This window comes from Rhamphochromis sp. 'chilingali' (assembly GCF_963969265.1).
Source record: "Rhamphochromis sp. 'chilingali' genome assembly, chromosome: 7".
Classification (NCBI taxonomy): Eukaryota; Metazoa; Chordata; class Actinopteri; order Cichliformes; family Cichlidae; genus Rhamphochromis; species Rhamphochromis sp. 'chilingali'.
Genome location: NC_137934.1, coordinates 20289999 through 20829159, shown reverse-complemented (window position 1 = coordinate 20829159; position 539161 = coordinate 20289999). Strand labels below are relative to the sequence as shown.

Below are 539161 nucleotides of genomic sequence, written 5' to 3'. Positions count from 1 at the left end.
CTGACTTCCAGTGAAAGCTTTCACTAATGTCATGTTCCTTGATATACAAATGCCAAGTAACTCATCAGCCTCTCAGAATACTGAGAAATGTTAATTCAACACCAGTGAAATTACATTTATTTTATAAAATGTGATTACAGTTTAAATATGGAGGGCCCGGAGTGTCAAAATGAATTAATTAAATACGCCATTAAATAATTGTTTCATTAATTAATTAAAATTATATTTAAATGAATATTTCAATAATTAAATGCCCATTCATTTTATTTAAAACATTTAATAAATTATTTATTCAAATTTAATGTAATTAATGACACAATTCATTACGTATTTAATAAATAACACATTGATTCTTTATTTTACATTTTTATTAATTATTGAAACATTTAATTGTTTAATGATGTATTTATTTATCATTTTGCACTTCTGACCCTGCCGCTATGTTCTTGAATTTATTTTATCTGTCAGCCTCACTCGTCAAAGTCTAGATAATCAATTGCTATGACCTCGTGGTAGTGTGGACTTGGGGCAGCCAGGTATCCCAGAATGCATTTCAAAACACAAGCAGCACTAGTGGTGGTGTCTAAAATGTAAGTTTTATTAGGGCAGGTTGTCAACATAGAACATGTTTGTAGTGCTCTGATGTTTTCAGTCGCTAGCTTTGCTAACAGTCAGCTGACAGAGTGTACCAAGCTCACAGCCCCGGGACGTTTCTCGGTACTCAAGTATGCAAGTCTGTACCCGTGTTTTCACTAGTCTGTACTTCTGAACTTCAAACGGGAGTCCAGACTTCCCGAGAAAGCAGCCCAATCATTCTACAATTGGAAGGCAGTGTACTTGATGACATCACAACTCCAGAGTTTTTACTGCCATCCCCCCTTAATTTAACTGTGATTAATATTTTCAGTTGGCAAAATTTGCTTTTACATGTTATCTGTTTATAATGTCTAATAAATGGTAAATGGCCTGTATTTGTATAGCGCTTTACTAGTCCCTAAGGAACCTAAAGCGCTTTACACATCCAGTCATCCACCCATTCACACACTGGTGATGGCAAGCTACATTGTAGCCACAGCCACCCTGGGGCGCACTGACAGAGGCGAGGCTGCCGAACACTGGCGCCACCGAGCCCTCTGACCACCACCAGTAGGCAATGGGTGAAGTGTCTTGCCCAAGGACACAACGACCGAGACTGTCCAAGCCGGGGCTCAAACCGGCAACCTTCCGATTACAAGGCGAACTCCCAACTCTTGAGCGACGATCGCCCCTAAGCTTCATACAGGTCAGCACAATCACTACATGACAGAATAACAAGTTTAATCTCTCTTAATAAAAATGGTATAGAGCTATACTGCTTCTTGAATAAAAACAAACAGGTTAGGATGCTTTTATTTTTATTTTAGTAAACACTCAAACCTACAATAGACTTGGGAAAGAAGTGAACAAATATTTAAAACATGATCATTTCTGGAGCAGCCTTCAGGATCTGCACGTATTAACCTCCCGTTTCTATTGTGTCTCAAAATGTTTGCAGCAGACAGCATAAAGCCAAATAAATAAAGGTGTCACTTACAGACACTACACCCCAGTGACGCTGATAAGCCACTTGAGTTTTTTCAGCAAAAACATGCCGAATATTGCCCACAATCATCCCTCTTTGTGAAAGCTACTTCAGTAAACCAGCATTAATAAAGTTTTTCTTTCTTTTAAGTTTTTGTTTTTGTTTTCTTTAATGTTAATAAAGATACAATGTTATGCAGAGATGTACTTATAATAATAATTTTGTAGTCAAATCTGTTTATAGTTTTCTTCTTCCTAAGCGGAGCGTAACAGAAAATAACTTCTTTTTTTTTAAGTACTTTAAAATTCATTATATACAGATAGCAGTTTAGAACAGGATTGTTTAAGCACTAAGGGGCAATAAGAAACTACAGAAAGAGGTTGACCCTAATGCAGGCTTCTACAGTTTTAATTGTTTTGGGGTTTTCTGAAGCGTTTCTGGATATAGACTTTAGCCAGATAAATGTTATGAATTAATTTAAATGAAACTTGTTTTGTTATCCTATGAGAGGAGTTTACCATTTCATTAAATAACTGAGCCACATGTGTAATATTATCAAGAAACCAGTATTCCAAAAAGAGGGATTTGTGTCTGTATAAAATGTCCTTATTGTTACACAAATTATGTTTATAGATGAGATTCCATGACAAAAAGGCCTGGTGAGGAAAAGCAAATATCTTAATTGTGATTTTATCAATGTCATAATTGCATATTGTTTAGATATCAACAATGGAGGGGAGGGGAATAACATTCTAATTGGAGTTGGGCTATTTTTGTAAATATTGTAGCGAATTAATCTTAAATGTATTATTTAAATAGCTAATATCTATAAAATGTAGACCATCTTTATCATATCCATTCATGAAAACAGGTTTTCTTAAATAATGAGTCCTATTTCTCCACACAAAGGTAAAGAGCATCTTGTCAGTGTCATTTAAAAGTTTTTTCTCCACATGGAGAGGCAGAGCTGCATATGTTAATCGTAATGTTCCCTCCACTTTGGTAATCAGAACTCTTCCTTTTAAGGAGGGATCCACTGGTTTAGTCTACTTTGAGTTTTCTGGATGATGGGTTCCAGATTTATGGATGCTCTTTTTTGTTGATCCTTGGTAATTATTATTCCTAAGTATAGCACTTCATTTTTAATTTGTATATTACAAATAGATGTACATTCCTAATTTCACACTTGTTAATATTCAGATCTAAGCCAGAAGCTCTAGAGAAGACTTTTACAGATTCCAGAGCTGCAGAAATTTGGTTTGGTTTCTTCAGAAAAAGAGGAGTATCATCAGCCAGTTGAGTGATGATCAGATTTCTGTCCAGCAGAGAAATACTTTGAATTTTACTGGATCTAATATGGTCTGCTAAGAATTGGGCAACTCGTAAAAAGAGTTAGAAAGAGGCAAGGCATCCTTGTCGAATGCCTCTTGACAGATCAAATCTAATCTAGGACAAGTTCCACCGCTTAGTTTCACTGAGCTATTACCATTTCTTTATAGACTGTATAGACTTTATAGTTCAGAATAATCTAGAATGTCTAGTAATAGTCTTTTATTGTTTGTTATCTTTTAGGCATAAAACCTGATTGTGTTTCATCTATGAGGGAATTCAGGACCATTTTGAGCCTCTATGCTAGAATTAGGGGGCGCCAGTTATCTAAAGGTAACAGAAAATGATTGAGAAGCACTAATCCAGTGACTGTTGAAACATTTTCCCTGTCACGTGTCCTAGAAGTCATCAAACCTGTTCTGACAAAACGTCCTACTTTGGCAAAACGGCCTACCGTAAGTAGTTTATGCACATTTCTGCTGTCACAGAGTAATTCCAGCACAAATGTAAGTAGGTATGACGGTTTGCCACTTAACTTTGCCCATCAGAGTAGGCTTGTAGCTCACATTCATAAAGCCAGGACGGTTTGCCACTTCATTTATATAAGTATGCTTGTAGGTCACATTGTCAAAGGTAGCATGGTTTGGCACGTAATTTTACCCATCAGAGTATTTTTCTAGCTCTTATTAACAAAGGTAAGATGATTTGCCACTGAATTCTAGCTGTAAAATTATGCTTCTAGCTCAGGGGTGTCAAACTCCAGGCCTCAAGGGCTGGTGTCCTGCAGGCTTTAGATCTCACCCTGGGTCAACACACCTGAATCACATGATTAGTTCATTACCAGGCCTCTGGAGAACTTAAAACATGTTGAGGAGGTCTTTTAGCCATTTAAATCAGCTGTGTTGGATTAGGACACATCTAAAACCTGCAGGACACCGGCCCTCGAGGCCTGGAGTTTGACACCCCTGCTCTAGCTCATATTAACAAAGGTAGGACGATTTGATACCTAAATATAGCTGTTAAAGTATGCTTGTACGTCACATTTACAAAGGCAATTAATTTTACCCGTCAGAGTATGTTTGTAGCTTATATTCACAAAGGTAGGACGGTTCGCCACTGAATTTCCAGTGTTGCCAACTCCTCAGTAAGGAAAATCGCTATTGGCTGTCCTAAAAGTCGCTAGAAGTCTTTTATCTGGAAATGTGCAACCTAATCCCGGTCCAGATTGCAAATGCTTAAGTACTCCTTGTGATTTTAAAACTCGAACAGGTCTTGGTGTCACTCATTTAAATGTCAGAAGTCTTCTTCCCAAACTTGATTTTGTGAAAATTTGGATGAAAGAGTTAGATACCGATATTCTTATATTATCAGAAACCTGTCTTACAAAATCGATTACTGACAAAGACATTGCAATAACAGGCTATAATCTTTTCCGTTGCGACCGCCCCAGAAAGGGTGGCGGTGTTGCAATTTATGTAAAAAGCAAATTCCATGTTACTGTCGATTCATCGTATCTGTTTGTAAACAGTCTGAACTTCTTGCGCTCAAGCTCCAACTTTTCACTTAGTGAAAAACTATCTACTTTAGATTTTAATGAAATTGTGCTGGCCGGAGATTTCACCTGGGACTGGTTGTCCTCTGCCTCACACAGTTTTAAATCCATCTGTGATTCATATAATCTCACACAACTAATTTACAGCACAACTCGTCCAAATCTTAAATGCCCAGAAAAGTCATCACTTATTGATTTATTTTTAACTAATATGCCGTATAAATATTCTCACACTGGGGTTTTCGCAAATGATATCAGTGACCACTGTGTGGTAGCTGTATTCAGACAATCAAAGCTCCCAAAATCCATCCATCCATCCATCCATCCATCTTCATCCGCTTTATCCGGGGCCGGGTCGCGGGGGCAGCAGCCTAAGCAAAGAGGCCCAGACCTCCCTCTCCCCAGCCACCTCCTCCAGCTTATCCGGGGGAATACCAAGGCGTTCCCAGGCCAGCCGAGAGATATAATCTCTCCAGCGTGTCCTGGGTCTGCCCCGGGGCCTCCTCCCGGTGGGACATGCCTGGAACACCTCACCCAGGAGGTGCCCAGGGGGCATCCTTGTCAGATGCCCGAACCACCTCAGCTGGCTCCTTTCGATGTGGAGCAGCAGCTGCTCTACTCTGAGCCCCTCCCGGATGGCCGAACTTCTCACCCTATCTCTAAGGGAGAGGCCAGCCACCCTTCGGAGGAAGCTCATTTCTGCCGCTTGTATCCGCGATCTCGTTCTTTCGGTCACTACCCACAGCTCGTGGCCATAGGTGAGGGTAGGGACGTAGATCGACCGGTAAATTGAGAGCTTCGCTTTTATACTCAGCTCCCTCTTCACCACGACGGACCGGTGCAGCGTCCGCATTACTGCAGCTGCAGCCCCAATCCGTCTGTCGATCTCCGGCTCCCTTCTCCCATCACTCGAGAACAAGACCCCGAGATACTTGAACTCCTCCACTTGGGGCAGGAACTCATCCCCGACCCGGAGTGGGCACTCCACCCTTTTCCGGCTGAGAACCATGGCCTCAGATTTGGAGGTGCTGATCCTCATTCCCGCTGCTTCGCACTCGGCTGCGAACCGTTCCAGTGCGAGCTGGAGGCCCTCACCCGATGAAGCCAACAGAACCACATCATCTGCAAAAATCAGAGATGAGATTCTGACGCCACCAAAGCGAAAGCCCTCCGCCACTTGGCTGCGCCTAGAAATTCTGTCCATAAAAATTATGAACAGAACCGGAGACAAAGGGCAGCCCTGGCGGAGCCCATCACCCACCGGGAACGAGTCCGACTTACTGCCGGCAATGCGAACCAAGCTCTTGCAACGGTTGTATAGGGATTGAATGGCCCGTAGCAATGGGCCAGACCCCATATTCCCGCAACACCTCCCACAGGACACCCCGAGGGACACGGTCGAATGCCTTCTCCAAGTCCACAAAACACATGTAGACTGGTTGGGCAAACTCCCATGCACCCTCAAGTATCCTGGAGAGGATAAAGAGCTGGTCCAGTGTTCCGCGACCAGGACGAAAACCGCATTGTTCCTCCTGTATCCGAGGTTCGACTAACGGACGAACTCTCCTTTCCAGCACCCTGGCATAGACTTTCCCAGGGAGGCTGAGGAGTGTGATCCCCCTGTAGTTGGAACACACCCTCCGGTCCCCCTTCTTAAAGATGGGGACCACCACCCCGGTCTGCCAGTCCACAGGTACTGCCCCTGATCTCCACGCAACATTGCAGAGGCGTGTCAACCAGGACAGCCCTACAACGTCCAGAGCCTTCAGGAACTCGGGGCGGACCTCATCAACACCAGGGGCTCTGCCACCAAGGAGTTGTTTAACTGCCTCAGTGACCTCGCCCCCGGAAATTGGCGGGTCATTCCCCTCATCCCCAGACTCTGCTTCCTCCTCGGAAGACGTGTCAGTGGGATTAAGGAGGTCCTCGAAGTATTCCTTCCACCACCTGACAATTTTCTCAGTCGACGTCAGCAGTGCTCCCAAAATCAAGGCCACAAATAGTTTTTAAACGAGATTTTAAGCATTTCTGTGAGCAAGCTTTCTTTCATGATTTATGGGACTATAACTGGAATAGAATCTACCTGATAACTGATCTTGAGCTGGCATGGAATTATTTTTATGACACTTTTATCAAAGTTATAAATAAACATGCCCCCATGCGCAAATGTAGAGTAAAATGTAGAAACAACCCTTGGTTTTCTCCTCAGCTCTCCAGTCTACTCAAAAAAAGGGATGCTGCCTGGGCAGGCCAGAAAAACTACATCCGAAGCGGATTGGCTGATCTTTAGACAGCTCAGAAACCGTTCAACTTCCTTAATTAAAAAGGCCAAATCAGAATTCTATCTTTCAAAAACTACTAAACATTTGAACGATCCTAAAAGATTCTGGAAAATAATAAAATCTTCTTATTGGGACATAACTACAAATGAAATGCCAACTTTTGTTGTAAAACACTGCTGCACTTTAACAGAGAAATGTGACATTCTAAACTGCTTTAATGAACTTTTTGTTTCTTCAGGATCTCTATTTGATATTTATTTATATCCAGATTTAAAACAGCTTAATCAACAAGAGGCTCTCTCTGCAACCGCTCAAACTGAATCTGTGGTCCAACCCTTCAGTTTTTCTCCGCTAAATGTTTTTGAGGTCCACAGGGCTTTAAATCTGTTGGATCTAAATAAATCTGCAGGACCAGATCAACTTGATCCCTATTTTCTTAAGTTGGCTGCAGATTTTATAGCAGAACCAATAACTTACATTTTTAATCTTAGCCTCTCGAACAGTGAGATCCCTGTAATATGGAAATCTGCCTATGTTCTCCCTTTGCTGAAAGGAGGTGATCCTTCAGTTAATAACTACAGGCTCATATCTAAATTGTGTGTTCTAGCAAACGTTCTAGAAAAGTTCATTAGTGAACAACTGAAAGACTTTTTGGACAAAAATTCAGTTCTTTCCCAACATCAGTCAGGATTCAGAAAACAACACAGCACAATAACTGCTGCTGTTAAAGTGGTTAATGACATCGTTGATTCAATGGACTGCAAAAAATACTGTGCTGCTCTTTTTCTTGACTTGTCAAAGGCTTTTGATACAGTTGACCATGCTATTTTATTAAATAGACTACACAATATTGGTCTATCTGTAAATGCTGTAAGTTGGTTTTCAAATTACTTGTCAGCAAGAAAACAGTGTGTCCATGCTGCTGGGTCTTCTTCCTCTTTTCTCCCAGTATCCAAAGGAGTTCCACAGGGCTCCATATTAGGGCCATTGCTATTTTCTCTTTACATAAACAACCTTTGTGATAATTTGTCAAATGCAGCATTTCATCTTTATGCAGATGATACAATTATTTATTGTTCATCCCCTTCAGTAGAACAAACCCTGCAATTTCTGCAGTCTGCCTTTGATGTAGTTCAGTCCCATTTAACTCAACTTAAGTTGGTGTTAAATCCAGAGAAATCCAAGTTCATGTTATTCTCAAATGGCAAAGAATTGTAAGCTACGTCTCCTAAGATTAAAAGAATTCAAGGAACTGAAATTGAAATGGTCACATCTTACAAGTATCTAGGGGATCATTATAGATCAGAATTTGTCATTTAAAACTCACATTCAAAGGCTTGTGTCGAAGTTAAAACTAAAACTAGGTTACTTTTTTAGAAATCAATCCTGTTTCTCCCTCCAAGTGAGAAAACACTTGATTCATGCAACTTTTTTACCTTTATTGGATTATGGTGACCTGCTTTTTATGAATGCACCTACCCACTACCTAAAGAGGTTGGATACTGTGTACCATTGTGCTTTACGTTTTATTACTGGCTATGGAAATCGTGTACATCATTGTTCTTTGTATGCTGCTGCTAAATGTCCATCTTTACATATTCACAGACTCTCCCATTGGTTGATCTTTATCTATAAATCTCTCCTTGGGCTGGTTCCATCTTATTTATCTGTTTATATGTATAAAAACCACAACCAATACAGCCTTTGTTCTCACAATATCATACAATTGATTGTCGCAAAAATCAGAACAGAATTGGGGAAAAAGTCTTTTTAATACGCTGCCCCTGCTTCCTGGAATAATCTGCAGAAGGAACTGAAATGATCAGAATTGGTTACCTTGGGAGAGTTTAAGTCTGTCTTAAAGGAACGAGAGAATAACTCTTTCACTCAGTGTGATTGTTTTTAATGTAATTTGATCTGTTATTGTATATTTTACACATGTTGGTATGGGATATTGTATTTGTTTTAAATGTTATATACTTATGTGGTATGTGTATTTTGACTTTTGTTGCCATGATGCCAGGTCTCACTTGAAAATGAGATTTTTAATCTCAATGAGATTTTTACCTGGATAAATAAAGGACTAATAATAATAAAAATGACATCATCGCCTAATTTGCATAATTGGTCATGCTGATGTAATTGTAACCTACGCTGTTGGAGAGGGTTAGGGTTACTTTAGGGTTACTTTATGTCTCTTCCACATCGTGGAACATTTGTCGCTAGTCGCTCTTTAGAAAAAAAGTCGCTAAGGGGGTCTGAAAACTCGCTAAATATAGTGACAAAGTTGCTAAGTTGGCAACACTGTGAATTTCGTGTTGTGCGCATGCGTAGAAACAACGGGTAGGATGGTTTGTCAGGTGGGATGGATTCTCAGAACACCGGAAGTGAGCGTGAAGACGAAGCGGCCACGGGCAAGATGGCACGGAGCGTACTGTGTACATGCCTCGGTGTGCTTCAGCTAGGCAGGAAAACCGCGCTGCTGTCCGGTGCTCGTTTCTACTCGCAGAGCGAAGCGGAGCCGCTGACACTGAAGCAGCAAAGCGACGGAATAAGGTGCAGCTAGTTACCGTATCTGGTCCCTTATACAGATGCACAACAATTATGGAGCAAGACTTTCACAACAGCAGTTTGTTGTAGTGATCCGTACAGTGCCTCAGTTTGTGTGTCAGACCAACACGTACACACAAAGTACACTCGGGATGAATATTACGTCAGTGAAAAGCGGTTAAAATGTCTGCTATTCTGAATTGGAAACAATGGGGAACATGTTTTCAGGTTACTGGTTTAATTTAAATGCACAAAAGCTCGAAATCTGAATTTCATGAGCAACAACGTGAACATTATACTGTCTGTAATGTCCAGACCATTTTTTTCTGTTTTTCTCCTGTCTTCACCCACTATGATGTCAACACAAAATGAAGTTTTTACATTATGTTTTCATGTATTAAGGAAAAGAAGTTCTCCAAACGTACCTGGTCCTGTGTGAAAATGTATTTGTGTCCTAAACCTAATAACTGGTTGTGCCACCATTGGTGCAGTGACTTTGTTTCTCAGCTGTTTCTTTAGATCATGGTCATCAGGCTCTATTTAAGTGATTTCTCCATTCAGCAGGTCTGCTGCTATTCAGACCTTTCTCTAAAATTATAATTTATTTGATTATCTGAAACATTTAAGTGTGACAAATGTTCAAAAATTAAGAAATCAGGAAAAGGGCAAATATCTATTTACGACACTCTACCTCATCACCTTCAGCGAAATCAAAGATGGGAAATAAAAGAAAGGAAAAAAGGTGGCAGACGCCTATATTACAGAATCATTTTAAAGATGATTTCTGTAACCTTGGTGAAAATTGTTCTGAAATATGTTAAAGAAATATATTTTTTTTAAAAATTTCTTCTTGTCTTCAGGAGAATAATACTAAACAACCCCAAGAAGAGGAATGCTTTGTCTCTGTCCATGCTCGAGTCTCTCCGAGAGAACATCTTAGCTGATGTTGACAGCGAGGATCTCAGAGTTGTCATCCTATCAGGTTGGTGTTTGTCTATTACGCGTGTGACAGAGAGAAAGCCAAATGCCAGTCTGACATTGTTATGTGTATTTCAGCCAAAGGTCCAGTGTTTTCCTCTGGACACGACCTGAAGGAGCTGACATCTGCTCAGGGTCGAGAATATCACACAAAGGTGTTTCATACCTGCTCAGAGGTCAGTTAGTGTTTCTCTGTCTTCTTGTCTTGTCATTCACTGAGACGTTTATTGATAATTTTGTGAATTAAAATGTAATGAATCATGCCATGCATATTGAAACAACTGCAAAATAAAAACAGATGTTTTCAGACAGTTTATGTGACCAAAAAGCCAAATTTGCTTAATTTAAAATAACATGAAAAAGAGACAAACTTTATATATAAGGTGGACTTTGTTATCAAAACCACTGATTGCCCTGTCAAAGATCGATCTATCCACCTCAGCTTCTTTGGTTTGTTTGTTTTGTGTTTTTACTGTGACTGCAGCTTACATGCTGACAAATCACTGTACTGTTTGCTTTGTTACAGACACTCAGGTACAGTTCTGGTCACAAGTTTCCGTCCATTCATCGTGGGCATGAATGTCATGGTTATTTTGAGCTTTGAGCTGAATTTCGCAACTTGTGTAAATCCATTATTCTCCTTAGAACAATTCAAAGAAATCACTAAAAGTCCCAAATGATGGAAACATCAGATCTCCACATAAATATAAATATGAAGGAAAAACGTTTTAAATATTATGATTTGCGCCCTGTGCTGCAGGTGATGACGCTGATACAAGACATACCTGTTCCAGTGATCGCCATGGTGAACGGTGTTGCCACAGCAGCCGGATGCCAGCTTGTTGCCAGTTGTGACATCGCTGTGGTGACGGAGAAGTCCACCTTTGCTACTCCGGGTGTCAGCGTGGGTCTGTTCTGCTCGACGCCGGCGGTGGCCATTGGCAGAGCGGTGCCGAGGAAGGTGAGGCGCTCCTCCAATTATTTTTGGTTTTATAGTTTCATTCGATGGAAACTTTTAGATTTTCTTCTTGTTAGGACTTAGAAAAGTTCGTTATTCACATGACATTATGCGAAAGATCAAGATAAAATCAGAAATGATCATAAACCGAAGTCATTTAAAAAACGTCTGCTTTTTAAAGGCTGTTTTTTGTTTATTCTCATTAATAATCAATTTTAACATTTTTGTTTTGTGTTTTGAAGGTTTGAGTAATTACAGTCACTACGAGTAAATTAAAGGTACACGAGGTCCTTTTTTAAATCTTTATTTACACCCTGTCTTAGCTTGGTCTATAAATGAACATCATGAAAATTATTCAACAGAAAAGTTCTCAGTTAAACCCTGTTTTCTATGAGGCACTCATGAAAAACAGGACGCTGTTCTCTGGAGTTTATCAATCTGTCATTCAGCTCTGAATCACTTGAAGTCAATATCACTTTTGGATTTTGATTCTTCTAAGAGGACACGTGTTCAGAACATGTTGTCTCTCTTTGGATCTACTCAATTGTGAACAAACATCCTTAGTATTCTAGTATTTAGCTCTAATCAATACACACCTTCCTTTCCTTCTTTTAAACAGGTTGCTATGGAGATGTTGTTCACAGGAACTCCCATCTCAGCCCATGATGCTTTGCTCCACGGTCTGGTCAGTAAAGTGGTGCCGGAGGAGCAGTTGGAAGAGGAAACATTAGCCATCGCCCAGCGTATCTGTAAAGCTAGCCGACCTGTTGTAGCCCTCGGAAAGGCCACTTTCCAAAGGTGAGAATTTACAGTGTGTAAACTCACAGACGGTTTCCATGGCAATAATTTCATAGGAATTAGTGATGGGATTTCCGGCTCTTTTTAGAGAACCGGCTCTTTCGGTTCAGCTCACTAATAAGAGCCGGCTCTTTCGGCTCCCAACCGGCTCTTCAGGTTGTTTTGTTGCTTTAATTAATTTATTATTAACAATAATATGAAATTATGCACAAAAGGAATTACTAACGTAAAAAAAGAAGTTTTATTTATATATGTTTCTATATAAATATATACTGTGGCCCCTACAGACAAAGCACGTACAAACTCCAAAACACATTGCTGACCTTTCAAAACAGAGCTACCTAGATCACATTACACAATTGAAAGCATATGTATATTGTTTGTGTATTTATACACAAGCACTCATATATATTCAAATAATTAAAAAAATGTTCATTTACCTGTTACTACCACACACCAAATCCGGTCGTACGTGTTTTGTCTTTAGGGGCCACCGTAAATATACTTTTATTTATTCACTCCACATAAAATGTAATAAATAAATCATAATACAAAAACCAACTATCTACATTTTAACTTTTAACTATTTAAATTTTCAGCTTTTTCCTTTTAAACAAATTTAAAGTGAAACAACACAACACACTGCAAACCACAACACAATTAAATATAAATTAAAATATGTGGTGTTTGTTTCTGTATGTTTCCTTCCTAAGACAAATGGCTCAAGGTCGCGATGCTGCGTATGCCACCGCATCAAAGGTGATGGTCGACAACCTGGCTCTCAGAGACGGGCAGGAGGGGATCCGCGCCTTCATAGAGAAACGCAAACCAGTGTGGAGCCATAAAGCAGAAAAAGCCCACGACTGACTGAGTTTTAGCAATGAATGAGTTTTATACAATGATCATGTGATTAATATTGACAGGAACACATGATTAGCACTCACTGGTGAGTTGAGTAATTACCACCAGCCTTCAGTGAATGTGTCGGCTGTGCTGTTTCATGTTCTCTGAGGATTTCCTCCTGTTCACCATAGCTAAAGATGATGATGATCCATTGTGTGCCTTAAATGCTGCTGTGAGAGCAATGAGAAGGAAATACACTGTTGACTAAGATGGTGGATAAAAAAATTGACGTAATAGATAAATGCTGCTTTCTGTCCAATTTTAGATGGATTAAATGAGGTTAAGAATGGAAAGAGAATCTTAATGTTGAGATGAGCTACATCTAAGCTCTGTTTGCTAGACTGTAAATCCTAAACAGAAGCTAAAGTTTGGATCTTTGAGCAAAATTACTTTTTTTTTCAGATCCTGGTTTAATTAGTTCTGGATTTGTAATTAAGTAGAAGATTATAAAAATTAATAGTCTTGACACAAAACTATAATATTATAATTCAATAAGCTTGTTGAAATACAACACTCTACTTCAGTAGCTTATAGAGGTATGAAATGTTGCCAGTATTTCAGTAAAAAATTAATAACAACATAACTACAACATAAATCTAAAAAATGAAGTATTTTTAGGGATTTTCTTTGTCCTGTTACACATAATCCTCACAATGACTGACGTTAGTCCATCACCTTTTATTGTGCCAGCTTTTTGTTAAGTGGTGTTTGTGTTAGTTTCTGTTGTTTTGGTTAAAAGTGTGCATTAAAATTAAAACTCTCATATGGATTTATTTACGCAAAATTTAAATCAAAGTGGCTAAAATGAAAACCTTGTTCACAAATTCAATGTGAGGCGTCATTGACACAGAGAGCAGAGCAAGACGTTATCAGAGTCCAGATTCGCTCATCATTCTTGTTTTCTCAAGGCTTCTTTGCTGCTACACACACAGCAAAATCAGCAGTCTTTCACACCTTGGCTCGTGTGATTAGGTAGAGGATAATTAGGGGGTCCATTGTCCGTCTTGGGGGGACCCTAGAACTGAAGAAGCTTCTCGGATGAGAGGTGAAACGTCTTCAAGCATCTTAAAGAAGTCCAGACGCTTTTTTTCCCCAAGCTCCTTAGACTACGCTGACCTGGATGACTGAGAACCTTCACAAACAACAAGTTACAATCCAAAAAAAGGGAATTATATATTTCATATGCATTCTAATTCTGAGTTTATTTATCAATTAACTAGAGTAAAATATGCATACTTAAATGTATAAATAATGCTCTTTACGGCGTAATTTAGCCTGTAGTGTTAATCTCATATAACACTACCCAGTGTTGGTCAGTGTTAAATCCTGACTCAATTTAGAGTCAATTTAACTCTGGAATTTCAACTCTTGTGAAAGAGTAAATTTAACATGGTGAAAGAATGTCCGGAGTGTAGCATTGTCCGAAATTATTCAGGTTTAGAGTATAAAGGAAAACGGGGGGGAAAGTTCATGGTTATAAAAGTGGTTAAAATATATAAAGTTGATAAAAGGTTTAAAAATCATATGCTTGGTTACCAAGGTACTTCATTTACAGTTGTAAGAGTTAAATGAATAAAAGGATTTCATGATTTAGAGTTAATTTATATGCTGTGTCCAAATTCAGGGAAGGGTGCTCCGAAGAATCCTACTAGGTAGGATTCTTTGAACAGCCGAGTAGGATGGGCTTGAGAAGCTGGCCTTCGTTCAAGTCTGCCCTTTATTCCACACATTTCTGGTCGTTCACACCACAGCACGAAAACTGAAAAATGGACCAATAAATGATGCTCAGTGTGTTGTGTACTGTTTTAATTTCCGAGGAGCTACAAAACCGGTATAAACGTCGCTGGTATGTTTGGTACCTTAGGCTCATCAGAGCCAGTCATATCGAGGTAAAATAATCTACCCTAAACTACACGCATTTAGGAATTACATAGCTAGTTTAACGGATAAGTCCTTATTTTTTTTATTTTTTTTTTACTTAGACCTGGTTTAATTCTGGTATAGAACCAGTCGAATATTTGTATATCCAACTGCAGCTGTCAGACCATAGCAGGGGTCACCAGCCTTTTTAAAACTGAGAGCTAGATAAAATTGTAAACAGCTTGGTTCATCTCCAAAAGTTGATTCTGTTCATCTGGACGTAGCGTTTTGTGGGAGAAACGTTTCGTCACTCATCCAAGTGACTTCTTCAGTTTCAGCTGACTGCAGGTTTCCCCAATCTTATAAACAGTGCATTTGCATAATGACTGAAACCAGCCCACTCAGGGAACAATGGGCTGGGAGGTCAGTTCCTTAATCATAATTATGCAAATTCTCATGACCATTGATCAACAACCACTGACCAAAACCCAGAGGGTTTACTTTCCTGGATAATTGAGAATGCATCAAGAAAGCTGATTCATCTTTAGTTATCTGATAATAACAATTCTATCTTGATAAGCTGTCTTATCACAGGTTAATTTTTCAAAAATATTAATGATTTAAGAAAGGAAAGGGCTACATGTCAACATCCAACTCTTTATTTCTATTAATGTCTTACTTCGTTCCTACCTGATTGACATGTTTAGGAATTATGAGTGATTGGCACACTGTAGTGGTAAAAGTTGCTACCAATCAAATTAGGACATCGTAAAGTTAAAACAAAACACAACTGACTGTTTTATATTATATCTAATATATATTATGTAATATATATATGTGCCACCAGGGACTCCTTTAGGACCATCGCATTCAGTTTCAGAGTCGGTGTGTCCACGGTGTGCCAGATCACCCCCAGGTAGCAACGACCATCTGGGACTGTCTAGTGGGCGACTTCATGGCTGTACTTTCAACTGAAGACTGGCGGTCCATCGCAGAGGGATTCCAGGAGCACTGGAACTTCCCTCTCTGCTGTGGAGCTCTGGATGGGAAGCACGTCCAGATGAAGGCACTCAGGATCCATGTTCCACAAGGGAACTTTTTCAATTGTTCTCCTTGCATTTGTGGATGCAGGGTATCGCTTCCGCGTCATTGATGTTGGGGGATATGGAAGGTATTCTGGCCAACTCCACCTTTGGTCAGGCTCTTTGGGCTGGGACTCTCCATCTGTCTCCTGACCAGCCTCTACCTGGTGGAGAAGACCGTGGAGCCCATCCCCATGTCTTTGTGGCTGATGAAGCGTTCCCGCTGCGGCGGGAGATCATGAGGCCTTTCCCTGGACGCCTCCTCCCATTAGAGAAGAGGATCTTCAACTATCGCCTCTCCAGGGCCCAGCTGGTAGTGGAGTGTGCCTTCGGTAACCTCTCCTCACAGTGGAGGTTGTATCGGCGTTACATGGAGCTCCGTCCTGAAGTTGCGGAGAAGTGTGTGAAGGCGACGTGTGTAGATGGTTTTTGTATTTTATAGTTTATTTATTACATTTCATGTGGAGTGAATAAATAAAAGTATATTTACGGTGGCCCCTAGAAACAAAGCACGTACAAACTCCAATCTTCTGTGTTACCTGGATTTACATCAGTGTAAGGGACTCAACAAAAAACAAAGTGTGCAGGTGTGTTTTTAATAACGTTACAGAAACTACAAAATGACAAATAAATACTTTAAAGTTACACTTCTTTCACCATCTAGGTCACCAGCAAGCCATTTAAGACAAGTGTCAGGGTTAATATTAGGTTACCATGCACCTCTTTACCTAATTATCGGTTTATTAAATATTGACTGCATTTTTGTGCATTGCAAAATGAAACGCAGATGACAGAAGAGGTGAAAAAGTAAAAACTTGTAGTTTTAACAGGTTCTAGCTTTGGCAGCCAAAATTTTTTAGCCTTGTTCATCAGCGCACATGGCATTTTACAACGAACCGTCCACTGTTACAGAGATCTTCAGTGCCACTATCTTTATTGGGACGTCACACCAGGTGCTAATGTATGGAAATAGCCTGTCAGTGAAGCTGTGTGTGAAGGTGTGTATGTGTGTGTCTGTGTCAGAGTCATAAAATGACAGCTCTCCTCTGTCAAAGTCCAGCTGAAGTCTGATTCTCTTCGGGTTCCTCGTCACTTGCACGTCTGACCCCGGGTCTAATGGCGACAGTATTTTGTATTCACCACCACAGAACATCAGCCTCCACAGTGCAGGCCAAATGACTCCTTTCCTCTGAAATGAGTCTGTTAACACTCCCAGCACGAAGGCCGTATTGTCCCCAACCTCCACCTCCCAGCTGTGAGAGCCCGAGTCAAAGCCCTCGGAGCTGACAACGGAGAAGAAGTGATCAATCCTCTCTGGATTGTCAGGAAGCTCCTGGGTTTGCTCTCCCTGCCTCACACTGGTCAGATCTTCAGACAGGATTACGCCTGGATGAGCAGTGTTTGGATCCAGGATCACAGGACAGTAGGAAACCATCTCCTTCATCTTGACCCACACATTGAAGCTTAGGTTGCCCACATGCTGGGCCACATCTACCTGTGCTCCCGAGGCAAGCTCTGCATCATCAGGAAGAGGTTGCTGCTGAACTCGTTCCACTGCAGCTCTGTAGTTCTGCAGAAATGAGACATTACCAGCTCTCAGCTCATTTTCTGTATCTTTAATGGTGCGGTAAAGTGCTGTTATCTCTCTGCTCAGAGCCCCAATCTTCTCCTTCATCACTTGACTCTTCTGCTCCTCTTCCTCCCTCAGTGCAACCAACCTGGCTGCCTCCTCCTCTTCTAGAAACTGGTGAAGCTTCTGAAAGTGCTCCTTAATGCTCCTCGCTGTGCTTTCAGCCTGAGTTCTAATATGCTCTGCGGTTTGATCACATTTCCCTTTAACCTCACGGATGGCCCTCATTTTCTTTTTCAGGGGTTTTAATGAATCCTCAAGTTTTTTCTTGTGGTCCTGAGATGCTTCATCAACAGACTGGAAACGGTGGTTTCTGTGAGCTTCTTGATCTGTGCAGTATCTGCACAGTAGCAGCTGCTCATCCACACAGAAGATGCTGAGTTTCTCAGAGTGCAGACTGCAGACGGGCTCAGAGGCTCGCTCCTGTAAGAAAGCCTCACAACGCTTCTTCAGCTCAAAATAAACAGGTGGACACTCCTTTGAAGACTTCCTCTTGCAGACCGGACACCCCAAATCATTTTTGTTTGCCCAGTATTTCTGTAAACAGTCATTACAGAAGCAGTGCTTACATGACAGGATGACTGGATCTTTAAATATATCTTTGCAGACGGGACACGACAGATCTTCCTGTAATTTAGACGCCATGTTGCAGTTAGTTCCTCTCTATACTGTCAAGTTACTTTCACTTTCCTTACGAGCCTCCTAGCAGCAGGTACAGTACATTGCCAATGACAGTATTCACAGTATTCCCTGTGGTACTATTGCAGTCTTTCCTCACTGGGAAGTCTTGAATTTTGCGATAAAGTGTCGTCTTTCATCCGTGCATCCTCAGCAGAGAGAAAAACAAGTTGCTTCCTCATTTCAAAAGAGGGCAGGGCTTCCTGACCCTTCCTGTTACTGGCCAGATAAGAAATGGTTGAGTGGCAGTCAAAGAAGGAAGCTGAGAAGCTGAAGTCTGTATGTAGTATTTAATGTTTATGTGACACATAAATAGAGATTTTTGACATACATGTAAAAATACTATCAGTTGATTTGTTTTTCTTCCAAAATATTTGTAAATTAAGATCTTTGGCTCAGTGGTTTGAGTTTTGGGGATCTTTAGGTTTTCTCTACTCTTGTATTTATTTTTATTATGGTTCTATATTTCGTATATCTTCTTGTTTTCATGCTTTCTTCAGGTTCGTTCTGTGTTTTGGGGATTTATGTTCCCATAGCTCCACAGCCTTGTGTTTATGTTTAACTTCTGTTTATGGTTTTATTGAATCTGGGACTTTGGTTTCTTCACTGCTTTATGTTAATTATAAGTTTGTTGTCCATCTACTGCCTCTGTCTGGCCTCAGTATTAGTTATTTATTTTGATAGTCTCCTGTCTTGTGTGCTCTGGGTTTTCTTCTGCTTCTCTATCTCAGTCAGTTACGACACATGCTGCGTGCTCGGTCTCTTGCATTTAGATCAGGCAATGAGATAGAGTACAAAGCTGCGAAGTATGGTCTGAGGAAAGCCATTACAGCGGCTAAGAGGCAGTACAGAGAGAAGCTGGATGGCTTCTACTCATCGTTCTTTCCTCAGTCCCATCCTCTACACCCTGTACACCAATAGGGATAAAACCATACTGAAGTTCGCAGATGACAGTGATTGGTCGCATCACTGGAGGGGACGAAGCGGCTTATAGGAGAGAGGTGGCCGGTCTGGTGTCATGGTGTGGGGACAACAACCTCACCCTCAACACCGATAAGACAAAAGAGATGATAGTAGACACGAGGAAGGAGAGGAGGCCTCACCAGCTGCTGTTTATCCGGGAGAGTGAAGTAGAGAAGGTGAGCAGCTTTAGATACCAAGGCGTCTACATCACTGAGGACCTAACCTGGACGTTGACACCACACAGCTGGTCAAGAAGGCTCAGCAGCGGCTGTATTTCCTGAGGAAGCTGAGGAAATTTGGTATGTCGGCCAAGATTCTACAAGAAAAGCAGATCTTAATCAGTGTATAAACTGCATTAGTGAGTTTGTTATATATTTGTGAAAGACTGTCTAACAGTATAATTATGTAATCTTTTTTAATGGGTTTCTGCATTTGCTGCTCAGTGACAGACAGACAGTGAAACCACATTCATGTTTTGCATTTGCATCGTTTGCATACATAAGTATTTATTCTCAAACAACACAAAGACAACCATACATGAAAAATACACAAATCAGTACCATACGGTGAATGACTGCCATGACTTCTCATTAGTAGTGATTGTGAACTTAATTAGAAAATATTACTTAAGCAGTGCGTCTGCCCTTACAACAGCCAGGTGTTTTTGCATACTGCTGTTGTGATAATATAGCATGCACGGTTTGGACAGATTATGGAAATGAACTGGAAACTGGAACCAAGCGGAACAAGCAGAGATACAGTGAAGGCAAACATGTCAGTAATGCTGATGCGACAGCTGGTTGATTTCACATGAAACTATTTGTGGTCTCAAAACTGCCAACAGAGGATTGAGCTGATGGTGAAGGATAAAGAAGGACTCTGAATGAATCACAACACCTTTGCAGTAAACAGTAAAAGTGAACACATCCCAGTCTTTTCCCCCTCTGCACAGTGCACACCATGGCTACAGTAAATCTACTTCAAAGCTGGAATAATCTTTTATTTTCACGAGACATTAACATGCTGATTTTTAAAATCAACCATTAAGGTACAAAAGGTTCAATGCAACCTCTCGTTTGTCCAGAGTGAAATCTTCAGATTGCTTTCTCTGTCTGCGGATCATTACAATAAGTGGAACACATCAGCTGGGTCAGGGAGCGTCTCGTCTTCTGAGTGGAGAGAACTGGTGACTGAAGTTGAGACCAGGCAGGTCACACAGACAAACACAAAGGGTATTGTGTGTGTTTAAGAATATACTATTGCTGCCATTCTGAGTATCTGATGTGCAGCATCATTGAGATAAAGGCATAGAATTGCTAGTTTAGGTTAACAAAGAAAACGGGGGGCAACGACAAGAAAGACGGATTTAGACAATCTGCATTCTTTCTAATGGCCAGCAGGGGGCAAATCCTTTGGTTTCAGAGAAAAGTCCAGCTGAACTGAAGTCTATAGAAGTGATCCTGACTTCATTAGTGAGCTTAGTGAACACTTTCCTGTTAATTAATAACTTTCAGAGCTTATACAATACAACATGACAGTCATTATAGAAGTTAAGGACCGATTATGGTCACCGCATTGGTCATGTCTCATCCACAGCTCTGTTTTACAGTGCACAGGCATTCAATGTATTTTTCTAAATGATAGGGGAAGACGAAACCTCTGCATCAGTGGTGCTGGTGTAACTTAAAACCAGAACAAGCAGGAAGATTATCTTCCTATGTGTAATCTGTGACTCTCTGAGCTTGTGTACTGATGCATCACAGAAGTGATGGTCAAACCAATACAGTCGTCTGCAAACTGCCTGATCCATGTTTTATCATCCTTATGGACTCTAATGAGGACCATAATGTACAGAAGGAACATAAAACTTATACAAGTGATTGAGTCCAAAAACCCAAAAGAAAAGTGTTTACTGACGTCAGTTTTAAGGCTTTAGCCAAGATCTGGGAGCCAGAGGAGTAGCCCCCTGATGGCCATGAGAAAGAATGCAGGCTAAAGCCACTTTTGCACGTTTTATACCGTAGTGTTTCAGAATGAAAAGCGCTGTATGTCATTTAGAAATCAGTTTAAGCTCACACAACCAATTCTGCAGTTTCCATCCGTCTCTTATCTGTTTTAGTATCTGCTTTCTGGGTTTCTGTCAGCGCAGAGGAATGTTACTTTAACTGCTTAGAGATCACAAATGTAATCTGAACAGGACCCATTTTAAACCATGAACGTAAACACAGGGAACATTAACAGTGAACGTGTCGAGACACAAGTCTAGCTATGCCAGTGAAAAGAAGAAGAATGAGTCCAATCAGAGAGACAGATGCACCAACACCCAGGATCTTCCTCCCCACCAGGAAGAGCAGTGGAGCCAGCAGACGGTAGGCCTCATGTCAGGTGACGGCGTTCAGGTTCTGGCCTCCATCGGTTGGGGTGAAGAACTGGACTTTAGGCACGGCGAGGCCTGAGTTGTTCCTGCGGAGACTCCCGCTGCTTCCTGCACCTTTGCGCATGGAGTTGTTGCGTCTCATGGAGTTGCGCTTCCTCAGTGAGTTCTGGTGCGAAAGCTCACTCTTCTGGAGGGTTTGGATTAAGATGGACGGCTTCTCGTCCAGTTCTCTGGCACTGCAGCATGGCGTCGCAACCTGCAGGAGGAACAAGAGAACATTTTGCGAACATCTCTTAAACCAAGTTCACCAGTGGGAAGAGACACTGACCCAAATCAATGTTTTGCTGTGATTGATGATGATAATGAACAAAAGTCCACCAGGATCTTTTTTGTTTTAGCGTTTACCTTGACTGTGTTGCCAAATTTGGAGTAGTCGACAGAATACACGCCCTCCTCCTCTGTTACTATGGAAACGAAGCGGTGGCCCCACTGGATCTCCTCGGAGACGTAGGAAGTCCGTGCCTGCGTGGTTATGCCCGTCGTCTCCACTACTCCCTCCAGGATGACAATCACCTCCAGGTCGCTGCACTGCAGCTCCATGGCTGACAGGTCGTACAGCGGGCTGAGGGCAGAGTGGGGGGAGTCCAGGTTTAAATATCGGAGTATGTCAGAGTATGTGCAGGTGATACATGGTTTCTGTTTTAGTTGTTTATTTAAACTTTAAGTCTGTGTTTGTCCAGCAGGTGGCGGTAGGGCATAAACGAGTCTCATCTTGTTATCTCACACTCTTACACTGTTACTTTTATGAGTTTTCTTTTTCCAGTGATTAACTTTTAAAAAGAACTAAAGGTAAAACAATTACTTTGGATTATTTTTAAAGCAAAAGCAGCCAAATGCCAATATTCTCTCCTCTCTGCCATTTTCTGTTAATCATAAATCAGCCGAGGGGCTTTCTGGTTGATAACACATCACATATTATCTGTTTGTGTGGACTGTGGAGAGCGCAAAGTGGGGTTCAGTCAGGTGTAATAAAGCCACAGCCTCCATGATGTGTTTCTGGACCTGTTTTTGTCGATGATGTGGCAAATGATGAGCGGGGCGAGGAGGAACAGGCTGTTGCTGCCCACAGCGCTCTCTGTCTGCACGTCGATCTGATGGATGGGGATCACCTCCCCCTCTGGTGTGGTTGTCTTCCTCACAACCTGCAAGCAGACGAAGTGTAGTCCTAATTAACTAACAGCTCGATTAAACCTGAGAAAAAAATTGCTTTTGAGTGAATTCTGAAGTAATTAAGATAAGATAAGAGATAAGATAACCTTTATTAGTCCCACACGTGGGAAATTTGTTTTGTCACAGCAGGAAGTGGACAGTGCAAAAGTTATGAGGCAAAAATTAGAATACAATAAGAATAAATACAGTACACAACTGTACAGAATAGAATAAAATACTATATACAGTAGAATACAATAAAATAAATATACAATAAGATAAAAATAGAATACGAATGCTATATACAACTGAGTAAAAATACAACGATGACAGAAAGGATTATTGCACTTAGTATTATTGCATATGTATGGATGTGTGTGCTTGATCAGTTAAAGTCTTTGTTGTGGAGTCTGACAGCAGTGGGGAGGAAAGACCTGCGAAATCTCTCTGTCCCACACCGTGGGTGCCGCAGTCTCCCACTGAAGGAGCTGCTCAGTGCTGTCACAGTCTGCTGCATGGGGTGGGAGATGTTGTCCAACAGGGATGACAGCTTAGCCGCCATTCTCCTGTCACTCACCACCTCCACTGGGTCCAGAGGGCATCCTAGAACAGAGCTGGCCCTTCGGATCACCCTGTTCAGTCTCTTCCTGTCCCCAGCAGAAATGCTGCCGCCCCAGCAGACCACACCATAAAAGATAGCAGAAGCCACCACAGAGTCATAGAAGGTCTTCAGGAGTGGGCCCTCCACCCCAAACGACCTGAGTCTCCGCAGCAGGTACAGCCTGCTCTGCCCTTTCCTGTAGAGGGCGTCTGAGTTATGAGTCCAGTCCAGTCTGTTGTTCAGATGAACACCAAGGTACCTGTAGCTGTCCACAGCCTCAATGTCCATACCCTGGATGTTCAGTGGTTGCAGTGGAGAATGCTTGTGCCTGCGGAAGTCTACCACCAGTTCCTTGGTTTTACTGGCGTTGATCTGGAGGTAGTTCAGCTGGCACCAGTCCACAAATTAAAAACCAACCACATTGTTAGACATATTAGACTTCATATGTAACTGATATCACCCAGGGCCTGATCCTGTTCAAGCCAAGTCCTTCAAATAAATCTTGGTACAACCTCAATTCATAACTCTACTCAGCTGTACTCACCAATCTGCAAAATGTTGCATATACAAATTGTGGAACAATTTCAGAAGAAAAAGGTGAATAATTAGAATATTTATTTTTCTATGTACAGTAAATAAAATCAAAAGATTCAGAGAATTTGGAGAAATCTCTGCGTGAGGAATGAGGCTGAGAATCAGTGCTGGATGCCCGGCACATTGCATTAATGCATGGGCTCTGGTCTGCTGAGCAACTAAAATCCTCCATCAGACTAGAATCAGACATCATTCCTGTCCCGAAGGTCTAGCAGTTTCTCCCCAGATGATCCCAGATGTTTACAGACTGTAGTTAAAAGAAGACAGTCTTTTCCAACTTTTTTGAGACATCCTATCAAATTAAAAATGAGCTCATATTTCTCTTATATTTTAAAATGCCACATTTGGTAAGTTTAAACACTTTCCGTGTCCACTGTGAATAAAATATGGATTTATCAGATTTGTGCACTTCACATAGCATCCCAATATATTTGAAAGTGGGTCTGTAGATATTTGGGTGAGATAGCGACATCGAGGTAAATAGAGTCAAGCTGAAGATTTCTCCTCTTGCCCCTGTGTCATTATATTTTTACTCCAGCCCCTTATTTAAGCTTTCCTTCTTACTAAGCTACTTGTTGCTTTATTTTGGTAGATACTTCAGTGATTAGAGAGGTGGGGTATATCATCTGAAGTGAAGAAAAGTACCCGGCTGATCATTTCTGCATTTTTGTAGTGAGTAATTACTAAAGTTGTGTTACATGAATAAATGTGGGTAACTTTCTTAGACTGGAGGTGCTCACGGAGATAAAACTGCCACAACAGCTCGACCAACAGATGAAAACTTAATCTGGTTAAAACGTCTTTCACATGTTGGTTCTTTATTCATTGAAAGAATAAAAAAAAAAGTCGCACTTCAGTTTGTAATAGATGCAACAACTCTGATCATCACATAAGAAAAAAACACTCATGTAATAAAAGTTTTTCTTGTGTTTTCAATAATTCATTTTGATGTTCTGATGGTTTATTTGTTGAACTTTTGTCTTGTTGTTACCTGGAAAGAACTTACGGACCAAAAGTAGATCAGGAAAGGAGGAATAACATTTAATAATAGACATTTTTAAACCCACGTTTGAGTTGCTCCGTATCTTTTAAAAATGTGAATATTTCACTGAAACTTTAAACAGAATTATTAGAACTGATCCCAAAGATCATTTTATTATCTTTTGGCTAAAGACCCAAACTAAAGACCCACCTTTCTGACCCCGCTTTCATTTTTTTGCCTGTAAGTTTACCGGATTGAGTCACATCAAAGTTTTAATCTGTGACTCTGAAATTTCTATTTCAGTTAACTGAACAAAAACACAAAGTATTTATTGTAAAAAGATCTCTTGCAATACGTTCTAGGCCCACTAGGGGGCCGTGGCCCACACTGTGATTGGTGAGGGAAAGATTTGGGAGAGGTCTCATTTATATGTCTTAAATCTTTGGATTGTGGTGCAGTGCTGTTTTCTCTTTTGTTTTTATTGTTTAGCTATGATTTGTATTTATTTTACTTTGTGTGTTTCTTCTGATTTTTCATCTTTATTTCTATGTACATTTTATGAGTATATAAAATGAGTATGTGCAAAGCTATATAGGCGTATTTACAAAGTTTACATTTTCTATTAAAAAAAAGTGGCAGCTGACATTTTAGAGCAGCAATTAGCTGGAAAATGTCTCAGATTCATGTAGAAAAACACAAAAACATATGTTGAGCGAGTTTGATTTTACTGGTGGTTAAAACGAGAGGCTCACCTGTAACCTGACGGTCGCTCCAATGATCATGCTCTTCCTCAGATCCCCGATACGAATCATGAAGCACAGCCGGTTGTTCCGGACTGCGATCACGGCGTGGCGGCTGAAGATGAGCGTCTCTGCCCGACGGTTCGACTGAGCCGTCTTCATGAAGATACAGCCTGAGGAGGTAAAACTCGGCAAGGTTAACCTGAGCAGGTGCGTCTATGCACGCATCAGTACTTATAGGTCAGAATGGAACAAAGCACCGCAGTTCTTTTAACATGCCAAGAGTCAAAATGGCTTCACTGCCAGTGTTTGAGCGGAAATGAAGATGTCATCTGAACCCTTTTTCTTCAAGTTAAAAATGAGTCCTGTAACCTATCTGACCCGAGAGTCAGAATCATACATAATTAAAAAGAGGGCAAAGGGTCAAGCCGGAATTGTGCACTGTAGAGCCAGGCTGCTTTAAACCCGCAGGTCAGAAATGTTTTATGTTTCTTTTCGTCTCTTTCAGGAGAAATTTCACTTCAAAATAACTCAAAGGTGCTAAATTTAAAGACATCCAAAGTGCTTTGCTTCTCAAACAAAAGAAAACACTTTATCAGATATAGTTTTCTGGTATACTTTGAGCCCAGACCACCACAGCCTACCTGAGCACTGTTGCTGACCATGATCATCTTTTTATAGCCACACCGCATCCATGCTTACAGCAGGAAAATGTTTCATGCCACAAAGTTCAAATCTTAAACTGGTTTCTTTGACATGACACTGTGTGATGCTGTCATGTAAACATGAAGCAAAAGTCTCAGAGAAATGTTTCCAGCAGCTTGTGACTCTGTGCATGAAGAATTAAAGCAGCCCTGAAGTATAAACAGCATCCAAGGTGACAAAAACTGAGCGAGGTTGATATTTCTGTATTATTTTAACCATCGATTTTCTGCTGATCCTTTTAGGTTTGAGGTAAACATTTCGTGCACCTTACCCAACATCACAGCATTGATGATGAGTCCCACAATGTTCTGCAGGATGAGGACGGTGATGGCAGTGGGACACTGCTCCGTTATCACACGTTCTCCAAAGCCGATGGTCACCTGAACCTCGATGGAGAACAGGAAGGCTGATGTGAACGACCTGCAGAGGGGGAGACAAGTTAAATCAGATATCCTGGGGGATAAACTATTGTGAAATATTCCTCTGGTGCTGCTGGACCTATCGCTTCATGGTTGAAATGAGCTTCACTGTGAAAGAAACAATGTAAAACCAGAAAAAAGGTAAAATAATTATTTTAGTTCAGCTCAGTTCACTCTTTTTCATTGAGGAGCACTGCGACAGCGCCCCCTGCCTTCCGCATCCTGAATCGCAACCAATTTCATGCACAATGGGCTTAACCTCTAACATCCAGGTCTTCATGGCTGATCGGGGTTAGGGATGGGGTCACAACCACCAAGCGGTCAAAATGCATGTGAGATACTTGATGTGTAAGGTCATGTTTCAAATTCAAATTTTTATTCAGTTTGATTAAACATATTACTAAAATGCACCCTAACCTTGGATGTCATTTATTCACATACATGTTGGATGTTGAGAAGTTAACAGGAAGTAGAGTTGCGGTCTTCAGATCAGGTCTGGTCAAACCCTGTTACTCACGACATTTGCTCCCCAACTACTTTTCCACAAGACTAATTCGTAAAGCAAGAAATGATGACAAACATAGAAAAAAACAGAGCTGACCTCCAAAAATACTTTTGATGTAATATTCATGAAGGTCTTTTAATCACTGGTGCGTCAATATTAAAAAGCACGTGAACAAGTCGATGTCCTGCAGTTGAAATTCAGATAAGATAAAAGTGCAGACGCTTCATCAGCAAATTCAGAAGAGAAAAAAATTTATGTGAAAAGGTTATGATGATTATGATTATGAGATTTAGGGAGTGTGAAAATAAAGCAGTATTTCAATGGAAGATGGAACCGCCACCTCAAGTGGTTCCCGACAATGGATTCTGATCATTTCCAAGAAAGAAGCAAAAGCAAATTTCCTATTTGCCTTTCTGTCTTCTCCTTCCCTGTGGTAAGGATTCATGGGGGTGAGGGTGGATGCGCTAACATGGAAGTGCCAAAAAACGTTTCACCACATGCGATCTTTCTGCTTCTGCTCTTTTATTTGCCTGAAATAAACGCAGCAGAAGTTCTCTCATTCCCTCTTTTTTCTCTTCCACAGTTTAAAAATGGAGAATGTTGGCGAAGAGAAGAGGAGGCGGGTGGGAGCTGGGAGGTTTGGATCAAGTGCAGACGGAGACAGAAAGAATTTCGACAGAGCAAAACTTGACGAATTTACACCAAACACACTTTAACAACCTCGTTTTCTTGGAACAGGTTACATGAAAGCACTCAGGCTTTTCCTTACTTCAGATTTTTTACGCAGTCGGTCATGTTTTCACGCGTAGGGTCCAGGTCTCCGTGCGCAAATGCCACCAGCCACCAGCTCATGGCGAACAGCAGCCAGCTGCTGACGAATGTCGTGGTGAAGATGACCAGCGTGAAGCGCCATTTAAGGTCCACCAGCGTGGTGAAGACGTCCTGCAGGAATCTCCCCTGTTCGCGGATGTTCTTGTGCGCCAAGTTGCACGAGCCGTTTTTGGCGATAAAGCGCGCTTTGTTCACGCGGTCCCTGAACACCGGCTTGCGGGGCATCCGGGAGACGAGCCCCGGGAGACCGAACTCCTCCGGGATGATGCTTTTCCTCGCCAGCATCTTCTCGTCCGCTTTCCGCTCCCGATGGCAAAGAAAACAGTCCTCAGTGCGTCTTTACGCACGGACGCAGCATGCCCACCCTCAGGGAAACGCTCAAAGACGAACGAGCAGTTATAACTCCGTCGCCTTTCGGAGATGTTTCGGACTGAAGGCAGCGCGCCGCCTCTGCTCTGAGCCTCTGAGGGCTGGGACGGTCTCCACTCTGCTGTTGACGCACTTCCAGAGTCAAGACCCGCTCGGATCAGAGCGCTGCTGCCTTCAGGCCCCCCTCAAAGGCAATGGGAAAGGGCAAAACCACCGAAACAGCCTGCTTTGGAAGGCCCTAGAATCTTTTTATCTTATAGGGTTTGTTTTTGTTTTTGTTTTGTTTTTTACTTTTTTGGCAGTTTTTTAAGCACTAAAACAGATGTCTCTTAAGTTCGGTCATTGTTTAACCCACTTCATCAAGAATGTGCATAAAGGGCTAATTTAATGCATATAAATATCAAAGAAACATGGAAAACAGTGAAAAGAAAAGTCGTGAAATTTGGACCATTATTTGGCATTTTACAGAGGGGAGGAGCTACTATTGTCTGTAATTGTAGCTCTTACTCAGGTTGGAGGCGGTAATCCTAACCCTACCTTCATTTAATGGAAGCCGAACAATCGGACCTGCAGGGAACTTTAGTTAGAGCTGGGCACAAAGTCAGCACTTTCCCTGCTAATCTACATCCATGAAACCAATCAAACTAGACTCAGTTGTCTTTAACTGTCTATAAAAACCTTTATATTTACCCGTCTTTTCTATCCAGTTTAAATTTGTCAAGCCACAGGTGTTCTCCAGGCAAGCTAAATGTTCCTATGGGACAACCCCATACAGCTATAGGATGGTTGAGAGGTGGGTGTCGGGTAAAGTAAGGGCAAGATTTCGATTGTGCCGCTATAATTCATGCAGGAATGACTCTTTGAGCTCAGGTAAAACAAAAACAAACATCAGCTGTTGATAAAAACCAGTGTCCAGTTTGACTGGTTTTGTGTTTCAATCTGTAAACACGTCTTTTAAAATGAACACAAAAGCTCAACAAGGAAAAGTTTATTAAGAACAACAAAAAAGAAAAAAAAAACCACCTGACGGCTCTCATTTTCATATATTTTCTGAAATGTGTGCAATTTCCTAGTGCATGTATTTGGATTTATTTTAGAAACAGTCATCAGGGGGCGCCATTTAGCAATTTATCACATCTAGTATTGAGGGTACCGTGACTCCTGGCCTGTGTCCTGAGGTAGGAAAGGTCAAGAGTTTACAGCCGTGAAAGCAGCCCAACAAAAACAAACAGCCTCACGTCACTCAAGAGCATTTTATTGTTATTACAAGTGTAAAAAAAGAAAGAAATCAGGCACACATAATAATAGCAGTTTAATATATATATATATATATATATATGTTTAAACCCTTGGCTATACAGGCTACTACATACAGAATGTACATACAGAAAAAAATGACCATCTCCAAACTGATCTGTGAGAACGATGTCAGCATTTACGATGCTCTCTGTTAACAGTCAACTTCATGAAAGCAAGTAAAGCTCTCTGCATAGCTCCGACAATGAGTTACATGCAGTTCCCTTACATTTCCACCCGTTCGCTGTTTTTATGTACTTGTTTGTTCCCAGAAACTAAAACACACGTGAAACCTGTTCGAAAAGAGACATTCTTTGAGTGAAAAAACCTGTGCAAAGTGTAACGTGGAAAAATGGCACCACTGCTTTTTTGCTCTTGGTGTAAAATGTCAGCTTCGAAGACAAAAAGTGGTTTGGGGTGTGAGAGGATGAGTTTACAAGGCAGCCGTGTGCAGGTTCAGAACAGGAGCAGCATGGAAGCACAGCAAGGAAAACAAAGGATTTATGAGTGTGACGGTGGCCAAGAGCATAAAAAGTGCTACTGAACGAGGATCAAAGAACAGGAAGAGCACTCGATCGCTAACAGAGGAGACGGACGAGGACTTGGAAGAACTGCAGGGACAACAACAAAGACATTCAGTGTTACAGTTAAAGCTGTCAGGGGAAAGAAAAGTGCAGGCGAAGCTTGTGATCACCAAGTGTGACGGTAAACCTCACGTGTCATCTCGTTGTGTTATATTAAAACAACTTGTAAAATGAGAGAAATCACAAAGTTCAAAAGCTTAAGTGACAACTTCTTGAGATGAAACATGTAAGATATTTAAACAAGAAAAGGCGGAAAAATCATGTTTGGCATTCAACACTGTACAGTACAAAGTTTCAAATTTTAGTCCAAAAGCAAATTAAGTCTAATGAATATACAATAATATAAAGGGACAATAGCACCGCTCCCAGAAAGGTTAGAAAAGATATTCCAAAGAAATGCACTGAATGCTGAGCTGTAACTACATATTGTTGTGCACTGAAAATATCACCCAAAAGCTGAGACCTTGGCTCACGAGTATGATTTATTATCACTTAATTTGAGACCCGTAAGTGTTGGTCAGTCATTTTTATGTTTGAGAGCACAGGAGTGGCAGCGCAAATGGATTCACTGTGATGGCAATGAGCTGGTTTCCTTTGGGTAACATTTATATTTAAGACATTTTATTTTTATTTTTATTCAAAAAGCCTGCCTATTAATTAAATAGCCATTCATTGATATGCATGTTGCGTGTGTTTTTAACTACAGAAAGGGACGACTTCTGCTGTTTATATATGAAAACTTGCATTGTAGTGACAGTGATAAGGAATCTTGACTATCTCTATTATTTGAAACCAACAGAAGCAAGAACCATCACTAAATTGCTTATTAAATCTCAAAATGATTAAAAACACAACAGTTCCCAAGCACATTATGAAGCGGTTCCATTTCCTGTCCCACTGCACAGTGAACACTGTCAGGCACGTTTCTGTGGCATTTTTCTATTATTGTACATTATCTTGTGATGATGAGAAGTTTTCTTTTATCTGGGAGATAACAGTCATAATTATGAGATACTGTCTCCCAAATATTTTTCTTTCAATGCAAAAGAAAGGACTCTGGCATCTCTGCTGTGTGTTTGATTCTTTGTCCACAAAACCCTCCAAGAGCATCAGAAGTCGGGCAGACAAACTTGGCTCACAGGTACATCTCCGGCCCCCAAAGTTTCTTATCTATGTCAGATATTGTGATGCCATTACATTGCCTAGCAACCACCTAGCAATGGACTAAAATAACATTTACACATGTGCAACAGCTCACAACATCATCCTACAGTTTAAATTTCAGGAGACCTGATCCACACAAGTTGAATTATACATGCCGAGCGAGAAACCATCAATAAGCTTTTTTAGGATTTCAGTTAGCCAACATTACAACTTTTTTGTATAGATGAAAGAAATGATATATCAAATGTTCATTTTTCATTTTTAAAGGTGGCTTATGGTTATGAAGATGCATGTAAAATGCCTTCATAACTCTCCATGCAGAGACAAAGTGTCTACCTCTAACAGGATTTCCAGCAGAAAATGAACTCTCCTAGTTTAATGGACACTTTAAACAAAGCTCCATGAAAACATTAAATCTAAATCTACTACACAATGCATTGGACAGAAAACAAAAAGTGTTAGCTAGGACTTCCAAGGAGAATCCAATCCGTCTGATAAAAACAGTGAGTGTGTTAAAGTTTCATTATTTAAAAATAAAAATATATAAAAACATGTTGATATCAGCCCATCAAAGAGATGGAGCAGTTCCCATATGCAAAAGCTCTTTTTTTTTTACTATATGGACTCCTCTTTATGTTCACCTTGTGAATGCTAAATTTCACTCTCTAAAATTCACTCTCTCCTATGGGCTCTAATTTGGTTTCATCCGATTTATTACCAATGTTGCATTATTAATGTGCAAAATAGAGATTGATGTAGCTCTAAATTTCAGCCCCTAGAACTGATTATTAAGTTACTGCAAGTTACTGCTCTTCCTCAGTAAAAAAAAGAAAAGACATCACTGCCCTCTCAAACATCCATGAAGCATCTCTGGAGTTAACGGGAGGCATGCTGGGTATCTATTGTCCCCGAGGATAAAAAGTTCAGCAAAGCATGACCGCAGACAGACAGCAGGTTCACTGGCTGCAGGCCGAGCCGTGACACCTTACAGTGTTTGTACTAATGGAGGCATAGACGTACAACTGATAGAACAGGGAGGAAGGAGAAGTAGGCCAGAAATAGAGTATCCAGCCTTCACTTGGGAAACTGCTGTTGGTATTTTGTGACGTCTCATTTTTGGCATCTCGTGAAAAATGTCAACACATGTTCAGTCAAAGAACGGCCACAACAATCAGCTGTGTTATTTATCATTATAAATGCATTCTTAAACTGGTTAATAAAACCATATGATTCCATCAGCTTTGTCATTTCTATCAGTGTTACCTCTATGGCAGAACTTAAGGTCAAAAAGTAGAGTAGAATACAAAAGGGTTGATTTAAAATCCTTCCACTGCGTTATTCAGAAAAATAATGGCCAAAGAGCCAACAGTCATTTTTAAAAAGGATTTTAAATACATTTAAAAATTCTTCCATCATTATTATTGCATAATACAGGTGCCAGTCAGTATAAACAGAGGTGGTGCATGATCTAAAAAGTAACAAATATTTTACACAAGATAATTAAAGACTGTAAAAATTCTATTAATATGAAACAACACTTCTGTTCACTCTCCAACTATTAAATCTTTACATTTTACACTTTTCACAGCCTCAACACCTGAAATAAAATCTCAAAGCCATAATTTATATTTAATAAACTGTATGTATTTCCTACTGTCTACAAATCCCATGAAAAGACCAACAAACACAAGCCTCTGTCTTAATACTCTAACCTAAAAACCTTTCAAATCCATTTAAAACGGTGTAATAAAATGTGTTAAAAAGAGGTAACAGTGCATTTGTTAAGGCAGGTAATCCATATTCGGTGCTCTCAGAGAGATTTTATATAAATATGGTAGTTATAACAATAATGATGTCATGGCTTTAGCATTATCTTGACATTTTATGGAGCCAAAAGCTATCAGCTAGTGCTTATTAGCTTGGTTAGAAAAGTGCATCCACAAGTTTAATCAAACATAGAAAAATCTGCTCATCAGATCCAAAAGGTGCCAAAGCCATAAACATGGGTGAGATGTCTAGTTCTAGTTCTAGTATTGCCTAACTTTAAACATATATGCAATTTAAATGGGTCGTATAGTCCTAGACACCTATCATATGGCCAACTTTGATAGTTTGATTCTTGGCTCATTTAGTCTGCATGTCAAAAGTGAGCGAGATGCTGAACTCCAAGTTGCCCCTGATTCATTTGTTTTGTCAATAGAATTGAAGATTTGCATTGGAAATGTTGACTTGTCTTGGCAAGTTGTGTCTTACTGCCAAAACCAACACGATTCAAAAGGAACAACTTTTACTTTGAAGGTGAACAGTCGTCATTTACCGTCTTCATCACATTCCTCACAGTTTCACTGCTGCACAACCTGCAACCGCAGCAATCTGATACAGACCAAAGCAACCACAGAGGTTTTCAGTGCAGCTCCGTACACCTCTTTCTGGCCGATTTTACCTAGCAACTGCAGGCAACCGATCTGAGATACACGTTTTTCATCAACATGTTCATTTCTTTTGTGAATTTAGACATTTTGACACAGGATCTGTGGAGATTTTTCGAAGCCAGCATCAAGTGGCCACAACTGCAGTTTTTAAGACTTACTTTTTTGTATTTGTGGTTGCATTATTTAGTATACATATTACATATTTTATAGTAGGTTTGGTCATTCGTGGGATTTACTGGCAATAAGAAATGAAATAACTTTGCTTTTTATCAGTTCTTTATTAACTATTAAGTGTTCTCACTATTCTTAGTCTTAGAGCACAGGAAAGATATGCCTGGCTGCCCATTTTGATACTGTGAGCTTCACAAGCATTATATTTATTGCTTATTTTCTTGTTTAGATCTTGAGAAAAATTTGAAAGTCGGAAAAATAACTTTAGATTTTCTATGAGACAAGTGAGAAAATATATTCATTTGTAGTTTGCATTAGCCATTCATCACATATAAGATATATCTTTATTATTTCACTTTCCAGTCCAAATACTAGTAATGTTGTGGTTTGTGTAATTGGGTTTTCTTAAATTCAAACAAAATAAAAACGGGATGAACCAACCGATGGACTCATTGATTAGCAAGCCTACCCAAAGCACCTTCTTTTACTTCCTGACTTCTTTAGTACGACTTCTTAAACCCACTGACTGACAGCTGACCCTGTCTCCATTTGGTGAGTGCACAGGGAAGCTTCTCCTCGTAGAAACAGTATGTTACTGGCTTCCCTGCAGTGGGGTATTCTCTCAGAGGGCTGTTCACCTCAACAAGAAAGTAATTCAGGTAAAAAAAAAAATACAAAAACAAAAAAACCCAAGAAACTGAGCAGGTTGTCAGCCGTTGGGTCCCGCGTGTCCTACATGTCAGCTTTGACAAACGAAGCAAACATCCCGTCCTCCTGCTCCAAAAGCGTCTCAGGTTTGTCGTACTCCATGATGTTGCCTCGCTTCATCACAATGACCAGATCAGCTGTTAGGATGGTGTGGACACGGTGCTGGAGACACACAGGGACGACACAAAACACAAACATAATAAGTCTAAGTGAAATGTTTTGTTTTAAAAAAATTATAATATGTTTTAAGCTAGTTTTGTTGGATCAAATGAAGGATTTGGTAAGAATTTTATAGACTGATCAGCTGCTTTAAAAATTAAAATATGCGGACTCTTCACAGTTTTGGAGATGATGTTATTCTTTTTGGAAGAAATGTCCAAAGACCCATTTTATTGATACAGTCCAATTTTCCAGGAACCTGCTGAATGAGATGAATGTAAAGCATCTGAACCAGTCAGCTACTAAAAATACAAATTCAGGTTTAATTCTAACTGAATCCCTTCTCAATTTTTAGTTTGGAGGACAAACAATGTCACAACACTGAAGACTGTCGTCAAATTTGCACTGCATCCACAAGGAATATCTTTAAAAGAGCATGCAGTATTTTCTTGTACCAACCAGGCTGTCAGTGGCAGTAAAGCTTCAGCAGACCCAGAGTCAGACGTCAGCTGTGGCTCAGCCAGGAAAAGAAACAGAAACAGGCAGGAAAATGGAAGAAAACAGGAGAGACCGAGAGTCAGCTGAGCCAAAGTGGTCTGTGTTGATCCGGGTCTACTTGTGAGTCCTCACTAGCACACTGAAGAGGCTCTCCTCCTGTGCTAGCAGGTTGGGACCAGAGTCACTTTCCACCAAGATCCCTGAGGAGAAGACCAACACCTGCTCGGCATCCAAGATAGAGGACACACGATGCTGGTGGCAGGACAAAGGGAGATGAAGGAGGACAACAGAAAATGTAGTAGATGTAGTAAAAAAGAAAAAGTGAGAAAACAAAAAAGAAAAGGAAGGAGGTGGGGGGGGGGGGGGATTTGGGAAAAAGTAGAAGGAGACAGCAGATGGAAAAAGAAAGGAAAGAAAAACAGAGCAGGATAAGACAGCAACACAAAGAGACAAAAGTCAGAAAAAAGGGAAGCATATAAATAAAAGAACCGGACAAGAGGACTGAATTTAAGTCACTAAATCCATAAGGAACTATGTGTTACAAACTGTTTATGTGTGGGAAAGGCCATTAATAAAAGGCACAGATAAAAGAAACATCTGTGGGGTAAATAATTTAATGATAGATGAACATAGAGCTCAGTGCAAAGAGAGCCACATATCTGCATCTATCTGTACAAACCTCAGCTGACCTCAGCAGTTTTGTTTTTTTTTGCCTCATTAGTAACAACAACAGGATAAAAGACTGAAGGACTTACTGCGATTGTTACGACTGTTCTGTCTGCAAACGCCGTCATCACGACTTTCTGTAAGATGTTCTCCTGCAAGACAGAAAGACGAAACAGAGAATAGAAACCATATCGTCAGGTGAGGAAGTGGTGAGCTGCTGTAAACGTGATCCAAAGTAGAGCGAGGCTAAAATGGGGCTGTCGCAATGCAAACTGCTTTGCAACCCACCTCCAGTCCAGTTATATGTATTTCAAGCTGTTTATGATGTCATGTCTCTCTTTACTGATGCCTTAGAAATAACCTGTTTTAACTAAAATTCATTCATTCATTCATTTTCTTTGCTTGCTTTGTTCATTTTTTGCTTCCTTCTCTAGTATTTTTGGGACAACTGGGGTTACATAAGTAAAATGAAACTGGCTGATGATAACATTTAATTACTATCCCACAAATATATCTCTATTAAGGAAAAAGCTTCTGTACATGATTGCACGAGATGCCATGAATAAGCACACACCGTAGCCATGTCTATAGATGCTGTGGCTTCATCCATGATGAAGATGCTGCTCTTTCTGACGAAAGCTCTAGCCAAACAGAAGAGCTGCCGCTGCCCAACGCTGAAGTTCTCTCCTCCTTCTGTCACGACAGCGTCTAAACACAAACACATCGATCAAGTACTCTACTTCAAAACTGACTTTTGGTGCAATAAGCTGCATTCTTTCTCGAGTTAAGTTTGCGCACCTAGTCCTCCAGGCAAAGCTTTCACCATGTTCTTAAGCTGAGCGATCTCTAGGGCCTCCCACAGTCGATCGTCAGTGCACATCTTCTCCGGATCAAGATTAAACCTGCAACAAGTAAACATCATTAACACAAAAAAAGCATATTTCTACCTCTCATGGACTGACCATAGATTTAATACACCACCTGCAGAGGCTGATAAAGACAGTGATGGACCCAAGACCAACAAAGACATCACAAATCACGAATGTGAACTGTTTCAGCAACTTTTACTGTCTTTTTAGTCTTGGGCAGCCAGGAAGGAAAGTGAGTCCTTTAAATGAATAAAAATGCCAAAAACACATCGAATGACTGATCAGCACAACACTTGCACGTTATGCACTTTTGCTGCCATTTCTATAGAGAGTCTAATGTCATGAAAAGAAGAAAAAGAAGAAGAAACATTCGGGAGCATGAATGGCTTGCTTGCTGGGCTAAGCTTTGCCTAATCCCTGTTTTGTTTAAATGAATTATATTTAATCTTATTTCATAGTGAGGACAACTGGCAGAAACTGATCCAAAGAATTCAGCCTCGGTCCAGTCAGTCTTTTGCCCAAATTACATCCAACATCATCCTCTTCTTTGGATGTTTCTGCCTTCTGTTCTGTTCTCTGTCAGGATGATCCCACACTGCTTGGGGATCTGGGAAGGCCGATCCATGACTGATAGTGTTCCACTGTGTTTTTCTATCCAGGTATTATTTTACTGCATTAAGAGTGTGTTTGGGATCGCTGTCACACTGAAAAAATAAAGCTTTTGCCAATCAGATGCTCCCAACACCACTGACCTGTAGTCGTGTTTCTTACAGATAATCCTTTCAGAAACTGCTCATCTGCTGCTTGACCTTCTAGTTCTTCTTCTGTCCCCAAATGTTTGAAAGACACATAGCACACCATGCCAAGATGAGAAAAATATCTATAAAAATATTTTATAGATTCAACTAAAGAAATGGCGCACGCGATGTGTTTTAGTGACAGGCTGTTAGTAACAAAGTGCCTAAACATAAATGTAAATTGGTTCTTTGCTAAGTTGTCTGGTATGTGTAGACACAACACTGGTTCATCCCTTCAGTTAGGTGTCTTTTATGTTTCAATGACTAATTGTTCAGTCCAAAAAACCCCAAAATGTTTCTCTGAAAATGATCAGGTACAAGGACTGGATTCAAAATGAGTAAAAAAGCAATGGCTAAAGAAAAGCTTTGGAAGACCTTCAGAAACACAATTTGTTATGTACATTCAGCTTCACCTTCCGCATTTTAACATCTTGCATGAATATACGGATGCACAAGCTGCCATAATGTTCCATATAACTCTCAAATGATCTTTTAGTCTTGCAGTAGACAGATCACATGTGTGTGCATTTTAAAATGTGATGAACAAAATGTGCATTTGGTGGACGCTACAGCTGATGGATTATTTCTTGGCTGCACTCTGAGCACAAAATATTCCAATTATCTAAACAGGACGAAGCAAAAATATTACTGACCTTTTCTAGATAGATGGAAAATGGAAATTTAACTTAAGACCCACTTAGTTAAATATGCCAAACAAGCAAAAGACGTCCTTGGATGACATCAGTGTTGTCAAAAGACCACAAAAGAAGTCATCCTTTTATGTCTAAATCTGGCTGAAAAGTGAAAAGTAAAAAAGGATTTTTTTCAGGCTGCTCATTACTTGGAGTAAATCTAATGTCAGCCATTCAGCAATAGCATAATGAGCAGTTTTCTGTTGATTATAACACCAAAAAATGATAAACTGGTACAGCAATCAAGCTGAAAACTGAGTTAAATTTGGCTCTAAAGTGAAGGTTAGTACTCGTCTACTCTTCATACTGCTTGTTTAAAAAAATTCAAAAACATCTTCATATTTTTATACATTCGATTGACAGCCACATAAATCATAAGTCAAGTTGACACTGTTGACACAAGTTGAATTGTCAGGCGCATGTCTTCAACAGGTTTTTGCAGAGTGGGCTGCAAGTTTGGAAGTTCGGGCCAAACAGGAAAAAGAAAGCAAACAAAGCGGTTTTAAATGATCATTGTTAAGATAAATAGAAGTAAAAGGCACTGAGTTCTAATGTTAAATAAGGAGAGACGAGGAGAGAAGGAGAAAATGGTAAAAAAGAAATAATTAAAAAGAAAGCTGTTCTGTTTATCCTTGTTTTGTGAGATGTTTATAAATAATGACATCGGCACATGTACAAGCAATCCCTGTGGGCCAAAAGCTCAATTTCAGGCATCTGTTTTTACTCTTGTCTCTGTATGCTGTTTTAGAGAGCTGACATCTCTAACATGGTCATCTTGGACATGGAAGCCACGCCCACCTCCTGGTTAAACCTTCTGCTTAAGAGGGGCAGCCAATAAAAAAAGTTACTGGGGTAAACTGAGGAACATAGGAACTAAAATCACTCATTTCAGACCGAAAATGAACTGAGAGGCTGTGAACAGCCAATAGAAGATTATTATTTGAAAATGTGAATCTAATAGAGTCCTACAACAAAAATAAGGAGCGTGTAGATAAACAGAATAGGTCCTGTTTGCATTTAAGAAGGTTAAAGGGTTAATATAACAATTAATTCCATGTTTGTTTTAAAACTGTGGCATTTCAAATAATTATAAATAATGCATTCATTACTACTTCTGTGTGTGTGTGTGTGTGTGTGTGTGTGTGTGTGTGTGTGTGTGTGTGTGTGTGTGTGTGTGTGTGTGTGTGTGTGTGTGTGTGTGTGTGTGTGTGTGAGAGCCGAACTGTGTGAGAGCATCTATGATAACAGTGTGAAGCAGTCACTGCCGACCATTCACCTCAGGCTTACGTTCACATAAACAAGAGCTGCTGAAAATGCCAAAACACAGACACACACTCACCGTCTCCCACTTTCACATACAATTATCTGGAGCAGCATATCTGTCCAAACAAACAGCACATGCACTTTGTCTTTTATAACAAACAGAGTAACTTTATCATCTGGTAACACAAACACACAGAGGCTGCGAGTGTGTACGCACAAAACGGCGCTGAGTCCTTCATCTCTCCAGCGACCTCCTCGGTACGTGACGTCTGTGACAAAAGTCAGATTAGGTCCCGGCCAGAGTTCCCACTGCGTTCTCAACCGCTAACCCCACAGCTGGGACTTTGTGTCGTCATGTGACAAACATCTTTCGGGACAGAACTCAGACTACGATTTGGCAAAGAGGGTTTTTTTTCTCTCTTTCTGGTTAAGAGCTCACAATGAGGCGAGTCCGGGTTTTCCAAATCTGAGCGTGGTTAATCAAGCAGCGTAACACTCAGCTATGGAGGCTTAAAAGAGCCAGTGCTCTGATGGCATGTTTAGATTCTGGTCCACTAACGTTTGTGGCAAACATCAGTGTTTCTGCATCAGACGAGAACAGGACACCTCCTAAACCGTCTGTGTAGATTTTTTTTTAGTTTTTCAACTGTAATTTCAAGCCAGACAAACTCCTTCCACTGTTTCTGGTATCAATTTTCATCATCACAGTTTCTAAGAGTTGGACAAACATACCAGACGCGATATGCACTTGCTCTTGTGCATCTGCCGTGCATGCTGGATCAAATCTAGTGTGTCAAAACAGCCTGACTTAATTTCATCCTGGGCAAGTGGAGGCATGTGCACAGAGGTATATCTGGTGAGTGGAGCAGGTGCTGAGCCAAGGTTGTGTGGAAAAAACACAAATTCATGACAGCACAATGGAGTGCACCACGGTTCGGTTGTTTCCAGTAAAGGTTCTCCCTCAAACTCTGGATGTTCCAGTTGACTTTACTGTGATGTCAAGCGTTCTGGTTTTTTAAACTGCAGGGCGATAGCCAGCAGTCACACGGTCCGATCTGCGGTAAACAGCAGAGCACACGGCTCACCTGGTCATAACTGGACTCCTAGGAACAAATTTGCAGGAAGCCATTTGGACGTAGACAAGAAATTTAAAGATTTGAATCTGGTATTTTTCTTTTATGGGCTGATTGAGGAAACTTTTTGATCATATCTTACGTTTCCCAAAATTATTCATCTAAATGCCCCCACATTAACAGGTTTATAGGAACAAGCAAGTATTAACCACAAACCCACAAAAAAAACACAAAAGACTACAGCGAGTACAAACAATGGACCATCATGGTCCCCGTGTAGTCTAGGTGTGGACCTGCCTCTCTGCTAGTGTATGAAATGAAGTGGTGGGTGTGGCTTCTAGAAGTCCTGGCCTGGCACACCTGCTACTCATCACCAATCAACGTCATATTTAAGCTGGGTCTCGAGCCTTGGGTGATGCCTGACTGTTCTCCCCCAGTACAGTTAGAATTGCTGAGGCTGTTTGAAATACCAAGCTGATCGTGACTACTTTGCTCATACTCACTGTTTGATCTTCTCTCTGAGCTAGAAGCCAGACACCTGAAAGGCAAGTCAGACCCCCACCAAGCCCACCCAATTAAGTGTATTCATGTTTTGTTCTTTGAAAACTGAAGAGGAGAGGTGTTTCGAGAGACAAACAGTTCGAATCCCTGCCCTAAAAAAACAGGATTACTTACCTGAAGTTCCTTATATTCCAGATGGAATTAATCACAGCTGGATTTAGCTGAAGACTGTTTAGTTTTTAACCCTTTGACTGTGTCATGTGCTTGAGTCCTGAGTGTGAACCTTAACATCCAAGACTAAAAAGCGAAGCCAACATGAAAATGTCTAAAAAAAAAAAAAATGGGGCAGGGATAGCTCAGTAGGTAGAGTGGTTGCCCCATGATCGGAAGGTCGGGGGTTTGATTCCCCTTAACAGCTACCCTGAGGTACCCCTGAGCAAGGTACCGTCCCTACACACTGCTCCCCGGGCGCCCAATGGCTGCCCACTGCTTCACTGAGTGAATGGGTTAAATGCAGAGAGCAATTTCCCCACGGGGCACAATAATGTACACACTTTCTTCTTCTTCTTCTTAAATCTGGATTATTTTTTATGGCCACAAGGGGGCGACTTTTGTGGCTGCCAAGAGGTTTGCACAGCTCTAAATCGGCTGACAGATTCCCAGATATTTATCCCCAGATGCCACATTGGAGGTGGTCCTGAAGGTCATACACTCACTATTAATCATGTGGTTCATCACATGTGTGCTATTGATGTCAAGGAGCAGGTGGGGTTGGATTACCTGGGAAGAGATCTCAAGACTAGTGTTGCTGCTGCTGTTCAACAACAGATGTTCGCAGTGGACATAGATGGCCTCCTTTACTTGTCTCTGACACCATCTGTCTAGTCTGTCCAATATGTGAGTGCTGGCAGCCTCAAAAGAGTGACAATTTATCTTTTACATGCAGGTGCACAGCTTAGTCTCGTCCCAGTGGGGTTGGCTCTCCTAAATTGTGCCGTGCATTTGTGGAGTGTTGGTTTGGTTTCTGCATTTGGTTTGTCGAGTTTCTGTTTGGGTGATTAGTCCTTGTGATAAACCATTTCTGATGTGCATCGCAACATTTTTTGTGTATATAAGAAACTTTTTAGAGAACCAAACAACAGTCAAAGTTTCTGTTCACCTTTAGCAGATAACTACTGGTTCAAATCTTGGAGATTTGAATTAAAGCTCTGTAAACAAATCTTATTCAGATTTTGTTGATGTTAACCTTTGCTGTTACCTCTCTTTACCTTTTAGGTAACCGATTTGGAAGTACGGACCACAGAGAGCACAAATTATAGTTCTGATTGGTAACACAAGAATAAAATTATAAACAGCAATCTCTGGGAAGGAAAACATGGCGAGGAACCAGATCCTAAGGCTTTACATAATAAGTCTTCAAAACGACTTTTTAAAAAAGAATATAGTCAAGTTCTCTGTAGGCATGTTAATCACGAGTGTTTACCTTATTGATCCACTAAATAAGACAGGGTCCTGGAGGATGATCGAAAGTCGAGACCTGAGAGTCTGTAGAGGAAGCTTACAGATGTCAATCCCATCTATGATGATCTTTCCTGCAAATAAGCAAAACACTGTGTTCACATTCCAGGTAGTTTTACAGCCACCAACACTCCTCTCATAACAGAAAAATAACAGTTAAATTATCCAGTACAGCTTTCTTCTGAACTTTCTATATCTACAGCTCATGAAGTTCATTTATAGTGGCACTTGAGGCGTCCTGTTCTCACTGCGACCTTCTCCTGAATACTACCAAAAAACACCCATTCTGCATCAGCTGCAGGAATAGAGTTCAAGCTGCTTTTCCTTCTGTTTAATCTGGAAATCTCACGGCTGCATTATAAGACAAATCACCAAAGCTTGGTGACATCACACCAGCAGGTGTGATGTCACTTTTCCCATGGGCCTCTCACCAGGAGGATGACATCAGCCAGTATAAACTAACTGTTAAGCATCAGTTCACTTAATCAAGTACAATTTATTTTAATCTTTATTTATATTTTTGGCAGCCAGAGTTGGCACCTCGTTTTATGCCACAGTGAAACATAGATGCATTTTGCTAATCAACTAATAGTTAATAACTCATGTTTACCCATCGGCTCAAACATTGTAGTTTCTGTCTTACAAAAATGACATAATTAAAAATCAGTAGACCAGGTGATGTCTCTTACTCAATATTTTATGTTAAAGATGCACTATGGAAAAACGTTGCTGCACAACCGCAGCACGGAAAAATGATTGGGATGTTTACAGTGAATGTGCAATGTTGTTGCTTTGAAATGGCTGTTGAGGTCTGCAGCCATCAGTCAGTTACCATCTTTAAACTGACTTTGCTGCATCAAGGTGGTGATAAAGCAGTAATAAATCAGTCAGTATGCCATCAGTTCCCCATCAGCGTGCAAGCAAATCAAGTCAAGTTAGCAATCTGTGATAAATCATCAAAAATTGCAAACCTGTTGCTGTCGACGTAAACAGAAATTCAACTGAACTACAAACAACCAGAGTTGGGTCAGAACCTCATAGATTGGAAATTTCTTTGCATATGGTGACGTAGTTGTGGTAAGCTGGAGATTTTAATTGGAAAATGACACAGATGCTCAGAAACCTTGTTTTTATAAAGGAACATAACCAGAATGGAAACCAGCTGAGTCCCCGATTGCAGAGAAACGTGTCACGGAGGATTTGCACTCATCAGCACAAACTTGTATAGGTTTGCTTTAATTAAACCACCTTTTCTCCTAAAGCTCTTTCATGTGGACACGATGAACGACCCTGAACAAATGTTTTTGTTCAGCTGAACACAATGTTTTATTTTCAGGGTGATGAAATCAAGAATGTTCTGTACAGCTCACTCAGAAGAGCAATCACCAGGAAGGTGCTCTGCTTTTATTTCACTGCTTTATAAGGAAATGTTGCTGACACAATGGTCTTAAATTTACAGTTAAATGAACTGTCTTCCCAGCTGTGTGTGTGAGTGCATGGAAAAAGTGACTGTGTAATCTCACCCCTGTCTGAATAATCTGTCTAGGAGCAGCCGTCATCAGCCAGAGTGAAAACAGAGTGGTACGATTACGACTTGCTTTCAAAATGCAATAACTAAAACAGACAGCTTTAGGACTTTATTTCTGCCCTCTTGAAGGATCATGTCTAGAGCCTGGAAACGAGTGCAGGAGAATGGGTCGAGCCTTTTTGTTATGTCCTTATGCTAGTTCTTTGATACAAGAGTCTACTTCAGGTTCTCTTAAAACAAGGCATGCGAAGAACAAAAAGGCCTTCAGATTTGCACTTAGCAGGACTCGCACGAGTGTTTAAAAAGAGCTGAATAAATATTTCCTCCAACATATACATAGTACTGCAGTAGTGGCTGATGACTGAACACCTTTTAAAGGAATAATTTACAATAAGAAGTGCTTTAGTTCTAACAAAACACACTGCAATATCTATCGTCATTTTGTCTCTGGGACTCAGTCACCTTAAATACTTTTATTACTGCTCACTCTGACAGATCATTTATAGCATATTGAATTTATAAAAGTAACTCTATTACAGTTTTTCTCGATTGCTTAAACACTATAACCAGGCCTCTAAATTAAAATTTCAAAACCGTAACGCTATTGTTCAAAAAGCTCACCCATTTCCCTGAACTATAAACACTATTCCCTGCTTTGACACATGACTCAAATTTGGTGAACTGTTACTGCAAAACTCTACACACAAATCCCTACATTTTACAGTGCTTACACCATGTAGTCATTTAGAAAGCACTAGCATGCAATAATGTTAACTTAAGTCAGCATAGCTTGAGCTCAATTAGCACACAATTAACCAGGTGGAAACACTAGGAGTCAAAATTTAGCACACACCAATCAGAACCTGCGATGGATAGATAAAAGGGCCAAAGTCAGCTCATTCAGGTTTGAAACAATGGATCCAAAGAGATGCAAAGGAAGAGGACGTGGTGAAGGAGGTGGAGGTGGAGAACGACGGCGACAAGGAAGGGGAAGAGCAAGGGCAAGAAGACAGTCAGTCTCGGATGAAATTCGAGCCACTTTAGTTGACCATGTCCTTGTCCATGGGATGACTATGAGGGAGGCTGGGCAACGAGTACAACCAAATTTGAGTCGCTTCACTGTTGCCTCCATCATCAGAACCTTCAGGGAGGAAAACAGGTAGGTGTACTTGCAGTAAGACTGCTTTGTACAGTAACGTTTAAGTTACTGAACTTATGTGTCTTGAGTTTCAGTATGTTTCCATTATTTGCCTGTAAAATGAATGTGTGACAGTTACAGTAATGAGTGCTTCTATTTTTGTAGGACACAGAGACGACCACCTGGTGGAGGCAGGTTAAGGCTTTTGTCGGAGGAGCAAGAGAGGGAACTTGTAAACATGGTAATTGCAAATAATGTAATCCGCCTGCAAGAGATTCAAAGGAGAGTGATTGAGGATGATCATCTTTTTCGAGGTATAAATGCCATCAGCCTCTCCACAATTGACCGCATCCTCCGAAAGAATCAATTCCGGATGAAACAGGCATACCGAGTCCCTTTCGAACGACACTCTGACAGAGTGAAGAACCAACGTGTGGAATATGTTCAGGTATGAGTTTTGATACTGTATAAAGTATTGTGTACCATCACAGCATGGCAGTTTATGCTGCCATTTCAGCACTCTTGAACTGTGGTTCAGGGTACCGATTGACTCTACTGTGTTATGTGTTCTGCAGAGAATCTTTGAGATTGAAGGACGGCCTGTTCCCCATGAAATAATCTTTGTGGATGAGGCAGGTTTTAACCTGACCAAAAGAAGGAAAAGGGGGTGGAACATAATTGGCCATCGGGCTATTGTAAATGTCCCTGGTCAGCGTGGGGGGAATGTCACTATGTGCGCAGCCATCAGCCAACGAGGGGTACTCCACCGCCATGCCGTACTAGGACCCTATAACACTATGCTTCTCCTTGCTTTTCTTGATGGTTTAAGACAACATATGTTCCAGCTGGACTACAGGGAACCAGCACAGCCAGAGCAGCCTCACTACGTTGTTGTGTGGGATAACGTCAGCTTCCATCGCGCTGCTCTGGTTCGTGACTGGTTTACCAATAACCCAAGGTTTTCTAATATCTTTCTGCCTGCATACTCTCCCTTTCTAAACCCGATAGAGGAGTTATTTTCGGCATGGCGGTGGAAAGTGTATGACCGAGAACCTTATGTCCGTGTTCACCTCCTTCAGGCCATGGAAGAGGCCTGCCTAGACATATCAGTAGATGCATGCCAGGGGTGGATCAGGCATGCAAGAGGATTTTACCCCCGCTGCCTGGCTGGGGCCAATATAGCCTGTGATGTGGATGAGATTCTCTGGCCTGACCCAGACCAAAGACAAGATGCTGAGGTGGGATAATGTTTCTGGTGTGTGTTGTACTGTATAGTACATGAATGACAATGTGCCACTGTACATACATTGGTTGCGTCTTTTGTGTTTATCATGTGACAAGGGTTTTGAAGGGGAGAACCATAAGCAACCTATTTGTTTTGGAACTATTGTTTTGAATTAATTGTACCAGTGTGCAAAACTCTGTTGTAGTGTGTGTGTTTTTGAGGGCTTGTGTTTGATGTCTGAGGGCAAAGTTTGGTTTTTCAGCAGGAGTGAATAGTTTTGGGTGTAGAGCTTCATTTTGACCTGGAAATAGGATGTTTGGGAAATTGAGTGAGATGTTATGGATTTGTGTTTACTGTTGTGAGGATATGAGGCGTAGTTTCAAGAAATGTGTTTTAGCAATCGAGAAAAACTGTAAGCTTGTTCAAGTCGTATTTGGGTCTATAAATATCATGGACAGCTTGAATCCACATAACAAGCATCTCAGATTCAGGAGGAGCAATCCAGCTTCGGTTCTAGTTGTGGAACAGTGGAACAGCTCTTTACTGTCAGGAAACTTCTGGAGCAGTCATGAAGTTTGACAGTCTAGTCTACATGTGTCTGGTATACTCCTGCAGTACTGTGTACCACAGTGTTGTTACGAGCCATCAGGTCATATAACCAAAATCATGTCTCCTTCCTCTCTCCCACACAAAGTCAAGAATGCTTTTTGGTATCTGGTATTGGTGCTGGTATTCACCAGGGTTTCCCTTGGTCCCCGATCCTACCTGTGATATTCAGGACATTGTTAGTATCAGCTTGGAGCCCATTGTGTTCTCAGAACTGCCTTAATTTCTCGTGGCACAAATTCAACCAGGTGCTGCATTCCTCAGAGCTGCTACAGATTTATCAGCTGCTCATCCATAATGTGAATCTCCTGTTTCTCCACATCCCAGAGGTGGCTACTGGACTGAGATCTGGTCACTGTGAAGGCCATTAGAGTACAACTGATTTCAGCTTTGTGACCTGGGGCATTATCCTACTGAAGCAGCAACAATACTCAGGTGGGCTGTGGTGTTTAAATGCCATTCACTTGGTACTAAAAAACCCCCACACCATTACACCACCAGCAGCCTAAACCATCAATACAGGACAAGACAGAGCCACACTTTCATGCCATTTACACCAATTTTGATCCTATCATCTGAATGTCACAGCAGACAACTTTGTTCCAATCTTGTGTTGTCCAGTTTTTGCACAAATTGTGTAAAGTGTAGCTTCAAAGACTGATTACCAACATGTTAGAATCAATCTCAGACACGGAGCAATACATCTCTTTGCAGCAGGGTTCTCCACTCATCTGCTTACCAGCTGGCTGTATTCTGGATATTTTCCCATATAAGACGCAAAGCTGGAGAGGCAGCAGTGACATCACTATCTGTGGAAGAAGTTCTGTTTCAGATCTATGAGGTTCTGACTGGAGCCTGAATCTAATAATAATAATAATAATAATGGATACTTTATTGATCCCCATGGGGAAATTACTTGTTTTTCTCTGCATTTGACCCATTCACTCAGTGAAGCAGTGGGCAGCCCACTAAGCAGGCGCCCGGGGAGCAGTGTATAGGGACGGTACCTTGCTCAGGGGTACCTCAGGGTAACCGTTAAGTGGATTCGAACCGCCGACCTTCCGATCATGGGGTGACCACTTTACCTACTGAGCTATCCCTGCCCCCAATCTAAGTAGTGAATGTGACTTTCTGTTTACATAGACAGCAACAGATTTTCCCTCATTTCTAAAAGTCGATTTATTCTGACAAAGAAACTCCATGAAAGTGCCAATTTGAAATCAGTCTGACTCAGTCTGACGAGTGGTTACAGACCTGATCTTCATCTTCAAAGACAACAAGATCTAGATCAATTCTAGCGAGAAATAAAAGATACTCCACACTTCTGCATCCTAAAGAAAGTGTTGCATTATTTATTCTAAGTGGGACCACAGTGTACAAAATAAACATAAAAAACTGAGCAGCTGAGAGCAAAATCTCTTTTATGCAATCACCGAAGCTGCCCCTGCTGGCCATTAGGAAGACTGCAAGATTCAGAGGCAACAGCTTCTTTTCTGAGACTAAATCCATCTTTTATAAACAGTCTCACAACAGCTTTCCATCAACCAAAGAAGAAAAAGAAATAAAGAAAGAAGGGCAGAAGGGGATGTGGAAATCATGAATCCACTCAAAACCTCACGAAAAAGTAATTAAATCTCACATAATAGTTTAATTTTACTCTTGAAAATCTGTAAATCCTCCTGTCAGGAACATCTTTTGAAGGGCAAGTTTTTTTATTTTGTAAGTGACTCAGAGGAAACTGGAAACCAAAAACGGGGACCATAACAGCGTGATTGTTTTTGCCTTTTGGGTCAAGTAGAACCTTGGGTCAAGAGCTACTCACAGAAACAACCCCGAGGGAAATCTTTCCGCAAAGTTTCCAAACAGAACACGATTATCTTAATGAGACATAAACATACCGAACCAGAGAAAAACAGGGAGGCTCCAGGGACAGGAAGAAAAGCTTGAAGATGAAAGAAGTGGAAAAAAACAACGTGCTCTCTCCTTGTGAGGAGAGCTAACAGCATGACAGGAGACTCACCCTCAAAAATATCCACCATGTTGAAAAAAGCCAACGACAGAGAAGACTTCCCGCTGCCTGTGCGGCCACAGATCCCCACCTGAGGAGAGAAAAACCAATAAGCTTCACTACGCTTGATGCTGCTGTGAGACATCAGACACCTGTGTGATAACAGGGTAGCAGCTACATGCTGTGCGTGGATGGAGCTTGGTGACCAAGTGTCATTTTACAGTTTATTAGAGGCATGTGGCTGTGAGTTCAAAGAAAGCTCCAGCAACATCACACTCCACACTTTAAAACAAAGTTCACCTTAGGAAAGGATCAGCGAGGCTACACAGGTCTGAATTACTAAGCACTCCAAAGCACATTTAATTATGTCCTTATAGGTATCCTACTGTACTGGAGGTGCGTTTTTATGTAACACAACCATTTGGATACGTAAGCACGTCTACTCTGAATAAAATACATGCCAAGCATAGACTGTGTATAGAAGATGGATGTAGCAACTGCAAAATATTACCCACGGATTTTTGCACTCTGGTTTTTAAAACCTCTGTGTTTGGGGCTAGTTCGATTTTTATTTCATAGGCACATGTAGCCGTAGTTCAGAGGGAAGAGTGCTAAGCTAGTTAGCCAGTTCCATACATAAACTCTCAGGGTACAATGTACAGCAACGCATGTTTGCCTGTTATTCCTGAGAAACAGTAACAGGAGAATTTTACTTTGCACAGGAAAGTATGTGGTAATTTACTTAGTTTGCAACATGAACTAGATGCAGTTCACTAACCAAGCTTACTAATGTTTTAATAATAATAATAATAATAATAATAATAATAATAATAATAATAATAATAGATTGCATTTATATAGCGCTTTTCTAGGCACCCAAAGCGCTTTACAATTCCACTATTCATTCACTCTCACATTCACACACTGGTGGAGGCAAGCTACAGCTGCCCTGGGGCAGACTGACAGAAGCGAGGCTGCCATATTGCACCACTGGCCCCTCTGGCCAACACCAGTAGGCGGCAGGGTGAAGTGTCTTGCCCAAGGACACAACGACCAGGACAGAGAGAGCAGGGGGATCGAACCGGCAAACCTCCGGTTACAGATGAGCTTTGCAACCCCCTGAGCCACGATTGCCCCATTTTGTCTTTTTCTGACTCTAAAAAAAATCACAACTCAAATAGGTGTAACACGGACTCTCTCCACTTTTGGAGTTTTGGAGGAGGTGCTCAGAGTCTAACAACAGACTTTGAGGAAAATGAAAAGGAGTTGCTTTCCAACCAAGAATCATTCAGGGGTTTTAAACTGCTCCGGTCCTTCCAGTCATTACTGTGAGTAAATATTCTCTACCCCCTGAACTTCCCATTGGGCCTCTTGGGAAAATTTTCTCCTGTCTGTATGACACTGCTTTTTCATTGCAGTGTTAAGTGAGGCCCACGGTTCCTTGCAAACCTCTGTGACTCACTGCTCCTGCAGACATAACTTAAGAAAAGGTATGCTGCATAACATGGACATGTACGCCAGTGTCAGACCTCTGAGTGAAGAAGAACTCTGTAAAGTCCCTGTGGGCTGTCTTATATTAAGGGACAGGCACTTAAAAATTGATGAAAATAAAATTGTATTGATGGTAGACTTAATGGGAGCTTTGCCTCCGCACATCCAGCATTAACTGACTTTATTAACTTTAGGAAATCTAGTTCCACCATCCTACCAGATGAAAACTCCTGAATGATTGAATGATTCCATTCTTCTCACAGAATCAGTATTTACCTTCTGGCCTGGTTTGATGTATGCGTTTACGTGTTTGAGCACCGGTTTGAGCATTGGGTCGTAGCGCACACACAGGCCCTGGATCTTTATCTCACCGTCCTGGGGCCAGTTCTCAGGGACCTGAGAGGCATCTGTAGGGAGAGACACAGAAGGTGGTTTATTCCTCTCTTTTTTTAAAACTTTAATTCTTACTCACTCTCAGACCCTTCAGACCAGAAAACAGCTCTTGAAGTTTAAGAACACCACAACAAAAAGCAGACCTCTTACAGCTGCTACTGTCTATGTTACAGTCCTGGATGGTGTAAACAGGAGCTATAGACCATGTCATAACACCACAGATAGGAGACTTTGCCCATAGATGGGACTGGGTGTGCTCAGGATGGTATGGGTGAAAGCCAGTGGACCTTTTACTGAAATTCTGATTATATGCCACAGGATTTTACTGCTAAGTATCCTGCAGTTTTTGAACGATTCAGACTCTATCCAGTACTCTATCTGATAATGACACTAATTTTTGCCTCAAGTTGTAGCTTTTTGAGGCTTCAGAACTCAGTTGGCATCAGTCTCTGTAAGCATTGGTAAACTATAACAATTCCTTTAAAACTCGATTTGTGTTTGTTTCTTTGGATAAGGTTTCTGTTATTGTTAGTATGTAGTTTTCTTTTCACACAGTTGTTGGCAATTTCCTATTTTATCCATTGTCTATGGTTTATTTTCCAGATTTCAGTTCTTAGCTTCAGTTACTGTTGACTTTAGGATTGTGTGTAGTTCCCCTTTGTGTTTCCATTCTGTTCCTTTTTCTGTCTCATCTATTTTTCTTCCTTATATCTGTCTAGTTTCTTTAGTTTCTTTAGTTACTTCCTGTCTTTACTTTGAAAGTTCAGTTTTCCCTTGTGAAGAGTGTTTCGTCCTTTCTCTACACTCACAGATTCATTGATTGTCTTCAACTGTGTTTTGGTTCCCACCTGTTTCCTCTTTCAGAAAGCACTTATGATGCTTTTACACCTGCTGTGTTTAGTCCATTTAAATTGAATTCTACTTATTTTTCCTCGATGGTGCAGTTCATTTGTGCAGATGTGAACACAGTAATCGCACTCAGGTGTAAAACAACCCCACTAAGATCCTTTGTAGTAAGGATCTTAGTGGGGTTGGTGAAAAACCAATCATCTATGATGTAAACGTGATCCGACCTCGATCTGAACCAACTAAGAGGTGCACACTGCAGGTCTAAGCTAAAAAAACAAACAAACTTCCCTTTGCCTCGTATGCTTTGAATTCTGGAATGTGGAAAGGTACTATAAATGTGCAAAAGTCAGTATGGACTAGCAACTAGGTGAAATGAATGTGAATTCTCGATGTTCTCCAATAATCCTGATCATAGCACCTTATTCCCATATTTACTTTTGTTGCCCACATCTGCACATCTGGCCAATAAGCGGACTGAACATTCTCAAAGTTCACTTGAATTTTTTCTCTGCATGAAAAACAAACAAAATAAGCTATAAATTTATAAACTCATCGACTGATTCAGACAAGACTGAATGAACTGCAGGTATGAAATTGCCCTTAGGTGTAGAAGAAAGTGTTACAGAAGGACCAGTCCATTTACCGTACCTTCAGCTTGGGTTTCTCTGTGTTTTCTAAAGAAGTATTCCTACTGTTTCCTGGATGCTTTGCTCTCTGCTAATTCTTACATTATAGAACTTTGTTATTTAATCAGCCTCAGATGCTCATCTTATGTTCAGTTTTTGTCACCTAAGTCCTGCATTTGAGTCCACAACCCTGAACACACAGTGGTTCATGACAGGAACACGATCCCTGGGCAGAGATGTGTATAATCACCCGCAGAGGGCAATCACAGCCAGAGTGACTGCGCCTCAGGTTTTGTTTTTTGTTCTTTTACACGTCTTTGCTATAATATTGTAGCCAAATTTCATTTGCTTATTTACAACTGATTATTAATTCATTTTGATCACTTTTGCACATGTTTGTTACAATTCTTTCCTCCCTGGTGTTTTTATGCTCCGTTATTTAGCCTCTGTCTCTTTCACATCTCATTTTGTTGTTGGTGCTACATATGCACTAAAACAGGGGCAAGCTGACTTTTTGGGCCATGGCTGTGTGTTCCAGTAGTGCTACTAATGCACTGAGGAAAAGGTCAAGAGGCTCTGGGGGGCTAACAGCTAACCTCTGTATTCCAACATGCTCACAATTAATATGGTAGCATGTTACAGTTTAGAAGATGTAGTTCTGATCAAGTTTACTTTGCTGTGTTAGCGTGCTGTTTGTTTTGGTCATAAACCAAGGGGACTGTTTTAACTGAAACAAAAAGATGAAGAAAAAAAACGCTCTCCAGTTACAGTAAACAATAAAACCGCTGCTGGGCAATTATTCATATTTTAATATCAGTTATGATTTTGGCCTCCAACAGTCAACTAAAGAAAATAAAGAAAATATTTGCGTGTTAGCAGTCCTATGACATGCTATAAAAAGCTGAGTCTGCGTCCTGCATTGATCATATTACTGCACTGAAAGGTAAGGATTTCATAGTCCTGCTTTTAGCTTACTCCTCCTTTATCCTCCTTTATCAGTTTGCTGGAAGCTTCCATGATGTCAGTGAGGACTTTGGTTTTGTGGGTCATTTACTGTAAGAAAAAGACTTCAGTGGAAAACTCAATCAGATGGATGATGCTCATATGAGATACAGACAGAGAGCCAGTTCTTAACTGGACTTTCCTTTGTTTCAGTTTTTTTTTTGTTTAAATTTGAGATAAAGTATTTTCTCGTTCCATCGTGCCTCCTTTTTTATCCCTTCACTTTCTATCCATTCATCAAGCTCAGGAATTGTTTTTGTTATGTTTCCCAAAATACTGTAGCTGCTCTGCCTCGGAGAAATGTTCTTTGGCTGACCAGCGAAACATTTTCCCGTTTTGTACAACATGTAAAATAGTTTGGTTGGGTTTGGTTAGGTTTAATTTTGGCCTGGCTAGGCATTAGTACTCTCAGTGGTACTATGCTATTGATTGATTAAATAATGAAGTGTTCATGTTTTGCCATCTCTTCAACTGGGGAAAAAAAGATGCCAGCAGCTTTTGCATTTCGCCATAGAAACAGTCCATAAACCCAAACACACAACTTCTGGAGTCATAAGCAAAAAAGATAAAACTATGAAAAAGGTTTTACACACATACACTCACTGAACACAGTGAACCTACTCACATCACATGCATACTGTACAGTCACAGTCCACTCCATTCCTTTGGCAAATAACCATACATAGATCTGTGTGTGTGTGTGTGTGTGTGTGTGTGTGTGTGTGTGTGTGTGTGTGTGTGTGTGTGTGTGTGTGTGTGTGTGTGTATCATGTGTAACATCAGATGTCTAAATGTGTTTACAAAGTCCACAGTTTGTGCCATTGCACTGCAGATGCAATTTTATCACACTTTTATATACTGATGCTGCTGGTGGAGATCTAAAGACATACTCCGCCATGTTTAGGCCACATTTTTCCATCAAAGACGTCAAAGCTGAGCAGTAAATAGACACCAAAGGCCCAAAGGTTTGCTGGAGGAACTGTGGAAACCACAGTGCAAACCACTCGCATGTTTACTGGGATTGTCTGGTTATTAAAGGCTGCTGGAGACGGATGTGGAGGGCACTGCAAGGCATTTTTGATTGTATAATTCCCCCACAAAGTAAGTTTATATATTTTAGGTCTATACCTCCAGAAAGGATGAAAAGAGGAGTAAGTTCTTAGAAAGACTCTGATTAAGAAGAGCTTATGATGAATACAGGGATGTAAATCACAATAAACATTTACAAAATGTTGCTATATCTGCTCCATCAGCCTAACACTGAGTTACCCATAGAGCCCTCGTAGTTCTCAGACTCTGTGCTGAGGAAGCTGTTGACCTTCTTCACAGCTGCCATCTGAACCTCGAGGTCTGCCAGGTTTCTCACAACCCAGTTCAGGTAGTTGGTGACCTGCACAGAGGCATTTTTGTAGCATGGAGATCAAATTTATACGTCAGCATCACTTTGAATGAATCTTTACACAGACTTATTACACAGCACAAATGATCCATTAAATAGTAATTAATATAATTTAAACTCAGCTTGTTTGTTCTGCCGCGTAACCCCGCGTCAATTTAGGTTTGAAAAACTTGCTTTTAAAACACAGTAATTTAAATTAGTGTCTAACTACGAATGGAGGGCAACTCACTGACTGAATAAAGAGTAAAAAAAAGATAATAACTGTACATAAAAGAGAAAACGCACAGTGAGGGCGTAGGTAAGGCCCAGGCCCACCAGACCTCCGGGATGAGGCCCGTAATGGAAACTCCATATTGAAGCTGCCGCCGCTGCCAGTACAATCACTGCTCCAAGGTAGTCCTGCAGAGACATCAGGAAACAAAATATCACTAATACAACATATTCATAACAAATCCCAACCCGCAGCAAAAGCTTCAGATCTTCTCTCTCTCATATTTATATAACCAAACACTTTCTCCTCTTCTGAGTCCGATGAAAAGAGTTTCTCACCGTTCTGACCTCGAGCCAGCGGTTGGCAGCAGACAGAAACAGGTACGCTGTGTTGTTGGTGTCGGTCAGCTCCAGCATGCGCTGTTTGAACCGAGCCTCGTGTCTGCAGCAAACATGTAATTGAACAGAAGACACATCAGTTGTTTAACGGCTTCACCAATGCACTGAACTGCTGGTGCCCTCCTGCCTTTGGCTTTTGATCACTTGCTGACATCATCTTCCCCTAAATCCTCAATAATGAACACAAACAATAAACTCACACAGGGAGTACAAATAACAAACAAAACGCAAACAGGAAGTAAGAGAAGTACACTGTTTTTCAATGAAAGAAGGGGAGCAGCTCGACTGTACTTCAGCCTGGTGAATCTCAAAGTTTTATCTTTGTTTGTATTCAGTAGTAAATCACTGCCATCTAAACCAGACGTGGTTTGGAAGGAGACCAGTGGTTACGATAATGGGAACTATCCCACGATTGCCAAGAATCTGTCTCAACACCAGATTCACTGTTTTTGTGTGTGTGTGTGAGTCCTTCAGTGTTTGTATATTTGTGTGTGTTAGGAAGAGGAAGTCCTCAGGGGAAACGAGGAGAAAAAAGTGTGAGAGCTGCTTAATGTTGGATTATCCGGACGATGGGAACGAGGCTGAATACAGAAATACAAGAAGATGCTTCTCTCGCTACCGCCACAGGAACGGCAGCAAAGTTTTATCTTTGTTTGTATTCAGTAGTAAATCACTGCCATCTAAACCAGACGTGGTTTGGAAGGAGACCAGTGGTTACGATAATGGGAACTATCCCACGATTGCCAAGAATCTGTCTCAACACCAGATTCACTGTTTTTGTGTGTGTGTGAGTCCTTCAGTGTTTGTATATTTGTGTGTGTTAGGAAGAGGAAGTCCTCAGGGGAAACGAGGAGAAAAAAGTGTGAGAGCTGCTTAATGTTGGATTATCCGGACGATGGGAACGAGGCTGAATACAGAAATACAAGAAGATACTTCTCTCGCTACCGCCACAGGAACGGCAGCAAAGCACAACACAAAATGTTTGAAAGTAAAACCTAAACTGTGACAGCTTACCAGAGAGCTGCAAAGACGGCAATCCTATCAATCTAAAGGGCTCTGAACAGCTCTACTGTGGAAGGTGACAGGATAAAAAGTGCTAACGGACACTTTAACTCATTCCATAATGAAGACAACCTTCCCTGTACCCTTAATGAAGTGTTTTGACACCTCAATAAAGACGTGTTTGATGACCATTAGAACGGTCTCCAGATTTTTCCAAGCCTTGCTGCACAGGCAAAGATCATCTTCAATAACTTCACAAACTCAGTCATTTCGCTCTATCAGTCAGCCCGAAATACGAAACCACTCAGTTCAGAAAAGAGCTTCAAAAGTTATGCAAAAGAACCAAATGTTTATGTACACATTTACTGTCATGTGTTTTCTATGGAGATCTCTTCTGTAGTCACACTGTGTGGACTCAACTTCAAAGTTTGGAATTAGGCATGCAAAGGTGATGCCTGTGAAGGACTGAATGCAAAAGCCAGTCAAAGCCGGTCTGCAGCAGATAAAGCCCTGGCTACGCGTGCCAGATAGCTAGCTGGATAAGGAGCTGTAGCCTACACCATAACATGATGTATTCTTGCCTAGAAATGGAACTGCACGTCACACTGACGCAACCCACAGGTGTTGTGATTGGTCTATTCAATACTATAGTTTCCTCTGAAGCAATAGTACTGATTTAACTTTTCTTCAAAAGTAAAAAAATCGTTCTTTCTACGAGTTGTTTTTGAGCAAAGCTAGCTGCCCAGTGTCTTCATTTGCTCTCATAATGTCACTAACAGCACATTTCCTCTCTCATTGCAGAAAGATTTTATGTCTTTGCTTTGCCTCTTTCATTTTTATATGTTTTAGATCAGTCATGTGCAATGATGGATACACCAGTAAAGTTGTCTTTTATGTGTTATTGTTCCCTTTATTTAGGTTAAAATTGGCTGGAAGTCTGGAAGGTGTGCAGTGATGAGAAAGAATCAGTACCTACCCTTAAATGTGATAAATCTAGAGTAATGCGTCTGTATTGAGAATGTAAGGAATGGAAAGTAGAGATATTTGTGTTAAAATTTAGCGATAGGAATCAAAAAGATGTCCGAAAAATAAGGAGTCATGTAAAGTACAGATGCCTGAAAACTATAGGTATATACAAAGTACTTGTACTTTGCTATTTTCATATCAGTGTCTATTGGGCCCAAACATTGGTATAAAATGTCTCCATCTTTATATTTGTAATAATACAGCACAAACTTACGATTCATAGCAAATTATGCAGTGAGCTTTTTTGGGCCTCTGCGGGTCCCAGACCTCACTTTGAGAACCGCTGACTTACAGTGCCAGTCTAGCTTCTCAGTCATCCAGGTCAAGGTCATTTAATGGGCTTGACATGAAAGTAAGTGGACTTCTTTTAGGCTCTTGACGATGTTCTACCTCTTATCTAAATGTGGCATCAGAAGTGGAAAAACGTGAGATTTGAAACATCTTCAGGAACTTAAAAGAAGTTCACTTGTTTTCAACTCAAGTTACCACAGGCAGAAGAAAAAAAGACACAAAACATTAAAATAAACATGAAAAAATGTTCATGCCTGTAAAACATGACTGAAGTACATCTTTTACAAAAGCTATGCCAATACACGCTATCTTCTGTATTCGTCTTGATTTCCAGTTTGAACTTTAGTAGTTTGAACTGAAGAATATAAAAAATTCACCACTGTTTTGATTTCTTCTGTTTACGAATGATCTTCTGCAGAGCACAACAAGCAGCCGTAAAATCGTCATTCACATTTTTTGACCAATTTTTAGAAAAAAAACAAGGGTTGCAAATTTCAGTGCATAAAAGACAAGCGTGTACCTGAAAGCTCGTATGGTGGTGAGACCTTCTGCAGTCTCAGAGAAGTGGCAGAGCAGAGGAAGCTGTGTTGAGTCATCGAGGTCTTGGAGGTCCCTGAGAGGAGGTGTTTTTACAGTATGCATATCACTTCATATGAAATCTCCCATGCACAAGTGTACACATGCATATTACACACTGAATCCTATTTGCATGATGTCCTCTGGTGTACTCATTCAGAATTCATGTTCCCATAAATCATCAAGTTGATGTTTCCTGTTTCCTGCAGTGAGGAGATTCAGCTCACTGCATCTAAATAAACTCCCTGATTTGTTTAGATAGAAAAATTATGCGCTGCAGCTACAACAAATACACTGTGGACATACTTGGAGGCGACTCTGAAATACTTCTGAATGAAGTAGAAGGCCACAGCCAGAGGAACCAAGGCAACCAGGAAAATAGGAGTGATTGAGGCTATGACCCCGATGCCTGACAAACAGAGCAGCGTGGATCTCGTCAAAGATTCCAGCGTTGAAGGAATATGCTACAATGAAAGGAAATGAGGAAGTGGGAGTTCAGTCATGTTTGCTTCCTTCTTTTAGTTTAGCAAAACACAAACAAATCACAACTTCACTTTGACGGCTAACCAGGAATAATAATTAAAACATCTGTTCAGTGCAGCAGTTGTGTACACGCTTCCTCATGGGCCTCGAGTCCATTATCTCTTATGCAAATTCATCAGTTTACCTGGTCGATGATGTTGGTATCAGCTGAGAATCTGTTGAGGATCTGCCCCAAAGGAGTGATGTCAAAGAACCTGTGGAGAGAGGTGTTTAAATAAGGGTTATGTAATCCTGAAGAAAAGAGAGGGAGTCTGCAGAAAGAGCAACAGAAAACTTTCCATCAATTACGAAGACCGATGATGAGCGAAGAACAGCGGGACAAGTGCAGCCACACACACAAAACTCAACTGTTTCCTTAGAGATGTGGCTCAAGTGTGAGGATGGTTCGCCAAATTCCCCAGTCACACTCAAAAACACACTGTTCAGCGGATCCATCCATCCATTTTACATAATTTCCCCTAGGGATCAATAAAGTATTCTGATTCTGATGATTTTCTACCACTTACAAAAGTGATGTGAGGAAATACAATCAACGCTCCCCTGACTCTCTTCCATTCATCACCACATATTACTCTTCCAACAGCACACTGCGGCGTTTTCCAACCCAGCCCAGAGATAATTCATCCATGTCCTTGCTCCTCCAAGTCTAACATACCCAAAACGCCTGCACAGAAGTGCAAACTAACGTTTGATGCACAGTAGTCTAAATGACTGCACCCTTCACCCCATCGTTAGGGGTGACCCAAGACACCATTCAGGAAAAGCTCAGTTCTGCGTCTTCTAGTGCCAGTCTTATTATTATTTGGGGCACTTCCTACAGCCATAGTTGAGCCATATGGCACAATGACATAGGTGCTGGATCAAAACCGCCAGCAGATTTATTAAAAAGGTTAATCCACATATCAAGAAGCTCCCATGTAAAGGCTTCACTCTTTAGGATATTTGTTAGTCTTCAAACTCAGAACGCTAATTAACCAGCAAATGCACAGCTTCACCTCCAGGGTCCATTCTCGCTTCAGCGCAAAAAACCAGCACAGGTTATAAGTAAAATAAAAAATACAACTTTTACACACACATTTACTACCAAGTAAACACATATAGATTAAAAGACTAAGAATTCAGCATGTAAAAGACAAAAACAACTTCCAACAGGTTATAAAAGCAGACGTAGGTTTGCTTAAAAGATTAAATGTGAGCTTCGAGCTTTTTTACAGATGTCTACTCTGGTCTTGTTGCAGTTCTGTTTTATGTACCTGATGGGAGCGTGAATGATCTTGTTGAGGAGGTTGTGGTGCAGGTTGGTGGCTGCAGAAAGACCAAGAAATTCCACAGTGAGGGAGGTGATGAGGCATAAAGTGATTCCAGCCGCGCACAAGATGATGAACACTAGCAGATAGTAGGAGTCCTGCCCCCGGTGACACACAACAAGACAGAAATCACACCATGGAGAAACAAGAGCAACATGTCAGAAACTAATATTATCATTAAATGTTTCTAAAATACAAATAGAGCCACTGTGATGTCACCAACTGGTTTCTGATCTCTGCATTTGTGATTTTTTTAATCATTCAGTTAAAATGTACATTTAATTTGTATATATTTTCCCTTATTATGCTCTCTGCAACATTCAGAGAGTCAACAGGAGATTCAGTTCATAAGTGATTCCCAATAAAACCCATTAAAATCCTAATAAAACCAATTACAATCCCAGTAAAACCCATTAAAACCCATGACAGACATATTGTACCTGCACTGCGGTGTTGGTGGGTCTGGTTCCATTAATATACATGTCTGTTCCTGTTTCTGCACTGTTATTGATTTTCGACGTCCAGTTAGCCAACCAGTAATCGATTGCCACAATGACGGAGTGTTTGAGGAGTTTAGAGAAAATCATGAGGAAGACCATGAAGAACCCCCCAGAAGACAGGTAGCACCAGCACACCTGAGAGAGCAGCATGGATAATAGTAAGAAAAGCAGTAGTCACTGGTTATTTGGTCGGTCAAACTTGTTATTCCTCTAAAAAAATAGTAGCAGGTAACTAACACTACACCAAACAACTGCCCAGTAAACTAGCTGAGGTTATTTTTCTTTTGTGGCAGTTAATGTTGTTGCTAACAACACTTTAAATCACGAGAAAATGTCATTGTGCAGATGAGTGGATTACCTTCCACGGGATCTTTGACCTTCTGTTGGTGGTCGTGGAAAAGTTGTCATCGTCTTCCTCCTCGGCTTCTTCTTCTGTTAGAATAAAATCCCATTTAGAAGATATCATTTTTATTTTAAGGTGATTATAAATTAACCATTTTAATCATCACAGATGGTATTGAAGATGCCATGGTGCTAATTAGTGATAAGTTACATTCAATTAAAATACTAGAAGGACTTTTGAGTACTAACATGTTTCCTACAGTAAATCTAGAATATTTTGGAGAAACAAGCACTCCACCAAACTTTGACAATGAACCCTAAGATGGCACTATGTCTATGTGTCATCATGTCTTTTCAGGAGGAAACTCTGACAACATGACTCAACCAGTTACACTGAAAAGGAATCTGTCACCTTCATCTTCATCATCTATTTGGTTCTTGGCCTCTCTGGAGTAGAAAGCTCTCCTCAGCGTCTTCCGCTCAAGTGTTGTTTGACTGTCCTGCTGAATGTCCTACACACCGGAAGAGTGGATATAATAGGAGAAACATTAGAGTAGACAGAAAGCTTTACTAAACACTTAGACAGCTGCAGATTTATACCGTACCTTCTCCAGCCCTTGATCCTGCCTGTTCATCAGGGTTTTCCAGTGGTCATAAAGTTCAATGTCATGAGTCTGAATGTCCTTCAGAGTTCCCTCTCGCAGGACTGTACCATCCTTCATTGCTATAATCTGGACAAAACACACAATATAATGTTAAGGCTCAATGAAAACTGAATTTATGACATGTATTTTCCTGCAAACAGAAGGCCCTACCCAGTCTGCATGTATAAGATATTGCAGTTTGTGGGTCACGAGGACCACGGTTCGTTTATCATCCTGCAGAAATTTAAGGATTCCTTCTTGCATCAAATGATCACTGAGGTGGATGTCGAGTGCTGAGAATGGATCATCCTGCAAGATTTAAGAGAGAAGCATGGATATCAGTTAATCTGACAAACGAATGACTTTCTCAATCTGAAATGCTTTTATACGTATTCACTTTTAAAAATGTTTAGTCCTGAATACGTATGTAATCAACTGGTTTAAACTAACATTTGTAACACTGACACATATGTCTTCTGCTCTGTCATGTTTCACTCTCATAAGTGAATACCTGGAGGATCACATTTTGTGAGAAGTATTTATGATCATAAAAGACTTTCAAATTGAGTTTATTTTCAAATGAAAAGCAAATCTGATGTATATCAGATTTATGACAGACAAAGCCTTAATTAGAGATGTGGTGGATAAAAGTCTCTTGAGTATAAACAATAGTCTATATCTTAATGCTCAAACCCTTACTTAGAAAAGTCTATTTTGTACTATCTGTACAAATTACCATTGATTGTTTTTTCTTTTTTTTTTAAAAATTGCCATGAGAAAAGTTTTTTAAAAATCAAACAGAAAGATTCTAACCTGAAAATGAATCCAACAGGAAGTGCAAGAATATGCAGTTCCTCAAATGGCTTGCTCCATACACTATGCTAACTTTAAAGCTAGTTGAGAGGTGTCATATTTTTTGGCAAGTACTGTAAAAAGTCACTGGTTTGCTTCTGGCTGAAGGCACAAATCCCCTTTGGGGTTATATCTGCAAAGGCATTTTTGGGGGCTACCTGCTTTGGTAACCCCTTGTGACAAGGGAGCACCTAAAAGTAGCTGTGGAGTCACAAAAGACGATTTTGGTTTCTGTGGAGAGTTTCTCTCTTTATGATAGCTGGACAAAAACTCTCCAATTGAAATTCAGTCTTTAAATTTCCATTACGAGGGGAGAGACTACTTTGACTGCCAAGTAGCTTTGGCTGCCGCCTTGTCCACTTGTTAGCTTTTATTAGCATGTATCTATGTTGGCTGGATGAATCTGTGATGTCAAAAGGTCATCACTTCAAGCTTTTGGAAACCAAAATGTTGACTGTCAGTTTGTTCAATTCGAGGCTTCAAAACAGAAGGTCCTGGACCAGTGGGAGATCTCACATGTGTACATTTTTTATGTACAGTCTATTTTCAGTCTATTTATGTACAGCATTTCCTTGCAACACTGGACATGGAATAATCTGCAGAAGTGTAAAGTGTGCATGTTAGTCCCCATAGGGAAATAGTTCCTCTGCATTTAACCCATTCACCCAGTGAAGCAGTGGGCAGCCACCAGTGCAGCGCCCGGGGAGCAGTGTGTAGGGACGGTACCTTGCTCAGGGGTACATCAGGGTAGCCGTTCAGTGGAGTCGAACCCCCGACCTTCCGATCATGGGGCCACCACTCTACCTACTGAGCTATCCCTGCCCAAAGATTAAACCTAAGCAAGCTTTCAGTTTCCATCATAAGGAATGCTGTAAAGGAGGCATGTGGAGGCAGGTAGGTATTAGTATATTGTACATCATGATGTAGATGTTGTACTTTTGTTGTATTTTTTATATAAATTCGGTTTGCATGGCTCCTCTTGTGGAAAATACATTTAATCTCCCTTAGACTTCCTGGTTAAATAAAGGTAAATCCGTAAATAGATATTTATACTTTATGAAACAATGGAAAAAACTGTAATGTGAAATTTCCAAGCAGAAATGATTAGTTGCACCATGTAAAAGTTAGTAAATTCTCCCTGTGTCTCTGTACTACCTGTTCTACCTGATTTCTGAGATAATTTTGATTATATCCAGCTCTTCATCACAACTTAAACTCCTCGGGATAACAGCCAGATGTCCATTAATCTTTGTGCTAACAGGACGGCGGATGCTATAATGTGTTTTATACTGTGTTAATGAAGCCTGTGTTATGGCTGTGGGATGTGGGAGTGTATGACGCATATATTCCAGCCCTGATATCAGATATGAACAGCACAAAAGAAAAACATTCCCTCCTCATTATACATTTCATTTTTTTCTTAACCATCGTAGACATTACAAAGGGTCATGAGTGTATAAAAGAATTCCACTGATGGATTTTAATGAGGAATGTATGCTTGCTAATGGACTAAAAATCGAGGTGGCAGCAGGAAATTACACAACTACTCAGCCAGATAAACAAATGACAGCATTCACTGTCATTATCCCAACGGCCACAATGTACTGTGTGTCACATAATACATCACTGCATGATACATTTAATTATATAAAAAAGGGAAGATTAGAATACTACAGAACTTAATCTTGTAAAGAAATGGCATTATCTAATTTGGCTACAAATTAGGAGTAAAAGTCTTTATTTTACATTAAAAAAAAATTCTAATTGCACATTGTAAAAAAGAAAAAAAGACAGAACTCAGAAGAGTTTCCAATGTTTTGAACATTAAAAAGAAAGTTTAAGGGAATTTTAAGCTTACCAAGAAGACGATGTTGGTGTTTTGGTACAAAGCTCTGGCCACACAGATTCTCTGCCTCTGCCCTCCACTCAGGTTGATGCCCTGACACAGAAACAGATAAATTAAATCCCTTCATGTGATTATGTTGTTTTTTTTTAAGGCAAATTAAAAACTTGCATACTCTCTCTCCAATCTCAGTCTGGTCTCCGAATGGCAGCAGGTCAATGTCTGGCTGCAGAGAGCAGGCGTCAATCACTGCTTTGTACCTGAAAAACACCCATGAACATGTCAGGAAAGCTCTCAATGTGAACACAAAGCACCGCTGAGGTGAGCTGTAACTGTGAGCTGTGGGGTTCTCACCGCTGTTTGTTGAATGGACTACCGAAGGTGATGTTTTCCTCCACAGTAGCGTTGAGCAGCCAGGACTTCTGGGCAGCGTAGGCAACAGAGTTTCTGTTCTTGCTGTGTGCACCACAGGAAATAGAGGCAAACAGATACTAGGTAAAAAAATGCAGGTCATGCATCCATAAAGCTTTAAAGAGCAGAAATACTGATCCACCTTCACAGCAATGTTGCTTACAGTTCAGCATCCTTATGATTGTTAAAGTATTTAGTTATTAATATAATAAGTCATTCACTAAGGAAAAGCTAACCTAAAAAAAGTAAAGCAATATTGTTTCTTGAACAAATAAAAATACTAGTGTTTAATTCCAACATTACGTTTTTAAATATAAATTTTTAAGTTTAATCTGGGAATTTCTTTTTGTTCTCTAAAACCTCTCCATTGAATTCAGCACCATAATACAACATTGCAGCTTTATTTACAGTTATCAGTATGTAGCTTTTTGCTGTATCTAAAGGCTAAAGCTAACATAAGATCAGTACTCCTGTTCTGATCAGCTTTATGAAAGTGGGACCCAAACATAAAAACAAAAACAAAACGAGGAGGAAGAGAGGGAGGATTATGTTTGTAAATCTGTCAAACTCCACTGCAATGTAAAAACAACTTGTGAGATATGAGGGATAAATATGAAGGTCATGGATGAGGTTAATGATGAGCTGCAAATTATCAACAGTTAATAATGATAAAAAACAACATGACATCATCTACAGCAACACAATCATGAATACAAACATCAACACGTCAAAAACCACTGCTGGGAGTCTGAGCTGAGACCCGCTCTGGTGTGAAGTCGTTAATGAGGTCAGAGAGCTGTGATGATGACAGTTTTCTAATATTTTGTCTCTAAAAGTTGTTTTTTTCTCGTCCATATCTGGCTGTATAGTAAGTATTATATATAAACGTTTAGGATACCCGAATTCAGCCATTTCTCAGAACTGTACTGTCTTAAATTGTGCATATTCAGAGGTATAGATGAAATACAGGGAGTGCAGAATTATTAGGCAAATGAGTATTTGCTAAACCTAAACCACTATTAAAATAATTATTTCCGCTTATTGTAAGCAGCACGGTGGCACGGTGGTTAGCACTGTTATCGCACAGCAAGAAGGTCCTGAGTTCAATTCCACCATCAGGCCGGGGTCTTTCTGTGTGGAGTTTGCATGTTCTCCCCAGGGTGTACCCCGCCTCTCGCCCTATGACAGCTGGAATAGGCTCCAGCGCCCCCCGCGACCCTGAAAAGGATAAGCGGAAGCGAATGGATGGATGGATGAGTATTTTGTCCACATCATCCTCTTCATGCATGTTGTCTTACTCCAAGCTGTATAGGCTCGAAAGCCTACTACCAATTAAGCATATTAGGTGATGTGCATCGCTGTAATGAGAAGGGGTGTGGTCTAATGACATCAACACCCTATATCAGGTGTGCATAATTATTAGGCAACGTCCTTTCCTTTGGCAAAATGGGTCAAAAGAAGGACTTGACAGGCTCAGAAAAGTCAAAAATAGTGAGATATCTTGCAGAGGGATGCAGCAGTCTCAAAATTGCAAAGCTTCTGAAGCGTGATCATCGAACAATCAAGCGTTTCATTCAAAATAGTCAACAGGGTCGCAAGAAGCGTGTGGAAAAACCAAGGCGCAAAATAACTGCCCATGAACTGAGAAAAGTCAAGCGTGCAGCTGCCAAGATGCCACTTGCCACCAGTTTGGCCATATTTCAGAGCTGCAACATCACTGGAGTGCCCAAAAGCACAAGGTGTGCAATACTCAGAGACATGGCCAAGGTAAGAAAGGCTGAAAGACGACCACCACTGAACAAGACACACAAGCTGAAACATCAAGACTGGGCCAAGAAATATCTCAAGACTGGTTTTTCTAAGGTTTTATGGACTGATGAAATGAGAGTGTGTCTTGATGGGCCAGATGGATGGGCCCGTGGCTGGATTGGTAAAGGGCAGAGAGCTCCAGTCCGACTCAGACGCCAGCAAGGTGGAGGTGGAGTACTGGTTTGGGCTGGTATCATCAAAGATGAGCTTGTGGGGCCTTTTCGGGTTGAGGATGGAGTCAAGCTCAACTCCCAGTCCTACTGCCAGTTTCTGGAAGACACCTTCTTCAAGCAGTGGTACAGGAAGAAGTCTGCATCCTTCAAGAAAAACATGATTTTCATGCAGGACAATGCTCCATCACACGCGTCCAAGTACTCCACAGCATGGCTGGCAAGAAAGGGTATAAAAGAAGAAAAACTAATGACATGGCCTCCTTGTTCACCTGATCTGAACCCCATTGAGAACCTGTGGTCCATCATCAAATGTGAGATTTACAAGGAGGGAAAACAGTACACCTCTCTGAACAGTGTCTGGGAGGCTGTGGTTGCTGCTGCACGCAATGTTGATGGTGAACAGATCAAAACACTGACAGAATCCATGGATGGCAGGCTTTTGAGTGTCCTTGCAAAGAAAGGTGGCTATATTGGTCGCTGATTTGTTGTTGTTTTGTTTTTGAATGTCAGAAATGTATATTTGTGAATGTGGAGATGTTATATTGGTTTCACTGGTAAAAATAAATAATTGAAATGGGTATATATTTGTTTTTTGTTAAGTTGCCTAATAATTATGCACAGTAATAGTCACCTGCACACACAGATATCCCCCTAAAATAGCTAAAACTAAAAACAAACTAGAAACTACTTCCAAAAACATTCAGCTTTGATATTAATGAGTTTTTTGGGTTCATTGAGAACATGGTTGTTGTTCAATAATAAAAATTATTCCTCAAAAATACAACTTGCCTAATAATTCTGCACTCCCTGTATAGACCCTGTTAGAAAGTCTATTATACAGCTGGCTCCTTGAGGTGGCAGTGTAAGGAGTCTTTGGGTGCTGCTTAGGCTTAATTACTGATTGTCTACATGTGATGAGGTGTTGGTTAAGGGGTGCCTGAGGTTGTCTAAGAGGGAACAATACATCTTTGCTCCCAGTTGCTGATTTCATCTTAAACTTAGTAATTGATGGGATTATGTAAAGCAAATAATCCCAGTATATGCTGTTGTACGTCCAAAACTGGAAACACCATTCAAAGCCTGAAAATGAAAGTCACCAGTGTGCAAACATTTCTAGTTTTTGCATACCATTTTTTAATTATCTAACAATTTGTCAAAAAAATCCCATTTCTCATCTAATTTTTTCATATTTATGGTTGGGGTATCCTTCAGCTGTGGTTTTTCTTTCTCTGGTCTTGTTCCTCTGACACAGGTTTGTTGTTAAAACTTTAAATCAACTAGCAAGGTTATAAGTCTAATACTTTTATTTATTTTTATGATCTAGATTTTACAAAATTCACAAAATGCTTCGCCCATTTGAGGGAATGAGAAGGCTCCAGTGGACTAATTAACAGACAAAAAAAGGGGGAAAAGTTCTAATTAAAATTTTCTTTTGAACCTGTTGGCATGCCTACAATTTTTATTCTATAACCATCATATTACCCTCAAATCATAAGAAAATTAATCTTCTTACCAACAAAGTCTTCCTCAAAGTCACCACATGTATATTTTTCGATCTGAAGCCATTAGATTGAGAGGTCTGTCATCCAACTGCCACTGTTAACAAACCGCTATTATAAATAAACTTTTTTGGAGAAAAAAAGTAATAAAGTGGCCAGCTCCCGTTTGCTTATTTGGTGCTATCTTCTAGCAGAAATATCGCAATTGCATCAGAAAGTCTGTTTATAGTCTGTTTATTTGTTTGTTTGGTTTTTGTTTGTTTTTTTGAATGGGGGGGTCCAATGACTCCCAGCAATAAAAACAAAAACAACAGACGGCACGTGAACAAAAAGCAACACAATGAGCAGAACACTCTCTGAAGGCTGACGGTCCTGAACACACACAATATGACCTGATGTAGCAAAATCATTTAAGAAAGAAAGAATAAACCAATAAGTGATCCATCTGTGGTTCCTCATTAAGCTGCTGTCTTACTGAACTTGGTTCAGGTTTAACTTCAATCACATTTCAAGTCCTCATAAGCATTAGATAAAGAAAATCTCTGTATTTAAAAAGTTAAAATAATGAAACGCTTACTGGACGTTTTACCTCTTTACAAAACAAAAGAAAAAATCAATAAAAGTAAAATAATGTTGCATTAATAAACTGGCAACCTTGCATTGCTTTTTAATTTCAGTATTATAAGCTGTGTATTCACTAAAGAATTATGGTTTTTGTCTATGACTAACACTATATAATATTTATTTATATAGGTATAGAAAAGACAGCTTATATATATGTGTTCAAGAACAACAACCTGGCTATTTGCAAAATGGCAACTTCTTCTGAGGCACAGTAACACTGACAAATGGGGTTAAAACTGAAAGAGGAGGAGAAGCAGAGGAGAAAGAAGAGGAGGTGAGACTGAGGGGTCAAAGGGTCACATCATTCTGAGGTCGAGACCAGAAGAAGAGCGAGTACCTCCTGATGTCTTCGTCAGACTCCTCTGCCTCTGACCAACTGTCAAAGTCAGTGTGTTAGAATTAGCCTGCTGCCGTCCACTGCATGTATATTTGCGCTTACGTGTGAACACAAGGACAAGACCACCGCAACAAAAGCAAAGCGATAACAAAACACAAAAGATGAGCTGCTGCTTCGCTTTTTAAGGAGGAAAACCAAAAGCACGAAGAAGAAAAAAACATGAAAACAAATGGAAGAGTCATGTCAAACCCCAGCCTGCCAGCTGTTAACTGAATTAACCTTCCCACCCAGAAAAGAAGGGCTGTGTAAGTGATGCAGTCATTGTCTGTCTGTGATAATTAGGTTTTGTGGCTTCCTCGACAATGAGGTCGTGTATTTTCTGCGACTGAGAGTGTGCTTGTGTAAGAATCATATCCCAGCTTAAACGAGCACAGGCATAAACAGAAGAGCCTTCAACAAACAGAGAATCTTCAATCCAACTGCTAAATCAAGCCTATTTACAGAAGGACGTGCAGCATCAAATACGCCCTGACTGCACTTTAAAAAGTATCCAGCCCTCACTCTCCGCTCATGCTAATTTAAGCTCAGAGACATTTTCAGTGTTACTTTAAGGATGTACTGTTTCTTGTTCTCCAGCTCCAGTACTATTGGAGGACTAGTAATAGAGTTAGTAGAGTAGAGTTGAAAGGTTTACATTTCAAAAATTACATGGTTGTCAAAAGTCATACACAAAAGTCAGCTAATATATTTAAAAATAGTGAGTGAGAATCTGGCAAGAGGAGTGCTAGAACAAAGAAAAACAGTGCAACACTGTGGTGTATAAACCTATAGAATAATGACGTGTTCAGTTTAATCAAAATCAATGATTGATGTAATAAATATGCATAGATGAGCAAATAGTCTTTTCTGTTTCTTGCATGTCAATGAATATTCGATTTTACTGTTACATCTACAGTTTAACAAGACATGAAAAATGAGTAAAACCAAATTAGCTTTGAAAAAAAGAGAAAAGTTTAAAAGCATCATGTGTAGAGAGGCTGCAGAGAGGACAGCATTTATACTTCTGAGTTTCGTACGTGGTGTGTGTTATTTATTATGTTTGTTTTATTTTAAACAGCTGTAAGAAACTAAATAACACATAAATTATCTTCTCTTGCAATTAGTTTCTCAATATGTAACACTGTAATGTAACAATTTAATATTTTTAGATTAGTCTTATGACATTACAAAAACATTACAACAGCGGCAAGAGTTACGCAAGTTTCAGACCCTTCTCAGATGGTTTGGTCACTCTAAGAGCTTTCAGTGTGTTAAACTTCTGTACTGGTTCTCTTGGCTCATGGAAATCAGTTTAACCACTGAATAACATAAAGTAATCGATCCATCAGGCATGTGTTACGACGATACAGTCTGAATGTTGTAGCTATCCTGCTACAACATTCAGACTGATTAATGTCTCTGCATCAAAGCAGAACCAAACAGTGAATGTCCCATTCCTCTGAGGCCATCGTCAGCCAAGAGCATCAGACATCCTAATGTAAGGATAAAAATTGTGTTCCTTCAACATTTGAGAGAAATATGAATGTACTGATAATTATGTGGCTTCCACAGATCTCCAATATTAACCTCACTCTCCAACTTCAGGCTAAACCTCAGTGCTGCCACTCAGTACAAACGTGCAGCAGATTTTAGAGTAAAAACTCTCAATGACAGCTGTGCATGTCCACGTTGTTCTTTTCCGAATTTCAGTGCAATTTTGCACTAACTCAGCAAACACCAGATAGAAAGTGTCCTTGGTAAACTCAGAAACTGCTTTACCTGATATCAGCACTGGTTTCTGTAGGGCTCGTGAACCACAGCCGATCACACCTTCAGATTACTTCCTAATGCGATTTACTTACTTAACCTTCATAACACACGGTGAGCAATAAAAAAAAATCATCCAAACTGCTAAATGTAAACGTTGAAAGGCATAAAAAATGATATGGAATGATTTGTAACCTCTTTATATTAAACTGATGGGGAAATGCTGTGCTCAGTGAGCAGTGAAAGATGGCAGTTACCTTTTTGGGTGTAATAAAAAATTATGACTAATAAACTAATTTAACACCAAGAAGATACTCATGCTTTTGCCAATATACCCCTTTAAAATAACATGAGGGTATGCAAGTGAGAAAATAGTACCTATTTTCAAGCCTGAGTATTTACAGTCTGTGTTTAAATGACTGTAGACCAGAGAGAAGGTACCTTATGTTCCCCTCGTGGATCACCTCACAATCAGGCTGCCTGATATGGCAAGAAAGCAGAAGGTAAAGGGAAAGAAACCACACACACACACACACACACACACACACACACACACACACACACACAACCACACACAACCACACACACACACACAACCACACACACACACTGGTTAGTGTGCAAAGACAATATAAGAATATAAAGACAGATATATAGGCGATAGAAATTCAAAAATCCTCTAAAAAAAAAGCAACTGAAACTTGAATTACAGAAAGAAAATGAGTCGTAGTCACAGGACAGTTGTCTAATATGACGGCGCACACTGCAGACACCTACAGCAACCTTTTGTTTCCATTTCCAGCTTCACATTGCACATTAAAAATCTGTGTATGAATGTCATGGTATTTGGGGATTTTTAAATGACTTCTTTAATTTCTTTAATGACTTTAGTTGTGGTCAATCATGGTCAATGAGAAGTTAACAGGCCTAAACTTCTGACCACAGCTCTACATAAACACTTATGTTTGTTCAAGTAACCTCCCAATTTTAACACTGTGGGTGAAACTCCTGAGTGAACCACTAAAAGTGTGAAACTGTCAGGACATTGAGAAAAACTGATCACAATTATGGAAGCAACTGAGATGTTACAAATGACCAGTGTTATCTCAGAACTTCTCTTCAATTAGCATAAGACACAGTAGAAACCAGGAAGTCCTTTCCTCTAATAATAAAATGTCCAGAGACGACAAACACAGCTGACCTCTATGTGTCGTAGAAATGGCTCATTCCTGAAAGTGAAAGCAGAATCACCTTCAGGCTTTGAGGCTATGAGATCTGCTTATTACCAAATATCCTCCTCGTAATTGATTCAGCCAGTGTCATTTGGTGTTTGTGAGGCTGAAGAACCAGTTTGTCTTTTGCAGTTTAATTAAATAATAAAATGAATGAAAGCATCTTTGGTGTAACTCAATATCCCCCATATTTTAGCGAATGAATGGCAATTACATTAAACTCGGGGAGAACATAATGCTTTTAAACATCATAGTTTGACTGTAACTGAGTCGTCCATAATTGATTTTATAAATGGAAAGCTTTCCAGAGGAGAAGCTGACAGATCCCAGATGACCACGAGAGCGGCAAATTAAATGACAGTGAATGTCGCTGCTGGACGTTTGACACTAACGAGCCAGTAATTGATTCTTCTCGTTACTGTCAGCATTACTCTGTGCACAGACAAGAGATTATTAGTTTACATTTGTTCCCAATCATGGTCATGAAGACGTACTATATGCGGCCAGATGTGTAAAATAAAAATGGCGTGAAACAAAAACAACTGAAAGTACTTAACTGTTTGACTAAACAAAATAAAATGAGAAATATGAGATTATCATTCTGATACATAAAAAAAAAATTAAAAGGTTTATACACATAGAAACACATAGAAAGAACAGAAGAAATTTCAAATATCATCATATACAAAATACAAAGCTTTTAGAACATGGGTTCCACTTCCTCTATTTAATTATTTGCAGCACACCAAAACAGCTACTGTATTTATTTATTATTAATCCACCAGCTTTGGATCCTCTGTTACATTTAACAGATTCTTGCATATTAGATACTAAGTACCTATAAAATATTTTCTTACTTGCTCCAGTAGACTCCCCCCTCGATGGCTTGCATTTCTCCAAGCATGGCCAGCAGCAGGGAGGATTTCCCACAACCCACCTGGCCCACGATCATTGTCAGCTGACCTGAGATAGAATGAAATGAAAAAGGTGGTGATGGTAAACTAGCTAGAAACTCAGTTAATCTCCTAAAGCCACCATTTCACTGGTGGCCCACATGGAGAAAGGATTAGGTGTTCTTTTAGCCACATGCTAAACAGACTCTTTGCAGTCACGTAACGAACTAAAAAAAACCTTTACTGCTTCCATGGCAGTTAAGAGGGTAAGTATGAGCCAGGTTTAGCTAATGAAAAGTAGATGTTGTGATAGTTTGCTGGTGCGTGTTAACACAATGCCAAAATCTTCCCAGGAGGGGACATCTCAGAAAATTCAAACTATGCAATACTCAGAGAAATTCCAAAAAATCAAAGACCTACATCTCAAACTCTGCAGGCCTTAGTTAAAATTCATGACAAAACAATCAGCCAAATACTGAAGAGGCATGGTGGTCTGGAATGGTTGCAATGTTACATCTGAACAAACAATGTGGAGATGTTTGGACATAATGCACAGCACCACAGCATGTCAGCGCATACACTTCATACCAGCACCTTGCACTTACTGAGTCAACCATGAAATCTTCTGTATGCAAAAGTATTGTAGAGTCAAATGTGAGGCCATGTGTCCGACAGCTAAAGTTTGCACCAATGAAAGTCACCCTGACTGAAATCCCACCCTACAAGCTTTTGAATCATGCAGTGTACTTAGTACTTCGTTTTTCAGATGACTGCATAGAGTTATGTGAAAGCTTCATTTTTCCACGATTGCAGACGATGAAGTGTAACACCTGTTTTAAAAACAAGTTGGGAGGCTGTGGAAAATCTAAATGACAACAATGATTTTCAAATCTCACAGATGTTATTCACAACTGCGCATAGAAAACAAATTGAGTTTAGACTGAGAAAATGTACAATCGATGGCAGCAACAGGTCTGGAACTGATTCTCAGATTAAGATTCATACGTTTGACGATTACATTTTTCAGATGAAAGATTTTTAATTTGGGGGTAGTTGTATAAAAGGGGGGTGGGCGTGACCTGAACCCAAACCTAACCTTGCCTTTAACTCTAGCTAAATTTATCTGGTGGATGCTACTTTATTACAGAGTAAGGCACACTGTAACCTTTTAATATTTAAATATTCATGATTCTGTAAGAAGACTATATGTCATAAGATGTTTCAATAACTTGAAAATTGTATGTTAATGAGAATCTGAGGCATTAAATGTGGAGGGCAGGTTAACCATTTAGAAACCCCGCTACTTACTGACATCAACAATACACCCCGCTCATAATCTCTCAGATAACAATCAAGGTAATCTATAAATATGATTACAAGAAACTTTCAGACAAAACCAGTCAAACTAAGCTTAAAAGGAGCTCAGATCTACTATTTGTTTATTATTCCTTATCCCCTAAATGCAAGCAGCCACTGTGAGCTGAAAGTCTGTAATGACTCTAAAACAAACTGAAAAACGCACAAACATAACACTCCAGTTACTCCGAACAACATTACACCAGCACTTGGCAGGACAACAAATCCTGGTTGTCTTAGTAGAAGCATGACTGGGATGGCAAGCAAGTCACTTCCCGAGGGAAACTGCGTGTGTGTCCGTCTGTGTGCGTGTAAGACATACTATACAGTCCATTTGTTAACAGCTTCATCAACATGGTCTCCTGACACTCAGTGTTTCAGTTACAGGAGTGCAGAATTACCGCAGCTCTCGGTGTAACAGCAGCGTCATGTATACTAAAACAGTGTTTGTCACACTGAAACAGTAAAGAAAAAAGATAAGCTCAAAACTTCCTGTGATCTTAAATCTCAAAAACTAGATTTTAAAACAAGAAGAGAAACGTTACAGCGAACAGAGCCACCATAAGAAAGTGAAAGGCAGCAGATGTATTAAAATACACAATGATATGAGTGAGATCCTTCCCTGTGGATGTATGCTTCTAAATTTAAAACACTTGGCAGAGTCAGTATCTGGCTGTGATTGCATGTATTTATTTAAACACTGATACTGCTTTAATACACAAAGCAGCATTTAATGTTATAAAGTTCTTAACAAATTTTAGACCGCCACCGAATATAAGGTTTGTGACAAAACCAACCTAAATTTACAGTTTCTCTAATGGTTAATCCACCAGTGTGCACAAACTCTTTAATCAAAATGATATTTTTAATGGTAAAAATAGGTCATGTTGATCATTTTTTTCATATTTACAGTTTTAATTTTTTTAAAGCAAAAAAGTTTGTCACATTTTTAAAAAAATGAATAAATGTAACAATAATATATTTTTTTCCTTCTTAAATTAACCTGAACAGAAAAATTAATTTCATCGGTGAAATGGTATGCCAGCTTAAATGTGGGTATAAAAACATAAATTCAGTATTATTTGTCTAACACATAACAACATAATGTTTACCTATAGATTTCTGAAATATTTGTGTTTTCCTGTTTACATGACAGGTGGTCTAATACATTTGTTAAGCACCGTATATCATATAAAAACAAGTGTTTTTATATAGCAAATTCTAAAAGAACTGGGTCTGACAAATATCCACATTACAAAACATTAAAGAGAAAATATGATACACATCAAATATGAATATGTAACCAAAATATTAGTAAAATAAAAGAAAGTAAAAATCAAATGCTAAAATATTAAACACCTACCAGCCATTTGGCTGGAAGGTGGGTTTTAAAGGTAGAAAAGCCAAATGGCTGCTCTCTGGGACTCTAATTAAGGCTAAATTATGCTTGTAGCCTATAAAGTGATATATATAAAATAAAACAGGTCCCAAAAACAGAACTTTGAGGTACACCAAATCTAACTGTTGAAGAACAAACCTCAAATGTCACGACATCTAAGAGAATTAAAAGAAAGGAAGAGTATGAGGAGAAGAATCAGCAAGGTTAGGTTCAGGACAGAAATGATTAGGTTTGATGCATCATATATAACATATGTCAAACCCTTTTTATTTCAACAAAGTTTCACTTAATAGCTGTATAGGTATACACTCTTAAGGCATTGTAAACCTCTTATGTTTTGAGCACATTGCGTTTACATATAATGAAATATATGCAACATAAACAAAATTTCCATTGCCACATACTAGAGTTTCTCCTTATACAAACCTGAACTTTAAAGTATTCTACCTGTCGTCTAGTCTTACCTGTTGGGATCCGGATGTTGATGTCCGACAGTGTCAACAGGTTATTTCCCCAGGTGAAGGATCCACCCGTGACCTACACAGAGAAATAAAAAATAAAAAGATCAGAAGGTAACAAAAGGGTTATACTACTAAAGTGCGCTAAAGTGCTTTTTTTCCCAGCACATGACTCTCAGTAAATTCCCATTATGCAACATGAATACGTGCTGTTTTCTTGTTACGTGTGAACCCACTGGAGCAAAGGACATGACCCACTTTACGCCCCGACCCAGAGTTTAAGAAATGCTAACAGTAAGTGCATTGCAGCGAACACTGCTGAGATAACACACACACTGGGCTCGTGGCATGAGGGACACCAAACCAAATGTCATCCTGTGACGCATTTCACATCAAGTTCACTTTGGTGAATGCTGACAAATAAAAATCTGTTACACAAGAGGGACAGGTGCTACAGCTCTGTTTTGTCAGTGCAAGATGTGTGAAGGCCTGATCCACTCACACTTCAGTAGGAGATTACGGTCAGTGTCATCGATGCAGCCAAAAAATCACAGGTTTGCATTAAAAGGCCTGACAGGCTATATAATATACAGTATGTATTCATGGTTTCCGATAAGTTCACCATCCAAACAAGTTGTTCTTTGGTTCTACGACACGTGTTTTACAGCCTGTGTATTAAATCTGAAAGACTGAAGCTAAATATAACAAAATGTGGTCAATTTACATTTTTATTGGACCAAATGTAAATTTCTAACCATGGGATTTTGACACCGTCCGACACAAATACAATCGAAGTGCAACTAATGACTTTAATGGTAGTGTTATGGCCTAGTGGAAAATCTATTAAAGACTTCCCTTTACAGACAAGCTTTTAGACATTAACCAAAAATGAATGAATGATAATTACTTCCATTTCCATTTGTATAATCAGTTACCCCCAGTAAGCATAGCTGGATGAGTCTTATGAAAAGGAATTTACTTTATTTTCCATTACTGACTCAAAAAAGGTCAACACAAGAAAGAACAGAAGGATTCAGCTTCCTCGGCTTGGTTAGAAATCACCTTTGATGAAATGGAAACAATGAAAATCAGTCAGCTGATTGAAACACACATGTTCACTGGAAATTTAGACTGAAGAGGGATGGAATAAAGGATCATGACCCTCCGCTCATTGCTTCTTCACGACGTGGCATTAAAGCAAGATCAAATGGAAGAAGTCTTAAATTTAAGCTCCACTATCAATGAAATTTCTTTTTGAAAGCTTCATTATTTGTGTCCAGAAACCCGCCGATCAGCACGTAGCAGACTTGTGTATCTAATCCCTCGTCTATATCCCTTCATGCATGGAGTTTGTTTACATTCCTCCCATCTGTTGCATTTATTTATTTTTATTATTTTATGCAGGGACACCCCCTGAAACGCAAACTTTCTTCAAAGCTTCCTTTTCCCAATGACCCGATCCCAAAGGAATCAAGAATATAAGAGCATCATAAGATGATGAAAGATCTCTTTTAAAAGATTATAGCACCAAAAATAAAGATTATAATATTTAGACATTGTTTTACACTGAGTGACTAAGAAACAAATACACCTCAATTGAGCAGGCTGTTCATGCATGACCACCAAAACACACATGGGAAATCTCAGATGTATTTCCATGCTCCTGAGCAAAAGTAAACAACCAAGATTACAAAAAGCAGGATGAGGTATATAAAAATGGAAAGCAAGTTAAGATACTATCAACAATTTGACAAGGGAGGAAGGAGAAAGGACAGGGAGAGAAGATGTGCAAAAAGGGGAGTGAAAATAAAAAGATGAGATTTTGCTGAGAGCAGATAAATGTAGTAAAAATATTTAATAGAAAATGTGCAGCTGCAGGAAATGGGCCTGGTGATATGTAAATATGACAATGAACAAAACAAAAGACTGACAGATAAGAAATATAAAAAACAAGATGAACCCTGGTGTATTTCTCTGCAGCTTTCTCAAGCCTGTGAAGCCGAGTTAAACATTTTATGAACCTGATTTAAAGCCTGTATGATGAAGACAAAAGCTTCAATTTCCTCTATTCTCAGAATTTTAGGGGAACTACATTAACATTAATGCTATATCTGCATTGTGTCCAGATTTTCCTGGATCTGGATCTCCACACAGAAACCCTTCTGTGTGGAGTTTGGATGGCCTGTTGGTTGGCCATGTTTAACATGAGCATCCACCAAAATACATATCTGATAGAAAAAGGAAAAGCAAAGGCCTCCTTTAAATGGCCATAACCTTGTATATGTGGGTGTGTGTAATGCATAACAAACAAGTTTTACACTGATAAGTCAACAAGGTCTGTGTCAAGCATGGAAAAGCTACCACTCTAATTGGGGGTCTGCCATCTGGGGAATAGCATCATTCCACAGGGATGGGACAGGAAGAGGAGTCTTCACAGAGGGGCTGAGAAAACCTTGGACACATCCACAAGGCCCTTTAAGGGACAACAAATTCTCATGTGAATCCTGCACTTCCTGAGAGGAGTGAGAGTATGTGCACACACGCATGTCGCATGTATGATTGCAGGCAAAAACCCATGGACGCATAAACAATAAAGATATGAAACAGCTGCTCATAAAAGTGAGATAAGTGGCAGCAACAGCACGCAGCCCTTCTGTGCTTATCCATCTGATGCTTCTTCTCGAAAAGGTGCTTTTATCGTGTCTGCTGTCCACTCTCCAGGTGTGTTTGTCAGGGAAATCCTGCACCTGCCTTGAACAGGCAGCCGATAACATGGCTGAACGAGTTTCCGCTCTCTTTATTCCCATCAAAACAGGAACCTTTCCTCTGCATCTAAGCATAACCATCCTCAAAAGACTATTTACCTTTAAGAGGGAACTGTCAGTCTGGACAACTGAGTTCATTGCATCTAAATGTGTTGCTCATAACCCCCACTCTTAGTGTCACATGCTGAAAACCCTTCAAGACACCAGTGGGTTAGATATCAAGACAAAGGTTTCTGCTCCGATACTAATGATGTCTTTCCAGTCCCATCATCTACTTTCTTTATCCCACATCTACAGCTCTGGAAAGTCAGAGGTGTCCATTACTACAAATTAAACCACAGCCAGTTCCTCTAAAGCTGCCAAAAAACCAAAAAGTTCATTGATAAATGGGTAGACGTGGGTCCATGTGTTGCACTTTACATGTGATCATAGCCTGTATCTAACTTACACCCCTGTAAACTTTCCCCTAACACATAAACTTTGAGCCTGACCTTTACAGCCACATCCTCTGTCTCTGAGGGTCTCATCTGTCGCCTGGTTGGCTGCTCATAGTTGTCCATTTGGTAGCGCATTGGCTGCTTCCTGTTGATGGCTTTGGTCTGGAGAGGGACAACCAAAAGAAAAAGGGAGAGAAAGGAGTGAGCATTTGATAATAAACATAAGACTTTTCTGCATCTGCTGTACTTCCTCTGGAAGCAGAAAACGTTGCCCCAATGGACTCAGTCCTCATTATTATTATATGATCCAGATACAAAAACAAAGTTCATCAATGTTTCTAAATTGCACGTGAAGTTCCACAACTAAAATCTCCACACAAAAGTAAAAGTATTCACACGTTCATCAAGAAGATGTAGTCAGGCTACAGTATGTGAGTGTACTCCAAGTACCAGGATGCTGTATCCATAAAAGTCACAGTTTTCACTCTCAAAGATCTCCATATTGGCTACATAACCCAGGATTATGGACCAGCTAGAAAAGGGCATGTGATTGATGTCATTGGAGATACTAGGAAGCAGGTAACAGTCAATTTCTGTGGGTCAAGCTTTAGTTGTCAGGCAAATGCCCTCACATCACACTCTAGAATATTTTGGTGTGCAGAGGAGATCATGATGTACTCAGTGACTGCAAGGTGCCCAGGTGCTGTGGTTAGAAAACAATACCAAATCATAATCTCTCCACCATCGTGCAGACAGTTGGTATGAGGCGTTTGTGCTGACATGCTACGTTTATGGCCAAATATCTCCACTTTGGTCTTACATTTAGTAAACACCCCATGACTGCTGCTTAGTTTCCACACATAAGAAGTTTAGTTGCTAAAGAATGTCTAAAAAATGTGTTTTTAACATTAAGTAGAGGCGATAAAATGATAATGGAGATGAAAACAAAATCCGGTATTACTGTTACGGGGTTTTATTTTTCTATGTTGTCTAATTTTAGCTGATTTTGAGTAAGAATAAAATGAGTCGAAAAAATATGTCATAAATGGGTATGCTGTTTTTTAAATTTCCTTTTACAATCTTATCTGAAAACCATTACAGCTCTAATGAATCATGTGAGTCACTCAGCTTTGTGGTCTGACTGTCCATTTGAACACAAACAGTGATAATCCCACTGCAGAGCAGACACTAAGCGACTAAAGACTCAGACAGCCACACGATTAGGCCTGTATTTCACTGAGTGGTGAAATGTTCAAATACCCCAAACAGGCTCAGAGGTGTAGCAGTCAAAAATACAAACTGTTACTTTTGCACTTTTCCTTGGTCTTTTTTATTGATCTGGTATCGTAACTCACCATCCCCATGGGTTTCTTTCCAGCTTCGAAGGAAACAGATATGTCACCATTTCTCCAGCTGTCGTCTCCAATTTCATCACTCTGTAGAAACTCACCAAGCTTCTGAACACTGTAAGAACACACACACACACACACACACACACACACACACACACACACACACACACACACACACACACACACACACACACACACACACACACACACACACACACACAGCCTATTAACAGTGACACTGTGATGATTCCAATACCGGTAATCTCTCAGGAGTTTAGAGTTTCTCGTCACTGTTGTTGGGTTTCCTTGACGTTCCTTTAATTAGATTTGCCGCTGAAGCCATGTCCAGTTTGTACTCCATGTTTAGTCATGTCCACATCCCCTCTCCTTCAGTCAAAGCATGCCAACCAGCTGTCCACAACCTTTTACAATACAAATAAATCTAAACACTCACCTAACCAGAGCCTTCACAGCAAATCTGACAACAGTGGAAAGCAGGAAGAGCGGGGTGACCAGGATGTGAAACAGTGACAGAGCTGCAAAGGCCTGAGAAGGACTGGGGCCTTCTTTATTGAGGATGTGATACGTCACAAATGTCTGCAAAAAAACAACAAAAGACAAGTTTAACATCTCTTCCTTATGCTGTTGAATTATAGCTTAAGAAATAAGCAAGTAGAACATTTAAAGCAGAGTCAAATTCTTTTACAGATTGTAATAAAACTGACTTACGGCTAGAACCGCAGCAATGGGAATAGCAGCATTCATGAAAACTGCACAAAAAAAAGGAACAGGTTTTATTGGTAGGATAGTAACTTAGCTGATTTAGGTAACAATACAAGCTTTATAACATACTTTAAGTCCCTTTTAAAAAAATTATTCTTTGAAAAACAAATGTTGCATTGTTTTAACCATTATTCAAAAACAGCACTTATGAATGTGGGCTAGACAAGAGCCTTCTCTATAATCAAATACTGTATAACAGTAACAATTATTCAGTTTCATTTATATCACAAAAAGAGGTTCCTGAGGCCCTTTATATTGTGTAAAGACCCTACAATAATACAGAGAAAATCTTTGGGGGTGAGGGTGGGAGACAGGACACTGTGGAAGAGATCTAGAGTTTAATAATAGCTAATAATTAAATGCAAAGTTTTGTGTAAACACACTGTGAGCAAAAAAGGGGAATGAAGAAGAAACACTCAGTGCAGAATTAATAAATGGATGAACTAGTTTTTCAGCATCACTCTGAAACAGAATATTTCCAATTTTAGGATATTGTGTAAATTTAAGAAATCAGTGTTTCATATTAAGTGTTACATATGTTTAATATGCACACTGTAGGACATATCCTGGTCAAAGATGACTCCAAGATTCCTCAGTGTTACTGGAGGCCAAGGTAATGCCATCCAGAGTAAGCATCTGGTTAGACACCATGTTTGTGAGATGTTTAGGGCCGAGTACAATAACCTCAGTTTTATCTGAATTCATAAAAAGAGGTCATCCAGGTTTTAATATCTTTAAGCCACTACTGCAGTTTAACTAATTGGTGCGTGTTATCTGGCTTCATGGATAGATAAAGCTGGATACCATCTGCATAGCAGTGAAAATTTATGCTATTGCTTTGAAGGATACTGCCTAAGGGAAGAATGTATAAATTAAATATAATCACCTGAAAACCAAGTGCAGTAATTAATGCTGTAATTTAACTGTTTGTTAAGTTGTACTGTGGAAATAATTTCCTAGAAAAATGATTTATGCTAACCATCGCTGAATATATGTGTGGCGTTTCAAACAAGATTCATTCTGTACATGCCAAACAAATTCCATTTCTGCTGGTCTGCAGACATTCTGCTCACATACTTAAAACTCCTGCTACTGATTTTCATCTTACTGGACATGGATGTGTAGAAGGCGAAGGTCCTGAGGCTGGTGAGCTCTTTGCCTCTGGTCTCCTCCACACTGTCACAGAAGATGTTCTCCCAGGCGTACAGCTTCAGCAACTTTATGCCCTTTAGGATCTCAGTGGTCTTTTTAACACGATCTGTACTGTGTTCCTGAAATAGCAAATAAGACATTCAAAGAAGATTTTTGTTCAGAATTACGCAGGAAATTTTGTTTTCTACACTGAGAAAACATTTATTTTATATTTATAAATATCTTCTTTACCAGTGTGATTTTCTGCGTGTCTGCCAGCTTTGTAGCTATAAGGTACTGGACCGGAGCCAGCAGAACTATGACAGCCGCTCCTACCAAGGCACTCGAGCCCATAAAATGACGGAGCAGAATTATTCCCATCACAATCTGCAAAGAAACAAAAAGACCTGACTTGAAAAACTATTGATAGGAGTAAAACATATCCAAATATGTTTAAGAATATGGCTTATCTTACCTGCACGGGCATGGCCCACAGGTTGGGGCAGAGGAAGAGGAACCACATGAGCTGGTTGGTTTCTATAGCAACCAGGTTGTTGATCTGCCCCAACGTCATCTCCCCCATTGACATGTTGGAGGTGGATAGGCGCAGGATTTTGTTGTAGATCATTGCCTAGACAAGACAGATAATAAGACAGATGAAGGAAAGTTTAAGATGATGGATAGATAGACATATTAGTTCATCTATAATGCCAACCTTTTAAAGGCAGTCACCTTGTTTTAAAAGGTCGCTGAACATTTGCAAGCTGCTGTGGAACCCACCTGACCCACCTGATGCCTGTGTTTATTGAGTGTGGGGTCCCACACTGGTCCCAGAACCAAATCACAAAAGAAATTAATCCAGATGGTAATACCAACCTTTTTTTGACTGAAATAGTTGAGTCAGGGCCAGCACTTTGAACTGGGACATTCCATCTGGTTCCTCAATAAACAATGGTTAGATGTTTAGTACCTATCTTAGAGTTTAAGTGAAATAAAATATTGTCTGCCGTCTGCTGCTGAGCTGACTCCAGCTCATGGCACAGTGGTTTTCATGAATATATTCATTACTAGCAGTATTATTCTGGGTTTTAATGGAGAGCCAGACACTCTATATCCCATTAATGGAATCTATATATTTATAACTGCCATAACTGAATTATGCAGAAATGCCTACTAAATATTTGGATAACATCTAATTACATTAACCATGGGAGTTTTTACCACTACCACTTATCAGTAATTTTAGCTTATTTAAAGCAACTTTGCTGCTTCTTCCGCTGTGCACAAGCCTGTCTTGATAAAGACTAAATGCCAAAAATACATGTGAAAAGAGATACCTATAACATAGCACGTTCTTTTAGAATTTAGCATTTTAAATACATTTGTAAAAAAAGCAATGTTTTAGCTTTAAGTTTTAATAGGTTAATGGACAGTGTCAGCACTATGCAGAATGCCAAAGACTTTTCCCACTGAGGGACTCCTATAAATAAACCCATCACTTACATAACTGAATTAAATAGAAATGTTAACTAAATGCCTTCACATCATCGATTTACATCAGCCCTGGAAATTTTTAACCCTCCTCCATGTTTCTGTTCAACACTGACTGCCAGCTGAAATCTACCGGACTGTTGTTACACTTCAGAACAGGTGTCCAATGAAACCTCTATGTGGCTATTAAGCTGGGGCTTACATCAGCAATTAAAAGAGCCTGGTGTCACATGAGGTGACAGATAATGGCTGTGTGAGCTGATAAAACTCTGAAGCATCATAGAAATCATTCACGATGAGCTTTCCAAAGTGACACCCGAGTGTTGAAACACCGGTCCGAATTTTCATTTTCCACGATGCTTCACTCACCAGCAGAGCTCCCCGCATGTTAATGCCTGTTTCAATGGTGACATAGTACGAGGCCTGAAGGAAGGTTCTCTGCAGGATTAAAGCCAAGAAGAGAAGAACAGCCAGGATGGAGCTGTTCTGCAGCAGCTCATGGGAAGACATATGGTAGTTCTCGAAATGGGTGACCTACAAACACAAGCAGACAACAGGTACAAAAATAAGATTCTTCTTTGTAACCTGATCAGAGGTCAAACTGATTTCTCATTCGATGACAGTCTGTCGTCTGTTCCACAAACCATAGTAGCTGGTGCATTAACAAGAGCATATCCTATTTCAATCACAAACCAAAATTTGCTAGAAAATATGTGAAAACATTCTCTCAGATACAGATGTTTTTCAATTCAACCTTGGACGGATATTCTGGACGTTCATCAGTAACAATGTAAATAAGTGTGTTTCAAAAATAGGTTCTTTATCATTCAGTGTAAATAAAAAATGCAACTGCAGAACATTTTCAGTTTAATAATAATAAAATTATTATTATTGATATAATTATTAGGAAATTATCTAGATGATCAGCTAAAGAAAGAGTATTTCTAGGACTTATTGAGAATCTTCTGTAAAATCTGATGTTAAGATTCTACTTCATTTTTCTTTCATTTAATCGGTTTTCACTCTGCAGCAGCAGTGGTAAAAATAAGACGTTGAATTGGAACAGGATTGGGGTCTTTCTCTCATAAGCAGTGTCATCTTTACTGTCCTGGGATCGCAAGTCCCAAAAGTGAAAGCCAGAAACAGATTTATTGTCTCTTGTGCTATGGATTGGCTCTTAGCTCTAGCTGAGGGAGGGGCATGCAGACCAGAAGTGGGGAAATCCCCCCCCAAATTACACCATAGTGGCTAAATCCATTTACATATAGTCTATGGGCTTTGTGGAAAAAGAGATGATTGTCCAAGTCTCTGGAGCTCTTAAAAAGTAAGGAACGCTTGCTATTTTAGCAAAGTCTGAAACATCGATGCAAAGTCCATCAGTGTTCATTTAAGTTGAGCTCTGGTGAGTGTCGAGACTAAACCATGATTCATTTTCATGAAACCACTCATGGATAGAGCCTCTGTCACCTGGAGAGGAACTACTCCCATTTACGTAATCATAGGATAAAGGCGATCACTCAGAATTACTTTCTATTGATTTGCAGTGACCTCCAACTCTAAGGGGATAATAAGATGAAAGTAAATTATGATCCAGACTGATTGTTATCCCTCAGCTGGTATCCAAGCAAATGATGGCTGTGCCATTCATAGTGATTCTCAGTGCTTTGTCCATGAGCCCCATGTAGCCAGGGTTTTAAACCAGAAAGCATGGTTGGCATTTTCAAATACAGCAATTTTATACAATATTTATATTTGTGGCAAAAAAGAGACAGAATATTTTATTCTAATATTTTATTATTTAGTTTCTACATTTCTGAATTCGTTTAAACAAATACACATTAGAATTTTATCTATGTATCCCATTTCTAGCGCAGTAAAAAAAAATGTTTATACACTGATAAATCAATCTGGATTGAAAAAATTACACATGAATTGTTGCTTCAAAAATCCCAGAGTGACGCTCAGCAGTCCCTCTGTGTACGTTAAACTGAGGCAGAGAGTGTGAGGTGAGTGGGGAATTTTCCATGTCACTCAGAAATGCAGCCATGCTCTGCTCTCTATCTCGATTGCCCATTATACCCACTTTAACCAGCAGGCACAGACCTGACAACAGCTTAACATCTACTATACCAGCATCCAGCCAAGTGGACTGTGTGAAAATACGCTGCCATTACAAAAGCATCTGTTCTGCCTCTCCTACAAGCCCTGACTGCTTTATGACCTTTGGAGAGGTTGGCATGGATTTAAGAGGAGTTGATGCCTATGATCACTTCTGCTGGTGTATATTTGGTTGCCAGAAATGCTGTCTGTGACCAGTCTGCTTGATCTCTGTCTGCTCTGCCCTTTTTATTGTAGGGAGATATTTATATTGTTTTGTAATGTTGTGTATGAGCTGCAGGTTTGGTCGAGCTAATTATGAGTCATGCTGGTCTATGCTAAGATATCAGACAGGAAGCCAGATATACTGTTACTATGCATCCAAATGGATTAGCTTAATTTTTTTAAAGCCATTTTAAGAACAATTTTTGGTTTACTTGAATTATCAAAACTGCATTCTAGGAACATTTTCATTCAGTACCTTAATACAAGTATAACAAAGTCCATAAGAAAAGAAAAGGAAAAGAAAAGGACACTAAAGAAACTGATGGACATTATGGACAATGCCAGGCATCCTCTGCACACGACCATAAACAATCAGAAGAGTCTGTTCAGTGACAGGTTGCTTCTCCCCAAGACAAGAACTAACAGACTTAAAAACTCCTTTGTTCCACACGCCATCAAACTGTTTAACTCCTCTCTGGAGGGGAGAGGGAGGGGAAACAGGAGGACAAAGGAGGGGGGAACAACTAAGCTGTAGTGCCTCTTCACCTCACTGTACAATACCTTGCGCAATACTTTTTGTAAATAGTCAACAGTGCAATAGACTCAATACTTGAAATGTGCAATTCACTTGTATTTTTATTTTTTATTCCTATTTATTCTATTTATCCCCTTTGTATATTTTATTTATATTTGTCTCTGTATTTATATATATATGTGTGTGTGTGTGTGTGTGTGTGTGTGTGTGTGTGTGTGTGTGTGTGTGTATATATATATATATATATATATATATATATAACAATTCTGTAACTGTAACTTCGGTCGTTGCTGTGCTTTTTTTGGAAGTCGAATTTCCCAGAGGAACCCACCCGAGGGATTAATAAAGTTCTATCTTATCTTATCTTATCTTATCTTATCTTATCTTATCTTATCTTATCTTATAATGAGAAGCAATTCTGAAAATTAGTAATAGAATTTGCTGCGATGAGGTTGTAGGAAAATAACAAAAATCGAAAAAGTTAATGAGCAATTCAGACTCAAGAATAAAACAACAAGTTAACAAAGACTGAGGGGAGACAACTGAACTAAAGCCCAATTCTAGTCTGGCCTTTCCACAGCCTCCCACTCACTGTCACTTTAACTGTGTGAAGGCCATGCCGCATAAAGTATCATTTCAAAATAAAAGCCTTAAGTGGAACACTCGATTCTACATCAATACACCCGTTTTTAACTGTGTTAACACACAGTGTGCACTGTGTTAACAGAAAGGCTTCATTTGGTGGGTTTACTGAAGTACAGCTTGTTGCAAGTTGCAAATAAATGCAGATAAAATGTATCGTAAATAAAAGAATTCATGAAAATGTGGTGCTTCCTGTTAATTTTAAACCAAATTCTGAACATAACCTGCTCCTGACCTGGTTATGTGTTCAGCATCAGTTACTATGCTGATTTAGCCACATTAAAAAATCCACTTTTGTAACACAAAAACTTCACATAACTTAAGCATTCATGTCACTTCATTGTAAGCCCCTCTGGGCCCTGCCTCTAGAGGTTAAAATAAGAATTGGTACGTGAGGAGATTTTCTGCTCTCTGTGGATTTATGCAAATGACCTGATGTCATGTGTCCTTCATGGCTGATTTCCAAACCCCGAAACTGTATGAAGTTACTATAAAAAGGTGCAACTTAGTGACTGAATCTAATCAGCATCATCTGCTTGAATTTAAATTAATATCTAAAAACGCAAATATGGAATTCAGTGGAATATAACTTCCAGACATCAGAAGACCATTTATTGCTGACAACGTCCTGGAAGCGTTTTTTGTGCTCATTTATTTGTGAGGAAAAATACTTTGGATTTCAAGATAAAAAATGAGAAAACATTTGGAAAAATATTAAAAGTTAAGGTGAAACGCAGGTTTGGTTTCATGCTAGGAGTCAGGCATGAAGCTGCTCTGGTTAAAGTTACATCCACAAGGTCTGTTCCACGTAAAGTGTGTGTGATGTCATTTTAACTTTGTCTTAATCATCATCACGTCAGACACGGCGTCGCACACGAACTGTTGACGATGTGGCGACTGTGACCAACGCCTTGTTGACGTCGTGCTTAGAGTGAGTCACTCTTTGGCTGACTGGACCACCCAACAGTTATAGTGTGTTAATGACCCATGATGTTTCACTGATCTGCCCTTAACCACTAATATAATGATCTTATATAAACACTTAACAAGGCTTTGGTCTTGTTGATGGTGTTGGAGACAACAGCTATGCCTGAGTAAAGGTTCAGGTTTCCAGGATGATTTCTCAGAAGGGAAAACGAATGGCATTAAACTCTTTACGTCTTCATCTCTTAAAACATACTATATATACTGGAGGTCTGCTTTTTCTTACTTTATGATGTTTTTATATTGTTAAATTCTTAATTCTTATATTTTTTTAAATAACAAATATTAGGGTTAGTATTATGTTACATGAACTATGTTATAAACAATCCCTGAGAGCCTAAAGCTCAGGCGTGACTCTCTAAGCTTAATAGTCTGTTTTTTCTACTCTTAGAAATGTATGATGTCAGAGAGAGTGTATATTCCTAATGAGGTAATCTTAATCACTCAGCTCTCTGACATGTTAGCACCAAAACCTAGTATAAGAAAAATGATGTTTATGCTGAGCTGTGAATCATGAAACGTCCAAGAACAAGAATGCAGAGCTGGAAATGAGCAGAATGGGTCATTTTTAAACAAATACACCTCTGAAAGGAAAGAGGACCCAAATGCAAGAAGCAGTCGGCAAAAAATTCACAGCTAAGAAAAAATTCACAAAAAAGTGAACAACCAAACATCCAAAGCATTATGTATGAGGAAATCAACTAGGACCATAAAGGAAAACAAAAAAAACACCAAGAACACAAGAAAGCTTGGTTACAAGTAGAGATGGACCGATCCGATATTACGTATCGGTATCGGTCCGATACTGACCTAAATTACTGGATCGGATATTGGAGAAAAATAAAAAAAATGTAATCCGATCCATTAAATATCACGAAAGCACCTCACAAAACTTGCAACACACCGTAACTCACCTCAGAACGTTAGCACGTCGGAGCAGTATGCATCACGTGATAGAGCGGCTGTGGCATGGGACCTGTGGTGGTCTGGATAGCATGTGGAGCTTCGCTAGCAACCCCGCATTTCATATCCGACAAAGTTTTCCCGAGAGAAGTAAAGCAAGTGTGTAAGTCCATCTCTAAATGTTTGTAAAGCATTCCTGCGTTAAGCTTAACAAGCGATATATGGAGCGACTGCCTCTCCTGCTGCTACTTCAATCATGAAACTGCTTAACGATCAGCTGATCGGCTTTTCTGTCGCGAGTCCGTGTCTCTAGTTTGCTTTTGGCCCACTTTGCACCAGAAAGAGGAAACCAGCGGCTGAACAACAGCAGCACGTTTAAGCTTGATCAGCTGTTGTTAGAATGTATTTAATATTACTTTCTACTCGAGGATCTTTTTCTACGTAGCTGACGCTGGTAACTGTGCAGGGGCGGATCTAGCAAAGTTTAGCCAGAGGGGCCGATAGGGCATTAACTGGGAAAAGGGGGCACAAAGACATACTTTTCTTTCTTATTCTCATTTAAAATGTCTAGCTTTTAATAAATAATTATCTGACACCCAAAGTTTTAATTTGATGTAAAATGAATAGAAGTCCATTACTGTATATAGTAACTATTAAGTCTAATATATATACCCTAGTAAGCTATAGTACTTTTTCCTTTGGGAAGGTACCATCTGTGCAGTCTGCAATTCTGTTGAAGAAAGATGTTGAATCTATTTAATATTTCTTGAAAAATAATTGATTTCTGTGCATTTTTTTTCACACTGCATCAAATTAAGGTTGATTACGTCGATTAAGCATCATGAGGTGGAGCGTGAGGGGTGGTTCCCTATTTTTTATTTATTTATTTTTGTTGTTGCTGGGAGTTGGAACCCTATTAGTTAGGTTGCTTAATATTTATGCTAAGTACTCTTTAAAATACCAGAATAGGGAGGATGGTGTAGGTTTGAGTTTATTAGATTGATCAGTATTGCTGAACTATGAAATATTTTTTTTTTGCATACAGGTATAACAGAATAGCTTTAGTGTAGTTGTTGTTTTAAACTTGAGTATGAACTTATACAAAATGCAGCAAGATATTTAAAAAAAAACAGTTTTGTTGATTAAAAAACACTATATCGGATTCATATCGGTATCGGCAGATATCCAAATTTATGATATCGGTATCGGTATCGGACATAAAAAAGTGGTATCGTGCCATCTCTAGTTACAAGTATTAAGTCCACACAGGAGGCTGATTTGCTAACTGAACACTATGTGGAAATGACACGGCGGGAAAAAGAGCAAAGGCAGGAAATCTAACTGAAATTAAAAAATAAAACACGAAGAAACCCAAAATTTAAATGACTCTAGAGTCCGAACCAGTCATATAAAACACACTATACAATAAAAAAACAGACTTCGTAACACGCCGTAATATTCCATAATGAACTGTAATTATGCAACCAGTGATGATGGAAAAAAGCTTGAAAGAAAGAAAGGTTGAACCCTCCGTTATACAGAAGTCCATAAACAAATGTGTTTGTGTAGAAAAAATCTGCTGGCCTTGTGTAAACAGTACTAAGGCGTCTTTTCTTAAAGGTCATACATCTTAAACACTCACCGTTGTGTTGTTGCCTTCTGGAACATCTTTTTCAGAATTTAGCTGCTCAACGATCCTAGAGATGCAGAGGGGCCCAGCAAAGCCCAGCAGATCTGCCAAGTAGCGGAAGGTGCTGCTGAGCAGGATGGGACGGCCAAATGCTCGATACATGGAGCGCCAGATCGATGGAGACCTATCTGGGTCCTCAGGTGTCTGTGAGGGCGGAGGATAGAAGGAAAAAGCAGAGAAATTAATTAGATCTGTATATTTTAATTTAGAACAACCACTGGAAATCACTGCAGTGAAATTAAATTATTTTACGGCTTCCATCTGCTCACCCTCTGATCCTCATAGGCGTCTTTAAGCCGCAGGTAGTTGGTGAGGGCTCTCATGGCGATGGGCAGCTTGCCGATCTTCTTCAGCTCTATAGGCCTCTTATGGGCTCCGATGATGAGAGGATTCATCCACCAATATGTCGCCTAAAAAACGAGCCAAGAATTTTCTGTGCTGTGCTGCCAAGTTGCGTTCCAGTAAAAATTTGCCACACTCAATATTGACCGTGTGGTGTCCTCGGGATTCCCATATACTTGTTTGCCATTCACCTAGGGACCATTTTTGACCCGAGGACACCACACGGGTTACGAGGCATTAAAACACAAAATAAGTTCCTTCTCTTGGTTTTTAGTACTTGTGGTCTAAATATTAAAATGGTAAATGGCCTGTATTTGTATAGCGCTTTACATAGTCCATAAAGACTCCAAAGCGCTTTACACGTTCAGTCATCCACCCATTCACACACTAGTGATGGCAAGCTACATTGTAGCCACAGCTGCCGTGTGGCGCACTGACAGATTATTTTAATTATATACTTTAGAATTTGCATTTTAACCTTTTTGTGTTAATAATGGTTCTGAAAATCTACCTTTGACAGCAGGTTGACAAAAGGCTGCAGAAAACGAACCCCCAAATCCTGTAAATCTTCTGGTGGTTTAACTTTCTGAGGGTTCGCAAAGAATACATATTTCTAGAAGACACAAAGACAAAATTAACAAAATTAACTACACAGGAAAAAACAAGAAAAACAAAACTATTTTGGGATGCCAGGATGATTGCAATCTACAAGAAACAAAGCTCCTTGAACTAAACCGACGTAGCGTGAAATGTATTTCCTCACCCTCACTCTGATGACGTTGATCTCCACGGCCATCAGAAGTCCATACAGGATCACTAACAGTGCAGTGATGTACAACCTGAGATACTGTGCTGCACCTTTGTCCTCAGCAAATTTCCACAACTTTATGGACTTTGTGATGAATGCCAGCACCCAGTAGATGAAAAGGACTTTGAGAAAAGAGACAAAAAGCAGCATGACAGTCACAGATGCCGCATCACTGCTATCATAATTGTGCTTTGGAAGATCATACAGTACCCTAAAAAGCTGAATTTTTCTTTGTATTTTGGCCTCTTGTCCACACAAAAACAACTTTAGGTCATTGAAACGGACCTTCTGGAACTCCTCCCAGGGAGCACATATTAAAAGTCTATTTTGAGTGTTGACTATGCAGAAAATAAGATTCTTGGAAACCATGAAAACATCAACCATTCATTCCTAGTTGGGCATGCCTTTGCTTTCTGTTTACACCAGGATGCACATTCACAGTTTTTATGGTCAATTCACATGCCTTTTCAAACGTGCAATATAATTTGTATGTCACACTCGCACTGGTCTGTTTACTGCTTTGTTTTTCAACTCTCTCTGAGTCCAGGTGAAGTCTCGGATTCCCACCCTTTGGCCGTCACACCATGCAACAACTCTATTCGATGGTGCAAAACAGACAAATGGCCCATTTCCAAGTATCTTGCCCAAACCTACCACACACACTCTGAGCAAAACCCTCTTAAACAGTTCTGTGGACCACCTCTCTTTGGCGTAACCTGAACTGTCCCCAAGAATCACTGTGACTGATATCTCCTTCCCTATTGGCTTGTCATTACCCAATAAACCTTTTGATCTTTAACTTGTCAGCAATAGGTGCTGCTTAATAGTCCACTTTATTGCCAGTGTGGCAGATGTTTGTAGATTATACATGAACCTAAGCTAAAACACTCATCTGGATGGAGATAATGGATGGAGCTAGTGTTGATATTGCTTTCACAAGCCTTCAAGAGAAGTACCTGCTTATAGATTCAGTATATACCACCTAGCAAACAGAGGAAATAATCTCAGGAAATGCTGAGAAAGTGGATGAACTCTAGCGAGGCACGTCTATATTCTTAGGATTAGCAAATTTCACATGAAATGTCTGCAAAACATCCACATGCTAACCTGCCATTGTTGTTGAAACATCCTTGCATCTAATGAGCGTCCGTTTTTTGATAGATACTCCTCACTCAACCTCCTGCATTTTGTTTTATGATTATAATTATTTGTTAAAATTCCAAAGGGAAGGTTGATAATTTGAAACCAAGTTAATTGGTTTATATTTTTGTTTTTTCTGTTTTAATTAAGGAAGGGGTGCTAATCTTAATTATCCTCTTTTATATTGACTAAACAGAATTGCTTGGCTGTTTATTTGGTCAAATAAACAAAATGGGTCATATTAAGCGCCCCTCACTGTCTTACCAAGCAGCAGTTTGGGAAAGTTGGATGTTTCTATGTTGTGGTAGTAAACGACTGATGTTGTGGCTGCTACAAAACCCATGAATGCTGGCATGAAGAGATGGAGGTGGTTGGTACCCATCACCCTACAGTAAGAGGCAAACACAAAATATATAATAATTAACATGCAAACCATTTATTTAACTAAAGACAACTAAAAAACAAAAAAAGCTTATTTTTATTTGCTTATGTTTGATTAAAAAAAACATTCTGAGGTCTCACATGTTGCAGACGATGCCTTCTGAAAACTCACAGACATGGACTAATAGCAGCAAGAAGGTGAGGATCCACCTCATGTTGTGCCCAGGGAAATGAAGCCATGTGTTATGATGGATCTGGACTTTAGAGCTCTGACTGCCCCAACCTGTTGGACAAAAACACAAGACAGTGCATCCGAGCTTGCGATGTTGTCAGAGGTGAGAGTGTGTGCAGAAAAGCGTAACAGAAGCAAAAAAAAAAAATAGATGGTGGATCCAAAAAATTTGTTTATAAATGTGACTTCAAAGCACAACCGATTTGCATCAATTTACTTTCACTCTCCAAGTAATTCTGCTGGTTTATATTCATGTCATAACCGAGTGAAAATCATTGTTCACGGATGAAGAAAATAACTTTAAACATAAACATGAATCACACATGACAACACTTACAACTTTGACCTTTGAAAATCTCTGCATTTGTGTGTATGATCAAAACAACTCCAAACCATGCTTTTAAATGCATCAGGAATCTTTTGGGAAGATATGTTAACTTAAGAGGACAACAAAATTCACGTCATATTTATTTCATGTTATGTTACAAAAAAATTGTAAAAGAGAGGTCCTGAAAGCATGTGCAATCTAGAAAGAGCCCAACTGTGAAAAGTCACAGAAGTAATGCATAATATTAGTTCCAACCATACAAAATAGTGAATACTTTGATAAATTAGGACCAGATTTAACCTTCAAATCTTAACATATTAATATATTCTGGCAGTTAGAAAAGACAAAGAGAAACTATCACTAGTACAGTTACAGTTTTTTCTGAATGCTTAAACCCTAACTGTGATTCTTATAGCACAATTTCAAAAACTATTAATACTTATACCAAAATCACTCACCGAGTTTGCAAAACTAAAAGCACAAACACTGCTTTGCACTCAGTTTGCCATTTTGTAACACACACTTTGCAAACCTGTAGCTACAATCCACTGCACAGCACTCTTTCTGCAGAACTGTAAACACAACTCACTGCTTTACACTCAATTTCCAAATGATCAACACACTCCTAACAAAACTATACACATTTATGGCTATTATTTACAGTATTTTGCCAACTGTCGGGCACACTGCCACATGTGAAAACTGTTTTAGATAATTAGTTCACTTTCCAATCAGCCTAAGCACTATAAATAAGCTACAGGTAAGCTGTCCGTGTGGAGTACAATGGAGGGAGCAGGAAGAGTGAGACGAGTGAGAATTAGAGGAGGCCGAGGAAGAGGACGTGGAGGTGAAGCAGTAGGACAAAGAGGACAACAAGGACAAGGAGGTGAAGTTAGAGGAAGAGGACAAGGAGGAGCAAGAGGAGGGGGAGGAGGAAGGGTAAGAAGAGTAAGAAATAGAATTACTGATGACATCAGAGCTACAATAGTGGACCATGTATTCAACCATGGAATGACCCTGAGGGAAGCTGGCCAACGGGTTCAGCCTAACTTGAGCCGCTACACTGTAGCAGGCATCATAAGGACATTTCGAAATGAGAATCGGTTAGTACAGTCACTTTGCACTAAGATTTGTAGCACTGCCATATGCTGATGACAAACACACCAATACCATTGATGTAAAAATACTGAAATTGTTACTTTACAGAATTGCTAGACAACCAGATGCTGGGGGCAGAGGAAGCATGTTCACTGCAGGCCAAGTAACCCATATAGTCATTATGGCGATTGCAAATAATCCTATACTTGGAAATAAACACTTGTGTTTGTTTTGATGTGTTTGGATAAACACCAGTACTTGAAGTTTGGATCCCTCTATGCTTATGGATCTATGACAGAAGTATGAGCTCAAACTGACATAGCCTACCTTGTGCACAGAGAAAGCAAAAGCCAGATGTGTTTTGTATTCATACCATCAGTGTGCAGTTGGCGCATTGTGTGCTTAGTAGATGATGGCTTGTGTGTACTGTTTGATACGGAAACACCATTTTTACGAAGGTGTGAAGAGTTAATCTAGCTGTGTTTGCTTTTGCAAGAGAACTACAATGTTTTGATTATTGGGTGACAGGTTTTCTTATTTGTGTGAAGAGTTTTGCAAAATTAGCCAATAGTTACAAAAAATGTGCTTAAGCAATCAGAAAAAACTGTAATATGAATAGACTGACTATTTTACAGGATACACAATATAAACATATTTAAAATTAAAAGAATTGAAATGTACATTGTGCCTTGGTTTAGAGTGTCTGGAAGAGTCCTGACTCAGTCAATTATAGATGATGTGAGAGGGCGGGTGTGTGTGTTTAGGGCACGGATGGCTTGGGGATAGAAGCTCCTCTTGAGTCTCTCTGTCCTTGCCCGGAAGATGCGGAACCTTCTACCAGATTGCAGAAGTTGGAACAGTTTGTTGCCAGGATGGGACGGGTCCTTCAGTATCTGCGCTGCTGTAGTCCGGCATCTCCTGGTGTAGGTGTCCTGAAGCGGGGGGAGAGCAATCCTGCAGCAGCGTTCTGCTGTACGGATCACTCTCTGGAGAGCTTTTTGGTCTATGACCGTCATCCGCATCAACGCATAACCCTTTTACAGGCAATGGAGGAGGCATGTGGGGATATTGACCAGGCATCATGTCAGGCCTGGATACGCCATTCCAGGAGATATTTTCCCCGGTGCCTTGGACTCGAGGACATTGCATGTGATGTTGATGAAATTTTGTGGCCGGACCCAGAGAGACGACACGATGTAGACTTTTTTTTTTTCCTCAGTGAAATTACTGTTTTGTTTGGACTTGGGAATAAACACTTGTGTTTGTTTTGATGTGTGTAAGTAAACACCAGTACCTGAAGTTTGGATCCCTCTATGTTTACAGACCTATGACAAAAGTATGAGCTCAAACTGACATAGCCTACCTTGTGCACAGAGAAAGGAAAAGCCAGATGTGTTTTTTATTCATACCATCAGTGTTTAGTTGGTGCATTGTGTGCTTATTAATATGATGGCTTGTGTTAACTGTTGGATACCAAAATACCATTTTTACAAAGGTGTGGAGAGCTAAGCAAGAGTTGTTCGCTTTTACAAGAAAACTACAATGGGTGAAGAGTTTTCTTATTTGTGTGTAGAGTTTTGCAAAAATAGCCAATAGTTACAAAAAATGTGCTTAAGCCATCAGAAAAAGCTGTAATATACTTTACTGGGTACACCTGTTCGGCTGCTTTTTTAAGCAAATTGGAACAATACTTGACCGCAAATTAAAACAAATTAAGGCACGTAAACATGGTCAGGACAATCTGCTGAAGTTCAAACTGAGTATCAGAATGGGGAAGAAAGGTCATTTAACTGACTTTCCATGTGGCATGGTTGTTGTCAGATGAGCTGGCCTGTGTGTTTCAGAAACTCCTGGTTTGCTTGTATTTTCCCACATAACCATCTCTAGGGTTTACAGAGAATGGCCCATAGAAGATAACTTATCGAAAATGCCTTGTTGATGCCAAAAGTGAGAGGAAAATGATAAGTCTTCTGCAAACTGATAGGAAGGCAACAGTAAGTCAAATAACCACTCGTAGCTACCAAGGTAGAAGACCACATCAAACCTTCAAGCAGCAGAAGACCACACCAGGTGCCAATCCTGTCAGCTAAGAACAGAAAATGTAGGTGCCAATTCACACAGGCTCCCAAAAACTTGACAGTAGTAGGAACAACATTGTCTGGTCTGATGAGGTTCGAGAAACTGAGATGACTGTAGCTTAGGAGTTAGAGCAGGCCATCTACTAATTTGACCCCTGGCTACTCAGAATCGCATGTGTGCCTAAGGGAAGGTACTACACCCCAAGCTCCTTCCCGATGTGTTCATGTGAGTATGAATGTGGCCAAACACTAGGTAGAAAGTGCTTTTGTAAAGTAGAAATGCATTATATAAGAATCCGTCTTTTCACCTTGATGAGTCCAAAGTTCAGCTCCAACATTAAGATTAGAGGGTCAGAATTTGGCACAAACATCTTCTGAATGTGGTTCCACCTGGACAACATGCCATGTCACAAAACTCTGATCATTTCCAATTGGTTCCATAAACATTATGGTGAGATGACTTTACTTAAATGGTCTCCATAATTTCAATACTATCCAGTACCTTTGGGATGTGGTGAATTGGGAGATTTACATGATGAATGTGCAGCCCAAAAATATCTTCAGCAATGGTTATACCTTCATATCAACGTGGGCCAGTATTTCTGAGTAAAGTTTCCAGCACCTTGTTGAATCAAAGCCATGAAGAATTAAAGCAGTTCTGAAGGCAAAAAATAATTCAGTCCAGTACAAGTAAGATGTACCTAATAGAGTGTCAGATGAATGTATATTCAGGTACCTTATGTATTAAGACATATTCAATCAATGATACAGTCGTTCAATAAGGCAGCAACTACTAATTATGTTAAAGTCCAAACTGCTAATTATATTCTTAATAAATTCACGTTAGGCAATCTTGTACCCATCAAATATTTACTATCTGTGCTTGAAAATAAATTTGAGTAAGTATGTAATTATCAAATTACTTGCATATGGACTTTTTCCAAGTCTGCCTTTTTTCTACAGCATTTACTTCTACATGTAATTAAAGTCTTGCTGCTTTAGTAATAGAGTTTAATTTATTCCACCAGTCTCTATTATTAGATTTGATTCTGCTCTTAACTCAATGGACTGAAGCCATTTTGGAGCCTTAGGGCACAGAGACCATGAAAAACTACAACCAGGAAGCATCAATTAGTGAGTCCTCGGGGAGAGAGCTGAGGGCTTATGGTCAGAACCATTCCCATAAAATACTGACTACACCGAGACACACAAACGCAAACAACACAGATAACCAGCCAAGCATTCAGTAAGTTATTCCCTGCAATGACTCGAAACCTTTAATAAATACATATTTCATTCTTGTTTGTTAGTTTGATCGATACCTCGTCATTCTTCAACCTCTTTCTTCTTACTTCTTTTCTGTTTTCTTTAATTTTTCTGGCATTTTTCTTTTTGTCATTACTCATATTTAGTTTTCTTTTCATTGTCTAACAAGGGAAAAATCAAACGAAGAGTAAATGGGTGTGTAGGAACTTGAATATTAATATTTTCAAACCTAACCCACACAATATTCTCAATTAATAATTTGCCAGTACTGATTTTGACTGCTCTTTTGTTCCTGTGTGTTTTACTTGTTCCAGCAACAACAGCCAAGATCCCAGTGGATCACTGAACCATCAATCTAATCCCATCTTAACCACTCCTCAAAACAGCTTAATGATGACATTCGTGTCAAGGATATGTGTGTATGCTCCAAGTTTTTGTCATGTTGTGGGGACCTAACGCTTTTTTCTTTTTACAGATGGAGATGTGTTTTCTTAAACATGAATCATATCAGAAATCATCGCATTTACAAATAAAAACATATTTTTAATGTAATGCTTGTCCTCTGAAATTATAGTGTGTGTGTGTGTGTGTGTGTGTGTGTGTGTGTGTGTGTGTGTGTGTGTGTGTGTGTGTGTGTGTGTGTGTGTGTGTGTGTGTGTTTTGCTATCTTTCTGAGGACCAATGTTTGTCTCAAAACTATTATCACAAGGACATATCTGATAGGAGTACATGTGACAGATCTTCAAAACATTTGCATTTTTCATGTTAAGATTTTGCTTAATGGCTGGGGTTAAAGAAGGGCAAGAAAACGCATCATGTCAATGAGCGACCGCACAAAGATAGCAAAAACAGTGCACGTGTGTGTATTCCCAAGCGAGCGAGCACAACAGGGAAAGTTAAAATCACCCACACATCTGCTCAGTCAGTCAGATTACACAGAGTCATGCTAGAATAGAAGATTACAGTAACACAGCTCAGACAAGTCAGACAAGGGATTTCATCATTCACTTCAAAGCCCTAGAAAAGGGTTTTTGTTCCTTTCTTTCCAGACACTTTCTGACCACATCCCTGTCAGGCAATTGAAGTCAGCAAATCACTATTTTAATGTCACCTTATATATTTTACTATCCCATGAAAAAAAGGTTTCATTTCTTTAAAGTGATAAGTGGCAGAAAATAGCTGGATGGATGTATGGATGGATATAATTTATTGGTACATTTATACTGTTCATTTTAAAAGTAATCTAAATGTGCAGAACATCTTTACTGGTGTTGTATTAAAAACTATAGGGGCTGCTTGGCTGAAACCTATATTTTCTTTATTCATTCACATGCTCCTAAACATATTTTACACTTCACAAGCATCTATTTTTAGTCGTAAACACGAATGAATCAAACTGGCCTTATGATCATTGCCTTCCTGCCATGTTTCCCATGCAATTAAGTTCTCCTCCTTCTTTCAGTAGCCTCATATGCTTTCTTTGATGGGAAAATAATGACTACAAGAAAAAAAAATGCTTGTTAACGACTGCTGGGTTCGGTCAGTTTGCTTCATAGCTGAAATCTTGACTCGAAATGGCTAGGCCAATATGGGGTTTTTTTGGTCCCAGTCTATCAGTTCATTGGTTATATTTGGCCCTTCTTCAAAATGTTATAAGACCTAAAAAAAAAAGCTAAAGTATAGCCAGAATTTCTGAACTAAGAAAGCGTCAATACAAATGTTACCAAAACACTAACTTTAAATCCAGCCCTGAAGCAAATCTTTTTCTCCTATGCTGTTGAGAAACAAGTTGAGACGCTGTCATATTGCTTCATACTTTAAATAAAGATGCTCTTTTGGCCTTTAAAAAATGTCAGCTCCGATAAACCCCGCGACCTTTCTCAGCTAAACGCCATAACTGCAGGGAAATGATGAGTTCACTGAGCGATAGAGATGTTATTGAGTGTGGAACTAAACTCCAATCAGCTCCAATCTCACAAGTAACAATTGATTAATTTTAGTTAAATACCAAAGGTAATGGTTTCTTAAAATATCTAATACTATGACATAGTAAATATTAGTTTTTTATTTTACCCCACAGGGCCTTCATTTCTGTTGGATCAAATTTGGTACATTTGCAGTTCAAAATGTTTGAAACATAACATCAGTGTCCCTGATTCACCATTATGAGGATGACTATTACGCAATTAATCACTTGCTAACAAAAATCAACTAACCAAATGTCATTAGTACAGAGGTTCAATAACAGTCAGATCGGGTAGGCCGTTCCTCCCAGTAACACCCCTGTAGGGGTGACAAAAAACATGAAAGCTGGGTAAGTCTGGACTAAAGGTGCATGGAAGCAACGCTCTCAATGACTGGGAAAAAAACTGTTATACAAGAGGCAAAAAGCCTACCTCTGTTCTGGCACCAGCGTGGGGCCCCATTGACCCTGTCCTATGCAGGGTAAACTGGAGTCTTAATTTTGTTTTTCATCAAAGGGCTTGTCAGCTTTTTGTCTGACATCTCACCCTGATTCAATTTGTCTTAGGAGACTCTACCAGGAGCAAAGTGCTCCTGACAACATAGCTCCACATCACACCCATAGTTTACATAAATGCAGCTTGCTAATACAGCTTACTAGCCTCAGATGATAGCACTCTCACCCAAAACTCTGGGTCCAAAATCCAGCAGGAGCCAAAACACTAATACAGAGGCTTCAAAATGCATATCCAAAAACAATAGTTGACACCTAGAATATGTATAGACCAATATCCATTAAACACAATGAAGTGCATGTGACACAATAAGAAGAAAGATCAAAACAGTCTATTTGACTCAGATCCAGTAATCCTCACTGGATTAGTTCAGTCTTGACAACTGTAGTGAACTCCAGTAATGAAGGCGACGCTTTAAGAGATATAAGCAGGGAACACTAAAACATAACACAGGGTCCACAGCTGTGACTTTATGCTGCAGATATACCAAAACTCTTTTGTGTTCATAATGCAGATAAGTATTTACCTGTGAAAATGTTTATTTTCTTTATTTAGTCCTTCAAAATACACCTGAATCATTCCATAACAAATCTGAAAAAAGCTCCCACTTGACATTTATCATAAATTAATTACATGAAAAATTAAAAGTAGTTTCCAAGAAGAAAAACTTTTTTTTCTAAGAGTCACAAATACAGCAGTGTGTTACATACCAATGAAGAGGATGGGGAAGGTAATGAAGAGCAGGAAGACATGAGGAACCAGGTTGAGAGCATCCACGAAGCACGGATTGTTCAGCACGCCATTTTTCACACTGTAGGCAGTGCTGTTGTTGCCACAAAATGACAAGGCCCTGCCGCCATCCAACTGCTCCATATGAGTCCTGAGTCAGTCTGGAAAAATAAGGCCCCAAATCAGCCAACACATCGCAAACCACACTAAACTAAAGACAACTGAGATAATTTTTATAAAAAATAATCATTTTATGTAATCTTGCAGCAGCAGCAGCTTTGAAGTTCAGACATTTCTGTGGCCTGACACACAAAGTGCACACACACTCTCGGTGCTACACTCAGGCTTCTGAGAGGCATGAGAGCTATTTCAGGGACACCGTCCAGTTATGTGCCGGCCGGCTTATGGTGGCTTAATGTTAAGTGAATATTAAGAGTTGGAAAAGCCTCATCCTAGATCTCATGATGCCGTTGTTACTTCTGTAATTGATTAATACGCAGAGCCAATAACCCCAGGCTCTGCGATTCAAATCTGTGACATGAATGCCCTCCTTCTTTACATTGGGTTAGGGTTAAAATTGTGACCTCACTAGCACATCTTCAACATCGTCAGAATGTGTTTGAAAACTCATTTGTATTCCTTGATGCTTTGGTCAAAGATTGCCGTTTTTAAATGCACTCGACTTTACTCGTGACATCATAAAGATCCAAGAATAGAACAAAAGAGAAAAAGAAAAGTCTGCAGCCTACGACAGAGTATTAGGGCCACATTAGGAAAAAATGTATTACTGTTCATTTTACTGAAACTATTTAACCAGCTGTTTTATTATATTTTATGGTATCATTGCATCTGTCCTTTGCCAGCTATTTCATTTTGTGGGAATCCAGCCAAGTCTTCCAGGTTTTAGGGTTTTTCCTTCAGACCAGATGCTGATTTCTGCACCATCTCTTTAACGTCCTTATACTTATCACAACAACATAAATAATTCTTTATTACTAAAACTGATTTTGAAGCACAATTTCACTAATTCATCTACACAAGGCTTCTTGTAGAGGGTGTAACAGCAGGGGCAGCTGTTTAACTTGAAACAACAACTCCCCAAATTTCAACTTTATTTACAAAGGTTTGGCTTTATGTGAAGTGTGTTGTTTTAGCGTTGACTCTAACTAAACATGTCTTTTTTCCCTTTTTTAAAATTAGTTCTGTAACAAAATCAGATATGATATGCCTCAAACACAAGGGGGAAAAATGTGAAAAATATCAGTAGATTATTAAACACCTCCCAACAGATGACAGTATGCAGTATGCTAAGCTAATAGCTAATATTTATACTTGGTAATAAATCCAAATACTCACCAGATATTAAAGTAAACAGTTTTTTGTTTTGTTTTTTTATTAAAGAGCATATCTCTATCTTATGTAGAAATGGCAGCAGTGCCCAGGGCTGATAATGAAGCCAATGCCAAAAACTGCAGTTCCTCTAGTGACCACTTGAGGCTGCCTCTAAAAGTGAGTCAACACCCAAATGCTCCCATGTTGAATGATCAAACTACAACAGAAAACTACGGTGGCCCGGAGAGGCCAAACGGACTGCAACTTCAGAAAACACTTGCAAAAAGAAAAATGCTGCAATATAGGGGTGTGACCCCTTTCTAGCTCTCTGCTAGACCTTGTCCGCTAATTCTACTCAGTAACTTGGATATTGTGATTGTGCTGCTGAAGCAGTTTTTAATGGGACTAACTGAACAGTAATTATGGCTTGCTGTCAGGTACAACTCATCCAAGAATTTTGTGCTTAAGTTTTTGTGAGTGAAAAACAAATATTTTATTCAAATCTTTTACTTAGCATGAATTAGCAGTTATGTGCTCTGGGTTTTGCACCTGTAGAGTTGGATGCACCTTGATACCCAAGCATGCCAGTAGCTAGTGCCCCTCTGTGTGCACTTCCAATCACTTATTCTACTTCATTATCACTTCTGACTTCAGAAAACTAGCATGACACCTGGCAAAATGCTAATGTTGAGGCCTAAATATTAGAGGTGCAACGATACTCGTATCGATATTGAGCCGTTCGATACAGTGCTTTCGGTTCGGTTCGCATATGTATCGAACAATACAACATTTTTTATTTATTTTATCAACTTTTCTTCTGACGATGCTGTCTGTGTTGAGCGCTCAGTGGATCTGCGTTCGACTACTCTGCCTAGGCTGCACTGTCGAGTGCAGATCCACTGAGCGCAGTGCAAGCTAGCAAGACAGAAGCTAAGCCCTGCTCTTGAAGCTCGTTGCAACATGGCAACTACCTCAACGCTACCCAAAATTGAACCTCCCCCACCCTCATTCAGATCTGGCGTTTGGAACTATCTTGGTTTTCATGTGACGTATGACCCTGATGGTAAGCGTGTCATGGACAAAAGTAAAACAGTATGTCAGATATGCCACGCAATGCTCAATTTGTGGGAACTAGTACTTTAGCGCAGTTAGCTTGTTAACGTGTTGACGCCATCCAGCCCCAAGCACGGGGCGATCCACGGTAACTTGTTAACGGAGATTTGCCGCGTTATGGCGTTAATGTCATTTTAACAAGATTAACGCTGACAGCACTAGTGGGAACGCAACGAATATGACTGCACATTTACGCCGACATCATCCTAGTGCAAAGACAAGTGGAAGCAGACAAAAACAACAAGCACGCATGCTACAAACTTTACCCGAGTCATTTAGACAGCCGTTAGCACGATTCTCCTTATGGGGACCTGATATGTTTAATATGCTGCTGAGAATATAGCCCAGAAGAAGCGTATAGTATAGCTTTTATTTTGGAAAGAGCCATTTCTCTGTAATAAACTCTCTTTTCCAAAGATGAGTGATTTCTCGATTAGATAGATTAAATTTTTTTACTGTGTTGTTTCAGCAACATTAAATTTAAAAAACTGTACTTTTGAGTTAAAATATATATCTATAATTTTAATAAATGATAAATTAAAAAGGCATGAACATTTTTTTTTGTATCAAAAAAATATCGAACCAAACCGAACCGTGAATTTTGTGTATCGTTGCACCCCTACTAAATATGCAAAGGCTAGTTACTGAATCACTACATGGCGGTTACGTTCAACTTTTATATGCAGCCACTACACAGCATTCTGTTGCCTTATTGCTGAGAAATTATCACTGTGTGACTTACAGGAGAAGAAGTGTATCGTTTCAAGCAGTTTCACCTCAAATTTCTGCCTACTGTTAACTTCTTTACTTATTTATTTATTACCGTATTACTTTCCCTTTTACTACCATCACAGAAGGATGTAATTAATGTACGTGCATCATTTCACCTGGAAGTACAAGTAAGTTAACCTTGAACACCTGCGTTACACTATACAGCCCAGTACTTAAACTACATGTGGATAATTCAGGAACCTAATTTAGAGTTGTTTAAATTGAAGCAGCTTAATAAGAAAACTACAATGGTAGTAATAAAACCAAGTGTCTTACCTCAGAGTAAAGTAATAAGCCTTATCAACACCGTCTCATTCAGAATGCTTGAATTAAAAAAAAAAAAGCAAATAAAAACAAAAACAAGGAAAACAGACAAAGGAAAGAAAAAAGAAAGGAAGAAAGGAGGGAGAGGAACAGAAACAAAATACGGTGAGAGTTGGAGAGGGAAAAAGTTGATTATTTTTAGCTCCGCAAGAGATTCAGCTGCTCCACTCACTGCTGCCTGTCTGTGTGGATGGTGTCAGCTTACATCATGTATGAAGAAGCGCTTCCATCCAAGTCTTTCAAAATAAAACCTTTGTATTTGCAAATAAAGTGAGTACTGTTGATGTGCTTACACTGAATTACTCACAATCCACAGTTAAATATAGAAAAATGCTAATTGTCTCTCATTGCAAATTTCCATAATGTGGCTCCTGATGCAGAACAGGTTTCTACTAATTGGAGTAAGAAAGCAGTTTCTTTAGATAGAATAAACAAGAACTATGTAAGAACCAGTCCATATAATAATTTAGTGGTTTTGAAAAATATAATACGAAGATCATTATTTATAATATCTATAATTACATTTATCTATACCTTAGTTTATAGTTCATCTTTTTGGCAACTTAGTTCAATTTAAAATACGAGTTCATGATGACTAGAACTGTACTAGTACACAAAAAGAACAATTGCAGAATTTACGATATTTACTGTTTAGTTTGTTTGTTTTTTAAGCACAGCACATGTGACACAAAATCTTAAAGTCAACAATGTAGATTCAACACTTTACACCCCATTTTTTAAAACACCTTGTACAATGCAGGAATAACATGAAGTAATACTAAAACCAGCATATTGAGGCAGTTAAATATTTAAATACTATATATGCTTTGAATACAGACATCTCGTTCGTTCTCTGCACATGTATAATGTCATCATGTGTACGCATGCTAAATGCATTCACCTAATCTGTTACACGTTACACCAAAATGTCCTTGTGTCATTTTCACTCATTATTTTAAATTGTTTGTGTTCATTTTCACTACACATATTCTTGATCCCACATTACATTTGTCTCCTTTTTTGCCCTTCAGCCTGTGTCGTATGCTCAGCAGTTTCTATAAACTGAAAATCCCTATAGTTTAAAAGAAAAAAAAGGAGTTTTATTTTGAAGGTTCAAATCTCATAAAAATCAGTAAAACTCTGTATATTCAGACAGCTTGATACAAAGTCACCTCCTATCAGATTTCCAAACTTGTACCAGTTTAAGGGTGAGAAGGAGGTTTATTATAGGCTTCCTCAACAGCCTGCTGACATGTCAAGAGCAAAGTGGATTTACAAACATGCAGCTAAAGAAATATCGCTTAATCTGGCATATCTACTTTTATCATGTGTAGTACTTTTATTTAAACCTCTACAGCACAAACAATCTGTCTGTATGATTGTATGAATATATTAACCTCTGTTGGAAAATCAAACATTTTTAGGTAAATCACACATATGCGTAAAGTCATTATATTAATATTTTATTTAAAATAACTAGAATTATTTGATATTATATATATAAATAGAGTAAATATAATGCTATTTTAATTAACAAGGTGAAATATGACACTATCCTTAAGGGACCTCAACCTGCTCTGATGTTTTGGCATGTGCACATTTATAATGATGGACACTTTAAACTCTTTAATCTGATTTCGTGTGGTTGCACACACAGCAGCTTGATATGGGAGATCATCCCTAAAACCTGAGTGAATCCTAGAGCCTGCAGGGTACACACGTGAAACTGCTATGCTTAGCATTAAAACAGAAACCGGGACCTTTGATGCGGTCAGCGGGCGCACTGAAGAGAGCACATTATCGACTGTATTGTCTTTCATTCATGCAAGCTGCTGCACTCAGAAGGACGAGGTTCAATTCTTGCATGCATAAAAAAAATATGATGGATGGATGGAGGGAAGACCAATCGGGTTTATTTTCACGTGTTATTCAGCGTCCTTCATTGTGATTCAGTCCTGCCACGCATTAATATCAACAAACCTCCATTCAGAAATCAAACAGTTGGAAGACTTTCAACACGCGGACCAGTAAAAACAGACATATTATAAAGATGTGTGATTTTTCTAAACCAATGTGATCCAATCTAATATTCGGCAAGAATAACTGAAATAATAAGAAGATGTAAATTTATAAATCCTTAAACTTTTTAAACTGTACCGCTTGTAATCGACCCAGCCTCCTTCCACGACCAGCAGCAAAACGCTTTTTTTCTTCTGAATTGTGTGTGCACTGTGCATTACACGGTGCCGAAATGAAGACTCACATCTCAAAGACTCCGATATTTTACACTGTTTATTTTGAAGCTACGCGCCAGCAGTAAGAGCCAAATCGACTCAAACTGGAGGAATGCTCAATGAAGTCTGGCTCTCTCACATCAACAGAGCACCATATCTTAACGTCCTCAGTTAAGACGTCGTGTTACGGCACACTGAGGATGCTGTCGCCTGGTTGCGAATGACAGAAGGATAAAGAAGGAGAGCTCACCCCAGCACTTACCCGACCTTTGACGCAGGTTTACGGGTCACGGCGTCTCTTCCGCAGTCTTTATCCCTGTTCGAGGTGTCTTATGGTTGCGGTTTATACTGAAGGCACGGTGACAGGAAATGCCTATATATTACGACCACTATCGTGTCCGCTCAGAAGCCGTTATGGCGCTCGTGCGGCACAAATGATACGCACGCACTCTCAGATATGATGGTTGTCTTTTTTTTCTCTTTTTTTTCTGAATAGTTCATGTACATGATAGAAGGATAAATTTAGGTCAAACTAAAGCCAAATCAGGAATATATCGGCCTTTTTCAGAGATGCTGTTTGTAAACTGGCAAATTAGGAGTATGTTTCAAATGAAATAAAGGAATTTTTCCCCCAGGTTAATATGAGAGAAGACTATTTTAACTTATGTGTGGTTGGTAATATAAGAGCCATAACAGTGTCTCAATGTTGGTAGAGTTTTCAAATATTATTTTTTTCCCCATTAATTTTATTTTGAAAAGTGTAAGCGCTATTTTCGGCACAGTGCAGCGGGAGGGAGCTTTCCAATCTGATTGTACCTCTCACCTAACGGAAGACTCGTGCTCAGTGCTTTATATTTTTATAAAGTTGAAAAAAAAAAACAGTTATGAAGGTAATTTGTAGAAAAGGAACACCTCCAAATTTGGAGGCCTTCCAAATTTCTTTTTTCTTGACAAGTCCTGACAGTCTAAATTACTGCTCCAAAAGTATCAATTTAACTATGTAAAAACTGATAATTCAGCTGTACAGATCAAAGATCGCTGACTTAACTTAATTCAATTCACATTAATTTTTAAAGTGCCAAACCACATCAACAGTCACCTTAAGGTGTTTTATATTATAAAGTAATGACCCTACAATAAAACAAAGAAACCCCCAACAATCAGATAACTCCCGGCCCAAGAGCAAGCATTTGGTGACAGTGGGAAGGAAAAACTCCCCTATAACAGGAAGAAATCTCCTGCATAACCAGAGGGAGGACAAAACGGGGGTGTCGAAATTCATAGGCTGCATCCTCCCGAGGCCGCATGTGTAGGCAGATTACATGATGTAATCGATGTGTGATGTAGACTCCTCCGAATGCAGCCAACAAATGTGTCCTCCTTTTCCCCAAATTTGAAGGATGCGTCGGGTGTATCCTTGGTGGCCCACCATATCCCAGAATTCACAGTAAGGCCCAGCCAATTCCAGTTTCCAACAATGGCAGCCGCTACTTAGTTTTAATATTACTCTTATTACTCTTTCTGGGTCACAAAATAAACTTTTGTGATATTTTCAGGTGTGTAAACTTCAAATATCTGCTCAGTTTTTCAAGATATCACACATTTGCAAAAGTGCTCCGACATTTTTGGAGATGTCTGTTACCCAACAACTCGATAGCTAGCCGGGGCGATAACAGCGAACTCCCAGCACATCGTTTTCAACCCCCGTAGTCTTTCTCTACTCAGGTTAAACATGATATATAAGTCACTTAGATAACTTAAAAATGTTATTGTTTGGCTTTTTTCAGTGTTTTATTTGTGAGTAAATCGGTTTGGCTGAGATTAAAGTAATAGTATAGTATATAGTTTCACATAGCTCAATAAATGTCAAACTAATTAAACAGAAGTGTGAGATGATTGAGAATTTACGCCAGTGTCCTGTTATATTTTAGATAGAAAGGCCGAGTTTATTAAACTCCACTAAGACAGCTGGTGATGTAAAACTGAAGGCTAGACGTCCAATTTCACAGCTGCTCATTTCCGGCCTACCCAGCCTTCTGAAGACCAGGGCCACGTAGACCACGAAGGCCGGGTCCTCAGAAGGATACAGCCTAAGAGAGTCAGAGATTAATAATAACTGATGATAATTGACTGGACTCTGTATTTTGAGTCCTCGGTTTTATGGTTCAAGTCAGCAAGTTTAGTTAGTGGACAGTATCCATCCAAGACTGTGGACGCCTTCTCCAAGACGGACTGGTGTCAAGGCACCACTCATTTTCAGCATCCAGAATCTCTGCAAGACCCCAGTCAGCAGGACTCAGAGATCCAGAATCGTCTCAGATGGTGTGAAGGGGGAGGTGTTCAAGGTGAGGCTCACTGATCGATCAGGTGTTCCAGCTTGTTGCTGGGGATGTTCAAGACATGAACAGCCTTACCAACCTCCACAGCATGGGCCTGACCCGTGCAAGGATGCTGTTCCATGGTCAAGAAGTAGCAGGTCATTACTGCTGAATATGAAGCCAACCAATGGCTACCTTCTGTGCCTTTTCTGGGTGGGTTTCTCAAAGAAGCACACCAACGAGCTCAGAAAAACAACCTGCGCCTAGTGCAGCAGGTCCACTAAATCTACAAGATGATCAGTCAATGGTCAGTCAATGACCTCAAGAAAGCAGTCAACAAGGAAACGAAGAAGGTCTTCTCATGTATCTGTCCTCTGCATGATGTGCCCATCCGCAAGTTCAAAACCGCATTCCACATGCTCTGGCTGTACAAATAAGCACAGTTGAATAGAAGTAGTGGGGGAAAAACCCCTGCTTCTCCCTTTCTGATGATTTTTTGTTTTAATCAATCAATACTCCATCCATCCATCCATTCGCTTCCGCTTATCCTTTTCAGGGTCGCGGGGGGCGCTGGAGCCTATCCCAGCTGTCATAGGGCGAGAGGCGGGGTACACCCTGGACAGGTCGCCAGTCTGTCGCAGGGCCAACACACAGGGACAGACAACCATTCGCACTCACATATTCACACCTAATGGCAATTTGGATTTTCCAATTAACCTATCCCCACTAACTGCATGTTTTTGGACGGTGGGAGGAAGCCGAAGTACCCGGAGGGAACCCACGCAAACACGGGGAGAACATGCAAACTCCACACAGAAAGACCCCGGCCTGATGGTGGAATTGAACTCAGGATCTTCTTGCTGTGCGGCAACAGTGCTAACCACCGTGCCACCGTGCTTCAATCAATACTGTCAAGTCTTATTTAATTCAGTATGATGTTGATTCTGGAACATATGTTCCAGTTTAGCATAACAAGGATCTATAATAGAGTCACAGCTTTGGATAGTGACTAAAGGAATAAGATTACAAAAGAATAAAACATGAGGAACTTTAATATGCATAAGAAGCTCTGCAAAGCAGCAGCTAAAATTGATACATTATGGAGACGTTCCATTATTAGAGGATTTCTAGAGCATTAATTAGATTTGAAACATACTGAGGACATTTAATAATGTTTCATCTGGCCTGGGAAAGCCTCAGGATAACCACAGGAAGAAGTAGAAAGAAGCACTGGGGAGCGTTACTTATAGACTTCCCGCTCAAAACACAGTCAGTCTATAAATCAAAAACATATAATGTTTTGTATCTATTGCCTTCATTCAGTCTACGCCTCGAGATAAAAACAGAAAAATGCATTTAGTGTTTTTATCAAAGAAGATAGGAAGAAGGGATCTTCTCTTTCTGTTCCCTTAGGAAGAATAACATATTGAAGCACAAGCAAAGTAATTACTCAGACTTTTCCACCCATGAGAGGACCCAACCTCCAGGGCTGGGGAGAGTGGTCTGGAGACCCCTGTAGTGCTGGGATATGTTCTTACAAAGGTTACAGATCCTCAACACGGAGCCTGGGACTCCATTTGCTTTTCTGTCCCAGCTGAGAGGCCACAGCCTGGGGGCAGCAGCCAAACCAGACGTGTGTGTGGGAGGATTTGTCAACAGGGACACCGTGAGCTATCAGTGGGTCTGAGAGTGTCCTTACTGCATGGCTAGGCGACGTGTGAGGAGATTCTCATCCACCAGTGTTTCCCAAGAAAGTGACCAGGGGATTGATTTGACCTGTGCCCTGTAAACACACACACACACACACTCACATTTACATCACTTCAGTACCAAGCATTCCCATATCAAGTACTTTAATATTCGTAATCCTAAATCAAAGTCATCACAGTGAAATTTGTATGATTTTCCTTTTTCATTTGAGTTTGAGTCCCCAGAACAGATGTAAGGGCTCTGCTTTGTGTGTGCATGTACGCACACAACGGTTAACACACAAACACACACACACAAAATGCCATAACTCCATGACTTATTTTTTAAACTCCCCCATGGTTTCACTCCCACTCACCCCCTCTTCCTCTGTTCTCACATACTCACAAACCATTAGAAAAAAAAAACCCAAACAGATGTTCAACTTTGACCTCTGACCCTTGTGTCACCAAAAGAGGAAGTAGCACTTGTGACCCACAGTGACACCCCAGAAAGGCAGATGATGGAGAGAGGATGGGGATTAAAGCACAACTGAGATTCAAATGTGTGTATTTATTTTAACTGTGTGTGTGTGTGTGTGTGTGTGTGTGTGTGTGTGTGTGTGTGTGTGTGTGTGTGTGTGTGTGTGTGTGTGCGTGTGCGTGTGTGTGTGTGTGTGTGTGGTTTACAGCGTGAGAAAACTCTTTCTTGAGGGAAGTGTTTGACCAACAAGATGCTCCAGAGCAGGAAACAGGGACTGATCCCCTCTGCGGGACACACACACAGATTTATACCAGCATCCTTTATAAGGACGCTTTTTGTCATAATTAAGTATTTAACCCCTGACATTAAGCCTTGTGACCCTGACTCTAACATCAGGAACATCAGTCTTTGTTAGCTGACAGCTGTTTAGCTGTTCAGTTTTGAGCTTTTTATGGTTATGTGAGATTCCAGCTGCTGATGTTCTGCATGCTTCTCACATCTTCTATGCATTATTTTTTCCTCACTCCTGCACGATCACCTGCTCTCTCCTAATAATTTTCACCGGCTTCTGATTGTCTCCTCACATGTTTGACTCAGTTCTCTTAAATCTTCTCTGAAATTCCACCTGCTTCCCACAGGTGTGTATTTGGATCCTCATTCTGTTTGTCAATTCATCTTACAGGTTATAATTTGATTTCAGTTCTTTTGCACATTGTTCAATTCAGTTCAATTGAACTCAATTAAATCAGTAAGTAAAATGTATTTATATAGCATTTTTTACACATAAAGATCACAAACTGCTTCACATGCAGACTGGAATAGGCAGGGATCAATCTGCTGATCTTCTGATTGGTAGATGATCTACTTTACCTCCAGAGCCACAGCCACCCCAACATGTGAGATATGGGTCTTTGTATCTGTAATATGAAGCGAGCTCAACATTATCCAGATTATCTTTTCCTTATCTGACTTCACTTGCCCTATCCTCACTAGTCAGACTAAATGAAACCTAGCTTACACATCCACGCTGATCTTTGAGTATAGTCCAGTCCAAAGTGTTTTTCAATCACATCCAGTCCTCTCATGTCACATCCTGTTTTAAAGGACCTAATACTCAGTTTGAGCCTTTACAGAAAGACTTAACTGACAAATTATTAATTTTAATATACACTCGGTGCAGTGTGAGGACACTTTTATAAAAACAACACATTTAGCAGACGAAATCCACTGAAAACGTCCAGTTTCTTAAAAACAAATGTAATCTTACTCTGCAAAACAGTCTAAGCGTCCAAATAAATATCTTTGTTCTTGAAAAATTTTCTCTTTTCCAAATATGTGATCACTTTATTATTACACAAGTATTATTCTTCGTAACCTACACCTAAATCTTCTTTTTTGTTCCCGTGATCGAGTAGTCAAGTCCTCAGCATGCCATTAATACACACATATATACACAGAGATGGGGTATTAGTCTGTGCTGCCACCTTTTGGGAACTTGCTGACTGTTGCTGATGGCTGCTGCAGCAACAAAGCAATTAATCAAACTTCAAACTGAAGCCACCAGCCAGAAGATGACAGCGCATTATTTTCTCTGACACTTGAAGGTTATCTGAAAGACAGCAGAGATAGCAGTCACCAGGAAACGCTGATTGCACATTCAAAACTTTTGCATTGGATCGTTCTGCTTGGTGAAGCCTGTTATTCGACAGCAGCCAGCCGTTAAAAGTCTCTAATGAAAGGACGCCAATCTGAGCACAACGTTATTCCTGCAGATTAAAGGAAATTAGTTCTTTTATTTTTTAATCATTACGACAAACAGATGAGACAGAGACAGAGGCTTGATGAGATAGGACAAAAAGAAAGAGAAGTGTTTGACAGCTTCTTTGCTGCTGAAAAATCCTGATGATCCAAACTGCCAGAAACATCAGAAATGCACTGAAAGTAAAACTCTCAATTTACTCATCTACTTACTTTATGCTTCAGTCAAAACTAATTTGGGTTGTCACAACTGATTTGCATCAAAATCTTTACGTTTCTCCTTTTCTAATGCGGGTACAGGTGTGTCTATATGACTGGAGACCTTCACCTTACCTTCCCTTACCTACTGTGTCAGCGCTGTCAGGGCTGCTTCATTTATGTAACCAGTTTAATATTTACTTTGTTTAATATTTACTGACATTAAAAATGCCTTCAACCTTTGAAGCTTTTCACTCAGAACTGAGAAAGAACATCAGGAAGTTATTTTTTCATCATTATTTATTTGAATTAAATTACATTTATTTTTTAATACAATACAATACAATACAATTCAATACAATACACTTTATTTATAGAGCACATTTAAAAACCAACGGTATACCAAAGTGCCTCACATAAAAGACAGAAACTAAAACATAAATATGAAATACTATAGCCTCCAGACTACCAGGAAAAAAAATGTTGTCCAATCAAAAAAAATTTTAATCCCCCAATGTTTGTAAGGTAATTAGAAAACTGAAATAATTTTTTGGGAAAAAAAAAGTTTACATTTTTTAGATATCACATGTCCACTGCAGAGGACATTGGAAGGCCAAACATGTAAAAATAAACTTTGATGGCAAATATTTGCTTCAACTCTTCACCAAGGAGAAGTTTGAACTCAAGGAACTGTAGTGGTTTGGTTTCTTCCCCCAAAACTGCAAGTCATTGCTATACTGAAGCCACGAGTTGGTGATTGCCAGATCAAAAAGTAGAGAACTGCACATACTGTCGATTTCTGAGTGCGAGAGACCATCCTGTAGAAACTCAACATTCGGCAGCAAGGTCCACGTCACCTATATTGGTAGTGTACTCAGTGGACTTGGCACATGGACAAACCTTTTGTTTTTCTTAGACCATCTTGTGCGTCTGTCCTGAGGTTGATTGCCATTGGCAGAGGATGCCATGACAACTGGCTTGTTGTCCAACCACTTAATGACAGCAAGTTCAGGTCTGAGTACCATCTCTGATGCTCCTCCTTCTTTCTTCTTCAAGGGCTTATTCCCTATGATCTTCTTCATCAGACAACTCAAGATCTGAGTTTCCCTCATCAAACTGCAATAAATTTCTTTTTTCTTCTAAAAAGGACTCCTTTTCTGGTCATTTAAAAAAAGAGAACAAAATGGAGGAAATGACTACAAATGTCCACTACGGAGGACATTTTTAAACACTTCAATACTATACTAAAATGAAGTTAGAATTAAGCATACTATGTTTTAATGTGTTATTAAGAGACTTTAAAATATGTTAACAACATTTATAGCTAAAAATTGCTCAATAAGAAGTTTTATGCACTTACTTTTCTTCTTCCCATAAAATGTGCTTGCAGCGATGGCCGCCATGTTCCTTAATGAAAAAACTAAAGTTCCCAAAGCTCCACCCCTTCACATTTGGTATCATTGGAAAGTCCTAAATGTCCTCTGTAGATACCCAAAGGAGGCAATTCTGTAGTATGCAGTGCATGGGAGATATTCAGGTTTAGAAAGGTGTTCTACAGAGGACAAATTTGCATTGCTGGTAGTCAGGAGGATAGGACCATAACAAAGCCCCAAGTATGCTAACAGGTCAGTGTCACTAATACACAGGAATAGCATAAACTGCATATCAAGAAAAACATGTTAAAAGCACAAAGCCATAAAAGATATGTATAAAAGGTAAAATAGAGTAAGTCTAGGAATCAGATGCAGGCATTAACAAGCAGGAAAGGCAAGGTTAAACAAATCCGGTGCATTGACTGAAGCATAAAGTAAGTAGATGAGTAAATTGAGAGTTTTACTTTCAGTGCATTAAGCATTTTTTCCCAATAAGTTCAAAGAAAGTAAAATGAATGATTCTTCAATCATTACAGCAGCAAATGAGGCGAGAAACATAAGTAACAAAGAATTCAAAATAGTTTAGACAATTTTATTTATTTTAGAGCATTTTAAGTTTGACTGATTAACAAATAGTTTCAGCAGAATGTGTGAGAAATGCAGTTACTTTACAAAAGAATAATATGAAGCAGGCTTTGAGTATAAAGTGTTTACTTACAAATGATTAACAACTACTGAGCCATGAACCGGCCCATAGGTGCAAATCCCACGGGTGGTATCCATAGGCAACCACAAGCACCTGTCTGTAGACACTGTGGTCACATCACTATTCAACAGACTGTGAAGTTCTGGCAGCAAATCATTACACAGGTCAGTCTTGCAGTTGTATGAGATGCAATTTGGGTTATGCATGAAAAAAATGAGGGTAAAATGAAATTTTATGTTCTGTTAAATGTTCTCTGTAAACCTTTACTGTCACTTTATTGTTAATGGCAGGTGACTCATGTTTTTTCTCTCCTGTTGCCTGTTTTACAGATCCTACATGACCAACAGGAGGCGTCCTTGCCTTAGTTTAATAAACTGAACATCAGCAGAAAGACCCCAGCTGTATGTTTCATCATGTCCGTGCTCTCCATTGCCCATTATAAGGCTGTTCATTTAGTTCAGATATAAAAAAGCTATTTCCTCCTGGAAATGGCAACAGATGCTGGGCATTTAGAGCAGGAAATATGCAGGTAGGATGAGACGCAGGATTCATTATTATTATTGATCTCACAGCTGGTTTACAGAGGCTAAAAATTTGAGTGATTCTCATGCTTTAATAAAAACTATCCATTTGGAACATTAATTACAGGGTTGAATATGGTCTCCTGCCATACACGTGGTGCTTTGCAGAGTGATTTACTACATCAGTGAGTCTATAGGAGGTATAACTGCAGGTCCTGAGGTATTACTTTCTTGTCTGTGGCTATAAACAGACAGTAAACACCTTAGTGAGGACAGGTGGAACTTTATAAGTGTTTCTTACAAGCTCTACCACTTGTACACAGTACAGCTTCAACTTTTACTTCTTTTTCTATGTGGTTCATCACTATGGGTCATCGTAGCAGGGACACGAGGGAGGAGGATTTATTTTTAAGTTTTATGAGCAAGGTGATTGTTATTGTTTATTAGAAGAGAAAATACATTCATTTAAGTAGCATGACAACTGACATTTGAAAAAGCATAAGCTCTCACTAATGAATGTTGTCCACTGTAAATGTGTCCTGTCATTTTCAAGAATTAAGAAAAATATAAATAACATACAAACGGCTTAAGAAACCTTTTTCATTGTTACTTAAGTGACGTGTCATATCTGGTTACATATCGCATTATTTATTTCACGTAAAATTAATACTGACAATATTTTTCACCATAAATAGCTGAACTTGTCAGAATTTTTTCATAACTGCACGCAAATCATTGTCATCAACCAGTTTAAACCAGTTTAAGAGTAAATAGGCTTGTACCTCCTCTAGTGCAACTGTGTTAGTTTGAAATTTTAGGACATTATGGCACAATGAAAAAAAATTGTAAATATCATATTAAGAGTTTTTATTTCAGCTGTAATAAACAAAGACAATTCAACAATACAAGAACTATAAAACATATTTTTAGGGAAATTTTTTTTAATTTTTTTCATATTCTCTCATGTTAAAAAAATTGTGTTGATAAAAATTGATATTCATAAGTTTTAAAATCTTTGTAAAGCTTTAGTGGAGTCTTTCCAGATGTGCAAGCTACCAATTCCATGGGCACTGCAGCCCCAATACCATCAGAGAGGCAGGACTTAAAAAACAAGCCGGGTGGTCCTTCTCTTTGGGAATAGAGCACAAATGTTTCAAACTGAAAATTCTCTGACCTCAGAAGAGCTTTCCACTTTCAGTCCATTTTAAATGAGCTTTAGCCCAAAGAAGACAGCAGCATGACTGGATCATGTTCATATATGGCTTCCTCTTTGTATGATAGAGCTTTTGTGCTCACAAACAGGGATTTCTGGAGGTGTTCCTGAGCCCATGCAGTGCTTTCCATCACAGAGCCAGGTCTGTTTTTAATGTGGTGCTGCCTGAGGGCCCAAAGATCATAGGCATCCAGAACTGACTGATGGCTTTGTCCCTTGCGCACAGAGATTTCTCCAGATTTTCAGTCTTTTGATCATATTTTGTGGGGCAGATGATGAGATATTCAACCTCTGTCCATCATCTGAGAAACTCTGTCTCTCTAAAATCCTCCCAGTCACATTACTGACCATTTGCCACGTTAAACTACTTTTCCAGCCTTCTGTTGCCCGGGTTCCAAATTTTCTGAGACCTTAAATGGAATTCAGATCGAGCTGATATTTTTCTTAAAATATTCTTAAAATAATATTTCTTTTACTCAGTTGAAACTTTTGATGTGTTTTCTGTTTTCTATTGTGAATTAAACATATGAGATTTGCACATCACTGCATTGTGTGTTTTATTTACATGTCACACAGCATCCCGACTTTGTGTTTGTATGTGGCCGACATGAAAGCCACTGGATTCCTCTACAGCTTGTTCTTGTGTTGTAAGAACCAATAGTATAAACTTACGAGAAAGCTTGCTGTGCGTTTTCATTTTAATTTCCATTTTTTCTTCTTTCTACACTGTTGTTGTGTCATGCTGATTTAGGCCCAGGGGCCAGAGAGTTCATTTTCATATTTTCTATTTGAAAATAAATAAATAAAGAAGCAGCAAAAGCAACACCCCTCTGTTTTGCTCTTTATTTTCTGCTCGACGAGTGCCTTGGAACACCTTCCTTTTGATTTATGGCTTCGCTGTGTTTATCCTGCGTAGCTCAAAGGACAGGTCACAGATGAAAGCACTATCCACATATACTCTAATATCATACGTGCGGCTATTTATTTCCACAGGAAACGCTGTTGAGAGCGTGACTTGTTACTCACCAAAACCTGCGGCAGCCTTGGGCAAAAGCCAGACAAAACGTTCTGCATTCACACTGGCACGCAGTGTTCAGGTCAGGCTTCACCAAGGACAGAAGGGCGCTGGGAGAAGAGATTAGGGAGCTGGGTACTCATAACAAAGCCTCGTTCTCTCTCAGAGTCAGAGAACTGCAATGGCCAAGAATCACATCTAGTCCTTGAGTGGTGATACTGCAGGCCGGTTGTCACCCAGCTCTAATATGTTGGCCATAAAGCAGCCACTACGACCTTCTCTGGAAAGTGAGAAAAAACAGAGAAAACAAACCCAGCTTCATGTTTAAAATTCCAGCTTGTTGTAAATATTCTTTCTTCGCCGGAGGCATAAAACGCCTCCAATGGGGAGCAATTCAAAGAGAGAAAACATGGCAGGGCTGGATGGAGGCTTTACACTGGGTTTTATGTCCGGTTGTGATGGCGAACAGATCCTGCAGGAGGTACAGAGGTTTCCTGACAATTTTATGTTTGTATATCAGCAGGAGAAATTTAATGGTAGCAGCACTGATTCACACACTACTATCATACCTGCCTTATAAAAGTTTTAGTGATGGTGAAACAAAGTTATGTGTAATGAAAACAGAGAAGAGGACACGATAAAAATACAAAATTCAAACTGACAGCAGTCATTTCCATCAAACTTGGCTGATGATTTTATTAAAAATTAAATTCAAATTAGATAAAGCTTCTAAATAATTTCCCATAAGATTTTCAAGACTTGCTTCTAAGATATTTTTTTGGCTGTTTTGGATTTCTATAGAAAGCGTCACATGTGTAACCTTCAGTGTCTCTATAGCCAGTTTATGTGGTATCATAGGAGGGGCCAGGCCAAACCAAGCTCCATGGCTAAGGACCAGATAATCCTGCACCAAGTGAGGTGACTTCATTCCTTGCTTTGAATCACTTGTAGCCTGACCACACACCTGGGACTAATTTGCCTCTGGAGACCAGGGAAAACAGCCCCTGGGATCATTCGAGATCATGTCATTCAGGAGAGGCTCAGAGGAGAAAGGTGACTCACTGAAAAGAGCCAGCTGAGGTGGCTTGGGTACTGACTAGGACCTTATGGATGTCTGCTAAGTAAGGTGTTTTGGGTAGGCCCAACTGACCCAGTCACACACTGGACTGTTTATGCCTCTCAGCTGGCTTGGTAAATCCTTGGTATCCCCATCAGAGGAGCTGACCAGGAAGTCTGCTCTAGTTAGACAGCTGCCTCCATAATCTTGACCTGGATAAGTGACAAAAGAAGAAGAAGATTGAAATACAGAAAATGAATATTATTTACTACCTGGAGAAAGTTTGAAACTCTTATAATGCACTTTATACTATACACATTAACGTTTTTGTACCTATAGTATCTCACTCATACACCAGCGCTTATACCAAAAATCAAATTGAACTTTATTTACAAAGCCTTAAACCTTCTTATTAAATTAATTTAATGTGTTTGAAATTCTTTTTTTTAACTGTTATGTTATTAATTGCATTCAATTGCCTGTATTTTTTTATGCTAAATAAATGGAAATAATAACAGAAAAAATTAAACTCCACCTACATACTTCCGGACATCCACCGACATCCGGCGGAAATAAATTGAAACCGCTGGGCGTGTCACTAGCTGTGTCCCTTCAGCCAGTTAGCCGATGATACAACTATTTTCCTAAATAACCTGAATGAAATCCCCAAAATTCTGCAGATTATTGAAACTTTCTCAAAAGCTTCAGGGTTAAATCTAAATTTAAACGAATGTGAGATCTTACCCTTAAATGATTGTACTATTTCTAACACTTTTAATATTCCTGTTAAATCCACTGTCAAATATTTGGGTGTGTATATAACCAAGAATAAGACTGATTTAGATTACCTTAATATTTGGGAGAAAATCCAAATTTGTAGAACTTATTTAAATAACTGGGCTCAGAGACTTATTGATTTTGGGTAGAATTTTTCTCACCAAAATGGAAAGGCTAGTATATCCTGCATATGCGGTAGGAGTGCCTAAACCAGCAATCAAATCTAATAACCAGCTAAACTTTGATTTTATATGGAAACGCAAAACCCACTATATTAGGCAAGGTAATTTAGTCAAACATTTTGAAGATGGACGTTTGCAAGCTATTGAATTTGACAGCTTAAATGGCACCCTAAAAATAAATTGGCTAAGAAGTCAAAATAGCCTTTGGTTTCACATTCCAAGCAAAATATTCTCAGATCTAGGCGGAATTAATCTTTTACTTAGATGTGATTTTGACATAAAACAAAACTCCCCATAAAGCTTTCTTCCTTTCACCAGCAAGTTTTATTATACTGGAAATTAATATACAAACATAAGTATAGCCCACACAACACTCCCCTATGGAACTGTCGTTACATAAACGTTGGAAACAAATCAATCTTTAGCAAAGAAATGGTACGATAAGGGCATCTGGTCAGTGATGCATTTGTTAAATGATAGAGGTAAATTTTTATTAGAAGATTTCACCACGAATTATAATCTGCAAATAAATAACAAAGAATTTCAAAAAATTACTAAGGCTATCCCTCAAAACATTCTATGTACAGCATATAATCTTTTTCAAGACCCTGACTATAGATCCCCTGACCTCCCTGAACTCTTGGTAAATGGGCATAACATTACAGCTAACAGTCTAAAAAACTCCCAAATTAGGGAATTATTTATTAATGTTTTTTCCCTTATAGATCCAATCCAAATTCCATTTCACATCTGTTCTCTTGTGATCAAAAGAAAGAGATCAGAAAAAATTACCTTAAACTTCCCATTCCTCCCAAAGCTAAGGGATTGATAATAGCTTTGTTATTGATAATAATTCTTGCTCTTTTTGTGATGGGGATATTGAATCAACAGAACATTTATTTTATAATTGTATATTCTGTAAAGCCCTGTTGAACGATGTGCACTACTGGCTCTTTCCAAAGATTCCAAACTTACTTGAATTTTCTAAAAATGATATTAACTTTGGTTCTCTAAGAAAAGAAAATAAGCTTGAAAATGTTCTAAATGTAATAATTATTATGGGCAAATTCTTCATTCACAAATGTCGTTTTCTGAAAACAAAGCCGTCCTTTTTTACTTTTCACAAAGAACTCTGCCTCTTCCTCTCATCTGTTACATTTATGGATAAAAAACAAGCTCTGGATCTGAATCATATGATTATTCAACTAGATCTGATAGAAAATCCCTAACCCTAACCCTGACCGAGCGAATGAACCCTACTGTAAACTGAATCAGCCCCATTACAAACGTGTGTTAAATTGCTTTAGTGATAGTCGAGTGTGTTTATGCTTGTCTGTGTGGAGAGGATTGATTGGAATAGTGATGATGATTTCCACTATCACTGTCAATTGTCAGTAAACACTTCATCTGGCTGATTAATCTACACGTGAGATATTACAAAGTCTGTATTATTAACTCTGTAATTAGGCGCCATTCTTCTTATTTTACGGCGCTGTTGTTCAATCGGGGAACGCTCTCTGTTGAGGAGAAAAGCATGAATTTCTTTGTATACGGATTATCCATTGTTTAAATGTCCCGGTAGTCGAAAAGGAGGCAGAGCTGCTGAGAAATGCTAGGAGCTAACTGGGCGCTAACCGTATCATTCAAATATGTCGCAATGTTGGCAAAGAGAGGAAGTGACGTAAAATTTGCGCATGCGGGGTACTGATAGGGTTTCCGGTACGGATCGGGTAGTGACAGTAGCGTTAGCCTGTTATTAACCTTGTTGCGGATGGCTGTGTAGCCGATGAGTGTGGCAAATTGTTGCAGCAGCAATGTCTTCAGTTGGTGGGTGGAGGAGCGTCATTGGTGTGAGGCTGGATGGAGCATTTGAGGGAATCTTCACAGAGTTTGAAAGTAAAATGGAGCAGTGCGAGACAGAAGTGGAGCATCAGCGCAGACTGCTGGAAACCATCCGGAACCCCGAAATAAAGCTGCACAGAATAGGTGTGTAACATACAGCACGGCAGCAGGTGTGTTTCAGCAACATGTCACCTGGTTTAAGACAAGAAACGTTTCGTTTATGTCGGCATGTGGACACAGAGAGGGCTGACTGCAGAACATTAAAAACACGTGTTTTTTGAATGGAGTTTGGTGTGAGTGCTGGAGTTAGGAAAAAGTGAGCTTTTACAGGGGCTCATTATTCTACTAGGAGTCAATAAAATATTTTTTAAAGAGAAATATAACTTTTATGAAATAAAACCACACAGCCAAAACGTCTTGGTGCATTCTCAATCATCCAGGTAAGTAAATCTCCAAAAGTTGATTCTGTTCATCTGGACGTAGCTACGTCCAGATGAACAGAATCAACTTTTGGAGACACACAGCCAAAACATTAACCCACTCTTAGGCTCTGTTAGAAAATAATAAATTAAATATTAGACACATTGCTATAGAGTCTGTCCTTAATGGCACTTTATGTTATCCTATTGTCAGACAGTTCAACATCTGACCCATTAGAATTAGTGCAACTTTAAAGCATAATATTAATATATTATAGTATAATGTTCTGTTCAACCCCCTCTCATTTACCTGAAATTTTTATGGTTTAAAATTGGGACAGTTTTATGGTGAGAGAGAACTTCAGGCTTTTATTTTGAAAAGTTGTTGACATCAGAATCAGAATACTTTATTGATCCCTGGGGGAAATTATTTACATATTATTATTATACATATACATGTTCAAACATTTTCTCAGATTTCAGTGTGTGAGGGGGAAATTGTGGACCATCAGATTTTAAAAATTGGAGATGGGCAAAATTGAATGGCCCTTATGCTTCCAGACTTCCGTTTAGCTTGAAATTGCATTTGTGCCCTGCCCTGCAACAAGTGACGAAAGAGGAGTTAAGAAAATTGTAAGTCAACAGGAAACACCTGGAAGATGTGAGGGTCGAAACAAACTACCATACAGTGGGGCAAAAAAGTATTTAGTCAGCCACCGATTGTGCAAGTTCCCCCACTTAAAATGATGACAGAGGTCAGTAATTTGCACCAGAGGTACACTTCAACTGTGAGAGACAGAATGTGAAAAAAAATCCATGAATCCACATGGTAGGATTTGTAAAGAATTTATTCATAAATCAGGGTGGAAAATAAGTATTTGGTCACCCCAAACAAGGAAAATCTCTGGCTCTCACAGACCTGTAACGTCTTCTGTAAGAAGCTTTTCTATCCCCCACTCGTTACCTGTATGAATGGCACCTGTTTGAACTCATCATCTGTATAAAAGACACCTGTCCACAGCCTCAAACAGTCAGACTCCAAACTCCGCCATGGCCAAGACCAAAGAGCTTTCGAAGGACACCAGGAAAAGTATTGTCGACCTGCACCAGACTGGGAAGAGTGAATCTACAATAGGCAAGCAGCTTGGTGTGAAAAAATCAACTGTGGGAGCAATCATCAGAAAATGGAAGACATACAAGACCACTGATAATCTCCCTCGATCTAGGGCTCCACGCAAGATCTCATCCCGTGGGGTCAAAATGATCATGAGAACGGTGAGCAAAGATCCCAGAACCACACGGGGGGACCTGGTGAATGACCTGCAGAGAGCTGGGACCAAAGTAACAAAGGTCACCATCAGTAACACACTACAACGGCAGGGAATCAAATCCCGCAGTGCCAGACGTGTTCCGCTGCTGAAGCCAGTGCATGTCCAGGCCCGTCTGAAGTTTGCCAGAGAGCACATGGATGATACAGCAGAGGATTGGGAGAATGTCATGTGGTCGGATGAAACCAAAGTAGAACTTTTTGGTATAAACTCAACTCGTCGTGTTTGGAGGAAGAAGAATACTGAGTTGCATCCCAAGAACACCATACCTACTGTGAAGCATGGGGGTGGAAACATCATGCTATGGGGCTGTTTTTCTGCCAAGGGGACAGGACGACTGATCCGTGTTAAGGACAGAATGAATGGGGCCATGTATCGTGAGATTTTGAGCCAAAACCTCCTTCCATCAGTGAGAACTTTGAAGATGAAACGAGGCTGGGTCTTCCAACATGACAATGATCCACAACACACCGCCCGGGCAACAAAGGAGTGGCTCCGTAAGAAGCATTTGAAAGTCCTGGAGTGGCCTAGCCAGTCTCCAGACCTCAACCCCATAGAAAATCTGTGGCGGGAGTTGAAAGTCCGTGTTGCTCGGCGACAGCCCCAAAACTGTCACTGCTCTCGAGAAGATCTGCATGGAGGAATGGGCCAAAATACCAGCTACTGTGTGTGCAAACCTGGTAAAGACCTATAGTAAACGTTTGACCTCTGTTATTGCCAACAAAGGTTATATTACAAAGTATTGAGTCGTATTTTTGTTATTGACCAAATACTTATTTTCCACCCTGATTTACGAATAAATTCTTTACAAATCCTACCATGTGGATTCATGGATATTTTTTTTTTTTTCACATTCTGTCTGTCACAGTTGAAGTGTACCTCTGGTGCAAATTACTGAGCTCTGTCATCATTTTAAGTGGGGGAACTTGCACAATCGGTGGCTGACTAAATACTTTTTTGCCCCACTGTATATGGTAAAATGTTGATGAAAAAGGGAACTTGTCTAACTGTTTTTAGCTTTATTCGATGATTACGTTGCCTAGCGTGAGGCTTTGGCCTTCCGTCAAACAGAAACTGTGAGAACTAATCTTGTCAAGCCCGTTATGAATAATATAGGCTTACTCGCATTGCATTCTCTACAACGGTCATATCATAGTTATGCTTAGTGTATTACTAAGAAGTGTTTTGCTTGTAATAGCATACGTGCTTGCACAGTGACAGCTGTCACTAACTGTAACTGATGCATGTTATGTTATCTACTTACGCATGAAGGGGCGTGGACCCTAACCCTGTTTTTTTAACCAGGAAGAACACCATGTGTGGTTGAGAAGTCTACAATTTTTTGGCTAATTCCTGGAAAGTCACTTGCTTAATGGAAATGTGTTAGGAAGAATAGAAAAAGTCTTAAGAAAGGAGAAGTGCAGCGCTCAGAGGATCAGATCGCACTTACACTAGACTCGTCAACAGTGTTCTTCAGTGTTGAAACTACAATGTCCGCAACATGGACAAAATGAGCACATTTTCAAACAGAAACACAATATGACAAAAACATATAAACACGTGAATGTTAAAGAACATGGCACATGTGGCTCATAAAAGGCAGTAAATATATTTTTCTTTCCTTTCCACATTTTCAAAGTTGTTCTGTGACTGAAATATTCCCTTCATCCATCACTTAGCCAATTCAGGGTGTCTGTGGTGGCATATGCTTATGGAACGCCAGGACTGCCATAATGAATTAATTAAATACACCATTAAATAATTAATTAAATGTGGCAATAATTAATTAAAATTGGAAGTAATTAATTAAATAAATAGTTATGACACATGTAATTAATTAATTATTGACACATTTAATTAATTATTTATATATTTCACATTTTAATTAATTATTGACACATTTAATTAATTATTTATGTATTTCACATTTTAATTAATTATTGACACATTTAATTAATTATTTAATGATATATTTATTTATTTCATTTTGGCAGTCTTGGCGCCTGGCTCTCATCATGAAATAATTTTATCTGTCAGCCTCACCCATCAAACTCAGGGGGCGGGGTTAACGCTGATCGAGTCAAAACCATTGCTTTGGCCTGGTGGCCATTGTTTCTAGCACACAACAACCGGCATGTGGAAGCTAACAGAACTGAGCTTTGAAAAACCCTGTTTGTGTGTCACCAAATACCGTTTTAATATTTTTTTAGCCGAGAATGTAGTGGTTTAATCTTCATGTGTCTGGTCGGTTTGTCAAGATACAGCCTCTTTGCAAAAGTGTTTCGATGATTTCGGAGATGTCTGCCCAGTCTCACGGCAAAGCGTGGGATAGACCCGCTCGCCTCGCAAGCAATCCCACCGACAAAGCGCAGGCCCCGGTACACAGCTGTAGTAACCCCCGCTGACTTCTTTTACTGAGGTTATATTTATCGGTGTTTTATTTCCTGATGTTCTTATGTGTCCTACGTGTTTCAGTCGCCAATTCTGAATTATAACTAACATTAAAAACATGTTTAAGGAGGAGAGAGAGCAAATAAATCTGTTTAACATCTGATCTTTGGGTTTTTGTTCAGTAATCAGCGTGACCTGTGTATAAACACATAAAAGAGATAACGTTGGTGTTTCTGTCATGTAGTAACTGCTGGCTTTAACTGTACAAAGGTTGTTCGACACTATGAAACACATACAGACTTCATGATGTTCGGCTAATATTTTTATTGTGAATATTAATCATGCTGACCTCGCTCTGTACACCACGCAGCGAGGTCAGCATGTCCACGATATCCACGATATCCTCAGCTCCATGAGTTAACACAAAGTTTCCCAGCTGACTATCTAACTTCCAACTATTCCAGAGACGTGAAAATATACAGCATAAAGAAAAGTGTAAGAGACTCAGCAGCAGATTAGAATAACAGTTATACATTTAATAAATCACCAAATGAATCCAAGAAACGCGCAAACCTGTTCCGACAATTTGAATTTGTATTCCCTCAGCTGCAGACTCGCTGCTGTTTAAATGTTTGAAAAGGAAGATTAGATATAAAAAACGTCAAACATAGACTCAGTCTGCCTTCACATTTGATATGAGGCCAGCACGTATAGTGGCCTCAGCTATTACTGAAATACACGTGCTATATCATAAACTATGATATAAATAGGGAGGTCCTATTAACATGTTTAGTTTTAAAGGACACCTTCCTGCCTTTAGTCTCATTCATGAGCAGTATTACTTTTCTTCTAACATCCAGAAGTCTGCACGATGTGTTTCATAGTTTGTAACAAGCCTTTGACAGGTAAACATAACATGACCGAAAAAGCAAAAAAAAAAAAAAAAAAGAAAAAGAGAGAGAGTGTTGACATAAGAAGAGAAAATGCTCTCAATTATGGAGACAGACAAATGGTTCATTTATGTTTGATGTGTGTTTATTCCTCCCTAAATATCGTCGGTGAAGTTCGCCATGCACGTCAGATTTTCCTGCGCATTTTTATACCTCTGCCAACAGAGAGAGAAAAAAAATCACATTCTAACAGACAGCTGGTGCTTAGAATACAGTTGAATAACTATTAAAAAACAGATGATATTTAGATGATAGTTCAGTCTAACACATGTGCCAGTGAACCATTAAACGTCTGTGAAACTATGCAGTTATGAAACGTAACTTTAACCTCAGCCAAACCGATTTGCTCAGTTGTAAATAAAACAGCGAAGTAAACGTGACCCGACAGACAGAACCTGAGTGAATGAAGTCCAGCATTTAACCACTGAGAGCTAAAACTCAGCTGAGGTTTCAAAGCTGTGTGCCGGTGATTGGACATCAGCCGCTGATGAAGCTGTTTGCCTATAAAGTGCTCTGTAAGGAAACGAGCTCCAGCAGCTCTGCGCTCGGGAAAAACACTATATTTACTTATCTTGTGCAGAAAAATGCGCTGACATTGCGTTATATCGAGCACCGGCTGCCCAGTTAAACTGTGACTATCACCAGGTAACTAGGCGTGTTTCTTGAATTAGCAGCAGGTGTTAAACAGCTGACAGATGAGGAGGAGGATGCATGCAGGTAAACTGAGGGTCTGTTAAGCTGATCGCTGGTTTCGTGAGAAAAATGTCAGCTCGTTCTTTATGTTACAGAAGCACAGAGACACAAGACCAGGCGGAAAGAGACGATCGTTCGGTGAAAATGAGAATCTGCGAATGCAACATGTGGAACACGGAGAGTGGAATATGTAAACAAACCGGTTAACGTACCCCCTGGGTGCACTCTGCATGCTAATTGTTAGCAGAGCTAGTGAAATCTCTGAAAACATCTGAGCACTTTTGCAAACATGTTCTATGTTGACAACCTGACCAGACATACGGCGCGACATTCGCGGCTAAAACACTGTTAAAAGTGTAGCTGGTGACAGAAAAACGGGGTATTTTAAAACTACACCACCACCATTGCTGCCTGTGATTTGATCTGCATTCTGGGATACCTGGCTGCCCCAAGTCTACACAAGCAATCGATTTTCTAGGATCGACCTGTTTTGACTTACTTTGCACGGCAACCAATCAAATGTTAGAGAAGCTGCATGGGCAGCGTTAACCCCGCCTCCTGAGTTTGATGGGTGAGGCTGACAGATAAAATTATTTCATGATGAGAGCCAGGCGTCAGGACTGCCAAAATGAAATAAATAAATATATCATTAAATAATTAATTAAATGTGTCAATAATTAATTAAAATGTGAAATACATAAATAATTAATTAAATGTGTCAATAATTAATTAATTACATGTGTCATAACTATTTATTTAATTAATTAATTCCAATTTTAATTAATTATTGCCACATTTAATTAATTATTTAATGGTGTATTTAATTAATTCATTATGGCAGTCCTGGCGTTCCATATATGCTGGCAATACAGCTTCTATATTGTATTGCCAGCATAACTCTAAATGCTGCAGTGCAGCAGCAGATATTGCTAATGCAAACCTATAAAACTATACACTTTGATTATTTTAATACAGCTCATTATGTGGATTTAGAGGTTATATAAATTTATGTGAAGGCGAAACCTCGAGAAGAAGCGGGTGTTATTCTTTCAGTGGTGTCCAGTGTCTCCTCTGCTAAAGGAGGCAATAAAAGAAGCAGTTAAGCGCCTTTCCTTAATATTTAGAGAATGCAAACAGCTCTCATTATTAGCCAAGCAAGCTAAGCAAAACGAACTATTTGACAGCTCCCTTGTTGTTAGCCTTGAGTAACGCATTATCTTTACTTCACCTGAGGCTTTTCTCTAATATGTGCTTCCTCATCTCCTCCGTCCCGCTGGCTGTGACCCGGAAGTTAATGGCAAGAAGTAATGTTGAAGGATGCCTCAAATCCTGAAATGTATCAGGGGGACAGAGGAGAAAAGAGACTGCTGGAGGAGCAGCAAGCAAGGATGCACAGGAGGAGGAGGACTCTTTGAACACCCTCACTGTGTCTATACCCCTCACACTGCACCATTTATTTATGGTGGCCCTAAATATAAAATTATTTTATATCTTATTATATTGCCCGTTGTTTCTTTTCTTTTATCCTCTCCTCACTACCTCCCGTGTTGGCATGTTTGTTGGAAGGAACTAGGATCTCTTCCACTGCCTCACAAGGGTTTGTAGATGGGTATAGTGTGATCCACAAGCACACAGTAAGATTTGCAAATGCACACTCTAATCCACACACATGAAGCATTTTGACAACGCCTAAAACTATTTTACAATGAATAACAATATTATATAAATAACAGTAACTGATGCACTAACCTTTTAAGTTCATCGTGACAAATCGGATCATTTTGTCTTTCCAAACCTTCCTACAGAGAGTGTAAAACTACATGTAACATCCCCCTCGCTCACTTGCAAAACCTTAAGTACAGGTGCACCAGTGGATGCGCAAGGATCCACTGGTGCAAGCTGAGTTCAAGTCCCAGTGGAAAACTGGGACACCTGGGTTCTTCTCTATACCTGCATTTTTTTGTGTGTTTGTTCGGGGAGGGGAGGGCAAATGTCTCTCCACACCGTCACATCCCAACTAACGATCTGCTCACGTTTTGCCTCGTGTCCCTTTGTCCCTGTAGACCAACGCTGCATCTGTACAAAGAAGGAAGAGGAAATCTCTATCCAGGAGAAGAACGCCAGTCTGGATCCAGAGGATCAGAAACCTTCACTGATTAAAGAGGAGCAGGAGGAGCTGTGCATTAGTGAGGAAGGAGAGCAGCTTGTGCTAAAGCAGGAAAGTGATGCCTTCATGGTGACTCCTGTTTGTGAGGGCAGTGCCGAGCTTCTGTCCTGTTTTGTACCTGAGAGTCGAGAACAGGAAGGAGTCAAATGTGAAAACTCAGGAATGCCCTTAAAAACGGAGCCGAAACCAAAGAAAGTCTGTAACAACACAGATGAAAACACACAAGTCTGCAGGAATAGTTTACAAATAAAAGAACTTTGTGGTACTACGAATAATAATATAGATGGGACGCTTTACTCCTGCAGCTCCTGCGCGGAGACATTTGAACATGAATCAACGCTTAAAAATCACCTACGAATCCACGCAGACGATGAGCCGTATTCCTGCATGACATGTGGGAAGGTTTTCAACTACAGCGCTTCCTTCAAGCTCCACATGAAAGTCCACACGGATGAGAGGCCGTGCTTCTGTGAGAAGTGCGGCAAAACGTTCAGAAGAAACGATAAGCTGCGGCTGCACATGAGAACGCACACGGGGGAAAAGCCGTACCTCTGCATCACCTGCGGAAAAAGGTTTAACGACCCGTCGGCGTTCAGGAGGCACACGGCCATACACACCGGCGAGAAGCGGCATTCTTGCAAAACCTGCGGCAAACGTTTTGCCCACAGCAACAGCTTTCTCTGCCACATGAGAACCCACACAGGTGAGAGGCCTTACCTCTGCACCACCTGCGGGAATAGATTTGTCAACGCCTCAAAGCTTAAAAGGCACACGAGGACACACACGGACGAGAAGCCTCACGTCTGCAACACCTGCGGGAAGAGGTTCATTCGCCTTTCCAGGTTGACGAGTCACACGAGGATTCACACGGGCGAGAAGCCGTACTCATGCCAAATATGCCAGAAGGACTTCGCTTACACCACTTCCTTGAAGGTCCACATGAGAGTCCACACAGGCGAGAAGCCGTACGTTTGTGAGAAATGTGGGGAAAGTTTCAGTCAGGCGGGGAGCCTAACCACCCACATGAGAAGGCACGCAGGTGAAAAAAAAGTCCTGAAACACCTGTGAGGAGAAAATATGAGCGAAAATGAGTTGATTAGGTTTTGGTTTAAAGAGGGTTGTGTAACTTTACTGTGTGTTATACTGTACATGATGAGCCTGCCTTTAGATTCAAGTCTAATGTTGTGTTAATGTGGTGCGTCAGCGGTAATGCTCCAAGTGCTCGAGTTGCACTGCACAGCAGAGGACAACAAAAAAAAATGGCTTCAAGGTAAGAAAATAGAAGTCTGCAGTCTTTTTAATGACCAGCAGGAGGCGAGTCTGGACTCAAACGCTGGTTTTAGGTCATATTTCATAAAATGTTGTAAATTATGCTCTGTAATAAAGGCAGATGAGGATTAATAGAGTATATGTACTGTCTGAAATCCTGGGCAGAAGCTCCCCCACTTGTTTCAACACCAAGATGGTGAAAACCAGCTTGAGGCTTCGTGACATGATGTCATGGTGGATACATCCATCTTTTAGATGCAGTTTGTGGGGGCATCTTTTTATGATGAAATCCTTAAAATCTGAGAATTCACCAGCACTTCTGAAGTATTTCATCTCTAATCGTGATATATGTGTGCGGGATTATGTGTTAGTCTCTCATGTATATTAGAGGACTACAGGCTTGTTTTTAATAAATAATATAAGATGGGAAGGAGTGATGAAATGAGAGGCCGGCTGGCTCTTGTGGTTCATCTGAATCAGTTGAAATCTGAAAAATCGACCCTGCCAGTTTTTGTTTTTCTTCTTTCTTTTTTTTTTGTAAACAAAAAAATGTAGTCTCAAAGAGTGTAAAGGACAATAAAAATTCTTTTCAATACAAATATCTTTTTCGTTTTCAATTATTCAAACATCACTTCCCAAATTACTGGATCAAATGATTATTGGACACCTACCTGTGACTGACATCAGATTACATACAGTAATTAATAGGACACGGCGTGCTTGGTAAATTTGTAATTGTTATATGAAGTAGTGTTTGACTATTTTATGATCTTAACTTAATTGTTTCTGGTTTTCATTAATAGCTGGCGTTAACTAGCTAGCTTGCTATGGAGAGGTTCACCTGCCACTATTGATTAAACACAACCTTTTACAGTACACGTGATGGACATTCTCAGCAGAGACAGATGTGACTGCTGTCTGAAGCCACTCTGTACAGCCAAGCCACCTGCAGCAACTGCTGCTGTGTCAGATTTTCATTGTCCCATCCCTCTTATCCATTTTTAAAGCTCCTTCTGACTTCATGGTCGTGGCAAGACAATGATTATTGGGACAGCTAGTAAAAACTATTTAAAAGTCAACTTCAACTTGACACTTTTGCTTATTAATTACGCTTGCACACAAGGTATTGAGGTGATATTCAACTGAATCTCTTTTTATTCAAGCATTAAGGAAATGTTCACAATACATTGGAGATATTTAGGGGAAATAAACACTAGACTCATGTCTGGGATAATAATGCTGATTTCAAGCAAAAAACTAAAAAGCCAATAAAAAAACAAACCTGAGGACAGAGGTGCGTACAGGTGAATTCTGAGTGGAAGCAGTACATGAAATGTACGTGATTGAGGAGCTGACTTGAACAAAATCAATTGGTTGCATTAAATATACACTCACCGGCCACTTTATTAGGTACACATGTTCAGCCACTTGTTGAAATAGATTTCAGATCAGCCAATCACATGACAGCACCTCAGTGCATGACCTCCTGATCAAACGGCATCAGAATGAAGGAGGTGATTCAAGAGACTTTGAATGCATCATTATTGTTGGTTCCAGACAGGATGGTCTGAGCATTTCAGAAACTGCTGATTTGCTTTTTATTATTATTTTATTCAAACCTTGAAGCAGATGGACTGCAGCAGCAGAAGACCACACCACTCCTATCATCTAAGAACAGGAAGTGAGGCTAACTCCTTGGGTGAAGGTGGGTGGATTGTTCCCTGGCTCTTGCAGTCCACATGCTGAAGTATCTTTAACCAGGACTTTGAACCCCAAGTCGCCCTGACGGTTTCACCGGAGTGTGACTGTTAGTGGCCGACAAAGTGCCTGTGCATTGATAACAGTACTGTATGAACTTCGAGATTCCCCATCATATGAGCATGAACCAAATGTCTTCATGCTTAATCTATTCTATGAAGAATTACAGCAGTTCAATGAAGTGTCAACTCAGTGAAGTGTCCAGCTAGTGTGTCTGCAACATACTCAAGTTATTTTCTTCACATTCTTCTTCTACTTAAAATTTCAGATTATTTCGTTAATATGAAGGACAGATGATAAAATATTTTATGAACACATGGATATGTATTCACTAAATTGTGCCTGGGCTATAACTGTGCATATATTTGCCTGGCCTGGTCCTTAACTGGCACTTATTTTCAGATGCAGCAACAGCCTCCCTCTCCTCCACCTTCCTTTTTCAGCAGGTGACTTGTCCACGGTGTAGACAAGCATGCAGATAATTGCAGACTCACTCCTGTTTACCTATAATATCAGTGCTCAAGCTGACAGTTCATCACAGGCCAAAACAGCCCTCTGGCCACCAGGACATGTCCTGGTGTTCCCCACAGGCCACCGATCCGTATACTTTCACTACACATCACTGGAGGATCAAGTCGAATCAAAGCCCCCCTCCACTTGTTGTTGTGCTGGAGAAATGAACAGTCCTCTCTGCTTTTGCAATCCTTAAACCTGTTTCTATCCTCAAGAAAAATCTCAAAAACTGCTTACTGCCTGCCTGTGATTGCTTTACCGTCTGCTTTAACTGCCTGTTTGGTAAATCGTGGTCTGCTGAGCTTTTAATGGTTTGTTGCTGTGCTCATATTCTCAGCTAATTTACCTGTGGATCCATTTGTGGTGCAACATTCGGACATTTGCACTGCAGAGCTGTAGACGTACAAAAAATAAAGGCTGATACATTTATTTCATGATAAAGTAAGAATAAAAGAAATGACGATGTTTGGAGACAATGAGGGGAAATGCTGGGGTTATAGACACACACCTTCTAACAGAGTGCCGATTTCCTGAATTAAAAATGTGCATTTCTTTGAAAGCACTTTCATCTCAAAATACCAGCAGTCAGCAGCTTAAGTCCACCCACATCAGTGTCAACCATCAAACACCGGTGTGGGTCCAACCCCGTGTCAGCTCCTGAAATCTTTCATTAAATAAATCGCCCATAATTTCAATGCTTCCGGCCTTTGCCAGATCAAAAGGCAGAGCGTGGATTTCATCGGCATAAATTATTCAGTGCATCCTGTGACAGGTGGAGCTGTGGCACAACAAAAAAAAGGTACATACCTGTCATCCGTCTTGTTAAATATGAACAAATCGCCCTCTGTTTATGAACAGCGTATAGGACCTTGAGTCAGACTTGTGGGGATGTAACGCTTCCCTCGGCAGAATACTAAGCAAGGATTTTGGGTGTGTGAACATGGGCACAGTGGATTAGCATGGAAACAACACTGGCAACATCCACTAAAAACAATCCCTGCAGAGCAATTCAGAGTCATGAAGGGAAGCGTATCAGTAGCAACATGCACAAACACACATGCACTGCACATACAGGCCATCAGCCCCACTACACACACACACACGCACACACCAGTCTCGCTGGCAGTAATCAGAGTGCAGTGTGTTTTTCACAGCGGTGTAATTCATCAAAGTGACGGCTGCCAATGAGTCTCAGTCAGCCAGACAGCCACAGCTAATCAATCATCAATCTACCTGCTCTTTGTCTGCAGCCACCACTGCCATATTTCACGACACACACACACATTTATACACACAGTCTCCCTTTGTATGGTTGCCTTCTGCAGCTCCTTGTCCAGATCACTGTGTAGAGCAAGGCACTAACACGACCAGGGTTAGGAGTTTAATTCCCTCATTAAGCCGACTTGAGAGAGAAAGTAATTAAGCGCCCATCGTGTTTATTGAGGAAGACAGATGGGCGTTACATTAGTCGGATTTTATGAGCTCATATTTAATATCTTTAAAGGATTAGCCTCATGATGTTCTTCTTAGCTTATGTTAGCATAAAAATACAATTTGTCTGATTAACCTGTAAACAGACAGAGTGGGGCTGCAGGGGAACTCACAGGAAGTGAGTCTACAATGCAAGATTCAATAGTCACACCACAGGAATTTCTGCTTAAAGGTGCTTACTAGAAATGTTTCCATACGGTTGAGGTGTTTTGCCAAGAGTTTTTAGTAGAATAGAATATAATGGAAAAGAATAGAACTTTATTGTCTTTGTACATGTACAATAAAATTGTGGGTGCTATACACCAGCTGTGCCAGAATCAAATACAAATTGTAGACAGCAGGAATAAATAAGAAATATGGGAAATGTATGCAAAAATAAGAGAAAGACACACATTTAAGAACAAGTTCAAAGTGCTTGGAGAGCAAAGAAAAGACTTGGTCTATATAGAGTCTGTGTGTGTGTGTGTGAGTGAGTGGCCTGAGTGGTGAGGGTTACTCAGGCCGTGGATCAGATTGGTGAAGTAGGTGGGCAGGGGTGGGGTGTGGGGGCATAGTGTTTGTTAACAGTCCAAATGGCCCAGAGGGCAGTGATCAAGCAGGTGGTGGGTGAGGTGCAAGGGGTCATCTGTGATGGCCCTGGTTTTCCTGAGACAGGAGGCCTCACGGGGTGGCAGATGGCAGCCAATGATTTTTTGGGTGGTGTTAATTAACCTCTGTGCAGCCTTCCTGTTCTCAGGCGTGGCCCCTCCAGGCAGTAGGAGAGCTCGCTCTCCACTAGGGGGCGGTAGAAGGCCACAGCATCTTCTGGTCCAGGTCATTCTTCCTTAGGACATAGAAGAAGTGCAGCAGCTGCTGGGCCTTCTTTACCAGGGCAATGGTGTTGTGGGTCCAGGTGACATAGGCAAAGACGTGTGTGCCCAGAAACCTGAAGGTGGAGATAGAATCCACCTGTTCTCCATTCATAGTCACAGGGGAGTGGACCTGTCTGCTCCTCCTAAAGTCCATTATGAGTTATTTTGTTTTAAGGATGTTCAGCTTCTGGTTGTTTTCTGAGCACCAGCAGGACAAGTTCTCTACCTCCACCCTGTATGCTGTTTCATCTCCATCAGAGATGAGCCGAACACCGTGGTGTCATCAGCATACTTGACGATGATGCTGGTTGGGTGGGTTCGTGTGCAGTCATAGGTGTACAGGGTGTAAAGTAAGGGACTGAGAATGCAGCCCTGCAGAGATCCGATGGTGAAGGACAGCGGGGTGGGAAAGGTGGAGGTCGGGTCGTACTGATTGAGGCCGGTTTGTGAAGAAATCTTTGTTCCAGGAGCAGGTGACAGTGCTGAACTGAAGGTTGTCCAGTTTGGTGTTGAGGATGTCTGGGATTACGGTGCTGAAAGCTGAGCTGAAGTCCACAAAGAGTATCCTCACATAGCTCCTGTTCTCCAGCTGGCTGAGCGCTCTGTGATGGGTGATGGTGATGGACCAATTTACTCTGTAGGGGGTGCAGGGGAGGGGTGGTATCAAACCAAGCAAAGACAGAGCCTGGATTTCACTAGTCAGCCAAGGTTTTCGGTTAGGAAAAACCCAGATGGTTTTGGTTATCATCATACTTTCTACACAGCACTTAATGTAGAAAAGGACAGACTGAGTGAAGGTCTCTGCTGTTCAAAGGACCCGTATGGCTGACCACCTAGAAATTTAGTATTATGTTGTAATTTTTCAACTGAATTCAATTCAGTTTTATTTATATGGCGCCAACAACAGTCGCCTCAAAGCGCGTTCATTTTCTAAGGTAAAGACTGTACAATAATACAAAGAAATTTTAAGATGATGTTGTGAACTTGTCGCTTACTGTGACTAAAAATGTAAAACTGTTTGTTTTTACTTGGGAAGCAACAAATTACAGATACTTCGTTTCTGTACTTAAGTAGAATTTTCTGTACTTTAATTAAATACTTATTTTTCTAACTTTTTACTATTACTCCCTAATTTTTACATGAATATCTTTGCTTTCTATTCCTTACATTTTCAAAGCAAGCTGGTTAATTTATGTTCATTTATATAATTTGCAGTGGGGTCAAAGACAGGCAGGTAATTTCAAATGCAACATTTCTGCCAGCTCAACAAACATCAGCAAAAACACAAACACCACCTGTTTGTGTGCAGTTTGTCACACAGTGTGTTGCTAGCTGAAGTTCCAGCAGCTGTATTTCAGAGGGAGAGAAAAGAAAGCATGCTAACTTCACTCAGATGGAGAAAGATGTAAGAAAACAAGGGAGGAGGAGGAGAGGTTATATTTAACGATAAGGCCTGCTCAGTGGCATTTGATAAACTTCAGATTTAATGACATGTTATGTCACCATTTTTTATCACATATTGGACCTTTATAGGATGTGTTTTGATAAATTATGAATTTTCCTATTGTGAAATGTCCTGCACAACAAACTAAGCTGTACTAACTTTGTGTTATTCAAATGTTGCGTACTGTTGCAGTACTGTGGTGATTTGCACTGTAAAGCTCTGTGCTGGACAGGTGCTCAGTGGCTGTGGTTTTGTTTAACTGCGTTTTTTAAAATCCACAAAGAGCAGCAGGTCAACTGATCACAGCCTGAACTCATAGAAAATTTCCTTCAGTTCACTTTAGAAAACATTGTGAGATTCTTTTCTCCATGGTGAGTCACTCCAACAGATCTTAGTGCTACTACATCTACTGAATCCCACTTTAACCCCAGACTTAACTCATTTTCCTGTTTAGATGTGGAGGCAAAGTCACCCTCTACACCTCAAGAGGTCTGGAAGTGTATGCAACAGAAAATAGTTTGGGGGGTTTTGTTCTCTAATAGAGTCAAGCTGAGTGCATTCATCAGAACTCAAATTTACATTCAAATAAGACTTGTTTTCTAATGCTAATATAATTTTATTGTCTTATTAATATAGCACAAGGTTCAGTTAGCTTTGCAAAAATATGATGCATGATGTTTTGGAGTGTTTCATGGGGTCCCACTGGATCATCCAGCTAATGCTTTCTTTGCATTAGCTGGACTTGACAATAGCTAACACCCCACCCAGTATGAGATAACTGGTATCACAACGATGGTTATCAAATTTCTCTGGTAAGCCAGGCTCTCTGCTTCAGGCTCTGTGTGCACTCAAGTAAAACGGGCACAAAATGATCCTCATGAGTGCCGCAGACTCCATCCAGGGAGGCTATCAGATGATGATGATAAAGAACATACAGTGCATGTGGAAAACATCACTTGTTCCACATTTTGTCATGTTACAAAATTATTCCGAACTGGATTTAATTCATTTTTCACCTTTGAAATTCTTGCTTGGAATTCTAGTAAATTTATGAAAAAACACAAATATAATGTGTACATAATGGTGCGCTCCTGGATAAGTCAGAAGTCAGAATTTATGAGGTCCAGGGTGGAATTTGAATCTGTTATGTAACCTTAAACTCAGATTTCCCACTTGGAAGGCCCGACAACCCCGAGTTACCAAGATGGTGTCACTGAATATAAACAGAATTAAAACTGTAAGAGTTTTGTTCTGTACTGCTACTGTCGTGTGTTTGTGAGTCAGGTTCAAGCGCAGGCTCCTTTGTTTCTTGGCTGTCAGCTTTGGGTCATCGGCTTGTTGGAAGATAGATCTAGCTCCAGACCAAGATCCAGGAAACATCAAGGTTGACCCCCAAAAAGTCACCAAAGAGCTCATGTTCAATAAATTTTACACTGTTTGAAACATGAAAAGTCTACTTTTGAGTGTAAAAACCTGCAGTACCATTAATGTCCACTTGAGGCTTACTCCAAAAGTGAGTGAATCTCTATAGACTCCTATGTTAAAATCTCAAAATTACAGCATAAATAAACATGTTTGCAGCCTGATCCAAAAACCTGTTTTGGTTTCTATAGTTAACTTCCCCCCTTCATAAAAACTGCAGTAGGGTTGAATTCTTAATATAGCTGAAGCTTTTAAAATGTAATTGGCTTTGAGGTTGGGCATTAACGGGAGTATGCCAATGAGTTCCGACTAAGCCAATCACACAGCTGGACCTTTTATCAGTGTTTGTGCTGTTGACGCATTTTGGATAATTTAATAAGAAAGTCTTGAATGTGATTAATTGTACCGACACTGAACAAGACGTCTGCGCTTCAGAAAAGCTTTACAGGTGTTAATCGCCCCCAGAATTTCACCGAATCCTTAAACCATCCACTCAAGCCAGGTTACTGCAATCACTGCAATTAACCTCCTAAGACCCGAACTCTTTCATGGCATGCATTTTTAATTTCTCTTTGCTATTTGGGCTGATTGGGACCTGATGAATGTAAAAACAAAGAAATATCTTTTCACCTGTTGTAGAGGATATCAGGCCCTTGTAGAGCAAAATTTAATACTGTGGTCTAGACAAGCCAAAATGTGATGTCCACATATGTGGACGCCAGGTCCTAGGATGTTAATTCTTCTACTACTACCACTATACACCTGTATAGCCACTTAAGTTTGTTGTATGATGTTAAATTCTCAGCTGAAATGTATGATTAGTGGGACTGCTCCTCTGAAACAGTTGGCAGCTTTGGAGGAATAAATTATGTGGTACGAGGCATTTAAAGTAGGGGGCAATTAATCTTACCCAGCGCATTGTCCAGGTTGTTAACAAGTCCTGTATTGATGTAAGTGAGATATGCCATTTGTACCTTAATGGACTTGAGGAATTGCTCAATTTGTTTCTTCCATAATTGAAGAGAAGATGAAACCAGTTCTGTATGATTCCCTCCGATCAATATTCACTTTCTACTCCTGTATCCTGTCAGAGAGGAACATAATTGGTGCGTCAGCGGATTTAGTTTGCAGAGGCTTTAACTAACCCTTTGTTCCATACATCTCACTCTGCTTATTTATTCTAATTTCAATTTCAAGGCAAATCTACTTTGAATACAGTTATTTTTAAATCTATTAGAGCAGTTACGGTTGAAAAATAAGACTGATTTTCCATATTTTGGGAGTAGATGAAGGCTTTCTTCCTTCAGTAGCTGGTGTGCTGGATCATTGCCTCCCTCATTCTTTCTATGAAATACAAAACACTGTTATTCTGTCTCTTCAAAGGCTTCATTACAGAGACTACGAGAGAAAAGGTTTTTACACGGAGAGAAATGAAGTGTGGGGAGTGGGTGTGCTGCTGAAAAAAAATGGTTTCATTACACGGGGAGGGAGTGAATGAGGTTTTTAAATAACATCCTAAATGCACCTTGGTTCATTGTGCTGTCCAGCTCTCTCATGCTATTCAATTTACATCCCACTGCCTGATGTTATGCCTGTCCTTTTTTATTTCATGTCTCTGTGTGACACATGCTACAGTTAGATCGATGGGCTGATCTATGGGGACAATATTTGGCCTTAAAATTTAGTCAGCCTGTGTTATAATGGCCGGGTGTTTTTTTCTTGTATTTTTTGTTCTTTTGTTTTATTTTCATAAAAAACAATGTCTTCAAATTACAAAAGGATGATTATCTTTTGCTCCCAGTGTTGGAAGTGTTTTAAGGAGCACAGTGTGTTTCTTTTGAGAAACAAGTATGAAAATCTGATTTAATCAAGGGGTCGCAGTCAGTCCATGCTGGAAACAAGGCATTTACGGACCTCAATCAAACCATTATTTTATGCTTGTGTATTTCTTTCACTGGGAAACATGCTGATAAGAATGCCTGTGATCTGAAAGCAGCATGCGCAAAATGATATTAGCTTTTCTCTTCAACCAGCACAGACTCAAAAGTCTGCTAGCATGACTGTGGAAAATGTGTTTTGAGTGGAATGCTTCTGCTACACATACACATTCACATATGTTCACGATGTATTTGTGGAGTACCCGAGTCTCCAATAAGGGGCAAGTCAATGTAGAAGTGCCAAAAACTGCCATTTGCCAACAGATTCTTCCATTAAAATACTTTAAAGACTCAAAAAGCATATTTAGAACCTGGTGCAACAGATGGTTAGTTTTCACCTTAATGTTTTGGGGGTTTGGGGGGTTTTTTGTGTGTGTGTGTGGGGGGGGGGTTAACTCATCTCGAAGGACAAGAGCCTCACCTCTGCTAAGAGGTGTCATTAAACTGGTTAATTTAACCATGTTTAGCCTTTTTTTTTTCAATATATTTTTATTGATTTTATGATTGAGCAGCATACAACAATCACCTTCAAAAGAACACAATAGAAGGTGGACGGCAAGTCAACAAGGTGGTAATACAACATGCATGAGGTGGTTGTAGCTCAGGTGGCCGAGCAGGTCAGCCACTAATCAGAAGGTCGGTGGTTCGATCCCAGGCTGCATCCTCGCTGCATGCCAAATATCCTTGGGCAAGATACTAACCCCATGTTTGCCTACTGGTGGTGGTCAGAGGGCCCGGTGGCGCCAGTGTCCGGCAGCCTCGCCTCTGTCAGTGCGCCCCAGGGCAGCTGTGGCTACAATGTAGCTTGCTATCGCCAGTGTGTGAATGTCTGTGTGAATGGGTGAATGACTGAATGTAGTGTAAAGCGCTTTGGGGTCCTATGGACTAGAAAAGCGCTATACAAATGCAGGCCATTTGCCATTTACATAAATGTTAAAACAGAGTACATTTCACTTAAGTTCATCCATCCAATGACTGGTTGCCAAATCTTATAAAACACTCTCTCTCGGTTAGACAAGGTAAACCTGATTTTCTCCAGGTGGAGTACATTTCCAAATTCTCTCAACCACATTTTGAAGGTAGGAGGTTTATCAGACTTCCAACAGAAGTATCAGCTTTCTAGCCACAAGTGTAGTCATTGACACAACCTGCGTCTCTGTCTTGTCCCTTGCCCATCCCGGTTCAGACACCCCGAACAATGCTGCAAAGGGGGTACATGGGACCTCCCTGCCAATGGCTTTGGTCAGAAAATCAAACAGATGATTCCAAAAAAGCTGTAGTTTTTGGCATAGAAAGAAAAGGTGAGATAAAGTTCCTCGATCACTTGAACACTTAACACAGAAGGCTGAAACGTTCTTCTGTATTTTTTCCACTTTAGTGGGAGAAACATGCAACCTATACACAACCTTAAATTGGATCAGACTATATCAAGCATTTATAGAACTACAATATATATTCTTAATGCACTCTTGCCAAACATCATCAGTAACATCCACCCCCAGTTCTTCCTGCCACTGCTCCCTACAAGTATCAGATGAAGGACTGTATATATCTAGTAAGGCCCTGTAAAAGCGAGACACAGCACCTCTAGTGTAGGGCTCAACTGACACGAAGTTGTCAAGCACTGAGTTTTGAGGAATCAAATCATATTGTGAAATAGATGCATTGATGAAATGTCTCAACTGTAAAAATCTGAAAAAATGTGAATTAGGAAGATTCACAGATTTCACCCTCAATTGCTGAAAAGATGGAAAATGTCCATCAATGTAAATATCTTTGAGAGAACAAATCCCTCTTCCTTGCCATGTCACAAACGTGATGTCCTCCAGCCCAGGTCTGAAGGCATGATTGTTACATATTGGAGCATCCAGATACATTTTAGGAGCCTTTACTGTGCCCAATAGTTGGTTCCAGACCTTAATTGAATTTTGAATTACAGGATTTCTGCCATATAGTGTATTCTTCACTTTTATCAGGCTATTAAGCAGGGCTGGAAGACAAGTTTGTCTACAAGACAGGTGTTCCATCATCAACCATGAAGGCTGTCCTTCCAAATCAGCACCTGGCACATGGCCAACAGGGGGCGCTCTCTGGTTACTAAACCATAGAAGTCTATGGTGAAACAACTCTTGCTCTGTAATCTCATGAACACTTTGCCAGTGGCTTTATAAGTTTGCTGGTTTCACAGCATAGTAATGACAACGCCTCTCACTGATGACGACTTGTTAATGGCAAGTTCTTTTCTTGTTTTCAGTCTGACCCACCCTGCTCTCACCAAGTCTGGTTTCAAAACTCAAAAAAGAAGAGAGAGGCCAACTGTAAAATCTCAGTTTGTACCTCACAGTGAGGTGACATCTTTTTTTTTATATCCGCTCTATGAGTCAAAAGAAACAATTTGGTCACCCTTCCCTTTTCACTGCAATGTTCTGCATTAAACATGATTTTTATGAGTTCTCATAGCTCATAGAGCCTGTAGTACTTGTAGAGCTTATAGAAAATATATGTTAAAGGTTTAAGGTAAAAACTGCTCAGCTACATAAAAAGAAATGTCCTGGTTTCCAAACTCCCCTGATTTTAATTCAGTTAAGCATCTACAAAACACACATAAGAATAAGAAAACTGTAGGAATAAAACCAAGAGAGAGGCTTGGTCGCATCCCTCTGTGCTTATGCATAGGTCGAATGGTGATTGGCTGAAAAGTTGGCTTCGGAAGGAAAATAAGCCACAGCTGAGTTCACCACAAAGAGGAAGAAGCTTTAAAAAAAATCAAAGATTTAAAAAAAGAAAAAAAAAGTGTATAAGAGATGCACTCTTACACACTGAGGCTTCAGTGGAGAGATTAAACTGTTTTTGTTTCACTCGCCACAAAGCAGTCCTTTGTCTATTATGACTTCTGTCCGCTCCACAACAGGAACCAAGAACAGGACAAATATGAACAGGATTATCCCACATTGTTGATTTTTTTGATGTATTTTTAAACTGATAGTATGCAAGGCTCTGAGTAGCACACAGTCTACCAATGTGCTAACACGCAGGACCTGAGAGACATAAGACTTACAGACGACCCCTTGGTGTAATTGGGGATATTCTTCTGGCATAGCAAGTAAAACAACTTCTACTCCAGCCTGGATCCAAAGCATTTGATGAATAACTTTTGCATTTAAAAGCAGGAGCATTGAGCCTTTCATTTTCCCTGCAAAAAAACTACTTCCCAGCATGTTAAGAAAATCTGCATTAGTTTGGACATGAGTGATCGTTTTCACACACGCTGAATATCTTTACATCAGTCTTTGAAATTCCCGTTGTAGTTTTCATCTCTGTTTTTGCAGTAATGTGTGTTGAATGTAGCCATAATACTGATGGTGCTGCTGCAAAGTCATTGTTTTCCAGAAATGACTCCATTTACATGCAGCTTTGGTCTGGTTTGCCTCTGTAATGTAAACATTTCATTTAGATTATGAGAACTTTTATTGGCTGCAAAACAGAGCTAATGTTTATTGCAAATTGCAGAGAATAAACAGAGGTTTAGATTGGCAGCTTTGACAGAGCACAATATTGTGTGTGTGTGTGTGTGTGTGTGTGTGTGTGTGTGTGTGTGTGTGTGTGTGTGTGTGTGTGTGTGCTGTCTCTCTCTTCACTGTCCTTCAGCAGTTCAACAATCTAATTTGCATACTCATAAATCATTCCCATCCAACATCTCTCTCGCACACACACATACACCTGTGGGCGTTGTAATAATGAGGTGTTTGAATACCTCTTTCAGCTCAAACAAAAATAGCCCACATGTCCATGGATGGGCTGAATTAATGGGTCAATAAAATGTCGCACTGTGACGTCACGCAGCCCTGTTTGTTTCCTGTTTACTCCCAGTAGCCGGCATCAGTTTTCCATAACTCTCACCTCGCTTGTTAGCTGAACTTTATTAAAGTTTCTGGCAGTTTAACTGTGACAGCAAACTTGCGCTAACTTTAATGAGGGAGTCATTTTAACGAGTATCCTAATGTTTCTCCAAACCAGGTTTGCCTTCAAAGCTGCTGTCGTTCCTCTTGGCTCGCTGGAAGTATTCCTCAGAGATTATGGTCAGTGTTGACATGACAGCATGATCCCAAACTTGCTCTACCGGATTGATATCTGGAGACTGTGGAGGAAATTTGTGTACAGTAAACTCATTGTCATTCTCACCAAGCCGGTTTGATTGGAACTTTGTAACATGGACCGTTATCCTGCTTTGGTCATAAAGGGAAGGATATCTTACTCTGTACGCCACAGCTTCCTGAACTTAGCACTCAAGTCAGCTCACAGTAACTCTGGATTGCACTGTATTACAGCAAAATTCAACTTGAATGTGTTGTTGGATACTTTGGGAGTTTTGTTGCTTCGTTTTAAAATAAATGTCCATAAATTTGAATAATAGCCAGCTGCCTAAAATAAATTTGTCACGAAGCAGCAGCTGAGAGGTTCATGTAGCCGAAATACTCTAATTTAACCGTATTCTTCTGCAACTCTCAACTGCGGCAATTAAACATATAATGATGTTTTTGGGGATATGGACTGTGCCTCACTTCAACTGAGTGCTCTCATCTAAAATAAATATAAAACTTGTTGTTTAGATTGCACAGATCTTGTGATCTTCTTTTCTCGAGAGGATTTTTAAAAGTCTTGAGGGGTTAACATTTTTTGTGACCAATCACTGGAGTGTGATTAGATGCTTCAGGACTGATTTGAAATCAAAATAAAGTGCATGAAGTGTTTCCACTCAGCAGTCTCCAGCTGCCTTCGCAGTTCTGATTTCAGCACTTGAAATTTGTTCTCTGTTGTGTTGTTTGTTTGTGTTGTTTCAGCCCGCTTCCATTCAAACATGACAGTGACAAGCAGACAAACAGGCAGCTGGTAGGAATACACTATCCAAGGACAGCTGACCAGACGTGTGGGTATCAGAGGTCATAGTTCACTGTCAGGTGTCTAACGCTGGGTTTGTAGGGGAGAGTAAAGTCTTTGCTGTCTTAACCAAATGAGTAGTTGCCACTATTCATGACACACTTCATTAGAAATTGAATTACCAACTTGTGGGTGCATGCCCCTGCCAACCAGTCAAGGTACAGTTTGCACAATGAACACTCATATATGCAGTGAATGCTTGGAGGGAATTTATCAGGGCTCTTGTTTGAGTCAGTGAGTTGTGCTGTGCGGATGTCAGGATGTCCGAGTGGTCTAATGCAGCGGTCCCCAACCCCCGGGCCTCGGACCGGTACCGGTCCGTGAGTCGTTTGGGGTTGGGGACCGCGAGAGTTGAGGCTCAGGTGTGAAATTCAGGGTTTTCAGCGTTATTTTGTTATCGTTAACTCGGTTTTCCTGGGTCTTTTCACGTGTGTTATGAACAAATCTTCTTTTTTTCGGTACAGGTACTAGTTTTATTTTGTTGTAGACTCAAGTGTTAGGCACTTCCTCAGCAAGGGGACATCTGGTCTATAAATGGAGGCGTGGGTTCAAATCCCACTCCTGACACACCTTTTCCCACACATTGCTCTCTTCTTGGCAGTGAATAGATCTGAAATCTACTTTCAACTGGACAGTTGGTCTCTTTAGATGACATCTGATTACAGAGTTGGAAGTGATTTATTAAGCCTCTGCAGTTATAGAGGCCTGGGTTCAAAGTCCAGTCCTGACAAGTTTTGACTTTCATTTAACATGACTAGAAATCATTTCTGTAAATGAAATAGTGGCTAAATTAAAAGTTTCTCTGTCAAACATCACTGAAGCTTTTTTTTTTTAACTGAAGGTCAGTTTATGGTCTCTCAGAATCAGTTAAGAGACTCACACTTAAACTTGCCTTCTTCCAACAGCCGTCAGGTTAAAAATTAACAGATTTCCAGACACCTTCTTTAACCAGCAGTTCTTCATTAACTATGAAGAACATAATGGGAAAACTTTGAAGGAATTAAATTATTCAATTCTAAGGGTTCTGGATATAAAACATCAACTCCCTAAGGCATTCACGAGATACTGCATTTGTGAACATTTGGTGGCAATTTCAGGCAGGGTTTAAAAAAATGTGACAGTGTGAGGCTGTTAAACATCTGTGAAATGTCAAGAACTAATATGATCAGCCAAAGGAAGTGGGCCTATAGTCTGAAATCATATGAAACCACACGTTTGAAATACCTGCTTTATGTTTAAAACCTCCCTACTTCACAGAATATGAAGTAACTGCTGCTATGACTCTATGTTCAAATCATCTGAGCGTTGTCAGCTGACCTACATTTGAGGCCTATGTTTTGAAAAGACGTTTTAACATCCTCACCTGTAAAATGCTGCCTTCTGTTTTTGAGAGTTTCTGTTAAAGTCTACAGAGGATAATTACAAAAAGTTCCTTTAATGCAACATAGCCTGAAATACTGGACTAAGGGCTAGATGAAGAACTAGACTTACCACTCTGTGTCAGTATCCTTCAACCTAAAGCTCAAATTCTGGTGTATATACAGAACTTGAAAGGACTTTATTAGGTCAAAGAAAACATTTGTGGCAAATCTGAATAAAATTACCCACAAGGTGTTCAAAAGTGAGCACTGCTCTCAACTGTCAGGATGGCCGAGTGGTTTAAGGCACCAAACTCAAGCATAAGGGTCTTATGGTCTCCATATGGAGGTGTGTGTTCAAATCCCACTCTCGAAAAAGCAGCTTTTTAAACGAAGTGATTTTAATCCTGGAAAGCCTGAGAATTAACTTTTAACAGAACTAATTACCTGCTTTAAAGAAACATTGTATCAGGCACTAGCATTACCTCGAACAGGCAGTATGTTTAGTTGCACTTTACATTACCGTCAGTCCATACTTGTGGAAAATATATAGTGAAAACTACATGAATTAAACAGCTGGGCTCCTGATCTACCTTAGTTAAGTGATAACATATCAACTCTGTTTCCGATCTAAGCGCATACTGTGCTGATTGAGTCTGAGAGATGATAAGGCACTATGAGGTCTTTAACATATAACAAAGGCCTGATTATTTAAGATATTGAATGTGAGGTGAAAGGTTGTAAAGTGTGCAAGAGAATGACTAAATGTGGTCCTACAAGTTTGCTTAACGTGCATGCTGAATTGCATAACCCTGGTAGAATTTGTGCCTTAGAGTTTGCTTGATTTTGCAGAAGCGTTTGGAACCAGAAATTAACAAGCAAATAGTCAAGTGATCAGATGTAAAATACATTTACAATCTACAAGTTGTTCCCGACTTTAATGTTGAAATGTGGCCTTGAAGGAGATGTCACCTTCACAAGATTAGACATCTATCCCATTCTTTGTCTTTGGCACAGAGGCATAAAAACTTGGCCAGGCTGCTGGTGGTGCTATGGAAAATACTCTGAAATTCTCCAAATACAGGAGCATACATCAGCTCGGGACCATGAGTGTCTGTACAACATTTTTAATAGCTGTTGAAATATTGAAGTCTTTCAAGGTTGCATGATTGGCACTGCTATAAGAGAAAAATTATTAAACAAGGAAAATCCATAGTTTCTATAAAATGTCCATTAAATTCTATATAGATCTGTCTCCTTTATTCTGATTCATTCTCTGTCCTCTTTGAATTTAATACACAGGGTGGGCCATTTATATGGATGCACCGTAATAACATGGGAATGGTTGGTGATATTAAAGTCCTGTTTGTGGCACATTAGTATATTTGAGGGGGCAAACTCCTCAAGATGGGTGGTGACCATGGTGGCCATTTAGAAGTCGGCCATCTTGGATAGAACTTTTGTTTTTTCAATAGGAAGAGGGCCATGTGACACATCAAACTTATTGGTAATGTCACAAAGAAAACAATGGTGTGCTTGGTTTCAACGTAACTTTATTCTTTCATGAGTTATTTACAAGTTTCTGACCACTTATAAAATGTGTTCAATGTGCTGCCCATTGTGTTGGATTGTCAATGCAACCCTCTTCTCCCACTCTTCACACACTGATAGCAACACCGCAGGAGAAATGCCAGCACAGGCATCCAGTATCCGTAGTTTCAGGTGCTGCACATCTCACATCTTCACACCATAAACAATTGCCTTCAGATGACCCCAAAGATAAAAGTCTAAGGGGTCAGATCGGGAGACCTTGGGGGCCATTCAACTGGCCCACGACGACCAATCCACTTTCCAGGAAACTGTTCATCTAGGAATGCTCGGACCTGGCACCCATGATGTGGTGGTGCACCATCTTGCTGGAAAAACTCAGGGAACGTGCCAGCTTCAGTGCATAAAGTGGGAAACACATCATTATGTAGTAATTTCAAATATCCAGTGGCCTTGAGGTTTCCATTGATGAAGAATGGACCCACTATCGTTGTAGCCCATATACCACACCAAACCATCACTTTTGTTGTTCCAACAGTCTTGGAGGGATCCATCCAATGTGGGTTAGTGTCAGACCAATAGCGGTGGTTTTGTTTGTCAACTTCACCATTCACATAAAAGTTTGCCTCATCACTGAACAAAATCTTCTGAGGGTCCTGTTCCAATTTTTGTTTTGCCCATCCTACAAATTCTGTGCGCCGATCTGGGTCATCCTCGTTGAGATGCTGCAGTAGCTGGAGTTTGTAAGTGTGCCATTTGTGAGTAGCTAATATCCACCGAAGGGATGTTCGACTAATTCCACTCTCCAGTGACATGCGGAGAGTGCTACGCTGTGGGCTCTTGCTGAATGAAGCTAGGACAGCCACTGATGTTTCTTCATTAGTGACAGTTTTCTTACAGCCACATTTTGGCAAATCCAACACTGAACCACTTTCACGAAACTTAGCAAGCAGTTTGCTAACTGTAGCATGGGTGATGGGTGGTCTCGTAGGGTGTCTTGCATTGAAATCTGCTGCAATGACCCGGTTACTGCGTTCACCAGATATCAACACAATTTCGATCCGCTCCTCACGTGTTAACCTCTTCAACATGCCAATGGCTGTGAACAAAGAGAAACTTGTAAATAACTCATGAAAGAATAAAGTTACGTTGAAACCAAGCACACCATTGTTTTTCTTGTGACATTACCAATAAGTGTGATGTGTCACATGGCCCTCTTCCTATTGAAAAAACAAAAGTTGTATCCAAGATGGCCAACTTCTAAATGGCCACCATGGTCACCACCCATCTTGAGGAGTTTGACCCCTCACATATACTAATGTGCCACAAACAGGACTTTAATATCACCAACCATTCCCATGTTATTACGGTGTATCCATATAAATGGCCCACCCTGTATATTGTCAAATTGAATAAATATGTCCTGTGCAATCTTTAATGCTGTCTACATTAAAGGCCAAAGGCCAGACTATATTTCCTACCATTATTTTACTCATGATTTATTTGCAGTGCAGAGATATACTTAGTGCTATCACTGACTGAAATACGGGGTTTTGCAGAGTTTTCAATATGAAATGCTCTTGTCTGGTGACTGAGTGGATGAGTCAGAGCATGACCAGAGACAGCAAACAAGCCACAAGGAATAATGTGGCAGGCGGTGCGTATGATTGTGTTTGTCTCTATGTGCTGACCCAAGTCTAAGTAAAGTGTATTGACAAGCTTTAGGGTGTCTGTGAAACACATGAAAGCATGTGTACGCAAGACTGTGTGTCCGTATTTACATGGGCTTTGTTTGAGGAGACAGTGTAAACACACACACAGAGCTTGGTTGTCATTCCAACACTACATTTAACAGCTCAGTTAGTCAACCAGTCAGCCTTGCAGCCCAAAAACACTGTTAGCGATGCGTATGATCAGACACTTCAAATGCCAGACTGATAATTGACCAGTCATCTCAAAAGTTTGTCAGACAGCTAGTGATTTAGGCTGTTATTTATGTCAATGTCAGTGATTCCTGCTGAGGCATCAATCATAATTACATCTCCAATGATTCTATAGGAGCGCTGCAAGAGCTCACTAAAGTTATAATTCTTGAGTAATACCACAGATTATAAGAAAGAATGATAGCTTCCATAGATGCATTCTGATTCTGATAACTTTATTTATCCCCAAGGGGGCAGACAGTCTGTTAGGATGGACATACCCACTGTGAAGTTGCACGTTGGTTTTGAAGCCTCAATTTTGGCTACCGCCTTGTTCATTTTTGGAGCCAGAAGTGACTGTTCAGAAGTGAGGACCCAAACGCAAGACTAGTAGACATGTTTAAGCAACAAAAAAACAAACCTTTATCGGCCAACTCAAAGTCTGTGACATATGCCCGAATACATAGGAGAAAATACAACAAATACCTCATATAGGACGTCAGAGATGGATCTGGCCCTTCAGTGTCAAGTGCTTGGAGCTACAACTCTCTCCTGTAGTGAGTATCTGCAGCCATATGTAAAACATGGTGAAAAATACTGGATTTTTTTATTCCCCATGCAATACCATCTGGAAAAGATTTGTTTGATAATGCTCCATTTTTCAGTACATCAGTGACCCCAAACACACTGCCAGTGCAATTAAATCATCCCTGGATAGACAAACACATCATGAAACACCATCAAACACTGTCAGTCATGGACTGGCCTCCTCAGAGCCCTGTCCTTGAAGCAGTGGGGGGTGTGGGGTGGTGGTGTTGGTGGTGATGGTGGTGGGTGACAGAAAAACTAACAGAAGAGCTCTGACTCTATCTTTGAGAATGCTGAAGAACTATTCCTGAAGATACTTAAAGAAATTACAGACAGCTGGCTCAGACAATTCAGGATATGTTAAACTTTGGTTAAAGTGCTCATTCCAAATATTTCAAGCTTGTTAGAAATGCTTAAACTCTGTTTCTGCCTTATGTCCTGAATTTCCATGTATGTTTTCAGATGCAGTATGCAGTTTTGTTACACTGCTGCTACACTGTTACACTGTTTATAAATATTTAGCTTGATGTCTTTCCATTTACATCACGCTGTTCATTTAAGAACTTATGGTCCTCCAAGGTTTGGAGGCCTATCTCCCCCTACCACCACTTCCCCTGCCAGTGGCGGACTCCCTCAGGTGTCGGTGCGTTGGTGGTTCTTTGTGTCCGGGGGTGGGCGTCCAGGTACACACCGGCTCACTCCTTGGCGGCCGCTTGTCGGGGCCTGGAGCCTGGGGCTCGCTCGGGCCACTTCGGAGGTGGGGTGCCCCCGGCCTCTCGGCCTGGGGCTCGGTCACTCAGGCACGGCTGGCTGCCGGCGGAGCTCACGGGCGCGTCACTGCAACTCCCCCTGGCTTCTGCTCCGCGGCTGCTGAGTGAGCCCTCATCTGGGACTCTCCTCAGCTCTTTCTGGGACAGTGGCGCGGCTGCCCCTCTGTTGGTCTTCCTTGGTCTCTTGTGTTCTGGGGGCCTCTGGATGTCTGGAGTTTTGATCTCCTCCACACCTGCTTCATGCCCTGGAGGACGGGGCTGTGGCCCCCCCACACCCTCTAGCAGATCATTACATGAAGGAACCTTTTAAAAAACAAAAAACAAGCGCGTCCATGCTCACAGGTGTACACACGGGTGATCACACCCACAAACTACACCCTTTTTGGCTCCTACCTCAAAGCACACTGTGTTCTGTTGATCTTATGTGCTGCACAATAATGTTTAATATTTAGTATTTACTGTCATATTCCCATATATCATTGTGATGTTGTGTATTCTATTACTCTTGTTCTCTTCTGCTTGTTTTCTTTTTTCTTTCTCAGCAGGTGATCCAGGTGATTGATATATGCATTTTTTATTTCTTTTTTTTTCTTTTTCTGCTCATTCTGTTGGTTTTTGTTTTTTGCCCTTCTCCCCCGTCCCTCTTCTCAGCTGTTTCTCTTTCCCTCTTTCTTTCTCCCCTTCTTTCCCCCAGTCAAGTCTGTCCCGTATTCAGTAAGTGAAAATAAAATAAACAATAAAAGGTGAATCAAATGGACCATTACGGCAAGGCTGGGATGGTCAGTTTGGTAAAGTAAATCCGTTGGGCATCTTTCTTTGCCTTTAGACAACAATTCTGATGGCAAAAGAGCCAAACGGGACAGGCAAAAAAAAAAAGAAAAAAAAAAAAAGAAAAGAAAAAGTTTGTGGTCAGTATTTTGAAATGTAGCCCAGTCTGCCTGTATTGTGGTGAAAAAAAGACCTCAACCACAGAGTACAAGGCAGTCAAGAACTCAATTATACAACAACAACAATAAAGGAGCCAGATTTCCATTTGTATTCTGATAATAATCTAACAAAATGAAGTAAATCTTATCAAAACTTTAAAAAAAATAAAATAAAATAAAAAAAAGAACTTATGGTCCAATTTACATTAAAAAACAACAAAGCATGTTATGCCATAGAGGTTGGCTACCTAGTGATCAACAAGTCAGGGTCACATCATCAGCCCACACGTGACATCTGCACAAAGCCAAGATGGTGACAGTAAAAAGTTCAACACAAAGCTTTGGAACTTCACAAACTAATAAGTGGCATTTTTGTCATTTTCATTTTTTTTAAACCACGATAGTACCTGATATGTGTTCACTCTTAGAAAAACAAGATATGGTATCTAGCAAACAGACACAAACTTTAAACTATAAGTTATAGCCCTAAAATATACGATAACTCTACACCCATGACCCTTGACCTTTCCCACATACATACATTCTCACTGGCAGCTTATTCAACTCAACACAAAATAATTCCCACCACTCCAAGTTATCCTAAAGCACTGATGCCTACTGTAACATTCAGGAGACTTATGAAACAAAAGGTTAGGCCTCTGAATGGCCCAATGTCAAGGATTACTTCTTAGACAAATTCTCCAACAACAAAGCCTCCATTGTGGCCCACCAAGCTCTCAAATTAACAGCGGGAGCAACCGCACATTTAACAGGGCTTGACAGGCAGCACCACCACTCTCGCAGGCTTTGAAGCATCTGTAGAAAACAGGAAAAAGAAATGAAATCAGTGTCTCTGAGGAGTTTAAATAGATGATGATAAATAAAAATTAACATGTTCATAATATGTTAACTAAACTTTAATCTAAAGCATGGCTAACATCACCTTTGGGAGCTTCTGCTTGCTGCCTGTTGGCTTGTTTCTTGATTTCAATGAGTTTTCTGTGCTGTTCATCATTTCTCTTAAATCGCGCCAAATTTAAAGGAGGGGTTTTTGCTATCTTTAATTGCCTTCTATTTGTTTTCTATTTATCAATCTATTTATTTATTTGGGACTGAGTTTACTGCGAAGGCGGCAATTTGGTGACAATGAAGCACACCTTTTCCGGATGAGATTTTCAAAATAAAATCCCCTTTAGGGAACTTGTTTTATGGGTTAAAAGAATAAGTAGGTTCTTATCGTTTATTTTAAGCTTGTATTTACTTTTAATTAACAGAAAATGATCTCTGTTGAAACACAAATCGTTGCTAAACATTAAGTAATTGCGAGGACAATAATTACAATGCACCAAGGTGCCATTAATGTGCTAATTTGTACACTTTGTATACCTTCTGCACATTAACACATGCACGGAGCAGCTGCTGCAGGAAATGATGCATGCTGTTTTAATCACATACAAAGGCTCTCTGCTCCTTCTCTGCTGCTTTGTCTGAAGAAAGTTCAGTTAGACATGGAAAGGAAACAGTTGATGTTTTAAGTGTTTAGAGCTCAGAATTAGAATTTGAAAAGCCTCAAATGCATGCAGAGATATAGAAAAGACTCATAAGACTCATTCTTGTTTCTTTAGGGAGTTCTTCTTTCTTACTGTTGCCAAGTGCCAAAGCACCTGACTGTTCCCATATGGAAAAGATATATATAAATCTTATGAAGTTTGTATCTGTCTGGTGTGAAACTTGTATGAAAAGCATACAAGAGTGAAAACAGATATAAGATCCCTTGAAAAATTATTTAAATGAAACGTGTATGTTTTGGATACTTCCTAAAACAATATATGAAAGTAATGAGAAAGTGGCCACTTTCATGAGTAAATCATATAAGCCTTATATGATGGGGTTGCAATGTAAAGCTGCTTCATAACTAAAATTTACAGCGTCTTACATGGAGCTTCAGCTTCCTGCTGTCAAATGTGCCCAGATATTTCCTCAAGCTTTCCAGAAATGTTACCTTATTGATCTTAAAACTTTTCTAATGTCTCCCTTGGTTTTCTTGTTTTCAGTGTTTTAGAATAAAACCCTGCCTTTCCTTTGAGGCAAAAGAAGAAATTTGTTGTCTCCACTTACATGTCACTCTAATGGTAATGTTATTTATATGCACATGACTTTGCAGTGCTTAGACACTCTAGACGCTGTAATGCAGCACTGAAAGTAACCGTAGGTCCTAATCCTCTTACCAACCATCGCATGTCATTGCCTGCTCAGGTTGGATGGTCTGCTATGTTGTTTCGTAAACCCAGCAGCCTTTATTTATTATGTATTTTTGGTCTTATCCCATTTTCTTTGGTTTACTTATAGGACTTATTCTTTCTATTGGTCCCTAAAGTCTGTACTGAATGTAGAATAAAGGAGGTTCGAATTTGTCTGAATCAGCTGCAAAATCAAATACATTTCAGAGAGCTGGTGTCTCTCAAGATTTTATGGTCATTTAAGTGACCAGATATTTCCCCTCATCGTTACTGCCCTTTGTTTTACAATGACTTACTTTGATGTAAGTTTCCTTAGCTTTGAAGCTTGCTTTTCACTCTTATTTTTGTGCATTTGACTCATCTCCTATCTATCCTGAACAAGGAAATTCTTGCACATAAGATTTTTAAGGTTAAACCTTCTATAAGTTTTTATTTTGAAAGGAAGCTTGTGCATGCTTTTTGTGTTTGACGCTGCAAACCTGACGGAGCATATACGCCAACAGGCATTGGGGGTTAGTGTTAGGAGGAGGAGGAAAAGCCTTCACCCTGATATTCCTCAGTTTTGTTGCATCTCGCGCCGTTTCCAGTGGAGCTCGTGGCAGTAGATCCTGCTGGATGTGTGCAGCTCGCGTCGGCTCTGGATACGGAAAGCACGCGCTCCTTCCTTTAAAAGCTGGAAGTATACGCGTGTGAGCGGGCGCGCGTGTCTGAGTGCGTGTTGGCTTGCCATATGAATCACACCTGAGCCGGGTGTGCAATTCCTGGGCGTGTAAAGCACATAGAAGGCAGCGTGTCCACTTGTTTGCCGTGGGAATGTTGTTAAACTAAACTTCCCCGCAGCGGCTCGGGCAGACGTGCGCTGCGCTCCGGTCCGGTCGGCACTCTTTTCCTCCCTCTTCCCAACATCAGGATGTAATTTGGGCAACTTTTTGAAGGACCGAGGACACGCAGGACGAGTTTTATCAGCTAACATTTGATTTAATTGGGGAATACTGTCGGCAGTCTGTCGCAGAGGGACGCCAGCGGCGGATCCAGAGGTACGTTGAGCGGCGTTTTGGCTGCCTGCTTGTTACTTTTTAACCGCACCTTTTATGAATACTTAACGCAGAAACAAAACTATTGTTCGTCCTCAAGCGCAGTCTCCCAAAGCCCTTCACAGCAGAAAAGCCTTTAAGGAGGATTTTAAAGATCTCCAGAGCACTCGTGATTCCTTATCAACGCGTGAATTCCCCTCGATGCCTTGTTTGGAGAACGCTACACCAAACTCCGCTTACAAAAGTTCAGGTTTAAAAACAAACATCGGTTATTAGCGATTTGAACGGTCACCATTGTGATTAAGTGGTGTTTTATACTTAGCATGGAAGGTAGTTGATATTCGGCATTAAAGCCATATTCCAATCACTGCGTTTTCTTTAGAAAAAACAACAACTTGTGGACATGATTTCATCCGTGTAATCAGCTGCCACTGAGGAACACTAAAACTTTAAGTTGCCAAAGTTTTAAAAGTGTCCAGCTGATATGGAGTCTCTGCTGTAATGATTGGCTGCAGAATGTTAGAGTCTTGCATATTGCTAATGGGTTAGAATACATTTAATTTAAAGGTTCCTAAACGAAGTCTGGCATATGGGAGACAGCGGAATGTGCTGGGACCCATCAATACTCAGAACATCTGGAGCCTCAGCCAGTGGGCTGATCCTGTTGAGTCGGTGACAATAATATATTCCAGACCGACTTCCTCCAGTGTCAACTCCACATATTGGAATTTACAACAGCTGTAGGAACCCATTATCTTTTATTGATTCTGCCCATTAATTCCATACCGATCTCAATGAGAGGGGCTTTTTTAAAAGACTGAGCTGTAACTCAACATCAGTTAGATATCCCTAACATTGTAGTTAATGTAATGTGGTTGAAGCAGATGTTTTTTGAAGGCATTATTGATCATAAGTGCCTAAACCATTACAACAGCAGCCAGATAATGGTTGTACTTAGTCAAATCTTTGGCTCCAAAGGTCATTAAAACACATTGGTCCCCATCTCATGCGAGGAACTATGAATCTTGGAAAGTGTGCTGCTGGCCATCTGCTTCAGAGAACTGCTGTACATGATGGGGAGGTAATTGCCCATGGTGTGAGTTAATGGATTAGAATAGCCTCCACACTGCACCTTGGGCTCTGGAGCCATAAAACTATTATAGCTGCAGCGACGTAGCTCTGTTTAGATTCAGGTTGTTTGATGTTATTAGGGCTAACAGGACACTCCAATCAGCCGAGCGTGCAGTTTCAAGGCTTCTTGAGCAGTTCATTGTCATGTTTGAGCTACTGCAGCCACTGGGGGGGAAGTTTGGATGAGCGGGAGTCGATCAGATGTGTCCAGAAACTTTATAACTCCTACCTTTTTTTCCTTCTTTTTTTTAACATGAAATTTGCAGCCAATTACCGGGTTGTGCTTACTGTGTCAGTATGAGTGATGGAAATGTCTCCTAAAAGTCATTGCTGGTGCTTGTTCAAGCAATGTTCTCAATGAAATCGCATCTCTAATGTGTTCTTAAAGCAATCGATGGTTCAAAAGCACCGTGTTAGTCTGAATAAGCTCTTCAGTAAATCCCCTTTTTTAAATGTTTTCCTAGAAGCCATGCTATTTAATAGGCAGTTTTAACTCATCTGCACACAATGCTACGGACAGCACAATACAAACCCTGTCTTCTGTTTAGTGAAGTGACTCGTCAGCTGAGCTTTACATTGAAAAAGCCTTAGATGCAGACAGTGCAGGTAAAGGGAATTTCACTGGCTGCTCACTGGGTTGATTCAGCAGGACGGCTGACTTTCAGCTCGGTTACGTAGAAATGGAGAACTAAGAGAAAGGAAAATAAAAGGGCAATGCCTCCTTTTTCACTTATTACTATGACATTTAACATTTTGGAAGGTCAGCAGGTTAACTGTGTGTTTTTTGGGTAACTTCTAGAGACATTTTGCATTTGGCAACAGAGCTTTTGGATCCTTGAGGTTACCTTTCTCTTTTCTATTTGCTTAAATAGGCTTTACCCTGGTCTGAAGGCTCGGCCAAATCAGAACTGGCAGTAAGTAATATTCGCTACTTGTACAGTTTAAAAAAACAAGACAAAACCCAGATGAAACAGGAAATGATGTGGGCTGAGCTGATAATTTAAGTTGTTAAATTTGGCACCCTTTGCCTTTTGCTGGTTTTAAAGAACAACACAATTTAAAGGAGTAGTTTAATGTGTTTGGGAAGTGCACTTATGCACCTTTTAGCCACATGCTTAGTTTGTAACTGTGATATTACTGCGCGGTTAGCTCAGAGTGGAAATGTGTGGGAGATGGCTACACTCTTGGTAAAAAACAAAGTACACCCTCAGCCCTTGTATAGAAATTAATGAGGTAAATGGCAACCAGTTGCTGCTAATCATGATTAACTTAACATCAATTAGTTTGGCCAACTCTATAAAAGTGGAAGCTTTGGTAACTTCCTGGTCTGGAGCATTCAGGTGTGTCAAGGTCAGATTGTAATGCTGAGAGAAATTGCAAAATACCCAAGAGGTCCGACTCAGACTGCACAGCCCTCAGTTAGCATTTTAAAGGTTGAAGTTCATGACAGTTAGAAAAAGACTGAACAAGTATGGCTTGTTTGGAAAGGATAAGGAACATGGCAGCACACCTTAGGTTTGCAAAATTACATCTGAACCAACTACAAAATTTCTGAAACAAGGTTCTTTGGACAGATGAGACCACAGTGGCAATATTTGGACAATGCACAACACCACATGCCAACTGTCAAGCATGGAGGTGGAGGGGTGATGATTTGGGTTCCCTGTAGTCACAGAGTCAACCATGTATCCCTCAGTATACAAAAGTATAGTGTGTACTAAGTATTCTGGAGTCAAATGAGAGGTCATCTGTCCAGAGCTAAAGCTTGGCCCAAACTGGGTCATGCAACAGGAAAATGATCCCCAAGCACAGCAACAAATCTAAAACGGTCCATCTGATTGAAATGCTGTGGATAATACTTCAGAGCTGTGTGTAACTGAATGCCTGCAAATCTCAATGAATTAAAGCAATTTTGTAAGATGGGATGAGCTACAATTCCCCGCAAAATAAAGCTATCGTGTTATTGTCAAATTAATCATGTGGTGTGTTTAGTTTTTCACAGGACTGTCTCTAGACTGTGTCTAAAATGAAACAAAATGTACCTCGAACGCTCACTAATTCATAAACTGTTCATTTCAAAGTATTTATTACATTGTAAATGTAATAAATAATTACATTACATAGTGAATGATCTGTAACAAAAAAAAGGGGATATTGTCAAAGTCTCTCAGAGACAGCTAGTCTAAAGGTGAGGAATCAAGTATAGCTAATTAACTGCTTTATACCATCCAGATTCATTTAACCTTGTTGTATGGATTCAAACAAAAGAGTAAGGTTTCTACGCAATAAAGTACGGTAGCAAGCTAGCTTGCTCGGGCAGTTTCCCAACTCCTCATTCAATTATTGGCTGATTTAACATCTAATGGAAAATGCCAGCGCTGCCTAAACAAGCTACGACATGGAACAAAGGAAAAAGAGGAATTATCATTGATAACGGCTGGTATTTTTCCAGCGTGGCGATATCTATTATGTAAGTTTGATGTCGTTAGCCATTTCCAGGCCCAAACACGTTTTCACTTAAAGACTGAAAGAATTTGGAGTCTTTAATTTTCTGCACTGACGTGGTGCAGAAAATTAAAGACTCCAAATTCTTTCAGTGACAGAAATGATTAATATGAATGTCCTACAAGATATTTAAGTCAATACTCATGAAAAAGGGGATTTCTAAGGTTTAGAGGAGTTGGCAGTAAATATAGCTTGCTGCTAGACATCTCAAAGTAATTTAAGAAAAAATATGAGCACTGCTTTAAGTTTGGATTTAAACTAGGTTGGAAAACTTTGAAGAAGTTGACAAGAGGATGTGTTACCTGGTTACTAAGTACAGGCTATGGCTATGGTTCGGCTAATAAAGATAAAGGATGGGAGTTAAACTGTTCTCCTGAAAAGCCCATGTTGTGGTCCGTGATGTTCAAAGAGACTCTGAAAACCAAAGCTCCACCAAAGCAATATCTGTGATGAACCCATCCACAGCAGTCACGGAAACCATGAACTGTAGTACATGCTCTGAGTTTTTAAAAACCTAAGGACATGCCGCGTATGAATGGTGCTGATAAAAAGCTGGCGATGCTGCGAATGGTGACTGAGTAGTTTTAAGGGGCTTCTTTTCAGTAAAAAGAGAGACAGAGTATTGCAGCGTGTTTTTTAAAAAGACAAGAGGCTCATCCAAAGCAGCAGCAGATGTTTGGGCCCAGAAACAGGATCGGTAGGTCTCCACTTAACAAGCAGATTGGCTATCCACTTTGAGATGTTACCGAGCCTGCATGCAGCGTCCTTCCAGCTCGGCTTCTTCTTTACTTTTTTTTTTTATATCCTGAACCTGCTGTTGCTCTCACCTCTGCTAAGAGCTTGATTTTTTTTGTCTCTCATGTGTTTGTGTATTAAAAAGAGCAGCTCTGGCCCCACCCTGCACTGTGTAACCAACTGAACAAGTATTGTGTTTTTATGTTGGTAAAGCTCTCATCCATCAGAAGCCCAGTCAGTCTGAGGGCTTAACTATACATTAGTGTCACCTTTGCACTTCCACCGCTTGACTGTAAGAAACCTGTTTAAGTGGAATGCAATTTGGTGGTTGAGTAACAGCACCACATTCAATACTCTGCTTAAACAGGAAGTTATGCTACTGCTTATATACAGTACACAATGATAGTAGGCTGTAATTGGATTTCTGTGCTAGATAGAAGCACAAGCAGATAGTGTTGGTGTGTTTAATTTCTACTTCTGCTTTCAAACCAAAACTGATGGTTATTAGCAAGCTGTGGTTTAAAAAAAAAATTAGAAGAATTTGTTCTAAAAACATAAAAAATAATTATTTAATCCAGAGGAAGAATTTACAACAATACAGTGCTACAATGAAATACACAACTACTCTGTAAAAGTAATTATTATGTAAAATAATGCTTTTTGAAGCACTAAATTGTTAAGTCCCCAATTTCTTACGGTTTATGTGTGTGGTATTAAAAAGGGAAAAAAAAGATGGTTTTGCAGGTGGTGTTGCAGCCTCATCATGTTATTAGCTCAGGGACTTTGCATGAATCCCAGGCTGTGTAGCATTTTGCACAAGCCTGTATAATTTAATTAGCAGTAGTGCATCGTACTCCATAGGCTGTGACCGTGCCACTGTCTGCTAAGCTGTGATGCTACTCTGCTGCATGTGCTGCACACAGTCCTGGGAGTATAGGGAATAATCATTGTTTGTGATGAATATTGGTCTGCCAGTTTGTTAATTAAGCTCTATGAAATGCCTCCAAATTGAACGCAAGTACTGTATATGAGCAATTCTAAGTAATTATTGAAACTGTGCATTGATTTATGTATCACCCATTAGTGTTCAACAGTGTGTAGCTTGGCCTCTTGTCTACTTTTAGTGGCCACCAGAAAGGTCAATTTAAGCTAGCATGATGTAATTAATCTTCAAGAACATATTCTTGTTGTAAATATGTATCAGAAAAGATAATTGGTAAGTAAAGCTTTAAAATTAATAGTAAATCCTGTGCACCTCTGTAGACTCACCACTGCAGGTATCACTGCTTGAAAGAGAGAGGTTGTTGTGGGCCTGCGGCAAGGTTTACAAGAAATCTGCCAAATGTGAACAACCAGCAGTTTAATCTGCATGCAAGCAGCTTTCATTCTTCTTAATGAGGTTGGTGGATGCGGCAGCTTAAAAGAAAGTTTTTTTCATTTTTTTAAATCTTCAAAAAAGGTGATTTATTGGTATTTTATTGTGAAAACACTGACTGAAGAAACAATGACTAATTAATAATTTCACACAGTTTGCTTCAGAGCTGAATTGATTGATGGAGACAAGCTGGTTAATCAATCCTTATATTGAACCCGGGATGTTTGTATAGATTTTTATTTATTTATTAATAAATGAATCAATAAATCTCCTGATTATTATAACTATACTGTCCAAGTACATGCTGATGTGATAATTTAAATGTAACTAATATGCAGTGAAAAGTTTCACTCTCTGTTTTTGGTGTTTAAGTATGTTAAAGTTTAGCTTTGCAAAGAGCGACTGTTGGTTGAAATTACTTTTTAAATTCAGGCGAACATCCTGTTTCAGGTTTGCTTTGGGTTCTTACAGCCGTATGTGGAACAGACTGTTTCTGTAGTTGCAGAAAATGGCAGAGGCTGGTTTTAATCTGTATTTATAAGCTGTGAAATTGAACAAAATGTTGGAGATCAAACTGTCTCTAACAGATGGGTGCAATGCTTCCTGTGCTGATTGTCTGCTGGGTGCTGCGCAGACGTTCTGCAGCATGTGTTGAGTGATTCTGCAACTAGAAACTTCACTTTTTAAAAATCTGAGCAGCTTCATAGGAGAGCTCCTTGTAGTATTTGTTGGCTTCTTTTTCAACATCTTTTTCATATTTGCGTAAAACCTTCTGAAAGCTTTCTAGACATCTTCATCTTCATTTTAATTTATTTTTTTATTTTTTAATGCATTTTCTAGCCTGTCAGCCTGTCCGTGGTTTTCAGTGCTGAGCAGCAGTAGCTGCTGTTGAAACGCAAAAAAAATGTCTCCGCTCTCTTAAATTCGAAGCATGGACCAAAATTATGTTTCACAACTTGGCAGAGAGAGCAACGGAAGACTGAGACATGCTTTCTCTGTGCTGCAGTCATTTATCACAGGGAGAGAGTGGCAAAGGTCAGAGGTCAGACAGCAACTTTTTAGGTGTGTGTGTGTGTGTGTGTGTGTGTGTGTGTGTGTGTGTGTGTGTGTGTGTGTGTGTGTGTGTGTGTGTGTGTGTGTGTGTGTGTGTAAACCCTTGGCAGAAGATATTGTTTTGCACTTCTTGATCAGTTGTTGTTGTTTAGCAGTTAATGGCTCCTAGATAAAGAAACATAGTTTATATAACCGCTTTCAGACGGCGAGATGAGTGCTGGGCACGGAGATGCTTTCAAAATATATTTGGAGAAATAAGACAGGGCAGTATGGGCGCAAAGGCTGTACCAATATTTCACGCTGTTTTTATTCCATCATGTTGACATCTGCCTGTTACGATGTCATTGTGATGTCATAGGGTGTCATATTACAACAATAAATGTTTTTTGCAAAGCTCTCCTCACGCCCTTTCGCATGATATGTTACTTGATATCGTTTCTTTAAAAAATCATTTTTAACCTTTTTTAACTTTGACCTTGGGTGCTAACAATGGAGGTCAAGGTCAAATTTGTAGCCAACCCAGGTGCTCATGTGCCCCAGAGCCTAGCAGATTGTTGCTGAGTTTGAATATTTGCCATAAAGATTTGTGGGGAATGTAAAGGTTTTACAATAACAGCATTACAAATGGGAATAAAGACAAAAAAGATGAAAAATCTGATAAAAAATATAACCCAAAACATGGACAAACTAACACACCTCCCCCTCCCACTTGCGCTAACAGCAGGTCAAGTTGACATTCAGCCCTCCTCTGATTGGCTAGTCGAGGCTAAGCAAGTGTATGTGTGTGTGCATAACTTCACAGGAAGTAAACCTGTTGGATGACTCACGGTAATAGGTAATAGTTTCAGCTAGACTTTTCTTTGTTCACTTGTCTAGTTGCTTTTGGCCTTTGATCACCTCACAACATCGTCCTTCCTGGTATGTCATGGGTTGAACTTGACTCTTGCCATTCCATGAAATATTTTAAAAAGTTCCTTATTTTAAAACAGTGAAATGAAATGTAGCTGCAGATCTGTAACCAGTCCTGTTTCTGTGCAGTAATGTAGCCTTATGTCTCCAAGGTTTCTGCAATGTTACTAAACACTTAGAAATGCTTGTGAGGTTTCAGACAGTGGAAGGTAATGCATTCAAACCGCATGCTTTATTAGAGCAGAGATGAACAGGAAGTGTTAGGGATTTAAAAATAATAACATAAAAAAAGGAGGAGGAATGAGGGTCCAGGCCGTCAGCCAGTGGGTTGCTCAGCGTTTAATTAGTTGCAGTTCTAGCAAGGATGTTTATTCCAATAATATTAACATGACAAAGGGTTTAGACTTGGAAAAAGGTGGAATTAATTTACTTGAGCTGAATAATTTTCAGTAGGCATAAAAATATACTAATAATATTCAGTTAGTCACTTTGTCTTCTGGAAAATGCTTTTTTTTTTTCCATGTATTTCTTCTGTCATTTAATAGTTATTATGAATCAAATGATTAGATAATCAATGAGCCAAATGCCACACATTGTATTGCCTCTAATGGCTACTTGGGGTGGGCTCCAAAAGTGAGTCTGTCCCCATAGCCTGCCATCTTTAAATGTCCAGCAGAAATAAACACGTTTGCAACCTGCTACAAAAAAGTTTCGATCTCTTTAGCTAATTTAAGAAGTGAGCGAGAGATGCACAGGCAATAAATCTTTTACAGCTCACACATTTAAACTCTAACGTTTGGAGTTGTGAATGTTGACTATACATTATTGCCTGTATGCTGGGAGTTGAGCTGGGCCTGTCCTGTGTTTGTGGGGTTCGGTGCCTTTTGAAGCATTTTTGATACATGCGGCGTATCAGATAAATGCATCTTGTTAATGAGGCTTGCTTGTGTCAGCTGATGAATAGAACTCCATCCAAATATGGCCTGTTTGCACAAAACCAAGATAATGATGTTCATGTTGCTAAATTTGACGCTTGGGAACAGGAGGTCTCAAACTGGCGGGTGATGTCACAGTGACCATCTTTTGTTTTCAGTCTGTGCTTACTGGTGTAAAGTCTGTCTAGACTCAGTTTTTCCCGTGTTTCTGAGCCTCCACTCAGAGACTACACTTTATTTATAACGTATAGCTGTTTTCATGTGGAGCCTCTTAAAGCGATCATCCATGAGATTCCTCATCTTATTTCCAACCGCCTGCACCACCCGCACCACCAGCACTATGCCGACACCTTTGATATATGCTCATTGCTGCTCCGTTTGTCTCACACTTCCTTTACATTATAATGAGCGCGCTCAGTCATGCAGCCTGTTGGTAATAAACAACAGCAAACTGTAGCAGGCTTAAAGATAAAGAGCTGCGTGCTCTCTGTTCGTCTTTCCCTCTTTTCATCTCTGAATATTTTTTAGTCTTGTCAGTGTATTTAAGAAATCCTGCTTCCAGAAACATCAAAAAGTTGACTTTTTTTTTTTGCTCTGAGGAGGGTTTTCTATGAGGGATTCAGCCGTCTGTCGCTAGGTGTTCACAATAGAAAAAAGGTAGAGCCTCTCATCATAATTCAGCAGTTGTGAAACAGACATTTATTTTATTTATTTATGTGAATGTGAATTTATACTGTGCTTGGAGCATGTGCATCTCTGATAAAATAATGAGTCCATAAATGATAACTTCCCGGTCTTCAGTTCCTTTCATGTCCTCTTATGGTTTTAGAAGCACTTTTAAGCAGAATCATTTTTGATTTCTGTAAACGCCTCTACCAGGCAGGTGTGGGGGAAAGCAGGCCTAAATTGATTCGGTCGCAGAAAACGATGCTAAATGATCAACTTTCTAACTGCGGAGCGGTTGTTCTGAGTGCATTTTAAGCCCTGAAATGCTCTCATGGAGGCTAAAACAAGCCTGCCTCTTGGATTGTGTGTCTGGAGCCACTGATTGAGGCTGGCGTGTACGCGGACGAGCTTTTCTGTGTTTTGTTTGTCCAGCTGTTAATGTGCCGTTCTCATTATGCTGCTGTTGTCAGGGAGCCTCCGAGTGGAGAGCGGTGATTTAAGAAGCCAGCCTGACTGATTACCGACCTGTGCTCTAGTCCTCTTGTTCTCTGTGGCCGTGCATGTGTAAATGTTTAAAGCGTTTACACGTGCACGACTTGTACAGGTCAGCTTGTGCTGCAGTTTAAAGCCATTATCAGTATAAGACTCAAATAAATAAAGCAGCGATAACCGCCACTAGCTGCCGTCCTTTGATTCCAGTGCGTGCAATGGCTGTTCAGCAAGGGTCATTGTTATTGGTTCGATGCTAGTGCAGTCTGAGTTCAGTTTGCAGCTCGCTGAACTGTGCTCAAACATGCACTGTCAAAACGATCAGTATTAGTATCTGCAGTACTGTCCCTGTATTTACTTTGTACTGGATCGATCGCAGTATTGCACAGCACTAGTATTTAACCTGCTTAATCTTGATGCTTTTTGCGAGCCAGTTTGCTTATTGGCATTTGGTTTTCCTTAACTTGCTCTTCCATATCTTCTTTTAAAGTTTTGGTTTTCCATCGTTGAAAATTCAACATTTTATTGATGGCATTATGGGTTAGAAGCTGGAGACCACTGATGAGCTGGTGAGCTGTTTGATTTGAAATTATTCTTCCACGTCTTTGGCGTCAAAAAATAATACTGGTCTACATTTCTGCAGCTAATCAGACTGGACGGGTATGATTGCCTTTAGGTCATTTGCATTAACTATCTTATGTACACTATCATATTGTGCTGGTACTAATGGGTTAGCGGGTGCTGACTTCAGAACCACAGTAAGTGCTGACATCGAGTTTCTCAAGGTTCAGTTCACATTGAATGGCGTCTGCCTTTTAGAAGCGAAACATGACAGCCTCTCAAAAGAATACAAGAGAACTGAGCGTGTGTTAATTGAATGTCTTGAACTGTACATGAACCCTTGCTGCCCCCCGTGCCAGCTCGTGCTACGAACGGGTGTGAACTGCAAAGTGGAACTGCAGCAAACAATTACTGTGTCGCTCAATCATTTTGACAGTTCCTCCAGTGATAAATTCATTTGTGAGCTCAAGAGGAAACGTGTCAAACTAAGTTTCATCTGAAGCATTGTTGATCCTCAGCGGAAGACAAAAGTCTGTTTCTATGCTCGTCCTGCCAGGTGAGGAAAATAGATTTTATTGATGCTTGGCTTGACAAGTTTAAATTAGTGTTGCATATGAGGTTTGGAGTCATCTTTATCTTTTTGTTTTTGCTGGTTTAGATGTCTGACAATTTTATGGTCATTAAAATTTGAACTCTACAAATGGCCCTGTAATAATCTGTGTTGAGTGGGTGAAGAGTTGTATACAGAAACAATGACAGTCTCTGTTGCATTGAGTTGACTTGAGCACCAAATCCCAACAACAGTCGCTTCAAGGTGTTTTATAAAGTAAAAAAAGAGATCCTACAATAACAGAGACAAACTCCAACAATTTGTTGATCCCCTGTGAATAAGCACTTGGCAACGGCGAGACAGAAAAACTCCCTTTTAACAGGAAGAAAGGGAGGTGAGGGAAGGAAGACGGGACAAAGACACATTGTGGAAGACAGGCAAAGAATAATAATAATAATAATAATAATAATAATAATAATAATAATAATAATAATTTATGATTAGATGCAGAGTGGTGTACAAACACAGGGTAGAAGAAACACTCAGTGCACCAAGGGAATGCCCCAGCAGCCTAGACGTATTGCTGTGTAACCGAAGGAGGATTCAGCGTCACCTGATCCAGCCATAACTAAAGGCTTTATGAAAAAGTAAAGTTTTAAGTCTAAACTTAAAAGTAGAGAGGGTGACCTTATAATAATGAAGGAACTCTGATGAGTAGTGAGTATATCTTTGTAGAAAGCTAGAAACGTGTGTTTTATTTCTATGTTCTGGTTATGATAGCATACATTCTCCTCGTTTTGTTCACTTAGAAGCCGAAAGATTATCGATTGCTTTTATTAGCTGAGTTTCTGCTCACCTATTCACAGGAAGTCTTATCAAAGCTTTCTTTTGCCCAGTGTTATCTGAACTATCCACTGTCTGACCATGTTACTGCTCTATAGCTATGCTTTAGTTGGACTGACAGTTGCCGGTAAAAGTATTTCAAAAGTCTGTGTTTGTGGACATTTAGTGATGATGAGACTTGATTTGTCTGAGTGTTTCTCAAGGAAATTTCAATACTGCAAAGCACGTACACATTCCAGGCAATTTCTCGTGGAGAAGAAACCCAAATGGCACAAGGGGAGCTTTGTGTGCGACACACACATTTGGCAAATTGTTCCCGTTGTTTCTCCATTCTGTCCTCCACATCACAAAAACCCAGGAAGGGGGAGCCCCGAGAGAGAGAGCGAGGGAGGGAGATGGAGGGGGAAAATGGATCCCATCAAGTCAGATCGCATTGTCTCGTTGATTGAACAATTTGTAAGTCTGTTTTGTCAGCATCACGCTTTTGCAGAACTCCCAGGAGTGCCGTGCACGAAGGCCGCTGCACCATCGGGCGCCATTTATTTCACCCCAGCTGCCCTTTAACTTCATCATCATGACTGCTTACACGTACACACATACTCTGTATCTCTGTCTCACACACGGCAGTTTATGATGATAGATATTTGCCTGCGGAATGAAGAGTGGGAAGCGTAGAGGGCCATTTAACGACCTGGGTATTGCCGGCTGTCTATGTCTCTCTCTGTTAATTCAGGGTCACGTCAGTCAGCGTGCTCGGAGATGTGAAGCGTCAAACTCAGAGCAGAGTAATGATTAAATGAATAAAGGGTTGCTGCCTGCTTGGTAAAGAATAGAAAACATGAAAAGACAAAAAAAAGGACTGAGGGAGGAGAGCTACAATGCCCCTCAGTCTAATGATTCCAGCCAGCATTTCTTTATCTCCATTTAATTTCATACAATGCCTTTAATTACTTGCTATTCTAGTTGCTAACGTCTATTGTACGGGCCTATTACAGGAGGAGCAGGAGGTTCATTATACTAGAAAGATTGATGCACTTCTAAATCTTTCTTTTTGGTGTTGAGTAGTTTTGCTTTTTTTCCTTCTTTCATGAGAAGTTGAACGAGATTTTTGATCTTCTGCGTTCAGTCTTGTGTCTTGTGGCAGTCTTGTGGCTCTTCTGTTTGGCAAAAGGTTTACATTTTTAAACAGTGGAACATTAAAATTCAGTTCTTAACCCACCAAAACACACCTGTGTTTGTAACTCTTAGTAATTATAGTTTTGCTTGTAAAACAAGCCTCTATCCTCAGGCTAATATTCATGGAGGACACATGTGCTCGGCAACCACTTTATTGGGAGCACCTGCGCAGTCTAATGCAGTCCATTACAGCAGCTCCACCATAAAATCTGCTTTCATAAAGCTTATTCTTGGGCCGCTTGACTGAGGCAGAAATCACATTTATTTTGGTCTTGGTAAAAAATTTGAATCTTGTTTATTTAACACAATTATTTTTATTATTTTGGAGGGAGACGGGGTCATCCAGTAGTTGGCTGGGCCCTGATTGCCAGGCAGCCTGTAAGGTACTTGGGTGATACTGAAAATGGTGACTTTTTTCCTTTTCTGGGTTTTTTTTTTTTTTTGGCCTTGCATAGTGACTTACAGAGAGACAGCTGTTGAACTGTGCACGCTGCACAGTGATCACTTAGATTAGGCAAACTGGACTTTGGAGTCAAATGTACCAGTAAATCTTTAGAGCTTGCACAGCATCTGACGTCCGATTGCTTCATTTGCTGTAGTTCTTGAATTTTTCCTCCATGGAGCTAAAAGCTTCCTTCTGACCGTTGTGTGTCTGCATTTACACATCTGTTATAAATCTATAACTATTATTCAGTTTAGTCTGTTCCTATAGGGTTGCTTTGTCATTTAGTTTATATTGGGTTTCTGGGCCTTTACCTGACATTATGAATCGCCTGGAGGAGGTTCAGCTGCTGCCAAGACTGCCTTTGCTGCCTTCAGATGTTGTGATGATCGCCGACCACTTTATTTACACCTATTGAGAAGGTCTTCTTTACAGTAGGCTAAAAAGTTGTCGCTTCATCCTGTTTCTCCTCTGTGAGCGCCGCCTCCTCACAGCTCAGCACCAGGCTGAACGCATCCTGTGTAAACACCGACGGAGCCGTAATGTTGCTGGTGTGTTGCTCCTGCTTTTGCTTCTGCATTGAGACTGTGACGGTCATCCAACGCTGTTTCCATTCACGGCCTCTGCTTGATCCGATTATGAAGCAGCAGCGCTGTCTCCTCCTCTTCTTGCCCTTTCCTTGTCTCTCACTCGCTGCTCACCTCTGCCCCATTTCCTCCTCATTCACAAATCATTTGGAGACATTAACACCATTAAAACTCAAATTAAGGCGCTTTAATGGAAACCAGCATGGGCATGTTCCGTTTTAATGCAGCACCCATGTTGAGCAACTGATTTTGATAGCGTATTGATGTCTGAACTACGTGGAGTTACTGGGTTTATTGTACAAATCCACTGAGAAGGTCTTATAAGGCCTGAAACGTGCTAAAAACTAACCTCCAAGGTTATCCGTATCAAAACAAGACCGGTGTCTATTTAGAAAAAATCTTTAGACCATGCTTCCCATTTAAAAGAGAATCAGATCTCTAAGCCACAGCAAAGTCCCTGCATCTAATGCAATCAGCTACCAAATTTAACAAAAACCTACATGCCGCGGGCATCAGCCAGAGGACGGGAATACTTTGTATAAAATCATTATGAGCTGGGAATTACCGCTGCTTACGTTGATGTTGCATCACTGCAGTGCGTCTGCTTTGTTTTGTCTCCAAAAGAAATGTAGATAAAAGGAGCATCCGGCATACAGGAAATATGATAGGAGTTAATTTATCGATGACTGAGCCACATGTTCATCCTCAGTTGAGATTCAGATAACCAGAACCTGATGAAATGGTAAGCAAAGATAATTTGGTGCCAAAACAAGTCTTTGATGAATTAATTGGATTCTGCTCTGCTTTTTCTTATTTTCTGTCATATGTTGTTATAATAATGGGCACTTAAATTAAACTTGACCAACATCCAAAGCAACGGACCGTGTACGAGAGATGAAGCGAGGGTTGGTGTGACAGAGGAGGACGCCAGGGGAGGGTGAGATGAAGGCAGATGATCCGCTGTGCCGACCCCTGAAGGGAGCAGCAGAAGAAAAAAGACATTAAAGTTGACCAATGTTCCAAACAGCAAAGTAAGAATAATGTCTGTGAGCCAAAGCCCCATTTTCTAGATTTTAGATTTAGATGAAAAATAATGAAGATGTTTAAATATTTTCTTTTATTTTTTAGAAAAATAATAAATGAGAGTTAGTTGCAAGAATGTCTGGCAGTAGTTTATGTCAGTAGTTTATGGTTGTTACTGCTGTCAGGTCAGGTCACATGGGACAGCATTTAGAGGCTGATTACGTGCGCGTGTATTTGTGTTGCCTTTGGGTTACAGTGCCTTTGTGTAACATGCTTCCAGGTTGAAGCTTGAAGGCTGAAGGTTGTGTTTGTTGTACAAAGAGTAGCAGGTATGTGTGTGTTGTCCTTGACTGCTTTCTGTTTGTTCAGATGGGTTAAGATGATAAAAGCAGAGCTGTGAAACTTTTTACAGTCCTCTTTACTCTCTCTTTATACCGGTTTACATCAGGTTCGTTGCAGGTACGCTGAGTTATTACCAAGTTAGGTCTGAGTTATTCTTTACCAGCGATTTATGTGGGCATCCCTCAACTTGTTTCAGAGAAGCTGTGTCTCTGGCTGTAACTGTACTCCTGCAGTACAAACTAGATGTATGAGGTTACCATAAAGTGAGCATTACGTGGCTGTTGCATTGCACTCTGGAAAATGTAGGATCCAGTTTTTTAGTTCAGTCCACGCCACTGATGTTTTTGTGAGTTCTCTAAAAGTAAAAATGCTGTAATTTATCTATACATGAAGTTTCTTTTCTATGAGGATTTTTTAAATTTTGATTTTTGCTTGCTGATAGAATAAGTTACTACTTTTAAACATTTTCTGTGATGCAAAACAAAATGTTTAAATTTCTTTTCTTGTCTCAACACTCTGAACTCTGGTCTCTGTATGATGTCACTGAGCGCGGATGTCCTTAAATGCAGTCAGCATGTTTTATGATTATGTCAGCCAATCAGAAGGACGTTTAAGGGTCGGATTCTTCTTCCATTACTCACACGCCACCTCTCCACCAAGCTTAATAAAAATGCCTAGGTACTTTTTTTTTTTTTTTGGACCAAAGGACAAATGATGCCAGCGATTCAACCTACATCTTGTAGAAAGTAAAAAAAAAAATCCTCCTTATATGCATAAAAGGGATTAATCTATTCAACTGAGTTGTTAAAAGCAACTGCCATTTATCAAAATCCCAAGTAAATAGAGTTTGCATAAATCGGTCAAGACTGCCTCTCTGTGTGGCTTTGTTCTGTCTGTGCACAGAAACGTGTGTATAGGCAGGTATTTAAACAAATACTCTCAAAGGTGAAGCTTTTGTATTTTTCTTCATCTGCTGTGAAACTGAAGATGCTGCGCTGGGACCATTTCATAATCCAAACAACAAATTCATCCACGAAAAAGAATAAAATCAGTTAAAAATGGTTGATGAATAAAGCTCTTTATAGGAGCTTTTCCTCATAAGATGTGTTTTAATCACTAATCCTGTTGGTATATGTTGCACTTTTAGTTTTCATCACTCCACGGGGGATTTGTTTTTTAGTTGAGGGTGATGGTGTAAGATATGTGCTCTCTGGCTGTGGGACTTTACCATGTTTTACTTTAGTCTATCTCACTATCTAACTGAAACCTTGTATCGGTGTTTAAATCTGTGACTCGTAACGAGAAACCCACAAACACCTGATGCCTGAGAATACAGCGCAGTCCTATTTTGTGTCAAATGTGCAAACATGTCTGAGAACTGTTCTTATAAATGCAAGTGAAGCAATTCAGGTCAACAGACTTCTGGTGCTCTGAGTATTTTAGAGGTGAGAGGGTCTTCCTGTGTGGGCTGTAATTAAAACCACGCGTCCTCTTCTGAAAGTTGCTCCCACACAGGGAGTGTCGAGTTGAGTGTCAAGCAGTATGGAAGATGGCCCTGAAAGTAAGTGAGTGAGTGTGTGCATGTGATAGGTAAGCGGTTGTAAAATTTGATAAGTTGACGTTACCTAAAGGTATCTTTGAGGATGAGTTACATTAACTTTCATACCAAAGTGTAAAAGAGCTCTACCTAGTCTGAAGTTTTCAGTGTGTTTAGCTTGAATGGTCAGTATGTGCCTGCAGCTGTTAGCAAGAGCAACACTGGCAAAGCTCAGATACTGAAATGTGGCGCTGACTGATTTTAGTGTGAATCGCTGCTTTTAAGTGCAGATGTAGTTTGGTTGGTACTCTAAAAATCCCAAAATTGATACCCAGCCGTACCTCATTGGTTGGTGAGGGGTTTGCTGGAGGTTGCTGGCTGTTAGGTCACACAAAGAACGTGCTGCACTAAAAACGTCCCTGTGATTGCCGGTTGCTCCGGCAGATTCCTGCATTCGGCTGTAGTTTGCATGGAGACAAGTCTATGCAAATACTGCAAACTGGTTTTGAATGTTTTTTTGTTGGTAATGACTGTCGTGTGGCAGGGAAAGTCTGACAACCACCGGCTTGAAGGGGATGGGTCGAGGAGCCAAAACAGTGTTTCACACAGTGTGAAGTGAGAAGCTGCAAAAATTCCCGGTGAGAGATAAAAAAGGATTATTTCAAAGTGGGGAAACTAACTGCACTGTTACACTCTGAAATCAAGTCAAATGGATCCACTTTAAGTCACTGTAGAATAAAGTGCTGTGGGATTGTGGTTGGAGAAAAGCGCTCCAAGTGGTCGATAAGAGCAGAAAAGGGGTTGTATAAAAGACGGAGCGTTTACTGTTTACAAAATAATGGACATTTGCCTATTTTGCTAAACACAGTGGACACATTTCCCTAAACTGTATTCTACTTACTACTTGGCGCTCTTCTACAGACCTCAATTTGCATTTATGTACTATTACTGCATGTAGTCAGCTCTGTTATCTCCTGTGTGGATGAATGATTCACCCTCACTTTACCTTTACCTAGTGCCCATAGATGGACAGATGTCAGCTGTCTTTAATCGCCTTCACAACGTCCTCATAGTTTGTTAGCACTTTATTATGTGTAATAATGGCTGCACACGAAGAGTAGACTAATAAGTTGTATTAACAACTTAACAATTGTAGCTTTTATTCCACAAACTCTTGGAAACAGTCAAAGTGAGGACGGAGCTGCATTTTCAGCTGAATGTGTGGCAGCGTCCATGTTGATCTATCAGTGCGATCGCACCCCAAACCCCCTGTCTGCAGGCTCCTTTGGCATCTCATTGATACTGCTGGCTGTTAGCTGAGGTGTGTGTGTGCGTGTGTGTGACAATCAGACATAAAACACGGTGTGAAAGACACAAGCACTTACTCCTGCTTCAGGCCTGCATGGTGCCATGAGACTGTGGGTTAGGTGGGAGGCGGCCCGCTCTCATGCGGTCTGAAGTGTTATGTTTTTTCACCTCTTCTAACACATGTGAAAAGCCAGGTGGTGGAGGTTGCACACACAGTTGTCTCCTGAATGCAGTGTGGCTGGAGCTGAAGGATGTGTGGATGTGTGTTCTCATGGCTGCAGTTTGACCTCTAGTCTCCACCAAAGGAAACCTCAAACCGCTGTCCTTTCCTCCACTATTTTGTCTTTTTCAACATCTGAGTGTCTAACTCCAGCACTGTCCCACACGCCTGGATTGCTTTGCTTTGACTTCATTTCTCTGTGTAAATCTTATCTTCGTGTTTAGCTTCCAGCCTTCTGTGTGTGTTTTTTTGCATGAATTAGTATGAAAAGCTGCGAGTCTCCTGCTTAGTAAGTGGAAGCACTATTTGTTGTCCTTATCATGCAATCACCATGCCACTGTTCATGCAGTGATGGTAATCATGATGAACACACACACTGCTGATTACAGATGAAGCATGCACATTTTAAATTGAATCAGCAAGTTCTTTATTGTTGTTTTTTTTTTTGTTTTTTTTTTTTTCATTTTACTTTCACTGTTCATTTTTCTTCTGTCCTTTGGATTTGGCAGACCTTTCCTTGACTTTGTTAGGACTTTGTCAGGTAAAATTATGCCCGGTAGTGTGGAAAATAAAAATTATAGGCTTTTTTGTTTTTATTGCTGTTAACTTGTGGGTTGTTTTCTCGTGTTTCCATCCTTCTCAGGTCCATGGGGTCACATAAACTACATGGAGTGAAAACCAAGTTAGTAAACTGACTGTAAGATTGGTGACCAAAAACCGCAGTTCCTCTAGTGCCCACTTGAGGCTGACTCTAAAAGCAAGTCAGTCCCCATACACTCCCATGTTAAAGGGCTTTAGTTTTCAGCAGAAATAAACAACATTGCACACAACATTTATGGTTAGCAGAAGACGAGTCCCTGCTGACTTAGGTGCCCCCTCTGTCTTTTTCTGAAGTGTTACATGGGGAACGTATTAAGATTGTGAATTATAACCGGCATGTTAGCATAGCAATACTGACATTCGCAGATTCACTAGCGTGGCTTTTGGCTGCTTTTTCCTTGAGCTGCGTTTCTCCTGCATTTCTTTATAACTTGATTTTTTTTTCTTTAAATCTAGCCCTGAAGTACAGCCTGATTCTTCAAGTCTAACCAGGTTAAATCGATGTTAACAGGGTAACAGGACAGGCACTTTCTGAGCCAAATAAAGGTCAACAGCTCCTTCCCCCTAGAAGACTACAGTAATGTTTGTCGAATGATTCCCATTTAGCTGCAGGAGGGCAGGAAGTGGGGAGAAAACATACACACTAATCAGAGGCTGTCAGTACTTTCCAGTGGCTCTGACGCAGCGTTACCCTTGAATAAAGGTTTAACGCAGTTTAGCGGAGTTGCTGCAGCTGTAAGATGTGGCTTTGTGATTGTGTGTGTCTGTGTGGTCCTACGTTTAACCTGCTGGGTGAGCATCTGTTCAGCTCTCTTGAGTTTTCCTGGCTTTCTGGCCTCTTCTTAACCTTTCTCCTTTTCACTGTGGATCACCCACTTTGTTCAGACCAAACACTTCCAACACCCACCTTCCACATTTTGTTTGTCTGTCCTTTTCTCTGCCAGGTAGTCTGCTGCCGAGTTCATGACCTGTGTTGTGAATACAAAACGATTATGCAGCTGCGAGACTTCTCTCTGGTTTAAGCGAAAGGAGCCTGTTTACATCTGTCGCAGTGGTGGATACCTGAAAATCTGATTAGCCATGCTCCCCACTACCAGCTTCTGATCAAAGGCACCGGATTCATTTCCGAAACGGAGGCCAAAAGGCCTGAAAACCGGGACTGCTGTATAATTTTAAGACATGCTCTCTGCTGCCGAGGCTCCCATTTCCAATATCCCGGTGCCTGTGTGTGCTGGTTATTTAAGGAGAGCTCTTCCCAGTGTGGACAGAGCTCTGTGACATTATGTGGGCTTTTTTTTTTTTTTTTTTTTTTTTTATAAGAATGAATCAAGTTCAGGATGATTATGAATTATCCAGTTTCTCCTGTATTTTCTTATGAAAACACAATTACTGCTAACTAGGTAATCCTACAATTTCCTTTGATGTCATATTTTTCTCACATCCTATCACTGGATGCCAAGTTAACTCCATTAGTAGTTCGTTGGTGGTTCATTCAGCTCTCCAACATTATTGGATAAAAAACAACAACTCATGGCTTAGTAAGACTACCCTCTCACCTTCATCCCCATCATCCTCTGACGACCACCAGGGCCGAGAAATGAAGCCACTTCAAGACTCAGCCTGAATCCGCTTCAGGCTGGCTCCAAAAGTGAGTCAGTCCCGTAGGCTCCATTGTTTAAAAGTCTAACTACAGGTGGGATAAATGTGTTTACAGCCTGTTATAAAAATGCTTTGGCCCTCTGTCTCTTGGTGCCTTTTGAAGCATTTTAATGGGGTTACTGACAGATAATGGGACCTGTTGTATTTCCAAATGTGGTAACTTCTGGCTACAAAACAATTTGGTGACTTCACTGTAGCTACATCCATCTTTTATATATATATAGTCTGCGTTATGTTGGTGCCTGCTGGGGGAGTTTGAGGTTGCATTGCTATGAAAAAGGCAAAAGAAAACTGTTGTTATGTTTTTGAGTCCTAAAAATATTTCAGTGAAGACCAAAGCAGAGCTAAGTTACAGTGAATGTCTGACATCTGCCCCCTGTTGGCCAGGAGATCTGTTAATACCACTTTATTACACAAATTTGTGTTTTGCCTTCATCTGATCAGAGAAATGTGAATATGTTTTCAGTTAGGAATCGGTGTTAAGGTAAAGCATCATCTTTAACTTCAACTGTTTCCCTACATTGTTATGTGGGCTTGTCTGTCATCTAATACTCTCATTATGAAGTTCTTCTGGAGCTTCTTCCAAGCTTCTGGAGGGGGTGAGCTCAGAGCCTGATTACTTGCAGAAACCTTGTTCTCGGTTTCTGAGTCATGCTGAAGGCATCAGGGTCACATAAAGTGTGTGTGTGCGTGTGTGCGTGTGCGTGTGCGTGTGTGTGTGTTTCATTTCCTGTGCTTTTGACCCTGCATGAGTTGGCTCCGTGCCTTGCTCTTTTTCTTTTCGGTTCTTGGCATCAGTCTTACTTTCCTTTCCTTCTCTCCTTGGATTTATTTGCTTCTTCCTGGAAACATTTGCATTAAATCTCACAAAGTGTTTTTGGGTTTTTTTTTTGGTTTTTTTAAAAAGAGCCTCTTAAAAGTGTTTAAGTCAGAAATAAGTATATTAAAATACTTAAAAAATGCAAAACAAAATTCTAAAATATATGTTCAATTTGTCAATATGTTTGTTAAACCGTGAACAACATGGATGTAGCTTAAGAAGTGAAGCATGCGTTCTTTCTAATGGCCAGCAGGGGGAGACTCAGACGTCCAACCGTAGATATGTGGCGTTAGTACGTAGTTGTAGTTACGTAGATAGATGTCCTGCTGAATTTGGATGTTACTATCTAACTTCACGTCAACTGTCATTTATTACGAGCAGCAAAGCAACTAAAGCTGTGCACGATTAATAACAACTAAAGGTCATTTATTTGTTGTTTAGGTGTTTGTTATTCTATTAACAAGAAACTTAAAGTCCCTCATCGTTGTGTGAAAAAAGAGCTTTTAGTTTGTTCCCTTGTAAGAGGAATTTTTGTGATTGGTTGGCCCTGACAAACTGTAAGCTTGAAGAGCTGGTGGGTTGTAGCAGTTAGGCGCATAACCTTTGCTTTGAGGGCAGACGGTCTCTGATTTCGATTTGTCAAGTCCCACTTTTTAAGTTTGACTTTGAGTTTTAAGTTTAGCAAGTGTTTGCAGACAAGTTGGGGTCCTCCGTGCAACAAACTCTGGGCAATTTGGTGACGATCAAAGCTGTAGAGAGGAAATCTTCATATGTGGGGGATTAGCTTTTGACTCACAGGGACTACTTGCATATACTCTGAGCTCATTATTTAAAGCTTTTTAATATGAGCATACATTGTCGTAACAGAATAAATACAAGAGGAAATAAGGAGAAGCAGAACGGGTCAAATCCGAGTATTTTAGCAGCTGAAAAGTGCGACTAAAATAGAACTGGCTCTCAGGACAAAGCCCCATTTGTTGTGCGTGTGTCTTTTTTGTTGTTGTTTCTCCATTTTTCATTTTGTCTCTTTTGTCCGTTTACATCTCTGTCTCGCACACAGCAGTGGAAATAAAGGAGCTCTACCCATTTGCAGTCAGTCACATTGTTACGACTAAATGAAACCACATGTTAGATTTTACTTCACTGAACACATGCACCACACTGAACACGACTGGCTCGGTCTGCATGTGAAGCTCTCCAATAAATCTGCTTTCATGTGTAGAGCTCTGCAGATTGAGTTGGACAGTTTGTTTTATTTCTGTTTTTTTGGAGTGTTTTTGGACATTAGGTCATTTTAGCATCTCAGTGGTAATTAGTGTTGGTGGGGAAGGAGGCAGGAAGGTTGTGGGAAGGTCAGGACATTTGTCTCTCATCCATCTCTGTGTGCGTTTGTGTGTCTGTTTTCCTGTAATTGCTTCTTGTTTGTTACAGTGTTGCTGCCCCTTTGTATTAACCTCCATTTGAATGTCGTAAGCAGTAAATAGCCGCATGTCATGTGTGGGTTGAATAGTTGGTCGTGCATTTCATTTGGTAGTGTATCACCGGGTAAGATCTGAAACGGAGCATGTCTGCCTGGACAAACATCCGCTCCAGATCTGTATCTGAAATTCCAACAAACACACAAGGAACATGGAAGTGGCAGGAATCCAAAGATCTGAGGCAACACGTGACGGGAAACTTCAACCACATATATGGCTGGATATTACTCTGCTCCCTCCCATTTTTCTAAGAGCATCTCCGTTCATTACTGTGGCATTGAGATAAAATGTGGTTCTTAAAATAACCAGAATGTTCAGTAAAACCTGATAAGGTGTAATACAAATGTTCACCTTTAAAGTAAAAGTGCTTCAAACGCTCCCACTTGTGCTGTGAAGGCACCTTTTCAAGTTTCACAACGGCTTAGCGAGTAGCTGGTGAGTGTTTGCTGACAAGCTGGGATCATACATGATAACCATGGACGTCCGCAGCAGTCTGCAGGAGATGGACGCGATCGTGAGGAGGATTTTCAGTGCACCACCGATATGCCCTCGCAACCAATTGTAGCTAATGACAGCATTCAACAAGTAGTGTTACAGGGGGGTCACTGACCTGTAGCAGCCACTCACAACCCACAGAGTTGTTGTTGTTGTTGTTTTATTTATTTTTATTTTTTTAAATAACCTTTCGATCATTAGTCTCCAGTTGGGTTTCAACACGTCTGTATCTGTAGGCCTGTATGAGGTCTCAATGATTCAGTTATCAACATTCTTACTGACACGGACTCTGAGGTAACAGAAAAATCACTTAATTACTCTTGTTTTCTTATAGATAACCATTAAGTATCAGAAAACTCTTGTTGTCTGGTTTGTTCGTTTGTTTTTGTTTTTTAAAATTCAATATAATTTTAAAGATTTCTCAGCCAGCTGATGGGTTTGGATAACTTTGAGGCACTTTGCAGTTTCTGATTCGAGAGCTGCTTTGGTTCAGAAATTTTGTAGCGGCTCCACCACATGTGATGGACTGGAGGGAGCAACTAGTTCCTTATTTCAATTATTCAGTTGTGAAAACAGCTCATGATTAATCCTCTGCTGATTGGCGTATTAGTTATAATTAGTGGACTGTTTCAGGTCTTCAGCTGATTGCAGATGAACCAGAAATGTGCGCACACACACACGTGCTGACCTTTTACAGCTGTAGTAAACACAATTAGCACAGAGTATATTTTTGCCAAAGCTAATTACAGATTTCTGCGTGCTCCTCTGGTTTGTTATCCGTGCAGTCTCCAGAAAAGCTGTTTTTATTGCTCTGTTTCGGTTGTTATTTCCTGTTGTGTGTTATTGTGATTCCTCACATCAGTTGGTATTTCCTGCAGGTCTGCTTGTCTGCCGCGAATGAGCCCACTCCTCCACCCTTTCCCCTCTTTCACTCTTGCTCCATCTCAACTTTCTGTTCTTTTTCTCCTCCTCCTCTTGTACTTCACCCCCCTCTGTTTGTGTGTGTGTGTGTGTGTGTGTGTGTGTGTGTGTGTGTGTGTGTGTGTGTGTGTGTGTGTGTGTGTGTGTGTGTGTGTCCTGCTCCAGTTATGAGGTGATTAGTCATATGGTATCACTTTATTTTGCCTGTAATGGAAAGTGCTCACTGCCAGAAACGCCCCTCTGTCAGCTCCCCACCTTGGTTCTCCTCCTCACTTTTCTCTGCGTTTATTCTCCGTCGTTCTTTTTATTTCATCCATTTGCTCTCATTTTATTCCCTTTCATCATCCCTTTAAATTCTTCTCATTCCTCGTTTAACCTCCCACCCGTTCTCCTCAGCACTTTTTCCTCCCCCCCCTTGTCATCTTCTATTTCCTCATCTCTCCAGCCTCTCTAATGCAGCCCACCCTCCTCTCTTCATAGTGGATGACGAACTAGGTCTACTCCACCCAGCTAATAAAGAAAGCATGCTTAGAACCAGAAAGGAAAGGAGCATTTCACCAAAAGATTTCAAAACCCCAAAATCTGGCAGCATATATACTGCATTTAATTAAGACTCCCATGAGTGACATTTTGAGTGATAGTTTACCAGAAAAAAATCCGAGTGGTTGTTGACTTTTGTTCCAGGTTGGCTGACTGTGTCCGCTCTGATAAATATTCTACATGCATCTTGCTCTTGAGCAAGCCTAATGTTGTGTCAATTAGAGAGGCGTTTGGTTGGGAAGAGCGATAAACACAGAGGGAGAGAGGCAGCGGGCGGCTGAGTGTTGACATTTCGTGGCTGCAGGTCTGATTGTGGAGGAATGCGAGGACGTCTCGGTCATGTCAGCACTGGATGACGGGTTTACGGGTCATTCACAGCAGAAACAGCCAGACTTACTAAAACACCGGCGCCATCCCAGCCTGCTCAGAGTAAACCAGCTAAAACAAAAATCTTCACCTGCCTCCATGGGTGGCAGGTAAATGGTTTGTTTTGTTTAGTTTTTTTCACAGATGTTCTCAATATTCTTTATTAGCATAAATCACATATGTAAATCCAAAGTGTACAAGAGCTTAGAGAGCCTCTTTAAAAACACAAGACAAGCTCAACAGAATTACATCCAATACGATGAAAACTAAGCCGCTTCCTTCAAGTAAATATGATAAATGATGAACAATGTATGCAGCTCTTTTGTATTTAAATGAACATTTTAGCTGCATAAGTGAAACTGGAAAGGAAGATGAATATTTTTAGACTGTGTGGGATGTAAATGAGCGACTGAACTACTGTGGAAAAACCGCTGGGCGCTTATGAGCTGAACACACGCGTGTTGTTTGCTGTCAGAATAGAGATGAGATGTGAAATTTAGCATTTCCCACACAAAGTTTTTATGGCCACACGAGTACATTCAATAATTATTTCTTAAATCTATCTGAGAGATAAACACCAGCTGTCGTGGATGAACTGCTGGGCAATCGCGTACTTTTATTCTGAAAGTTCAGTTGCTGATAATCGGCTGGTCATGCCCTTCCTGCCTTGTGCATTTCTTGGAGGTTTTCTTGATGCCAAGGTTTCTAATTTGGCCTCGTTTCTGGTTCTGAACGACGGCGAAGTTGAAAAAAGGCTCCATTGGGAGGCAGCTGAATGACATTGAGGCCTGCTGGAACTTTCATCCTGCCAGCATGACGAAAAGGTGATGGAGAAAACGATAAATGGAAAAATGACAAAGAAAGAAGGACGTGGTCTTAAAAGTACACCGAGCATGTACTGGCGCAAGGAGGTGTGAGCTGATATGCCTTAGTGTATTTTATTTTTATTTATTTATTTTGTAATGTCTGGTTTTCAAAACTGAAGTCCTTTTGATTAATTGTCCAATCCCACCTTGAGTCCCTGCGGCTGTTCATTTTTCATTCTCCAGTTTTTTTGGGGCTTTTTTTTTTTTTTTTTTTTTTTTTAACTGTTACTCCCACGAGAAATCATAATTTTCTCAGTTTCTTGTTAAACCTTACGCTTAAATGACTTTCACTGGTTTCATGTTGCAGTCTTGTGCTGGAAGATGTTCTGAAGACTGATTAAAAATGTGGAAAAAGATACTTCAGTGAGCAGGGTTTGAGCAATTCACAATTCTTGTGAATTGCTCAAACCCTGAGCTGCTGGTTCTGTGTGAAAGTTTGGAAAAGGTAACAAAATCCAAACAAGCACCCTCAGGAAAAAAATAAAGCGCGTTGTACCGCTCTCTCCACCCCCTTTCATATGACATAATACTCAATGTGGTTTCTTGAAATTTTTATTTTCAAGGTGAACTGTGACCTTGAGTGTTAACTATGAAGGTCAAGGTCCCCCAAGGCCTAGTCTATTATTCTGCTGTTTATTAGCTACAAATTTTTTATGAATTGTCTAGAAGGTTTTTACAGATTTTTCATGTTTGGTGTGACCTCAACCTTGAACTGATTTTTTTTTATTTTTCACTAAAATTAAATCCACTCGAACTGTTATTGACATCTACCATCACACAACATTTTACAGTGCCATCTTGAAAACTGTAATCGTCTGTTTGCTAACAAACAGACGATTACATACTCGTTCCCTTCGCCAAGAGAACCATCAAATCTGTGCATCTGGAGAACAGTTACACCCCTAAAAACACACACGATGCCTGCCTAATAGTTGTATTTAGCAGATCTGATTAGCCACAACAATAAAACCAATTGCTTAAAATTTTGTAGATCATGCCATCAAAACAGCTGTGACCTGTGGGCTCAAGGACAAAAGGACCTCTTAATGGCGTCCTGTGGTTTCTGGCATCAGGATGTTTGGAGCGGGTCCATCCTGAGAATCGCTGTTTGAAGAGAGAAGTAGGAGTTTTGAAGGCACGGTCAACACCTTGAGCTCTCTGTTGCTCCTCGAGATGCTGCTGAGAGAGTTTGACAGGTTTGTGGTCCGACTTGGGAGGCCGCTGCCATTGGGGAGTGCTGCTACCAAGTTTAGTGGGCAGTGTGTGGAGTAAGGTCTACATGAATGCCAGGACTCGGTGTTTCCAAGCAATTTTATAGCTGATCTGGTCTATTACATTACTAACACTGAGGAAAAGCTGTCCTGTCCTGATACGTGTTCTCAAACTGACTTCAGAGGAGGTGGAACCTGGGAAGCGGCGAGTTTTAGCTTAAAAATATCTCCATTACATATTCAGAAAATGAATTTGTATCCGAGGACATATAGCATAAAAAATGGGTTGAGTGATAAGTTACTCTAACAGCATATTGATGCATATGGTCCTTTCCCCTCCATCATCTGCTCCTCCTGTTAAACCAAAGTGTGGAGCAGCTGGAATCTTGCATTAATGCGGCAACAATATTTAGCTGAATTTGAAAGCTGATTGGCATAAAAATAATCAGAGGGAAGCAATTCAGGGTGGTGTGAATGGCTCGAGTTCAAGGTCGTGTCAATGTTACGGGGTTTGAAATGGAAATGTGTGAGTGATGTAGATGGGGAAATAGCATGTGTGTGACTCCACGGGAGGCAGACATGGCATACTAAAGCTGCATTTCATTAGTGTGTGTGTGTGTGAGTGAGTGTGAGGGATAGGGAGCTGCCAAACAGGAGGACATCAATGCCAGCAACTGATAAACACACAGATTTGCTTCAGGGTTATTTCTCAAGGACACAGACGTACACACCGCTGTCTGGGTGTGCTCGTGGGTGAGTCTGTCTCATATCAGTGTGAGGTTTCCTGCATATTACCAAAACAAGCTCCACCTCTTAGGCAAATGTCTGTTTTCTATCCATTTCAGCTACAGAAATCTCCCAAACAAACGCCTCTGGGTTTAAATTAGATCACGGTTGAAGAATTAGGAGCAACGTAGCAGGATGAGTGAGGGTTTGAGCAGAACTGCTTTAGATGCAGATGAAAACATATTTGCGATGGTATTCATGTTTGAAATTGTCATTTTGATATGTTTAAGTAGCCTTCTTGCCAAGACTTAAATGAATAAATGTGTGAAAGTTTGATCTCCCCCTTCAACTTTATTGCGTTATCGTGATGTGTGCTTGGCTTTCTTTCTACGCCCTCCAGGGAGGGTTGTTTGCTGGGGTGAGTGGCATAGCCTCAACATTGCATCATGACATTTAAAGAAATTTGCATTTAGCCAAGGAAAAAAAGTAGTCTAGGTGGCATTTTCATGGAACTTTTCAATAGAAGTAGAGATTAACTGCTTACTTTAATCATTATTATTAAACTTAACTTAACCCTGTAACTCTTCAGGAGCTGCACAAATTCCCATCATACAGTAAAATCTGGGATGTTGCACTAAATGGTGCTGACAGGGCTGGTTAGATTTGTGGTTGATTTGTCAAAGTTGAGCTGGTTTCTATACTCGGGTGCAGTTGATGGAGTTATATTTTTGCTTTAAGTGGTCAGCTGAGCTGGGAAAACTTTTCTTTGCATATTTTGCAAGACAGAAGTTTTGTTCTTTGGTGAACTTCCTCAAAGTAGCTTTTTAAAGTACTAAATCGTCATCAGAGGCAGACACGCTGCTCTCTTTCTGGTCTTGTGTTGTTGCACAACCCAGAGAATGTCAACACAAGACGTCGCTATATCATTGACATCGCAAAATGGCATCATTTCCTCTGATGGATGAGTTTGAATCTGGAATATCAGAAGCTTTTCGTATTACAAGCTAGTTAGCATTCTGATTTTAGCATTACAATTAAAAGTGCACATAGCTGCATAGTTGTTAGCATTTGAATGGTGTTAATAAAAACAATTCTTATGATGATACTAAGAGTTTTCTGGAAATGACACAATTGTGTTAATCTTCTGTGCTCTACTTCTGAGCATGTTTCAGTTTTAAATTCTGTGTTTTGTACTTTTTTGTTGGAAAATGTTTTTTGGTAATGGATTAAAGTGGTTAAACTTCTCTAACAATGTATTTTCTGTGTGCTTCAACTGCAGAGATAAAACTATTGTTATCTGCCTCCAGAAGCCCATATGTGCTCGATTCTACTCTGATTTATCTTTCCAGACACAGACACTGATAGATCTCCAGGTGTTTCATGGATTTCCATCGAATATTTGATGTGCACTCAGCTGTTGTTAATGCCAAACTTTGCAGCAAACAGATCAGAGCAGTCATGGAGGAAAGAGTTGTGTCAGGAGAAAGAAATGTTCAGGGTAGGGCGAAGGCATGACGAAAGTGAAACAGACAGGAGTGCGGAATCAGAGGAGGTTAGAGCGAGGAGTTTAAAAGTGGGATTCTTGATTGATAAAAGGCTTTTGAGGCCGACGCTGGCAGTTCTCCCGTCATTTTCATGTCTTTACATTTCTACCATGTGTCTGCAGACCGCAAATGATTCTTCATCAGGATTTGGACCACAGTGGGACGTATGAAGGCTTTGCCCCGCTTTTAATCCTCGGAAGGGACCTATTATTTTCAACTAATAGCTTTGTATGATCCACAGTTTCAAATAATCTCCATTCATCTTTTTCTCAGCCTTTTACATAGATGGTGTAAAAGATGGAAATGGCCACAATGACGTCACATGTTGGTGGTCCCTTTTTTGAAGCCTGGAGCTGAGTGTTTTCACTGTCGCCATCTTGCTGTTTTGAAACAGGATGTGCTGAGTGAGGGGTGGAACCGGACTGTTTTTAAGAGTGATTTTTGATGTTTCTTGGAGTGTTTGTAGCACCTGTGGAATATTTGCAGCCATTTACAAGGTAAATCCATCAGTATCTGTGTATTTGGTCGACACAGTGGATTGGTCATTTTCCCATTTAGAAATACTAATAGGTTTTAGTTTCTTCCTATTTTTCACCTTTGTCTTGTTGCTGTTTGGGCAAAATTGCTCCTGCTTGCAGCTGTATGCATGTTTGAACCCCGAGTCACAGCGGTTGGTGGTGATACCTCCGCCCCCAACCATCTGCTCTCAGAACATGCAAATTTTTGCTTTTTTTTCCAAATGTATTCCCCAAAGTCTTGGCAGTAAGAGGGGAAAAAGGTAAATATATTTTGACTGCCACACATCAAAAACTGCGTTTTTGCTTTTCTCTGACAAACAGGGTTGGGGGTCATCATCTGAGACCTCATGGAGTTCAGTCCGTCCAGTGGTTGGCGGTGCAGAAGGCGGCAGTTGGATGTAAGCGATGTAAACAAGTATCAGCACGACTATTAGAGCTAAAGCACTGTGCGAATACCAACAAGTCTCAGAGCCAAATGGTGATATGATTGGTGTGTTTTACTTCAGTTCTGTAACCCATGTACATGGCGTTTGTCAGCGTGCCCCGTCTACCAGCAGACTGGATTTTCAATTTCACTGTTTAATTTCTTTTTCTCCCATTTTGGTCAGAGTTACATCAGTGTTGGAGATTAAACTTCTGCCAGTATGAGAAAGTCTGCTTTGATCTGAGCGATGTACATTTTTTTCATCAGAATGTGAACACAAGACTCTATGCCGACATCTGAGCGCCTGCCAGTTTGCCTGTTTCTTTGTTTTATTATTTTTGTTAGGAGCAGACAGGGGACTAAACTACAGTGCACCAACTAGGCAGACTCCAAGTGAAGGTTAAACAGTATAACAGGAGCAAATGCCTATCTGCTTGTTCATGTGCATTTCTACAAGGGGGCGTATTCCCAGCCACAAACTAACATCTAAAGTGCCATAATTCAAGTGGTTGGCAACTTATTTTAGCAGGTTTTACGCAATCTGCAGTTGATTGTCTGCTAAAAATGTTCAGTCACTGCTAAACATCTAAACTTGGCACAGAAAGTAAAGAAATCTGTGTTTGGTCGATTATTTCTTTGTTGTGGGGAAATGCAGTTGTGGGTTGCGTCCATGAACAACTTGCCAAATCTTCGCTGCTTATGGCAAACGGCTTATTCTGTAAACAACATAACCAGACTGACTGGCTTGTGACAAATGCTGGTCGAAGAATGAGACCATCCCTCAGCAGTGTATGACCAAGGTGTTGACCAGCATGAGGAGGTGCCAGGCTGCAGGTTCTTCCACATCCTACCGAAGTCCCTGTCTGTTCAATGAATAAATAGTTTCTACAGACTTCAATCATCCAGTCCAATAAATAACAGAAGAAGCTGTTTGGCATTGGCAGAGAAGATTTGGCAAGTTTTATATTAGTGCAACCTACATGCTCAACTACAAAAAGGCATTTTTGGTGCCATTTAAGAGGAGATAAACTTTCCAACAGTATGAGATTTATAGCCAAGAAACATTGTTACCACAAAGAATTCAAAGAAACACAAACTTTCAGACTTTTTATCCTATGTTTAGTCCCACCCCTTCTGTCCTCTCCAGTGAGACTCATTCTTTGGTGGTATAAACTCAAACTTTACCGTTTTGGACTGCAGGTCTTGGTGTTAGAGATCTGGAGGACCACTCTAATGAAATTATGCAGCATGTAGTGCTCTGCTGAGAAGAGACTGCTCTATTATTTACCTCTGAGTACTTTCCAGTTAAAATATTTTCAGAGGTGCACCTTAGACTGTACTATAGCTTGTTATGTTGTGTATCATTCTGGTGCGTGCCTCTGAGACAGCAGGGTTGCTTAACTTTAACTTCAGGTCAGAATAACTTTATTTCAGAGTAGAGCACTGGGAAGAATGTGTTGAAAATGCACAGCGAGTTCATTTTTCTTCTTTTTCAATGATGATTTTTGGATTACAAAAACAAGCCTGTGGCTGCTCGCCCATTATCTTTAGATTAGTCTTTAGAGATGCTTTTCATGAGTCAGCATTAATTTGTTCTCATCTGTCACCTAAAAAAAGGAGCAAATTTACCAAACGAGGAAAAAGCGGAGACGAAAGCTTGTTCTGGGTCTTCACTTGAACTGCTGGTGTAATTCAGGGCAAGTTTAAGTGTGTACAAGCTTTCAAACACATGGGCGAATCAAAGTGCTTTTAATAATGCAGAGAAATGCATTAGAGCAGCATTTAAAAGCACATAATAAGCAACACAGCACTAACAAATAGCCCCGAGTTTAATAAAACTAATGCAGAGAAGCGTAGTATTGACTAATCCACATGCGCAGCTTTTATATTAATCATATCAGCAGTAAATGACACAGCCGCTGCCTGATTTGATAATTAGTTCTTGTGCAACAGAAGGACAGTACGAGCTGTGTGCACGAGTGCAGCTGTAGTTAAGAGGACGGCAGAAAAGAGCGTCTGTCGTGCAGATAAGAGAAGCTTCTGATGCTGGAGAAAAGCTGTCTGGCTGCTATTCAGCTCACTAAAACACGATTCACCTGCTGTGTGTGTGCGCGCAGTGATTGGTAGGTGTAGAGGCTCTGGTCTGTCACTCCCATTAAACACACTGTCCTCATTTTTTGCTCTTTAGTCACCTCAGCCTGCTCCCCATCTCTGTACTCTCCGCTGTCTCTTGCCTCTTCCTTCTCCTGCCTCCCTCGGCATCTCACTTTTTCTGCTTCTCTGTCTCCTCTTCCCAGCAATGCTCATCACTTGCTTGGTTGCTGCTGCTGAGGTTCGGACTCTGGCTTGCTGCGACACACACAGACACACACAGACACACACACTCCAGATACAGCGCTCCGCTACACTGCTCAGGAAATTGGACCCTCAGCAGACTGTGTATTGGAAATGAAATTCCTTTCAGAGACCTACACACACACACACACACACACACACACACACACACACACACACACACACACACACACACACACACAGTTTTAAAGACATAGTTTGTCGCAGTTTGCTGGTTTTAACTATAGTCTTATCTACAGAACCACTATCAGTAGTTTAAGGATGGAGCTGATGGAGCCTTGTTTTCTCTTTATTTCTCTCTGTCTTTCTGTCTCTCTCTGTTGTCTTCCTGACAGTCAGTGTCTCATGCCCACGTGTGCCTCTGACAGATAAGTCATTGATGTTAATTACTTGACGCGTAGCCTGTTGGAAAGACGTCGAGAGTCGGGCACAGAAAAGAAGACCGTGGAAAGATTTGTTACTGGATTTCCAGCATCAGTAAAAGTGCTGATGATTCTCAGAAACTAGATTAGGTTCTGTGATGTATGCAAGTGATCAGTCTGAAGCAAAAAAGCCAGAGCAAGGAGTTGATACTGATTATTTGGTAAAGATGTGCCAGTTGGTGCATCATAGATGGTAATGATCATTATCTATTTGGCCGTTCACAATACTGTGTTCAGAGCTGCCCTAAGTCTTCACCAAGGTGCTGGAAACAGTCCTCAGAGATTTGATCCATGTTAACATGACGGCATCACACAGCTGCTGCAGATTTTTCGACTGCGCCTCTGTGATGTGAATCTCCCGTTCCACCAAAATCCAAAGGTGCTCTGTTGGACTGAGATTTTTGTCTGTGGAGGCCATTGGAGTATAGCAAAGTCATCTGCATGTTAAAGGCAACTGTTTGAGATGATGTGAGCTTTGTGACATGGTGTGTTATCATCCACTTTTCCATTTTCCAATTTTGGGTAGTTGTGTTGTTTGGGTAGTTGTGTTGTGTGAATTGTAGCCTCAGTTTCCTGTTTTTAGCTGACACAAGTGGCACTTGGTGTGGTCTTCTGCTGCTGTCACCCATCTGCTTCAAAGTTCAACCTGTTGTGCATTCAGAGATGCTCTTCTGCATACTTGGGATGACTGGTTGTTCGAGTTACTGTTGCTTTCTGATCAGCTTCAAGAAGCCTGACACTTCTTCTCTGACCCCTGGCATCAGCAAAGCATTTTCATTGAGAGAACAGTAATTTCCTTTCTCTCCACACAACAGCCTGTGGTGTGAGCCTGCTCCTTTACAGAAGAGAACAAGAGCTACTGTTTCCAGCTGTAGTCCACAACAGAATGGGACGGTATTTTTGGAAAGCAGCTAAATGCTTTCCATGACCAGGTCAAAGCACAGCAGTGACCTGGCCATGACATGGTGTTCGTCGGGGATGGCTGTTAGCAGCAACTGAACTTTCACAATAAGAGCGAGGAGGTTGTTAATGGATGAAAAGGTAAAAAGAGAAGATCTAAAATGAATGAAGTAAACCAGGTAAAGGTTGTGTTCTTTTTTCTTTTTTTCTTTTTCAAGGCCTGAACTGAACTCTTATCAGTTTCATTCAATCCTCTGAAAAGTGAAAAAGCAGTTTGGAGGCATCTCATTTTTGTCCCTGTTCTCGCAGCTTGATGAAACTCGAGTCCAGGTGTTTTTAACCCGAAGTTTGTATTTTAAGTTAAATTGAGGATGTGGAGCTGTTTTTCCCACTTGGTGTGAACACATGAAATAATTCAGTTGAAAGCATTCATTTGGTGATTTGCAGGTAAAAAGATGTCTAGACGTCCTAAATATAGTCCAGACTGCAGGTCCACTGAAGTGCTGTTTAGCCTTCGGTTCCACTAAACCTGAAATCTTAAGCTGCAAATCACTGACTCACTGCTTATGACACAAACAACACGAAGGAAAAACACAGCAAAACAGCTGTTTGTTAGCAAAATAGAGTATTGAGAAGTGCCTTTTGTTGGACTGAAACTTGCATTAGATGATTGAATTATCCCATCTCTCATATTTTCCAGCTTGAACAATGATCAGTTTAAAGTTTTAGATAAGATTGTTTGTGCTTTATGCATCACTCATCTGTCTACCTGTTGTAGGACTCCCTCTAGACACCAGTTTGTCTCTGTACTGGCATTACAGAGACAAACTATGCGTCTCTCTGTCAGGCTGACAGATTGAGCGGTGATGAGAAGCCCTCCTGAGGTGGTCTGTGCTTCATGCGTGCATGTGTGCAAATATGTTTGTGTGTGCCGTGGCATTTTATCTGTGTTTCTCGTCTGGAATTCTTCACATCTGATGAGTTAAACTGAGAGCAGGAGGAAGCATTTGGCACTTCCAAGTGCAGATGAGTGTGCGTCAGCCATCCAGTAAAGCTGCTTTGTGTGTTTATTGGTGCAATTTCCCATCTTCACTAAGTAGCTTTCAGAAAATGATTTAAATCAAATTAAGTTTAAAGTGCTTTAAATGCTCTAATAAAAAGCAAAGATGGCAGAACAAATGTGCATCCCCTCTGCTTTTATAAACAGTCAATATCCTAACGGTTGTAGCTGCAGTTTAAAATCTGTCGTTACTTATAAACAGCCGGCTGATGGAGCAGCTTTGTTTTCATTATTTACGTTGTTATGTTGCTCTTAAAATTCATTCCCAGGTGATATTAAAAAACGCTTCGGTTCAGCGCCTTTGGAACTGTAATTTCCTCCGTAGCAAATTTGCCAATTTATCCTCTCAGCTGTTTGCAGCCCTGAACTGGAATCCCCATTAACCTTGAGGCTTAGTCATTTTGGCAAATTCCCATTAACCTCCAGAACGAGTTGTTTGGTGAATTCCTATTAACCTCCAGTATTAGTCGTTTATCAGACAACAAAGAAGTGTTCGTGGGAGCGTTGGAAACTCATTTCTGGCTCATTTGGACATGTGTCTTTTTTTTCTCGCTCTCTCGCTCCCCCACAGAGTGATCAGCGGAGAACAACACATGTAACAGGCAGGTTTGCGTTCTTTAAGGGCTGAACAGATGAAATAAAAATGGTGTAATCCAGAAAAGACGGCCTGGGCTCAAATCAGTTCCAGCTTCTGCCCACAGTCAGAAGTTTTCATTTACGCTTCTAGTCTTTATAAACCCAGTAAAAAAACTGGTCAGTAAAGAACGCACGTCCTGGTGGTAGAGGACTCCGTGAATCCCAGAGGAATGCTAATTTTTCCATGTTTTATACCAAAACAAACATGGTTGTTTTGGTATAAATTGCTCTGTTTATATGTAGTGCAATCTGAGCTGAAAGGGCAAGGAAAACGGAAGAGGTGAGTCTGAGCTTTTAGATCTCACCCTGGGTCAGCACACCTGAATCAAGTGATTAGTTCATCACCAGGCCTCTGGAGAACTTCAAGACATGTTGAGGAGGTCATTTAGCCATTTGAATCATTTGTGTTGGATCACGGACACATCTAAAAACTGCAGGACACCGGCCCTCGAGACCCCTGCTGTAGATAAAAGATGGAAACGACCGCCATGTCTTAGCTTCTAATTTTTAACTATTATTGCATGGCGGACATATGTCAGTCTCAATAAGCACGTTCATCAAAGCATCATCAGGCAAGTTGTCATAAAAGTTTTAACAGAAGAACAAGTTTTTGCAGCATGTTGTAAATATGTATGTTTCTGTTGTAAAGCTAGAAATTTTAACGTGGGAGTCTGTGGGGAGGTTGCCTCGAGTGGCCATTAGAGGAACTGCAGTTCGTGGCACGTCTGCCTCAGCGTTTCCAAATTAGTAATTAACATCCGCCATATTCATATTTCAGTATATTATGAGTAAAATTTGAATTTGAATTTGAATTTGAATAATTGTCTGTGTTCACCCTGTGATAGACTGCAGAGCAGATCAGTGCACACACCCCTCTCTTTTGCTCCATGTGAGCTAGTATAGTTTCTAGGACACTATATGGGCTGTAAATCTGATTTTAGCATGTAATTGACAGCCCTAATAGTTTCTAATCCCGCCGAGAGCCTGTATGATAGGAGAGTGTCGATGATAGATGGAAGTGCAGTGATCGGTCACTCGTTGTTTCACTTTTGCCCCAATAAGTAATAAGTGGCATTCGACTGGATACATTTAGCAATATCTCAGTAACTACTCCTCTCACTCTTTCTCTTGCATCACATGTACTTTCTTCATGTTGGCCTCAGTCCAGCTGAGTGCCATCATACAGCAGCTCATAGCTTATTGAATAAAGCAGAAGCTTCAGCCAGTAAGAGGAGATTAGGTTGCACTCGGTGTGTGTGCTTTCCCTCCCGTGTCTCCTGCTCAGTGGTGTGTATCCATCCTCTCGCGTTTTGGAGGACTAATCTAAGCATGTCCATGAATTCTTCTATAATGTGGACCGCATATCACATAAGGTACAAAGTGAATGCTCGTTCCCAACAGAGTAGTCAGTGTTATATTTTCCTTTGTTATGTATCATGATTGCAAGAATATGCATTGAAATATTGAACTGAAGCAAAGCTGTAAATAAGTGTGGGTTAGACTGATACAGTCTTTTAGAAAAGTTCTACAAGCTCCTGAATCACAGGGTGAACTTTATAAACTGTCTTTTTTATGTGAAAAAAAGAGTTAAGTACTCAGATAAATCTACCACACTTAGTTTTTTGCAAGGCTTTGATTAAATCTAAATGAACAATACATTTTCAAGGATATCAGAAGTGCTATACTCATTATTTGAAGTTTCAAATAGAGGCCACACACTTTGGATACACTGATCGAGGAATATGCAAGAACCACATCCGAGAGAAGGATTTGTAGAGGGAAGATGGAAAATAGACGGCTGGCATTAAGGAGGAGCAAATATGATGTTCAGCAGTCGGAGCGATGCCAAACCAGAAGTGTATTAAGGGAGAAAAATGATTATTGGGAGAAGGAAGGCAAATAGAAGAGGAGATGAAAATGTGAGGAGAAAATGTCAAGAAGTGTAAGATGGTCTGAACCCATGGGTTCCCCGTAGTCAGCCTACGGTTGTGAAACTGAGTAAATATGAGTGAAGGAGGAGTGATGGGTTGAGATGCAGCCTGCAGCCTGGCAGTTTCTTAATGTTCTGTGTCATCTCGGTTAGTGCGATTTCCACAGTGATTTCCCCCGAATCCATTCGGCATTCAGGAGAGGACACAGCACGATGGCACGGAAGATAAAAACAGCGGCTCCCAGCAGCAGGGTGCACACATTTGGACTCAGACTAGCATGCTTCCTCATGCCTCTAATCAGCCCGAAGCAAGTCTGATTATACTTGTGTACTCATACATAGTTAATTTTCACATGTTTGGACGCTCTTTTGACTGGTACTGTTTTCAAATACTGATGGCTTTTTTTTAAAGTGATGTGATTGAGAAAGCGATGGCTTTGGTGCAGGGGTATTAAACTGCTGTGCTTCTGTTTTTCAGTGGAGTGGACTTGAAAATGTTTGCAGAAGGTTGATACATTTTTATTTATTTTTTATCTAAAGTGGATGGAGGGGAGTAGAGTGTTGGTTTCTTAATTTGTGAGGTTACAGTAAAGACTCAAACTAAAAGTGCAACCATAAAATGATTTCTTAAACAGTAATACAATGATGCTTCCACACATTAAAAATCTGGTAGCTGTAGCTCCAATGAGTTTGGTTAAATCTGCAGTAGTTAATATTCCAGAAAAGGCCTAAAATGAACCACGGTGAAGTTGCCTCACAAATTAAGAAAAATAACTAATTGCTGGTTTCAAACCCCACTCTCCAAAGTCCTCTTCTTAGCCAATTGCAGTTACTTTCCCCCCTCTTTATTCCACTTAATATAATTCAAGTGATCTGGTCTGGAAAGGTCTGTGATTGGTCGGTCTTCACTCATGGCTTAGATTTCCTTAAACCTGCACAGAAAAAGCAGAATTGAATTCCTTTCCACAAAAACATGAACAAATGGACTAGTGTATGCATTGATTTTAAAGATCAGTGAAATATGTTTGTGCTGTGAGTGACATTGAACGCACCCATAGTTATATTAGACTGATTAATGTTAGCAGCAGCCTTCTTTCCTTGCAGGTAAAGCCTGCACACCTGAGCAGTGGGGTCGAGTGGATTAATGTCATTGTGAAAAGTCCCTTTTTTCTAAGAATAGCTTAACCAGCTATCTGAATTCCTGAAGACGATCCCGATGAAGCTGTTAATGTCTCAGAAGCTCATCATCATTTGCTTCTTACACGTTGTTAACAGACGTGCTGAAGTCAGCTGCAGGTCCTTTGGTGACTTTGAACTAGAATATCAAATGTGGGACTCTCTTCATCTTTTTGTTGTATTTTGTGTTTGACCAGGTGGTTCCTCAGATTAGTTGTTGCCATGGACACCTTTGTATTTTGGACATTGTCTCCATTGAGTTTTGAAAAGTGTAACCACACCTGTAACCACACCCTGTTTGTGTGTTGCTTGTTCTTCAACACATTGCAGAAGTGATGTCACATGGTCTTTCTCTGAGGCTCTGGGACTGAAATTTGCCACTGATTGATTTGGTACTCAGTAGTCACACAGCTGACATACAGATGTTTGAAGTGGAAAAACAAAGAACTGCAGAACTTCGTGGTGCACGTGTTTTCCTCTTGCTTGTTTAAACATTCTCACCACAAAGGTGCAGTGTTAACTATTTTGGGATGGACACATTTGAACCAACTATGTGCACAAATCAGATATGACTAGTTAGTTTAGCTGATTGGTATTTCCGTGATTGACGAGTGAGGCCAGGGAAATTTTAAACATCTGGATGGTTGCTCGGGCACATCCTTGCTCCTTAGAGGAGCAAAGCCACTGAACAAGTTAATGTCCTGCCATGAATTAAGACCTGCAGGAAACTTTAAATAACTGTCACAGGATATTATCACTATGTAAATGTGTCAGCTTTCATAAAAGCCACATCATAACTCGCAACGCACAACCCAGGAATGTGTGTGTGAATGGAAGCAGGCAGTAAAGCCCTTTAACAGTCACATCCTGTTCTTAGATGACTTGCAGCTTGTGATCTCTAGAACCCATGAGAACAGGAGCTTAGTGGGTTTGAAGCATCCTGACAGTGATTGATACCAGCAGGAAGCTCTGAATACAGACCACACTGCTGGTCCTTATCAGTGACACATCCGGCACATCCAAAGCAAGATGTCAGCTGTTTGCAGAGGGAAAGGAGACGTGGTCTGACTGCTAGTGGGGAGTCGGCAAAGAAGTTCTGTCAACAACCTTAAAACTCTTTCACGACAACACTAAACAGCTTTGTGAAATAATCTGCTGTTTGTGTTGGATCCAGATCCTTTGATGTTTAAGAAATGAGCTGCAGGCGTGAGATTAAAACTAAAAACTGGACACCTCCAGTCACACGTGATTCATCGAATTAGTTCCACAAACCTCGGGAGCATTCGGCAGTAAACTGCAGAGATGGAAGAACAGTTAGCATAATTGCTATTATGGTTGTTTTGCTACGCTGCATCTGTCTCTGTGCTCTTTTTCTGGTCTAATTGTTTTGAAACTGCCGAGTTAGAGGTCTCAAAAGAGCAGCAATATGATCGAAATATACACCGAGCAGCTAAATTACCAACAGAGGAACTTCAATTTCTGTCCTTTTTACTGAGGCTTTATTGGCAGTACGGGCTCTGCATCGCAGTCTTTTCCTCAACAGAAGTCATAAGTTGATGGGAGGGGGTGAGTCACAAATACGGGCCTTTTGCTGAACTATAAGGACACTAAGAGGCGGGTTTGTCCCTGTACAGTTTTGAAAATCAGCTCAGATGGCATCTGCAGTTCATGAGGTGGACCACAGGTCAAACCTGTCAAAAGCTTTCGACACTGTGGATCACGCCATTTTAAAGCATAGGCTTCTTTCTTTGGGGCTGTCTAGACATGTTGTCTCCTGGTTTACTAATTATTTGAGTGACAGGACTCAATGCATTAAATGTGAAAATCTGTGCTCAGAACTTTTGAATATTCACACTGGGGTGCCACAGGGTTCAATTTTAGGACCTCTGCTGTTCATCATGTATATAAATGATTTGGGACAGAATGTGTCCAATGCTAGTATGCATTTTTATGCTGATGACACAGTTATTTATTCCTTTGGCTCAAACTTTGAAAAGGCAATAGAATCGTTGCAGAAAGCTTTTGACGTGGTTCAGCACACACTTCTGGAGCTGAAATTGGTTCTCAATGCTGAAAAGACAAAGCTAATGTTGTTTTCAAACATGAAGAGATCTCCTCAAACTGTCCCCTTGGTGTCCACTCTTGAGGGAAACCTCATAGAAGTGGTGCATACGTATAAATATCTTGGCTTTTTAATTGATGATTCTCTGACCTTTAAACCTCACATAGACAATCTTGTGAAAAAACTCAAACTAAAATTGGGATTTTTCTTTCGAAACAAATTTTGCTTTTCTTTTGAGACAAAAAAGCGTCTTGTAAATGCTACATTTTTATCTGTTTTAGATTATGGTGATCTGCTGTATATGAATGCTTCCGCCCAGTGTCTTCATAAGATTGACTCAGTTTATCATGCCTCCTTACGGTTTATTACAAACTGTAGGGCCTTGACCCATTGTTGTGATCTGTACGCTCGAGTGGGATGGCCTTCGTTGTCCTCCAGGAGGTTTGCTCACTGGTGCATCTTTATTTATAAGGCCCTGCTTGGACAAATGCCCACCTACATTTGCGATCTGCTCACACGGAGAAGTACTGTTTCTTACAGCCTGCGTTCAAGCGATCTTTTATTGCTCAATGTTCCATTTGCCAGAACTGAACTGGGAAAGAGGGCTTTTACTTATGCTGCCCCTTTCACATGGAACATGATGCAAAAAGACTGGAAGATAGCAGATCTTATTTCATTAAATGCTTTTAAGTCCAGATTGAGAGAGCCAGAGAAAAATGTTTTTAAAATGTAATTGTTATTTATAATATGTATGTAACTTTGTAATTTCAACGTGTTGTCGCCTCTTGGCCAGGACTCCCTTGCAAAAGAGGTTTTTAATCTCAATGGGACTTTTCCTGGTTAAATAAAGGTTAATAAATAAATAAATAAATAAATAAAATACAACTCCCTGGACATAAAAGAAGAGAAATAATAAGATTTGAATGTAGCAATTAAACCATCCCTCTGGGTTCAATTTGTTGGAGTGGTCTTTGATCGCATTCCTAAAAGGCCCAGATGTCTGCTGGTTCTAGTTCTAATGATGTGATTGAGGATAATATTACGTTTTGGGTGGCTCGTACATCTAATGAACCTTTGCAGGAGTTCAGATCTCACTTAAAAGTTAACATCCAGGACTAATTCTTAATTCAAATTACATTATGAGTACTTTTATTTGAATTTTGCAATTTCACTTGTGGTCGGGGTGGGGAAAAAAACCCTTGTAGCTTTCTCAGACTGCCCCCATAAAGTGAAGTCACTGTAAGCAAGTTTATCATGCCAGTTTGTTTAGTGTTCGTGTTGTGTGCAAGTAGCCAATATTAAAGCTATTCCAGGATTAGCAATAAACTCTCACTCTTTATAGGTTAATAAAGCTACTTTGCAGCTAAACTCATGTTTATTAGTTTTATATTTATGCCAACTTCTCTCATTCGTTTCACTGGAGTTGCAATTTTGGTGTAGCACGTTGGTCATTGCTTGGTTATTGCATTTGCGTGTATTTGCATGGAAGATGTCAACTCAACACTCAATGGAAACCATCACTGCTGCTGGATTGGACTTCAAGTGGACTTCAATGAATTATAACAGGGATAGCTTATCAGCCGGTGTGTCTCCAGCTGTCTGTGTGCAGCTCAAGGACGACAACTGTAAGCCCATCTCGTCTCCAACAGCAGCAGGTAGTTCTGAAGAAAGGCAACCATTTAGAGGCTACAGAGTTGGATGATTTTGTTGCAGGAAGTGGTTGAGACCAAAGATGGAGCTAAAAGATGAATGAACCTTAGGTGCTGGTATATCTCACTGGGTATCACAAGCAATCCATGTTTCTTCAAGCTATGGCAGAAGCCACGGTTTGAATCTACCCATGCGTTTTCTTTCCTTTCTTATCCTCACTGTCCTGTCAAAATCAAAAACTGTATTACATGTGAGGAAAAATGCTTTTAACGCATTTGCCGGTCCGAGACATGACTCCAAATTAATGCTAAAAACCTTTTAATATGCAGAGTTTGTGTTAACAGCTGTTGCTGCTCTAGAAGTAAAATAAAAGGAGCTTTTCTTTTCAGATCTGTTGCTTTGTGATGTTAAGATGCTTTTTATGTACATTTGTAGGCTGCTTCCACTTTAGGCTTTTCACTTGTCTGGATTTAGATCCAATCAGCTGAACTAATAGAATACTAAGAATGCTTTTGAATTCTGAGAAGCAAGCACTGCTGCAGTGGTCTGACTAATATCCCGGATATATTTGTCCACTGGCTCCTGCTGTACACTGAACTCTTATCCATTTCCTGCCCTAAAACCAAAATGAATGTGCAAAGTGCAGCTCTTCTGCGACTAAAGGTGCCAAATAATTTATGACTTTCGGGAGTTTCCCTAAAGTCCAGTGGATCTTTTTTTCCCCGTTCTTAGCTCAGCAACAGAAGGGCTTGAAATGGAAGCGTTGAAAGCCAAAAATCTTATCACAGAGACAGAGTAATGGTCGAGTCACTGGTATTGATCAACAACCCTATCAACTTCAGCAGATATATTGTGGTCATTTTTCTGCTTTGGGCACCAGTAGAAATATTTGTTATTGACCTCCTAAAGTATAGATGACAGGCATTAATGAAATATGATGGGTCCCTGTCTCCATGTCTGTAAACTGCTCAGTCGTAAAATTAACATTTTGAACAAAGCACAGCTTGAGTAAGAGAAATTGAGCAACTTTTTTGAGCCAGACCCTTCAGTATTCCTGATTCGGTCCAAACACAGGCCTCCAAAACCGCAAGAGTGATAATAAACCCTTTGTCATTATGCCACCCATTTCAACTACTTAAATTTTGTCTAGACAAATTAGGATTTACCAGATGAAAAGATGAAACGGTCCTCAAGATGATAGTAAAGAAGCTTGATTTAAGAGCTCACAGTTACATAAGTGGACAGGTAGCACTCAAAAGAGAGATTTACACATATTAATATTTATCCTGCATTTCCCTCGCTTGAGCCAGATTTCATAATATGCTCCAGACCTCAACAGCTTCCTCAGTACTCCCAATAGATCAAGTTTGATTATTTGAGATTAAGGTAAAAAATAACCTCAAGAGACAGATTGACAGCCCTGAGAGATGGATTAAATAGCCTGGATATGAGCATCTTCCAGCAGTCTAATGAGTTTCTGAACGGCCAGAGGAAAGAGGAGGTCGTGGCGATGGAGAGGATTTAATAAGACCACCCACAGAGAAATGGGAAGAGATGAAGAGCAGGCGGGCAGAACTTTGTTTCACCTTCTGAACCTCATTATGGAAATATGCTACATTTCTGATTGCTTGGCTGCATTTGTGTTTGTCCCTGTGTGTGTCTCCAGCTGATGACTGAGGCTGGAAAGAGATTAAGTCGTGAACAGTGCAGGGCCGGGTACTGTGGAGTAGAGCTTCTGTAACATATGTTGAATGTCAGGATTTTATAGCTTGATGAAAACAAATAAGTCTTCCACAGAGAGAAGGTGCAGAGGACATCCTTGTTTACATTTTTTTTTTCCCAGTTATTTGTGGAAGTCGTTTAGTTTTTTTTTGGCTGAAGCTGTAGGTCTCTTGTCTCGCAGCTTATTATGGTTCAGAGTTAAACTGGGATTGCTCTTAAGAAAATTTGTCTTGTTTAAGTCACTCCTGTAACCTTTAACCATAAAGAGAGTTCATGCAATGTTATGATCAGTAGCTGAGCTAAGGTGTGGACCTAACCACCATAAAGTTGCTGGGAACCCTTCACCACCAGTGTTGGTGTTGCACACACATACTTCTCGAACTGGAGATAAACCAGTAACTATTATTTTATTTGCAGGAGGTTCTTGCAGAACTATTTGTCAGGGGTGTATCATTTAACAGCATTTCATTTGTAAATTATCTTGTTAATGTTTTAAAAAGATTAGCTTCCACAGCCGTTCTAATCTTCAGTTGTGGGTTATTTAAACGAGAGCCTTCGCTGTCACTTCTACATGATAGTCATGCGTGGATGAGCAAATAATGGCTGAAAAGATGTACTCTAGCCTGGGGAGATTTGCCAAAAAGAAGAATAATTAGCATGATATTAGTTTCTGTGACCATCCCAGTGGAAGTCAGAGCCTGGCCACCTCTGTAAAAGCAACAGTCGTAACTGCGGAGGTGGCCTGAAGACTCAAGACTGGTTACAAGCCGGCTAACACAAGGAGGTGCATCCATCTTAGTAACAAGCAATGAATCAAAGAGTGCAGAACTATTGTTTACTGTTCAAATATTTAACCATCTCTCCATTTTCTTCCACTTACCCAATTGAGGGGTTTGTCTGTGTCATGAAGTCTGGAGCCCATCCCAGCTGGGTACATCCTGGACAGGTCGCCAGTCTGTCATACAGACATTCACCATCACACCTATGGTCAATGTGGGATCACCAGTTAACCTAACCCCATGCATGTTTTTAGCCAGTGGAAAGACACACGAGTACCTGGCAGAAAATGCACTCCACATAGAAAGACTGAATTCAAACCCCATAAAGCAAGCAGACATTCACCTCTGCAGCCAATATTAAATGCATTTGATATGCTCTGAATTTGCATTTCGTGTTAGTTAGTGAATGTGAGCATACTGAGGCTTTTTGAACTAGGGAATTATGTACCTGTTGACACAGTAACTTTAAACGTATTATAGGGCTAATGTGAACCACCAGTTTTTGTTTTATACCTCCATAGCATGGTAATACTTTGTCTCATCTAAGCCCAGACAGACAACAAATGGGAACAAATAGAAGTTTATGAATATTCATGCACAGAAACTTGTGAGGAAGCCAAATAATCAAGTTTGAATATTTTTGATATTGTGATTTTTAATCAGTGAAAATAATATAATTATGCATTAATCTCCATTATATTATTCTTTAATCAGTTGGGGGTTTTTTTATGTGGGGGGAAAAGTCGTGACAGCAAATGTGCGTTTGCAGGTTCCCAGAGCTAAAGCCGACTCTTTGAATGTGTCGTTTAGTTGAACTAATATTAAAATCAAACACTTTTTCTAAATAAAATAAAATAAAGAGAGAAACATCAATTCAGATATTTGGCATTCTTCCTCATCATTTTAACATTTAACTTGACCTTGTGAAATAGCTGTATGGGTAAAGTGAAAGTTTGTTGGTAATAATATTTCTTACTTGTAAAGCACTGACAGAATGATAACAACGAGTCTTCAGGCAGAGGCTCCTGCTTTATCGCAGGCACTCATGCAACCTTTGACCTCTGCCTCAGTAGTTGGACACTTCATTGTTTGATCTTGAGGTCATGACCCTCGTGCGACCCTGACAGATCCCTGAAAGCTTTTCCCTGCCACAGCTTTGTCTTCTAGATAACGCTCAGACGTATACCCTTGTATAGACGAGTCGCTGTGCCAAGTCATGAATTCTGAAGTTGGACGTGCTGACAGATCTCTCCATGGTGCTCTTTGTCCACCAGAACAAAGCATAGAGTTAATTAATGCTTTGTTGCTCTTTTTTTTTATTGCTTTGAAAAAGAGCTGTTATCATACTGACGTTGTCTGAGTGTGTCTGGTTGTTATAAAGCCGTTGCTAATGCTTGTTTAGTTGTTAAATGAGTAAAGTAAGGGGTTCGGAGTGTTCCATATATAAAAGGTGCCGGTGCTGGTGCACAGTTGGCTCCTCCTCGCTGCTGTTTTAGACGCAACCACATTTAAATGGGTTTGAGGAGCAATCCTTAGTCTGACCAGCAGAGGTTGGGTTGTTGTCTGATCTGTGGGCTGCATCTTCCAATCATTGGTGAATTTCTTGGGGCAACTCCTTCCATATCCACCCTTCCCAGTAACTTTGTGGTGCTGTGTGAATACCAGTTTTGTTTTTTGTTTGTTTTTCTTTTCTTAGTGGAAGTTATTTTGAGTAAAGTGAACAGAGGTTCGTGTGGCAGCAAACTTGTGCACCAAGGTTTAGGGATTTGTGCTTTCAATAGGAACAAGTAGACCTGCCTATCAAAGAGACAAAAATAGTCAGTTTGGTGTTTTTGAAGCATACGCCACATCGGTATCTTACATCAGAATCAGTATTTTTGAATTGTTAGTTGAATCCTAGAAAGACTGAACACAAGAACAATGTTTACACTGTTGACTGGACTCTGTGTATTTAAACAACCTGAAATAAGACGCTGTTTTGTGAGGTTAAACTGCTGGATCAAAACTGTCCCAAAATCTACTCGTCTGCTAGGAGGTCCAGCAGTTAAGGATGTCATCTATTTCAGGCTTATTTAAAGTTTCTATCTTTAGTCTATTGTTGTGGTGGAGTTGTTTGGAAGCTGAGGTTTGCTCGGTTCTTTCCCAACCTAATTTCTTCATGTTGGGTTTTGGTGTTCTCTGCATGTCCACTCCCAAAGCAGAGTCCTGCCCCTGTACATGGGAAAAGGGGAAAGCCCCTTTGGAGCTCTCTGAGGAATACTGGCGTGCTGTGGTGTGACATAGCAGGAGGTAATTAAGAACAGACGTACTGCAGCACGAGGACAAATGACCTCTGCAAGTGATTCAGTGATTCTGTGCACTTTCCCATGCAAGCCTCCAATTTTTTTTAAACAGGAAGCTGCTCATGGCTGTACGGTACTTTATCTTATCAGTACTAATGGAAATTCAGTGTGTGATTCTGTCTTGACCGTATTTTTCTAGGCCTTCTTCTCTTCACATTGTCCAGCAATTTGTAAACAAATACTTGGTTTAATGAAATGTTTAGTGGAAATTGAAAATAAGGCCAAGGATAAAATTGCTGCCAACATATTATGTCCCTCTAATCACGAATTCAAGTGTGTATTATATAAAAATTAGACTTTAGTGTTCTCCAATTGCACCCATTGCGTTGATGAGTCCAACGTTATAACGGCCAATAAGATGACGACGAGACCCTAGAGCAGGGCTGCCCAATCCCAGTCCTCGAGAGCTACTATCCTGCAGCTTTTAGATGCATCCCTACTCCAACACAGCTGAATCAAATGAATGGCTTGTTATCAGGCCTTTGCCAAACACGATGGCATGCTGAAGAGGTAATCAAACCATTTGATTCAGCTGTGTTGGAGTAGGGATGCATCTAAAAGCTGCAGGATAGTAGCTCTCGAGGACTGGGATTGGGCAGCCCTGCCCTAGAGCAATCAATCATAATGAGCCATAATTATTTAATATTTATATGAACCGATGGTGCAGCCAAAGGTTTTGAATATCAGTCTAGATATTGTTGATCTGCTACAGGTTGATACTAAGTGTGAAACTAATTTTTAAGGGGAATAAAAGACAGAATAGTGTAGTTGAAAATCTAAGTGTTTAAAATGATTTAATACCAGCTGATTTAGCTAAAGCTTTCAACAAAATGTAAGGAAATGGCTTCTTTTACTTTGTGTCCAAAAATATCTATGCTAGGGTCTGGCATAGATCAATTTTGCAGCAATGTCCTCATAGTTTCAAAGCACCTTGTTGAGTTTTTGTCTCGCATGCAAACTATGAGCGACTGCTGTGATCTGCTAGTGACTAAAGCTAACAAGGAGTTTTTCAGGAGCATTTTATAACCCTGTGCAAAAAGTCTCACCCAGCAACAACCAGCAACCAATTGGCAACTGGTTGAAGCATGTGCATATAGGCCTGTGAGATTTCAGAGCAAGCTTCAGCAAGCTCTCGCCAATTATCGCGGAATACGCAATTTTTCTAGCAGCATGCACTGGTAAAATGCTGCCCCCTGATGGTTAGATTTTTTTTTTTGTTGCATTTTTTCTGCATTGTTTCCCCAGTCCTGTCAAATATCTGCATGAGCCAGAGCTTCACTCCTCATTAGGTCTCAGTGTTTGACAGGCCCTCTGCAAATTCTGGAAACAGCCCTCCGTGAATTAACTTTATGGGTGTAATACTCGAAAGCCAGCCAATAAAAACAGTAACGATACCGCAAATGTTTTCAGGCTGTCGTTAATACTAGCTCCCCATGCTTTTCTGGCTTTGCATATTTTAGTTATAGCTTGAAACCATGTAAATTACCCTCAGGTTTGTATGCCACTGTGTTCTTAATGAATTTCTAAGCTATATTGGAAGATAATTTGTTAAGCTTCTTGGTTTTTGGATGCGAAAGTATGCCCAAAGTTTAAAAAGATCATTACAGAGTCTGGTCCAGATCTACCTCCGGTATGATTTTTTTATTTTCCATTGAGAGTATTTAAAATGCCATAAGGATGTAAAGAAACCAACACAGAGCTGGTGTTTGCATTTCTGTCTTTGCCACGTTACAGCGCCTAACCTCTGCTGACTCATTTCTGCCCTCTGCTCGCTCTGTGTCTTTGTTCACTGCCTTTTCTGTCCGAGGATTATGGGATTTGCTCATTTCTCAGTGGACTTGATGTTACATAACTCGGTCAGAAGCTTTAAATTTGCACCATACGCTGAAATGCATCGGCGTACTCGGACATCACTCTCCTGCTCGTTCCGGGATCAACATTTCTGCTTTCATGTCATGTATGAAAGAGAATCGTGTTTGCTTTTAGAAATCCTTTTCTCTTTTTTTCCCCAGGCGATGTGACTGAGTCAATTTTAATGGTGCCCTTTTTTTTTTGTGTTGCATGAAAGACAAAAAAGCCTTTGTTTTCCAATTGGCATGCAGCTGTTTACCAGTGGCTACCACAGAGGAGGACAGTTCAGGGGCATGTTTTCATGCGTTCTTTAGCATCAAAGACGAGCAGTCCTTCCATGAGTTTACCATTGATCTGATGTGGATTGTTGGTGATCTCCTCTATGGAAAGCAACCACACAGAGCTTCTGTATTGATATTGAAGCCTTTTGAGTTCTTTCTTTAAAGACTACGCCTGTGAAGAATTCACCCTTGACCTGTTCAGAAAGCAAAGAGCTCTATCTATCCCCTGTCGATTGTCTAACTCCTAAAACAACATCTGAATGTTTCTCCATTTGCCTCTAGTGCCTGTAGTGCTCTCGTTGAGGTAGAAAAAGGCTGATGAAGTTCAAAGGTCGAAGTAGAGGGCACGGTGGTGGTACGAGCTTCAACCAGAAGCCCTGGGTTAGCTACTCCGTGTGGGAGTATTAAGCACTGTTTTTAGACTTATTTCAGGTGTTATTCTGGGTTTTCTTTCGGATTATTACTTTTATGGACAGCCCTTGTTTTTATTTGTTTTGCCAGTAAAGTTTCTAACTCCAGCACCTTTAACCAGAGGGTGGAATTTAATGTTGCACTGAAGGGATTAAGTGCTGTCACTTTTAATAGATGTTAAATATAAGCCCCAGAAAGAACAGCACAGTTGTGTTGGCCTATGTGCTCACACATTGGGTGAGGATGGGTGTTTACTTTCCATTTCACAGCCTATAACAGCAACAATGCACCAAATTATGGTTCTGCATCATTCACACACTGCAGAGAATGATGTCACCTATTTGTATACTGGGTGGAGTAAGTGAACAGGTAAAAGTAATAAGGCTAAAATAAGGTCCAAACCAAACAGAAAGCATGACGCTGAGTGGATTGGGGAGAGTGGCCAGGGTGATCTCAGTTGCAATCATTAGGAACCTGCGAGGCAAGACAGAGGGCTAACCATACACCACGGCTGGCCAAAGCAGGATGGTTGTCACACGCCAAACCTACCTGGTTAGTTTTAGGAAATCACGATGATTTAGATTAAAATGGCAGCAAGGGTAACCTCATGTTAGAAAGCAAAGTTCTCCAAACTGAACTATTTACTTCACTAATGTAAGTGTTATTTTTAAAAATCAACCACTGTTATCGTCTTTCTGGTGAGATCAAAGTTTGCCATCGTAACATTCAATGCAGTACTTTAATGATCTACCAAACATCAGAATTGCTCCTGTATCATGGTATACCTACAGTGATGCATTTTTAGAGTTAGATTCTTGTATTCGGGCCATTACAGTGGAAGACGATGTAGCCAGTGTTTACGGGGCTGGAAAAGGCTCCTGCGAGTCCCTGAATTGTCTTGTAATTCTATCAGACTGACTTAGGAAAACTTGTAAATCCACCGTAAAACTTCAAGGTCGGAACAAAGCGCGTATTAATGTGTTGATAGGAGTCTGTAAACTCTGAGTGGGTGTCAAGGAGCAAATCTAATACTCAGGAAGTAAAATTCCGTTATCTGAGTTGCCAAGTTTTATTGATGACCTGATTCCATCCGTCCAATTGGAGTCCTCAGAAGAGCACAATGTGCATTCATGATGCTGGATGTTTTTTGATTTTTTTTTTTCCCCTTTCAGAGTTTGATTTCAAGGTTGAACGATTATTTTTCTATCCTTGTTTTGTAGCTTGACCCCTGAGTGAATGTCTTCTGAATGGTAATTCAGAAGACTGTTGATCCATGCTGTGGAATTTAGAGCAGTGGTTTTCCAAACTGTGGCTGCTACATTACAATATGTCAGATATTCTTCATCACTATTTTACTAAGTCGTGTGTGTGTGTGTGTGTGTGTGTGTGTGTGTGTGTGTGTGTGTGTGTGTGTGTGTGTGTGTGTGGGTCACTGTAATTTGCAGTGAAAGACGCTGACATGCAATCCTGTAATGACAAAGTATCTGTGTGTTTTTCACAATATGCTAACGTGATGTAAAAGCTTGTAGTTAAGTTATTAAATTGTATTTCTGTAGCAGATTTAAAACAAAGCTTTACACTAAAATAGAACAGAATACACAGATCCCTTACATCCAATAACACGATCACAGCTCCAGAAATCATCAGTTTCCAAATGATTTCCGAATTAGCTGAAAAAATACCAACAAAAGCAAACATTTTATCACTGTAATGGCAAATTCAGAGGACAAAACAAGATTATTTTTTTAATATCAAGAATTAATACTTTATACAAAAGAGTTCAAATATGATCCACAGTTGATCTGTGGGAATCCTGAGTAAACCAGAGCCAGTCTCTGGACCTGTTGCCACTGGCTGCTGATAAACACATTACCAATATGGCCAAGCAAGCATGACCCTGCAAAACCTCTTCATCACTGGGAGGTGCCCTGGGCAGAAACACAACAATGGGACGCTTCTTTTAGTTATTAGTCATCTGCATGATGCTCCTGAAATATCCCAAGTCTGGCTTGATGATTGTAATTTGCTTTGCTGCTGAGCTTATTTAACCACTTACTTATTAAACTCATTTGACTTGTGTGTAACACAAATTTCAATTTCTCTTCATCACACAATGTTGACCTTGTATATAGGTAAGAAGACTTTCCAAATAAAAACACTCCAAGATAACAGGGAATGGATAGAGTGGATACACTGCTGCATTATTATATAAACTACTATTTTAACTGTGTGTGCTGGAAAGCTGCTAACAAACAGAACAATCAGGGTTGTTGTGGTTTAGATGTTTTGTTTCTGCATCAGTGTGAGGCTGCAGAATCTGAATATACTGAGGGTGACGGGCAGGTCAAAGGCTGATTGATCTTTTTCTGCTTTATTTGGTTTTATGAAATCAAATGTGTCCTTATAGCACAATGAACCAAGTGTGTCAGTATCAGAATTGTGCAACAAAACAAAATGAAACAGAAACAGTATATCAGGTTTATTTGATTGATTATTAAAGTGAAAAATAAAATGAATCTTGACTCAAAAATAGTATGACAGTAAGAAGAAATCAAAACCCACAGAACACTGATACATCTTAAGCCTGTGATGCTGTGTGTATCATATTTATTCCATTCGTTTTTGGGAAGTCTACATCATCAGGGTGTTTTTGATTTTCTTTTTTCCTAAAAAAAAATGAAATTGCACAAAAATGTTGGGTGGAGGAAAAACGATAGAAATGAACACATTAAGCAAATTTATAATTAATTTCCTTTAACAATGTCAGAAGGTTCACTTCATTTTCCAAAAATAATATAATGTGGCCATGATTTCATAGTTCAGGCTGTACAGGGTTGAGATCTATCTTAAAAGGGTCGATGGACCACGAGCATTTGATTCAGAGAGGAACGCTCTCCCAGCGTCTTCCTCACCCATTAACTTTAAAAGCAGTTGTTCTGATCTAGTGTTAGAGCAGCTCTGAAATCTGAACCATTTGATTCGTGTTTCCTAATCTGGTCTGTGCTGTTTGAACTCTTAACCCGGTTTTAACGGATTTCCTCTTTTGGCTTCTTCACCACAGCGGCGTGAGTGTCAGTGTCTTACATGAAAACACTTCTCACTACCATCTCGTAAACCTTCTGGACTCCACCCTCTCCAGCCTGCTTGCGCTCTCCTCTTCACCTCTCTTGTCTGTTGCTTTTGATGGTTGACCCCGGGTATTTAAACTCATCCACCTTCACTGCTTCAGCCTCCTGCAGCTTGGCTGTTACACCCACCTCCCTCTCATTCGCAGGCATGTATTCTGTCTCGTTTTCATTCCTTTCTTTTTTTTTTTCCCTCTGCAACACCTTGAATCTCCGTCTGTGTGTGAAGCAGAGTTTAAATAAAATTGCTTCGCTTTGCCAGAAACTACTTTCGATTTGAGCCTTTGAGTGTTAAACTAACAGCTGCAGTCAAAGATGCCACTAATGGAAAACAAATCAGAGATATTTCATGTGTTTCTGTTCTGGTTATTAAAACATCTTAGAAAACGCATCCATTACATCTTGTTAAAGTGACTCTGTGAATCAGTTCCCGTGGAGAAACTAGGTTAGCATTAATAATCTCAAACCCAAATGAATGTAATCCATCAAACAGAGTCATAACAGCCCTGAATGACTACAGAGTGTTTGGAAGTGATGCTGGATTTATTCCTACATTCATCTTTTCCTCCTGCCTCTCTAAGCATAAACTTTTGAGCGCCACACAAAATCAATAGCGCCTGCTGGAAAGTTCTCGACTCGGATAATTACATTTGTTTACTGCCCGTGCACTCCCCTCCATCTTCATGTGAACATGAGACGTTATGTGTGATAAACCAATAAAGCTCAGCGTTGTTGCATGCTGTTACCCGACGTGGCCGTAGCACAAGCTTTACTGAGGGCCTCGTGTTGTTTGGATGCAGGTGGTGAGAATGCAGGAAGAAGGCACAAGTACTCGTTTATAATTTTATGACTGGAGACATTGTAGTGATGGTGAGAAAGGACTTTGGGTTGAGTGATGATTGTGTAAAGCCTGAACACTGCTACACCCTGCTGAGGCTGACAGAAATCAGCATTAGACACAGTTGCAGTCATAGGTATCAGGAGCCTTTTACCACCTGCCAAAAAATGCTAAGAGCCATAAAACAGTGGAACAGGAAATGCATTTAGCCATAAAGCTACAGTCAGCTGAGACAAACCAGGGCTGCAATCTTATGAATTCACCCTGTGTGCCATGTTTCCTCTAAACTGTGGTTCAAATCAAGTGTGATGCGTGACGACTGTTTCAGTGTCGTTATCAGACACAAGCTAAGAGTGAACAAGTAAAACCAAAACACTGAGCTGAGGGAGGCTAAAACTCCCCTTGTACAGCCGAGGTAAGCTCAAGTGTTGGTGGTGATTGACATTAGGGTAGTGCAAGAAAATGGTATATGGCCTGTATTTGTATAGCGCTTTACTTAGTCCCTATGGACCCCAAAGCGCTTTACACTACATTCAGTCATTCACCCATTCACACACACATTCACACACGGGTGATGGCAAGCTACATTGTAGCCACAGCTGCCCTGGGGCGCACTGACAGAGGCGAGGCTGCCGGACACTGGCGCCACCGGGCCCTCTGACCACCACCAGTAGGGTGAAGTGTCTTGCCCAAGGACACAACGGCCGAGACTGTCTGAGCCGGGGCTCGCACCGGCAACCTTCCAATTACAAGAAGAACTTCCAACTCTTGAGCCACGATCGTGTGACTGGACAAACTGTGTGTTTGTGTGTGTGTGAGTCTGTGAATTACAATCTGATGGGGCCAGCTTCCCTCCTGATGCTTTGTGTTTGTGCTCTGTCGCACAGAGTTCACGGAGGGGCCGGGGATGGCGCAAACAGGCCTGCAATTATGGCCAACCTGCTGAGCAGCGGGGTGCTCGAGGACGCTAACAGTTCTCTATGAGAACCTGATGTTCTTCAGGCTTTGAAAAGTTAAAAACTTTCTCCTTTATGTAGGAAGTCAGATGAGTTCAACATATTTAAATCCAACTAAGGTAAAACTGATCCCCCTTACTTCTCCCACTGGGAAACTTACTGAGCTTGTTGGGAAACTTTCAGTTTTGGCTTGTTCTGCAGCGTCTTTTGGAAACATTTGTGGCCCAGCCATGAACTTTTAACTTGTATTGTAAGGTGAAGACCCTACAATGATAAGGAAAAAAGGACACTTTTAACATACTTCCCCACCTCTAATAAACCTATTGCAGGCAAAAAAAAGTATGATTAAATATTGCGTGTTTTTAATTCCTTAAGCAGTTTCAGATTTACTTGGATTGCACAGTTTTAACATAAAAGTCGAGTGAATCCAAGGTTTTTTTTTTTATATATATATACCATAACATAATCAAATAACGTCTGCAGTGCTCAAGGATTGTAAGTGTAAATGCAGTTGAATTACATCATGTTTTCATATCTCTTTAGGTGCATGAGATCTGGTTTAGTAAATGATTACAGTTTGAAACATTTCAGAGTCAGCCCAGACTTTCACAATCACCGCATCCCTCGCTGCCATTTGAGCTGTTGTTTATGGGAAACTAATTGGTTAGTTTAATTTAGGAGTTTCGTGTCCCTCGGAGCATTGCAGCAGAGATTCTGCTGATTGTAACACTGGGATGTAAAACCGACGGCCTCTGGCTGAGTCCACGCCGTCACAATATCCTTTCTCCTGATACGATCTGGTATCTACGTCGAATATCATCTGTATGCTCCCTCCATTTTTCTCCGTGTCCTCCTCTGCTCTGAGCTATTCGAACCCTCACAGCACAGAAAGTGTTGCTGCAGTGTGTGACTGGCCCTTCGTGTTATTCTGGAGACTTTAAAGGAGCCTCTACTGACTTTATTTGTCTTCATATGCTGTGTGTCAGCTCAGATTTTCCTGATGAAATCACATTTATGTGCGCTGGAAATCTGTTTGATTTTCAGCCCCATACTTGGCTTTAGTCTGTGGCAGGCTGGTTTTGTGAACCGAGCTGAGCTGCTGCACTCGGAGCTCTTCAAAGGCCTGCCATAAAACCTCCGGATCGTAATCGGATGCTGTTCAGACTTCACATTGTAATTATGTCTCAACAAATTCCTGTCTGCACACTCCTACAAAGGAAAGATGTGTGTTGGTTTGTTTGGGGGTTTTTTTTTTTGGTGTACAGTTGATGTGTACAGTCTTTGACGAGTGGGGAGGGGGCCTTATAAGCTGCATGTTATATCACATTAACATTGTGTTTGAGGCTGCTGATGTTTGTGTGCGATGCTGGTGTAATATTTGCACAGATGTTTGTGTGTGAGTGTGCACCAGCAGCTTATCTTTTCCATGCTCTTCTCACCAAGTTTCTTTGGTCTCAATTGGATGTGAAAGGAAATCCCATGTCTGCAAGGCTTCCACTACAGGCACAGAACTGTGTGTGTGTGTGAGTGTGAAGCCTTTACCATGCCACAGTGGATTAACCACACAGTTTGAGCAGTAACAGTGAGGCTGTGAAGGATTCGGAGAGAAAACAGAGTGTGAGCCAATGAGAGGCAAAAAGGAAGTGAAAGGGAGGTTAAGGCTGATGGATAAATGGTGTTTTTTCAAAAACACCGCCACTTTTTACACTAATCTCTTATTTAAAAACACAAGAAGAGAACACACACACACAAGTTGTGAGCTGCAATACGTGTTAAAGATGAGGTGTTCCTTTCAGAAACACAAACAGAGGCTTTTTAGGACTAATAATAACCACTTTTTGTTCCCTCTCTGAGAGCAGTTGGTAATTTGTTGTTAGAGGAACATGCCACAGTAAATCTTAAAGGCACAAGTTACAAAACACCCGCAATGAAGGACTAAATATAAAATTGGCCAATAAGCTATGCTGGTATGAAGAGGGTCTCGCCCATTGTGGACCAAACCTGACATTCAGACTAACAGTGAAGAGGCGGGTCGTGCTGCAGGGAATTCTATCAATGCTCTGCTTTGACAGATTGTAAAAACAACAGTCTGTCACTGTCAGAATATATAAAAATAGAGCACAGTTAACATCTTTGCATAACTTGATCGTGTGGACGATCGTGGCTCAAGAGTTGGGAGTTCGCCTTGTAATCGGAAGGTTGTCGGTTTGAGCCCCGGCTTGGTCGTTGTGACCTTGGGCAAGACACTTCACCCGTTGCCTACTGGTGGTGGTCAGAGGGCCCGGTGGCGCCAGTGTCCAGCAGCCTCGCCTCTGTCAGTGCGCCCCAGGGTGGCTGTGGCTACAATGTTGCTTGCCATTACCAGTGTGTGAATGGGTGAATGACTGGATGTGTAAAGCGCTTTGGGGTACTTAAGCTAGTAAATACAGGCCATTTACCATTTCCATGCACAGTGGTCTGAAACATCAAGAGACAAAAGCCGAAACTCTTGGGGATGTTTTATGCTTGAAAAGGGATTTAAAATGATTATAAGAATAGTGGCAATTAAGTTTCTGTAGTGGACTAAGCCAGTAATCGAAAATGGTTTCGGCTCTATATTGCTGGCTGTGGCTGTCACATTTCACAAAGACTTAAAGTGCAAGCTCACCTTTGAAGGGCCGAGGTGTCAAACTTACAGCCCATCAGAGGCTCCAGTCTGGGCCGCCGGACGGCTTTACAAAGTGAGAAAATTGCAGTAAAGTCATTAATAATTAAAGTTTTTCAATAAAGTGCACTACTATTTTATAAAAAAGTAAAAGACTTTCCGTGTTTAGTTTGAGTGTCCAGCATGTGAAGGCTTGTGCCTTTAAAGAGCCACTGTTGCATTATATTGTGGGTGTAATGTCAGAATGAGAAAATGTGGAAGAACTTGGATCTGCTCTTAAAATTACAGGTGTTTTTTTTTATTTTTTTTTATAACCTCTCTCAGCTGTACATTAAAGAGGTTGAGAAGAAGAAAAAGGTTGTACTTCTTGACACACGATGGTTTTATTGGTTCAGCCCACTCAAAATCAAATTGGACTGTAGGTGGAGTTTAAAACTAAATGAGCTGAGACACGCTCTCTATGGGCGATCATAATAATGGATTGGATTTATATAGCGCTTTTCAAGGCACCCAAAGCGCTTTACAATACCACTATTCATTCACTCTCACATTCACACACTGGTGGAGGCAGCTACAGTTGTAGCCACAGCTGCCCTGGGGCAGACTGACAGAAGCGAGGCTGCCATATCGCGCCATCGGCCCCTCTGGCCAACACCAGTAGGCAAGTAGGGTAAAGTGTCTTGCCCAAGGACACAACGACCAGGACAGAGAGTCCAGGGATCGAACCGGCGACCTTCCGGTTACAGATGCGATTTCCAACCCCCTGAACCACGGTCGCCCTACGATCAGTAATTAAAGCACTGAAAAGTACTTTAGATATAAGTAGTGGCTGGTTAATGCATTGCTTGCAGGCAGTCAAGCGCAACTGCAGTTCCTCTCATGTCCACTTGAGGCTCTAAATGCTTGTCAGTCCCAATAGGTTATGTTAAAATGTCCAACTTTACGTCCAATTTACATCCTGATATGAAATATGGTTCATTTCACCTTTCACGATGACTCTACAAGCAGTTGGTATTGTTATAAATCACTCGTTTAAGTGAGGCCTTAAGCTGTCTTTAATTGGGGATGTGGCTGCTGGCTACTGACTTGAGCCACTGTTCTGAGAAACCGTCCTACTTTGGCAAATCGTCCTACCCGTATTATAATTTGATGGTGACTTCTGACTAAACCTAACCCTAATCCTCACCATAACCATAACAAATATTTACAATGGGTTCAAAACAATGAAGTAAATTAGGGTTTTGTGTTGTGCATATGCGCAGAAACAACAGGTTGGATGGTTTGTGAGGTAGGATAGATTTCCACAACACCACTGAATTCAACCTTTTAACCATGTTTAGGTTGTTATTTGCTCTTTTGAGCATTTTCAGTGTGATTTTATGTTTCCCTTTGTAAACTGGGGTTCCGGAGGGTGGTTGTCACTGACTGTGGCCTAAAGAACACCTGTGTCGCTTGTATAAAGGCAACTTGAGACGGGATGCACTTGAGAGCTTAAAAAAAAAAAGGAAAAAAAAAAGATCATTTCAGCACCATCTAGATTTTTGGGTGATTGCAAAAGCTGTCTGGACTGGTCTGAAATTACCCCATCTAACTAGTTTAGCAGCAGCTGAGTCGGTTATGTGTGGATATGATGGTGTTCAGACATTAGTAAGGCATACAGTGTATTTTCATCATGTTTCATCATTAATTGCGCAGCATGATGCTGTTCTTACCTCAACCTGGCAGCCGCTCGCCTCCTTCCTGCTGTTCAGCGAGGCAGCGCCTGCGTGTGAGTCATTGAAGGGGGAAGACGGCTCGGCTGCACAGCTTTGAGCTCGCTGTACCGCCCTGCTCTCATAGCTCGCATTTCTCGGATAAAAACCAGCTAGCAAAACTGATTTACAAGACTCCTCTCCACTCGGTGTGTGTGTGTGTGTGTGTGTGTGTGTGTGTGTGTGTGCGTGTGTGTGTGTTGATTTAGAAGACTTAAAGTATAATAAACTATCGTGACAATCTCTGCGAGGAAAAGCACATCAACCTGTAAATCACATCACAGCATTCAGCACTTGTTCTCAATCTGTCATGCAGCTGCAGCAGCAGTGTGTGTTTACAGTACACTCATGCAGGTTTCATTTTGCACATGTTGAACCTAAATCTCTGTCTTCCTCGTCCTCTTGTGGCTTTTTTGTTCAGCTTGTTTTTTTTTATGTTTTCTCTGCACTTTCTGCGTCTCGTTGTGTGTATATGTTTACCTCACTCCTGTGTCTTGACACACTCATACTTATCTTCTCGCTTTTGCTGTCAGCACCAGTCATTTGATATGGTTTCAGTGTTATAGGGGAGGGAAATTCCAAGAAAGCAAGCGTTAACTCCCTTTATTGGATTTCCAGCCACCAGGGCCTTCCTTAATATCTATGCTATGAGTAACTTAACACCAAGCTGGAAAGTGTTCTTTACATTGGCACTGACTTTAAACTCAGAACCAGCAGTGATCTGAGTGTACATGGCAGAGGTTAACTGTGCTTTCAACCACTACAGGACATTCAACTTGACTTTTTTCTTTTGTTGAAACACATTTTCAAACACAAAATTTGTTCTGTTTTATCTTTGTTTTTGTCTCCACAAGCTTTAGAGGGAAATGGCTTCATCATTAAGTTCTAAAACCAGCCTCTGTGTCTACCTTCGGGAGCAAAGTTCCTCCTGAAACTATCAGTTAGAAATAGTTCTAGGTGTCGGCTGACAAAAATTAAAAACCATAGCTACTATAATTAAATGTGGCCAGTCTCCTCTTCAGGGTCCCTTTCTTGTGCATGTTTGAACAGATTCGAACAGAACTGTTAGTTGGAGATCACTTGGTGACAGTCCTGTTCTTAGTCCTGTGTAGTTGGACAGTAGTTGGTGCAATCAAAGGGTGGAGGGTGTGGTGTTCAGTTTTTCATCATCTGCTTTTTGCAGATCATGTGGTTCTATTGGCTTCATTGAGCCTTGCTTGCACTGTGACTGTCTGCAGCCAAATGTGAAGTGGTTATGCTGTGAATGAGCTCCAAGTCTGAGGCCTTTGTTCTCAGTTGGAATCGGCTGGAGTGCCCACTCCAGGTCGCTGGTGAACTTTTGCCCATGTGGAGGAGTTTAAGTATCTTTTGGTGTTATTTATGAGTCAGGGGAGAATGGAGTGGGATTGGTGCAACATCTACAGTGATATGGATGCTGTGCCAGTCTGTTGTGATGAAGAGAGCTCAGCTTAAAAGGAAAGGTGTGGATTTACTGGTCAATCTACCCTCCAACCTTCATTTATGGTCACAAGCTTTGGGTAGTAACTGGAAGAATAAGACTGCAGATACAAGAGTGGAAAATTAAATGATGTCTTGATTAAGCCTTCTAGATATGAGGAGGAGTTGGGTTTTTCTGAGTCAGGCACTTGGAGTAGAACGGCTACCTCTCGCCATTAAAAGGAGAAAGTTTTAGAGGTTTGGGCAACTTGGATGCCTCGTGGGTGCCTCCTGGATGTCTCCTAAAGGATGAGTTTTGGGGGAGTCCTTCCAGGAGGAGGTCCCGGAGAAGATCAAGGCCATGCTAAGGAGATTACCTCCCTGCTGGCTTGGGAACGCCTCAGTGCCCCTCAGTAGAGCCACAGGAGGTGGCCTGGAAGAGGAAAGTCTGTGATTCTCTTCTTAGAGTGCTGTGTGAATAATGAGTGATGGATGGATGGCAGAAAGAAAGTGGACAGATTTCCCGGGGAGCTAAATCTTGCTATTAGGAAAGGAATGGCCAAAAAAACTCCTTTAGTTGTCGTAGTAAACTTATGTGTCTGTGGTCTCTGTGAGCATTGGAAAAAGCATTTGCATGCTCCTGATTCTATTCATGACTGGACCTTAGAGCTTTGGTCTTAAAAAATAAAAAATTCTCCCACTGAAAGTTGCTAACGACCACAAAACGACCTAGCTGTCATCACACGAGCCTGTCGATAGTCGATAAAAGCCAGGTCAGTATGACACAGACTTGATGCTGAGGATTGCAGTGAGCAGAACTTAATGAGAGGATGTTGAAAAGTAACGGCTGTACTGAAAAAGGTGCATGTGAAGAGGAGTTTTGAGAGGATATGTGGTAAAATATGTTTTTATTTATTTTAATGGGCTGATTTCTGGAACTTTTTTCATCACGCCTTGCATAATTGAGTTCAGATGGGGTTTGAGGAGGGAACTCTATCCAGTTTTCTTGATGTTCTCCGTTGTCTATCTAACTTGATATTAACCCTTGGAGGGTCTTAAGGACATTTATTGTCCTTAGGCCTAAAGGTGGATGTCTTTTTAAGGACCCTCCAAGGGTTAAAGGCATATAAAGCAACACAACACCTTGAAATCTGTGCTGAAAATAGTGTGCAGACACCTCAAGCTGTTCTGTGGGGTTGGAAAGCCTGGGTATGATTTTTATAAGGTGCACTAAGAAAGTGGATGACACAAGTGTTGCCTTAAATACAATAAAAACAGTAAAGAGGTAATCATGCTGTCAACCTGTCCTCTGTTACAGAGTGTTTAATAAAAGAAACTGTCAGTGTTACTGTCTCATTGTGACAGATTTTTTCTTTGATTCAATTCTAAGTGGAAAAACTCAACTTCCACATATGTGTCTGTGTCTTTTCAGAAAATACATAGCGGTGTATATAAGACCGTCCCACTATGGAGAACAAGCGAGACACAGAAACATGAACACCCACTCCCTTTGAATAATAGACTGCTTAAGTCTCAAGGATGCTGTGCTGCAGTACAGAAGGTTGTATTTACCCCGTGGTACATGCATGATCGATTGACAGAATGTTGAAGGAATGCAAAATATCCAGTTGATTAAAAAGTGAAAGTGTTAAGATTCTTTTTCTGCTGTCAAATAACCGAGCTCCTCGCCTTACCTGAAAGCTCTCTCCACATTTATAGAGAAACATAACTGACCGTTGGTTTTACACCAGTTATGCTGCCTCTAACATTGTTGAGCATGACAGGTTCCATGGTGGGTCAGTGATGGTCTGGAGAAGCATAACATTTGAGGGCACAGACTTCTACACAGTTTACAACAATGCTCTGACAGCCATCAGGTATCTGGGTGAAATCCTTGGACCCACTGTCAGACTGGTGCAGTGGGCCCTGGGTTCCTCCTAGTAGACGACAATGCCCTGACTCATGTGGTGAGATTATGCAAGTAGTTCCTGGAGGATGAAGGCAGTCCATACCACTGACTGGCCCTAATGCTCACCTGAACAAAATCCAATAGAACACCTCATCGACATTATGTTTTGATCCATCCAACGCTGCTAGGTTGCACCTCACACTGTCCAGGAGTTCAGTGATGGTCCTGATCCAAGAGGAGATCCCCCAGGACACCATTCGTTATTTCATTAGGAGCTTGTATGCAAGCATGTGGGAGCGTACAAACTACTATTACTGTTTTGAGTTGCTGCAGTGACGTTTTGGCAAAATGCTCTGCTCTTTGGTTTTCAGGATGGTTTTGAATTCAGCCCTCTGTAGGTTGATGATTTTCATTTCGGTCAAACGATGTGGCATTCTTTCATTCCTAACATGTAACCAAGTCCATATCAGTGCAGATATCCAGCATTATTGTATTCCTAGTAAGATCTGATGTGTTTACTATCTACTCATAAGTTGGTCAACAGTAGCTTCAGCTCTCATTGAGACTCGCGTCGGCTGTGGTGTCGCTTTTGGCTTTTGAGGGAATCTGCTATCTTGTTCTTTCTTCTTTTTCTCAGTTCGTGGCCATAGATCAGGGCAGGGAAATAGGAGCTGTGACTTTTGACTTCTCCTTTCCCCTCTCATGAACAAAACCCCAATATGCTTTTCTCTAGTCTGCAAAGAGTCATGAAACCAGAGGCACCACATCACCTGCAAAATGCTAAATGCAACCTTGAGACTACAGAGTCAGACGCACGTCGGCTTTGACTTGAAATTCGTTCCATAATAAGTTATGAATCTGTAACAAAAGGAGCCCCCAATGGATTCCAGTATCCACCTGGAACTACTCTGACTTCTTGCTCACACTGCAGTTCAAATAAAAGCGATACAGGTAAACTGACGATAAGACAGAATTGGATTCAGGAACGCTTTGATTCAGCTTTCATTAAAGCGCGTGGTTTTTTTTCAAATTTGATCAAAGCAGCTTTTTATTTCATGCATGAAATGGGGAAAAGGTCCAGATCACCTCCAACATCAGAGTCCTGAGAGCGTTAAAATTATCTCCTGTCATGCATTATGAATGGACTGAGGATCAAGCAATAGAAAATATTAACTGACAGCTTTCTTATCTTTTTAAGTCGCTTTTTTCTTTGTCATTTTCAACTAAATCTTGCATTTCCTTTCAAATAAAGTTTAATTTAGCTTCAGTTCTTTCCGTTAAACAAATGGGATCACCAGCAGATATACTCCTAAAGAATCTGGCCTTTTTAGTCACCGTGCTCTAATGCAGAGGAGCAAAACGAAAAAGCAAAAGGAAAGAAAATTAATCAGTAACTATTTTCTCTTTTCCAGCTCATACGGTGTCAGGATTTTGCTTATTTGTCTTTTATGAAACCTTAAATTTAAATATCTTTAGCCTGAGACTAAAGGCCTGGTGGATTTTATAAGGTAGTAATTAGAAGATGAATCCATAATGAAAATAATCACTGGTTTGACCTCCAGTTAGAGTTAACAGAATCATTCATTTATATTTCAGCACTCAGTGCTCCACAGAGAGAAGGAAATGTTTGTAGAAAGATAACCAAAGTTATTATAAAGTTATAAGTTTAGATGGAGAATTTCCAGCTGCAACGCCTGAACTGAGACGCAGGCAAGCCGATTTCAGAAGGCCTCAAAATTTTCAATGACGCCTCACAAGATGAAGGATTAATAAGCAACGTATTTAACGAGGAATTCAGTCGTTAAACTGCCATCTTTCAGCTAAACAATGCAGCAAATTTGAGCAGGCCCTCTGGGTTTTTTCCTCCAGAACAAACAGCCAAGTCGGGCGTGTGAATGTTAGAGGAAATAACTTATCGCTGGGCTGCAGGTCAAACAGAGGCTAATCGTTTGACACTCGGCAGCTGGATGCATGTTTACCCAGCAGAGTTTGTATCGTGTGTATTTATAGGATCGGCACTAATCACCAGCAACAACTTCCCAGGGGTACACTCTGAGGAATATCAAAGCTAATACGAATTATCTTTTTTTATTTTTAAAAGAACTGAAAACAGACTTAACTGAAATCGTAGCCGTTAACCACTACTTTTTAAGACCTGTAGATATTAATAGATGTTACCATGTCTTTGACTTGTTGCTTTGATTCATTGAAGTCTTCACACGCATCCAAAATCTTTCAGACGCTGCCTTAATCACAAGGAGTCGCCACACTGGGTAGCTCCGCATGTTTGATTTGGCAGATTGTTAAAAATGCTGATCATAAGCACGCTGCTCGCAGATGGACACCTGACAGGCACCTAAACTTCAGCGACACAGAGAAGCGTCACGTAATCCACTTCAAGGGAAGAGCCGATTATTGATGTCAGCATGTGCACACAAAACGTTTTACAGCATTTACAAATCATTCTCATCTTCAGGAATCAAACGGGCTGCAGCGTGGCGCGGTTGTTGGTGCTGCTGCCTCACAGCGAGAGGGAGCAAACCATATTTATTTATTTATGCGGTGCTTTTCCAAGACAAAGCACTTTACAAAACTGATCTAAGATGGTGCAAAATCTTTTCAAAAAGGGGACAGCGGATGAAAGAATATAAAAGAACAAAATGTACAAAATACAAAAATGACATTTACACTCATTGGAGGTAAAATACTACAGAACTAAAAGTGGAGTAAGTCCACAGACTCAGCAGACCTCAGAGGAGCAGGCGGAGCGCTCCACAGCTCAGGTCTGGCAACAGGTTTCCTTTCTGAACCCAGGTGAACCTCTTCTGTGTGCTGTTTGCTCCAGGGGCGCTGCTTATTTCTGCCCACGGCACACCTCACAGAGCATATTCCAAATCTAAAGATTTTCATTTCATGGCTAAGTAGAGGTTTAAAAATCCTCTCTGATGCCTCACAGATAAGCCACAGGTGTCCACACTGGGAGGCTGGAGGAGGGGTAGCGTTTGAGGAATCACCGATTCATCGGGAGCTGCTTTGGGAGCTTCATGTCCTGCATAAAACCCTTTGGTTAGATTCAGTGAAAGATTGCGGTTTCGGTTAAAATGTGCCGTTTTTATAACGTTTATGCTGCACACATTGTCAGAAACTCTGTTTACTGGCACTGACACCAAAAAAGCTTGTGCAGAAGAGAACTTGAGAAAACTGAACTGTTTGTCCATAGAAGGAAAAACAGGTTCATCTTTATAACTCATAACTCTGATCAGTCAAATCTTTTCTTTCTGAAGGACAGATTATCAGATGGAGTCTTTCCGTGGACTTTAGTGTGTAGAGTTTCAGTTGGTTCGTCCATATTTTTCAGACATTTGGCTTATATGAACAACTCTGTTGCCTTTGAGCTTTTAAATTGAGCTAATGGTGCATTTAATGCATTTTCTATGAGATTCATGTTAAGCGTTTTTTAAAAGTTCCCTTTGTGTGAAGTGCGATGGAAATTCCTGCATGTTAAGAGCCGGGATCGGGGCGCCGTGTCATGAATGGCATGAAATCACTTTAATCAGGGGTAACTGTGAAGTACTGAAGACTGCGTTAATCTCAGCTTGGTCACCCTGCCAGGCTGTGGAGTTAAGTGTTCTGACTCGTGGCTGATTGGTAGTGTAGGTGGTTGATTAGTTTGGTCCAGATCACATGGACTACTAAAGTCTGATTGAGCTGAGTCACAAAAAAGTTGGAGGCTGAGTGATTCCTGCATTAGGCGTAATTAGCATGTGTGTGTATATGAGCAGCGTTGGTGTGTGGGGGTGTCGTCTCCTCTGAAGTTTACTTCCTGGCTGCTTCTTTCTCCTGTTTTTCAGCTGTTTCTGAGCATAATTAACCTTCTATCAAATGGTGGCGTAAACCTCATCGCTTCAATTTTGTTAATTTGTGTGTTTCAAGTCGAACTCCGTGGGAGAGTTAATTAGCGAGTTCAGATTTAAAGCTACGAGTGATTCGCCGGGCCGCGTTCACACAGCAGCAATGTTTTTGAATGTTTAAACCATCGAACCCAAAAATATGCATTTATGTTCGAAGCTTTGATCAATAAGTTTACCAAGTATAACTAAAGGAAATAACAAACTCAACTCTTGTGTCTTTCGTAGGTGAGGAGAGAGAGGTTCTTCATGTCATCAGGGTTCAACAGGCTTCATCACTGAACAGGTAAGATTTGATCACCTCCACCCTAATCTTCCCTCTTTGCCTTCTAAGATCTCTAATCAGAGCTTCACTCAGGACCTGCTTTCAGCCACCTGACGATGTTATTTCAATGACGACCTCAGTGGTAGACTTGTGATTGAAGGAAAATATTGATTTTTTTTTTTTTTTTTTTTTGATGATTTGGTGGACTGCCTGCTTGAGAACTCAACTGAACCCCACCTTTTTGTTCATCCTGAGGGTGCTAGCAGTCTTTCATCTGATTGCTTCATGTAGGTCCTCACATTTTCTAAGATTTAAAACATCTGTATACCTCTGGGAGCACTGGGAGATACATTTTAACTAGAGATGGCACGATACCACTTTTTTATGTCCGATACCGATACCGATATCATAAATTTGGATATCTGCCGATACCGATATGAATCCGATATAGTGTTTTTTAATCAACAAAACTGTTTTTTAAAATATCTTGCTGCATTTTGCAAGTCTGCAAGTTCATACTCAAGTTTAAAACAACAACTACACTAAAGCTATTCTGTTATACCTGTATACAAAAAAAATATTTCATAGTTCAGCAATACTGATCAATCTAATAAACTTAGACCTACACCATCCTCCCTATTCTGGTATTTTAAAGAGTACTTAGCGTAAATATTAAGCAACCTAACTAATAGGGTTCCAACTCCCAGCAACAACAAAAATAAATAAATAAAAAATAAGGAACCACCCCTCACGCTCCACCTCATGATGCTTAATCGACGTAATCAACCTTAATTTGATGCAGTGTGGAAAAAAAATGCACAGAAATCAATTATTTTTCAAGAAATATTAAATAGATTCAACATCTTTCTTCAACAAAATTGCAGACTGCACAGATGGTACCTTCCCAAAGGAAAAAGTACTATAGCTTACTAGGGTATATATATTAGACTTAATAGTCACTATATACAGTAATTGACTTCTATTCATTTTACATCAAATTAAAACTTTGTGTGTCAGATAATTATTTATTAAAAGCTAGACATTTTAAATGAGAATAAGAAAGAAAAGTATGTCTTTGTGCCCCCTTTTCCCAGTTAATGCCCTATCGGCCCCCCTGGCTAAACTTTGCTAGATCCGCCCCTGCACAGTTACCAGCGTCAGCTACGTAGAAAAAGATCCTCGAGTAGAAAGTAATAATAAATAAATTCTAACAACAGCTTATCAAGCTTAAACGTGCTGCTGTTGTTCAACCGCTGGTTTCCTCTTTCTGGTGCAAAGTGGGCCAAAAACAAAGACGGACTCGCGACAGAAAAGCCGATCAGCTGATCATTTAAGCAGTTTCACGATTGAAGTAGCAGCCGGAGAGCGAGAGGCAGTCGCTCGTTAAGCTTAACGCAGGAATGCTTTACAAACATTCAGAGATGGACTTACACACTTGCTTTACTTCTCTCGGGGATAACTTTGTCGGAGATGAAATGCCAGGTTGCTAGCGAAGCTCCAAATGCTATCCAGACCACAGGTCCCGCATGCCACAGCCGCTCTATCACGTGATGCATACTGCTCCGACGTGCTAACGTTCTGAGGTGAGTTACGGCGTGTTGCAAGTTTTGTGAGGTGCTTTCGTGATATTTAATGGATCGGATTACATTTTTTATTTTTCTCCGATATCCGATCCAGTCATTTAGGTCAGTATCGGACCGATACCGATACGTAATATCGGATCGGTCCATCTCTAATTTTAACATATTTTACTCTATTCAGAAGAGTTTGGATGCGAGCGTCAGTTTAATTCAAATCTTATTTAAACAACTCGAGTTCACAGCAACAGTTGTTCCAAGGTGCTTAGATAAAGACCCTGCAATATTAGATGGGGAACCCCAACAATTAGGCGTTCCCCTTTGGACATGCACTTAATGACAGTGGAGAGGAAAAACTCCCTTCAAGCAGGAAGGGAGCTCCTACAGAAATAGGCTCAAGGAGGGGCAAACATCTTGGAGAACAGAAAAAGGACAAAAAACAAACTACATGAAAGAGAAAACATGCACAGTGTCATGTAAATGGCACAAGGAGAAGTCCTCAGTGCATTGTGGGAAGTCCGACAGCAATCTAAGCCTAAAGCAGCATTAAACTGTAAACTTCCCTTCCAAGAACCTCCCTTCACTTCTGTTATACTTATCAGTAGAGCAGGGCGATATGGCCAAAAATATTTATCACGATATATATTTGAAAATTTGCTATAACGATATAACTGACGATATAATTGATGCGAGACAAAATACAACTCCACAACATTACTAGCGCAAAAAGACAACCTTCCATTTATTTTCACTTAAACAAGAAGCTGGTTTTTATGTACATTAAAGCTTTATAAAAATGTAACAGTGCAAATGCAAATTCCTTGCTGAAAGTTTAACCAAAAGGCATTTCCAGTAGAAATGGGCTGACATATCCTGAGCATAACCATGTATAATATCCACTGAAGTTAAAAAGAGGTGCTTTGCAACATTAAACTGCATTGTGCAGTACGCATTTTTCAGACCATAAGGTGCACGGGATTATAAGGCACATTAAGCGAAACAAAGCAGTCAGATAAATCAAACTTTATTAAACTCATTCTTCTTGCTTCCTCCACTTTTGTACCATTGATTCATTAATGTTGAATTCTCTGGTAGCTGCTCTATTCCCATGTTGTTGCAGTATATTAATGACTAACCTTGTATTGTGGATGGATTATCTCAGTTGTTCTCCTCACTGAAGTTCGGTCCGTTTACAGCATCCTGCCATGCGATTGCATTTGTCTCTAACCATGAGGAACCTTCACGTTAACTTTTATAAGTGGAAAAGTGTTAGTGTTCGTCGTCCAGCTTCACTGTTTATGTTATGCTAACATAGCTGTGTCGCTAGCGATCACGTAGCACATCATTATATACCAGCTAGCCCAACTTCAGTAACCCTACAAACGTCACTGCTGTTTAGTTTCCTGTCTTCATTTATGTTGGAAGTGATAGCAGAGCTGTACGTTTGATTTTTTTCAGAAATCTCTCCGTCAGAACATGCTATATCATGCTTAGGTAACTAGCAAAACTAGCGAGCTAACTTCCGCTAGCTTCCTGCTAACTTCTAACTCCGTTAAATGTAATAAATTTTGTTTTCATGGATGCCTGGAAGTTAAACTTCATAGTTACACCTGGTAAAGCAGCAATGCTGATCGTTTTATTGAAGATGAAAGAATTTAGACAGTTTTTAACTCTCAGTGATGCTGCAGTGTTGTTTGACCTGAAGTATACGGAGTTTAGGACCCAGATTACTCCCAGATTTAAGAGCATCTTAGTCCGACAAATACGACAATAGCGACGGCCGCTTGCATGTTCTGCAAAAAAATGTGCTTTGTCGTGTATCTGACGGACAAACACCAAACCAGTTACACATCACTGAAGTTGCACCGTTTTTACAAACCAATTCTGGTTCATCTGTTTCACTCAAGAATCGGCCATGTGCGTATGAAAACAAAGGCACTGCGCACGCGCGTTTTACTCACATTCTATTGCGATATTTCATTTTCCTATCGTTGCCTAACATTATACCGGTATTACCGTGAACTTTATAATATGGCCCAGCCCTACTTATCAGTACTTCTTATGGCCTGTTTTGGAAAGCAGTGGTAAAATCAGCTGCAGAAAGGGGTCACCATTTTAATATACAAATTCATTTTAAACCTAAGTTTAAAACTTTTATTTAAAGAAATCAAATTTTGGCTTTTGTAGCTTTTTAATATATCGGAGCAAACTATGACTCAGAACTGGTAAACGGATCAGTGATTGAGGAATTGTGAGACAGAAGATGAATCCCTGGGACTCTTATCTCCACCTGACCTTTTATGTGGTGCAAACAGCAGGTCAAACACTGGAGTTAACTCTGAATTAAGTTTCCTGTCAGCTGAACATTGATTTTGGCTGTTAGCTTTTTACACCGATGATAAAAACATGACTGACAGGTAGGGCTGCCACGATTTGTCGACTAGTCACGATTACGTCGACTATCAAAATCGTCGACGACTGATTTAATAGTCGACGTGTCGTTTGAAGCTTTGTAAGATCGCAAAAGACGCAGGAATAATAGCAGGATTTAAGAGTGTAATAACGGACTGAAACAGAAGATGGCAGCACTGCATGTACAAGGATGCCAGCTGCCGTTAAACCCCGAAGAAGAAGAAGCAGCTGTGTCCCAGAATTCATAGCGCGGCCCAGCTTAGTTTCCAACAATGGCGGTAGCTAGTTAGTTTTAATATTACTCTTATTATTCTTTCTGGGTCACAAAATAAACGTTTAACATATTTTCATGCGAGAATGTAGCTGTGTAAACCTCAAATATCGGCTCAGTTTATCAGGACACCACATATTTTCAAAAGCGCTCCGACGTTTTCGGAGACGTCTGTTACCCACTAGCTCGATAGCTAGCCGGGGGCTAGGTCACTAGCGCCGTGAGAACACCGGACTCCCAGCAAATTGTTTTCAAACCCACCGCTGTCTTTCGCGACTCAGGTTAAATATATATGAGTCACTTAGATAAATTAAAAATGTTGTTGTTTTTTTGTTTTTTTTAGTATTTTATTTGTTCCTGAGTAAATCGGTTTGGCTGAGATTAAAGTTATAGTTTTTACACAGCTGAATAAACGTCAAGCAGACAGCTGATTATCAGAAGTGTGAGATGCTGGAGAATATACTCCGTTGTCCTGTTATATTTTAGATAGCAAGGAGTTTATTAAACTTTACCGAAACAATCTGCAAATTTCATTAAAATTGAATAAACTATCATCTTGTCTTTATTTTTAGTTAGCACCTTAAAAGCTTAAAGCTGTAAGCTAATGATAGTTATATAAGAGCAGATGCTGCTGGTGCAATAAGCTGTAGTTTTACGTCCAGTGGATGATGATCTGATTAGTCGACTAATTGCATAAATAATCGGTGACTAGTCGACTATCAAAATAATCGTTTGTGGCAGCCCTACTGACAGGTCAGAGCACAGTCATTGATTCGGCTGTAGTGGGCTTCACTGACACTGATGAAGACACAAACCATGAAAACTTAAAGGTGAACAGATCTTGTTGTGCATCCTGTTGTTTGTTCATTGCTTGAAAAACTGTTTAAACACAATGCTGTGATACATTCACCAGTTTGCAAAGTGGTAAATAAAGATTATTCAGATTTTTTACTTAGGTACATTTGAATGTTTACTTACTTCAGTAGCTTATAAATCCAGAAGATGTATAATGAGAATACATGCACTTTGAAAATCAAATAGCAATTATAGAAAATTATGTTTCTACTTTGCTTTTTATGTAATAATGCAACATATCTGTAAATGAATGACTGTAAAAGCTGACTTTTTAAAGCTTTAAAGTAATTTAAAGTAACGGTGTAGAGTATAAAATATAATATTTAGTGGAGTAGAAGCAGAAAGTTGCATTACACGTCAGTAAATGCATGAAGTTATGTTGCTGCTGGTCCTGTCCGTGCTCTCATCCAGTGTTGTTGGCCACTGCAAGACCGTACTCTAGTACAATGATGTTGGTAGGGGTGGCCAATTGGGGTCCCACCTGTGGCCTGGAGTAGGTCTGCTTTGCATGGGATTGGAAAACACTGTTTCAAAAATGGCCACAGAGATTTTCTGCAGTTAGTGGTAAGAATGTAAAAATGCTGGTTCTGCTTTTCATCAGTCCAACAAGTTTTTACTCGTAGCTTTCTGTTGTATAATGAGTATTACACCCTCACGGGGTACAGTGTAAGAGCGCTGTGGTATTTTATTGATAAATTCCTCCACTCAGACAAAGACCTACTGCTTTTCTTTCTGTGGGCTATATCATATAAAATTCTCAAAGTCGCTTCATTAAAGTGAAGTTGCTGTGTCAACACATACCTTTTGCTTAAGTGCCTTCTTATTATTTAGCCTCACAATGGACACAGACACATGCAGTATTTCTGCAACACACACGGGAGGCTGTCAGGGTGATGGAGAGAGCACAGGAAGGGGCGTCTGATAACGCGTCCAACACAGGAAGTAGTTCTGCAGTAATGAAACAGTTGTGGAGCTGTGCTGATGATTATCATAAACAGTCTTAAGTACAACAAAAGACTGTCTGTTAGTATTTAACAGTGTGTATTGAACAGAGTCGAGATCATATCAGGTGGTAAATCCTTTGAAGTGGAACATTTCCACTCGGCTGTTTCACCTTAAATCAGAAGAGCTCCCGCTGATGCCCAGTTTGAACTGAAAATCAAAGCTTGGTGCATCCATGTTATAATCTTCTTTCCTGTCTTTTGCTATTTTTGCAATTCTGCCACCTGAACATCAGTGGAATAGTGTGAGATTATTAGGGCTCACTCACAGGATCCAAATTCTTTGCAACTGGGGGGGGGGGAGGGAATTGCTGTTTGCTAGAAGATTTGTATTAAGAGGCCCCAGCCTGGATTCAAATGCAGGACCTTAATGTGAGGCTCACAATTGTAACCGAGCCATGGTTAGTGCTGTTTGGAGGCGATCCATCTCTGAACAATTGTGATCCCACTCGGGACTGACAGCAGTCAGTCTCAGATTGAAGGTTTGTAGGCTGGTGTGGGACTTTAAACTGTAACCGGTGTGCACATGGGTCGATTTCTGTGGTTGAAAGCTCTGGAAAACACCCATTAAATGGACTTTAAGTTAAGTTTGTCAAACAGTGCTTACATGTTTTTATATTTGTTGATCAGACTAACAAATAAGGTAATAAACACAGGGTCGTGAGTGAGTGACGGACAATAATTGAGACCAAATAGTGATGAAAAGGGGGAACAGGAGCTTAGGTCCACCACAAAATGCAGAAAATATAGAAAACCGAAAGTGAATGATTGGCCTTATAAAAGAGGTCAACAGAGAACTAAACACATCAGGTAACGTGTGGTTTTGCAGTGGACTGGAAATGAAATGAACATGGGCAGATGGGTAACATAAAAGTGTGCATTGGGGTAATGTGAGCAATTTGAAACTGGCTTTCACAGATGACCAAATAAAAATGCATCAATTAGCTGCATCTAACATAGATTTCCAGATTTTTCCATTAATTAGAACTAAACATCAGACTCGTGACATCAAGTGATCACTTCTGAGTGTAAATACATAAAACTGTCACCAATACTTACACATTTCAAAGTGTGCATTCAGCTATCATCAGACTGTAGCGATGGTAGCGATCGACAGATGTCCAGCCCTATAGTTAAAATTCAAAAGCAGTGCTGTTCATACTTAAAATTTATACACACAGGGAAGACCTCTGTTGACCCCAGGTAGTGCATTATCCATATTCTCTTTCTCTGATCCAGCCTGTGTTAGGAAGACACGCTTCTCCACATCCAGTATTCACCCACCCTCTCATCATCCCGGCCGTATATTCCCAGGAGCCTCTTGACCAAATGTGGAGGCTCAAATTTCAGACCACTGAGACGGGAACTCCAAGAACTTCTGTTCATAGACAACGGTTGAGACGAACACTGTTTGTTGAAATGCACACGTGCAGTTTGTGGTGTTTTTAAATACACTTTAGATCCTGTTGAGTGAAGTGTTGTAATTTTCTTGCTGGTTTTTGTAAATTGCGGTTTTTGGGTTGTATACACAGCTAGTTCAAGGAATTGTTCAAGGGTTGCAATGGGCTGGCTGTAATGCTAGTGACTGCGACAAGTACCAAATGTTCAGCAGCGAAGCCTTCTAAACAAAGATGACCCAACAAACTCTCCAAAACAAAACCTTAACTTTAACTCTTCATTTACCCCAGAGGCTTTAAACCTACTGATCCCAAATCCTTCTCTCTGAAGGGCTATGGCTGAGTAGTCGTGTTTTCACCAAGAACTCAAGAAGATTTCAGGAGAATTGGATTGTTCTCAGGTCATTCATGCTTCCATCTTGCACAAACATGTTCCTACTATCGGGAATAATCTTAGTTTACTCCTTTGCTTTAGGCAAGGGTGCTGCCTGGATGTAGAGCGCTCAGCTGGCCCGTCATACAGATATGATACAAGTTAAAGTTCTGACTGTGCATTATTGAGTAATGTCTGGAAAAGTCAGCAGTGCAGTAAGGCTGTTTAAAAAGAAGCCATTAAAAGATAAAAATTGCATCATAATTTTCTGTAAAACTCCAAAACATATGTCAGGTCATAAAGCTTATAAATGTAATTGTAAACAGCTTATTTTTCTTTTTTTTTAATTTATGTGTGTAAATATCTGTGTTTATGTATTTATATTAGTTCACATGCTTTTTCCTGCACACGCACACCCACGCTCCTCTGGGAGCTGCACAGGAAAGCGCTGGTTTGTTTTGCAGGAGGAAGTTCAGTGTGTCTGCGTCTTCATTTCAGTGTGGGTGTTTGTGCGTCTCGGAGGGGAGCCACAGCTGCGAGGCCTGGCTCCATACTGTAAACTCCACTCGCGCTGGAGAGGACAGAGACTGTCATCGTTACTGTTAACAAGTCCAGCAGCTCCCTTACTAGCTCCAGCAATATCTGCGCTGAATTATTGCACATATAGTGCATGCATAGAAGAGCATCAGCTGCAGTTTCTTTCCAGATGCATTCACTCTGCAATGAATTTGATCAAACAGGATTTATGTCCGACACAAAAAGCAGCCACTCGGATACAGTACCAACATGCTCACGTATACCTTTTTGTATTGCACCGCTTCTCCTTTATTATATCACAGAGCTTCCGTGATTGCACAGGCCTCTATTAACAAAAAGATTTCCGAGTTCCTTCTTCAAATTTGCCCTGCAGAAAAGGTTCTCTGGCAGTGAGAATGACTGTCAGGAGGAAGCAATTGTGCATACAGGGACTGAACGCCTACGTGTGAGCGCGGTGAAAAGGATGCAACAAGCAGTGGATGGATGAAAGAGATTTATTTCCTGGTTAGACACACAACATTAGGTGTGGCTTGGAATTCAAAGTGCAGTGTTTGACTTTAACATTTAATGGAGAGAAAAAAATAAGGTTTGCTATGGTAGACAGCTGCACTTAGTGGCGGGCTACAGCTCCAGAGACTTTCTTGTTTGTTAGTTCACATTTTTATAAATGGACACAGTTAAATGTGCCAGATATATTAGCAGGTCCTTTAAGTGTTCCTATCACAGACAGTCAACACCTGGTTGATTTGATGCTGAAGTAAACTCCATGATTTGGTAGCTTGCAGAACCAATTTCAATAGCAATGTGGATACAGGTTCATTGAGGTTTGTGGGCATTTATTTATGCACATTCGCCTCCGCAGCATTTTAGTCGGGTCTGAACATTGACTGGAATTCTGTGTCGTTTGTTTTTCAGTCATTCTGTCAGAGATCTGCTGCCATTCTTGGGATCATTGTCCTACCCCATAAACGACTTTTAGTCCAGCTTTAGCTACAAGGTGGACCACGTCATTTGACTCTAGAATAGTTTGGTGTACAGAAGAGTTCATGGTTCCCAGCCCTGTGGCTGTAAAACAAGCCCAAATAAAAAGGACGTTGTTCCAGAAGTCTTGGTTGAAGTCTTGCTTGGTTGGTTCAGAAGCAACTTTGGAAAGCTAAGCCATACTGCCATGTTTTAATTTTTTTTTTAATTGTTTTTTTTAAATTAACATGCTAACTGAGGCCTGTAGAGTCAGAGATGTAACTTGTGGGTTTTTGCGGTTCCTCTGAGTTGCCCTGTATCACTTTGCAGTGAATTTGCTGTGAGTTCCAGTCCAGGGAAGACTGTGATATTGTGTTAACACATTGCTGAACACTACAGACCAGCAAACTGTCAAAACGTCTGCTTTTATTGAGGTGGCTAATCAAATGCTCAACTGATTGTTGAGCATTTGATTAGCACCACCTGGCTGCTGCTGTCTTTATTAACTCTTATGAAAGGGGTGAGGCTGTACATGGTTTTTCACATGACTATATAAAAGTTAAACGGTACAGTAATGCATTAATTTGTGCATTTACCATCACTATCTTTTATTCAGGAGAATAACATAAAAATAGTTATTAGATGTCCTGTAAGATTAACTAAAAACTGGTTCTGGAAGGTTTTTTTGTGGCATCTTTATTCCTGCTGTAAAGTTGGGAATCTTAACGTGGGAGTTTGTGGAGGCTGACTCGCTTTTGGAGTCAGCCTCATGTGGACGTCTGAGGAACTGCAATTTTTGGCACATCAGCATTGGTTTCTTTATCTCTCTAAGAAGATTTCTCTGCATTTATTGATAATAGATAAAGAACATACAACTGTTCATGGAGAAAATAAGCTATACTGGACAGAGCAAAATAAAAATCCGCAAATCACCAGCTAAACCAACTTTCAGTTGTTCTTTTACACTTTATCTTCTTCATCTGACTCTCTCTTTCTCTCTCACTGTGCTACCCTTTCCACTCCCTCATGCCCCCCCTCTGCATTTGCCATTACTGTTATTGGTAATAACATTGTAGAGTAGACTAGATTGGAACAGAGCTTCAATGTCCCCGAGGGGCAATTTGGCCTGCAGATGGTATTTTGTTACGAAAGATCCAACCAGAGTGAAATCCAAGGGACAGTATTTTCACACCCACTGCTAGAGACGGGTAATATTGTATTTTAGCTCAGAAAACGCCAATAGTTGATGGCATAAATTACCTCATATACCTGCTGGTGCCACCTACCTCTGCCCTGATGGACTCAATTTGGCTCTCTGTGTAAAGGTTGCTTGGATTTCGGTAAATGACCTGACATTTCTGCACAGCTTTTATACAAGAGAGGGGGAAAAGAAGGCTGATTCACAGTCACATTTTTCTTTGCAATTTGACTCTGTACTTGACAGGCCTGACTCGAGCCCCTCCTCATTATTGCTTAATATATGCTGGATATAGCTTTAATATTGTATCGTAATATGTATAATTTAAAGTTGTGCTGAATTTTGTATGAGGAGGCTGTATTTGAATTCAGGGATGGTGATGCTGGAGGTGACAGACGGAGTATCACGGAAAGAATAAGTTCCCCAATAATTAGTCACAACAAAGCGGGAAAATGAAAAGGCTCATGAATGGATGCAGATATAAGCAGGAGTGGACAAAGACGTGTACGTTCGTCACTAATGAACCGACTTGATCGGACTCTGACAATCACGGGCTGATTATCGCGGCGTCCGCAAGGGCCAACTTATCCGTGTGTGTGCTGATGAAAACTTCGTCTCGCTGTAAATGTGCTGATGCACGATTTAAAAACTACTTTTAAAAAAAAGAAAGAAGTGATCTCTCTCACTCTCTTATCTTGCGTCCTTTATTATATCCCAGCATTCAGATGGGTACAGCGTGAGATGAGAGAATCAGTTTGTATTGAACATGGCTGAATGCAGTGCTGATGAAAGCTTATGCTGATAATAGCTTTTTCATTATGTCCTTAGCCAGGCTTGGCATTTCATTTTCTATTGCAGACAGAGAGACAAGTTCAGATTTTCACCACCGCTGCTTTGGGTGTGTGCCGCGTCTCTGGGCCGGGGTTCGATCGTGTGTTTGGAATATTAGTTTTTATATTGCATTTCTGCTCGATTAAACGCCGCGCAGACAGGGATGTGGGGCACGAGAGGTTGTATTTACGCCTAAAAATAGACGTCTACGATTAATGGAAATCAAACTGAAGCGGCAGATGTTTGAGACTAAATGCCAGCCTGTAGCTCATGGAGCTTGGTAGATTTCATGTAATTTATGCTGCTGTGATCAATCATGATGTTCAGATATATTTCCCAGATAGGTGGTTATCAGTGCACCAACAGCTGGAAAGGTTAATTAAAAATCAGAAAAGTAAATAGTTGACTGTAGCCTGATACCGTTTGTATTTCCACCAGCAAGCTACTGTAGTTGGTTGTCTAACATTTGTCTTATCCATACGCAGTGAAGTGCCGTGGACCTGCCGGCAGAGTCTCGCTCCTGCATTTTAGAATTTGTCGGTGATTTATTTTCTGTATTTACGGGCATCAGCACAGGAAACAATTGGCAGGAAGTATCAACCACACCACAGAAACTTGGTGACATTCAGCAACAAAGTATGGAGTAAAATAATCTGTGCTGGGTCCTGAGTTTTCCCAACTTTCAGCGAAGCAATTGAAGCGACTACCAGTGAGAGCAGAGACTGATATGAGAGGGTGGTAAATCGAATCAGTGATGTTCGTAATGACAGGAGATCAGCTGCAAGGTGATATGATGTGCTTTATGTAGGACGAGGAATTCCGTTTATTTATTTATTTAACCCCACAAACCAAAGATGGAAGTTAAGACTGATCATGCTGCACAGGGAGAAAACAAAAAAGCCTTAACAGAGCCAACAAAACATTAAAAATTATGTTTAAGGCTTCAGTAACACAGACTGCCCGGTCCCCAACTGACTTTATCTTAGAAAAAAGAGTTTCTTTTCACTTTCTTTCCGGAGCTGCTGTTTCTGTAAACGAGCGGTGTAAAGTTTTATTTTCACAGGAGCGCTCTGTCCCCAACCCCCGGGCCTCGGACCGGTACCGGTCCGTGAGTCGTTTGGTACCGGACCGCGAGAGTTGAGGCTCAGGTGTGAAATGTATGGTTTTCAGGGTTTTTATCGGTTTTCAGTGTTATTTTTTTAATCGTTTTTATCGTTAACTCTGTTTTCCTGGGTCTTTTCACGTGTGTTATGAATAAATCTCCTTTTTTTCCGGTACAGGTACTAGTTTGATTTTGTTGTATTTATCCGCGACACCTTAAAGGCCAGTCGGGCATAAACCGGTCCGTGGCGCAAAAAAAGGTTGAGGACCGCTGCTCTAGTGTGTCCAAAAATCTTAAGCTGTCGCATGGACGTGGTTTGAATGTCGATGTCAGTGAAGAACAAATCTGTGAGGATGGTGTCGATGGACGTGGATGTCAGTAGGGTTTTACCCCGTCTGTCACCTCGACATTTCTGGACACAAATGGTGACTATGATTTATAAAGACCCGAAACCTTGGAACCTGCTATTGATTGTGTTCCTTGAGGTCAAAGGACAAGGAAGCCTAGAGCTGTTTTCCAGTAGACTTACTTGTAACCTTTTTTTTTTTTTTTTTTTGACTAGAGGAGTCTCCCCCTGCTGGCCATTAGAAAGACTGCAGATTTAAGGCATTTCTGCATTAACTTGGACCTCAAATCGAAGCTACATCCATCTTTTATATAAAGGCTTTTATATAAAGGGTGTTTCAACTCACTTTTTTCTTTTGCTGAATTATTGCTGTCAGTCTCCCTGAAATAAAAGGAGAGGCATGCAGTGCTAATGCTGAGCTCAAACACAGCCTTAGGCCTGAAATAGAGAAATCCGTCTCATTCATGAAGCAAATTAAACTTATGACATCATATAATAGGAGTCAAATTCTTTCATCCTAAAGGACAAATTGTTTATTTGTTTTTGTTTTATTTTTTTCTAGCACTGAAATTAAGGTTTTCAAAATGGTCCGTCTTCCTCTCGCCCCCAGAATTTGTCATGGTATTCTTGGAATGTCATAAAAAGATGACGTTGAAATATAGACACAAGGAAATTTGGAAAATAGTTTATAGTTAAAATAGTTTAATAGTTTGAAGTCATACTTGGAAATTTCAAATGTGTTCAGCACATTGAAACATGACCATAATAAACTAGGAAAGAACATTTTTATCCACTGAAGTCACTAAAGCTGAAAGTAATGGACAGCAGTGGGAAAAGTCATAAATTTAAAGTCCACAGCATCTGCTCGGTTTCCACACCCTTCTGGTTGCTTCAGATTGGAAGTCGTGGGATTTTTGTTTACTCGGCAAACACCACATGCTTCTGATCTGTGCAGATACCCGTCGGGAGAGACTGATATTGTGTAAAAGTCCATTCCGCTGCCATCAAGCCTGCTCTCTGTGTCTCCCTTTATCCCTGAGGAATGTCAGTCACGTTGAGTAGAACCAGATGTGTTCACCCCCACCTTTCCAGCCATCCATCTCTTCCGTTTTTATCCACTTTGAAGATTTTTAAAGATTAATGTGAGAATTCTGTGAATTTCTCACTTTTTTTTTGTTTTGTAATTTCTTTCAGCTACTTTATTTCACCACTAAAAGAACGATACGAATGTTCAGGAGCCCATCAGTTTCCCAATCACACTGATGTCCTAGTGTAGTTTTAAACTTGAGACTTTTTTTAAAAAGTAGGAGGAAGTTTAGATTGTGTGGGGTTTTTTTGTTTTTTGTTTTTTGTTTTGTTTTTAAACAAAGGTGTTTATTTATTTATTTATTTATTTTTAATGCTGTCATTAGTCATAGCAGAAAGCTGAAAAAGTCAACTACTGTTATCTCATGCAGTAAAATGACAGGCACTGGGTAAAATTTAGACCAAATATCAAAAAAGCATTGGATTTATCCATTTATTGATTGGGAAGTATGCAAGAACACCATCATAAATTATAAATAATATTAATAATAGAAAACTGCTCTTTATTAAATGTTCATTTGGATATGTTATGTGGTGTCATACCTAAGGAATGTCACACTGAAGCTGAGAATGTGTTGCGTTTTTATCACATTCACGCTTTAATGTGTGAAACCATTCACCTGCTTTTAAGTACATTGTGTGCCTTGTACATGCGAAGGTGTAAATTAAATATCAGTCCACCTAATCACATAACAGCAGTTTCTACAGGTGCTCAAATACTTTATGGGCTTGAAGCATCCATCATTCTGTGTTAGCTTGAACTACATTTCATAGACCTGTAGAATCAGATATTTAACCTATAAGGAGCTCGCTCACCTAGTTTTTACATGAAATTAATGTTTTTGAGAAGGTAAATGTGAGATGGTCAAGTGTGGGATATCTGATGAACAACTTCATACATGTGCTAACTAATTTGCTTATCCGTTATTCATAACACCAACAGCTGGTGCAGTTTATTTTAAAGACATGTCTTACACTTATAAGTGAGTAACTTTCCTGCTTTTCACACTCCAGGGCACAATGCCAGTGTGCTGTTTGTACAGCGGTTGCTAATGATCACAATAATTACATCAGTTTTGAAAAGAGATTTCTCTAAATTGTTGCCAGTCAGTTAAAATAAATTGATTTGGCCTCAAAATGTAGCAATTTTAAATTTGAATGCAACCTTGAAATGATGGGTTTAATGTTGTAAACGCCACTCTTGCTCATACTGGTTATTTAAGCATCCTCTGCCACTATTTTAAACTAAAATTACAGATGTGAAACCTTTGAGGTGTGAAAACATTGTTTAGATTCTGGCTTTCTATATTTATGGACCAGTCACAGGAAGTAAGATGACGTCTTAAGTAGTCAAATTGAAATATATCAACACTTGGTATGGCTTATTGCTGTTTCAGAGAGAATGAGATGATATGAGAGAGAAATGCACAAAGTGGTAACGAAAATAAACCCAGTAGTTTCTTTTCATTTGCTCGAACTGCACTAAGTGAAGATATCAGGTGCACTTTCTACTTTCATAGGCAGATGCCTCTTATATAGGTGATGATGGGACATTGATCAGTCATGTGATCATGCAGTTACAAAAAAGGTTAATTTTAAATATGTTTAGTGTAAAAAGTGATTTTAATTTTGAGGCATTCAAATCAAGCTGATCGATGATCTTCTGATACTTTAAACAAGGTCATTTTTGAGGCATCCTTATATTTTTGCCTCCCATCATTGATCCATGAGACAAGATCCGTTACACAGTAATTCATAAGGACGCGCCGTCAACTACAGCCTCCTACAATCCTGCATAGACTGACCTTCAGCTGCCTGGACCGGCGCCCTCTGGGGGCTGTCTGCGCACGGATTTTAGCATCCAACCCAACATGGCGGCTCATTTCATAACTTTCTCTTATATTCCAGGAATAGTCCAGAGACAGTGGTGACTGTTCAAAGTTTCCTGCAGTGTGTGATTATAGCCTAGCAGGCACTTTGTTGTGCTTCAAACACAACAGGATTCTAACAGGTCTGCTCACAGGTTTTTCACTCTGAGAAAAAAAGATGTCATCTTGTTCTATGGAGACATGTGCATGTCATTTTACAGACTCTTAACTTGTATCTTTTAAATGTTTCGAAGTTAGACTTTAAGTGACCGAGTCACTGTGGTTATGTTAAGAAGCTCAGGTTTATAAATGTATGGAAGTAAATGAATGTGGAGGAGGAGGGTGTGCAGTCGGCCTTCTCGGGGGAAATAAAGGAATATTGCCAACGTTTGTTGCAGGATAATGTTCCCTTGTAAATCTTTGGAAATAAGTTTTCATTGAGAGATAAATTGAGGTGGGAGGAGGTGAGATATTCAGATGGAAAAAAAGAGTTGAAGAGAGGCAGAAAGATCCTTTTTTTTTTTTTTTCTTTACTGTTTGCACATATTGGTTTTTGGTTGGTGCATCTAAGATTTGTCTGACCTCTGTCTTTTTCTCATTTCCTGCTCTTTACCACTCTCCAAACATATCTCTGTAAACAAAGAAATTCCTCCACCAACATGGATCCGTTTAGCTTTCCACTTCATTTCGGAGCCGGGCTGTCTCAGCGGCCCTGATCACAGCGTACTGATAGAGCCAGATTCAACAGCTCCTGTCGGACTGTTAAACAAACTGCTGCGGCTCTGTTCAGCTTGCCAACCTTTATCTCTTCCCTCCCTCGGTTCAGACTTTCTGCCTCCTCTTTTTCTTCTCCTTGAGCTTAAACATTTGTGGGGGGTGTAGTTTCTCCTATTTTTGTGACAAATTTCCTGCTTTACACAAAGCTGTTGCTTAATGTAAACCACTTTGTGATTACGTATTGGAATGTGTCAAATTGGCCTTCATCCTACAGCCCAGTCTCACCACAAAGGATAATGGTTGGTGTTTAAAGGGGGTTGAAACAGTCGTAGTAACGTAGGTGAGCTTTTGTGTTGCGACGTGTAAACATGTTTGGCCTATTCAGACATGTTGTCACCAACACAAGTTTTGATGACTAAATTAGAACCAAACCATCCAGACGTGTTTTGATGCTTATCTGGGTTACGGGAGCAGGAGTACCTCTCCTGGGAGACCTCATTCAGCTCTTCTGTGGGAGGCATCAAGACATTCCCAAGCCAGCCTACAGATTTAATCTTTCCAACGGGTCCTGGGTTTGTGCTGGGAAGACAGTGCCGAAACACCTCACCTAGTCGGTGTCCAGGAGTCATCCTAGTCGGATGCCTGAACTGCCTCAGCTGACTCCTTTCGATGTGGAGGAGTAACGGCTCTACTCTGAGCTGCTTCTGTTAGCAATCTTAATGTTTTGGTCACTACCCAAAGGTGAGAGTAGGAATGTAGATCGACTGGTAAATCAGCAGCTTCGCTTTCACGCTCACCTCTCTTCACCACAGCAGGCCGAAACAGTGTGTGGATTGCTGCTGACACGCCACCAACACCCCAAGTGGGTAACCAAACAATAAAAAATTTTGCATATAAGATTCTTTTCTCCATACCCAAGTCTTTTGTTTAATCTGCAGCATCGGCAAATGTGTAAACCTACTGACTCCACTGGCACTGCTTCATGTCTGCTTATAGAACCAAATGACTGGGTTTGCATCAGATGTTAGTGAGGAGGATCTCCGTCTATGCTGCTCCCCTTGGAAAGACATGGGAACTATTCTAAATTAAGGGTCGTTTCTATCCAATATTCATGTCACATCTCTGCTCCTCCTCAGGTTCTACAAGCTAACGTGCCAAGAAACATGTGCACAAACCGTGAGCGCCACGTCCATGAGAAGACGACGTAACACCAGACTGTAACATTAACGTTGATCATGACCCAAGATGAAGAACTTTGCGATCCTGCTCTGGCTCTGGCCATTACATCGATAAAGACCACCGTGGTCCCGCTGTGTTATTGATGCAGAGAGGATTTGCGTGTTTTGGCTCCAGTGTGCATTATAGTAATAATGCAGAGGTCTGTGTATCAGTCCTGTTCAGAGGCCTCATTACATTTTTGAACTCTGAAAAAGAGCAGCACAGTTGCATAAAGACTCAGTACAGCACAGTTTGGATGAAGATTTCTCCCTGCATGCCTTTGGCCTCATAAACAATCTGTGTGTGTGTGTGTGTGTGTGTGTGTGTGTGTGTGTGTGTGTGTGTGTGTGTGTGTGTGTGTGTGTGTGTGTGTGTGTGTGTGTGTGTGTGTGTGTGTGTGTGTGTGTGTGTGTGTGTGTGTGTGTGTGTGAGTGATCTGGTGACACAGCGCAGAAGTGTCCTGCTTTGCTTTCCTGCGGGATGAAGGGATGGGGAGATGGATGGAACGAGAGAGGTGGCGTGTTGTTTGGGAAGTGGGTCAAGAGGAAGTTGAGGGTGTGTTTTTTGTTTTTTTTTGTTTTTTTTTTCTTAAAGTGTGTGTACATGTGATGCTTTACAGCTGAGACCGGGTTGTTGGTCAGTATGGGAATTTGGTCTTTTGTGTGTGTGTGTGTGTTGATGGTGCATAACTTAATTCCACTGGGAAGCCAAAGCAACAGCGCGCCTCTGCTTCCTGTCCTAATTGCTTAAAGTCCCACACAAATAAGCCTGCACGCACACGCACACATACACATTTGGAAATCCCATGTTTAAAAAGGACTTATGCAGATGCTCTTAGCATTTGCATAGTTTTAACATTCATTATCCTTTTTGACAAAATAGCTAATTTATTTTTTTCACAGTGCTTGCACACACATTCCCCCCCTTTCTGTTTTGCCTCCCTGATTTCTGTGCATCCTCCTTAAGACGCTGCGGCTAATGTATTAGCACCTGCAGACATTAGCGTTGATTAGCGGGCATGTTTGTGTCCACCTGAAGATTATTCACACCAATTCATGAGCAGAATACGAAGCCATGTAGCTGCTGCACACTCCCCTTTCGTCCTCGGTTTGTCTTAGACTTTGTCCATCTGCTGCTGCCTGGTGACGGGCAGGTAGCGCACTCGAATTTTGCACGAGCTCGGTCATTGGAAGCAGCTGCTGCAGTTTTTATTTAGGGGAAAGTGCAAAGTGTGTTTGGGGCAGCCTCTGTTTTGACTGTCTCTCTTGGCTCGCGCTGTGTATGTGTGTGTTTTTCTGGCACAGAGGTCAGAGCATGAGCAGAGTGGCATCCCTGCCTCCAATCTGGACCTGCTGGGTGACACTCCATCCTCCGTCTGCCTCATTTGTATTCCAGCAGAGCCAAAAATGGAAAGCAAATCAGGATTTATATTTCTGCCCCCTAATATAAATCATTGCAATGTGGTAATGCATTCAGTTCACATCACCATCACACTATATATGTAAAAAAAAAAAAGTGCTGAAGAAAGTTTTAAATCAAAATAAAATGCAGCCCAGGTCCGTTTAGCTTTTTCCTACCATTTGCTGACTGACAGCAGAGCCCGTTTTTGAATCCCGTTCAATAGAAGAAGCATAGTGCAAATGAAAGAGGCGGAGAGGAGGTCAGTGCAGGGTGAGCTGAAGAGAAGAATGCACAATAGCCTTCTGAAAATTTAATAAAACTCACGGAAATGTTTCAGATATTTTCAGATTCTTGTGTTTCTGTACCTGTCAGGGCTCCAATTAAGGAAAAAGAAAGTTTACCATTTTTATCTCTGCACATAGTGCACGCACCGCAGGTCGAGGTATTCCTTTATTTTACTTAAAATGATCTCAGCAGAGAAGAATACATGCCGTTTTCTTCCAATTATCATTTTCAGAGCTACTAATTTTGATTTACTATCTTGTCATTATGAGACAATGGGCTTGTGATTAACTGACCTTTTGCTAGTCATAAGAAAATTGTATTACAATATTTAAAAGTATTTTAATTATAATGCATGCTTTTTGGATTGACTACCACAGTCTCTAACAGCGGTTGAACTTTAAACTTTCATATTATTTATAGTGTGTTTTAAGTCATTTAAGTGTTCTGCAGTAGCCCGACTGACAAAGTGGATTCCATTTTAGGATTGCTGTAGTCCAAAAAAAGAGATTTCTGTCTGTAGTCATATATATATTTGGCAGTGAGACTCCATCAGTAAATAAGTGGAGGAATGTTTGCTCACTCTTCTTTGCGATGTTGCTTCAGTTCACTGAGTTTTGCACTTATTCCTCCCTGCACAGCTCTCTTAAAGTCCCACTTTTACTGGGCCACTGCAGCAGCTCGATTCTTCTCTTGTTCATTTATTCTGTTGTAGATGTACTGCTGTGACTGGGATCATTGTCCTGTCACATCACCCAGGTTAGGGCCAAGCCTCGAGGTTACTTTTGTATACAGAGGAAGGAGCTTTTGGTTGTCTTGGTGACTCCAAAATGCCCAAATCATCACCCTTCCACCATGCTGGCAGCTGGTATGAGGTGTTCATGCAGATATGATGTGGTGCAATGGTGGAGATGGGTAGCAAATGGCCTGCATTTGTATAGCGCTTTTCTAGTCCATAGGACCCCAAAGCGCTTTACACTACATTCAGTCATTCACCCATTCACACACACATTCACACACTGGCGATAGCAAGCTACATTGTAGCCACAGCTGCCCTGGGGCGCACTGACAGAGGCGAGGCTGCCGGACACAGGCGCCACCGGGCCCTCTGACCACCACCAGTAGGCAAACATGGGGTTAGTATCTTGCCCAAGGATATTTGGCATGCAGTCAGGAGGCAGCCTGGGATCGAACCACCGACCTTCTGATTAGTGGCTGACCTGCTCTGCCACCTGAGCTATAGCAAAGTGGTTTGCAGATGCACAATAGGTGTAAAGCAACCTAAATATTGCTGAGCTGGCATTGGGATTAATGCTACGTCCACACATAAATTTGAAAACATGTACGTCTGAAAACGTTTTCAGACGTTTTCAGAGTTCTTCATCCACATTGAAACGGCTGAAAAAATTCGACCTGCCTCATATCTGTCTGCCACTTTTTAAATTTTCGGCTCTTTGAAACGTCGCGGCAAAATGTTGAGGAAAAGCACCGAGTTTTTTAAATGGACTAACAATGAGGTGGAGCTGTTGCTGCGAGTAACACAAAAATACAAAGTTGCAAAAGAGAATTAAAAAATTTGAAGAAAAGCTGTCTGAGCAAGCAGACTGATACAAAACAACTGCTGTGTAATGCCCTCCGCTATCTTAGTTTAATTGGTCACATGACTGCATCACATAACTAAAATGTGTCATTGTTTTTGAAAAGGCTCCGGTTTCGCTGTCCACACTACAACGCGACCGAAAACGCCGTCTCAGTGTGGACGGAAGGCCAAAACGAAGAGAAAACGTTGCGTTTTCAAACGAAAACACATTAGTGTGGACCTAAATGTACCGGGATTGTGACTGAGGTTGACTTCATGGTCTCCCTGAACTAACACAATGTTTAGAATACACTAAATAATCAAAGTCACACTTTAATGTTCATTCCTGAAACATATCTACATTTACCTGCATTTATAAATGAGCCAAAATTTTATTAAAGAGCCAAAATTCACAGGAGTAAACAAAAAGTAAAAGGTAAAAACAAACGTTTTGGGGTTTGTTTTTACCTTGAATGCATCACAGTAACTATTTAATCACTGTTTATCGTATAAGCCTGTCCACGTGAGTTTTAAAAATATGAGGATTCATAGAGCATCTCAGTTTCAGCCCCTTGAATGGTTTTTGGTCATAGGAAGTGTAGATTGCCGTTTGGGAATAACATGAACTTGGAAATGTGAGTCACTCTGTTGTGTGTCTGTTTCTTGGGGAAGAGGCTGTATCTTCTGTTGGACTGCTGCAGGATTTATCATCATCCACACACACGTGTCGAACAAAAGCCTCCAAATAAAAACATTTTAAAAAACAGAATTTGTCTGATTTGTAGCTAAACCTCAGTTGCTGTCGTTCCTTCAAGATTTAATCCGTCGCTTTGGGTTATTCAGACGCCAGGTTTCCTTATTCTCCACGTCATCTCGCGGCTCTGTGCGCTTTAGAAATAAAAAGCACTTTTTTGTGTGTGTGTGTGTGTGTGTTATACTTATCGTAATATGATAACTACTCTATAATTGTCAAGTGAGCGGTGTGGTCGGCTCCTAAAGCCCGGATGATGAATGTTTGTTGTCTTTACGGTTTTCAAGTTACTTCCTGCTGATGGAAGGAAACATTGTGTCGACTGATGCTTCGCCATCTGGATCTTTTAGATGCTGGATGTTTAGATGCTAGAACATATGGACACACACACAGATGCACACAGACACACACGCGACTGGGCGCTGGGATCCAGAAGCATATGGTTCTTTGAGATAGTCGAGACAGACTGGGCTATTCTGTTGGATAGCACCGAGGGCCTCGACATTGTTAGAAGTGCTGCCAAACAAACTTCACCACACAAACACACACACACAGTCTCGCCTCACTAGCTTCTTTTTCTGCTGGTTTCAGTGTGATGCGAACGGAGGCACGGACGACCTTAATTCTTGTTTCTGGAGCAGAGGCGAGCAGCGTCCTCATCGCAGTGTGAAATGAAATTGAAGATACCTGTGAACCGTATTACTGCAGGCTTATTCAGCAACATTTACACCTCAGCTGGGCTTTGTTCATTAAATGTTCTCAGCGTCTGTAGCTTTTTGTCTGCTTGATTGTCTCATTATGAAGATTAGTCCCCAAATTGATTTTTCTTTTCTTTTTATCTTTTTAGTTTAAAAAGTCCTTTTGTTTTACCTGGTGTGCCTATAAGCCTTAATGCTATCAGTATGAGAGGGAAAACTGAGACCCTCTCTCTGTATTATCACAAATTAAAATGCCTTTAGTTTAATGTATGCCCCAGTGAAGGGCTCTGTTTAAGCTCGGGCACAGCTCCAGCTTTTTGTTATTAGTCCAGGCAGTAATATGTCTTTTCTCTAATAGATAGTATAATATTTCTGGCTCTTGCTGTGAATGAACTAGGTTTAATTAAAAATGCCATCACTGGCTTCGCTGTGATCTCCACGCTCGTTGTGTAGCAGGCTCTGCAGCTCTCAGGACACACTTCATTTCTGTTTTTGTGCACGGAGCAGGCTGAGGTACCCAGACTTTGTATGGAAAATGTGACAATAACCAACAAATGAAGTCCAGCTAATTCATAGCTGGACATGAGGCTCGGTCTACAAAAATCATGAAGTATTTGATGATTTGTGGTGTTGCTGTGTTCTGATGGCACATGCCTTTAGTACATAATAACTCATAATCAGAGATTTAAGTGTTTATAACACTTTTAATTGATAACGTTAAGACTAGGGACAGAGTCCAGAACACATGGACTAGTTATCATGCTCAAAAAACCAGTTTGAGATGATTTGAGATTTGAGCTTAGCCTGAACCGTTGATACAAGGCAGGATGGAGCAATGTTTTCATGGTATTCATACCAAATTGTGCCTCGGCTATTGAAACTTATCAGACCAGGCAATGTTTTCCAGTCTTCTGTCTTATTTTGGTGAGCCGGTGTGAACGATGGGTTGGTTTTCCTGTCCTTGGATGACTTGAGTGACACCCGGTGTGGTCTTCTGCTTCAAGGTACGATGTGTTGTGCAATCAGAGATGCTCTTCTGCGTTCTCTTTTGGTTGTAATGAGTGGCTATTTGAGTCACTGTCTCCTTTGTATCTGCTTAAAGCAGCCAAAGGGCGTTCTCCTCTAAACTCTGACATCGAGAAGACATTTTAACCCCGTGAACTGCCGCTCACTGGATATTTTCTCTTTTTTGGGCCATTCTCTGCAAAAACAAGAGATGGCCGTGTGGGAGAATCTGAGCAGATCAGGAGTTTCTGAAATATTCACACCAGCCCATGTTGCATGGTTAGTCAGATAGCTACAAACTATGATGCCAGCATAGAGTCATTAATAACTCCACACGAGGGAGATGATCAGGGTAAATATAGACAAAGTACTAAAAGAAAAAAAAAATAATGGGGAGGATTTGTAAGGAAAAGTCTGGATCGTTGCCCTTAAGCTCCTCAGATAGAATCGACAAAAGAAACACGATGCAGTCCCTGCAGTCCTCAGGTTTAATCAGGAACAAATATGTCACCTGGATTTGACCTGTAATCCTAGTGCAACCCTCAGGCCAGCCATTCATTCCTTCAGTTTTCAGCAAATCCAAGCTGTGCTGTGAGATATCAGATGACTAATGGCCTCTGCTCTTTACCCAAACAGGTTTTTTATATATAACTCGAGTCATGTTTTTTGTGCTTCTTTCAGGAGACTGAGGTGATTGATGTCACCAGGGATCAACAGGCCTGAACACTGAATAAGTAAGAGCTACAACTGCTGCTGCCTTTTATTTTGAAAGCCCTTTCCATTTATTGTGTTGCCAGTTTTTAGAAACTACTCCTGCTCTTTTATTCATTCCCATCCATTCCTATTTCTGCTCATTTCTCAAGCTCCCCTTCACCCCTCTTCCTCTGCTGGGGGTTTTCAGGAATGCCATTGGCTGTTTATTTTGGCAGATTCAGCTGCTCATGTGTTTGTGGCGTTGGTGGGAGGGGGCTAACGGGGTTAATTGAAGGCTTCGGGATGTTTTTAAGAAATGAATTCCTGCTGAGACCCCGCTGCCCCTCAAACAAGCACTCTTCTCATATATCAGCCAATTACTGACACTCTACACACACCTTTCTCTGGCTCTGGTTATGGGACTGCTTTCTATAATCTGCTTTCTCCATCTATTTTCTGAGTTTCCCAGCTGTCCAGGATCTGAAAAGTGAAAAACATCAGAACATTAGTATTCTAATTCTCCACTAAATTCTGAGAGGTTAGGGCCTCAAGAACTTGGTGAGTTTTAGGTGAAAGACTTTCCTTATGAGCGCCCTCATGAGCTCAATCTTTAACCTTTTGAACATGACTCAACAAAAGTTTTCCACTTTCTGAAAGTCTCCTCATTTCCAGCTCTAAAACTCTGATTCCTCCTCTCTGGGTCTCGGGCATGAAGGATGAGGATTTGTTTAGATGTCAACCGGACAAGCTTGTTATAGGTTTTTTGGGTTGATCGGAGCGGACCTCAGCCACATGTCCCGACATGAACCAATCTCAGCTCTACTTTTCATTCTGGGTGGCATCCAGCATAGTTCTCGACCGCTCCTCTCCAGTTTCAAATTGGACCCCAGAGGCCCCAAGAACATTAGTTTTCCCCCAGTTCAGTTCAGTGTTATTTACACTGTGGCCAGTTCCAAACAGAAGGTGCTAACAAGATGATGGCGACAACAAGTTTGTGTACTTAGGGTTTTGCATTTTGGCTCGATGATGGCTGTCTTACCCGTTTTGTTTTTTTGTTTTTTGTTTTTAGATTTACTTGTAGAGCTGCCCAGAGTTAAATGTGAATAAACGGCTCATTCTGGAACAGAGATTGCTTTTGTTGGATCTTTTGTAGTGTATTCGTGCATTTTTGCTGTTTTTGTTTCCTATTAAATGGAAAGTCCTGACTAGATTTTTGAAAAGAGGAAAATGTGGCTTCATTGGCCCTGAAAGGTAAAAGCCTTTTGAAGCTGTGAGTACAGCCAATATCTCACACGGTATAAGAGAACCTGGCATCACCTAAAATTTATCAGACTATGCCTAAAGTGCTAAGCGAGATATCTGCAAATAAAAGTGCAGAATCTGTAGGTAAGAGATGGGACTTTTCAGTTTCCGTTTACACGAGTAATCATATTTGAGAGAAACAATTACTAACATGCAACTCCTTTGCATAGCATCTTGCTAGCGCGCCAAAAAGCTGACTATTGTCCCCAGAGGATAAGCCAGCACAGCTTCGATGGCTTCCCAGAGAAGCTGTTTACTTTGAGATGTCTCCACTGAGGGGGAGATCATTTAACACGGGGCTTTAAATATTCTGAAAGCTTATTATGTTTGACATCTTTGGAAACTTTAAAGGATGGCTTTGTGGAGATTTAAAATTTCTGCCGTCAGATTCGGTAGCAAGGCGGTCGCGTTTAACAGCGCTGCTTTTTGTCCGAGAGTCAGCCGTGTTGGTCGTGTCGATGGGGTTCGGCTGCATGTGCAGCAGCTACAGGCCGCTCTATTTTAAGAGTGAGGTGTTTAGCATATTTTTACATCAGCACACTAACAGCCTTTCTCTGTTTATATAATTATGTCCTCTTGATGGCGGCTCATCTGGACCTGATTCAACTGATTGTTTCAGAGGCTTTTTGCACCCTGCGGAGAATGAGTGGACCGTATGCTGATAAAATACTGAATGTTTTTAAAATAGTTTGATGTAAGAGTTTAAATATATCAATTAGTGAAATCATTTATCAGCTCTCTCGGTCCAGATACGTTGCTGGGGTGGGCTTCAGAAACCCATGCTGGACTGAAATGAAACCTCTCGGTGTGACCGGTTGATTTAAATGGTCGTCTGATCTGAATGACTGCTTTCTATGATCTGCTTCTGTTCGCTCGCAGTCTGCCAACTCATATTATAGCGTGCCTGAGTGTGTGTGTGTGTCTGCCTCTCCTCCGCTTCCCCTTCTGTCTTCCATCCATCACCGTTTTCCTCTTGCCTCCATGTTCTCAGTCTCTCATTCCCTCGGTGTTATCCACTGTGTTTTTTAAAGTAGTTCTTGTTCCCATAAACAGCTCCATTTTCCCAGCCGTCCACAGCGGCTTGTTCCTTGTCACTCTCTGAGATCTTGAAGAAAAGCAAATACAAGGAACCATGTTTGGCTGACTTTTAAAAATATCAGCTTCTCATGGTCAAGTTATTATCTGATGTGACCCCAGTGAGCCGATCAGCCGTGCACTGTTTAGGTTTATTTATTTTACCCTTTGCTTTTGTTCAAACTGCAGTTATTTGCAACCTCAGATATGAGTACAAAACTTGGTGCATTATTAATACGTTTCCGTACGAGTCACAATCCACCAGGGGAAAAAAACGAAAACTTTTATAGCGTTTAAAGACGTGTTTATTCAGGTTTTTGGATTGGTAACCTGTTCCCTTACACTTCTTGTAATCTAGTAAGCACTGGAGCGATGAAAACAATAAAAATAAGCCGGCAGTTTTAGCCTTTGCAGTTTGTTGTCGCTCTTGTGAGTCTGTCCTCATTCTAAAAGTGTTAAAAATGAACATGTTCATAGAGTTTAGAAAATCATTCCCAGTCCTGCGGCCAGCTGTTATAACAGTGCAGACACTCATCTAGTAAAGGGGTACAAATGCTGATGCTACATGAAAAAGGCTTTTTTCACTTAAAATAATCTCTCCTGATCAGGTATGTAACTGTGCTTTACCTGAGATCAGACACTGCAAACGTTCATGGTTTCAAATTGTTGTTCTGTCTTCTAGTGTTGCAGTAACACTTGTATTTCATAGCTCGGGCAGTAAGAGTACAGACTGAAACTCCTTCCTGCGTTTCACTGAAACTGCTATCAGGATTTGTTAGGCTCAGCGTGAACGGCTCAATATCGCAAATGATGGCACAGCACAGCAGACACATGAGTGCACAAGTAGAAATGCAAACAGTGACATTGCCGAGTGCAGCAGGCATTCAGGGCACTGTAAACCATCCAGTCAGGGAATGAATGTAAACAGAGGCAAACCAGGAGGGTTATGTGACAGTGACATATCAGCAGGATCGAGTTACAGCTATCGTTCATAGTTTACCTGAATGCTGCAGAGCATTTACTCATTTTGCTTGATGTGGTTAGCCGAGTGGAGCTGCTCAGACCTGTTTAAAGCATATTTAGTTCAGTTTTGTCTATCAGAAGAATGGGTGCGTGTGGTTTAAAAAAATAAAAATAAAACTTAATGTCCTTTTTTTCATAAAATAGCCATATGATGTCAGATTATTACACCCAACAAGATTCTCAACATTTCTACTGAATTTCTAATTCTTCTATTTGGCTGAATCTGTTCTAACTTCAGTTTCCTGAGGGAAAAACAAAAGTTTGACCAATAAGCATAGACTTGGAAGTCTTGTTAGTAAGAGTTTACAGAGAGTTAAGGTTAAACTTTCATTTATTTTAGGCCATTAAAACTTTGCGAGGTGTTGGCTCAGTGACTCTGTCTCAACTTTTAAAACTTTTTTTTTTTTCAAATGCACCCAAACAGACACACTCTTGAGCAACAGTAAAACTCACAGCATCTTTTCCCATCAACCCCCTGCTGCAGTGTGTTTCCTGAGGCCGGCTGCCACAGAAAAGACCCAGCAGATGGTTCGAACAGTGGGGTGCAAGTCGAGGCGAGGACCCCGTCTTAGCTGAGGTCACTAGGGCCTTGGGGTGCGTCACAGAGGCCCCGTGTCGCAACCATAAAGCATCATGAAATGAAATCCACCTCGGCTGGAAGTTTGTTGGAAACAGAGATTACACACATGTAAGACGGGTTCTTATACTAAGTGCATATGAATGGAAAAGTAAGGCAGTTAAATTGAAATGAGTCTGCAGTGGCAATTTAACAAAAGTGTGTAAGTAAGAAGGAATTTTAACCAACTAAATGTGTCAACATTTCAAAAACTTTAAACAAAACCTAAATGGATCAAATATTTATCTTGTTGTTGCCATTTTCATTTCAGCTTTGAATCAAGTTATAATTACATGATTTTGCCAGTCAGCTGTCAGCTAGCTCTGCAACATGAGACTTGAGTCTTAAATAACTAATGATCTTCAAATATTTGTGTGGTTTTGTTTTGTTTTTTCTTTGACAAGAACACAGTTGCTAATAATAGAGTTGATTGTTTCTGACAAGGATTTTCATGAGCTTCAGTGAATGTTTTTTTTTTTTTTTTTTAAATCTCAGAGCATCCCTGATAGCGCTGAACATTTGGACCTCATGTGCCACACTGGGTCTCAGTCACACCTTGTATGGGCCAGATGTCAGCTGTGTTGTGACATTTGGCCCATGAAAAATTTGGCAGCGCTGCAAGTGAGACCTCAGTGCCAAAAGTAGTCCAGATTAGACTCGGATGTGTCTGCTGTCTAGGATACTGGTGCCAAACCTCGAGACATTAGAAAATATCAATATTGTCAAGGAAGAAGAGAACCAAAATATACACTTGTTGGTTTTACTTTTGCGTCTTAAATGTGGTCAATAAGAAGTATTTCTTTCTCATATGATCAGTTCAGTTTATTTTTTTCACAACAACAGTTGACTCAAGGTGCTTAATACTGTAAGGTAAAGATGCTACACTAATATAAAGAAAACAGAGAAAGCCCCAACAAGCAGATGAGCCCCTATGAGCAAGCACGTGGGCGGCAGTGGGGAGGAAAAACTCCCTTTTAAACAGAAGAAACCTCCTGCAGAACCAGGCTCAGGGAGGGGACGCTGTCTGCCGTGTCCAGTTGGGGGTGAGGGAAGGGAGACGGGGCGGTGTTGTAAGTACTGAGTGGCACTTTAATCCTAAAGTTATCATCCAGACTGGCTTCAGTTTAGACAACAGAATTCAGAGCTCGGTTTTAATAACTGACCTGGGATCTGATTTGAGGGTGCACATGGTGTGGATGGTTTTCCACAGTGGAAAGAGTTGTGCATCATTTTGTTTGCTTTTTTCCCACATTATGACATTTAAAGTTAACCTGCTCTGAAATCAAAGCTGACATACCCGGTCACAGCCCCTCCCTGAGCTCAGGTCTGCTGGAGGTTTCTTCCTGGCAAACAGGAGTTTTTCCTTCCTGTTGTCACCAAGTTCTTGCTCATTGATGGTCTTTGCTCTTTATTATTGTGTTCTATTGTTGCCTTACCATATAAAGCGTCCTGAGGCAGCTGTTTTTGTGATTTAGCGCTTTATAAAAGATATTGAATTGAATTTACCATGACATCAACAGCAAAATATAATAAAGGCTTAGATAAATGTAATGCACCATTCAGACACAATTATAATAGCTTCAGAAGCTCTGTTGTCCAGCCATGAGTCAAAGACAATAAATCCATCATCATATAACCCATACTAAAGGTCTTCAGTATCTGCAATTGTATTTACACATTTTCTTGTGTTAAATCAACTTCTTGTTGATTTATGCAAACAAACGAGCACAGGCAAACTGATAATTGAAAATGTGGTTTCGACCTCAAGGGGTTAATTGTCTTGTTTTGCTTATTTTAGATGAATGCCTTTCCTGCGATTAGCCGAATATAAAGGCCAGCCTTTGTTTTGCCAGTCGAATGCTTTCAGTGTGAAGCAGCAGCAGGAATTATTTGGCTAGCATTACAGCAGTGACTCAAGCCCCTTTTAGACGGGCACTCCTCTCTATTGAACTGACAGCACGTAGACTTGTCTGCTTCGTGTCTGAATGAGTCCAGTGATGCCGCTAATGACCATACACAATCAAGGAAATCATTATATAAAAACATTCTACTTCTCATTACTGGATCCATGCGAGAAAAAAAGCATCTCTTTATGTTTTTATTGAGTAAAACTGACCAATTATTCACCCATTGAGCAACACTGTTCATATCAGTGGCATCTTTAATAGACACACGATGAGTTAGTAGATTAAGGCAAAAAAATCTTCCAATACTGACCTACCTGATGCCACATCAAACACCTCAATGATTAATGTCCCCCGAGCGTCGCTGGAAACACAATTTTGTGTGTGTGTGCAACAAAACTGTGACTTGTGGAAATCAGAAAAAGCTTTCAGCGACTCTTCTCTTTTTCTCGCTGCTATAAATCATCTTCATCGCTTCATCACTTACTTCATCACGTCTTCTGCTGGAGTTTTAGATGTGATTCAGGCAGTTTGTGTGTTTGTGTGTCTGACCGACTGTTGTATTTGGGTTTAGTCCCAGAATTGTTGCTCTGCGTGAAATTTGAGGTGTGCGAGTTGGACCGGGCTCGGGGTTTTTTTTTGTTTTTTTTGTTTTTACACACACACACACACACACACACACACACACACACACACACACACACACACACACACACACACACACACACACACACACACACACGAATCACTCCACCTCTGCCAGCGCTCAGTGTGTGTCCGTCTTTTTCATTATTTCCCCTTAATCAGCTCATTAATTCAAAGCCTTAATGATATAGAGAGACTGGGGAGGATGTGAGGAAGGAACTAAGGAAACAAGGGAGGGAGAAAAGACTGATGTGGAGGAACACTACAAGAACGGACAGAGAGAGAAAGGAAAACTTGAGACTGATGGAAGAACGCCAAGATAGATGAAAGCTGCAAAAGAAAGGGCAGAAAAGAACAGGAATGGAAAAACAGGAGAAAAAAGTTGACTCGGGGAGAGTGAACGCTAAAGAGACTCAGAAGGCAAAGTTGATGACTTGGAGCAGACTTTTATCAGCTGCCAACTGGTGCTGTGGTGTGTTTATGTGTGTGGTGTGATTGAATAGTTTCAGGTTTGCTGCCAGTGTTTTAGCGTGTTCAGTGTGTGTGTGTGTGTGTGTTTGCATGTGTGTGTGCATGTGTGTGTGTGTTTGGAGGGTGTGGATGAATGGATCCCCATGTGTGGTTTTTGTGTTTTCTTTTCTGTGTAAGCCAGCAGAGTGTGGCTTTAGTCTCCTCAGCATGGTGGAAAGCTTTATACTCTTTCTTTTAGTCACTCCAAGTTTCTCTGGGATTAGTCCAGAGAAGAAGAAAAGTTGCTCAGCCATTTGTTTCGTCAACACATTAACTGAAAAATAGTGTTTGTTGTACTGATTCTTTTCCACGTTTGACTTTACCCCCTCAAGTTCCTTTCCTGCTCCTCCTTTGTTAGTTGAACTTCTGGTTGTAGCTTTGTGTCATCCATGAGATACTTTGCTCTGCTGTAAAGTGTCCTACACTTGATTTGTGTTCATGGTGTTAATGTCATGTTATACATTATGGAAAGTTTCTGGTCTGTGACATTGTGTCCAGCAAAGAGATCTGTTACATTTCCCTGACAGATGGGGAGAAAAACCAGTTTCATGTTTTATAGTGCTGTACTGTGCTGTATTTTTACGGTGTAACAAATATTCTTAAGTTGTAGCAAATTGCTGGCCGACATATTTATCATGTAACAGATTTTCTATTAAATTACAACAAAGTGCTGTCCTATGCATTTACAGTGTAAAGGAAATCCATGTTAAATTACAGAAAAGTATTAGTTTAACGTGTTACAGTTTGACAAATATCCTAGTTACCTTGCAGTAAAACTACATATTTACAATGTAACAAATTTCCATGTTAAATTACAGTAAAGTTCAGTTCAATGCATTTAATGTATTTACTGGAACTACTGACCTGAGAATTTGGTTTTATTCTGAGGTTTTGATTGATGATGGTTCTACACACGTACAATATTACAAACTTTATTGTACACTAACGTATATATGATATAAATGTGCATGGATGTACATTTATATAGTAGATTTTTTTTGTGTTGAATTACCATAAAGCAATGCTTTTTATACAGAGTTTGTAATAAATTACAGTACAGGGAACATTACTGTAAACCAAAACACTCCTGAGGTCAGTCAACAGAACAGAGTGAGCTAATTACAAGAGCAGCTCTAAGGAGCCTAAATGGCCAGCTTCAGGAACAGGCACACTGTTAACAGAGTCGTTGTTAAAGGGATAGTAACTTTAATTTTTTCAAATGTTATTCATGGAAAGATATGCCAAAATAGAGAGCCTGTAAATGTGTATTAAATATTCTCTCTACTGTCCCCGAATGCAGTTTTCTTTGAGCGTTTAAGCATCTTTGAGTACTTTTCCATCAAGTTAATGAAGCAGAAAGAACAGAGATGCTTCCTCATCTCTGTGCATATTTATCACAAATGATTTCAGAGAACGTTGAAATACAAATGTTACCCCTTCCAGTTTGCCATAGGATGTTTCTATTTCTTCCCATAAAACGAAACATCTGAACTATCTGTTGTTTGCTGTTTGTGGCGGGTTGAGCCAGCCACTGTTATCTGGCTCATATTTGACCCATAGAGATCAATTAGTGTCACACTTTTTATAATGAGAAACTAAAGAGGATGGTTAAGAACCCATTATTAGTTATTATCATTCCTCATGTGTCGTTTGACACTAATATAGGTACTAGTATAGGCCAGTGTTGTGCAGAAGTGGAGCTTGTGCACTGCTGTTAGCATATAAATGTATTTTAGCAGTTGCTTATTTTCTTTTGTTTTATGTTGAGCGCTGCCCCTCGCCCATGCCTGTGCACCCAGAGGTGTCAGTTTTTGGATGTCAATGAATATATTTATTGCCGACTTGTGCGCCGTCCACAGCAGAGCTTTGTTGTTACCCACCAAGTATCGACTTGCCGTTCTTTTGATTCCCGTTTGAATACAAAAGGTAGCTGAATCAGGGATACCTGCAGCTCATTTTTATTATACGTGGTCTTTGAAATGCTGGGGACAGAGAAGGAAGAAGTGAGAAGTAAAGAGACGAAGAGGAGGAGAGTGCAAGGAAGTACTGAAGCAGACTTTCTAAGCTGCCGGCTACATTTAAGCTTTTATGGACAACAGCAGGGACCCTCCCTGCCTCTGATGGCTTTAACAGCTTACCTCACTCTTCTCCACAGCCTCTTTCTCTATTATTCTCTTCATTTTCAACTGCCAAAGTGAAATCTGGCTCCGTCGCAACAGGTTCAGGTTTAATGTCTTTCACATAGGGAGTTCTGCGGAGCTTCACTGAGTCATCACTGTAAACAAGAAAAATCCTCTCCTGCTCACAGCGAAATACTCTTTTATTTATTTTTTGAATAAAAAAATAACAAACTAATATTTGTGCCTTTAGTCTTCATGGGATTGAATCATGATGTATATTGCACTATTGCACTGCCATCCATAGTGCAGCAGGAACTTTTAAACAACCTTAACCCCTTAAGCCCTCGGCTATTATTTTGAATTTCCGCCTGAAAAAACATACCCAGATTCAATCTGTAGAAGCTGCACAACCTTAAGGGCAGAATAAACAGCCTTGGGCTCTGTGGATAAGGGACATGTTCATTTTTTTAAAATGCAGTAAGTCTGCATAACACCATCACTTGCCATAAGTTAAATTAGAAAAATTCTATGAAAAAGTGTTTTTGCCATCCCCTAAACATAAATCTAAATTTATAACAATGATGCTGTTGAACCTTTTCAAACATTTCCAATCCACAACTCTGCCAGATTTGAGTCAACCGAAATGAGGCACAGCATTGTTCCATCCATCATCTCCACCTCCTGACAAGTAATCTAAATGTTAAATCCCGGTAATACTCGTGGCTCTCTGCATACAAAACACTAATCAGGCGGTATGTCACTTTTATCTCCAAATATACAGTAGCGTTTTTTCTCTCTCACAATAAACACACGGACACATTGTTTCACTTAAGTTTCACTGATTTCGCTGTCAGCGTGGAAGGCAGAAAAACCTTGCAAACTCAATTTAGTTACCTACCGAATGTCCATTGTGAGTTTTAATCACTCTTATACTATCATCAAGGCTAATAGACGGGCTCTTTATCTGAAAGTAAGCCAGAAGACGTTTTATTAACCCCAGCACTGATCACTAGAAAGCTCCAGAAGGACCTCTTGCACTTCTCATCTCAGGGCATCAAATACATTTTGTCAAGGTGCAAATTTGCTCAAGGACAAGGTGTCTTTCTGTATTTGCACCTTAGCGCACAGAGTGCAAGAGGCAATATTGGTAAGAGGCAATGGTCCTCTTTGAAGGAGCAGCAAAATCCACTTAAATAAATGAGTGGCAGTGGCATAAATCACAAGACTGTCATTTCACTTTGTTTGTACGTGCTACTGATATCTACTTGATACGGTTCCAGTCTCGCAAAGCTCCAACACTTTGAAAAAAGATGCTTAAAGTTGGCCACATTTATGGCGATGATAATGACTTATAATCCTCATTTTTCTGTCCTGATAACGTTGGGGTGACATTTTTTCTGATTGTTTGTGAGATTTCAGTGTTTGTTCATATTTATAACCTTACTGGATCTAAAAATTAGATTTTTATTAAATATTCTTTGTAGGCTACAAGGTGAGCTTATAACTGAGCATTATAATGAAAGCAATTTCAGTAGCTACATGTCTGATAAGGGCAGTGAGTTTAAGAATGTTCTGGGCACACGCTGTTAAACATTACTTGCATTCTTGTCCATCGTAAGCAAATATATCTGTCCTCGGAGAATAGAGGGTTTTTTTTCAATGTGGCCTGTTTCCAAGGTTAAAATCTGAGCTGGTAAATGATGAATGAAAGGACAGAGCTGTGTTTTATACAACAATATCCAATATTTGGTCCATTCAGAGTCCATCGAGTCTATTTTTTGCACATCATCCGCAGCCTGTTTATCCATGGTCATGTAGTTTGGAAGGTTTCCAAATATGGACCGCTCATCTCTCCTTCGTGGCGCCTTTGATGTTTGACTGACGGGTCATTAATTAGCTCATTAGACTTCAGAGATTGGATGACCTTTGTATATTGGACGGCGTAAGGAGACTTACAGGAGACGCCCGCCATCTGGCTGGGTTTGGCTTTGTTTTTGCTGGCATAAACGCTGCATGACAAAACATACTGAAGTCAGCTTCAGCAGACGTGATCACATGACATGACATGCAGACATTAAACAGCAGACATGTTCATGTGAAAACACTGCACGGTGACTCTTGGTAAAGTGTGCCTTTTATGTTAACTGTTTAGTACAGTGATACTTTGCGCGCACACACACACCGTCAAAATTAATGAATTACGATGTCACAGCAAACACAGAGAGCAGGGGTGCACACGTACAGCTCGCACACTCTTGCACGTGCACACAGACCCGTGTAATGAAAGCGCATAGACAAATCAAGCAAAATGACATGAAAAAGATGATTACAAACACACACGTCTGTCTGTAAGCACTTCTCCCAGATTCCTACCCAACTCCTGCAGGGTTTTTGCACATGTGTGTGTTCATGATTATACGTGTGTGTGTTTTCTTCTCATTCAGATATTCTTCGGAAGCATCTGCGAGGATTTAATGAAAGAATAAAATTATTCTCTCAAGATTATCTTCGCTTAGAGCTATACATCCGTGTGTGTGTGCATGTGCACATGTGAACAAGAGTGTTCTTCTCCCATTCAAATATTCAGACATTTCCAAAAGCTTCAGCAGGGATTGAGTAAGATAATGGAGCTACTTTCCTAGATATTCCCCCCTCGCTCCTATCCTACTATCTCCTTCTCTTCACCCCCGTATTGCTACAGGCTGCATTTTTAATCTCCTGGATCATTTTGATCTCCTGAATCACTCACTGTCATCATTTCGAATTAAACCATTTTGCTGCTCATCTGCTGTGTCTGCGTTCCTCTTCAGGGTTTTTTCTTTCCCCTCCACTCCATTTGCCAGCATTGTGCAACTGAAAACAATTATTTTCCCACTGAAAGTGCTTTCCTTTGTGTTTAGTTCATCGGGCTGTTTGTAGACCCTGGAAAAGTCTTAAAATGGCTTTAACAACTGGCTCGAGACTGTTAAAGAGCTTTAACAAGGTTAAAGTAGAGTGTTTTTGGTCCTAAAGTCTGTTTTCCAATAATAAAGTGCGTATAACAGTGGATCTGGCTTATTTTTGTGCTTTTGTGAAGTAGTCCCTGATTTCTTTTTCTAGTTTAGGCCACATTAACAAGCAGTTAATAAAATTTGTAGTCCAGTTTCAGATGTTGGAATGCCTCCTTCAGCAATTCACATTGAGATACAGTGTGGCCTTTGAATACAGTCAGTTACACTATATAACAACACTCTGCAAATATAAGTAGGTCTACCTTGTGACAAATAATCAACAGAGCAATAATCAGCTGCCGATGAGTCTCTCATCCTGTCTTATTTCAACTTTATTGTGCTGGTGAGCTGTCGGCAGGGATGATCTTCATTCTGCTGTGCAGCCTCAGTAAGCCAAGTGCAGCAGAACAAATACTTCTGTTTAAAACTGCAGAGGGGGAGACTGAACTACAAGAGACTCTCTGGAAAGGCAGCTGAATGATATCAAAGACTGCCACAACAGCAGCCGGTCAGCCTCCTGAAAAGACGACATGAGGTGGGCAAAGACTGGGACGACGCAACTGAGCTTTCAAAATAAAAGCCAGGGGATTGTCTTCTGTTTAATCAATCAATTCATTGAAAAGGTAAAAATGCCAAAAGTAGTCACCAAATCCAATTTGTCAGCCTTTGGTCACTCAGAGAATGGTTTGATAGAGGTTTCTTCCTGTTGAAAAGGGAGGTTTTCCTTCCCACTGTCGCCAAGCGCTTAATTATAGTGGGTTGTCTGGTTGTTAGTGTTTTCTCTGTATACAGTCTGCACCTTACAATATAAACTGTTCTTATTTGGTGCTATCCATCAACCAATCTCCATCGGCTTATTGAACTGAAGCTGCCAAGAGGTGAGAGGCTGGGTACACCCAGGACTACAATAACCAGCCACACTCACGTTGACGCTTAAGTCTCTCCTGGGGACTCGTTTTTTCGGGCTGTGCTGACCAGGCCCCATATTCACGAAGGAATATTATTTATTTCCCACTGCTGCTGTGAAATAGTCAAGAATGGAAAAAGTTCAGGGTGTAAAAGCTACTGTACACGTATATAAGATGAAATTTGAAGTTGCTAATAATTCATTGTAATGTTTGCTTCATATTTTATTTTTCTACAGCCCTGTCTCTCTGAGCACAACGTTGTTTTACTACATTCGAGCATTTTTTTTTTCCATTTGCTGCCCTTTTTTAAAAAGAAAAAAGGAAAAAAAAACATTTATTCTCTCTCTCTCTCTCTCTCTCTCTTTTAAAAACAAGTAAGCTGCCAGAAGTGGGATTTGTTCTCCTTCAGCAGGAGAAAATATTTTGCTCAGTGTGAGATGTTGGTCTTACAATCACTTTGCTACCAGAGCTGTGATGCCTGGAGGTGACTGCTCGGCCGTGTAGAAAACACACCAGCAGTGCTCTGAACGCAGGCAGCAGGCGGCGAAATCGGGGGAAAATGTGATGTAAATAGTTTTAGTCGCCAGAGACGCTTTGCTGCCTTTAAATCTTGCCATGATTGGATTTGGAAAGGGAGCGCTAACAGACTCTTATTATCAGCAACCCGAGTAGATGGCCGTGTGTGTGTGTGTGTGTGTCCTGAAGCCACCTGATAGCTAAGCTCTGATGGGTTTTTGTCTGTCGCCAAATACCCGTACACTTTCCCCTTGAAATAAATTGCAGAGTAAAGGAGGTGGACTTCATTCGCCGTCTCCTCGACGTCTTGCTGTTCAAAGTCTCTCGGGCTCCTCTGACGTAAACCAAACCTCGTAGAGAAGAGAAGCCTTTGTTCTCATGCAGCGCTTCTCTGTATCACAGCTCATCAGCAGGACCTCCATTAAAGATGAACAGTGTGTCACTGGTTGCATAAGAGGCCTGAACCTGTTTCAAAACTGAGTTTGCTTTGACAGTTGACAAGTTTGCAGCTCAACACGGAAACTTGAGTCTTTTATTATTTCTCCCGGGGCCACAGGTGGCCCTGAACCCTGAAATGTTTTGGTACCTGTCAGTAGTTCACCATCAAAAAACCACTGATCCTCTGATAAATGATGCATCTGACTGCTCTGCTGCTGCAATATAGTGAAAATCCCTCTACTTTCAGCAAACTTCCCTAAATTTCACTCCGTGCACATGAAATATGTTATTTAGGAGTCTAAATGTGAATAAAAGAGTTCTACTTCACATCAGGTCCTGAAAGTTACGTTTTCGATCTTCTACACCGCATTCCCTTACGTTTAAAACTAGCACTCGTTTGTCCAAAAATTTCAAAATGGTTCAATAGAGCATTTATAAATCTTTTATCCTATGAGCCCTCTGCTGGAGCGCTCATAGTTTGGCCAACACTGATGTCACCAGGTCAAAAGAAGGATGGGAATTCGGTATGGATAAAAGACAGAACCTTCCATAGTTTAAACACACTTTTCCTCAAACTAAATGTCACCAAGCAGTTGATCTGTTACACTTCCTGCTGTTATGACCATACACTTGTTTTTGTTTTCAACATTATCATAATTTCAAACACATGCCCTTCTTCTTCCTCAAGTTTAGATTTGTGGATTTGTAACTTGAAGCTCCATGTCAGGAAGGTTTGAGTAGTTTTAAAATGCTTTTGCATTCACAATGGAAATGCAACTGTTTTAATCAATTTTCTATTCTTTTGATCCGTCTACCCTAAAAGCTGTATACAGTTGCTAATGTCATTCAGGGAACATACAGGAAGTGATGAAACTCTTAGAATGCTCATGAAAATACAGCTACAGTCATGAACCAAAAACTCAAGTCAAAGCTGAAATATCTTTAGCCTGCATTATTCCTAATGGCCAACAGGGGGCGACTCATCCTATTATTGTTATTATTAAGTAACTCCACTGGTACTGAAGTTGTGTTTTGTTGTGTCATCTAAGAATATCTTTCTTCACATTTGGGTGTATTAAAAGGCACAATAAGAATTTTGTAATTTCCTTGGAGAATTTTTAGCAGCTAAAATTAACACCGTGGTTTTTGCGATAGTGAATTGCAGATAGCTATCGTAGCTGATAACACACCGTCATCCAGTGGTTTATAAACTATATGTCTATTTCAGATGGAGTAAATAGGATTTATGAAAAGAAAATGGACAAAAATGAGTTTGTTGATGCTGTCGTGCTTATGGTTATTTTGGTAAAACTGAACATGGAAACTGGGGCAGTAGGCAAGGAGGGTTTTTTTTTTCTGGCTTCTCAAGTGGGGAAGAGGAGATTGCTTATAATAAAGTGAAGACTACAAACTCAAGGCTCCAAAACAGTAGTCCATGAACCAACAGGTAAAGTAATAGTACCTACACCCATCTTTTATATACAGTCTGTGGCCAAATTACCAAGAGTTGTATCTGCTGAAATCAAAAATGTCAACCAGTCAGGACCAAACAGCTTCAGTAGGAAATGGTAAATAGACAGCACTTACCTCTACAGAACTATTTCCTGTTTATTAAAATAATTTCAGGTTTTCCTTCTAAATAAATGGAAGCTAAACTAGCGATGATATTTTACAGATTACTCACGCTTTCTTTCCTCATCCTTTTTCACTTCACTCTCATTCATTTCCCCCTCATCCTCTCCCTTCTCCCTTCAAACTCTCGCGCTCGTGCCTCTTCCCTTGCCCTCCGGACAGACCTGGATCATGGGGATTACAAGGGTTTTGTGTTTCAGCGGAGAGAAAGATGAGGAGGAAGAAAGGAGATAAAGAGGGCAGTTGGAAAAGGGGGTGGAGGGGAAGACGAGGAGAGGAAGGAGGGCGGGAGCATGTTTGTACAGGCGAGAGAGGAGGAATAAAAGGGAGAAAAGGGAGGGAGGAACTCCAGGGATTCTTGTTCCTCTTTCAACACTCTGGAGTTTTTTTTCTTACTTTTATCTTTTTTTTCTTTATTCATTCTTTCACTCCACTCTGGGTTCAGTCTGTTTACACACACACACACACACACACACACACACACACACACACACACACACACACACACACACACACACACACACACACACACACACACACACACACACAGTACTGAAAGTACCTCATTACTGGAGTCAAAAGTGTTGTTGGACTTGCTATTCAGAATACAGATAGGAAATACAACACCAGACACACCCCTCACTGTGAGAGTCTCTCACAGACAGACAAACACACACACAAGCACGCACAGGCACACAGAAAGACACAACCTCTCAATCCTCCCAGGTGAATTAGCATTCCCTCTTTTCTTCACATTAAATTGTATTTGCATTGGCGGAGCCTCGGTGCAGTTTCTCTTTTCATAAACTATCAGTCTGAGGAAATTATGGAGGCCTGATCTGAATGCAAAGGAAGAACAAAAACAAAATGGAGTTGAAGCAGTAGATGAAAGTCGTGATTAGGTTTTGAAAAATGACGAGGGAGATAAAATGCAGGTCTTTAATTGAGGTATTGGGGGGATAATAATTAAAATAACTGTTGCGGGTAGACATTCAGCATTGTGCCCGTATAACAACAGCTGTCAGCGTGTGCATGTGTCGCTATTTTGAAAGATGTTATTGTCTAAACGCAGCCTCACCGAATATTTTTAGGCACTGGTGCTGCTTTGTGACCTCTCATGGATGTATTTTGGCTACTAGAGGGCAAACATATTGTGAGTTCTCTCTTTTTCTTTTGACCAAACTTTTGCAAAACATGGATTTAACTTCTAAGTATGAACGTTTAAGTGAAGGCCTTTTAGATGAATTCTTTTTAATGACCAGTAGGGGGCAACTATTCTAGAAGTCTATGGAAAAGGATCTCTGAGCTCAGTAGAGCTCAACCTGCTCAACCTGCTGCCTCAGTAGACATGGTCTCAGTTGCATGTTGTTGAATCCAACATGATCATTTTTTGAATTACGGCCCCAATGAGGGTCAAAAAAGGACAGTGAAGCAGGTTTTACTGTAGGGCGTCTCTGTGATTGATATGTTGTTGATGAATGTGCAGTGTGCTCTGTGACTTAGTCATGTTGCACATGTCTGGAATATTACCATTCCAGATTTACAGTACTGTGCAAAGGTCTGCAGCCACCCCCAGATACCTTTTATATTTTGCATTCAAACAGCCAGATTTTATTTAAATGTTTGGTCTTGAGCAGTAGTTCTCCAGGCTTTGTAAAGGTCTTTCAAACCTCTTCCCTGGACATTGGCTGCTTTTTCACTTATTTTCAGTCCAGTTCTCTTTTTTTGTTTATGCTATAAATACTAGCCTATGAATCAATCCATGCATGAGAATGTCAAGGGATGAACTAGGGTTGTCTGCACACAACAAACAACATTGCAAAGAAAATGTTTAAATAGTATCTTTCGTTGAATCTGTGAAAATTGGCAAAGCTGAAAGCTTAATTCCCAAAGAGCTATTAGCGAAAATCTTCAGGATCAGCGTGCAGTGTGTCCTTAAAGAGTTTGAGGAAACTGGACAAGTGGAGGACAAAAAAATAAGTGGTATGTTTAAAGTGGTATTTGGAAGTCATGCCCTTAACCCTTTACAGCCGATCGGAGCGGGCACGCTCCATTTTGCGTAACTATTTTTAAATCCCGGTAGCACTGCAACCACGTAAGCTAGCGCAATAATTTTTTTTGCATATGAAACTGGAGGAGTTGTACTTACATCTTATGCCATCAGCTTGTCCTCGGTCACGGTTTCCTTCCACATATAGCTTTGCAAAAACTGCATAAAAATCACTTGCAGCAACAAAAACATGATATTCCAGAAACACGCTTCGCCGATCCGATCAGCTGTTTGTAATACTTCCTATGTCCATCAGCGCGAACTATCACATGACCACATGACCTGCCCGAAACCGGAAGTGACGTCATTTTGCGGAAATGTAGTTTTTTTTTACGATCGGGGCCTTATGAGCCTATACTTGTGTTTTAAAAAGTTATGTTTGAGTTTATGACTTTCTGTGTTGTTTCTGGGATGCTTAGGACTCATATTGCACTGCTGGAAATAGTTTATTTTGATGCATATGCTGTTATTTTGCAAATTTGCACTATAATATTTATTTTCGTTTTTCCTGCAGTATATAAAAATTGGTGTATTTCAAAAATAAAACTATGAAGACACTCAAAATAAATTTCCTGTGGTGGGAAACTAGTTTGTGCAACTTTTTTGTATTTACAGTTTTGAGGGATGAGCCTCTTAAATTTCTCTAACTAGAAATATATGTTAAAAAAACAAAACCGATTTTCAATTTTTTTGTAGTTTATTGCACTTTTTTGCAATTTATGTAATTACTATGCACCTAATGCAGACATATTATTAAAGTTTGGGTTATAATGGTTGTATTGATGTATAGCAACTTGAAATGCTCCCAAAAATGGCTACACAGCATGTAAAAATATAATATAAGCTCTGGCGGACTTGGTTCTATGGTAGGTCTTAAAGGGTTAAGAAATAGAAAAACAAAATCCAGCAAAGACCTGACACATGTTTGGATGATCCATGTAACGTTTAAACGCTGACATAAACTGTCTTCCGTACCTAATGCATGCATTTGGATTTATCCCCTGAAATGCAATGGCATACGTTGTACTGTTGCAAAAATCACCTTTGCATGACTGAACGGCTCTGTGATGATGCAGTAATGATCAGTGCGTGCCTAAAATGTCAGTTTTCTGAGTGTCATTGTTTGATGAGTGCTTAATGAGCTTATAAGAGGTTGATTCTGAATGAAACTGGAGTCGGAGCTAAAAATCACGAGACTTTTCTTTCACTCTGTGTGTCTGTCCTGGAAAGGTCGAGCATGTTGTGAAGCTTTTTCCATCATGAAAGAGCATTTTTGGCCCTTTGAGAGTGGCCCTGTGTGGGTACTTGAGCCCCAGCTCCTCTGTGCGAGGGTCTGTGTGTCCGTGCAAGAGTCAAAAGCTGCCCTGCTGTTCATCATGGCAAATGCTGCTGTTCTTCAGCCCTAAATATCTTGTTAAGCTCTGAATGGAGCATAGTTATCAGCGGGCCTGCTTAGTATTTACTGCCACTGCAGAGAAATAAATCTTGGATATGCACAATTTTTTTTTGTTTTTCTCCCACTTATCAGGCCTGCTAACGTCAACACAGCCAGGAGCTATGTCTAAGAGGCACTGTCTGGGTTCACAGTTAGCCACTACTCTGCTATTTATACTCGAGTGGAAACAGTTTGCCCTCAGGACCAGAAAGACTTTGTGCCAGAAAACTTCATTGTCAGATTTCAGTCTACCAGCTGTGGTGGTGATGCTGCCTGGATCTTGTGATTCTATCCTTAGATTTGACACAAAGCTCGACGGCAAGGAACCATAATGACTCAATGATGTTGCCAAATAAATATGAAACACTTCATTCCTGCAAGCAGTGGAAAACTTGCCTCCAAAACTAACAGTGCTTAATCACAGACAGCGGGAACAGTTTTCTAAATATTCACTTTTAGTCTGGAAACCGCATTTATTTGCTTCTCGGACTGATCGGGTTGTGTAGATGAGGTTTTTATAACTAATCTTTATTATGGATTTAGCCTTTCACTGTCTGGGGTGGATTAATAAGTCTTGTCCATCTAATCCTGTTTGATTTAGTCTGCCTGGCATGGTGGCATTTAAATATGCACAGAGCTGATGAGGAGAGGGTGGATGTGCGCAGGATTCTTTAGCTCAATATATTTCCACTCTTTACCCCCAGTTAACCAAGTGTACCTAACAAAGTGGCTGCTGGGTGTTTAATTTCTGAGAAAATTCATGTCCAAAAACAAAGACATATTTTAAAAAGCAATAAACAAACATTGAAACCTCAATGGATTTTAGCTAAACTATAGTTTTTGTCTTGCAGCAGCATTTTTGATCCTTGTAAGAGGTTTTTTGTTTTTGTGATATGTGACAGTTTCACCTGTGCACGAAACGGTCCTCCATAAAAATGTCCACCCATTTTCAGATGCAGTAATGATGCTCGAAGCAGGATTGAAGGTAACATCACTGCGGCGCTACAAAGGAGGGAGGAGATTGAGGTGGATGGATGGGTCTTTGAACGTGATTGCATGCACCGGACAAAAACTTAATTTTATTTGTTAAAAGGCTGACATGAAAACTTGATCAAAACACTGCACTGATTAGTGTTGTGACATCACTGTAAGAAGGTCAGGTGCAAACTTTCTGATTGGCTGTTGGTATGAAATGTTTGAAGATACGATGATATGAGTGCTAGATTAAAAGGAGACACGCCCCCATTTCTATGAATCATCATGTGGTGACAAGGCCACAGAGAGTTTACTGGAAACCCACAGCTTAACTAATAACCACAAATAAATTTAAAGTGTGTTTTAATACAGTGAAGTCAAAGTTCTTCAGCTAAAGCTGTTTTTTCTGCTTTCGCTAAATGCTGTCGCCTCTTTTTATTTCAATAAGTGTGCCAGAGTCAGTTTGGTTTTCTGAGGAATCTAAGCCACTGAGATTTTTGGTGTTTCAATAAAAGATAAATATACTGTATATTAATGTGTAAGAGTCAATTTTTAAAACATAGTGTTTTGTTAATTAAAATGTTTTCCTTTTTTAAAATTTTTTATTCAGACCTCATCCTGCTAATTATAACGTCTGCTTTATTTCCTTTCACTGGCTTAAAACGGCTTGTTTTTTGCCATGTTTCTTTCACAGTCGGTGACAGAGTTAAAAAGACTTTATTTTCCTGCTTTTAAACACTAAACGTGCACCTCGGGACCAACACGAGCGCAGCGTGCTATTAAATATTTGCAGCGAGAGAGAGAGAGAGAGAGAGAGAGAGAGAGAGAGAGAGAGAGAGAGAGAGAGAGAAAGCTCTGAGTGAATGGAGGAATGAAAGCCAAGAATGGAGGAAAGAGTTTTTGGCTTTCATTCAACTTCACTAACACTGAACCCGACTGTGTTTGTGTGTCACTGAGGCAGAGGCAGCCTGCCATGCCTCAGTGTGTTAATTATGTAAATTGGTCATTAGGAGCCCTTATGGGGGCCAGGAAACTGCCCAAACACACACACACATGTGCGCGCGCACACACACGCGCTCATCGGCTGTTAAGTGGGGAAACTGGAGGGAAATAAGGGCATCGGAAAAAGGAAAACTTTCCCTTGAACTTTATCAGAAAAGTGACAGAGTAGAAGTATTCCTGTGGAGGCCTGAAAATCTGGCAAATGTAAGAGGGGGGGGGGGGAAATTCCACGTGCTGTCTTCTCACTTGAATCGATATCAGTAGAAACAGTATTTTGGTGTAAAAAAATCGGGCTTTTGTGCAAAGGAGAGAATCGCCGGGTGCCATTTTCACCACGCTGTCTCGGCTGTTTGATGAAACGTAGAGCATATTCACACCATACGTTGCCAGTAATAAATCAAATCACTTTTTTTTTTATTGTCACATCACATGTGCAGGCACACTGGCACAGCACATGCGAGTGAAATTCTTGTGTGCGAGCCCCACAAGCAACAGAGATGTGCAAACACAACAACACAAACGAGCAAAATACAAGAATGGCCAACCTGAAACTAATAAATATATGTACAATATATAATAGTGTATGCATTTCTGGATGTATATACTAAATATTTTCCTACGTGTGTGTGTGTGTGTGTGTGTGTGTATACACATTTTTACAAATTAAATAGTAAAAAAATATAATAATAATAATAATAATAATAATAATAATAATAATAATAAAATATATAAAATATACAGAGTTGAATATGTGCAAAACAAGTGGCATTTATATACAGTGTGGAGTGCATAATGTTAAAGTTCCAGTAGTGAAGCTGAGGTGTCTATGACGTGTTCAGCAGTCTGATGGCCTGATGGAAAAAGCTGTCTCTCAGTCTGCTGGTACGGGACCGGATGCTGCAGAACCTCCTTCCTGATGGAAGTAGTCTGAACAGTTTATGGCTGGGGTGACTGGAGTCCTTGATGATCCTCCCCGCTTTCCTCAGGCACCGCTTCCTGTAGATGTCTTGGAGGGAGGGAAGCTCACCTCCAATTATCCGTTCAGAGCACCGCACTACTCGCTGGAGAGCTTTGCAGTTGTAGGCGGTGCTGTTGCCATACCAGGTGGTGATGCATCCAGTGAGGATGCTCTCAATGGCACAGCGATAGAAGGTCCTGAGGATGCGGGGGCTCATGCCGAATCTTTTCAGTCTCCTGAGAAAGAAGAGGCGCTGCTGCGCCTTCTTCACTGTTTTGTTTGTGTGTACTGACCACGTAAGATCCTCAGCCAGGTGTACGCCAAGGAACCGGAAGCTGCTCACTCTCTCCACAGCAGCGCCGCTGATGGTGATGGGGGTGTGTACTTCTCTGCACCTCCGGAAGTCCACTATCAACTCCTTTGTCTTTGCGACGTTGAGGGTGAGATGGTTGTCTTGACACCAGTGGGTCAGGGCGCTGACCTCCTCCCTGTAAGCCGTCTCATCACCGTTGGTGATAAGACCCACCACTGTAGTGTCGTCCGCAAACTTCACAATGATGTTGGAGTTGTTAGTGGCCGTGCAGTCGTAAGTGTAGAGTGAGTACAGGAGAGGGCTCAGTACACACCCCTGTGGAGCACCAGTGTTCAGTGTGATGGGGGATGAGGTGATGCTGCCCAGTCTGACCACCTGGCGTCTGTCAGACAGGAAGCTAAGGATCCAGCTGCAGAGGGAGCTGCTCAGTCCTAGATCCTGCAGTTTCCTGTCCAGCTTCGAGGGAACGATGGTATTGAATGCTGAGCTGTAATCTACAAACAGCATCCTCACATACGTGTCTCTCTTCTCCAGGTGTGACAGGGCAGTGTGTAGTGTCAGGGCTATGGCATCATCAGTGGACCTGTTGTGGCGGTATGCAAACTGTAGAGGGTCCAGTGAGTCGGGTAGTGCAGAGCAGATGAAGTCCCTGACCAGCTTCTCGAAGCATTTGCTTACGATGGGGGTCAGGGCTACAGGTCGGCAGTCGTTCAATGAGGAGATGGTGGAGGATTTGGGTACAGGGACGATGGTGGCCATTTTGAAGCAGGCTGGGACTACAGACAGAGAGAGGGAAAGGTTGAAGATGTGCGTGAACACTCCAGCCAGCTGAGCCGCGCATGACCTGAGGACGCGGCCGGGAATCCCGTCCGGACCAGTAGCTTTGCGTGCGTTCACCTTCCTGAAGCACCTCCGCACATCCTCCTCAGACACAGTGTGCGCACTGACGTCATCCGCGGTGCGCACACTGTCCGGTCTCATGGTGTTCGCTGTGTCGAATCTAGCGTAGAATACGTTTAGATCCTCACACAGAGAGGCCGTGGTCTGCGGTGTGCTGGTTTTCCCTCTAAAGTCTGTGATCGTGTTTAGTCCCTGCCACATACTCCGAGGGTTGTCAAACTGTTGTTCCACCCTGTCCCTGTACTCACGTTTGGCTGCTTTGATCGTCTTCCGGAGTTGGTAATGTGCGTGTTTGTAGTCCGATGTGTTCGCGGAGGCAAAGGCGGTGTTCCGTGCCGCCAGTGCCGCGCGAACATCTCCGTTAATCCAGGGTTTTTGATTTGGGAAGGATTTGACTGTTCTGGATGGGACGACATCTTCCACGCATTTCCTGATAAATCCACAGACTGAGTCTGTGTATTCATCAATGTCTCTGGCGGCCACGTGAAACATTTCCCAGTCCGCGTGATCAAAACAGTCCCGCAGCGCAGACTCCGATTGGTCCGTCCAACAGTGCACCGCCCTCCGGGTTGGAGCTTCCTGTTTCAGCTTCTGCCTGTAGGCGGGCAGGAGCAGGATGGAGCAGTGATCTGATTGGCCGAATGGGGCGCGGGGGAGGGCTTTGTACGCATCCCGGAAAGAGGTGTAACAGTGGTCGAGTTGCCGGTTTCCACGTGTGTTGAAAAGGATGTGTTGATGGAGTTTTGGTGAGACTTTCTTCAGGTTTCCCTTATTAAAGTCTCCGGCTGTGATAAACGCTGCCTCTGGGTGTGCGGTTTCCTCGCTGCTGATCGCGCTGTACAGTTCCCTGAGTGTAAATGGCCCTTCTCCATATTTGGAAGTGAGCGCTCCGAGGTGGAGAGGGAACGCTGGAGCGTCTGTGGTGCCAGGATGATACTTGACATTGCTGAAGAACAGACGTTACATTTGGCTATTTTTAACAGAAGAGTGTGAGTGTGTGTGGACCTATGCTTCCTCAGTTGTTTCAGTCATTGCACACAGGGCTGGTCTCTTATAGTAGATATTAAAATATATATTCAATGACTTTAAATTGTGCTGTGTTTTTGCACTTTTAATAAGTTAAATTAATATAAAATAATTGTTATTGTAGAGATTTCTTGAAACAGCATTGAAGACTTATCCAAAAAGCAAAAGTACAGAAGGCTTTCAAAATATGAACAAAAACAGTGAAATTCTCTTTCGAAATTACCCCTTAAACAACCTTAAATGCATACAAAGACTAAAATGCTATGAAAGGAAAATTTCAAGTTGCAAAAAAAAAAAAAGAAATACAAAGAGCAAATTAACCAGCATTGACAAACGACTGCAAACTGACCAAAACTAAGAGTAAAAAATTGTGGAAATATGACACGCACGGTCAAAATCTGAAGCACCCAAAAACAAACACATGCAGACATAAAATTACCAAATGAAAAACCTAAAATATCAGCCAAGCAATATTAAAGCAACAATATAAACAGATTTAACAAACAGAAATATCTGAAAAATAACAAAAACAACCAGAAACAAAATGACAAAAAAGAGAACCAAAACGTAAAAATGTCACTGAACATAAACAAAATTCCACGTAAACCCCCAAAAGATGACAAAGACAGAAAACAAACAAACTCGTAGACACAGAAATCCAAAACGACCAAAACAAGATTCAAAGCAAACACAAAGAGAGACAAAGTTACCAAAAAGAAACCAGAAACATCTGCAAAGAGATGAAAACTGACCAAAAAGAGAAAGAAAGCAGTAAAAATGTCACACGGTGCTCAAAATGAACCCTAACAACGTGCAAAACGGTGGCAGGGAGAGAAAACAATCTCAAACACAAAATAAACTCTACACACAAAAATTCAGAGTAGCCAAAATGAGAAGGTAAGCAAACACACAGAGGGCAGGGAAAAAACTGAAATAATTTACAAAACAACCAAAATAAAGTAAAAATCAAACACAGACACGAAAAAAACAGAAGTATGCACAAAGACAAGAAAGCTGATCAGAAACAGACATGAAAATGCTTAAAACTATCTGAACTTTTATCACAATAACCTCCACAAAACTGGAAAAGAATCCAAGGAGAAGAAAAAACATTTATGGACAAACACAACTGAATTTAAACATTTAAATCTTTTGCACACAAAAAATAAGAAGTAGGAAAAGAGAAAAAAAGAAATTACAGCGCAAATATAAATGGAGAAAAAAACCAGCAGAGTTGCCCCATGCTGACACTTGAAAGTATCTTTTATATAAACTCAGTCTTTGACATTGTCAGATAAAGTTTACTGCACTTACTGAGCAGCTGTTTACAGCTCTGTAGGTAAATATGGAGTTTCTTTAGGGGAAATGGGACTGGCGAGCTTTTAGCTGAGGTCATGCTCGCTGTGGGTGGTTACCGCTGACACTTTGAAGCGCTGGGGCAGGAACCTGAACCCAAACTTGCCAGCACAGTGACCCTGATTGGGAGAAAGAATAAAAGCTCCTCTTCAGATCAGCCCAACAACAGAGAGCCAATAGTTGTTCTAAGAGGACTTTAAGAAAAGCTTCCTTGGTTGTTTTTTTTTTGGGGGGGGGTTTTGGACACATTACTTCAATAAGGAGGAGCTGTGAAGTAATTAGCCCCCTGCTGATTCCAGTGCTAAAACCTTGTGTTGATGAATGCATCTGTCTGTGATCACGCTGCACTCCCGCTCTGTCTGCAGTCACCTTGCCAGCATGATGCCCGGATATAAAACTGAAGCTTTCTTATGAGCGCCATTTGTCTGGCTTTGTCAGACCAAACAAGCTCTCTGATCACACCAAATTGTGCTTAAGGATATTTTGATGGGCTTTTCTAAATCTTTTCTGGCATCTAATGGGGCATTAATTGCAAATATAATTGGGACATTAGAAGTTTATTCTTGTCTGTGGAAGCCTGAAAGGTGTTTGGCTCCATGCAGCATCAGCTCAGTGAGATTCAGAGCAGGTTTATGTCTCTACAGGGAGGAGATGAAAACTCGTGATTATTCTCAGGTGAATTTTTCTCTCTCAAAGCCAACTCAGGGAGGCTTAAAGGGGCTGTAAATCACTCTGTCTTATTATATTTATCCCAAGTGAATCACCTCGCTCAGCAGCTTTCAGTCTGTCCCGCGCCCCCTTATGGATGATTTTTTTTTTCCCTTCCATGCCTTGTAATGGCCTGTTTGAACTCCCATCTTTAGTTCTCTAATATCTGACAGATAAAGCACTGTGACAAACCAATCTTTGGAGGGTTTACTGTCTACCTTCTCTTGACATTTGTTCACCAATCAGTCTTTTATTTTTTTCCTGTCCATCATGGTCTCTTCCTACATGTCAGTATTTATTCCTTCCCATTTTTCCTTCAATCTGTCTCCTTCTCTTCGGCTGTCAGATGACTTAAATGATAAGAAATGGCAGCCGTATCAGAAGAAAAGACCGTGCCTGTGTGTGCACGCGTGGCTTCAAGTCTGCACATTCGAGTGTGCGGTTGGCAGGGCTGTCGGCTCCGGCTGTCATTGTGTCATCGTCATTTTCATCCCCGTAGCGCTCCGTCACATGCGTGCACACTCTGAACTGACGGACAGCGAGGAAGAAATGAAGACGGAGAGACAAAACAGTCACAACAGAGACATTCTTGATGTCAGATATTTCAAACAGCAGTTTAGTGAAGAGCCAAGGTCCCCGCTGGGTCCTAGACAGGCTCTGTAAAGCGAGCTGTAACCTCTGAACTCTCACATTGAGAGCTTTTCATGAGTGGAAACAAACTCAACTAAACAAACTTAACTACATCACAGGAACAGCCGGCTCCCCTCTGCCCATAACCTCAATTGAGTTCATAACCTCAATCTCTCTGCCATCCAAAAGCAAAATTAATACCAACTTCTTTTTTTAGTTACGTTGCAGTTCAGCGGTGCAGAGACCCAAGTTGCATATTTTGATGCGAAGGGGGGAGGTGGGGGGAGATTATCTTTCTTTTCTTTTGTTTTTACATTCAAAAAGCTCACCCATCAACTCAAATCAATTGAGTGAGATGAATCCCCACAGAGCAAGTTTAATGGAAGTCAGAGAAAGGAAAGATCTAATCTGCATTGCAGCATAACAAGAATATTTCTACGCTATTATCAATGAAACCAGATATTCTTGTCATCAAGGAAAAATAATAAATAGCTTGGCTCTGAGTGCATATTTGTTTTTGTTTTTTCTGATTATCTCATTTGAAGCACATCGTGCTTTGAATTTCCACAAATCATCTTTTAGTTGAGTCAATGTGGCAGCGCTCTGCTTGTTGACACCATCTGTTGCGGCTTTATTTTTCTCACATTGACATATTGAGCTCGAATTTTTTCCCCCTGACCCAGTCTCCTCGTTGCACTTCTAACTTCCATCTGAACTGAAAAGAAACATCCTTCAGTCATTAACCCAACGAATAAAAGCTACCGCGAACAGCACGGACCTTTTCTCTGGCTTTTGTGTTTGCATCGAATGGCAGTTAACTCTCTGCACATCCGTCAGACATGAAGAGCTTTCGAGCTGTTTTTCTGGCCACCTGATGCATTTAATTCCACTCTTAGCCATAGTTGGTCACTGTCACCATGGGGGCGGGGGCGCTGCCTGTTTGGTGAACATTTGTGTCCAATGTTTGGTGCTGAGGGCGGCATCAATCAACCGCTGCTTCTCTAAATCTTGTTTTGAGAAGTGCTTAGTCGTCAGCTAGGCCTAAAATGCATCTTCCCCAACTGGTTGGCAAGTGGTTTCTTACAGTGATTAGGTGAAACTGATCGCTAGCAGATTGCAGCGGTTGCCCATAGTTTGCATGGAAGTATGGGCAACAAGTAAAGTGTCCGCAAACACTTGCTATTTTGCTGAGCAGAAGTGAAACTGTGAAAAGTGCAACGCCAACTGCAGACCGTTCACCTACAAAATGAAAGTTGTGCCTTTTTAAAACGCTTTCTTGCATCAATGAGGCAAAATTTTAACTGACTGGATCGCTGAGTAGCGCCCCAGTGTTTGCAGACAAGTCTCTGTCCCCCATGCAACCAGTAGCAATCTGTTAGCAAGCAAAGCAATCATAAAAAGGTCACTGCACCAGCCTGTGTTTACACGTGCTGATCAAAGCATTAAAGCAATGTGAGCTGGGGAGTTTTGAACAGCTTAAATCACAACTCGTTGTTATTAAGGAGCGTGTTGGCCATAGCGTCTTGGGGTTTTTTTTGTAACAGGTTGCAGTAATATTTATTTATTCTGCTATAAAGTTGGTCAATTTTAAAAAGGGAGCCAGCCTCAAGTGGCCATTTGAGGAACTGCAGCTCTGCTTTGAATGTCCTATATTCTGAAGTAATTTTTGTTAAATTTGTCTCTAGAGTAGCTTAACAATGTGAGGATAAACTTTAGGTGAGATCAAAATGCTCTTTGTGATTATTCATTGCGTTTTACATCTCCGCTTGTATCTTCTGATTTTAGGCTTGTGATGTGCCAGAGAGACGCAGAAAAATAAAATCCTCCAAACAAGTGTTTGGATCAAAGAGGTTCGAAGTGCTTCTCTTCATGTAATAATAAAAGGTCAAATGGAACCAACGCAACAGGACAAAATATGTGTTAAAAGGGGCTTCTGAGGAAGAACAAGGTGACATTAACTTGAATTTAATTTGGATGGTAAATAAAAATCGAGTAATCTCATCAAGGTCAACACGATTCCTTTATTGAAATGTTGGCATCAAAACATACCCATAAAATCGACAGAGGCAGCAGTTACATAAGCCGGTTTTTGAATTAAAGTGATAAAAACAGGGTTTCCACATTAGCTATTCCTGCCTCTGGCTCTGTAACCGGTTTACTGTTAATCAGAAAAAATGACTATGTTTGTTACACAGAACAATATGTGTCACCTGCATCTCCTGTAATGATCTGTAATCTCCTGGAAACCCCATGGGAATACTGCTATTACACAACATGTGTGCTCATCCAAAAAGAGTAAAAAAAAAAAAAAGTAAAATAATTAAAACAAGAGCTTTACATGATAAATATTCATCTGTTGAATGTCTTTCAGAAAGGCATTTATTTATTCTTGCACAGCCTTTAATCTGATTAGCTGTTGATTTCATACAATTGCAGCTGCAGATGGTACAAAAATATGTTAATTCACTCCTTCTGCAGCACGCAGGAACATGTATTTATGAATGGTGTGGAAAAATAGGATCTGGTGTTTTGGATTGCGTTTACAGATGTAATTAAGTCTTTTAGATGTCATAATAGCAGATCTTCTGGTTAGGTCTGCAGGACTCAACCACTTCAGGAGAAGTGGGATTCATGTATTGAGGCTGTGGTATGCACATTAAAAACACTTTATTGTCGCGCCAGGCCTATAAAAGTAGTGTTGTTATGGGCAGTGTGAGTCACATTCTGTCTTCCTGAGGTTAGGAAATCTTCGAGGAGGTCAAAACCCCAGAACAAAGTAGGAAATTTTGGCAGATGGCACTGTCTGGGCACAGTGAACTCATTGTCACGTTCAAGAAACCAGTTTGAAATGATTTAAGTTTTGTGATGTGTAGCGTTATCCTGCTGGAACCTGCCTTCAGAAGATACACTGTCCTCATAAAGGTATGGACATGATCAGCAACAGTTCTCAGGTAGGCTGTGGCATTTAAACAATAGCGAGTTGATGCTAAAGCATCCAAATTTTGGCAAGAAAACAATCCTCTTCATAATTACACCACCACTGTTGATACAAGGCAGGACGCTTCCATGCTTTCACGACATTTTTGATCGTAACGTCAGAATGTCGCAAAAGAAATTGAGACTCATCAGACGAGGCAACGTCTTTCCAGTCTTCTGCTGTCATATTTTGGTGAGCTTGTGGGAACTGTAGCAGTTTCCTGCTGTAAGCTGACAGGGGGGGCACCTGGCGAGATGCTCTTCTACATACCTTAGCCATAATCAGTGGTTAATTGAATTGCTGGTCATTATTAAAATTACGACACAATGTATATTTTCTCTTTTTCTGAGCATTCTCTGTAAACCATAGAGATGGTTTGTGGGAAAATCCCAGCAGATCAGCAATTTTTGAAATATTCAGACCAGCTGTCACTACGCCAACAACCATGCTGTGTTCAAGGACACTTAAATCGCCATTCTTCTCCATTCTGGTTCTTGGTGTGAACTTTGGCAGGTCATCTTGACAGTGTCTACATCCCTGAATAAGTTCCTGCTGCCATATTTGTGTTAATCAGCAGTTGAACAGGCATACCTAACAAAGTGGCTGGTGGGTGTAGATGAAATATTATATACAAAAACAGCCTCCAGCAAATGAGGGGCAACTCTGAAGCACAAGAGATAATCTAACTAATTTGTAGCGAAAGGTACAAATCTTTGCCAAACCTCAGTCTCGCACTGATCAATAAAGAATTAGCTTTTTAAAGTGGTCCTTGATGATGTGAAATGGCTTTTCAGACACGTTAACACGGCCAGTGTGGTAATTTGTTTTCCTCTTACTGTAAGAGGATTTGTGAACTGTGCTCCAGCATTTGTGGGAGGAGGGGGAAAACATCACTGAGCATGCTCAATGTTGGTTTGGATGTTAGAAGAAAGTGTCGTAGACTGAGATTAGAATGGAGTAATTTGGTGGTGTCCCGGTTCTTACTGGAAATGCTTTCATGGAAGTTTATAAAAACAGAAAAATGCTCCTCTTGAAGTTGTACACTGCTGATAATATTTGCAGGCCTGCTTTAAAAACAATGAGCATTACCAAAGCAGACAAATATGAATGTATAATTTGCATATTAAAGCCTCTGGACACGGTATATAATGGCTGAAGAGTTGAAAAATAGTGTATATGAGTCCAGAACAGTTTATGTGGCGTAACATAAGGAGTGGTTGTCTCTTGTCCTGATCCTTTCCTGATACTAACACAGAAAAACAATCTCCTCCACCTTCTTCTTCTCCTCCTCATCTTTCCATCTGACTTGTCTATCACCTTCTTATCACCCATCCCTATCACCATGCCTCGCCATGTTTCATACTGAGCAGGGAAAGGATGAGGGAGGGGAAGGAGTGGTTGGAATGAGATTCAGAAAGCGAGTGGGAAAGATGGTGAGCGATAGTGAAAAGGGGTGAGATGGAAAGAAAGGGCAAGGACAGGTACGAGACGAGCCGAAATTAAACCCAGAGTGAATACGTATGATAGTTCGACCGGGTGGAAAGGAGAGAAAACGGCGAAGAGAATGGGAGTATATTAGACGGAAAGATAAGGTTGCAGGCCGAGAAAGGGTAAGTAGAGGGTGAAGAAGAGAAAGGTGATGGAAAGTAAATTAAATCAGAACACCTTTGGGATGTGAGATGAAACCGATGCACAGAGCTGGTTTTATACTTTTATTAAAAATCTCACGTGCTGCCCACCTCTGATACGACGAATGATCCAGTTTGATTGATTGGAAAGTTATTGTAGAATTGTTCTGTGGTGCACTGCTTGTCTGCGCTTATTTGATTTCGTCAGTATGGTCCAGGTCCACCTCGGCGCTTTCATATGAGATGGCACTTCACTACAAATGGCCGAATCCCATTATTTCTTTTCTCTCGGTCAGTCGCAAATGGATTTCTGGCCATTTTTGTAGTGAGAAAAATATAGCTCTTAAAATAAAAGTAGGCCTCATGAAGTCATAAATTTCACGTGGACCAACATCAGCTCTTTGGATTAGGCTGATGGTTGGTTTCTTCTGTGCTGCACTGAGGAGCTGCCAAATTATCTACAATTTGAAAATTCAAGCTTTTGCTCTTGTAGATCACATCTGAAAGTCAAGTCAAGTTTCCTGGGGATCTTTATCATAAGCACGCCACCTTCTGTATTGACCTGCAGGTGATGAAGATGATGTGCAAAGCAGAAAGCTGTAGGCATGTTGGTGCCATTTAAAGTCTTTTCACAGACCTCCAGAGGAGTAATGGCTGGAATTTGGTTCTGGAGGCAGTCCTTCTTTTTCTATTGGTGAGCCTTGTTAAAGATAAGATTGCAGCCTCTGGTTTGATAAAATGTTTTGACTTTGTTTGGGGTGGGTGGCCTACGTTTGGAAAATGCACTCTAAAGTCTCTGAACTAGGGTCCCGATCCAGTTTTCAGACCACTATGTAATTTGACAGTTCAGGTGACGCCAGTAATCATGGGCAAGGTGCATGTTTGTAATAAAAGGCATTATTAGATAGTAGGTGGTCAGATTTGATCTAAATAGCTTCTGAAATGGGATGTTAGAAAACAGAGGGGATCTGGGCTGTAAGATGAATGTAGAGAAATCTAATTGGTGCATAAAATGTGTCAGATATGGTTTAAAAAAAGTGAAAGGTCTTCACTGGCTTTGTAAAGACGGTCATAAATCCCAATGCTTTATAGGCTCTAGAGCTCTGTTTAGGTGCGTCTTTTATTTTTGTAGCACCAAACAAATTGTATTATATGGATGCGGGGTTATTCTAGATATAAGCTGAGGATGGTTAAAAAGATGGATGGACAGCTCTTCGGATGGGTGGAGAGACAGGTGGCTCAATGGATGGATCTAAGGTAGGGCTGTGCGATATGACCAAAATCGCATATCCCAATATTAAGACATCTATCGTCCGATAACGATATAAATCACAAAAATGTAACATTTTCTGTAAATTCTGTGAATCTCGGGCAGCTCGACTTGCGTGAAGTGTTTCCAGCTGGGCAGCAGCCGTTTTCTTTGTAAGTATTTATTACACGGCGTGCTGCGAGGAAAAGCCTGTTCTAACGTTTAAGTCTAAGGTTTATTTTTTTAGCACCTGACGGCTCTTTTTTGCTTCTCATCCGTAAACACTCTGCATACTCTTTCACGTGATTCAGTTTATTTTGAAAAGTCTCAACAGGATCTTGAGCTTTATTGTGAAAGGTTTATGTGGAACAAGCGGACACGCGGTGGTTTTACTGTCGTTGTTGCTAACGACAACGCATAAAAACAAACGCTTGTCTGTCCGTAGTGTGGTTATATAAAATATAAGAGAAAGTGAGAACTTAAAGAAATTAATATAGCCACTATAGTGACCATCAAAACGATGAAAAAATATTGCCGTAAACAGTTTATTTTTTCAACACCACGAAACAAACGATAGCGTAAAATGAAACGATAGACGTTTTTAAATCGTCATCCGATATATATATCGTTATATCGAACAGCCCTAATCTAAGGCTAGATGGATCTGATGTGGGATCAATGCATCGGTGGATCTAAGTTTATTTCATATTACTTCAGAATTAGCCACAATGGCTATTACTGTTACAGTTTTGTTTTCACCTAGTCATTTGGTCTTTATGTCTGTATATGGCTCACATGGCCTCTCCCTTAGAGATAGGGTGAGAAGTTCGGCCATCCGGGAGGGGCTCAGAGTAGAGCCGCTGCTCCTCCACATCGAAAGGAGCCAGCTGAGGTGGTTCGGGCATCTGACAAGGATGCCTCCTGGGCGCCTCCTGGGTGAGGTGTTCCGGGCATGTCCCACCGGGGGGAGGCCCCGGGGCAGACCTAGGACATGCTGGAGAGATTATATCTCTCGGCTGGCCTAGGAACGCCTTGGTGTTCCCCCGGATAAGCTAGAGGAGGTGGCTGGGGAGAGGGAGGTCTGGGCTTCTCTGCTTAGGCATCTGCCCCTGCGACCCGGCCCCGGATAAAGCGGAAGAAGATGGATGGATGGCAAATTATTTTCCTGGATGAACCTCAAAGGTCGCTTTGGGTGCTCATGAACCTGCATGTGTTTACGTCTGAGTGTAGACAGATTTTGTCAAAGCCATGAAGCTGAGACTGTTCATTTTAGTCACAACAATTTAAAGGTGTGTCAAACATAGCTGGTCAAACATGGGTGTGTACAGGTGAGTAAGGGCTCCTAAGATGCCGTCTTATGTTACATCCTGGTTATTCTATCTGATGTATCTGGTAATATTTATGAAGACAGCAAGCTCTAAAAAGGTTTTAATAATGATGAACTGTTACGTTTGCTGACTCTGAATTGGACACCCGTCACTTCCTGGGATGTTGTGATTGCCTGGGACCCTCACCTTCAACATCCTACATAACTACTTTGTAATGTTAAAGGTACTGAGAAAAGGTAAATAGATCTGACTTAGCAAGTCTTTAACAGGAGTTATGAGACAGCTACACGTGTGAAAGGAGTTAAAGGAAAGTCAGAATTGTGGCAAATGAGAGAAAGACGGAGAAAGAGTGGAGTAACCTTTTCCTCCAGCTACTTCAATAATTGGATTTTGACTTTGTGCTCCATGTGCATGCGTGTGTGTGTGAGGCAACTCCAGTTTCACCTCTCAAGACGATGGATCAGATAGAGGCCGGAGAAAATGACCAATTCTTCTCTCGTTCTCCCAATGGGCTAGTCAACACTCACACTGTTACACAGTTGAAAAGTTCATAGCAATCTCTCTCTCACATATATAGTCGATAGGCACTGTGTTATTTATAGCCTTTGTGTTTTTATAATTACAAAGCGGCTACGTGATATGGATTTTATAAATTTACTATTCTGTTTGGTCTGTGAAGGAAAATGAATCAGCTTTGTTCAATAAACTCTCTGCCATTGGATTTTGTTTTCTGGGAGTGTTTTTTTTTTTGTGCTTTGCATTTTCAGTGTTCGGTGCTGTTTCGTGGATACACTTTCTTTAAAGTTTCTAAGTCATTAAAAGTGCCTAATGTCTTTCACTGAAAGATGGGATCAAATGAGAGATTTATACTAATGGAGAAGTTTAAAAAATAACCACAGTACCCACTTTTTTCTTTTGTACTCTTGACTACGGCTTCAGTTAATCATTCAAGTTTGTCAGAAAATGGTGAAAATTTCTCTTAAAAGTTCCATCTTTAAATGTGCTTGTTGTCTGATTGCCAGGCTGCTTCATAAATGTATTTGGTTTACAAAGATAAATGAGAAAGAAGGCATATCTGAGAGGCTTGAAGCACGAATGATGATGACAAAAATGACTGATGGCCCACTCCTCTTAATTGTTTTCCTGTGTTGCTTTTTGGGATTTGTTGAGCTTTACTTCACAGAATGATGTATATTCAGTTAAGTGGTTCACACTTGACTATTTTTAAATAAACCAATGCAAGACTTTTAGTTTGAAGCAGAGTTTAGAAACAAGATAAATATATAAACGTTTTCCTTGAAGGTTTACAGATGAAGAGAAAATATGTTTAGAGAAGGATTTTGGTTTTGTTTTAAATGTCTGCTTTAATAAGATCAGATCACCTGCATTTGAATAGTCCATAGAATAAACACTCAGTTAAGAATGTGAAATGATAACGTTTATTATTTAAAAACTGTGGGACATGTGGGAGAAACTGACCATGGAACAAATGCAGTGTTTGAGTAATCCATCCATTTACTCCGACCTCCCCCCACTTGGACTTTATCCTCTCATGTTTGGATGTTTTCCTTTGCTTCGTTCTTTGGACTTCATTGTTTTATGGGCTTGAAGATAAGAAGATGTAGGCCCCACTGTTGTACTTCAGTCCTCTAAAGCTCAAATGTTTAAATGAGGTTAGATGGATAAAGCAGCTTAATATAGTCTTGTTGAAGTCTAAAGTTCAGTCCCTCTAAAGCTGTTACCTTTTGGCTTTCCTATGTGAAGGCAATCAGATCGCTGCTGTGGCTGTCCTCGATGTCATTCTTCTGCCTTTCCATTGAGTCTGTTGTCCTGGGGGTGACCATAACCCTGTTCTGCTCTGTCACGGTGTCAAAGCTTGTGTTACACCCAACATTGTTGTCAAAAAACAAAACTGACATTACATCCACTGACACAAATTCCCACCGATTTTGTATAAAATAACGATGAAGACATAAGTCAGTTGCTGTGATATCACAGAAATTGATATCAGTGCAGAAACTCAGAGATTTCCAGATTATACTGAACAAGATGCTAGAACATCTTGAAGATATTTGCTTCCTGTTTCTACTTTTGTCTTACTCACAAATCTCTTCCTCTTATTTCCAATAAGAAAGTTATGAGTAGAGCTTCTTTTTATGTCTGCCTTCAGATAATGTATGCACAGATGACCCTGTGATCACTTGATTTCAAATAAATCAGTGGCAAGAATTGCATTTCTCAAATTTTTAAAAAGCTCAGCACTTATTACACTATCAGTGTTTCAGTTTTGTCTTCACAAGTAAGAACAGGTAGCACTCTAGATCAGTCTCTGCAACATCAAAGAGCCAATCTGACATTTAGTTTTAGAGAAATATCTAAGGATTGTCTGAATCTGTGAGACTGTTGGAGGGAAACCTGGGCTTACTCTATCAGAGATAAAGGCACTGACTGAAGCGAGCAGAGACAAGAAAAAAAATATAAGTTAACCAACAGATAACGCTGAATTTGGAAGGACTGCAGCCCTGGTCCACTGAAGTGGAAAAGGGGGAAAAAAATCCTGGTTTGTTATCAGGAAAGTTCAGAATGGAAATGGTGCGATAGGAGTGAAAATGGCAGATGGTAGAGAAGAAGAAAAAGGCGAGGGGACAGTGGACAGAAAGGTAAACAAGTAGGGATAAGAATACATTTGATTGCTGATATTAGCCTTTATTAAGACTCCAGGAAACTAATTTGTGCACAAAATCACTTCCACCCCTCTCCATATTGTGTCTTTCATTGTCTGATGCTAATTAGCAGAGTATCTCAAAACTTTAATGAAGTCTGGTGGCTCTGGGCCAAAGAAAGTAGTGATTCATTTCTGGTGCAGGTCCCAGATTGTTTTGAAAGTAGGACATTTTGAGCACGTTTGACTATTCTTTTATGAACCACTCCTCTTACTTCAGCGTTAGTAACACACACACACGTTTTAGATGATAAAAACACAAACTTCTTAGTAATATTGCAGTCTCGGTGAAGACGTGCACTCAGGGGCCTTTTTAATCTTTAGCTGTTTCGTTTTTGGAAAGCTGTTGTAATCTGCTCACTGCTGCAAAAACAGCATTAGCAACAAAAGAGTTTGTGAGGTTAAATGTGTATCCTGTTATCTTTGTCAAGTCTTCTTCATCTACTCAATTCATTGAGCTGGTGTTTTAATTACTGTATGTGCTTCACTGAAGCTGAAATAAACCAGAAAATTCCAGTAATTAGTCATTGTTGCACAAGGAGGCCAGAAAGATGTTCACCTTTGCAACTCTAAAAAGCTTTTTTTCTAATCTAATGAATACATTTGAGTCATCTTATTTAGTGAATCCTTACTTTGACTAGGTTGGAAGTTTTTGTTCACATGGTTTATTTAATGAGTTAAAAAGATCACTGACAGAAAATCGACAAAGGCGTGGTAGATGTAAGTGTTCTAGGCTTTTGGCTCAATAACTCAACATTCTTAGAGCTTTTGAACAGCTGGGGGGGAAAAATGAGAAGGAAACTGAGTCACAAGTCTGACTGAGCCACAGCAGCTGCTCTGTGAGGCATAGAAGTGCTTTTAGCTAAATGCTAATGGACAGATGATTTAAAGCTTTGGTCGTACTGGCTCAGTGACTGGTAACCAATCATCCTGCAAGCAGCGGTTACTAAGAAAATATGTATATTCACTTACCTTTCGTTATACTCATCACACTTTAACAATCACTTAGTGACTAGTAGGTGAGTGCTTGGAGAGGGGATTTTTCACACAAACTATGGGTGACTGAGGCAATCTGCTAGTCTTTGCAACACAGGTTCAGAGGGTTGAAACCAGAGACCACTGATGACTAGGGATGGGTATCGTTTAGGTTTTATCTGATACCGGTGCCTAGGGCTGCTCAATTAATCGAATTTTAATCACGATTACGATCTGGGCTTTCAACGATCATTAAAAATGACTGAGGGGTCACGTGATGCGTCGAGCTGAGCAGACGGGAGTTTATGAGCTCTGCACTGGACAGCTGTAAAATATTGGTATTTTAGCTCATTTTTGCCAACAAGTTGCCTGGAATATCTATATAATGTCTCTAGACGAGTTTTTCGCACACCCTGGATCAAGCAAAAGAGAGAAATGGGCAAACGAGGAGTCAAAGCGAAAGCTAGCAGTGACCTGGTAGCTAGCAATTCCCCCGAAAAGGAGACCATGTGCGACGCTGAGGATGCACTAAGTACACTGCGGGATGACGTGATTGTGGACAAGGTGACTTCTAACATATCCAAGTATATGGATATCAAGATATCCGAAGTCATAAAGCCAATAAACGAGCTCACCGAGAAATTCGACAATCTGATAGAAAGAATGGAAACAGTGGAGCAGCGGGTCTCGGACTTGGAAGATGTCACGGCTACAAATGAGCCACGTATTGCCGCTCTCGAGACCCAGCTTAAGAAGGCCATGGAGTGTCTGGAAAGCTTTGAGAATCAGAGCCGGCGGCAGAACGTGAGGATTGTCGGGTTAAAGGAAGGCGCGGAGGGCAGAGCACCAGTGGACTTTTTAAAAAAATGGATACCAGAAGTCCTGGGCCTTCAACAGGGTGCCATTACAGTCGACAGAGCCCATCGCACTGGACCACCTATGAGGCTTACCGGCACGGAGGGACCGCGTGCAGTACTGGTCCGGCTTCATTACTACACCGATACACAGAGGATTCTCCAGGCTGCCAGGGCTAAAGGTACCGTAAACACAGAGGCAGGAAAAGTATCCTTCTATCAGGATTTTTCCGCCGAGGTGGCTCGAAAGAGAAAGGAGTCGGCGAATGCGCGTAAAGCTCTCCGAGAGGCGGGGATCAAATATTCCTTCCTTTATCCAGCCATCATTAAAATATTTAACCCCGATGGCACCAGCATCTCCCTCGCGACCACCCAGGACGTCAAGGACTATGTGAGCAAATTGCCAAGACCTAAATAAACTGTTGGTGCACGACAGTGTCATTGTAACGTAAGTTACAAACTCGAGGCTTACAGCATTATAGTATTGATAACGAGCTAAGCTATAGAGTATACTTTGATTTTTGACATACGCTCCAGTGCAGGGATGTTACGCGTTTGTGGCCCCCCACAGCTGTACTTTAGAGTAGGGTACATCTAGATGTGTAATTTATTTTTTGTTATTTTGTGTTATTTGTGTTGGGGAGGGTTGAGGTTTCCAGGCTTTATGTTCAGGTTTTGCTGGGAACCAGTGTTCTTGTTTTATGCTCAATTATTTTGGTTAATAGGCTCAGACTGGTCAAATGTAGATTTGGTTAAATATGTAAACAGCACAATATATATATATATATTACTTTTCCTATATGTCAGTTAAGATAAGTACTTGGAATGTTAAAGGGTCCAACAATGTGGTGGAAAAAAAAGTCCATTTTAAATTCTCTGAAGAAACCCATATGGAAAAGATATATATAAATCTTATAAAGTTTGTATCTGTCTTGTGTGAAACTTGTATGAAAAGCATATAAGAGATAAAACAGATATAAGATCTCTTGAAAAATTATATAATGAAACTTGTATGTTTTGGATACTTACTATAACAATGTATGAAAGTAATGCGAAAGTGACCACTTTCATGAGTAAATCATGTAAGCCTTGTATGATTTACTCATGAAAGTGGCCACTTTCACGAGTAATCACATATAAGTTTTTACTATTTCTTTTCCGTATGGGAAGATTTCACTCACATTGCTTTTTTGCAAGAAACCCATTTGACAGATGATGAACACAGAAAATACTGTAGAGAATGGGTTGGTCAAATTTTTTTCTCATCCTACACAAATAAAAGGGGGGTTATTACCCTTATACACAAAAATCTTCCCTTCAATGTTACAGCCACTCACAAGGACAATGAAGGAAGATATATATTGGTTAAAGGGATGTTGCATGGGGAAACTGTTCTCCTAGGTAATATATATGCGCCGAATGCACAGGATGGCGAATTTTATACGGTATTATTTAGTCAATTAGTGGACATGGACTGTGCTAATATAATATTAGCGGGTGACTTTAACTGTGTTTTATGCCCTAAAATGGATAAACTTCCCCCACAATCTATTTTGACCAAAAATTCCAAAGCCCTTTGGCAAATTATAAATGAGCTTGACCTTATAGATGTCTGGCGACACTATAATCCACTATCTAAGGAGTACACTTTCCATTCTAACCCTCACTTGTCAGCATCTCGTATAGATTATATTTTTATGTCCAAGTGTATCAGTCAGTTAGTTCAGCAGGTAAATATTGGTCATATAGGTCTCTCTGACCATGCTCCTGTTGTCTTAACCATTCAACCCATGAAACATATTGAGCGCTCTAGGTCTTGGAAGATGAGCACACTGTCTCTTTTGGATGAGAAATTTATACATTTCATAACAGAGCAAACAACAGTATTTTTAGAAATAAATGATAAAGAGGAGATAGACACGAGAACTTTATGGGATAGCTATAAGGCTTACATGAGAGGGATGATTATTTCATACACAAGTCATAACAGGAAGCAACGATTAATAAGGCAGTTAGAGATCGAGAATAATATAAAAAAGCTGGAGAAACAATACTATGTAACAAAATCAGCTGAAACATTAAGTGAGCTTAATATTACCAGGACATCTTTGTGTAATTTGATAATGCGAAAGGCTGAAAGAGATGTCCTTCTTGCCAGACAAAAAGACTTTTTGAATCAGCTAGTAAGCCTAACCGCTTTCTGGCTCGTCTTGCAAGGAATACTCCATCAAGTTCCTTTATCACAGCTATTGTGGATGTGAATGGTGAAAGACAAGTAGGAAACCATCAGATTAATGAGTCCTTCAGAGAATTCTATACAAACTTATATCAATCTGAGATGGACATAACAAGGCTTAACTCAGGCTTCTTCCTAAACGACTTAGTATTCCCTCAGCTTTCTGAAGATCAGGTAAGCCTGCTGGAGTCACCCATAACAATGATAGAGGTGGATAAAGCTATATCTGCACTCCAGTCAGGGAAATGTCCTGGGGCAGATGGTTTCCCAGTAGAATTTTTTAAGGTAATGAAAATGAAGTTAAATAGTTTATTATTAAGGGTTTTTAATAAAGCATTTGAAGAATCGAAACTCCCAGAATCTATGTACCAGGCTAATATAACATTGATAGCTAAAAAAGATAAAAATCCAGAGTCATGCTCATCTTACAGGCCTATTAGCCTTCTTGGTGCTGATAATAAGATACTTTCAAAGATACTGGCTCTTAGGCTAGAAAAAGTAATGTGCTCTATCGTGCATGCTGATCAGGCAGGCTTTATTAAGGGGAGGAATTCTTATAATAATACTCGACGCCTATTTAATATTATTCATTTTTTAAATTTTCATCAGATCCCTGGGGTTGTTGTTTCTATGGATGCCGAAAAGGCATTCGATAGAATTGAATGGGAATATATGTTTGAAATAATGAGAAGATTTGGGTTTGGAAAAAACTTTCTGGGGTGAATCAAAATTATATACAAATCACCAATAGCATCTGTGTTAACTAACGGCTTGTTATCTTCCCCATTTTCACTGAGCAGAGGTACAGCACAAGGTAGCCCATTGTCACCACTATTATTTGCTTTGGCCATCGAGCCTTTGGCCATGGCCATTAGACAAAATCCAAGTGTTCTTGGAGTTAAAATTGGGGATAGACAACATAAAATTCTGCTTTATGCAGACGATATTCTTCTGACACTGACTGACCCGGTTAACTCTTTACCCGTTCTTATTAGGTGTATCAAGGACTTTGGTCTTATATCTGGATACAAAGTAAATTTTGATAAATCTGTTATAATGACTTTGTTTAGTGGAGGGGATAATGAACCTTTATATGTTAAACCTTTTCATTGGGCACCATCAGGTTTTGTATATTTGGGAGTTAAAGTTACACCAAATGTTGGTCACTTATATAGAGAAAATATTAATGGAATGGTTCAAGATCTTCGGGAGATGCTGACAAGATGGAGGTCACTTCCGATATCATTTTTGGGAAGAATAAATCTCATTAAAATGGTAATCCTACCGAAAATATTATATCCCACAGGCATGTTGTTTGCAATTTTGAAATCAGAAGATATTAAAGTAATTAACAAAGCTATGGTGGATTTCATTTGGGCAGGAAGAAAACCCAAAATTAAATTGGAGACACTACAGTTACCGAAAGATCTGGGCGGGTGGGGAGTGCCAAACATAGAAAATTATGTCCTCTCAATACAAGCGAGGATTCTTTCTTCCTGGATACATGAACATTCTGATCTGCCATGGCTAAATATTGAGGAAGTATTATGTAAACCATCCTCACCTGTTAACTTCTTAGGGAAACGTCTAAATGACTTACCTCACGTAATAAAGCATAACCCACTGATATATAATGCTATGTGGACGTGGGGAAAACAGAAAAAATTTTTAACAGTAGTCTTCCGTTTAATATCTTGTCAACGTTTATAAATAATCCAGACCTTCTGCCGCAAAACATAGGGTCAAGCTTTGTGGGATGGCATAAAGTAGGTGTAAAGAGGTTTTATGACCTCTTTAAACATGGTCAGTTTAAATCATTTGAATCCTTGAAGTCACAGTATTCTATGTCAAAGACTGAGTTTTATAAGTATTTGCAATTGAGAAATTATGTGTTAAAAAATGCTAAATCATTACAAATCTCAACTGCCTCTTTTCGGTTGGAGAAATTTTTTCTGGATAATAGGGAGCATAAACATTTTGTATCAAAGTTTTATTCCGAGATTTATGCCCTAATTGTGGATAAACTGGCATGGTTGAGAAAATCTTGGGGGACGCTGCTTAAATGTGAAATAGATATACAGGCATGGGACAAAATTTTGCTCCTTCCATCCAAAATCTCTGTTTGTAACCGATTTAAAGAACTGCAGTACAAAATTTTGCACAATGTGTATATTTCTCCGTATATTTATAGTAAGTATAATATGGGAATATCTCCAAACTGTCTCAAGTGTAAGGTCAGAGTGGGCACTAGATTCCACTGCTTGTGAGAATGTGCTATTATTCAGTCATTTTGGAAAGAGGTCTGCGCCAATATTAGTACAGCCATTGGTCATCAGGTGACAGAAAACCCATTAATGTGTATATTGGGATATATTCCTGTCTCACTGGTACAACATGAGCATGTTTTTGTGCCGAAACCTTAATGTTTCCAATGTTGTTGCAGTCCAGATAGCTTGGTGCACACAAATAAGTTCAAGTGTCCATTTGTTTGTGGTGCTAAATAGTCTTTGTATCACCAACATTACTACAGATCATGCAAAGCAAAGTGGTGGATTACTCAACTAACAAACCCACATTGAAATTGTGAGAGACCATCTGGTAGGAACTGAGGATATATGTAGTATTTACACTCTGAATGAAAATCTATTCAGTTGAAAGTAGCATCTGGTTTCCTCTGCCTCCGAAGATTGTAATTTCCAGTGCCTACATTTCACTGTGGAGTCAGTTTTCCATAACAACTAGGCTGCAGAGAACTCTGTGAAATAACTCTGATGTTCTTTTTCTTAAGAAAAAAAAAAGATTTAAACATCTGGGATTTCAGTCCAAAACCATCTCAGGTGCAAAAGAAGACTTTGACTTTCAACGAGCTTGGTTTTCAGACTGTGCTGAACTGCTGCAGAGATCAGGATAAAGAGAGAAATGAGAAAGCCGTTCTTACTAGAGTGTGTTCCTGCATTAGATATAATGTAATAGTCCATATTGAAGATAATACTTGGATAACAAAGTGCAGTAATGATATAGTATATGAAATCCTCAGCAGGAAACTAATATCCAGCTGTTATCGCCTGCCAAGTTGTGGAGGAGAAATGAAGGAGAAACTTTATATTAAAAGACCCTGTGGCGCTTTGTGTCTCTCCCACTTCATATTCCAACTGAAATTGTCTCAATAAGGCAACTTTGACTTCTGCTTATTAAAGAGAAGTTTCCTTCTTTCTTTTTTTGTCGTGGGAACTCACAAAATGTAAAACTTCAAAATTATAAAATAAACTCAAAACTTAAACAAATCGAAGTAATCAAGCAGTTTAGTCATTGCTGTGTGTTAATCTCACACACGCATCACTGCAGCTGATGTTCAAACAAAACCAATGATAATCACCCACCTGCGGCTCTTCCACCTCTCACTTTTTAAAGTTTGCTTCGTGATTCCAGTAACACAGAGCAGAAGATTACAGTGAAAAAGCTCCAACAATAATTTAGATTATAACTCCCAAACACCAAATGGCAGAAGGATAATGTTGGTGAACATTCCACAGTCACAGGGGTGACCATGTGCAATGGGTCTGCGATGGTGTTGCCCTCGAAATGGCAGCTTTGAAGACTGGAACCAGGTCTTTGAAGTGACTTTGGACTGCCAACACAGTGATAAAGTGTCAGTGAGACGGAGTCAGTCTGCTACCAGTTTAAGATTGCAGGTAATTGCCAGCTTGACCCCATTCAATCTGTTTGCAATAATAAAACAATTAACTGTGATAAATTGGTGAAAATCGCAAATCTGTTGCTGTCTCCAAATCCAGAAATTTGCTTTGGACATTTAGTCCAGCCAGAGCCTCGTAGATTAGAACTAGAAATGGAGAAACACAGTAAATAATTGATTAAGCATAACATATATTGCTAAATTATGCAAATTCAATTATTTTGACTGCATTTAATTGATATTCTGGTATTAGGTTGGAGCCATTTATTGTGGTTCGAATAGAATGACCTACTGTAGATAAATTATAGATGACAAATCAGGTGAAGTAATTGCAGCATTAACTTGCTGATTAAACAATGAGCAATGAATAATCGCATCAACACTACAGCGCAGTGAAAGCACTACCCAACTCTGGAAGTCTGTCCAGTCGGAGAGCAACATGTGCTGGGGGCAATTTTAAAGTGTCCAAATGACATAGTGTGCAACACAACATCAGTGCTGAAGGACAATTAAATTTGATCTATCCCAGCTGCTCTGATAAATCAGCTATATCCCGCCACTCTGTTCGGTCTTAACACTTCAGCGCTTTCCTCCTACAAAGTAGCAAACCTTGTTTTTTTTGTTTTGTTTTTTTTTGTTTTGCTTTTTTCTGTGAAACACTTACATGGATCAGATGATAGGAACACAATCGGGACGATTCGTTTTTATCCATTTCTTGTTTCTGCTAAGTTGCACATAAAATGAAAGGTAATAAATACGCAGAGGAGGACAAGAGGGACACAAGCCCGATTTAAATTTAGAAAGCATCGAGACCATCTTTGCTTGTTTTTTTCCACCCACAGGATGGCCACACTGACTTTTTAAAAAAAAATATATATATATTTTTTGCAGCTCTTCTTGTGTAACCTCTGAGGCTCTGCACATACCAAAGAAAGTCCCACATGGTTTCATATTTTATTCATTCTTCATCGAGCGTGTTTTTCTGTCTGCCTCCTACACAGCGGTCACTGTGCTGTTTTCACACTCTTCCCACTTACTTGTCATCTCCCCTATCTTTTCTTGCACTTTTCATGATGGGGACCCCCCCCACCCTCCGTCTCTGGAGCAGAGGTCTTCAAAGAAAACTCTGCACTGACCCTCTCCTCCTATGCTCTCCGTTTGCTCCCAGCTGGTCTTCCTCTCCCCTCTTCTTTCACCAATAAATGAAAGGTCTTCATTGACCTCGCTCTCTTCCTTCTCTCCCTTCTCTAGGCTTCTGAGAAATGTGAAAACTATCTGACATCTCCCTGGGACATCGTGTGTGTGTGTCTGTGGTTGTGTATGTACACAAAGGAATAGATGAATCAATTGAGAGACTCTTTTTTTTTTTTTTTTTTTAAGTAAAATAGTTTGATAGAAAAATAACTGATTGCATTTCACAAACAGAAAAACATCCAGAGACAGTGTTGTACTGGGGGGCTTTAACTAAGCAAGCACAAGGATAAAGAAGGCTCCACCGGGATGCAATTAACAACCACTTGTATATCATATTAATTGACTCAAATAGAGGATTTTTCTTTGTTTTGTGGGAACAGCGACATGCTCGGAATGCTTAATTTATTTTATTTGGAGTCCAAAACTGGAATATATTTAATGTAAAATTGTGTAAAACAGAGAGAGACAGAAAATATTTGTATCTAAGAAGGTGGCATCCACAAGTGTGAATAAAAATGACTCGGCTAATTGTAATTCTGAGGCAAACATGAAAGCCTGCACTAAATTTCCTGGTAATCCATCTGGTAGTTCTAGCCTTTCAGTAATGTTTCTCTTAGTGAGCTTATGAAAAAGTTCTTGTTTAGCTTGAAAACCAAGACTCGGTGTGAATGGATCTAAATGAATGGCTTCCTGGAAAAGCAGAAAAACACATGCGTGTGGTTGTTTGCTGCAGAGCTTTTAACATTACACTCTTGAAGCCTGATTTGTTGCAGCAACACAAAAGCTGCTTTTTCTTTGGAGTTGTAAGTAAAATTTTAACATTTATTTTTTTTTATTCCATGCCTCTAAGCTCTTTCCAGCCATCCCACCCACACACTCGTACTCCAGTGGATGCATCGGTGGGGATTTGGGGTTTAGTATCTGCCCAAAAATAGTTTAACAACCGCACAGGAGGACCTGGGAGTCTAACTAGCAGCCTTCTACAGTCACAATGTCCCAGAGTCAGGATGTCAGTAATGGGATATGATTCAGAGGATCCTTCATGGCTCAGCTTGTTCTGAAACATGTCACCATAGGTGTAGATTTAAGGGAGTACTGAAGCTACTTCAAATGCTAGGAACTAATTTGAAAGAAGCATGGGTATTTATTAGATCCCAGTCACACTGACCTGTAAAGACTGGTTGGCGACTCCCTGACCATCACTGGTTGCTAGGGAAAAATGTACATTCTTGGACTGATTACTTTAGGTAAGGCAGTCTCTAGGTGGAAACAGAGACCTCTGAAGGCAACATGGGACATCTCCATTCGGTAATGAAAATTGAAAGTTTTCATTACTGCTTGTTGAGTAATCTGAATGTTTGCTGATAAGTTGGTGTCTTCCACAGAAAGAACAGTCACTTCTGGGAGGTTTTTAGAGCAGGGCCCTTCTTTTGTGACCCCGTTTCACCTGTCAGCCTCCAGCAACCACTCACATAGCAGCTGATGTTGGTGGGTGTAGTTGTTGGAGGTTGCTGTGCAGTCCGTAGACCTGTGTAACTGAGGCCTGAGGAAGACTTTTTTAAGTGAGGCAACAACAGACAATGACAGTTTTTTTTTTTTGCTTCCAGAAAATATACTTATGAATTACGAGTTCTTTTGTGATCCCTGCCAGAGATAAACGTGCACACATGGTGGGGTGTGTGTGTGTGTGTGTGTGTGTGTGTGTGTGTGTGTGTGTGTGTGTGTGTGTGTGTGTGTGTCATCATGGCACCGCTAGCATCATGCGCATGCAGGACATTTAATAGCTATTCAGGAGTTTTTCTTCCAGGTCTTCTTCAAAAAGAGAAGAATGGATCAATGGATCTGAGTTGTTATCAGTCAAAAACATCACAGTTTGAAACATAATAGATTCTGAACTCAAAATGAAAAGCTCAGGTGTGTGAAAATGAAAACTGAATAGCAGAATAGCAGAAATGAACTCCTTGGTGGTCAAAGAGGCTTCCCTTCTCTGCTGGGATAAAGCAATAAAAATGGACACTAACATCCACAGTGACATTTGAATAAGAAAACAGACGTCACGGTGATAAACATGTGGTGGAAAGATGGAGCCGTGACCATCGCCAAAACCCACAACTGCTACTTTGATATGAACAGAAGGGAATTTTGTTTGGTGAGAATAAAATTAGATGGATTAGCGGATTAAAGGATTTGTTTGTGTCTGAATAATTTAAGTTTTTATTCAGTCACAAATTGAGATATTTTGCAGCACATAACCAAGAATTCCTCATCTGTTTACCAGTAAAACAACCTCTGTTGTATGTAAAAAGACAGTTTGTCTTCATCAGTGTGAGTGCTTGTGAGGGTTGAGGCGCTCTCTGCCGTCTGTTGCCTCGTGTAATTCCAGACTGACTCCATAATGTTGATCGGGGCTCTGTGGGGGTCGTCCATCTGTTTCAGGACTCCTTGTTCTTCTCGAGGTTGAAGATTGTCATTTAAAAGTCAGACTCACTCGGATGTTCAGGCTTGCTGTTCAACTTGCTGTTCAGGAACCGAACAGGAAGCTTCTTCCATTCAGTGGTGTCAAAAAAACAAACAGGAAAAAATCTGTGGGAGAATCTGAGTTGGGTCAGTGGAGAGCAAAGCTGAAATCATCCAATGTCAGTTTGTCTTTGCATTTTGGGTGGGCTGAACCACACGGCAAACAATATTAATTGCAAGATAATCCCAGTCTCCATAGAGACCAAAACCTTCTTTGTACCAAGCTGTAAAGTTGAACAGTGTAACAATCGTCTATGGGTGGGCACTGATTCAGTTTTGGAGCCACCCTCAAGTGGCCATGAATGAAACTGCAGTTTTCGGCTTAATTTTGTAGCTCCTGGTGTTGCTGCTCAGTGTAAAGTACAGTTTAAATTAACTGGTGCAGAAGAAATGCAAAGATTTTTGCAGTCTCCTGAGTAGGAGTTCTTCCTGTCTGGAAAGTCTCTGAATTTTTTTTTACCTAGCAACAGGACCAAAGACCCCTCGGAAACACTAACCTTTCAGTCATTTACTCAGTGACAAATCCTTTGAGGTTTTATTTTATTTATGTATTTTTCATCCCCTGATTCTCAGTGTGTTGCAGGAACTGCTTCTTTGGTCACAAATGAGATTTTAAGCTGGACGTTAATTCATCAACAGCAGTGTGAGTTAGCACTGTTTATTTTGTGTGTCAACCATTCATGGAGAGTTTTCCTGTCTAGGCCCCTGTGCTTCCTCCAGCTTAGATTTTTAGTGTTATCGCTACATTACACACACACACACACACACACACACACACACACACACACACACACACACACACACACACACACACAGCCACACACACACACACACACACAGCCACACACACACACACACACACACACAGCCACACACACACACAGCCAGAGAGTGGGTATAATAGCTCTGGCCAAGCATAACAGGACAGTGCAGAGCCAGGTCCTAGTCATAACATCCCTACTGTACATGCTGTTCTGTCAGCTGTGTGTGTGTGCAGATAATGCACCATAACCTCATCTCACCTCTAACACACTTAGACACCTCTCTTCCTTTTCTGAACTATAATTCTGACTCCCATCCTCACCTTGTCGTCTTATCTGCCCTTTTATATGCTCACTCTTTCTCTTTTTTTTCTCTCTCTCTCTCTCTCTCTCTCTCTCTCTCTCTCTCTCTCACTCACACACACACACACACACACACACACACACACACACACACACACACACACACACACACTCACACAGCCTCTCTCGTTCCCACACTGTGCAGAGGTGTAATCAGCACCTCATATTGTAACAAGAGATTAGAGCTGCTCAGCTAAAAATCACAATCTGCCCCGTCAGATAGCACAGCCTGGGTGAAACACGCGCGCGCACACACACACACACACACACACACACACACACACACACACACACACTATAATACAGAAAAGTGCTACCTGCAGCCCCTGTGATGAGCCTCTCCATAATTGTTGTCTTCTCTCATATTATCAGAGTCCTCAGCAGCTCTTCCGTGATTACCAGCACAGCTTCACCTGAAGGAGGCGTAATGATACCCTGCGCTAACCTCCCTGCGCTGACCTCGGTCCCCCCTCAGCCAGGCTCAGTGCATGATGAAATCATTCTGTTCTTCAGCTCTTACTGCTTATCTTTCAGAGTTGGTCTTATTCGACGGTTCCTTCTTCTACTTAAAAAGAAAAAAAATAGCTTCATGATTTTATATTGTTTAAATGTAGCAGCTGAGGTGCAGTTGGTTATCTGCTGAGGGTTGAGGATTAAATGAAGCTGATTTCCCAGCCCGCTCTCATCCCTCGGGTGTCAATTAGTGCCGTTTTTGTTGAAGCCACTGGCGTGGCTCATTTACATACAAGGTGTTCTCCTGCTTCTGTGCACCTGGTGATGGCATTAGTGAGCAGGACCTGCTGCTTCGATTTGTCGAAGAGCAGCTGTGACGAGGTTTTCACCCGAAACCTGATCTCTGCCTCAAGATCAATAAAGTAAATATTAAAAAACCTAATAAACCAACGTGCTTTTTTGTACTTAACATGAATACTTTTAAGGACCTAAGCTACAAGGCATTTATGTGATTAGAAATATCACAGCAGCACGTATAAAGACAGAGTGGACTTCTAGACGATCCCACTCAGTCACATGAAGTTTAAAAACAGCTTCATGCAGCACAAGTCATTCGACTTCTTCCCGTAAACATTAGAAGTAAGTCACTAATTTTTCCCCAAAACGCAAAGTTAAGAGGGCGCGCAGTTTTCCCTGGATGCTTTTGCGTTTGTCAGTGTTTGCGTGCATTTGCAGACGAGGAATGTTCTGGGTGTTCTGCAGTGCTGTAATTGTTTCCTCGTAGCTGTTTATATAGGGCACACACTGAGTATTAACGCACACATCCTCAGGGCTGAGAGAGAGAGAGAGAGAGAGAGAGATGTAAACTGAAGGTCTCTCTGTCACTGTCGAGCAGCTGCCTGTCACCGGCTGATACTGTAACAAGTGCTGCTGCTGCTTTACGCACAAAAACACACACAGTAATACGTACGCTCTGTTACACAACGCAGGCTGCATTAACAGAAGCTTATGGTAGCTTGTTCTTTTTCATTTAAAACACACACACTCTTTCTCTGCTGTTCCATCTACAAACATGGGGCACATTTGTTTAAGAAGAAGAAGAAAAATCCCTTTACGCTCTCACATCTATGTGCTCATAGTCTGGCTGAGGAGCATTTAACTGCTAATAGCCTCTAAATTCAAACTGCATACTATTATTGTGGATTTCCCTGCTAACACCCTCTTATGGGTCACACACACTTCTCGCGTGTGTGTGTGTGGATACACCTGTCCATGGGCTCATGCTTGCTTGAACTCACTGTACAGGTGTGCGTGCGTGCGTGTGTGAGAGAGAGAGAGAGAAAGAGAGAGTGTGTAACTTTTAATACCCTCTAATCCTCTCAATTTTCCCAGCTCTAAACCTGGGTCACACGTTTTCTCTAGTGCCTGTGTGTGTGTGTGTGTGTGTGTGTGTGTGTGTGTGTGTGTGTGTGTGTGTGTGTGTGTGTGTGTGTGTGTGTGTGTGTGTGTGTGTGTGTGTGTTTTGCCTGCACCTGCGCCTCCTATTGCTCAGCTATCTCCCCATTGACCCCAATAGTTTTGACTCGTCCTATTATGTTGAAATCAAAGCCTAACCGGTTTTCCTCAGTACAAAGGCATGCTTGTGCATTTCTGCTTTTGTGGGTTTGTGTTATCGTACCTCGGATTATTTTTGCTGCTGTAACTGTTGAAACTGCTATCATTTCCACTGTGACTGTACCAGTGAGCCGAGTGAAGCTCTGCTGTGGAAATTAGGTTTGATAAGACGAGAAAAAAAAGGTTGAGTTTTTGTTGTCTGTACTAAGGAGCTAAGTCATGCTCTAGACCATAGGTGTCAAACTCTGGCCCGCGGGCCAAATTTGGCCCGCAGCCTAATTACATTTGGCCCGCGAAGCCATACCAAATTACTATTAGAGCTGCCCTACTGGTATTATACAGCTAATATATACATTGTTTAGTATTAAGCTTTGCTTGTTCCACATTCAGTTTTTCAGCAAAACTTGTTTGAGTCCATAAGAAGAGATTCATTCTTAAATCTGGAGGAAGATATTTTTCAATAAATATTAACGTTAGCCCGCGACCTTGTTCTAGTTTTGAATTTTGGCCCACTGTGTAATTGAGTTTGACACCCCTGCTCTAGACTATGTATAAAAGATGAATGTTGACGCACCTCTGAGAAGTAAAGCCAGTGAGACATAACGAAATCTCTTAAACCTGTAATCCTTCTAGTGGCCAGCAGGGGGAAGATCTGCTTGTGGGAGTGCTAAATACTGCTGTTCCTCTGATGGCCACCAGAGGCTGGCTCCAAAGTTAAGTCAATCCCCATAGACTCCAATGTTAAAATAACCAAATTTCCAATTTCTTTAACAAAAGCTGAAAGTGTCGTTAAAACAGGAGGACAAAGGAGGGGGGAACAACTAAGCTGTAGTGCCTTTTCTCCTCACTGTACAATACCTTGTGCAATACTTTTTGTAAATAGTCAACAGTGCAATAGACTCAATACTTGAAATGTGCAATTCACTTGTATTTTTATTTTTTATTCCTATTTATTCTATTTATCCCCTTTGTATATTTTATTTATATTTGTCTCTGTATTTATATATGTGTGTGTGTGTGTGTGTGTGTGTGTATATATATATATATATATATATATATATATATATATGTGTATATATGTGTATATGTATATATAACAATTCTGTAACTGTAACTTCGGTCGTTGCTGTGCTTTTTGGAAGTCGAATTTCCCAGAGGAACCCACCCGAGGGATTAATAAAGTTCTATCTTATCTCTTAAAGCTAGATGCCTATTCCAGTTACTCAAACAGACGTTTGTTTGTGCTTTTGGTGCCTTTTGGTGTATTTTTTTATGACTGCTCACTCTGCCGTTAATTCTCCTAACGGTTTGTCCCGGACGTCTGTGCTCAAGTTTTGGTTCCTGAAATTGTTCGAGTTAGTTTGATGAAATGAAATATCTGTGTTGCACCTTTTACAGTTTATGGATGCGGTATTTAGCCCTGCGACAGACTGACGACCTGTCCAGGGTGTACCCCGCCTCTCCCCCTATGACAGCTGGGATAGGCTCCAGCGCCCCCCCGCCACCCTGAAAAGGATAAGCGGAAGCGAATGGATGATTTGCAGCATTCCTATCGAAGCATGCGAGCCTTAGCTGATAACTTAAGTTCACTGTGGCTACCTCCATCCTTTAAATCTCAAAGAGGGCGGCTGCTTGTACAGAAGTGTAAGAAAATGGTCCTCCTGCTTCATTCACTAGCTTCAAGCATTGGACCAGCATAGTGTACTTTCAGTAATTTATGGCCCCATTTAGATTAAACTAGATAATAAAGCAATGTAGACTACATTGTGACTGGCAAGTCATTATACTGTATGAGCGTGCAGTGTCCACAGACCTAGTATATATCTCATTAATGTAGCTATTGTATCTCTGCGGGTACTTTCCATCTTTGTTAAAGAGATTCTGGAATACTGTTGAAAGCCCTGAGCTTGCTGCAGCTTGATTTTAAACATTTGTTTTCCAGTCTGAATATAATTACACACAAACACTAGCAACCAGAAACACACATCCTCACAGCTTTGGGGATTTCAGACCTCCTCAATGGCATATGCTGTACATTCGCACACACACCAGTTTGCTTTGATTTTGATCTGACTTTGTCGCAAAGCATTTTGAAGCTGATAATTTTTCTTTGTTGATGCTTCCCCCCCCCCCAATATTTAATACTGCACGTAGTCTTAACATCCACAAGACAAACTACATTTAAAATATCTCAGTTTCTTCCACTGATTTACCTGATTTCCATTTGAGATGTCTGGGCTTTTTTGCCAGTATTGTCCTCCTACTGCTTTCTATTGATTAATCAGCGTTTCCATGGTTTCTTTACGTGGGTTCAGGCAGTTCAAACTGATTAAAAACCTACAAAAACTCAAACTGCAGTACTCAAATGAAAATAACTAATCTGAAGTTTAAGATTATATTAAAGTGTGCGAACGGAAGTCACTGTGTTGTATTGTGAGCTTAGAGCTGCTGATATTAAAACAAATAAACCTGAATGTTGCTCATAGCTACAATTCGAGACTCCCAGTGGAATCTGCAGTGATATCAAGAGTCATTTGATTCCACATTAAAATCAAAAAAGTTCCTCAGTGGGTCTTCAGGGAGAGAGGACTCAGAGGTGTCTAATGAGAGCTGGGTCTCCTTCAGTCAAACTCTCTCAAGCTCTTGTTAGGAGGTATAAAGGCCAACTTTCTAGGCTAGGTATCATTAGGGTTTATTTTCTGACATGTCCCAGAATGCACCCTTCACTACTTTAACACGGCAACTTAGCGGCAGCGTGATCTTCCTCTTTCACTGACTCTTCATTTCTTCCCCTTTAATCTCCCAGCAGCTCATAAGCGCACCTTGAGCAAGCAAGCTGCGCTTCACCTCTTTGTTATCGTCCCCGAATATCCACTCTGTCTTCTTGCACAAACACACACACACGGCTTACTCTGTGTGTGTGTGTGTGTGTGTGTGTGTGTGTGTGTGTGTGTGTGTGTGTGTGTGTGTGTGTGTTGGCCTCGAGGTAGACGCTTCAGTTTATTATGTACAGTTTGTAAGATGAAACACTGGAGGGTTCATGAGCTTCCATAGATTATCTGTTTATCATCTCTAGCCCTGATTCTCTTCATCGCAGCTTGAGATCAGGCACATGGATGCTGTTGTCTCCAGTTAAATTAATCATTTGTTGGCTCACTTGAATAACTCAGCATGAGGTAAATGACCATATTTTATTTACGGGGGGGAAGAGAAAGTGTAAAGCCTAGTAAGCCCATCTAGAGGCTAAGCTGATAATAACACTTAAAAGACTGCATCGCCTACTTGGCCATACCTGTAATGTGATTTAAAATGTCCTAACATTTATCCTGTTAATGGTGTAAAGGAGGCCACTCTGTAGAAGGAGCCGTGGATTCTAAATAAGTTGCATTTTTTTTGTTTCCATGTAAAATATCCTTCAGATATTCAAAGACGAGCAGATGTTTGTGACAAACCCACAGAGACCTCTCTATGCTCAGCTCAATGGTGTGTTTGAGCATTTCCAATTGATGTTGTGGTTTTATAACAATATAGTGCTTTGGTTGTCCATTAGTATCTCCCATTTATGACCAAGTAACAAACAGAATCAGCAACTAACTGTTGAATACTGCAAAGAACTTAGGAGTGAAAGAGTCAATGCGAAGAGATGATGGTTTGTATATAAAAGGTGGGCGTAGCCAGCATGATGTCATCTACTAGTTTGTGATTGATCCCACTTCACCTTTATCTTTTCACCATTCTAATTTACCAGTATTAGACTAAAATACATGTTTAGATTAGCCAGTGCAGTGAAGTTGTCAGGTAGAGCTGGTAAGTTTGGTTATTTGGTTAGTGAGGTGAATCCATAATCTTTAGACTCAAACCTGAAGCGCAGATTTCTGTTAGTAAAGTTAACCACACTCCCAGTTAGGCTTCAGTCATACAAGTCTGGTTAGCAAAAAAATAGCAACCACCAGTCGCTATAGAAAAATGTGCTTGCTGGCTGTCGCTAGCGTGACATTGGCCACAAGAGGTCAGCCTCCATTCCCAGGTTACATGGCACTTTTCACAGTTTCAGTGCTTCTTCAAGAGTAGTTGGCTAGTGTTTGCAGACAAGTTGATATCTTCTATCCATACTACAAGCAACCACGGCAACTTGCTAGCAGCCAAAGCAGTTGCATGGTTTTTGCATAAATCTTTTATACCCATTTTTGGCTAACGACAGCAACCACCCACCCAACCAGTTGCAGAATACACATTTTTACATAGCAGAGGTTGGTGTTACTCCAGTCTTACAATTCAAATTCACACCCAACCAGTTAGCAGATGTCTGCTCCTCCCTGAGCCTGATTCTGCTGCCTGAGGTTTCTTCCGATTAAAAGAGAGTTTTTCCTTTGTACTGTCACAGGGTGCTTGGTCATAAGGGGTTGGTTTGGAGTTTTGGAATTTCCTCTGTATAATGGTAGGGTCTTTATCTTAGATTATAAAGTGTTTTCAGGAGACCGCTGTTGTTATTAGTTGCTGTATAAATCAAATTGAAAACTGAATTTAAATTTCTGGTGGAGGAAAGGACAGCGAGGTCACTAAAATAATTATGAGTCCATATCTGGTAGCCACAAGCAGCAGCAGCATTATTATAATCTGGTAGTTGCTAATTTTTTGCCTCGGGTTTGAAAAGACACTAATGTCAGGTTTTGGTCTCTCTTACTTTAAACTAGAAATCTCCTGTGCTGCTTCATATTCTATACCCTTTGTTTTGACAGAATATAGTGTGGCAGGCCAGTCGCAGTGCCGTTTCACACCGTGCCCTGTGTTTTATGTGTCGATAAGGCAGTTTGTACGGATGGAAAGCCGCGCAGTATAAACGTAGAACGCTCTTCTGGCTCACTCATTCCCGTCCTCGCTGCCGCGAAGCTCCGCAGCCTTTCAGTCGGACACGCTCAGACACGACCAGCTGTGCACTGAGTGGACTGAACATCAGGCACATCTGCGTCACACTGAGTTAAATTTCCTGCTCCATAATTCATGTCTTGGCTGTTTTTGTTGTGTATGCTGTCTATATAGCGCTTCCTTCGCCATTTGCTCTTCATAATTAAAAAGTGCATTGAATGGGAGAAGCTGAAGTGATACTCCACCCATCTTTTGGATTTAGTATAACCTTTAAAGACGTCTATTTATGGTTTAGGGTTTGTTAAGCAACAGCAAATAGCAGCTGTGGTCAGGTTTAAATTGAACCAGGCTTTCATGATAAGAACATTTCTTTAACATATCCCTGAGGGTTTGTTTTTTTTTCTGAAGGGGGTTGGTAGGGGGATTGTATGTATCGTGCAGTATATTCCTTCACCCCCGCTGTCATTTTCATCCTTCCCCCTATCCCAAAAAAACAGACCGACTCTGCTGTACAGCCACAACTCACTGAGAGCACCCTGTAAGCCAGACTGAGCTGAAAACAAATCTGCATGTGATGTCTTTTCTTGTTTCTCTGCCTGACGTCTCAGTCAGTTCGTGTAGGTGTTGGATATGGTTTACAGCCTAAAATAGATATGAACAGTCACCCAGGAAAAAAAACATGTGATCAGCAGTTTGCAATTGAGCATAAAGGCTGCAGTGTGCTCGGAAAGAGCCTTTGAAAGACTCACAGTTACAAGCTACAGTCCACATAGAATAGGTCCCATTGAGTGGAGCTGATGCAGCTTTGTTACTGAAACAAAGAATTATAAAAATACAGGCATGACCCAGCTGTGCTATTTCATTTAGTGAGAAATGAAAGTATTTATTACAAATGTATTTTTTTCTAGTATAATAAAACTATGCCCTCTTATGAAAAGAACAGCCAATTCTGCTCCAACACCGTGACCACATACAGCCTACAGCCCACCAAACAAATACTTATTAAATCATCAAATGTAGTTGAAAGATCTGACAGCATACCAGCACTTTAAGACTGGTGTGCTTAAAAGGGGCTTCCTGTGGGGAAATTAAAGAACACTGGAAGGACACTAGAAGTTATGTGCTGTATCAGCCAAACCCATTAAAAAATGTGTATATTTTTCCAACATTTTGTTCCGTTGCATGAATGTTAATGTTTTCCTCTTTTCATCGTGCTCCATTTCTTCATAAAGTTTCATATGGTCATTTAAAATTAGATGCCTTAATTATATTAGGCTGCAAATCCACTTTTTTATGATAAACAATCTGGAATTCAACCTCTGTTACACATTTGAACATGTATTACAGTTTCTTCTGTAATACATGTCCTCCACCTGGTCACGTTTTGCACACTAATAATAGCAGTTTAAATAGTGTTTCATTTCAAGGCTTGGATGTGCTTTTTTAAAGTGGCATGCAAAAAGCAAAATGCAAAAAAGGCATTGTGATAATAAATAAAATTGTGAAGGCAAAATGGCATGGTATCATGATGAACCATATCATGACACCAGGCCCATCCCACATCAATTATCAGACCCAAAACCTGGAATAGGAAACTTGGTGAAAGTTGCAGTTTGGCAGTTAAACATGATCATATTCTTCTCAGGAGCTGGTGGACATAAAGCAGAGATACAAGAGAGCGAATGTTGGCCTTGAGTTGATTGGGTAGAGACAATCCTGTGTCCGCTTACATGCTACAGTGACATTGGTGGTTGGAGGTCACAGCACGGCCAGAATTATTATTGCAACTGTGTGCGATGAACTCGGCATCTTGTTGATGACTGCTTTGAAGTCTGTGATTGGGGGTAAGTTAAGTAATTACTAGGGGTGCAACGATACACAAAATTTTCGGTTCGGTTCGATACTTTGGTGTCACGGTTCGATATTTTTTCGATACAAAAAATGTTCATGCTTTTTTAATTTGTCATTTATTAAAATTATAAATATATATTTTAACTCAAAAGTACAGTTTTTAAATGTAATATTACAGAAACAACAAAATAATAAGAATAAAAAATCAATCTGATCGAGAAATCACTCATCTTTGGAAAAGAGAGTTTATTACAGAGAAATGTCTCTTTCCAAAATAAAAGCTATACTATACGCATCTTCTGGGCTATATTCTCAGCAGCATATTAAACATATCAGGTCCCCATAAGGAGAATCCTGTGCTAACGGCTGTCTAAATGAGTCAGGTAGTTTGTAGCATGCGTGCTTGTTGTTTTTTTCTGCTTCCACTTGTCTTTGCACTAGGATGATGTCGGCGTAAATGTGCAGTCATATTCGTTGTGTTCCCAGACAACCAAACAACGTTTTTGTTTAAAAAAAACAAAAAAACCTGTTGAAACTTCATGCAAATTAACTACAATACAGGTTAAAGCTGTGTTAAAAGAACTGCGTGGGAGAAACAGTAGACATTTCCTCCTACTGTTTAAATTGTGCTCATTGTGGAGTCTGTTAAAAAGAGTAATGAAGGTAGAAGAGGACTTGGTGAAAGCCTTGACTGATGGGAATGAACATGTCCTTTATTCTTATAATTTTTGCCTTTTTTTTATCTTTTTGTTCCACACTCACCCACATATTCAAGTCCAAAAGAAAAAATGAGGACATTTTTGACTGCTCCGTTTCTCCATTCTCAATATTTAAGGAGGTCTGGAACTGAGTTCCATGTAGCATTAAATGGTCTTAAGAAGTCTTGTGTTACTCACATCTGCAGATGGCGTGACATTTACGAGACATGTCCAGAAACACACACAGAGACACACTGACTCCAGGAGGTCTCTGAGTGCTGCAATGATAACAGAGCGAGCTTGGGCGCCGTGCATAAGGCGGCTGGTTGTCCAACAGGTTGAAATCCTTAGAAATTCAGAGCAACCATTGTTACGTCTGGATTTTAATGAGTGTGTGTGTGTGTGTGTGTGTGGCTGGCTTCCAGCAGCTCTCAACCTGGGAGGGAGAGTTATCTGTGTTTTAATCAGCACAGAACAGAGGGAGAAGGAGGGAAAGCTCTTCCTCTTTCTCTTTCTCTGGGTCTGTAATAAGGCTCCTTGCTCTAAATCCTTTAATCTGAGTAGGAATGAGGGCTATATCTCTGTCTTCTGGCTGCTCAGAACAATCTCTCCTTCTCTCTCTCTGTCTGCCTTTCACTCGCACACATTTTCACCAAACCACTGCTGAAACAGAGCCTGCCTTGTTAATGGAGAGCCGGCAGAGCTGCCTCTCCTCACTCTCACCCTTTCTTTTTGTTTATGTACATGTAGGTGAGCAAAGGTTAGCAGGAGCTGAGGAGCAGGAGTACAAAAGAGTATTTAAGAAAGCCTCTAAAAGTTCTTTTAAGAAGTTGAGATGGTGCTTGGACAGGGTTCACACGCATGAGCAGAAACGCATTCGAACCTCATCTGAGGCTTTGGCATAGCTCCGTGTGTGCAGTCAGTACTAATTATTTTTTTTTTATACGACTTTGGAGAGACAAGACATTTTTAATAAAGTGCTTTTGCGCCCAGTTTTCGCTCGATTTCTCCCTCTTTCGCTCTCCACGGACGAGAAAGACGTTTAATTTTCAGCATGTGGGGAGAAGCAGTAAATCTGTGGGATTTGGTCCAGACATAATGACTCGACAGCAGGAGCTGCAGTCACGGAGGCTGCCCACCTCTGTGTTCAGCTGTACACATATACTGTGTGACCATACATTAAAATCAACAACCTATCCTTTTCCATTTTTCCTCTCAAGTTAAACCTGTGGGTTTATTAATATTATATCTGATAAAAAAGCTCTTCCAAATGAAACTTGCCCCTTGCACCTTTTTTTTTCTACCTGTTTTATTAATGTCTCCATCCTCCATAAATAAGCTGCTGTTGAGCCATGCTGCTGATTAGTCTGATTACAAGGTGATTTATAATCCAATTCTCCAAATACCTCCTGGTTTTCTTGAAGAGATTATATCAATGGGTTTTAATTTCCATTCAGGAAGTTGGACTATTAAATAAATCTTTTCATCACATGGCAATTATCAGCTTGTTGTTTGAATTAGCTCATAATGTGGTCACTCTGAGTAATGAGCACAGACCTGAGCAATGCTGCATTTATTTCTTTTTCTCCTTTACCCATCCAGAACTCTTTAAACCTACACCCGTCATTAAGTCGTGTTTGTGAATTCAGGTAGCTGCATTTGCAGCATGAGTGCAGGCGAAGAGAACAATGAATGACAATTAGCCAAATCTTCATTACTGGTAGTACCAATTTTGGAATTATTCTCCCTTCATTTAGTGCAGTAAAAACACTTAATGTCTGATTACCTTTCAAGAAATATGACCACATAAAAGTCACCTTTTTATTATATAATGTGGGCTATCAAGATTGGTGCAGATCTCCACTGAGGAGGAGGTTGGGGTGGATGGATGGCTTTTTTATATACTGTTCCAATTTTGGATGCCCCGTTTTAAACATGGCAGCCAGTCAGAAGGTTTTTGACCTTTACCTTCTTCTTCTTCCTTTTAAAAGGGAGTTTTTCTTTCCTACTGTTGACATCTGCTTGCTCATATAGGGGATTGTCTGACTGTTGTGCTTTTCTCCATTATTGGAGGGTCTTTACCTAACAATATCAGGTGCCTCGAGGGAACTGTTGTGATTTGGTGCTATATAAATAAAATTTGACTGAGGCACAGAATAAAGTAAAGGATTTTGTTTTTCAAACTGTGTATCATAGGGTTTTACTCTAGTCCACTCTAATGTAATCAATCGGCAGTAGAAATTTATTTCATAATTCTCTGAGTCAGTGAGACAGTATCGACAACCGGCCTCTCAGTCAAAGCGCCGTGGCCCTCATTTTAACCTGAACAAAATCCAGATGATGAGCTATTTAAACAAAATCATATCCTTTGTAGTTGCTTTGTCGGGCTAAACTACCTTTAGAGACACAAATGGATTTTTGTTTTGTTTTCAATTATAGGTTTTCTAGCACGTCTGTCACCAAATGTGGAGTAATCTTCTATTGCAAGTTGTTTGATTTAGTCACTGGTCTTCTTTTGGAAAAAGAAAAAAACACCTGCATATATCAGATATTTAAGATCTTCAGCAGGGAAATCAGAAAATAAAACGCATAGTTGTTTGGTCTTTGTAGAGGATTTGTTGACAAAGAGAGAACCTTAATAAAGAATGGTGCTGGCTCATCCTTCAGCGGATGACATTATTTGTATTTAAACAAAAGCTGGGAGTTATGTCAGTGGGGATTCATGTCATTTCAGCTAAAACCACAGTGACAGAGCACCTGGCAGGTTTTTGATCCAAGGCCGATTTCTTTTCTTCATGTTAACTGTGCCTTTAAAGCAACATCATCACGCTCTGGAGTCTACAGAGAACTTCAATCATTACATCTTAAGGACTTAGAAATGAGTTGCTGAGAGCTGTCTGGGTGCTCTGACAGTTATTCCCATGTGAGCCCAATGCAACTTTACACCAAACAGGATGAGGTGCACTGAATAAGTCCTCTGCGCTGTACGACACGAACATCCTTTAATTGCTTTGACAGAAACTCTGACAGGACAAAGCAGTGTGTTGATTTTTAAAGTCGCTGGAAGCACCGCTTAGGGATAATTAAAGCAGGAGATGTGCCCGTTGGTATGCAGAGAAAACGCACACAAGGACACACGTGGTCTCATCAGTGTGTGTCATTGTCAGGTTAATGGGAGTGTACTGGGATAGAAAGTGGTTGTTAATCGCTCACTCCAATGCAGAGGACACAGCCACTAAATTACATTTGCATAACACAGAATTAAATCTGTACGTGCGTTTACTGCCATGAAATGGGATCACATGCTTTTTTCTCTCACTTCTGTCTATAGCAAACAGCTTTCAATGCATTGATGTGAAGTCATATTTATTTAAGGAGATTGATTTCCTTCCTTCCATGCAGTCCAAGGAGTTCTCTTCATTTTTTGAGAGTGCTGTGAAAATAGATTTGACTTGAAACTTTCTTTACATTGGTAACGCATCTGGGAGGATGTTTCTTTGCTTTTATTTTTCATTAAACTTGTGTTTTCCTGGTGAATTAGAGATGTCACTGAGGTGCATTCAAATGCACGTGATTTGTTCAAGAGTTACCAAGAAAGGCTGAAATTAAAACGCCAAAAGTAGATTTGGATAACAAGCAACTTCCTGCTCCCCCTTATTTTCCTTTTAAGGAAATCTGTGAAAATCTGGCTCTGCCTCCTCAAACTGGTGCAATTTAACCACGTCTAACTGACCCAGCTTTTGATCATCATTACTGTTGATTAACGTGTCACCAGCTTCAACCCAGAAACCCGACAGCAGCTCCAGGAGTCCAAAGGTCCCAAGGTTGAAGATGGTCCTTCAGATTGGGAGCATGATCAACAGCATGCTTTTTGGGGGGGTTTAGACGTTCACAAGTTTGTGCGGTGGTTGTACTGCAACTTCTTTACCATATTAGTAAAGACAGTAACGTCAGATATGTTTGAAAAGATCTAACTTGTATATCTGTTGATGCAATGCAAAATAAATTGGACACTCTGAACCAAAAGTTGGAGTTTTTGAAGTGGCCAGCTAGCATAGCTAGCTTAGTTTAGCTTAAGTAAGAATATGTCAGCTTTGAATGGTTCCCTAAATCTGTTCAATTATTATTTAAAGTTACACTGTGTATGTCGGTGTTAAATGTCAGTGGATTGCAGACTGCATTTAGTTGAGTCCTGTTTTCTTATCCTTCACAATTTAAATGAATAAACCTTGCTAGGCTGGCCGCTGTAAGACAAACAGCTCTGGCTGCCATTTATCTGTAGTGAGTGTAGGCTGTCATTCTGATAATAAGTCTCTAAGCGGGACATGTGGAAACACAGACCCAACAATTGTCCAATATGAACAAGGTATTGGCTGGAAGGAAAAGCTCCCTTTTAACAGAACCAAACTTGGGAAGGGTCGGCCATTTTCTGTAACGAGCTGGAAGATGAGGGAGAGAGAAGAGAAAAGCTTAGACTACAAACTAGACTACAAACTAGAAACAGAGCTGAACTACAAGAGATTCTAAACAATAATATGATAGACGAATAATCGTTACAGTGCATTGACTACACTTCTTCCTGTTGTCATCTTTGTCATTTAAGCAATAAGATATTTCAGTATGTGTCAGTACTGAGTGTTTTTCTTTGCAGTGAACCAGTTAATAGAGGCGTGCTCATTCGTGAGGCTCGCTTTCCTGTATCTGACTGCCTATCATTTTTGTGGCCTCACAGTCGGTCGTCTGTGTCTTTTATCACTCCTCTGACAGTCTGTCTTTTGTCTCTGCCCCGACACTGTTTGTTTCTGCTGTCTGTGTCACTGCCCTGCTGAGATGTTACCAAGTGGTACTACACAGACAAGAGTGTGTGTAGCTGTAACACACTCAGCCTGCTTAATAACTGCTGACCCCTCCGACCTTCCATCATAAGACTAATCCTCCTCTCAAAGGTCACGTCATTAGAAGGTGTTATCCTGTCATGCTATAATGTCCACTTTAAGATTAATAAGACACGGGCAGTAGTTTAATATGCATCCTCGAAGCTTTAATTAACTCATTTTGTTGCTGAGCAGATTATTTTCCCAGTGTCCTTTTTTTTTTTTTATTCCCCACCAATTGTATCCTTTGGTCAGTTCATCACTGACAATGTGTTGGAGGTTTCTCTTTTGGAATGAATATTTAACAGTTTTGCCTCTTCAAATGCTTTTAAAAACATTTCGAACGTGTCTTTGTGCATCCCATAGATAAGCAGCACTTACCTTAGCACCAGAGTTAACATATTGTTCAGTTTGCAGGAAACGTGTGCAACATTGCATGCTTATTTAGTTTTGCTGATACATTTCATCAAACTGTCATAGATTAAAATGTTAGACATGAAAATGCTAAAACTAGATTTTTCCAGAGACTGTTATTATTTTTAGATAAGCTTTAGTAACCTTTCCTTGCAATTTTGTGGACATATGGAGGTTGCTGTTGTCAAGGGGTTTTATTGAGTGTTTATGGACAAGAACCTAGCAATTCCACTTGTATCTCATGTTTAACAGCAAAGCTGCAATTTGAACATTTATAAGACACATGCAAAAAGTTTTTAACCTCCTTCCCTCAAAAGTGTTCTGTTTTGGGGGTTTTCTTGCAATAAAAAAGGGCAAAGAATGTCTGCAGACACAAGAGTCTGGAACAAAGTAATGCCTTTTAGATTTTCAAAGTTTTGGTTTAAAAAAATGTACTTCACTCTCTTTTAACTTTTGATTTTGGTCTGCATCAAGTGGAAACCTTCAAGGCTGAAAAATGATGCGAAAATGAAAGTGCTACAAATTGCACTTCCTCTTATGGCCACTTGAGGGTGGCTCCAAAAGACAATCCATCCTCATAGACTCTGTGCAGCCTGCTACAAAAAAACGCTTTTGGTCTGTAGGGATAGTTTCCACTTTATAAGAACTGTACAATGGCTGAATATTTGATGGTGTGCAGACACGGGGATCTGGAGCTTATTTCGACCTTTCTATCATGGTTGAAGCTTTTCTACCCAAGTTTCTTACTGGGCACTAGTTAGCAGATATTTGTATCTTTGTATCTCCTGTACAGTTTATGAATGGAGCTTGCTAGCATTAGGTGATGACTCAGCACTCAATCCTCTCCTCCAAATAGGAATCCAAAAAACTCACATGGCGTCAAGCAAACGGCTGCAAAATGTGGTGTCCAAAACCAGTGGGTGGCTACATCGATCTTTTATATACAGGTATAAGTTGGGGTAAAATATAGTGACTATGAAGCAAAACAGTCATTTAGTTAAAGCCTACCAGTGTTTTGAAGGTTAGCTGGAAGTGAGCTCTCCCTTCAGTGTTTGTTTATATTTACTGCACATTTTATGTCGTGTCTATAAGTTTCCCTCTGGTATAGTGGCATATTTTCTTTTTCAAACCCATCTTTCTGGGATGACTCGGACGTCTAGGCAGCATATGTGGTGCTAATACAGCAATAGTCTCCATTGCTTTCAGTACACCTGGCGCCTCCTCAAGAGCCTCTTCAAAAGCAACTCTGATACCTCTGCATCCTCTCGGTCTCTGTTTGTATCTCTGCAGTATAAATTGTATGATGTAGCTGTGGACTCTGGGAATGGTAAAGGAGATTGTGTGTGTGTGTGTGTGTGTGTGTGTGTGTGTGTGTGTGTGTGTGTGTGTGTGTGTGTGTGTGTGTGTGTGTGTGTGTGTGTGTGTGTGTGTGTGTGTGTGTGTGTGTGTGTGTGTGATAGATGAGGTATAGCGACTGTGTGTGTTCTATCCTCTTCGGTCTTTTAGTTTTATGCTTACTTTGTCTCAGCCATGCTCTCCTTCAGGCTTCTTCATTACCACCAATAAGAACTCCATTTCCCCCGGGCTCCGCCAATCATAGCACTCATATCCCCTCTAGGCCCGGCCAATCAGCTCCAATGTTCCTGCGGCCCGATGTCATGAATGGCTAATGTCGCCCAGCAGTGGGCATGAATGTAAATGAGACCACATTGGGGTGTTTTGAAATCGGAGAAGATTCCTCTCATAAACAAGAAAACGATTCTGCTGGTACCATAACTTTCCAGCACACTAATGTGAAAGTAAGATGGAAAAAGATAAGGTGTCATTTGATACTGCAGATATCCAGCCAAGTTAAGAGCAATGTCTAAATGTCAGCCCCACACCTGAGGAGCAAATAGACTGAAGGATGGATCTCGGTACAGTAGCAGGGATCCACTAATGCAGGTAGAAAAGGTGATAAATTGCTGCTTTTCTGGAATTACCTAATGTATATTAACAAGAGGAAATAGTGACTGGGTATCATGATATGTGCAAAATACATACACTGAATAACAGTGCTATTTTTCAGCTCTTTTACAGCTGACTTGATAAACAGTTCTGGGAATCTGAGATTCTTCTATTCCTGGAGAAAGGTGCAGCATATTTGAAAAGGTTTCCATCCAAACTGGGCTCTGACTCAGAGATCCAACATCTGTAAAATATTACAAGAGCTCAGCCAATGTTGGTTTGGATTTCTGCACATTTATACGGGACTTAAAGGTGGATAACTTCATCTAAAATGAGTTATTTTTACATTCTCTGGAAATTCCTGGCATTTTCAGTGATATTCCATCAACACAACCCATCAGGATCAGTTGAACCTCTTAGCTTATGAAAACAGTTATATAATTCTTCTGGAGAGAGTTTGATCATTTTCAGACAGTGAAGCCGATTTTTGACCTTGTCAAAATGTCTATGGTTTATTGCCCCAAGCAATCATTGTACTTACTTTACAGTCTTTAGCTCCAAGCTAGCTAGCGATGACTTCATGGACTGTTTCTCTGTGGGTTTTTCTCAACCTGTAGCTAAACTTAACACTTGTTTCTTATCTTCACCTTAGCTCCCGGGCAAGTCAGATTCATTAGGCCAAGCAGCAGATTTAAACATTTTCAGCTTGGCAGCCCTCTCAATTATACCAGCTTGGTTTGTGGGCAGTCAGGGCAACTCTAGAACTGGCTTGTCTGAACATAACTTAAGACTTGGGATGTCTCCAAAATAATGCAGAACCCTGTAATATACACAGATGGTATAGTTTAAAAGCAACCCTGTGATGAAGATCAAATTCTTTAACAATTTCTGAACTAAAGTTTTTAAGGAGCCACAAAACACATTTAAGCCTTATAAAGAAGGTGGCGCAACCGGCAATAAGCTATTTATGATTTTTTGGTGACTTTGACAATTTAATTTCTAAATTCTTGTGGATGATTTGTAAAAAAATAAATAATAAAATAAATAAAAATGGGACAATTAAGTGTCCTAACTCATAAACGGTCTTTCAGGAAGTTATTACATACCTAAGCACGACTGGTCTTTTACTGAAAATAACTCGAGTCATCTAGGATTCTTGTCAAAGCCACAGAGCACCACCAGAGACAGGAAAAAGGGGCCATGTTTTGGCTCATCAGCCACAGGTTTGCAGCCCTTTTTCTTCACTTTTATTTTAGCAGTGCTGGTGGCTTGGGTGCTTCAGATTATTTTGCCAGATTTACAAAAAAATGAGCCTTCTTTCAGCTGCTTTGTCATCTTGCACTGAGTACAATTAGCTCTGCTTAAATTGCCTTTACACTGTTTAATAGAACTTTTGCAGCATTGCAACATTTCAGAGAAAAACCTAAAATAAAACCTAAGACTGGACGATCGGGTGTCTCTCCAAGAATGTTATACAATGTTCTTGGATCACAAACTTAATGGAAACCAGACTGTCACATATTAAATGTTTTTTGAGGTGAAATGTTAGCCAGGCACAAACCACATGTGGACAGACAGGCAGGTTAAAGTACAAACACTCAGTGAGAAAGACAAACTGACAGACAGAGCCATAGATGGCGTTTCAGACCAGGTTAATCCCTCGGGATCTCGTGTGTCAGAACACCGGTTTTGTTTGAACTTGTTCCCGCGGGTAAAGATGTAAAGACAGAGAGCGGGAGAGCGAAACAATGTGAATTATAAAGAGCAGCTAGAAAGAGAAAAGCTTAGAGAGGTTAGACAGAAGGAGAAAATCAGTCAGGCTTTATTCCCCTGGCTGGAGCTTCGGCAGACATTCCTGGATTTAGTTTCACTCCAAACTTTTTAGCAGAGGGGTCAGTGCTCAAGACTTTTACAAAGTATGCACCCAGGATTTTAATGAGTCACATACTGCTGTTCACTTGCCTATTAGTGTGTATGTGTGTGTCCTGGTCTTCGATTTTTATCACTGCATTTGCATTTAATCCCATTGTTGGTAATTCCAGTTTTCACTCTAATGCAGTGCTGGTACTACAACGGAGGCAGTTGTAATACTAAATTTAAGCAGACCTTTTACTGAATACATTAATTCCTGAATTCTGTTAACCCAGATATGTCAAACCTATAATCTGACTCCCAACAGATGGATACAGGCGTGCTACAGATGGAAATAAATGAGTGGAGGAACGTGAGGAGGGCTGATGCTTTTGCACAGGTATAAAACAATCAGCCAGTTAGCATCCTTCTCACAAGGGCTGCATCTAACAATGGTTTTCATCCTCAATTAACTGGGTGATTATTTTCTCAGTTAATCATTGTCTATAACACATTAAAAGAATGGCTTTAAATGCTTGAAGTTACCGAGACCCAAGGTGCTGTGTTCAGGTTCTTTTACAGTGGTGATTAGACAGAAGGGGGAAGTTGGTGAAACCAGATTTGATATGAAAAATTACTGCTGGGGTCAGTATTACTTATCTAAACAATGGACCTAATCACTGTATGTCCCCTGATTGTGATTAGCCCACACAAGTTTATTGCCAAATGTGTAATTTTAGTGTCTTTTAGCTCATTTTGCAGTTTCTTTGCCTGCAACCTAAATGTGTCATCGCTCTAATCAGGATCATTTTTGGCTACCATGTGCATACAGTGGAATATTTGGCATCTAAAGAGCCAGATATTTTCCTCAGCAGTTGGTCAAGACCAAAAATTGAGTTTTAAGACGGCCCATGTTGTAATATTTGTCTTTTTTAGCATGTCTGTTGCCTTGGAGACCAGGTTCACTGGATGTCATATGCAGAAACATTTAAAGTAATAAGCTGAATGTCAAAGACAACAAAGATGATCACAGAGTCCAAAATTCAGTGTATTCAGGGCAGATATGATGACTTCTTCATGGTATACTGGATGAAACTGTCAGCCACATGAGCGTAATCTGACTATTATCATTCCCAGGTATTGCTGTTTATTCAGTGAAGTACACACGTGATGTGTCAAACGCCACGTCTCGCTCCTATTTTATTTCTTTGTGTTTAAATATGATGTAAACCCATTTGTGTCGTATTTAAACTCACTGGGTTCTTTTAAGCTCAATTTTTCAATGTTAAAAATTCATAACCTTAAACAAATAAGTCATTAGTTCCTAAAGATGACTAACCACAGACACAGGTGTATGTATATAAAATACAACTGAATTTAATTGAATGAGTGCGTTGAGCTGTGTTGGGCAAAATGTGGCCTGAGGCCTTGAACCCATCCGCCTCTGTCCGTCCCACAGGGCCAGGAATGAGATAAAGTCGAGTCTGTCAGGGGTGCGTTTCATCTGTGACACATGCTGTGCATGATATCAGATAATCTGCAACATGTAAGCTAATTTATATGATGCCATTGAGTTATTTCTTCAGGTAATATTTTCACTGTGAGTTAAGTGAGTTGTCTGTTTCCGCACTCTAAGCCCTCTTTGTCTCAAATCTCCTGTGGTCACTAGGTACAGAGATACTTCCTCACCCTCAGACTGGTTGGCGAGTGGTTGCTGGCTGTCGCTGAGTGAAATCAGTTTTAACAAGGGTGCGACCCCATTAACCTCCTTCTTGCCAATTGCTGTGGCTGCTAGCAGACTGCTGTGGTCACTCATAGTTTGTATGAACGTCGCCGAGTGGTAGCAAAAGTAAAAACTGCTCATTTGCCTACCAGCTTTTGTCTCGTTTACACAATTTTTACTGAATCATTCAGTAGGAATGAGGAAGCAGTGAGCATCCTTTTCAGTTTTCAGCTTTGTCAGTTCCCTCCGTTCAACAGTAACCATGCTTTAAAACATCTTTAAAAATAAGCTGTCAACGCTGATCTTTATGAATATGTGTTTTTATTGTGGTCCGCTTTAAATGCAAAGAGAAGCTTTTCACCCAAGACAACTACACATCTAAAAGTCAAGCTGGTTCTCACAAGAACAAGAGCAGACGCACAGAAACACACACACCCAGTTTATTCCTGAGCTGACACCAGTCAGGGTTAAAGAACCAGAGCAGGAGGATGAAAGAGAGGAAATACTGCAGAGAGAAAAGAAAGGGGCAAGATGGCTGGCAGAGCACAGAGTCAGCTCCTGAGTGGAGCCAGAGATGATTTTTTTTTCTCCTTTGATGTGGCGGATGCACACATCCATAACAGGCCTTCTGAGCGAGAGGAGAAGGTGAATATACCTGTCGTCTTTATCCCTTCTTACAGAGCTGGGCACCTTGGAGATGTGAAATTTAATGAGAGAGGCGGCCACATGACAGCGACACAGAGGCAGCGTTAACGTGGGAGCAAAAGGTGGTAAAAACACAGAGGAGTAGGTGTTGACCCGCACCCTCATTTGGCAGTTTAACCACATTCGCTAACAAGCACATTTTAAAGGCTCAAAGCAGAAGTAGGAGGGATAAGAAGCTTGTTTATAGTTCACTATAGAATTTAACCTTTTGACTATTGCTGAAAGTGCTGCATAATAATCAGCCCTTAAGTTTGCATCTCTTTAAATGTGTGAAAACTGAGAATAATGATGTCCAGCCAAATTAAATCTGCCAGTCAGGCGGCAGTGCAATCTTTTCATTTTAACAAACAACCTTTATAAAGCTCAACCAAACTTTGGGCTTCTTTTTCTGAGCCTTTTTTCTTCTACTCCTTATGTTTGTTTTGGTAAAAGAACAACGGGAGACTTCATGCATCCAGGGTACAGGACTCTGGTTTTGAATACTTCCATGTGCCTGTTTTCTTACATTTCCCTGACTTTGGCCAATGACAGGTATTTTCAGTATCAGTTATTTGATTATTAAGAGGCAGTAAATTACTAAGGTTACTGTGCGTATTCAGAATCTGCATAGACGATAGCGACTTGTCTGCAGACGCTTGCCAACTTCTTACTGTGGGTTAGCTCTGGTTGATTACCAGGACTGTGAAAAGCCCGGATGCAAAAGGAAACGGGAGGACCTTCCGACTACTATGGCTACTATAGTTACTATATGTCATTTTAACGTTTAATGGCCCTTAGTGGCCATCTGAAGAAGTGCATGTGGTCTGAGGGTGTCAACATCTTGTGGTGGAGGAACTTGCGTTACCCTGGAAACACAGAAAAACTGAGTATTTTAAGCCAAATCTTTACTTTTCTTAACACTATCCCTTTATTTTTAGCACCTGAACCAGAGCAAGTGAGAGTAAATGCCTGTGCCACCCTCGCCTCCCTCTCCAAACCCAGATATGATGATTTAGTTTGAGGACTTGTTGAAATATTCACATTTTCCAAAAAACAGGGTTTCAAACCTTTGGTAAGCACTGTTCTTGAGTAGCTCTGTGTGTGTGTGTGTGTGTGTGTGTGTGTGTGTGTGTGTGTGTGTGTGTGTGTGTGTGTGTGTGTGTGTGTGTGTGTGTGTGTGTGTGTGTGTGTGTGTGTGTGTTCCCAGCGTTTTCTCCTCTCTAGCACTTCTCTAAACTCTGCACTGCAGCCATTAGACTACCTGACTCTTGATATCTGAGGACGGGTAATTTGGGAGAGCAGGTGGGTAGCGAGATAAGTCTTTTCACGCTAATAAATCCCTTTGCAGTGAACCGACCTGAAGTGAATTCAATTAGCAGGGAGCAGAAACACAGGGGATGCACCAGTCAATTGAACACCAATCAGAACTATCTGATTCCTGCTGTAAAAGCAGCAGTTGGCCAGTAAAATACCAGATAATGAAAGCAAAAAATAAATAACCATGATGCGACACTAAGCGTTTTGATTTATGTGAGCGGGGAGGCAGAGACGAGGCCTCGTTAATTAGAAAGATTTTCGTGAGGTGCCCGCTAACATTCAGAAGGAAGAAAGTGATGAAAATGATTTCAGCTGATGTGAAGCAGTTGTGGAGAACCTGAAGTTGCACCTCTGGACATCTGCACAGGGTTAGAGCAGAAAGACATTACAGTGAGTGTGGTGTTGCTGAAAACTAGAGCCTTGTTTTACAGCCACAGGCCACAGCTATAATTAAACACACCCATCTAGACTAATGGAAGGAGAATCTCAGTGTGTCAGACAACTAATTGCTACACTCAGTCTCTCTTTCTCACACACACACACACACACACACACACACACACACACACACACACACACACACACACACACACACACACTTCTTTTGTCTTTGCTAATCTAATCTGGCTCAGCAACTCTCACTTTGAGTTCGTTACCTCCACCATCTCCTCCTCCTCCTCCCCCAGCTCCCCCACCCCTCTCCTCTTCCTCCAGTAAAGGATGTTCTGGGTTTAATGAGAAGCTCCTCATTATTTCTTTGCGTCTCTCTTTGCTCTCAGCGTTCATTCTTTTCTCCTTGAGTTTGTGCTGCTGTTGGTGCTGCTCTGCAATGTCAGAGTGCCGTTAAAGACTCTGCTTTGTTTAGAGGACAAGCACTATTCCCAGTGTTTCCACGGTTTCAAGTTCACTGGGTTCGTTGTCAGCAATGTTTGTTGGAGAAAGACAGTTGAACAGGGCTTTTATGAAGCGGTCTTAAATAATATTTAATATAAATGGTAAATGGCCTGTATTTGTATAGCGCTTTACTAGTCCCTAAGGACCCCAAAGCACTTTACACATCCAGTCATCCACCCATTCACACACTGGTGATGGCAAGCTACATTGTAGCCACAGCCACCCTGGGGCGCACTGACAGAGGCGAGGCTGCTGGACACTGGCGCCACCGGGCCCTCTGACCACCACCAGTAGGCAACGGGTGAAGTGTCTTGCCCAAGGACACAACGACCGAGACTGTCCAAGCCGGGGCTCGAACCAGCAACCTTCCGATTACAAGGCAAACTCCCAACTCTTGAGCCACGATATCACAATAATGAAAAATCTTGATATATTTTTGTTCAGATAAACATCCATGTCCAAAGATATTCCATAAATAAATGGAAAATTGCCAATTCACTGGTTATCAGTCGGCTGACTATCGGCTCAATTCAGTTCCAGTCCTAACACTGAGGTCAAGGTCCTGTGTTTGAATCCATCGGCCATGTAGAGCCTGCATGTTTCCCCCACCCCTGTGCACGCATGAGCTCCCTGGGCACCGCGACCATCACCACAGTCCAAAGACATGCACGCTAGTTTAAGCCGTGATTATAACTTGGCTCTCCATGTAAAAACATGAAACTATAATGAAAAATCAGTGTGCAGGTAAAATCTGGGTTAAAAAAAAAGCTGCTTTTGCCTGGTGTAAATATTGCATGCAGTTGATAATAATGGAGATGGAGAAGCAGCAGTCAGGAGGAGTGATGGAGTGAGTGGGGGGCAGTGCTAATTGCCCTATTCAGGAGTCTGACGGCTTGTGGGTAGAAGCTATTTGTGAGGGTTTTTTGTGCTTGATTTCAGACTTGTGTAGTGCTTACCTGAGGGCAGAAGTGTGAAAAGGTTTCTCTTTGTTTGCTGCCAGGCTGTCTTGTTATCACTCATCAGTCCTTCCAGGCATTTCATTGTGTCCTCCACACATTTTCGAGTGTTTTTTGGATTTTACCATTTGCCTGCTTCTTGCCTTCACCTTTCTGTGTTTGACCCCAGCATTGATTAAAGATTTTATTTTGGACTTTTAACCCTGCCTCTTTGTCCAGCGCTTTTGGTTTACCTGTGACATTTTAGTGAGAGCGTTAAAAGCCAGGTCAAAAGAATCATCTATGAGGTGTTTGTTGATCAGAGTGTTGTGATTTAAGTATAAAAATATATAAATTGTTGTTGGACCCTTTAAAACTTGGCTGCCAATATTTCCTTTATGAATTTAAGCTAAAAAAAATCAGGAAAAATTACCATTTGAAATAAATGTTTTGTCTCCTGTTTTTGTCCCAGACACGATGGAGCGGTGGTGGGGGTGGTGTTTTGCCCTAGTCTTCGTGGCAGCTCTTTGCTACAGGCCCTCCCACGGTGAGAACGCAGTGTTCTCATCCGAAACTTTGATAAACAACGTGGTGGCTGATCCCCACACGGGCCGTCTGTACGTCGGCGCCGTTAACGCAATATACCAGCTGAACTCTGACCTTAACCTCGAGTTCCAAGCCAAAACGGGCCCGAAGAAGGACAACCGGCAGTGCACGCCGCCTGTCAACGACGCCTGCGAGGAGGCCGTGGAAACCAACAACCACAACAAGCTGCTGCTGGTGCACGGGACCAAAGACGTGCTGGTGGTGTGCGGCAGCCTCTTCAGAGGCATCTGCTCGCTGCGCAACCTGAGCAAGGTGGACCACCAGCTGTACTTCAGCGACAACAAAGGGGAGAAGTCATACGTGGCGAGCGCCGAGGAGGGCGTCTCTGTGGTGGGAGTGATGTCGTATTTCACAGAGGAGAAAGACAACTTGACAGTGTTTCTGGTGAGGACGGAAAAACACACATTCGCGCACACAAATGGAAAGTTCAAATTATTTCCTGCAGTAAATAAAAAATAATAATTCAGATGATCTTCACCATCTGTGATACTGTGTGAGCAAACACAATAAAACTGCAATTTGTAGAGAAATTTAATTGGCAGCCATATGGGAAATGAGCTCTCTTGTCAGTTATCTTTAAGTGTTTTTCGTTTTATTTATACAGCGTCGGAGAATTGGCCTTTAAAAGATGGTTTATGATGTTATGTCTTCCACTGAGTTTTCCCCTCTATTCCAAACATGCATATAGACGCTTTTAATGGTTCTTCTAATCAAATCAAATATATTTTTCCCCTCTCGATGGCTCTGTTTGCTGGAGTGAGAGGAGAATGGGTTGTATTTCTCAGCAGAAGGATGCACTTTAAATGCATTTAGCAATATATTTTCATCCTATAAAGATGAATGTGTGGTTGATGTGCACATCCAGTGGACACAAACAAAGAAGTGCATTCAAATACTCTCCACTTGATGAATATAGGTCTGGTATTCACTTTCTTTGGCTTCTTGTTGCTCCATCCTCCTCACGAGCCAGCTGCTTGATCCATTGTTAAGGTAAATCTACTGTTAAGTGCGGGTTCTCAGAGTCACAAAGAGCAAACTGTAAGTAAAAATGCAAATAAATCAACCGCTTAATGTTTCCTGCGCCTTTTATTTCCTTCACTGCATGAATTTATGGGCCATGTCACACCAGCATGAAGATGGTTAAAGCGAGGAGCCACGCCGATGCCTTTCTTTGATTTATGAATGTAGCATTTTTTTGTGGAATGTGAAGAAAATACATGTTTTTTGAAACTGGGCTTATTTTTCTTAAGATATTTCAGGCTCTTCACCATCTGTTCTGTAAATGGATGGTTCATTATATGTTCCAGGCATAAATCTGGATACATTAAGAAAAACTAATTTTAAAAATGAGTGGTGGGGGCTGCCATGTTGGAATTTCTTAAATTCAGCAAAGTAGTGAAGTGAGATGTTTTCATACTGGCCTAGAGACCGGTTGACAACCTCCAGCTGCTAGGGAAAAATGTGTTTTCCAAAGGTTGCTGCCTGCCACTGGGTAAAATTGGTCATAAAGAGTTATACTTAGGATTGCTTTGGTGGTTAGCAGATTGCTGTGGTTGCGTGTGATTTGCATGGAAGATGCCACCATGTATGCAAACACTCGCCATTTACTCTCTGAGCTGTAGTGAAGCTTAAAATGCAAACCAGAAAGGGACAGCGTGTCAAGGTAAAAGTTGTCTTACAGCAACACTAACACAGTTCATAACGGTTAACTTTTACTTCACAGGGGATTCTGGTGTGCATTGAATGTTTCACTGTTTTACTACTGCTTGGCGAGTAGCTGGTGAGGTTTGCAGTCCAGTCTTCCATGCCAACTTCCAGGTGTTTGGAACCAAAGTAATAACAACAGTTTTCGAACAGGACCCTGTTTATGACCAATTTTCTTGCTAGCAACCTTCAGCAACCTCTCGACTGAAAGGTCAAGACTGTTGGTTTTTGGTGGAGACTGGTCTCTAAGCCTGCATGAATGGGGCTTTAGATACTGTATCAGTGTCACCTCAAGCAACTGGTTGGGATAACTCATTTTTACTTAGCTACCAGTGGTTGCCAGGCAGTTGCCAACTGGTCTCAAGACCTATGCAACGAAACCCTAAATGAATCTGTCACCTCTTTTATCTCAGGTTGCCAAAGGGTACGGCAGCCACGACAGCACCAAGCTGATCTCCACGCGAATCCTCCATGACCATCGCGATTGGGTGGTTTTTGACAGCATCATTGAGGCCTCTGCGGTCCAGGCGAATCCCTTCGTCCTGTTGTACCTGCACGACTTCCGCTTTGCCTTCAAAGACCGCGGCTTTGTGTACTTCCTGTTCTCCCGTACGCTCGGGGTGCAGGACACCAAGAACTTCACCTTCATCTCCAGGATGTGCGAGAACGATCACTTTTATTACTCCTACACTGAGCTACAGCTGAACTGTAGCGCTACCAACAAGTACAACAAAGTTCAGGTAATGATTGTGCACTTTGCAGACACAGAAATAAGCTGCCAGCAATTCAGTATAACTCTCAGCAGTGACTCAGAAAAACGCATTTTATGTTTGGATGAGTTTGCTTTGAATTGAATCCTTCTCAGGAGTGTCTCGGTCCTGACCTCTAAAAATTAAAAAAAAAACATTTAACATGCTCTTGCACTGGAAGTAGATTCCATTTATGCAGCGTTCACTTTCTCTGTATCGCAGATAAACACATATTTTTAGACAAAGCACCAAACATTCAGCATTTTTATCTTTTCCTCTTCTTCCAGGCTGCTTATGTAGCAACTCCGGGGAAAGCTTTGGCTCAGAGTATGACCAGCTCTAGCCAGTACGGAACAGTTTCAGCCTCTGACAAGGTGCTCTTTGTCACCTTTACTTCTGATGAAGACCCGTCCACTTCAGCCATGTGTGAGTGTCAGCTTGGAACTAAACTTTATAAAGATTCTTTCCAGCAGATCTTTGCAAAGTGAGACAGCACCTGAACAATACAAGCATAGCTCTGGATTTTTATTTACTATATCAGATGATCTTTATCAGCTAAAATGTTTAAAGATCAAACTACATTCTTGGCATGAAACCTCAACTGTAAGCTTTTAAAGTACTCTGACAATAACAGCTGGGCAAATTTGATTCTGGAATATAACCGATGGCTTTTACTCGATTGAACCAGAGGAATGTTTCGTGTTTAAGCCACTAAACGCCGACCTATGAGTCATTCATGCATAAAAGAGATACCAAATTCAAAGGATAAACTAGTGTTGTGTCTACGCACAACAGACAACTCTGCAAAGAAAAGGTTTTAAGTTGGAAAAAATCCTAAAGATGTAACAGTTTGACAGACATAAAGTAGTAGTTTCCCACCAACAAGCTGGTTCACATGGAGACAAAGAGGCCCTGGTATGGATTGGAGCTGCATGTCTTCCATCTTGAAGGCATCTCACTGGCATGAGCTTCATTTTTAAATTTCAAGAAAGTTTTCCTAAAAGTTCAGGCTGTGCTGATGAATAAATATATAAAAATTAAACAAACAGTGACTTTCAACTCCTTAGTATTGTATAAATGTTTTGCCATATATGCTTTACTTGTAGGTTTGCATGTTTCAATAAATCACTGCACCTGTTTCCATTTTTTTTATTTTAGAAAGAAATGGGGGGTGGCTCAGGACTTTTGGACAGTAATGTAGGACAGCAAAGGACAAATGTGTTACCACTAAAACAACCTATACTATGCAAGTATAGTTTAACAAACTCCTGTGTTAAAAACAGGAAGTTTTGTACAGCTACATACTGTTTTTGGTTAAACACTGTAAAAAATCGATGCCTGTTTAAGGGAAAAACCAGCAAATGCTATTGTTATTGTGAATTTCTTTTCTTTGTCAAGCATGAAAACTGTGGGTTTTCTTTGACATCACAGACATGTGATGTGGTTTCCAGTATTTGTGCAGCCAACAGGTTAAGATTAAAGTTTAGCTAGCAAAAGAATTCCATGACCAAGACTTGTGTAGCCATTAATCACATCTGATATTAATCTTCCGGTGTGCGTAAAAATGTTAAATACAGCAGCATTTTGCCAAAGTGTATTTAATGACTGTTAAAGCAGCAGTTCAGATAGATGGAAGAATCTCCTTTGCTAGCATTAGCCTATCCCAGAATCCAGTTTGATACTGGGCACTGGGATAAATGACTGCTTTTTGAAGTGGGATTAAAAATCAATTATTTTGGTCTGAGAAAAGAAACCGTAAGTGTCCTCGTCTATCACAACTTGTGAATATTAATAATGAGGTTATTGTCGACATGATGTGTTTGCTCCTGTTTGTAGGCATGTACCCTCTGAAGGCAATTAATGATAAGCTGGTACAGATAATAGGAGCCTGTTACAGCAACAGCGGCATCATTGACCATAAACCTGCTGTTTATTCACCTTATTCCTCCAAATCTGACGAGCTGTGCCTCAGCAACAATCAGGTGAGAACATCGGTCTGTGTCAAAAATAAAGCATGGCTACAGCAGTAGATGAAAGGTTATAAAGTAATATATTTCCACTCCATTAGAATGACATGGCTCACAGGTACAAGTGTGGAGCAGAGTTCCTGCCCTCCCCACTGGCTAGTAAGGCTGAGTTCGCCCTAACAGCCGAGCCCTCGTTGACCCATAAGGCTCACTTGACCGCCGTCGCTGTGGCAGAGGAAATGGGACACGCTGTGGCGTTTGTGGGCACCGCCACTGGAGAGGTAACAAATGTTTTTCACTATCCTGTCACTTCTAGATTATTCGTTCCCTCCTCGCCTTTATTTATTCTTTTTTAGGTTGTCTTTTCTTTCTTTGGTTCAGGTACATAAAACCAGTGAGTGCTATATTTTCAGTGAGGTTTTTAAAGACAGGAACGCCATTTTCTGTTTTTATTCCCTGAATGCTGGAAAATTATGTCTGACTGTAACTCTGACATTATTATGTTAAAGTTGCCATCAACTCATCCATTTTTGCCACTTTTCTGGGTTATTAGGAAAACAGTCCTAGCAGCGATGCCCAGAACTTTTGCACAGTTAAGAGACTGCTTCTCCCCAGAATGCCCTTGGTCCTCCCCAGGCTCTGTTAGACGTGCACAAAGCACCCCACCCTTAAGGCATTCTCATCTGGCACCTTACAGTGTTGGGGAGCAGCAGATGTACTTTCTGTGCTTTGAGTCTCATACCAAATCCCAAGAGTGCTTCCCCCTGCCTCTAAGACTTAGGCCAGACACCATTTGGGCTAAGCTCATTTTGACTGCTTGGTTACGCTTTTGATCACCACCCATAGCTCATGGCAATAGGTAAGGGTAGGAATATAGGTAGGCCATTAAATCAACAGTTTTACCTTCATGCTGGTGGATAGCTGGATAGAGAGTAGCAAGTTAAATGGATCCAACATCTTTTTCTCTGCTGCTTATCCTGATCCGGGTCAGGGGGCAGTGGTCTAAGCAGAGAGGCCAGTTCTTCAGGGATGACACAGAGGTGTTCCCAAGCTGGCCGAGAGATCTAATTTCTCTGGAGGGTCCTGGATCTGCCCCAAGGTTTCCTCCCAATTGGATATTCCTGAAACACTTCATCTGGAAGGGATGAAGGAGGCATCCTTATCAGATGCCAGAACCATCTTAACTGACTCCTTTCAATGCAGAGGTTGAGCAGCTCTGCTCTAAACACCACCTGAACCTCTCACAGACATAATGAGTCCCTCATTATATCTGTAAGGGTGAGCCCAGATGCCCTCCAGAGGAAGCTGCTTCGACTGCTTGTATCCTCGATCCTGTTCATCCAGTCACAGCCCAGAGTTGTGGCAGCCATAGCTCGACCTTTCAGTCAACAGTTTTACCTTCATGCTCAGGTCCCTCTTCATCACTGTAGACTCACAGGGCAATCCATCTTCCCTCGCTTGAGGCTTGAGACGACACTCTGTGATATTATTTTGAAAAAGTGGATTGGGTGTGGGTTTTGGATGTGTTAATGCACTTTCTGTGTTTCTGCAGGTGCTGAAGGTGCATTTGTCAGCCCATCCTGAGGTGTACGGGCGAGCTGCTGGCAAAGTCTCTGGAGACAAGGTCAACAAGAACCTGCTGTTCGATTCGAGCCTCGAACACCTGTACATCACCACCGAGAAAAAGGTCAGACTCGCTCACTCCGACGTGGGGCTGATTGATTATTCATTTTTACTAAATCCATTTCTCTCTCCTTCCATTCATCCAACGCCTCTGTGTCACCTCAAACCGAAGGTCAGGGACTCTGTCGTGTGCTTACTCCTGCTTTTTTCCATTTCATCCATCAGGCCGGAGACTTAATGAGTCTTTCATTTATTCTGTCTGTCTCATTTGATCATTTATTCATCCGTTCGAATAACACCAATACATCCGTCTACATTACCACACAGAAGTCAGCCATTGATTTATTCACTCATTCCCTTTCTCCACGGCTCCCTTTGTTTTCCACTCGGCTTTTTCTCTTCATCTGTCTTTCTTTCCGTTGTCCTTTCATCTTTCGGTCGCCATCACTCTCCGCGAAGTGAAAAAGATGTTATTGATTTAGAAATGAATTAATTAGAAAGCACTTCAGGAGGGCAATTTACTTTGATCAAGTCAAGTGACGATACCCGAGCTTGTTCCATCTGCTCATTTAAATTTATTAGGCCGCCCTCTTCATGTCAGAGAGGAAAATTATTTCCACTGCTGGTTGGAAAAAGTTCTCCACTGAAATACCGTCAATGCAAGCTTTTCAATTACAAGAAAATACTGCTCAGTAAAGGAAAATCGAAAATACTAATAGGCGGTCTGCGTAAAAGATTATTTATGCTCCATGTCAAATGATCCAGATCTGTTAGAACCGTAAAACATCAGTCACATGAATCACTTGAGTGTAAGCCATTAAACCAATCCCTGAAAGTGAAGCTGTAAGAGTAAAAATTCAATCAGTCAGAAGACCTACATCCTAATTTACTAAACAGAAACAATCATAAAGGCTGATCATCAGGTGTCCTCTGGACTCTGGTGTAGGACCTGTGCCTGCTTTTCAAGCTCACGTCCCATTGTGACTCCATTAGCATTACAGCGATCGGTGGGGAATTAAATATTGACTGTGCTCTTCAGTAATTTAATTGATCGAGCCTGATGACATTTAGCCATCAGAAAATGAAAGGATGTGTGTAATACTCATGGACATCCAGTGGGACAAAGCCAGAGAAGAACTTTACACTCCTGCTGAGAGTCATGAGTGAGCCAGACATGAAATTACAGACGTTAAACAAATATTGAAGGTATCTGGAGTGATATAGACTTCGGGAGGATATCATTTTCTCAAATGTCACAAATAAATGCCATAAACCTGCTTGTAAATCACTGTAAAAGGATACTTCACGGTACTTTAATTTTGCTGCTGGTGGTATTGAATTTAACTTTAAGCTGTTACATTGTTACAGTATTAATCTGTTCTAATAATATGTAAATGTATTAATTTCATAATTCAGTTTTGTAATGTTTTATGATATGTTATTAAATCCCGAGTCCTGCCTCTAAAAATGGGTGGAACATTTGTGGACTGGTTAGCACCGTCACCTCATGGCAAGACGTTTCTGGGTTCAAATCCTCGTGCTGGTCTTTCTTTGTGGACTCTTTTATTACTATTGCTCTTCCTCCTCATCATCCTTTTTCATTTGCCTCAATCTCACCAGATCCATTAACTGGACTGGTCTTAATTTGAAGATTTATTCAGTATCAGATATCATAAAGTGGAGTGATTGTTCTCATTTCAAATTCTTTATTCACTTTATTTATTCCAGATAAAGCTTTGTTAATCTTATGCTGAACCTAGCTGTGCCCCCATAGTTCATGCTTTTTTCTCAAATGGGCCATTTTAGCTCCTCGACCTCAAAGCCATAGTCTTTCTGATTGGCTGCCTCTTGTGAGCAGAAGTTATGAGCTATAGGTGAGTGCTCAAAGTCAGATTTAAGTGCATTATAAGACCATATTAGGATTATCCACTCTCAATAATAACAACAAGAGCCGAGAATAGACAGAAAGTATCTGAATCAGACTGTTTACAGTCTGAAGCTTGAAAAATTGGCTCACATGGAGTGCTTGCATATATGCTGGCCTCATTAATAGATCTAAGTTTCCCAAAATGTAAACACATAACTGCTAAAAGGGGACCCAAACGTATTTCTCACCAGAAGAGCACGGAGCATTTCTCGGGCTCTTGCTCCCCCCCGTTGCCAGTGTTAAACTTTTATAAAGATGCCCCATCTCACAGGTTTTAAATAAAGAGCACAAGTTAGCTCACAAAAACACGAGGCAATCAGTGCTGTAGAAGTAACTGAAATGGGGTTTATGAAATGATGCTCATTAACTGCTAAGTGATAATCATAGTGTGTACACTCCAAGCTGAGCTAATATCAGATTTATTTTTACCATCATTTGAAAATATTTTTCCCTGGTTGATAGTTGTGTTTTTGTTTTGTTTAGTTTTTATCAGATTTCTCCTCTTCCCTCATCTCCTGTATGTTGTTTAATAGAACGGAACTTTCACAATAAAAGCCTGTCACATGTGTGCAGATCACCAAGGTTCCAGTCCAAGCCTGCCAGCAGGAGACGAGCTGCCACTCCTGCATCGGTTTGAAGGACCCGTACTGTGGCTGGTGTGTCCTGGAGGGAAAGTGAGTCGCACATGAGCAGCTTGTAGACCAGCTACCCCCCCCCCCCCCCCAAAAAAAAAAACGAGTGTAGAAAACAAATAAACAAGCATACTAGTTATGGTGCCTTAAGGTTTGAAGAACAAAGGCTGTGTCAGTGCTAGCCACCTCCATCGGTTTGTTTGTGCACATTTATGTAAAGCTAACTCTGTATGACTCAGGAAACACCAGCTTAATATTACCACCTTATAAAGCCAAGCTCATATTCATTTTTTCACTTGTTCTTTCTTTAACATCTGCTCGGTTCACAGGTGCACCAGGAAGCAGGACTGCGGTAGGTCATCAGAGCTGAACACCTGGCTGTGGTCACCAGATGGAAAGTGTGTGCAGATCCAGGGTTTCAACCCGCCGAACCTCAGCTGCAAGAAGACAGACCAGGTATGAGGGAGCTATACAAGAGCATGCATATTGCTGTGAATCTTTTCCTCTGTGTGCTGGAACCCCCCTGAGCTAAGATCAGTTCTTGCTGAGCTCTGCTTAATTTAAACCACTCAAAGCTGAAACTCTGGCAGAGGTGGAGGGCTCTTTGTCTGTTCTGTCAGCAGCATTTCAAACTTCTTTCTAACCTCTGGTACATGGATCTTCAGGGCCCCTCAGGGGAGCTACAGAGAGATAAAGACATTTTTTGATCCACAGCAACATTATAATTTACAATTCCTCTATGCGAGCCAGATGTATATTGCATCGTTGTTTGTGCTGACAGCTCCTTTGAAAACAGCTCTGTAGTTTTCAGGCTGATGAAACTCAGAAAGTGAAAAATGTGCTTCTTGGAAATGTTGCATCACACCCAGAAACTGCTGATGGTGTCTAGTTTCGGAAAATCATGTTGGAGCAGCACCAACAGCGACACAGATTGATCTATGATAAGATCAGCCAACACGGTTTGTTGCGGTTAACCATCCTAAAAACATTTCCATGTTACCGTAATAAGCTGTGGATTGTTTTTTTCTTGTTGTAACTTGCTGTCAATTAATTCTGTCCGCTAATCTTCCAGCCTCATGTTCGCTCATGGCAAATATTCAAGTTTATGGTTACAAAAAGGTTCACATAGCAGGAATGGCTGATTTGTACCCTCAATTTTAAAATTCCGATTTTGAGCACATAAAAACAAATGTGATATAGTGAGTCAGTCGCAGTTTATTTGACATTAAACGTCTGGAACTAGTTTTACTAATAAAGTAAATACATCGATGGTTCCAGAACAACGTATACTTCCCCCGACCAGTTGGCGAGAGATTGCTGGGTTTTGCTTGCTGAGGCTAGGTGATTGCTTTAGCCACTAGCAGACTGTCACAGTTGCCCGTAGTTTCCATGGTAGATGCCTACTTGTCTGCAAACACTTGCCAGCTAGTTCCTAAGGTCTCCATTTCTGGTTTTCGTTGCACTTTTTCAGATTTCATTCTGTACTCTTATTTGATAATTTGATACTGACAGACACTCTGAAAGACTGTGCTCAATTAGCAAGTGTTTGCAGACAAGTCTGTGTCATCCATGCAAACTACAGGTGACTGTGGTAGTCTACTAGCAGTCAAGCACAAGGGGGTTTTTGGTGCAGCACCCTCTTTGCAACCAACTTCACCTAGCAACAGCCAGCGACTTCCAAAAACCACTTGGCAACCCATTGGGAATATACATTTTCCCCTAGCAGCCAAGGGGACTGAGGCCTTAGCTGGCATTGTCCTTACCATCAGTGAGGATACATATCGTCGTCTTATGGATTCTATCATCAGATCCCAATTTCACAGTCTTTTGTCAGTATGGTTAAAGTGTTCAACAGCAATCATAAAGTATACCATCTTTAGTTTTCCTCCCACATAATAGGAATATAGCACCAGTATCACATTTTGTTTTGTTTTTTGTTTTTTTTATCAGTAAACAGCAGGTCAACAAAAAATATTGACTTTGAAAGTCACATTTATCTGAATACTCTAATACAGAAAACTTATAACATTAATGGTGTTATGTTGAATTAATTCTTAACTCATTGAGCGGTTAATGTTAGTCTGAACTGACCAGGCTTCCACACAGTGGTAAAAATGTTGTGGCTGTTTAACCTGTTAATGCATAAAGTTAGGTAATAATGGCTTTTGTAAGTAATGCTCAGCTGTAATTGCAGGGGATCAGCTGCTATTAGCAGCTTTCATTAGAAGAGACAAACACACAGTTCCAGTCTGGTCCTTAGCCACTGCAAGCATGTATTAGAGGGTGTATGCAAGGATGTCTATATACGTGCATTTACAAACACTTTACTGTGTGTACCCGCTACAGCATAGTGGTAGACATGGATTTACTGCAGGCACAGAAAGTGTCCTCAAAGCAAACTTCAAATGGAAGTAGTAGCAGTATAAAAACAAATAGGAGGGTTTTTACTCTCAGACTGATACTTTTGCTCGTGTTTTAGATTTTAAAGATAAAAATTAGTTTCAAACAGGAGACGCTAACATCTAAACCCTTTAATAACATGGTACGAACTCGTAGCTCCTACGTGGCATTTTTAAAACGCCTAAAACTTAAAAGTTTCTGTCTTTGAGTAGGTGTTAAAACTACGCCTTAAAACTTTATCTTGTACTTTCAAGGAGGCAAAAATGATCCTGGCCAACAGCATTAAAGTAACACTGAGCAGCTAATTTATGTAACGCTATAAAATTCAAAATCGAAATGCTGTAGCAGCAATTTTATGGAGTACACCAAACACCAGCAGAGAATGCTGCGCTGCGTCAATACATCTTAACATGACGGCTTCACTCTCTGAATTAATGAGGGATTGATCAAAGAGCTGATCTGCCAGAAAGATGCGTCGTCCTTCAACGCGTGCAGCACCACGCTGTCCACCGACGTCGTCCCCACATCGTGATATTTCTACTCCAAACCTCAGGTGTTATCCAGCAGACGCAGACGGCTTGCATAAAATCTAGTTCATTATGCATTCTTAGGGACTAAAATTCAGCTCCAAGAGTTTCAGCAGTCGCAAGTTTGAATGACATGAAACGACTGAAGTTGCTGTGAGGGTAAAAATGTTTTGTATGTAGATTATAACATTGGTGATTGTTTATTTTGGCACCATAGTCCTCACTGTTCTCATCAGATGTGATGAGACGACAAAACAACATTATGGCTGCGTGATAATGCAATCAGGTGAGGCTATGATAAACGCTATGCAAATACGAGTAGGTGGCAGTCGTAAATACAGAAACTTTCAAACCAGTTTTTAGATTTGTCTATTTGTTTGTTTGAGGCAAAGTTACAAGTTAATCAAGATAAGTCCAAAGTATAAAAGCAGATGTTGTCCTTCAGGGCAGCGGGAGAGTTAAAAGTCTTAAAGTCAAACATTAAATGTACCAAGTTTTTTTCTTTTTAAGCTGTTTGATCTTTTTTGTATTATTTATCATGGAGCTCTGCAGTCCTGTGAAAAGCTAAGGACCCTCCATGAGTAGCGGTAGCGTAATAGAGCTACCTTTAACAGCAATAACTTGAAGCAGTGGTTTTCTGTGTGACTTTATGAGTTTATCACATCATAGCGGAGGAATTTTGGCCCGCTCCCCCTTTCAGCATTGCTTTAGTTCATTAAGATTTGTGGGCATTTGTTATTCGCAGCTTTCTTAACATCAGCATCATCATGCTGACAGCTGGTATGAGGCATTTGTGCTAATATGTTGTGTTTAGTTTTCTCCCAGCATTGTGCTGTCCATTATGGCCAAACTTTTGCCTTCCAAACAAGCCATACTTGTTGAGTCTTTTTATAATTTTAACTAATGATCTGTAATGTTTAACATCTGAAGCCTGTAGAGTCTGAGAGGGAGCTCAGGAAACGACAAAACCTACAAAAGATTCGCAGCACCCGATGGTGCTCATCCTCATAATTTCTGTGAAAGCAGTAAGGGTGTACTTTTCTCACAAGTCCTTGAAACTTTCTTTATAACAGGGGTACAAACAGAACAAATCTTCAACCTGTAGTAACTAACTCAAGAAAGACAGGACACAAGCAATTTAACTGAGGAAGTTGTGTAGCTAAAAAGTAACCCCTCCCAAAAAGAGTTAAACAAAAGTTAAACCCAGTCTTGTCAGCGCCTAATTAATACGAGCGCCACACTTCAAACTATGTTTATATTCATCTGATTTCCTTTGTTGAATATGTTTTGGGGGGGAAGTAATTGCTGCCCTGATTGTGTTCATTGGCAACATTTGCTCCAATCAAGGATGTGCGACATCTTTATACTGCAAACAAATCACAGGAAGGAGGTTAGACTAAGTGTCTTAAGGCTTACTTAAATGCCCCTTCTGACTTAGATGCTATAAGAAGGTTGGGGTTTTAAGTATTACAGTTAAGGCCTTTTTAGAAATAGTCAATTTTGGGATTATCAAACCAGCAAAGGTGATTATGGAGCAAGAAGATGATGGCGCAATAACAGTTTGAGCTTCCTAAACATGTGTTTCTACTCTAAGCTGTTATCTTTTTCTGTTTTTCAGGTCTGTAATTTTTTTCATTAAGTATTAAGTCTTTGGAGAGTTAGGTCTGCAGTCAAGTTCAGGTCACATCTGCAGCCCTGCCTGTATCTGATTTTAATTAATCATGTGCTTCAGATAGCGCTGCTGTAATCTCGTAAAGTCGCACATACAATCAGAAACTCTGATCTGCAAATTGAAAAGGTGTCAAACGTTGCTCTTTGCTTCAGTATTTTAATTTGAATGTCAGAATCCTTTTGAGGTGACGTGAGTTTCTGGTGGAAAGGAGCTGAGCTCATATTCCTCTGATCAGAAGACTCTGTTTGCTGGGGTTTAACATACAATCTTCTGAGACCAGACAGATAAATCTGTTGCATCTTAATTGGGAAATTTGGTGCCATCACCTCCGTTGCAGCCCCTAGTTTGTGATTTGAACCTGATAAGACAATTGGATTTTAGCTTTAAAAGAAGGAAAAACTTTCTTCTCGAGGTTTTACATACTTAAAAAGAAGAAAGCGTCCCAGGTGACTTCGTCCAGGGGCTTCTCTGGTCCGATAGTTTTGCTAAGATCAAAAACTTTGAAATTAAAACTTCAGCAGCAAAATTTAAATCGGTTGAGGTCAGCACAGAGTAATGAGGAGCTGATGTTTGAACAGTGCCAATGAATAGCAATTATCACCGCAACTCTCCCACACAAAAACTCACATGTGAATGCACAGAGAGTCAGACACGTCACGGTCTCTTATTCTCTTTCTCAGTGTGGAAGAGAATAAGACAAAAAATATACCCAAACATTGTTGCAGTCACATACCCGCTGAGCTAATTGCGCTGTACTGAATGAAATTATTATTGAAATATTAATTAGAAAAAATATTTAATTAAGAGGATGGGAGTGCATAGTAAGGACAAGACTGCACAGTATTAGAGAAACCCAACGATCCGTTTGAGCAAGCACTTGACAACAGTGGGGAGGAAGAACCCCCTTTTAACAGGAAGAAACTTCCAGCACAACCAGAATCTCGAGGTTAGGTGTCTGTTGAGATGGACTTAGGCTAATCAGATGGGCACAAACACAAATTCAGCTGAATGGCAAAGTTTCTGCTGGTGTTACTGGGATGTAACAAACACCTCACAGCTGTATGGGACCAGTAAGCAGCTCCAGAGACCTGCCAAGGGTGCCTACAAAAGCATACAGAGCCCAATCTACAGCAGAGAGTAGTAAATGGGTAATTATGGAATATAAATGGTAACATGGTTAACACACACATGACTTACAGGTGAAAGTTTCCCTCTTTGAAACCCGGACTTTTAAGGGTCACAAGCTGGTGTTCTCTCAGAACAGGTACCAAACCTGGATAAATGGGAGGGCTGCATCTGGTGTAAAATCTGTGCCAAATCAAATCCTGTGTGGCAACACTTTGGTAAATGAAGGAAGAGCTGAAAGTGCCTTTAGTGGTATATAAAAGCATGGATAAATGAAAGGGTGAAGTCCATGATGCCCTGAGGCTATAGCAGCATCCCAAAGAGGTGGAAAAGCACTGTTTGAAGCCACGAGTTTGTCACCTGAACACAAACTGGCAGTAGATGGATGTTTATGAAGACTGACATGAGAGTGAGAGTGACGTGCTCCGTCTAGCTGGGATAATATGATAAGATCAGCTCTTTACAGTTTGGCAGGGAAAACGATTTGAAATACAACTCTGGGCTTAACAGGAAGACAATGAAGAGAAGCTAATATGGGAGAAATAGGCTCTCTCTTTTCCTGTTTGCAGTCCTGCTGCAGTGTTTTGGATACACTGAAGGCTTTAAGAACAACCTGATAATAAGGAATCACAAGCTTAGAATGTGTCTTGATGCATTCTCAATCATCCAGGTAAGGAAATCCCCAAAAAGTTGATTCTGTTCATCTGGACGTAGCGATTTCTGTGGGAAAAACATTTAGTCACTAATCCAAGAGACTTCATCAATGTCAGTCTCTCTCAGACCATATTAATGCTGGAGGTCATCCAGAATGAGTCCCTGTTATAAGTTTCTGAGGATTTCATGACCAAATATAGAAAAACCTGGATTTCAAAGTATGAAATTACAGTTCAAGGTCTTTAAGTCTTTGAGACACTATAAGAGAGAGGTGTGGCACTTAAAGAATCCTGAGTTGAACTCTTCCATGGAGTTGAGTATCCAGCCAAGTGTAATTAATGGCCCTGACCAGGTCCTGGTCGCAAGGGCAGCAGCGGTCTCCTCCACCACTTCATTTGTGGAGGCTATACTGAAATTTTAAAGCAAGCAAAGAGACTTCATCCCTCCAGAGTCTCCTTCCTGGCTCTGCCCTGGTTGGACTTCCTTTCCTTTGGATGAAGCTCATTTCAGCCTCTTGCATCCACCATCTTACTCTTTCAGTAGCTACCCGTAGCTCATAGCCTTAGGTGGGATTAGGAACGCAGATCCAGAAGTAATCAGCGACTGCAGACGCTGCCCTCCTGTGGGCTCACCACGCGCAGCAGGAGCTGTAGGGCTCTGGTGCTTTGCAGATCAGAGGGGCAGCCCCGGGTGGTCTCCGGGTTACCAAACTGTTGCTGTGTTGTGCATGTTTTTCTTAGTTGTTGAGCAGTAGTGCATCTCTGAACCGGATTATCTATACCATCATATTAATCTGTCTGCTCAATGTGTTCAATGTCGATTAGCCAAACTAACAAAAATAAATATTACGACTGGGTTTGTTTGTTTGTTGTTGTTTTTTTTTTTTAATAAAACAGGTGAATGTCCAGGTGTAATAAAAATATGACAACAATATTACAATGTCATGTATAACTTTATAAAAATGCATTGCCACCATTTCCTAGAGGAGAAACTTAAAAAGATATAAGACTTAGTGTTACTTCTGCAAGCGCTGCTGTTAATAATACAGTGAATTCATCAGGTCAGTCCTCTGCGTGATGATGCCTGAAACTGCCTCAAACCTTTGCACAGTGCATGCATACTGTGGCTCCTATCTTAATTACTCTGTCACACCCTGTCTTATTCTGTAATTCATACTCGTACACAGAAAGCACACTCCCTTTTCTCTGTCTACCAGTGGCTCACACCTCTCGTGTTTCTTTATCTCCCCGTAGCCAGTTGAGGTGTGAGGTGAAATATAATTACTTCTCTGCTTTCATTTTCCTTCTCGGGTTCATCTCTAACTCTCCTCTCTCTTTCTCCCTTATTGTGCCTCATAACTCCTTTAATTTGTGCACTCTGTCTCCAGGTGGACATCAGCATACCTGCTCTCCCCGCACTGAGGCCGTCTGATGACTTGCAGTGCGTTTTTGGCTCTTTCTTTACTGGAGCCGTGAAACATGGCGGGCAGGTTACTTGTTCGCTGCCCGACCCTGTGGAAATCCCAGCCACTCCTGACCAGCAGGGTATGTGAACAGATGAAGGATGCACAGATAGTTTGTTTTCAGTATATGGACTTTGGATTGGATTGGATTGGAGTGGACTGTCACTCAATTACACATCATAAAAACACATATAAGCATAAACTAGAATCCACAATCATGTTAATATCCTAAAAGAACCCGTTGAGAATGTGGAAAAGCTATGGTATTACCTTGGTTAGAAAGCGGCATGTGTAAAGTGAACAGACACACTGATATCTGCTAATTAGTGCTAAGTTTGAGTCATTGCATCATTTACTCAATCTATCCAAAGCTGGATCATGATCCAGGTCCACAAACATGGAACATGCTCTCCAACTCCTCCTGTTATTTAATTAGATTTGGGAATATTCATTCATATTTTGAGCTGGACTGTTATCTTTATTCTCCGGTTTGATGTATTTTTCTTATTGTTTTTCTTCTTTTTTTTATTTGGCTCGTCTTAAATCCTAATAGCACACTGTGTATCTCCTTTTCTATTACCTACTGTTTGTTTACATCTCATACTCATGCATTTTAATGACTTTTAACTGCCTTGTTGATGAAAGGTGCAGTGTAAATGTATTTGGCTTCCTCTCAGCGAGACTGGAGCTACCTCAACCTAACTATTTTAAAATCCTATTGTGTTTTTACTCAGGTGTACAATAAGTTCTGTCTGTTTTTATATTAAAAAGAGGGTATCAGCTGTGTGCTCCAGGAGCAAGAAAGTGAGCTGTGTTTTAAAAACCCTTTAAATATTAAATGTAGGTGTTGCAGTTTGCCCTTTTAAAAGACATTGCCTCCTCACATTGACCCTTATTTTGTGCCACGTATTAGTGGTAACCTGGTTAAGGTTATTAGGCCATTTATTAATGTAGTATAACAGAAATAAATGGAGAAATAATTAACAGGAAAAAAGTATATTAACAGTAAAGCCAATGTTTTTACATTTTGTATCAAAATACAACAAATTGGTGAATACAGTGCTAGTGTAATTTTTTTATTGCACACTCTTGAAATGTGAAGAATATAAAGATATAAATATTAGCATATGCTACTCTCACATGTGTATAATAAAATAACGTCTGATATATAAACTGATAAACACCTTGTTTCAGAGTTGATAGGCGCTGGAATTTTATTACTGTTGACCAAAGTTAGTCATATCCTGCCTCCTCCCGCCTTTAGCTTTGCAGTCTTGATGCTAAGCTAAGTTAGCCGGCTGTTAGTGGGTTGCATCATGGAAACTTACTTTGTTTGACTTTCGGTAAATTGCTCCTTTAACAGTTAATAGGAAAAACAACACCAACAAAACCTTGATTTTAATGTGTGTGTGTGTGTGTGTGTGTGTGTGTGTGTGTGTGTGTGTGTGTGTGTGTGTGTGTGTGTGTGTGTGTGTGTGTGTGTAGACTTTGTGTCAGTTCCCATGAGGATTGTGGTGAATTCAATCGAGGTGACGTCAGGAAAGTATGACTTCTACAACTGTGCTGCCACCGTCAGGAAGAACCAAAATACACCGTAAGATGGATAATGTAACCTCCCCTCCCTCATATATACGTGCGTGTATACCGAAAAAGTATACACGCATGTATATATGTGTGTATCACACGTCCGCTTTACATACTTAAAGCAGACGTGTGATGGCACGCACTTCTCGTTGTTTTCAGGTGTATAGCGTGTGTGACCAGTAAGTGGGGCTGTCAGTGGGACGCTCAGACTCACAGCTGCAGTGACGACGACCATAATGTGAATGGAGATTACATAATCAAACCCCAACAGGTAATAAAATAATAATCTGCAGCTTTTGCCTTTTAGAACTGCTTTAATTCTTCAAGCACAGATTCATCAAGGAGCTAGAAACACTCCTCAGAGAGAGTTTGAGGTGATCTGAGTTTTGTGACATGGTACATAGAAGCAGCCTTTAGTAGATGGCGTGCACATGTCCGTCCATCTGAAGGGACAGACAGGGTAGGTTGTGGTGTTTAGATGATGCTTAGTTGGTAATAAAGGGGCCCAAAGTGTACCAAGCAAATACTATCACACCACCTGCAGCCTGAACAGTTAATAGAAGCCAGGATGGAGCAGCTCGTGTTACCCTGCTGTCTGAATTGAGATCGATAAGACCAGGCAACGTTTTCCCAGACTTCTGTTGTACAATTTTGGTGAGCATGTGCAAACTGTAGCCTCAGTTTCTTGTTCTTAGCTAACAGATTGGAAAGCAGTGTGGTCTTCTGCAGCTGCAGGCCATCATCTTCATGGTTCAATGTGTTGTGCATTCAGAGATGCTCTTCTGCATACCTTGGTTGTAACAAGTGGTCAGTTGAGCACTTTTGCCTTTCCTATCAGCACGAGGCAGTCTGGCCATTCTCCTCAACATGGACTTTTCCTCCTCTTTTCCTCTTAAAGAGTTGAGGAAAAGCCGCTCACTGGATAATTTCTCTTTTTTGGATCATTCTCTGTAAACTCCAGAGGTGGTTGTGTGGGAAAATCCCAGCAGGTGTACTCAGTTTTACCACTATAATTAGCTGATAGGGTATTTGCTCTAACTTGCATATGAAGTCTACCTAGTAATGGGGACGAAAGAGTATGGAGTGGCCGAAGCTCATCATTAACATCAAATATTAACAAGGAAATTGAATGTTTCTCTGTTTATATTGATGAGTTGTTAAGTGTCTGAAGTGTTTCATAGTGAGCTATGATGATTTGATTCGAGGATGGATAATTCACAGCATTGCCTGAAGTGTTTTGTTTCCCCATGAGTACTTACATTGTATTTGAAGGTGTGAACTGTGCTGTTAGCTGTTGAGCTTAATATTTCTGCTCCTGCTTCTCTTTCTGTGATGTAGTCCAACAATTGTCCTCAGTTTGAGTCTCCGGAGCCGGCGTTGATCCCTGTGGGCTACCAGATCCCCATCAGCTTCCAGGGAAGAAACCTGGACAGCTACATGGTGAGATCAGTCAGAGCTGCTGACTTACTGCTTCATAAACATCCAAATATTGTCGTCAACATCATCTGTGTGATCATTTCTCTCAGTTGTGTGTGTGTGTGTGTGTCTCTCCAGGACCGGACATTTTTGATCGGGACTGAGCTGATGAAGCACAGCGAGCAGGAGGTGGCAAAGGAGGAGGAGACATCAAAGTTCAGATTCAGAGGATATAAGGTCAGTATAACGAGGAGGAAGAGGGGACAACCTTGTTAAAATTTGTGATAAAGATTAAATACTTTGAGCTCAAAAAAGACAAATATTCTGGTTTCAGTGCAGATTTTCATACTTAAAGCAGACCTGTTAACTCATGTTCATGTTAAACAAGACCAAGGTTTTCAGTTCAGTTCAATTCAGTTTTATTTAAATAGTGCCATATTACAGCACTCATCTCCTCTGAGTGCTTTGTATTGTAAGATGAAGACCCTTAGCATATCTTAGCACATATAATAATAATAATGAGAAATCCCCAACAACCGGACGACCCCCTGAGCGCAAGCACTTGGTGATAGTGGGAAGGAGAAACTCCCTTTTAACAGGAGGATGCCTCCAGTAGAACCAAGCTCAGGGAATGGCAGTCATCGTGACAGGTTGGGGGTCATAATGAGGTCAGTGTATGTGCAAGTAATCTCTGTGATCCAATCACAGACTTCAGACCGCTCCATCCAATGTGGTCATCTCAGACACACAGCTGTGAATGTAAGCACACAAAGTCATCTAATTAGAGTAAATGTGACGTTATAGTTTGTCAGAGTTTTCATCAGGGTTTCTTAATCACTGAAACTACCAGTTGGAGGCAAATTGAAGGTTTGTGACATGTCACCTCTTATCCCGAAGACTTCTTCAGTTCTAAAAGGTTACCAGATGTTGAACCCCTAGTCAGGCTGTCACCTCAGAGGAGGTCCTGAGACTCATTGACCCACCCTGTCCTCATTTGAGTCTGAGCATCTGAATCTCAAGGGGTGTCAAGGTGGCTGATAGTTGGTGTAATAGGCCATTACGGTTCTCTGATGGTCGGTCCACGTCGACGTAGATGGCCTCTTTTACTCATGAAGACTGCTCTTGGGTGGAAAGTGAAACATCTGAAAGAAGACTTGGATGAACATGCACAGACACTGATCTGTGCTTAAGCCGTAATACGAGCTGGTTTGATTCTCTGAACACTAAGGACAGGTGCCTCAGGGCTTCCTTTATTTACCTCCTTTAGCACAGGATACACTGAAGGATCCTCCCTGAAAGAAAAGGAGAAGATGGCATCCCACGATTCAAAGGAACGCTCCATCAGGAGGTCAGCATGACTGAACAGAGATCATCACTGCTAACATGCAGATATGCTAAGATTAGTTAATCATACAGCAGTGCTACTTTTGGAGTGGAGTGAATGTTGCAGTGTAACTCGGGTTGCACTGACGCTGTCCTCGTTTTGGCGTGCTGTATTTCCATCTTTCAGGATTATCTTTAATTAAATTTGACTTCAGAGATGCGGAAAGCTTTAATAAAGGAAGAGTTAAAGTGGATCAAGAGAACATGTTGAGCGGAGAGCAGGGTGAACAGCATTTCTTAATGCAGCCATGTCATTTCACCCTCGTGACTGCAAAGCTCTGTTCTGTTTTTAACCTTAGTTGACATAGTGATATTTTCCACCCGCTTGTCTGTATTTATAACATTTACAGCACAAAACATTACGGCAGCAACACTCAGCATCATTTCCTGAAGAAATGTGACTAGAAAAAGACAGAAGGTCGGCAACAAGGTGCATTTTTTAGAAATATGAATCACATAAATTCACACAGGTAGAGTCCCTGAATAAAAATGTAGAACTGGAAATAATCCTGGGTGCAGACATTTGACAGGACCTCTGTCAGGCTGTGCTGGATTCTTCAGATCTGCTAGTTTTTTAGGCCTGCCACTGTCCTCCACTTGTCCACTCTCCTCAGAAATTTTCGCCTAATAGTTTAGACAGGCTGCATGAGTTGGGTAAATTTTTAATGCTTGAGTGATTGACAGGTCACTGCAAAGAGGCTTAACAAACCAAAATATTCCTCTGAAAATGGTCAAGTACAAGGACCGGATTAATAATGAGTAAAAAAGCAGCCAATGTCTAAATGACCCTTAGAAAGCATTGGGAACTATTGGACCACTTCAGAACATTCCAAGAAAGGTCTGACTTCTTACAAATCGAAGGGCGTAGGTTAAGACTTTTGCACAGTGCTGTAAATAATCCAAATACTTAGTAAAGTCTCTACTATGAAACCACTGAAAGCCTTTAAAAAGGGCACAGGAATAAAAGCTAAAACGGAGTGTTGAACAGGAAAGAATCAGCTGACAAGATAAAAACAGAACGCAGTCTCTGAATGTGAACAGTAATGCTGCTTTTTCTGTGTCTTTACTAACGTACACAAATTAAAACCCACTTAAAAAAAAAAACCCCACTCTGATTCTTGTGCTGCGTCCATTAGCAGCCTCCAGAAAGAATGAAATCTCTCTCCGCTTCTCGGCTTTCTGTTTATGTTTTCAAGCTCGCCGTCGCTGCCGAAAGCTATAGAAAAATCAGGGAGTGCATCATTAATGATAATTAGACAATTAGTGCATCGTTAGCAGTTAATTTGTGAGTAAATGAACATGATTGGGAGTCAGAAAGTGTTTCGAGCGCAGCTCTAAGTTCATTGCTTCTGAAATCTTGTGCTTGTGTTTAGTTTTATGTGTTTCGTCAGCTGTTTTCAGTTTTGTTGAGCACACACTGATTGTGCTGTCAAACGGATGTGTGCAATGGCGCCCCCTTATGGACTATAGAGATGGATAATTATTTTCCCTGATTCACTGAACCGCAGGTGTGTGCGTGTGTGTTTGTTTCAGTGACGTTTTGCTCGCATCCCTCTCGTACACCCCCCAGTTTTTCCTCTTTTCTGCCTCCATTGATCCTTGCCTCACGCTGAGTCCAAGTCTGCCAATATGCAGTTAAAGAGTGTGTGTGTCTGTGTGGGGGTGTGCTTTCATGTTTGTGTGTGTCACTGCAGGTTTTCCTCTCATTATCTCTGGTATTTGTCTCTACATGATACTTTTTTTTTTCCTCTTCTTTTAGTTTTTTCCCCACTTTTTTTTTTCACATATCCTGAAGAAAACTTGTCTTGATTTATGGCTACAGTGGTGTGTGTGTGTGTGTGTGTGTGTGTGTGTGTGTGTGTGTGTGTGTGTGTGTGTGTGTCGGGCTCCAGTCACTCATGCTGTAGTCTTTCATTTAATCTCTGTTCCCTGAGTTTAACATGTAGGCAGCACCGTCTTCCTGGTGTTATAAGTAACCTGATCAAACCGCATTGAGGACAAACTCTGGGAACAATTGCCTGATAGTTTGTCATTTAAGGACTTGTAGGCGTCACGTAAATATAAAACTTCGCCGCCTTCTGTAAAGCAGTACTAAAGTGTTCTGCATGGTAGAGGAAGTGGAAGCTCCAGGAGATGATGCAATGGACATAACATTGGATAACAGTGTCACACTGCTTTTTGCATAATGTCAGTGGGGAATTTTGATAAGTGGTGAAGAAAGCACTTACTGTGCAATACAAAAGTGTTCCTTTGTACGTGAGTTTTTCATTTTAAATGTCAGCAAAATGTCTTTAAAATGTCTCTTAAATCAGACGCTTGTCTGTTAGTGCTGTGCTGTATTTCCTATGTTATTAAAGCAGATGTGGAATCAGACTATATCAGAGATGGATGTAGCTGCCAGGCCTGAAAAATGAAACAACTGGACCAGTATCTTGAGCCTGCATTCTTTCTAACAGCCAGCAGGAGGCGACTGCTCTGCTCTTTGGTTGTACGGCAGTGTGAGAGAAAAGAACTGAATATCTTGGACCCCAATAAACATCATGTGTCATTGTGTTTATTTCATAAATTATTATCCATATATTTTGAATAAAACAGGAAAGTGCTGTGCAGAAGTCTTAGGCACCCGTCATTTCTTTATATTGTTATTTCAAGGAGCCAGTTTTTCTTGATTCTTGAAGTTGTCTCGAGCATTAGTTTTCCAGGCCTTTTGAAGGGTGCTGGCTGCTTTTTCACTCATTTTTAGTCCAGTAATTGTACCTGCTGCTAGTAACAATCATTTCTTCCTATTTCTTTGGTTGAATTTATGAAAAATGCCAAAGATAACAGTTTATTAGATACATATTTATATTTCTGCACCAACTTCCCAAAGAACTGGTGAAGCAGAAGCTTTCTACATCAGATGAATCGTATCTGAAAGACATGTTCTTTAGAAACTGGTGAGAAAAAATCACGCAGTCCTGACAGGGCCTGAGAGAAACATCTGGACCTTCAGATGATCCATATGTTGTTCATTGAAGCCTCATCAGAATGGTCTCAGTGGAAGAGCGGTTGTAGATGTGAAACAAGGAGAAAAGGCTGAGGTATGCCAGATCACACAAAAAATAATCAACAGAAATTTTATATTTTTTGTTAGAGGGTCAGGAGAGAGGTACAACAGTGAGCTTCTTCAGTAAAACACAGTGGAGGCTCTGTTGTGGTTTGGGGCTTTATTTTAGCCAGTGGTGTTGGGGATCTTGTCAAAATTGATGGTGTTATGAACACAGAAAAGCACCATCAGATTTTAATCCACCATCTGGAAAACATCTGAGTGGTAACAGCTTCGTTTTGCAACATACCGATGATCCCAAACACACTGCTGATGCAGAGAAAGCTTACCTGGGCAGCTAACACACAGTGGAACACTATGAGTCATGGCTTGGCCTCAATATTATTGAAGCTGTGTGTGTGTCTGTCTGTCTGTCTGTCTGTCTGTCTGTCTGTCTGTCTGTCTGTCTGTCTGTGTGTGTTTGTGTGTGCGCGCGCGCAGAAACAACCAAAGAAGAGCTTTGAATGTCCTTCAGGAAGCCTGTTGAACTATTCCTGAAGACTATTTAAAAACAAATTGCAGAAAGCCGCCTGACAGAGTTCAGACTGTGCTGCAGAATAAAAGTGGTCACACCAAATATTGACTATTAAACTTGTTAGAATTGTGTAAACTCTGTTTTATTTGCATGTTTCAATAAATCGCTCCACCCGTGTCCCATTTTTCTAGCAACATGTAAAGAAATGAAGGGAGGCTCAGGACTTCTGCACAGCACTGTACTGTATATTTTAGGGTTTGGCTAGCTTGTAATTGACAAGCTGCGAATGTATGAGCCAGGTTCAAAATCAAAGAGGGTAACAACCAAATTGGCTTTGAAACTCTCCACAAACCAAATGTAGAACGTCGCCGTGGTATCCAAGTCCATCCTTTATATACTCAGTCCATGAGGTAGTTGTATTAGGTTAAAGCTGCAGTGTATGTCCTTCCAAGACACAACCACCACAACACCACTGGGACTTTAGATTCTCTTAATATAAGTCATTAATTTTTTTTTAGTTAAAACTATGATTACGGTTTGGATAAGATGGGCAGTGGTTTTGGTCTCCAGAAACATATTTTTTAGTTAATGAAATGTCCTCTGAAGTGATGGAAACATGGCCGTGTGTCTGTGTGTGCAGTTTGAATACGACGAGCAGCAGGAGGTGAACGTATCCTTCCACATCAAGGACAGAGACACTGAGAGGAAGATTGACAGCACCCTGACAGGTTGGTATTTCACCAACACAGACACTTCACAATCGCACATAAATCAGGATAAAGTGTGAAAGTGCAGTTATCACGCTGTTTTTAGTGTCACCTTCGCTCATTTCAAATTCACTTCCAGCTGCATTATGATAATTAGCCTCACCCTCTCTTCTCAATCTTCTTCTTCATCTTCCTCTCCTCTTCTTGCCGCTGTCTCCCCAACAGTCGTACTGTATAGCTGCTCAGTGGGAAGAGAGGACTGCAGCCTGTGTAAACATGCCGACTCCAAGTACCAGTGTGTTTGGTGCGCCGCCTCACACAGCTGCGTTTACCGGGAACTCTGCCGTTCACCGCAGCCAGCGCAGTGCCCCAACCCAGAAATCACTGATGTGAGTCATAAAAACACAGAGCCATGACCTCTGACATGTCGGTAGGAAACACTGTTGGAACTTCTTTATGGACAGGATTGGTTCTATGTTTGGGAGCCTGACGGGTTTGAATGAGTGAAATGTATGTGCGGTAACTTTTACCCTCTGTAAGACTATGGCAGTGAGATTCATCTATCCTTCCATCCATTTACTTTTGTTTATCCTATTTGGAAGCAGGTTGCAGCAGGATAAACAGGATCATTTACTTCAGATGTTTTCACCTCACCCAGCTTCTTTTTATGTGAAAAGCCTGCAACCATACTCTGAGGCTCCTCCAGATATCTGAGCGCTCTAAAAGTCCAGACACCCAACAGATGAAGCTAGTTTCTGCCATTGGTATCCGCAATTTCCCTCTTCTGGTCCACTTCTCGCTAAACTCCTTTGCTTTGGGCACCAGCTCTCCCCCAACTCAGCAATCGTGTCGTCCACACAAAAATCTGAAACATGATTCTCAAACAGATCTTCCTCACATTGACGTCCTGTTCATATGTAAAAAAAAAGGAAAACCCAACTCATCATCATTCAGCAAAATCACAGGTAAAAAGTTCTAATAAGAGAGCTTTATCATGTTCAGATATCCCAGTTTTGGGTGAGAATTCCTGGGACTAAGTAAAAGATCTGCACCAAGAATGTCTTATTCTTCAGTTTCACACAAATATAACAACCACAAAGACTTGAACAAAAACTGCAGCATGTTCCATTTATAATCTGCACTGAACCAGAGAGTGACCTCACAGCATTTCAGAGATTAAACCGCAGAGCTGTGATGTGGCTGTGTCATTTAACAGAAGCAGAAATCCAGGAGAAGATCTGTGAGTAGCACCTTTAATAGAGCCAGTATTGCATTTTCCCTTCTCATCGTAACAGAAGACGAGAAAACCTACTGACATAAATCACACCGTCGTTCATGTGAAGTTGTCCTTTGTAGAAAAGAGTGCAGTGGGAAAACTGCAACCAGCTCTGAAATGTGCTGCGGCTGCAGAAAAAAAAAACATACATAGAAAGCAATCATATGGATGACAGAGGACAAGAATGATTTTACATGGATCTGTTTGATTTTTGTCACTTTGCACAACCTGATTTGCTCACCAACATATTTTTGTAAGTGCTCTTACTTGGTTAGCATCCAAGTTTTTGGTGCAAAGCCTAAAAGTTTCTCACTTTTAACCTGATGGCCATCATCTTTAAAGAAACAGAGTGTGACGTTATCAGCTAACCCTGGCTCGCCTAGTTAGCAAGCTGGATCCACAGACTATATTTGTGCAACACAAAGAAGCAAACACCTGCTAATTAGTATTAAATAAGACACTAAAGCTGGAAGTAAAGATTAATTAATTGGCAGCATTTAACTTCACTCCACGATCATTATGTCGACTCCAATCACTTGAATTAATTGAGGTCATTCAAGTTAGCCACACTATTAATAATACACATTTTTATCTTTACTGCAGTTTAAATGGGTGAGATGCATTACAGTCACACTAAAGCAGCACAACCAGAATTATGAAGTTGCCACCTCGTTGCCTTTGAAATAGTTACTTCAAAGATGGGGATCGAATCTGCGGCCACTCAGATTCAGCTCAAAGCAGCTTTGCCACATCAAGATGGCGATAAAACAGCAATCAGACAGTCGGTCTGCTCTCAGTTTGCCGTTGAATGGGGCCAATCTGGCAATCACATGCAGTCTGTTTGGGTTAATACATCCATTAACTGTGATAAATTGGCCAAAACTTCAAATCTGTTTGCAGCTACATACATAGAAATTCTGCTACTACTTACATTAAGTACCAGTTTAACTGGAAAATAGGCGTTTGGTAGGATTGCTTTTACTTAGGAGGAATAACCAATACCTAGTTGGCATCCAGCTGAGTCGACTCCCTTTTTGCAAAGGGTTGATTGCCAGCACATTGCAACCAATCTGCGTGGTTTAGAAATTAGACAGCAATTCTTTGCAACCTTTCACCAATCTGTCTGAGATGGCAGTCGATCATCTTCCTAAACCACAGGTGTCTAACCTGAAGCCTCAAGGGCCGGTGTCCTGCAGGTTTTAGATATCAACCTGGGTCAACACCCCTGAATCAAATGATTAGTTCATTGCCAGGCCTCTGGAGAACTTCAAGACACGTTGAAGAGGTAATTTAGTCATTTAAATGAGCAGTGTTGGATCAAGGACACATCTAAAACCTGCAGGACAACGACCCTTTAGGCCTGGACTTGGACACCCCCGTCCTAATTTATTAAACTGAATTTTGTTTGGTTTTTTTGTTCATTTTGTTCAGTATCAAACACATTTTGTTCTTCAGGATTTTTTTCTTTTAGTTGTACATCAAATTAAACAAAGCAAAGAATCCACGAACCCTCACCTACATCTGTGTGGACGGTCTTAGAAATCCACATCTTTCCACAAATTCATCTCTTCTCTTTTTGTCACTGAGCTAATTTTTTTTCCTTCCCATATTGTATTCGCTGTTTCTCTCCTCCTTGGCTGAACTGCTTCAGTATGTTTCCTATTTTCTCTGGAACATCAGTCATTTGTTTCAGGCCCCGTCTTGATTTCCTCTGGGCTGCGGCTGATTATGCCAGAAGAAGTTAGTTATTTCCACAGCAGACTTTGCTGAGGATGACAGGGAGGTGAATATATACAAGATGAATTTGATCTTATACGTCGTGCAGTCACGTCAAATTGAAGATGAGATGGCCCAAATTGAAGCAGATATGCCGAGCCTTTGCTTCAGAAGATGTGTTTTCACAGGCTGTACTTCAACATCTTTATGAATATTTATACATTAATGTCATAACATTGGAAGCAGAAATATTTACAATTTGTTTTTTTATCTTTCTTTAGATTTTTTCCCATTTTCAGATTTTTCCCTTTAATTCATAAAGTCGTAGTACAGAGAGAAAACCCCCAAAAAGCACAGAATTATAAAAATATTTTCTTTATAAAATCTGAAATATTTGAAAAAAATATTGTTTTTAAATATTACAAAGTGCAATTAATGGAATATTTGTTTTAGAAAATGGACGTATTCATTGGTCGGTAGGTCACTTATCATTAAAATAAAAGCAGCACGGTGCTGTTTTCACCTTTACACTGTGCTACACTCTAATTAGCATTCAGCTTCACCTGAAGCATCCCTGAAGCCTTCATTTGTTGGACACTTTGGCCAAGCAGAAACTGGTGAGCTGTGAGTGGCGCATGCAGGCGTCCCATCATTCTGTGATTTGGGGAATGCTTTACATCTTCATTATCACTCGGTAGCGTTTGCTTAATTGTAGGAAGCCAAAATTGTTAATATTTGATTGTTGTACAGTATTCTGTAAGGACCTTTCAAACCTGTTTCTACCCACAGCTTGTGTGACTGATTGACAGAAAAAGTAACTTTGGTATTATTGCAGGTTTTGGAATTTCAGCTCTCCTGCTATGATCTGTGATATCAAACAGTCTTTTCTTTCCTTCTCCAGATCAGCCCTCGGTACGGCCCTCTGAATGGCCGGATCTCAGTGACCATCAAAGGCTCCAACATGGGAATAAAGAAGGATGACATCAAAAAGATCACAGTGGCTGGAGTGGACTGCATTCACCAGGAGGACAGATACTCTGTCTCAACCAGGTACTCTAACAGGAGCGACGGCCTCGTTAACATGCAGATAGAAGCACACCTGTTGCTTTTACACATTAAGCTGAAGCTCTTTCACATGCACCTGTAGCAGTGTGCTGACATGAATTATTAGCTAAAGATAAAAATCTATAAAAGCTTAGTGTTTCTGCACGTCATTTTGTTTTTTTTGGTTGATTGTACCAGGCACTGCCCCGCAGGTGAAGGCTTTGATCTATTAGCCTGACCCAAAACTTGATTGCTTACATACTTGCAAGTAATCTCCATATGTAATGTACAATTAAGGGGTTGATTCAAGAGGGGGCACTGAGTTATTTGAATTCTGGGCCTCCATCTGTTTTCTGAACCGCGGCCTCTGTTGTTTTCTGTCGGCAGCGTGGTGTGTGAGATTGGCCCGGCGAAGCGAAACCCACCGCAGGACCTCCCGTTTGAAAGGACCAACAGCGGACCAGTGGAGATAACAGTTGAAGGAGAACGATCGGGGACATCTCAGGTCTATTTTACCTACAGGGTACGTCAAGACCTTCCTCTAACACACGGTCAGGAAACGCATGAAAGTAGCAGGTGCTCATCAGCACTTTCAAAATAAGAGTGTGGGGTTTGTCTACTAGTAAGGTAATTATGGGTAATCGTGGGTATGGATAAAAAGAAATAAGTCAGTAGATAGACGCCTGACCTTGCTTGTGTTATTCACACGCCAGCAGACTAAAGCGAAAGATGTTTCTGTAGCTTGTTTCAGGCTTTTTGATTCAACTTATAATTTAAGACAGTGACGATTAACGAAGATCAGTAATAAACTGATAAATCCCCCTGAAAACACCAGAGGCTCCTTTACATACAGCTCAGGCTTCATAGCATAATGAGCATCAGACCCCACATATGTTAACAGCTAACATGTGTCTTATCTGTACACTAGTTTGCTATTAGAAATGCTGTAGAAATGTCTCCTGATCTTCTGTCTTAAAGCATCTTAGTTCAACTTCAGGAAGCTTTAAAAAAACTGTTCAGTCTGGTGTAGTTAAACCTGCAGACACTGCATGCAAACCTTCTCAAAGTCTCTGAGGCAACACCGAACATTGTTTGACACAAGTGCTTCAAACCCCGGAGATCAAATCCCAGAAACATTAAAAGGTTTCTAACAAAGTAAAAGCATGCGGCTCTTCTCTGGTGCGATGCAAGGAAACGGTCTCCCTAAAGAAGCGACAGTGCGTGAAAATACTCCTCGCATACAAATTCACCACCGCCGCACCAAAGTCCATTCAGTTTCCAGTCATCCCCCCCACCCTCGCATAGCACAAGAGGAGAAACAAACATGATCAAAATAAATGTGCTTCACCTGCTGTTCTGTTTTGTTTCTTGAACTCGGCTCAGTTGCTTAATTTGAATATCGCTGTTCACATTCATATTTCTTGTTTGTTTCTATTGAACTGACAAAAAGCTAATTAAAGCAAACTGCTGAGACCAAAATGACTAATTTAGTTCATCAGCAGTGCGTCACTGCCTTTAAATGCTGCGACTCAGCTCAGGGTTGAAACTTCAGATTACTACATTGCTGATTTGTCTCAGTGTCTACGCAGAAATATGAAACTAATAAACATGCTGACCACGATGTTGGGCTTTTCATGAACAAGAACACATCGTGTTTCAAAAATATTCAAAATCCAAATGTTTTCACTCCTTTTAGCTTCTCAAATGTGATGAATTTTGGCGTGTTAGAGGTGAAATTGGATAACATTATGATTACAAGGAGCATTTTGAGTATTTTACAGACATTTTTTGAACAGGTAGGTCGATTAATGAAAAGTCACAAATCACAAAAAACACACATGTGCAGTTGCCCTCAGAAAAAAACACAAAAACTGCAGCAATACGTGTTGCTGAATCATGAAAACAAAGAATACTTCCACAGCTTTAAACTGTCGCTGTATTTATATACCTGCACTCTAGGGTAGCTTTGCATGATTCACAGTTCAGAATAATCCGGATTTATAGTTTAGTCGGCACTGGTGCTGCCTCTCAGTCAATCCTGCATGGGTCAAGCTGTTTTAACTTTCTTTGCTGCTCATGAACAGAAAGTCCAAACTACAGGCAGAGCTTTCATAATGCCCACAAGATATCCACTGGCCAATGATTCACCAAGATGAAGAGAAAGAAAACATACTTTATACAGTACTTAATAATAATAATAATAATAATGGATTGGATTTATATAGCGCTTTTCAAGGCACCCAAAGCGCTTTACAACGCCACTATTCATTCACTCTCACATTCATACACTGGTGGAGGCAGCTACAGTTGTAGCCACAGCTGCCCTGGGGCAGACTGACAGAAGCGAGGCTGCCATATCGCGCCATCGGCCCCTCTGGCCAACACCAGTAGGCAAGTAGGGTAAAGTGTCTTGCCCAGGGACACAACGACCAGGACAGAGAGCCCAGGGATCGAACCGGCGACCTTCCGGTTACAGATGCGATTCCCAACCCCCTGAGCCACTATCTACTCACCTTTTAAAAATATAGAGATGACAATAAAATGTTCTTTAGAAAATAAAAAATAAATAAATAAATAATACTATAAAAACTTAACTAAAGGTTTGAACTGTCACTTGAGAATATACCATACCAAAAACAAAAGGAAATGAATTGTTGAAGTTCACAAGTGTCAGGAATTGGAGTGAAAAGTATGATCAAGAATGTCAAAAAGCCACACAGTACAAAACCAGCCTGGCAGAGGAAGGAAATTAAAGATTACAAAGACTCTAGTAAGACATGTGTCCAAAGACCCCAACACAACTGCCACCTGACTGACACCCATTAATGACTTAGCCAAGTCAGGAATTGTAGTATAAAAAAGTAAAAACTCAAACTCTCTACAGAAATGGACTGTGAGGTCGCAGACCAAGAATAATACTGCAGAAGAAGATGTTCTTAATCCAGACTGAAAGTGACAATTATTCACACTGGAAGCTAAACTAGACTAAACTGGAGCTCTTTGATCACAGCGATGGTGCTGAGAAAGAAGGCTACAACCTAAAGATCAGCGTTTCTACAGTGAAACACGGTGGTGGGAGTATTGTGCTGTGAAAAATGAGAGCCACATATGAGGATATTCGTTTAAAGTTTTGATAGAACAGTAGCAGTATAATGTAAGTGGATATCAGGCCCTTGTAGAGCAAAATTCAGTATTTTGGTCTAAATAACCCAAAATGTGACGTCCACATATGTGGACGCCAGGTCCTAGGAGGTTAAAGAAAACCTCAAGCTGTCAGCAGCTAAACTGGGACCCAAAACATGCATCACTCCTGGTGAAGGAGTAACATTACTCGCCAGCCTGCATAAAGCCGCGACTTGAATCCCGTTAAAGATCTGTGTGGTAAACAGAAGACCAAGGTTCATACTGGAAGGCCTTTAAATCTGGAGGCACTCGTGAAGCGCTTTAAAAAAAAAAAAAAAAAGCAGTCATTTTCATTGGGGGCAAATACTTCTGTTCCCGGTGGTTTTTAAGCAAGACAATTCAGTCTTTGTGTTTGAGTCTGAGTTTTGTTTTTATTTTGTTTTTTGTTTTTTTGGCACCAGGTGCTTTCCAGTGTCCATTTGGAGTTTTCATGTTCAGCTTTCATTGTGGTGTAAAGTGACAGAACCATCACGGAGGATTCAGAAACCTGTGCTTTTTAAAAAAAATTACAAACAGGCTTTCTTCCTTTACTCCTCAGTTACATTAGAGTAAACGCCTTCAGATGACTATAAAGACAGTTAAATGTTCCTGAATGGTTGGAGCTGTTCAGCCTAAGCTTTAAAGTTTCTGTGTGTCACGAGGACAGACTAATAAGCTCGTCTGGGTTATAATTGATGTACAAATGACTAATTACTGCAGCTGACAAATGCTGACCTTTGATGTGAATGAGCCTGATGCTGCCTCATTTGAATTCCACATCGATTTGTTCAGATTTCCATCTGCTGCAACTCCCCTAGTGAGTGTCTCTGGGTTGGAGTTTGTTTCCTTTTAACGTGAAGAACTGTCTGCATTCCCTTTGTCTCTCCCACCGAATACACTTCAGTTGCTGCTGCCTCCTGCACTGCTGTTTTCTCTGTGTGTTCAACTTCCAACCAGGCAGAGTTGTTATGAGTTTGCCTGTCGTTGGGGATATTTATTTTTGTGCTTGCAGCGCTGTCTGCCAGAACAACGAGAACAAATCTGCAACAGCAACGAGCCGAATGCTTAAGTGCGTCTCAGCAGCTGCACATGTGCTACGCTCATTTAAATGATATCATAGTTCTTCTTTGCTTTGGATTCATTTTTATACTTTTTTATTTATATAAGATTCTTCTTGCATCTAAAGAAAGACGACTTAACTTGATCATTTTGAAGGCTCTTTGTGCTGGGGTGTAAACCAGGCATAATATTTGCTCTTGGTTTGGTTGTCCTGTCAGGACTGTACAGAACCTTCCAGTATAACAGAAACCCCTCCAGCTGACCCGCACAGCACAGAAGTAGAAAACGTGCCTGACAGTGAAGCTCGGCCATGACACGGATTTTTATTTTCTTTCTTTTAGTTGTTGTTCTTAGTTGTTCTGCTGCCTAAATACCACAGGGTCGAGTTATTGAGCTGCATAAAATTTACGATCTGTGTGAGTTCGAGATCAAAGCGTTTGTACCTGCAGGACAGCAGCTGGAACATAATGAAGTCTACACGGTTAAAGTTTTCTCTTCACTTCTCATTTTTATTCTTCTCTCTCTCTGCTGCTCGGTTTGACAGATCTGGGAGCTTTTGTTTTTATCATCATAAATATTATTATTGTTATTTTACTCTCCAGAAGCTTTAAAAAAGTGTTTGCAGTTTGAAAACTTGATTTAAGAGTTAAATACAAACATCGGTCCTTCTGAAATTCTCCCAGAGGCATGGAGACATACTCAAAGGAGTCAACCTGTAAAGGAGACTCTCTCTTCCTTTATGTTAGTACCATTATAGATTATTTATATAAAATAGCCACAGCCTCATAACTCTTTAGTTTGGATTTTATGATTTCTGTCACTGGAAAATATTGTTTTGGTGAGACGGAAGTGACGGTATAGTTGCAGCATTAAAGTGATAATACTTAATGAATCATTAGTTTTAAGTACTTTAAGTATACAGGGAGTGCAGAATTATTAGGCAAATGAGTATTTTGTCCACATCATCCTCTTCATGCATGTTGTCTTACTCCAAGCTGTATAGGCTCGAAAGCCTACTACCAATTAAGCATATTAGGTGATGTGCATCTCTGTAATGAGAAGGGGTGTGGTCTAATGACATCAACACCCTATATCAGGTGTGCATAATTATTAGACAACTTCCTTTCCTTTTTTGCAAAATGGGTCAAAAGAAGGACTTGACAGGCTCAGAAAAGCCAAAAATAGTGAGATATCTTGCAGAGGGATGCAGCAGTCTCAAAATTGCAAAGCTTCTGAAGCGTGATCATCGAACAATCAAGCGGTCGCAAGAAGCGTGTGGAAAAACCAAGGCGCAAAATAACTGCCCATGAACTGAGAAAAGTTCATGGGCACTTGCCACCAGTTTGGCCATATTTCAGAGCTGCAACATCACTGGAGTGCCCAAAAGCACAAGGTGTGCAATACTCAGAGACATGGCCAAGGTAAGAAAGGCTGAAAGACGACCACCACTGAACAAGACACACAAGCTGAAACGTCAAGACTGGGCCAAGAAATATCTCAAGACTGATTTTTTCTAAGGTTTTATGGACTGATGAAATGAGAGTGAGTCTTGATGGGCCAGATGGATGGGCCCGTGGCTGGATTGGTAAAGGGCAGAGAGCTCCAGTCCGACTCAGACGCCAGCAAGGTGGAGGTAGAGTACTGGTTTGGGCTGGTATCATCAAAGATGAGCTTGTGGGGCCTTTTCGGGTTGAGGATGGAGTCAAGCTCAACTCCCAGTCCTACTGCCAGTTTCTGGAAGACACCTTCTTCAAGCAGTGGTACAGGAAGAAGTCTGCATCCTTCAAGAAAAGCATGATTTTCATGCAGGACAATGCTCCATCACACGCGTCCAAGTACTCCACAGCGTGGCTGGCAAGAAAGGGTATAAAAGAAGAAAAACTAATGACATGGCCACCTTGTTCACCTGATCTGAACCCCATTGAGAACCTGTGGTCCATCATCAAATGTGAGATTTACAAGGAGGGAAAACAGTACACCTCTCTGAACAGTGTCTGGGAGGCTGTGGTTGCTGCTGCACGCAATGTTGATGGTGAACAGATCAAAACACTGACAGAATCCATGGATGGCAGGCTTTTGAGTGTCCTTGCAAAGAAAGGTGGCTATATTGGTCGCTGATTTGTTTTTGTTTTGTTTTTGAATGTCAGAAATGTATATTTGTGAATGTGGAGATGTTATATTGGTTTCACTGGTAAAAATAAATAATTGAAATGGGTATATATTTGTTTTTTGTTAAGTTGCCTAATAATTATGCACAGTAATAGTCACCTGCACACACAGATATCCCCCTAAAATAGCTAAAACTAAAAACAAACTAGAAACTACTTCCAAAAACATTCAGCTTTGATATTAATGAGTTTTTTGGGTTCATTGAGAACATGGTTGTTGTTCAATAATAAAATTATTCCTCAATACAACTTGCCTAATAATTCTGCACTCCCTGTATTGTTGCTCAAGCTTTTGCACTGTAACTTAAGTAGGTTCATAACTTTTAATGAAGGATATTTTTTCACTGTTTCACTTATTTGATACAAATTGATGCCGTGTCACATGATGCATCTTTATTCAGGCACAGGGCTGCATATGAACCTAAAATAGTAAAAGTTTCTACTCCAGTTATCATATAAGATGATTTTGTAGAAGGCCAGCCTCGCCTTATTCCTGCTCACATTTCTTGACTTACTTGCTTCCTTATGAATATGTGTGTTATGTGTCCATTTCCAGGAAGTTTGTTACACCTGCTGATTTTAACTTCTACAGCAGTTCTGCTGTCATGTAGCGCCATCATTGGACTAAAATTGAAATTAGACGAATATGATGCTCTAATCCAGAGGTCTCAAACTGAAATGAGCTGTGGGCCACTGCTGGCATCATCATCTTAATGGAGTGCCGCTTTAGTGATCGGAAGGTTGCCGGTTCGAGCCCCGGCTTGGACAGTCTCGGTCGTTGTGTCCTTGGGCAAGACACTTCACCCGTTGCCTACTGGTGGTGGTCAGAGGGCCCGGTGGCGCCAGTGTCCGGCAGCCTCGCCTCTGTCAGTGCGCCCCAGGGTGGCTGTGGCTACAATGTAGCTTGCCATCACCAGTGTGTGAATGTGTGGGTGGATGACTGGATGTGTAAAGCGTTTTGGGGTCCTTAGGGACTAGTAAAGCGCTATATAAATACAGGCCATTTACCATTTTAGTGTTTTGTTTGTTTTTTTAAACTTTCAAATATTGCATAACAAGACCAAACTGAAAACGTGTGGGCAATTTTTTTTCTCACTCTTAACTAACTAAAGCTTTTCATTGAACTACCAAATAAACAAATTGGTACTCTCTGTCTGGTCAGACACGTGGCAACACTTCTGTTTTGTTCGTATTTAACAAAATAAAAATGCAAACATAAGTGTACGCGTTAGTTTTTGACTGCTAGTGAAAATTGTTTTCTTTACAAATAACTCTCTCACTGAACTACCAAACCCTCAACATGTTTGTACTCCCTGCTTATATTGTCTTCATATTAAATAACTTTTTGCTTTTTAAAGAGCTTATTTTAACATTGCATTCAACAACAAATAAATCCTCCCTAACAAAAAAGTTACTTCAAGGGCCAAATTGTATTACATTTCTTCATGTCCATATACGGACTGCAAGTAGGGGTGATGTGGGCTACAAGTGGCCCCCAGGCAGCGAGTTCTAAATCAAACATAAGTTTGAAGAGTCATTTTGTAAAATGTATTTTGAAAAATAAAATGTATTTTTTTGCAACATATTTCCACAAAAAGTGTAAAATTAAAATTTCAAATTGATTTAAAAATCCCCCACAAAATACAAATTACTTGAATCATTCTTAACTTGAAGAATACGTATAAAGATTTGGCAAATTGTCCAGTTTTTAAGGTTTTTATCACATAAATTCAGTAATTACAGTAACACAGGTACATGGTTTCGCTATAATGAAGCAGTTCTGACTGCAGCCGATCACTCTGTTGGTTTCATAATGTTAACAAGCTAAAGTGTGGTTTTGTACATGGTGTACCTGAACCTGCTGCTTTGCTCTTACAGCCAGGTGGTGCAGCATATGTTTATGGTGCCGGCATTTAAGTAGCAGCCATCTGGAGTAGCCTCCTATAGACTTAGCCTGTTGAGAGGTTTTTATAAACGCAGCGTTCTTATCAACAGATGTAAATTGTCCTCTAACTGTTTGATCCTTCAGTAAAACCTTCAGTTGGTAAACAAATGGGCTGATTTTGTTGTTCATTAGTAGAATAGATTCACTTGTTTGCTTTTATTACAGTTAAATTAAAACATGATTACTCTAATGTGCTTAACGTTTTTAATCAAAGGAAAAAATGATGAAATAAAACACAAACACAGCGGACGTCCGTGCTTGTGTTCCAGCTGTAGAGTTTATTAACATTTATTACATATACACTCTTATGCAGCGGTCTCCAACCTATTTTGCGCCACGGGCCGGTTTATGCCCAACAATATTTTCACAGACTGGCCTTTAAGGTGTCGCGGATAAATACAACAAAAAAAATAGTATCAGTACCGAAAAAATAAGATTTATTCATAACACACATGAAAAGACCCAGGAAAACAGAGTTAACGATAAAAATCATAAAATAACGCTAAAAACCGATAAAAATCCTGAAAACCATACATTTCACACCCAAGCCTCAACTCTCGCGGCCCGGTACCAAACGACTCGGCCCGGGGGTTGGGGACCGCTGCTCTTATGTGATCCGTCCTAAAGTCAGTATTTTCGTCATTATATCAAGTAGAAAAGAAGGCAAATAATTTCCTTACCTATTCAGTCAAACGTGATCTGAACTTTTTTTTTTCAAACTGCTAAAGTAAATGTACAAAATGTAGAAACGTAAAAAGACACAAATATGATTAAATGAATATATGAAATGTATGTACATGCATAGTAGCCTCTGTAATAGAAAGTGTCCACATATTGTATGAAAATTGCAGCATATTCCCATTAAAGTTACTGAGTTTGGTCATTTTCTCCCTGTTCTCTGTGCAGGACCCCGAACCGAGAACAGTCATGCCAGAGAGGGGTCCAGCAGCTGGAGGGACGGTGATCACGATCGGAGGCAAAGACCTGGACACGGCGACTAAAGAGGACGTTGCTGTGACAGTGGGAGGAGTTCCCTGTGAAGTGTAAGTGGCACCTGGTAAAGGAAAATGCAAATGGTACCAGAAACAAAAAAATAAAGAGAATAGATGGACCTGAAACCCATTTATATTCATAAATATTTTCTTTTGGTTCTTCAAGATCAGTAAATACAACATAGAAAATGAGTCAGTCGCACAGTTTCACAGAGTTCATGAACTTTTTCCATCCATTTAGGGATCATATTGCTTTTCTTGTTTCTCGAGTCAGCCTATGTTCTTACTCTTCCTTCCTCCTCTTCAGCCTTTCATTCGGCACAGAGATTACCTGTAAGACTGGCAGGTATCGTGGGCAGAAGGTCCCATCAGACCGCTTAACAGTGACTGTGAAATACGGGACGAACACCACCAAAGACATCCACGGAGCCTATCAGTACTCGGAAAACCCCAAGATCACGGAATATAACCCCAAAGCCAGCTTCATATGGTGAGTGTGAACACATCACACGCACAGTTTTGCTTGTTTGAGTGAGTAACAGCCCTCAAAAGGACGCCTGACACAGATGTAGATGATGAATTCAAGAAAATTGTAAACTTGTAAATTGTAAATTTGATCTGTGTATCTTTAAAGGTCATCACCTTGTGCGTTGCTTGACCACTGCTGCTTTGAAATCAGTCTCTCAAAATAAAATTTGGGTTTTTGAGTTTGGAATGGAAGTTGGATGAGGCGTGTATTCAAATTACAGACACATGTAAGTGGTTATATCTGGGATTCCAGAGATGGATCTAAAACTACAAGCAGCACTGGAAGTGACCCAGAGCAGCAGATTGGCGCAGTCACCTATAGTTTTCATGGAGCACGCCATGTTGCAAATACTTGCTAACTAATAACCAATCGGTAGTGCAACTTGAAAAAGAGCAATACAAACAGGAGGAGGATGGAAACTGTTCACCTTCAAAGTAGAAAGTTATGCCTTACCACTGTAATCAACACATTTGAAAGGCACCATTTTTACTTTGAAGGTGAATCGTCTTTATTTCCAGTTAGCCTCAAACCTTTAGTGAATAGCTAGTGAGTGTTTGGATACAAGTCGGCATCTTGCAAACTGTGGGTGGCTGCAGGATTCTGCCACAGAGGTTTTTGGTTTAACAATACCTCTGTGACCATTTTCACCTAGCAACATTAACTGCAGGGAGTTTTCCAGCTGGTTGCCAACTGCTCTCTAAGCCTTTGACTGGTACACCATCAGTCTACAGCCTTATTCGAATAAAAACTCTGTAATGGTAAAAAGAAAACAACAAAGCCAGAAACATAAAGTACTCCATGTGAGGCATTTTTGTGTTGAGGTTAAAGGATGTAATAAAGTTGTCTCACTTACATTTAAATTTGCTGTTATTAAGCATTTGAGAAAATAAAGAGATGGAGTGAAGCTAAAACCTCGCCCAGATGTAAATCCAAGTCCTTAAAATTGTTTATAAGCTTATTCTTTATTATTTTTGTGTAGCGGTGGTCGAAAGATTGTGGTGTCTGGAAGCGGGTTTGATCTCATCCAGAGAGCCATGATGAAAGTCCAGCCCTCCCCTGACGAGTTTTCACACAATTCACCGCCTGAAGAGGTAAGAGCTGGTGTCATCACACTACGAAAAAGCAGTGGTTGGAGACAGCCTTGCAACCTAAATGAACTTGCAGCCTTGTTGCCTTTGAAATGGTTGCTTTGAAGACGGGGATCAGGTCTGTGGCCACTCACTGTCAGTTACTGTCACTGAGGCATCAAAGTGGCAATAAAATCGCTAGAAAGCAGTCAGTTTGCAATTAAATGGGGTAAAATTTGGCAGTGTATTTGTGGTAATATGGACATTAACTGACAGATCAGCAGCATGCAGATAATTTCTCATTAACTACTTACATCCAGACAGCCAATACCTCAAAAAATTTGAAACGGAAATTCAGAAATCTTCCACAAATAGTTACATTGATGACAAATGACGAAAGCACTCAGCAAACCCTGCTTTCATACAGGAATATAGCTTCATACAATCAGTATTATAGTTGAGTTAAGAGCCCTTTTCTGCAAAGAGACTTGTTGCAGACGAGCTGTGCTCATTGGCACAAACAGACTCATTTAATTGCAACATGTTTGCAGTTGGTTTATAAATGACATTGCAGTTATTAAGAAACCTTTGCAAAAATGTCTGTGATTCCTGCAGATGTTTGGAGACGAGTTGCCTGAATGTGTAACTGATTTATATCTACTACAGTGGAATTATGTGTGATGTATTATTAAGCTCTCATAAGTAGTAATATACCTAATAAGCACCTAGCAAAGTGCTAAATGGTATCTGATTATTCTGCTTCTTGTGTTTGTTTTGTTTTTTTGTCAACATGATGAAGTGTATCAGTGTACCAACACAGGCATAACAATACAGTAGCTTAAGCACTTAATAGTGAAATAAAGGAGTGTCAAATCGAAGAATAAGAATTTGCAAAACCGATTCAACTTCATTTTCCACAAGAAAAGATAAATGACCAATTACCCTTAATTAATCTTTTCTTTAAATTTCCGTAAAAATTAACGCTGCTGTTGTGTGTTCTTTAGAAAATTGTATTTGCTTTCATTTAAAAATGTCATATTGAATGGGTTAAAATACATGTGTCATTGTATTTGTGTGAATCTGGAACATTGTATGTTAGTGGACATCAGCAAAACTGCTCATTTAGATCCGTAGTGTCTGGGTAAATTGTGACTCAAAAGGGGCATACGTAGAGTGTGTCTTTATTATAACTAGTAAGGCATTACAATATGTGGCCAGTTTTACTGACAGCGCAGTGTTGTACAATTTAAATGAACAAATAATTGCTAAAAATAGCCAAGTATTCACCGTTTTCGTCTTATATTTTGATCTTTGTGAGAAAACATCCATCGCGAGAGATGGTAAGACCATGTTTCTTTAGAATTACTTGGGGCGAAATGTGCAGTCAGTGTGACTGTGAGGATGTTTTTAATAAATGCAGAGTGTCAGCTTGATGTACGTCAGTCTGCAGCCTCATCTGCCGCTTGTTCTCGCCGAGCCAAAAGCCTGAGACTGAGGGAACAGAGCAACGCTGCTATTTCACTGCTGAATAGCTTTGAGTGACAGAGACTCTTAGGAAAGATTCACTGCAGGGGAGAGGAGGTGAAGTCGTTTTATTGTCACTTCATCAAAAGCTGCTGTCTGAACCGGGAAGAAAGAGAGGGAGACTCAGTGGGGAGGCAGAGATGGGGGAGAAAAAGGAGTATGGGAAAGAGACAGAGGAGGAGGAAATATGAAGAAAAAGTTAAACCTGCGCTGTGATTCACTGCCATCAAACTGTCTGCAGGTTAAAATAGAAAAAGCTGAATTTAATCTGACAATAATAGATTTTTTTGTCCACTCGAGGGCAGCAGAAAAGAGGCTGTTTTCTGTATTTGAATATGTAGATTTTATTGGACATTCTGCTGTCAATCTGACACCATTTCAATAATGAATTTTGGCAAGCTAGACTTCATATTTAATGAAGAATAAAAACTCTTTTTGGGTTCCTTGTTTTTGTCCATGTATGGTAGTCATCTCTTGACACTTTAAACTCTAAGCTAAAGACTTGTAATGAATAGAAATCCAACAATCCAACAAAAGCACAGAGCTCAGAGAGGCCAGCCTCCTTTTCACTTTTTTAAGCTCTGTTTTTGGTCTCCACACACTCAGTGTTCACCAGCTACTGAAAACAAACAAAATAATTAAATACGTTATATATTGAACACCTGCCATTACTCGCTGGGACACTTGGAGGTTGAAACAACCTATATACCTGACTCTGATTGTTTGGTTGTACAGCCAGGAATTATCTGACAGCCCTGTTATCTACTAGGTATCTCCTTGTATCCTTGTAGCTCCTATTTTGGTCTCCACCGCCTTCTCAGGGAACTTTTGGCTTTATAGAAGCTAAATGCTCCACAGTAAAAACATCATTATAAAGTCTTTTTTTTTTTTTTTTAAATCAGCTGACAGATGTGTTTTTGTTTTTGAAGCAACCAAAGCCGGGGAAAGTTTTAGGTCTGGTGTAGAAGATTTTTACAGAAAGCCGATTCTTTGAGCTTTACACACGCCTGGCTCATGCTTCAGCTGTTCTCACTCTGAATAATTTCACTCTTTTTCTTTTATTTGTCTAGTTTGTGCAGGAGGCTCTGAGCAAGAACGACACAGTCCTCCAGTTTTACTCCCCGATAGTGAACTCCAGCTACGAAACCCTCTCTCAGTCTCTCAGGATTTACCTCCAGCTGGACAATGTGATCGAGGAGCTGAAGAGCTTCAACTATCACCCCAACCCCACCTTCAACGAGCTCGCCAGGAACGTCATCACAGAGACCGGCATTATCATCGTGACTGTGAGCACTGATTGCTAGAGATGCTCTTAAAATCCCCTCTTTGACTATTTTTCTGTAAATGGAGCTCACTCTCATTTTCTCACTTTTGCCAGGGTTGGGGTTTCTCCAAGGCGATGACAGCCAAAGAGGCCCAGGCGTTTGTTGGAGATGCCTCGTGTCACGTAAACATACTGCAGGTAAACACTGTCTGTTTGAGGAAAGTTTATAATGGCTTTATAATAAGTTTACACTGTAAACATGGAGCTGATGTTCACATTTTATGAAATGTGGAGATATGAGACGGTCGTGTTATCCATGTCTAACACTGCGTGGCTGTTGGCTAAACTGAGAGTATGAGTATGAGTCTGCCACGTCTGTCTTCCCACAGACATACAGGCTTCTAAAAATGCAGCATTAGGACACACTCAACGCTTGATCTCTCCTTTGGAAACAATTCAGTGAAGGCGCCGTCTCTTGATGAGTAGACTGCAAAGATGTTACGATGACAAAAACAAAACATCTTCCAAATCTTTAGTTCTGATGCACCATGTGAAAATACAGCTAAAACATATTTCCTCCCAGTTTATCTGCTTTTGTTGTATGAGCAAAACAAACACCACAATTTCCTTTTAGTTAATGCAGCGTGTTGTGTCACATTCCAGCTCCTTATATTTTTGGACTCTACTTGGATTTTAGTTTTTGCATCATACAGATTAAAGAGAAAAAATCCTCACTCATCTAAAACAAGCCGTTTTAGCCTGTTTTTCTTTAAGACCTGCGTGGGCTCCCTCTTGCCCCTCTGCTGGCTTCCAAAAACAGAAATCAATATTTCTAAGAATGTTTTGATCTGATTGGTTGACATTTTGGCCACTCTGTTATAAATATCTATTTGGATACTGAGCAAAAACCTCTTTATGTTGCTTCCAAGGAGCCAGAACTTCTTGTTATTTTAAAATGGTCCTGGTTTTCTTGTTCTCCAGACTTTATGAAGATCTTTCACCTTTTTTGTTTTTTGGGCGGAGCATCGGCTGCTTTTTTTACTCACTTTCAATCCAGGTCTTGTACCTGCCCATTTTCAGACGAATGTGAAGGAAAAAATGTCCATCCCGGTTTTCCCTCCAAGGCACGAGCGATAAGCAGAGTTCTGTCCTTTCCTTATAAGATTCCTAATTATTCAAAGTAACACTCAGGTATGCCATTCAGCGTGTTAGTACGAGCTCGGGAGCAGCTTGGGAGAACAAGAAAACAGAGACTGCTTTAGGTTGCCTTCCCAATCGACTCAAAGGTTTATTTAGTACATAACAGCTTATATAGAGGAAAAAAAGGTTCGTGTGTCAGCTTTCCCAGTTCAAACCGGTACAGACCAAATAAGGAAACGTCTTCCTGCCTTGTGAGCAAAGAAGTATCCTGTGTGTAGTTTCTCTCTTCAGCTACAATTTATGATCATCCCAGCAAAATACACTCCTAGACATAGAATACAGAGTTCTTTCATTAGTGAATTCTGAAACAAACCACCTGGCCTTTAACGAGCCTTTTTCTAAGAGATAAAGAAAAAGGGAGGATGGGAGTAAGGAAGTGGTCTCGTCTCTGTGGTATTTTCGACCTTGGGGTACCAGCTTGTGAGTCTTACACATTAATTCTTGGGTCAGAGAGAAAGAGAAAAACAACTAGTAGATGGGCCTTATTGAGTAACAGTTTTCCTGTATAAAACAATATCCTGTAAATGCTAACCGTGGTATCAAAATATCACAACAGTTCTCTCCTTTTATCATGAAATGATAACATAGTATAAAGACAGAATGTAATAACATAATATAAAGACAAATCATAAACATAAAACAAATCATAACTGTAACTGGTCCTTCGAGCAAGCTTAATATCAAAAATTCTGAGAGCGTATACATGGTATCACACAACAGACAATAATCATCGAAAACATGCTGCAACGGTTACAAAGGCTACAATTAGTTCCCTCCATTTTCCAAACGTGTCCTGTAGCCACTTATGTAGCCACTGACCGTGACCTGTATTGGCAATTAGTTCTATCTTCAATGCTTCAAGTTTATTCATAGCTTGTGTGAATGAACTGTTAGGGGCGGTGTTATTGGGAATGAAAGTACAACAAACATCAACGGTTACTAGACCACAGGTACCGGTCCAATTAACAGGTAAAGCTAATCTAAGGGTATTATTGCACATCCAATAAGCATGTGGGATTGGTGTAGTTAGGCGCGTGACCATGTGTGATTTAACTAACTCCCCCCAGTCAGTATCATTTAATACACCGTCTGGGGGAACAATGATCGAGTCTCTGCTCGAACTTGAACTGTGTGTGTGTTCCTCCAGATATGATAAAACTTCAGCCATAGAGACAGCTAGCCATGTCTCATTACAGCGTGCACCTGGGGAGTCAGAGAAAAATGTATAGTTATCCTTTGTATAATCTATGTGTGTGTCTGGGCCAGTTAACTTTAGTCTGCGCAGACATATCATACTAGTATTAAAATGGAAAGGGATCTGTCCTAAGGGCAGTGAGGGTTTTAACCTATTCTTAGGGCGTTTCATTGGGGCGCAGGTCCCTGCGGTGTCATTAGATAACTTCAATAATTCGCCTAATGGAGTCTCAGGGTTAGTTGGTGTGTGTGTGTGTCTAAGTAGGCAGTCGAGAGGGCTCAGAGTCAACTGTAAAGTGTCTTTAAGGAGAGCATTATCTCCGCCGATTTTCTCTAGTCCCTCAGTCAGGGGGAAACCGGATATGGGGTATCCTACTATTACCTGTTCTGGATTAGCCTTTGAACAGACATAACAGTTACTGTTTCCTAAATCACGAGCGGCTGTTCTGGCATTTTCATACCAGGAGTTGACTCCTGTTCTAGAGGGTGCATAAGATGGTTTATTAGTGGCGTCTATGTTGCTATTTACTGATTTTAGGGAACGTAATGAGTGCATTAAGTAGGTGTCTTGCAAAATAGAGCATGAGGTATAGTCAGCAAAATATGACCTGCAGAAATGTGAACATGGTTGCAGTTTACAATACAAAATAGCAAAGAAAAATCCTAAAGTTAATGCGATAGATATGATAAATAACCTAAATATATAAGAAAAACAGTTCTTCAGTCGTCTCCTGGCCTGGTCCCAGGTTCGAGAGACACAGAATAAGGGTCGTATGATGACAATGGGCATTTCATTTTCTCCATTATCAGGATGAAATGAGTCTGGCTTTATCAGGTTAGACATCATGTGGTACTTTTGGCTTTCTGTTCCTGCTGGATGTTTGAGTACCTTGTTGTTGTTCAGGTGAAGCATCAAAGAGCTCTCTGAGTCTTGGCTCTTTCAGGCGTTGTGTGTTAATCAGTGATTGTGTGTGTGTATGTACATTGGATCCGGGCGCTGGCTCGCCTGAGATGTCATCTACCCGTGTGTTTATTTGCTCTGGTTCCGGGCGTTGGCCCGCCGGAGATGTCATCTGCTTGATCCGACGCCTGAGATGGTCCGATTGGGCTGGTCTTAACCCTGCTGGCATGAATCCACTGAGGTTGTCCGTCTGTGAGGATGCTGGTTCTTCGTCACTGCCAGTACAGCCTGGGGGCTGGAAAACGCGGCCTCCCAGAGTGTCCTTGGTTTTAGCAACTTCTCCAACACGCATCTCCTTGTCTCCACTGGTGGAACTGTGGAGGGGAAAGGCTGAGAGAGACAAACTTTCTGATAGTTATTATTCAGTTTTTCTACCAAATTGTAGACATAGTCGGACAATGCAATATCTACATCACCTTCTACTAGCGGTGCCCCTCTGGAAGCTGACCATGGTGTTGGAAATAGTCTTATTTCAAATGGAGATAATTTGGTTACTGCAGATGGAGTCATTCTAATCTCACAGAGGACTTGAGGAAGTAATTTGACCCAGGTCATTAAAGTTTTAGCACACTTTTGAATTACTTCTAATGTGAATGAAGATCCTCTATCACTGTTAATCTGGTGAGGTATTCCGAATCTGGGTATTATTTCATTGCTCAACACTTGATAGACTACTTGTGCAGTTTCTTTTGAGGTTGGATAAGCTTCTACCCATTTACTAAATTGATCCACTATTACCAGTAAGTACTTGATGCTTCCTTGTGCTGGCATATGTGTGAAATCAATTTGTAATGTATGAAATGGAAAATCTGGTTGTGGTAAATGCTGATGTTTTGCTTTTGAGCTACCTACATTAGTTCGCGCACATGTTAGACAGGTTGCTAATATGCTTTTTACTGCATGTGATGTTTTCTCAATTACAAATCTTGATTTTATTGCCCCTATTACCCCTCTTTGTCCGACATGACTCACACAGTGAAAATGTCGGGCAAGGACTGGCATCAGGGAATATGGGAGGGCAATCAAACCCTTAAGATTTTGTATAAGCCATCTCTGTCATCTAAGGTACAGCCATTATTCTCCCAATAGGTGTAATCACATGCAGAGGCTTGCTCTTTTATGAATTTTAAATCAACATTTGTGTCTAAATAGTCTGGGAGTGTAACAAGTGGCAGCTGTAGGGGCACAGATAATACTTCCTGTGGAGGTGGGAGCTGCGACGCAGCTGCAGCCTTGGCTGTCACGTCTGCTAAGGCATTACCTGTTGCTTCGTCTGTGTCAGCTGTACTGTGTCCTTTCGTTTTTACAACTGCAACGGCCGATGGCAGCTGTATAGCCTGCAAAAGTCTTTGAACAAAATCAGAATTTAGCAATTTATTTTCCATCAGCAGATCTAAATCCTCTTTGTCTCCACAATGTGCCAAAGTCATGCACAACGCCAAATGCATAGCGGCTGTCTGCGTAAATCGTCACATGCTTATCCAAATGTAGCTCACAGGCGCGTATTAAAGCCATGAGCTCTGCTTTTTGTGCTGAGTGAAATGGTAATGAGTGAGCCTCTAGTATGATGTCAGGCAATGTCACCACTGAATAGCCACAAAGAAATGAGTTGTCACTCGGCCTTGAACAGGACCCGTCCACATAAACCGTGGCTGAGTCTGGGATAGGTGTTTGCTCTAAATCTGGACGTGGTGCTGTGGATTCCTGTATACGTGTCATGCAGTCATGATCGTCAAGCCTGTCTGAGCCATCCTGTCGGTCAGAAGAACACAGCATAGGATCAATAAATGCGCTGGCGAATCAGGTGTGCTGCTCGCTTTTATAGTGAGATTTGCATATGTTGTGTAGTTATGTTTGCTAGAATGGTCGTGACCTGGTGATTGGTGTGTAGAATAGTGTCATGTGAGAGTGTGAGCTTCTCGCAGTCCCTTATCATGATAGAGCAAGCTGCTACTGCCCTCAGGCAGGCCGGCATTCCTGAACAATTCAGGCAGCACCTTTGAGTGGCGGAGGTCAGCACTCCCTGTAATGCATTGAAAGAGGCAGTCATTTCTGTGGACCACAGTATTCGAGGAGGCTTCTCTTTTTTTACAACAGTCACGCAGAATGTGGTCATGAAAAGAACAGTCTGGTATCCACTGTCTGCAATAGTTCACCATGCCCAGGAAGGACAACATTTCCTTCTGTGTAGTGGGACGAGGGACGGAGGTCACAGCTTTGACCCTGTCTGCAGTCATGGAACGTTTTCCGTGAGACAGTGTGAATCCCAAATATTGAACAGAAGTCTGACAGTACTGCATTTTCTTTGCAGATGCTTTGTGGCCAGTCTTTTGGAGGTGCTGGAGAAGCATGTGTGTAGCAGTTTGACATAGTTTTTCACTTTCAGCACAGAGGAGGAGGTCATCCACATGTGGATCAGGTTGCAGCCCTGGAGGAGTGAAGCACCATTGAGAAAGCAGCAGAGCTGTCTATCATGCCTTGGGGCAAACGAGTCCAAGTGTACTGCTTATTTCTATGTGTGAATGCAAATAACGGCTGTGTGTCTTCATGCACAGGCACTGAGAAAAAGGCAGAGCATAAATCCACCACGGTAAAATGTGTATGCAATGCATGTCAATATGCTGTGAACATCTGAAACGAGAGGTGGCAGAGAAATGTTGACTGCATTAATTTGCCTTAAGTCTTGTATGAAACGCCATACGCCAGGTTTGTTAGGCTTTGGCACAGGATTGACAGGAGTATTATATGGAGATACTGTAGGCTTTATTACTCCTGTAGTCTCTAAATCTCCTATGATGACATCTAGAGCTGCGGCTTTTTCCGTGGAAATGGGACATTGCTTGACATATACTGGCTTGTTGTATTTAAGGTATAAAGTCAATATAAGGTAGGTTACATCTATGTGTCGACATATTTCGTAACCTATGTCTGAGTTATGTGACAAAATCACTGTTTGACCTTAGAGAAACAAAAGTGTGGCTCCCAGTCATGGGATTACCTGGTAGTGGCGTCTGTACACGTTTTTTTGGCACAGTGTGTGACATAGAGTACCGGACAAAAAGGATCCAGCTGACACAGAGGATGTTCCTTCTCCATCATGTCGATACATAGGGCAGAGAAAACATAAGCTGTTATCAGTGTCAGCAAACATTTCACCCTTTATGTTAAATGAAATACACAAATTCATTTTTACTCTGGGTGTCTGCGGCTGCTGGAAAACTGAGCTAAATTTGCACCTCTAGCTTGTCCAACAGTGCATAAAGCGTTTTATGAATACTAGGATAGATTCATCAGGCTTCCGTTTACACATAGTTACTGCATTTAAGTCAATTTTGTCTCTGGACATTCTTAGCAGGAATTTCTTTAGATTCTTAAAGAAATCGGTGATTTTGTCATTATTTACCCACAAAAACTCTGCAGTTGTGGATGCTTTATCATGCTTTGGGTCTAATTCACCTATCTCTCTTATGAGTTGTGACTCGGTTACTCCAGGAATGCATTGACACAATATGTACCTGTAATCCGGACCACCCAAATGGTGATATCTGGTACTTCTCTGTAGTGCAGAGACAAAGGCTGTAGGATTTTTAAGAGGATCAGGAAGCTCTTTAATAGTTGTCACTAATTCTGAGATTTTAGGGGGCTGAATACAACACTGATCTCCTATTATCATAAAGGGGTAAGTGTCATTGACGTCACTAGATTTTGGTTCTGTTTGTTTACTACCGCGAGTGTTGGCGTAAGGACCTTTGTCATCCTGGCTTTGTTTTTCCTTTTTTCCTTTTAGATAAGTCTTTATTAAAGTTCGGGTAACAGGTATTTCTTTAGCTACCTCTAAACCTCTAGCTACGATATCGTGGCGTTTCATGTGGGTGTCTATCGTGGACACTGCCTGATGCAAAAGTTTTTCTTCATAGTCGTCTGAATTTTTTCTCATAAGTTCCTCACATTCTTCTTTCAAAAGTTTTTCTCTTTTTCTATGTTCTGCTAATTCTTCCTTGCGGCGTATATATTGTTTTTCCTGATCTTGTTCAATTAGGTGTCTAAGATCCGTTGCATGTGATTCAGATTTTTCGTCGCTTTCTTTTGAGCTGGTTGGATCAGAATGCTGACATTGTTTACGTGCAGCTGCTACAGCGACTATTAATTCGGTCTCATCGTAAGGGTGTGGGGCTGTAGGCTGAACGGCTGAACATGCAAGACTAGCTTTTCCTGCGGTAGGTTTATGTTCTTTGCTAGAGCCTGCACTAGTTTTATTTGATGTTAAAGCATCTACACCTGGTTCCGGTCCCTTTTTCCATAGTGGTAACATTTGATGTATCACGTCGCGGCATTCTATCATATATTTTCTACAGGACTTTTTAAGCAGACTACTTTTCTTATCACAAATGATATTCAACATTTCTACTGACCTGTTTTCTGGCGATAATCGTTCGGGATAGGGCTCCGAAAAGAAATTAGAATGCATTGAACTTACAGTCCGTAAGTTGTAAACAAAGTCAGTCACATAAGCACTTCCGCATGTTCTGGATACGTAATCATGGAAGTCTTCGCCGATTCGTGGACGTAGGTTACACGTAACCGGAAATGGGAGTTGTACTGAGCCGTTATTTGAGACTTTATTTTGTATTTTATTAATTTTTTGGTTTTACAGGTACTTTAGATTTTTTTATCGGACCTGTCTGTGGTCTTTGAATAATTCTGACCCATGTTCAGTGACTTCCAGAGGGGTTTACACGCTAGGAGGATTTAGGTTAGTATTTTCGCTGCGGCACAGCTGAGGTCACTTTAAATTTATTGCTAGCAATTTTTTGTTTGGGTGAGCAACTCTCACATAGCGAGCAACTTCTCGCTTAACGAGCAACTTCTCGTAAAACAACAGGCAACTTCCTGTGTCTTTCTGCTTTTAATTTACTGCTTTTAACCCTTGTATGGTAATCGGGTCTGTGAGACCCGTGTTCAGTTTTCTTTTCTTTCGTTTTTTTTTTTTTTTTAACAAAATTAAATTTAATTATTTGCTAGCTTTCTCTGAGTGAGCAACTTCTCACTTTTTCAAGACAACAGGCAACTTCCTGTGTCACTTTTTGGTGAGCAACTTCTCACTTAACGAGAAATATTCAAGACAACAGGCAACTTCCTGTGTCACTTTTTCTGAGTGAGCAACTTCTCACTTTTTAACGTACGTTTCAAGACAACAGGCAACTTCCTGTGTCCACCAACACCACACAAGGGTTAATTTACTTTATTCGGGGACTGAGGAAGTCGTCAGTGTATCTCTCTGGATCACTAAGTGAAACTTCGTCAGCATATCCCGTTTTTTTTATGGATCGATCACTGAGAGAGGTATAATACGGTCTTTATATAAATATGAAAGACGCATATTTACCTTCTGTCAGTCCATCCCACTTCTGACACCAAATTGAAGGAAAAAATGTCCATCCCGGTTTTCCCTCCAAGGCACGAGCGATAAGCAGAGTTCTGTCCTTTCCTTATAAGATTCCTAATTATTCAAAGTAACACTCAGGTATGCCATTCAGCGTGTTAGTACGAGCTCGGGAGCAGCTTGGGAGAACAAGAAAACAGAGACTGCTTTAGGTTGCCTTCCCAATCGACTCAAAGGTTTATTTAGTACATAACAGCTTATATAGAGGAAAAAAAGGTTCGTGTGTCAGCTTTCCCAGTTCAAACCGGTACAGACCAAATAAGGAAACGTCTTCCTGCCTTGTGAGCAAAGAAGTATCCTGTGTGTAGTTTCTCTCTTCAGCTACAATTTATGATCATCCCAGCAAAATACACTCCTAGACATAGAATACAGAGTTCTTTCATTAGTGAATTCTGAAACAAACCACCTGGCCTTTAACGAGCCTTTTTCTAAGAGATAAAGAAAAAGGGAGGATGGGAGTAAGGAAGTGGTCTCGTCTCTGTGGTATTTTCGACCTTGGGGTACCAGCTTGTGAGTCTTACACATTAATTCTTGGGTCAGAGAGAAAGAGAAAAACAACTAGTAGATGGGCCTTATTGAGTAACAGTTTTCCTGTATAAAACAATATCCTGTAAATGCTAACCGTGGTATCAAAATATCACAACAGAATGCTTGTTGGTCACAGCACCTTAACTCTGACCTGTGAATCACTCAAGCATAAAAAGGCACCTAACTCGTGGGATGAACCAATGTTGTTAGCAAAGAATCAAATCGTTACTAGCAGGCTGTTGCAAAATACGTAATTTGTTCCCATTTCTTCAGTTAAATCACTAAAAAAATTCTCAATTTGACACCATTCGACAGACATAAAATATTCTTCCACTAACTAAGTGATTCCCAAAGAACTATTGGCTTGAAACCTGCCATATTTCAAGATGGTGTCAAGTGTATCTTGATATATTTGACAAAAGAAGAGATAGTGAGCCTTAAAAAAAAAACCCATCTACAGCATGTGATCCACATCTGAAAGTTGTGTCCTTAAGAAACAGGAAAAAAAAATGAGCAAACACGTGATGTAGGACCTGAGAGAAACATCTTGACCTTCAGATGATCCATCTGCTGTTTACTGAAGCCTCATCAGAAATGTTCTCAGTGGAAGGGCAGCTGTCAAGAAGCCGTTCTTAAGGAAACGTACCATTCTTCAGTATGAGAATGATCTCAAACACACTCTTAATGCAGTAAAAGCATACCAGACCACAGACCACAGCGTTGTTGAAGCAGTGTGGAATCATCTTGAGAGGGAACAGAACAAACGGCAGAACCATCAAAGAAGAGCTTTGAATGTCCTTCAAGAAGCCTGGAGAACTATTCCTAAAGACTACTTCATTTACTTCAGTCGGTTTTAGAAAACTCAAGCCGTGTTGAAGAATAAAGAATTTCAGGCTCACTACAGTTGAATTTTGGCCTTGTATTTGTATTTGTTTGCTAAGAAATGAAGGATGACTCAAGACTTTTGCATTAGTACAGAAGATAAGTGAAACTAATAGGTCCCCTTTAATTTTTATGAAAGTGTTTCTTCTTGTACTTGAGAACAGAAGCAGCATACAGGCAGTTAATTGACTGCAGTGGGTGTAAAACGATTAAACCAACAGAAATTATTGTGCTAATCGCAGCTGTTGCTACCTCCCTTTCTGTTCCCTTCTCTTGCACTTTAAATTGATAAAGTGAATGAAACGTGCTGGTTTATAGATTTTGTTTTTTGAATACCAAGATCAATCTGAGGGGCTGCAAAATTATCAGGTAAGGAAAAAAGAGGGGAAATGAGATGAGAGATGAGATAGCCTTTATTTGTCAGTTGCAGGTCTTTTGCCCACAACCGAGATGACAGACCTTGCCAATCGTACATACAATACACAAACATCACATTGGGGAGACAGGTCAGGCCATGTAGCGAGGAAAAAAAACATCGAAATGTGTAACACAGAAGGATAATACAGGAATGCACAGATATCAACACACCATAGCACAATAAACACAGACAGCAACATGGGAAAGAGTTCCAGTGTGTACATCTGATCTGCAATCTTTCCACTGTGCCTCCAACTGACCCGATGTCCACATCAGAGGGGAGGTAAGCGTTGGAGGTGGCGCTGGATCCGGGGTAGGGAGGGTGATGCGTCAGTGAGTGCTTATCAGTATCAGTATATGTATGTGTGTGCGTGTCCAGAGTTCAGCTGAGACGGTGTCCTTCGCCCTGCCAGGCTAAGTAAACAGTCTTCCAGCCAACCCAGGTGGCCTTGTAGGGAATGGGAAGGAACAGACTCAACACAGTCGTTATCAGGGTGTTTTGTTCAGCTCCGGCCTTGAGCCCACAGCTGGCGCCGAAGGGGTATCCGCATTATAATGGTGATTTTTCTTTTACAAACAACTCATGAGAATTTCATGCTGTTTTTAACACTCCGACACCGACACTGGTCTCTCAATCTCCCGTTGGATACCTGCAAGTTTCTCCGTGATGTTATTTACCTTCAATTCCGTGGTCTTTTCACTCTTTTGCTCACAGAGCAGATTCTGAGAGCAGCCAACTGATCCGCGATGTAATCCAGCTTCCGCCCAGAGGTATTGTTCCGAGTGGATTCTTCCCTGGTGTAATCCAATATACGCTCAGAGGTGTTATTCTGAGCCTTCACTGCAGCCGTTAGCGCCTCCAAGCTCTTAACCATGCTGCATTCAGTGAGCCCATTCTGAGAAGTCGCACCTCGTCCCATCGTTTCAATCCCAGCGGGCAGCCTTGGGGGTGTTTGAACAGCCAGTTCTGCTTTCTTAATTCTCTGATAAGCCAGGGCCAAGCCAGCTCCGATCAGCAAGAACCCTGTTATCATGGTTCCGAATAGGTAGATATCTTCAGCGTCCTCGATCGACAGTCCCGCCAGGCACACGATCCTCCATGTCTGCCACCCGTCCATCGTGTATCCGGCAGGGAAAGTCCCTCCAGGGCACTCGGGCTCTCCCGAGCCCAGACTTCTCGTTGAGAAAAGGGTGTCAATAGCATTCAGAGACCAGCTGATCAAATATGTTCCAAACAAACTGTTTTGTTATTGTGACTCCAAAAAACTGTGAACATTTATCAGAATCTGTGTATTATATTTAGTGATGCTCCACTAAGCATGTGTTTAGTTCACCTGTGTGACTCTTCATTCCTGTGGGCCCGGTACAGGATGATAAGCTGATACTGGAGGCGCCTTCATCCCAGCCCAGAGCCAGATCTAAACGTCAGCGCAGAGACACAGTCAACGACCTGCTGGAGCTGGTGGTGAGCATGTGACGTTTTAAGCACTTTGGCAGCCAGGAATGATGCTACTGAAGGACATAGGGAAAGTACAGAGCTTCTTACGCTAGTCTTTCAGATCCTGTAAAAGAACAGCACTGTTGCTTCACAGCAAACGCACACCGGGCTCTTTGGTCTGATGTTACCACGCGGGTTCTCTTCATATCAAATAACATGCTGGGTTAACCCTGCTGATCTTGGCACAGGACGTGCTTGCAAAAGAGTTTTTTATCTCAAGCTTTTCACTTACTTTCCATGTTAACGCTCAGCAGTGAAAGAATATGGTTTGTGTTAAGCCTTCAGTAGGACAAGACTACATCAGAGTTTAAGAAGCAGATCCACTGAGTCTCATATGGAAGAAAATGTTTACAACAATGAAGATATAAAACAGAGAGAGGAGAGCTTTCAGGTTCAGCAGCATGTTGTCTGTCTCCAGGTGAAATTTGGCCACGGCGAGTGGGTTGTGGGTTCGGTCTACTACTCAAGAAAAGACGACATTCCTCTGGCTATAATCATCCCGGCGGTGATCATACCGATGCTGCTGTTCATCGCCGTGTCAGTCTACTGCTACAGGTTAGAAGAATATGAGGTCAAATAGACAAATTAATTGTTGCGTGTGCCAATAAACACGCTCCCTTTTGCTTTTTGGGTCTGTAAACAAACAGGAGGAAGAGTCAGCAGGCAGAACGGGAATACGAGAAGGTGAAGCACCAGCTGGAGAATCTGGAGGAGAGTGTCCGAGATCGCTGCAAGAAAGAGTTCACAGGTACTGAGCCTCACCTGAAAGCTGTGAAGTCACAGGTCTGGTGTTTGTGGCGAGAGTGATCACTGAAGCCGTGTACATGTCTGTTATGAATTATTGTTTGGTTTTGATGGAAGTGTCTCAGCATTTTCAGAACTGTACAAGTCTGTTCTTATCTCTGGAAGAAGTGATGGCGGTGGAGCTTTAAAAGGTTTAAAAGAAGCAATGGACATTCTAAAAGCATTAACATTAAAAGAAGACATTCATCAATTAACTTACAGTATTGACACTGACTCTCTTAAAGACTGAACCCGGCTGTAAACTCTGTGTACTTCCATGTACAAAGCTGAATTTTGTCTGCATCTCGTCACCCGTTGGGTTCACAGATTGGAGCACATCACCACTTTGGCACTCTGTGAACCTCTGCCAGCGGAGGTCAGCAGATCGTGCAGCGCTTTGGCTCAAACATCAGAATATTTCCCTTCAGGCCTTCGGTGGAGCTTTTTTGGCTTCATCTGACGCCTGACAAGGAACTCTGTTTAGGTCAGCAGGCCCTGAAAGCAGGTGTCAGTCAGGTGTCCATATTTATAAAGATGGAGACAAATAAACACACTTTAATTAATGGACTGGTTCAAGAAAATCATAAAAATATGAGTGCTCTGATGAAGCTTTGAAGCCCATGGGAGGCTCAGTCTTCTTCCAGTACGTACAGAGGCGAGGCGTTTCTCCAGTGTGAATACGCCTATAATCTTTTCCCATTCTTGGTACACCACTGTGGTGTTGGTGCATACCGTATCTGCTGCCATTTGAGTTTGTTAACTTCTAAATATCTGCATTTTGAACATCGTGGAAACTATAAAGAAGTTTGGCTATTCCATTTGTTTATGTTACGCTTCTTAATTACAGTTACAGCTTGTTTTTTCTTGTTTATATGTGAGAGCTGCTTAATTAGCTCATGCTGATTAATGGGAGTCTTCACATTGGTTTACCATCAGAGATGGGAGAGACGCACTAATGATTTTCATGGTGACAAAAGGTGCAATAACAAAGCGAAAAAACAAACATAAAGCACTCAGGGTGACTGTTACCTACCATGAAATGTTCCTATAATTTTCCTGAATTTTCCTACACACAATACCACTTACAAGTTCTCTCCTATGACTATAACCTCTAACTTATTGATCTCTTCCAGTCTTTCAAAGCCTTTCCTTTAGCTGGAAAAGTGAGTACAGTCTGACTAAAGTTGTCTGCAGCTGAGAATAATCAGGATTGTTTTTGTCCTTAAGCTCTGGCCTTATTTATCAGGCAGGGATTTTCTAATGATCTAAGAATCCAGCGGTAAGCAGAGCCAATTAAGTCATGGACCCAAGTATGTTTCTGCTCCATCCAATTAAATCCGCTCATTCTAAATTCCAAATAACAAGCAGTCATAAAACTTAACAGTAGTTTCCCCATAAATGTAAGCCCCTGTTCTTTTGATAGTTTTAAAAGCCCTGTCGTGTCTCTGAGCCAAAGATTTTCACGGCCATGTCCTCCACAGCAAATTGAAGACCACTTTATACACATTTTAAATAGCAGCCACCTCGATTTGTGTAGTCTGAGGACGTCGCTTCCTTGAAGTTATAATTGGGACTGCTGGAAAAATGCATTGGAATTTGTGTCACATGCTTTGAGTGTCCAATAAGACCAAACCATTTGCATTTGATGCACCAACGCTGGAAATCAAAGTCTCTCTACATGAGTGCCATTGCATCTTGAGGTTCAAATAAAATGAAATTAGGATTTCATTCTAATGAAGTGAATGCTCTGCATATTTACAAGATATGAAAGCATGGAGACATGGGCCTACATTACCAAAGTTCTCTGAACGCCTCATGAAAAGCTTTTGAAAATGTAAATCAAATAAATTTTAAATAAAGAGAAAAAATTCAAGATGCACTGGTCCCTTCTTAAACAGTCAAGTGTGTGGACTTCACTAGAGTAGCTTAGCATGATCCTCAGTTCAAAATAATGCTTCTTTATCTTGTCCTGACCCTCAGTGAAGCCTTCAGTTTGTGGTGGCTCCTTTCTATTTAAGCCAGTTTTCTTCTGACCTGCGATGTCAGCAATATCAACTCTTATTGACATCATACAGAGCCAAGAGTGGAAAAGCTGCCTGGAACTCTGTAACTAGAGCAGTACATAAACAGATTATTGGAAATGTGTGATCTAAACATTATTGTCGCAGTATATATGAATATATACATACAGCAGAAGAAGAAATTAAGAAAAGAATATTCCTTCTGCTTTAATTTCCTGCACTACTTCTTGTTTTAACATGTTTTCACACATTTTCTGATGGTTTTCCTTTTTGTCTCTATCAGATCTCATGATTGAAATGGAAGACCACACCAGTGACCTGAGCGAAGGTCGCATCCCCTTCCTGGACTACAAAACCTATACCAACCGAAATTTCTTCCTGCCCTCCAAGGACGGCGCCAATGACCCCATGATCACGGGAAAACTACAAATCCCAGAAGCCCGCAGGGCCACTGTGGCTCAGGCACTCAACCAGTTCTCCAACCTGCTGAACAGCAAAACGTTTCTCATAAATGTGAGTTTGAAGATTTGAAGTGGATTTTCCTCTTTCTCTTATGGGCGACCGTGGCTCAGGGGGTTGGGAAGCGTATCTGTAACCGGAAGGTCGCCGGTTCGATCCCCGGGCTCTCTGTCCTGGTCGTTGTGTCCTTGGGCAAGACACTTTACCCTACCGCCTACTGGTGTTGGCCAGAGGGGCCGATGGCGCGATATGGCAGCCTCGCTTCTGTCAGTCTGCCCCAGGGCAGCTGTGGCTACAATTGTAGCTTGCCTCCACCAGTGTGTGAATGTGAGAGTGAATGAATAGTGGTATTGTAAAGCGCTTTGGGTGCCTTGAAAAGCACTATATAAATCCAATCCATTATTATTATTATTATTATTATTCTTCCAGCTCAGTTTTTTTTTTATTTTCCTGCTTATTTTTCTGTCTTTGTATCTATTTCTATTCATGTAGTTATTATCATTAAATTTACTGTCATATGTGTAGTTTATCCACACGCTGGAGAGACGTCCAGACTTTAACGCCCGGTCTCGGGGTTATTTCGCCTCTCTGTTGACGGTGGCGCTGCACGGCAAACTGGAGTATTACACGGACATCATGAGGACGCTGCTGCTGGAGCTGATGGACGAGCATGTGCAGAACAAAAACCCCAAACTCATGCTCAGGAGGTGAAGACAGGACAGAGACTCGGTGGTTTATTCTGTGAATGTCGTAGTGATGGAAAAGTGATCTAATGTCTCCCTCTGTTTGTGTATCTAGGTCAGAGACAGTGGTGGAAAGGATGCTTTGTAATTGGATGTCCATCTGCCTCTATCAGTTCCTCAGGGTAACACTGATTTTCTTTTTCACTTACTCCGTGTCACACATTCCTTTCCTTCGATTTGTTTTTATGTCCTTGTCTCTTCGATCTGTTTCTCTTTCCTGCTTTTTTCTGCCTCTCCTCTTTGTTCCTCAGTTATAATTGACTCTAATAAACTTTCCTTCCTACTGAAAGCAGATCTTAAACCTGTATTTTGTGCTTGGTGTGTGTTTTGTTTTGACCAATTTGGGATTTTTTGCTGTTTACTCTGACAGCAGCTGCAGATACGCTGTGCATTAGTTTCTATAATTTAACCCACTCATAATAAACACAGTTCATGCTTCAGCTCCAGAGAAAGTTTACACCACGGACATGCTTTATGTTTTCATAGAGACCAGCAGTTGTGCTGTGAATGTATTTATGACCCAAACTAAAAAGTTGAACATATCCAGAGAGTTCAAATTCAAACAGCAGGATACTAAATCTGAACAACAGGAAACCCACAAGACAAAAAAAGAATAACAAACTGCCTCTCACTTTTCACAAAGAAAACAAAATGTGAAAATTCACATAAAGAAAAAAGATCTGTTCAGCAGTTCAAAAAGCAGAAAAAACCTGCAACTAACAACTAAAATAAAGAAACGACTGTTGTGACTGACACCCTGACAGATCCAAAGCTTCCACATAATACAAAAGGGTCTGCAGTCCTTTTTCAAAACTCTTTTGTTTGTCTTTCATTCTGTATGTAATGGGTTTTTTTGTTTTCTTTTTCTTTTTCTTTTTTTTGGAGGGGGGGGGGGCAGTTTGGCATAATTTGGCAGAGAAAACTGACAAATTATAAAATATAAGTACTTTAATAATTTCAATAGTGAGAAAACAACCTTCTTTGTCTCCTTTTTATATTTAATAAACCTTAAATTCTACTATTATGATGAACACAGTTAATAAAAATACAGTATAAATTGATATTTAACTTTAGTAAACAGTTACACTTGTTATTAATAAATATACATAGATATATTTTCTTAACCAGTTATCCAACTCAGGGTTGTTGGGAATGCTGGAGCTTTTACCAGCTGTCAGTGGGTGGTCAATTCCCCAGTCTGTCATAGGGCTAGCACACAAACACAAACAGTCAATATTGAATCAGTAATTAAAGGCCCGTACAGTTGTGATCAGAAGTTTACAGCTACTCCTCATGGGCATGAGTGGTGATTTTGGACTTTGTGCAGTGTACCAACCCAGAGCGTGGTGCTACACCACCATCCTTGACAGTTGGAACAGTGTTCAAACATACATCTCATCATTGTGGCGAAACATAAAACTTTTCTCAAAGACATTTAGATCATCCGTGTGTGCAGCTACAAAATTTCAGTCGACCTTGAAGGTGTCGATTTCAGGGCAGCTCAGATTTTTCTCTCAGCACACGGTAATGTAAAACTCTTTTCCTGTGGGCAGTGACGCTGTTGTCCAGCAGGGCTATTTCTCAGCATCCTAACCAGTTTCGTATCATCCGAGAGTGGCAGTTTGGATCTTCTTTGAGACCTTGGCAAAGTAGTGACACATCTGTGTAACTTGTACTTCCGGAAAGTTGTTTTTAACTGATCATCTTGGAATCTGCAGTTATTAAGACTTGGCTCCAAGAAACTTTGTGTAAATCTGCCAATTGTCTTTCTCTCATGTTCACTGGATTCATTGGACTTTTCCATTGTTCTTAGTATACATCAATCAAAAAACATTTTAAACACAAATTCAATGGTCATGTTAGGGTCAGTGGACTGCTGGGTTTTTACTACTAGAAATCTTTGGTAATCCATAGTAAATAGCGCAGATGAGAGTTATGGCTTATTTATAAAAGAACGATACTAGATTTTTATGAGACCTCAACTCTTTTTTTTAAGACGTTGATGTCTCTGTTTCAGGACACGGCAGGAGAGCCTCTGTACAAACTGTTCAAGGCCTTGAAGCACCAGATTGAGAAGGGTCCCGTGGATGCCAAGATGAAGAAGGCCAAATACACGCTGAACGACACGGGACTGCTGGGAGATGACGTCGAGTACTCTGTGCTGGTCAGTATGAACAAAAGCACCGCAGTGTGCAGTCTTCCTTCACACACACGTTAAGTTGGAGAGATTATGTATCTCACCGGTTTGATAGCAGCAGCAGCCAGGGAGAGGGAGGTGTGTCAGTTGTCCATCAGACCCCCAGCTCCAGAATGAGTCATGCTTTGGGTCGTTGGTTGCATAATGAAAACAAGCCTTCACTGTGGCTCCACTTTTACCTTCTTGCATCTTCCCGGTGTGTTTGTGCTGTCAGACTTTGCAGGTGTTGGTGCATGGGGAGGGACCAGATGTGACTCCGGTGAAGGTGTTGAACTGTGACACAATCTCCCAGGTGAGAATCTTCTTCTATTTTCAGAGTTAAATTTTTTTTTGGTCGTTGTCGTCAGGACTGTTTGATCTCTGGCTGAGTTTAAAAACGAAGAGAAGCTTTGCCGTATCTTTCCCTGCCACCCTGCACTTTGTCCTTAAAACTGATCGAATGTCTAGAATAGTTTGAGGTAGTTGCAAAACTTCTGTCTGTCGATATTCTGCAGCTAATAAATGTGAATGAGATATCATTGTCTGTGTTTTGAGTTGACATTATGGCAGGTGAATTTGTAATTTTGTGCTCTGCAGGTGAAAGAGAAGATCATCGATCAGGTGTACAGAAATCTGCCGTATTCTCAGAGACCAAAGGTGGAGAGCGTTGCACTGGGTAAGAAACAAAAACAATCATTAAGCAGCTAGGAAAAATACAAATTATTGATTATTACACCCAGCGTTCAGCATCTTAAACTCCCGGGTTACAACAATATTTGTGGTGGTGGGGGTGGAGTATATAAAGAATATTTAGCTTTTTTGACCTTTAGATAGACCTTAAAACTATAATGTCACCTAAATAAGTCCTGTTTTCCTCACGTGTGTCCTTTCCTGAGCTGCACACCTCGAACAGCTGTCAGTCTACAGATCAGATTACTATGAGTGAATCCAGTAATCACTAAACTAGAACCTGTTTTACAAGGTGAAGTAGACTAAAACATAACAAAAAGTGACATGATCATGCCACAATGTTAAGAAACTGATGGGAAAGTCTATCCACGGCACCATTATCCACAAATGAAGAAAAGTCCCGGGAGTGACTGGCCGACCAAAATTACTCCAAGAGCTCATCCATGACTCATCCAAGAAGTCACAAATGAACCCAGAACAACATCTAAAGAACTGCAGGCCTCTCAGTTAAGGTCAGAGTTCAGGATTCAACAATAAGAAAGAAACTGTGCAAAATGGCAACAATGGGAGAGTTCAAGGAGAAAAGCACTGCTGACCAAAAAGAACAGAAAGGCTCGTCTCATATTTACCAAAAAACATCTGGATGATCCCCAAAAGTTTGGGGGGAAAAACTTTGTGGATTGGCGAGACAAAAGCTGAACTTTCTTTATGAAATTTGAGTTGGATTAAACCTAATACAGCATTTCATAAAAAGAACATCATACCAGCAGCTAAACATGGTGGTGGTAGTGTGATGGTCTGGGGCTTCTTCACTGCTTCAGGACGACTTGCCGTAGTTGATGGAAACATGAATCCTGCTCTCTACCAGAAAATCCTGAAGGAGAATCTCTGGCCATCAGTTTGTGGCCTGCTGAGCTATGATCTGAAACATACCAGCAAGAGCATCTCTGAATGGTTAAAAAATAAATAAAATTTAAAGGGTCTAATCTATGTTAGTCCAGCAGGCCGTTCATGCTGGAAAACCCTCTAATGTGGCAGAAATAAAAGAATTCTGTAAAGAATGTGAACGACTCATCGCCAGTTAATGATTCACGTTTGCATTTCACTGACAGTTTAAGTACTGCAAGGAGAAAACAGGTCATCCTCTACATCAGATTAGCCTCACACAGATGTAGGTTTTGGAAAAAAGTGTTTCTTTCCCTTTAATAGTCCCTCCCTCCAGATACCACACACCCAGATGTTTTAACTTGATTGTAAAGATTAAGCATGAAGCTGCAGTGATGTTTAAACAGGTCTGTCAGGCCACTAAAAGACTACAAGGCTTCTATAAGGGAAGTGAGACGTGCTGTGAATAAGGATTAGCTGGATTTCAGGGTTGACCTTAAATACCCCGTAGCATCCTGAGACAGAGAATTTCATTAATCCCACAGAGAATTCCCACTGCAGCTGAATCACATATAACAGCCATTCTAGTGTGTGCCGCCGTGTAAACTTTCAAACAGTTATTGCTGGGTATGAAAGTACAGGAATAATTCACCACTTCAAACAGGAAGTTTTAAGATGTAATATTCAGCAGCATGTGTCCTTTCTACGGCTGCATTTCCATCCACTGCAGCAGAGTTTTTATCCGGCAAACAGCTGGAATCTCACAAGATTCAAAACAGAATCCATTTTCTTCTCCCCGGACTTTAGTAGGTTGTAATGCTGCTGCTATAGAGGTGTGATGAGACTGATGATAATCATTTGATCTCCTGCTAAGTGCTTTTTTGAATGTGAGTACCTGCCAGAGTTTTTCATCCACAAACTTTTCAAAGATGGCAAAAGTCGCCTAACCACATGTTAACTATCGCTGACTTGTTCCTAAGCTGGTGCTAGATTGGGTCGGCCTGATGGGCGCTGCATTCTGCTTTTATTGATTGTTTTGCTGTCAGGTAATTGATGACGCTGTGGGCTTTTCAAAAGGTCATTTGGGAGCCAAATGGGTCAGTTGTGGACTCTGTTGTTTATTGCTTGTTTGCTGCTGACAGGCAACCTGAATATGTTTACAAAAATGTCTGAATTAAGATTGTACCGACTCAGCGGGTCTTTGATTTCATTAGTTCTTAGTACATTAGTGTTTGGGCCTTCTACTTTCTGTTGATTAAAGTTTTGGGTGTTTTTGTTGCTGTTTTTTTAATTTTTTGCTGTTAGCGAGCGATTACAAGTAATTCTGGTGATTGGCGGTTAAGTGTGCCTCACCCTCACCCATCCAGGTTGCCGACATGTTGCAAACTATCTGAATCGGTCTATGAGCACAACTCGTCTGGGACATGTCTCTTTGCAAAAGGGAACTGGACTGGTTGCCTGTGTCATTTTGTAGTTGGATGGCCATTCTTCGTCACCGTGACTATTTGTAGAATAATTTGACTCTGAACGTTTTAGTTAAAAGTGCCAGTTTATGGTAAAAATAAATGGCCTGTATTTGTATAGCGCTTTACTAGTCCTTAAGGACCCCAAAGCGCTTTACATATCCAGTCATCCACCCATTCACGCACACATTCACACACTGGTGATGGCAGCTACATTGTAGCCACAGCCACCCTGGGGCGCACTGACAGAGGCGAGGCTGCCGGACACTGGCGCCACCGGGCCCTCTGACCACCACCAGTAGGCAACGGGTGAAGTGTCTTGCCCAAGGACACAACGACCGAGACTGTCCAAGCCGGGGCTCGAACCGGCAACCTTCCGATTACAAGGCGAACTCCCAACTCTTGAGCCACGATTGTTTATCACAATAAATAACTCTATTATCACAAATGAACTGCATGTAATTGCCGATTTGAGTGCATTCATTCACAAACCCATAGCAGACTGTTAGCAGGCTGCCTCAGTCTTGATACCACTTTATCGCCATCTTGGTGCGCCAACGTTGCTTTGAAGACGACAACTGATTGTGAGACCAAAGCCATTTTCAAAGTGACCATTTCCAAGGTAACAAGATAAACTGGCATCAGTCTGCCTCTTTCTCTGTGGAGTATTTAGTCTTATGTTGCTAACATGGGAATCTATCACGGCCAGGCTGCCCTGTGGTCACTTTGGTTTGTCGATCAGTCTGACTGATGGATCATCCAATCAAGATTTTTATGGGCATAACTTCCTTTTTCTTAGCTGTGTGTAAGAAACCATCTGAATCATCCGCAAGGTGTAGATTTAAGCCCAGGTACTTTGGACCTATCCCATCCCGTATCAGAAATATCCAATACTGGGCAACCTATTGAACACAATAAGTGTTGAGAGGAGTGATGGTAGGAGCATATCCCACTGTACCTACAATGATTCACACACATGGATCAGGTTGGCACACCATCACTTTTGTGCTAAATTACATGTTAATTTCCTTCTGCTTGTCCCTGCAGAGTGGCGTCCCGGCTCCACGGGTCAGATCCTTTCTGACCTCGACCTCACATCCCAGAAGGAAGGACGCTGGAAGAGACTCAACACACTGGCTCATTACAACGTGAGTTCCACCTGCTGCACATGCCTATTTCTGCCCTGTGTCGTTTCCCCTTTTCCTTCATCCTGCTGAGTGTCTTATTACCAAACACTTCCTGTCATTTCCTGATGGTTAAACTGCTGTTTGTTAAAGATGAGGTCAATTGCAAGCAAGCACAGCGATGCCACACCTCCCACCGCTGCTGCTGTGATCCTGTACAAACAAGGTTAAATGCATCTCCGTGGACTGAAACTGTCCTACATGCAGTGGAGCGGTTTAAAAAGTCCAACATCACTCAAGAATTACCTGTTTGTCTCATGAGGCCGTCAAATAAGAGAAAACTGTCCCAGAAATCCCTGAACTGAAGTCTTTACTCATCAAGATGAAGATTTACACTCATCACATGCACTGAGTATAGTATAGTATAGTATAGTATAGTATTTATTTATTGTCATTGTCAAGAACAATGAAATTGCGTTTGGGGCTTCCATACAACCCAAAAAAAGAAGAAAATAATAAATACCCCTTAAAACCCAAGTGTACATATTTAACCCAGTGTGACTCCAATGCAATAAGACAATCCTTAGCAATAATGTTCGTAGAAATTCAGACAAAGACCTGAGAAACATGACAAAATACAACAATGCAACCCATTCAATATTATTGTACTGTGAGATATGATATCAGATATGATAGTTATCTATTTAAGAAAGAGGGGGGGGGGGGCAGGAGGGGGAAGAGAATAAAGATATGATGCACCAATGCAGACCAGTTCATTGCTATTAAGAAGTTGGATATGGTTATTGTCCGTGAGAGGGGGGCAGAGAGTTCAGGAGCCTCACAGCCTGTGGATACAGGCTGTTGGCCAGTCTGGATGTTCTGGCCTGTATAGACCTGTACCTTCTCCCTGAGGGCAGCAGATGGAAAAGGTGGCGCGCAGGGTGATGTTGGTCCCGCAGGATACTGTGCACCCTCCTCAGACAGCGAGTGGGGAAGATATTACTGATCTCTGGCAGACTTGTTCCAATAATTCTGCCAGCTTCTTTCACCACCCGCTGGAGTGCTTGCTGATCGGCCTTGGTGCAGCTGGGGAACCACACTAGAAATCCATACGTCAGAACGCTGCTGATGGCACAGTTGTAGAAGTTCAACATCAGAGATCTGGGAATGTGTGCGCTCCGCAGTCTCCTCAGGTAGTAGAGGCGCTGTTGGGCCTTCCGTGCAACTGAGGTGATATGGTTGCCCCAGGACAGGTCCTCGGTCACAGTTACCCCCAAGAATTTAAAACTACTCACCCTCTCCACCGCCTCACTGCCAATGAAGAGAGGCAGATGGTTGTTATGACCCCTCTTCCGGAAATCTACAATGATCTCCTTGGTCTTTTTGGTGTTTAAGACCAAGTTATTGTCGTGGCACCATGACTCTAGTTGTTGCACCTCTGTCCTATAGTTTGTCTCATCATTGTTGGATATAAGTCCGAGCACTGTAGTGTCATCTGCAAACTTAACAATGAGATTGGACGCGCAGGAGGAAATACAGTCATGGGTGAAGAGAGTGTATAGCAGAGGGCTCAGAACACACCCCTGAGGGGCACCGGTGTTGACCACAAGGGTGGAAGAGGTGTTCTTACCCACTCTGACACTCTGTCTACGGTTAGTGAGGAAGTCCACAATCCAGTTGCACAGAGAGGAGTTAAGTCCCAGTTGGTGGAGTTTGGGACGGAGTTTGTATGGCCGGATGGTATTAAAAGCCGAGCTGTAGTCTACAAAGAGGAGCCGTGCATAGGTGTTCCTGTGTTCCAAGTGCTTCAGTAATGTGTGCAGCACTGTGGCGATCGCATCCTCGGTTGACCGGTTCTCCCTGTATGCAAACTGGTGCGAGTCCAGGGATGGTGGAAAAGCAGCTCTGATGTGTTTAATGACCAGTCTCTCCAGGCATTTGGCGGGAATGGGGGTGAGTGCCACAGGTCTGAAATCGTTCAGACATGTGACATTTGACTGTTTTGGGATGGGAACGATGGTTGCTGCTTTGAAACAGGATGGTACCAGTGAACAGGACAACGAGGTGTTATATATAGAGGTGAAGACGTCCGCCAGGTCCGCAGCACAGTCTTTTAGCACCCGGCCCAGCACTCCATCTGGCCCGGCCGCTTTCCTGGTGTTAATGCTCCGGAACACACGCCTCAGCTCATGAGTGCTCAGGACTGGAGCAGGATCGGTTGAGGGGAGAGGGGACAGGACAGGGTCGGTGTTCTCCCTATCAAAACGGGCATAAAAGAGATTTAGATCCTCAGCCAATCAATTAACATTCCTCAGAGGTCATGAATGCTTTGGTAATCCTGGGTAAAAGTGTTAATGTGGCATCATTTAAAAAAACATTTTTTTATATTATTAGATGAATAATATTATTAGTGTGTTACTGCCCATCCAATGCAGGACGCCTGCAGACGAGACTCACAGAAAAAGGATCTTCTCCTAAATCAGTTCAGACGTTAACCTTTTATCGTGTTTTATCCATCTGTTTCTTAAGCGCTTATCCGGTGGGGCTGGAGCCCAACTCAGCTTTCACTGGGTGAGAGTCAGGTTACATCGTGGATAGGTCGCCAGGGCTAACTCAGAGAAACACAACCATTCACACTCACGTTCAGCACAGTGTAGAATCACCAGTTACTTTAATGCACATGTGGACTGTGGAAGGAGAGAACATGCAATCAATTAACTTTTCCTCATCTATCCTAAATGTATCTATTTTATTTACCTTTGTTGTTTCCTTCTTGGACTTGTCTGTTTTTATTTTAGTCAAAATGTTTTTGCACAGCAATTTTAATGTAGATTAGTGCCGTTCAGCACCAGTGCAGTTATTGATTTTCTTTTTCACATGTAAACTAAAGTCATGTGAAAAACTAAGTACACCCTCACCTCTTCCATAGGAATGTTGGGGTCCTGAGCAAGTCGGTGTTCCCTCTGCGCTCTCTGGGTGTTTTTAATCATGTCTGTTTCTCTGTGTTGAGCTGAGCTCTTTACTTCTGCACCAAAATCACCAACAAGTGGAAGCGTAGAGAAATGGCGAAGACCAGCAGGAATTAAAACGCCAGTCCAGTCCACTCTCCCTTCTGACATTTAAGGAAAATTTGTTTATTGAGAACGCTGCAGTGAGACAGAAAATCATCACTTCCCTCAATTTCTAACCGATTTCCTGTCTTACAGGTTCGAGACAACGCCACGTTGGTGCTGTCCAGAGTTTTGCACACACAGTCTTTCCACCAGCACCAAGACAGCCATGAAGAGAGTACGTCCACACACACACGCACACGCACACACACACACACACACAAACACACACACACTTTTTCTGCAACTTTTAAATGCACATGAGTGAAAAAAACACATCAACTTCATGCAGTCCTGTCTCACCTGCAGAAAATGCCCTGCTGGAGGACGATAACACTTTCCACCTGGTGAGACAGCCAGATGAAATTGACGAGGTGAAGTCGAAGCGAGGCAGCATGAAGGACAAAGCGATGACCAAAGCAATCACAGAGATCTACCTGACGAGGCTTCTGTCTGTTAAGGTACAGCTGTGCAGTTTCACTGCAGATGTTTCCGTCATGTCTGCGAGTTTCAGCAGCAGAAACTCGCAGACATGACGAAGTTCTCATATTTCTTAATTTGTGGGTTTTTTCTGCTTGTATTTGTTATTAGCAGATGCAATTCTGTTGATTGCACTGTCAGGACACTCTTATTTAAATTTTTAGATGTTTTTAATCTGAAGGGTCCTTTTTTCTATATTAAATAGATACATTTAAAACACTGTGTGTCTTTGTGTTACAGGGCACTTTGCAGCAGTTTGTGGATAATTTCTTCCGCAGCGTGCTGTGCTCGAGTTCCGTCGTCCCTCCGGCCGTCAAATACTTCTTCGATTTCTTGGACGAGCAGGCGCAGAGACACGACAATGTAGACGAGGAGACGCTGCACATCTGGAAGACCAACAGGTACAAAGACTCACCAAAAACACCAAGTATGCTATCCAGGTAACCTAAAATTCATCTGTGAAACAGCTCTGTGCAAAAGGGAACTCGACTCAACTGGTTGCCAGCTGATTGTATTCTGGTGTTATTCCTATATAAGGTTGCCGAGCAGTGTTATTGCATCGGTATTTGCGTTTATTGCCATTTTGATGCTTTGAAGACGATAACTTAGAGGTTCGCAGACCTGGTTCCCGACTTCAATGCACAGAGGGACCATCATTAGGTCTTGCTGCAGTCTCCGACCTCTGTTTTCCCTCATTTGACGGTAACATAAGAAAGGTTAACATTTAGAGAGGTGTTTGTTTGTTTGTCAACTTGGCCCACTTGATCAGATTTTGAGTCTGACACCGCTGTTTTGGGTCTAGGATGATATCATGTACTGTGAGATTTAAATGCTGGCGACAAGAAACGTCTGAATGAGTGATCTGTGGGCCTGAAACTGTTCTAACGGCTTCATGTGGATCATGCTGTCAGTAAAGGCCTCAGAAGATGAGCTGATTCAGCTCATCTTCAAAGCTGCTGAGAATCCCGGCGTGAGATACAACCTGCAAAGAAAACCAGCTAAGAGAAATAATTATGTTGCTTCACTGCTCTGTGTGTGTCTGTGTGTGAGATACTTCATCAGCCAAAGGAGGGAGTAATTATGTCCTCGTCACTTCTAAACCGGGCCGTGGACCACATAAAAGCCTGATTTAATTGACAGGCTGTTATCAGGGCAGATAAACGATGACGGAGCAGAGACAACGGAGAAGGATAGAGAAACTGAGAGAGATGGGGAGATTGCTTTTTTTTTTTTTCCCTTCCTCTTTTTTTTTAAGTCCAAACTTCTCTGTTTTCAAACTGGCCTTGAGCTAAGCCTGTCAATCATCAGAGGCACACATACACACACATCTGAACAAGTTGGTAAATGAAATATTTATCAGTTCTGGTGAATTATTGATGGGGGTTATGGTCTGGGGAGGCAGTGAGGGTGGGGGGATGAAAGGAGAGAAGGAGGAGTAAAGGGAAATGGAGCGTCGGCTACATCCTGAAGTCTGAAACTGAGCATCTACTACAGTAAGCATTAGGGATGGGTACCGGTAATGGCACCGGTTCTGACATAAACTGTAGTAACCAGACCGAAAAGCAGCGCACATTTCGGTGCTTTTTTTCCCCCTGAGATGTCATACACTTTGAATTCTAGCCAATCATTTTACCTTTGCAAGGCGGGCCCAGGCACGTACGTTCTTTTAGAGCAGAGCTACAGATTAAAATTTCCCAAAGTGAAGTCAAAGTCTGGCTGTACTTCACAGCAAAAGATGCAAACTCAGCAGCCTGCAACAAGTGCTTTAAGCTGATACTGTGCAACACCTGGCGACGCATAGCGTTTTTTTAAAAGCCGAGAAATGCGCCGTATTTGATAGCTTGCTGCGAGACCTCACACCGTGCACATCTACTGCGGGTGTGGTGCCTGTTATCGGACCCGGAGTTAGCAACATCCCCCAAGAACCCAAAGAGTACAGTCTTGGCCCCTAGCCCTGCCAGTGTAGCAGAAATGATGACAGATGATGATGGCAGCAGCAGCCGTTCTTCTCTGTGTGAGTAGCTTATTGCTGTTCATGTGTAGTTTACATTGAGTAAGCTGACCACGTTATTACATTAATGCATGTAAGGTGAACTAGCAAACATCATCATAGCTACATGCGGCTGTCTTCTTGTTTGATGGCAGATACTCCCTTCACCCTGGCCAAAAAGGCTGAAATGACCAAAGAAAAAGTGGAAAACAGCTAAACATGAGAAGTTTTTGGACAAAGTGTGTGTTCTCCATTCTTTAAGCACTGGTTCGAGCACCGGTTCGAGCACCGTTTAAGCACCGGCACCATTTCAAAAGTACCGGTTTGGTACTGGTATCAGATAAAACCTAAACGATACCCATCCCTAGTAAGCATTGCTCCACCTGCCGAGCTTTCGGATCCATCGCTTCACATTTTCAGCTCGTACTCTGGCAAATTTTATTTTTTGGTTTATCACAAAAACAGAATTCTTGTTTTTTGGCCAACTATTGCTGAATGGACTTACAAAGTGATCCGGAAAGAGCTGCAAAGAACCATGACCCAACAAAAATGAGATGCAAGTTGGTCTCGAAAAGAAGAAAAATACTAATGTGGCAAAAACCACAAAAATGGAACCAAATGCTCACTTTAAAGATAAAGAACGGCCACAAAAAGATGCAAAATGACTAAAATTAAACACAAAAGTTTGAAGATAAACACAGAGAGAAACTAACGTATTAAATGAAACATGAATTGGTTCCAGAGATCCAAAACAATGTAAAGTAAAATTACCTTCATGAAATCCAAAATAACCAAAGTAAAACACATACTAACCACAAACACATCCAGAAGGACTCAAGAAAACAGAGGACCAAAGGACCACAAAGAGACACAAAAATACCCAAATAAGACTTGTATCATCTACGAACAGGTCAAAACCAACTTAAAGACAAATAAACTGACCACAAAATTCTTAAAAAGAGACACAAAATGGCAATAGACATCCAAAACTAAAGACGAACAAAATTACAGTACTGACATCCAAAACAACCGAAATGAAATATGATTGCCACGAACAGGTCAACAACAAATAAGAAAAATATTCCAGAGTCGTGACTTTAAGCAGCAGATGTCTTTGTGTGTCCTCAGCCTGCCTATGCGGTTCTGGGTGAACATCCTGAGGAACCCTCACTTCATCTTCGACGTCCACGTGACGGAGGTGGTAGATGCTTCGCTGCACGTCATCGCACAGACCTTCATGGACGCCTGCACCAAGACGGAGCACAAGCTGAGCAGAGTGAGAATCAGTCCGTTCAAAGAGCGCCATGTTTGTAACCCTGTGAATGTCTCTGAGAGAGAAGCGATCTGGGCCATTTTTCAATTACAACCACAACTACCCGCTGCAATTTCTCTGATTTCAGCAATTTCCTGCTATTTTAAACCAAATATGCGATCCATTTATTTATCAGCTCAGTAAATTTCTGTTTTGGACACAAGAGAAGAACCTCAGAGCCCCAGAGAGTCAGATGATGTCCACTTTTTGCCGTCATTTAAAATGTATTAAAGTAGATATTTGGTTATGCTCGGTGGATTTCTGTGATTGCTGAAGCAACCAGAGATTCTTTCAGGCAATTTATGGTTGTCAAATCAACAACAGAGAGGACGCTGAAGTGAAAGTCAGCTCTCTGTCTTGTAATCGCAGTAAAGACTGTTTAGACTTTTAAAGCCACTTTCCTTTTTAACTAGCTTTCTTCTGATTGGCTGCCCCTCGTTAACATAAGATTTGAACTGCGGGTGGGCGGGACTTCTGTGTTTACAGCCAGAGGTGGCATTTTAAGTGCAGTGTAGTTTTTGGTTGGTATTTACAAAAACCTGCTTTCTGTGCACACTGACATTGTGACAGGAACGTTTTGAGAGGTAGAGGGAAATCTCCTGTTATTTGAGTGTTTTTCTTGAACTGAAAGCTACATTTTCACACTTTTTGATGACGAGGAGGCAGATTTACCACCTTTTTTTTTTTTTTTTGTCGTGTTCATACAAACATGCTCATCTATTTTCTCTCTCTGGCTGCAGGAGTCTCCCAGCAACAAGCTACTCTATGCAAAAGAGATTTCCACGTACAAGAAGATGGTCGACGAGTGAGTTTAAACTTCTAAATATCCTCAGAGAGGAAACGTGTGTGTATATGAAATGGTGTTTTGGCTGAACAGCAGAGTGAAATTTAAAAAAATGGCAGTGTGTTTGAATGTAAAAATGTGAGCTCTCAAATGTCTTTTCATGCATCACTAACCATTTCTTTTGTACTGATGGCTCTTGTCGGTGTGGTTTGACAGATGTTTGCTTCAGTCCTTTTGGATTTTCTAATATTTGGTGAAATCACGGCTGCTGAGCTTGGAGGCTGTTTGAAAAACCCCGTAAAACATCCTGAAGGTGATGTTTTACGGGGTTCAATTACCCTCAGTGGTTAATCAGGACAGCCGTCTGATGATCCACTGCGTGATTGAACTCACAGAAACCACCTGATAGTTTGTTTTGACTGTTTCTCTTTCCACAGTTACTACAGGGGCATCAGGCAGATGGTTCCAGTCAGTGACCAGGACATGAACACGCACCTCGCTGAGGTGTCCAGGGTATGAACCCACCTCTGTGCTTTGTTGCATGTTTCATCCCTCTGCAGTGCATGTGCAAGTAGTTACTACTTATAGTAACTAACAGGTGAAGATTATACAAGATTATACAGTATACCTTGACAGTCCTGGGTTGAATCTTCTATTTGCCTTCAATCTGCATTAATTCGTTGTGGCACAGATTCGACAAGGTGCTGCAAACTGTCCTCAGAGATACTCGTCTACATTGACACAATGGCATCGCACAGCCGCTGCAGATTTGTCGGCTGCTTCAGCTTCCTGTTCTTTACCAAGAGGAGCGGCACCACCCGGTGTAGTCTTCTGCTGCTGTAGCCCATCTGCTTTAAGGATTAACATGTTAAGAGATGCTTTTCTGCACACTGTGGTTGTAACGAGTGGTTGTTTGAGTCACTGTTGTCTTCCTATCAGCTGGAAGGCTTCTGGTGATTCTCCTCTGACCTCAACGGGCAGAGAACTGCCGCTTCCTGGACATTTTCTCTTTTTCTGACTATTTTTCTGTGAACTCTAGAGATGATTGTGTGACAAAGTCCTATCAGATCATTAATTTCTGAAATATTCAGACTCTTCTGGCTATGTTCAAAGTCACTTCAATCACCTTCCTCATTCTGATAATCAGCTTGAACTTCAGCAGTTCATCTTGACCACATCCACATGCCTACAGGCTCTGAGATACTCCCATGTGATTGGCTGATTTAGAGACTTGCCTTAATGAGCAGTTGAACAGGTGTACCTAATGAAGTGGCTTTCGGTGTAGAGCATCAGTATGGAATATAAAATGCAGCAAGTCAATTTTAACTATTTGCTAAACTACACATTCAACATTGGTTGAATCCTGAGCAGCTCCATCCAGTTAAGACTTGGATCCATTTATTTTTATTTTAATTAACCTCTGAGTATCAAAAGTGTGCAAAGCTTCAAAAATGTTTCTTAAGACTTGAAAGTAGATGCAGCACCTGTCTGAACTGTGCTCATACTCTCTCCTTTGTAGCAACACACAGACAAGCTGAACACCCAGGTGGCCTTAAATCAACTGTACCAGTTTGCCAGCAAGTACTACGATGTGGTGAGAGCTGCTGTCTTCAATTTATCTACCTTTGTGCTGTTGTGTGTGCTGAATCCATGAGCTACAAGGGGGAAGAGAGCTGTTATCATTGTTATTTAAGCTTAAAATAAGTTGTACAGAAATCCAGATTATTATTTCACTGGACTGATATCGACTATTTTCATAACAAACTTTTCCAGTGTTGGTAAAAACTTCAGTGAGTGATCAAGATGCATTAAGTTTAATAAGCCTAAAAAGCAACAGATTTTTCTCTCATATTTGCCAAATATTGTTTTTTCTGTTCGATTTCTGTTCGAAGAGAGTACCACAGAGTGCTTTCAATTTTAAGTTTAGGCGTAAACCAGTAAATCTAATATATCTGCCTCTAATATAGCGTTGCATTTTTTTTTTTAATGCTGGGATAAAACAGCTACTAGATGGCGGCACAAGAAAGATTTTCCGTCTGGTTATAGTTACTCAGAGGATTTTTTTGTATTAACTATAAAACCTTTTACACATATTGACGTAAATATGCCTCAGTTTTAATTTTTTTTCTTTCAGATAATCCAGTCGCTGGACGAGGACCCAGCAGCCCAGAACAAACAGCTCACCCTTCGCCTTCAACAGGTCGCTGCCGCCCTAGAGAATAAGGTCACCGACCTTTGACGCCAGACCTCGAGGAGGGTTCGGGGGGAGGAGCTTATGGATGCTAAAATACAGGATTTTGTTTTCAACACAAGGACTCAAAGGATGGCGAGCTCACGGACTCCACTGAATGTTTAATCATGTAATGACTGAAGTATTTGGCAGGGGTGAGGGGATTGGTCGGTGGATCCAAAGGAAGGACTAAAGGGGGAGGAGTTATGGGACGTCTGGAGGGGTGAGGAAAGTGTTAACGTACACCCGGAGTGGTGGAAACTAAAGTGTTGATATCTACTACACCTACATGGCGTACTTCTGCTTGGCATCTCAAAAAAGATTGCGAGGAGAGATGTGAAATGGCGCGATGTGATTACAGATGAAAGTTGTGTGAAATCAGAGTTATTTTTTTAATTGTACCTGGGATGTACGTTGGTGTACTCCTCGGACCTTGTTGTTTCTGTATTTGGCTTCAATGTGCCACAAATTTTAATTTCATCATGTAAGGACTGAAGGAAAAACGTGCCGCACAAGAAATGAAGGCTTCAGATTTTGGGATTTTTTTGAAGAATGAGCATGAAAATGAGGCATTCCCAAATATGTCCTTTTTGGTACTCTGCTCTTTTTTGGAAGTGCAGCTGCTTTGGGCACCTTTTCTGACCACTTTCTGAAGTCTGGAAACTGTGGATGTGGGGTGAATTTCATCCTAAAGTATACAAGATTAAGTTTGAATAAAATGGGAAAACCTCTACGGTAGAGCTGGGCGATAGAACGATAACGATATGTATCGCGATATAACTTTTTCTCGATAGAAAAATTAAACTATCGCGATAGACCTCACTGCTCTTGTCCTCTAAAAAAAAAACAAAAAAAACCAAAATAAACCCAGCCAATCCAAATTAAGTAGCGCAGAGCCGAACCAATCACAGCCGCAGCGTCACGTCACGTGACTTGTTACGTACAGCACAAGTGCCAATATTTAAATAAAAACAAGCTGCTGATTATTTCACATTTTTCTTGTGAGCAACGGCACATTTAAATCTTACAAATATAGTTATTTGGCTTATATCGTGATAGATATCGTTATAGCCTGAAATGAAAAAAAACATATCGTGATATGAAAAAATCTTATATCGTCCAACTCTACTCTACGGTACACACCACTGACCAATCAGGGGTCTCAATGGAGGAACAAAGGACAGTGAATTCGGGGTACGAGGAGTTATATAAACCCAGAAAGCAGCAGGTTTTTTTCCCTTGTATCGTGGCCAAATGTAGTTTTTTTCTCTACAGTTAGCAGCAGTATGTGTTTCTATGCTGATGATACTGTGCTTGTGACTCACAGCTGAATAATTTCATTTAGTTTGTTTAGGTTTGTTTGTTTGTGTGCAGGCTTTAGGCAGAGGCTTTGCATATCCAACATGAAATGTTTCTTTTTAATGGACTGACATGGTACCATTTAGTTTTATTCTTTTGCAAACTGTCTGTGAGGGTGTGTGTAAAAGTGGGGTTTTTTTATTTGTTTTTGTTTATTTGTTTTTAGCTAAGCGGCTTTTTTATTTACTGCAACAACAAAAAAAAAATCAAAAAGAATCACAACAGCCTAATCATGTGAACAGCCAAAATTGTTATGTTTGTGCGTGATTTTTGCTTTTATAATCTGTACAGTTTCGCTTCTTTTGCCGTACCCCTTGCAAAAATAACTGCTTTTGTTTTCCATTTTTCTGTTCAAGTCCACATGCAAGAGAAGGTCTGCTTACTTTCATGTTTTCTGAAGACAGGGTATCACAGGATCTTTGAAAAAAGCTTCAAATTTAAGGTGGTAAAGTGTTAAAATGAAATAAATCTGCTTGTTATGGCCTCTATTTTTTGGATTATGCATTAATATTGTTATCAGAGTTAAAGGATGAGTAAAGGATAATGCATGGAGTCAGTTAAATGAGACCTGGCAGCACATGGATTGTGCCTCTGAACAGTCTTTCACCTTCATCCTTATCGTATGGAAGATTTAAAAAGCATACAAACCCAAGAAACACTTAAAAAAAAAAAACGTTTAATAAATGTAAGCACTATCAGTTATCTCTTAAACATATAAACTAAACTTGAAAACTTCAGGTTCACAAACCTCTGCCTGATATGTTTTGCTTTAAATGTTTTATCAGTGCAGTGCAATGGCTTATTCGTAAATATGAAAGTTGGATCAACTGTACCGTTTTTTTCCACGTTTTGGGACAAAAAATAGGAAACGTTTAAAATAATCATTAAAGATGAAGCTGGAAAAAATCCATAATATGTAATTTAAGATCAGAAAAGTGATATGCAACAATCTAAATCAAGGTCAAGTTTATTTATATAGCACAATTCCAACAGTTCATGCTCCATGAAGTGCTTTACAAACTAAAATGCAACTAAAATAAGTAAAACGCACAACAATGATGGAATAACATATAAAAGAGAATAACACAATGCAAACGATGCACGACACATGAAAGGTGTTGACACACATCTCAACACCTTTCAGCATACTTTATTACTGGTTGCTGTATCTTTTCAGCCGCCAGTCGAACACACACCAACAACGACAGGCCGTTCATCTGTTTTAAACCGGTGAGGCGTGATTGTGGATGCCGCTCATGTGCATCTGCCTCACCCCGCGGCTGCGCTGCAGACCACGCCCCACCACACACAGTAAGACAGTAAAAACAACTAAAAGAACAACTAAGGCTGGTAAAACAAAAAATGTCAACAGTCTATAAAAATGTCAAAACCGTCACAGCAAACAATAACTACACCTTGCACTTAAGAGTTTGGAAAAAAGGCGACTGGACTTCTTGAAGTCGAGGTCATGGTATTCTGAAAGAATACTACCATGGGAGTTGGACTAATATATAAAAGAGGACTGAGAACCTACACAGATACACTACACTTTGTTCAGAATAAAGATAAATATGAAATTCCTGTCAAATAATGATGTATAAAAAATTAATCAAAATTAACAACTTTTTCAGTTTTACATGGACCTGATAACCTTCATGACCCTACAGGACACTCCCACGAGTGCTGTCGAAAACTTTTTCAAAGTCTACAAACACATAGACCTGTTGGGCAAACTCCTACATCCTGCATGTCAAGTAATTTGAGACATGCATGTAAAAGTGCGTGAAGTTGGCCTGAACAAACTAAGAAATGTCCTGTTGGAAAATCACATGACCTGATTTGCATCTTCTCATTGGTGGTGCTGTGGACATGTGGGCTTTTCCTGCCAAAGTGGGGTGTCGATTTTTACCAACACAATGTGTTCAGTGTGGGTTTGAAAGGACAACTACACAATAGTAGCTTCCTAGCATTCTGGTGCTTAGAGGCTTTTGCATCTAAAGTCTTCAAAAATAATTAGCAATAACAAAAACATTTAATTTAATGCTAAAATAAACATGTGATCAGATATTAAAATCTGTGCCAGCTCAAACTTGGATCCATCCACTATGGTGACCGCTTGGGCAATGATGGAGCAGCCCGAAGCACCTTCAGTCAAAAACTAAACACTTAGGAGTGTTTTTTGTTTAAGCATTTTAAATCTTCCATATTCTCTGACATTCATGTTCTACTTTGAGTCTGCAAAGTTGTACAATCCCAGTATTGCAGGAATATACATGCTAACAACTCCCTAAAAGATTCAGTATTTTCAAAAATAGTTTGCAGGGCAGTGAGGAAACGTGTCAGCTGTGAAATAAGAGGAACAAAAACGGCATATTCCCATTCACTGTTTGTTCATATGTTTGCGTAAATCAAAAAAGTGCTGTTACACCACAGAAGTTTAAATGAACTCTTATTTTTTCTTTTGCTGCACATTATTCATTGCCAACACAAAATCATGATACATCTGCAATATTCTTTTCTTCCTGAACCCAGACGATGATCTTGAGATGAGAGCTCGACTTATTATCAAAGATTTAATGTGCAGTTTGTAAGTTGTGTGGTCGTTTTTCAGGAGATGTTTATTTCTTGTGTTTCAAGCCTCGCAAACTGCAACTTTAATCTGTGGAGCAATACAACCAGTGCAGTGTCTCTGGTACTTGATGGAAACACTGCAAAGCTCTGATAAGAATCTGGCACCAGATGACCACCAGATATAAATGCATCTTAGCTTGTTTTCACTTTGATTTCTTTGAACCACTTTGGTACCAAAAACACTCAAAGTGCTGTGTGTGGAATTTTCTCGGACTGTTATTGCAGTTTTGTGTAAAATGGGGAACTTCTAATCTTTTAAAGGTTTTTTTCAGTTCAGATGTTAAGAAATGGAACGCACGAAGCAAAATTTGACCGGCTTTTAAAAGCCACTTTAGCTAGAAATGTTTGAGCTCTGTTTCCCATTGTGTTACTGAGGTCAGAGCTCAGTCTGATTTTACAAATACATTTCAGTCACTACTGTGAAAGAAGGTAATTTCTGCCTCCTGCCCATTCTGGGACCTTACAGCAGCTTAAAAAACTACCATATGAAAGACAAGCCAACTGGATGCGCAGCAGAGCTGGCTTGGCTTTGTGGCTTTTCTGAACTAACCCTGTGCTCAATTTACATTTATATGATAAGACCTCATTATAATCGGGATTCACTGTCTCCTATCTTTCACCAACTCTTGCTTGTTTCTGCCTTCTTTTTGCCACCAGCGAGTGCCTTAAAGACTGGAAGAGAAAGTAAAAGCCAAAAAGAAAAGGTGTCTAAAAGGATGTTCATGTTTATAGCGGGTTTAATAACCGCAAGATCACAGTGGGGGGAACAAAAGCTCTAATAAATAAGAGTTTTTAAAGTTTGCACACAACACAAATTTAATGCTACGGTCACTCTAGAGTGGTCAGAGACTGCAGTGCCACCAAAATTATTTAAACTGTGTGCAATGAACTTGCAATCTCGTTGCATTTGAAATGGCTGCTTGGAGGAGTGTCTCTGACAGCAAAATAAAAAATATATTCAATCATCGGCCAACCACCACTTTTTTTCCTAGTTGCAAGGTTGCTGTTCAATTTTCTGTCCTCCAGTGTGACTGAGCCACAAATCATCAAACTATGGCAACCATATTGCTCTTCATCTCCCAAAGGTCTGGCAATTTTTAAAAGGAAAAGCAGAAGAAAAAAATATACTGTTGAATTTTTCTTTATCAACACATTTTTAAACTTTCCTCTGCCACAAATGTGCAGGGGCAAAGGTTGGTTCACCCAACATTTCGTTTCATGTATGAAGACTACATATGTTAACATATATTCATTCAACCTGAGTTAATTGTCACCCACAGTAAACTGCAGTTCTTCTGGTCTGTGCAGAAGTTTGATGTGAATGTGTGATGTTTGTGGTTTAATGAAGTGGCTTTCAGGGTAAAGGTGCAGAAAATGTTGGAATGCACAGGGATGTGAAGTCAGTTTATTCGTCTGTTATTTGAGGTTTAGTGTTTTGTGTTTTAAATGATGTACAACTAAAGTGTATTTGAAAAATTTACGTTTTACGAAGAACACGTGAACAGTTTTGAGAGTTTCTAGTTGTTAAAGAAAACCGCCCACTGGTACTGATGCTTTTACCAACAGCCTTTTCTTTGTACATCAGCGCTGCCATTGTTTGTCCTTGTACCATTGTTGTTGGAAACAGTTGGTTTGGAAGAACTGGACCAAGTTTAAAAGCATTAAAATGGACAGTAACAGCACTACCAGTAACCACAACTGGTCTGGACTGGACTGAAGCCCAAATCGGTGACTCTTCTTAGGAAGTGGAGAAGTGGGCAGAAAAATCCAGATCTAGGAAGTCCAAATATCCAATAAAAGATTTATACATAAGGAAAGTTGTTGTTGTGTTTCATTTTGTCATAGTGTGCCATCACACGAACAATCAGCATACAATCTTTGACTTTAAAAGTGTTTTAGTGTTTCACATACCTAGAAGATGTTGTTTGGACCTTCTGTTAACACCCTCAGATCCTTCATGAAAAATTGGTTAAATGCCTCTTGGAGTGCCTTTCAGATCTTCCAAGCTGAGGACATCACTAATACACATTTTGTTCAACACTCATTCCACTGTGTTACACTAATTATGGCAACTAGACCAACCTGTTTGTTACTTTCCTGTTAAATACTGTATCGTTTTTAAAATCCTTTTGTATACTTTTAAAATTTTAAATGACCTGGCGCCCAGTTACCTAACAGAACTTCTCGACGTGTATAGCCCCAAGAGAGCACTCAGATCCTCTAACCAACTGCTCTTAGTGCAACAAAGGCCCTGACGAAAGACTAGAGGGGACTGAGCTTTTGCAATTGCCGCACTCAAACTCTGGAATAATCTTCCTATCCATGTCCGCATGTCAGATTCCATTCAATCGTTTAAATCACGCTTAAAAACTCACCTGTTCCATCTAGCTTTTGAAGCAAATTAGTTTGGACTTCCACCTGGTCTGCAGTTGTGCTATGTAACTGTAACTATAACTGTTGCCTTTGTTGTAATCTGCTTTGCTACCTTGTGTGAAGCACTTTGATGGACACGGTCCTTTTTAAATGTCCTATAGAAATAAAACATTGATTGAAATCTTGAACTGTAAGTGAGCACTTCAAGTTGATGGTGTTAAAGTTCACTGAGCTGGTTGAACTGAGATAAAGGTTACACTGACTGTGTATGACATGCTCAGTGTATGGAGAAACTGTGACCATATGGATCATGTGACCTGTCTGTAGGTCAGGGTTTTTTTCCATCTGGTAAACAGTTCGACAGACGAAACGAAGCAGGCCTCCATTGAAGAACAGAGATTCCACAGTTCCAGTTAACTGGATGGCGAGCCAACCAAAGATCGTCGTTATTACGATCGTCCAGGCATCTTTGAAGCCAGAGCTTCGTTCCCATTTCATGGTGGGACAGATACCTGCGAGACTTCAGCCTTCCTTTTCCACTCTCAAGTGTGGTAGGACAGACAAAAAACAGACCGGCCACAGCGATCCATCGATTAACATTCATTTTTTACACTTGACTCAGAGATGCCTTTATTTTAGTTTGTTGTTTTGTAGTCTGATTTGTTGTATTAAGCACATGTACCTGCAGCTGCTGTGAGCTGAATTTTGTGCACTGTGGTGTGTTCTTCATCACCGACGTTTATAACGTGGGCGTCTGCCATTCCTAGATCCTACTGTCAGCAATCAATTGCACCAAAAATGCCACATGTAGAAAAAGTGATTTAAAAAATTAAAACTGGTATACAAATTGATATTTCATTTCTTTTTTGGATGTTGTCAGAAGGTTAAATAAACAATTTTTGAAAGTTGACTTTCCTATGAAGTCTTTCATAATTCAGGCTTTACAGGGTTAAAAATGTATTGAAAAGCATTCAATTCTTAACATTCAGACTTTGAGACCAAGGTGGACATGAGTTTTGCAGTAAAAGCTTCAGATCAACAGATCATCAGATCTAACAAGCTTACTTGGAGGTGTAAGCGACTAAGGCTTAGGTGGCGAGTTTCAGGAAAAGTGAGTGAGCAGACAGGTAAAGTCCTTCTCCCTACAGGTACACAAGTCCAAAAGTCATTGGCTGGTTTTGAACACATTACGTCAGCCGAAACTGCACAGAGGAGGTTAGTGAGGGATGGGACACAAAACCATTGTGGTGAAAGAATTCATGAGGGCAACCTAAGCAGGAGGGCTCCACCCACAGGCAGAACTGCAGAGCCCACAACTCCACCTGAAAACTCAAAAAGGCTCTTAAAACTCCCTCTAGCATCCTGAGTCCTACTTAATCACAAATATGAGTCTGTGTGAGTTGTAGCCTCAGTTTCCTGTTAGCTAACAGTGACACCTGGTGTGCTCTTGTGCTGCTGTAGTCTGTCAGCTTCGAGGTTCAACGCGTTGTGCATTCAGAGATGTGACTAGCTTGAAGCAGTCGTGCCGCTCTGACCTCAACAAGGTCAAACTCTCAGATCTAAAGCTCGCTGGATATTTTCTTTCCATTCTCTGCAAACACACGAGTCCTACTTAAGTTTTGAAATCTGCAGCTTTGTGAACAACTATATATATATATATTTTTTCTGTTTTCTGAATATAAACCAGCATTTGTGAGAGACAGCTGCAATGATGTTCATTCATATTGAGAGACAAAAGAGCTTCAGAGGATTAATCAGCTTTCGTCCTCATTTATTCAGGCATCACAGGAAGGCCTGTCTGCGTGTTTCTCAGCAGAAATCTGTGTTTAATTGACAAACACACACCTCCAACAGCCTGAAGCGAGGACACGGCGAGCTTTACTCAGAGGAGCCTCCTGTTTGCAATTCACAGGAATTGGAAGTAGAGCAGGGCGATATGGCCAAAAATATTTATCACGATATATATTTGAAAATTTGCGATAACGATATAACCGACGATATAATTGATGCGAGACAAAATACAACTCCACAACATTACTAGCGCAAAAAGACAACCTTCCATTTATTTTCACTTAAACAAGAAGCTGGTTTTTATGTACATTAAAGCTTTATAAAAATGTAACAGTGCAAATGCAAATTCCTTGCTGAAAGTTTAACCAAAAGGCATTTCCAGTAGAAATGGGCTGACATATCCTGAGCAGAACCATGTATAATATCCACTGAAGTTAAAAAGAGGTGCTTTGCAACATTAAACTGCAGTGTGCAGTACGTATTTTTCGGACCATAAGGTGCATGGGATTATAAGGCACATTAAGCGAAACAAAGCAGTCAGATAAATCAAACTTTATTAAACTCATTCTTCTTGCTTCCTCCACTTCTGTACCATTGATTCATTAATGTTGAATTCTCTGGCAGCTGCTCTATTCCCATGTTGTTGCAGTATATTAATGACTAACCTCGTATTGTGGATGGATTATCTCAGTTGTTCTCCTGACTGAAGTTTGGTCCGTTTACAGTATCCTGCCATGCGATTGCATTTGTCTCTAACCATGAGGAACCTTCACGTTAACTTTTATAAGTGGAAAAGTGTTAGTGTTCGTCCTCCAGCTTCACTGTTTATGTTATGCTAACATAGCTGTGTCGCTAGCGATCACGTAGCACATCATTATATACCAGCTAGCCCAACTTCAGTAACCCTACAAACGTCACTGCTGTTTAGTTTCCTGTCTTCATTTATGTTGGAAGTGATAGCAGAACTGTACGTTTGATTTTTTTCAGAAATCTCTCCGTCAGAACATGCTATATCATGCTTAGGTAACTAGCGAAACTAGCGAGCTAACTTCCGCTAGCTTCCTGCTAACGTCTAACTCCGTTAAATGTAATAACTTTTGTTTTCATGGATGCCTGGAAGTTAAATTTTATAGTTACACCTGGTAAAGCAGCAATGCTGATCGTTTTATTAAAGATGAAAGAATTTAGACAGTTTTTAACTCTAAGTGATGCTGCAGTGTTGTTTGACCTGAAGATACGGAGTTTAGGACCCAGATTACTCCCAGATTTAAGAGCATCTTAGTCCGACAAATATGACAATAACAACGGCCGCTTGCATGTTCTGCAAAAAAATGTGCTTTGTCGTGTATCTGACGGACAAACACCAAACTAGTTCCACATCACTGAAGTTGCACCATTTTTACAAACCAATTCTGGTTCATCTGTTTCACTCAACAATCGGCCATGTGCGTATGAAAACAAAGGCACTGCGCATGCGCGTTTTACTCCCATTCTATCGCGATATTTCATTTTCCTATCGTTGCCTAACATTATACCGGTATTACCGTGAACGGTATAATATGGCCCAGCCCTAATTGGAAGCACATCTGCCATCAAACTCCTGATAGACACTGGGCTCTGCCACGTTCATACAACCTGCACAGATGTAGAAATTATTAGTGAATAATCTGTTTTTAGATTTAGAGCAATCAGGAATTTAAGAAAACCATGCTTTCCTACACTCAACACATGATAACCTGGTGGGATTCTTGAAGAAGAAAAAAAAAAGGAAAGCACAAACTTGCGCTTCCCACAGAGCTCCCAGCTGATGTGTTCTTGCTCTGAACAGATCAGACACTGATGAAAGAAATGACATCACTGCCCCTCTGTGTTCATAACTGAACTGCACTGCAGCGCCATGAATTCTAAACGTCTAGATTCAGTTTTTCCACAACAAACACAAATTTATGGAGACAAATAAATCACTTATCCTGGATCATGCTCAGCACGAGGTATAGTGTCACTTTGGTATGAGTTCAACTTCACTCACCCATCAGACTATGTGTGCACATGTACACAGGTCCATAAGTAATTTGGTTTGATTAATTAAGATGTGCAATGCAGAATTTCAGCTTTAAGTGTTTAAGAATTACACCCTGAATTTGGATACAGCCTGTGAGTGCCTGTTATGGGCTTTGGAGCGTGATGTCACGGGGGTGGGCGTGGAAAGGATTTTGGGGGTCTAAACAAAGCACAAGCGAAAAAGGAGCGAAGGCACACACGACAGCCATGGTTCGTTCTTGCTGTGTGGTCGGCTGCAATGTTCGATCGCACGACCGGCAAGAGAATAAGCTTGAAAAGGGTTTGTCTTTTCATTCTTTCCCAACCTGGAAGCAACATGAGGCAGCTCGTGTATCGATGTTACCAAACGAAGGCGTCTAGCCTGGATAGCAGCTGTGAGACGAGCTGATATCCAGTTCTCTTCCATCTCCAAATATCTGTTGGTGCTCCAGACATTTTCATTCCAGTAAGTTCTAAATATGTTCATATCACTCTTTATAGCCTATTAGTTTTATTTTCGATGCGCTCTGAGCTCATAGCAAATTAGAACAAACATCCTACTGAGTGATTTTGCAGAACTACCTTCTATCTATAGAGTTGCTAATTATTTGGCATTATTGCAGCAAACCAGCCAATGAAATGGATGAAACATCGTGACTGGGTTGCAGCGCTACACAAGGGACCTGCTTCAAACACACCACCATGCCAATCAGATTACTTCTTCCATGTGAGGGTGAAGAGGTGACCCTTCTGGATAAGATGGTGAAGGTTTGGTGAACAGTGTGGTAGTAAAACCAGGGAAAAATGAAACCTGCTCCTGTTAAATATTCTTAAGTCTTTTGCTGTATAAATAGCGGTATTTTTTCAAAAGATACAGTAAATAAAGTAATGTTAGTAGTGGGTGATATCATGTAAACACTCATGATTTTATGGAAACATTTTGTCATTTGTAAACTATAAAAGCAGCTGGGATTTTTCTTTTTGGAGGACGGCTCCTTTTACCTTTCAATACGAATGGTCTGTTTATGTTTTGATCAAGAGCCTTTTTTGGGCAGCTGAAGAGGAGAAGTCTATGTTATGGCCAACCACTGACTGTATCTTGGTCACATTACCCAGCAAAACCCAGTATGCAGGTTCATCTGTAACAGTCCTTGTGCCACAGATCAACACTGTTGCTTCTACATTAAACAGAAGAGCAGTCGCATGGGTGCAGGTCTCCGCGACTCCGGCCTTACAGGTGCAGTGGGCGGCTTCAACATTCCCTGTGATGCTCACAGTGACCCATGGCTGCAATGCTGGTTCATTCAGTCTTTGAGTGCAGGACCTGAAACTAGGGCTGCTCGATTATGGCAAAAATGATAATCACGATTATTTTCACTGAAATTGAGATCTCGATTATTTGACGATATTTATTTAACCCTTTAAGACCTACCATAGAACCAAGTCCGCCAGAGCTTATATTATTTTTTTACATGTTGTAGTGCCATTTATGGGAGCATTTCAAGTTGCTATACAACTGTTATAGCCCATATTTTAATAATATGTATGCATTAAGTCCATAGTAACTACATTAATTGCAAAAAAGAGCAATAAACTACAAAAAAAATTGAAAATCGTTTTTGTTTGTTTTTTTTACATATATTACTTGGAGAAATTTAAGAGGTTTATCCCTCAAAACTTTAAATACAAAAAAGTTGCAAAAAATAGTTTACAACAGGAAATTTATTTTGAGTGTCTTCATAGTTTTATTTTGGAGATACACCAATTTTTATATACTGCAGGAAAAACGGAAAAACAATCCTATGATGCAAATTTGCAAAGAAAACAGCATGTGCATCAAAATAAACTATTTCCAGCAGTGCAATTCGAGTTCTAAGCATCCCAGAAACTATTCAGAAAAGTCAAATATGACCAGTATAGGCTTTTAAGGCCTACAAGTAAAAAAACTACATTTCCGCGAAAATGATGTCACTTCCGGTTTCGGCCAGGAAATGGCGGACATGTGATAGTTCGGGCTGACGTCTGTTTCACTGTGGGAAGTGTTACGAACAGCTGATCGGATCGGCGAAGCCTGTTTCTGGAATATTATGTTTTTGTTCCTGCAAGCGCTTTTTATGCAATTTTTGCAAAGCTTTATGTGGAAGGAAACCGTGACCGAGGACAAGCTGATGGCATCAGATGTAAGTACAACTCCTCCGGTTTCATATGCAAAACAAATTATTGCGCTAGCTTACACGGTCCAGGTTCTACAGGGATTTAAAAATAGTTACACCAAACGGAGCGTGCTGCTCTGACCGGCTTTAAAGGGTTAACAATGACTTTTAAAAATAATATAAAATAGTGTGCAACACCACTGAAGTTTTTTTTTTTACTTCTCTTTTCAACCAATGGCAGTCACTCTCCTCTCCAAATAACTTCTGCTTAGCTTTCCGAGCTTCCCTCGGGTCCTCTTAATCAGCGGTCTCCACCCTTTTTTGCGCCACGGACCGGTTTATGCCCGACAATATTTTTACGGACCGGCCTTTAAGGTGTCGCGGATAAACGAGGGGGGGGGGGGGGGCTAATAATCGGCTCACTCATTTTTAATGATCGTTGAAAGCCCAGATCGTAATCGTGATTAAAATTCGATTAATTGAGCAGCCCTACCTGAAACACACACAGACAAAGTTCATTTAAAGACAAGAACTATGAGCCAAGGCCGACATAAATGTGTTTTATCTACTTCATCATAAATGTAACAAAGTGTTTAGAAAGTTAGCACATACATGTAATTTTTCATTTCTTTATGTGTCCATCGCTGCATGTTATATTCTAAACCTGCCTGTTCTCTGTCAGAAACCTGCCTGCAGAAAATGAACTTAAAGTATGTAATGTGTAATGTAATCACTTTAGAGATGGAGAAAGCATAAAGTGACAATTATGAATCCCTTAATATGATAAGGAGATTCTGCAGGTCATTAATCAATGTATAAAATTAAAATAAAATGTATTTTTAGTGACACAAGATACAAATATGGAAGCAAGATGTATAATTAGAATGATTTATAATAAATATGAATAAATCATTGCAATTTCTTTAACCATAAAGAATAACTAAATCCTTCAGGACAATGTCACATCAATGCACTGAACTATGTTATCCACCTAACAGCCTCCACATGTTCTCACTGTAATTTCCCCTCATGAATGAATTTATGCTGCACTAATGTGAATGTTTGCAGGGAAAGCAAACGCATTTCACTTGCAGTACTCGAGCTGACTTACCTTTGTTTGAATGACGACTTGTACGCGCTGATTCCACAGATAAGGTACGAAAATATGTCAGGATACGTCAATAGCAGTTGGTCTTCAGGGTTTCTACTCCACGGCCGTATTTCACACGGCTCCACATTTCCAATGCACGCTATTTTCTGCAAGTACCGCTGCTTCCCCTCTGAACGAAATCGGTCTCTATACAGTCCATTCTCTTTTGAGCTGCTTTTAAGCATCTTGTAATCGTCTTCCAACACAGTGTGTTTGTTTTGATTCGTAGACCCCACAATGCATTGCAGCGTGACGTCGACTCCAAAGCCCGATAACACAAACCAAGAAAATAACATTTGTGACTGCAATGGCAATGCTAAAGGAAAATGAATATTCGATCGTGGTCACGCCAGACCAGATTTTGCCACCAATCAATAAGTACTTCAAAAAGCTCTCGGAAATTGAGTGGTACTTTATACAAAGTGGCACATGCAACGCCAACATACAAGGCATTCTTGCTGACATGCTTTCTGAAATCATTCAGACTGCCTCTGCCAGCATCCTAAAAATAGCCCTTCCTGATGTTCAGGATCGTAAGGTGAAAGAATGTCCGGTGCTTTTAGATGAGGGGAAAATAAGGCCGTCCCTCGGAGACTCGATCTCAGCGGTCTTCGCCAGCGCTCATAATGTCCCGAAAAAGCGATGTAAGAGGGCTGTAAAGCTGACACGCATGGTTGAGGAAGAGATCTCCGAAAAGATCAGTTCAATAGTTGCACTGCTCGCACAAAGCCCTGATTTCCCGGAAGACCCCACCATTTATGTTAGCGGTACATTTAGTAATATTAAAAAACTACACTGCATGGTTCGTCACGCTGCCTCATGCCTTAAAAAGCTTGTAGGTAAGCTGCGCTGCCAGCGCCCGACAAGTGGGTCTGATCCATTTGATTCTGATCCCGAAAGTACGGATGCAGACATCTCAGTGCAAACACCAATCACTGAGATTTCTCTTAATCCCTCTCGCTCATGGAGCTTCAATGAAGAGATGATAGAGGATGAAAATTCAGATCAGGAGGGGGAAGAAATTGAGCTTCCAGAAGGATCAGGTGTAGCAAAAGAAGGTGAAATAACTGCTGAAACAGAAAGTATCCGAGCTCTAAACCCTGTAGAACAGGCTGCAGTTGACGTCATCCATGAGATATTTGGTGAAATGGATTCGAGTAGCGTAGAGCCCTGTGAGAAATATCGCTCAAACAAACCTGCCTCTAACTCAGAATTATTTAATTCAGGAGACCTCTTCTCCAGATGTGTGCCATCCACCTCAAGCACTGGGCTAAAAGCACGCAAACACCACTTTTCCATGTTTGCAAAAAGACAGTTTGAAACAATGAAAAAAGAGCTAAAACACACAAAAAAGACAAACAGGAAATATTTTGTTTGTCTAAATAACCTTTGCAAATACCCAAAGTATTGTAGCGGAGCAAGACTGAACAGAATTCTGTCTCCTCCTTGTCTGAGCTCGCCACAGTATGAAACAGTGGCCTCTGATGAAAGCATAGTTTTCATCCTGCCAGGGTCAGTACCTGAAACTCCTCGTCCCCAGAGTGCAAACTCTGATCGAGCCCCTTCCCGAAATACGCTTCTTTGTTACCCAAGTTCTTCTTCAGTGGACTTTGACACCATTAGATCAGACGTTAATCAATTATATGATACACTCACAAAGAAAGAAGTCCCTATATTCGAAAAAACATTGGAAAACATTAAAAGTAGTGGGGAAATCAGAACTTTTTCTAAGGAGGTAACAGCTAAAATGTTCAATCTGTCTATGACGAGTCGAGTGCATCAAATTCCCGTAGCTCTAAGCGGGAGATCCCTCTCAGACACCGTCATCTCCAGGACTCCACAAACAGTAGATGGCTCAAAGCGTCCCTTTTCTCCTGAAGTCCTCTATGTCCTCATAGAAGACGCAGCAGAAAAGTTTTTGCAAAAACCTTTACTGTGGGTGGAGAACAAAGAAAAATACTCTCTGGCATCCATCGACTCACCTCCAATGGCAAAACCTAAGAGCGTTTCTCCAGAAAAATGCTCTGCGAGCATTTCAGGCTCTCTTAAAGAGTCCTTTGAAGTATTAGAGATGGGTGTTGTGTCAAGGTCATCTTCTGATTTTAAGGAAATGTCCACTGACCTCTCCTTTTTGCTCTTTAAGACACTTCTTGTAAAATGTAAGTCTAAGACCATGCAATCTGTGGCTAAGGCCACAAGTACTTCAAGAGAAATACACACTCTCATCAACCATCTGACAGAGTTGATACAGCCTGAACTCAGCAGCACAGAGTCCGCCATAAATCTGATAAATGACAAGAATCAGTTCATTAAGAAAATGGCCAAATCCCTCATCAAGGAGTTTGGCTCCTCAGACAATGTCTTAAATGCTGCAATGTCAAATGATTCATCTTTTGACAAGGCTGTGATAAGTCATTTGAAATTCGGGCTCCCCAGTCCTCCAGAAAAGTCCAAAATTTCCAGGTTTTTTTCAGCAGTGTTAAAAGCTTTTTTAAAACCCTTTACGTGCTGCTTTAAAGGGCAGCAATGATTACATGACATTTTTGCCTTTTTCCTGCTGCCTTGCTTCTTTTAAAATCTTGAAGCAGAATTTTAGCACCAAATCCATTTCCATCGCCCCCAACCAGTCACAGCGGATGGCTGCCCCTTTCTGAGCCTGGTTCCGTTGGAAGTTTCTTCCTGTCAGAAGGGAGTTTTTCTTCCCCACTGTCGCCTTGTGCTTGCTCAAAGGGGGATCATTTGATTGTTGGGCTTCTCTGTAGTACTGTATTGTTTTTACCTTACAGTACAAACAGGGAAGAAACTTGTGATTTGGCGCTTTATTTAAGATATATATCATATACAAAATATCGTATATATCAAATAAAACAATAATATCAAATAAAAACATTCAGACTGTTGTCTTGTTTTTCTATGTTGTCAAATATGTAACAAGTTGAGTGTGTGCATTCTGGTCATTAGCATTTTTGGTTTTTTCATTTTTAATGTATTCGAGCTGAATTCGGGGTGCGAGGTAGTTGCTTACTACAGCATGTTTGTATAGACACTATGGAGTTCTGAGCTACTAGGAAGTAGGAAGAGGCTGACTTAACCACCCCTCCCTCCTACCACACATACAAGATTGATTTAAATTTGTAGGATCTGATCTCTTTCAGAACCCAGCTTTGCTCTCAGGAGGTAGGAGTTAGTCTGAAACTTCAAAATGAGGTGGCCAGCTCTCTTCCATGTGTGTGACATAAGCGACTGAATCTGACAAAAAACTTGAATATTTTTCTGTCCTTTGAACATCCAATACGTACAAATAGAATAGAATAATGCTTTAAATGTCCCACAAGGGGAAATTTGATGTATAAGCGGCAAAAAGAAACAAAAATACACACAGAACAGAAAGACAATGTTTACATATTTTACATACAAACCCAGGTTGTAGTGTGCAAACAGAGCAAGATACTGAAAGATGTTTACATATTTAGAATATTTTGAAAAGTGCAGGTTGTGTATTGTACCTGTATATTAAAAAGTGGTATGGCAATTTAGAAATAGAAATATATAGAAATAGTATGATTTAGTAGAAATACTATGTTTTAGCACAAATATTATAAAAAGCAGAAATACTGTACTATGATTTGGTAGAAATACTATGTTTTAGCACAAATACTATAAAAAGCAGAAATATTATAATTTAGCAGAAATACTATATTAAGCACAAATCCTATAAAAAGCAGAAATATTTTAATTTAGAAGAAATACAATATTAAGCACAAATCCTATAAAAAGCAGAAATACAATATTAAGCACAAATACTATAAAAAGCAGAAACACTATATTAAGCACAAATACTATAAAAAGCAGAAATTTAAGCACAAATCCTATAAAAAGCAGAAATACTATATTAAGCATAAATACTATAAAAAGCAGAAATACTATATTAAGCACAAATACTATAAAAAGCAGAAATACAATATTAAGCACAAATACTATAAAAAGCAGAAATACAATATTAAGCACAAATACTATAAAAAGCAGAAATACAATATTAAGCACAAATACTATAAAAAGCAGAAATACTATATTAAAAGCACAAATACTATAAAAAGCAGAAATACTATACTAAGCACAAATCCTATAAAAAGCAGAAATAATATATTAAGCACAAGTCCTATAAAAAGCAGAAATAATATATTAAGCACAAATCCTATAAAAAGCAGAAATACAATATTAAGCACAAATACTATAAAAAGCAGAAATACTATATTAAGCACAAATACTATAAAAAGTAGAAATTTAAGCACAAATACTATAAAAGGCAGAAATACAATATTAAGCACAAGTCCTATAAAAAGCAGAAATACTATACTAAGCACAAATCCTATAAAAAGCAGAAATACTATATTAAGCAAAAATCCTATAAAAAGCAGAAATACAATATTAAGCACAAATCCTATAAAAAGCAAAAATACTGTACTATGATTTGGTAGAAAAACTATAATTAACCAGAAATACTATATTTGGCAGAAATACTATATTTAGCACACATCTTATAAAATAGCAGAAATAGTATGATTTAGCACAATAGTAATAACTTAAACAGAAAAATTGGAAAAGCAAAATGGACAGCTGAAAAAATGCTGAACATGCTGAGGGTACCTCAAATATACTTGTTAAATGAAAAAAATCAGCCAAAAAAAATATATAACAGCCACACAATCACAAATATGTACACATAAGGAAACACACATGCACAGAGAGACACACACACAAGATCCAATTCAGTCAACCATTCTAAATATATTGAATTTAAATCTTACAATGACATCATACCATTAAAAGGCTTTCTCTCTCTCTGTCACACACACACACACACACACACAGGGAGAGAGAAGTAAGTTTCTACCTCAGTCAAGCAGACTGGGAGCTGCTGAATTTGAATCCACCAATCAGAGAGGCTGTGTACTTTTTCCCGCCAAAACAGGTGCACGCAGCACAGAGAGACACAGGATTTTTGCAATCTATTTCTCATAGTGAGGACTCCCCTCAAACAAATGGCCATAATTTCCTAACCGTAGGGGCTAGAACGGTCATTCTTAGACCGTTTTCTTCAGAAGAAATGGGGGAATTTTCCAGTGTTGACAATTTATCATTAAAATATGAATTATTAAAGATATTTGACTTGTAATGCACCATAACTGAGTAGAGGCGAAGCAAAAACTGCCTTGACTTGCCCTCAAACAACGCTTTCTAACTCTAAATCTATTTGGAGTATCAATATCATTCTTTCACCGTAAGAGACAGCAGGCTTTGGTGAACAGTCATGGAAATTTTCAGGTCTCTGTGGAAAGCCAACAAAAAGTTATGACGAGAGAAAAAAGTGGTTCATTTCCAGAGTTTGAAATCTGAAGAAATCTGAGCGAAGGACGAATTTCCTACCCTCAAACAAGTCTAATTCATTTCAGAACGGTAATAGGTGAGAAAGAAATTCTTGAATTGTGAGTGTCAGGAGTGTCTGAAGATATACTGGGACAAGCCTCATGTCTTAACTTTGTTTCATTAAGGAGATATGACGATTCGAATATGCCTCTCATTACAGAAATCAAGCGGTGATTTTGAACAAACTCTCCATTGACTTTCTATGGAGAGTTTTCCGACTTTGTGTTGGTCTGAGGAGATTTGCAAAAATTCTATAAGTCCCACAACAATGATAGTGACATTTCCTGAAGGCCAGCAAAAATACCTACATTTTGATGTATAATTTGTGGAAGTTGAGTGAAAATTGAGCCAGTAGCAAGAAGTTGTTCGGACATGAAGAGAAGACTGCAAAACCTTCAGTGGCACACTGGAAGCCAAGAGCATAGCAACCATAACAACGCATGTATTTTGTGAAAAATCACAATTTTGCAACTCAAAACTTTAGAAGGGATAAAAGTAAAACGGTAAAAGATTTGAAAAAGCTGATTTATACCTGAATAGCCCAATAATTTGAGAACATTTTAAAGTTTGAATGGTTGTTCTACCTGAAAATATGAGGAAGTAGTTAAGTTTCAAAAACAAGCAAATTTTAGCAGAATTGCAGAAGTTTCCCATTCATTTCAAATTAAAGGAAAAAAGCTTAATATTTTAAAAAGTATAATAGTGAAAAATACCAAAAGATATAGCCATCATTAGCAGAAATACCAGAATAGTTTAAAATTTGAACGGTGAAGATAGCACAAAAATTGTGGAAGTAGATCCACGGTGAAAAGTGTACGGAGACACCAAGAAGGAACTCAATAAGTTAGTGTATATATAGACTGAGAGAAGTAATGTGCAAGTTATAACAGCAGAAGTTGTCACAGCACTGATGTAAACCTCTATGTTTGTTGGGAGCAGTTTTGATTGTGCAGTCTGACAGCTGTAGAGAGGAAGGACCTGCGGAAACGCTCCTTCAAGCATCTAGGATGCAGCAGTCTGTCACTGAAGGAGCTCTGCAGTCCAGCAACATTTACATGCACGGGGTGGGAGACTCTGTCCATCAGAGAAGTTATTTTGGCCAGAGTCCTTCTGTCTCCCACCACCTGCACTGGATCCAGGGTGCATGCCAGCACAGTTCCCTGTGGGGCCCCTGTACTGCATATGAGTATGTATGTATGTATTGTAGAATTCAACTAGGTGCAATATGTCAGTGAGTGCAGAATTTAGGAGAATCACAAGAATCCATTTGCAGTCCAAGTTCTTCCCCCCTGTTGGACAGTCATTCTGCGAGCCTTATGAATGTGTTTGCAAAGAATCAGATCTTAGTGAACTCTGGCTCAAGGTCAGGGGTCAGAGGTCAAGTTGTCTGAAAATCTTGTAAATGTGATAACTTTAGAACAAGATGATGTAGAATTTTGAAATTGATACCATAGGTGTATCTATTATGAGGCTGAGTGGGACGATTGGTCAGTATCAGTAGCTATGTGCATGACTAGTTTCATTTCATGTAGTAAATCTTTACATTGTAGACTTTCAACCTGGGGCCTCATACACAACACCAACCTGTCTACGTGGTTCTTCTTCAGCTATCTGAGAATTTTTATGGGAAGTGTATTTTTCTGGTATTTTCTTAGCCTCATCTATTTTTTAAAAAGCACATAAAAAGGAGGAAGCAGGGGAAATGGGTGAGGGTGAGCATCTGAGTGACTTTAATCCAAATTGCGATGCTTAGGCGACTTGACCCAGGCAGCTCTAAACGAGCAAAGCCTGCTTTCATAAAGACATAACAGTGTGAAAAAGTGTTCATCAATCCCTCCTTTCCTTTTCACATTTTGCTAGAAAAACGGAAAATTTATGCAGTAATTTACTGAAACGTGTATAAAAATACGTGGAGGCACAACACACTGCTCCAGTAATGTTTAGGTCCGGTCGTTACTGAAACATTGTGTTTTTCTAAATAATGGCATTCTATTCTATTCTATCTAGCTATGCTTTTCCTACATTTGCTGTGTCTTTGGGATTGTTGTCATGCTGAAAAATGAGGCCATTGTCATTAAGATGACCAATTTCCAGATGGTATTGCAGATGGAATAAACAAAGAATTCAAGTGCGTTTCATTAAAGCTGGTTTGACGGTTTGACCAGCTTTGATTATGACTGACATGCAGATACTTTAGGGTGTCTTCACTCATTCAGGAACCTTCCTAAACAAAGTTGACTTTTAGCAATGGTACTGCTACCTGGATGTAGGCCAGGCTTCTCTCAGAAGAGATGTTTGGTTTGCGAGTGCTTCTTCAGCTTGGGAATTAGCCAACTTCTGCTGATAAATGACCCACTCAGACTGAGGGTGATGGTTTCCTTTTTCTGTATTTGGTGCCAAATGGAAAAAATGGTATATAGGTTCACTATGAGGCAAGAAACAAACAAAAAACCCCCAAACCACACGCAACAATGTATCACTTCCAGCGTGTTTTAAACGAAAAACCAGAACGGATTATGTTTTCATCACAACTGTGTTCCAGCCAGGTGAGGAGAGCTACCTTCGTCATGCTTCCCTAACCTATTAATCTCGGTTTCGTACACCTTTCAGCAAAAGAAGCATCACATTGAAGCTACTTTGAATGCATCGTGTACCTGAATATTGTTGCTTATTTGCTGGATGAATTACTTGCAAGATGACATGAAAAAACAAACAAAAAAAAGGCATAATTTCCTGTGGTCGACTAATCCATTAAGCCTTCCGGGAGGCATGTAATCAGATAGAATCTAAGCTCTGTAGTGGTGCAGAGTGAGCATGTGCACAGAGCGCTATGTTAAAGTATAAAATATATCACATACCAAACGTGCCCCACATTCTAAGGTTTTCTTGGATCAATCCAGAATTTTCCATAAAATATTCTGAGCTCTCCTCACAGATTTATCTGCTTCCAACCACGGATTGAAATAACATGACTGAGCTTTAAGATGTTCTGGATTCAAAGCAACATCCCGGTGCATCACAGGTGTCTCTTTCAGCTTCTCCTACCACGGATTTGTTAACCGTTTGCACAAACCTTCACAGCCCTGCCAAGCATCCTTTGCTTATCCAGCAAAGCTCAGAAGCTGTCTCCTGCTAATTTATCCAGAAAGATGCACAACAACAGCGTGGAAGCAAGCTGCTGAATGCCGATGTTAGGCAGCCTACCAGCTCTTATTACAAAGTCTTCAGCAACATGTTATTTATTTCTGTATTTGATGTTCATTTTCTTGTTGGCTTTGATTAGAGCAGGGACGCAATAAACTACTTCCATTCTTCCTGAGTCAGTCTTGACTAAACAGTTTCTAAAATGTCAGGACACATACACCACCACCCGTCTTTCCAGTAATAAAAAATGTAATGGCTCATAAGGGCCAGAAAATCTTTAAAAGTAAGAGGCTGAAATTAGTCAAGTATGCTAATTGTGAAATAAATATCATTTAAACAATCAGTTGATCATTTGGTTTCACCGACTGCTTCACTTCCTAGATATTCCATGATCAGCTGTAAGTGGGATTACTCCAAAGTGGAAGTTTTTAGGGTCACTGAGGGCTGAGCATATGCAGAGCACAGTAAAGGTGCCGACACTGCATGTTGCATTTAATTGTTTATAGATGCACTTGAGAGAGCATTGAAGTGACTCCAGAATTAAAATGACAGTTTACATTTTCAGGGTTTGCCATTGCTCTCAATTGGCTTTTTGCTAATATACGCTGTATACAATAAAGACAACAATATGTGACCGTTACGTGACAGAAGCCTGTGCATTTTCCTTTTACTGCTGATTGCTAAACAAAAATATTCATTAAAGTCCTAGAAGTAAAACCCGTGGCCCCTTTGGAGTGCACAAGAAATTCCATTATCCAGGAATTGTGGTGGTTTGGAAGCTTTCGCAACACTGGAAACTCATTTACAGTGTTTCTCCATGCACTGCATCCTAATATATATATAAAAACACCTGATATCACCCCCCCACCTTTTTTTATTGAGCTGATTTTAAAAAACCACAAACAAATTTAAAGGTTCATTTTCATCCGACCTCTTTTTATTAAGCAAAGTATCAGAATGGACTGCAATTAGTTGTTTCACAACTAAAACAAAACCCAAAGATGACTGAGGGGATGTAAAGAACATTTTAGTAGTGTTTGAAAGTACTTGCATCTACATCAGAGTATGAAAAGTAGGTGGGTAAAAATGCGACTCACATTTGTTGCGTGCGTGTGCGCGCGCCGGATGACTGTATGCCAGTGGATGTGACATTGTTGAGAGAAGTAAGACATAATGAAGTTAAGCAACCTTGTACTGAAAGTAGTTTAAAAGCACCTCGGACTCCATGTGCTCGAGATGTGATAACTATGTCACAGCAATTTAAAAAATGTGTTATCAATGGTTACATAACAATCAAGATAACTTAAAGCCATAATTTTTTTTAAAAAAAAGTATATATTAGCCCTCAAAAATCAGCTGTCTATATGTTGAGCCGCCCAGTTGAAATTAATTAAAAACAAGACTGGCCTGAAGTAATGCAAAAACAAACTATTAGTAATGGACAAAAACTAAAGAAAGCATGGTCCTAAACATGTTTTAACAAAACCTGCTTAAAAAAATTTAAATGGAAATCAAGACACACGGTAACCCGTGTAGCACTGTTTGCTAATTCTACCATTGGTCATATTTCTTTAAAAAGAACATTCACAAGCATATCGAGTTAATTGATCTCTACGGTACATATCTGGAGAGTAAGATATAAAAAATCTCACTTTTTGGGGCTCTTGCTCTGAACAGATCAGCCACTGATGAAAGAAATGACATCACTGCCCCTCTGTGTTCATAACTGAGAACTGCACTGCAGCGCCATGAATTCTAAACGTCTAGATTCAGTTTTTCCACAACAAACACAAATTTATGGAGACAAATAAATCACTTATCCTGGATCATGCTCAGCACGAGGTATAGTGTCACTTTGGTATGAGTTCAACTTCACTCACCCATCAGACTATGTGTGCACATGTACACAGGTCCATAAGTAATTTGGTTTGATTAATTAAGATGTGCAATGCAGAATTTCAGCTTTAAGTGTTTAAGAATTACACCCTGAATTTGGATACAGCCTGTGAGTGCCTGTTATGGGCTTTTATAGGGCTTTGGAGCGTGATGTCACGGGGGTGGGCGTGGAAAGGATTTTGGGGGTCTAAACAAAGCACAAGCGAAAAAGGAGCGAAGGCACACACGACAGCCATGGTTCGTTCTTGCTGTGTGGTCGGCTGCAATGTTCGATCGCACGACCGGCAAGAGAATAAGCTTGAAAAGGGTTTGTCTTTTCATTCTTTCCCAACCTGGAAGCAACATGAGGCAGCTCGTGTATCGATGTTACCAAACGAAGGCGTCTAGCCTGGATAGCAGCTGTGAGACGAGCTGATATCCAGTTCTCTTCCATCTCCAAATATCTGTTGGTGCTCCAGACATTTTCATTCCAGTAAGTTCTAAATATGTTCATATCACTCTTTATAGCCTATTAGTTTTATTTTCGATGCGCTCTGAGCTCATAGCAAATTAGAACAAACATCCTACTGAGTGATTTTGCAGAACTACCTTCTATCTATAGAGTTGCTAATTATTTGGCATTATTGCAGCAAACCAGCCAATGAAATGGATGAAACATCGTGACTGGGTCGCAGCGCTACACAAGGGACCTGCTTCAAACACACCACCATGCCAATCAGATTACTTCTTCCATGTGAGGGTGAAGAGGTGACCCTTCTGGATAAGATGGTGAAGGTTTGGTGAACAGTGTGGTAGTAAAACCAGGGAAAAATGAAACCTGCTCCTGTTAAATATTCTTAAGTCTTTTGCTGTATAAATAGCGGTATTTTTTCAAAAGATACAGTAAATAAAGTAATGTTAGTAGTGGGTGATATCATGTAAACACTCATGATTTTATGGAAACATTTTGTCATTTGTAAACTATAAAAGCAGCTGGGATTTTTCTTTTTTGAGGACGGCTCCTTTTACCTTTCAATACGGATGGTCTGTTTATGTTTTGATCAAGAGCCTTTTTTGGGCAGCTGAAGAGGAGAAGTCTATGTTATGGCCAACCACTGACTGTATCTTGGTCACATTACCCAGCAAAACCCAGTATGCAGGTTCATCTGTAACAGTCCTTGTGCCACAGATCAACACTGTTGCTTCTACATTAAACAGAAGAGCAGTCGCATGGGTGCAGGTCTCCGCGACTCCGGCCTTACAGGTGCAGTGGGCGGCTTCAACATTCCCTGTGATGCTCACAGTGACCCATGGCTGCAATGCTGGTTCATTCAGTCTTTGAGTGCAGGACCTGAAACACACACAGACAAAGTTCATTTAAAGACAAGAACTGTGAGCCAAGGCCGACATAAATGTGTTTTATCTACTTCATCATAAATGTAACAAAGTGTTTAGAAAGTTAGCACATACATGTAATTTTTCATTTCTTTATGTGTCCATCGCTGCATGTTATATTCTAAACCTGCCTGTTCTCTGTCAGAAACCTGCCTGCAGAAAATGAACTTAAAGTATGTAATGTGTAATGTAATCACTTTAGAGATGGAGAAAGCATAAAGTGACAATTATGAATCCCTTAATATGATAAGGAGATTCTGCAGGTCATTAATCAATGTATAAAATTAAAATAAAATGTATTTTTAGTGACACAAGATACAAATATGGAAGCAAGATGTATAATTAGAATGATTTATAATAAATATGAATAAATCATTGCAATTTCTTTAACCATAAAGAATAACTAAATCCTTCAGGACAATGTCACATCAATGCACTGAACTCACTATGTTATCCACCTAACAGCCTCCACATGTTCTCACTGTAATTTCCCCTCATGAATGAATTTATGCTGCACTAATGTGAATGTTTGCAGGGAAATCAAACGCATTTCACTCGCAGTACTCGAGCTGACTTACCTTTGTTTGAATGACGACTTGTACGCGCTGATTCCACAGATAAGGTACGAAAATATGTCAGGCTACGTCAATAGCAGTTGGTCTTCAGGGTTTCTACTCCACGGCCGTATTTCATACGGCTCCACATTTCCAATGCACGCTATTTTCTGCAAGTACCGCTGCTTCCCCTCTGAACGAAATCGGTCTCTATACAGTCCATTCTCTTTTGAGCTGCTTTTAAGCATCTTGTAATCGTCTTCCAACACAGTGTGTTTGTTTTGATTCGTAGACCCCACAATGCATTGCGGCGTGACGTCAACCTTATATATATATGTGAGGCGTCTGCGCATGCGTAGCTCGTGACGTCACTGAAAGGAAATTCGATTGGCTATGATGTGCTGCAACGTCACATAGGCAAGAGGCTATAAATATCCCTCAGACATTTAGACATGCTCATTTGTTGGCACATGTTGAACAGTCGGCGCTCTCTCAGGAAACGTCTCACGCTTTTAACACAAACCAAGAAAATAACATTTGTGACTGCAATGGATGAAAATTCAGATCAGGAGGGGGAAGAAATTGAGCTTCCAGAAGGATCAGGTGTAGCAAAAGAAGGTGAAATAACTGCTGAAACAGAAAGTGTCCGAGCTCTAAACCCTGTAGAACAGGCTGTAGTTGACGTCATCCATGAGATATTTGGTGAAATGGATTCAACAAAGAACAACGAAAAATACTCTCTGGCATCCATCGACTCACCTCCAATGGCAGAACCTAAGAGCGTTTCTCCAGAAAAATGGTCTCTGGCATCCATCGACTCACCTCCAATGGCAGAACCTAAGAGCGTTTCTCCAGAAAAATGGTCTCTGGCATCCATCGACTCACCTCCAATGGCAGAACCTAAGAGCGTTTCTCCAGAAAAATGGTCTCTGGTATCCATCGACTCACCTCCAATGGCAGAACCTAAGAGCGTTTCTCCAGAAAAATGGTCTCTGGTATCCATCGACTCACCTCCAATGGCAGAACCTAAGAGCGTTTCTCCAGAAAAATGGTCTCTGGTATCCATCGACTCACCTCCAATGGCAGAACCTAAGAGCGTTTCTCCAGAAAAATGCTCTGCGAGCATTTCAGGCTCTCTTAAAGATTCCTTTGAAGTATTAGAGATGGGTGTTGTGTCAAGGTCATCTTCTGATTTTAAGGAAATGTCCACTGACCTCTCCTTTTTGCTCTTTAAGACACTTCTTGTAAAATGTAAGTCTAAGACCATGCAATCTGTGGCTAAGGCCACAAGTACTTCAAGAGAAATACACACTCTCATCAACCATCTGACAGAGTTGATACAGCCTGAACTCAGCAGCACAGAGTCCGCCATAAATCTGATAAATGACAAGAATCAGTTCATTAAGAAAATGGCCAAATCCCTCATCAAGGAGTTTGGCTCCTCAGACAATGTCTTAAATGCTGCAATGTCAAATGATTCATCTTTTGACAAGGCTGTGATAAGTCATTTGAAATTCGGGCTCCCCAGTCCTCCAGAAAAGTCCAAAATTTCCAGGTTTTTTTCAGCAGTGTTAAAAGCTTTTTCAAAACCCTTTACGTGCTGCTTTAAAGGGCAGCAATGATTACATGACATTTTTGGCTTTTTCCTGCTGCCTTGCTTCTTTTAAAATCTTGAAGCAGAATTTTAGCACCAAATCCATTTCCATCACCCCCAACCAGTCGCAGCGGATGGCTGCCCCTTTCTGAGCCTGGTTCCGTTGGAAGTTTCTTCCTGTCAGAAGGGAGTTTTTCTTCCCCACTGTCGCCTTGTGCTTGCTCAAAGGGGGATCATTTGATTGTTGGGCTTCTCTGTAGTACTGTATTGTTTTTACCTTACAGTACAAACAGGGAAGAAACTTGTGATTTGGCGCTTTATTTAAGATATATATCATATACAAAATATCATATATATCAAATAAAACAATAATATCAAATAAAAACATTCAGACTGTTGTCTTGTTTTTCTATGTTGTCAAATATGTAACAAGTTGAGTGTGTGCATTCTGGTCATTAGCATTTTTGGTTTTTTCATTTTTAATGTATTCGAGCTGAATTCGGGGTGCGAGGTAGTTGCTTACTACAGCATGTTTGTATAGACACTATGGAGTTCTGAGCTACTAGGAAGTAGGAAGAGGCTGACTTAACCACCCCTCCCTCCTACCACACATACAAGATTGATTTAAATTTGTAGGATCTGATCTCTTTCAGAACCCAGCTTTGCTCTCAGGAGGTAGGAGTTAGTCTGAAACTTCAAAATGAGGTGGCCAGCTCTCTTCCATGTGTGTGACATAAGCGACTGAATCTGACAAAAAACTTGAATATTTTTCTGTCCTTTGAACATCCAATACGTACAAATAGAATAGAATAATGCTTTAAATGTCCCACAAGGGGAAATTTGATGTATAAGCGGCAAAAAGAAACAAAAATACACACAGAACAGAAAGACAATGTTTACATATTTTACATACAAACCCAGGTTGTAGTGTGCAAACAGAGCAAGATACTGAAAGATGTTTACATATTTAGAATATTTAGAATATTTTGAAAAGTGCAGGTTGTGTATTGTACCTGTGCATTAAAAAGTAGACAAGTAACTTCCAATAAGTTAGTGTATATATAGACTGAGAGAAGTAATGTGCAAGTTATAACAGCAGAAGTTGTCACAGCACTGATGTAAACCTCTATGTTTGTTGGGAGCAGTTTTGATTGTGCAGTCTGACAGCTGTAGAGAGGAAGGACCTGCGGAAACGCTCCTTCAAGCATCTAGGATGCAGCAGTCTGTCACTGAAGGAGCTCTGCAGTCCAGCAACATTTACATGCACGGGGTGGGAGACTCTGTCCATCAGAGAAGTTATTTTGGCCAGAGTCCTTCTGTCTCCCACCACCTGCACTGGATCCAGGGTGCATGCCAGCACAGTTCCCTGTGGGGCCCCTGTACTGCATATGAGTATGTATGTATGTATTGTAGAATTCAACTAGGTGCAATATGTCAGTGAGTGCAGAATTTAGGAGAATCACAAGAATCCATTTGCAGTCCAAGTTCTTCCCCCCTGTTGGACAGTCATTCTGCGAGCCTTATGAATGTGTTTGCAAAGAATCAGATCTTAGTGAACTCTGGCTCAAGGTCAGGGGTCAGAGGTCAAGTTGTCTGAAAATCTTGTAAATGTGATAACTTTAGAACAAGATGATGTAGAATTTTGAAATTGATACCATAGGTGTATCTATTATGAGGCTGAGTGGGACGATTGGTCAGTATCAGTAGCTATGTGCATGACTAGTTTCATTTCATGTAGTAAATCTTTACATTGTAGACTTTCAACCTGGGGCCTCATACACAACACCAACCTGTCTACGTGGTTCTTCTTCAGCTATCTGAGAATTTTTATGGGAAGTGTATTTTTCTGGTATTTTCTTAGCCTCATCTATTTTTTAAAAAGCACATAAAAAGGAGGAAGCAGGGGAAATGGGTGAGGGTGAGCATCTGAGTGACTTTAATCCAAATTGCGATGCTTAGGCGACTTGACCCAGGCAGCTCTAAACGAGCAAAGCCTGCTTTCATAAAGACATAACAGTGTGAAAAAGTGTTCATCAATCCCTCCTTTCCTTTTCACATTTTGCTAGAAAAACGGAAAATTTATGCAGTAATTTACTGAAACGTGTATAAAAATACGTGGAGGCACAACACACTGCTCCAGTAATGTTTAGGTCCGGTCGTTACTGAAACATTGTGTTTTTCTAAATAATGGCATTCTATTCTATTCTATCTAGCTATGCTTTTCCTACATTTGCTGTGTCTTTGGGATTGTTGTCATGCTGAAAAATGAGGCCATTGTCATTAAGATGACCAATTTCCAGATGGTATTGCAGATGGAATAAACAAAGAATTCAAGTGCGTTTCATTAAAGCTGGTTTGACGGTTTGACCAGCTTTGATTATGACTGACATGCAGATACTTTAGGGTGTCTTCACTCATTCAGGAACCTTCCTAAACAAAGTTGACTTTTAGCAATGGTACTGCTACCTGGATGTAGGCCAGGCTTCTCTCAGAAGAGATGTTTGGTTTGCGAGTGCTTCTTCAGCTTGGGAATTAGCCAACTTCTGCTGATAAATGACCCACTCAGACTGAGGGTGATGGTTTCCTTTTTCTGTATTTGGTGCCAAATGGAAAAAATGGTATATAGGTTCACTATGAGGCAAGAAACAAACAAAAAACCCCCAAACCACACGCAACAATGTATCACTTCCAGCGTGTTTTAAACGAAAAACCAGAACGGATTATGTTTTCATCACAACTGTGTTCCAGCCAGGTGAGGAGAGCTACCTTCGTCATGCTTCCCTAACCTATTAATCTCGGTTTCGTACACCTTTCAGCAAAAGAAGCATCACATTGAAGCTACTTTGAATGCATCGTGTACCTGAATATTGTTGCTTATTTGCTGGATGAATTACTTGCAAGATGACATGAAAAAACAAACAAAAAAAAGGCATAATTTCCTGTGGTCGACTAATCCATTAAGCCTTCCGGGAGGCATGTAATCAGATAGAATCTAAGCTCTGTAGTGGTGCAGAGTGAGCATGTGCACAGAGCGCTATGTTAAAGTATAAAATATATCACATACCAAACGTGCCCCACATTCTAAGGTTTTCTTGGATCAATCCAGAATTTTCCATAAAATATTCTGAGCTCTCCTCACAGATTTATCTGCTTCCAACCACGGATTGAAATAACATGACTGAGCTTTAAGATGTTCTGGATTCAAAGCAACATCCCGGTGCATCACAGGTGTCTCTTTCAGCTTCTCCTACCACGGATTTGTTAACCGTTTGCACAAACCTTCACAGCCCTGCCAAGCATCCTTTGCTTATCCAGCAAAGCTCAGAAGCTGTCTCCTGCTAATTTATCCAGAAAGATGCACAACAACAGCGTGGAAGCAAGCTGCTGAATGCCGATGTTAGGCAGCCTACCAGCTCTTATTACAAAGTCTTCAGCAACATGTTATTTATTTCTGTATTTGATGTTCATTTTCTTGTTGGCTTTGATTAGAGCAGGGACGCAATAAACTACTTCCATTCTTCCTGAGTCAGTCTTGACTAAACAGTTTCTAAAATGTCAGGACACATACACCACCACCCGTCTTTCCAGTAATAAAAAATGTAATGGCTCATAAGGGCCAGAAAATCTTTAAAAGTAAGAGGCTGAAATTAGTCAAGTATGCTAATTGTGAAATAAATATCATTTAAACAATCAGTTGATCATTTGGTTTCACCGACTGCTTCACTTCCTAGATATTCCATGATCAGCTGTAAGTGGGATTACTCCAAAGTGGAAGTTTTTAGGGTCACTGAGGGCTGAGCATATGCAGAGCACAGTAAAGGTGCCGACACTGCATGTTGCATTTAATTGTTTATAGATGCACTTGAGAGAGCATTGAAGTGACTCCAGAATTAAAATGACAGTTTACATTTTCAGGGTTTGCCATTGCTCTCAATTGGCTTTTTGCTAATATACGCTGTATACAATAAAGACAACAATATGTGACCGTTACGTGACAGAAGCCTGTGCATTTTCCTTTTACTGCTGATTGCTAAACAAAAATATTCATTAAAGTCCTAGAAGTAAAACCCGTGGCCCCTTTGGAGTGCACAAGAAATTCCATTATCCAGGAATTGTGGTGGTTTGGAAGCTTTCGCAACACTGGAAACTCATTTACAGTGTTTCTCCATGCACTGCATCCTAATATATATATAAAAACACCTGATATCACCCCCCCACCTTTTTTTATTGAGCTGATTTTAAAAAACCACAAACAAATTTAAAGGTTCATTTTCATCCGACCTCTTTTTATTAAGCAAAGTATCAGAATGGACTGCAATTAGTTGTTTCACAACTAAAACAAAACCCAAAGATGACTGAGGGGACGTAAAGAACATTTTAGTACTGTTTGAAAGTACTTGCATCTACATCAGAGTATGAAAAGTAGGTGGGTAAAAATGCGACTCACATTTGTTGCGTGCGTGTGCGCGCGCCGGATGACTGTATGCCAGTGGATGTGACATTGTTGAGAGAAGTAAGACATAATGAAGTTAAGCAACCTTGTACTGAAAGTAGTTTAAAAGCACCTCGGACTCCATGTGCTTGAGATGTGATAACTATGTCACAGCAATTTAAAAAATGTGTTATCAATGGTTACATAACAATCAAGATAACTTAAAGCCATAATTTTTTTTAAAAAAAAGTATATATTAGCCCTCAAAAATCAGCTGTCTATATGTTGAGCCGCCCAGTTGAAATTAATTAAAAACAAGACTGGCCTGAAGTAATGCAAAAACAAACTATTAGTAATGGACAAAAACTAAAGAAAGCATGGTCCTAAACATGTTTTAACAAAACCTGCTTAAAAAAATTTAAATGGAAATCAAGACACACGGTAACCCGTGTAGCACTGTTTGCTAATTCTACCATTGGTCATATTTCTTTAAAAAGAACATTCACAAGCATATCGAGTTAATTGATCTCTACGGTACATATCTGGAGAGTAAGATATAAAAAATCTCACTTTTTGGGGCTCTTGCTCTGAACAGATCAGCCACTGATGAAAGAAATGACATCACTGCCCCTCTGTGTTCATAACTGAGAACTGCACTGCAGCGCCATGAATTCTAAACGTCTAGATTCAGTTTTTCCACAACAAACACAAATTTATGGAGACAAATAAATCACTTATCCTGGATCATGCTCAGCACGAGGTATAGTGTCACTTTGGTATGAGTTCAACTTCACTCACCCATCAGACTATGTGTGCACATGTACACAGGTCCATAAGTAATTTGGTTTGATTAATTAAGATGTGCAATGCAGAATTTCAGCTTTAAGTGTTTAAGAATTACACCCTGAATTTGGATACAGCCTGTGAGTGCCTGTTATGGGCTTTTATAGGGCTTTGGAGCGTGATGTCACGGGGGTGGGCGTGGAAAGGATTTTGGGGGTCTAAACAAAGCACAAGCGAAAAAGGAGCGAAGGCACACACGACAGCCATGGTTCGTTCTTGCTGTGTGGTCGGCTGCAATGTTCGATCGCACGACCGGCAAGAGAATAAGCTTGAAAAGGGTTTGTCTTTTCATTCTTTCCCAACCTGGAAGCAACATGAGGCAGCTCGTGTATCGATGTTACCAAACGAAGGCGTCTAGCCTGGATAGCAGCTGTGAGACGAGCTGATATCCAGTTCTCTTCCATCTCCAAATATCTGTTGGTGCTCCAGACATTTTCATTTCGGTAAGTTCTAAATATGTTCATATCACTCTTTATAGCCTATTAGTTTTATTTTCGATGCGCTCTGAGCTCATAGCAAATTAGAACAAACATCCTACTGAGTGATTTTGCAGAACTACCTTCTATCTATAGAGTTGCTAATTATTTGGCATTATTGCAGCAAACCAGCCAATGAAATGGATGAAACATCGTGACTGGGTCACAGCGCTACACAAGGGACCTGCTTCAAAACCACCATGCCAATCAGATTACTTCTTCCATGTGAGGGTGAAGAGGTGACCCTTCTGGATAAGATGGTGAAGGTTTGGTGAACAGTGTGGTAGTAAAACCAGGGAAAAATGAAACCTGCTCCTGTTAAATATTCTTAAGTCTTTTGCTGTATAAATAGCGGTATTTTTTTCAAAAGATACAGTAAATAAAGTAATGTTAGTAGTGGGTGATATCATGTAAACACTCATGATTTTATGGAAACATTTTGTCATTTGTAAACTATAAAAGCAGCTGGGATTTTTCTTTTTGGAGGACGGCTCCTTTTACCTTTCAATACGGATGGTCTGTTTATGTTTTGATCAAGAGCCTTTTTTGGGCAGCTGAAGAGGAGAAGTCTATGTTATGGCCAACCACTGACTGTATCTTGGTCACATTACCCAGCAAAACCCAGTATGCAGGTTCATCTGTAACAGTCCTTGTGCCACAGATCAACACTGTTGCTTCTACATTAAACAGAAGAGCAGTGGCATGGGTGCAGGTCTCCGCGACTCCGGCCTTACAGGGGCAGTGGGCGGCTTCAACATTCCCTGTGATGCTCACAGTGACCCGTGGCTGCAATGCTGGTTCATTCAGTCTTTGAGTGCAGGACCTGAAACACACACAGACAAAGTTCATTTAAAGACAAGAACTATGAGCCAAGGCCGACATAAATGTGTTTTATCTACTTCATCATAAATGTAACAAAGTGTTTAGAAAGTTAGCACATACATGTAATTTTTCATTTCTTTATGTGTCCATCGCTGCATGTTATATTCTAAACCTGCCTGTTCTCTGTCAGAAACCTGCCTGCAGAAAATGAACTTAAAGTATGTAATGTGTAATGTAATCACTTTAGAGATGGAGAAAGCATAAAGTGACAATTATGAATCCCTTAATATGATAAGGAGATTCTGCAGGTCATTAATCAATGTATAAAATTAAAATAAAATGTATTTTTAGTGACACAAGATACAAATATGGAAGCAAGATGTATAATTAGAATTATTTATAATAAATATGAATAAATCATTGCAATTTCTTTAACCATAAAGAATAACTAAATCCTTCAGGACAATGTCACATCAATGCACTGAACTATGTTATCCACCTAACAGCCTCCACATGTTCTCACTGTAATTTCCCCTCATGAATGAATTTATGCTGCACTAATGTGAATGTTTGCAGGGAAATCAAACGCATTTCACTCGCTGTACTCGAGCTGACTTACCTTTGTTTGAATGACGACTTGTACGCGCTGATTCCACAGATAAGGTACGAAAATATGTCAGGCTACGTCAATAGCAGTTGGTCTTCAGGGTTTCTACTCCACGGCCGTATTTCATACGGCTCCACATTTCCAATGCACGCTATTTTCTGCAAGTACCGCTGCTTCCCCTCTGAACGAAATCGGTCTCTATACAGTCCATTCTCTTTTGAGCTGCTTTTAAGCATCTTGTAATCGTCTTCCAACACAGTGTGTTTGTTTTGATTCGTAGACCCCACAATGCATTGCGGCGTGACGTCAACCTTATATATATATATGTGAGGCGTCTGCGCATGCGTAGCTCGTGACGTCACTGAAAGGAAATTCGATTGGCTATGATGTGCTGCAACGTCACATAGGCAAGAGGCTATAAATATCCCTCAGACATTTAGACATGCTCATTTGTTGGCACATGTTGAACAGTCGGCGCTCTCTCAGGAAACGTCTCACGCTTTTAACACAAACCAAGAAAATAACATTTGTGACTGCAATGGATGAAAATTCAGATCAGGAGGGGGAAGAAATTGAGCTTCCAGAAGGATCAGGTGTAGCAAAAGAAGGTGAAATAACTGCTGAAACAGAAAGTGTCCGAGCTCTAAACCCTGTAGAACAGGCTGTAGTTGACGTCATCCATGAGATATTTGGTGAAATGGATTCAACAAAGAACAAAGAAAAATACTCTCTGGCATCCATCGACTCACCTCCAATGGCAGAACCTAAGAGCGTTTCTCCAGAAAAATGGTCTCTGGTATCCATCGACTCACCTCCAATGGCAGAACCTAAGAGCGTTTTTCCAGAAAAATGCTCTCTGGTATCCATCGACTCACCTCCAATGGCAGAACCTAAGAGCGTTTCTCCAGAAAAATGGTCTCTGGCATCCATCGACTCACCTCCAATGGCAGAACCTAAGAGCGTTTCTCCAGAAAAATGGTCTCTGGTATCCATCGACTCACTTCCAATGGCAGAACCTAAGAGCGTTTCTCCAGAAAAATGGTCTCTGGTATCCATCGACTCACCTCCAATGGCAGAACCTAAGAGCGTTTCTCCAGAAAAATGCTCTGCGAGCATTTCAGGCTCTCTTAAAGATTCCTTTGAAGTATTAGAGATGGGTGTTGTGTCAAGGTCATCTTCTGATTTTAAGGAAATGTCCACTGACCTCTCCTTTTTGCTCTTTAAGACACTTCTTGTAAAATGTAAGTCTAAGACCATGCAATCTGTGGCTAAGGCCACAAGTACTTCAAGAGAAATACACACTCTCATCAACCATCTGACAGAGTTGATACAGCCTGAACTCAGCAGCACAGAGTCCGCCATAAATCTGATAAATGACAAGAATCAGTTCATTAAGAAAATGGCCAAATCCCTCATCAAGGAGTTTGGCTCCTCAGACAATGTCTTAAATGCTGCAATGTCAAATGATTCATCTTTTGACAAGGCTGTGATAAGTCATTTGAAATTCGGGCTCCCCAGTCCTCCAGAAAAGTCCAAAATTTCCAGGTTTTTTTCAGCAGTGTTAAAAGCTTTTTTAAAACCCTTTACGTGCTGCTTTAAAGGGCAGCAATGATTACATGACATTTTTGCCTTTTTCCTGCTGCCTTGCTTCTTTTAAAATCTTGAAGCAGAATTTTAGCACCAAATCCATTTCCATCGCCCCCAACCAGTCGCAGCGGATGGCTGCCCCTTTCTGAGCCTGGTTCCGTTGGAAGTTTCTTCCTGTCAGAAGGGAGTTTTTCTTCCCCACTGTTGCCTTGTGCTTGCTCAAAGGGGGATCATTTGATTGTTGGGTTTCTCTGTAGTACTGTATTGTTTTTACCTTACAGTACAAACAGGGAAGAAACTTGTGATTTGGCGCTTTATTTAAGATATATATCATATACAAAATATCATATATATCAAATAAAACAATAATATCAAATAAAAACATTCAGACTGTTGTCTTGTTTTTCTATGTTGTCAAATATGTAACAAGTTGAGTGTGTGCATTCTGGTCATTAGCATTTTTGGTTTTTTCATTTTTAATGTATTCGAGCTGAATTCGGGGTGCGAGGTAGTTGCTTACTACAGCATGTTTGTATAGACACTATGGAGTTCTGAGCTACTAGGAAGTAGGAAGAGGCTGACTTAACCACCCCTCCCTCCTACCACACATACAAGATTGATTTAAATTTGTAGGATCTGATCTCTTTCAGAACCCAGCTTTGCTCTCAGGAGGTAGGAGTTAGTCTGAAACTTCAAAATGAGGTGGCCAGCTCTCTTCCATGTGTGTGACATAAGCGACTGAATCTGACAAAAAACTTGAATATTTTTCTGTCCTTTGAACATCCAATACGTACAAATAGAATAGAATAATGCTTTAAATGTCCCACAAGGGGAAATTTGATGTATAAGCGGCAAAAAGAAACAAAAATACACACAGAACAGAAAGACAATGTTTACATATTTTACATACAAACCCAGGTTGTAGTGTGCAAACAGAGCAAGATACTGAAAGATGTTTACATATTTAGAATATTTAGAATATTTTGAAAAGTGCAGGTTGTGTATTGTACCTGTGCATTAAAAAGTAGACATGTAACTTCCAATAAGTTAGTGTATATATAGACTGAGAGAAGTAATGTGCAAGTTATAACAGCAGAAGTTGTCACAGCACTGATGTAAACCTCTATGTTTGTTGGGAGCAGTTTTGATTGTGCAGTCTGACAGCTGTAGAGAGGAAGGACCTGCGGAAACGCTCCTTCAAGCATCTAGGATGCAGCAGTCTGTCACTGAAGGAGCTCTGCAGTCCAGCAACATTTACATGCACGGGGTGGGAGACTCTGTCCATCAGAGAAGTTATTTTGGCCAGAGTCCTTCTGTCTCCCACCACCCGCACTGGATCCAGGGTGCATGCCAGCACAGTTCCCTGTGGGGCCCCTGTACTGCATATGAGTATGTATGTATGTATTGTAGAATTCAACTAGGTGCAATATGTCAGTGAGTGCAGAATTTAGGAGAATCACAAGAATCCATTTGCAGTCCAAGTTCTTCCCCCCTGTTGGACAGTCATTCTGCGAGCCTTATGAATGTGTTTGCAAAGAATCAGATCTTAGTGAACTCTGGCTCAAGGTCAGGGGTCAGAGGTCAAGTTGTCTGAAAATCTTGTAAATGTGATAACTTTAGAACAAGATGATGTAGAATTTTGAAATTGATACCATAGGTGTATCTATTATGAGGCTGAGTGGGACGATTGGTCAGTATCAGTAGCTATGTGCATGACTAGTTTCATTTCATGTAGTAAATCTTTACATTGTAGACTTTCAACCTGGGGCCTCATACACAACACCAACCTGTCTACGTGGTTCTTCTTCAGCTATCTGAGAATTTTTATGGGAAGTGTATTTTTCTGGTATTTTCTTAGCCTCATCTATTTTTTAAAAAGCACATAAAAAGGAGGAAGCAGGGGAAATGGGTGAGGGTGAGCATCTGAGTGACTTTAATCCAAATTGCGATGCTTAGGCGACTTGACCCAGGCAGCTCTAAACGAGCAAAGCCTGCTTTCATAAAGACATAACAGTGTGAAAAAGTGTTCATCAATCCCTCCTTTCCTTTTCACATTTTGCTAGAAAAACGGAAAATTTATGCAGTAATTTACTGAAACGTGTATAAAAATACGTGGAGGCACAACACACTGCTCCAGTAATGTTTAGGTCCGGTCGTTACTGAAACATTGTGTTTTTCTAAATAATGGCATTCTATTCTATTCTATCTAGCTATGCTTTTCCTACATTTGCTGTGTCTTTGGGATTGTTGTCATGCTGAAAAATGAGGCCATTGTCATTAAGATGACCAATTTCCAGATGGTATTGCAGATGGAATAAACAAAGAATTCAAGTGCGTTTCATTAAAGCTGGTTTGACGGTTTGACCAGCTTTGATTATGACTGACATGCAGATACTTTAGGGTGTCTTCACTCATTCAGGAACCTTCCTAAACAAAGTTGACTTTTAGCAATGGTACTGCTACCTGGATGTAGGCCAGGCTTCTCTCAGAAGAGATGTTTGGTTTGCGAGTGCTTCTTCAGCTTGGGAATTAGCCAACTTCTGCTGATAAATGACCCACTCAGACTGAGGGTGATGGTTTCCTTTTTCTGTATTTGGTGCCAAATGGAAAAAATGGTATATAGGTTCACTATGAGGCAAGAAACAAACAAAAAAACCCCAAACCACACGCAACAATGTATCACTTCCAGCGTGTTTTAAACGAAAAACCAGAACGGATTATGTTTTCATCACAACTGTGTTCCAGCCAGGTGAGGAGAGCTACCTTCGTCATGCTTCCCTAACCTATTAATCTCGGTTTCGTACACCTTTCAGCAAAAGAAGCATCACATTGAAGCTACTTTGAATGCATCGTGTACCTGAATATTGTTGCTTATTTGCTGGATGAATTACTTGCAAGATGACATGAAAAAACAAACAAAAAAAAGGCATAATTTCCTGTGGTCGACTAATCCATTAAGCCTTCCGGGAGGCATGTAATCAGATAGAATCTAAGCTCTGTAGTGGTGCAGAGTGAGCATGTGCACAGAGCGCTATGTTAAAGTATAAAATATATCACATACCAAACGTGCCCCACATTCTAAGGTTTTCTTGGATCAATCCAGAATTTTCCATAAAATATTCTGAGCTCTCCTCACAGATTTATCTGCTTCCAACCACGGATTGAAATAACATGACTGAGCTTTAAGATGTTCTGGATTCAAAGCAACATCCCGGTGCATCACAGGTGTCTCTTTCAGCTTCTCCTACCACGGATTTGTTAACCGTTTGCACAAACCTTCACAGCCCTGCCAAGCATCCTTTGCTTATCCAGCAAAGCTCAGAAGCTGTCTCCTGCTAATTTATCCAGAAAGATGCACAACAACAGCGTGGAAGCAAGCTGCTGAATGCCGATGTTAGGCAGCCTACCAGCTCTTATTACAAAGTCTTCAGCAACATGTTATTTATTTCTGTATTTGATGTTCATTTTCTTGTTGGCTTTGATTAGAGCAGGGACGCAATAAACTACTTCCATTCTTCCTGAGTCAGTCTTGACTAAACAGTTTCTAAAATGTCAGGACACATACACCACCACCCGTCTTTCCAGTAATAAAAAATGTAATGGCTCATAAGGGCCAGAAAATCTTTAAAAGTAAGAGGCTGAAATTAGTCAAGTATGCTAATTGTGAAATAAATATCATTTAAACAATCAGTTGATCATTTGGTTTCACCGACTGCTTCACTTCCTAGATATTCCATGATCAGCTGTAAGTGGGATTACTCCAAAGTGGAAGTTTTTAGGGTCACTGAGGGCTGAGCATATGCAGAGCACAGTAAAGGTGCCGACACTGCATGTTGCATTTAATTGTTTATAGATGCACTTGAGAGAGCATTGAAGTGACTCCAGAATTAAAATGACAGTTTACATTTTCAGGGTTTGCCATTGCTCTCAATTGGCTTTTTGCTAATATACGCTGTATACAATAAAGACAACAATATGTGACCGTTACGTGACAGAAGCCTGTGCATTTTCCTTTTACTGCTGATTGCTAAACAAAAATATTCATTAAAGTCCTAGAAGTAAAACCCGTGGCCCCTTTGGAGTGCACAAGAAATTCCATTATCCAGGAATTGTGGTGGTTTGGAAGCTTTCGCAACACTGGAAACTCATTTACAGTGTTTCTCCATGCACTGCATCCTAATATATATATAAAAACACCTGATATCACCCCCCCACCTTTTTTTATTGAGCTGATTTTAAAAAACCACAAACAAATTTAAAGGTTCATTTTCATCCGACCTCTTTTTATTAAGCAAAGTATCAGAATGGACTGCAATTAGTTGTTTCACAACTAAAACAAAACCCAAAGATGACTGAGGGGACGTAAAGAACATTTTAGTACTGTTTGAAAGTACTTGCATCTACATCAGAGTATGAAAAGTAGGTGGGTAAAAATGCGACTCACATTTGTTGCGTGCGTGTGCGCGCGCCGGATGACTGTATGCCAGTGGATGTGACATTGTTGAGAGAAGTAAGACATAATGAAGTTAAGCAACCTTGTACTGAAAGTAGTTTAAAAGCACCTCGGACTCCATGTGCTCGAGATGTGATAACTATGTCACAGCAATTTAAAAAATGTGTTATCAATGGTTACATAACAATCAAGATAACTTAAAGCCATAATTTTTTTTAAAAAAAAGTATATATTAGCCCTCAAAAATCAGCTGTCTATATGTTGAGCCGCCCAGTTGAAATTAATTAAAAACAAGACTGGCCTGAAGTAATGCAAAAACAAACTATTAGTAATGGACAAAAACTAAAGAAAGCATGGTCCTAAACATGTTTTAACAAAACCTGCTTAAAAAAATTTAAATGGAAATCAAGACACACGGTAACCCGTGTAGCACTGTTTGCTAATTCTACCATTGGTCATATTTCTTTAAAAAGAACATTCACAAGCATATCGAGTTAATTGATCTCTACGGTACATATCTGGAGAGTAAGATATAAAAAATCTCACTTTTTGGGGCTCTTGCTCTGAACAGATCAGCCACTGATGAAAGAAATGACATCACTGCCCCTCTGTGTTCATAACTGAGAACTGCACTGCAGCGCCATGAATTCTAAACGTCTAGATTCAGTTTTTCCACAACAAACACAAATTTATGGAGACAAATAAATCACTTATCCTGGATCATGCTCAGCACGAGGTATAGTGTCACTTTGGTATGAGTTCAACTTCACTCACCCATCAGACTATGTGTGCACATGTACACAGGTCCATAAGTAATTTGGTTTGATTAATTAAGATGTGCAATGCAGAATTTCAGCTTTAAGTGTTTAAGAATTACACCCTGAATTTGGATACAGCCTGTGAGTGCCTGTTATGGGCTTTTATAGGGCTTTGGAGCGTGATGTCACGGGGGTGGGCGTGGAAAGGATTTTGGGGGTCTAAACAAAGCACAAGCGAAAAAGGAGCGAAGGCACACACGACAGCCATGGTTCGTTCTTGCTGTGTGGTCGGCTGCAATGTTCGATCGCACGACCGGCAAGAGAATAAGCTTGAAAAGGGTTTGTCTTTTCATTCTTTCCCAACCTGGAAGCAACATGAGGCAGCTCGTGTATCGATGTTACCAAACGAAGGCGTCTAGCCTGGATAGCAGCTGTGAGACGAGCTGATATCCAGTTCTCTTCCATCTCCAAATATCTGTTGGTGCTCCAGACATTTTCATTCCAGTAAGTTCTAAATATGTTCATATCACTCTTTATAGCCTATTAGTTTTATTTTCGATGCGCTCTGAGCTCATAGCAAATTAGAACAAACATCCTACTGAGTGATTTTGCAGAACTACCTTCTATCTATAGAGTTGCTAATTATTTGGCATTATTGCAGCAAACCAGCCAATGAAATGGATGAAACATCGTGACTGGGTCGCAGCGCTACACAAGGGACCTGCTTCAAACACACCACCATGCCAATCAGATTACTTCTTCCATGTGAGGGTGAAGAGGTGACCCTTCTGGATAAGATGGTGAAGGTTTGGTGAACAGTGTGGTAGTAAAACCAGGGAAAAATGAAACCTGCTCCTGTTAAATATTCTTAAGTCTTTTGCTGTATAAATAGCGGTATTTTTTCAAAAGATACAGTAAATAAAGTAATGTTAGTAGTGGGTGATATCATGTAAACACTCATGATTTTATGGAAACATTTTGTCATTTGTAAACTATAAAAGCAGCTGGGATTTTTCTTTTTTGAGGACGGCTCCTTTTACCTTTCAATACGGATGGTCTGTTTATGTTTTGATCAAGAGCCTTTTTTGGGCAGCTGAAGAGGAGAAGTCTATGTTATGGCCAACCACTGACTGTATCTTGGTCACATTACCCAGCAAAACCCAGTATGCAGGTTCATCTGTAACAGTCCTTGTGCCACAGATCAACACTGTTGCTTCTACATTAAACAGAAGAGCAGTCGCATGGGTGCAGGTCTCCGCGACTCCGGCCTTACAGGTGCAGTGGGCGGCTTCAACATTCCCTGTGATGCTCACAGTGACCCATGGCTGCAATGCTGGTTCATTCAGTCTTTGAGTGCAGGACCTGAAACACACACAGACAAAGTTCATTTAAAGACAAGAACTATGAGCCAAGGCCGACATAAATGTGTTTTATCTACTTCATCATAAATGTAACAAAGTGTTTAGAAAGTTAGCACATACATGTAATTTTTCATTTCTTTATGTGTCCATCGCTGCATGTTATATTCTAAACCTGCCTGTTCTCTGTCAGAAACCTGCCTGCAGAAAATGAACTTAAAGTATGTAATGTGTAATGTAATCACTTTAGAGATGGAGAAAGCATAAAGTGACAATTATGAATCCCTTAATATGATAAGGAGATTCTGCAGGTCATTAATCAATGTATAAAATTAAAATAAAATGTATTTTTAATGACACAAGATACAAATATGGAAGCAAGATGTATAATTAGAATGATTTATAATAAATATGAATAAATCATTGCAATTTCTTTAACCATAAAGAATAACTAAATCCTTCAGGACAATGTCACATCAATGCACTGAACTCACTATGTTATCCACCTAACAGCCTCCACATGTTCTCACTGTAATTTCCCCTCATGAATGAATTTATGCTGCACTAATGTGAATGTTTGCAGGGAAATCAAACGCATTTCACTCGCAGTACTCGAGCTGACTTACCTTTGTTTGAATGACGACTTGTACGCGCTGATTCCACAGATAAGGTACGAAAATATGTCAGGCTACGTCAATAGCAGTTGGTCTTCAGGGTTTCTACTCCACGGCCGTATTTCATACGGCTCCACATTTCCAATGCACGCTATTTTCTGCAAGTACCGCTGCTTCCCCTCTGAACGAAATCGGTCTCTATACAGTCCATTCTCTTTTGAGCTGCTTTTAAGCATCTTGTAATCGTCTTCCAACACAGTGTGTTTGTTTTGATTCGTAGACCCCACAATGCATTGCGGCGTGACGTCAACCTTATATATATGTGAGGCGTCTGCGCATGCGTAGCTCGTGACGTCACTGAAAGGAAATTCGATTGGCTATGATGTGCTGCAACGTCACATAGGCAAGAGGCTATAAATATCCCTCAGACATTTAGACATGCTCATTTGTTGGCACATGTTGAACAGTCGGCGCTCTCTCAGGAAACGTCTCACGCTTTTAACACAAACCAAGAAAATAACATTTGTGACTGCAATGGATGAAAATTCAGATCAGGAGGGGGAAGAAATTGAGCTTCCAGAAGGATCAGGTGTAGCAAAAGAAGGTGAAATAACTGCTGAAACAGAAAGTGTCCGAGCTCTAAACCCTGTAGAACAGGCTGTAGTTGACGTCATCCATGAGATATTTGGTGAAATGGATTCAACAAAGAACAACGAAAAATACTCTCTGGCATCCATCGACTCACCTCCAATGGCAGAACCTAAGAGCGTTTCTCCAGAAAAATGGTCTCTGGCATCCATCGACTCACCTCCAATGGCAGAACCTAAGAGCGTTTCTCCAGAAAAATGGTCTCTGGCATCCATCGACTCACCTCCAATGGCAGAACCTAAGAGCGTTTCTCCAGAAAAATGGTCTCTGGTATCCATCGACTCACCTCCAATGGCAGAACCTAAGAGCGTTTCTCCAGAAAAATGGTCTCTGGTATCCATCGACTCACCTCCAATGGCAGAACCTAAGAGCGTTTCTCCAGAAAAATGCTCTGCGAGCATTTCAGGCTCTCTTAAAGATTCCTTTGAAGTATTAGAGATGGGTGTTGTGTCAAGGTCATCTTCTGATTTTAAGGAAATGTCCACTGACCTCTCCTTTTTGCTCTTTAAGACACTTCTTGTAAAATGTAAGTCTAAGACCATGCAATCTGTGGCTAAGGCCACAAGTACTTCAAGAGAAATACACACTCTCATCAACCATCTGACAGAGTTGATACAGCCTGAACTCAGCAGCACAGAGTCCGCCATAAATCTGATAAATGACAAGAATCAGTTCATTAAGAAAATGGCCAAATCCCTCATCAAGGAGTTTGGCTCCTCAGACAATGTCTTAAATGCTGCAATGTCAAATGATTCATCTTTTGACAAGGCTGTGATAAGTCATTTGAAATTCGGGCTCCCCAGTCCTCCAGAAAAGTCCAAAATTTCCAGGTTTTTTTCAGCAGTGTTAAAAGCTTTTTCAAAACCCTTTACGTGCTGCTTTAAAGGGCAGCAATGATTACATGACATTTTTGGCTTTTTCCTGCTGCCTTGCTTCTTTTAAAATCTTGAAGCAGAATTTTAGCACCAAATCCATTTCCATCACCCCCAACCAGTCGCAGCGGATGGCTGCCCCTTTCTGAGCCTGGTTCCGTTGGAAGTTTCTTCCTGTCAGAAGGGAGTTTTTCTTCCCCACTGTCGCCTTGTGCTTGCTCAAAGGGGGATCATTTGATTGTTGGGCTTCTCTGTAGTACTGTATTGTTTTTACCTTACAGTACAAACAGGGAAGAAACTTGTGATTTGGCGCTTTATTTAAGATATATATCATATACAAAATATCATATATATCAAATAAAACAATAATATCAAATAAAAACATTCAGACTGTTGTCTTGTTTTTCTATGTTGTCAAATATGTAACAAGTTGAGTGTGTGCATTCTGGTCATTAGCATTTTTGGTTTTTTCATTTTTAATGTATTCGAGCTGAATTCGGGGTGCGAGGTAGTTGCTTACTACAGCATGTTTGTATAGACACTATGGAGTTCTGAGCTACTAGGAAGTAGGAAGAGGCTGACTTAACCACCCCTCCCTCCTACCACACATACAAGATTGATTTAAATTTGTAGGATCTGATCTCTTTCAGAACCCAGCTTTGCTCTCAGGAGGTAGGAGTTAGTCTGAAACTTCAAAATGAGGTGGCCAGCTCTCTTCCATGTGTGTGACATAAGCGACTGAATCTGACAAAAAACTTGAATATTTTTCTGTCCTTTGAACATCCAATACGTACAAATAGAATAGAATAATGCTTTAAATGTCCCACAAGGGGAAATTTGATGTATAAGCGGCAAAAAGAAACAAAAATACACACAGAACAGAAAGACAATGTTTACATATTTTACATACAAACCCAGGTTGTAGTGTGCAAACAGAGCAAGATACTGAAAGATGTTTACATATTTAGAATATTTAGAATATTTTGAAAAGTGCAGGTTGTGTATTGTACCTGTGCATTAAAAAGTAGACAAGTAACTTCCAATAAGTTAGTGTATATATAGACTGAGAGAAGTAATGTGCAAGTTATAACAGCAGAAGTTGTCACAGCACTGATGTAAACCTCTATGTTTGTTGGGAGCAGTTTTGATTGTGCAGTCTGACAGCTGTAGAGAGGAAGGACCTGCGGAAACGCTCCTTCAAGCATCTAGGATGCAGCAGTCTGTCACTGAAGGAGCTCTGCAGTCCAGCAACATTTACATGCACGGGGTGGGAGACTCTGTCCATCAGAGAAGTTATTTTGGCCAGAGTCCTTCTGTCTCCCACCACCTGCACTGGATCCAGGGTGCATGCCAGCACAGTTCCCTGTGGGGCCCCTGTACTGCATATGAGTATGTATGTATGTATTGTAGAATTCAACTAGGTGCAATATGTCAGTGAGTGCAGAATTTAGGAGAATCACAAGAATCCATTTGCAGTCCAAGTTCTTCCCCCCTGTTGGACAGTCATTCTGCGAGCCTTATGAATGTGTTTGCAAAGAATCAGATCTTAGTGAACTCTGGCTCAAGGTCAGGGGTCAGAGGTCAAGTTGTCTGAAAATCTTGTAAATGTGATAACTTTAGAACAAGATGATGTAGAATTTTGAAATTGATACCATAGGTGTATCTATTATGAGGCTGAGTGGGACGATTGGTCAGTATCAGTAGCTATGTGCATGACTAGTTTCATTTCATGTAGTAAATCTTTACATTGTAGACTTTCAACCTGGGGCCTCATACACAACACCAACCTGTCTACGTGGTTCTTCTTCAGCTATCTGAGAATTTTTATGGGAAGTGTATTTTTCTGGTATTTTCTTAGCCTCATCTATTTTTTAAAAAGCACATAAAAAGGAGGAAGCAGGGGAAATGGGTGAGGGTGAGCATCTGAGTGACTTTAATCCAAATTGCGATGCTTAGGCGACTTGACCCAGGCAGCTCTAAACGAGCAAAGCCTGCTTTCATAAAGACATAACAGTGTGAAAAAGTGTTCATCAATCCCTCCTTTCCTTTTCACATTTTGCTAGAAAAACGGAAAATTTATGCAGTAATTTACTGAAACGTGTATAAAAATACGTGGAGGCACAACACACTGCTCCAGTAATGTTTAGGTCCGGTCGTTACTGAAACATTGTGTTTTTCTAAATAATGGCATTCTATTCTATTCTATCTAGCTATGCTTTTCCTACATTTGCTGTGTCTTTGGGATTGTTGTCATGCTGAAAAATGAGGCCATTGTCATTAAGATGACCAATTTCCAGATGGTATTGCAGATGGAATAAACAAAGAATTCAAGTGCGTTTCATTAAAGCTGGTTTGACGGTTTGACCAGCTTTGATTATGACTGACATGCAGATACTTTAGGGTGTCTTCACTCATTCAGGAACCTTCCTAAACAAAGTTGACTTTTAGCAATGGTACTGCTACCTGGATGTAGGCCAGGCTTCTCTCAGAAGAGATGTTTGGTTTGCGAGTGCTTCTTCAGCTTGGGAATTAGCCAACTTCTGCTGATAAATGACCCACTCAGACTGAGGGTGATGGTTTCCTTTTTCTGTATTTGGTGCCAAATGGAAAAAATGGTATATAGGTTCACTATGAGGCAAGAAACAAACAAAAAAAACCCAAACCACACGCAACAATGTATCACTTCCAGCGTGTTTTAAACGAAAAACCAGAACGGATTATGTTTTCATCACAACTGTGTTCCAGCCAGGTGAGGAGAGCTACCTTCGTCATGCTTCCCTAACCTATTAATCTCGGTTTCGTACACCTTTCAGCAAAAGAAGCATCACATTGAAGCTACTTTGAATGCATCGTGTACCTGAATATTGTTGCTTATTTGCTGGATGAATTACTTGCAAGATGACATGAAAAAACAAACAAAAAAAAGGCATAATTTCCTGTGGTCGACTAATCCATTAAGCCTTCCGGGAGGCATGTAATCAGATAGAATCTAAGCTCTGTAGTGGTGCAGAGTGAGCATGTGCACAGAGCGCTATGTTAAAGTATAAAATATATCACATACCAAACGTGCCCCACATTCTAAGGTTTTCTTGGATCAATCCAGAATTTTCCATAAAATATTCTGAGCTCTCCTCACAGATGTATCTGCTTCCAACCACGGATTGAAATAACATGACTGAGCTTTAAGATGTTCTGGATTCAAAGCAACATCCCGGTGCATCACAGGTGTCTCTTTCAGCTTCTCCTACCACGGATTTGTTAACCGTTTGCACAAACCTTCACAGCCCTGCCAAGCATCCTTTGCTTATCCAGCAAAGCTCAGAAGCTGTCTCCTGCTAATTTATCCAGAAAGATGCACAACAACAGCGTGGAAGCAAGCTGCTGAATGCCGATGTTAGGCAGCCTACCAGCTCTTATTACAAAGTCTTCAGCAACATGTTATTTATTTCTGTATTTGATGTTCATTTTCTTGTTGGCTTTGATTAGAGCAGGGACGCAATAAACTACTTCCATTCTTCCTGAGTCAGTCTTGACTAAACAGTTTCTAAAATGTCAGGACACATACACCACCACCCGTCTTTCCAGTAATAAAAAATGTAATGGCTCATAAGGGCCAGAAAATCTTTAAAAGTAAGAGGCTGAAATTAGTCAAGTATGCTAATTGTGAAATAAATATCATTTAAACAATCAGTTGATCATTTGGTTTCACCGACTGCTTCACTTCCTAGATATTCCATGATCAGCTGTAAGTGGGATTACTCCAAAGTGGAAGTTTTTAGGGTCACTGAGGGCTGAGCATATGCAGAGCACAGTAAAGGTGCCGACACTGCATGTTGCATTTAATTGTTTATAGATGCACTTGAGAGAGCATTGAAGTGACTCCAGAATTAAAATGACAGTTTACATTTTCAGGGTTTGCCATTGCTCTCAATTGGCTTTTTGCTAATATACGCTGTATACAATAAAGACAACAATATGTGACCGTTACGTGACAGAAGCCTGTGCATTTTCCTTTTACTGCTGATTGCTAAACAAAAATATTCATTAAAGTCCTAGAAGTAAAACCCGTGGCCCCTTTGGAGTGCACAAGAAATTCCATTATCCAGGAATTGTGGTGGTTTGGAAGCTTTCGCAACACTGGAAACTCATTTACAGTGTTTCTCCATGCACTGCATCCTAATATATATATAAAAACACCTGATATCACCCCCCCACCTTTTTTTATTGAGCTGATTTTAAAAAACCACAAACAAATTTAAAGGTTCATTTTCATCCGACCTCTTTTTATTAAGCAAAGTATCAGAATGGACTGCAATTAGTTGTTTCACAACTAAAACAAAACCCAAAGATGACTGAGGGGATGTAAAGAACATTTTAGTAGTGTTTGAAAGTACTTGCATCTACATCAGAGTATGAAAAGTAGGTGGGTAAAAATGCGACTCACATTTGTTGCGTGCGTGTGCGCGCGCCGGATGACTGTATGCCAGTGGATGTGACATTGTTGAGAGAAGTAAGACATAATGAAGTTAAGCAACCTTGTACTGAAAGTAGTTTAAAAGCACCTCGGACTCCATGTGCTCGAGATGTGATAACTATGTCACAGCAATTTAAAAAATGTGTTATCAATGGTTACATAACAATCAAGATAACTTAAAGCCATAATTTTTTTTTAAAAAAAGTATATATTAGCCCTCAAAAATCAGCTGTCTATATGTTGAGCCGCCCAGTTGAAATTAATTAAAAACAAGACTGGCCTGAAGTAATGCAAAAACAAACTATTAGTAATGGACAAAAACTAAAGAAAGCATGGTCCTAAACATGTTTTAACAAAACCTGCTTAAAAAAATTTAAATGGAAATCAAGACACACGGTAACCCGTGTAGCACTGTTTGCTAATTCTACCATTGGTCATATTTCTTTAAAAAGAACATTCACAAGCATATCGAGTTAATTGATCTCTACGGTACATATCTGGAGAGTAAGATATAAAAAATCTCACTTTTTGGGGCTCTTGCTCTGAACAGATCAGCCACTGATGAAAGAAATGACATCACTGCCCCTCTGTGTTCATAACTGAGAACTGCACTGCAGCGCCATGAATTCTAAACGTCTAGATTCAGTTTTTCCACAACAAACACAAATTTATGGAGACAAATAAATCACTTATCCTGGATCATGCTCAGCACGAGGTATAGTGTCACTTTGGTATGAGTTCAACTTCACTCACCCATCAGACTATGTGTGCACATGTACACAGGTCCATAAGTAATTTGGTTTGATTAATTAAGATGTGCAATGCAGAATTTCAGCTTTAAGTGTTTAAGAATTACACCCTGAATTTGGATACAGCCTGTGAGTGCCTGTTATGGGCTTTTATAGGGCTTTGGAGCGTGATGTCACGGGGGTGGGCGTGGAAAGGATTTTGGGGGTCTAAACAAAGCACAAGCGAAAAAGGAGCGAAGGCACACACGACAGCCATGGTTCGTTCTTGCTGTGTGGTCGGCTGCAATGTTCGATCGCACGACCGGCAAGAGAATAAGCTTGAAAAGGGTTTGTCTTTTCATTCTTTCCCAACCTGGAAGCAACATGAGGCAGCTCGTGTATCGATGTTACCAAACGAAGGCGTCTAGCCTGGATAGCAGCTGTGAGACGAGCTGATATCCAGTTCTCTTCCATCTCCAAATATCTGTTGGTGCTCCAGACATTTTCATTCCAGTAAGTTCTAAATATGTTCATATCACTCTTTATAGCCTATTAGTTTTATTTTCGATGCGCTCTGAGCTCATAGCAAATTAGAACAAACATCCTACTGAGTGATTTTGCAGAACTACCTTCTATCTATAGAGTTGCTAATTATTTGGCATTATTGCAGCAAACCAGCCAATGAAATGGATGAAACATCGTGACTGGGTCACAGCGCTACACAAGGGACCTGCTTCAAACACACCACCATGCCAATCAGATTACTTCTTCCATGTGAGGGTGAAGAGGTGACCCTTCTGGATAAGATGGTGAAGGTTTGGTGAACAGTGTGGTAGTAAAACCAGGGAAAAATGAAACCTGCTCCTGTTAAATATTCTTAAGTCTTTTGCTGTATAAATAGCGGTATTTTTTCAAAAGATACAGTAAATAAAGTAATGTTAGTAGTGGGTGATATCATGTAAACACTCATGATTTTATGGAAACATTTTGTCATTTGTAAACTATAAAAGCAGCTGGGATTTTTCTTTTTTGAGGACGGCTCCTTTTACCTTTCAATACGGATGGTCTGTTTATGTTTTGATCAAGAGCCTTTTTTGGGCAGCTGAAGAGGAGAAGTCTATGTTATGGCCAACCACTGACTGTATCTTGGTCACATTACCCAGCAAAACCCAGTATGCAGGTTCATCTGTAACAGTCCTTGTGCCACAGATCAACACTGTTGCTTCTACATTAAACAGAAGAGCAGTCGCATGTAGGGCTGAACGATTATGGAAAATAATCTAATTGCGATTTTTTTGCCCCAATATTGCGATTGCGATGCGATATGCGATTATTTTTTAAGGTCTTTGTCTTCTGTATTATTAAACAAAGACAAGCAATACATCATATAGTATGGCCAATACTATATTACATTAATTTTAAACTGTTCTTTCCTGGAAGACAGACCTCTGTTATGATGACATGAGGTGATGCATGAATTGATGACTGACATTTTTATTTAACTTCTTCAATCACAACAGTATATTTGAACATACACAATAGTTTATTTTTAGCTTACAAACATCTGAGCATAAAGTGCTGACAAGGAACCCTGGTGTAAACATTAAAATGAAAGTCAGTACAATGTGCAGATTGCAGAAATATACATAAAAAAAAAATCAGTGGCTTTACCACACTCAGTTTTTCGACATCTGTGAACTACTAGACAGTCATTCAATTAAAAAATAATATTAAATAAATAAAACTAATAAATAAAAAATACACACATCTTACTGATCTCTGCAGTCAGTAACATTACACATAAAGTGCAAACATAATAGCAATTGTATAAACACACACACAAACACGCCTTTAAAGTTTAAAGGCGTGAAATTGGACGGTCTAGTTCTGATTAGCGTCACCGCTGTCTCGGTGGAGTTTAATAAACTCGGCCGTCTGCTTCTTGCTGTCTAAAATATAACCAGACACTGGTGTAAATTCTCGACTGTCTCATACTTCTGTTTAATAAGTTTTCTGTTTGACGTTTAGTCAGCTGTGTGAAAACCAAGGAGGAACCCACCCGGGGGATTAATAAAGTTTTATTTTATCTAATCTAATAACTTTAATCTCAGCCAAACCGATTTACTCACGAACAAACAAAACACTGAAAAAAGCCCAACAATAACATTTTTAGGTTGTCTAAGTGACTTATATATTACGTTTAACCCGAGCAGCGAAACTCCGCGGTGATCTGAAAATGATGTGCCGGGAGTTGTGCCGTTCTCGGCCGCATCAGTAACCCTCGAGCTCCCGGCTAGCTGTCGAGCTGGTGGGTAGCAGACGCCTCTGAAAACGTCGAAGCACTTTTGCAAATATGGGATATCTTGATAAACCGAGCAGATATTTGATGTTTACACAACTACTTTCTCGCCTGAAAATATGTTAAAAGTTTATTTTGTGACCCAGAAAGATTAGTATGAGTAATTTTAAAACTTAGTAGCGGCCGCCATTGCTGGAAACTGGAGTTTGGCTGGGCCGCGCTATGAATTCTGGGATATGGTAGTAATTTGGACAGCCTTCGGCGCGTCGCTGTGACGTAATCGGTCTACAAATGCGGCCTCAGGAGGATGCAGCCCATGAATTGTATAATATAATCGCAGTATAATCGCAGCCTTTGCGGTTAGAAAATTGCACTTGATCATGTCGCGATATTATCGCAAATGCGATATATCGTTCAGCCCTAGTCGCATGGGTGCAGGTCTCCGCGACTCCGGCCTTACAGGTGCAGTGGGCGGCTTCAACATTCCCTGTGATGCTCACAGTGACCCATGGCTGCAATGCTGGTTCATTCAGTCTTTGAGTGCAGGACCTGAAACACACACAGACAAAGTTCATTTAAAGACAAGAACTATGAGCCAAGGCCGACATAAATGTGTTTTATCTACTTCATCATAAATGTAACAAAGTGTTTAGAAAGTTAGCACATACATGTAATTTTTCATTTCTTTATGTGTCCATCGCTGCATGTTATATTCTAAACCTGCCTGTTCTCTGTCAGAAACCTGCCTGCAGAAAATGAACTTAAAGTATGTAATGTGTAATGTAATCACTTTAGAGATGGAGAAAGCATAAAGTGACAATTATGAATCCCTTAATATGATAAGGAGATTCTGCAGGTCATTAATCAATGTATAAAATTAAAATAAAATGTATTTTTAATGACACAAGATACAAATATGGAAGCAAGATGTATAATTAGAATGATTTATAATAAATATGAATAAATCATTGCAATTTCTTTAACCATAAAGAATAACTAAATCCTTCAGGACAATGTCACATCAATGCACTGAACTCACTATGTTATCCACCTAACAGCCTCCACATGTTCTCACTGTAATTTCCCCTCATGAATGAATTTATGCTGCACTAATGTGAATGTTTGCAGGGAAATCAAACGCATTTCACTCGCTGTACTCGAGCTGACTTACCTTTGTTTGAATGACGACTTGTACGCGCTGATTCCACAGATAAGGTACGAAAATATGTCAGGCTACGTCAATAGCAGTTGGTCTTCAGGGTTTCTACTCCACGGCCGTATTTCATACGGCTCCACATTTCCAATGCACGCTATTTTCTGCAAGTACCGCTGCTTCCCCTCTGAACGAAATCGGTCTCTATACAGTCCATTCTCTTTTGAGCTGCTTTTAAGCATCTTGTAATCGTCTTCCAACACAGTGTGTTTGTTTTGATTCGTAGACCCCACAATGCATTGCGGCGTGACGTCAACCTTATATATATGTGAGGCGTCTGCGCATGCGTAGCTCGTGACGTCACTGAAAGGAAATTCGATTGGCTATGATGTGCTGCAACGTCACATAGGCAAGAGGCTATAAATATCCCTCAGACATTTAGACATGCTCATTTGTTGGCACATGTTGAACAGTCGGCGCTCTCTCAGGAAACGTCTCACGCTTTTAACACAAACCAAGAAAATAACATTTGTGACTGCAATGGATGAAAATTCAGATCAGGAGGGGGAAGAAATTGAGCTTCCAGAAGGATCAGGTGTAGCAAAAGAAGGTGAAATAACTGCTGAAACAGAAAGTGTCCGAGCTCTAAACCCTGTAGAACAGGCTGTAGTTGACGTCATCCATGAGATATTTGGTGAAATGGATTCAACAAAGAACAAAGAAAAATACTCTCTGGCATCCATCGACTCACCTCCAATGGCAGAACCTAAGAGCGTTTCTCCAGAAAAATGGTCTCTGGCATCCATCGACTCACCTCCAATGGCAGAACCTAAGAGCGTTTTTCCAGAAAAATGCTCTCTGGTATCCATCGACTCACCTCCAATGGCAGAACCTAAGAGCGTTTCTCCAGAAAAATGGTCTCTGGCATCCATCGACTCACCTCCAATGGCAGAACCTAAGAGCGTTTCTCCAGAAAAATGGTCTCTGGTATCCATCGACTCACTTCCAATGGCAGAACCTAAGAGCGTTTCTCCAGAAAAATGGTCTCTGGTATCCATCGACTCACCTCCAATGGCAGAACCTAAGAGCGTTTCTCCAGAAAAATGCTCTGCGAGCATTTCAGGCTCTCTTAAAGATTCCTTTGAAGTATTAGAGATGGGTGTTGTGTCAAGGTCATCTTCTGATTTTAAGGAAATGTCCACTGACCTCTCCTTTTTGCTCTTTAAGACACTTCTTGTAAAATGTAAGTCTAAGACCATGCAATCTGTGGCTAAGGCCACAAGTACTTCAAGAGAAATACACACTCTCATCAACCATCTGACAGAGTTGATACAGCCTGAACTCAGCAGCACAGAGTCTGCCATAAATCTGATAAATGACAAGAATCAGTTCATTAAGAAAATGGCCAAATCCCTCATCAAGGAGTTTGGCTCCTCAGACAATGTCTTAAATGCTGCGATGTCAAATGATTCATCTTTTGACAAGGCTGTGATAAGTCATTTGAAATTCGGGCTCCCCAGTCCTCCAGAAAAGTCCAAAATTTCCAGGTTTTTTTCAGCAGTGTTAAAAGCTTTTTCAAAACCCTTTACGTGCTGCTTTAAAGGGCAGCAATGATTACATGACATTTTTGGCTTTTTCCTGCTGCCTTGCTTCTTTTAAAATCTTGAAGCAGAATTTTAGCACCAAATCCATTTCCATCACCCCCAACCAGTCGCAGCGGATGGCTGCCCCTTTCTGAGCCTGGTTCCGTTGGAAGTTTCTTCCTGTCAGAAGGGAGTTTTTCTTCCCCACTGTCGCCTTGTGCTTGCTCAAAGGGGGATCATTTGATTGTTGGGTTTCTCTGTAGTACTGTATTGTTTTTACCTTACAGTACAAACAGGGAAGAAACTTGTGATTTGGCGCTTTATTTAAGATATATATCATATACAAAATATCATATATATCAAATAAAACAATAATATCAAATAAAAACATTCAGACTGTTGTCTTGTTTTTCTATGTTGTCAAATATGTAACAAGTTGAGTGTGTGCATTCTGGTCATTAGCATTTTTGGTTTTTTCATTTTTAATGTATTCGAGCTGAATTCGGGGTGCGAGGTAGTTGCTTACTACAGCATGTTTGTATAGACACTATGGAGTTCTGAGCTACTAGGAAGTAGGAAGAGGCTGACTTAACCACCCCTCCCTCCTACCACACATACAAGATTGATTTAAATTTGTAGGATCTGATCTCTTTCAGAACCCAGCTTTGCTCTCAGGAGGTAGGAGTTAGTCTGAAACTTCAAAATGAGGTGGCCAGCTCTCTTCCATGTGTGTGACATAAGCGACTGAATCTGACAAAAAACTTGAATATTTTTCTGTCCTTTGAACATCCAATACGTACAAATAGAATAGAATAATGCTTTAAATGTCCCACAAGGGGAAATTTGATGTATAAGCGGCAAAAAGAAACAAAAATACACACAGAACAGAAAGACAATGTTTACATATTTTACATACAAACCCAGGTTGTAGTGTGCAAACAGAGCAAGATACTGAAAGATGTTTACATATTTAGAATATTTAGAATATTTTGAAAAGTGCAGGTTGTGTATTGTACCTGTGCATTAAAAAGTAGACAAGTAACTTCCAATAAGTTAGTGTATATATAGACTGAGAGAAGTAATGTGCAAGTTATAACAGCAGAAGTTGTCACAGCACTGATGTAAACCTCTATGTTTGTTGGGAGCAGTTTTGATTGTGCAGTCTGACAGCTGTAGAGAGGAAGGACCTGCGGAAACGCTCCTTCAAGCATCTAGGATGCAGCAGTCTGTCACTGAAGGAGCTCTGCAGTCCAGCAACATTTACATGCACGGGGTGGGAGACTCTGTCCATCAGAGAAGTTATTTTGGCCAGAGTCCTTCTGTCTCCCACCACCTGCACTGGATCCAGGGTGCATGCCAGCACAGTTCCCTGTGGGGCCCCTGTACTGCATATGAGTATGTATGTATGTATTGTAGAATTCAACTAGGTGCAATATGTCAGTGAGTGCAGAATTTAGGAGAATCACAAGAATCCATTTGCAGTCCAAGTTCTTCCCCCCTGTTGGACAGTCATTCTGCGAGCCTTATGAATGTGTTTGCAAAGAATCAGATCTTAGTGAACTCTGGCTCAAGGTCAGGGGTCAGAGGTCAAGTTGTCTGAAAATCTTGTAAATGTGATAACTTTAGAACAAGATGATGTAGAATTTTGAAATTGATACCATAGGTGTATCTATTATGAGGCTGAGTGGGACGATTGGTCAGTATCAGTAGCTATGTGCATGACTAGTTTCATTTCATGTAGTAAATCTTTACATTGTAGACTTTCAACCTGGGGCCTCATACACAACACCAACCTGTCTACGTGGTTCTTCTTCAGCTATCTGAGAATTTTTATGGGAAGTGTATTTTTCTGGTATTTTCTTAGCCTCATCTATTTTTTAAAAAGCACATAAAAAGGAGGAAGCAGGGGAAATGGGTGAGGGTGAGCATCTGAGTGACTTTAATCCAAATTGCGATGCTTAGGCGACTTGACCCAGGCAGCTCTAAACGAGCAAAGCCTGCTTTCATAAAGACATAACAGTGTGAAAAAGTGTTCATCAATCCCTCCTTTCCTTTTCACATTTTGCTAGAAAAACGGAAAATTTATGCAGTAATTTACTGAAACGTGTATAAAAATACGTGGAGGCACAACACACTGCTCCAGTAATGTTTAGGTCCGGTCGTTACTGAAACATTGTGTTTTTCTAAATAATGGCATTCTATTCTATTCTATCTAGCTATGCTTTTCCTACATTTGCTGTGTCTTTGGGATTGTTGTCATGCTGAAAAATGAGGCCATTGTCATTAAGATGACCAATTTCCAGATGGTATTGCAGATGGAATAAACAAAGAATTCAAGTGCGTTTCATTAAAGCTGGTTTGACGGTTTGACCAGCTTTGATTATGACTGACATGCAGATACTTTAGGGTGTCTTCACTCATTCAGGAACCTTCCTAAACAAAGTTGACTTTTAGCAATGGTACTGCTACCTGGATGTAGGCCAGGCTTCTCTCAGAAGAGATGTTTGGTTTGCGAGTGCTTCTTCAGCTTGGGAATTAGCCAACTTCTGCTGATAAATGACCCACTCAGACTGAGGGTGATGGTTTCCTTTTTCTGTATTTGGTGCCAAATGGAAAAAATGGTATATAGGTTCACTATGAGGCAAGAAACAAACAAAAAACCCCCAAACCACACGCAACAATGTATCACTTCCAGCGTGTTTTAAACGAAAAACCAGAACGGATTATGTTTTCATCACAACTGTGTTCCAGCCAGGTGAGGAGAGCTACCTTCGTCATGCTTCCCTAACCTATTAATCTCGGTTTCGTACACCTTTCAGCAAAAGAAGCATCACATTGAAGCTACTTTGAATGCATCGTGTACCTGAATATTGTTGCTTATTTGCTGGATGAATTACTTGCAAGATGACATGAAAAAACAAACAAAAAAAAGGCATAATTTCCTGTGGTCGACTAATCCATTAAGCCTTCCGGGAGGCATGTAATCAGATAGAATCTAAGCTCTGTAGTGGTGCAGAGTGAGCATGTGCACAGAGCGCTATGTTAAAGTATAAAATATATCACATACCAAACGTGCCCCACATTCTAAGGTTTTCTTGGATCAATCCAGAATTTTCCATAAAATATTCTGAGCTCTCCTCACAGATGTATCTGCTTCCAACCACGGATTGAAATAACATGACTGAGCTTTAAGATGTTCTGGATTCAAAGCAACATCCCGGTGCATCACAGGTGTCTCTTTCAGCTTCTCCTACCACGGATTTGTTAACCGTTTGCACAAACCTTCACAGCCCTGCCAAGCATCCTTTGCTTATCCAGCAAAGCTCAGAAGCTGTCTCCTGCTAATTTATCCAGAAAGATGCACAACAACAGCGTGGAAGCAAGCTGCTGAATGCCGATGTTAGGCAGCCTACCAGCTCTTATTACAAAGTCTTCAGCAACATGTTATTTATTTCTGTATTTGATGTTCATTTTCTTGTTGGCTTTGATTAGAGCAGGGACGCAATAAACTACTTCCATTCTTCCTGAGTCAGTCTTGACTAAACAGTTTCTAAAATGTCAGGACACATACACCACCACCCGTCTTTCCAGTAATAAAAAATGTAATGGCTCATAAGGGCCAGAAAATCTTTAAAAGTAAGAGGCTGAAATTAGTCAAGTATGCTAATTGTGAAATAAATATCATTTAAACAATCAGTTGATCATTTGGTTTCACCGACTGCTTCACTTCCTAGATATTCCATGATCAGCTGTAAGTGGGATTACTCCAAAGTGGAAGTTTTTAGGGTCACTGAGGGCTGAGCATATGCAGAGCACAGTAAAGGTGCCGACACTGCATGTTGCATTTAATTGTTTATAGATGCACTTGAGAGAGCATTGAAGTGACTCCAGAATTAAAATGACAGTTTACATTTTCAGGGTTTGCCATTGCTCTCAATTGGCTTTTTGCTAATATACGCTGTATACAATAAAGACAACAATATGTGACCGTTACGTGACAGAAGCCTGTGCATTTTCCTTTTACTGCTGATTGCTAAACAAAAATATTCATTAAAGTCCTAGAAGTAAAACCCGTGGCCCCTTTGGAGTGCACAAGAAATTCCATTATCCAGGAATTGTGGTGGTTTGGAAGCTTTCGCAACACTGGAAACTCATTTACAGTGTTTCTCCATGCACTGCATCCTAATATATATATAAAAACACCTGATATCACCCCCCCACCTTTTTTTATTGAGCTGATTTTAAAAAACCACAAACAAATTTAAAGGTTCATTTTCATCCGACCTCTTTTTATTAAGCAAAGTATCAGAATGGACTGCAATTAGTTGTTTCACAACTAAAACAAAACCCAAAGATGACTGAGGGGATGTAAAGAACATTTTAGTACTGTTTGAAAGTACTTGCATCTACATCAGAGTATGAAAAGTAGGTGGGTAAAAATGCGACTCACATTTGTTGCGTGCGTGTGCGCGCGCCGGATGACTGTATGCCAGTGGATGTGACATTGTTGAGAGAAGTAAGACATAATGAAGTTAAGCAACCTTGTACTGAAAGTAGTTTAAAAGCACCTCGGACTCCATGTGCTCGAGATGTGATAACTATGTCACAGCAATTTAAAAAATGTGTTATCAATGGTTACATAACAATCAAGATAACTTAAAGCCATAATTTTTTTTAAAAAAAAGTATATATTAGCCCTCAAAAATCAGCTGTCTATATGTTGAGCCGCCCAGTTGAAATTAATTAAAAACAAGACTGGCCTGAAGTAATGCAAAAACAAACTATTAGTAATGGACAAAAACTAAAGAAAGCATGGTCCTAAACATGTTTTAACAAAACCTGCTTAAAAAAATTTAAATGGAAATCAAGACACACGGTAACCCGTGTAGCACTGTTTGCTAATTCTACCATTGGTCATATTTCTTTAAAAAGAACATTCACAAGCATATCGAGTTAATTGATCTCTACGGTACATATCTGGAGAGTAAGATATAAAAAATCTCACTTTTTGGGGCTCTTGCTCTGAACAGATCAGCCACTGATGAAAGAAATGACATCACTGCCCCTCTGTGTTCATAACTGAGAACTGCACTGCAGCGCCATGAATTCTAAACGTCTAGATTCAGTTTTTCCACAACAAACACAAATTTATGGAGACAAATAAATCACTTATCCTGGATCATGCTCAGCACGAGGTATAGTGTCACTTTGGTATGAGTTCAACTTCACTCACCCATCAGACTATGTGTGCACATGTACACAGGTCCATAAGTAATTTGGTTTGATTAATTAAGATGTGCAATGCAGAATTTCAGCTTTAAGTGTTTAAGAATTACACCCTGAATTTGGATACAGCCTGTGAGTGCCTGTTATGGGCTTTTATAGGGCTTTGGAGCGTGATGTCACGGGGGTGGGCGTGGAAAGGATTTTGGGGGTCTAAACAAAGCACAAGCGAAAAAGGAGCGAAGGCACACACGACAGCCATGGTTCGTTCTTGCTGTGTGGTCGGCTGCAATGTTCGATCGCACGACCGGCAAGAGAATAAGCTTGAAAAGGGTTTGTCTTTTCATTCTTTCCCAACCTGGAAGCAACATGAGGCAGCTCGTGTATCGATGTTACCAAACGAAGGCGTCTAGCCTGGATAGCAGCTGTGAGACGAGCTGATATCCAGTTCTCTTCCATCTCCAAATATCTGTTGGTGCTCCAGACATTTTCATTCCAGTAAGTTCTAAATATGTTCATATCACTCTTTATAGCCTATTAGTTTTATTTTCGATGCGCTCTGAGCTCATAGCAAATTAGAACAAACATCCTACTGAGTGATTTTGCAGAACTACCTTCTATCTATAGAGTTGCTAATTATTTGGCATTATTGCAGCAAACCAGCCAATGAAATGGATGAAACATCGTGACTGGGTCGCAGCGCTACACAAGGGACCTGCTTCAAACACACCACCATGCCAATCAGATTACTTCTTCCATGTGAGGGTGAAGAGGTGACCCTTCTGGATAAGATGGTGAAGGTTTGGTGAACAGTGTGGTAGTAAAACCAGGGAAAAATGAAACCTGCTCCTGTTAAATATTCTTAAGTCTTTTGCTGTATAAATAGCGGTATTTTTTCAAAAGATACAGTAAATAAAGTAATGTTAGTAGTGGGTGATATCATGTAAACACTCATGATTTTATGGAAACATTTTGTCATTTGTAAACTATAAAAGCAGCTGGGATTTTTCTTTTTTGAGGACGGCTCCTTTTACCTTTCAATACGGATGGTCTGTTTATGTTTTGATCAAGAGCCTTTTTTGGGCAGCTGAAGAGGAGAAGTCTATGTTATGGCCAACCACTGACTGTATCTTGGTCACATTACCCAGCAAAACCCAGTATGCAGGTTCATCTGTAACAGTCCTTGTGCCACAGATCAACACTGTTGCTTCTACATTAAACAGAAGAGCAGTCGCATGGGTGCAGGTCTCCGCGACTCCGGCCTTACAGGTGCAGTGGGCGGCTTCAACATTCCCTGTGATGCTCACAGTGACCCATGGCTGCAATGCTGGTTCATTCAGTCTTTGAGTGCAGGACCTGAAACACACACAGACAAAGTTCATTTAAAGACAAGAACTATGAGCCAAGGCCGACATAAATGTGTTTTATCTACTTCATCATAAATGTAACAAAGTGTTTAGAAAGTTAGCACATACATGTAATTTTTCATTTCTTTATGTGTCCATCGCTGCATGTTATATTCTAAACCTGCCTGTTCTCTGTCAGAAACCTGCCTGCAGAAAATGAACTTAAAGTATGTAATGTGTAATGTAATCACTTTAGAGATGGAGAAAGCATAAAGTGACAATTATGAATCCCTTAATATGATAAGGAGATTCTGCAGGTCATTAATCAATGTATAAAATTAAAATAAAATGTATTTTTAATGACACAAGATACAAATATGGAAGCAAGATGTATAATTAGAATGATTTATAATAAATATGAATAAATCATTGCAATTTCTTTAACCATAAAGAATAACTAAATCCTTCAGGACAATGTCACATCAATGCACTGAACTCACTATGTTATCCACCTAACAGCCTCCACATGTTCTCACTGTAATTTCCCCTCATGAATGAATTTATGCTGCACTAATGTGAATGTTTGCAGGGAAAGCAAACGCATTTCACTCGCAGTACTCGAGCTGACTTACCTTTGTTTGAATGACGACTTGTACGCGCTGATTCCACAGATAAGGTACGAAAATATGTCAGGCTACGTCAATAGCAGTTGGTCTTCAGGGTTTCTACTCCACGGCCGTATTTCATACGGCTCCACATTTCCAATGCACGCTATTTTCTGCAAGTACCGCTGCTTCCCCTCTGAACGAAATCGGTCTCTATACAGTCCATTCTCTTTTGAGCTGCTTTTAAGCATCTTGTAATCGTCTTCCAACACAGTGTGTTTGTTTTGATTCGTAGACCCCACAATGCATTGCGGCGTGACGTCAACCTTATATATATGTGAGGCGTCTGCGCATGCGTAGCTCGTGACGTCACTGAAAGGAAATTCGATTGGCTATGATGTGCTGCAACGTCACATAGGCAAGAGGCTATAAATATCCCTCAGACATTTAGACATGCTCATTTGTTGGCACATGTTGAACAGTCGGCGCTCTCTCAGGAAACGTCTCACGCTTTTAACACAAACCAAGAAAATAACATTTGTGACTGCAATGGATGAAAATTCAGATCAGGAGGGGGAAGAAATTGAGCTTCCAGAAGGATCAGGTGTAGCAAAAGAAGGTGAAATAACTGCTGAAACAGAAAGTGTCCGAGCTCTAAACCCTGTAGAACAGGCTGTAGTTGACGTCATCCATGAGATATTTGGTGAAATGGATTCAACAAAGAACAACGAAAAATACTCTCTGGCATCCATCGACTCACCTCCAATGGCAGAACCTAAGAGCGTTTCTCCAGAAAAATGGTCTCTGGCATCCATCGACTCACCTCCAATGGCAGAACCTAAGAGCGTTTCTCCAGAAAAATGGTCTCTGGCATCCATCGACTCACCTCCAATGGCAGAACCTAAGAGCGTTTCTCCAGAAAAATGCTCTCTGGTATCCATCGACTCACCTCCAATGGCAGAACCTAAGAGCGTTTCTCCAGAAAAATGGTCTCTGGCATCCATCGACTCACCTCCAATGGCAGAACCTAAGAGCGTTTCTCCAGAAAAATGGTCTCTGGTATCCATCGACTCACCTCCAATGGCAGAACCTAAGAGCGTTTCTCCAGAAAAATGGTCTCTGGTATCCATCGACTCACCTCCAATGGCAGAACCTAAGAGCGTTTCTCCAGAAAAATGCTCTGCGAGCATTTCAGGCTCTCTTAAAGATTCCTTTGAAGTATTAGAGATGGGTGTTGTGTCAAGGTCATCTTCTGATTTTAAGGAAATGTCCACTGACCTCTCCTTTTTGCTCTTTAAGACACTTCTTGTAAAATGTAAGTCTAAGACCATGCAATCTGTGGCTAAGGCCACAAGTACTTCAAGAGAAATACACACTCTCATCAACCATCTGACAGAGTTGATACAGCCTGAACTCAGCAGCACAGAGTCCGCCATAAATCTGATAAATGACAAGAATCAGTTCATTAAGAAAATGGCCAAATCCCTCATCAAGGAGTTTGGCTCCTCAGACAATGTCTTAAATGCTGCAATGTCAAATGATTCATCTTTTGACAAGGCTGTGATAAGTCATTTGAAATTCGGGCTCCCCAGTCCTCCAGAAAAGTCCAAAATTTCCAGGTTTTTTTCAGCAGTGTTAAAAGCTTTTTCAAAACCCTTTACGTGCTGCTTTAAAGGGCAGCAATGATTACATGACATTTTTGGCTTTTTCCTGCTGCCTTGCTTCTTTTAAAATCTTGAAGCAGAATTTTAGCACCAAATCCATTTCCATCACCCCCAACCAGTCGCAGCGGATGGCTGCCCCTTTCTGAGCCTGGTTCCGTTGGAAGTTTCTTCCTGTCAGAAGGGAGTTTTTCTTCCCCACTGTCGCCTTGTGCTTGCTCAAAGGGGGATCATTTGATTGTTGGGTTTCTCTGTAGTACTGTATTGTTTTTACCTTACAGTACAAACAGGGAAGAAACTTGTGATTTGGCGCTTTATTTAAGATATATATCATATACAAAATATCATATATATCAAATAAAACAATAATATCAAATAAAAACATTCAGACTGTTGTCTTGTTTTTCTATGTTGTCAAATATGTAACAAGTTGAGTGTGTGCATTCTGGTCATTAGCATTTTTGGTTTTTTCATTTTTAATGTATTCGAGCTGAATTCGGGGTGCGAGGTAGTTGCTTACTACAGCATGTTTGTATAGACACTATGGAGTTCTGAGCTACTAGGAAGTAGGAAGAGGCTGACTTAACCACCCCTCCCTCCTACCACACATACAAGATTGATTTAAATTTGTAGGATCTGATCTCTTTCAGAACCCAGCTTTGCTCTCAGGAGGTAGGAGTTAGTCTGAAACTTCAAAATGAGGTGGCCAGCTCTCTTCCATGTGTGTGACATAAGCGACTGAATCTGACAAAAAACTTGAATATTTTTCTGTCCTTTGAACATCCAATACGTACAAATAGAATAGAATAATGCTTTAAATGTCCCACAAGGGGAAATTTGATGTATAAGCGGCAAAAAGAAACAAAAATACACACAGAACAGAAAGACAATGTTTACATATTTTACATACAAACCCAGGTTGTAGTGTGCAAACAGAGCAAGATACTGAAAGATGTTTACATATTTAGAATATTTAGAATATTTTGAAAAGTGCAGGTTGTGTATTGTACCTGTGCATTAAAAAGTAGACATGTAACTTCCAATAAGTTAGTGTATATATAGACTGAGAGAAGTAATGTGCAAGTTATAACAGCAGAAGTTGTCACAGCACTGATGTAAACCTCTATGTTTGTTGGGAGCAGTTTTGATTGTGCAGTCTGACAGCTGTAGAGAGGAAGGACCTGCGGAAACGCTCCTTCAAGCATCTAGGATGCAGCAGTCTGTCACTGAAGGAGCTCTGCAGTCCAGCAACATTTACATGCACGGGGTGGGAGACTCTGTCCATCAGAGAAGTTATTTCGGCCAGAGTCCTTCTGTCTCCCACCACCTGCACTGGATCCAGGGTGCATGCCAGCACAGTTCCCTGTGGGGCCCCTGTACTGCATATGAGTATGTATGTATGTATTGTAGAATTCAACTAGGTGCAATATGTCAGTGAGTGCAGAATTTAGGAGAATCACAAGAATCCATTTGCAGTCCAAGTTCTTCCCCCCTGTTGGACAGTCATTCTGCGAGCCTTATGAATGTGTTTGCAAAGAATCAGATCTTAGTGAACTCTGGCTCAAGGTCAGGGGTCAGAGGTCAAGTTGTCTGAAAATCTTGTAAATGTGATAACTTTAGAACAAGATGATGTAGAATTTTGAAATTGATACCATAGGTGTATCTATTATGAGGCTGAGTGGGACGATTGGTCAGTATCAGTAGCTATGTGCATGACTAGTTTCATTTCATGTAGTAAATCTTTACATTGTAGACTTTCAACCTGGGGCCTCATACACAACACCAACCTGTCTACGTGGTTCTTCTTCAGCTATCTGAGAATTTTTATGGGAAGTGTATTTTTCTGGTATTTTCTTAGCCTCATCTATTTTTTAAAAAGCACATAAAAAGGAGGAAGCAGGGGAAATGGGTGAGGGTGAGCATCTGAGTGACTTTAATCCAAATTGCGATGCTTAGGCGACTTGACCCAGGCAGCTCTAAACGAGCAAAGCCTGCTTTCATAAAGACATAACAGTGTGAAAAAGTGTTCATCAATCCCTCCTTTCCTTTTCACATTTTGCTAGAAAAACGGAAAATTTATGCAGTAATTTACTGAAACGTGTATAAAAATACGTGGAGGCACAACACACTGCTCCAGTAATGTTTAGGTCCGGTCGTTACTGAAACATTGTGTTTTTCTAAATAATGGCATTCTATTCTATTCTATCTAGCTATGCTTTTCCTACATTTGCTGTGTCTTTGGGATTGTTGTCATGCTGAAAAATGAGGCCATTGTCATTAAGATGACCAATTTCCAGATGGTATTGCAGATGGAATAAACAAAGAATTCAAGTGCGTTTCATTAAAGCTGGTTTGACGGTTTGACCAGCTTTGATTATGACTGACATGCAGATACTTTAGGGTGTCTTCACTCATTCAGGAACCTTCCTAAACAAAGTTGACTTTTAGCAATGGTACTGCTACCTGGATGTAGGCCAGGCTTCTCTCAGAAGAGATGTTTGGTTTGCGAGTGCTTCTTCAGCTTGGGAATTAGCCAACTTCTGCTGATAAATGACCCACTCAGACTGAGGGTGATGGTTTCCTTTTTCTGTATTTGGTGCCAAATGGAAAAAATGGTATATAGGTTCACTATGAGGCAAGAAACAAACAAAAAAAACCCAAACCACACGCAACAATGTATCACTTCCAGCGTGTTTTAAACGAAAAACCAGAACGGATTATGTTTTCATCACAACTGTGTTCCAGCCAGGTGAGGAGAGCTACCTTCGTCATGCTTCCCTAACCTATTAATCTCGGTTTCGTACACCTTTCAGCAAAAGAAGCATCACATTGAAGCTACTTTGAATGCATCGTGTACCTGAATATTGTTGCTTATTTGCTGGATGAATTACTTGCAAGATGACATGAAAAAACAAACAAAAAAAAGGCATAATTTCCTGTGGTCGACTAATCCATTAAGCCTTCCGGGAGGCATGTAATCAGATAGAATCTAAGCTCTGTAGTGGTGCAGAGTGAGCATGTGCACAGAGCGCTAAGTATAAAATATATCACATACCAAACGTGCCCCACATTCTAAGGTTTTCTTGGATCAATCCAGAATTTTCCATAAAATATTCTGAGCTCTCCTCACAGATTTATCTGCTTCCAACCACGGATTGAAATAACATGACTGAGCTTTAAGATGTTCTGGATTCAAAGCAACATCCCGGTGCATCACAGGTGTCTCTTTCAGCTTCTCCTACCACGGATTTGTTAACCGTTTGCACAAACCTTCACAGCCCTGCCAAGCATCCTTTGCTTATCCAGCAAAGCTCAGAAGCTGTCTCCTGCTAATTTATCCAGAAAGATGCACAACAACAGCGTGGAAGCAAGCTGCTGAATGCCGATGTTAGGCAGCCTACCAGCTCTTATTACAAAGTCTTCAGCAACATGTTATTTATTTCTGTATTTGATGTTCATTTTCTTGTTGGCTTTGATTAGAGCAGGGACGCAATAAACTACTTCCATTCTTCCTGAGTCAGTCTTGACTAAACAGTTTCTAAAATGTCAGGACACATACACCACCACCCGTCTTTCCAGTAATAAAAAATGTAATGGCTCATAAGGGCCAGAAAATCTTTAAAAGTAAGAGGCTGAAATTAGTCAAGTATGCTAATTGTGAAATAAATATCATTTAAACAATCAGTTGATCATTTGGTTTCACCGACTGCTTCACTTCCTAGATATTCCATGATCAGCTGTAAGTGGGATTACTCCAAAGTGGAAGTTTTTAGGGTCACTGAGGGCTGAGCATATGCAGAGCACAGTAAAGGTGCCGACACTGCATGTTGCATTTAATTGTTTATAGATGCACTTGAGAGAGCATTGAAGTGACTCCAGAATTAAAATGACAGTTTACATTTTCAGGGTTTGCCATTGCTCTCAATTGGCTTTTTGCTAATATACGCTGTATACAATAAAGACAACAATATGTGACCGTTACGTGACAGAAGCCTGTGCATTTTCCTTTTACTGCTGATTGCTAAACAAAAATATTCATTAAAGTCCTAGAAGTAAAACCCGTGGCCCCTTTGGAGTGCACAAGAAATTCCATTATCCAGGAATTGTGGTGGTTTGGAAGCTTTCGCAACACTGGAAACTCATTTACAGTGTTTCTCCATGCACTGCATCCTAATATATATATAAAAACACCTGATATCACCCCCCCACCTTTTTTTATTGAGCTGATTTTAAAAAACCACAAACAAATTTAAAGGTTCATTTTCATCCGACCTCTTTTTATTAAGCAAAGTATCAGAATGGACTGCAATTAGTTGTTTCACAACTAAAACAAAACCCAAAGATGACTGAGGGGACGTAAAGAACATTTTAGTACTGTTTGAAAGTACTTGCATCTACATCAGAGTATGAAAAGTAGGTGGGTAAAAACGCGACTCACATTTGTTGCGTGCGTGTGCGCGCGCCGGATGACTGTATGCCAGTGGATGTGACATTGTTGAGAGAAGTAAGACATAATGAAGTTAAGCAACCTTGTACTGAAAGTAGTTTAAAAGCACCTCGGACTCCATGTGCTCGAGATGTGATAACTATGTCACAGCAATTTAAAAAATGTGTTATCAATGGTTACATAACAATCAAGATAACTTAAAGCCATAATTTTTTAAAAAAAAAAGTATATATTAGCCCTCAAAAATCAGCTGTCTATATGTTGAGCCGCCCAGTTGAAATTAATTAAAAACAAGACTGGCCTGAAGTAATGCAAAAACAAACTATTAGTAATGGACAAAAACTAAAGAAAGCATGGTCCTAAACATGTTTTAACAAAACCTGCTTAAAAAAATTTAAATGGAAATCAAGACACACGGTAACCCGTGTAGCACTGTTTGCTAATTCTACCATTGGTCATATTTCTTTAAAAAGAACATTCACAAGCATATCGAGTTAATTGATCTCTACGGTACATATCTGGAGAGTAAGATATAAAAAATCTCACTTTTTGGGGCTCTTGCTCTGAACAGATCAGCCACTGATGAAAGAAATGACATCACTGCCCCTCTGTGTTCATAACTGAGAACTGCACTGCAGCGCCATGAATTCTAAACGTCTAGATTCAGTTTTTCCACAACAAACACAAATTTATGGAGACAAATAAATCACTTATCCTGGATCATGCTCAGCACGAGGTATAGTGTCACTTTGGTATGAGTTCAACTTCACTCACCCATCAGACTATGTGTGCACATGTACACAGGTCCATAAGTAATTTGGTTTGATTAATTAAGATGTGCAATGCAGAATTTCAGCTTTAAGTGTTTAAGAATTACACCCTGAATTTGGATACAGCCTGTGAGTGCCTGTTATGGGCTTTTATAGGGCTTTGGAGCGTGATGTCACGGGGGTGGGCGTGGAAAGGATTTTGGGGGTCTAAACAAAGCACAAGCGAAAAAGGAGCGAAGGCACACACGACAGCCATGGTTCGTTCTTGCTGTGTGGTCGGCTGCAATGTTCGATCGCACGACCGGCAAGAGAATAAGCTTGAAAAGGGTTTGTCTTTTCATTCTTTCCCAACCTGGAAGCAACATGAGGCAGCTCGTGTATCGATGTTACCAAACGAAGGCGTCTAGCCTGGATAGCAGCTGTGAGACGAGCTGATATCCAGTTCTCTTCCATCTCCAAATATCTGTTGGTGCTCCAGACATTTTCATTCCGGTAAGTTCTAAATATGTTCATATCACTCTTTATAGCCTATTAGTTTTATTTTCGATGCGCTCTGAGCTCATAGCAAATTAGAACAAACATCCTACTGAGTGATTTTGCAGAACTACCTTCTATCTATAGAGTTGCTAATTATTTGGCATTATTGCAGCAAACCAGCCAATGAAATGGATGAAACATCGTGACTGGGTCACAGCGCTACACAAGGGACCTGCTTCAAACACACCACCATGCCAATCAGATTACTTCTTCCATGTGAGGGTGAAGAGGTGACCCTTCTGGATAAGATGGTGAAGGTTTGGTGAACAGTGTGGTAGTAAAACCAGGGAAAAATGAAACCTGCTCCTGTTAAATATTCTTAAGTCTTTTGCTGTATAAATAGCGGTATTTTTTCAAAAGATACAGTAAATAAAGTAATGTTAGTAGTGGGTGATATCATGTAAACACTCATGATTTTATGGAAACATTTTGTCATTTGTAAACTATAAAAGCAGCTGGGATTTTTCTTTTTTGAGGACGGCTCCTTTTACCTTTCAATACGGATGGTCTGTTTATGTTTTGATCAAGAGCCTTTTTTGGGCAGCTGAAGAGGAGAAGTCTATGTTATGGCCAACCACTGACTGTATCTTGGTCACATTACCCAGCAAAACCCAGTATGCAGGTTCATCTGTAACAGTCCTTGTGCCACAGATCAACACTGTTGCTTCTACATTAAACAGAAGAGCAGTCGCATGGGTGCAGGTCTCCGCGACTCCGGCCTTACAGGGGCAGTGGGCGGCTTCAACATTCCCTGTGATGCTCACAGTGACCCGTGGCTGCAATGCTGGTTCATTCAGTCTTTGAGTGCAGGACCTGAAACACACACAGACAAAGTTCATTTAAAGACAAGAACTATGAGCCAAGGCCGACATAAATGTGTTTTATCTACTTCATCATAAATGTAACAAAGTGTTTAGAAAGTTAGCACATACATGTAATTTTTCATTTCTTTATGTGTCCATCGCTGCATGTTATATTCTAAACCTGCCTGTTCTCTGTCAGAAACCTGCCTGCAGAAAATGAACTTAAAGTATGTAATGTGTAATGTAATCACTTTAGAGATGGAGAAAGCATAAAGTGACAATTATGAATCCCTTAATATGATAAGGAGATTCTGCAGGTCATTAATCAATGTATAAAATTAAAATAAAATGTATTTTTAATGACACAAGATACAAATATGGAAGCAAGATGTATAATTAGAATGATTTATAATAAATATGAATAAATCATTGCAATTTCTTTAACCATAAAGAATAACTAAATCCTTCAGGACAATGTCACATCAATGCACTGAACTCACTATGTTATCCACCTAACAGCCTCCACATGTTCTCACTGTAATTTCCCCTCATGAATGAATTTATGCTGCACTAATGTGAATGTTTGCAGGGAAATCAAACGCATTTCACTCGCAGTACTCGAGCTAACTTACCTTTGTTTGAATGACGACTTGTACGCGCTGATTCCACAGATAAGGTACGAAAATATGTCAGGCTACGTCAATAGCAGTTGGTCTTCAGGGTTTCTACTCCACGGCCGTATTTCATACGGCTCCACATTTCCAATGCACGCTATTTTCTGCAAGTACCGCTGCTTCCCCTCTGAACGAAATCGGTCTCTATACAGTCCATTCTCTTTTGAGCTGCTTTTAAGCATCTTGTAATCGTCTTCCAACACAGTGTGTTTGTTTTGATTCGTAGACCCCACAATGCATTGCGGCGTGACGTCAACCTTATATATATATATGTGAGGCGTCTGCGCATGCGTAGCTCGTGACGTCACTGAAAGGAAATTCGATTGGCTATGATGTGCTGCAACGTCACATAGGCAAGAGGCTATAAATATCCCTCAGACATTTAGACATGCTCATTTGTTGGCACATGTTGAACAGTCGGCGCTCTCTCAGGAAACGTCTCACGCTTTTAACACAAACCAAGAAAATAACATTTGTGACTGCAATGGATGAAAATTCAGATCAGGAGGGGGAAGAAATTGAGCTTCCAGAAGGATCAGGTGTAGCAAAAGAAGGTGAAATAACTGCTGAAACAGAAAGTGTCCGAGCTCTAAACCCTGTAGAACAGGCTGTAGTTGACGTCATCCATGAGATATTTGGTGAAATGGATTCAACAAAGAACAAAGAAAAATACTCTCTGGCATCCATCGACTCACCTCCAATGGCAGAACCTAAGAGCGTTTCTCCAGAAAAATGCTCTCTGGTATCCATCGACTCACCTCCAATGGCAGAACCTAAGAGCGTTTCTCCAGAAAAATGGTCTCTGGTATCCATCGACTCACCTCCAATGGCAGAACCTAAGAGCGTTTTTCCAGAAAAATGCTCTCTGGTATCCATCGACTCACCTCCAATGGCAGAACCTAAGAGCGTTTCTCCAGAAAAATGGTCTCTGGCATCCATCGACTCACCTCCAATGGCAGAACCTAAGAGCGTTTCTCCAGAAAAATGGTCTCTGGTATCCATCGACTCACTTCCAATGGCAGAACCTAAGAGCGTTTCTCCAGAAAAATGGTCTCTGGTATCCATCGACTCACCTCCAATGGCAGAACCTAAGAGCGTTTCTCCAGAAAAATGCTCTGCGAGCATTTCAGGCTCTCTTAAAGATTCCTTTGAAGTATTAGAGATGGGTGTTGTGTCAAGGTCATCTTCTGATTTTAAGGAAATGTCCACTGACCTCTCCTTTTTGCTCTTTAAGACACTTCTTGTAAAATGTAAGTCTAAGACCATGCAATCTGTGGCTAAGGCCACAAGTACTTCAAGAGAAATACACACTCTCATCAACCATCTGACAGAGTTGATACAGCCTGAACTCAGCAGCACAGAGTCTGCCATAAATCTGATAAATGACAAGAATCAGTTCATTAAGAAAATGGCCAAATCCCTCATCAAGGAGTTTGGCTCCTCAGACAATGTCTTAAATGCTGCGATGTCAAATGATTCATCTTTTGACAAGGCTGTGATAAGTCATTTGAAATTCGGGCTCCCCAGTCCTCCAGAAAAGTCCAAAATTTCCAGGTTTTTTTCAGCAGTGTTAAAAGCTTTTTTAAAACCCTTTACGTGCTGCTTTAAAGGGCAGCAATGATTACATGACATTTTTGCCTTTTTCCTGCTGCCTTGCTTCTTTTAAAATCTTGAAGCAGAATTTTAGCACCAAATCCATTTCCATCGCCCCCAACCAGTCGCAGCGGATGGCTGCCCCTTTCTGAGCCTGGTTCCGTTGGAAGTTTCTTCCTGTCAGAAGGGAGTTTTTCTTCCCCACTGTTGCCTTGTGCTTGCTCAAAGGGGGATCATTTGATTGTTGGGTTTCTCTGTAGTACTGTATTGTTTTTACCTTACAGTACAAACAGGGAAGAAACTTGTGATTTGGCGCTTTATTTAAGATATATATCATATACAAAATATCATATATATCAAATAAAACAATAATATCAAATAAAAACATTCAGACTGTTGTCTTGTTTTTCTATGTTGTCAAATATGTAACAAGTTGAGTGTGTGCATTCTGGTCATTAGCATTTTTGGTTTTTTCATTTTTAATGTATTCGAGCTGAATTCGGGGTGCGAGGTAGTTGCTTACTACAGCATGTTTGTATAGACACTATGGAGTTCTGAGCTACTAGGAAGTAGGAAGAGGCTGACTTAACCACCCCTCCCTCCTACCACACATACAAGATTGATTTAAATTTGTAGGATCTGATCTCTTTCAGAACCCAGCTTTGCTCTCAGGAGGTAGGAGTTAGTCTGAAACTTCAAAATGAGGTGGCCAGCTCTCTTCCATGTGTGTGACATAAGCGACTGAATCTGACAAAAAACTTGAATATTTTTCTGTCCTTTGAACATCCAATACGTACAAATAGAATAGAATAATGCTTTAAATGTCCCACAAGGGGAAATTTGATGTATAAGCGGCAAAAAGAAACAAAAATACACACAGAACAGAAAGACAATGTTTACATATTTTACATACAAACCCAGGTTGTAGTGTGCAAACAGAGCAAGATACTGAAAGATGTTTACATATTTAGAATATTTAGAATATTTTGAAAAGTGCAGGTTGTGTATTGTACCTGTGCATTAAAAAGTAGACATGTAACTTCCAATAAGTTAGTGTATATATAGACTGAGAGAAGTAATGTGCAAGTTATAACAGCAGAAGTTGTCACAGCACTGATGTAAACCTCTATGTTTGTTGGGAGCAGTTTTGATTGTGCAGTCTGACAGCTGTAGAGAGGAAGGACCTGCGGAAACGCTCCTTCAAGCATCTAGGATGCAGCAGTCTGTCACTGAAGGAGCTCTGCAGTCCAGCAACATTTACATGCACGGGGTGGGAGACTCTGTCCATCAGAGAAGTTATTTTGGCCAGAGTCCTTCTGTCTCCCACCACCCGCACTGGATCCAGGGTGCATGCCAGCACAGTTCCCTGTGGGGCCCCTGTACTGCATATGAGTATGTATGTATGTATTGTAGAATTCAACTAGGTGCAATATGTCAGTGAGTGCAGAATTTAGGAGAATCACAAGAATCCATTTGCAGTCCAAGTTCTTCCCCCCTGTTGGACAGTCATTCTGCGAGCCTTATGAATGTGTTTGCAAAGAATCAGATCTTAGTGAACTCTGGCTCAAGGTCAGGGGTCAGAGGTCAAGTTGTCTGAAAATCTTGTAAATGTGATAACTTTAGAACAAGATGATGTAGAATTTTGAAATTGATACCATAGGTGTATCTATTATGAGGCTGAGTGGGACGATTGGTCAGTATCAGTAGCTATGTGCATGACTAGTTTCATTTCATGTAGTAAATCTTTACATTGTAGACTTTCAACCTGGGGCCTCATACACAACACCAACCTGTCTACGTGGTTCTTCTTCAGCTATCTGAGAATTTTTATGGGAAGTGTATTTTTCTGGTATTTTCTTAGCCTCATCTATTTTTTAAAAAGCACATAAAAAGGAGGAAGCAGGGGAAATGGGTGAGGGTGAGCATCTGAGTGACTTTAATCCAAATTGCGATGCTTAGGCGACTTGACCCAGGCAGCTCTAAACGAGCAAAGCCTGCTTTCATAAAGACATAACAGTGTGAAAAAGTGTTCATCAATCCCTCCTTTCCTTTTCACATTTTGCTAGAAAAACGGAAAATTTATGCAGTAATTTACTGAAACGTGTATAAAAATACGTGGAGGCACAACACACTGCTCCAGTAATGTTTAGGTCCGGTCGTTACTGAAACATTGTGTTTTTCTAAATAATGGCATTCTATTCTATTCTATCTAGCTATGCTTTTCCTACATTTGCTGTGTCTTTGGGATTGTTGTCATGCTGAAAAATGAGGCCATTGTCATTAAGATGACCAATTTCCAGATGGTATTGCAGATGGAATAAACAAAGAATTCAAGTGCGTTTCATTAAAGCTGGTTTGACGGTTTGACCAGCTTTGATTATGACTGACATGCAGATACTTTAGGGTGTCTTCACTCATTCAGGAACCTTCCTAAACAAAGTTGACTTTTAGCAATGGTACTGCTACCTGGATGTAGGCCAGGCTTCTCTCAGAAGAGATGTTTGGTTTGCGAGTGCTTCTTCAGCTTGGGAATTAGCCAACTTCTGCTGATAAATGACCCACTCAGACTGAGGGTGATGGTTTCCTTTTTCTGTATTTGGTGCCAAATGGAAAAAATGGTATATAGGTTCACTATGAGGCAAGAAACAAACAAAAAAAACCCAAACCACACGCAACAATGTATCACTTCCAGCGTGTTTTAAACGAAAAACCAGAACGGATTATGTTTTCATCACAACTGTGTTCCAGCCAGGTGAGGAGAGCTACCTTCGTCATGCTTCCCTAACCTATTAATCTCGGTTTCGTACACCTTTCAGCAAAAGAAGCATCACATTGAAGCTACTTTGAATGCATCGTGTACCTGAATATTGTTGCTTATTTGCTGGATGAATTACTTGCAAGATGACATGAAAAAACAAACAAAAAAAAGGCATAATTTCCTGTGGTCGACTAATCCATTAAGCCTTCCGGGAGGCATGTAATCAGATAGAATCTAAGCTCTGTAGTGGTGCAGAGTGAGCATGTGCACAGAGCGCTATGTTAAAGTATAAAATATATCACATACCAAACGTGCCCCACATTCTAAGGTTTTCTTGGATCAATCCAGAATTTTCCATAAAATATTCTGAGCTCTCCTCACAGATTTATCTGCTTCCAACCACGGATTGAAATAACATGACTGAGCTTTAAGATGTTCTGGATTCAAAGCAACATCCCGGTGCATCACAGGTGTCTCTTTCAGCTTCTCCTACCACGGATTTGTTAACCGTTTGCACAAACCTTCACAGCCCTGCCAAGCATCCTTTGCTTATCCAGCAAAGCTCAGAAGCTGTCTCCTGCTAATTTATCCAGAAAGATGCACAACAACAGCGTGGAAGCAAGCTGCTGAATGCCGATGTTAGGCAGCCTACCAGCTCTTATTACAAAGTCTTCAGCAACATGTTATTTATTTCTGTATTTGATGTTCATTTTCTTGTTGGCTTTGATTAGAGCAGGGACGCAATAAACTACTTCCATTCTTCCTGAGTCAGTCTTGACTAAACAGTTTCTAAAATGTCAGGACACATACACCACCACCCGTCTTTCCAGTAATAAAAAATGTAATGGCTCATAAGGGCCAGAAAATCTTTAAAAGTAAGAGGCTGAAATTAGTCAAGTATGCTAATTGTGAAATAAATATCATTTAAACAATCAGTTGATCATTTGGTTTCACCGACTGCTTCACTTCCTAGATATTCCATGATCAGCTGTAAGTAGGATTACTCCAAAGTGGAAGTTTTTAGGGTCACTGAGGGCTGAGCATATGCAGAGCACAGTAAAGGTGCCGACACTGCATGTTGCATTTAATTGTTTATAGATGCACTTGAGAGAGCATTGAAGTGACTCCAGAATTAAAATGACAGTTTACATTTTCAGGGTTTGCCATTGCTCTCAATTGGCTTTTTGCTAATATACGCTGTATACAATAAAGACAACAATATGTGACCGTTACGTGACAGAAGCCTGTGCATTTTCCTTTTACTGCTGATTGCTAAACAAAAATATTCATTAAAGTCCTAGAAGTAAAACCCGTGGCCCCTTTGGAGTGCACAAGAAATTCCATTATCCAGGAATTGTGGTGGTTTGGAAGCTTTCGCAACACTGGAAACTCATTTACAGTGTTTCTCCATGCACTGCATCCTAATATATATATATATAAAAACACCTGATATCACCCCCCCACCTTTTTTTATTGAGCTGATTTTAAAAAACCACAAACAAATTTAAAGGTTCATTTTCATCCGACCTCTTTTTATTAAGCAAAGTATCAGAATGGACTGCAATTAGTTGTTTCACAACTAAAACAACCCAAAGATGACTGAGGGGATGTAAAGAACATTTTAGTAGTGTTTGAAAGTACTTGCATCTACATCAGAGTATGAAAAGTAGGTGGGTAAAAATGCGACTCACATTTGTTGCGTGCGTGTGCGCGCGCCGGATGACTGTATGCCAGTGGATGTGACATTGTTGAGAGAAGTAAGACATAATGAAGTTAAGCAACCTTGTACTGAAAGTAGTTTAAAAGCACCTCGGACTCCATGTGCTCGAGATGTGATAACTATGTCACAGCAATTTAAAAAATGTGTTATCAATGGTTACATAACAATCAAGATAACTTAAAGCCATAATTTTTTTTTTTTTTTAAGTATATATTAGCCCTCAAAAATCAGCTGTCTATATGTTGAGCCGCCCAGTTGAAATTAATTAAAAACAAGACTGGCCTGAAGTAATGCAAAAACAAACTATTAGTAATGGACAAAAACTAAAGAAAGCATGGTCCTAAACATGTTTTAACAAAACCTGCTTAAAAAAATTTAAATGGAAATCAAGACACACGGTAACCCGTGTAGCACTGTTTGCTAATTCTACCATTGGTCATATTTCTTTAAAAAGAACATTCACAAGCATATCGAGTTAATTGATCCCTACGGTACATATCTGGAGAGTAAGATATAAAAAAAATAAAGATGGAAAATAAATCGGCTCTCAGGAGAAAATTCCCCTGTTACCGATAACTCAAAAAAAAAGAAAAGAAAAAATCTTCTGTACATATCAGACTCTAAAAGATATATTTATATTTTGTCACCTCTTGTTAATGATTTACATCCAAAAATAAAATTAAATCTTCAGTCAGTCTTTTTAATCTTTTTTTTTAAAGTGATCAGTAAAAACAGCGGCTGGTGGGTCCTGCAACGTTACGATGCAGCGTGACAGTCGGGAGGTCAGTACTTCACACATGAACGACAACAGAACCAAAGTAGAAGCCGGTTCCTAACAAAGCTAGGACTACTGGTCGTCTTTACCACAGTGTTGGTGACTACGCCTCAGTTTTCTTTTCTTTTAGTTTTTACAGTGTCTCGTCATATCGTCCTGTCACAGCAGCATGGACTCCTGCATGGCAAACGCCTCCTGTGCGTGCCTGTAGTGTGGTCCTCCAAACAGCTGAGGAAGCTGTTGCCGTAACACAGGCTGCTGGTGCTGCTGCTGCTCTTGGAGTTGCGGTCGGTACTGACGCAGGGCGTCCGGGTTGTCGGGGAAGGTGAACTCTGCGAGGGGCGACATCTGCGCCTTCTGGAAGCTGGGCGAGCGAGGCATCCCACCTGGGGATGTAGGGGGCAACTCCTCCGTTGGCTCCCACTGGAGCCCATCTACACCCTGCTGAGCTGGCAGGTAGTGCGGGTTTGGCTCACCCCGCTGGTGTCCTTCGAACCTGTAGACCTGTGCTGTGGAGGTGAGCTGTTGCAGATAGATGGGGGTGGAGCTCCCTTGGTTGTCCAGCTCCAGGGGAGGCCTGGGGTTCCGAGGATTGCGGGCGGAGCTGTGCGTTGGCTGCCTGCGGTAGGTGGCGAAGGTGTTATTCATGAGGGTCTTGTCTGGGGAGAAGCTGTTGGGCTGTCGCTGGGTGGTGGCATACGCTCGTTCTCCATACAATGCACTGGGCGGTGCAGGATATCGGGAGGGCAGAGCATAGAGTCTGTTGTCCACGCTTTGGGTGGGATGTGGAATGGGGACCTCAGTAGTAGTCCTGCCTGGAGAGTGCTGATGAGGTGGGGTATGGAACTGGTTCTTTGGGTCAGGGTAGCCAGTCGGAACATTTACAGGACTGTTGTGAGGAAAACGAGGAGGAAGAGGCTGTCTGGCCATTCTGGGCCCGGGTGCCACGGAGACGACACTCCCAGACAGGCTGGACCCGTGGCTCGGGCTGCCCTGATGCAGGGCTGACACATTGTAGGGTATCTCATTACGAAAGGGCCTCAATCTGGACGGAGGCTTCTCAAGCTCCAGGATCTCGAAGTCCTGCTCCGGCAGCCCTGGTACATTATCATACTGGGAGGCATTGGAGCCTCGGTCGGTGCCAGGGGCGTAGCCCTTGGAGCGTGGCCGGCGGTGAGGCTGAGCGGTGTCATCTGGGCTGGAAGGAGCCGGCGATGGCCCTCGGCTCATCTGAATTTCCCGCAAAGCTTCTAGCTTTGTCTCGGAGGGTTTGACCCACCGGGGCCCAGGCATGTCTCTGCGGGAGCTAGAGGCTGCGTTGGAGTTGTGGTTAGCGATGGCGTGAGCCTTTCCTCCATCCACAGCGGTCATCTGTGGTGTTGGGGTGGGGGCTGACAGTGGTGTCGCCCCCCTCTCTGGTGTGGTGTAGGTGGATTGCTTTTGTGTCTCATTTGAGATTTCACCTGACCCCCTGGAGTGGGTTTCCCTTTTGTCCCCCTTGTGGTGACGGATCCGTTTCTCCAGCGATTCCCGGTGGGCTCGGCTCGGGGGCCGTCCGTCCCGCTGGGGGTCTGGTAGAGGACTTGGCTCCCTGGGGGGCTCGGCTGGCTCCGCGTGGCTTTGACCGTTGGCCACGTGGTTTGCTACGGCTATCTCAGGAGGAAGCTGCCCTAGAGGCTTCTTGGGAAACTCGTCCTCTTTACCTGTAAAAGATCGGAGGGGGAAAAAAAGGTGTAAACGCATTAGAACGCCATCAGGAAACAAAGGTGAGCGGTGATGACTGAACACACTGTGTGGCGCTGGTTCACATCTGATGACGTGTCACAAACGGGCACATGAATTCATGCAACAACACTGCCATAGAGAGTACAAAATAAAGGAGAATACACTCATGAAGACACATAATCACATATCCACAGGCAAAGAGTGGGAGGAGGATAGGGAAAAAAACATCAGAAATAATGTTTGATATAAATTCCCATCATGGGAGACTCAATTAGGAAGAGACACTCTACTGAGCGTGCTCTGAAATTATTAGTCTTTCTACATTTCATTAAACAGTACTCGGCTGCAGTAGTAGCTCCAGGCTTGAAAGGTCATACAGAAATATTGCTTGATTAATGAACCTTCTTAAATGCACTGAGACTTATAAGTACAACTATAAAAAGAGAGAGCGAGTACTCAGCTTCTACAACCAGTACAAGGTTTGACATTAGTACTCAAACTTGCTGCTTTACATCTGAAAGAAATGAGCGGAGCTGACAGGAACACACGGTGTGGGTTATGTGGGTGTTTTAAGGGAAAAAGTGATGACCAGAGTCAGGTCAGGACGACAGCAGCTGGAGGAAGAGGAAGCGCTGTGGGAGTTATCCAGGAAGTCGACTTATTGGACCTGCATCCACAGACTAAAGAGCGTGTGCGTGACGAAATTACCCACTGACCTCGGTCACTTTTGTTCCACCACAAACTGCTTAAAACCCACCGGGGGACAAAGTTAACGTCTTTCACTTATTGAATTTATTGTTTTAATTTAAAGAAATAGAAACTTGGGATTTTTTTTCCTAACCAACTTTTCTGTTTTGTTTTCTTCGTTCATTTCCATTCACGTTTATTAGACGAGCCAAAACACAATCCTCTTTTTCATTCGTGCGTTTTATTAGATAACAAAATACAAATCAAACTTGTGTTTCTTCTGCTACTGCAAGACTACAGCCCTCAATCAAGAGGTTTATACAGTGCTGTGAAAAAGTGTTTGCCCCTTATTAATTCCATAGTTTTTTGCATATTTATCACACTTACATATTTCTGATATTGGAACAAATATCAATATAAGACAAAGATAAGGGAAGAATACAAAACGCAGTTTTTCATTTATTAAGGAGGAAAGACGTTATAAGCCCTTAACCCTAATAACTGCTTGTGCCACCCTTCGTAGCAACTGCAATCAAACTTTTGCAATTACTGACTACGTGTGTTTCACATTGCTGTGGAGGAATTTGGGCCCAGAATTGTTTTAATTCAGCCACACTGGAGGGTTTTCCAGCACAAACAGCCTGTTTAAGGTCAAAGCACATCAACCAGATTTGGGTTTAAGCTTTGACCCAGCCACTCCAAAGCCTTCATTTAGTTTTTTTTGAGCCATTCAATCACTGTCCTGCTCCAGGTCCAAAGTGCTTCAGGACACAAACTGATGGCTGGAGATTCTTCTTCAGGGTTTTGAATCTTAACTGAGGTAAGTAAGGCCTGCAGTTGTTCAGATTTTGTTTTAAGTGTCCTTTAACTTGTGTGATGCAAACAGAAAAGTGATGCCAGTGTAGTGAGCGATTGTTTTTCCAGCATGACTGTAGAAATGCTGCTGTAGAGTCTTTTCACCTCACCTGCTGACAGGTCAGAGGCAAATAAAATTGCTCTTTGAAGTCAACACCCCTGTATTAAATGCCATTTCTGCAGTTGTTGGAAGCAATAAAGAACTCAGAGTACTGAGTAAATTACATGCTGTGGTGATTAAAAAAAACTTAAATTAAGCCAAGTAAACACTCAGAATCATAAAACTGTCAAATCTCACAGTTCAGCCTATTCAGACACAAGGATGCAGATTAAAATAGCCCTGCTGCACAGCAGCACATGTGGCAGCAGATAGCTGTTAAAACATAAGTTTAACAAAAGCCTCCAGTGTTCAAAAAAAGGCCCATTATCTTGTCAGCAGGCAGGAAAGTGAACAGACTACTATTAAAGTTGTGTGGGCTCTGGAAGAAAGGAAAGCCCTTCCTCCTTCAGCTACAGCTGCTGTTATAGAGGTTTATATAGTGTGGCGCAGGAGGAAAGCAACCACACAGGAACCTGGAAAAGACTGTGAAGACAGGTGTAGATGCATTAAGGACCTTTATCTAAATTTACGGCTGTGCCTTTAAGTAACATTAGCACAAATGCAAGGTTAATTTAGAAGATGAGGAATTTTGTCTCTAAAACTAAAGTTCTCCACACAGAGTCATGCAATACTTTTAGTTTCCCACCAGATGGCGCCTTATATCATCAATTTTACATCTGCAGCCACATTGTACGGTAGTCAAAACAAAAAGGAGAAGGGGATCAAAAACTAAAGGTAAGAGATGAGCTAACCATTGAAGGACTCCAAATAAGCAGCAAAGCAAGTCTGAAATATTATGCTGGAAGATCAGTTTGTGACAGAAACAAAGAAAAATAAACCCGAGTGCTGCGGGACAGACAGGCGACAGACAGGACGGACTGACTGTGGGACAGATGGACAGAGACATGGAGAACGAAGGACCAGTCAGGATAGCCCACCGGTTGCTGTTGTAGGAGGGAATGTGGCCGCCGCTCACAGCCACACTTTTGTTGTTGTTGGCTTACATTGTTTGAAAGAAGAAGGGAGAGAAGGCAGATTAATGAGGAGACAGAGCAGGATTCGAAAAGCACAGAGCACTTATCCCGGCTGAAGTTGGGTTATAGGGTAAGTAAATCCAGATAAGGGAAAGAAACCCTGGATATGTTACGCTTGCTTAGTGGTACAGAGCCCAGGCTGAGTGAGAACCTACATAGACACCAGTTAGTTTGTTTGTCAGGGCACCGACTAACTCTGACTAATGTGTCTATTTTTGTGTAGTTGTTTTTTCCCCTTTCTTAGTGGTAGCTCACTCATCTTGTGGACTTCAGGTGGACCCTCAGAGGATCTTCATGTATGGATAGAGCCACGCTAGTACCAGCTTGGGTGTACGCTGATTCTTTGATTCCCTTTGGCCTCTTGATTGTGAACATCTCAAACAATTCTCTTACATTTTGCCACTAAATAGAACAATTAAGAAAAGTTGGAAGATGTTTCTATTTCCAAATTTATAGAACTAAATTGCTTTTTCTCCTGACCAACAGATGAAGTAGATCATAGATTGAGTGTACAGCGATATCCTCAAGAGTAAAAGCGTAAAATCTGACATTTGGCTTGGATTTGTTTGTCACATTTGCACTAAAAGGGCAACTGGAGGTGAGGTTTCTGGAATTGTTTGTGCATAGAGGAACTTTTGTCACTCTCCAACACAAGTTTAAAACCAACTGGAGACTGATTTACTTGAGAAGAGCAGACTTTTTGATAATTTATAGAAAATGGATTGTTTGGTGCAGTAGTACCTGGTGCGGGCAGCTCCAGCTTCGCCCTCCTGAGCTCTGTCATGGACGCCTGCAGCTGCTCGATCACAAAGTCGTCCTCGCAGAAGAAATCTTTGGACAAAGTCACCTGCAGAAACTCCACCAGCTCCTCCATGGACAGCTTCATCAGGTGCTCTGCAGACACACACACACTCACACTGATGAGAAGTGTTGTGAGGGGTGAAATCAGCTGGTTTCAGTTTGTGGAGGAAACGGTCTTACTCTTGTGCAGTTTGAGGAGCGTGTAGGACATGGCAGGCAGCACTCTTTCACCCTCCAAGATATAGATGTCCCAGATCCTGAGGGTCAGTGTGAAGGGAGTCTGACCACGAGCAGAACGAAAAGTTAGACGATAAGTTACTGAAGAAGGTAATTTATCTATATTTTTGTGACTGTCAGCAGTTGCCGTGAAAAAAAAAAGAACTTAACCTCTTACTTTACTGGGAATTATTTTAAAGGAGCACTGATTACTCTAACTTACACAAAACATAATCGTAATCTTTTAAAAATCCTAAATACTGCATGCATGCTACGACCTCCAAAAGCAGCCGTAGCTTTGCACGTGCAGCAGACTCTGAGTCAGCGATGGGTCAGTGTACAGTGCTGCTTTTTGTTGTGATTACCAGTCAAAAGGAAAAAGAGAAGTGATATTAGTCGTCACAGCTTTCTTGTTGAAAAGGAGTGGGAAAATGTCCCGGCATGGTCTCATCAGTCATTCCAAAAGCTTGTTCAGTCACTAAAGGCGATTGAGTCTTTGCAGCTTTTGGAACTCTTTTAAAAACATATTTAAATCATGCGGTTTGCCATGACTGCTGATCCTTTTATCCTCTTTAATATCCAATATATTCATTTGTAACCTTTCATATTTGTTGCTTTCATTACGGTTCAGAGCTTTGTAACTTTCTTTGAAAGTCTTGGTTTTAAAGGTGCTTTATAAATACAAATAAAGTAAAAATCCACCACTGACAGGCTCCTAAACCTCTCACATTCCTGGCGATTAAAAGCTGTTTACGGGCTGTCAGAAACGTGGTGGGTTGGTTGGTTTTAATCATTGAATTGGAGCAGCTCATTGGCTGAAACCAAGTAGAGAAATCACAGCATTGGTTGTTAATAATAAAAAATTATTCAATAACTTCAGTTACTGATTATTGGGTTTCTCTCTGCAGCATAAAGCACCTTGGATGGATGGATTCACAATTATCCAGGCTTGGCATCAGGAGTACACTAGCTTATAAAGCCCTGAGGCTGGGAGTCATGAAACCCTTCACGTGTACAGGTGCCAACAACCTTATGATGGAAATACCCAGCTTATAAGTTAACCAAGTTACGTTGCTGCTCTTCTACATGTCTTCATAGATCCTTTTGAAGGTTGTGAGATCATATCTTGCTTGTAACTGCACTCACTCTGTCCAGAAAGCACTGGAAGAACCACTTCATGGTGTAGAGACTGGTGAACACCTCTTGGTTGTCCTGCAGCAAACAGAAAATGGTGACAGAGTGAGGATTAAGCAGCCACCTCTGAGGGATTAAAGGTTTCATTTCTGGCACTATGACTGGCTGGTACGTCATGCAGCACTTGCTTCATTATTAATTGTCACACAGGTCTCGTGTTTCTCACCAGGTGCTGTTTCAGTTTGGGCATCATCTTCTTGAGGATGCGGTCGTGGTGCTCCTGGAAACGCATCAGCTTCGGGAAACCAGGGACAAAAAACCCTGAAGGTGTGGAGAAAAGAGCCGTAATGATGATCATCCCTTAAACTCTGTATGTAAACTTACACATCTGTGTGTCCAGATTAGAGATGGCACGATACCATTTTTTTATGTCCGATACCGATATCATAAATTTGGATATCTGCCGATACCGATATGAATCCGATATAGTGTTTTTTAATCAACAAAACTGTTTTTTAAATATCTTGCTGCATTTTGTATAAGTTCATACTCAAGTTTAAAACAACAACTACACTAAAGCTATTCTGTTATACCTGTATGCAAAAAAAATTATTTCATAGTTCAGCAATACTGATCAATCTAATAAACTTAAACCTACACCATCCTCCCTATTCTGGTATTTTAAAGAGTACTTAGCATAAATATTAAGCAACCTAACTAATAGGGTTCCAACTCCCAGCAACAACAAAAATAAATAAATAAAAAATAGGGAACCACCCCTCACGCTCCACCTCATGATGCTTAATCGACGTAATCAACCTTAATTTGATGCAGTGTGAAAAAAAATGCACAGAAATCAATTATTTTTCAAGAAATATTAAATAGATTCAACATCTTTCTTCAACAAAATTGCAGACTGCACAGATGATACCTTCCCAAAGGAAAAAGTACTATAGCTTACTAGGGTATATATATTAGACTTAATAGTTACTATATACAGTAATGGACTTCTATTCATTTTGCATCAGATTAAAACTTTGGCTGTCAGATAATTATTTATTAAAAGCTAGACATTTTAAATGAGAATAAGAAAGAAAAGTATGTCTTTGTGCCCCCTTTTCCCTGTTAATGCCCTATCGGCCCCTCTGGCTAAACTTTGCTAGATCCGCCCCTGCACAGTTACCAGCGTCAGCTACGTAGAAAAAGATCCTCGAGTAGAAAGTAATATTAAATACATTCTAACAACAGCTGATCAAGCTTAAACGTGCTGCTGCTGTTCAGCCGCTGGTTTCCTCTCTCTGGTGCAAAGTGGGCCAAAAGCAAACCAGAGACACGGACTCGCGACAGAAAAGCCAATCAGCTGATCATTTAAGCAGTTTCATGATTGAAGTAGCAGCAGGAGAGGCAGTCGCTTGTTAAGCTTAACGCAGGAATGCTTTACAAACATTCAGAGATGGACTTACACACTTGCTTTACTTCTCTCGGGATAACTTTGTCGGAGATGAAATGCCGGGTTGCTAGCGAAGCTCCACATGCTATCCAGACCACTGACAGGTCCCGCATGCCACAGCCGCTCTATCACGTGATGCATACTGCTCCGACGTGCTAACCTGAGGTGAGTTACGGCGTGTTGCAAGTTTTGTGAGGTGCTTTCGTGATATTTAATGGATCGGATTACATTTTTTATTTTTCTCCGATATCCGATCCAGTAATTTAGGTCAGTATCGGACCGATACGTAATATCGGATCGGTCCATCTCTAGTCCAGATGTTTAAAGTTAGATTCATGAGCTCACTGCAGCAGCATGCGTGCTGCTAATTTGTCCTGAGTGCTTCCTCAATGATGCCTTTCGCTGATAATTTTATCGCTTAACGCTTGATAAGACTGGAGGAGGTCCAGAGTCGCTCAAGGTCATTTCAGTGCAGAGACCAGAGTCAGTTAAACACTCTAAATGTCAAAAATGCAAATCTGGCAGCTGTGGTCAGAAGATTCGTGCCTTAACCTGACATAACAGATGGTTTGTCACCTTCTGAGCAGCTCTGTGGAAACAGGAAAAGGCCAGGCATGTTTTTTTAAAGAAGAACTTGGCAGATGATCTGAACCCTCTGTGACAGCAATTTTAGGCCAGTAAATTCAAACGTGGTGATTACACAAAGTGCAACGGACAATCAAAGTTTGTCTATGCTGAGGATTTTTGTAGTTTGACATCTGAACTCCACTTTAAGGAGTCAGCATGCAACACTCAGGCTGCAGGAGCTGTGCACACTGAATTCAGTACAAGCGGTCTGCACATCATGTGCAAGAAACTTCCTCTTTTTCTTTTCTTCTGCACATTCAGTTACAGTTCTTGTTTAGTTTAACCATTAGTGGAGTGGCTGTACATTCCAGCTTCTGTGTCAGGAAGCTTTACTTGGCGATGAACATGAGAACAAAAGAGTTGAAAGAGAAGTATATAAATACGACCACAGGCTGCACTTTGAGAACCCTGAGCCTTCAGAAACAGGTGCGCACGTTACCGTGCATGGCGTGCTTCTGCCCAGACAGCAGTTTGACGAGAGCCCAGAAGGCGTCCTCTTCATTCATGTAGATCAGCAGCAGAGCTGTGATCTGACTCATGCCCTGGCAGTAGCCCACCTCCTGCAAACACACATCAATCAGCTGAGGGGAAACAACAACGGAGCCATTCTTTGCTTTACTTTTGTAAACTTGGCTTAACTTAATTTACATACAGTTCCTTTATTTGAGGTGAAACACTGAGATAGTTTATAGTGAGATAATTATTAAAGGATATACAAACTTTGATAAAGTAATATCTGTAAGTGCAGATAAGTCATCTCCATCCATTATAGAAATACTTTGGTGACCTAACAATAAATCTGTAGTTCAGCATTTTTCAGCCCTGCTTCATTATTATTACACACAAACTAACACCACTGTTATCACCATTAGACATATATTATTTTATTATGTTGAATCGAATGGCAAACTGTGGGTGTCAGGGTTCACTGTGATATTGTGATACTGGGACACTTGGAATGGTTTTCATTTTTCCTTTAAACATTGCCCAATTATACATTTCATATCTGACATCTATATGTCGTCTACCTCTGAAATATGAGGGATCAAAAGTGTTGGAGAAAAAACTCTTAGCTTAGTTCACCTCTGTGTGTTTCAGGAGGTTGTAACTCTGAAAGAATTCACAGCACGAAGGTAAAACTGGAAAAGTTACTGTACTTCTTCTTCCCTACTTCAGGGATGACAGTGAGTTGATAAAGTTGAATAATAATCAAGAATTATCTTTTTAAAGGAAGACTATTTTAAACATCAGCGGGAAATGATTTCAACATTGCAGTAGGGTCAATTTAATGTGAACTTTGAAGGCGACGTCGATGTCAAAATCAAACTTTACTAACTTAATATTGTTTTTACCCCAATAATCTCACTAGACTACAGTTTTCACTCCAGGTACTACACAAGTATTACCATTTATTGTTATTAGGTTAGTAGTTTAGTAGGTTACCTACTGTTACTAAATGGTTTTATCTTTTTAGTACTTTTATTAAAAAAGAAATGATTGTTGTTACTTCTTTTGGTAATATCAAGCTATTTACTTAATTAGTGTTTCACATTGTTAATAGACTATTACAGTTTTATTATTAAAGCCAGACCAATTTTTAAGACTGACACTGAAACTTGGTAATTTAAAAATCAAATATATCAGCTGATATATATTTATTTTCTCCTGAAACATTTGTAACCTGCAGTTTAAAAATAATCGTTTCATTGTCGCTCACACTCGCCCCGAGTCTACTCGGATTAGCTGCTTGTTGCATTTGTGGCTCCAAACAGGGGAAGTTGCAGAGTGCCCTCTGGTGGACAAACTATGCAACACTGGCTGAAGGGTTTTTCTCTTGTTTCTTGTTTACTTTTTACATTTCTATATATCAGCCAATATAAATGCAGTTATATCAGCAAGTACTTCATATGAGCCCCACTGACATACCAGGTTTTACCTAGCTGTAATAAAAAGTGTTACCAATATTGCTACAATAACAAAATATTAGATTGGTGCCTTCGTGTGCACCTTTATTGTCTTCAGTGAAAATGTTACAACTCAAAGTCTTCAGGACGCTAAAAGCGAGCTTGGATGACTCACCGTGTTGTACATGGAATAGGCTGTGAGGACATGGAAGAGTGCCTGCTGCCTGAAAGCACAAACAAACCACAGTTCATACAAAAACTTTAATAAACACACTTCAGTGGCGTCTTTGGCTTCAAGTTAAGATGGATGCATGTGGCCTGGAGCTGCACACCAGCCTTGATGCTGAGTTGTGTCGCTGCAAAGCCTGAATGCACTTCCAAATATCAGAAAAGCAGTGTGAAAAGGCAAAACGGCGTTAACGGGTACAGGTCTTTCCTCAGAGTCACGCAACAAAGCGGAAGGCAGAGCAGAAAGGGGACGTGAGATCTCTCACTTCCACACTGGAGAAGCCGCCTTCTCCTCGCAGAGAGTGAAAATGCATGCATATCTGCAGATGATTACTGACTCCCGTTGTGTTTGTGCTCTTGTTACTTTTACTGAGATTACGTGTCAAATAGCGAGAGCTGTCATTGTTCTTGGGCTTTGTGACAGTGAAGTGAAGGCTCGTTGTATCTTCCCCCATGCAGGCACATTTATGTACAAGGTTATGTAAATTGAATTACTCAGGAACTGAAAGGCTCCTTAAAAGGCACACAGGAAACTTTTAAGCTCAAAAATGCAAAGCTGCTTTAAATAAGCAACACAACCAACATTGCTGCAGCTGTGTGCAATGAACTTGCAGATGGTTGCTTGGATGTAGTAAAATGTGAAAGTACCCACTTGACATCATAGCGATGCATGAACATGATGTGGTCCCTGTAGGTTCGGTTCACATCCAGGTCGATCTGCCGGATGTCGGGGGATATTCCTCTGGCTCTGGCCTTCAGTTTCTGAAAACAGCCACAAAACAAAGAATGAATTCAAGCAGAAGTGCCATTTAGTACTAAATAGCAGGCATCTGTGTCCACAGAGTTTGTGGGTCCACCTTGCTGATCGAGCTTTCGAAGCCTCAGCTGATAACTTGGCACCCAACCCTCACTTCTGGCTTTAAAAAATAATAAACACTAGCGCTGAGGCTTCAAAATGCACAGTAGGGTCATATTATGATATCACTGCTATAGAAACGTCTTGCAAGAAAACTGTGCCAGCTGAAGGTGAAAAAACTCACTTGTTTCCCCACTTGAGGTGACCCCCCCCCCCCCCCCAAAACCCAAACAAACAAACAAACAAACAAACAAACAAACAAAATGGTCAAGTAGAACCAGACTACAACAGAGGAGAAGCTAGCAGCAGGTAATGTGTGACCTAAAGGAAAACAAGCATCTCAGAGCGTGGCTGGATCACTCCATAGTTGCACTCTGTGTTACAGGAAGAGCAAATAGTGGATGGAAATTAATGCTAAGATTACAGGGTGATGAAGGAGGGCTCTACGCAGCTGGTTAAAAGAGAACAGATAAAACATCCCATGTACTAAATATTTTTCACTTTTTTTACACGACAATATTGTTTCAGGGTGAAGCAGCAGACTTAGGTGTGAGCGATGGATGAGAGCGAGGCTACTTAGGCTACGTCCACACGTACCCGGGTATTTTTGAAAACGCAGATTTTTATATGCGTTTGCACCTTTCGTCCACACGTAAACGGCGTTTTCGGTCACTGAAAACGGAGATTTTTTTAAAAACTCCTGCCAGGGTGGATAATTTTGAAAACTCCCTTTTTGCGTTTATGTGTGGACGCAGCGTCAAAGGTGTGCCCATTTTTTGACGTCACACTGTGCGCCAGGTTATTGTTTCGGGGAATATTAATTTCTACAATGGCGGACTTAGACAAAATACCATTACTGTTAATTTTACTCTCTGCAGTGTTTAAATATATACATACAGTTACTGTCCCTCCACACATAGGACTCAGTTCTGCTTCTATGCGCCATCTTTGTTTACTCTTTCCCACCCAGGCTGACTTCTGATTGGCCAACATTTCTACACGGATAGGAATATAGCGCCACCTGCTGCTTTGGCATGTTCCTAGCAGCGTTTTCCTTCGTTTTTGGCTTTTACGTGTGGACAGGATTTTTTTTTTTTTTTTTTTTTTTAAACAAAACGAAAAATCTCCGTTTTCAAAAAAAAAAAACCCCCGTGTACGTGTGGACGTAGCCTTATTTTCAATAATGCTCTTCTTCTAGAATAATTACCTGATTTAGATGTTATGCAACCCCAGGCTTTAGTGGAGTTTGGTTAATTGGTGTAGGTGTGAATGGTCTCTGTGCGTTTGACCTGCTACAGATTGGTGACCTGTCCTGTTCTAAAGCATGTTTTACCTTCACGATCTTGAATGAAATGATCTAAATTGGTAAAATGAATAAAACCTCTAAACTTAATCTTAAATATTTATTCTGTTGATTTTTTTGCATAGATTATTGCAACTTTCCTTGATATCATTTTTTCTTACTGACAGTATGTAATGCTAACTACAGACAACAAAGTTTGGGTAATAAATGTTTAAAAAAAACAAACCAAACACGACTAAATTACACCTCCTGAAATCTGATGGATTATTGTGGACAGAGCTGCCCTGCTCACAGGGGAGAAATCTTCTCTTTTTCACTTTATATTTTCCACATCATTTAGTGCATGTGGCCTAACTCATAATTAGACCACTTCCCAGCCAATGAAGGCAGTGATATATTGATCTTGCTAGCTAAACTTTCTAATGCGATCCAAACTTTATGCAGCAGTGGTGAAAAAAACCCCAAAAAGATCTTTACCGTGTGCCGGAGCAGGTCGTGCAGCTTTGCACAAACACGATTAAACTTCCAAAGCTGCTGCTTGGCCACAATAACTCTGAAGCTCAGTGAAATCAAATAAAGCCGAGGTGTTCGTCAGCTCGCTTATGAATCTTTATGAGGCTCACGTTTTGATGAACGCTGCAGACATTTTATAAACTTGAGCCTGAGAGACAGTGTTTAGCTGAGAGTTCCTAGAGTGATACCTCATAGAAGTCCTTCTTCTCCTCCTTTATTTTGGGTATATCGAGCAGCAGACACCACACCTCCCCTCGGAGCTGCAGGGGGATTCCCTTGTAGATCCTCCTGAGCAGCTGGAAGGAAACAAATAGCAGGAGGTCATCGTTAGCAACCTTCAAAAAGGAACTTTAACCTCAGACAATCACTCCACATTTAGGCCATCAGAAGGGCCGTGCAAGGTTTAGTCCAACAAAACATTAAATGTGAAGACAGGATGAATGTGGTGGTTCTTTCTTTTCCTCTGCATATTCAGCATAAGGCGATAAGCTCACAAAGCCTCATCTGTGACTTTAACAGGTGTCACCGTGCTCTTAGGATCATGGCCTCAATCTCTTGTGAAGCACTTCAGCTGCAGATCTCTGGTTAAAAATATTAGTCTAATAAAGTGTGAAGTCTTGTTCTGGGAGCCTTTCACATTCACTCTAATTTCTGGATTATTGAAACTCAGTTTTCATCTCCTCTGCCTTCACTTAGTCCAGAAGTCACTCTCATAGATCTCAGCAGTGAGGTTCAGGCTATAATGACAGCACTCATGTTCTGATTAGGAGGCATAATACTGTAAAATCCACAGCAGACTTACTGTGAGCTCGATTATATGTAACTGGTATGAACCACAAATCAGTTTGATGTCAAACTTGTTATAACAACAACAAAAAACAATTACAAGAACTGCTCTACCCACAATCCTAAAACTGAAACAGCGCCCCTGATTGGTGGAGATTGTGGTTACCATGGAAACCTTTAAGCACAAAGCTTTAGAAACATTGAGAGTGACAATCACAGCCAGGAACAAAGTGCTGTAGCATACTGACACACACCCCACAAAAACCTGTCAAATAAACTATTATCCAACACTGACAGCAAAAAGGATTCAGCTCAATGATTGTGCAAAGTCTTTGCAATGCATCATGGGACGAGTAGTTTCTTCACTGTTAAAACTAATAATGTAACGTTTGTATTTTTGACTTTTTGTGTTGTGTTTTTTTTTTTATCCAGTTAAAATCTTTTTATGGTCCTGACTCAGCCTGTAGCTGGTTTCAATGTTAGTTCATATCAGCATTTTCTAAAACATCAACAGAGTACATACAGAGGAAATTCACTTCCATTAAATTATGGTGATTTGAAGGATCTAATTAGCTTTTTTCTTTACTTTCATCTTAAGTTATTTTTAGTTTATTCAACTATACTGCAAAAATGTAACTATGGCAACACATCTTCTTTGTACTTTTATGTTGACAATGTTGTTTTAATCCTCGTTTTTAAAGGTCTAGTTTGTTTAATACCTAGTTTGTTTTTATTGATGTATTTCTTGTTTTTAGCTTTAGTAAAAAAAGCCTTTTAACGTCCGTGCTCTTAGCTAAGCTGGCTCATTTTTAATTGTCCTCTATCTCACAGCTGGCTACAGACGAATAGCTGGACTGTAAACACACACACACACAAAACGTCAGCCAAGAAGAACGTCTGAAATGATCCATCCACAATTAATACTTTGCTGTGTGTGACTGGATTAAGTTTTAAAAGTCTGCTTAATTAAAAGCTTCAGAGGAAGAAGATGAGGGCTAAACTCTTTTTGGGCGCTATTAAAAAGACGAGAGCCTCGTTCAAAACGGGAGACGCCTGGACCCGGTACATGTGCTAGCCTGTGGCTGGGATGAGTAAAAGAGGTCATTAAACCACTGACACTCCACCAAATGAAATACACGACCAAACTGAGTAAAATTCCACATTTCTCTGACTTTGAATGTCATTGGGAACATTTTTAATAATCCAAATACACCAAACAAGGATATGTTCCGCATTATAACTTAAACAGGAAGTTGCACTGCATAAACTAGTGATTTAAACAAACACACGGACAGGAAACACCAAGTTGCATGGCCGTAGCTGCAGTCCACTGACATGTAACTGGGGCATCTGGCAGCTGCCAAAAATTACACAGAATACAGAAACCTTCCCTCATCTTGTCAAAGCTGTCAGACAAACACAAACAGTGCGTGCCTGAATGTACGCTGCACCCTCCCTGAGAGAAAGCAAAGGGCTTTGGAAGGTGAACCACGACCATCTGGCTGGATGCACACGGAGACTGCGGGCAGTGAGAAGTCTAGATAGAATAGACTGCTATGCATGCAGAACAGTCCAGAGTAATCCAGTGTCGACAAAGAGATGGGAAATCAGTCAGACTCCGGCTGAGGGAGATTAAGTCTTAAAAGGCAAACTGCTGGAACAGCAAAGCTAATCGCAGCAGTGAATTCTCCGTCTCCACCTATTAAAACCCAGCCAGCCGTGTGCGTGTGCACAGGTGACTGACAGCGGAGGCAAACGGAAAGGATGGTAGAGTGTTAGGAGGCAGCACTAAAAACATCCGAAGACTAATCGCAGCACCTCAGTGTTCGGTGCTTCCCAAAACGAGCCAATCCCCAGAGACGCAACTTTGAAGCGTGTTTCCTCTCGCACGCCCACACTGATGACTTGTGTCTATCCGCCATGTTGCAGTGAGGTTGTGTGTTTAACCTCTTCATATTTTTCTAATATTGTAGTTTTATCTTAATGTGACAAATCCATATTTGTGATTGGTCAGATGCTGACTTAGATGTTGATGCTGAGGGAAGGAACCCTGGACCCCGTCCCTCTCCTGAGGGCGGCTCTTCCGAAAATAAAAGCTGTGCTGGAAGCTGATTGGAACAAAAACATCAATAGTTAAACTTCTAGTGAGGGCTAAAACATTTAACTTGTTTTAGTCTACACAGATCTCAAATAATTAAAGCAAAGCATTCTGCAGAGTACAAAATATTGCAGCAAAAGTGTTTATTTACATTTTATTTCTGAATCTGAACCTGTTTTTGTTGCTTTACAAGAAACACAGACGCAGAGGGAGTCGGGCCGGATTTACATGTACGAGCTGAGAGTAAATCAGGAGCCATAAATCAGACCCCATCTGTAACCTCGCGTCACATGAGTGTGATGCACTGATGTGTGTGTGTCTGTGTGTGTGCAGCTGGTGTGTTTTCACATTTAAAGGTCTGAGTGGTGTGTGTGTGTAAGATCTGAGAATTAATGACATTTAGTTGGGTGTGTGTGAAGTGTCCAAAGCCTCCACTCCATCAGCCTCCTACCCACCACACTTGGGACTCGCTTGTTTCTAGTGCAACAGCCTTGTAATTAGGTTCTGATGAGCGAGTCAATGAGCGCATCTGTTACACTAATCATCCTCCGAGCACGAGTGTGTCTGTGTGCCTACATGTGTGTCAACATTTACATTGAAAGTGTGCTGTTCACGCTTTGGTTTGCGCTCATCTTCTGCACAGACAGAACTCGCTGTGTGCATGGATTTAAAATATGGAAGGAAAACATTGGGGGTGCTTAAAAATAAGACCTTAATTGGTATTAAAATGTCTTAAAATCCTCCCTTTAAAGTCTTAAAAATGACAAATCTCTCACATTGTAACCAGACTCTGAATCTGCACACTTTTACCTGCATTACATTTAGTTATGACTTATTTAGTTTTGGTTAATTTAAAGCTGGACTTGAGCCTCCTTACACTAAACAAGTTCTTCCAGCAGAGTTAAAAACATGCTGAAGTTGAGATAAATTAAGAACAAAATTCTATTTTTCTTTTTGCTACAACTACAAATAATGAGCTGCACATTATTGTGGCTTCAATTTATGGATCTGTGCTGGCAGTGTTTTTCCCTCTGAAGCTAAAGAGGTCATTGCTGCAGAGTACAGCCTGCAGCAGTGATGGCCTGTATCAAAAACTGGCGTTTCTTCTCCAAGTTGTTAAAAATGTGTCGTTTGACACGGACGCCTTAACCCAGCTGGTTATGATAACAGTAAAACAGGTCTCATCACAGAGTGACAGAGTTTGTATGAGATCAGCAGTTGGATTGGGATGGTGTGGGATCTGTTGTGGTGGAGAGCTGAGCATAACAGTGAAGCTGTCGATTTACTGGTCAGGCTACGTTTGCACCCGCACCTGTGGTCCCGAGCTCTGAGTAGTGACTGAAAGACTGAGATTGAAGGAATGGTTGGGCTCTTCCTTAGCTAGAGGGTGAGCAGCTCGGTTATTCGTGAGGGACTTGGAGTAGAGCTGCTTCCCCTCCACATTAAAAGGATTCAGTTTAGGTGGCTCAGGCATCTGAACAGGATGCCTCCTGGACGCGGCATTTCGTTGGAGAGGCATTTCGGGCATGTCATACCAGGAGGAGGCCTGGGGCAGAGTCAGGACTCGCTGAAAAGATTATCTCTCGCCTGTTTGGGAAAAACTTCTTGCCATCCCAGATGAGCAAGAGGTGGCTGACGTGAAGGAAGTCTGGGCTGCCTCCACAATCCAAGTCAAGATGAGCGGTAGGAAAATGATAACTATATGGTCTCAGCACACAAAAGAACACTTTTAAGTGCACTCAAGAGTAACTTCAAAATGTACAGGGTAAATGTTGTGAAGAGGCATACTGTAACTCTAACCGAGTTAAAGTATGTGTGTGAGAATGCATTGCTTGTGCTATGTACTGCACTACAGCAGCCTGGACAGCAGTGAGCTTTTCAAGACTTGTTGGCAATGATGGAAACTGAGAATGATTTTTACAACACATTTGCCAAACATTTTAACTTTTAATACTGCTTTAAAAGTTGTAATATGAGGCGGGCTCCATTTTAAGGGAAGGGATAGTTCAGTAGGTAGAGTGGTCGCCCCGTGATCAGAAGGTCGGGGGTTCGAATCCACTCAACGGCTACCCTAAGGTACCCCTGAGCAAGGTGCCGTCCCTACACACTGCTCCACGGGCGCCTGCTTAGTGGCTGCCCACTGCTTCTCTGAGTGAATGGGTCAAATGCAGAGAAAAACAAGTAATTTCCCCACGGGGATCAATAAAGTATACATTATTATTATTATTTTAAAGTGCAATCAAAATGGGCCTGCCAGCACCAGTGTGTGCAAAGAAATTTTATACCTAAAAATCCTGTTGGCAGTTTGAAATATACCAAATTTAATTAGCATGGATCCACCTCAGAGGCTGTTTGCCTTCCTGAGTTTTCGGGTCATAAGCTGCTACTTTTTCCCCACACTGTGAACACTGCGGCTTATACTGATGTGCGGCTAATGCTAATGCATATTTTTTTTTCATGCAGCCAAAAACATTTTGCCTGGTAACAGTAGACCAATAAAATTGTTATGTAGTATATATACGGTATATATTTTTACCGGCTGTTAAGAGACGCTGTAATGTTGTTTGTGCACTGTTCCGTAAAAAACCACAAGCAACGTATGTGTGTTACTGATACGTACGTATACTTAAAGGTAGCCGTGTTACAGGCGCTGTTCCAGGAAAAAAAGCATTTGCAGTATGTATTTTTGTATGTTACCATATCGTTTATGTTACCTTGTTTATGTTACCTTACAGATTAAATTAAATGTTAAAAATCCTCACGTGTAGTATTTCTGTGTAAATATCTCATATTATGAGTGAAACGCATACGGCTTAAAATCCGGTGCGGCGGATTTTGTACAAAGTACAAAATTGATTTTCTTTCTAAAATTAGAGCATGCGGCTTTTAATCAGGTGCGCTCTGTAGTCCGGGAATTACAGTAATTGGCTTCACATTTAACACCGGCTCCTTGATGGAGCCTCTTTGTGTGGACCCACACCTGAGTGACTGCTGTTGGATATTAATAAAGTCTCCCAGCTGCCGAACGAAGCCATCATATTAGCTGTTTTACAATTCCTCATCATATTCCCAAACACAACCACAAACATCCTCAAGATTCCACTTCCACCACAGCTTTTCTGAAGAACACCACTTCCTGTGGTGACCAAGCAGTTACTGTGAAGTACTGGACTGGGGCACAGCTATAGTCTTAGAAGCCAAGATTTCAGAACATTTGCTGCGGTATAATTACTATAATGCTAAACACGATAACCGTAAGGAGGATTGGTCTTGTGTGGCTGGTGGGGGTGGCTCAAGGGGAGCTTATGACTGTCTTACATCTGCTCTCATACTTTCAAACTGCGGGCTAAATGTTCTCACAGCAGTTGGCAAGTATGGAAATAAAATAAGAGGTATATTGAGCGTGACCCGTTTCCTCGCCGAGCTGACGGCACGCTGCTGACTGACAAAGGCAAAAGAAATATCCCTGAAGCTGAGATGAAGAAAGAAAGGGTGGAAGAGGGAAGCGGAGGAGGCGATGTTGAGTGATGTGATGGATCGAGCTAAATGTTCTCTCTGCGTCCTTGGCTGTAACTCGACTTGAAAATGGCTTTGAAATAAAAGGGAGGCAAAACCAAAAAACAAGCAGAAGGAGAGTAAAAAAAAGGAGCCTAAGAGCGCTCTTAGGCTACGTTCACACTGCAGGCGAAAGCGCATCAAATCCGATTTTTTTGACCCTATGCGACCCATATCCGATCATGCTATGACAGTGTGAACGGCGCAAATCCGATATTTTCAAATCCGATCTGGGTCACTTTCGTATGTGGTACTGAATCCGATACATATCCGATGTTTTAGAAAGCGACTGCTGTTTGAACGGTCAAGTCGCATTAAATCCGCCTTTTACGTCACCGACACAAGACTGAAGCCAATTATCAGCGCCCGAGAAGACATCGCGAACGCTTCCTAGCCATCCAGTGTAGATGTCAGTGAAACTGTTGGGAAGACAACGTAAACATTTTATTTGTACTGTATAATCTGCAGATTCTGACAGAAATCTGCAGCTATCCTTTGAAGCACCGCTCCTCTAAAACAGCAATAAGGATCATTATTAGGTTATTTACATTATTATGTAAATAACAAAATAACTTAAAGCAAAAATTGGGAAACGTAAAGTCCGAAGTCTTTATATTAACGGCCATCAGTCAAACAATACTGTTTGTTCTTGGTCTAAACAGAGCGCGTTGTGTGTGACATCTTCTTTTGCGCATGCGGGCCGCTTTGAGCGTTCACACTAGAGCGCGTTTGCTGTCGCATTTTATTTGTAGTGTGAACGAGGAGACAAAAAAATCGGATTTGATCAAAAAATCGGAATTGAGTATTAAGACCTGCAGTGTGAACGTAGCCTTAGTGCCAGCAGTGAGTGCATTTCAAAGGACCAACACACCTCAGTAATCCCTGCTGAATTCATGCATACAAATGAAGCACTGCGGGGAACACCACAAAACAACCTGGACCTTAGAAGGCACCAATGAAGACAGCCATAGCTGATACCTGCCCCCCTCCAGCTGTCCTCCAGAGACATTCAGCTCCTCTGTATCAGCCGGACTGCAGCAGAGGGCAGAAGTGGACTTACATTAGCTCGGGAAGATAAATGCTGGAATGCGGCTCAGATATTTAAGGGTGGATTTGATGTGTGTTACTTTATCATTCGTGGTCATTTTGAAGCTGCACAGAAGACTGTTTTTATATTTAAAGATGAAATGACCGAGTGCAGTAAAGCAGCCTGTTGGTTTCTAATGTGGAAAACTCTGGACCTTGCTGTATTAAAGAGGACATAGTATGTTTACTTTTATTTTCTACAAATATACAGTTACAATGGTGAATGTTTATGTTAAATAAAGCAATTTTTTCATTCTGATCAGAAAACTCACAAAAACCTTTTACACCGACCATAAATTATCTAAAAAGAACGCAGATTTTCAGAAGGAGGTTTTACTGAATTCCTCTCACCATATGTTGGCCAAAAAGTTCTCTTAGAAATATTAAAAGAACAAACCTGACTTTTATCAGAACGGGGCTCAAGATCTTTCTGGGAAAGTCCAGACCCTAAACAGTCTAACACATGGACGCAGCCACTCTCCTTGGCTTCAGACGTCTGTAGTGCAACACAAAGACAAATTCCCAGTGCACAAACCTGTGAATGCTCCTCATCTACTCAGAGAAGTTTGGACTCTTCAACTGTAAACCCCTGAAACTACTCGGTCACAGCCAACAATGAAGTTCAGGTCAGTTTGAAACCAAAGCTGATGCTTGCCCTTTGGACAAGTCGAAGACGAAATCGCAAAGTAAGAGTTTAGAAGGAGACGTCTTTGGAAGGGTCTAAAAACAGCTGCACTGGAAGCCGTCTGAACTAGCGAATAAGAGCACAACTCGCCCCAAAGGGCTTTATTAACAATACGGTGAAATCAGCCTGCATTTATAACAACATGGTGATTATCTGACCTTTGACCTATGACCTTGAAGAATTACATACTAAAATGCTGTATTTTACAATCTTTAATCATATCATTGGAGCAGATCTGGCTGAAAACTCTGGCTTCTACAGGCTGTAAAAACTTGAGATTTCTAGTTTTTCCACGTCTGGTCTGACTTTGAACTTGATGTCGACCCGATTTTCACCATAATTAAATCAGCCTGAGCTGTTCTTGCTACCATGACACAAATTTGAACAAGATATCTTGAAAACTGACTAGACTGCCAACAAACAGACAGACAAACAAACAGACCCTATTACATACTCCCGCCCTGTTTAAATGCTGCTTAACTGTGCAGTCCCTCACATTAAGTGTTTTATTCTTCTCAAGAACATTTGGGGATCCATTAAAATGTAAAATGGTCAGACGAACAATAGTGATGACTGATCGTCTACTAGACGAGCCGTACGCGTCCCTAGTTTTGATGTGCAGAAGAAGATGAGTTTAACCAACAGACAATTTAAATCAGGATTTCATTTTATTTATTTACTCATTCATATTTTTTTAAATGCCAGAACTTTTTGATCATGTCACGTATGACTGATTTAACTTTGCAGGTTTTAAATCCAGCCTCAGATGCTTCAATAGAAGCCTTCAGCCCATCGACTGCAGCTCAGTGTTTGTGCAGCTGTAGCAGAGGGCGAGTGCCTGCCAATCATCTCTTGCGACACAGTCTAGCGGCTGGCGAATCGATGGCCCCCGCGGACACGCACTACTATTAAAGCAGCTATTAATAGCAAAGTAACAATCTCAGAAGCCACATTGTGCTCATGTTCTACACGTGTCAGGCTAGAACTGCATCAATTAAGGCCAATTTATGGTCTTTGCATCTGTGTTCAGGACAGCTGTGGACAGCAGGGTGCCACACGCTCCTGCTCATAATGAAATCAGTGCTGTCAAAAGGAGAATCACCTTCTCACTGTTCTTGTATTTATCCCAGTTCTTCAGCATCTTCAGCCATTTGGTGGTCCTCTCCACCTCCGTGTGTTTTTGCTGCAGAAACAAGAATGAAAACATTAATAAGTTTCCCCTGCAGCTGCACTCGGGTCCACTGGGAACCACAGTGAGAAGAGAACAACATGCAGGTCATTATTTTGTATGTTCAAAGGCGTTTGGAGCTGTTCAGATGCTCTAATTAAAGCCTTCTGCAGATGCTGGTTTGTCTTGTTCGACTTTTGCACATTTCATGAACACAAGCATTCGTGAAAGAACCAGTTTTTACATCAAAACAAAGCATATTTATCATTTAAAATCAGAATTTCAGTAAGTTTTGTTCTCACAGCTTTGGGATTAGAAATTGGGCTTTTACTATACCAAATAAGTCACTTGTTTAAGTGTTTTATTCATTTCATTTTGATAAATTTGTTTTTCTTCAGTATGGCATTTTGAAATTAAAAACTACATTTTTCCCTGTAGTTGCATAGAAAACTGCGTTCTATTTGACTGTACGTCCAACACCTCAGAGTATCCTTACGTAACAAAGAACATGAGGATACTCTGAGGTGTTGGACGTGACTAGAAAGAGTTTCTATTTTTAGGCAAACACTAAAGGAACAAATATACAGTATATACGATATACTGAAACAGCTGACAGGGACTACATGTTAACTGCGTCTGGTGTGAGCAGAGGAACTGATTTTAAAGAATAAAAAACCCAAGGCTGGTACACTCCTTTGTTTTCTTGAACAACACTGAGGACGAAGGATGAAAATTATTGCTCTGGTTTAGTGGTGTGCTGAGTGGGAATTTTTCAGAGACTGAGGAATCTGTTTGGAAGCTGGCTTTGTTTTAATTGTTGGTAAAATTATGGATGGAGTTTCCTTCCCCTTGAACCTGCAGACAGGTGACATGCTAAAGTAAAAAGCTGAGCATGTGGCCCCTGTAGTGAGGGGCTCTGATTTTTTCTTGCCATGGATCCTCTCATCTCAGCCTATTAACATTTCCAGGTTTTTAATTAATAAAGTTCTACCAAAGCTGCTGGCATTGTTAGAAGAAAAGGTGCCCAATGGCATTACCAACACAGTTTTTATCTCTCCAAACTCGTCATTTTGTTGTACTTCATGCCAAACCAAATCTTCTCCAGTGGGATGTAAACCAGAGTCTACTGGCAGTCAAACCAAAAAGTTCCCTCCAAATTCCCCTCCTAACGCAGACTGTACGTTTCTAAATTCGGCATATTCCTGGAAATTAATTTACTCCTCATTTAAATGTTAGGAAAAAATCTAATATCTAAAAGGCAGAAAAATTGAGTCTAGTCTAATGGCAATACAAACAATGTGTGTTTAGGAGCTGTATGAAACCACTGATCACGATCTTGGGATTTGAAACTATGGTTAAATGGTTAACTCTGGTTAAATGAATGATGCTGACGGGCAGCTGTAGGTCTTGCAGGCTTGCGTCCACACGCCTGTGCAGAACGCATTTACGCATCGTTCTGCTCAAGCGCTTTTACAGCAGTTCGCTCTGACGCAGCAGATGAATGCATGAACCATGCAGCTTGCATTCTGCCTCACTTGTTAACCGGGAGAGGAAGGCCCGGCCGTCTGCCGGGGTCACATCCAAACATCTTTGAACCAACAGGTAACTGCTCATCTGCACTAAGATACAAATAATACGTCGAGTCACTGCGCTAATCTGGGACTCTTGTCTCTTGGGTATCTGCAGGTAGCATTTCATGAATTACACAACACTGTTTGTAATCTCTGAGCAGGGGTGTGAAACAAGGCCCAGGGACCCATGTCAACCAGATGAACACCAACTGGGAGATTCTGGTTGATCAAGCAGCTTTCTCTACACCCAACACCAACTGAGGGAATATCTTTTGGGAGAATAATGTTCATCCGTCAGATCGAATTCAACAGACTTTGAGATCATTGCCAAGGTGGCCCGGCACCTTACTAACCCATGTGTAGGTTTCCCATTTTTATTAGGATCGACCCAGATCTTTCTTTTTTTTTTTTAACCTCTGGGCCAGTCACGCAACACTAAGCAAGAACTACAACAAAGGGTTTCCTGTGTCCCGTGCTTCAATCTCAAACCAAACCGGTCTATCTTATTATATTCTCAGGGTTTTAATGCAGGGGAAGTGAAAGCAGGAACATGAAATGTAATTTTCTGATTTGCGTAGCTGAGAAATAGCTCTTTTTTTATTATAAAAATGCCCCAAAGCTGCACAGATGGATTTGTTTAAAAACAACGAGAAGCAACACCTCTCACCTTTTCCTCCACCGAGTCGTAGGATGGAAGTTCAGTCTCACTAAAGAAAGGAGAGGAAAGCAGAAGAAATTAGTAAGGAAAACAGCTGGAGGAATGAGATCTTAAGCCTCTTAACCTCCAAGTTTTTAGTTATGAATCATAGTTGATATATTTTCCTTCCAGAAAATACTTTCTTTTAAAGAGTTCATCTCACTCCCTGACTGTTATCAGTAGGAGGGAACATCACATATGTCAGTGGTCACACAAACAGGAAATAACAGATTGGACATTCCTTAATCTTGTGTCTGTTTATCAGAAGTTAGTCACTGGAGAATAATCTGGTTTCAGCTCCTGTTGAAACCACTCTTACCATGCCTCGACCCCTTGGTCACTTCTGCTCAGAGTCTGGTTTCGAATTATGCAGGAGCTTCCAGTTCAGCCGTATATCTGCTTTACTTTGTGAGGAAAGGATGACACCTCGCCCATCGTTGCCTCAATTTGGTTTACATTGTAAGGTAATGACCCGACAATAATACAGAAAAATCCCCAACAATCACACAATCCCCTATGAGCGTGCAGTTGGCGACAGTGGGAAGGAAAAAAATGCATGAACCAATATCTACTAAAACCTTTACTTTTAAACCAGCATTAACCCAGTATTAACCAGGACAACTATTTATCATTTCTACATGTACAGACTAATAGCCCTGTATGGTGGCTTCCATTCTAACCACGTCTTTTAGAGATCTAACCAATGCAGAACAGTTAGTGGCTGAAAATGTTACAGCTAGCACTGTTAAAGACAAGCTACATAAGATTAAACCTAATGCTATGCTTCTCTAGCTAGTTTACCAGATGCAATTTCCTTGCTGTCTGGACCAGTCGCCAACTATTTTGGTTCTTTCATCAAATATTATCTGACCTTTGAAATCATTTAAAAAAATCCACCACATTTGCTGTATTGTTTATAGGAAAGGCAGTCCACTAAATCACGACCCATAGGTTGTGTAAACAGTTCATTACAGCCCATAGTAACATTTCATCATGACACGGTTCATAGTACTTATGAACAGAGCAAACGATGAGGTGAGATGAGAAGTCTGACAGGCCAAGGTATGGATATATATATGGATATGGGGCGACCGTGGCTCAGGGGGTTGGGAAGCGTATCTGTAACCGGAAGGTCGCCGGTTCGATCCCCGGGCTCTCTGTCCTGGTCGTTGTGTCCTTGGGCAAGACACTTTACCCTACTTGCCTACTGGTGTTGGCCAGAGGGGCCGATGGCGCGATATGGCAGCCTCGCTTCTGTCAGTCTGCCCCAGGGCAGCTGTGGCTACAACCGTAGCTTGCCTCCACCAGTGTGTGAATGTGAGAGTGAATGAATAGTGGCATTGTAAAGTGCTTTGGGTGCCTTGAAAAGCGCTATATCAATCCAAACCATTATTATATGCTGACAAATCACAGACTTAAACAGTCTGCTGTTTGCTTCCTGCTTTAATGCGATAGTTGGCTTATTTTTTTATTAAACCATGACTACATAACATCTACACATACAGTTCGTGCTTCAGATTGACTCTGAACATGACACCAGCATTTATACTTTACTGAAGTAACCCAACTTTTGGAAAAAGAGCCTTGGGAGATCTAGTCTTGTTCTGGTGGTTCTGCCCACACAGATTCTATAACCTTAAAACTACTCAGAGGTCACGCTGTTTTCTCCAGCGCCAACTGTCTGCCCAATTCAAAACACTTCATTTTCGTTTTCTCCTGCCCAGTCAGTGACCTTGACCTTAGCATACTCCTGTCCCGGTTTTAACCAATCGTATAACCCCGAAGTTTCTTTACTCCAGCACCCTCCTCCTCCTCCTATCTCTCGTTGGATCGTACCACTCTATCCTCACACTGATGCTCTGTGATTGTGGCCAACCAAGCTGTTTCCTGCCTGCATGTGCCAGCCTATATATAAAACACTCTAGCACAGTGGTGTTTAAGAGCCTCACAGCCTCTGACCAGCCCGGCTCAAGCCACAGACACACTCATCTCTCAGCAACACCCGTCTGGACAGCTGCTGCTCGCTTTCTTTCTCCCTTCAGCGTGGTAGACTGGGCTTTGACGTTTACTAATGTAGTTATTAGGCCTGATTATAGGCTGTATGTGTGCAAGAGCTTACTGGACGAAGCCAAAGCGGTCGACAACTTTGTACAGACGGAAGTTACTGTCCTCCCAGGGGTCCACGGGGGCGTCTTTTCCCTGGAACAAAGAAGAGAGAAAGGGGGAAAAATTCAGATTGGTGAATTTCTAAATTGGCCATCAAAAATCAAGATGACCTTTGACCTTCTGAGGATGCCCCGTTTCTGAGGATTTTGTGATTCTTTATAGAAAAAAACAATACAGCAGTTAATCTGCAAAGTAACTGGTATCCTAATTTGTTTGACTGATGCCTGCTGTTCAGTGAAATAAACTGAACACTGGCTTCTGATGGAGCTCCAAATTACATGCCACCCACGTTCTTCAGGGGGAGAGGATAGTGTTTTGATTGGCTGCTAGATTACATGTGGGGGCTTCGACTCTGGCGCCCTTGAGAAAGTGCGTCGGTGTGAGTGTGTGTTTGTGTGTGACCAGCGATTAACAGGTGTGAAATGAACAGCCAGACGTCCACCTGCGTCACCATCTGACTCGAGGCGTCCTAAAAACCACTCGACCGTCAGTGAAATAGGAAACCCAGAGGCAGAGTGTGTGAGGAAGTGTTATAAAGAGAATATCAGAGAGACAATGTGTGAGAAAAATGAGTGATGGAAGCACAAAAAGGTCAGAAAATAAAGGTACAAATGTCCGAAATGTTGGATATTTTGTTGATTTGAGGCGGGATGAAGCGGCCTTTGTTGATCTGCACACAAGCTTCCTTCTTCCGAACCATCTCTTTGAAACTGTTAAAGCTGTTTTACATTCACAGTGAGATAAAGGATTGGCTCAGCCAAATACATCATTCATCTCAGCTTAGCAAATCTTAGCAATGACCTCAAATCCAGGAGAACTACGACCATAAATACTAAACAGTACGCTAGTCCCCACTGATGCTGAGAAAACTTTCTTCCAAGTTTGCTTCAACTTCATGTATGTATGAAGGACCAACGTTTTTTTCTGATTTCACTACATACATTCTAGTTCTGATCTGGCTTTTACTCAATTTTATCACAAAATCTGAATCATGCACACCGATCAGGGATAACATTATGACCACGACCTAATATTAACCCATCGGGGCATGGACTCTCCAAAGACCCCTGAAGGTGTGGCGTGGAATCTGACAGCACATCCCACAGATGCTCGACTGGATTGAGAACTGGGCAGTCTGGAGGCAAAGTCAAAACCATTCTTGCTGAAAGAGGCCATCAGGGAGTACCGGTCCATGAAACGGTGTAAATGCTCTGCAAAAGTGCTCAGGTTGGTGGTATGTGTCAAAGTAACATCCACATGGTGGGAAACCTGCTTCTAACAGCAACTTTGAGGACTAAGTTTAGTTCCTTACAAATATATCCCACCCACTAACAGGTGCCTCGATGAAGGGGGTACTCAGTGATAGTCACTTCACCTGTCACTGATCAAAATGTTAAGACCAATAAACCAAGAAGGATTAAAGGAGGAGGAGCTAAAACAGCTTGCTTTGGACAATGGCTGAGCTGAGGAAAAGAATCTCCAGCATAAGATAAACAAGGATTATTTTGGACTTTGAATCATGCAAAGCTTCTCTACTAGAGTCCAACAAGAAAGGAGTGCTTTTATGGGAAATATCTACGATACAAACTTAAACACCTGACTTTTGTCAGACATTTCAGCCTAAAGTGATTTTCTTTTGAAGAGCTGAGTGTAGTAGAGCTCTTTCTGTGCCTCTGTGCTGTTCAGCAAGCAAGCGCCCAGCAATGTGAAAGACAAAAAAAGTAATAAACATTATGTTTGCTTCCAACTTCATTTTATTGAGTCTACATGTTAAATATGTTTGTTGCTAAAAAGCTAGAGGCCAAAACTTATTTCAGAACGGGAGTATGCAAAACAATTTTTTGAGCTGTCAGCTGCTCAAACGACAGGAAAACAGGAATCAGAAAAGTTGGTTTATTATTTTAACCAAATTGACCTAGAGTACGCTTGGGGAGTGTGATCGTGTGTACAGCGTCTCTTTATGTCTGTCTCCACGTTGGTTGAGTGTGGAGTAAGTGCATATGAGAGCATGAGGGTGGGAATGGATGTTTGTATATGTGTGTGCCTGTATTTCTGTGTCTATATGTCAGGTTGGGTGTCAGACGCCACCTCTCTGGGGACACCTCAGGCCCTCCAAGGTTTGGAGGCCTATCTCCCCCTACCACCACTTCCCCTGCCAGTGGCGGACTCCCTCAGACATCGGTGCGTTGGTGGTTCTTTGTGTCCGGGGATGGGCGTTCAGGTACACACCGGCTCACTCCTTGGCGGCCGCTTATCGGGGCCTGGAGCCTGGGGCTCGCTCGGGCCACTTCGGAGGTGGGGTGCCCCCGGCCTCTCGGCCTGGGGCTCGGTCACTCAGGCACGGCTGGCTGCCGGCAGAGCTCATGGGCGCTTCACTGCAACTCCCCCTGGCTTCTGCTCCGCGGCTGCTGAGTGAACCCTCATCTGGGACTCTCCTCAGCTCTTTCTGGGACAGTGGCGCGGCTGCCCCTCTGTTGGTCTTCCTTGGTCTCTTGTGTTCTGGGGGCCTCTGGATGTCTGGAGTTTTGATCTCCTCCATACCTGCTTCATGCCCTGGAGGACGGGGCTGTGGCCCCCCCACACCCTCTAGCAGATCATTACATGAAGGAACCTTTTAAAAAACAAAAAACAAGCGCGTCCATGCTCACAGGTGTACACACGGGTGATCACACCCACAAACTACACCCTTTTTGGCTCCTACCTCAAAGCACACTGTGTTCTGTTGATCTTATGTGCTGCACAATAATGTTTAATATTTAGTATTTACTGTCATATTCCCATATATCATTGTGATGCTGTTTATTCTATTACTCTTGTTCTCTTCTGCTTGTTTTCTTTTTTCTTTCTCAGCAGGTGATCCAGGTGATTGATATATGCATTTTTTTTTATTTTTTTTCCCTGCTCATTCTGTTGGTTTTTGTCTTTTGCCCTTCTCCCCCGTCCCTCTTCTCAGCTGTTTCTCTTTCCCTCTTTCTTTCCCCCAGTCAAGTCTGTCCTGTATTCAGTAAGTGAAAATAAAATAAACAATAAAAGGTGAATCAAATAGACCATTACAGCAAGGCTGGGATGGTCCATTTGGTAAAGTAAATCCGTTGGGCATCTTTCTTTGCCTTTAGACAACAATTCTGATGGCAAAAGAGCCAAACGGGACAGGCAAAAAAAAAATAAATAAAAAAAAAAAAAAAATAAAACCAAATTGACCTTTTGGCTCTATAAAATATTTTCAATAAAATGCAATATATATATATATATATATATATATATATATATATATATATATATATATATATATATATATATATAAGGGGTGCAACGATACAAAATTCACGGTTCGATATTTTTTCGATACAAAAAAATGTTCATGCCTTTTTAATTTGTCATTTAATAAATTTATAAATATATATTTTAACTCAAAGGTGTAGTTTTTAAATTTAATGTTGCTGAAACAACAAAAGAATAAAAAAAGATATAGAAATCTATCTGATCAAGGAATCACTCATCTTTGGAAAAGAGAGTTTATTACAGAGAAATGGCTCTTTCCAAAATAAAAGCTATACTATACGCTTCTTCTGGGCTATATTCTCAGCAGCATATTAAACATATCAGGTCCCCATAAGAAGAATCACGTGCTAACGGCTGTCTAAATGACTCGGGTAAAGTTTGTAGCATGCGTGCTTGTTGTTTTTGTCTTTGCACTAGGATGATGTCGGCGTAAATGTGCAGTCATATTCGTTGTGTTCCCACTAGTGCTGTCAGCGTTAATCTCGTTAAAACGTTAACGCCAAATCTCCGGACGGCGCCAACACGTTAACAAGCTAACTGCGCTAATGCACTAGTTCCCACCAATTGAGCATTGCGTGGCACATCCGACATACTGTTTTACTTTTGTCTATGACGCGCTTACCATCAGGGTCATACGTCACATGAAAACCAAGATAGTTCCAAACGCCAGATCTGAATGAGAGTGAGAGAGGTTCAATTTCGGGTAGTTGAGGCAGTTGCCATGTTGCAACAAGCTTAGCTTCTGTCTTGCTAACTTGTGCTGCGCTCAGTGGATCTGCACTCGACAGTGCAGCCTAGGCGGAGTAGTCGAACGCAGATCCACTGAGCGCTCAACACAGACAGCATCGTCAGAAGAAAAGTTGATAAAATAAATAAAAAAATTTTTATATTGTTCGATACATATGCGTACCGAACCGAAAGCACTGTATCCAACGGTTCAATATCGATACGAGTATTATTGCACCCCTAATGTATATATATATATATATAGAGAGAGAGAGTTATGAATAAAGCATTTTTCTGCTGCAAAATAAGAACCATTTCACCGTCAGCTTACACTTCTGCTGCCTGTATGCAAATTACAGTACATGTACCGCTGCTGTTTGTCAGTACAACAGTCTACGTTTACTGACTAAGCTTCTGATTGTAACAGAACTCTATTATAGATCTCTATTGTCATGCCCCTCTCTCTTACGTCTCTGGTGCTAAAGCCTGTTGGAGGTTGCCAAATGCTTTGCGAAGCCCTGAGAAGGCTGTGAGTGGTTAACAGGTCGGCCTGACATCCAGATGTCGAGGTGAAATATTTCAAAAATCGTCTCCTCCCTCTGCTCCCACCCAGTTTTTGCACCGCTCCCTCAGCACAAACAGAAACTCACCCTTGAAATAGATAAGTCAAACATTGAGGAGCGCCTCAGGGGAATCAGAAGATCTCTGTGTGTCGTTCTCCCCCCTCGCTCTGTGAGTATCCACAGAGTCGCAAACTCTACATCATCATCATTTCTGTGTCAGTTTCAGGGTGAAATTAAATCAGGTTCGTAATTTCACCTCTGACCGTTCAGCTGCCTGCCTGTTCTGAGACACCTTCGCCGTCTCATTTATATCTCCTTGTGAGAACTTGACTTACTTTCTCAAACTGTTTGAATAAAATTCATGCTCCAGAGAACACAACTGTTAAATTTAAAAAAAAAGGAAATATTGAGATTTTTTCTGTCATATAAACCTATATATTTACGGGAAAAATAAATACATTTTAAGACATTTTATTAGCATTTGGCTGATTGGATTGTTGGGCACTGATTTCATAAATATCAAACCAGGGAAGGACTTTAACGCCAATTATCCATCCATCCACCCTCTCCCCAGTGTTCCCTGCAGCATCCTCCCAATGGGACATGCCCAAAACACCTCAGCTGGCTCTTCTCGAGACCAATCCAGCTCCAAGTCCCTTCCAAATCCGACCCCCTCGCCCACAATCTTGTTCTTGGCTAACACCCAAAATTATTAGTGAAGCTTGAGGGTCACACAGATTTTTCTTGAACAAAACTGAAATGTGGTGAGTGAAGAAAACTTATGAGAGACCTGGGGGAAAAAAACCGAGTTATGCAGCCACCCAACATAAAAAATAGGCTCCATCCTTCTGCAATCAGCAGCAGCAGTCAGGCCTGAGCAGATGTGTCATTTGGAAACAAAATCAGTCATTTCTGCACATTCCACAAAGACAAAAGTCATATTTAATAACCACAAATTTACACCAGGTGACGTGAGACGACAAGTGTTTGTGGCCAGCGTGATAACAGACTCTATTAAACTCCTCCCATCCCCAACAGTGACAATGACACTGATTTAGCTCCGATTGTGCCTCATTCTGCCACACACACACGCACACACACGCGCGCACACACCTCCATCATCTCCGCTCTCCATGGTCTCTTCACTCTTAATGAGGCAGCCTTATTATGCAGCCTGCTGGACTAAATTAAAAAGGCTAATTTACAAACCGAGCATGGTGGGCTGGTCCAACTGATAGCGCCGTGCTTGGTAGCAGAGGTGTCACTCAGGACGGGAACGCGTACATACAGTCCAACCACAAGAGAACTGAGGATTTTGAGTAAAAGCAACATTTCTTCAGCGATATTTAACATACTTCATACTGATTCATAAAAGTCTGACATGTTTCTGGACATTGTTAGATAATATGCTGCAGCGCATGTTTTTTTTAAGTCTCTGTGAAAAAACAAGCAGCATGGGGACATATCGGAGCTTTCAGTGGGCTTTTTTATGAGGGGAAAGGACAGAGAACCCACTGACAGGTGACATGACTTAGGTGACGTACCTGTCAGAAGTGTTGGATATAACAGGCAGGAAGTGAACAGTCTGTTCCTTAACTTCATGTGTTGGAAGCTGAGGGTGACTGAGTGACTTTGACATAATTCAAATTGTGATGCTTGGGTTTAGACTCGACCCATGCAGCTCTAAACAAGCAAAGGCTGGTTTCATAAAGACATAACACTGTTAAAAAGCTTTCAGAAATCCCGCCTTCTTCATATTTTGTTAGAAAAATGGGAAATTGGTGCATTGATTTATTCAAATGTGTATAAACACCAGTGTTGGGTAAGTTACTTTAAAATAGTAACTTAGTTAGATTACTAGTTACTTCTCTCAAAAGTAACTCAGTTACTTCAAGTTACTCGTTACTTTCAAAGTAACTAGTTACTAGGGAAAGTAACTTTGGTTTTACTCAGAATTCTCTTGTTAATGTGTTTCTTCCATAACTTTTCCAGTCTTCTAGCTTGCTTACTTGCCACAAGTGCACTGTGCCACCTACCAATAGAAAGGAAAAGATAATGTGCACATTTCCACGAGAGAAATCCCACGCCTGGACCGTCGTTGACTGCTGCCATGATTCTAGCCTACGTCACAGAGTCATGTGCGCCTTTTACATCCAACACAAAAACTGCAGTCGTGGTGCTTTCGATTGTACTCAGAACTCAGAAATTCTGCCTTCTGAATAGGAAGATGTAGGTAACACCAGACTGCAGATGAGCTGCATACATGGCTGGACTGGGACAGAAAATTGGCCCGGACATTTTGACTAGAGACCGGCCCACCATTATAGGAAAAATCATAAAGCCTTTGAATGAAAACAAACGCTGTTGTGACAGTGATGTACACTGTTTTGATGGTATATATGCATCAATCTATCAATCGTTTGTTGTAAGATTCAGATAATTATTTTTTAAAAGCTAGACATTTTAAATGAGAATAAGAAAGAAAAGTATTTCTTTGTGCCCACATCTCCCTGTTAATGCCCTACCTGCCCCCCTGGCAACACTTTGCTAGATCCGCACCTGCACAGTTACCAGCTGTCAGCTACCTAAAAAATGATCCTGGGGTTATTTGTCTCTCAGAAACAGTTCATAACTTCCCTTCAACTCATTCATGTCACCTAAAAGGTAAACCTGTTTCTCCATCACAGCTCTGATGATTCAGTAAGGACATCTCCTGGTTTCATCTTCATGTTTCCCTCTCACCAGATAACCAAACCATATCATGACCAGCAGCTTTTTTTACAGCTGTGGCTCCAGCAAACATCAGCTGATACTAGAAATTAATATTAAATAAATTCTAACAACAGCTGATCAAGCTTAAATGTGCTGCTGTTGTTTAGCGCAACATCCGCTGGTTTCCTCTTTCGGCGCAAAGTGAGCGATAAACAAACAAGAGAGCCGATCAGCTGATCATTGATCAGTTTTCATGATTGAAGTAGAAACGGGAGAGGGAGGGGGGAGAATGAGAGGAGAAGAGGCAGCTGTGCAGCAAAGACACAGAATAACTCCAGCTTTGTGCCTTTTCCATTGTAGCTGAATTACGGGACAAACTGTTCCTTTTCACCTCAATAAGAAACGCGTAATATTTTCTCTGAATACCAGACGGGACGGTTGGCAACTCTAATAACTTATGAACAAAATAAAGTTCAACATCATTAGCTTCATAGCACCCACCCAGCTGTATAGAAACTCCGTCATGCTAGCTAGCACGCAGTACGGAAAAAGTCAGAATAACGAAAATAAACTCCACCTAAACTTGGTTCATATCTGACCCAGAGAGACTGCAGGTCATAACTTCTTACCTGAAGTTCAGTTCACACTTGGACCGGCGGCCGCCTCGGGTCTCTTTTCCTTCTGCGTCCCCTTTCCTTCATCCACCTGCTGGCCTCCACCACTTGCTAATGTTACTGAATCTGTGGAAGCTCCGCGATGCCACCACACGAAGTAACGAGTAACGACCCTATCTAAATCCCAGTAACGACTAACGCGTTCCTGATTTTGGCATAATAACTAGTTACCGTGCTCGTTACCACAATAATAACGTAGTTACTGTAACGCGTTAGTCCCAACACTGATAAACACACAGGGAGACACAACACACTGATGACTGATATGTTCCAGGTTTGCTCTTCCTGCATTGGCGGCGTGTTTGGAGTCATGCTGAAAAATGAGGCCATTCATAATCATACGATCATTTGTAATCCACTTGTCCTGTTTCTGAAATTCTTTAAGGACACACTGCACACCAAACACAGACATGTCAGGTTTTCAGCTAATAATTCTTTGGGAACTACTTTATTCCCAAAGAACTTTGTTATTCCTGTGTTTAATCCAGTCTTTGTCATGTTTTATAGCCTAAATTTAAGAAGAAATTATCTGTTTTGGTGACAGGCTGCTAGTAGCAAAGTGCCTAAAGACACAATTTAAAATGGGTTCTTTGCAAAGTTTGTCATGAACAGACAGAACACTGGTTCATCCCTTTGGTTAGATGCCTTTTTAATGCTTGAATGATTCATAGGTCAGTGTTTAGTTGATTAAACAAAAAAGAACTGGAGTGAAAATGAGTGAAAAAGCAGCCAATGTCCAAAGAAAAACTTTGCTCAAGACCGCTTTGAAAACTAACTACTAAAAAGTCTTACTACTTGGGTGCAACATATAAAGAAACTGAGGGTTTTGCACAGCACCGTATGCTGTCAAACTCTTCAGTTTCAAGAGCCCCATTCAGCCTGGTTTGATCTGTAGTGGGCTGGACAAGAAATCAAAGTAAGTACTTTTTCCAGCAGTGCCTAATTTGCCATATTCACCCTTCAGTCACTGCACATTACAATTTATGGATCACAACAGATCAAGATACCAGCAACTTTATGATCCAAACTACTTCAGATCTGGAAAAAGTGCACATCTGCAGACATTTTCACTCCTGTGTAGTGATGCTGGCATCCCTGCGGTGGGTTTCTGTGCACTTTATTTAACAAATTAAATTTATTTACTAAATTTAATTCAATTTTCCCACTTTGCAAAGCTACCCAGTGGACCACACGGGATTCATTGGTGGATCTCGTGTTTGACGCCCCTGATTTAAGTGCTTTGGGATGAAGGAACTGCCACCTCTGGATCCCAGTCAATAAAATCATTCCATGCCCATGACATCACATTAACCCACTCATTTAGTCTAATGAGTAACCACTCGAATCCGCTTCCTCCCTTTTCTATCAAACCTTCATGCCTGCAGGAGGGATTTTTGTTGTTCTCTGCCCCTCTAACACAGATAACGCACGGCCCACTGAACACACACACACTGAAAAGACAACGGTGGCTTTTAGATGTATAATTTGCATGTTAATTTTCACTGAGAATGCTGCATCTGAAATGTGGCTCTTGCGCAGTAATCACAGCCTTTCGAAATTTATGAAAATGATTAAATCACACGGCGGCACATTGTGCACACGGCACGCTGTTATTATTGTGTTTCACGGGCAATAAGGCAGTGATTTATGGAGGGATTTCACCACAGCGTTATGAAATTTGGTGGAGTCTCAGCATGACTGAGTGGCTGGAATTTGGCTTCGGATGACCACAGGAGGGAGAAAAAAAAAAAAGTAATTCCTGTGGGTTTTCCGCTTCACCAAAGCTTCTGTGTGCTTTCACACTGACGGAAGGAAGCGTTCGCCGTACCTTGTCATATTTGGCGACTATCTCAGCCCGCTCCTGGTCAAGTTTCACCGCTGCATCCTGCTCGGTATCAGACGCTGGAGAGACAACAAAAGAGGCGAGGGGAGGAGAGAGGAGAGAAGATGATTGGGCGTTGAGCATAAGCAAGTTCAGCAACAGCAACTTAGAATAAAGGTTTGCTGGATATTAATATATACACTGCTATTATTTTAGGATAAATTCAGCAAAAGACAAAAAAGCCACATTAAAAGAGATCAGGTTATATTTTGCACTTCATTTAAATACATTTGCAATCCTGGTTTTCAAAAGATGTTTCTGAACCACTTTTGTTTAAATTGTGTTGTTTAGTATGTATATTAGATGTCCTGTTTTTCTTCATAGAGCCACTTGATGGTACTAAACTCAGTTTTTATAGTACTTCATTTAGATTTTTGCTTATTTTGAGTCATTTTTACCTCATGAAGCAATGCTGTTTTATTATATTCTGTTCAAATGAGCTATTTTGCTTTATGTAACCCTCTTGGGATGACCACAACCAGAACCCCTGACCCAGCCATTTTTACTAACCCAACCTAACAGTATCTAGCAGCTCTTTAACTCCCCTCTCCCTGCTTCCCCTCTGGGGGTGATGGAGGTTGATGAGGGTGGTTTTTTGATCCCTGTGATCTCTTTTATTTCCTTTTCCCTGTCTCTTTACTTTAGTAATGTAACACATGATGCAGGGAACAGTTTGAAGTAGAGGGCCTCTACTTCAAACCGATTTGGTTGAAGGACCGTTTTGGGAGGACACTCGAGATAAACTTATCCTAACCCTCGACAATCAGAATATGTGATTTTTGCTACACTACATTTTATGCAAGAGTTCCTTGAAAACCACGGCAGTAATGGGCCTCCTGTAAGTTTTCTTAGGTGTTGTAACTGTCGCTGCTGCTAGCTAAACTCAGCCCTGGGGCGCACACACATCCGATTATCCTGTCATCACAGACGTGCTGTGTGTTATTCCGGCTCCCTCGGAGTGTGCCAAGAGCTGACGTGGAGAACGCACACACCCTTTTCAACACACACTCTTCAAACCAGTCAGAAGGAAACGCTTCAGTGCGGCATGTCCAGCGTGTCAGTCTGACCTCAGGCGGTGTGTGTGTGTGTGCACAGTAAAAAACCAAGTGTCAATTTTACACTTACAGAGTTGATTTTAACTCTGCTTCAGATAACATTTGGTCCCACTCAAAATTAGAGTTAAATTTACTCTATGGCCAGTGTTAACTTTTCAGTGTTAATTGTACTCAATTTAGTGTCAAAATTAACAACAAAATGTGTAAAAATATTTAACACTGAGGGTTATTCACACTGTTCAGAGTAATTTGATTACACTTTATAGAGCTATTTTACTCCAAATTTAGTTTAATAATAACACTCTGATGTGTAATAATATATCATTTTTATTTCTCTGTAGTGTGATTTTTTTCATATTCATCTTATGATGCTATATTACTAAATAACTGTGATCTATCCTACATTATGGAAATAACAACAAATATACAGGTTAAAGTAACAGCATTTATTATGTTTCTCAATTCAGTGTCATTTAATTAACGTAACAAACCTTTACAATTCACAGTTCTATGATGCTCACTAGAGAAAGCAATATGACATTTCCCCAATGTCTAGTTGCAGAAAAGTAACAAAGTTGGTCAGGGATGAACTGTATGATGTACCAAAAACATAATGGGCCCTAAAGAGTTTATCAAGGGCTCCTACAGAACCTGTCGCATTACATGGAAGTGCATGCTTCTCAATCACAATGAAGGTGTGAATGCTGCTTCTTGTGGATCCCTGAGTACGAAGGTAGGGCTGACTGCTTCGGGTGATGTTGTCTAGATGCTGCTGTACACTGGTTCCAGCCTACAACAACACATTAAACAACAGTATTAAGTGACTATCCTCTGACAGTAGATTAGCTCAACTCACTGTCCATGAAAATAGAGGTGATGGAAAGTATATTTTAAACAACATACCTTTGGGAATTTGATGAGGTTATTGACAGCTTGAGATGCAGACATCTTTCCTGGTCTCTTTCGCCCTTGTGCAGATGGTGGTAGCAGATGTAGCAGCAGCAAGATAGTAGACAAGTCACTGTCCCAGCCTACAGACGAATAAACAAAGAATTATTCCAAAAATACATTGAATTGACAGAATTACCTATATAACCAACAATGGCAAATAAAAACAGTCACAATCATACCATTCTCAACTTCAGTACCTGACTCAGCATTGCACATTAACTCCAAGAGCTCTGAGGTGGGGACAAGTCCATGACTTTCCTTTACAACCTTTGCTTTGAGATTGGTGAGCCACCTCTCCAAGAATATGCTCCCAGTGACCTCACAAAACAGGAGTCGGAAATCTTGTTCTATCTGTAATGCAAAAATACTAATGAGGTGTTTGATTGAATCCTGCCTACAAATTACATCAGTATCATTTAAATGATAAGTGAACTTACTTTTGGGAGATTTGCAAACTGAGACGCTTCTTTCCTCCACAGCTTTTCTTTGAATGGTCTTCAACCGCCATGCAATGTATCCTGAACTGTTCTCTGGATCGTAGTAATGTTTCTATGTAATTAAATAAACGAAGAAGGACTATGTTATCAACATTTCTGAGGGCAATTATGTATTTAATGTTGAAAAGTTCCCTTTACTTACATATCCATGTTGTGAATATGGGTCTTTCAGATATGGAGACAGAGCAACAATGTCCTGCGCATACATCACTCTTACGCTTTTAGGGGGAGATGTCCTAATGTATAAATTCAATAATTGGCATTAAACATCACAATTAAAAATAATACAATGTTTAAAATGTTTCTTTATATCTTACATTTTTGATTCTTACCCATGTCATTCTGTCATCTCAGCCTCAAGTATGTTTCTCATCCGTCTTCTGGTTGCATCTCTCAGAGATTTGGTTTGTCCATACTCTTAAACCTTTCTATAAAATAGGAACATTACTTAATATTACTTAACATGTCATTAACATTGCTATCAGTTAATTTACACAAAATACATATTTCTTACTAAATAATGAGCAAAACTCTAAAGTAGTGTATGCCTTTGGCATTTGCTTAAAATAATATAAACCAGTAAAGTTAACTTTATGGTAATGTTACCCACTTTTTCTGAAAGTATGTTCGCTCATGTAAGCTAATTAGCGATTATTAGCTTACTGATAAACGGTAATTTAGTTGTTCAAACTGTGCGATTTGACATGTGACAATGATATTATTTAGACAGCATTTAGAAGAAATACATAGTTAAAATGTTTTAGGTTCATATTAACGCAGTGAGAAGATAACGAACATCTTAACTTTTAGCAACTGCTAGCATGTAGCTACTGGAATGCCATTAAACCTATGGGTAAATGCTGCTAACATGTCCTCACTCGACATCAGTGAAACTATAAAGAGCTACTTAGTTTAAAAATACCTTTTAAACAATGTTACCAGTATGGGAATGTTAACTTCACTTACCTGACTGTGGCAGCTCTTCGGAGAAAATTCCCTGCGCATTAGAGCTCTGAGGCCACACACGCCTGCGGACTGGTAATAATCAACACTGTGTGGAGTGAAGTCTTCACTGCGTGACTAACAAACTTTACACTGACTTTTAACTCTGATGTTAGAGCTGGTTTACTCCTCATAGAGTTGTAAATACTCTATCTAGGTTAAAATAGGTTTACTCTGAAATATTGACACTCCATTTTTTACTGTGTGGCTGCTTTAAACCGACAGCTGCCGTGGCGAGGACGTCACCGCGCCACAGAAAGGTTTCCAGTGTTTTCCCAGCCTACGCGTCACATTGTGTGAGTGTTAAATGTGTTTATCCTCTCACACACACGCACACCGATAACACACAAACACACACACCTCACTACTCTGTGATTGTAAATCTGCATTTCCAACAGCAGTTTACACACATACTTCCTGATTTTGCTGCGAGAGACAACCAAACACTGGATGTGTGCCAACAAAGCTCTAAATTGGAGTCACATTGTGTTTATGTTGAATCTGGTGTGCAGCATGTAGTAATGAAGCCTTGTAGTGAGCAATACCTGGAAGTGGGAAGGGGAAGTAGCAGGCATGGAGCCTTCTGAATTTAGCATAAAATGACCACCTAGGAGGACAAAATGCTTACAAGGTACATCCTGAAGCCTGTTGAACATCTACGCTGCGCTCTCCCAGCTCTCAAGATCAAGATAACCTTAGAGATCCAAAGATGGATGTCAGATGGGTGAAAAATAACAAGCAATGAAATCATTTTAGAAGGTTTTTAAAGCTCTTTTCTGAACTCACCTGAACTCTGGAAAAAACCCAGAATCTACTCGAATGGTCGTCAAACTACGTTTTTATACCTATACTGAAGTGCCAAGGGTGCAGAGGAGGTCATCAGATGTCGTCTTTATGGAGAAAAGAGTTCAATAAACCTTTGGATGGTAAACCGTAAAATCACCCCAAGACCTGAAAAGCCTTCAGTGTGTTCACTGCTAACTCCACGGCGCCAAATACTGAGATTCTGTCAACATCAGGCATCTCTCAGCTTCGGTACAGAGCACGGTTTCAGAGAGGTAATCAGCGCCATAAAAGGGCGATGAAGACAGCATTAGGAAGCAGAAGTGGTGGCAGTGACATAAATCACTGGTTTCTGTTTGTGTTTTAGTGTCAGTTTGTGCACCAAAGATGCTCAGGTAGGTCTGGGAAAAGAAAATCTGCACAGAAAATAACAATGCATGCTGAAAATTGAGGCTTAAAAGTTACTCTGTGCCTTTTAGTGAGACACAAAAAGATCCTCCACCTTATAACATCTGCCAGGTCACTGATGAACCCCAGCGGGGTTGGGGTTAGGCTGCACACTACATTTCAGATCAAGTCTCTTAACATGCAATCAGGCCTGTACAGCTCTTCCTTTATAGGATTTCCATTTGCTTAGAAGCATTCATATCTGATGAGTTGCGAGTAAAGCTTAATCTAGAGACTTGCCTTGATGCATGCTCAATCACCCAGATAAGGAAATCCCACAAAATTAACTGTTAGGCAGTAGGTGCTAGCTTCAGTCATTATGCAGATGCACTGTTTATAAGGTCGGGGAAACCTGCAGTCAGCTGAGACTGAAGAAGTCACTTGGTTGAGTGACGAAACGCTTCTCCTGCTCAAAACACAACGTGTTCTGAGACTCACAAATATATGGATCGGAAACATTTGGAATTTGACCAGAAGAGGGAAAGTTGAGGCATTTCCAAAGCTACAAGAACTTGCAGCTGACAGTAAATGCTGTCTGCCCCTCCAACGCCTGATCTTTTAATGACGAAAAACAATAAGAAGTATGAAAATAATACAGTCGGCTATTAAAACCTCAAATCTCAAACTGCTGGCTTTTGCCCTCTTTAACCCTTTTCCACTGAACCCCCAGCAGTCAGTGATGATGATCCTTATTCTGCCAGCTTTTCAGCCCTTTGCAGCTCTTTATTTGACTCCAGTCATTCTCCAACTTCCTCTCAAGGTCTCTGGGGTTCAACTGGAGGAAAGGCAAGACGGGAATTCCAAAACGCTGCGAACAAACATTCTCCTTATTGAGCCGGCTGGCATTTTTATGACAGGATGGTGTGTGTCAATGAAAGGCATGTGGCTGTGGGCTGCCAAGAGCACTCTGCAGGAGAAGATGCCACGAGCGAGGGGATGGGGGAAGAGACGTTCGCACACAGCAAGGCAAACTGTCTGGGGCAAATAAACAAATACAGTAAAGTCTTTTTCTGCTGGGAAATCCTGCCCGAGAGGCCCTGCGGTTCCCATAGTGAGCGGGGGAGGAATTGGGAAGGAAATGGGATTCAGTCTTTTCTTTGCACTAAAGCTAAGCCCCAACTTTGAGACCCTCACAGCCATATTAGTATTCCACAGCGGTCTGACTTTAGATAAATGCAATTAGAGGCCTTTTCATGCTTTAAGGATCACTCCAGCGTCTGTGACGGAGATCGGGTCTATGTTTTTATTTGCAACCGAGGAGCTCTTGACTTGCTCCAGAGGGTTTATGTGGCATTTCATGTTAGGACTCTTGAAATATGTTTGATAATGAGCCTCCAAAGATGACTTTGACATGCCGCACACCATGGTCATCAGCTGGAGAAATGGTGACTCAAATTAGGAACTTTATTGCAAATTTAATTGTGGGGAAGTCAAACTTCTACTAATTTTGCCAAATTATGACACAAACCTGCATGTGCCAAACCAAACCTTTGAAATAGAAATATCCATGTCCAATAAAAGAAAAGAAAACCGAGGAATAACGCTAAATATGCAGAAATTCCAGCGCAAGAGCTCTGGCTCATCTACTTTACATCAGGTTAATATGGTTATTTAACAGTAATTAAGTATCTAAATGATAACACTATGTGTTATAAAAAGAGGTGATTGACTGATTGATTGATTTGTTTCTGAAGCCACAGTGCAGTGGGGAAATTCTGCAGTCCTTATTTAAAATCCCTTGAGCACGATCCCTGAGTCTGATCAGACTGGAGAGAGTGAGCAGTACAAAAAAGTGCTGCAAAATAAGCTAAAAGAGAAGATAAATCCCCTCTGAGCTTGATGGGCTTTGATTATTTAAATCAACTGCTTCATGCACACACATGAAAACACTGACTAAAGTCACTTCAGCTGCTTTAAATGGACAGAAGCCTCAAACTCAAGTAACTTCAATTATCTGTGATGTGTAGACGTTCATCTTGTGTTTATCCTTGTAGTTTATCCAAACTGGTTTGGCAAAATAAAGCACCAGAAAAAAGAAAACAGAGTAGCTTGTGAAGTAGAAATAAGATAAACAGGAACAAACATTGAGAGAGCATCAAAACAGCAATTATACATTTGGGGGTGGGATTTTCCTCGCTCCTGTCACTGCCCTTTATCCTTCTTTCCAGACTACAGCCCCCCCACGGAGCTGACCTTCAACCTCCCGCTGTCTAATTTGCCAGTCAGACCCCAGCGGCGAGGCCGACGAGGCTCCGTCTAACCGTCCCTGCCCCGCTGTGACTAAAATGTCCTCGCCCGTCACCTCCCAGCCGGGCGCTACCCCGTCCCCACCTCTGCCCTTCACTCCTGCTCTGCACGATACATTCAGGAGTGAACTGGTGTCAGCACTCAGAAGTGTTCACACATGACAACTGGACAGGAAGTTAGGTACCACTTCCCCCCTGTGGGGTTTACCACTGAACAGGTGAGTGCAGTTCTCAGGCAGGAAGCTCACACGGCATTTTCTGCTATAATGTAATCTTGCAGCCCTAAAGCCTCTTGCATCAGCATATTGAGCACATCAGGTATGTGAAAGAACGACTTCACGGTGGTTTGGGGGAATATAAAAGCTTTAACAGAGAAACAGATTTAATGCTGGCTTCAGGTGCTGCTAACCCTTCTGACAGACTTTCATTAGGAAGGGGTCCCCTGCTGCCAAAGAATCATGCCGAGAAATTTGAAATGCTTGACAAATGACAAATGTTCAGGAGCAACAGAGAATCAGAGTAAATGGCTGTTTCTTGGACTACAACCTAAGACGTTAATATTCTTTAAAGAAGACCTTTTCTGCTTTTCCTTATTTTAATTCATTTATATAGCACCAAAACATAACAGTAATCACCTCAAGGTGCTTTATATCGTAAGGTAAACACCCTACAATAATACAATTGAGCAACTGATGACAGTGGGAAGGAAAAACTCGCTTTAAACTGGAAGAAACCTCCAGCAGAACCAAGGTCAGGGAGGGGCGACCGTGCCGGAGGTCATTTCCTGTCATATAGAACACTTTGCCGTGTTCTACTATATTGAACATGGCCAAGGTTTTAAATATCGAGGTCAGGTTCAAACTGATGTGAAAACTCAGTTTCAGACACTTTTTCCTGCTTTGAGCTCTGTGTGATGTCACTGGAAATGAACATGCCTAATATGACCATGTAAGGCACACAAATGGCCCAAACGTAGCCCAAGAGGTTTCTTTCAGTCTGTGGATCCACTAAGGGTCTGCACCAAGGTTTGGCACAAGATAAAAATTCATATTTTGAACTCTTAATCATGCACAGCTCTTTTAGAAGATTTTAAGATGCACATATGGAGCAGGAACATTTACTTGAAATAACGTAAACAGACGTAAGCAACGAGCCCCGGCTTTAACTGACTACATCTATATTTAAGAGAAATTTAAGAGCAGATGCAAGGATGAAGCCTCCAGCTGATAATTCCTCTAGGAGCCGCTCTAACCATGTGACAGGAAGTGTTGTGGAGAGTATTTTTGTTTTTCTTCCTCTTTATCACTTGCTGTTAAAGACCAGCCCTGACAATGTAAAACATGACAAGCATAACCACGGTCTTTCTTGTTCTCTCAGCCCTCTTTTGGCTGCTGTAATGAGCCCTCTTTGTTTTTATCTTAAGGAGTCCTCGCCTGTTAAAGCTCTTTGCTGCTCTTCCACCCATTGTCAGTGCATCTCTTACCCTCTCATAGATGCTATCTGTTCAGAAAAAGGAATAATTATAAGAACTATGATAAAAGAGGACAGGCTTGATTGGAGAAGAACTAATTTCCCACCTTTTGTTTCGGTGCTCACACTTCGTTTTGAAGCTGACGGCCACGTGTGACCTGTATTCAGACCTGCATGTTCACTGTGTGCTTGCTAAACATGCAAAATGTGTTAAAAACAATGCAAACCAATGATCCCCTCATCTGTGATATAAATATCAATTCAAAACAGGAGTAAAGTCTTGTACTGAGTATATTCCAGTAAAGGTGAGCTGGACGTTTTACTGCAGAGATTTCAACTCCGGAGGGTTTTCACTTCTGTAACCGTTCGGCCTTTTGAAAGTTTGCGGCAGCCTGACATTTAAAAAGATGAGGCAGCCTCTGCGCGTCGATTTTTAGGTTGAAAAGCTGCACGTCTGTACACTTTTAAAACACACTTTTGCACATTTTTCTTTACTGAAAGATGAACTTTTGCATTTATAACTTGTGCATAGGGCTGGGCCATATTATACCGTTCACGGTAATACCGGTATAATGTTAGGCAACGATAGGAAAATGAAATATCGCGATAGAATGGGAGTAAAACGCGCATGCGCAGTGCCTTTGTTTTCATACGCACATGGCCGATTGTTGAGTGAAACAGATGAACCAGAATTGGTTTGTAAAAATGGTGCAACTTCCGTGATGTGGAACTGGTTTGGTGTTTGTCCGTCAGATACACGACAAAGCACATTTTTTTGCAGAACATGCAAGCGGCCGTTGTTATTGTCATATTTGTCGGACTAAGATGCTCTTAAATCTGGGAGTAATCTGGGTCCTAAACTCCGTATCATTCAGGTCAAACAACACTGCAGCATCACTTAGAGTTAAAAAACTGTCTAAATTCTTTCATCTTTAATAAAACGATCAGCATTGCTGCTTTACCAGGTGTAACTATGAAGTTTAACTTCCAGGCATCCATGAAAACTAAAGTTATTACATTTAACGGAGTTAGACGTTAGCAGGAAGCTAGCGGAAGTTAGCTCGCTAGTTTCGCTAGTTACCTAAGCATGATATAGCATGTTCTGACTGAGAGATTTCTGAAAAAAATCAAACGTACAGTTCTGCTATCACTTCCAACATAAATGAAGACAGGAAACTAAACAGCAGTGACGTTTGTAGGGTTACTGAAGTTGGGCTAGCTGGTATATAATGATGTGCTACGTGATCGCTAGCGACACAGCTATGTTAGCATAACATAAACAGTGAAGCTGGAGGACGAACACTAACACTTTTCCACTTATAAAAGTTAACGTGAAGGTTCCTCATGGTTAGAGACAAATGCAATCGCATGGCAGGATGCTGTAAACGGACCAAACTTCAGTCAGGAGAACAACTGAGATAATCCATCCACAATACGAGGTTAGTCATTAATATACTGCAACAACAAGGGAATAGAGCAGCTGCCAGAGAATTCAACATTAATGAATCAATGGTACAGAAGTGGAGGAAGCAAGAAGAATGAGTTTAATAAAGTTTGATTTATCTGACTGCTTTGTTTCGCTTAATGTGCCTTATAATCCCGTGCACCTTATGGTGCGAAAAATACGTACTGCACAATGCAGTTTAATGTTGCAAAGCACCTCTTTTTAACTTCAGTGGATATTATACATGGTTATGCTCAGGATATGTCAGCCCATTTCTACTGGAAATGCCTTTTGGTTAAACTTTCAGCAAGGAATTTGCATTTGCACTGTTACATTTTTATAAAGCTTTAATGTACATAAAAACCAGCTTCTTGTTTAAGTGAAAATAAATGGAAGGTTGTCTTTTTGCGCTAGTAATGTTGTGGAGTTGTATTTTGTCTCGCATCAATTATATCGTCGGTTATATCGTTATAGCAAATTTTCAAATATATATCGTGATAAATATTTTTGGCCATATCGCCCTGCTCTACTTGTGCATAAGATCTAAATTCCCCAAAAGTTAATTGCTGCAAATTTATCTGAGTGACTTGTGCTTTACATAAGGCACCGCAATTACAGTGGGTTTAGAGCAGGGGTGCCCAATCCCAGTCCTCGAGAGCTACCGTCCTGCAGCTTTTAGATGCATCCTTGTTCCCACACACCTGAATCAAATGAATGGCTTGTTATCAGGCCTTTGCCAAACACGATGGCATGCTGAAGAGGTAATCAAACCATTTGATTCAGCTGTGTTGGAGTAGGGATGCATCTAAAAGCTGCAGGATAGTAGCTCTTGAGGACTGGGATTGGGCAGCCCTGGTTTAGAGCAAGAACAGGAAATATTCTGTCATTTAACAAAAATTTTCCTTTTTATTATTACAAGGCAGTCTGTGTACGGAAGTGGATTAGGGCCACCGAAATTTTTTTTTTTTTTAAATGGGCACGTTTCTTTTCTTCTTCTTCTTCTCCAGAATTCTGAAAAAAAGTCAGAATTCCGAGAAAAAACTGTATAACGAGTGACTGGCTGTGACTGTAACTTGGTTTTTAGCACTTACAATAAACATTTTACAGATCAAACACTTGTGTAAGTGTTAAAAAACATGATTATTATTGCAACACATTGTTCTGTTGTTGCATCACTAGTTTTCCCATGAAAGCCACATCTAATATTGAATGTTTGCAAGCTGTGCCGGTACTTCCAGCCACTCCCTTATTTACAAGGGGTCGCCACATCGGGCAGCTCCGCATGTTTGATTTGGCAGATCTTTGCACCCAAAGGGATTTCAGTCTCCTCCTGAAGCTTTCACTTGTTAGACAAATGTGTAAATGGCTACACTATGGAGCCACAATTTCACAATATTAATGCTACTTAACGTTCGATTGAAACAAGCGGCTCTTTTAGGTAAGTACTGCATCAGTAACGCAACTCAGCACACTCACGAAACAAGTTTCCCACTTCACAACAAACAGATGAGGCAACTTTAGAGAAGCATGTGTTATTACTGTGCCTCCAAAACAAGCATCTGCCTCACCCAGTCTTCATTTCCAACCTCAACGCAACTGCAGGAACGTGACACAAACCTCTGAATGACACCCAGCAACCAATAATCACAGACTCCAACCAGACTTACAGACAAATAATTAACTCCCACATTACCCGTGGCACATTCTCAGCTAAGATAAAGGAGAAGTTAAAATTCTGCTTGTTTCAACAAAGCCAAAAAAAGGAGAAAAAAGTTTTTTGTCAAAGTCATTTAATTTGTAGCACCTTCATGTAAGAAGGCTCACAAATTTATCAGCAGACAGTCCACAGTACCTCACAATCCACTATCAGCACACATTGTTATCATTCCGCTGTCAGGGCTTTATATTTGGAAGTGGCACATGACAGTTTACTGTTACATGTCTGCACTTGCTTATCTTCTACTAAGTGCGGTGACATCATTTGCTGTTTGTGTGCAAAGTGTCACCAGTCTGTGTAACACTTCACATGCCTCCTGTGCACTAGAAGACTTCGAAAGGAATTAGAATGAAAAAGCCAGAACCTGGCGCTTGTGTCATAAATCGGTTTTTAAGACTTTGCAGAGCCCACCGAGCCGTCCAGGAAATTATTTACACGCATTCTGGTGGAAAACTTCGAAGGACAGCAGGTCTTGAAAAACGGAGCGGAAACTTTTTGGCAAAAGCTGTCGACCCTTTGCTGCTACCTTCCTCCACGCTAGCTATGCTAGTAATTCGTCAGGACTGACATCAAATCCAAATGTGAAAAAGACTGATATAAGAAACCTCTGACTGACTTTTTACAAGACCATATGATCAAGATGATGGGCAAACATCTGACATTTGTCTGTGACACTGAAATCATTTGAAAAGTTGCATGGTGTAAAGTTGGTCTTAGCTGTTAGATCCTAATGAACTGTAATATTAGCATGAGTTCACTAAACACACAGTCTGTATGGATGGCAAAAAGTTTAAATCATGAAAGGTTTTTGCATTTAAATTGTCAGAAAGTTGACAGTTCTACAGGTGATTTTGTCCAGATGGTCCCACCTAATAAAAACTTGAGCAAAAAGTCAAACTCAACCTAAAATCCAATCCAATAAAATCCAGTCAGTATTTTACTTTAGCCCAGTTTCATCATATAAAATATATATACGTGAAAGAAATTACAGATATAGTAAGTGCTTTTTCTATTTAAGTACAAATCATGAAATCAAAATAAAAACAACGCAGTATGCCATTGGGTTAATGGCTAAATAAAGGCCAACAACAAAAACAGCAACTATTTAATTGCACGCTAGCGTATTGACCAACCCATTTATTTACTTATATATTTATATATAATTTTAGCAGCTTTGGTCCTCCGTAGTGTAGTGGCCTACATACAGTACAGTGAGAGTGTCAAGTTTCTGATTAACTTTGGAAGTCTTAAAAAAAAAAAGAAAAACGTACATACAGATATATTGTCAGAATCTATGACCAATATTTAAACTTTCACTGGATTTTGCATTTGGAAAGGAGATGATTATCTGGCAGTCATTGCAATCACTGGTGTAAAAATCACAAGACGCTCTGAATTAAAACCACGTCAGCAGGACATTGTGAGCCAACAGACCAGTTTAATATTAATTTATATGATCCATTTAGACCAAAAATACTAATCATAAGGCACCCAGCTAGAATGTCCCTCACATACCATCTATGTACATGCCAACAACACAGAGAAACTGAGTGGAACTCCACAATTGACTTCTTTTACCTCTTTTCAAGACATCCTGTGGATCGTCCGAGCGAGCTTTAGTCCGCATCGGTCACGGTTCAGCCAAGTCCAAAACACCAGGAGATAACATACACTACCTCATCCCATCACTGTCACTACCCAGTGCTCCAGAAAGAGAGGAAATATGAGCGAGCAGCAAAGAGAAGTGAGATCAGAGCTGCTGCTGCTGCTGCTGTCACAATGCTGCCGTTTGTTTCACAGACAGACAGACTCGGACAGAGAAATCTGACTTCAGGAGTGAGCCGTTCCCACTCACAACATTCTCCACCCAAACACAACAACACAACGACAACAACAAGCTCTATTCAGCACATCAAAGAGAGGGAGACAGAAAGGACAGAGGGAATCGCTGTTTCCAGACAGCCGATGAAACTTTCACAGATTTTCCAAACATCACAAAAATAAAATGTGAATCAGAGGAATTCTTTCAATTCCACGTAGGATTACAAAATGTACTTGTAAAACTCAAAATCTTACCGCTCATGACAAAGCAATGTTTTATTAATGAAGCAAAAATGTGTGTAAAGGTTTTGCTGTGCTGCTTCTGGGAGACAGAGAGCATGGGGTGTGCAAGCTGGGAAAAAGTGAGAGAGACAGACAATGGCAGTATGATGATAAACAGTTTCCATTAAAACTTCATTATGAAATGGACGTGATGTACCATGACGGGGCTTATGATGTGGCGTATCGAAGATGAGAGGCAGGGCGGTGCTGGGGAAACGAGCGACAGGCAACGCAAGCAACAAAAAAAAAAAAAAAAGGAAGAGAAGAAGAACGCTCAAGAAAGGGAAAGCGTGAAAGATCAAGAATGTGAAGAAAGTCAGAAAAAGTAAAAAAGGAACGATCAGAAAGGAATGAAAGAAGAAAGAATGCTTAAAAGAAAGAAACACAATGAACGAAAAACTGAAGTAAAGACAAAGATCAAATGTGAAGAAAAGAACAAAGAGAAAGAAAGTTCAAGAAAAAAGTAAAGGAAACATGAAGAAAGTGAAAGACAAAGACAAAGTGTGAAAGAAAGATCAGGAAGAAAGGAGAGAAGCAAAAGATCAAAGTAAAAGATCAAAAGAAAGACAGACACATCAAGAAGAAGGAGAAAGAAAGACCGATGGAGAAAGAAAAACTGAAATAAAGACAAAGATCAAAAATGTGAACGAAAGAAAAAGGAAAAAGAAAGATAAAAACATGAAAATGATCAAGAAAAAAGAAAAAATGATCAACAAACTAAAAGAAAGAAAAATAAGTCGTGTCATCTCAGCTCTATCTGTGTGTGGCATCGTTACAGGAAGTGTGTGTTTGTGATGGGACTGAAGGGCTGTTATCACTTCTGCAGCTGATAGAAACGAGTGGGTGGGGCTGTACAGCTTTCAGCTCCTCTGCGTTGTCTGCAAGCTCATCTCTCTTTAAAGGGTTACTCTGCTTTTGAATTTTAAACAGACAAATATACAGATTTACACCATGAAACTACAATCTCAGTCTTATTTACACTGAAGTATATCAGCACTGAAATCTTTGAAACAAAGCTTGTGTCCTCAGATACAGAACTGGAAACAAACCCAAAGTAAATAAATCAAAAGTACATTTAAATCGAGTTTAAAGAATTAAATAATGGCTGAAAGAATTAAAATAATGGCTGAATACTGCAGTTCTGTGGACAATGTCTTGCACAGTCTACCTGGAAACCATCTTTTTATCAAGGGATTCTTTCTGTCATTGGTTGTTTCTTGGTGGTTATAATCCGACTTGACAGTCACCATGAAAGAAAGAAAGCTACAGCTAGCCCTACCTTCCTATAAAGTGGAACAAACCATAAAACAGTGGCAGTGTTAGCTAACTGAATACTGACTAATATAAGAGGTATGCATGTAGGTTCATAAACAAAATATCATCCGTAATCTCAAATGCTACAAACGAGCATTTGAACCACACAAAAGCCAGGCCTGTTGCAAACATCACTGAGCTGAAACTCAAAAAACTAAGAAACGTGAGGCTCACATCACCTTGTTAAAAAAGGGATGGAACATGTGACCTTTAACCCCTATCTGTTTCCTGTCTTCAGTCTGTATGTGAGATCAGGCAGTTTGGTGGGTGAGCCTGGTGCTGTCAGCCAAAACTACCATCAAGCAGCAAGTAAAACACAAAACATACGAGAGAACGCTCACGATGACTCATGACGAGTCACTACTCTGAAAAATAATCCCAAGTTCAGTCGTGTAGTTTCATCCTAACTGTGTGTGTTTGCAGCGCAGTTGTACTGGAACTATCTTGAGGACTGATCTAGTCACCAGGCTCACACAACACACACTTTCAATAAAAATATCTGAACAACATGCAGTCAAATATACAGTTTTATCTGCAAAGGAAAATAAAACTTGCAAAATCTTTACATTTAGATTTCATTTAGAGTACTTGAAGAAAAAAAAAAACTTACGATAGAGTTTTATTGGACCCATATTCTTGAAAAGCAATAAGAGTATCACTGGTGAGTAGACTCTTCAGCGATACAATAGAAGGACTCGTTCCTCTTGTTGCTTGCCCACAAATCCCCTGGAGAACGTAGCAACTACTTTGCAGTATTTTTTTCTGGTTTAAAAATTCATGTCACTGTGGAGTGGAGTGGATTGAGAGACTGTGCATCCCTCTAACTGCTGATTCTTATTATACGATAAAAGACAATTTATAACAGGTCAGACCTCACACCACACAATAACCCGTGAAGCAGACAATGTGTGCTAAACAGACTGGTTCTTATATAGCACACCGTACTCAGACTACAAGCCTCATTCTCACACACATTTATAGAAACTCTTTCTTCTAGGGCTTTCCATCTAACACTCACACACATTCACACTCCAGAGAACGCATCAGGAGCAGCTTGCAGTTCAGGAGCTTGCCTAAGGATATTTTAGCAAGCAGACTGGATGACAACCTGCTCTTCCTCCTGAGCCACAGCTACTGATAACCGCAGGTTTATAACATTGCACTAAAGGCATGCTGGGTAATGCTGGCTAAGCAGACTGGTGCTCTGTGCTGCACTCAAGAACAGAAAAGATAGATTTAGGATCTAGAAAGGAGAGCAGTTTTTCAGTTTGGCTTCATTTGCTGGACTTTCACTGTGATCGGCCACTGATACGATAAGACAACGAGCTATGCAGAGCTAACGGGTGCTTTTACATGAGGGCAGACTCATTTGTACCACAAATACAAAGTAAGTCTGAATGCAGTGAAGTGCCAGGTGTTGACTTTATTTGAGAACAGCTGCAGTAACCTACAAGCGGAACAAGCAGCCTCCTGCAGGGCAGCCTGAGAGTCAATTATTTACTCATTTTATTCATGATTTCTTTCCTTTTTAAAAAAAAAAAAATTATGATATTTAAAACTTTTAATAATCTACATACAATTACATCAATATATAATTTAACCCATATCAAAGCCCATTTGTAAAGCAATAATCCCACTGACCCTGAAGAACTAAATGCTAACTAATACCATCTTAGTTTATGAATACCGAGCTCAAAGGCTTCTTTTTTTAAATTTGCATGCAGCAGTGGCAGATTTGCAGACTTGCAAGTAACCACAAGGTGAATTAGGCGTCTATCAGCCAACAGGAGCCTGTAAAAGAACCGCACGCCATCGTTTTTGTTCAAAGAGACTAAATGCGGTGCAGATCAGAGGCAGCGAGAGCTAAATACAGGCCTGTCAAACTACCTCAGGAGAGTAACAATCAGACGGCTGTTTTCCCTCCTCTTTTTTTTTTAAAACATGCACTCATTTCCGATCACTTTTTTTTTTTAATGCAAAATACTTTAAAGCTGCATTTCTCACATAATAGGAACAAAATAAATGCACTCAGATGAGCAGGAAGATGAATGAAGCTCCAACAGTAGTTCAGGGAAAGTGACTCAAATCACTGTTCCTCAAAGGCTACCAGCACAACTTCCTCACTCGTTACAGAGCATTTCCTTATTTCTCTGGCATGCAAAGAGACTACACACAAATACACACATACTCAATTCTTTTTACTGCCTTTACACAACTATTAAGGTTGGATTGACTTCGGTGCTGCGTTACGCTGGAGTATTATTACCCATTCAGCTGGACAAACTGAACCCCAGTGGATTTAAATTGTGCATAAACAGGAGACTGCGGCTAATTTACAGGATACATCCCACCAAGCTGACTTAATTATCTGTCATCCTCTAACAGTCAGCATGTGGAGATGACAAACGATAGAAAAGATGCTTCTGTGGTTTGGAGTATTCACACTGCCTTCAATTATAAGCACAGCTCTGGGCTTCAAAGCAGTGTGGCTTCCTGATCCCAAGGAGGACAGAGGAAATGAAAGCTGACCACATTTTATGTATTTATTTTTTTTAAGCATACTTTAGAGCAAAAGAGCAACCGTTTCTGTGTAGAGAAGCATGACTGTAAGCAGTATTGAAACTTGATGAAGCCAGATTGCTAAAGTCTGTTAGCATGAACGGAAACGGATCCAGCACCGTGACCGAGGACAAGTCGGGTGGGAACATTAGGACCAAGAGGTCGGACCTGTTGACAGAAATGATGCAGAAAGCCAGACAGGTTTAAAGGATCCAAGATTTAGTTATAAAATGGGTATAAGAGGTACCATCAAAAAGTTTAGAGACTGCACCTATTAAAAAAAAATAATAATAATAATAAAATAAAATAAAATGAAATTAATATCGAAACTACACAGCCATTCCCTTCAGGGTTGGATGCAGGTTATGCAGCAATACACCACTACCAGAGCTCCTGATGTCTTACCCTCGATCTGAATGTGACTGTGTGCATGTGAGCATTTGGGACGAATGCTTGATGACCTCCACTGCGTTGCATGGAGCCAAATCTGGTGAGCAGGGTAGGTGGCAAGTAAATTTTTGCAGACAAAAAAGGCTTCCAGCACAGTCCAGGTCGTTTGGTCCAAATGTTCTTCCCCAGATGCCTTTGGAATTTGGAAGCAAAGGGGTAATGTGGGCTAACAAATACATGATTCATCAACTTGGGAATATTCTGAATGGTCTTTAAATTGAAGCACGAGTCGTAGCTCTTATCCACAGTGATGCAACTCAGGATTAAGGTTGGTCTGCACAAGTTTAAAGTTCAGGGAAAAATTACTAACGTGCACAGGTAAGAAATTCAAACGGGTCTTTCAGTGAGTGATCCAAATACAGCTGGAGGTAAGACTACCCTGAAGAGGACAGCAATCAAGTTCAAGTTGGGCATGAAGTGAAACTGGACGTGACAAATGAGGGAGAGGGCAGATCTGGCTGAGAAACAGAGGAACACTGGACGCTTACAGGCTGGAGACCCGTTATTAACACTGTAATAACGAGTAATTGTTACAAGAGTAACAATCTGATGAGATACTAAATTTTCACTCACTGAAACCGAAACACAACCTTATTGGGAGGGGCTGAGTCCCAACAAAAGTCATATTGTTTGCAATTCCATTATGATGCTCTAAATGTTTCAGTTTAGTGTGATAAAATAGCCAAGCGGACGTCTAGCTATAAATACAGAGCCCTGTCTCAGGTCATGAAAGGCCACGTCCTAAACTTCAGTAACCAAATGGATTATTAAATTAAATTATACAAAATCAGCCATTGAAGAGTTTTCATAAAGAGTTGGACATTTTAACACGGGAGACTATGAAGATTGAATCACTTTTGGAGCCAGCCTCTACTGGCCGTTAGAGGAACTGCAGTTTATAGTACTTCCACACTGGCTCCATTATTCAGTCCCAGATGTTGCTACCTGCTTGTGCATTCAGTTCAAATGAGTGAATGAGTGAGTTCAAATGCACTGAAAATCATGAATTCTTCCCGATGTGACATCTGAGAGTGGATCGTTTGTTTGGTCTTCTCATTCAGCCCATAAACTGAAGGAAGCTGAAGTCAGAGCAATGAAGCCATGTGCCATTTTCCTACATACGTCAACCAAACTTCTTTGTGTAGCTACAGAAGATTCTGGCAATTATCAAGCACCAGCTTCGCTATTCTCATCTGCAAGCTACATTGGTTTTTGCAAAAAGCTCCTGTTATAATCTGGTATAGTTATACAGCACTATATAATGTATACTCAGTCAAACACCTCCCTCGTAATAGCCCAGCCTCAGTAATATCTGAAGGCCTGTTGCATCACTTGATACATAATTTAATAAGAGAAGGTGTGAAGCACCAAAAGCAGCGATCAATACAGCCGACTGAATCTGACACAAGCCGTGAAAAATACAACAAGCCTCAACGTTTAAATGACTCCACTGTCTGAGGCTAAACTCTGCACTGTTCTGCCAAGAGAGTCGACAGCGGCGCTATGAAGTGTGCTGCAGATCTGCCCTTTTTGACGACAGGCAGGCAATTAGTCCTTCTGCTGCAATGTGGTTGTCAGCGGTCAGCTTTAGCCCAACACCCGCTGGGTCTGGACTATCTGCCAGTCCCTCCTTAGCTTAACAGCGTGTAGTAGTTTTCTTAAAGCTCCAGGCCAGAATAAATATAAACACACACATAGCCATGCAAACACGCACAAAATGCCTACAGATGGTGTTCCTGGTATGCAAAACACCAAGAAGTGTTCTTGTCTGATGCTCCTGGTGCAGAATTTGAATATGTGAATGAACCAGGTTTTCTTTTTTTTTTTCCTCGACTGAAAGAAAGAGAGAGTGAGAGGAAGAGTATGAAGGTTGCTGAATAATGCAGTGAGCTACTGATGGTGTTGACCAGGAGCAGGCTGCAGTCTTGCTTTAGATTTGCTGTAAATCCCCCCTCCCTCTTCTCAATAACAGCAGTAGATAAACGCTGCTGCAGAGGGAAGCTCTGTGTGCACAAGGCACTTTTGTGCTCTTTTGTGGAATAAGTGGAGGGGATAATTCATGGACAGTGGAAAGCTAACACATTTCTCCAAGGTTTTAGTGAGAGCCGGACAGTTCCGCCTCTCTGGACGCATTTGGCCAAATGGGACTGACACACAGACCTTGTTTGTCCTGTATGAATGAACTGCAAATAACGGAAACTCATGGGTAAATTCCTACCTGATAATGAGATCCCCAAGTAATTTTACTCTAGTGTGGACTGAATGAGAGCCCAGGTTGAGGCCTTGGACCTCCCGCAGGCTGTTGCAGACCTAAATCAATATAAACGGATTTCCTTCCCAGAAAAGTTTAACAAAGTTTTCCAAGAATTTTCTGTCCTATGACTTAAGACCCTTGTCAAGTTCAAGTTTTTCGGCAACTTTTCTTCTGGCACCTGCTCCATTATATTTCCTACTATTGATTGAGTTCAGGATGAAATATAGTACAGAGGGCTGCGGCCCAGACTTTTGGGAGTGGCTCTTCTAAATAATGGAACCAACAACCTTCAGTTTAGAGCATGACCTAATATATGCAATAGGGACCATTATTTAGAGAAGGGAAGTCAGGCTTATACACTAGTGATTAAGACCATAATCTCATTTGAAAAGTGTTTACTGAGGTCAGAGATGAAGAGAGAAGCAGGACCAGTTGCCCATAGATTTCTATAGTTGTTTTGTAACTTGATTTTTTAAGAGAAGTCACCCCCTGCTGACCATTAGAAAGAATAAATGGAACTTTCACGCTGGCTTTGATTATAAGACGGAGATATTCTGTTTATCTTGTATATAAAGCAAACAAGTAGTTAAAACATGGACCCACCAACAAGATCAATCAACCAATAAATTAACCTGAACCCACTCAATCTGAGCCACAGGAGGCCCTCCCCTCCCACTGCCTTACACCTTCTCAGGTCAGCTGCTTCAGTCTGGGCTCTACTTTTCTCTCAGTGTTGATTTCCAATTTCAGGAGAGGCTTCAGGTATGCTGGGGTCAGGCCTTCTAATAATCTAATCATGTACTGCAACTCCTGTCTTATTTACTAGACATCTTCGAGTCACCAGATCGTAGACTCAGCTACAGTCGGCCTCCTTCAAGTTACATTTTGCAAACTTACACTGCCATCAGATCCCCTTCTGACCTCTGATCCCTGCACTCCATCTCATTCATCCAGAGGTTTCTTCCCTTCTTCTAGAGGCATCTGGTTAACTTATTCTACAGGTAATAAGAGCAGCTATTTAAATAATTTGTGGAATATGGTAAATGGTCTGTATTTGTATAGCGCTTTACTTGGTCCTAAGGACCCCAAAGCGCTTTACACTATACACAATCATCCACCCATTCACACACTGGTGATGGCAGCTACAGTGTAGCCACAGCCGCCCTGGGGCGCACTGACAGAGGCGAGGCTGCCGGACACTGGCGCCACCGGGCCCTCTGACCACCACCAGTAGGCAACAGGTGAAGTGTCTTGCCCAAGGACACAACGACCGAGACTGTCGGAGCCGGGCTCGAACCGGCAACCTTCCGGTTACAAGACGAACGCCCAACTCTTGAGCCACAATCGCCCAATGTGTGTGGATGTGCTGTTATACTTGGTCTTGTGCTATGAAGCAAATGAAAAACTGGTAAAGAAATTAGCTGCTGATTAACCACTAAACACGGTGCTTGCAGCCCTAACAGCTCACTTTAAGTTGTCTCCAAGGAAAAGTGTTCAAAACTGCAGGTTTACGAGTGCTCTTTCTCCTAAAACTAAGACATTACTTTATTAAAATGAACATGACATGTATTGTTTTTTGATGTGGCAGGAACCACTGAGCATGCTCAGAAATGTGGCAGACACACACACACACACACACACACACACACACACACACACACACACACACACACACACACACACAATCTGATGCTTTCTCACAAGTACATGTGGTTTTGATCCTGCAAAGCTGACAGGGAGCTGGGCAAATTATCAGATATTCTGTTATCTCACACTCATGCCATCGCGCTATCCAGCCGAGGAGCTCAACAACATCTGCTGGCACCTCGCACCTTATCCCCACTCACCACTCCTCCCAGTCTGCACAGAACTGCAGCGAGTGTGTGAATTTGTGTGTCCTGTATCTGCTGGAGGCCGTCGTGCTAAATCTGCCTGCACTGATTCAGGCTGCGAGAGGAGCCAAGGTGAATTCGTCTGCAGGGCCGATAGACCGAGATAAAGACGACAGCCAAATGGAAAGTGTGGATTGTTAATGGGCAGTCATTAAAAAATATTATCATTCTTTAAAAGAAGAAGACAAAAAAAGTTATCTTCATGGTTGTCGATGTTGGACTGGATTTTGAATTTGACAAATGCAGCTCAATTAGAGAAAGTAGAGAAAGGCGATGGGGTGCAGTGCTTTTTCTCACACTTTAGCCACCTTTGAAGCCACCCCCACCACTCTCCACCCCAAACACAGTACTGTAATAAAATATTTATTTTTTATTCAATTTTTTTCCCCCCAACTTCTTCTCTTTTCCTCAAGCAGAGCAGAAGCTCTCGTTTATAAAATGGTCTGGAAGTCATCGACGTTTCTGTATCAGGCTCATTGCTGAGCATAGTCACCCCCCAAAGGCTCATTCTGAACCAGAAGACACTCTCAGATGTGATAATGACATTTAGGTAGATTCAATACAAACAATAACACAAAACGATGTGATAAGTCTGTAACCCCGTTTATGCCACCTCTGTTACAGCAATTCATTCTTTGAGAAATCCCTATTGCTCCCATGCTGGACACGTACCTCTCAAAAAAGAAAAAGAGTGTCCACAGAAGTATTTCAGTCATTAAAAACAGCTCAAAGTTCCCTTAATGAGCTGGACTTCACATATATGTTGTGGAAAAGCTGTCCCTTCACAGTGATTAAGGAATAACAGCACAAAAGTACAGACAGTTATGTGTATTTCCAGACAATGAGACCTTCAGAATATAATATTATAAAATACATTCATAAATTAACTAATACCATCTGATTGGATATTATCTCTTTAACCCGCCAACTTCCCAGTGCATTGTCTGCATTAACGAAAAGAAAATGGAAGAAACGTAACAACCAGGAGTTAAACTAGTAAATGACCTTGTCCAGTGACCAAAAATAAAGCACCTGCGTGCTGGAGAATGTAACATCTGTCTCCATCGATCTTTTCTGACCAATGATTTGGGACCCAAGTCCTAAAATATTGCCCCCCCAATGCAGCCCATGCTGCAGCGCTTCCTTGTGTGCTTTAATTGGCCCTACACAAGTGTCCTAGTGGGGCCAGTTGATAAATTGAAGCTGTTATGAATGCCAGCTGGCAGGAGACAAAGCATTTCCTACCTGAATTCAAGCCTTTTAAATCAAATATATCCTGGCTGCTAGAGCAGGTACATCCAGTGGTTAACAGTGGCTTCAAGCACATAAAGGTTTCTACATTTACACAAGTGGAATAACAACATGAGGCAAATCAGAAAGAGTCATGTGAAAGCTGATATCAAGTACATGAACATAGAATTTAGCAGGTGCAAAAAATAAATAAATAACAGTATTTCTAAAAAAAAAAAAAAAGATTACATTTTGAAGAAACCTGCAACAAGTGTCGATTAAACTGCCCATTAAATTTATGCAAATTTCCCCACAGTAACAAACAGAAGCTTATTTTTTATTCGAGAAGCACTGAAGCGACAAGCTGTGCCTTTCCTCCTCCTGCAGGGGCAAAGAGCTCGGGCAAACCTGTGGCTACGGCACAGGGTGGCATCCAACCAGGAGACAGGACCGGGTCAGTGGTCAGATAGTGTTCCATTACTCAGAGCACCATGCTTCATTATTCAGTGCACACCAGAGAAATGAAGCCGTCACACACACACACACACACACACACACACACACACACACACACACACACACACACACACACACACACACACACACACACACACACACACACACACACGTCCCACAGCAACAGAGCTATTACAGAAGCTGCTCGAGGGGCATGTCCGTCCCATTCAGACTAATGACACATGGCACACCAAAAAGTTTAAACTCATCCACAATGACATTCAGTACAAACTAATTAAATTTATTATTAAACTGGACCGTTTTTGTGCCAAGGAGGCCACATCAAATCAACTATCAGAAGTGTTACTTGTGACATTGACTTTTAGGGACAAAGGGGGCATTAAAGATCCATTAATGTGGTTCTAATAGTGCTGTATGTGCCCCGTCTCTAACCACATAATTTGGTCTTCTAAGAGTCAGAAAAGGAGATTAACCAGGCTGTGCTAATCGATAGCTATGTCCATCTTTCATACTTTGAATCTCTCCATCTAAGAGAACTGCCTTGTGTTTGGTCTAAACACAACAGGCCCAAGTGTGCTGACTTAACCTCGGCTGCTACTTTTGAGGGGTTTCGCGTGCAGGCAGCAGATATCTGAGCCAAGCTTTCCTTTTCACTGTAGCCGAATGCAGGTAAATGAAAAATGAACGTAAAGCTAAATCGAAACAGCCCATGATTAGCTAATGCATTACAGAAAATGACATCCCTTATATGCTTACCACACACAGCGTACCAAAGTGTGCTCAAAACCCAAGTGGTCAATAAAAGCCAGACTACAAGTGAATGACAGGCTTTCTGTTTCCCCCCGGCTGCAGCTTCTACGTATTCATATGCAGATATCTATATATCTATCTATCTATTTGCAGGCATCAGTCTCGCACATCTTAGGGCTTCACTTTTCTTCAAGCAATGTGATTTTTTTTTTAAACTGGACCTCAGCACCTGCTGGGAGCATTTTTATGCATCTTATTCACCAACTTCAAATCTATAAATTTTCTTGAGAAGAGGCTGCAAGTGACACAGAGTCGGATGGCACTTTCTAGGCAGCAGTTTGCAAATTAATACATGACTAATTATGCAGATCAGAGTAACAAATATTTCTGAAATTGCACCAAGAAAAGGCGGTGACCTTAAACTATTGTGAAACACCAACACTCCACTGAAACCTACAGTAATGAAGTTGTCTGATGAGGATTAACAGCTCCTCACAGTGAGGCACATCATAACTGAGAGTAAAACAGTAGACCTTTCACCTGCTTCAGGGACGAGATTTACTCAAAACCTGCATGCACTTCATATCAATCTCCATACATTCAACAAGGCTCTCCTCGTTCCTTTCTCCCAAAATAATGTTTGGTCAGGTAGATTTGATCTTGTCTTCATTGCACTGATTCAAATCTTTGTCCTCTGACACAATTAGTGGCTGCAATAGAAGCTTAATGGGTCATAAAATGCGCACACACACCTCCGAATCTGGCCGCTGCCCTGCGTCTGGACGGCGACACCAGCTCCTTGACGATCTGTAGGACCTGCATGTTCACGGGGAGGTGGCGGTGGAGGCAGGCGGAGTCGCCACGGGGCAGTGGCAGCCCTTTCTTGCGTTCTCACCCCGAAAAACCTCATCCCTCCTCGACCCCTCCTCGGAATTCATCTCCTAATCCACATCTTGACTCCTGAAGATCTTGGTTTCAGCATCCCATTCGCACCTCAGGATCCCAGGACGAGAGCTGCCGGCTCAGTCTTCTTCCTTCTCCAGATGTCAAGACATGCTTACAAACTCTCCAGCGCTCAAGTATCCTCCGCTTTCACAGTATTTTTCTATAAAACAGCTGACGGCACAGATGTGCAGCAGCAGTAAACACTAAATCTCAAGCTTCACCTGCGTTGGATGCTGCCTCAGCTCCATGTGAAGCAGCCCGTAAATCTCGACTCAACTCCTGGTGGCCGCTGAAAGTAGCAGTGGATGGTCGAGGCAGCTCAGACTCTGCGAACTGAATGTGTTCGTCTCGCGTGTGATGTGCTCAGCTTGGAGCGCT

At 40.7% G+C, this 539161-nt stretch overlaps 7 protein-coding genes and 5 long non-coding RNA genes across 23 annotated transcripts; 4 read left to right on the top strand and 8 right to left on the bottom strand.

The window, feature by feature from the left end:
- Window positions 1-9078: 9078 nt before the first annotated feature.
- echdc3 (enoyl CoA hydratase domain containing 3) lies at window positions 9079-14554 on the top strand. The gene is made up of 6 exons (XM_080886836.1): window positions 9079-9280; window positions 10135-10256; window positions 10331-10428; window positions 11013-11213; window positions 11830-12008; window positions 12722-14554. The coding sequence occupies exons 1-6, from the start codon at window positions 9090-9092 to the stop codon at window positions 12873-12875; spliced, it is 945 nt and encodes a 314-aa protein (XP_080742962.1). The 5' UTR covers window positions 9079-9089; the 3' UTR covers window positions 12876-14554.
- A 2088-nt stretch (window positions 14555-16642) lies between these two features.
- LOC308399893 (zinc-binding protein A33-like) lies at window positions 16643-18691 on the bottom strand. Its single transcript, XM_080887309.1, has one exon. The coding sequence runs from the start codon at window positions 18126-18128 to the stop codon at window positions 16740-16742; it is 1389 nt and encodes a 462-aa protein (XP_080743435.1). The 5' UTR covers window positions 18129-18691; the 3' UTR covers window positions 16643-16739.
- Window positions 18692-19617: 926 nt separating this feature from the next.
- Window positions 19618-28570, bottom strand: kcnj8 (potassium inwardly rectifying channel subfamily J member 8). Its single transcript, XM_080886692.1, has 6 exons — window positions 28026-28570; window positions 26604-26752; window positions 25640-25800; window positions 22564-22703; window positions 21907-22123; window positions 19618-21757 (listed from the first exon to the last, which is right to left on the bottom strand). Exons 1-6 carry the CDS (start codon window positions 28370-28372, stop codon window positions 21506-21508), a joined length of 1266 nt encoding a protein of 421 aa, XP_080742818.1. The 5' UTR covers window positions 28373-28570; the 3' UTR covers window positions 19618-21505.
- On the top strand, window positions 21981-26694 carry LOC308399431. Its single transcript, XR_013972167.1, has 3 exons — window positions 21981-22183; window positions 25682-25808; window positions 26575-26694. It is a non-coding gene; the product is annotated as an uncharacterized lncRNA (long non-coding RNA).
- A 2739-nt stretch (window positions 28571-31309) lies between the features above and the next one.
- Window positions 31310-108733, bottom strand: abcc9 (ATP-binding cassette, sub-family C (CFTR/MRP), member 9). 10 transcript variants are annotated; one of them, XR_013972112.1, is made up of 42 exons: window positions 108595-108733; window positions 102540-102719; window positions 94492-94633; window positions 94234-94358; window positions 92785-92951; window positions 92533-92634; window positions 91949-92089; window positions 91632-91823; window positions 84973-85137; window positions 83588-83743; window positions 83365-83499; window positions 83090-83252; window positions 81928-81968; window positions 81653-81795; window positions 81202-81310; window positions 79901-80008; window positions 76651-76723; window positions 73396-73501; window positions 69501-69539; window positions 65002-65103; window positions 64823-64907; window positions 64663-64743; window positions 62124-62261; window positions 61914-62039; window positions 61721-61820; window positions 61325-61398; window positions 60907-61101; window positions 60413-60564; window positions 59284-59353; window positions 58923-59080; window positions 58561-58653; window positions 55662-55764; window positions 55398-55511; window positions 54983-55103; window positions 51120-51250; window positions 49365-49443; window positions 42813-42921; window positions 36933-37036; window positions 36709-36842; window positions 36224-36286; window positions 35430-35720; window positions 34835-34973 (listed from the first exon to the last, which is right to left on the bottom strand). XR_013972112.1 is itself a non-coding variant. In XM_080886484.1 (41 exons), exons 2-41 carry the CDS (start codon window positions 102700-102702, stop codon window positions 34836-34838), a joined length of 4740 nt encoding a protein of 1579 aa, XP_080742610.1. In that variant the 5' UTR covers window positions 102703-102719; window positions 108595-108733; the 3' UTR covers window positions 31310-34835. The 10 variants fall into 10 exon arrangements, 7 of the variants coding, with proteins under 7 accessions (XP_080742610.1, XP_080742614.1, XP_080742613.1 ...); XM_080886484.1 differs by lacking the exon at window positions 35430-35720 and having other exon boundaries at window positions 31310-34973; XM_080886488.1 differs by lacking the exon at window positions 35430-35720 and having other exon boundaries at window positions 31310-34973; window positions 94234-94355.
- Window positions 108734-123329: 14596 nt separating this feature from the next.
- LOC308399650 (uncharacterized protein) lies at window positions 123330-133266 on the top strand. The gene is made up of 2 exons (XM_080887012.1): window positions 123330-123605; window positions 131306-133266. The coding sequence occupies exons 1-2, from the start codon at window positions 123434-123436 to the stop codon at window positions 132475-132477; spliced, it is 1344 nt and encodes a 447-aa protein (XP_080743138.1). The 5' UTR covers window positions 123330-123433; the 3' UTR covers window positions 132478-133266.
- A 23648-nt stretch (window positions 133267-156914) lies between these two features.
- Window positions 156915-398874, top strand: plxnb2a.1 (plexin b2a, tandem duplicate 1). 3 transcript variants are annotated; one of them, XM_080887369.1, is made up of 43 exons: window positions 156916-157421; window positions 224347-224404; window positions 248530-248582; window positions 322664-323181; window positions 324915-325241; window positions 325538-325676; window positions 327087-327232; window positions 327319-327498; window positions 328770-328904; window positions 331341-331441; window positions 331729-331855; window positions 339165-339321; window positions 340725-340833; window positions 340983-341094; window positions 342162-342263; window positions 342378-342476; window positions 347823-347910; window positions 348115-348278; window positions 351783-351931; window positions 352313-352448; window positions 361166-361302; window positions 361559-361741; window positions 362760-362871; window positions 365442-365657; window positions 365750-365833; window positions 377630-377725; window positions 378177-378313; window positions 378406-378506; window positions 380846-381075; window positions 381547-381728; window positions 381820-381886; window positions 383782-383928; window positions 384176-384253; window positions 384538-384616; window positions 388026-388126; window positions 391309-391390; window positions 391522-391673; window positions 391933-392093; window positions 394811-394958; window positions 395735-395799; window positions 396216-396291; window positions 397298-397372; window positions 397913-398874. In XM_080887369.1, exons 4-43 carry the CDS (start codon window positions 322669-322671, stop codon window positions 398015-398017), a joined length of 5598 nt encoding a protein of 1865 aa, XP_080743495.1. In that variant the 5' UTR covers window positions 156916-157421; window positions 224347-224404; window positions 248530-248582; window positions 322664-322668; the 3' UTR covers window positions 398018-398874. The 3 variants fall into 3 exon arrangements, with proteins under 3 accessions (XP_080743497.1, XP_080743495.1, XP_080743496.1); XM_080887370.1 differs by lacking the exon at window positions 156916-157421 and adding an exon at window positions 184722-184746; XM_080887371.1 differs by lacking the exon at window positions 248530-248582 and having other exon boundaries at window positions 156915-157421.
- Window positions 398875-421503: 22629 nt separating this feature from the next.
- On the bottom strand, window positions 421504-424246 carry LOC308399429. Its single transcript, XR_013972166.1, has 2 exons — window positions 423925-424246; window positions 421504-423302 (listed from the first exon to the last, which is right to left on the bottom strand). It is a non-coding gene; the product is annotated as an uncharacterized lncRNA (long non-coding RNA).
- Window positions 424247-430271: 6025 nt separating this feature from the next.
- LOC308399971 lies at window positions 430272-433599 on the bottom strand. Its single transcript, XR_013972279.1, has 2 exons — window positions 432687-433599; window positions 430272-432068 (listed from the first exon to the last, which is right to left on the bottom strand). It is a non-coding gene; the product is annotated as an uncharacterized lncRNA (long non-coding RNA).
- Window positions 433600-439035: 5436 nt separating this feature from the next.
- On the bottom strand, window positions 439036-442215 carry LOC308399602. Its single transcript, XR_013972211.1, has 2 exons — window positions 441457-442215; window positions 439036-440834 (listed from the first exon to the last, which is right to left on the bottom strand). It is a non-coding gene; the product is annotated as an uncharacterized lncRNA (long non-coding RNA).
- A 32929-nt stretch (window positions 442216-475144) lies between these two features.
- usp6nl (USP6 N-terminal like) lies at window positions 475145-526600 on the bottom strand. Its single transcript, XM_080887545.1, has 14 exons — window positions 526388-526600; window positions 513144-513217; window positions 503312-503391; window positions 501163-501202; window positions 498859-498939; window positions 489735-489842; window positions 487527-487636; window positions 486822-486870; window positions 485182-485302; window positions 482892-482986; window positions 482678-482743; window positions 481496-481595; window positions 481256-481408; window positions 475145-477816 (listed from the first exon to the last, which is right to left on the bottom strand). The coding sequence occupies exons 1-14, from the start codon at window positions 526434-526436 to the stop codon at window positions 476273-476275; spliced, it is 2670 nt and encodes an 889-aa protein (XP_080743671.1). The 5' UTR covers window positions 526437-526600; the 3' UTR covers window positions 475145-476272.
- LOC308400060 lies at window positions 514613-525434 on the bottom strand. Its single transcript, XR_013972304.1, has 7 exons — window positions 516667-525434; window positions 516033-516128; window positions 515843-515936; window positions 515641-515752; window positions 515401-515554; window positions 515156-515283; window positions 514613-515042 (listed from the first exon to the last, which is right to left on the bottom strand). It is a non-coding gene; the product is annotated as an uncharacterized lncRNA (long non-coding RNA).
- Window positions 526601-539161: the final 12561 nt, after the last annotated feature.

What these genes read in the sequence shown, in the direction of transcription:
- echdc3 (XM_080886836.1), top strand. Translation starts at nt 9,090, where the DNA reads ATGGATTCTCAGAACACCGGAAGTGAGCGTGAAGACGAAGCGGCCACG. An exon ending in CAGCAAAGCGACGGAATAAG is followed by an intron (nt 9,281 to 10,134) that starts GTGCAGCTAGTT and finishes TCTTGTCTTCAG; the next exon opens with GAGAATAATACTAAACAACC. An exon ending in GGAAAGGCCACTTTCCAAAG is followed by an intron (nt 12,009 to 12,721) that starts GTGAGAATTTAC and finishes TTCCTTCCTAAG; the next exon opens with ACAAATGGCTCAAGGTCGCG.
- LOC308399893 (XM_080887309.1), bottom strand. Translation starts at nt 18,128, where the DNA reads ATGGCGTCTAAATTACAGGAAGATCTGTCGTGTCCCGTCTGCAAAGAT.
- usp6nl (XM_080887545.1), bottom strand. Translation starts at nt 526,436, where the DNA reads ATGCGGACTAAAGCTCGCTCGGACGATCCACAGGATGTCTTGAAAAGA. An exon ending in GCAGAAGCACGCCATGCACG is followed by an intron (nt 482,987 to 485,181) that starts GTAACGTGCGCA and finishes CCACACCTTCAG; the next exon opens with GGTTTTTTGTCCCTGGTTTC. An exon ending in TCCAGTGCTTTCTGGACAGA is followed by an intron (nt 481,596 to 482,677) that starts GTGAGTGCAGTT and finishes GCTCGTGGTCAG; the next exon opens with ACTCCCTTCACACTGACCCT.
- abcc9 (XM_080886484.1), bottom strand. Translation starts at nt 102,702, where the DNA reads ATGGAGCAGTTGGATGGCGGCAGGGCCTTGTCATTTTGTGGCAACAAC. An exon ending in GCCTTACCTACGCCCTCACT is followed by an intron (nt 55,104 to 55,397) that starts GTGCGTTTTCTC and finishes GCCTCTGTGCAG; the next exon opens with GTCACCAACTACCTGAACTG. An exon ending in GAACAGTCGTAACAATCGCA is followed by an intron (nt 34,974 to 36,223) that starts GTAAGTCCTTCA and finishes GTGTGTCTCCAG; the next exon opens with CACCGTGTCCACACCATCCT.
- plxnb2a.1 (XM_080887371.1), top strand. Translation starts at nt 322,669, where the DNA reads ATGGAGCGGTGGTGGGGGTGGTGTTTTGCCCTAGTCTTCGTGGCAGCT. An exon ending in AGCCACTCCTGACCAGCAGG is followed by an intron (nt 339,322 to 340,724) that starts GTATGTGAACAG and finishes GTGTGTGTGTAG; the next exon opens with ACTTTGTGTCAGTTCCCATG. An exon ending in CCCAAAGCCAGCTTCATATG is followed by an intron (nt 361,742 to 362,759) that starts GTGAGTGTGAAC and finishes ATTTTTGTGTAG; the next exon opens with CGGTGGTCGAAAGATTGTGG.
- LOC308399650 (XM_080887012.1), top strand. Translation starts at nt 123,434, where the DNA reads ATGTCTTCAGTTGGTGGGTGGAGGAGCGTCATTGGTGTGAGGCTGGAT. An exon ending in AATAAAGCTGCACAGAATAG is followed by an intron (nt 123,606 to 131,305) that starts GTGTGTAACATA and finishes TTGTCCCTGTAG; the next exon opens with ACCAACGCTGCATCTGTACA.
- kcnj8 (XM_080886692.1), bottom strand. Translation starts at nt 28,372, where the DNA reads ATGCTGGCGAGGAAAAGCATCATCCCGGAGGAGTTCGGTCTCCCGGGG. An exon ending in CATCAATGCTGTGATGTTGG is followed by an intron (nt 25,801 to 26,603) that starts GTAAGGTGCACG and finishes TTACCTCCTCAG; the next exon opens with GCTGTATCTTCATGAAGACG. An exon ending in GAGCGACCGTCAGGTTACAG is followed by an intron (nt 22,704 to 25,639) that starts GTGAGCCTCTCG and finishes GTCTGCTTGCAG; the next exon opens with GTTGTGAGGAAGACAACCAC.